We start from the raw sequence: 557,427 nt of genomic DNA on the forward strand, positions 1-557,427 counted from the left end.
CGTGGTGAAGTATGGCGATTATAAGCGCCATGACCAAAAGGCCCTCATCTAGCAGTGGTTTGATGAAAGGTCATTTCCGCCGCGAGCCACGTGTTGATGGAAGGTATCATGCGTGAACATTAGATGGGGGAAAATGGTGGCGCAGTCGTTGGTTGGCGCACTGCACTATTCGGCTCCCAGACCGAGTCAGTGATGTCTGACTCGGTACTGGTGGTGTCCCTTCATCGCCAACCCACACTGATCGGCGTGGTGTGGGAGTATGGTCGAACAGGCCCCTGTGAGTGAAGAGTGAGTGGAGGCCTTCATCCAGCAGTTGATTGACCAAGGGTTGTTAAAAAATAATGACAACGTAATTAGGGCACTTACTATGGTATTCCTTTCACTCAAATGACAGCAGTTCAGAGTGTTTACACCAGCGAGCGGGCTGAAGCAATTCCGTGAATATAATGAAGGGTGTGCGGGTGCATGCTCATCACGTGGCAATGTTAAACTATTTATTATTTGGAGAGCTCCAAATCTATGCATTGTTTAATGCCATAGAAGAATACAAATTAACGCACACTCCACTGATCGCACTTGCTACGAATGATTTCTATTTCAATAAGAATCAGTTTATTAAAAGAAAAATAATATGAAAGGGCATTTTTTTTATTTTTAATCATTCTCAAATTTCGACCAATCCATCCGCACCTTTGCTTTTCAGGGGGAGATTTGATTTTTTTTTTTATATAAAGCCAAAAACTCTGGCAATGCGGGCTTCTCATCAATCACACTTGGTCTCTGCACTTTATTAACAATAAAAGGGCTAACGCTGCTCGATGCATCATAGGTGGCGGACAAAAGACGCCAGAAGGAATTTAAATCATTGCACTGCGAACACTGCTCGCGAATCTTGAAGGCGGCGTTCGCGCCGCCGAAAATGATTGCGTTCACACGAGCAAAGAGAGCCGGCGGAATTAGCGTCGGCAAAAAAAAATTGTTAAAATGTGCATGCTGGCTTCAAACCGCGAGGACGCTCGCCGTCGCGCGCCTCTCTCCGCTGCAATCACCGCAGAGCTCGTGCGTCTCGCTCGGGTATCCGTCGCATCTCGGCACGCTCCACTCCCTCCCGCCGGGACCCTGGCTACGCGACGAGCTGCACGGCCGACCCACAGCCCGCACCCCGCACCCACCAACTCTCCGTCCCTCTCGGCGTCTTGTAACACAAAGAACGTCGTCGTCATCGTCCCCCCCCACACACTCTTTTTTGTTTCGCGTGAAAATATGTGGCCGCCGCTCAAGTTGTCGGGAACACTCACGCCCGTGCAGTGTTCGGGCGCTGAACAAACGGAATTCAGTTTGGGAGAGAGAAGTTCGCAAACTGGAAAGCACTGCAGAGGACTAATATCTCGAGATGGCTGCGGGGAGAACGATTATTGTAGGCGGCGGTCCGGGATAAACACCACGGTGAAACAAAGGAGGCGAGCGAGATGAGAATGGAGTGCGTCCGGGAAATTCCACGTGATAATGAGAGACGAAAGTGGCAATAAGCCTGTCGAAGATGAAGGGAAGCGAATCCGTGCCTTTTACCCTTCCCATGGCTCACGGGGATCTGACAACTCGGACTAAAACTAAACACCTGAAGAAGAACGTGAAAGCAAATCTGAAAATTATGCAAAGACGCATTGAGATGAGATAATAAGAAGGTATGACTTGGCACCGAGGTTATCCACGGCTTAGATTCGCAACGGGGAACCGTGGACTGTGACGAATAAGATGAAACAAAAGCTGAAAATTATGCAAAAAAGGGCACTAATATAGAAAGATGAAAACGTGGATCACGTGACAAATGTATATTAGACATATCATAATAATAATAATGATGATGTCTAAAAGGAAGCAAGCGGGCTCGGGCATGGCTCATCCCGAGAAGCGGCGTAGCTGCGTGTACAAGACCGGCGATGGAATGGCAGGCGAACGTGTGGAACATCGGAGCGTTAGAGATGCAGCGACGAGATGAGATCATGCCCAGGAGCGAGATACGTTGTGGCATCGTAGGACAGCGAGGGATGGTAACAATGTTGGATGGAGGACTTTGTCTAGCAGCGGATAGAACTTGGCTATTGATGATTCCACCGTGGTTATTGTATTTTGAAGAAATTATTAATATTTCTTACATTTTAATTTGATCCATTAACCTCTTTAAAACCGATTAAGTTACAAATTGTGTTGTATTTTATAATAATATTTGTAATGTCAATCCACTGCTGGGTGAAGAGCTCAAAATGCCTTGTTAGTAATGGGAGTTGTTTGACCATACTTCGCTACGCTGGTCAATGCGGGTTAGTGAAGGGGGGGAGGGGGCAGTTTTTCAAGGAAGTTCAGATATCACTCTCTATGAACGTTGGCCATGATCGGGAATCAAACTCGGGTCAACGGGGTCTATAGCGCATTTCACTTATCCCCTAAACCACCACCGCTCCAGCCCTATGGGCTTATAATAACACATTTGAACACACATACACCGTACAGACCAGAGAAAAACCCAGTAATAGATGGATTAAAGAATAATACAGATGACAAGAGGACATCTGGGATAGGCTTCTTACCAAATAAGCAGTTAAAGCATCAGAAGATTGAATCACAGCTCTCATCTAGGCAACGATCGATCCGTGCGGCAGCCCTCGTCGGAATCATGACTCTCTTTATTCCTTTTTATGACGCGGTGCTATATGTCAAGTGCACGGCAGGGCTAAGACAAGCAATAGCTCATGGTCCTCCTTCTGGGTAGTTTGCATCTCAATAAAGTTCACATGTGTCACGGGAAATGGATTTAAGCGCCGGAGCCTAATCCGGCAGCACATGCACGGACACGCGAACGCACGCACGCGCACGCACGCGCACGGACACGCGCACGGACACGCGCACGGACACGCGCACGCACGCACGCGCGCGCACGGACACGCGCACGGACACGCGCACGGACACGCGCACGCACGCACGCGCGCGCACGAACACGCGCACGGACACGCGCACGGACACGCGCACGCACGCACGCGCGCGCTCGCACGCGCACGCACGCGCACGGACACGCGCACGTACGAGCAAACTGATGCGGGCAGCCGATGCAAACCCATTACCCCGCGCACGTGGGGCTGAGGGGCGTGCAATCGAGCGCCCTTGCAAATGCCAACGTGCGTGCGAGCCGCTTGCCCACAACGCACGAATGCGTGCCAGCGAATAATGCGTTAACGCGGAACAAGCAGCGCGCTCCGATGCATGACCAGATCGCTAACAGGTATGGCAGCAGAGTGGGTGTTGGGCCAGAAATTGGAAGCCGCTGGCGTCGTTTTGCCCGTTGCTGCTGGAATTACTGTCAAAAATAAGAACGTACGAGTAAGCGAGCGAATTCTTCAAGGATAAGCACGGTGAATGTACCACTTCTTGCTCGACACTGTCAACTAACTACATATTGGGTGCACAGCTATAGATTGCGCCGGAGGAGAGCCTTGCGGCAAAAATGGTAAAATACAGATCTGCGCAAAGTGGACCAAATTGCCTTTTTCCCTCCTCACCTTCATCTTGCCCTGTGATTCGAACAAATGTACAACATTTTATGGTACTTTTTGTGAATCAACGCACCCGAAAATCTAATTTGACAGTCTGTTCTTTTTGGCACCAATGACTCAAAAGTAAAAGACTCTCTCAGCGCTGCGATGAGCAGGATAAGCTCTGCGGAGTTGAGATGAATGGCACTTTATACAGGGCAGCAGAACATTTGTTAGCGAAGACTCTCAGCTCTGTAACTGGACCACCGCGCTTGCCTTTCTTCAGATTCCATCACAGAAAACTTTATCCAGCCGTGTTATTTTTACAGTAATACTCCGATTTACGTCTCCTCCTTCCCATGTCGTCACCTTATGAACACCGCTACCCGACTTGCGTCGCCTCGACCCCCGTGCCTCGGGCTTCGCGTCCACCACTCACTCACCCTGTACATCGCTTCTTTGATTGACGTCGCTTCGATATTCGTCGCCCCGCACCTTTCAGGAACGCATTCGCGAAGTAAGCCGGGGTGTTATTGTACGTGCTTTATTTTTTAATTGCTGCCTGTACTTTGAAATACGACTTTATTTTCGAAATAATCTCATTTTAAGTATTCCTATATCTACAGAATTTTTAAACTAAATAAATAAATATCCCATGGATTATAAATATTAAATAAAAAATAATCACTCGGCTTAAAATGTTTCGTAGGGTGAGAAAAATGTGAAGTCTACTTTCTTTCAACTCTGTAGAATCTTGTTTGGTATTTAAACAATTTTAATGTAGTCGTGAATAAATCCGTCCTTAGCTGTAAATATATTCTGGTGCCTAGGTGGCCGGCACATTTCCATAATTCATCATTTGCATTTTGGTGAAGATCTTTCATTCTTCTGTCGGCGCAATACCGCACCACCACACGCACAGCAGTCCAGGACGTGACCTGCATCGAACACTCACTCCTGTGTGATTAGTGTCGGTGAGTAATTGATGAGAGGCTTGCGCTAAACAGGCCCTGTGGCCTTGGAAGAAAGAAAAAAACACCAGTTGGGATTTCCGTCCGAAATAAATGGCTTTAAATTTTTGCCAGCTCTGGGAGCGTGTGATAAAGAGGCGGGGTCAAAATGTCATTAGCCTGACCTTATGGCAGAGAGCCTGGAAGCCACTGCAAAAATGCGGTTAAGTTAAACACAAAACCGAAGGCGCCACCGATTTCTCGCACCAGTCAATCACGGGCATTTGTCTCGATGCCCGGTTAAAGGACGCGAAGAACGATGCGGTTAAAGGGGAGGAGAATATCGACGGGGCCTTTGTAATTCCTCTGCTGAACGTTCGGCCCTTCCCAATGTCATGCCAGTCAAGGGAGCTGTGGTGTAAGAAGGAAAAACAAGACTGCTTAAAATTGCCATCGTATGTGCCCAGCCGGTACCAAAGTAAATATTTATCTCATGGAGGATGCCGTGTACCTCCAGTGTTCATCCAATAACTGAAGCACACATTCAAACACATTCCTGCGGAGGGAGCTGGTAGGAACGTTGGGTTGCTCGGTCAATGGCCAGGGTCAACGGCGGCGTGGTGTATTCCGCAAATATTCCCGACTGTGAGGGCGGGCACAAGCCGGCGTGAGTAGGTTAAACGTTGAGTTTTATAAGGGCACCTCCCCATCCAGCCCCAACCCTCCCACTCCCCACCCAGCCCCACCCTCCCCGCCCAGCCCCTCCCCACCCTCCCCTCCCCACCCAGCCCCACCCTCCCACCTAGCCCCTCCCCACCCCCCTCCCTACCCAGCCCCTCCCTCCCCACCCAGCCCCTCCCTGCACGACGGACGGACACAATAATCTCCTGTGGGCTGGTTCCTATCAGTACAATTGATAAACTGCAGCCCTTTGTCAACGCACTGCTGAATGGAGGACCTTCACCGATGCCACTTCGATCATGTGGGTTGTTTGACCATACTTCACCGCGTTGGTCGTTGCGGGTTGGTGAAGGTGGGGATGGGTCCCGGGACTGATTCGGACATCACTCACCGCCTGATGTTAACTTTGTGGCCGGGAATGTAAGTCAGGTCACTGGAGTCACGGTGCAGTGCACTAATCACCGCACCACATTTCCATCCCCAACATAAATACAACACAAAAATCGCCACAAGTGCGACCGCAAAACAATTGCATTACAGTTGAAACAGATATGTATGTAAAGAACCAGGGTGTGTTTTAATTTTCTTTACAACTGGACCTGCCTTCGGGCAAATAATCTGGAATGCATTGGATTTTATCAGATCTGGGAAGCTAAGCATGGTTGAGCCTGGATCTAGCTTGGACGAATGCCAATCATGCATAATAAGGTTTTACAGGTTCCAGGACAATATGGAGGCAGTGAAACAACATCTATTGCTGTACTGCACATCTATGCTCCCCTATCTATGCTATCTGCCTTTACCAATCTGCACTGACCAGCGTGGTGAACAAATACAAATATCTTGCTCTGTTTATAAATCTATATACCTTTGTCAACACACTTAACCTCCAACCTCAACGTATTTGCCCAACGCTTCAATGAGTTATTAGAGAAACAATAGCGCATCATATCATGAATGATTTATTTTATAAGTGTGGAATCTATACGCATCATCTACATTGCAATGGAAGCACTCAACATGCGGAGGCGTTTAAAATTTCACGGAACGCTGGATGAGGCACTGTGTGATAAGGACAGAAATTTTACAATGACAGACTTTTTATTATCATAAACAATACTAAAACTAAACAATTATTTTTATCTTACCAGGTAAATCCCACTGTGCTATATAGTTCTTCTTTTAGAAGCGACCTGGTGACACATGATAGCTCAACGAAGTGGCTTATCGCGTGGAAATGTATAGCAGCTGAATTATCTAAACGCGTGCTTCTAAATGTGGAGGGGAAAACCGGAGGACCCGGATAAAAATCCACGCAACCACGGGGGGAGAAACACCGCAAACTCCAAATATACAGCAGGCGTCAGTGTCGGGATCGAACCCACGACCTCCTGTATACCATGCGATGTAGTTAACATCTCGTTACCACGGCGGCCACGGTGGTATAAGTGATCCAGCCAGCTCATGCAGCGATTCTAGATTTGAAGTTTTCGTGACTGCAAGGATTCATATTCTTAGGTTTTTTCGGTAAAGTCACGTAGGTAAAAAATTAAAATTAATAAAAGTAAAATATAAATAAAATCACGACGTTTCGGAGGCAACCTGAAGACGGAAGCTTGTGTTGCCTCCGAAACGTCGTGATTTTATTTTTATTTTTATTTTACTTTTATTAATTTAAATTTTTTACCTACGTGACTTTACCGAAAAAACCTAAGAATCATGCAGCGATCTTTGATAACTCATGTAATTAATGGTTATGTGTCCGTTGAGAAGACCTCCTTATTTGTGATCACGTCCTTACGGGATGTATGTAATATTGCCCTCGACCATCCGTGGTCGGTGGCTTCCAGCCTGCTTGCACTTGTTAATCCCAATAATGAATGTCACGAAGTTATTTCCACCACATTGCTCACAATTACATTTTCCATACAGAACTCGTTGCATAACGACAACTTTACATTTTCCGTGCAGTTCGTTTGGCATGGGAAAAAAAAAATGTTGTCACAATCCCTGCTGTATTACCCACAGTGATAGCTATGGCTTCGTGGATATAAATATTTTTTAGTAAAAATGAAAAGTAATACTGATGAATTATTCATGCGCTCAATTGCCAATCTTCTACTAATCCCATATTCGTGATGAATTTTTATTCATATATATAAATGATAATAATTGGAATGCATTAAGCTTGTTTTTCCACGTGTCGTGCGACGAGCATTCTTATGCCAGACACTGATTCAATTAGAGTGGCACGGATCACATTGCACCGTTATAACCGCTGCCGGAAATAAATGATATTATAATTACTTCTACTTTGTTTATCCTTAATACCAGCTCGAGGCCACAAACCACCCACCCCACCGTCGTACATCTCCCCAACTAAAGTTTGCACCGATGCATGCTGCGTCGACAGCCAAAGCAACGTTCCCCTTGGCGCGCAGGTCTCAAACTCGACGTGCATCGCGGAATGTGTAAACGCCTCGCGAAGATTCGCTTTGAAAGTTGTGCTCGAGCACGCCTCTCGCGCCCAGACAGATAACAGCTCCTCTAAATATATATATAAAAAAACATTAATTGAGGTAGCAGAGGGGTATAGAGTACCTTTAAGCTCATTGTGTGGCAATCAAGTTGGCTATCTCTTGCTGCACCAGGGCTCTTTTTACAATGTCTGATGGAAGGCTTAAGACCTCTCGTACTGCCCGTGGCTCCTGTCCAAGTAGCTTCTTCGTGTGTGCAAAGGCTTCAGCCACTATTATTACCGCAGGTTTGAACGTTAAAGTGCCGGGCGTGTGAATAATGCATGACACTTTTTCTCCGGGTACATAATCACTGCGGTTGCCGTGATATCATTTTTCACGGTACAATATGAACGTCATTATCATCATCGGCCACGTCCAATCCACTGCTGGTGTAAGCTTCAAACGCTCATGATCCTGCGATAGAATAAGCTGCCGAGCACCTGCCCATGAATGGATTTCATCACTCCATCTCCCTTATGGACATTCTCTCAGACACCTTCCAATCCTTGGCTGCGACTCCGACATTCTCCTTTAAAACTGGCCACTAATCCTTCTCCTAATCTCCCGCCAAAGCCCGCTTATTTTCTTAATATTTGTATTGATGGCATTGTTCTCTCGTCCACGTGTTCCCGTTTCCGTCTCTAAATTTTCATTTCAAGCATTCATTTCTCCATGCTACTTTGCAATTTTTTTCAGTCGTTCGCTCTCTACACGCATTAATAACCAACCGTGTTTCTATACCATTTGTCATAGCAGCTTTTTCACTCAGCTGTAACCTTTCACGCCCTGACTACTATTTCGATATCAGTTTCCCCGAACTTATTCACTATATTTCACGTTATATACGCCACGATTGTATTTGATGTACAAAGCATGAATATAGATTGGTTAAAACACTCGACTGTAGTTCGCTCAACAGGGGCCGACCCATACGTTTATCCAATCGTCAGTTCTTTACCATGTTTTTTCACTGAGTAGAGACTGTGTTATCCCTGAAGTAATGCGCATTGCATCCACCCCGCCCCTCTCTGCAAACCGTGTGATTTTTGTTGCAATCAAAGCGCAAAAGTTGAGCAAAGGGTAAAGCGAGAACGTTGCTTTCCCAGGCATAACTCCAGAACACGGCTCTCAGTCACGTTGAGCGCAGCATCACGGTGATGTATCGTCCAGTTGCGTTCGCCTCGTAAATATATATTATTTACATTTATATACAAATATAAAAAAAAATCGGTGCCCGTTGTTTGCACGCTTCCCGATTAGTCACACACGGATCACTGGAACTGTGAATTAAAAGTGGAAATGTTCCATATTTTGCGAGATAAATTGTCGCCATTCTATTTACCACCATTTTTTCTTTTACATTAACATTTAATTTTACCAGATAAGGCGCACTGAGCTGTATTGCTCTTTTTCAGAAGTGACTTGACCATAAATGATAGCTCAATTAAGTGACTTATCACGTGGAAATTATAGCAGCCAAATACTATAAGCGCACGGTTCTAAATGCGGAGGGAAACCCCGAAGGACATGGAGAAAAATCCATGCACCACGGGGAAAAAAGAAACATTCAAAGTCCAAATATACAGCAGCAGGCGTCAGGGTCGGGATCGGGATCGAGCCCACGACCTCCTGCACACCAGGCGAGAGAGATAACATCTCACCACCGCGGCACCCGGCCGTCAGGGAACGATGGCACCTAGAGAGATGCCACCAGTGGACCTGTTTGTAGGCGAGGTCACGAGCGGAGTGCCTGTGGCCAAATCAGAGGAAATGCTCAATGATGCTGTCGTCACATCTCAGGAGCCAAGCAGCTTGAGCCTGGATAGTTTTTGTACGGGCATTCACCATGCACACAACACGAGATGTGGGTGGGGGGGTGGTGGTGTTACGTTGTTGGCATAGGGCAGCGTAGTCAAATCAATTGTACTATTGCAACTCTATGCTCCAGCGTCTATGCCAACCCTCACTGACCAGCGTGGTGGAGTATGGTCGAATGACACCCACGATCCAATAGTCTGATAGAGGCTATGCGGGTGGGACTTTGTGGTTTTTCTACTACCAGGACATTCCGCATGATTTCTTTTTCTAGTCTGGGCCTTGTGGTAAAGAGCGTCGATTTTTTTAGGCAAAAGTCAATGTGGGGGGGGGGGGGGTGGAGAGATTTGCATGCTTCAGCGGCTTTAATCAACGCTGCCCGCTCACCCACCCTGAGCCCCCCCCCCACCTCCAACCTCTCCAACCCGAGGTCGTGCATTGACATCACGGCCCGATGTTCATTGACGCACGTAAGCACTCGACATTAGACGTCGCCACGTGCAGATGGGGGCATGTTTGTACTTCGCAATTACAACGGACCAGAGCATGCTAATATGGCAGCGTAATTCCATTTATGATCAAGGAGTGAACTTGTCGCCTTATGGATCCGATGAAACCACTTATTTGCACTTTTTTCCTACACCCCCCCCACCCCCGCGAAGATTGATTTCGTGTCACCGCGTGCCCTTTCGTAAATCAGTCTGACAGCCGCATATTGCCACCGCGGAAACGTACGGGGCCCTTAGCCCCTTTTAATACCGCAGTAATGCAGAACGTCAAAGCGTATTGCGAGCATACTTCTCGCGTGCCAAGGTGCCGCCCCCGTGCTTGGTACTAACTGAGCTGACACACACACACGTACAAACATAGAGACACATACACACACATACACACACATACATACACAAACATACAGACACACACATACACACACACACACATACACACACATACACACACATACATACACATACATATACACACACATACACACTTACACACACATACACACACATACAGACACTTACATACACACACATACAGCCACTTACATACACACACATACAGACATACACATACATATACACACACATACATACACACACAAACACACACATACACACACACATACATACAGACATAGCCACACACATACACACACCTACACACACTTACACACACATACACACATACAAACAATAACAAACATACAACAACAACCGCGATTCGCCACTAAGTGGCGGTGACGTCACCACGACGCTTGTGCCAGTAAAGTGTCGAACGCCCGCTGGCAGGAGGTCGCGGGGCAGACCCAGGTGCCACGGGTCGACTGACTGAGACGACTGAGATGACTGGCTGATGCACCACCTGTGCCCCCTACTGTGCCAACTTGCTGTGCTTTAGCCACCCGGCGCTCCGCTCGTTGTTGTGAGCGTCGGTCCTCCGCCCTCCGTTGTTGTTGGAGGGTGACTGCCTCCAACTGCCCAGTAGCGTCCTTCACGAGCCTCCTCCACTGAGGCCGATCTTGACACCGCTGGTACCAGTCATCGGCAAGTCCACTCAGCTCCACGTCCTACTGTACCACATCATTCCATCTCTTCTCTAGCCCGTGCCGCGCCTGTTTAGCCCCCTCGATCCGGCCGAACAAAAGCTGTTTAGGCATGCGGTGGCTGGGCATGCGGGCTACATGACCCAGCCAACGCAGCCTTGCCTGCCGGAGGAGCTCACCGATGGGACTTTGCCCAGATCTTTAAAGGATTTGTGAGCTCCTCACACAATCCAGCCTGGTTAAACCCAGAATGGACCGTAGGCAGGCCAGCCTAAATGTTTCTAACCGGCGAAGATTCTCCATTAGGGGGGTCCACGTTTCGCAAGCGTAGAGAAGGGAGGGAATGAATGTGGCCGAGAAGACCTGAAGCTTCGTGAGGAGCGACAGACCAGATAGCTTCCACACAGCGTTACGCAACCGATGAAAATATATTGCCGCTCGACTGATTCGGAGTGATACCTCTGCTGTTAAACTGGAGCCGGTCATGAGCACACTGCCCAGATATGGGAAACTCTCCACTCTCTCCACAACTGCCCCATCTCCGATTGGGAGTTGTGGGAGTGGAGTGTCCGATGGTATAAAATACCCAGACAGGTGCTTAGTTTTGGTGGGGCTGATGGTAAAGCCCCACCTCTTAGTGGCACGCTCCAGTTTCAGCAGCAGCGCCTCCAACTCCTCTGAGTGAGCTGCAATTACCAGGTCGTCGGCATACATAACGTGGTTGACCAATAGGGAGCCATCCCTTGACCGCACCCGGGCATCGATCAACCTCCCATTGTATCTGTACCAGATGGAAATTCCTCCGGTACAGCTACTGATGGCTTCATGAACTACGTGGTCGTAATAGATGTTAAATAATGTTGGAGCCAGAGGACATCCCTGTCGCACCCCAAGTTGTACAGGGAATGGCTCAGACTCCCGGCCACGTAGTTTTACCCGGGTCTGCTCACCATCATGAAGGTCCTTAATGATCGTGAGCAGCTGGTCAGGGACTCCGAAAGCACGAAGAACAACCCAGAGCCCAGTCCTACTGATGGTATCATAGGCCTTGACCAGGTCAATAAAGCAGAGATGTAGGTCTTGTTGGAATTCCCAACACCTCTGCTATAGCAGACGAACAGAAAATATGGCATCTGTGCAGGACCGCCCTTTCCTGAAACCACATTGGGGCTCCGCAAGCCTCTCCTCAGCGTGCCTGCCAAGGCGATGTTGAATAATCCTTGCCATGACCTTTCCCGGCACACTCAGGAGTGAGATGCCCCTGTAGTTGTTACAGTCTGTGCGGTCCCCCTTCTTATAGAGGGGGACCCCACAAGGGCATCCTTCCAATCCTGTGGAACCCGTCCAGTGGTCCAAACTGTTGTTATGATGTCATGTAGGGCAGTCTGTGCACAAACGCCACCCTCTCTCAGCATTTCGCTTGGGAGATCATCTCTGCTCAGTGGGCAGATCAGCTCCACGGTAGGTCCTGGTGTCAAGGACATGGGCCCGCATCCGCTGTTTTGTCACGATGTAGTCCAGCAGATGTTCTTGCTTGGACACGGCATGCATCCATGATGTTGTGTGGATGCGCTGATGCCGGAACAGCGCGTTGGTAATTACAAGCCCATGGGCGGCACAAAAATCTAGCAGCCTCCTACCGTTGTTATTGAGCTGATCTGAGCGGGCCTCCGACACAAGCTTAATAAGTGTTTTGCATCGTAGTTTAGTGGTAGTTAATTGAAGGTGGAGGGGTTACCAGCCCCTCGCACCCGTCCAGAGCCCCCATTTACAAACGCCATGAAGGGAAAGGCCAATCTAAGTTGGCCCTCCCCCCACGGCACTGCCCACCACAGCGTTGCCGTCCGGCACCACAAGGAGGTAGGGGGTTGTTTTTGCCGGACTATACATACACACACACACGTACATACACACACATTCACATACACACATACACACATACACGCACGAGCGCCGACGGAAAAAGTAGAAGGGGGGGGGGGCAAAAAACTTAAAAGCGTCCCCTCGGAGATTTAGGAATTAACACGCCGCTGCGCAAACTCCGTTGCCACGTTCTGCGCCAGGGAGGTAGATGCGCGCTCGCAGAGAGAAAAAAATTGTTGTCACAGAAAGCGTGTCGTCCGTTTGTAGCGGTTTGTTCAAAAAGCAGTTAAAATACCCAGTGGGCACGGCAGCACATATTGTGAATATTTACTGTGTTTACTGGCGAGCCGATGATACGCGTCGGCGGAAACGCGGGCGTGCACACCCTGGGGACTTGCCGAGCCACACTCTGCCCGGCAAGAAATGAGAGAGAAAAGGAATTGGAAACGGGGCTTCTTTTTTTTTTCTTGAAATAATAAATATCGTTTGCTTGACAGTAATACTCCTACGACCATGAACCTAACCGTAACCCATGCCCGTTTTTATATTTTCATGTGGCCAATAAAACGCCCGCCCTAACATATAGCCCAATAAAGCACATTTACAGTAGATATCCTTTTAACATAAAGCATTGTAAAATAAAAAATAAAACACCCGGCAGCAACAATAATAACAACACCGACAAATAACGATAACACTAAAATTACTAATAAACACAGACGTATGCAAAAAAAAAGCGAACGGACGCGGCCGTTTAACGGAGAGTTACTATTTTGCGCGCTTCCATTTGTTTTCTAAAAAAAAAAATGAGTTTTTTTTTTATGAGATCGTTTTCTCACGGCGGAGGATGAGGAGGCACCGCCCCGCCGGAGAGGCGTGCGGCGAATCGCGCGGTTTGACCTTTTTAAACGGAGGCAGCGGACGCGGCAGCGAGGTGGCCAATTCATTACCTCCGTGTGCTCGTTTCTCCAGCCCTTCTTCATCATCATCGTCGTCGTCGTCGGCTGTTCGTTAATTCCTCCTCAATTTGCGCGACTTGTTACGCTGCGCTTGTACAAAATGTGCACTACATCAAGGAGGGGGAGGCATAGGGGGGAGGGGGGATGCCGAAAGCGTTGTACCCCGGCTGTTCCTAACACCGCCGTCAAAGACAACCGTTTGGATATCAACCAAGTAGTCGGCGGCGAATAGGCAAAATGTGCGGCGAGCGAGTCTTGATTTAGTTGGGGCTTAATGAAGGGAAGAAGTTAAAAGCTTTCTGTGAAGCGCTTTCATAATTGTGCGATCTTTGAAGCACACGGAGAGAGAGAAATTGCTTTGTGCAGTAACAGGATGAAAAGGCGAGGGGGGGAAAATTGTGCAAAAGCTTGATGGAATATTTAAGCTACCACATTCAGGAGAGAAGAGACTTGCTGCCAAATTCTGCTGAATAGCGCACTTTTCACTTTCATGATCTGCCCACGTTGCCAGGTTTACACGTCTTCAGAAAACAAATTATCGGTGTTTTTACGGACGGCTGTCGAAGTTTTAAGATGCGCACATCGGAAAAGGCAATTTACGCGACGCATCCTCCCACGAGTAAATTAAAATGATATATATTTTTAAACAACTAATGAGCAAACATTCAAGGTGGGGGCGCTTCTGTAAAAACATTTTTCTTCCATACACAGTCGAGATTTTCCTGGGTAAATAATTAAGGTTGTTAACTATCACCAGAATGTATGCAGACATATAATATAAGCAGATATAAAAATTGTCTTTTTGGTAAAAACTAAATCTAAGATGTACGACGACGACATTGGTATCATTTGAAAAATGCCTAACAAATCATGATAACCATAATTTTGTTAATTGTGTTTTTTACTTATTTATTTTAATTTTTATTTTTTTACCCTTCTATCTGGCAACAAAACTGACACCTTTTTACAAGGAGTCATGTTTGCATAGACCGCAATACCTGCAGTCATAATACAAACAAAAGACATAACTCTGATAATGTGCACTGTCCTTGATGTTGATTGGTCCACACCCGAGACAGCTTTCCTTAGAGCCTAATCTCACATGAGTTGGACCAAATGACGCAAAAAGGCGCATATTTTTTGTTGTCAAAATTATATCATTCACAATGCTGTAGCCTTGGCGAAATGGCGCAGTGATGAGTACACCGCCCTATGAACCCGATGACCTGAGTGTAGTTCCCAGCCACGGCTAATATCACTGGTCATCTTTATCTGAAACGGTCCGAGCCCATACTGACCAGCGTGGTGAATAATGGCCAAACAACCCTCATGATTGACCTAGCGTGGGGAAGGCCTTTGTCCAACCAGCGTATTGACAATCTGCTATAAATAATAATAACAACAAAAATGGCTATTATAATATCCATCAAGTGCGCAAACGATTTACCCCAGGTCTGAAGCACATCTCTCGAAATGTACATGTTGAAGCACAATCAAGCAGCATGCCTCCGTTCAGGTGCATTTGTTTGATGAGGACATTTAAAATTCACACTCGTATCTCGCATAATACCGTTCAAGCAGCACGCCTCGTTAAAAACGAATTTTCTGTTTGCCTTCTGCGAAAAAAAAATCCATTTGGTGAAAAGAAAAAAAATCCGGAAATATTACTTTTTTTTAACCACACGAGCAACATTATCCTATACTTAAATTCAAATAATTTTCCCTTCCAAGATGTGTCCCATTGCCTGTGCATTACTATCTTAAGGATGTACGCTCTGAAAAGAATTGACAGCTCAATTTTAGCCGTCTGGAATATTAAATGAAACGAAAGATGTTGCCCAAATATAACCCTGCTTATGGGTAGCGTCAGCAACACTCTGGTCGACAGTCGCGGTTGCCAAACGCACCCTTCGATAATTTTCGCAGAGCTTCGTCTGTGCCCTTCCACCCCAACGGAGACACTCGCAGTCTCGTTAGCAACGGGACTGTTTGCTTCAAATGGCCGCTGCGTTTGCGCCGCGTAAAAACGAAGCGGCTTTGCCGCCCGATGTTTACCTCCTCGACTCGGCGACACCACTCACCGCAGGCGCTCACATTCAAACCGGGGTGGCGAAGCTTTCTACTTGTTTCGCTTTGACGACAACAACAAGAACGACGAACAAAAATTGTCCCCAAACTGCCGACGCGCGAAAACGAAATACCCCACTCGCACGGTGACGGGAAGCGGGCGCCGTAAATTTTCTGTAAAAAATGTTTTTTTTGTTGCAAAAAAATAAATTCCGTCCGCGATCACGTGAACAATTTTAATATTCCAACCCACCGACCCTACCGCGCAAACAGCCGATCCGATGGCTAAGCGTGAGCAACGGCGCGGTCGAAACACCGCCCCCCCTCCCTCCTCCCACCCCCCGCGGAAACCCGCACGGCCGCCCTTCCATCATCGGTATCGATTTTCGCAAATCCCTCTCCGCTCAGTGGCAGAACGTGCTCTGAGCTGCCACCTCAATCATTCAGCCCCCAAAAGCGGGGAGACGAAACGGGGCTCTGCGATCACCCCGCACACACAGCAACAACAACAACAGCAACAACAGAAAACCACCCCGGCCACAATCGAAGCTGGCAGAGCCGCGCAAAGAGAGAAGCGGTTAAATCCGCGTTGCTCACGCGAGCATTCCATTAAACCCGATTATCCGATATTAACACCATTCTGCGTGTATCACCATTCTTCGTGGCGTTTCTATTGCTCGCACGGTGTGCTTTTTTGTTTAACGAATGGCCTTTTTTGGTCAAGCATTGTACCTCTCCTGCTTGTGTGCTTTTGAAATGCGTGACCGAGCGAGCGTGCTCTTTCGCGCTTTTTGTCAAGCCCGTGTTGGTGTTCGTATAAATACATTTAAATACGACGATGGTGATTAAAAGTATAATGAATATTTTCTGCGGTCCATTAATAATGCATTGTTAATTATATATCGCCTCATTGGAATTGATTTTAGAAATATAGATTGCAAAAGGAAGCGGATAGAAAAAAATAACATGCTAAATTAATATTTCACACGCATGTTACAACATTCATCCGTGTATCAATGCGTTACCAATTCTGTTCAAGGGCTGCCACACTGCGTCGGAGCACCCTCGAGGCATCAAGACACGGCCCCTCCGACACGGGGAAGAAATCAACTTACAGCATTGCACGTTTGGTTGTTTTTCCTCCTGTAGCAATGACACAACCCCTATCTGAGATGCAACTTTCCGCACACCGTGGATCCTGAACGACCACATCACTCACACACCGCGCGTTCCAGGTTTGTAGTCGCTTGCGCTGGCCTACACTTACGCAACAACAACAACAATAGGTGCAACTTCGCATGATAAGATCATTTTACATTCATTTGAGACGTTCACATCCAGAAATAGACACGGCTTCTCCATGCCACACGAGGCTTGAGCGCGTTTGTATCGACCATACTGCACTGCGCTGGTCAGCACTGGTTGGTGATGCAAGGAGAAGAGAGCAGGACCCAGTTCTGACATCGTATGCGGTCGAGATTCGAACTCGGGCCACTGGGCTGATAGCGCAGCGCGGCTAAGCACCGTTCCACCGCAGTGTATTCGCTTCATAGCCAGGCCAAGCACGTATGGATTTTTATTTTGTCAACCGACCTTGACAGCCCTGCGGTTTTTTGGCACACATCTTGGGTCGGTACCTGGGCTCAGTAGTTCAATTCGCCGGTCCTGCACTCAGCCGTGCGCTTAAATAATTGGGTCCCAAGTGTCCCCGAGATTGGCGACAGGCACCACAAGGAAGCAAAAATTGGATTAAAATCCTGTAGAGGGGGGAGTAACCCTCTCAGATGGCCCCTTATCATCCAATCTTAATATGGCTTGAAATTGGAAGTTGCGCATACCAACGACACACACACACACAATTCGCGCCCGGTGATTGCAAGATGTGCTTTTACTTCTGGTCACTCCGTTTCATTGTACGGCTCTCGGCATTGCCCCGCATCCGCCGTTCCATTATTTTTCATCGCGTTCACGAAGGAAAAAAAATGGGGGGGGCGGGTGGATGGGGGGGGGGGAAGCCGCACACACCGCCGCACTGTTTGTATTGATCACCCCGAACAAGCAGAGGAGCAGGAAACATTATCCTAAGAGCTATTTTCGCCCCGGTGTCCCGTTTAACCCCTTCTGCTACCACTGAACCAGAATGCCCCCCCCCGGCCCCCGCCCCCACTCCTTCCCCGTGCAATTGCTGTACTCTTGACCTTTGCGGCCTTTCCCCCCCGCCCACCCCCAAACCGAATCACCTCCACGCTCGCAACGGCGCATCGGAGACAGAGCCCAAGGCAGCCTTCTCCCCCGGGGAGGCTGTTGCGGCGCAGGCCCCCGAGGTGGGGGGGGGGGGGTCGGGGGGGGACCCCCCTTCTGCTGTCAACGGATTCTCGGCGAGACTGCGGCATGGGACGCGGTGGTGGTCCCGTTCACACGGCACGCGCGGTGTTAACGTTGAAGCCGGAGAATATCTAAAAAAAAAAGTGTGGCACAAACTTCGGCGCGCATGGAGGAGGAGGAGGAGGTGGTGGCGCGGGGCGGAGGGGAATGAAATAAATAAAATCGCCCTTCGCGGAGATGTATCAACGGCCGCGCATTTGTCTTGCAAACCAAATTCTGTGCAACGGAGCCAGCCGCGGGGCTATTAGTTACCCCTAAAAATCCGTTACCGCGGGGGGCACACCACAATTCACACACGGCCTCGGCGCAAAAGCCTCGCGCGCATCGAGAAATCACGAGTGAAATCCTGGTGGTGGTGGAGGATAAGAGGGAGGGGGCGGCGAAGGATAGCTCTGGCCAGTGCCGCAATTTGGGACTGCATTATTGTGGCCATGAAAAGCAATTGTCAGAATCGACAATCCATAAAGTGTAGTCAAGCGCACTCGACACAAGGGTTAATGCAGAGTGTGCTGCACATGTTTATTTATTTACCTGCTCACTTCCTTCACTCTACATTTATTTGCGCGGAGGCTCCATCGCGGAATGCTGAATAAATCTGAGTGTGGAATCAAGGCTGGCTGCATATCCCCCGTGGTACGGGCTTGCGGAGAAGGCAAGAAGGGCAGAGGAAATTTACGTTTTATTCTTAGGTTTTTTTGGTAAAGTCACATAGGAAAGAAATTGAAATTAAGATTAATAAAAGTAAAATAAAAAATAAAATAAAAATCACAACGTTTCGGAGGCAACACAAGCTTCCGTCTTCAGGTGGGACCGTCACAGCACGACTCCTAAGAATATGAATCCTTGCAGTCACGAAAGCTTCAAATCTAAATGTACTTTAACCGGCGCGTTGCCCGCTAGCGGCACGCGCCCGAAAAAAATCGCAACCCGGAGCGAGGCCTCTTTTGCGCACTTTGGCTTTGCCGATTGTCGCGAGCACTCCGCCTGCTCGCGTAAACCCGCCCCAGGAGGGAATCGTCGCCGGTGCTGGCTAAATCGCGCCGCCTAAGCCACCCTCTTCTGGGATCCGGCTAAGATTACTTTGTGCGGGAGCCGGGGTTGTGTGAAAATTAGGCTGCTCCGCAGGTGTAAGTGTTAAATTGATACTTCGCCCATAATCATTCATTTACGGATGGACGGGCCTTCCACGGGTGCTGAACTGTTAGCGTGTGCAGATCATCAGCCTTGAACATTAATCACTCCGAAAGGTGTCACCTTGGGCGTGCGAGCCTGGCTGGGGAGGCTAGGGGCATGCGATTTGATTGATGAGAGACTTTGCGGCCTGCTAATGCAGTGTAATACAGGTGTCATCTCCCATAGCCGCACACACACACACGGACACTCCGATCGCAAGAGGGAAAATCCAAAGGTCTTCCCGCAACCTTTGCGTCCGCGTGTCATATTTGTCTATGTATTTATTCCCCCCCCCCCCCCCCCCCCCATTTCCTGCCGCCTGCATGCTCGGCTGACACGGGAGGTGTTATTTTAACAGCGGGCAGCTCCTTGAGAGGCCTGCAAAGATGAAAATGTTTTTTCCCATCCATTTTATTTCGTTATTTTTGCACAGGTGTCCCTTCAATCACCGTATGTTGGTGTTGTTATTCTTACACCGAATATTAATATTATCTGTTGAATATGCCCCGCCATATTCAGATGACGTCTTGCACTTCGTTCTTATTTTCCTAGAATGCAAAGTGATTGCTATCCAATCACTTTGCATTTGTTTGACCTATTCTGGTTTCCTAATGCACGCAAACAAAAAATATTGGCCAAATATCCCAAAGCAGGGACCTCATTAAAATAAATAGCCTTGAGTCTCAGTAGAGATTTGTTTTACCGATAAATATATTTTTGCATTATTCTGTTTATAGGCGCATCGGCATATCTCTCTCCAGCAACATGAAATCTGAAAAGGAAAGCTTTTGGCTGGCTAGCCTCCTCATGACAAAGAAAAAATATTCACAGAGAGCCATTAATGTCAGTCTTGCATGCAGCACATTATCGCTTTACAGAGTCATTCTGTCAAGGCCCACAGCACCCCCGCGGGTTCCATAATATGTCCGAGGGGCCTGCCACAGTTTTAAGGCTGCACTGCTTTGCACCTTACATCGCCTCATTTCCACGCGTGTCTGGACAGGTAACGCAAGGTCGCGGAGCGCCCAGCCGGGCCGTGCCGGGGCGAGGCTATTTGCATGCCCCAACCCGGACACTCCCCATCGCACGCTTCATCGCTGCCCCGTAGTGTCGGCTGAAGGGCTGGGTGGGGCTAGGGGGGGCTGGGTGGGGCTAGGAGGGCTGGGGGGGGGGCTAGGGGGGATGGCGGGGGGGACTCAACCCCCCACCGCTAAAGGTTCAGCGACCCTTCTTCTAAATTCAGGGTCGGTGAGACGGCCCAGCGATAACGCGTTTGCCGCTTGTTGCAATGATGCGCAGCCATTTGCATGCCCTAACCCGGACACGTACAAAATGGCAGTGGCGTTATTTTGTTTTTTCAAGAACTGGCCATTGTGTGTGCCGAAACAATGGTGCAATTTTTGCAAATTTGAAAAATTACCCGGAAATTACTCAATTGGGAAACCATATAGCAATCCTTACCCCTACTGCAAAACCTATTAGAACCCTCCTGATAAAGTGTCTGGGTAAATAGATTGAATAAAAATAATAAATATGCTGCCCAATTGAGGGCCCTAAGATGAAAACATGTTTTGAGCGGCCACTCTTTCAATTCATAAACTCCTAGAGGGAGAACAAAAGGGATAGAGACGTCGTGAGATGAAAGAGAGAGAGATCAGACAGATATCGTGGTATGATAAATGTAGACAATAAACAGATATGGAGTTTTAAGTGATAAAAGAGATCGGGATGAGAGAGATTAATTAGCTTTTCAATGACAATTCGATTTTTTTATGTTTATTAGGTATATGAATTTCCAGCTGACATTTGGTTCGCCACAATCTGTCACGCATCTCGGGCCATGCTGGGCTGCTTGAAGTCGTAAACTTATCGCGCCTCGCGCCGTACCGCAGCAACAGCGACGATGAATTCAGCAGCAGCGGCAGCGGCGGCGGCTTTTGGCGGAAGGCCCACGGTTGTGGCCACGAATTTGGGCTCCGCTCAGATTTCGAAGCGCTCCCGTAGCCCCCAGGTTCCGCTTTGGCGAACGCCCACCGCGACTCGCCTGTGGACCTCCTCTTCTCGCTTTCCCTCGTTTTCTTGTCACCGTTCCTTTGTCTGTAGCTCAAAGAAGAATAAAACAAAAATATATATATATAACAGAAAATCCCACCCACCCCCATCCCAACCGCTAACAAAGCACGGAGCACAATGGGAGATTTGAGCGCAGTGAGAGCTCTGTCACGTTCGGCTGTCTACACCGTGCGACAGAACGAGAAGGTGGAGGATGGGAGGGGGGTGGGATACGTCAGCGACTGACAGCACGAGAAAGTAATTCATAATTACGTCCAAGTTACACAAATGTCACTGCAAGCCACACACCGGCCTTCAGAGAGAGAAAGAGAGAGACTCGATAGAGTCCCTCAAAATGGGAGAGAGTAATACCCTCCGTGAAATGCCTTAAAGTCCTCCTTGTCACACTCAAGACACCACTCGACTGCCTGTCCCCACTCTTTCACAAATCCCTTCAGCGCCACCAGCAGCAACGCTCATTTAGACTGCGGGACATTACCGGCACAAGCCCAAAGCAGCCTCGACATTGGACCGGCTGGGGCCACTCAAGCCCAGCTCCCTAATAGAATCTGAGCTCACAGGTCACAACGCTCCGTTGGAAGAGCCGCCACTCTGAGGGGGGTATGAGCGAGAGTGCTCCTGAAAGCCACCCGTAAGCTCTCTTTTTTTCGGCCGGTGGTGGATTTACGACGGGACCGGCGGGACCCCCAAAATATCGTCGTAAAGTTTGATCCTTGCCACAGCCCGGAGCGCAGCGAATTATGTCTCATTAAACACCGCGCGTATTCATTCCGTCGTTTCGCGTAAAAAGCCGCCTTAATGTGCCTTGCGTGGGGTTCACTCCGTGGCCGCGCCTCGTCGCTGCCGCCGTGGGATGAGATGTGACGGCATTGCGCGCGTATGGGTGCTTGTATGGCACGGGCTTCACGCACGGGTTAAATGCCCCGCTTGTGAGGAGCGGTGGTGTAGCGGTTAGCGCGCTGCGCTACAAACCCTGGCTACCCGAGTTCGATTGCTGCTCACGGCCAACGCCAGTGATTATCTGAATCGGTTCTAGGCCTCCGCTAGGTCGACTCGGCCTCAAATGAGTACCTGGTGCGATTTGTAAACATCGCCACTGGGGAGACAAAGGCGTCCGGGCGTGGTGCTGGCCACCCACCCCCTCGTGTGCCGTGCCGGCCTTCATAGGTGCTCGCTAACAGCACTTGCCCAAACAGTCTTTTCAGGCTATACGGGGGATCATATTCTTAGGTTTTTTCGGTAAAGTCACGTAGGTAAAACATCAAACTTAATGAAAATAAAATAAAAACAAAAATCACGACGTTTCGGAGGCAACACAAGTCTCCGTCATCAGGTGGGACCGTCACAGCCGAATTAGCTGCATCAAGTGAGGCAATGATTCAAGAAGTAATCCCTTATAAGCAAGTTGAAGGGGGGAGGAGAGGGGGGGGGATCATCAGAATGTGGTAGCCAATGAATGGAACGTATCGGGAGGGAGGGGGGCGGGGCTCAAAGACAGCACGGGGCGCCAAGCACAACGCATCGGGAGGGGGAGGGGGCCAAAACAATGGACGACGGCTTGGACGCGATTGCCGCTGCACACGCCAACACAATGGACAGAGAGGGGGGAGGGGAGGTCTGATACACATGATAGACAAAAGAACGAAAATGCCCATGCCTACACCAATGCCGGCTGAACAATGAAGAGAGCACTGCCAAAAAACAACTGGGGATGTTAACACTCGGTAAAGTAAAGTAAAATAGTGCCTGTCAGATAAGATGGTCCAAAAAAGTGTAATTAAGTCTTTATTGCGTGGTTGATAACATCTTTCCAATGATTACTAAGTTTGTACCCATCATCACGGTTGAAATTATGTCTGTGTTTGTATATTTGTATGGCTTCGTGTACAAACCTTTGATGGTAGCCGGGAGGTTTGCAGAGAACCTTGGTCTCGGAAAAGACAATTTCATGAGAGCCCACCGAGTTAATTTTGATGTTTTACCTACGTGACTTTACCGAAAAAACCTAAGAATATGATTCCTTGCAGTCACGAAAGCTTCAAATCTAGAAATAAACGGGGGATCTTTGTCTTTGTGGCACGGTCATCATCGCACTCCGCTCTCCACCAACCTATCAGAGATGTAAGAATCGGCAATCGCCCAAACCGGGTCTGGTTCGTTCACGACACTGAATGGGCGGTTTACGGTAAGTTCAGTGGGGCAGCTCACCATGTGCTCTTGAAGGGGGCATATCAAAGGTGCGTTCCTGCGATTAGCAAGTTCAGTCGGACGAGCCGCACAGATTCGGAAAGGGAGCTCGCGTCCCGCCGGCCTGCGACCTCCTCACCGCCGAATATCGCCGCCCCCGATCTCGCGAGAGCTCGCAAAGCTAAGCGGGGATTTTTGCACACAGCGTTGGTGTACGGTGATTTTTTTTCTGCAATGTTTTGCTGTGTTTTCTTGGATTTCTGTTTGCACTTATTCACATATTCACTTGAATATGTTTTTTTGTTCATGTTTTAGTTTTTGGTTTGTTGCAGTTGCACCCGATTCAAGAGCCGAATGGCTCACAGAGCTATACCTAATAAATTAACTTGAACTTGGGTGTTGAGCCTGGAGATCGCCTGGCCGCGAAGCTGCTGCGGACATACTTTGATAGGCAGCAGAGGGGAGGAGGCAGTCATCTCCATTGTTGTGCTGTACTTTGTTCCGATGTCCTACGCTCCCTTTGCCTTCACCAACCACAAACATAAACAGTCTCAGCTCCGCACAGATAGAATCAAGAATGTTTTGCAGTACATCCATCGGCTTGCCAAATCGCTGCCCAGCCCTATGATATCTGTTTTTCTCGAACATCTGTCTCCAAAGTACTGCACACTACAAACCAGGCTCACTACTGCTAAGCTTTTCAGAGACGTGACACGATTGGGTGCATTAACCGGGCAGTGTTGGCTACGCATGTGACCTGTAATCCAGCACTGTGGAGGCAGCGAGGGTTGGTGGGTCACACAAACGTTGCTAAACTCCCGTGGGCATCGTGGTGCAATAATCCCGGCTCGCCAGGAGGCAGTACCACACCGCACAAATGTGGACTCTGCTCCGTCTGTATGGGATAGCGCGTTTCTCCCTCGCATGTGTGGATTTTCTCCACGTGCTCGGGTATCCCCCCCCCCCCCCACTTGAGAGCACTCATTAATTGGCCGATAACATATTAATGCACAGAGGATAGTAGAGCTTGGACAATCGTTAGCGCCGACTAACCGCGTGACTGCCTCCCTAGTTGTCTGTGGTTCCCCCACGTCATTTTCTCTCTCTCTCTCGTTGAGAGTGAGCGATAACTGTGCGCGTTACAAGTTGTAATTATTATGCAGAGTGACTGTGTCGTCTGTCATGCACACACACTGTCGTTTATAGGTCCACGATGGCGCTGTGCATTCGTCACTCGGTATCACCACTGTCAGGCCTCACATTGATTCCGTTTTTATCTTTAAAATCTTTGATCATTACGAGTTAATTTTGTTCAAATGTCCACAAATGCTTGGGTTTTTTTTTACGATGCTTCCCACCTACCAATAAAAGGCAGGCAACACCCAGCTATAAATTCGAATTTACAATCTCATTATTCGTCCTGCCCATGAGGAGGTAACTAATGGCATTGTTTCAAATCGTGTGTGCTCGCGCGTGTCTCTAAACTGGTAAATACGTGTAAATGTGTTCGTTTACGAATTCCCAAACCTACCGCTCTGCTGCTATCTTTGCTCGCACAGAGCGAAGATAAACTTGATGATGTTATTTTCTACAGAAAACACAATTTTAAAAATTAACACATCATGACGATTAACCATGCCCGTGACAGTAAAATAGATTTTTCGTAATCATTCATGCTGTTTTCAGGTATGATCCTGTATCAGTGTTTTGATTTCCCACCTCACTACTCTTTGCGGGTTGTGTTCATCCAGATTGCTGCTGGTGTTTTTCCACTGCTCAATGCGCTGCGGTGCCAAACATTCTCACGAAACTCTGAACGTGACGGAGATAAATAAGTGGTGGCGTTAACATCTCGCCACGGTGGCGAGATGTTAACTACCTCGCCCGGTATACAGGAGGTCCTGGGGTTGATCCAGACCCTGGCGCCTGCTGTATATTTAGAGTTTGTATGTCTCTCTCTCCCCGTGCTCGTGTGGATTGTTCACCAGTTTTTTCCTCCACATTTAAAAACAACATGCGTTTAGCGTATCTGTCTGCTATTAATTTCCACGCGATAAGTTACTTCTTTCAGCTATCATTTGTGACCAGGTGGCTTATGGAAAAAAAAGTTGTATAGCTATGTGGGCCTTACCTGGTAAAATAAAAAAAAAGTTTTGCTGTTTTAAACACAACATAATTTCAGTCACTTCCAGGAAACGATCTCAATGCTCGATGATGAATTCGATTGTAACGAGAGTACAACAGCTTGCTTGGATCGGTACAATTGTGCGACAAACAACTGTGGGTTGATAACGCCCGATTGTCCATGGGTGGATTGATTCGAGCTTGTGAAAAATCTAAGCGCGATATCTTTTTTTTCCTCCCCCCCCGGCGCACACGCTCGTTTTAATCACCGGCTGCTCCTCACTTGTCGAGGGTCGCCGATTGGGTGACCCCACGTGACCTGCACACGTGCGTTGCAAGTTTGAGTACACAAATTACGAAGCGATAGAAACTGACGCTGACGCATTCTACGTCTTCTCCTCGACTCTACGAAGCGAAACAGTCCATATGCTGGGGGTCTTTTTTTGTGTGCCGAATTTATGTCTCGCATTATCTCAGATGTTTGGTTTAGTCCGGGAAACCGCTCCCTGCCCATAGCCCTGGATAATCTACAGTTGACTGCACATTTGTAATCTGGAATGTCAAGTTCCTAAAATAAATACGAAATCTCTGCCTTTCGCCGTCCATCGCCAAATCTCCCTGACCCCCCCACCCACCCCCTTCTTAATTGCTACAAAAACCACGATGACCTCGGCGCTTTGAGATTACTCCCTTTAAAAAGAAAACCGAGATTATTATGATTACTCTCCTGTAACCTGTAAGCGTGGATAACGCCGCCACGTGTAACATAAGTTTTGCGTCGCGCGCGCGCGCGTTTTTTATGTATTATTGCTGTTGAATTACGAAAACAAAATTAGCAAAACCACTACTCGTCGTCGAGTGCGAACGCTCTTAATTGTACCGCGATGCTCCGCATGTGCGCAGCGTCATTAGTTCTATTCCAAAGTCGTGCGTGCGTGTGTATAGCACGTGTGTTGTATTATGCAACACGTGTGTATACCACGTGCTCCGACGGTGAGTGACGCTCGCCAATTCGCAGCTCGGACGATGCAGTACAAACATTGAGGGCTTTAAAAAATGTACCCGTAAAAACAAAGTTTTTCACTATAAATCCTTTATATGCGTGGCGGCTAGAGTCCTCTCGTCCTCTGGCTTGAGATGGCTGCCAACTATGGGTCAGATGATTGCCTGCCACCATTAAGCAATTGGTAATTAAATATAATTTATTTTTTCCTAAAAAGTGTAAAATTTTGGAAAAAAAATTTCACGAAAATTAATTGTCACGCACAACGAGTCTGTGTGCAATATGTCAGCTCGATTGGATCACGGGAAGTGGGTTAAAAAACGACCGAAATAATTTGCACGGTCGTAAGCGCGCAAGCAAGCAAGCGAACTTACTATAAAGAATTTAAAAAGGAGCCTTCTTTTCAAATGGAACCAAATCTTAAATCGCTCCGATGTTTATATTGAAATAGTTTTTCATTATTGTTGCTTTATTTCATCCCGGAATTGTACTTTATATTGCCTTAAACTTTTATTTGCAATTTTCTTTTTTCTACTTGCCTTAAATATGGTGATTTGTTCACATTTGGCATGGGTTATTGTTGTATTTACTTTATTTATTGATCCAGCCGTGCTGTCTTCTTTGTCATATGTTTGTGTTTTATTTCGCAACTTATTTGTAGTTGTTTGCTGTAAGTGTTTTATTTCAACTCGGGTCTGCATTGAAACTTAGACTTCTGGTTTGAAATACTCAATTGGAATGCTTAACACGTAGGCTTTCGCGACCAATATCATCCATAATCGAGGTTTTTGGGTTAGATCGCGTAAATATATAAATGTGTCGTTAAACCCGCCACCACCCGACACAGCCAACTAGTAAGGGTTGTCACGTAAACAGAATGTGCCAATTCATCACTAGTACAGCACACCGAGAGCTCTCGAACACACCGTTTTCTTTAGCTCTCACATAGTCTTGCCTCCACCACCCCAACCTCTGCTCCCTCCCCCCCCCATGTCCTCTTCCCCTGTTCACCTACCTCCACTGATCAATGATGTGGTGAAGTATGGATTTGAAGTTTTCGTGACTGCAAGGATCCATACTCTTTGGTTCTTTCGGTAAAGTCACGTAGCTGTTCCACCTGATGATGGAAGCTTGTGTTGCCTCTGAAACGTCGTGATTTAATTTAGTTATTTTCATTTTATTATTATTATTATTCTTTTTCATCTACGTGACTTTACCGAAAGAACCAAAGAGTGTGGTGAAGTATGGTCAAATAAACCCCACGGTAAGACCTCGTCCAGGATTGGATGGAAAACAATTTAAAAATCATTGTATAAAATTATTTAAAGCGCACGAACCAAGTGTCTTTTTTTCTTCTGCAAGGGAGACCTAATGTGAATAAATTGAGTTGTCCAACACGTTAAAGCTGAAACCTTCTTGAAAATGAGCCCCAAAGTCTCAGTGAAAACAAATTAGTTATTAAATTTAAAGTCAGACCTACCCAAGCAGTCACACAAGACATTCACCTCGAAGGGAGAGCTTCGCTCTTTCAAGGGCAATTCAAATGAAGTTTGCGTTGTGGCTTGCAGAGCTTTGTCAATCCACTGCTGGATTAAAAGCTCTCCCCATGCCGCGTCAGTAATGGAGGGGGGTGGTGGGGGGTCGTTTGACTCTACTTCACCACGCTGGTGAGTTCAGGCTGGTTGAAGGGGGGATGCCAAAAATCCAGTTCAGATCTCACATGGCCACCGATGTTGACGGTGAGACGGGAACTCAGCGCAGCCGCGCGAACCACCGCGCCATCGTTCCACTCCACCAAATCCATGGGGGAGACGTTCACCCAGCAGTGGAGTGAAACTGGCCACGGGGAATCTAGCCACCTCTTTAACACGGCCGCAGGTGAATTTCCAAAGGTAAGGTTATTACAGCAATACCAATCTCCCACGAATATGGATTATTCCATGTGACGTCAATGTCGAAGCTTTTGAAGCATATCAATACGAAACATTGCATTGTCGCCATGTCGTTATTCTTGCTTTCTCGTTCATTTGCAAACAAAATCAATTCCCCGCGGAGCGCCGCGATCTGGCAACGACTCAACAATATTTCTCGGCGCACAAGTCAATCGGACTAAACAACAATTATACTCTTAATTTTTTTCGGTAAAGTCACGTAGGTAAAAAATTTAATAAAAATTAATAAAAATAAAATAACAAAAATAAAAATCACGACGTTTCGGAGGCAACACAAGTCTCCGTCATCAGGTGGGACCGTGACAGCCCGATTTGCTGTATTTGCTGTATCAAGTGAGGCACTTGATACAGCAAATCTGGCTGTGACGGTCCCACCTGATGACGGAGACTTGTGTTGCCTCCGAAACGTCGTGATTTTTATTATTTTATTTTTATTAATTTTAATTTCATTTTTTTACCTACGTGACTTTACCTAAAAAACTAAGAGTATGAATCCTTGCAGTCACGAAAGCTTCAAATCTAGAATAAACAACAATTCACAAGCCCTCTGACACGACTCCGAACGTCTCAGATTCCGCACATGCGCACAAACGAAGACAAAGATCCCCCCCCCGCGGAGCCTTAACAGACTGCTGGGATTCATCTTCTTGGTTCTTTCGGTGTCTTTCCGACAGACCTGTTCTTCACCTGAGGACGGCTGCTTGCGTTGTGGCCGAAACGTCGTGAGAATTATTTTATTGTTTTATTTTTATTATTTTATTATTTCCCTTCTACATGACTTTACCGAAAGAACCAAGAAGATGAATCCCTGCAGTCACGAAAGCTTTAAATTGAAATTTAGACTGCTGGGAGCAAGTGCTGTTAGCGAGCACCCTATGAAGATGGGGATGGTCAGCACCACGCCCGGCCGCTTTTTGTCTCCCGAGTTGGCGATGCTTACACACCGCACACCAGGTACTCATTTGAGGCTGAGTCGACCTATCGGAGGCCCAGGACCCGGTTCAGATAATCGTCACTGGCGTTGGACGTTATCGGGAATCGAACTCGGGTCGCCGGGTTCGTGGCACGGCGCACTAACCACTGCACCACCACTACGCACACACACTCACACGTTCCTCTAACCTCCCAGTACACTAACTAGCTTATAATTTATACAACGGCTAAAGTCGATATCTGAAAATTGGGCGCAGTATCAATAACCATTTCCATTTTAATCTGCGGGGATTAGTAACAACAGCAGAACAAAAATCGATGCCAATAATAACGTAGTAGTAGTAATAATTAAATAGTTCAATAGGCTTCCTTGCACTTTGATTACTGCCAGGGACTCGTAAATGAATGAAAATAGATGGCGAAAGCATTCCGAGGTGTTCAAACTACGCTCGCGATGCAGATGTGAGATGCTGGGGTTGCTATGATGGGTATGTGATTTGGGTCAAAATGCTGCTGCTCAAATTTATGCATGTGACACATCACTTGCAAAAACAAAGATCCCCCGTGTAGGTTTAAGAGACTGTTTGGGAAAGTGCTGTTGGTGAGCACCTACGAAGGCCGGCATGACACACAAGGGGGTGGGTGGGCCAGCACCATGCCCGGCCGCCTTTGTCTCCCGAGTGGCGATTTTTACATACTGCACCAGACACTCATTTGAGGTTCAGTCGACCTAGGGCAGGCCCAGGACCATTTAAAACAATCGTCGCCAATTTTGGCCGTAGAGCCGGAATCGAACGCGGGTCACCGGGTTCGTAGCGCAGCGTGCTAACCGCCGCACTATTGCACACACACACACACATATTGCAGCCATCCCACTGGGCAATAACAATGCGAGCGCTATAATCCCACACAAATATATTGACAATGAATAATATTAATAAACATGCTGCCGCATTTGTGCGTAGTGGTTCGCGCACTGGGCTTGCAATCCGGACGTCACCGGTGAAAATAGATCTCCCGGCGGCAGCATTTAAAACAATGGTGCAAGTTTCTTAAAATATTCCCCCAGCCGGCGGTATAAGATTGATACGCCGCGGTAGAATGTATCGGCTGGTCGCGCGTGGCGGGATAAAAAGCGTGGTTACTCCCACCTCTTCCGAGACCTCCGGCAGGGATGGAAGAATAGGACAAAATACCCGCTGGAGGGGCTCTCGATAGCGCCAGCAGTGGCACACGCAATGCATTTCAGGACTCCACCTTTACCTTTTATTACTATAAATAATAATAATACTGCCCATTATTTATCCATGTGTAATATCTTCAATAATGGTGGGAGACGAGTTGACAGGGCAGCACTGTTTATTCACAATGGTTGCACAGTAACAGGCACAACCGAGATAACACCTATGTTACGCGTGCCTGACTCGGCCACGCACTCCGTCTCCCCCGTGGGGTACGCGTACCTAACTCTGCCTTGCACTCAGGCTCTCCGGCTACGCTCTCCCCACGGGGAGCTATCAGACCCGCCTTGTCAGGCCACGGGTCTCGACCACTGAGTTACACTGCCCGAGCCCTTACAAGGGCGTCGGGCCGTGAATCCCAAGGCCTCGCCTCTGAGCCTCACAGAGCCCCGGCCCTTACAAGGGCAGCGGGGCTAGGAGTCCAGGGCCTATCTCTTCCTCCGTCTTCTATCTTCACCGGTTACCAACTCCCCGAGCGCCCGCTCGCATCGCCCTACATAGCCCTCCGCTCCCGAGGGGGCGGAGCCTGTGCGGACCGCGATGTGAGCACCCGCTTGCGGACCGTGACGTAACCACTCACCACGCGCTGGCTCACGATCCCCCCTGCCAGCACGTATCACCACTACACATGAAAGCCTCACGGAGTATTCAGACTTTTTTTTGGTGGGTACTCATCATCATGAGGATCCATAGGAAGGTATCCGATAGGTGTCCACTGCACATTTCATCACGTGTTTCCACTTTCCTCTGTCTTGTGCCAATCACTGTGCACACTGCAAACCCACTGCTGAAACAGGATCTTAACTACACTTATTTGGAACATCTTATTTGACAGACAACTATTACAGGTTATTGATAGACAGCCAGGCTTGTTTTACCATGTTTAGTTGTTTATTTTTTCACACTATTGTTATGTAGGCCAGGCTTAGTCACAAACCGTACCTCTCCATAACAAAGGCTCAGCCTCTTAAGCCTCACCTTACCATATTAATAAAAAAGTGTGCCGTACTTGGCCCTTCTCCCCTCTCCAACCATTATATATATACAGAGTGGTAGCTCTTGCAATGTCTCATTTACTTGATACAGCTGTCGTGGCTGTGACGGTTCCACCTGAAGACGGAAGCTTGTGTTGCCTCCGAAACGTCGTGATTTTTATTTTATTTTACTTTTATTAATTTTAATGTTTTACCTACGTGACTTTACCGAATAAACCTAGGAATATGAATAGGATCTCTCCTACCTCGTCAATGAGCATCAACCGTGATGCGGGCTCCGGTCATCCTCGCAGCAGCAGAAGCTTTTGGCTGGCCATCGACCAAAGGCCGCCGCCGCATCGCGCGCTTTCAGATGCGCTTCTTGCGGCCGTCTGGAACGCTCTTCCTTCCGATGTTAGGAAGCCACTGGAGCTATGCATAGATTGCAAAGTAACTTCTTTAGAACTGCTCGTTGTGTTTAGTTTGTTGTCCTTTCATCCACACTTCCGATTAGCACGGTTGGCTACGTACGGTGCGAAATAGGTTCAACATAGCAACATACACCATGTGGGGCGTGATTGTTATTTGACCACGTGTCACCGTGTACGGTCAGTGTTGCCCACTGTGGTCCAATATAACACAGCAATGGATTTTGCTGCACTCCCCACCGGTGCCCATAAATATAGCTCCGCAGTAACCTATAACATCTGTTATGCATGGCGTTTGCCCATACAATCTTCGTCAAGCCTCAAACCTGTTTAGCTTCCGAGCTCTGATGAGATCGGGCACGTTCGAGGTGATTTGGTTGTAATTCAAAATTCAACCACTCTATGAATGTTGAAATTGAAAAACACAACTATTGTAAAATGACATTTTACAGCGTGGCAGTTCCACCGTCGCACACCGATTACGTGGCGAATACATAAATATGATTGCTTTTGTATTAATATTCACTGCACACATTGCTATTGAACTGGGCAAAAGCTAAGGCAGGAGGGCTGAAATGGGGAGGTTTTTACGTTCATGTAACGATGCACCTCGTGCTATGTGGCTGTGAAGGAGCCTATGAGTGTAGCTTCACCTATCTGCCATTCTTCCCCGCACACCTGGGAGTTTTGCAAGTTCCGTGCGCTCTTCTAAACACTCCCCCGATGGCCGCAGTGCACAGCTCAGTAATTGGACGTCAGAAAGCATTAATGTTGTCGTATATTTGGTGCCCGAAGTCGCCGCTGTGATGCATTTCAAGGACATTTTTTTTCATCGTCATCGGAGTTTTTTTTTCTTCTGTGTATTTTACTCATCCTCCTGAGTTGCTGCAAAATGCACGGAGCCGTATCTTGGCAACTGAGTGTTTTGGTCAGAAACAGAAGCCAGATTTCTTTTTTTTAACCATTTGCACAAAATATCCCATCTGTCCTGGTGATATCAACTCGTGTTGGTAACTCACAGTGAAAATTGAGCCAGCGTCTAAATCGCAAACGTGCATTGGTCATGCCACAATATGCAATGCAATTGATAAACTATTTAGAAATGATAATGAATACAGAACTTATTGTATCTCGATTACCGCCAAAAAAATCCTATTGTTTGAAACCCAGTTTTTTCCTATTACTCGCAATTTTCCATTGCTTTTTTCCCAAAGCTGTTTTGCAGAACGACCTTTAATCGGCAAATTAATTATATTATCCAATATAATTACTGCAGCTACATATCATTGGCATTCCTTTCCTTTGTTAATGCTAATCCCTGCACCCCCCCTTGGTGCTCTTGATCCTGCATAGTGCGTGGGCATGGTATGACTTTGAAGCCCCCCCGCCCCCTGCGCATTTCCCATGTATATGCTAAACTCATTTTGATATGCACATTCTTTTTGTTAAGGCGCTCTTCTACCACCCCCAACCCAGCTTATATGTAAGTTCCTAGCTTGAAGTGTCTCATTCTTCACCTGAGGACGGCTGCTTGCGTTGTGGCCGAAACGTCGTGAGAATTGTTTAATTTTATTGTTTTATTTTTATTATTTTATTACTTCCCTTCTACGTGACTTTACCGAAAAAACCAAGAAGATGTATCCAAAGGCTATTTGCGATTTTTACCGTAAATAAGTGGAGTGAAATTGCGGATAAACCCCCACGAATAACATGGTCGGCGATATTGTCATCCACATTCCTCGGTATAGCAATCAAAATTTTAATTAATGAATTTTTTATTATTGAATAATGCAAATGCATATCTTGCTTACGGGGCATTTCTTCAGTTCACAATTCGTGCGGAGCAGTAACAGTCTCGCGACCCATTGTTTTATATTTACCGTATATCAACAAACTATCATGTAATATTAATAACAGAAATGGAATTGGAAGCTTTTAAAAATATGTATATAATAATTGCACACACGCTCAGTCATTTGATAACCCAGACATAAATGAATTAAAAAAAGCATCAAGTGCTATGGAAACGGACCATCCCATTAAGACGATTATTACCGCATGAAAGTGCTGAAGAAAATGAATACATTAGCTCATAGGCGCCCACGTGTAACATAAAGAGAGAACAATTAAAATGTACAATGCATTCACTTTAAGGCGTTACCGACACAGTGTGTGTCCATATTATTGGTTCTTTCGGTAAAGTCACGTAGAAGGGAAATAATAAAATAATAAAAAATTTACATAATAAGAAAAAATTCTCACGACGTTTCGGCCACAACGCAAGCAGCCGTCGTCAGGTGAAGAACAGGGCTGTCGGAAAGACAGCGTCCTGGGTAGTAAGTGTTATTTCGTATTAGGACGCTGTCTTTCCGACAGCCCTCTTCTTCACCTGAGGACGGCTGCTTGCGTTGTGGCCGAAACGTCGTGAGAATTTTATTTTATTACGTCTTATTTTTATTATTTTATTATTTCCCTTCTACGTGACTTTGCCGAAAGAACCAAGAATATGAATCCATGCAGTCACGAAAGCTTTCAATCGAAGTGTGTGTCCCGTTTCTTACCGAAACATCATTTCATTTTACGTTCGCATGCATCGTTTTGCGCAAAGTGCATTCCAAACACGCGGAGAATCACGGCGCCCCGAGCATGCTGCAGGCAGCAGTAAACAACAACGCGTTTAAGTGGGATTCAACACAACAACAAAAATTGATAGGACGTCTTATGAACGCCCCGCATATACTTGCTGTGTATTTTTTTTTAAACGTGTACATTACAAGGGCCTTATCCGTCGATCCACTGATGAATAATTAACTGTGTAACACAATTTTTGTTCCTGGGTAGTAAGTGTTATTTCGTAATTGCTTAGGCCTAAAAAGTATAGAAAATGGCTATTATTCCCCACAAACTTTGCTTTTGTGACCAGGACAGAGATATTTTGAAAGTTTACCTATTTTCAATGAGAAAACGGGCGAATTTGTCTCTTTTCGTTCACATAAAGTCAGAAAAAAAACATATGAATCAAAATAAACATGTTTTTATACTAAAGTAATAAAAAAAATACGAAAAAAGATTTAGAAGCGAGTAGTTTTCGAGATTTACGAATATACTGTAAATCACTTTGACGAATCAGTCCTCAACTGTAGTCTCTCATCATGTTCTCGTAATACTGTCCTTGGTAGCAGCGTTCAAAGTCCAGTATATCCTGGTGGAAGCGCTCGCCTTGCTCCTCCGAGTACGATCCCATGTTCTCCTTGATTTTATCAAGATGAGCATCAAGGATATGGACTTTGATGGACATCCTACAGCCCATTGTGCCGTAGTTCTTCACCAGTCTCAACCAGCTCCACGAAGTTTTCGACCTTGTGATTGCCCAGGAAGTCACGAACCACTGCGGCAAAGCTGTTCCAAGCCGCTTTCTCCTTACTAGTGAGCTTCTTGGGGAATTCATTGCACTCCTGGATCTTCTTTATCTGTGGTCCGACGAAGACACCGGGTTTGACCTTTGGCTCAGACAGCTTAAGGAATAAGTCTTGAAGGTACTTGAAGGCTGCCAACTCCTTATCTACAGCGCTGACAAATTGTTTCATAAGGCCCAATTTGATGTGCAATGATGGCATCAGCACCTTCCGGGGGTCCACCAGTGGCTCCCACTTGACATTGTTCCTCCCCACAGAAACTCGGTCCGCTGTGGCCAGTCCCACCTGTGGTAGTGCGCCTTGGTGTCCCTGCTATCCCAAAGGCAAAAATAGCAGGGAAACTTGGTAAAACCTCCTTGGAGACCCATCAGGAATGCCACCATTTTTAAGTCTCTGATGACCTCCCAGCCGTAATCATACTTCAAGGCGTCCAACAAGGTCTTGATGCTGTTGTAATCCTCTTTGAGGTGCACCGAGTGAGCCAGGGGAAGAGACGGGTACTTGTTACCATTATAGAGCAGCACGGCTTTGAGGCTCCTGGATGAGCTGTCAATGAAGAGGCGCCACTCATTCTGGTTACAGGCGATTCCAATTGCCTCGAACAGACTGGTTACATTGTGACAGAAGCAGAGCCCATCTTGACGGGTGAAGAAGATGCTAAAAGGTTGGTGACGCTTCCTCTGATCTGCGACTTGCACACTTTTATCCAACAAGTTCCACTGCTTGAGCCTAGACGTCAAAAGCTCGGCATTGGACTTGGTGAGACCAAGATCTCTGATCAAGTCGTTGAGGTCTTTTTGGTTTCTCCTCTTCTGAAATTGTCATCTGGATCTAAAACGTCTTCCTCGCTCTTTGACTTGCTGCTCTCTTCGAAATACGGCTGCTTTCTCTCCGAAGGAGTGTGTATGGGGAGCTCATGGCAATGTGGCACCAGGGCGATGTGTGAAGGAAGGTCCGGATACGTGATAGCAGGTGCATTCTTGCCAGTCCGACGTTTGGAAGGGTCCACCATGCAGAAGTAGCAGTTGCTTGAGTGGTCAGTGGGTTCCTGCCAAATTCTTGGGACAGCGAATTTCATGGATTTCTTTTCCCCTCTGTTCCATCCGACAAAAATACATTTATTTCACCAATGACTAATGTGTAAGAGATTCTCGAAACATTTTTCAAATATGATAGATTTTTTCAATAACACTGAAAATTGTAAAACATTTAAAAATTTAGAACTTTTCCAGTTTCATAAATTTTAACACATTTTATAACATAAAATTCTGAGCAACAATTGTACATCTTGCCTTCCAGAGTTTTTTTGCATTGCTCGCAGGTGAAATGAGGTGCCCAGGGTTTGTCTTGATCCTCGACAGGCATGCCAAAATATGCCTTGTAAGCCTCACACATCTTAGCAAATGCTTCCACAGAGTACGTTTTCGCTCTTGCCTTGATAAATTGGCCGCAGACATCGCAAAATGCGTCTGCCGGATGCTTGCAGCCTCTTGATGCCGTGTCAGAAAAATTCAGATATTGATACACTTAGGCAGCTGGACCTAAACTGAACTGATGGGCTTAAGGCCCCTGTATTTATACTACTATTATATTACTGGAAAATTCTAGAATGTTCTAGAAGTTACTCCAAGTTTACTCAGCACTGAATCTATCTGGAATGTTCTGGAAAATATATGCATTTCAAAATATCAATGTTCTGGTCACAATAGCAAAGTTCGTGGAGAATAATAGCCATTTTCTGTACTTTCGAGGCATAAGCAATGTGGAAATAACACTTACTACCCAGGAACAAAAACAATTGTTACACAGTGTAATGAACGACGAGCGTGCTCACGCCACGCTGGTCATCATCGTCGTGATCGTCACTTCAGCACGCCGGTCAATGCCGCTTTGGGAACGCAGGAAGCGTCGAAGTGCAGCACGCCAGTGTGTCGTGTCCGACGCGCCCTGTGCTGTCCACTAGCGTAGCCCCACGGCCCTTACTAACGACCCCACGTGGTGTGGTCATGTACGCTCTACGTATGTTCCGTCGTACTTTTTTCGCACCGTATGTAGCCAACCGTGCTAATCGAAGGCGCGAATCGGAGGTGACCCGATTCAAGCACTTACTTATCCAGGCTCAGCCCCTTACTGCTTCGTCTCCCTCCAGAGATCCGATGCTGATGATGTCAGGCTCATCATTCTGGACGATTTGGCCACAGGTCAGAGGGCGGTTTACATTTGAACGCTCAGGGCACCAACACAATCTCCGTTCGAAACGTGCCGATCGTGAGCAATCAGCCCGCGCAAATGCGGAGCGAGCTCTGGAGAACTCAAATTACCACCGCTCACATTATTTATTCAAAATAATTAAAATGTCAACGGGAAAACATTTGTCGGAGCGGTGCTCGTTTTTTTTCGCTTTAAGGCAGCTTTCCATAACATATCTGCATGAATTATTACCGCCAAATTCGCCTCCACTGACTGTGGGTTTTTGCAATAATAACTGCTGCTTGTGTTTACCTTGGAACGCTTTTTGCATGAACAAAACTCCAACAAAGCCGGCGGTCTGAAAAATAACATCCTGGTGTTGTTATTTCGCACGCGCTTTAATCTCCGACTGGAATTTCTGATCAACCTGTGGGATTTTAAAAAGTATCTCTGTCGCGAAGAAGGCATTTAGACTCCCCCCAAACAAACAGACATTTCTATATACAGCTGACATTAAACAAATTCTTCCCGTATAGCTTTTCACAAACTGTCAGGGCAAGTCAGAATTAGAATCAGAATATGTTTTTATACTGGAGGAATCCGATGAGCTATGAAGCTCTTTTTTCAAGGACTAAAATTTTGGTGACGCCTCGCCCGTCACTCCCACTGCTTTGTGCAGATACTCCTGCCTAGTGAATGAAGGGTGTGTATGTATATGTTGTATGTAGGGCGTGTATGTATATATTGTATGTAGGGCGTGTATGTATATATTGTATGCAGGGTGTGTATGTAAATATTTTTTTGGGGGGGGGTCGACAATTTTTTGGAAACCAGTTGGAGCAACTTTTCACCCACACTTTCTACAACTTTTTTGTTCCAGGCCTTCTGAGAGGTTCTTAGAATTTAGTTCACAACGGGTTAGAAAGTAACATCAACAAACAAAACGAAAACACGGGAGGAGTGTAAAGTCCAGTATAGGTAAGGTAGGCGTATCACAACAAATGTAAAATTTCGATTTAAAGCTTTCGTGACTGCAGGGATTCATCTTCTTGGTTCTTTCGGTAAAGTCACGTAGAAGGGAAATAATAAAATAATAAACATAAAACAATAAAATACAATTCTCACGTGAGAATTGTATTTTATTATGTTTTATTTTTATCATTTTATTATTTCCCTTCTATGTGACTTTACCGAAAGAACCAAGAAGACAACAAATGTTTTTTTAAAGTATTTTACCAGGTAAAGCCCACTGAGCATATTAACATATTTTGCAGAAGCGACCTGGCCACAAACGATAACTCAAGGAAATAGCTTGCCACGTGGCATGTATAGCAGCCAAATAATATAAACGATCTGATAGCCAGGACCTTTTAAAGCGGACACAGCAGACGTGAAGGAGGTGTGCCTAGGCACTTGCCCGGTCTCCTCGGTGCTGATGATTTGCGCAATGCCCCCAGCACTTTTTTTTAAGGGCTGAGTTGACCTACTGCATGGGAGGCAGCGAAACCGGTTCAGCCGTGGCCGGATATCTAAACCTAGCTGGCTCGGTTTGCATTGGATCGCGTTAATCACTGCGCCACCACTCATCGTTGAGCGTTCACAGGATTCTCCGGGCCTGACAGACACCGCGTATGAAACTGCGATATTTGGAGGCATCGCAAGTAAATAAATCTTGAGTGTATCCGTGCTGCCAAAAAAAAGATGGCAGACACTTATGGTAAACGTGCAAAAATCAAACCCGCCAATTAAAACAAAAAAGCTTTTCAGGAAGTCAAATTGGAGGGAATAACTTGTGAGTTCCCAGAATTACAGTGAGGAATACGTTTAGCTTAGAACATGCACACGTCCATGGCTGCCGCACTGAGAATGCTAATACAAGTCGATTTAAATAAGCCGTCACGAGCATGCTTTCCTTGTTTATGCACACGAAATTCCCAGTGTGTGAACTGTGTCTCATTATAGCGGTGATTTGTAGGACTTAGCGAAATGTTATTAATATTCCGCCGTATATATGCATATGCGCGCGTGTTGTGTGTGCGCGTGCATAAGCACGCATAAATTGTCCACCAAATTCCAACGGCCATCACTATTTATTTGCGGGCGGTTGAGAAAATGGTAACGCATGAAGTTTCCCAAGAGCAAAACCTGGCAATTTTAATTATCTCACGTCTCGTGCACATCGTCATTGACGGCCAGTAAGTGTTCAAATCACATCTGTCTCGAAATAGGGCTGACAATTCATCTGGCTGAGTTTATTGGCCACTGCCGTTAACCATTTCAAGTGCACTGGGACTCAACACGTGGGCGGTAAAATATATGAAACCACATTCCCTATCCATTATCTGCGGGAGAATTTTTAAATGACGGGAATAGTGCTGGCTAATCATTGTGAGGTTGACTACGTTATCATTACGGGTTCTCGATTTTTTTTCACACTGATGAAATAAAGATATATTTTTTTTTTATCTGGCCTAGATATGACATTTTCGTCGGTCCGTAATAAATACTACTTTGGATTTGGTCGAAAAGTATGCGTCACGGGAAATGTCATTGAATATATTTTTAAATGATGGGAATAGTGCTGGCTAATCATTGTGAGGTTGACTACGTTATCATTACGGGTTCTCGATTTTTTTTTCACACTGATGAAATAAAAATACATTTTTTTTTTCTTTTAAAATCATCATCAGGTGGTGAAATCCGTGCCTTTCCTGCCGTAAGTGGTGTCACCGTGGAATCAGGTGACGTCACTTTTGTGAGCACGAATGTCCGTCAATTTATCAATTAACTCACGATAATTGTGTTTTAGTTTTAAGTGGCGTAGTCGTTCAAGCAAATTGCATTCCCCACAATCGCCGAAGACTCACAGGCAAGATGTAAGGCCGCCAGGTGGTGAGATGGCACCAACTACTCTTGCCCAAACTCTGCAGTCCCCTATACATTAAGACGTCTTCCACCAAATACAATGAATATTATACCCCAACATACATGATCTAAAATTGCATCTGAAATTTTTCTTAAAAATCCAAAGAATAGTTTTTTTCCAAAATTTATCTCAACTCCATACCCAGTAAGGTTGTAATGCTTAATTTATATACAGTATTACCTGATAAGCCATTTAATAATAATAATAGTTGACATTTCTTCGACACGTTTCATACACCCCAATGGGAAACCAAAACTTCACATTTCTCTAAGAAGCCAGGGAGCGGTGCACGCTTGGCATTACACTGAGAGACAAAGGGAGGACCACGTGCACCATGGAACACACTCGAGTTAGACAGCATGTTGACTTTTGATTTAAAGCTTCCGTGACTGCAGGGATTCATGTTCTTGGTTCTTTCGGTAAAGTCACGTAGAAGGGAAATAATAAAATAATAAAAAATTCTAACAATTAAATTCTCACAAGCAATCATCATCAGGTGTGAAATCCACAGCAAATTTTCTTGCTGTGGATTTCATACCTGATGATGATTGCCTGTATTGCAGTCGATACGTCGTGAGAATGTTACTGTTTTATATTTTTATTATTTTATTATTTCCCTTCTACGTGACTTTACCGAAAGAACCAAGAATATCATGTTGACTTGTTCACAAAAGTAGGTGGGCTTGGGCAGGACGCATCGGTAGACGAAATGGTGAAACTGGTGAAGGAATGGCAGACCAAATGAGAGAAGCGCGCACAAGACGACCGCAAACCCCGCGAAGATGGAGCGAAGAGATGAGGTCATGTGCAGGATCGAGATGGAAGAGGCTGCAACAGATATTCGTCCGACAATTGATAGGCAACATCTGATGATGATGATGATGATGTTGAACGACGATGATGATTGATGATTAACATGTAGGCTTCCTTACACCAGTGTGTTGTAGGAATTTACTTTCCAACAAACCGGTGTGCTTTACTAGTAACGAATTGGCATGTTCTGTTTACGTGGCAAACATTACTAATTGGCTGTGTCGGGTGGTGGCGGGTTTAACGACACGTTTCTATATGAGAATAGGTTTCCCCCTTTTTTCTGGCAACAAAACAGCTGTGTTAAGATGTTAAAACACCAAACTGAAACCTTTTACAAGGAATCATGACTGCATTAACCGCAATACTTGTGGTCAGAATGCAAACAAACAAACGTACTCTGATAATAAATACATTGTCTTCGAAACTGATTGGACAACACACCATAGACAGCTGTCATTGGAGCCAAGTCTCAAAACGGTGTTAGATCTAACCCCCCCCCCCCCCCATGAAAAAACAACCAACCTCTATTATGGATGAAAGATAATGATTGGTGATGATTGGTGATGAATGATGATGATTGGTGATGCTTGTGATGATTGACAACGACGATGACGATTTCGTGCCACGTGCGGTGGATCGCAGGGTTCAATGAAGCGAGCTGTCGAGCGGCTATTAAAGACGACACCATCTGCACAAGAGGCGGCTCCTATCAAGCCGACCAAGTGGAGAAAGGGGGGAAGGGGGGGGACAAACGGTAACGGGCTCGCTGCGAGACGGTCTGGCGGAAGTTGCGTGGAACAGGCCTCGTTGGTTCGATGCGATGAAAAGTCAACAGCATCGCGTTCAACGGTAAACATCGCATTCAACAGGGAACATCCCAACAGTAAACATCGCATTCGTATCGGGTGAACTTTTGTGTTGAGCGAGGAGGGGGGGGAGGGGTGTTTTGGAATCCCTCTCCAGCTCAAACGCGGCGCACCAGAGCGTGAACAAGACCGCAATTCGCGTTTGGCTCTTTATATTATAATCAATCATCATATCTCGACGCGGGCACGTTAATTAATCAATTAGAGCGCAGCTGCATCCGCGTCTTAAATAAGGGACAAAGTGTTTTATTTATCATTTTGATGTGATGTTGCCGCTTTTTCGTTGTTGTCGTTGTTTTTGTTATTGTTGTTGTTGCTGCTGCAGCATTTGTAGCCCTCTCAGCAAATGCGCTGCGCGAATTAAAAGAAGATGCGCATCCGTTGTCTCCCTTGCGCCCAGTCAGGCGACGTGGTAGCGAGGGAGGGAGGGGGGCACGTGGAGTCGCAATCACAGACCTGGGCTCTTAGCTCCAGTGATCGTGGCACATGGGATGACGGTGCGATACAGGGGGCTGCCAGAACAATGGGGGCGCCCCCGGTGGCTAGGAGATGTTCACTACCTCGCCCGGTACACAGAAGGTCGTGGGTTCGATCCCGGCCCTGGCGCCTGTTGTATAATTGGGGTGTGCTGTGTCTCTTCTCTTGTTTTTTTTCCCACCACATTTAGAAACACGCGTTTTAGAGTATTTGGCCGCTCTTAATTTTACACTTGATAAGCCACTTCGTGGAGCTATCATTTGTGGCCAGGTCATTTCTGAAAGAAAGAAAAAAAACTACATAACTCAGTGGGCCTTACCTGCTAAAATAAAAAAAAAGTTATTTTATAGTTCTATAGTTTAAGGACGTATCAAGCCAAGGATTGCAGCGTATTTAAGTGCACGTCTGCCGAAGACATAGAGCAGGTGCTATTATAATTATTGATACTTCGTTACGATTGTGAGAGGTGGCGGCGACTTGGGGATGCCTTCATCCAGCAAGTTGGTTGACCATGGCTAATGAAGATGATGATGGTGGTGGTGGTGATGATGGTGGTGGTGGTGGTCATCCAAGGAAAAATGTCTGACAATACAGGAGAGAACTACGTGTGAATGCGTGAGTGGTGTGTTACTATGTTGAAATCTCCATTAAATTAAATAGAATCCCATTCCACGGGAATTGTGTCATGGATTGTTCATGCAATAGAATATGATTCAGGTGCAATTGGTGTCAAGTCATGAGAAAATAATTTTGACGTTTACAAGAGCAGTGCATTATCCGGTTTTAAAAAATGGTCCGTAGAATAAGATCTCACAGAACTTGATCTGAAATTTCACGTGTAATGTTCGGTGTATGACAGTCAACCGATATTTAACATTTTCACGGCTGGAATGTTGCCAAATCTTGTGAAGAACCTAATATAGTGTAACCGGTTTGTTGTTGTTGTCAATTCCTTGGTGACCGTGATGAGCAGCTGATTTAATCACGGGAGGCTGACCAGATTTGTGTTGTCAGCGGGAGCCCCCTCTGTGCTAAGTGTGCACATTTTAAAAGTGCATCTCCTTTTAAAGGCACCTTGCATAAATTGTGTTCCTAATAGGATTTAAAAACAATGTGAAACATTGTCTAGACATTTATCAATTCGCCCTACATGCCCAACCTCGCTCCCTCCCTCCCCTTCCTCCAGCACCGACAATCATCTTTTGCGAGTGGCGACGCATTTCGCGCTTGTCGCAGCGGTTCACGGTTCAATTACAAGCGGTCGCCCTGGTAAATACCGCGAGTGTGGTGGACGGTAAAGATCCAGTGACGTCATTTGCAAGAGCAGGCCACTGTGCGCCGGTGTTTTTGTCCACATTCTCCAGATGTAACAAAACAAGGGTCACAAATGACTGAATTGGAATCCACAGTGCAATCATCTTGCCCTACTCTGAAACGTTGCCAGTGAGGCCTTCCTCGGCGAGCAAGCGTCACGACGACGAATTGCCACAATTCAGGGTCACAATTCTATTCAGGAAACACATTCTACGTTTGTCTCATTCACACCGTCTGACTTGTACATTTCACGATATGGTCTGTGTCATTTGTACAATTTAGTTTGCTCCGCTTAGCTCATAATTGGCATACAACTTGCACGTCATTTGACATCAGTGGAAAACAATGTATTCTTCTTACACGTGCATCTGAACCCGGGACCCACAGGAACCTCGACACAGCGGGACGGAGGGGAAGGGGGTGGTCATAGCGCTTGGGCAGAACGGAGCGGCGAGGCATTTAATTCCTTGCACTAGGATCCCACCCCCCAGCGTACTGTGTGTATGCACGTTGAACTTCTTTCGCGCCGTACGTAGCCAACCGTGCTAATTCGCACAAAGGCGACCCATGCCAGCTCACGCTCACGCCACGAGTCGGAGCAACAACCACCCAAAAGCTCGTGCCGGTGGTGCCCATCTCCTCGCGCGCGGAGATTCGGCGAGCACCGCTCCCCCCGCTTGCCCATCGGCGCGTCTCCCGGCAGACTTTAATTTGACGCCAGTTAACGCTAAAAGCTCCCTCGATTAGGCGTAGGCGGGCAAAGGGTGATGAAGAGCACCCCGCCCCCTCCCCCCTGTCCTCGTGCTCGTCTCAGACGGCGCTTGGTTAAGTGCGCACGTGTGTAGGTCGAAGATCGCGCTTTGTGGGGTGGCCCCTTTGTCCTCGTAAATGCAGGCAAGGATTGTTGATTATTCGGCTTTTGGGCGGCGACGCCATTCATTTCGAGAGCGTTTACGTTGCTCTAATGGTCCGCAAGCGAGGGGGACACGTGTTGGGGGAATGCCACGTTTACACCGAGGGTCCATATTGATGTCTCGAGTCGGGTCCAGGAGATAGCTCTGTGTGTGTGTGTGCGTGTGTGTGTGTGCGTGTGTGTGCGTGTCGAGCGGTGTTAACTCAGGCGGAATTCTTAACACGAGTCAACGTCGTGTTGGTCGAGTCGACGGTAACATGTGGATAATCTCTGGGACCATTTATTTTAGTTGCCGGAATGAGGCGTTAATACAGGAGGTGTTAAGATGTTCGAACACCAAATAGACGCATGTTGCAAGGCGTCAAGTCTGCATTAATCACACGCATTTGTGGTGACACGTGCAAAGCAATGTGCTTTGGTAACGCATGCATCGTCTTGCTCTGTTTGAGACCGGAAGCAGTTGGATGGCTTCTCTATTCTGGCAAATCGCCCGATGACGCTGGATGTAATTACCAGCGAAACGTCGGACTACTCAAATTGTAAATGTTGTGGATTTACTCTCCAACGCACCGGTGGGCTGAAGTAGTAAACTAATTGGCGCGTTGTTTACGTGACAAATCCCTTACTCGTTGGCTGTGTCGGGTGGTGGAGGGTTACGACACATTTTTATTTACGCGATCTACCCCAAAAACCTTTATCATGAATAGCATTAGTCGCGAAAGCCTGCTACGTGATAACCATGCACATTTTACCGCAACAATATGTGGTCAACGCGGGCGAGACGCCTTGTAAATAGGTGGCTATTTATCAAATCTATTGTATTTGGTGTTTGTTAACACCCGGCGGAGTTTCAGCCAGGCCTCTGCGGATTTCACCGAGTCATCGTACTCCTGGGTCCGAGTTGACTAAAGCAGCCGCACATCTTAAGAAGTCCTTCGTCGTGTCGGTGTGAGGGGCGTGCGATTTCCCCGTGAAGTTTTTTTTAAATATATATAAACACGTGTAAAGCCATTGACCGTGTTGGTCTTCGTTAATGCACTGCGGTATCGAATGACGTTACCAAGCGATCTCGGTCTGCGTCGTCATTCAGACGTGCTCATGTTGGTCTCGTCATAGCCATGCCTTGCTTGGTCTGCGGTGGGTTATCGTCACGGTCCACTCATCGCTTCGTTGAATGTGTTTGCGTCATCCATGCTGTGGTCAACCACCACCGCTGCTAGTCACAGCACTTGCACGTTGAACTTCTTTCGCACCGTGCGTAGTAGCACTGCTCGACTTTGTAATTCTCTCCCGTCGTCTCGTTTCACCCCAACGTCTTCCAATAACCTCGCTAGATTCAAGAAAACGCACGAACTTTCATTTCATACCGTGGTGCTGTCTGTTACTGGCCGCTTGACGTTTTTTTGCGTACGAACCGTGGTTATAACAACAACAACAACTCTCCGTTCATCTCTTCATTGGTTGACAAAACGAACACCAGTCGTGGGTGCTCAGTTGGGGTAAAGTTTACAATCCAATTGCATGGCACCACCTTGCAACGCCTTATGTCCCATCGAGGAACGATCGCGATTTCTCTAGGCTGTAATTGACTGCACGCAACGGGGCAGTGTTAAGTCACGCACAGCTCATTATGAACACAACACAGCGCGTCTCAACACAGCAATCACCATTAATCATCGCAGCATTACGGCCCAAATCAATGGAAATAATTAAACAACGTTGTCGGATTATATCCACGTTAATATGAGATCGTAAACAATGCATATGCGCGAAAGATGTTCGTGAGAAGTGTTGGTCATAAACGAAACAAAAAGAGGGGATTTATTGCAACGAGTAAGAACGATAATGTGTCTGTTACGTGCCCAGAAAAAGCCCCACTGAGTCTCAACATTCGTTTTCGAAGAGGGCCCCTTAATGGGGCCATCTGGCCAATGGGGACGTCTGGTCAATGCCATTCGCAAATGTGTGGCTTCCATGTGTGGAGAATAATTGAGAACCTGGAGAGAGAGAGAGAAAACAACCTGCACAGACATGAGAAGATGACACTGACAGCTGCCATCTGGCCACCTACACCACCCAGCGAGCTGTGGTGGTCACCCATCCAAGGGCCCTTTACTTTGTCCACATGGTAAGGTCTTTCTTTATTTCACGGCACGGGTCTACACCTTGGTTCTCGCTCTATCCCGCAACGGCCCGAACTCCGCCTCCCGCCCCCTCTTGTCACCTCTTCCTGGCTCCTCACCTCGTCGCACTCCGTCTCCACCAATCATCAGCCTCTCTCACCCTCAACTGGCATAACCGTCCCACCTGACGCTCACCCAAATCTCCAGCTTTGTTCCCTTTTCAATGTTCTGGCCAATCCCCTTGCTCCCCGTGCCCTATCCAATCAGAGCGTGGAGTGTTTGCTCCACAACCTTCTTGATTACTCTGTCCCAGGGTTTGTGTGGGATAATCACTGCGCAGGTACTAACCAGCCTCAACTCCACTTAGTTTCAGGAATCTGACAACATCTGGTAGCTTCGTGGTGATTTTGGCATATTCGCTAAGTGAGCGGGAGGTCACGGTCGGATCGGATGAATAATCTTTCTTCACACCGTTAGCATGCTTCGGCGAAAAGTCATAACCAAGCACACGGAGAATCCGTTATATTTTAAATGTGAGCCAATTTGTAAACATAATGTCTATTGATTTCACTGCTAAATTATCATACGCACATACACCGTCGCAACGGGCCCTTGTCTATTTACGAAGAGCCGTTCCCATTCGCGCACTGCATTATTCCACTGGATAAGCTGAGGAGCGAACGCCGATCATTAGCAGCGGCAGATCGTCATAACGCCACACGCCCTCAACACCGGAATCGTTGCGGCTTGCGCGAGCTTTTCACAAAATGAATCACAATGAGCCTCTTCAGGACAAAAAACACACTGCGGTGTAATTGCCCGAGTAATTACAGGTTAGGATGATACAATCGTCGGTATGTTACGTATCCATAATGCACCAATTAGCTGCTTATTGCAAGCTGGACGCCAGTGCTATACATCAAATTAACACTTAGAATAAATTATGGCATTAGCACGTGGGAAGCGTAAACTTAAACAAAACAATGTAGACTTAAAGCTTTCGTGACTGCAGGAATTCATATTCTTCAGGTCTTTCGGTAAAGTCACGTAGATAGGTTCAAAGAAAATAAATACAAAATACAAGTCCACGCGCTCGCCATGGAGGATGCTTGACGATCTTACATTGACATGCAAATTTTTTACCTGGCAGCCCTTTGATTGGTGGAAAATCCACCACTGCCGCAGACGCTGCCCACCACTTACATTAACATTGGCTGCTGACATTTGGGCCACGCCCCTTTTAAATCTTCATAAACATTTGTCTTTAGAAGCTAACCCCCCCTTTTCCTGATGGCGACCGCTTGTGTTGCGATCGTTTTTTGTACTTTTATTTGTTATTTTCTTCGAACCTATCTACGTGAATTTACCGAAAGACCCAAAGAAACTAAAACAATGTAAACACTGTAATCAATTAGAGCGAACACGCCTCTCGTGCGTGCAGAGGTGCAACCGGTGAAACTCGCTCTGGAGATAAGATCGACATTGCTCCCGTCCCTTACACGCACGCAAATTCATCACGCCTCGAGGAAGACTGTCCGTACTTATGCTGCCGCTGCTACTGCTGCTCCGGCCAAATAGATCAAAAGCACGCAGGAGTTATACTGGTAGGAACCTCCTGGTTACACCAGCCCACAGGGGATTATTGTGTCCGTCGTGCAGGGAGGGGCTGGGTGGGGTGGGGAGGGTGGGGTTGGGTGGGGAGGAGAGGGTGGGGAGGGGTTGGGTGGGGAGGAGAGGGTGGGGAGGGGCTGGGTGGGGAGGGTGGGGCTGGGTGGGATGGGTGGGGCTGGTTGGGGAGGGGCTAGTCACCCCGTGGTGCCCTTATAAAACTCAACGTTTAACCTACTCACGCCGGCTTGTGCCCGCCCTCAGTCGGGCATATTTGCGGAATACACCACGCCGCCGTTGACCCTGGCCATTGACCGAGCAGCCCAACGTTCCTACCAGCTCCCTCCGCAGGAATGTGTTAATGTAATGATCATTCACCGTTACCATAATCGGCCACGAGCAATCCACTGCTGGATGAAAGCCTCCCTTAAGCTGTCACCATCTCGCATGGCACCTGGGGTCGTAACAGTCCACCGGGCGTATGCGCACGAGATGACTTTAACGCTCCGTCTCCCCTCGATGGTGGTTGTGGATAACGTAGCTAATCATTTCTGATTGATTGCATTTTGTTGAAGTGGGTAAGAAACATTCATCTGCAAGCCGTTTTACTGGAGTGACCCGCTGAGGACCTTGGTAAAATAATAAAACCAGAGGAACACGTCGTTGAATCGCAGGCACTGAGTAGCGAACCCATTGGAGGGAAAACAACATTCAAGTCAAGTAACACTGGCAGGTAATGCGAATCGGCACCGAAAAGCCAAGCCGCTTCAACGGTCCGTTAACCACACGGGCCGGGATATCGCGCGTATCAGAAATAAAACACTAACTCTCGGTGGGGTTCGCTGGCCAACAATGGAAATTACTTACCCGGGAAAAGCCTCGCTGAATTTGAAGAATATTTTTTTTTTTTGGGCCCAACTACATTACGGAGTGTTTGACTTCACGTTGGAGAGAAATAATGTGATCCGATTTACGGAATGCAAGCCTGGGTGCCTTCATCTCTCGATCGTAGAACACATCAGACACTCGTTTTAGGCTAAGTGGACCTCTTGGAGAGAGACACGGACTGTCAAGGCATGGAAGTGGAATGCACGGTCAAACCACTGATTCACGGAGTTTGGCTGAACGTGTCAGGATTCGTGCGAGGGAAGGGAACCACCGCAGAGAGCCCGGAGAATCCCCACCACGCAGACGAGGTGACACTCGGCACTGCGCCTGCAACACTCGCCGAGCCTTGGTGGTCGCATATCCAAGTAGTTAACCAGCCACAAGAGAGGGTGTGTGTGTTGAACTTATTACGCAGTGTTAATTGCAGGTGCGGGGGAAGGACAAATTTAACACAGAAAGCAGTTTGATATAAAATTTATTTTCAACCTAAATTTCAAAGTGCATAGCTGCAGAGTGGAAAGATGAACAGTTGACTTTAAAATGTTGTGTTAATGCCACTGTGTGGGATGAACGTCTCCACATGCCATATCGATCAAAGGGGGATTTTTCAAACATACTTCACCACATTGGTCAGCATTGGTTGATAACATGGGTGGGGAGGGGTGGGGGTTGGGGGTTCCAGAGATCCCGTCGCCACATACGAACCACAGTACCTCGCTGATCTCGTGAAGGAGCATGAACCATCATCACGCGAACTCCGATCATCCTCGCAGCAGTGGCTTATGGCTGGCTATCGAACAAAGACCGTCACCGCATTGCACGCTTTCCCAGGCACTTCTGCGGCCGTCTGGAACGCTCTTCCTTCCGATATTAGGAGGCCACTTGAGCTAATGCACCTTTAAATCTAAATTTGAAAACTCATTTTTTTACAACTGCCTTTTTGTATTTCGTCTTGTTACCATACACCCGCACCTCCGATTAGCACGGCCGATCTACGGACGGTGCGAAAGAAGTTCAACGTACATACCACGCAGTTGCTGCACACGCACAAGACGACAGCCACGCCACGACTATTGCGCTGCTAGCACCCCCCGCCCCCACTCCTCCCCTATCCAACCAATCCAGCCAGCGCGAAGAACGGGCCCGACCTTTCGCCCGTTGAAAAATGGCACGGCCATCCGTCTCCCTAAGTTGAGCGACCACCGGTCCCTTCGGCAGTTTAATTAAAACGGGGCTCGCATCGATCGGCCGAGAGTCCTGGGTGCACCGTGTGCACCAGCGGCGGTAGTGGCCTCGGCTGTATTGGAGATATATATTATATATGCCAGCGGATACATTTAAGGGCAATAAAGTGAGTGCTAAACGTGCTAACACGACCGCCCCCATTCCTTCTCCCTCCTCCTCTCTCCTCCTTCTCTTCCCCAACTCCGCCCAGCTCACTCTTCAATTACGCTGCGGCCGTTGATCGCTTTACAGAAGCAGCAGCCAGCCAGCCAGCCACTGCCTCGCAAAGCACCCCTCGCCCATAAATTTATCGTGAGAGACAGTTGCTTTTTTTGTGTCGCGGGTCTTATAAACTATAACGCAAGCAGCGCTGTGTCGGCTGCGGCCCATCAGCCGGGTATAAATTATACGCCGGGCTCCCACAACGCCGGAGATGCGCTCTTTCGATCGCCAGCCGATGTAGAGGCGTTTCCCAAGCGCAATTAATTGCGCATCAAAAAATTGCGACTGTCCCGCGTAAGTGGCGACAATTAACGTTTGTTGTGCGCTCGTTTGCCGGTCAACAAACAAGTGCACGTAGAAAGCATCGTTATCATCATCATCAACATAGCCGTCGTCATCATCACACTGCTGCTGCTGCGTATTCGCGGTTGTTGCTGTATCGTTTTCACGCGACCAGGAGCTATCACTTCCTTCCTGAAGAAGCTCCCTCCCACCGGCATGTGGAGTGAAACGCATCCGAGAGCGATATCATCATCGTCGTCATAATCATCGTCGTCAGCAACCGGTCGCCTGGCACTTAATTATCCGTTTCACTTCGCCTGCTGGAATTCGGTCCCCCGAAGAAGCTCCCCAAAGCACACGAAGCGGAGACGCGTCACAACATCATACGCGCTAACAACCCGGGAGAGAGAAAAAAAACGCATGGAAGAACTATGTCATCGCAATCAGCTTCTAAGCATCTGTAAGCGCTTGGCACGAGTGCTGTCGAAATTATATTATCGCAACGTGGCATTAATATTGCGTGACCGCGCGCAGAGAGCACATGGGCTTGGCAGCGTTGTCACTCAGAAAGTTTGTAAACTGAATCTCACCAGTCGCAATTATGGCAGGCTTCAAGGTGACACGGGACGGATTGTGCGTGTGTTTGTGCGTGAGCGTGGAGCGTGGTGCAAGCGTTGACGGAGACCACCTTCACGCCACGTGCGTCTGGCTAGCACTGCCGCGCTATTAAGCTGTTAACAGGGTCCCCCCCCCCCCCCCCCGGCGTTTCGACTTCACATGGAGTGCTTTTGCCAATAACATCTGGGCAGTCGGCGAAATAAAAAAATTAACCGGTAAAAACAAAGTTTTTGACTATAAATCCTTTATATGCGTGGCGGCTATAGTCCTCTCGTCCTCTGGCTTGAGATGGCTGCCACCTATGGGTCAGATGATTGCCTGCCACCATTAGCAATTGGTAATTAAATATAATTTCTTTTTTCCTAAAAGTATAAAATTTAGGAAAAACTTTTTCACGAAAATGAATTGTCACGCACAACGATTCTGTGTGCAAAATGTCAGCCCGATTGGATCACGGGAAGTGGGTTAAAAAACGACCGAAAGATTTGCACGGTCGTAAGCGCGCAAGCAAGTGAACTTAATATAAAGAATTTAAAAACAAATCGCTGATGAAAACGTGAAGTTGAAACGACTGCGGGGGTTCTAATGTTTGAACACATTTCTGCCGGTTTGCATCCGTCCTGAAGGCCAATGTGCTGGAAAGAATACACACATGCCGAACATCGCATTTTATTTGTGAAGATGGATCAGGGATATGGATGTAATCATGTAATTTACGAGATGCGAAGCGGGGGCGTTACTCGATTTCGAGTTCACAAACTGTACCCCGTTCCGATACAAATAAGGTGGATGCACGCTGCACGCGCCTGATGATGACTTGAACACGTGCCGTGTTTTTAATAAGTGCTGCCCACGTCACGTGTGACACTCACGTCACTGACATACACGCGGTCTCTCTCCATCCCACGTTGAATCAGCGCTCCACGTTCCACGCGCGACACGCTTAGGCATCATCAGACGGGTGCAGCGTGTAACGACATGATTGATTCTTTTTTTTACCGGTACATTTGCACACTGGACACCATGGGCCACGATATCATCGTATCAGCTATGATCAATCTACTGCTAGATTAAGGCTTCCTCGATCCGTAGCCATCCCACGATTCGGAGATGTTGATATCAATCGCCATTCGCCACTATCAGGCTAGGTGCACTTTGAGGTCACGTGAAGTGTGTAAGCTCGCTGACAGGTGACCGAACAGACCCGGGTGCCATGAGTTGACTGAGACGACTGACAGATGCACCACCTGTGCTCCCCGCTGTGCCAACTCGCTGCGTTGAATCCGCCCGGCGCTCCGCTCGTTGTTGTGAGCGTTGCACCTCTGTCCTCCGTTGTTGTTGGAGGGCGACTGCCTCCAACTGCCCAGTAGCAGCGTCCTTCACGAGCCTCCTCCACAGAGGCCGATCTTGACACCGCTGGTACCGCTCATCGGCGAGTCCACTCAGCTCCACATCCTCCTGTACCAACGTCAACCCATCTCTCCTGTAGCCCGTGCCGCGCCCATCTATCCCCCTATATCCCGCCAAGTTCGTGCGGTAATAACAACAGTCATCTATGTGGCACCTACACACGCAGATGTTTCATAATTCCGGGGTGGTGGCGCGGGGGGGGGTGTAATTGCGCATTTTTTTACGCACGTCCCGGCCGTATCTGTGTAACCAACACTCATCCGCATGGCCCAGGCTCACCGTTTTCCCCAAAATCCACCCACCTCCCCCACCCCCCTACGCCCTGGTAATTGCTATGTGGCTAACCCTTGAACTCGCGTCACTTTAACTCACGGTCGGGGCAGCAAAGCGCAGTCTATTCACCCCCGGCCGAACGGAATCAATGCGCGTGAGGCCCTCTGCGGCGTACGTGCTCGAGCAAGACTGTGGTGGTGGTGGTGGTGGTTGTGGTGGTGGTGGTGGTTGTGGTGGTGGTGGTGGTTGTGGTGAATGAGCAAGAGGGCAAGCGGTGGGTGCTAATCTCATTGGGGGGGTCCTAAGCAGAACGTATTTTGGAGGTACCCCCTCCCCGTCTCCCCTTCGCCCCCCCCCCCCAGCACCCCTTTTCAATTTGTAAACTACTTCAATTGCGCAATTGGAATCTTTCTTTATACTAGAGGAATCTGATGAGCTATGAAGCTCTTGACAGATGTCCAGTCGGGGCGATTCAGAAAGTTACAACAACAACAACATCAAAATATACCAAATGGCGATAGGAGTGCATATTTTATATAGGACAATGCATACATCATATATAAGAAAATACATATATTATATATAAGACAACGATGGTTGTCCCACCTGATGAGGATTGCTTGTGCTGCGATCGAAACGTCGTGCTTTGTTTTCTTTCATTTTATTTCTACCTACGTGACTTTACCGAAAGAACCAAAGAGTGTGGATTCCTGAAGTCGCGAAAGCTTCAAATCTAGATTGGCTATATCATTATCAAAGCATGTTTGTTTGCATATATCGTCACAAGTATGTGTGGTTAATGCAGACTTGATGCCTTACAATAGATCTCTATTTGGTGTTTGGACATCTTACCACCACCTGCCGTGTTATTGCCAGAAAGGGTAACAGCCTCGTCTGTTCGTTTCATAAGTTTCATGCAGGCAAATGAAAGCCCAATATATATAGCAACTCCTAGTGAGATGACGGCAGAGATAAAGACATGGAATAGGAACGGGTCTCGTGACACCGAGAGAAATATGGACACAAGTTGGGGCTGTAAGAAGATGACGGAGGTGAGCTAAGGGTGAGATAAATGCAGCGAGATATGTATATAAGCGCCAGTAACGAGATAAGGAGAGATACAGACAAAGACACCTGTGGTAAAATGAGAGATGCAGACAAGCGATATGCAGTGAGACAGACGAGAGAGGCACAACATATAGACCTGGGAGGTTACATTGACTCGTGTTCATTAACTTTCTCTGTTTATTAGGATCTCAGTTCGAAATTTACATTTGATGCATCCCTATGTTTTCATTAATCCGAGGCCCCTTGAGCTGCTTGGGACCCCAAGCTTTTGCTCCGTTGTATTTACGCCTTTGCGCTGCCACTTTGCGTGTGAAGGTGGGTGGCTAGGTGGCGGAGGGGGGGGGGGGCCGGGCGTCGTTTGTGCGTGTGGTGGGCGATGTTGGGGGGTGACGAGGGATGCTGGGGAGGGGAGGTCGAGGGCACAAGGGTGGAAGACGGTGAGTGAAGGACTTTGTTAGCTTCGGGCACGGGTGCATGGGTGGGACCGGGGAGTGAAGTTGGAGGGCACAGGCGAAGTGTCCCTGTGGAGTGTGCAACGTCTCTCTTGCGCGTTGGGAGCGGTCAGTGTCAGAGTTGGGACACATTGTATCATGTAATCTTTGTGTGAACTTCTTTCGCACCGTACGTGGCCGAGCGTGCTAATCGGAGGTGCGGGTGAAAAACAATGTGTTACTTAGGCAAGGAGGAATCCGATGAGCTATGAAGCTCTTCTTGTCACATATGTCTAGTGGGGTTAGCGCGCAACGAACCCAGCGACCCCGAGTTCGATTCCCGCTCACGGCCAATCTGAACCGGTCCTGGGCCTCCCCTAGGTCGACTCAGTCTATGATGAGTACCTGGTGCGGTGTGCAAACATCAGCGCTGGGGAGATAAAGGCGGTCGGGCGTGACGTCGCTTGCAAACAGCACTTGCCCCAACAGTCTGTTCAAGACTAGACAGGCGAGATTTATATTTGTCTGTTTATATATGTGTGTGTTTGTGTGAATGTGTTTGTGAGCGCGTGTTATGTAAATGTGTGTGTTTGTAGAAATGTGTGTGAAATGTGTCCGCGTGAATGTGTGTGGATGTGTGGATCCGGTGACGCAATGAAAATTGGTTATCGCATTGCACGCTAAGACCCCGGTCATATGAGTTCGAGTCCTGGACTCACGACTAATATCAATGGGTTGTATCCGAACCCATCGTGGGACTCTTCTAGATCGACTCGGCCTTAAATACTGGTGCGGTGGTGCATGATCAGCATCATTAGCACTGAAGAGACAAAGGCAGCTGGGCATGATGCTTGGTCACATCAGCGCACTCCGTGTCCGTCTAAATCGGCGCTCGCAATCAGCAAAGACAACTTACGGGCAAAAATCGACACGTGGGTGGTGGTGCTAGTGGTGGTGGTGCAGCTGTGAAAGGAATATGGACAGGTGGGGATGAGAGAGAATGCGTGTGGATAGGGGTGTGTGTGGGTGGGTGAGTGGATAGGGGTGTGTGTGGACGAGGTGGTGGGTGGGTGGGTGGGTAAGTGGTTGGGGGTGTGGATGGATGGGGGTTGTGGGTGGATGGGGGGTTGTGGGTGGGTGAGTGGGCGGGCGGGCGGTCTGAAATTTTTCGATTCGTGTCAAAGGAGCAAAGGATCAGCGAAAGGATCGTAAATCATACCAAACATGTATCTGGAGCCATTTGTTTTGGAGGCTTCTCGCTCGCTGCGGTCCATGAAAAAAAAAACAGCCTCGGTAAAGTGAGCCGAAGGTGATTTGTTTGTCGCGCGCTCCTGTACGCACGCATACACTTCCACAGCTCTTTTGTCAATCAATACACTGCTGGATGGAGACCTCCTCCGCAATGTGGCCGGGCAGGGTCGCCACGTCTGAGATGCAAAAAAAAACACAACGAGGCGATGTCGTGGGAAGGGGAATATCACACAGCAAACGAGGAGCGGAGAACGACGTCTGAATGCAACAACACGCCGGGGATGCGTTCCTGAAGGGTGCGGCGACGAATATCGAAACGACGTCAATGAAAGAAGCGATGCACAGGGTTGGTGGTGGCGGTGGTGGTGGAGGCGAAGGATGGGGGGGGGGGTGACGGATAACGAGAACGGACAACCGGTGACCGTCAGCGACATAAGCGTGGGGGGTTGAGGCGACGCAAATCGGCGAGCGGTGTTAATAATACAGCGACGACGTATTTGCGAATACGACGTAGAGGGGGGGAGACGTAAGTTTGGGGTTTTGCCGTAAATGCTGTGCCTTGAGTGTTAAATTATTACGTAAACTCACGCGAGGCGGGACTTTTAGTGTCCCCGGGAAGTCTCGCTGTCCGATGCACCACCTGTGCCCCCTGCTGTGCCAGCTTGCTGTGTTTTCGCCGCCCGGCGCTCCGCTCGCTATTTTTGATGCTGAACACGCGCATGCGCTCACCGGCGTAACCACGTTCGAAAAGGGGGCACACATCAGTAACCCATGAATGTGCCTATGTGTGTGTCTCTCTCTCTGTTTGTCTCTGTGTGAGTCTCTCTCTGCTTGTGTGTCTCTCTGTGTGTCTCCGTGTCTATGTTTTGGCTCTTTCTCTCTCAAATGTAGCAATCTTTGGAAGAACGTATTCAACCAGGCGAGGTGTTGACTGTTGTGTTGACCGACTCTCTGTGTTGTATTGTATTATATTTCCAAGTGTACTAGATTTGTTTTCTCATTCGTTGGTGCCTGATGATGGTTGCTTGTGTTGCAATCGAAACGTCGTATTCTATTATTATTTTATTTTATTTATTTCTACGTGACTTTACCGAAAGAACCAAAGAGTAGCCCATTAATTAATACTTGATTCGTCACAATTGTGTAATTGATTATAAAATAAATGCGGTATTTTGCACACTAAGTACAATACTTATTTGAGGCTGAGTCGACCTAGGAGAGGCCCAGGACCGACTGTGTGGGCCGTGAGTGGGAATCGAACTCATGTCGCCGGGTTCGTAGCGCAGCGCGTTAACCGTTGCACCACCGCTCCCCATACACACGAGATGCACAACCATGCCCATAACATGCCGTTGTTAATTTTCACCCGTAGGCTTTTAAGACCAATATTATGATTCTACAATGTATCTAATTGACATTATACCCACACGAATGAATCCTGCCGATATTACGCATCATGCCCGTCATGATTCGAGTGATAGTTTTAATCTCCGCACCTCCAATTCGCACGGTTGGCTACGTATGGCGCGAAAGAAGTTCAACGCACGTACTGTGTTGGCACATTAAAACAAGAATCCACACATTTGTGAGTAACACTGCCTTGAATGTAGAACAAATATATGACGGGCGACGTTTCGGGAAAATGGGCCCTCATGCTTGCGATCAAGGGACGTAACAAGAAGGGTCATTGCCCGAAACGTCGCTCGTTATATATTTTAAACATAATTGTTTTAACTGTTACGGTCGTGTTATTTAGGAATGTGTTGAGTTTTATTTGAATTTGACTCTGCGCTCGCCTTACGTCAACAAGATGGGGCGCATTCCGAAAGATTTGGTTTTACGCTCTATCCAAAATTAACACACGTACTTTGCTTTGCTTGACCATTCCGTGTTTAGTTTGAAAAAGCAATTACCAAATATTAAATTGGCAAAGTTTAATGGTTAAAGAGACTCACGACATTTAAGGGAAAAAACTGCAGAGAGGAAAAAAAACCCACAATAAATGTCGAGATAAGAACACAGTGGGGAAGTGAAATGCAATTTAAATATAAAGCAGGTAGCAATTTTACTTTACTGTACTTCAATTAAATGATTGATGCCTTAAAAACACGTGTTGTCATATTGTCCCGGTAACAAGTACAGTACCAGAGGCCTGTCAGCTGATCGGCTATATCTCAAGTCAATATCCAGCTCGCATGGAACAGTTTTGTATTTATGTATGTTGAACTTCTTTCGCACCGTACGTTGCCATTCGCGCTAAACGGAGGTGCGGGGGAAGGACAACAAACTAAACACAAAAAGCAGTTCTAAAGAAGTGAGTTTTCAATGCAGATCCTTTAAAAGTGCATAGCTCCTGTGGCTTCCGAATATCGGAAGAGCGTTCCAGACGGCCGCAGAAGCGCATTTGAAAGCGCGCGACGCAGTGACCGTCTTTGTGCGATGGCCAGCAGCCAAACGCCACTGCTGCTGTGAGAATGATCGGAGCTCGCATGAACCATGATGATGGTTCGTGCTCCTGGACGAAATCAGCAAGGTGGCGTGGTTAATTGTGTGGCAAGCCCCTTTGCGTGTCAAGGTGCCGTCCATTAACGATATCACGCACCTAGGGGGGAGGGTCAGACATTTGTGACGATGTGTGACGAGGGGGAGGGGGGTTGAGAACTGTGACGTCACATCAAAATGCGCAATTTTAAATAAATATAGACAACACGTTCTACTTAATTAAATATACTTTTTAATAAATGTTTTCTCCTACAACATCAGAGCGCAGCGCCACATTAAATACGCACTACAATGACAATAGTTTAAAGCGATTTGAAGCATGTTTTATTTTTGGGACGCCGTGTGACGAGGGGGGAGGGGGTCAAAAATCGTCCAAAATCGCGTGACGTCATTTATGGACGGCCCCCAAGAGTTGCGTCCTTGTGCATTCGTTCGGCAACCCTCCATTGCACATTGCTCCTCCACCCTCCCGCCGTTGTTGCTGGAGGGCGACTTCTTTCCACAACTGCCCAGTCGTGGTCCTTCACGAACCTCCTCCTCCTCCTTCCTCCTGCCTCGCCCGCTGTGCCACTTGATATAGTAGGGGAAGTGGGGAGGTGTCATATCCACCCCGACACCGACTCTTGCACAAACCCAGCGCCGCCGTGGTGGTCGCGGTTCGCACACTCAACTCGCAATCCCAGAGGTTGCCGATCGTTTCTGCCGGCGCGGTGGTTGAAACAATCAGCCATCAATCCCATCGATGCCGCCCGTCAATCTGTCCACGCGGCAGTGATAAACGCGTGTGGTTAGTCGCCGCACACTCTACCCCACACCACACGTCGCGTGGAAACGTGGCCAGCGCCACGCCCGGCCGCCTTTGTCTCCCCCCAGTGGCGATGTTCACTCCACACCGCACCAGGTACTCATTTGAGGCTGAGTCGACCTAGGGGAGGCACAGAAACGGTTCGGATAATTCGTCACCGCTGTTGGTGGCCGTGAGCGGGAATCGAACTCGGGTCTCCGGTTCAGATAACTGGTCACTGGTGTTGGCCGTGAGCGTAAATGGAACTCGGGTCGTCGGCTTCGTTGCACAGCGCGCTAACCGCTACCCCACCGCTCCCCGCATATACATACGCACGCACGCGCACACACACACCACATACGCATACGCACACAGACCAAGGAAAAGGTCACCGATTTAATTCGGAAACTAATTAAGGCAGTTTTCAGCCGCGCGCCTATTAATGTCGCGTCACGTCCTAATGAAGCCATTATCGAACGTAATAATTGACAGTTCCCTTTTTTCTAATGATGTTTTGGATGCAGTGGCGTGTAGGTGGAGGTGTTTGCGTTCGGAGTAGCAGTCGTGGGGGGGCGAGGCGTGGAAGGATGCGGGGGGTGGGGGCTGTTTTAAAAACATATAATCCAGTGGCGGCAGTGGCAGACGCCTTTGGCACTCAATTATGAAAATCGAGGTGCTGGGTTTCCAGTGTGTGTGTGCGCGTGTAAATAATGCATCTTCACTCAGCCTTTTCAAACAGTTTTTTTTTTGTTCAAGACAGTTGTGCCTCCAAACCCTAATTAGGCTGCTTAATTGCTGTTACCCGCAAAGCAATTTATGCTGGTATACACATAACCTTTTACCGGGTAGTTTAAAAATCCATTTTTGTTTTAATTGCCAAGAGAGCTCTAGACTGCCTCTCGTGTGGTTCTCTACTATTTTTTTTGTTTAATTGTCGGACAAAAAACGCACAACACAACTGGTTGGTCGTTGGAATAGCCACCGAATTAATGTTGGAGAATAGAACTGTGGGTAGGCCTTTGACATTTGAGTCTCATCAACAGAGACAGGCCTGTTGAACAAAGAACATTCCTATATGAAGCCACAACAGCTCACCTGAAGACGGACGCTTGTTTTGCGACCGAAACGTCATTTATTATTTTATTATTTTTCTATCTACGTGGCTTTACCGAAAGAACCAGAGGGTATTGCGCAATGCCGTTTACTAACTCATTGCGCTTTGTTGTGGAGCGTTGTTGTGCGATTCATATTATAAGCACATCTCCACATGCTTAAACATAGTTAAATATAATTGTGTGTTTTGTCCATCAACCTTCTGGCTTTCCAGACCAATATCATAAGCAAGCAATCTCTATATCGGTTTCGATCTTCCATTCAGCTGATGAGACCCAGAAGGTCAAAACCGGTCCAGATATTGCATGCTTACAAATGCCGCTGGATAATATTGAACTGAAAGGTCAATCGGCCAATAGCGGCTCGCAATCAGAAATGTGCGAGTTCAAACTCTGCTCGGGGGCTGACTCAGCCCATCATCCATGTGGGGGGGGGAGTCAACAAAATGAGTAACGCATTGTGTGCAACTCAAGAGCGGTTCTCTCGAAGGCAGATTTGCCCACGCCATAGGAACGTGCAATTTCCACCACTGTCTCAGGGCCGGAGATTGAGCACCGCCTCGATTGCTAATTTGAGAGAGAGAGAATAACACTCTTTTTTGACTCTGGGTGTTTTTTTGAGCAGCTGCTAACCTCACAAACACGTGCCGATAATGACTTTGAAACCCCACGCCCACCTCCTACGCATTTCACAAGTAGTACTAACCCCATATCTGCATTTCCCATAAATATGCTAAATTCATCTTGATATGCAAATTATTTTGTCAAGGCGCCCTTCCCCCTCCAACCCAGCTTAAATATACGTTTCATTCAGACGCTGTCTTCCCGACAGACCTGCTCTTCACCTGAGGACGGCTGCTTGCGTTGTGGCCGAAACGTCGTGAGAATTATTTTATTATGTTTTATTTTTATTATTTTATTATTTCCCTTCTACGTGACTTTACCGAAAGAACCAAGAACACGTGTCGGATGGCTCTCTGTGACAATCGACCGACGAGTCAGTCCCACTGAGTGGCCCCCTTAGTGTCAATGCCTGGCCACCGAGATGCCGTCAGGGGCATTCGCTGAGAAGATCGCGAGAAGCCTCCATGAGATGCCACTCAACGTTTTTTTTTTATATTGTACCAATTAAAGGTGCACGAAAGGGCTATTGGGAGCGCATTAGGCAATTAAGCAATGTGAAAGCAATTACCAATATCATATGTTAATGTTATAAACTTGAAGGTCACCCATAATGATCTTTTTTGTGTGTGTTGGCGAGCGAGCGCATATGCTGGAGGGAGGGAGGGAGAGAGTGCAGGACAATTTGTCCTCTGCCCAATTTATACACCAGCGTAATGTGTTGACACATTTAATTGTTTATAGTGTGTTGCCTGCAAGACCGGCCACAGGACTGGAATTATAATAACCCGTTGTTACGTTCACCCTGCAAATCTCCGCCAAGCCTGGGGACCGTTTAAAGAGAGTCCTGCTTGAGATGTGTGGCAAATAACAAAAAAATATATATTACTTTGGGAGGAAACCAAAATGCCCAGAGAATACAAAGAAAGAGGACAGAGGCCTATTTGCTGTCCACGCTCATGCGAGAAACGCACTTGCTATTTCTGCAAGCCTGTTACTTACCACTACCGGTAATAGGCCTCCCCCAATATCTTCCATTTCCTTCATTAGTTGGTCAAATCCTGCAGTGGCCTCTGCGTTATTTGATTTGATCCCAAACCACATCTTCTCTTTCTCTCTTCTGCTGCTGCTCCCATTGTCTTCGCTCAGTGTCCACCCGATGGTTAATTGAGTCCATCTCGTCGGTCTTTCTCACGGCGTGCCTTACCCCATTCTACTTGATCAACAGTCAGTGTATACGAGCGTAACACGATCCACAATACCCATCTCCGCGTCGCTGAATTATAAAGACGCGAGCCATCACATCGGGGATTAAGGTTTGAGGGCGGCGTCTGAGGTTTGATTCTTTGAAAAATAAAAGACAAGGAGTTTTTTTTGGGGATGGTGGGAATGCCCAAAGCTTCTCGTCTCCCCCGATAGCACCGATCGGGTTGTGCTGATGCAATGATACCGGTAGCGGAACGCATCGGTCATTCCAGTGACGCATGGAAATCTGCGCGGTTAGGACCACGATGACGTTCTCAGAAAGAAATGAAATAGTCGGTGAGGTGAAATGAGAACGCAAGAGGCAACATTCGTCTGAAATCTTACGTCTCGTGCGAATATATTTCGGGTTTTCATCATCGGGTAGGAGAAATAACTGGGATGATTCGAATCAAACCGTCTTTGTACAAGTCGAGTGTATTTTCCCAAATAGATTGGTGTCTCGCAGCTATTTATAATGTCACGTACCGTGGGGGAAATCAATGGCGTTTTTTTAATAGTAGCATCCTTCTTGTAAATGCCTGTAATTGGATAAAATCAGTCACCCTTGGCTTACTTCTCTGTACCATCCGTGTATCGCAATTCCATTTTATGAAATTTGTGAGTGTTATGTTTTGGAAGGACATTCTTTGTGTTCATCCTGTTGAATTTACGAACAATATTAATCATTTCGATTTAAAGCTTTCGTGACTGCAGGGATTCATCTTCTTGGTTCTTTCGGTAAAGTCACGAAGGGAAGTTTTTTTTTTACCGAAAGAACCAAGAAGATGAATATTAATCATATTCAGGGCACTTTGCGGAACCCAGTAAGTACTTCCAAACGCTTTGACCTTGAAATGTATCATCATAGTTCCCTGTTCATTCAAGAAGTCCTCCAATAACCACTTTCAGCTGGGTGCCACATCGGAATGCTTGGCCAATTAAATTATTTTCTGTTTGCCATGTGGGAGGTCACCAAAATACCTGTAGAAACCCCACGTAGTCGACGAGAAAACGCTCACAGCTCTGCACAGACAGAATAAACCCACTTGCTGTACTGCCATTTAGCTCAGTGGGCCTTACCTGGTCATATCAAACGCTTAGTTTTGCTCGTCTCTTGGACAACTCACGGCGTAGTGGGTGTGCACATCCGGCTTTTCGTTCGTTGACACTCACAGATCCGCAGACAGTTTGTGTACAAACCAAACAACTCAAACGGTGCAATTTATTAACTCCCCACTCATCGCTGCAGTAAACGTGCAGCGAACTGGAACACACGCCATGCATACAACAGCGAGCATTACATTTTAATCGTAGCACATTGCATTAAAATTAACTTAATTTCGCAAGCTCAGTTCATAGATCACTCGTATCAAAGCAAACCTTAAGCGTAATAGTTTTGTGAACAGATGAAAACCATTTGCTTAAACAATGACTATCAATTATACTTAAGACAAAATTATATTTCAGTTTCCACCCATTATAATTATCAAAACACTCAAAAGATAATTTCCTCAAAGGAGTTGTACCTTTTTTTTTATCCAATGTATCATTAATATCATTTATGAACACCATTCTGTACCCAAATGAGTTTCAGGGTATTTTTTGTATGCGAAGTTTCTGCAGCATCGAGTTACAAGTCGTATTCTAGCTCTATTCGCGTATGACTGCAGGTGTGACTTCATCACCCGTTGTTGCTTAAGTCACCCACCGGGCACCATCATACCGAAATAAAGTTGAGATAGGATGACACTGGTCAACAAAAAAAAAACATTTTTTTCTGGCCTGGACTTTTGCTGCTGTTTTAGACTAATTTCAGGGTGCTGATTCCAAATCTGATCTCAGATTTGCTCTATCACATCATTTTTATGTTATCGGCATACCCCATTTTCATTGATTATACCCGAAATTAGCTCTGTCACTTATGATTGCAAGTTGTTGCGAGTCAGTGACTGCTTTAGTGTTAAAATATGGTGCTGTATTTTTATGATAGTGTGTTTATAATATCATTTTATGTAGATATCCACATTTATTTAATATTTTTCTTCTGCAGTTTTTATTGAAAATGCAATATTTGATATCTCAAAAACCTGATGTGATAGACAAAAACTGATGCCAAATTTGGAATCAGCACCCCAAAATTACATTAAACCCGTTGGAATACCTTATGCCAGAAAAAGTGTGTTGACCAGTGTTATTTGTTTGACTTCACGATTGAAATCCTGGCTCAATGAACCCAGGGTTACAAAGTAATTTCACTGCGCTCTGGGAGTATATTTGGTTGCCATGTAGTGCCACTGTGGTTTATTTTGCCATCATCATCATCATCAGCCACGATATAGCCACTGCTGGATGAAGGCCTCTCCACACTGGCACTAGTCCTCACAGACTTACGATGCCACAATCCATCTCGATTGTGCGCACAATCTAATACTCGTTGCTCACTCTCCATGCTAGTGGCCATCTTCTCAGGTAGTTACCACCTTTGGCTGCCATTCTTTCACCAGTCTCGACTGATTCGCTAGCAAATTGCCCCGTCGAAGCTCACCGACTTTTCTTAAGTCAATATGATGTCTAATTCGTAGTTATGCTCTGATCCATGTGTTACTCTTTCTGCCTCTCAAGTGTATTCTTCCTATACTTTAAAACTATTGTTTCACATTTTTTTGTCAGCGTTTACAATTCACCGGTTGAAAACGTTCCTTTTTTAGGCACGTTGGTAAATGACCTTCCATGATGAAATTCAGATTTTCCAAAAGCGTTCCAAGCCCATTTGTATATTTTATCGCATCATTTAAATTCTGCTCCACAAGCAATAATTGCCCTAAGTATAGAGACTCGGATGTTATTTTCTTGCAATTGTGGTCCTAAAAATTCGAACTTTTTGTTAAGAAAACTTTTGGCCTGTGACTTTTGTTTAGCTCATAATTATGTTGAGCCAATAATTTGCCACGGCTTGTTCCCACTGGTTGTTACACTGCCCACAAATATCACACAGATCAAAATAACGAAGGAATTAGAGACCAACCAACTACGAGACAGCTGCAGTTATAAGTTTGTATTCAAGCAGTGCCCGTGTAAGTGACATCAATCACAGTCTATACAAGGGGACGTGGATATCAATTGCCATCGTACCTTGCTGCTGCGGATCATTAAAATTAATTTCATTCAGTGGAAACTGATGTCGTCATTCAAGCACACAGAGGCCTTGGTGAGAAAGAATTTTCTACGAATACATTTCCAAAACCATTTTTTGTATATATATAAAGATGTTGCAGCGAGACTGAGACTGCATTATAAGTGTAACAAAATATATTTCGATTTAAAGCTTTCGTGACTGCAGGGATTCATCTTCTTGGTTCTTTCAGTAAAGTCACGTAGAAGGGAAATAGTAAAATAATAAAAATAAAACATAATAAAATAAACTTCTCACGACGTTTCGGCCACAATGCAAGCAGCCGTCCTCAGGTGAAGAACAGGGCGCTGTCTTTCCAACAGCCCTTTATTTTTTATTATTTAATTATTTCCCTTCTACGTGACTTTACTGAAAGAACCAAGAAGAATAACAAAATACATATTTGAAGGGCTCATGCAGGGGCCATGTGCTCTCCTGCAACAGATGACACATTTACACCCAACAATCGACAGAATAAATAAAAGTGTTAAATATGTAATTGCACTGCAACGTGGCTTGCCGTCAAAACAACGCGAATCATTCGTTTTCCAGACTATTATTTCCCAATTCGTAATTAAAATGCATACGATACTAATCATTTTTAATGACCAACTCTTTTTTAAAAAATCTGTGCTTTTTCATTTTACCCAGTGATAACTTTTTTTTTACATATATATAAAATAAGGCCTCTAATTAGGCAACATGTGATTACATTATTTAAAAAGAGAGAGAGGGTTGCAGATTTCGTATTATAACCTCATTAAGGAACACGAAATCTTGCAAAAAAAGCCCCTACCCCAATCGTCTGCTTAATAGCTGTAAAAAAAAATCGTTGTAATTTGCCATTCCCACATTTCAGTGTACGCTGCCCAACGTTACGCAAAGACCGCTCGAGACGGCACTTTGACGCTATGAAAAAAAATTAGCCGACAATAATGGTTACATTGAGTGTTACAAAAGAACAATCATATCACCTCGCCAACTGCCGGGCTGTAACGGGGGAGCCAATTAGGTTTGCATGGACAAACCACGCTCCAGCAGGAGGGGACGCCCCGTGAAAGCCGAAAGCCACGCAAGTCCGTCGTGCGCTTTCGGGCTGTGAATTTTTCGAGGTCAGAAACCCCCCAAAAAAACCCTACCCAAACAAAATCGCAGAGTGTAAACATCTGTTCTAGATGTGAAGTTTTTGTGACTGCAAGGTTCCATACAAAAATTTTTTTTTTCGGAAAAGTCACGTAGGTAAAAAAAAAATACATCACGACGTTTCGGAGGCAACACAAGCTTCCGTCTTCAGGTGGCACCGTCACAGCAAAATTACTGTATCAAGTGATACAGTAATTTACTGTATCAAGTGATACAGTAAATTATTGTATCAAGTGATACAGTAATTTTGCCACCTGAAGACTGAAGCTTGTGTTGCCTCCGAAACGTCGTGATTTTATTTATTTTTATGTTATTTTTTACCTACGTGACTTTACCGAAAAAACCTAAGAGTATGTAAATACCTGGACCAACAGCAGAGGCAACGAAAATCGTCTGAGCAGCTCTCATTGTCCACCTGTCGTTGTAAAGACGACGCGGATTTCCACAGAACACTTTACCCATGTGACGGAGCGAAAATGAAAAATAACAGCAGTCACAGTGACATGATGCCTGCCCCAGATAGTTGTCAAACTATCGCCTGAAATTGCAGTGTCAGAGTACACTCGCATTTAGAAAAGAATACCCCACGCGGTTGAAAATGAGAGGTGGGTGGGGAACATCCACACGGAGGCAGACTCCTTTCCAAGTTCGTTTTCCTTTTGGCAAAATTCAGTTTTTGCTACTCTTAGATTTTTTCGGTAAAGTCACGTAGGTAAAAAATAAAATTAAAATTAATAAAAGTAATAATAGAAATAAAATAAAATAAAAAATCATAAAATAAGAAATCAGTGATTTATTATTTTATTTCTATTATTACTTTTATTAATTTTAATTATATTTTTTACCTGCGTGACTTTACCGAAAAAACCTAAGAGTATGAATCCTTGCAGTCACAAAAGCTTCAAATCTAGAATCAGTTTTTGCTTTCACTGATCCATTGGCTTATATATATATAAAACACAAGAAATAGATTTCGTTACGATGCGATACTACTGTGCATGTTTTCCCCCTCTGGTCATTGTGTAACCTAAATGCTGTGTGGAATTCAAGACACACTGCACAACACGCAGAGATAATTGTCGCTGTTCACTTTGGCTGCATTCAGAGTGCCTCCGAATCAGATGTTCGGTGTAGTAATAATAGTAATTGAAATGTTATTGATCCAGGATAGCTTCAATGAGTCTCAAGATTATTTTTTAAGAGAATCTTCCATAGGGTTGCTTTGTCAATACATGTGGAAGGAAATCAAAGCACCCTGAGAACACACGCACACACACACGCACACACACACGCACACACACACGCACGCACGCGCGAGGAGACGGCGCTCAAAAGTCCATAGAGAATATTGAACCCCGCTTGCTGTACTGCCTTGTAGTACTGACCACCTCCTGATGGGTGAGGAGGAAGTTTCACGAAACTACGCAACCCGCCCATCTTTTTTGTCCCCAAAACGTTAGACCACAGGCAATGGACCCACGGCGTATAATTTTTTTTGTTAACTTTTAAAAAAAAAAATTAAAATATGCAGATTTTTTTTCTATTAAATCTTTACGTCAACGGAGCCGCCGCAGCGCAACTAAAGGCGAAAATGCTGGACCCTTGCACACATTAACGGGGTTGGGGGGGGGGGCGGAATGCGCTAGTACCGAGCGAGCGATATTGAAATGTTATGGCGGCAGAGTCCGTCTCCGCTCGAGGGACATTCACGTGCGAGCGTGAAAGGTCACCACCGGCTCTCGCTCTCTCGCTCGCTCGCTCACTCTCTCTGCGTTTACAGAACGCGTATATATATTTTTTATACCGTTGGTCAATTGCAGCATGGAAGCAAATAAATAGTAACATTGATAGCAAATCATTCTTCACCAAAAATGCGCGCTGCCAAAAATCCACCCACACACACACGGAACCACCCCCGCCCCGTGTGTGCGCAACAACAGAGGGCCAAAAATAATAATAAGAATTGACGTGCTATCACACGTTATGAAAACACTTCCACGTCTCCTTTTTCCGAAACAGTCATTTCGCTTTGAAGGGCCCTTGCGCACGAGGGCAGGTTATCGCACCGTCAGGCGTTTCCGCAACCGGGATGATTTCGTAAAATTCACTTTCGCGTATACACATGCCACGCGGAGATCTGCTTCTGTCAACAATGCGCTAAAAAAATGACAGAAAATAATATGGCTCTCACGGTGTGAAAAAAAAAACGGTGTTTTTTTTAACGGCAAAAAACAAAAATACACAGCCAAGTGCAGTTGGGGTTGCAGTGGCGATAAACTTAGTAGTTCAGGCACTTGGAGGGAGGAGAGGTGGGGGGTGGGTTGATGGATCACGCAAAGATGGGAGCATTGTGCTCGTGAGACACGCACCTGGGGGGACACTGAAAGCAGTGGAGCAAACAGGTTGCTGTCCGATCTGATCTCAGTGCGACCACACAATCAGCACGGGCCGTCACTAACCGGAACAGATGCATTGCCTGTGCGCGCACCTCGGATTAGCACGGTTGGCTACGTACAGCGGGCGCTAAAGGAGTCCAACATGCGCGCATACATAAGTTACACGATATGTACAGGTGTGTGTTTGTGTGCCAGGCGTATCGATTTGTCAGGGTCGTGAGTTGATTCAATCGTGTTTACACGTGACCACAGTCCATCACGCCGGCTGGTACGGATTCCTTCAGATATCACTCACAGCGAGATGTGAGCCATGGCTGGGAATCGAACTCGGGTCACTGGGGTCACATCGCATCCACTCCCGACGCAACGTTTTTCAATCAAACACATCGATTCTTATGCACGCGAATCAATGCTGTGCGTAGAGTTCATACGGCACGTTAGGGTTCGGCGTGGGGTTCATGAAAAGGACAAGGGCCCACGCCCACACGAGATCATGAGAGAGGGGTGTTGGCAAGGCATGCGAGGGAAGGGGTGGAGGAAACCTATAGACAGGAAAGAGAGGGTAGATATTAATGTTTATCAATTTTACCAGCTAAGGCCCACTGAGCTATGTAGCTCTTGTTCAGAAGCGACCTGGCCACATATGATAGCTCAACGAAGTGGGATTATCACGTGGACATTTATAGCAGCCAAACGCTCTAAACGCACGTCGATTCTAAATGTGGAGCGCAAAACCGGAGGATCCAGAGAAAAATCCACGTGACCACAGGGAGAGCCACGCAAACTCCGAATATACAGCAGCAGGTGCCAGGGTCGGGATCGAACCCACGACCTCCTTCATACCAGGCGAGGCAGGGAAGAGGAGAGGCAGGGAAGAGGAGAGAGAGCCAATGGGGCTCCGGGAATGACGAGGCCGGTCGTCAACTGCAGCACCGTCGTCCGTGCCCTACAGGTGTTCGCTCGTGTTGGGTGTTGGTGGGAACGATGCAAAGTTCCCTTAGCAGTTAAATTTCGATTTAAAGCTTTCGTGACTGCAGGGATTCATCTTCTTGGTTCTTTCGGTAAAGTCACGTAGAATGGAAATAATAAAATAATAAAACATAATAAAATAATTCTCACGACGTTTCGGCCACAACGCAAGCAGCCATCCTCAGGTGGAGAACAGGTCTGTCAAAATCTGTCTTCTCGACAGACCTGTTTCCACCTGAGGACGGCTGCTTGCGTTGTGGCCGAAACGTCGTGAGAATTATTTTATTATGTTTTATTTTTATTATTTTATTATTTCCATTCTACGCGACTTTACCGAAAGAACCAAGAAGATGAAACCCTTAGCAGGTCGACTCGCATGGACTCCCTTTCACATGGATCGGGAGCTCAATGGTTACACATCAAAACCATCGTTACACCCCTAGCGGAACACATCTCGTATCGCCATTGATCCAAATGCCCGCGTTCCTTGTGACCGACGGCGCAGACCCCACCCTCTTAAGCCCACTCGCTTGCCACGTAATGAAATTGACATCCGGCACTAAATGGGGAAAAAATTGCGTCACGGCACTCGGCTCGAAGCCATTCAAATGTACGGGAGAGCCGAGCGTGCCGAGAAATTGTCCACAATTCACAAGGCGTGCTTATCGTCTGGTTACAGCACAAAAGGCTCAACCTCTCTTGGCCCTGGGATGTTCAGGAGAATGCGCAACGGCGGCGCGTGTTTGAACAATCACGACGGAAAGCCATTGCAGAGGTAGGACATCGCTTAGGAGCGAGCCTTTTAGTTTAAACAGAGGGTTCGGGGGTTGGGGGGATGGTGGTGGGGTTGAGCGGCCTTCATTCTCGCTATTTACTTTTCTAACCGACACTGGGGTCCGTGCTCTTAATTTCCGTGTGCGCACAAATTCGAGGTCGCGTTCAATTTTATTTAACGTCGCCGGCTGTTGAGCTGCTTTCGCGCCGTAAGTAGCCAACCACGCTCATCGGAGGTACGGGATTTTGTTGTCGCCAGGCTGTGTGCGTTTACAGCGCTGGGCAATTCCCTGTTAACTACGACTGGCGCTTTGGTTAAAAGGTGGTTGGGGCAGTAGAAAATGAGGCAGTGTCAATCGACCAAAACGAGTGCTACATTTCAGCACTGGTACGTCTGGAATTGCAACTCCAGAGGTCACCAGTTCGAGCTCCCAGTGCAGCTGGTGGAACAATGGTGAAGTTCCTTAAATCCACCACCACTTTCTGTCCAACCAGCATAATGAAATGGGTACACCACAGATAATCTATAGCAGGGATGCACCTTTACTTTGCCACTGGCAGTGAGTTAATCGTGGTGAGTTAATAGTGGTGAGTGAACTTTTTTTTGATATCTTATCAGGTAAGGCCCACTGAGCTATACCTGTACAGCTTTTTTTCAGAAGTGTCCTGGCCACAAATGATAGCTCAACGAGGTGGCTTACTGTGTGGAAATATATAGCTGCCAAATACTCTAAATGCACGTTGATTCTAAATGTGGAGGGGAAAAACCAGAGGACCCGGAAAAAAAATTCACGTGACCATGGGGAGAGAGAGACACGCAAACTCCAAATATACAGGCATCAAGGTCGGGATCAAACCAACGACCTCATGTATACCAGGCGAGGTAGTTAACATCTGGCCAACGTGCCAATTAAAGCCATTGAGAAACTGACTGTTTGGCCACGTTGGTCAAAAATTTGGCAAAACAGATAGGAGAGGCCCCTTGGAGCCACATTACTGAACGGGAGCAGAAACAGCAATGAGGTTTGCGCCAAATAAAATGGGAAGACCTTGTTAAAATGAATCGGAAAACGTGATCTTGGCATGGGATCCATGAATAAAATAACGGACAAAATATAACGAGCGAGCTCGTTTTAGAGGAGATACATCTCGTACTCAGATAAAAACAAGTTGAGAATAATCATGCATACTCATGGATAATGCAACGCTTTCCAACACGTGTTGTCTTCCAACATAATTAATTGGCAGTATGTAAAACGATAGGCAGCTTCGAAGGCAAAATGCGTTTGCACCTTAACAAGTAGTATTTTTTTCTGTGGTTCAAGTCTGGCAGATTGTAGGCACCGCTTCGGTGAATTTGGGCAGTTTTCGAAAGAGTTAGTCCCCAATTGAAACACAACTTTAAGGAATTCCCTCCCATCGACTATCTCCCAAGTTCCCGAAAACCTCGCTTAGTAACAAACAAAAGCACTATCATATCGTATTCACTAACACCTGAAAAAAAGTTCCGCTTGACATTACGGGCCTCTGGGTGTGCGCTAAGGAACCGTGGTTTTTAAAAGAAATGCCGGTTTCCTTGATCTTGGATCGTCTTAACGAGAGTTATCGCAACCCCGTCTGTTACGGACAGAGGGATCATGCGTAGGCGTTCACCCTCAGTTGGAAAGCACGAATAACCACGGACAAAATATACAGGCAGCCATTTTTGACGCTAAACATTCTTGAGGATAATTTGTCACCAGAAATGTTGACCGACTCCTCACATTTTAAAACAACGAGGTAACAGCAATGCCGGTGTAACCCTGTGCGGTTTCAGATGCTGTGCATTATTCGTTGTGCCGCTCAAATATTCACCACGACCACCGCCATCGCCTGGTTAACGTTGCTGGATTGTCACTAAACCAAAAAGGTATTTTCCATGTCCTCTCTGTCGCTACGTTGTCTTTTGTTATGAGAGCATGCATTATTGCTTCATGAGGGCAAGCATTCTGGCCCATCTATGTTCACGAACCGAAATTAAACGTGCTCCTTAAGTACAACGCTCATGAGCGTTCAGTATTCGTACGTTGAGAGAAAATTACATGCAAGTATTCTACCAAACACGCACATAATACCGCATCTCACAACAGATATCGGAATCTAAACAGGATATGCTTGGATGGGCAATCTCATTTATCGTCAGATCTGTACTGTATAACTACCGTACCATCGCAAGAAGCCCATGAAAAAGAGCCTAACAGCTTATTGGGCCCTTCCGGCAGAAATAAATACAATCTATCTGAAGCCAGGCAGGGATGAGTCTGGATCGTGCAAGGATGTGTGATCACCACGCACAAACTCGATGTCACGGTGCTTGCGGGGGGCGCGAAACAAGGTGGGCAGGATTGGGCGGTGCGGAGGAAACAAAACCTCTGTGTTTTCCGCCGACATCAACCGTCACCACCCAGCGTGGTGAAGTAAGTAACTCCCACGGCACACACAGGCACGGGGAGGGGGCCACATCCAGTAGTGAGCTGACAATCGGGCGACACAAGTGATGGTACATGAGCATTGCACCAAAGCATTTGGTGGCTTCATTCTCATTACTGCTTCAGGACCATCCGCACAACTGTCGGAAAAGAGACGCATTCATTTTTAAAACGTGTGAATCGCAATTAAAGGCATGTTTTAAAAAATATTATCTCGATAATAACGCTGCTAATGTGCGCCCGTGTCTGTTCACGTATGCTGTGCAAGGGGCTGAGCGAGGAGGAGGTGGAGAAAAGGAAAATGAAGTCTGCATTGTTTTCAAAAACGCTGTAATTAAAATACAATGGGAATTTACCATTTGCATAATTGGCTTTTGTAAAATACAAAAGAAATTTGTTACAACTAATCATCCTTTGAGTTAATTAAAAATTTGTTTTTTGTGCACTACACATTTGCACACAATCATTATTCATTCACATTTTAACGCAAAAAGAGACAATTGTCAAGGTTTACCGAGGTATATTTTTGCGCAGTTTTATAAAAAAAAAAAGAGGAAGCACTGGCGCAGTGGTGAGGACATTACGCAATGAACCCGGTGACCCGAGTTCAATATCTGGAATTTTCCCAAAGTGAAAAACCAAATTTAACACGAAGGTTTTGCGTTCATTCATTAAACCATCAGGCTAAGACCACCAACTTACTACACCTGAGACGGTCGCTGCATCGCGCGCTTTCAGATGCGCTTCTGCGGCCGTCTGGAACACCTCTTCCGATATTAGAAAGCCACTGGAGCTATGCACTTTCAAATCATCGAGATTGAAAACGAATTTCTTTAGAACAGCTTTTTGTGTTTAGTTCGTTGTCCTTCCCCCACACCTCCGATTAGCACGGTAGGCTACATACGGTGCGAAAGAAGTTCAACATCGAAATATACATAAATCACGTGTGGTTGAAACCTGGATTGGATTCTCAGCGGTATGGGCTTGGTGCTCCAAATCCAAGCGATGGGCCAACGGAGGGGGAAATGCCACTCTGACACCCTGGCCATCCGGCCACCTTACTCGGCATCACTTTTGCAATACACATAGGAAGCGGTAATTTTCACTATCTCCCTATTTATTTTACCAGGTAAGGCCCACTGAGCTATGCAGCTGTTTTTCAGAAGCGACCTGGCCACAAATTATAGCTCAATGAAGTGGCTTATCATTTGGAAAATGATAACAGGCAAATACTCTAAACGCATGCTTCTAAATGTGGAGAAAAAAAATCGGACCTGGATAAAAAAATCCACGCAACCACGGGGAGAAAGAGAACATGCAGACTCCAAATAAACAGCAGGCGTCAGAGTCGGGATCAAACCCACAACCTCCTGTATACCAGGCGAGGTAGTTAACATCTCCTCTTCCGCTGCGTTCATCCATGGTCGCGTGACCAGGGGAGGGTGGCGGGGGTGAAGATGACAGCGGTGCTAAGATTTTCCCACGGCTGGCGTCACCGTCGCTGGCGCCAGGAGCAGCAACTTCCCGCAAAGCCCGGCACGCACGCCGCCCTCGGCGGGCACCACGTACGTGGTGCCGTCCACTTGGCGCCGGGGGTCGAACTCGAGCAGCTGCCCGTTGCTCTCCGCCACTCGGTCGAAATCCCAGAGTCGATGGCGCACGCTCTTGCCTTGCTTGGCGAGCAGGTAAAGGGCACGCACCTGGGACGCGGGGCGGGTTGAGGGCGCACGCGCGTGCACAGGCGGTGTTAGTTCCGTCGGAATTTTTCACTTCGGTTGTGGTCTCGAGTCGAGTGGAAGATAAACAACCCATGGAATTTTAATCAGGCCTTTCTGTGCGGATTTCATTCATTCTGTAAAATACAGCGGTAGTTAGGTATTAAACGTTGGTGTGATGGGTGGGAGTTTTCCACCCACACCCCTCCAAATATTATCAGGTAAATCCATCAGTGATCTCTGTAACTATTTGCCAAATACGGACAGAGACAATGACCATTTTTATCGTCTTCCTCAGAGCACTGCGGTCTTGAAGAGAGTTCATGAGTTATATCTTAAGTCTACGTCTCCGTTCAGGCTCAATAAATTCGTCTTGTCATAGTCCCGTTGAAATCTTAGAGGTGAGCAGCAGTCTTCAAGTCACGGTCAAGTTTGATGATTTTCATCCACTCAGTCATGCTTGCCTGAAAAAATAAATAAATAAAAATCCCACTTGGTTGACAAATAGTTTGGCCACTGTTTTCGGGGGGGGGGGGGCGGGGCGAGAGAGCGCGGGGTCACAGGACAACGTTCGCATCAGCAAGCGGGGATGCCTCCTGATGGATGCCTCGGGAGGAGGAGTATGGGTAACGATTAATACGGCTCTGGCATTGCCTAGTGGGGGGTGGGGGCATGGAGACTGATCGAGATTTGAAACAGGTACCCGCTTGGCGAAATTGGCAAAGCTCAGAACGATGGGGCATTTATTCGTAATTAATTTTTGCCGTTTCTGAAAATAACTATTGCCGCAATGAGTCATTGGATCCGTTTGATAAAAGCAGAGCATAAGAATTGATTTTGCAATAACTGGCTCATTAAATTCAGATTTTCTTGGCTTATTTTATTTCATTCTTACCGGTCACTTTTCTCGCCTCCCTTCCCTTCATCCTTTTCATAATAGTTGTGTTACCCAATCTCCTCTCTTTTTGTCATCCCTCTCACATCCATTCCACTTAACTGTTTTAAGATTTTACAAAACCTATTAAAAAAAACTTCCCAACACCACCTACATTTTTCTCGGCATCCTTAATATAACATCCTCACTCTTAAAAAAAAAAATTGTAATGTGATGATCACACGTGCTATCCAAAATGGTCGACAGGTCGTGATTTGAAATTCTGAACCTGTAGTCCAGGCGCAGAGAACAACTCCTTGACTCTCTCCTCTGCAGATTCTGCGGAATACAGCCCTGGCGTCCCTGCAACTTCCTCGAAACACGGCTCCACGTCCGACCAATCCACGCCAAGCAGAGCCCCTGAAATGACAGAGCATTGTTAAACCGCTGACGCAGGACGAGTCGCTAGAAGGGCTGATGGCGGGCGGTCGAAACTAATGGCGAGAGTGCCAGCCAAAGGAGGGAATATGCTCAAGGTCGAGAGGATGATCCACAGGAGCGTATAAGTCAGCGCGTATTCAGGTGCTACCTGGAACGCCACGGTGGCGAGATGTTAACTACCTCACCTGGTATACGGGAGGTCGTGCGTTCGACGCTGACGCCTGTATATTTGGAGTTTGAATGCTCTCCCCATGTGAATTTTTCTGGTTCCCCTGGTTTTACCCTCCAGAATTAAGAAACTATGCATTTAGAATATTTGGCTGCTATAAATTTCCACGTGATAAGCCACTTCGTTGAGCTATGATTTGTGGCTCAGTGGGTCTTACCTGGTAAAATAAAAAAAAGTTTCTAGTAGAAATACGTCGAAGGATTGAGAGAGATGGCACCGGCTTTGGGAGGCTTTCATCTAGCAGTGGCCAGATCATGGCTGATGATATAAATGCCGGTGATATTAGTGTTACCATTAATTACCACGAAGCATTTGCAAATACGATGTTTTACATATATGCTGATAACATCTTGAGTAATTTCGTGGTAGAAATCAATGCAGGTTATCACAATTGGGCAACAAGTTGACGGACATTCGTTTTCTATTGAAACTAAAGAAGGGTGATGATATTTTGCGCACAGCCACGTCGGTTTGTTTGACCATACTTCACCGAGCCGGTCGGTGTGTGGCTGAGTGAAGGTGGGGAGCCCACCCTCCCCCCCCCCCCAGATGGGTTAATCTCTCACCTCACCACCCATGTCAGCCCGGGGACAGAAATCAAACTTTAAGAGAATGCATTTTTTTGTAATAGGTTTTTACCCTTTCAACTGGTACAAAACTGACACCTTTATACAAGAGATCATGTTTGCAATAACCACAACACAAGCAGTCAAAATGCAAACAAAAAGAAACAACTCTGATGATGATAATGATATGCACTGTCCTTGAAGTTGATTGGTCCACACCCGAGACAGCTTTCCTTAGAGCCTAGTCTCACATGGTCCTTGAAGTTGATTGGTCCACACCCGAGACAGCTTTCCTTAGAGCCTAGTCTCACATGGTCCTTGAAGTTGATTGGTCCACACCCGAGACAGCTTTCCTTAGAGCCTAGTCTCACATGGTCCTTGAAGTTGATTGGTCCACACCCGAGACAGCTTTCCTTAGAGCCTTTTGGCGTCATCTGGTCCAACACCAATGGAGACTAGGCTCTAAGAAAAGCTGTCTCGAGTGTGGACCAATCAACTTCAAGGACAGTGCATATCATTATCATCATCAGAGTTGTTTCTTTTTGTTTGCATTTTGACTGCTTGTGTTGTGGTTATTGCAAACATGATCCCTTGTATAAAGGTGTCAGTTTTTGTACCAGTTGAAAGGGTAAAAACCTATTACTATATTTTGCCACTGGTAAAGGAGGTCTCATAGTGTTAATGCATGTTTTCTTTTTTATCTGATATTAAACCATGTATATGGCAGGTTTCCACCCATTATAAATTAATCTAGTTTCAAGCATGCGCCGCGTAATCACCACATCATCCCGAACACGTCCCAGCATTAGTTTAATGGCCCCTCTATCCTGGACCATCTGTACACCCATTAATCGTATGCACTCATAACCTGTTTGTCTGCAATTTTACTTTTCAATATACAATAGTTTAATTTTACAACATGCACGCAGTAACCTAGTTTCAAATTACATCTTTAACGGTAAATTTCAAATCAATGAAAGCTCATCCTCTGTTGATCTTTGGTATTTATTGTGCAATTGCTACGAATACTGAGCATCCGGTGATATTTTAATTCCCAAGTCAAATGTAGTCTACTCATTAAGTGTATTACAGGCCACTGCATTCTCACTGATAAATGTGGCTAAGCTAAAGGGGAGTGGTGGCGCAGTGGTTAACACACTGTGCTGTATACCTGACAAATCCGAGTTTAATTCCCAAGCAGGTTTGACATCAGTGGTGATATCTGAACTGGTCGAGGGCCCCACCACACTCATTTCTTTAGAACGGTTGGAAACGTACGGTGCGAAAAAAAGTTCAACATACATACCACCAACATGCACTGATCAGCATGGTGAAATATGGTCAACGACCCCGAAAATCACACGGTGTGGGGAGGCATTAATCAAGCAAATAAATATTATTGTTGCGTAACTAATTCTATTGAATATTTGCTGTAATGAATCTTACGCAATGTATTAAGTAGCTATTGCTTATTCTTGGTTCTTTCGGTAAAGTCACGTGGATTTCACACCTGATGATGATGATTGCTTGTGTTGCAGTCGAAACATCGTGAGAATTTTCATTGTTTTATATTTTTATTATTTCCCTTCTACGTGACTTTACCGAAAGAACCAAGAATATGAATCCCTGCAGTCACGAAAGCTTTAAATAAAAATTTAGCTATTGCTTCTTTGACCCAAGTCACAATAAATGCTTCGTTACTCCAGTGCTCCCCCATTTTTTTTATTGTATAACCTATGCAAAATACACATTGGTACGCATGAGAAATTTGGTTCTTTTAGCATTAAAATTGCGAAGGAATATAGATTGTGTGCAAATGTACGGTGCACTACAACAATTTTTTTAATTAACGCGAAGGATGGATTTGTCGTGGCCATCTTTGTTCGGGTAGCCGACCGCTGAGGCCGCAAATTGTTTCAGAATCCAACCCCCCCCGCGAATCTCAAATACGACTCCGATAAACTCGTCGCAAAGTACGCACAACCGCGATTGTTGTAAAGCACTGCGGACATTAAGCGGTGACTGTAACACGAGGGTGCCCTGTGCAGACAGTGACGCGTTGCGGCTTACCGGTCACGACCGCCCAGTGAGCCTTGTGACCGCGCTTGTTACACGGCTCGTAGTTGCTGTCCGAGTCGTATCTGAGGTTCCGCGTCAAGGGGCTTGGGGGGCTGTGGCATTTACACTATGAGACATCTCCTTTTACCAGTGGCAAAATATGGTAGTAGGATTTTACCCTTTAAAATGGTACAAAAAACTGACACCTTTATACAAGGCATCATGTTTGCAAGAACCACAACACAAGCAGTCAAAATGCAAACAAAAAGAAACAACTCTGATAATGATAATATGCACTATCCTTGAAGTTGATTGGTCCACACCCGAGACAGCTTTTCTTAGAGCCTAGTCTCCATTGGTGTTGGACCAGATGACGCCAAAAGGCGTTTGTTTGCATTTTGACTGCTTGTGTTGTGGTTATTGCAAACATGATGCCTTTTATAAAGGGCTATGGCATGTTGCACAGCATTCGCTTACTCCGATTAGCGCGGCTGGCTACGTACGGTGCGAAAGAAGTTCAACATGCTGTACATAAAATACAGAGAGCGCTGGGTGGATAAAATGGAGCGACTTGGTACAGTGGGGAGCACACAGGTTGTCACGTCCACCAGTCGTCTCAGTCAGTTAACCTATAGCACCGGAGTTTGTCCCGTAACCTCTTGCCACCAGAGATCCTTCCACACTGCACGTGGCTTTGAGGTGCACTGTGCCTGGCACGAGCGCCGTGGTGAGGTCACCGCTATTTCGCGCAGAATGCGGAGATCCTTGTTGTTGTTGTGAGCCAATGCCCAAGAGGTCGGTGCTTGAGGGCATTCGCTTACTCCGATTTGCACCGTTGGCAATGTACGGTGCGAAAGAAGTTGAGCGTACTGACATGCGTATGTTTAGATTATTTTGCTGCTATAAGTTTCCACATAAGCCACTTTGTTGAGCTATACTTACTGGGCCAGGTCGCTTCTGAAAAAAGAGTTATATAACTTAATGGGCTTTACCTGGTAAGATAAAAAAAATAGTTAAGTTTCAATTGTGTCTATTTTTATGTGATTTGTTTAACCTTTCCTATAGTTTCCACTGCTATCGCGTTTTTATATTTCTTGTTATTTATAACATTCTGACCCCGCGTGCACCGACTGGACATCTGTGAAAAAGAGCTTCATAGCTCATCGGATTCCTCAAGTATAAACAAATATGGATTCCAAAATAAATATTCTGATTCCGATTCTGACAGACACACATTAGGACAGGCGCACGCGGCCGGGGACGCGCGAGGAGATGCGTTACGTCGCTTGCAGCGCGCCGCGGGGCACACCATACCACTCTTGGTGCAATGTCCCAACGTATCTGCTCTTGCGGCGAGAACGGGGGGAGGGGGGGGGCTCAGCCACAGTTCACGAACAAGAGAAAAGCAAAAGCTGCGGCGATGTCTCGTGACTCATTTCTTTAGAACTGCTTTTTGCGTCTAGTTTTTTGTACTTCCCCCACACCTCCAATTAGAATGGTCGGCTACGTACGGCGCGAAAGAAGTTCAACATGCGTATAGACGTACGTGACACTCTGGCGCAAAATGAGCAAATACGTTCACCGCTTAAGACCACAATGTACACAGTGAATAACGCAATCACAATCATTTTTCAGTCCATTGCTGTGAATGAAAGTCTCCCTATGCCGTGTTGGTCATGGGGGGTTGCTTGAACATACCGTGCTGGTCAGTACGGTTTGGCGAGTGGCGGGATGGCGACAAGAGCCATTGTAATAACACTCACCGCTCATGTCAGCCACGGCTGCGAATCAAACCTCAGGCCGCCGGGTGCACTAACCACTACGCCGCCGTCACACCACCACGGCCGTGCAACAATAAATACATCGGATTGATGAATAATCGATACGTGTCGTGTAAGAATCTGTTTGTCCATTCATATAAGTTGCTTAATTGGTTGGTGAGGTGCTACGGTCGTGAGTAGACTGTGCTATGAAGCCAGCAATCCACGTTGTATTTTAGGCCAGTGGCGAGCGTCGTCTGTGCCGAACGTGGACTCCTCCTTCTCAAAGCCGCACGAAACAAAAGTATGAGTTGGTGATGCTGCGTCGGCAGTTTAAGCACAATTGACAACAACGAAAACACAACTCGCCACATTTTTCGCCGGCGCTGGGGTCTTCAAAGGCAAAATAAATCAATAAAAAGAGCTCACGTTCGGGGCAACGGCCGACATTTGTGTGCCACGAAGAAGAGCCGCTACCCCAAGCGTCGCCTGTTACTTATCTTTTCTTTTCAGGCCACAGTGTTATTGACTCCTGTGTTGACTTTGTTGTTGTTGACTAAAAGTATGGTCAAGTATGGTCAAGCAGCCACATGTACAATTAATATATTCCTGAATCGAACCGTAGGCCCTGGATCGTGGTAGTTCGTCAGATCGCGCGGGGGGGGGGGGGCAAATTGTCACGTGCCGAATATACAGTGACAACGGTACTTAAATTTACAAGAAAAACTAATGGGCTGTGCTTGCAGTGGTGTTCAAGCACAAATTAAAAAATAATCATGCATTTCACCATTAACACTGCCTTACAAAAGAAAAAAAAACAGGCTGACATTTTGCCCTTCTTCAGAGCAGGTATATAAGCGGGTAATTAAAATGTGAACACCTGAAAATGTCATTACCAATGGCCAGAAATAACCGAAACTGTTTCAGACACAGCACGCATCTAATTGGGGAGGCATAATATGTATGCAAATGCTTGCGGTTTAAACAGGAACATTAAACCACGGGAAACGAGGAAGAACAATTATGCACACGCATGGATTAGGTAACCCATTCTGACATATTTGATGATTAGAGGTATTAATGGTAGTGCTCGCCAGGCATGCAGGAAGCGGTCCGTCCGTCCGCGCAGGCCGTAACGAGACCACGGGGCTCGGATAGCGGCTCTGCCAGGGAGTGTGCCAGGAGTAGCGCAAGTCCACCCATCAGCAAAACAACTTTGCAGGAAAGTATCGGTCATTTTTGCATCATCTTTATGACAGTTATCATGCCCCTGCCCCTGGTACAGACGGACAGAACTAATGCACAAATGCTTTCAAGCAGATCTGGAAAATGTTTAAAAAAAAAAAAATGCAGCTCAGCAGCAGAAAGGATACGGTATGAGAACGGGCTGTCCCCGTACGAGATGCTCAATAATGAGGCTTCGGTTTTCTCCCAGCATGCCGTTCTGCAACAGTGTCACTTGACATCCGTACAGGTCCTCAGCCAGTCGTGACATATCGAAAGCTGCAACAACGGAAACATTGTAATCAACGTGATCATCGGTGGGCGGATTATCCAGGTCTCGGATTATCCGTGTTTGTAAATACATATATTTACATGCACAATAGTTTAACAGCTGCTGCTCACTCATCGAAGGTCAGTGGCTCAGTGCTCACTTCACCGCAAACGTAGGAAATTAAACAAATATTTGCAGGGCAGCACATCGTACATCTTGTTAGGGTACTTTATACATTTCAATTATTATATGTTCCGCACAGAGACAGCTGCCCCTGGGGGGTCCCCCTTGGCGAGACTGCAGCAGAGCATTGGAATGGTTGAGATGAGATGTGATGAAAGGCATTAAAGCAAGCGCCCTATACATTCAAATCCTTGATCTGTTTTCAATAAAAACAGACAACACATTATGTGTCTTCACATCCATTCTATGTAGTTAACCATAAATATGCTTGTGCAGCCTAATTTACATATGTTTAGCATTATCCGTGGTTTCTTTACCTGAGCCACTCCTCCATTACCTCAGATAATTTACAATATAAACCTTACAAATTTTTAAAAACAAATACCTTCAAACACTGCAAAATATGTGTATCAATCGATTATGCATGATAATTTTTTGTATTAAGCTTACAAGAAGAAAAGCTTTGACTTTTAGTACGTACATGAGTGAATGTCATGCGTAATTTAATTACCCGGGAAAACCCTCGCTTCAAGTCTCGGAAATATTTTTCCCGTTGGGGTTATTGGGGCCTACGCTTGCACGGTGAGCGCTTTGCACATACTCTTAGTTCTTTCGGTAAAGTCACGTAGGTAAAAAATGAAATTAAAATTAATTTAAAAAAAAAATCACGACGTTTCGGAGGCAACACAAGCTTCCATCTTCAGGTGAACGTGAGAGGAAAACCGTCGCACACTTTGCGTCGGCGGTTAACAACGCAAAGGTTTAAAAAATAAAACCTTTATAAATGCTTTTTGTGTTCAGTTTCTTGTCCTACCCCCGCACCTCCGTTAGCACGGTTGGCCACGTACGGTACGGAAGAAGTTCAACATACACACAGGCCAGTTCACAAAAAACTCGCTTCATGCACTGCCTTCTGCCAGTCAAAGCGTTACCACAGCAGGTAAGAGAGTTTGGCACATCTCTACGGGTGCGCTCCAAAGCTACCACATGGTGCTGAGAGAGAACGGGAGGGAGAGCGAGAGAGGGAGAGAGAGAGCAAACGGGAGGTTGCTCTTTCATGGAACATTAATCTCACTCCTTCACTTGGGCCCAGATGGCTTGGAGGGAGAGGGCTTACATGAGAAATGAGTGTGTTTTATTAAACACCGAGTTAAAATTATCAACAGGGTATATAGATAACCTTTCGGTTTGCAAACCTCTTCTTCATTGGGTCCACTTGTAAAATTAACACTTAAATTGATCGCACAAACTGAATTTCTTTTTTTAATTATTATTTTTAAAGAATAAATAACTGGAAATTTAATCCATCTCAGCTGCGGTGTTTAACATCGTCTCAGACCAAGCTTAAATCACATCCTTCTTTAAACTAATCATTCACAGAGTATTTTTATGTTTCGATCGAGAGCGTCTTGCAAGTCCGTAATTGAACTTGGATATAATTACACATGCACGCCTGTAATTCAGAGCTTCGGAGGCCACGGTTGGTGTATTATTTACATTTAAAAACATTCCAAACCCACTAAACTATGCCGGGGCTCAAAGATGGCAGTGCAGCAAGTTGGTTCATGACCCATCTGTGCAGATATTCAAGCGGTTTACGATATCCTCCTCCACACTAAACACTCCTTAAAATATAAACTGGCCAAACATCCCGATACACAAGACTCTCCCGAAAATGCATCTTGAGACTCAGCGAGGCTTTCCCATTTCTATATTTTAAGATCGTCATTTTTGATAATTGGTTTTTTACCCTTCTATCTGGCAACAAAACTGACAAGGAGTCATGTTTGCATAGACCAGAGTTTAGTTTTTTGTTTGCATTATGACTGCAGGTATTGTGGTCTATGCAAACATGACTCCTTGTAAAAAGGTGTCAGTTTTGTTGCCAGATAGAAGGGTAAAAAAAACAATTATCATATTTCTACTGGCAAATGAGGTTCCAATGGTGTGAATCGTAATTCTTGCTGCTGCATCTCTCCGAGCCACAGGGCAAACGCGATGCATTACGCTCCCGATGCATGTGAGGAATGTTGCGTGGAACAATTGATTATTTAAACGATTTACGTGAATCAGCAGTAAATGATATGCTAAACGTTACATTTACGCTAATGGAGCGTACCAAACTGTGCAAGCGAGGTGTAAACATAACAACGAGATGGTAAACAAATGGACGAGATATGCACACAACTTCGCTGCCAGGGCACAGATGCCGAGGTGAATCTATTTTTTCGCGACCAATATCAACCATAAAAGGTTTTTTTGGGTTAGATCACGTAAATATAAATGTGTCGTCAAACCCGCCGCCACCCGACACAGCCAATTCGTAAGGTTTGTCATGTAAACAAAACAAGCCAATGCGTTACAAGTACAACACACCAGTGTGTTGGAGAGTAAACCCACAACATTTACACTTTTACTCTCCAACACACTGGTGTGCTGCACGAGCAACTCATTGGCGCGTTCTGATCACGTGACAAACCTTACTAATCGGCTGTGTCGGGTGGTGGCGGGTTTGACGACACATTTATATTGACGCGATCTAACCCAAAAAAAACACCTCTATTGTGTTCTAGATTTGAAGCTTTCGTGACTGCAAGGATTCATATTCTTAGGTTTTTTCGGTAAAGTCACGTAGGTAAAAAATTAAAATTAATAAAAGTAAAAAAAAATCACGACGTTTCGGAGGCAACACAAGCTTCCGTCTTGATGCAGCTGTCGTGCTGTGACGGTTCCGCTTGAAGACGGAAGCTTGTGTTGCCTCCGAAACGTCGTGATTTTTTATTTAACTTTTATTAATTTTAATTTTTATTTTTTACCTCTATTGTGAAATCTTTTTGAGCACTCGTTGATTCCGTTTCCAAATTCTGGCCCCCGGCGCTTTCATCGATCTGGCCAGTTCGTCTGCGGGGCACACGTCGCTCATCGCTGCTCGACTCCTTTCCTCGAGCTTTTATGTTTCATAGCGGATCATCTGTACGACAGCCATTGCGCCCCACCCCCCCACACCACAGGCACGCGCTCGACGCACAGGCAGACCGAGAGAGAGAGAGAGCGAATGGATCAACGCTTATCGCAACGTCTGTTGCGGAGAGCGTTAAGGAGACACGCGCACCTGAGAACATCTCTCCCTGGGCAGTGTAGCCACGCTCCTTTGCGGTCTGAAAGATGGCATCCAAATCCGGGCGACGGCCGGCGGGGGCCACCAGACACCCCGCCATGTGCAGTGCCACGAGGCCGCATCTGCGAAGACGACAAAGATCCCCCGGGTAGCCTTCACACACTGTTGGGGGCAAGGGCTGTGTTAGCGAGCACTTAACAAAGGCCGGAACGGCACAGGAAGGGGTGGGAGGCCAGCACCACGCCCGGCCGCCTTTATCCCCCTAGTGGCGATGTTTACACACCGCAACAGGTACTAATTTGAGGCTCAGTCGACCTAGGGGAGGCCTAGTACCGGTTCAGATAATCGTCACTGGCGTTGGCCGTGAGCGTGAATCGAACTCGGGTCGCCGGGTTTGTAGCGCGGTGCGCTGACCACTGCGCCAAAACAGTGTGTGTGTGGGTGCAGGCCACATCTGCACACACGCACAAATATAAATATTCCCCACACAGCCGACACAGGCTGTTCCGGCAAGTGTTGTTAGCGAGCACCTGTTAAGGCCACCGCGGCACAAAAGGGAGTGTTTTCACAAGCACCACACCACGACTTTGTTGAGCTGTGCGGGTGAGCGGAATGGGATTTTTGGGTATCCGTGTGGAATGATACGATATGTGGCAGCGTACCCTGATCTCAGTTCTTTGTCCCACCATGGGCTAGCTGCAGGCTGACTTCATAGTTCAAACGCGATTCAAGTTTGCATTGTTCTAACTCATTCACTTTCATGCCCTGCAATGAACGTGTATACGGGAACGCATCCGCCGCATTAAATTAATTATTTTAATTATTTTCCATTTTTTCCTACGTGACTTTACCGAAGAAACCAACGAGTATGAATCATTGCAGTCACGAAGACTTCAAATCTAGAATTAAATGACGAATTAATGTATACGGCACCTAAACCCGACTGGATCTCAAGATGCTGTACGAGCGGGATGACGTGCGCTTGGTGATGTTGAGAAGGAGGACGACACCTGGGAAGGGGTGCTGATGGACGATCTAGAGCAGCACAATCCTCCCCCATCCACAGGCCCGCCGTACCGTGGTCACCAAACTTACCTGTTCATTATCAATAAGGCCAATGCACGCACTGCATGCGCCTGATGGTTGGTAATCATGGAAAGGTGTAAATCGTGGAGGGGGGCGGCGGGGCGATGGGGGGGGGGCGATCGCCGGGACTGGAGGAGAGAAAGAGGGCTGTCAAAACAACAATCTTGGGGAAAGGCCAAGAGATGGGAAAAAAAGGAGAGTTTTGCTCAATGACCCGGTGCATATGCAGACAAAAACCCAAGGTGCAGGGCCGGAGAGAGGATGCAGGGAACTCTTAATCAAGAACGTGCCGCCCTTGGGCAGAGAATTCGAAAGAGAGAGGGCATAAAAGAGAGAGGGCATGAAAGGCGAAGGTGTTTTGATGGAGGGGGACAGCCCATCACAGGCGTAAAAAGAAGCCGGGCGTCTTAAATCCTGGACTTGAAGAAGCAGTCAGCCATGCAGATGGAAAGAAGTATGGAGTTCTAGACAGCGGGAACGGGGGAAGCATCAGAGAAGAAGTGATCTACCCATTGATCAGAAGTTGACTGGCATCTTTGACGACAGACCTTTGTTGCCAGAGGCATCAACATTTTTTGTAACCCAAAAAAAAAACCTCCAAAATATCCTTAGAAGGGCTGCCAACCTCACAAGCGTAGGGAGAGAATCTGATTCTCAGATGCCACAGCAAAAGCATTCTCCCAGGCTCCATGCCGTGCATGAGGCTAGGCTGCGAAGAGAATACAGATTTGCGGCTCGTATTGGAATTTCATTTTCACCCCAACACACAAAGGAATGCCCAAATGCCCAGCGCTTATAAGGGTAAAGTTTAATCTTCGTCAAGTCGATACTCATTCATAACTAACGAGTTCACTCTTCAGTAATATCCGATGCAAAATCAATTAGTCCTGCGAGCATGATATAATAATGCGGTGTTTTTTTGTGAAACATTCCATAAGCAATACACCGAAACATCATGTAAAATGGGGTCAAGCGCGTCTTTTTTTAATCTACAATTATTTTCGCAGGGAAGGATGACTTAGTCTGATGCAATGTATTATATAAGGGTCCTGCTGCACTGGGTTGTTTGTGGCCAATAAAAGTTATTAGCCACGATTTACGTCGGGGGGGTGAGTTCCTGAAAGGTGCGACGACGAATATTGAACGACGCCAATCAAAGCGATTTACAGGGTGGAAGTGGTGGTGGTGGTGGTGGTGGAGGTGATGGTGGTGGTGGTGGTGGAGGAGGAGGAGGAGGAGGAGGAGGTGGTGGTGGTGGTGGAGGAGGTGGTGGTGTTGGTGGAGTTGGTGGAGGTGATGGTGGAGGTGGTGGAAGAGGAGGAGGAGGAGGAGGTGGTGGTGGTGGTGGTGGAGGAGGAGGTGGTGGTGGTGGTGGTGGTGGTGGAGTTGGTGGAGGTGATGGTGGAGGAGGTGGTGGAGGTGGTGGTTGTGGTGGCGGCGGCGGCGGTGGTGGTGGAGGAGGTGGTGGTGGTGGTGGTGGAGGTGGTGGTGGTGGTGGTGGAGGAGGAGGTGGTGGTGGTGGAGGTGGTGGTTGTGGTGGCGGCGGCGGCGGTGGTGGTGGAGGAGGTGGTGGTGGTGGTGGTGGAGGTGGTGGTGGTGGTGGTTGTGGTGGTGGTGGCAGCTGGGGGGGCGACGGATAACGAGAGAGAACGGACGGTGCAGTCAGCGACGTGCGTGCGGTGTTTGAGGCGACGCAAGTCGGCTAGCGAGCGCTGTTGATGATAAAGTGACGACGTGTTTGTGAACCGATGCAAAAGGGGGTGGGGGGGGGAGAACGTACACCGGAGCTATCACTGTAGCGCGAGTGAGTCTTTGGTTTCATGCAGAGGAAGGAATCGGAGAACCCGCAGAAAGCCCATGACATGTAGGAGGGGGCGACACTCGAAACCACCATCTCCCAGCCACACCTCGCAGCCCCCCATGCGCACAACACCCGGTAAACTGAAGCTACTAAACTTTGTATTTTTATTTTACCAGGTAAGATCCATTGGGCCACAAAGCTTTTTTTCAGAAGCGACCTGGCCACAAACGATAGCTCAACCAAGTGGCTTATCACGCAGAAATTTATAGCAGCCAAAATACTCTAAATGCATGTTGTTGATTCTAAATGTGGAGGGAAAAACCAGAGGACCTCGAGAAAAATCCATGCGACCACGGGGAGAACATGCAAACTCCAAATATAGAGGCGTCAGGATCAGGATCGAACCCGTGACCTCCTGTATACCAGACGAAGTAGTTAACATCTCGCCACCGTGGTCACCAAATACAAACCAAGTTGACCTCTGCTTTGCATCCAAGATCTGGAAAAATAAGGTGTGATTTATTCCGAGTTTTTATAATATCACATCACTGCTAAGCAATATACCGTAAGCCGGTTATTACATTTGCTCACATTGCACATGTGAATTTTGTGCTTATTTATATGGATGAGTCATCGCCATATCTTCACATTTACACACCTCTGTGGCCATACAAAAACTACAGATTTTGTGCAATGTAGCTGCAGGACACTGCTGTGAAAGCTATCTGAAAAGGCAATGTACTCAGCATCACTGGGTTGCATAATCAGGTGCGGATGTCGATGGGTGACTCAGAGGCACTGAGCCATTACCACTAAAAACCTGGGTTCAAATACAGGTCTTGGCCAACTTAAATTTTAACTGGGTTACATGTGCAGTTAGTTGATAATCTTAGCCTGTAGGTAAAACATTTAAATTAATAAAAGTAAAATAAAATAAAAATCACGACGTTTCGGAAGCAACACAAGCTTCCGTCTTCAGGTGGAACCGTCACAGCCCGACAGCTGTATCAAGTAAATGAGAGATTACAGGAGATACCACTCCGTATATATAATGGTTGAGGTGGGGAGGGGGGGAAGGGGCAGGGATGGCCCACTCTCATTTACTTGATACAGCTGTCGGGCTGTGACGGTTCCACCTGAAGACGGAAGCTTGTGTTGCCTCCGAAACGTCGTGATTTTTATTTTATTTTACTTTTATTAATTTTAATTTTTTACCTACGTGACTTTACCGAAAAAACCTAAGAATATGGTTCAACCAACTTTACAAAATCCCTCCAACGAGAATTAAAACTTCGGTTGGACTGCCCATATCCCAGACCCGTCTAGAGCAGGGCACGTCGCCAAGTGCAGTACCCCTCGTCTGGATAAGAGGTCACTTGAAGGGACCTCAGAAGAAGTTCCGTGACGTCTCCTTCCGCAGGCCATCCTCTGGAAGACGGAGACGCACTGCTCTATGAGAGTTCCGAATCGACACTTTGTTTCATGACCTGATGCCAAAATCGGAAGAAAAAAAGTGACGCTCCGTTACCTGCCCAGCCTGTTGAGGCAAGCACTGCAAGTGAGCACCTGTCGTGGCCAGTCTAGCACACGCGGTGGTAATGAGTCAGCAACACATCTAGCCACCTTCGTTTCGAATGTGCCATTTACCACATTGCAATGGGTGCCACAATTTCAGCCGGGTTGACCTAAGAGAAAGCCCAGGCCAATTTTAGACACCAAACTCCGCTGCACTGTTTCCCACCCTGTCGCAGAATTTTCTCGAACACGGTACCGATGATGCATTGCCCTGCTCGTGTTCTGAATTGGCATTTCTTCATATCGTGACTTGATGCCGCAGGTACAACTCGAATAACATTGTCAATATGACAGCATATATATATAAGAAAATAAAAATTAAAATGAAATGTACCAACAACCTGTTACACTCCTAAGGACAACAACGGCAGGGTCAAAATTTCGCTATATTCGAGCATTTACACCAGAAATTACTCAATGAGGATTCTACACACACAGGAGCAATCATCGCCTCCTACTGGCACACTGATGGGCCTGGTCACTCTTGCAAATTAGACTTAGCAATGGTCTCTTGAGCTCTCACCTGGCTAATCAAAACGAGACTTGACACTTGAAAAACAATAAACCCACCACTGCAGCTGCAGACACACCGCTTTGTACAAGAGAAAGGTTGAACTTGTAACTGGGTTCAACACGCCCACAAAGATTAAAAACAATCAACTGAACAAGCAGGCCCCTGGAAGAAAACAAAGCACCCAACGGCAATTCTTGTCAACAGCTCCATCACGCGAACCGTCATTGAGAGGGCAGTCCGGTGACAGCAGCGATCAACTGCCTCTCACTTGGCAACATAGCAAGACTTAACAGTGCACAGCACAATCAGACAATCAGTGTGGCCATGAGAACTCCACGGCGGCATTCGCCAGCCGCCGAACAACACTCGAATCTGTGTTTCACACGGTGGGGGGTGTAACTTCGTCCTCAATGCTGCTGTGATCTCATATTTTTGAAGACACTTCAGATTGTTATGATGCCCCCAAGGTCGGAGCAAGTCGAAGGCTCTCTAACGAGGCCGCGATAACAAAAGATGTGCAGCCAAAATCGCATGGTGTCGGATGAATGGGCACGAACAGTTGTGCAAAGCGATCTTTTTCAAAGCAATGTATATTTTAGTTTTGCTGATAGGAGAGGACGCTAGCAATTCGTGCAAGTTTCTAGGGGGGGGGGGGGGAAAGTGCTTCCCAGCGTATTACAACAACGCTGACGCATAGCTTCTGACATTTTTCTGCCGAGATCTCCGTTGCCCGAGCGCGTTCTCCAACAAACACCGAAGGCGCGCTCTCCCTCCCACTGTGAAGCTACACGGGCCCCCCACCACACCACCCCCCCCGGGGTGCCCAGCTCAGCGCCACATCAGCCCGTAAAAGCTTTCTTCGCAAAGACCTGTCGGGGCGAGCACACGCGACTCGGCAATGCGATGGTACCTTTGTCGCGCGTACATATTTAACAGCCCCCGGAGACGAGGACTGCCGATGGGCGCAAGGAGCACAATTAAGAGCCAGTGGAGCTAAACAAAAGAAAAAGTCAATGAAGCTCAGCGGCGATGGCGATCCCGCTCAGACTGGGAGCGCCGAAGCGTGGCGCACACCGACAACGCGGCCATTCCACCTGTCAACTCCGCAACAGCCAAGAGACGGCCGTGGCAAGAGATGCAACTCTCGTGAGTGACTCTTGAAAGCCACGGCAACGGAGCGCACATCGGAGTGGGGCAGGCAAGGAGCCGGGCTGGCCATTGGGCGTCATGGGCGGTTGACAAGACGCTGTTGATCAACGAGGTGTTCGGTCAATGCGCGCACCAGCGAAGTTTTTAAGTGTCGGTATTACGCCTGAATTGTTTTCAAGTCTGACACGAGGAGAGTCCAAGCTGTTGGGTTGGTCTGTTTTAGCCTGAGGTTGTGTAATCAGTTGCATGTGCAAAGCTCTTCACATCCAGCACCGATGATAGCCCAACAACAAAAAACTTTAATCATCTTCTATAATGGGCAGCAGAAAATGCTGTTTTCATTTCCAGGAAGCGTGTTATTTGCGCAGACATTAAAGCTCCAACTACCTTTTTTTAAGTGTATACCATTATGTGCTGCCACTTTGGTGAAGTGTACAATTTCCCAACAGTCGGAGAAGGAATACTATAAATCTATCCAGCACATATCTTTATCGACAACATGGATCTGTGCCAAAGAAAGTATTTGTGAAAGAAGTACAATAACAAAACCCTCCATTGGTCCGGTCCAGCCACACCACTTTGGCCACGCTCGCTGTGCACGGAAGCTGTTCTCGAGATGGGATAAGACCGAACCAAGCGTAAATATAAATTCTGGGAAAACCCTTTTTTTGTCTCGCCCCCAAACCTGAACCCTACGCCAACCCACCTCGGCGACTGGGTTCAAACGGTCAAACCCCGACCGCAAACACGTGCGGAGATTTTCACCCCGAGACGGAAGGGGAGCGTGCATTTATCATTCACCTGCCCCGCACGGCTGGAACCCGAAATCGCAAAGGTTCACAGCGTGCCAGCCCGGCAAAGAATTAGCAGCGGAGAAAAAGCGAGGATAAAAAAAAAAACTATTGAACATTTATGAAGCGACCCTCCCCCTCCCCCCACGCTTTGGCCTCCCTACCTTGAACCATTCAAACAATCTCACGGTCGGTTGATTGATTCTGAAAAGGTGAGGCTAAAAAGGTCACCCTTGAGGTGAAGTACTACACGGAACAATTCGGGGGGTGGGTGGGGGGCATTCTGTAGTTAAATTGCCGTTTAAGAGGGGTGGCTGCAGAGTTCATGACAGCGCGGGTGTGCTCACCCGTGTAATTTTCACATTTGTAAGCTCCTGGAAATAGTGAAATTAATGTGAAGGACCCCTTAGCACTCCGAGGCGTGTAGAGTTATGTGCCCGCATTTGTGAAGCCCCTGACATTTGGACGCGGCTCGCAGATGGACTTACTGCGGGCCATTCTGTATCACGGGAGGCACGTACTTGTTGAAGAGTAACCACTTTAGTGTCGAATCAAAGCTGCAGTGGAGAAACAAAGACAAAAGACACAACACGCACGGCACATCCTTATTAGTTTTATGCAACGTATGGTTACGAACCACTTGTAACTCTATGCACCTGCACAGCCCCTTTAGTCAATCCACTGCTGGATGAGGGCCTCCTCCATGCTCTACGGGCCCGTGGGGGATATGTTACCATACTTCACCGCGCCCATCAGTGCGTGTTGGTGAAGCGTAGACGTGGCAGAATAGAAGTCTAATACAATATCATTAGACCTCCTTTGCCAGTACCAAAATATAATAAGGTTTTCCCCCTTTTTTCTGGCAACAAAACTGAAACCTTTTTACGAGGAATCATGTCTGCATTAACCACAATACTTGCGGTCAAAATGCAAAAAAAAAAACACTGATAATAAATGCATTGTCCTTGAAACTGATTGGCCCACACCAGAGACGGCTTTCTTTTGAGCCTCGTCTCAATTGGTGCTAGACCAGAGCGTACGTAGCAGTACACAATGGATCATGGGACCTCCTTCGCCAGTACCAAAATATGAGAATAGGTTTTCCCCTTTTTTCTACGCCTTTTGACGTCCTCTATTTTTCAGAAGCGACCTGGTCATCACTAATGAGAGCTCAACCAAGCAGCTCATCACGTGGACATTAATAGCTGCCAAATACTCTATGACTTGTGATGCAAGTTCTAAATGTGTCTGGTCAGAATGTATAAATAGCTGACGAGTCAGCATAGCTTTTTTTAACGTTGTATTTTTTAATGTTGCATTTGTTTTAGCTTTGCGAGTGTGAACGTCATTCTTTTTCTTTTCCACTTTGTTTAAAATGTCGAGGGGTTCCGCACGAACCCCCCCCATCCACCCATCGTGCGGGGGAACACGGCACATCCGCCAACGTTGTTTCAGGAGACGCCGTCCTAACAGACATCCTGAGCCGAGACGACCCTCGGCCCCTCCTCGCCTGCTCCTCCTCTGGCTGAAGATGAGCGCCGGCTCGTCCAAGTCTCCCTCCGTCGCCGCCTGTCCTTCGCTCACGACGCGGCGGATTGAATCGGTCACGGCGTGAAGTCCCGAGGGCGTGGGTAGAGACGGTGGAGGTGGTGGTGGAGGTGGTGGAGGTGGGGGAGGGGGAACCGTTGAGAAGTCCATCGTCCCACCTGCACCTTCCACCTCTTCATTTTCATCCTCCTTGTGCATCATCTTCTATTACTGATCCTGGTCGGGCCCAGACAAGAAACTCATTAAGGATCACGTACAGCACGCATGTTGAAACTCTTTCGCACCGTACGTAGCAAACCGTGCGGACCACCACTGTACTCCCAACCAATATTATTTTATGACATCAGCCCTTTTGTCAGTCCACTGCTGGATGAGGGCCTATCCATGCCCTGTCGGTCGTAGGCTGTGCATTGACCATACTTCACCACGACGGTCAGCGTGTGTTGATAAAGGTGGGCGGAGCACAGAGTGCAGTACAACGATGGCTTTTGCTGCACTGCCCTCTGCTGGCAACGTAACACTAGTGCGCAACGCGTGGCCAGGCTGACCGCTGCTTAGCTTTCTAGATGACAAACCCGAGTTCGCGTATCCGCACCGTCGCGTATTCGCTATGCAAGCTGACAATCCCCCCCCCCTCCCGGGGCATCCTTGGTAACGGAGATGTCCTCCATCTCAGGGTTGTCAGGAAGGAATATTGTCATGAGCTAAGAGATTCTTAACGCCCGATAAGACATCGTCGGTGTGAGAGCCGCCACACCATTTAAAACCAGTGGGGGGGGGGAGGGGGGAGTTACAGCAGCAGGATGATGATGGGATGGGGGGGGGTCACACTTTGTGCACTGTCCATGGGCCGCATGTCCATGGGCCGCATGTCCATGGGCCGCATGTCCATGGGCCGCATGTCCATGGGCCGCATGTCCATGGGCCGCATGTCCATGGGCCGCATGTCCATGGGCCGCATGTCCATGGGCCGCATGTCCATGGGCCGCATGTCCATGGGCCGCATGTCCATGGGCCGCATGTCCATGGGCCGCAAGTCCATGGACCGCATGTCCAGGGGCCGCACTAAAGGCCACCAGGGGCGGTAAGTGGCCCGTGGGGCCTTGCGATTGTTAACACTGCCCTAGGCCGTCCAATTATAACGCATTGCGATAATTAAGCTCATGAACAATTGTGCCAGTCGGTGGCATACCGAACACGCCTGGTGCACTGTTGTTCCTAACGTTGCGCTTTGTATCAGGTGGCAGTCGTTGTTGGAAGATTTGCTGGTTTATCCATATTTTGTTTGTTGCGGTTGCACCCGGCTCCAGGGCCGCATGGCTCACAGGGCTATACCTAATAAATGAAACTTGAAAACCCCACGGCACACACATGCTGGCGCCCTTGCACACAAGACTATCCAGGAGTTTGTTGAACCAAACTTCTCATCTGGTTTCCTGAACCAGACTTCTCATCTGGTTTGTTGAACCAGACTTCTCATCTGGTTTGCTGAACCAGACTTCTCATCTGGTTTGTTGAACCAGACTTCTCATGTGGTTTGTTTCACCAGACTTCTCATCTGGTTTGCTGAACCAGACTTCTCATCTGGTTCAACAAATCATACTACTCATCTGGTGAAACCAACTCCAGTACTGTAAAATATTAAACCACCCTATGACCAAATCGCGCCAGAAATCCGGGCGATCTCATCAGACCTCGGAAGCTCAGCAGGGTTTTTTTTTCTGAGCCTGGTCAGCGCTTTCAGGATCATATTGCGTATTCTATACTGGCGGAATCCGATGAGCTATAAAGCTCTTTTTGCCCACAGACGTCCAGCTTTGATTGGGCCACCACCACAATGCGCGTGGCGGTGTGTGGGCTGCTGCGGGGAGACGTGATGGACGTCACAAGGCGATGCAAACACAGCAAAGTCACATTTTGACTTGAAACTTTCGTAACTGCAGGAATTCATATTCTTGTTTTTTTCGGTAAAGTCTCCGCCTGATGAAGACCGCTTGTGTTGCGATCAAAACGTCGTGGGTTTTTTGCTTTATTTTAAAATTATTTTTATTTAACTATTTTTATCGTGTTTTTTTATTGTTTTCAAATTATGTTTTAAATGATTATTTAATTGTATTATTTAGTTTTTTTATTTTCTATCTACGTGACTTTACCGAAAGAACCAATATTACAGCCAACTCAATTCGCTGTACAGCAACTATGCCCCCAAATCGACGCTCTCCGCCAGCGCCAGCACAGCATTGACCAGCGTGGTGAAGTATGGTCAAACAACGAACCCCTCCCCTTCCATCAATCACAACCAACTTGGTACACGGTGGCGGGAAGGCAGAGGTCTCATCCAGCAGTAGATTCACACGCGACCAGCCACTGAGTAAACCAAGCGACAACCTCTTCGCGAAGACCCGTGGCCTCATCCAGCAGTGGAGTGGACGCACGTGCCCTGCCACAGCGCCGGTCTACACGTGGATGTGACGTCAGTGGATGTGACGTCAGCGGCTGCGGTCGGCGTGAATAATCCCCATTGTAATCGTTGCCTGTCTGTAAGATCTTCGTCGTGTCGGAGCGGCTTCTTCGCTGCTGCTGTCACCACTGGACGGAGCGGGGAGAGGCGAAGCCCCACGGCGCCCCTCGACCCGGGAAGAGGAACGCGGGCCCCGGTCAGCTGATCAACAGCGCGGGAAATACAAAACAAAAAAAAACACTGCACGTGGCCACGCGGGGCATTGTGTTGGGTTGGTACAGATTGTATTGCGGTGAAACAATACTAATACTGGTAGGAACCTCCTGGTACTGGTAGGAATCTCCCGGTTACACCAGCCCACAGGGGATTATTGTGTCCGTCCGTCCGTCGTGCATCAAAAATGGGAGTGGTGGGGCTGGGTGGAATGGGGAGGGTGGGGAGTGGCTGGGTGGGGAGGGGCCTGGTGGGGAGGGTGGGGCTGGGTGGGGGGTGGGAGAGGTGGGGCTGGGTGGGGAGGGTGGGGTGGGGCTGGGTGGATAGGGGAGGGGCTGGGTGGGGAGGGTGGGGCTGGGTGTGGGAGGGTGGGGTGGGGCTGGGTGGATAGGGGTGGGGCTGGGTGTGGGAGGGGTGGGGCTGGGTGGGGAGGGGCTGGTCATCTCGTGGTGCCCTTATAAAACTCAACGTTTAACCTACTCACGCCGGCTTGTGCCCGCCCTCACAGTCGGCCATATTTGCGGAATACACCACGCGGCCGTTGACCCTGGCCATTGACCGAGCAACCCAACGTTCCTACCAGCTCCCTCCGCAGGAATGTGTTATTTTGATTTGAAGCTTTCGTGACTGCTTTGGTTCTTTCGGTAAAGTCACGTAGGTAAAAACATAATATATCATGACGTTTTGATCGCAACATAAGCAATCGGGTGGGACAACCACAGCAAGAAAAAAAAACTGCTGAAGGAGGCGAGAGACAATACTAATAATAGTAGTAGTGGTAATCATAATGGGCTTTAGCCTTTCTGGCGATAAAAACGGGGGCGTTATTAGAACAGGTGTTGTATTGCCAGTGAGGGTGTTAAGACGTCCAAACACTAAGTAGATGCCAAATAAGTATGTATAACAATTGGTGTTTAAACATCTTAACACCTGTTTTATTTACGGAAAATGCTAAAGCCAAATTCTAATTTTATAATTTTTATACTGGCTAAAAAGGTCTCGTAGATACAGATGTATTGTGACACCCATTTGATTCTCTAAAACGTACTGTTTTCTTGAGGTTTTTTTTTTTTACAAAAATGAATATGCAAAGGGAAAAATGTTGGGGCTCACAAGACATCTGGTACTATTCTGTACATTGATTAATAATAATAAGCACGCTCGTTTACTCAGGAGTCGAATCATTTGTGTTCAGACGGATCCTGCCAACTTTGAGCAGAAGAGGGTGGTGGGAGGGCGATGATTGTTGCTTTGTGTAATTCCAATTAAGTATTATTATATATTTATTTTATTACTAGGATAAGCCCACTGAGTTCGCTCTTTTTCAAAGGCGACCGGGCCACACACGGTACCTCGGCATACGTGGGAATTGATAGTAGCAGCCAAATAAGAAGAGAAAACGTGCAAACTCCAAATATACAACAGGCATCATTCGGATCGGGATCAAACCCACGACATCCTGCGTAACAGGCGAGAGAGATGGCATGTCGCCACCATAGGTATTTTTTTCTAATTTGGTTATGATGAAGATGTGATCATCATTCATGATAACGTCTGTGATGGTGATGAATATACGGTAATTCATGATGGTGATGTCTGTGACGATAGTCGTGATCAATATAGGATCACCCATATAGCCTTAAAATACTGTCGAGGTAGGGTCAGATCGCGTTATTTATAAATTAAATGATGACGTCACCCTGCTGCTGCTGCTCTATTTAAGACCGGGAGCAACAGGAGAGCTTCACCATTCGTGCCCGATGAAGCTGATTGTAATTACCAGCGAAACGGCGTACTCACATTTTAAAATGCTGTTGATTCTCTCTTCAACACACCGGTGGGCTAAAGAAGTCAATTATTTTGTCCTTTGAAAAACGTGACACATTTTTTACTGTTTGGCCGTGTCGGGTGGTGGAGGGTTACGACACATTTATAAATAACGCGATCTGACCCAAAAACCTATATTATGAATAATATTGGTCGCGAAAGCCTACGTGTTAAATTGAGGTAAGTGTTGTTAGCGAGCACCTATGAAGGCCGGCACGGCACACGAAGGAGTGGGTGGCCAGTGTCACGCCCGGCCGCCTTTGTCTCCCGAGTGGCGATGCTTACACATTGCACCAGGTATAGTACTCATTTGAGGCTGAGTCGACCTAGGGGAGGCCCAGGACTGGTTTAGATAATCATCACTGGTATTTGCCGTGTGCGGGAATCGAACTCGGGTCACCAGGTTCGTATCAGTGCGCTAACCGCCGCGCCACTGCTCCCCGGATCGATAGTGCAAGTGGTCAGCGCACTGCACTACAAACCCAGAAACCCGAATATCTAAATCTGTCCTGGGCGTCCCCCAGGTCGACCCAGCCTTAAATGAGCAGCTGGTGCGGTGTTTAAACATTTGTGGAGAAAAATGTGGCCTGGTCAACCGCGTGCGTCACGCCGCTCCTAATAGATGCAGTACCATTGGGTCCTCGCTAACAGCACTTGCCCCAACAGTCTGGCCCAGAGTTGGCACCGCAGAGACCCTGTGTTCAAATCCAGACAGCCACGTGTAATTTAACCGGGTTCTTCTCTCTCGAGGGCAGCGTGTTGATGGTTTCAGCCCGGTCATCAATGACTGACATAAAGACCCATAGACTCGCACGGAGACTCAGACTCAAATATGTCGAAACCAAGTTGTGATGAAACTGGCTTCTCAAAGTGTAGCGAGTTAATAATGGTCTCAGCTAGGTCACCAATGAATGCACACACGAAAAAAAAAACATCACGTAAAAATTCAGATTCTACACTTAATTTGGATCAAGTCCAGTTCTCAGAGAATAGCGGTCACATTGTTATACAGAGCCGGTGAAAAAAAGACTGCTACCCTCCACTGTGTAGACCGAAAGGTCACGTGGGCCATTCTCTTCATATGAAGTTTGCACAGCCCTGCGGGAGACCGGAGTTGATTCTTTGTCTCATGATATGGCAACGATAGCACAATTGGGATGCAATTGTGGGGAAGTGATGAGAACGTTCAACAATAACAATACACGCTAGCAAGCCCCTTCCTTGCATTGCAGGCTATGAATATAAACGTGCTCCACACTTGGGCAAAGTACAATTGCAATCGTTATGAATTAACCTTACGAACGTGCTCCAGCAATCTCAAGTTTATTTTGTCTGACCAGGTGAGAAGAGTGACTTGGGGCAACAGTCTGCCAATAGGGGTGGGGGGGTTATTGCGGCCGTGTGTACAAATCCACACTGATTAATTTGCAAGCAATTAACGAATTTGAAAACAAAATAGACCCTGACGCAGGCACACACCGGCTTACACTGTGGATCCGTAACGTACCCTGTGAATTGGACGGCGCATGGTGCTATCGTGGCCATTACACCTGCCAGTATTAACCAGGACGGCCGCCGGATTCGAACCGGGAACCTGTTAATGCGCGGCGAACGCAAGGCCCATGTCAGAGCCAGCAAGCCTGCATTGATGAACAATGTGCCTTGCAGAGACAAGCTGCAATTACAATATAAATGCCTCGTTAGTTATCAAAGTGAATACTGCACGTCTGGGTGCCTTTACTTCACCCGCTTAACAACCTAATTGCAATTATGAGCAACAATACATTATGATAAGCCGATTTTTAATAAAAAAAATCTCTCAGAGGGCAATCAGAACATTTAAAAGACAATCGAAATATAATGATGCTTTGACTTTAAGTAATAAATAATTACGTAACAATCAAATACGAATTGTATCCCTTGTCAATCCACTGCTGGATGAAGGCCTCCTGACATGCTCTGTTGGTCGTGGAGGCTGTTTGACCATACTTCACCACGCTGAACAGCGAGCTCAGGAGGCGAGACCGCCTCTCGGCTCGGCCGCATTCATTGGTGCGGGGTGCTAACCACTGCGCCACCGCTCCACCACCACGCACACACGAGACTAGACACAGCGTTTGGGAATGTTTATTATGATCAACGTGTGAGGCAAAGTGCGTGTGTTGGTGTCTGCTTCGCATAGGACTCCACGTGGAGAAGAAACAATGGCAGGCCTTCATGTTCCATGTAGCTTAGCTGTAAACATCTGTAGCATGCGCTGACACTTGGCATACGTATGCATGCTTCCATCCGACAATGAAAGGGGATGAGCGTTGTATAATTTAGGCTGTAGTTCATATCCCGTGATACCTGTGGTTTTATTTGGTCAATTCGTCTTTAAGGCAGACGTTGAATTAACTTCATATGTCACGGCCCATCACAGTACGCCTGAACCTGCTTGCCATGCAATCTGCTAACGTCCAAAGAGATGTTAACAAACCAAAAAACTCAATTCATTCGTCAAAAGGCCCACTGCCCCCGAAATGTCGCCAAATAGATATTTCTTTTCAAGACCGCATTGTTACGAATGTGTTTAAATCGTGTGAACAGTGGCTACCATGGGACGCACAAACCTTTGGAAGTGCAACGTGTTTACCAGTTGAAAACAGCCGATTTGCACGCGCGATTCGATGCACGGCATCGCGAAGATAACAGTTAATTCCGTAAGACGCATCGACGAATCGTTACTTGCCTACTCAATTAGCAATTGAACGGGGCGGGGATTGGTGAACGTGGAATGGCGTACAACGGTGGGTGGCGAGGGCTGGCGTGGACCCGAAGCGGTACAGGAGGTTTTATTTCTGAACAGAACGAGCGAGGCACTCGCGATCAATATAATTCAGCCGACTTGGGTAATTGAACATCACATCATTATGGGCTACACACATGTATGTTTGCGTGCAATCCTTTGCAAAAATCGATGCGCGTGTGCCATGCACATGTAAGAGCAAGCGTTTGGCACAACAACAAGAACAAGAAATCGCCAACTGTGTTTTCGTTTTTTTGTGTGTGTGTGTGGGGCACCGTGAGTTGTGTCGCTCCGCTTTACCTGTCGCAACTCAAGTGCTCTGGGAAATCACCGCGATTTCCCCGTTATTGTTGTGCCCCCAATTGTAAGAGCCGGAGTACAAAACAGAAACCGCCGCGCACCTGCTCACGTCCTCGTACATGTGAGTTAGCGTCATGGCAGTTAGAAACTTTCACAATTAATGACAATCAGAACAAATCTTGGCTTCAAGCTTTCGTGACTGCAGGAATTCATATTATTTGGGTCTTTCGGTAAAATCACGTAGAACAAAAATTTTTTTACATGAAGCCATCCAGATATATAAACACAGACACAATTTCAACCGAGAAGATGGGTACAAACTGAGCAATCATTGGTAGTACGTTATTAACCAGTTTAAGTCATAACTGGCTGTGATGTTTCCATCCTACCTTCCGATATTAGTAGTTATTTTCGACTCTCTGGTTTCACATTAACAGGTTAAATGTCTCACACTAACACAGCCACCGTCGTTCGTGTCCTCGATCTGGCGGTGGCTCTCCGATCTTACATTGACATGCAAATTTCTCAACATCAATAGCTCCGCCCACTTCGTTTATGACCCTTGGGCTACACCCATTTCAAACCTTTAAAACAGCCTGCCTCAGCAGCTTTCCCCCTCTTTTTTAAATCCTTTATATTAAGTTCGCTTGCTTGCTTGCGTGCTTGCTTGCTTGCTTACGACCGTGCAAATCTTTCGGTCGTTTATAACCCACTTCCCGTGATCCAATCGAGCTGACATTTTGCACACAGACTCGTTGTGCGTGACAATTAATTTTTTTTCCAAAATGTTTATACTGTTTAGGGAAAAATAAATAAATATTTAATTACCAATTGCTTAATGCTGGCAGACAATCATCTGACCCATAGGTGGCTGCCATCTCAAGCCAGAGGACGAGAGGACTCTAGCCGCCACGCATATAAAGGATTTAGAGTGAAAAACTTTGTTTTTACGGGTTAATTTTTTCTCCTGATGACGATCGCTTGTGTTGCGATCGAAACGTCGTAGTTTTTTGTAAACAAAAACATGTGTTCTACGTGACTTTACCGAAAGACCTAAGGAATTAGAACAACAATTAAGCCAATTACAACAACAAAAATGACTGAATTGCCTTGCCTTGCACCTGAACACCATCGCACGATCTGACAGACAAAACGCAAGCATTACGGGAACACGTATATATATATTTTGAATGTTTACCAGAATTACCACTTCTTCCCTAAAAATATAAAAATGGAAGGCGTGTCAGGGAACAAGTAATGGCAGGTTAAACAGTCCCCGAAACACATTTGAAATCTGAATGAGAGGTGTTTTGCGAAAAGTACGATTCTTTTCATGAATGCTATATTGCATGTTCCCATAGGTCAATATACTTCCCGTGGAGTAACATGTATTAGTTTATTGGGTGTATGACCTATAGTATTCGCAAGGCATGTACTGCGTGGCGGCAGTGGTAATAATAATACTGTAATGACATTTCGAAACAGGGTGCAATGATTTTCAATCGGGTCTCCTTGTCCCCATCGCTCATGGATTTTTAACGGTGCGCTGCCACGCGTGGATATGTTAATAAGACACACGCGGCACGGCTGGCGACGTGGAAAGTCTTCGCAATAATCTGGGGCACGCCAACCTCTTTAATCTCGATATTTCGCCCAAGAGCCATTGTCATGAAACCGACAATTCCGCAGCACCACGTAGGCGTACCGCGTACGCAAGCACAGAGAGACCACCGAGAGTAGGTGCGAGGGGTGAAACTAAAGTATAAGATTAAACTATTCTTGTTTTACCAACTAAGGCTCCACTGAGCCGTGTGGCTCTTTTGCAGAAGCGACCTGGTTATCAGCAATGACAGCTCAACGAAGCGGCTTATCACGTGGACATTTATAGCGGCCAAAGACTTTAAACACGTGGCGATGTTGATTCTAAAGGTGGAGGGAAAAACCGGAGGACCCGGAGAAAAATCAACATGACTACGGGGAGACACATGCAAATTCCAAACGTACAGGCGTCAGGGTCGGGATCGAACACACGACCTCCTGTATACCAGGCGAGGTAGTTAACATCTCCTGTGTCGCCGCTAAGTGACGGTGAGGTCGTCACAACGCTTGTGCCAAGCTAGGTGTACTCTCAGGCTAGGTTTATTCGATTAAAAACCCATTTCTGCATTGAAAGCGCATTTCTTTCGAACTGCTTTTTGTGTTTAGTTTGTTGTCCTTCCCCCGCACCTCCGATTAGCACGGTTGGCTACGTACGGTGCAAAAGAAGTTCAACATACATGAATTGCAAATGCTAATTCGCACACGCAGGTGCAGACCCTGCGTCTGGAATATGCTATTCATGGCTCGGATTGGAAATTAGAGTTGTATACATGATTCCCCACTCTACACTCTCTTACCCTTCATGGGTTCCGTGCCTATGTAGGCTCAAAGCGGCAGTGGAGAAATTACCACAATCCCACAGCTGAAAATGAAACATCTCAATTTTACGTACAAAATAATACAACTAATGTGACTAAACTTTGTTGTCATGTTTGATTTTAATATTAGCTAATGGATACACTATAGAAGGTTAGTGTTTTCTTCCCTATGACCGGCATTTAATTCCAAAACAGTTACATTGCCAGCACATCTTCAAGCTGCTCGTAGTGACCCACGACTGGACATGTGTGAAAAAGAGCTTCATAGCTCATCGGATTCCTCCAGTATAAATACATGTTCTGATTCTGATGGATGCACCATCGCTGTGCCTAGTGGTGCTGCTGGCCCATTTGGGGTTCTAAGCAGAAAATCTAAATTTTGGGTTGCCTCGCTTTAAAATTTAGAAATCCCTCAAAATGTAGACGCAGTTATATGAGACAAAAATGTAACATGCAGTGAGGTAAGAGAGATGCAGACAAGCTCGAGATGAGATTAATCGGACTTCTCATATAAATTGGCTTGTTGTGCTTGGTAGGATTTGAATTTGAGCCGATGGTTGATGCACTATGATTGTTTTAATGAAACCAGGCGCCCTTGAGCTCCTTAAGGCCCAAAGCACGTGTTTGTTTTGCTTACGCATGGCACTGCCACTGGGCGTGCAGTGGATTCCTTAAAATAGCCACGGAAATCCAACTAAATTATTCAGAACGGACAGAGCCATTTAAGATCTCGTCAATTTTCAAAGTTAACTCAATTCTCCGGTTTAAAACGTTCCAAATTTTTTTTACTTTCAAAGTTAAATTTAAATGAATGCCCTGCACCTTAAATTTTCCGACTAATCGTGCCGAGGTGTCTTAGCATATATTTACGTGGCTTACGACGACGATAGAACAAGTTTCGAGAATGAGACATTTTAAGCGTTTTTCTGACCTGATGTCAGGCTCGTTTAATAGCTAATAAAATAAATACATCTACTGAATGTGGTCTGCCTCATTGCATGCGAATAAAATAGGGGTTTGATCCATCAGCCTTGTGGGATCTCCTGGACCAGTCTTGATAATTTCTGTGTAGATTTCCTCGCTTCTTGGTCAAACGTGCTTGTGAGTAAAGGGAGAAAAATGTTAATAAAATATCATGCTAACCTCCCGTCCACGCCTCTTACTACTACAGTCTTAGCTTTCAAATGTATTTGTTTAACAAGGCGAGAACTGAAAGAGACCAGGGTAGTCTGTCTGAGTTCTCGTTTGCGAGCGTGACGCTGGGCCACCAAAACGACAAAGAGAAAGCAGAGTTCGGTGATGAAGAATAGAAATCGGCACAAAAACAACGACAGCTACATGCAGCCGGCAACCAATTGCACAGAGAAACGATAGCGTCAGTGGGCGAACTCCACATCTTAACCCCCTCTATGGAGATAAACAATAAATAAAGTGCATATCCTAATTTACATAAGCTATTGCATTGTCTGCAATTTGTTTTGGATACTGTTGGCATGAATGACGCTAAATAAAATGAAAGTATAATGATTATCCCTCCCATCACGCGCGTTACCCCAGGTAATTGCGAGTCGTAGGAATAAAGTAGCAACTTACGTGCCTGCATGGGGTGAAAATGCAGCAGGTGGACAAACAGGTGATGTTGCAACATGTTAACATCATAAAAGAGTCACAATGCAAGGCTGCATACTTTTAGCTAACCGCATCATTCACAAGAGCGTTTTGACTGCATGCGCCATTTGTGCAGCAGCAGATGTATGACTTGCACCCTTACAGCCTGCCAATGCAACATTGCCCCATGTTGGTATTGTGACCATTTAGCAGTCCAGTACAGCGGAAGCTCGTTTATTCCGTGGTATTTTGCGTCTGGCCGTCCGCCCGTAGATGAGAGAAAACACGGATGAAGATAAGCGTGGGCCCTACTATGCAGCGCATGGACCTGCACGCAGGGGGCACGACTCCCAATTTCAACAGGGATGGGGGGGGGGCTATGCAAGATGCCACTGTGGCCCCCCCCCCCCTCCTTTCTCCCGACTCACTTTTACTGAAATAGCTACGGATGTTTTTAACCCCGTATACAATAATATGTTAACTACATATATTATATTAGTTGCACCGCGTATTGGGTGTAGAGGAAGACAGTCTCAGTATTATCCATGATAAAAACAAATATTTAACGGTAACAATAATCACAATTAAATTATAGCGTGCGCCTTGCTTTCATGCCGGCCACATGGGTCTCGGACTTCCTCAAAGGGGAGTGGATCGTGCAACGTTATGCTGCTCTGTTGATACGATAGCCAGAAATGCGTTAATCATCGGGCTTGGTCCATGGAAGACCGCAGGTAAGTTTTAATTGGTAATTTATTTACATTACTTTTTATTTAACACGCCCAAATGCACAGCACTTACGAGGGTAACGTTTAATCTTCATCTAGTCGATACCCATTAATTACGATTTGACTCTTCAGTAATATCCGATTCAGAATCTCCAGATTGAATTATTATTAGCCCAGCGAGTATAATATAATAACGCAGTTTTTTTTTCATCTGTTGCTTCAGGACTTCCATGTAGCCTAATGAGGCCCCTATGCATCATATAACGCTGCCATGCAGATCCCATAGTTGCCCCCCTACCTGCACGGGCGTGGAATTCAAAACGTGCAACGGATTGCCGTGGCCTCACCACGGCACTGACAATCTGCCCACGAGCGTACGTAACAGTTCACCATAGATCATGGGACCTCCTTTGCCAGTACCAAAATATGAGAATAGGTTTTCCCTCTTTTTTCTACGCCTTTTGGAGTCTTCTGGTCTAACACCGTTTGAGACGAAGCTCAAAAGAAAGCTGTCTCTGGTGTGGACCAATCAGTTTCAAAGACAATGCATATATGCATGTATGTTTTTTTTGTTTGCATTCTGACCACAAGTATTGTGGTTAATGCAGACATAATTCCTTGTAAAAGGTTTCAGTTTGGTGTTTAAACATCTTAACACCCGTTTTGTTGCCAGATTAAAGGGGTAAACCTATTCTCAGTACACAATGTCTCCAATTAAATACCACACAATGCGAGGTGTCGTGCAGTGCATGCCACGTACCGGTAGGATATTTACCAGTAGGATATTTACCAGTAGGATATTTCCCGCACCTCCGATTACCACGTTTGGCCACGTACGGTGCGCAAGAGGTTCAACATGATACATACGTACAGACCTTCTACAATCCACGCGCTGTCCTCGGTACTGACTCCAGATTCCACTCGTGAGCGCTCCATGCCATGCGTTGCAGCGAACCTCACTGAACACGTGGTACGGCATGGAGTACACAGGGGATGGAGCCTGGAGTCAACGTAATTGTATTTCCCAGTTCCTTCTGCGCTCGCTCCACCCCATTTTTTCTGACCGTATTTTCCCTATCTGCAGGGGTGATGGGGGGGGGGAAAGACGATCTATTGAGCCAACTTTAATGTAAAGTTGCTATTCGGGACTTAGCCAATTGACGACCCGCCAAATTAACGTAGTTGTCCAAGTCTATCAGACACAATTCAGAGCAAAAGAGGGATATGATAGCAAATATGCAATTGCGTTTTTTCCCCCGACAGTTACCCGCCGACTGCTAATGAAATCCTTCCGAGTACGAACGCACGTCGGACAGCGATACCAAACCCGTGCATGTGCACGATTTGTATTCCTTTTTTTTTTTACGAACGACACGCCGCTTCTGGCACGACTATCTCCCGCAAACCTGTACGAGTCGCCCCCATGGATAAACCGGGACTCCGCAGTGCTTCAAAAGAAGCGAAATTAATCAAAAGTGCACCGCACCGCAAACACCAGCCCCCCTACCCGCAGCGCACACACCTCCCCCCAGGCTGCAGACACGCGCTCCGCTCACGGCGCTACAAGGCATTGGGTCTAGCCGGCTTCTCGCTCTCCAAGTCTTTGTCCTCCTCGCTCACTCCAGGACCAATGGCAGCAGTGCTCGATGCGCCAGCGCCCTCAGTCTCGCTGTCTGAAGAATCTGCCTGGGTAGAGACTGAAGTGACAGTGGGTGGAGGGAGACAGACGCTCAGCATTATCCCGATATTGCTATCGAAGAACCCGTCTGGAGCCTCTCTCGTGGAAGTGAAACCCTTCATGTTCGAGAATGATCCACGGAAGCTGATATCACAGAACTGTTTCCGAGATCCTTTGAAGTGACTTCTGGTTCATTCAGCAGAGAGAAACGCTTTCCCACCCACCATGCCGCTTGAGAGTATTGGTTGTCGAATGATTAACAAAACCGGTGTTGTAAACTCTCAGAACTGGAATGTAGGCAAGTGAAGTAGAGAACCAAATGTCAATTTTTGTCTGCAGTCATCGGTGACTTGGATTAAACAGACCATCAACTGATGACACTTGATTACTTGGTCCAATCGGCGTCGGCTAAATCCTGGATTCAAACCCGGGATTTCAGCTGTGCCAGCTGAACGCTCTGACCTCTAACCTCTGAGTCACCCCGGCCATCTCTGGGATACCCAGATACCAGACCTGGGGTCAATTACAATTGTGTCAATCGGAATGAATTGCAAATCAGAACGTGATTGTAATTGTTTGAGTTAACATTGCTTTCGTGATTGTAATTGACTCCGTGTCTGATAGATCAGAATCAGAATGTGTATTTATGCCGGAGGAATCCGATGAGCTATAATACTCGTTTTCACATTCGTCCAGTCGGGGCGGGTAGGAACGTTACGGCAACAGTACAAAAACATGATAGTCGTGCAAAGTACAGAAAGGAAAACAAGTCACCCAAACACATACAAATACAACTACACTATCCGTATCCTACCAGCAAAAGCCCACCGAGGCATTAACTTATTTTTCAAAAGCGACCTGGCCACAAATGATCGCTTAACAAAGTGGCCCATCATTCGGGCATTTATAGCACGAAAATAATCTAAATAATCCCAATGCATGCGTCTAAATGTGGAGGGGAAAACCAGAGGACCCGGAGATTTTGAACACCGGTGCCCAAGTTTCTCTCTGATGAGCAGCGGTAGCCTCTTGCGTGGCCCCTGACTCAGAGGCAGCTTCTTGGCTGTGGCTGGGATGGCTGTGGTGGGCTGGGGATGCACTCAACGCTCAAGTGGTAGAGGTCGTCATGCAGTGGCGAAGCAGTGCCGCCTGGATTTATATCGCGTCTACATACGACTGCATTTCAAGCCACTGTGTAGAACAGTGGGCATTTTTTTTTGAGAGAGACAGTCATAGCCAGAGGATAAAATGAAGGTCGTTGAGACTAGACCTGACCTTCAAGTCAACATATCTGACCTTCAAGGTCTGTTCTTACAGCCTCACCCAACTCGTTGAGTTTGACAACGAGGGTGTGTATATGGATGCCCCCCTCAATGTTAAGTGGTGCCCACCCCCTCCCCACTCCTTCCCACACAATGCAAGATGGGAGATGGTCCTGGAGACAGATATGGAGACAGACACAAATAGAAACGTACACAGAGAGGTGGAGAGACGTGGAGAGACGGACCGAGTCTGAGACACTCGGGGAAAGACATACATGGAGAGACACACAAGAGTGTCACGGATAGAAAATGCACAGGGGAGAGACAGCCATTGAAAGGCAGAGGTACAGACATTTGTGGAGTATCTGCCAACGTGAAGATTGCCCAAAATGCGTAAATGTGGCACGATGTGAGGCAGCAAGCGATGGCGGCTCTCGCTAGGACTGGAAATTCCACCATGATCCGCCAATCCTACTCCCGAGGCGCTGCGTTACAAGGTAGGCATGCATTGTGACTGAGCAGGTCAAAGGTCAGTAAAAATGTTTAACGCGTAGGCTTTCGCGATCAATATCAGCCATAAATACATGTTTTTTTGGGTTAGATCGCGTAAATATGGGTGGTGGCGGGTTTAACGACACATTTATATATTTACGCGATCTAAACCCCCCCAAAAAAACCTCTATTATGAATAAATACAAATGTTGGGAAAATGACCGAAAATGCAGGTGGGCATCAGCAACACACAGGTCTCTGGCACTACAACTGCCCACCTCTGCAGAGCTGACAAATAGAGCGTGGCCATGCGTCCTTACGGCAGTGCTCGCTCGAGCGGCTTACAGCCCGAGAGACACACGGGGCACAACACGTCAACGCAACAGAGCCCTGACTCACGATGTCAATGGATGCAATCGCGTGCGAGCGAGTGAGAGCACGAGTGAACGAGAGAAGAAGCGAGCAAGATATCCAGTGACTATGGAAGGTAGCGAGCAAGCGGACGGATGAGCAAGTGAGTGAATGAGCGAATGAGCAAGCCAATCAGAAGGCAAGATATCGACTAGGGCCGAACAAGCATCTGAGCGGGTCAGCAACCGAGCCAAAGAACGTGCCATCGAGTGAGTGAGCAAGGGACCCAGTGACTGAGCCAGGGAGCGAGTCAGCAGCCGAGCCAGGGAGTGAGTCAGCGAGTCAGTGGCCGAGCCAGGGAGTGAGTCAGCGAGTCAGCGGCCGAGCCAGGGAGCGAGTCAGCGAGTCAGCAGCCGAGCCAGGGAGTGAGTTAGCGAGTCAGCGGCCGAGCCAGGGAGTGAGTCAGCGAGTCAGCAGCCGAGCCAGGGAGTGAGTCAGCGAGTCAGCAGCCGAGCCAGGGAGTGAGTTAGCGAGTCAGCGGCCGAGCCAGGGAGTGAGTCAGCGAGTCAGCAGCCGAGCCAGGGAGTGAGTCAGCGAGTCAGCGACCGAGCCAGGGAGTGAGTCAGCGAGTCAGCGGCCGAGCCAGGGAGTGAGTTAGCGAGTCAGCGGCCGAGCCAGGGAGTGAGTCAGCGAGTCAGCAGCCGAGCCAGGGAGTGAGTCAGGGAGTCAGCGGCCGAGCCAGGGAGTGAGTCAGCGAGTCAGCGGCCGAGCCAGGGAGTGAGTCAGCGAGTCAGCGGCCGAGCCAGTGAGTGAGTTAGTGAGTCAGCAGCCGAGCCAGGGAGTGAGTCAGCGAGTCAGCGTCCGAGCCAGGGAGTGAGTCAGCGAGTCAGCAGCCGAGCCAGGGAGTGAGTTAGCAGCCGAGCCAGCAAGTGAGTTAGCAAGTCAGTGGCCGAGCCAGGGAGTGAGTCAGCGAGTCAGCGGCCGAGCCAGGGAGTGAGTTAGCGAGTCAGCAGCCGAGCCAGGGAGTGAGTCAGCGAGTCAGCGGCCGAGCCAGGGAGTCAATTAGCGAGTCAGCAGCCGAGCCAGGGAGTGAGTCAGCGAGTCAGCAGCCGAGCCAGGGAGTGAGTCAGCGAGTCAGCGGCCGAGCCAGGGAGTGCGTTAGCGAGTCAGCGGCCGAGCCAGGGAGTGAGTCAGCGAGTCAGTGGCCGAGCCAGGGAGTGAGTCAGCGAGTCAGCAGCCGAGCCAGCGAGTGAGTCAGCGAGTCAGTGGCCGAGCCAGGGAGTGAGTTAGCAGCTGAGCCAGGGAGCGAGTCAGCGGCCGAGCCTCACCCAGGCTGTGTCCGTCCCCACCCGCCTGGGACAGCAGTCGCTTCTGCGCACGTGGCTCGCGATCCTTGAGGCAGGGCGGGCCGCCCACGGAGGAGAAGCACAGCCTCTTGTCGAGGAACAGCACGAGAAGGATGAGGAGCAGGAGGACCCCGCTGGACACGGACAGCAGCACGATGGCTTGAGGCGTCACTGCAAGCACAGGAGAATTCGCGGAGTTCGCGGTGTCACCGTGTGCGCTGGCGTATGTGAGTCCGAGGTCAGAGGGCAGAGTGCTGGTGTTTTAATTCGGGATTCAGCCGAGTGTGAGCGTATCGTCCTTAGCAGGGGATGAAGTGACCAGATGGATGTTTGCATTTGTGCTAAGGCGGCGACGGCTTGAAAAAGCCCTGATCCATGAGTGGATAGATCCTGGCCGAGTATGATGATGACCTGTATACAGCGCTGAATGCAATCGCGCCTAATGAACCCATACGTGTACAGGTCTACTCGATGGAGTTATAATTTATTGAATGAAAGGGAATGTTGAGTAACCTCTGTGAACATGCGAATGGAAGGCGCAGGAGCACGTGAAACGTAAACTTGCGTTGCGTGCGCACCTGGAATTGCATTTGATGTACTTTCACTTTTAATCACTGGCAATTTGTCGACTGCAATTATGAGTCAATTTACAACCATTGAAAAGGGAGAGGTGTTTTTAATGGCTTGGGAAAATTTACCCAATGCTTGTTGAGTGAAATTGTCTTTTTTAATTAACGTTTAATTACAACGCAAACATTTTGTGCCGTTTTTGTTGTTGTTCAATAAGTGTAGGAAAACAAACATCGTGAATTTAAATATGTAATGATATGCAGAGAAGTATAAAAGGACTCCCTTCACCACTCCATCTAACAGCCCGCGTGAGAAACTTGACAATTAGTAAAGTGGGCCACCTGCAGGTACCACCCAAAACAGATGTTCAGCTCGGAGTGACGGTGTGGCTGAGCAGTTTTAGAAGGGCTCTTCTCTGGAATAATGAATCCATCAACAACAACAACCAGGCCTGCAGAGAATAATTCCACCTAGGCCTCAATGGCGGCTTCAGAAGGTGCCGAGGGAGGCTCAGAGGGGCCCTCACCTGGCGTTTTGCTGGGGCTTCCAAAAACGATAAATTAATTTTCATTTTATTTACTAAGTAAGGTCCACAGAGAACAAATAGCTATTTTGTTGGAAGCGACCTGGCCACAAATGATAGCCCAACGAAGTGGTTATCACGCGGAAATGTACAGCAGCCAAATACTATAAATGCATGTGTTTCTAATGTGGAGGGGGAAAAACGGAGGACCCGGAGAAAATCAATGCGACCACGGGGAGAACAGACCAACTCCAAATATACAGGCATCAGGGTCAGGATCGAACCCGTGCCCTCTTGCATACCAGGCGAGGGAGTTAACATCTTGCCACCATGGCAACCCTGACAATATCCACAATCCTCGACTAAATGATGGTGGTGTCACCACAATGCATGTACCAGACTAGGTGCACTCGGAGGCAACTTCAAGTGTCAGACTTGCTGGCAGTCTGTTTTTATGTAGGGCCTTGTTTTAATACCATGCCATTCAGGATCACGTACCCGTACCAACCCCCTTGGGAAGTTTATAGATCCGCCTCTGGGACAGACCCATGACGGGCACATGCACCACCTGTGCTCTCCACCACGCCACCGCATTTACGTTATAGCCGCCCGGCAGTCCGCTCGTTGTTGTGAGCGTTTCTGCTCCATCCTCCTTTGTTGTTTGAGGGCAACTGTCTCCAACTGCCCAGTAGCATCATTCCTAAAGCCTCCTCCATAGAGGCCGATCTTGAGACTGCCAGTACCAGTCCACTCAGCTCAAAATCCTCCTGAGTCAACAGAACATGCGGTGGCTGGGCATGCGGTGGCTGGGCATGCGGTGGCTGGGCATGCGGTGGCTGGGCATGCGGTGGCTGGGCATGCGGTGGCCGGGCATGCGGTGGCCGGGCATGCGGTGGCCGGGCATGCGGTGGCCGGGCATGCGGTGGCCGGGCACGCGGTGGCTGGGCACGCGGTGGCCGGGCAGGCGGTGGCCGGGCATGCGGTGGCCGGGCATGCGGTGGCCGGGCATGCGGTGGCTGGGGCATGCGGTGGCCGGGCATGCGGTGGCCGGGCATGCGGTGGCTGGGCATGCGGTGGCCGGGCATGCGGTGGCTGGGGCATGCGGTGGCTGGGGCATGCGGTGGCCGGGCAGGCGGTGGCCGGGCATGCGGTGGCTGGGCATGCGGTGGCCGGGCAGGCTGCGGCCGGGCATGCGGTGGCCTGGCATGCGGTGGCTGGGGCATGCGGTGGCCGGGCAGGCGGTGGCCGGGCATGCGGTGGCTGGGCATGCGGTGGCCGGGCAGGCGGTGGCCGGGCATGCGGTGGCTGGGGCATGCGGTGGCTGGGGCATGCGGTGGCTGGGGCATGCGGTGGCTGGGGCATGCGGTGGCTGGGGCATGCGGTGGCCTGGCATGCGGTGGCTGGGGCATGCGGTGGCTGGGCCATGCGGTGGCTGGGCATGCGGTGGCTGGGCATGCGGTGGCTGGGCATGCGGTAGCTGGGCATGCGGTGGCCGGGCATGCGGTGGCCGGGCAGGCGGTGGCCGGGCATGCGGTGGCCGGGCAGGCGGTGGCTGGGCATGCGGTGGCCGGGCATGCGGTGGCCGGGCATGCGGTGGCCGGGCAGGCGGTGGCCGGGCATGCGGTGGCCGGGCATGCGGTGGCCGGGCATGCGGTGGCTGGGCATGCGGTGGCTGGGGCATGCGGTGGCTAGGCATGCGGTGGCTGGGGCATGCGGTGGCTGGGCATGCGGTGGCCGGGCAGGCGGTGGCTGGGCATGCGGTGGCTGGGCATGCGGTGGCCGGGCATGCGGTGGCCGGGCAGGCGGTGGCCGGGCATGCGGTGGCCGGGCATGCGGTGGCTGGGCATGCGGTGGCTGGGCATGCGGTGGCTGGGGCATGCGGTGGCTAGGCATGCGGTGGCTGGGGCATGCGGTGGCTGGGCATGCGGTGGCTGGGCACGCGGTGGCCGGGCATGCGGTGGCCGGGCATGCGGGCTACATGACCCAGTCAACGCAACCTCAAATGGCGGAAGAGCTCATTGGTGGGAACTCTGTCAATTTCAATTCAAGGAATACACATCCACTACATACACAGGCTTCTAAATGATGCTAACATTTATAGTTAGGGAGACACTATTATGCACGCAGCACACATACACAACCGTGCAAATATTACTTTGCATACTAAAATCTAGTTCATTTGCTGTTGAATTGACAAATAGCTCATTAGTGTTTTGGAATATATATTGCCTTCACCCAATTAATTGACTACCACGGTCGTCTTATTTAAAGACATTTTCCAGATGTGACCTTTGGCATGGGTATTTCATCAAAGACCCAATAATTGGCACGTTAACCCACACCTATCCTCCAACAGCCTCGTGCATGCCGTGCTTATACTGTAGCAGGATTCTAATAAGTGTAGTCACAACATTACGGAGATTAAAAAAAAATACTATACTTGAGTTTCGTCATTCCAATTGGGTTGCTAAGTCATGGTCAAACAAGGGTTGGGCCAAACGTACGACATAACCCACATTTAAAATGTGTATAAAAAGATACAGGCGCAGCCCTGCAACGTCTTGCTCACACCACTGATGGTGGTAGGGCGTCCACACGAGGCAGCTCTCGCGAGCCCCTCCGGAGGCTATTTCGGCCTACTCCTCCACGCTGGTCAGAAATCTTGGAAGAGGTGGCAGTGCCCACACTTTACCCCACCACAGATCGACCGTGGTTGTATTCAATTGCCTAGGAGGTTGTACTCAATTGCCTAGGAGGATCCTGCGGGAGCCTCCTCCACAGAGGCCGATGATTAGTATTGTTGTTATCCGTGAGCATCTCAATGCTGCATCCGGACTCATAGCTAATAGCTCATTATACTCCTGGCTGGACACAGGAGGGGGAGGTGTGACATTTGGCCATCCTTTCAACTGCCGCCCCCTGGTATACCATCCGAATACGCCCATCTCAATGGAGACTCATACTCGTAGTAAAGGTTTTTGGGTTCGAATTATAAATGTTGTGGATTTACTCTCCAACACAACGGTCGGCTGAAGTAGGAACTAATGGGCGCATTGTTTACGTGACAAACCTTACTGGCTGTTTCGGGTGGTGGAGGGTTACGACACATTTCTACTTACGCGATCTAACCCAAAAACCTTTATTATGAATAATATTGGTCGCGAAAGCCTACGTGTTAAACTGGAGACTCATACGTTTCATACCCGCAGTCACCAATAATAGGCGAATACATCCACGCTTGTCATTATCAAGGGAACCCAGTATTGGCTTCCGTCTCTGATATCACCAACTACACTGCCCTGTAACTCTCCCACCAAATCGTCTGCAATGCAACCCAGCTCGTCAGATCTGTGAAGGCAAATAAGTCTGGGGGAATTCTGAGCGACCACCATGCACAAACGGAATCAAATCTTTATTTATACTGGAGGAGAAATCCGATGAGCTATGAAGCTCTTTTTATCAGATGTCCAGTAGGGGCGGGTCAGAAAGTTACAACAAACAATACAAAAAAAACACGATAGGAGTGCACAGTATAGGAGAGGTAAGGAAATCACGATGAAATATAGATCAGTGGGCTTTACCAGATAAAGACGACTGAGCTATGAGCTTCTTTTTCAGAAGCGACCTGGCCACAAATGACAACTCAACAAAGTGGCTTATCGCGTGGAAATCCACAAACGACAGCTCAACGAAGTGGCTTATCACGTGGACATATAGAGCAGCCACACCGCAGGGCAACATTGTGGTGGTGGGCAGTGCAACAAAACGAATTCATGGTACTAAGATGCCCCCACATCGATGCTACCGGCCTTCGGCAACCCGCACTGACCATCGTGGTGAAATATGGCTAAATAACGCCTCTCCAAGAGCCAGCACAGCTCCCATCCAGCAGTGGATTGACAAAAGAGCTGTACATGTGCTTTTCTTGTGCACAGCAATTACTTAAATCCCTGCCCTGCACTGCGCAATTGCGTGCAACTGAGACCAATGCAACACGACATATGGGGGGGGGGGGGGTCCTTACAGCGATTGTATACAGTATGCATTTTAAAATATTTGCAAATCTTCATCTTTTGTCAAAAAAAAAAATCGCCGTTTCCATTTGCACGCCAATTACAGCTTCCAGATGAATTCGAGCGAAGATAATCACCTTCCTCCCCCTGCAGGAGCGAGAAAGCGAAGCATGTTTGGGGGGGGGGTGAAAGTCCAAGGAATTCGAATGAAAATCCAACCACAATCGGACAACGCCCTGCCATCGTTTGGACGATTTGTATCTTGCTTGCGAGAAAGCGAGATGCAGCATTGCGATGCACACGAATAAAAACAAATAAAGATGACGACGACGACGATGAGAACACAAATAACACAAAACAAATACAACGCGACATTGCCAAGCCAATGCATGGGGCATTCCTCTAACCCCCCAACAGCCTTGCAGCGCCGGTAAGAGCAGGCGGTGTCTGTCGGCCGGTGAGTGAGGTGGGTAAGGCGCAGCCGATGTTCTCTCACGAAACTTACGCTCCATGTCCATGGCCTCTGCTTGTGGTTTTGCACGCCCGGGACAGAGAGGCAGAGAGGACAGACAGACAGACAGGCAGGCGGACAGACAGAAGAGAGGGGACAGGCAGACAGAAGACCACAGGCACGGACAGGCGAGAGGTTGGTGCAGCAACGGTGGCCTATGCTTCACTCTGACGGAGAGGACGCCGTGGGACCTCTCTCTCTGTCTGCAAACGCCGCTACGAATGAGAGCAAAGGAGGGAGAGATCGCAGTCAGTTCGTCATGCGACACCTACCGCACGCGATTCGTGTTGCAATGCGGCAAGAGCGAGGGGGGAGAAAGACAAAGGTGCCCCGTATAGCCTTACGCGCCGTCGTTGGGGCAAGTGCTGTTGGCGAACACTGGGAGGTTGCCACCCGTCCGGGAAATTGGCGATCTGTCTTCGGGTGGGTTTCAAACGGCGTGGGTAGAACGCTAGAAGCTGATCGCAATGAGCGAAGGGAAATCTCTCACTCGGAGGACGTCTCCACAGCCGCCCCGAAGCAGCACAAATCAGACCGTGGCGTTGCAGCAGCGGTTTATAATATGAGCAACTTAAAATGTTCTCTTCGTTACGAAATTCACGTTGAAATAATAATTAAAAATATTGCTTTAAACGCGAAAATAAATTATAGAAAAGTATTTCCATAAATTTTTTTATTTATCAACACACACGTACACACTTATATTACATACATACATACAAGGACATATACGTATATTACAAGCATGTTAAGACCACACGTACATCAAATACTCCCCACACAAACACATATACCGCACACAGAGACATACTTATACTAAACACAGACACACACGATACATGGCCATACTGAACATGTATGTATAAATATTAGGCTGCCACTTAAATGTTTTTGTATTTTTATTTTACCAGGTTATGCACACATTGGGCTACATAGCTCTTTTCTTATTCAGAAGCGATCTGCCCATCAAAGACAGCTCAACGGAGTGGCTGCTCACGCGTACATTTAGAGCAGCCAAATAGCTCTTGAACACGTGTGCGCATGTGGAAGAGTTGTGAGTTGCGTGCGTCCTGGGATCACGCCCTCCTCTCGATTTGTCACTTCGGGGTGTAAAAGTCAACAGCAGCTCGTTGTCATCCGTTCACGTTTACAGGTCGCCGGGGACTCTCCCTCTCGTCCCTGCAAATGTGCATCTCTCGACTCCGTTGAATAACGCAGCCAATATCGAGGGGTTTTCGTTACACTCGCCGTGGCTTCAGTTGACGAGGCACGTTAATCGCAGCCCCGGAGGCGCGACCTTGAAAATAACGAGCGGAGGTTTTTCGCGTGCCACCCAAAATAAATATTTTGCATGAACTTTGCAGCCTTCATATGGAGGTCTACACTCACCCTCGGAATTAAACGACAATTCACAATTCCCCGATGACAACGGGTGTTGGCTGTGCACGTGACCTGCAATCCAGCACTGTGGAAGGCAGCGAGGGTTGGTGGGTCACACAAACGTTGCTAAACTCCCTTCCCGTAGGCATCGTGGTGCAATAACTCCGGCTGCCAGGTGGCGGCTGTACAGCAAGTGTGCTAATCGCCGCGTGTCCATCCGTACGGGGATAGAGCGTTGTCCCCTCGCGAAAGGCGTGGGGTTTCTCCCGCGCGTACGAGAACCTCATTAATTGGCTGGAGAGTTAAACAAAAAACATCTTAAAAGAAGAAAAAAAAACGCCATGCAGGACCCTCGTGAAAAAAGTCTTACGGCTCAAGTGTGGCTCTCCAGTAAATTAATTCTAATATATCTGTTCCGTGTCGTCTGCCGTCAAAAACCGGCGATGCTCGCCTTCCGGCGGTGACATGACCGATAATTGCAAGGCGTACATCACCCGGCACAAACGAGAGAGGGTGGCTGGTGACGGGGAAGCGGTCTTGGTACATATCAACTACGTGGCGGAACGGGCAACGCGCCCCGCTCGTCGGCGTTTTGTTCAATGATTCATGACGCGGGTTTAAATACGCGCCCTAAAAGAAGCTGTCAATCTCGGGAGCCTTCTGCGCTGGCGAGGGAACACACGCGCAATCTGCTCTGCATCATTAAAACAAAGATGTGGGTGGGATCGTTAGCTGCCGGCGGCTAACGGGGTGAGACAAGCATTTAAAAGGATTCTATTTTTCGAACGATGCGCGCGTTTGTCGCTCAGCGGAGGCCATTTGGATGCGTTTAAGCCACGTGCGAGATGGTGAATGATGAGGAACGAGCCTCAGGGATCGAGACTACCCTTCTGCAGTTACAAGAAAACGAAATTGTAACGGGCAATAGCAATAAAAACACGTGCACGTGTTAATTAACTAATCTCATCTCTTTCGTGCACTCCATTTACCAAGTCATGAAGAACTTACAGAACCCTATTACGAAATTAAGTTAATTTGATGGCACGAGAAATGGCAATGGCTTGGGTAAGGCTTCATCCAGCAGTAGAATGACCGGAGCTAACGATTGAAAAGCTGTAGGGGCTGCGTTGGCGGTAGTACAATAAGCACACACGAAAAGCACCAAGAAAATCCTCAACAGCGCGACTTTCATCAACATAATAACGAAGCCATTGTCATCATCCAGCTCCTGAACATACTCCAAACAATTATCATCACTCCATCTCCACGCTGTTCTCCCCTTTGGTTGCCAATCTGCCGTTCGTCTCAAGCATGTAGCAGAAAGCAATACACACTGGGATTTCGATTTAAAGCTTTCGTGGCTGCAGGGATTCATATTCTTGGATCTTTCGGTAAAGTCACGTAGAAGGGAAATAATAAAATAATAAAAATAAAACATAATATGCAAATTCCTTTGTCAAGGCGCCCCTTCCCCCCTCCAACCCAGCTTAAATATACGCTGCCAAGCCTGGTGGTGCCCATTCAGACGCTGTCTTTCCGACAGACCTGTTCTTCACCTGAGGACGGCTGCTTGCGTTGTGGCCGAAACGTCGTGAGAATTATTTTATTTTTATTATTGTATTATTTCCCTTCTACGTGACTTTACCGAAAGAACCAAGAAGACACACTGGGATGTTTTTGGGCCGTGACTTCAGAGCAATCGTCATTCTGCTCCGACGGACCATTGCCCAAAAGCGTCAGCCTATCACTGGCGCCTACTTTCCTCTGGGAAAAGCTGCGGTGTGGTCGGCACTCGCAAAGAGTGGCTCCCAAAGGAGAGAAGACGCGCAGCAGAGAGGGCGTCCACCTTGGGATGCAGCGATTAATCAAGCCATCAGCGGGAGCAAGGTGGAACGTTGCCACGTGGGCCCGTGATGAATGGCGGTGGCACAGGAAGGTCTTCATCCAGCAGTGTCGATCGTGGCTGTTGTAGGCAGTGCTAATGACGAATACCGTAATCACCCGCCAGATGTCGTCAATACCACTGCCTTCATCTAAGCATCGGAGCAATCGCGGTTAATACCATGATCATGGTTAATACCATGATCATGGTTAATACCACTGCCTTCATCATCTAAGCAGCAGTGATCATGGTCAATATCATGGCCAATACCATGATCATGGTTAAAGCCACTGCCTTCATCATCTAAGTAGTAGTTATCATGGTCAATATCATGGCTAATACCATGATCATGGTTAAAGCCACTGCCTTCATCATCTAAGCAGCAGTGATCATGGTCAATATCATGGTTAATACCATGATCATGGTTAAAGCCACTGCCTTCATCATCTAAGTAGTAGTGATCATGGTCAATATCATGGTTAATACCATGATCATGGTTAAAGCCACTGCCTTCATCATCTAAGTAGTAGTGATGATGGTCAATATCATGGTTAATACCATGATCATGGTTAACACAACTGCCTTCATCATCTAAGCAGTGGAGTGATCAGTCAATATCATGGTTAATAGCGTGGTCATGGTTAAAGCCACTGCCTTCATCATCTAAGTAGTAGTGATCATGGTCAATATCATGGTTAATACCATGATCATGGTTAACTCCACTGCCTCCATCATCTAAGAAGTAGTGATCATGGTCAATATCATGGTAAATACCATGATTATGGTTAACACAACTGCCTTCATCATCTAAGCAGTGGAGTGGTCATGGTGTAGGACGGCAGTGCGATCCGCGAACGTGACGCGTCAGAGTTGTAGCGTCATTGTGACATTGGCAACACGTCTCTCGCACATGGCGTAGAAATTGTTTATTGTAACTTTTGAAGCAACTACTCTGCGACAGGGAATAACGTACAAACCATAGGGCAGTTGAAACCAAAGCGAGATGTTTTTTCATTTGGTTTATCCCTTCCAAATGACAACAATTTTACAAACGCATTACACTATAGCTGTAGAGCACCCCACCCCAACCACCACATGTTAAAACATGACAGACCAATAACAAATTCCATAAATTCGTAACGTAACAAAGCAAAGAGTACATTTAATACTGTATTACAGTTCATGCGCAGTATTAAACGACAGCTGTACAGACATTTAATGTGCATGTACATTTTTCACTGCAATCTTAAAACAACAGTAAGGATAATTTACTTCAAATTCATTCCATTCATAATTACACGTGTGCTAAAAACAAAATGCACACTTTCCAGTCCCGGCAGGTAAAGTGTAGAATAAAATAAAGGTCCACGCATTAGAGTGGCAAGTACTTAAAAAAAAAAGGACACGGTTATATTTGATAACCGTACGCTAAAGTAGCTTCTAACCTCTCCTGCACCACCTTACATTATATTTATATGTTTTGCTAAATTAAAGTGAAAACAGTAGTTATTAAAAAAAATTAGTACAGGCAAAAACGTCCGTGAGCATATTTAATGAGTACGCAAAAACCGGCAAAGGGGTGTTATAAACTTAACTTGAAATTGTACTAAATTTAAGCATAATTATAAATCGTTATCCCAAAATTGTTGGCTTGGTATACAGCTCATATCGTGTGATGAAAACTAACAAGCTCTTTGTAAAACCAACGCTCAATGGGCTAACTTATTTAAGAGGTGGGGCCGAACAGATGTCTGCTTTTTTTGTGGTTAACGTTTAAATGAAAGATTGTCAAGGGGAATCATCACTCCTGCGGACACAGCCACACGTCGTACAACGGGTATTGTAAAAACCACACATTCGTTTGCCAAAATGTCCACTTGGCTTAGTCCATCCGCACGCAGGAAATGATTGCGACCCGGTTAAAACTGTAACGAAGAGTCCGGCATTCATGGCACAGTGTGGCCACCAGCCAAGCACCACGTGCGCACACATCAAGCATCGGAGCACAGACATTAACACAAATGCAATTCACATAAATAAAACACGGTATTACTGCCAACATCACAAAGGCTACTGAATGATAGATCATTTGCGTTGTCATGAAAATATCACAAAGGCCAGACGGACGGTCTCCGGCTTTCATATGGGGCGTATAATTTCGCTTCATTTGGTGCCCGATGCCAAGTACGCGGAGAGCCTCCGCGAGGACGCTTCATTGAAGACGAGTCGCCAGGTTTCAGGATGAGGCTACAGTCCCCCCTGCGTCCTTTAGGCCAGACTCCGCTGCCGTGGTTTGATCCGCGGGTAGAGCTGTCGAGAGACGCACAACATTGTTAAACAGTCTCCCGTGCATGGACAAATGCAGGCGCCCACACATCCAACATACAAATGCACGTGATTTACGACCAACCCGAAATGATGTGAAAATACAAACAATAAACTACTCCCAAGAAATGTGTAAAAAAAAAAGATATACCTATTTATAATACCTTTAGTTCTATGGCTATAAATCATGTAACGTGGTGACCTATAGTGTGCAATTGTTTACATTGTGCAATGCTTGCAAGTGCATGTTTATATGCAATTTTGTTTGTGTGCAAAGTGACAGGTTTTAATAGAAAGTATTATATCCAATCATGTGCAATGCAACATAAACTCAATATGTATTATCTAAGCATAGGGGGGCTAATGCCGCGTTGGCAATAAACCATCACCACGGAGATCCCACGTTCCAACCATAATTAATGAAGGTTCTTAATTGTATAGCCAGTTGACAGTCTCGGCACCATTCAAAACGACCGCGGCAAATAAAACCAATTCAATTGCTTTTACACTTTACAAATAAAATGTGTATGTATCCGCCACTCAACGCATATCTCAACAGACTGCATTTGCGAGAAGGTGCACCATCCCATGCATTGTAGAAAGCAAATCAAGGGACCTCAATCTAAGTTCTGCTGTCATCTTCAACACTTTCTGCCAGAGTTCAAAATGAACTGCCTGCATCTAGCGGCATAACAGTGACTGTGCAAATGAAATATCACGCGAATCTATATTTCACAAAAAAAGTTTTGCTGGCTTGCTAGCTACGCAGGTGGCCTGCAAACGGGTGGGGGCACGAGAGGGGGGAGATGCGCGCAGTGGGGGGGGGGGCTAGGCGGGGAGGGGTGCATGTTGTTACACGTGGGAGGGAGGGGGACACCCAGGGGTGGGGAGGAAGGTCGTTTAATGACAGGTACTTTCAAGCTGTTATTTTTAAAAGTTTTGCTGGCTGGTTGGTTGCCTGCCTGCATGCCGGGAGGGAGGGAGGAACGGACAGATGGTCACATCCAAAGGAAGTGCAGGCTGCTCGTCAAACTTTAGAATAAAACAAAAAATCCACAAATAATCGCACGTGTGTGTATATACAAACAACAAACAAAGATCCCCATATAGCCTGAACAGACTGTTGGGGCAAGTGCTGTTAGCGAGAATCTATGAAGGCCGGCACGGGAGACGAAAGGGTGGATTGGCCAGCACCACGCCCAACCGCCTTTGTCACCCCAGTGGCGATGTTTATATGACGCACCAGGTACTCCTTTGAGGCCGAGTCGACCTAGGGGAGGCCCAGGACCAGTTCAGATAATTGTCACGGTTGGCCGTGAGCGGGAATCGAACTCCGGTTGCCGGGTTCGTAGCACAGCGCGCTAAACGCTTAACTACTGTTCACCACACAGCGATGCATTCTTCTCAACAGCTGTTTGAATATTGTGAAAGCATCAGCTCCAAATCGAAGAGGGGAGTGTGAGAAAACGCAAAAAATTTATTGAGATTGGTGGGAGACAGACAATTTGAAATAACAATTGGAGTACTCTATAATTCCTCACTATTGCCCTTTGACGCATAATAGGGTTGTCCCGCGTGTTGTTCGGCACGAAGTCTGACATTTAGCTCCACGTTCGTTCTCCCGAGAAAAAGTTCCCAGCACGTGGAGCGAAGAAAGTTTTAGGACACGGAGTGAAACATTGGACATCGTGCCGAAGGAGCACGGAGCACGTGGTACAGCCCTCAATCACACGCAGAGTGCAGCACGACCGGAAACACCTACAAAGTGTTCCTTACCATTATTTTGTAAGAAATTAGGCCGTTTAGATCTAAAAGAGCGTAGCTACAGTGGCTTCCTAATATCGGAAGAGCGTTCCAGACGGCCGCAGAAGTGCATCTGAAAGCGCGCGATGCAGTGACGGTCTCTGTTTTCATGTGCTAGTTTGATAACTCATTTATTTAAACTGCTTCTTGTGTTTACTTTGCCGTCCTTTCCCCGCACCTCCGATTAGCACCGTTGGCTACGTACGATGCGAAAGAAGTTCAACGTACATACATACAACTGACCGTCCCTTTAATATATCGATCACGTGAACGCACGTGGCATGTTAGCCCCCCCCCCCGGCTCCCCGAATGTGGTCCAGCATCTCATCCTCCTCTCGCTCCTCCTCACCCCGAGCAGGTTGCGTGGCACGTATCCCTCCCGCTCGTCCAAGCGCACCCACCACCACTCCGTCTCCTCGTCGTCCCCACGTCGCAGCGCGGTCAGCGCATCGCCCTCCCGCACCGTCAGCTCGTCCTCGCTCTCCGCCTCCAAGTCCCAGAGCGCGTACACCACCCCCTTGTTCATCACGCCCATCTTCTCTTGCACGCCTGCGAGCAACAACGCCACGTGCGCCAACACACCCACACACACAAAGGACAACGATCAGCCCCCAATGAAGGCATACGAGTTGCCGGGGGCAAGTGCCGTCAGCGAGCACGTGTGAAGGCTGACACAGCACGTGTGAAGGCTGACACAGCACGTGTGAAGGCTGACAGCGCGTGTGAAGGCTGACACAGTGCGTGAGGCTCGCACCGTGCCCGGCAGCCTTTGTCTCCCCAGTGCTGATGATTATACGCCGCATCAGGTACTCATTTGAGGCCCAGTAGACCTCGGGGAAGTCCTCGAATAGTTCAGATATCTGTCACTGATGTTAGCCATGGTTGGGAATTGCAACTCAGGTTGCCGGCTTTGTAGCAGGGTGCGCTAACCACCATGTTACCGGTCCCACTCCCAAATGGCCATGTAAACACACGCGCGCGCGCGCGCACGCACGCACGCACGCACGCACACAACACGCGAGCTGTTGTTGTTTTAACCAAGTGACGTGTCACACATCTGTAACTCAGTTATCAAGGTCGCTTGATCACACGATTAGATGTTTGCTTCCGTTGAACTTCGAACTGTGAATCTGGTGATCTAGATTTTACTCATGGCCATGGCTATCATCAGTGGCAAAGCACTTCCGAACCAGTCTTGGGATCTCCCTCCACTTCAACTTACCTGCCCTGCTTCGCAAGGTCAAGTATGCCGAAACAACACTCAAGATCACAGAGGGCCTCTATTCAGGATGTGATTCACAAATGTGCTTAGACATCATTGAAAAGAAAAAAATTGTTATGATCTATTGAACACTGTTACTCCATAGTATTGCAGACAAGCTATACACTGGAAGAGCACAATGGCTACTGGCACGCAAACACAATCCCTAGGGGTGAGGTTCAGGGTTAGTGTGTTGTTTAAAAATGGGACCATCCAAACTTGCCCTTGACAGTTATTGCTTTACTCTTTCGCAACAGCTTGGACATGGCTTTTACTTCATATCAGCGGGCATAGTTCACTCCACAACGTCAATTCTCTGAAGCACACTTAGCAAATATCAACCCCCGGTGGCCTGGAGTGTTACGCTGTCCACTTGCCAGTGTTCAAGTGCCTTTTGACAAAAATAGTCGCTGCCGTTGTAGTGGGAGCCCAGGGACGGAAGAGGTGCCGTGGTAATTGAGACACGCTATGGAGAGGTGTGCGCTCACAATTACACCGACACCGAAATAGAAACGCGTAAATCAGGGTCCAGTATAAATCAGAGAGACATCCTTATGACAATTAAGTAGAGGAAATGGGCATGAGCGGGGAACAACGCGAGACTGGACTGTGGCAGATGGACGAGACTGGCGATGGAATGGAAGCCAAGGAGGGAACGCGCCCTGAGAGTACGTCCACCGCGGAGATGGAACAGTGAGATCAGTTTGTGTGCAGGAGCGAGATGAATTGTTGGCTACGTACGTGCGAAAGACGTTCAACATGCGTACATATACGCGAGACCGTAAGAGATGGCGACGATGACCCCGTTTACACTGCTAAATGCAACACAGAAAACTGAAGATGGAGCTGTAAGTTCAGTTCACGTGTGTGGCTGCGGTAGGCGGCAGCAGCACCAGACCGCAAGGGACAATAACGGCGTGGGAAGGCCTTCGTCCAGCAGTGGATTGATCGTGGCCGACGGCGACAATGATAATCATGAGCACATGCAGGAACACCCACCATAGAGGAACTGGTAGCACTGCTCGTAGCCCTCCTCCATCTCGTCGCACTTCTCGGCCGCCGTCTCCATGTCGCTCTGCGTGGCGGCGAACACGGCGGCGCCTGTCTCCACCAGGAAGCGGCACAGCTGCGTGCTGTTGCACGACGCGGCGCAGTGCAGCGGGGTCCTGGCACGAAGCGGCCGCAAGACGCTCACGGTGAGACTAAACCAGGGGCCGGCGACCTGCGGCCCTCCGGAGCCGTAACGCGGCTCGTTGAGGACTGCTTTGTGACGTTATTTATTAAGGACCACCATCTCGCATTCACCACACGCATTGCGGCTCTTGAAATATTGAAGAAAGAAATGGCGATTCTTGATGTATTGAGTGTCGAACCCTGGACTAAACTAGAAACTAAACTATTGTTGTTGTACCAGGTAAGGCCCCGCTGAGCTGTGAAGCTCTTTTTCAGAAGTGATCCGGCCATCACAAAATGAAAGCTCAACGAAGTGGGCTTATTGCGTGGAAATGTAGTGCTGCCAAACACTCCAAAACGCACGCGGTTTCTAATTGTGGAGACAAAAACCGGAGGACCCGGAGAAAAATCCACGCGACCACGGGGAGAACATGCAAACTCCAACTATACAGGAGGCGTCAGGGTCGAGGTCGAACCCACAACGTCCTGTATACCAGGCGAGGTATGTAATATCTCGCCACCATGACGCAACGGTAACCTATGACCTTGTCACCACCACTATCATGATCTTATCCATGTTCTCTTCAACCTCCCCGCCCTTACTCTGTGGGTCAAGACACGTATTTATCCGCTGCTTCCCTAACACTGCTCGACTTCGGAATTCCCTCCCATCATTTAATTTCCCAAACTCTTTACAACCTTGCTCAATGCAAGAATCACATCAGCTTTTACTACTACACCTTCACAGGTGCCGTTTGTTTCTGGACACTTGACACGTTTGAGGACCAGGTCATCTCATCTCGTGTCTGCATGCGCTCACGATGCCACCCCCCCCCCCCCATCTCGTGTAGTTTGTGGGTGAGAAATGGACACGTGCACACACACAAACACACACCATCCGTCACTGTCACCGGCGTTGACGTTGACGCCAAACTGCACGAGGAAGCGAACGATGTTCATGTGCCCAGCGCACACCGCGTTGTGCAGCGCCGTGATGCCCTCGTCGTTGGGCCGGCTGGGGTCCTCCGCCTGCAGACAAAAAGCCGCTCGCTCGTACCAACTTTCCATCATACAAATAGAGCCGTACTGGGGCCATGCCGGGGCCGTGCCAGGTGCGTTCTGAGGCCGCACGAAGCCAGCCCCAGTGTGGCTCAGTAAGCGCCGGTGAGGTTTTTTCCACCGTAGAAGCAGAGCCGTTGCCACTAACGTCAAGGGAAATGAACAAGTCGAGATGTCTACGGAGGTTACTCGATGACGCTCTGTCCTCACAGTGTATGTACCGACTAACGTGCAGTGTAGATGACGCTGTGTATCCACAGTGTACGAACTGACATCAAACTCAACGAAGGAGTCATTAGCCTCAGTCCCTGGCCCTGCTTGGCCTCAAGCAAGATTCCGTTGTCTCTTGAGGACACTGCATCACGGTTTGGTTCCAGCTCAGCATAGCAAATAGCCAGTGGAAAACCACCCATGACTGACGGAACTGCATTAGATTGGCTAGAAGGTGATGGTGGAAATGGGTTATTACTGACAAAACCGAATGCAGCAGATGACCGCTGCTGCAATACACTGAGTTGCAGCCAAGGTCATTCGGTTGAAGCATTTGATATGCAATCAAGGGCGATCGCAACTTAAATCGCATTTGTATCATCGTCATGGTTAATGTCGCAAAAATGAACAGCAATAAAGGCGTAGTTTTTTTACACTGAGCATAGACATACTGGCATATGATGTCTTGGCAAATTTCCATAATGGATACTTCATTTAGGTGCAGTAACATTATCATTGGGCCTCCTTTAAAATATTGCAGAATCTGTTCATTTAGGTAATTTTTGTAGCAGACGTAGTTTCACCAAATGTGTGGGTTGGCCAAAATGTAAATTCTTACATATCATCTTCAAAGTCTATATTATAAAACAGGTCAGCGCCTAGTTAAAGTGATTTAAAAAAAATAATGACCTGAAGTGTATGTAGCCATGTGCTTCTGGGTTAAGTAATTTAAAGTTACAAGTTATTTGGTGTCCGTGTTACGATCATGGAACACTTGAATTACGTACTGTCCATCCAATCTGCAGTGGAGTGCAACCCCCTACTTTGCCGCGATCTTAATGAAAACGCTGCATCTCGGCAGCATGCGGTGGTCAAGAACGTGAAATAAAATCAAGCGAAATTACGTGTCAAGCTTGTACCACCAAGACAAACACGGCAAATGAGATGCTGCCACCTCTTAACTGTGCAGCTTGGCGAAAGTAATTTTAAAATATCTAATTAAATTGTTGAGGATTCCAATACTGAGGAATGTACCATCGATGCGGATTTTGTAGGATTCAAGGGGTGTTTTTTACAAAGGTCCTTTGAATCTCGGGGTATTTTACTCCCCAAAAATTATATTCATCAACTCACGGCCACTCGTCAGTTTTAATTCCTCTAATGTACCTGTGACATTTCAGGCAAGTAATTTAGATGTTTATCTGAAGTTTAAATGAGATAGTACAACCCCTAACCTTATTCAGTCCCTACCTCTGTTTTTACACCTTATCTGTAATAGGATGATTTTCTTGTAGACATTTGTATTTGTTTCTGTAATTGCACTAGTATCATTTACTGACGTTATTTATTTTCCTAATTTACTACCTTGAAAGCATTCCAGTTCAGCCTTTAACCACAATTCAACCACATTAAACATGATGCATTGCTATGGCTAATTTCATTATAACTTCTTTTTTTTACTTATCATGAATCCTCTTACCATTAAAATTCTATTCCACGGTGTCCTAAACTAACTATGTCCGGATAAACATTTTCTGGATGGTCCAGCTTTGGAATGCTTGGCCAGTTTCACGTATTATATTTTACATATGGGAGTAAACCAGTGTATCATAGAAAACCTAGAAATATGAACAGACACTAAAATTCTGCGCAGACAGGGCCAACAATCCGCAATGTGATCTTGAAAAACTGGGATAAATTCGGGGTGCCCTGGGATACATATACACAAACAAAACTTCGCTACTTCTGTGAACATGCAGTTTAGCCCATTTACAGCTTGTAATGTTTATTTATTTTGCTATTATTTTGTGATAAAAATAAAACCTGCGGGTTGGCCGCACAAGGAAGCGTGACAGAACGGACGACACGATACAAAAAACCACGGACGTCGTGGCGGGCAAGCGAATCTGCAACTCGGCAGACGCAAAGTCGGCGGCGCTGACCTCGTAGATGACGCGCTGCACCAGGTCAAACTCCCCCTCGAGGGATGCGTCTAGCAGCAGGGCCAGCGGGTTGAACTTGACACGATCGCCCGTGCCCGTGCGCTCCGAGCCCGGCTTCTTCAGGTTTGTCCGCTTGTTCTACACACGCGCCGCGCCGTAAGTTGAGGGTTTTATGGAATTTATGTACGTATTTTGAACTTCTTTCGCACTGCACGTAGCCAATCGGAGGTGCGGGGGTAGGACAACAAAGCAAGCACAAAAAGTAATTTTAAAGAATATCCATCTTGTTGCGTACTTGTGAAAAGTAACATTGTTATCCTTCATCGATTGGTTATGGCCGTGGAAATTATTCTCAGATTTCACGATATAGGGTATATACGTTTATATTTTTAATAATTAATCAAAGAGGGCTTTGTCAATCCACTTACAGATGAAGGCCTCTACATGCCTTTCAGTCAAGGGGGGTTTGTGTGACTATATTTCACCGTGCTGGACCAGGTCAAATATCACTCGCCACTGATTTTAGTCATGGCCATATCTCAAGTCACCAGGCTCATAGCGCAATGTGACAACTACAGTGCCACCGTTCCACGCCATGTATGTGCACATATAATCGTAATAATTACCATTATGTTTATTTACCCAAGAAAGCTACACCAAGTCACAATACTTTTTCAAGAGGGTTCGTGCATTATGATCTTTTCACTCCCGAGAATGATTGGCTTGTGCGAGGACATCGGAGAATCCGGTAAATATGCACGTGTATGAGGGGGTAGCGTTGAAATCTGCCCAACAAATTGATGCAAGAATCCATTGCTGAACTGTGATCACCTCGCCATTTTAAAGCCCAAGCCTAAAACTCCTGATTATCTCAGCCAGTCGCTCATCCAAGTTCCAATCAGGCTGAACCGTCCCATAGACCCCGAGATCTTAATAATGCCGTTCCAATCTTGGCTATTCGGTCGAAGATACCCGTGAAAACCAGGCCACAAAATATTTAAAAAAAATCACTGCTTGAACAGCCGTGCTTACAGGTGGCAGGGTAGGCGGGAAGACGATGGGAGGCTTCAGGTCTTCCGGGTCGAACTCCTGCTCCGGATCCTCAAATAAGTAGTGGGAGGGCAGCGTCAGATGGTCTTCGATCGAGTCTTCCGCCCCAATGTCACTGGGCGTTGTCACATCCTCTTCCGCCGAGTCGTTGTTGTTTGGCTCCTCTTCTCCTTGGGAGCTGGTCCCATCCGCCTGCTCCTCCTCTGTGGATGATGGCGTCGTTGCTGCCACGCTAGTACCACTGACAAAAACGAAGAAATAACTGTTCATACAGGTTTTTTTTGGGGGGGGCTAGATCGCTTAAATATATTAATGCATCATTAATCCCACCACACCACCCGACGCAGCCAACTAGTAAGGGTTGTCACGTAAACAAAACGTGACAATTCGTTAACAGCACACCAGTGTTGGGAGAGCAAAGCCACAACATTTACAATCTGAATATGACGTTTATAATTCCGCAATCGAACCCAAAAAAAACTATATTTTGGATGATATTGGCCACGAAAGCCTTCGTGTTCAACTACAAAACATATTATTGTGATTCCTATTTAATCCGAATTTAACGTCAAATTTCACCTTCGTTGCTTGTATGTGTTGTTCAGACACGTGTTGCTGAGGCTGTGTTTTACCAGAATTATTTTCAGATGAAACGTACAATTTTACAAATATGACATTTTTTTCTGGTAATATAAAAGTTTGCTATAACTACAACATTTAAAAAATCAGTTGTTGTAATAAAGTGAATGAAATAATTAACATGACAGAGCAATAATAAAAATTATGGAATGATTTGCAATCATCCTCGACCACTTTTTTCAGTTTTTCCTCATTATAAGGATACTTGTTTGTTTTGGCAATTATACAAGAGCTGTGCATTTTTTGTTTGACTACAGAGCACAATTAACGTAGGCATTTTCGGGAGAAAAAAAAAACTAAATTATTTACGTTCAAAATTGGAATCTAGTTCAATTAACCTGCTGATAGGCAACAAAGAAAATCAATAAATTCTTCTGCAAATCACGTAAAGTTTGAAGTTTATGCATTAAACATGTGCAATTCTCTGCACATAATGAACTATTATCCTCCAATAGTGCTCGCATTGAACCAGCAAACTTGTGGACAATGAGTTGCAATGAACTCCTTTTTATTGCAGAGAAATTTAATAGTGTGTGAGCTCCACACCGAGCCATCGCATCATCCCAACACTCCCGCTGTATTGTTTCAGAGTAACTCATTGGATCAATAACAATTCTGCAGCCGTGCAAGGGTCCGATAATGCAACAATACGATGTACAAAGATAGGGGCATGTTACGGCCCGTTGGCTGGCTGCTGCATTACCAAAACAGAAAGGGTTTATTGCGCAGACTTGTTTTCTTTAATATATTTTTTTTATTCTTACCATTACTCATAGAAATTCCTGATGGGCTCTCTGCGTACCTGCCAGGGCTGCTGGGGAGAGCGTTATCATTGAGGTCTCCTGGTGGCGTTCCAGGCGGTGCGAGGGGGATGGAGGCAGGAGGAGGTGGTGGTTGCTGAGGCGCTGGGTCAAGCTCACCAGGTATGTACTCACTGCCGTCCGAGTCCTGGCTCAAAAAAGCCGTGCTCGAATTCTGCTGCCCGTACTGCGATCAATGCGGCACGCGCACAACAACAATGGGTTGTGAACTATGAGATGCGTTTTGAAAAATTGTAGACTCGGGACATTTATCAACACGAGAGCAAAATGCGCACGCAAGGCAAACACCTTCAATAATTAATTTTCTTCTGCCCAAATAAAAAAAAATTACAGTAATTGAAATTCATACAGCATCTAGCAGAAAAACACTAATTTCAATGCATATTAAAACCAAAGAGTTATTTTTAATGCAATTTAGTTTATGGAAGCATATTTTTAAACAAGCCTCACTGTGCCAGAAGAGCATTTTTCAGGAGGTTCCTGCTGTGGGGTGTTTTTCAAATTACAAACCAATGCATAGGAAGGTATAATATTTAAAGGTTTGCACAGGTGGATACAAGATCCATCACTCTACTCCCACCTCCCAACTCAGGCCAACAACAGCCATGAAATATTATGCTATATAAGCATCTTGAGATGAGGTCGCATTTGGATGTTATAAAAATCCAAATTGCTTTGTATTTGTTTTAAATTTACAAAATACCGTGACGCTCAGCTTGTTTGGGAGTCTCACATTATCTCCATGATTTGCCAACCCTTGCCTCCAAAAGTGCCGGATTAAAGGCATGCTGTACCATGCCCGGCACAAACCAAACACCCCGATCATCAACGTCGTCATCATCATGTTTCAGGCAGGTAAGCGTGCAATGGCAAGCCCTTCTCTCTGCTTGGAAAACAATTCGCCGAACTTACGTCATACGGCGCATACGTTGGCAGAGGCGGTGCGATCTGCCCGAAGTCGCGTGCCGCACCCTCCTCCAGTACGGACAGCGTCAGGCGCTGGTACTGCAACTTCTGCAGAAGGTGTCCCGGGCTGGTCTGATGGTGCAACAACGAGGCAGCGACCCCTCCACCGACGCCTCCGCCGCCTCCGCCGCCGCCGCCACCACCCAACCCTCCCAGGCTGCCCCCGAACCCCGTGCCGGATGTCTCTGGCTCGGCGATGGAGCCGCGTTTCTTGAGGGGCCGTGGGGCGTGCTGGAGCTTGCGCCGCAGCGCCTCCAGGTCGGCGTCGCTCTGGCCGCGGAGCGGGGACATGCTGATCGGCATCAGCTTGGTGGGGCTCAGTGGCCGGGGAGGGTCGGCGTCTGTGCCCGAGGCTGTGACGGGTATCGAAGCGAAGGGGGAAGCGTTGAGGTGTAAAGGTGTAACGATTCATCCCCACTGTCCCCTAACGATTTCTATGAATTGTCGTCACGTGGCATTCATGATTCCATTCGAGAATACATTTAAAAACGTAAACAAGAGGTGAATGGAGAATCTCTACTGCTTGCAGAGATCACATGAGCCCACAATACCACGTAAATAAAATAAAAGGTGAATTATTTCACACAATTTGATCCACAAACCTAATTTACTATTAATTGATTAATCCATGCGATTCAATAAATTTTCGCAATGCAGGCTCACCCTCCGTAGTGAGCATAGATAAAATAACATCTCTCCTTTGCATGGCAATCTCAGCAACAGTCCATTTTTCGATTTAAAGCTTTCGTGACTGCAGGGATTCATATTCTTGGTTCTTTCGGTAAAGTCGTTGGGACGCTGTATTTCCGACCGCTCTGTTTCTTCACCTGAGGACGGCTGCTTGTGTTGTGGCTGAAACGTCGTGAGAATGTTATTATATTATGTTTCATTTGTATTATTTTCTTATTTCCCTTCTACATGACTTTACCGAAAGAACCAAGAATATGAACAGTACATTTCACAAAAAGTAGTGACCCGATGTCTCAAGATGGTGAGATAATCTAGGATAAGGTGTTTTTTTTCTCTTCCTCATGGTAAAGTATATTCATTAACACGTATGTTTTCGCGACCAATAATACGTTTCATAGTTGATGCTTGGGTCCGATTGCACAAGAAGTGCAATGCAGACACATTTTCAGTTCATAAACAAAATAGCTGCTACTTAGTTCATAGGACAAATCAACTGTTTGTGTGTGTGTGTATAATACCTGGGCCTATGCTTGAAGTTAATCCTTCCATTTCCAACTCCCTGTCCTCTTGCAGAGTCCGTGGAATCGGCAGTCCGTATGGCAGTGGTGGACTGTAAGGGGGCCGTGCGGGGTCGTACGCTGGTAAAGGTTTCACCGGCGGCTTTTGGATGCTGCCAGTTGGCTTCCCATACCCTTTAAACAGTTGGAGAAAGATGCACAACAAGACAGATATATATTACGATATGTCCGTTGAATCATTTCAAAGACAAAGATCTCCCTCAGCCTGAACAGACTTTTAGGGCAAGTGCTGTTAAGCGAGCACCTATGAAGGCCGGCACGGTGCACGAAGAGGTGGGTGATCAGCATCACGCCCGACTCCTTTTGTCTCAACAGTGGTGGTGTTAACACACCGTACCAGATACTAGTTTGAGGCTCAGTCGACCTAGGGGAGGCCCGGGACCAATTCAGATAATCGTCACCGTTGTTGGCCTTGAATGGGAATCGAGCTCGGGCTGCCGGGTTCGCAGTGCAACACGCCAACCGCTGCACTTCCGATCATTGCAAACACACAGCCGCACACACATACACACACACACACTCATTGCAGTGAAAATATATCTTCTTGATTTATGCTACAATATAATTGAGTGCCTCTGACCAAAACATCCAGAAAGCACCCTATGTCATATACAAAACTATTTTTATTTTACAAGGGAAGGCCCGCTGAGCGATATCGCTCCTTTTCAGAAGCAACCTGGCCCACAATCAGAATCGGAATCTTTATTTATCCTGGAGAAGCTCTTTTTCATACTCATCCTGTATTTCACAGATGTCCAGTACAAATGATAGCTCAACTTAGTGGCGTATCACATGGTAATGTATTATACTCCGAATGTTGGAGGTTCAGTCGACTTGAGCCTGGACAGTGTTGGAAAGGTGGCCACCATGCACAATAAGTTGCTATAGGTGGCTGCGGGACTGTGCCACAGCATTGAAATACGGTGTTTTTTCTGGAAGACTTTGCTGTTTTTTCCAGGATTTTTGTCTGTTGCGTGTAGTCACTTTAAGATGTTTCTTGTTCATGTTTTTGTTTTTTTGTAGTTGCACCCGAGTCAAGAGCTGCATGGCTCACAGGGCTATACCTAATACATGAAACTGAAATGGTGATCGCAAAAGGGCAGTGCAGCAAAATCCATTGTCACGTGGCTTTCTGTGCTCCTATATTAATTCTTCCCTCCTTCACCAACGTGCATTGACCAGCATGGTGAAGTATGGGGAAATAACCTCTACAACCGGCTTGTTGTGTTATACATGCACAAAAAAATGTGTTTATATTTATAGTTACATAATGCTCAAAATAATTTCACCGATGAATGCCAGTAAAAGTGGCAACTGAGGTATCCTTTGCAAAACTTCAACAGATGACACCAACTAGATCATCAGAAGCTGCTGGTTTATGTCAGCGATAAATTTACGTGCAGATATTTTCTACAACTAATGGTGGGTAGTTAACACGCTGCGCTATGAACCCGGTGACCTGAATTTGATTCCTAGCCTGTGGCAAGCACCCTTGTGATGGCTTTCCACATTCGCAGCGCAAAAGCAATTGTCATCCACCCGCTCCCTCACCTGCCGGGACCGCCCCTGGCAGCTGCCGGCCCTGATTCTTGCCGAGCGCGGACAGCATGGCGTGCTGCAGCTGGCGGGAGGGGCCCGCGTGCTGCGTGTACATCGAGTAAATGGAGCTGGAGTCGAGCGTGGGCGGTGGCGCCTGCTTGCGCGGCGACTGCGACCTCTGCAGGCTGTCGGTCGGGCTGGGCGAGGGCCGAGCGGCGGCCACCAGGACGCCCGGCGGCGGGGCGACGTCCGCCCGCGCCTCCAGGTAAGGGCCGCTGCTGCCGCTGCCCCCGGACTGCAACGAAGGTCTCGGGCTGCCGGAGGTGATCCCCTGCGGTCCGGGCTGCAGGTACGACCTCGCTTCGCCCGCTTGAGGGTAGCTGCCGCCGCCGCTGCTGCCGCCACCGCTCGTGCTGCCGCAGCTACTGGACGCCTGCTGCTGCGACAGAGGACTTCCGGACCCCAACTGGTATTGAGGTCTTGGGCCGCTGCCGCCACTGACGAGGGATGGCGGGTACACTTGCGACTGCGTGTACGGGATACTGCTGCCGACACCCTGCTGCTGCTGCAGGTAAGGGCTGCTCACACCTGACTTTGACTGGGCGAAGAGCGCGCTCGATGGCGGCTGCATTGGGGGGTGATAGGGCTGCTGGAGGGATGAGGAGGACGACGAGGAGCCAGTGGACAGGGCAGGGGAAGCTGGGCGCGGTGGCAACTGCGTCTGGGGAGCCAGCCCGCTGGGGGGTACCACGATCCGCTGCTGGATCTAGGGAACGATGCCAGCGGGAACACGAACCCAGGTCATTACTGGCAAGCACACGAACAACGCATGTCGGCGCTACCTTCATCCAACATAACTCGGTAAAAAATTTCCACTTCATGCGACTCGTTATTCAAACACCACTTTCATGTAACGTCATTAAACTCTGAATGATATAACTTGGCAAATAAAGTTGATAATTGAAGTGAGATGCAAGCAATACAAAAGGTTCAGACCCATGCACATTACGACTAGTACATGGTGTGAATATTATTTTTAAAACAAAATCAATTTAACGTGTTATAAATCTGCTATCATTTATACGACTCCTTGGCACGCCATGTTCCAAACAGCCCTCTTACGAGCTCTCGTAGATTTCTTAGTGCGAGTAGAAAATGCACGATTCCATTAAGTATGCACTGGTAACATATGTTTAACCCCTCCTTAAGAATGTTAAACCTGACAGTTCTATTGAAGTAACATAATAAAATGAAACAATTCTCACGACGTTTCGGCCACAACGCAAGCAGCCGTCCTTCACCTGAGGACGGCTGCTTGCGTTGTGGCCGAAACGTCGTGAGAATTGTTTCATTTTATTATGTTTTACTTTTATTATTTTATTACTTCCCTTCTACGTGACTTTACCGAAAAAACCAAGAAGATGAATCCCTGCAGTCACGAAAGCTTTAAATCGAAATGTAACATACCTCATTTGTAAGAATGTCTGAAATTAAATCATCCTAGGCCAATGTACAGATTCTTAATAATTTTCATGAGCCAGTTATGGCTATTACAATTGTGAAGCATCAGCATACATTACTTTAAAAATATCGATAATTTATCATGTAAAACTCAGAATCCGAATCATTTACAACTAGTACTATGTTTAATTAATTAATTAACAAATGCCATTTATAAATAAACAGCAAATGCCTGCTTAAAGTAAAATGTAGGCATGCAACAACAGATCGATTCAGCAGAAAAAAAATCCATTGCTAGGCTCACAAAACTAGCAACGAATCTTGCTTGAAAGAGTTAAATATAAAAGATGTGTTCACGCGTAAAAATAAATTCACGTAAACCCTACAGCAAACTAGAGATTCAACATTCAACGTCCAACCGTTCATTTGAACGTTTCTTTAATGGAATCACGAACCCCCCCAAAGTGTGACATTTCCATGAATCGTGAGGCAAGGGTGGTGGGCGGTGTGACGGCGAGAGGGGGCCTTGGGTAATCATCACATGCCAAGTACGATTCTCTGTTCACCTGTCGTGAAGTGCGGGGCTGGTCTTGGGAGAACTGCTTCGCCGGCTGCCCAGGCCAAGTTCCATTGCCAGTCATGGCGGGGCCCACCGAACGTTCCCCCAGCGTGCCACCGTTGGGTCTCCGGTCCAGAGTTCCGCCCATCGGCAAGGCATACTCCTGAGGTCCTGGCTGCCTGGGCCGTACTTGACCTTGCCCGCTCACCCCAGCCCAACTCTGTGAGAAAAAACAAAGAGACGTGCGCGTTTCGCAGTAGGAGGCTTTTGTATAATTAAATACGGTGTGGAGGACACGAGAAATAATCATCAGCAATCTTCATCGTGAAGTCTTTCGACAATACCGGATGTCTCCGCGCTGTTTAAACTGATTAGATTATAGATTGTCAATCGCACAATAGATTTTCGCGTCTAGGGTGAAAAGCGCAACCATTTAGCTTCTTTTTCTTGTACCCGCATTTCAAATTCATAATTAGCATTTGCAAATTACCCAAAGGTCAAATTCTTGAAGTGTGCGATTAATAAAAGTGTATAATTAGCTTTAATTATCCACACCCACACCTCGCTTTGTGTTTCGAAGCGAGCAGTTGAATGCCGATAATTAAGTTTAATTGCAAAAAACTCTCAACGCACGGTTAACTCTGAAGCACGTTTAGGAAAAGTGCATGTACGCTTTGTACACATCAACAATGTTTCTCGCTTACCTGTCTAATGCTGGACGGAGGCTGAGAGCTGTCAATGAATTCTGTCCTGAGCATAGAAAGAGTGCTGGCATCTACAGAACAAGAAGACGGATTCAGATATACGTATAAGACATAAAAAGAAACGATTTTTTTTTAAGATGTTATTTTAAGCATAGTTTAATTTGGAGGTACATTTGAAAACACGGTGGGTATATGGAACAGCTCGAGCCATGGGCGTCGTGCTGTGGGGTGTTTGGCCAAAAACTTTGAGTAAACATTCAATATTAAGTGCACAAATGTCAGGAAACTACTTGTCGGACTCCCTCTCCGATTCCATGTCTGTGTGACGCGCCAACCAAACCTGCCCTCAAGTCACTCGGCTGCATTTGGGTACCACCAGATGTGTGCGTTGGATTTGTATATGTAAACATGGATTTACATATCCAAACTCTGCAGGCGATGCAGACATAACTCTCAAGAAGTGTTTTTTTAATCATCGGCAGCCACAATCAATGCACTGTTGAATGAAGGCCTCCCCAAGTTGTTGCTGTCTCTCATGGACTTGCGATGTAACAATCCAACGAGTCCCCCCATACACGATCTGAATTCATCGCTCCATCTCTAAGGCGGACGTAGTTTCAGGCGCATTCCCTGGCATCCTTGGCTGCCACTCCATTGATATTCTCGACAACCGGCCACCATCCCTTATCGTGATGTGCCCTGGGATTGCAGTCCTCAGGTGAAGAACAGGTCTGTCTTTCCGACAGACCTGTTCTTCACCTGAGGACGGCTGCTTGCGTTGTGGCCGAAACGTCGTGAGAATTATTTTATTATGTTTTATTTTTATTATTTTATTATTTCCCTTCTACGTGACTTTACCGAAAGAACCAATAAGATAAATCCCTGCAGTCACGAAAGCTTTAAATCAAAATTTAAACTGATGTTGTAACCCGATGTGTTTTTTTTCTAATTCACGTGTTCTTCTTTATGTCTCTCAATGCGATTCCAAGCATACACCTCTCCAGGCCTCTGCACCTTTCAGCTTTTGTTAAATTTCATTCGTGAACATCAATGTTTCTAAATCATACATCAGAGCAGGTAATATGCACTGATTAAAAACAGAAATTTTCCGTGTTAAATGTCTATCGCTTGTGCAGTCACTTCCACCCTTGTGCAATAAAGAACATGGCAGGTATTTAAAAGAAATCTAAGTTATTTTTGACACTTGTGATAAATGGGTCAACCAAAGCGCGCTTTGCTGTCACACCCGGGGTGTCACATAAACAAGTGTGACATCCAATGCGAGGCCATAAGATTTGACTACTTCCACGTCAGCTCCACATGTTGCCATTAATGTCAAATTTCTAAGCAGCACGACACTGTACGGTGTCGACAAGTATTTCTACATTAAGGGATACAGAAATAACTAACGTATTCCGCGACCTAACATCATCCAAGTCAATGTAAAACGGATTGAACGGTGCGTGTTCAGCGTGCGATGGTAACATGTGAAAGGCGACACTTCCGTGTATTTGTGGGCTCATGAATTTGCATGTTGCGGCACGCTTTAAGGCAAGGGATGCGGTGAAACATGACGAATTAAGGGGAAAAAAAACAAGACTACAAGTGTCAGCGGCACCTGGAAAAGCCACGACATTCCACCAAAGAACACCTGCAACTCTTTTTGTGCAATGGTCTATTGGGTTCAGCTCTGAATACTTTCCCCATCCGAAGAAACACAGCAGCGTACCTCACGCGCTTATGGCGCGACGACTAATAACAATCTTGGCACTTGCAGTCAATCAACACCCACCACATCGTTTTCCACACCCCCAACAACATTATACGTTTCCCAACCTTGACCTAATTTAAATCTTCCCTCCCTGCCGCAAGTCAATATCACGCCTAATTTTTCTATACCGCCAGTTACGTTATAATTCGTCGTGTGCATGACATTAAACTTCAGCAGTTAATGGCGTCACTTATAAAAACACTGGCAAGGGAGTCAAAGTTATGGCTCAAGATTCCAACAATGGAGTGAGCTCTTGAGATAAAGCGATGGGGGTAGTGGGATCAAATGGGATGGAGGGTGCAAGACTATAAAGGCCTGCCCTAAAATAGAGAAAACTAATTTCTTTCCAACTGCTGTTTGTGTTTAGTTTGCTGTCCTTCCCCCGCATCTCCGATTAGCACGGTACACCATACTTTCCCAAAACTGGTCAGGGTGGGTTGGTGAAGTGGTGGGGGCAGGCAAGATTGCTTCAGATATCACTCGTCGCTAATGTTAACCATAGCCAGCAATAATATAACTGGGTTGAGGTGTTCATAGCGCAGTGCACTAACTGCTGCCACACCACTCCCAGAAACAACATCATCATCATCAGTTATCATCACAGCAAGCAATGGGAGCATGAAAGCATCAAAAAGAAAGTTGAACATCGGTCTTCACACACAACTACAGATACTAATTACAAATTAGTAGTTCGCATCCGCATGACTCAATGCACTTATCGAGCGTAACAATCAATTTGAATCGATGTATCGTTACGTCTTAGCCTCAACTATGCATCTCGGCATTGCAGACGCGACGTACACCACCGTGCCCGCTATGCGTCTGGCGGCACAGTGCCGCGTGGTTCACCGTGGCTGCCGGGAGACGTTGCCCTGCCTTGGTTTGCGAGCGGGACGTCGAGACTCGACTCCTTCCAGTCGGCGGAGCTGAGCGTCGCGCGGCTCAGCGTGGAGGACTGGGTTTGGCTGCCACCCAGCCGGGCCCCCTCGCTCGCTGCGCAACACAAGAGAGCGCACGATGATGCACGAGTGCACGCAACCATGTGAAGGGTCATCTGTAATTATTATCACCCGCTACGCTGGAGGGGGGGGGTGGTGGTGGGGTGAGGGGTGCAGAGGAGGGAAGGGGGAGGCGGATGCTATGTCTCCCGGATTGCATTGGTAAACAGCAAGCGGTCATGGGTGATGAATTAGATTGTTAGGTAGAAATAGTAGGAACCTAAAATAGAGGTTTGTGTTATTTGACCACTGATATTTCGTAATTGTGTTCTAAATCTAACATAAAATACCAAAGCTTTCATGTAAAAACATTACAGTAAATAAGTAAATGAATTGTACTCCACAATGACAACCGGCATATCCCAAATGTGTAAAAAAGGATTATTTAAAACCTACAAAAAGCTATCATAACTCGGTGAACTACATAAATAAACCAACGTGTTAAAAACGACTCTGTGACGGCATGTTTTTTTTTATACCGGCTGACTTTGTTTTTTATCACTTACGAATCTTTGATATATTCCCTTGATTTCCACTGCTTGCATTACACAAATCAAATGAATACTGTGAAGCAATTAAACTGCATTTCGTCTTATTCCAAAGCATCTCATGACAGGAAGAGGTGAGAGTGCAGTTGGGGGGGGGGGGGGGGATCAGCAACAATAATGCTAATTATAAATGAACCCGGACAGTATATTGTTACAAGCAATTTGAAATGCAAACAACTATGCAGTTAAAAAAAATCTACTTCTAGAAAAAGCAGCAGTATATAGGAAGCTCAAAAAACAAGATATAATGCAAATGCCCAGCTGCAGATTGTAGAGTGTAATTTTCATATACAGGAATGCAAACATGCAAGATCAATGTTCTAACGATTGATATATTAGCAGCCAGCTAGGCAAAAGTTTACAGCCAATATTAATAGAAATATGTTAATGACAGAAATCATCATGAATCAATCAAGAGAGAGAAAGAAAATTTCAAGGAATATGATCAGGCATACTCTTTGGTTTTTTCGGTAAAGTCACGTAGGTTAAACAAACACAAGCTTCCGTCTTCAGGTGAAACCGTCACAGTAAAAATGCTATATCAAGTACTTGATACGTATTGATACATCAAATACTTGATACAGCAATTTTGCAATGAGGGTTTCACCTGAAGACGGAAGCTTGTGTTGCCTCCAAAACGTCGTGATTTAATTTATTTGTTTTCTTTTAACCTACGTGACTTTACCGAAAAAAACAAAGAGTATGGAATCCTTGCAGTCACGAAAGCTTCAAATCTAGAATATGATCATGCTTTAATTATTCCTGCAATTTTTTTTAACGTGCAAAATTGTTTTGGGAAAACAAGGCAAAGGAAAGCATCGCGGAATTTCTATGAAGGATAAAACATACTCTCTGTGGCCCCAAAAAGTGGTTGGCCTTGCTTTGTACTCATGTTCGCAAAATCCAGGTCCGATTCGGCCCAAAATCCTTTAGGCTTTAAATCATAACGTGTGACCCCTGTGCAAGGGCAAAACCACATACAGGCTTACGCACTCAGTACTGCTCAACATTATAATACTGCAGTGTGCTAATAAAGTCAGTTTCCATCCTCTTTGCGCGTACCAACAGCATAAATGCAACGCTACCTGTTTTATCAATTACTTTGCACTGTACGTAGTGGAAAGACCGGTATATTCACAAATATATTGTTTGTGGAATGTATTGTGTGCTGGTTATGTATTACTGATGATGCCTATCGTTGTTGATTGCTGTATATCCAAATAAGTAAGGACTCTGCTGGTGTCAGCATATCATATATGATTATATCATACGAACATATGTTACTGTAGATGACTGTTAGTCTACGTGAGGAGCGTGGTATTTAATGGGTGGCAGTTACATGTAGAAAGAATAACATTGCAAATAACAAAATATAATTTCAGAGTGTACAGATCTGATTTTAACAAACCGCGTCAATCTGTTTAGAGCAGTCTGACATAGGCATGAATCCGTCACAGCTGTTAGCTGTGCATGTTACTTTGAAGCTAAACTCAATCACACTGCTCACCCGTCCTGAAAATGTTTGTGGGCAATAATGTTAGCCTGAACGGTCCCCACTCTTCACCACCAACTCACACGTAATAACAAGAGCAGCTGGGCTGTGCGATTGCAGCGCGGGCAAACCCTGTCACTCACCCTCTCGCGCGGCAGTTGTGGGGAGGCCGTATGCCTCGCTCCCGGGGGTCCTGAAGGCCGTGGTGCCATCGGGGGGGCCCAGGTTTGTAATGAAGGGCCCTACTGCCGCCACGCGGCCAGACACGGCATTGGGGATTCTGCTCCGTTCCGGAGATGGCGCGATAGAATCCTACAGTCATAAACGATCAAAATAATAACAGTGAAAACAATCTAGCTTGATGTTACACACGTGAGGGCTCAACACAGGCAACGCTATTTGACAAGATGCCAATAGGTTGTGCTTTATTGCCACAATAAACGGAGACCGATGCAAAACCACATGGATAGTCGATCGTTTCAAGCAGTGATGGGTGCAATTGATTCCAATATATGGTTATGTTCACGCTTAGGCCTTGAATTGATTCTGGGATTGATCAGCCAAAAAACTAATTCGGCCCAACCCTGTATGAAATCAATCCACAACCTTCCACAAGTTCCAATTTTAACGTGTTTTTTTTCTTCTGCATGCCTTTTTGATAAGATGTGAAAGCAAGTAAAAATGTGCGGACGTAAAATACACTAAACTTTCTTCACAAACAATATATTATTACGTGCGAAGGTTCACACACCCAACATTTGTATTTATGTGCTTGAACACAATGTAAAAAAAAATACAACACGATGCCTTCATCAATGTGCAAATAGCTTCTTTTTACAAGCTGGCCCTCATTAAAAGCAGTCATGGTTCTTTATCGTGCGCATGTGATTTGGTCACGACAACAGCGCACAAGAGGTTTACTGCTGCCAAGATTGCCGAGCGATCGTTTATTTTCACAAGCGAGCAGGAAGGACGGCGGGTTAACGTTGGTTGTGATGAACACCGCCACAGTGGAGCTGCTCGGTCAATCCGACATTTACAAACTTACGAAGGGCATGCAAAATGAAAGCTCCACTTCCTGCCCTTACACACACCGATGATCCACAGCTATAAAAGTAAGCGGGGAAAAAGTTATGATTTACTGCATTGTGAAGATAATTCACGAGCGTTTAAATATCAATGTACTGTACAAGCGCCACCACAAAAATAAAAATTTATCAACTTCCAGGTGCCACCAGACCATTTTCAGTCAGACCACTCATAACGCAAGTGAACAGCTCGATGTGAAAAACACGATCATTGCTCTACCAGCAGTAAAAACAATGAACTACATCAATTCATTGCCGTTTAACGCAGTTAACATGATGCGATGCCATCGAGGTGTGAGCCCAGCCCAGCATGGGGAGGAACATCACGAAAGCTCGCGCCGAGAGGAAGTGCTGGCACACACACACGTTAGCCGTCGATCTCCGATACAGAATTTGATACCGATGAATGGTACGTGCAAGCTGAAAGTGAACAATCGCACCTCCGATTAGCACGGTTGGCTACGTACGACGCGAAAAAAGTCCAACTCGCGCACACACACACATTATAAAACTTGCAAGGGAGACCTGGGAGCTCACCGTGCCCCCGGTGCCCAGCTTCTTCTTCAACATCTGCTCCCGAAGCTCGTTGATCCGTCGCTCCATCTCGGCCGTTGCACCATTGCGCCGGTGCTGCTGCCTCTGGTTCTGCTCCTGCTGTAGACGGTTCCTCGTCTGCAGGACAAAGGGTGACGCACCTTAGCAAAGCCACGGTGCACTGCACCTGCAGTGCGGAAACTGTGGCGACTTCCTATTAACCGAAACTTCTATATGCAACATTCAAGAATTGTAATGAGAATTGCCCAGGGGGCTGAATGAAAATATAATTCCAGTGTTTTCTTTTACGTAGACACCAGTGTGAACTGCTTGGCCAAGCGAAATGACATGTTTACGTATTAGGATAGCTCTTATAATAATAATAAAAAACAGGTAATCATCCACCAACATGTGAAGCTATACAATATAATTTACGGGAAACGGAAAATAAAATGTGTTCGCATTATTAGGACCACATAATGATCCTTTACGTATACATTCAGGAAATCAACACGGCAAGTTACAATTTCCACCGCATGGCACAGGAAGTAAAGAACCAATTATGTATACACAAGGGGGCCCCCTACCCCCTTCATTTCCACACTTCAAATGTAGATCCTCAAAACAGCATAGCCTCATTAAGACGAACACAGCTTGCTTAAAAGGAGGCCCTGTCTTGTTTGAGAGAAGACTACATAGTTTGTGTGGGGAGTTATTTTGGTTGACAGCTGCACAAAATGTCCTATTCTTGCCAAGAGTGTGTTGGGCTCGTGTACACATGCTCAAGGGACAGACGGTTCCATCGGCCAAACCACAACTCTTTGTAAAACAACATCAACAATTTTCGACTGAAGATTGTCTTCAGAGATAGAACAAAAACTTTATTGGTGACAATGCACCATGTTAATTCAGCTGTTATCAAATGATGATTACAAAATAAGTGTCCAATTGGTTATATTGCAAGGTTGCATTATTGCTGCATCGTTGTCGGTCAGACAACTATATTAATAGCTACTTCCTCAAAACGGAGTACAGACTATCCTATAATGTAGGATTTATTTGAAAATATCTTGGTGCTCAAGAAGTTATTCAGTGGTTATGACATGATACCCAAATCCCCAGATCACTCAACAGTCTCCCAGATCACCAGCGGATCAACTTGTACAAAGCAACCTTCATTGGTTTTGCCCCAGTGGTCGTTCAAGCCATAGTCTACCATTCCCACCTCCAGCCTCATCTCTTAAAACCATTCTTGGCTTCATCAATAACTGACTTCCCTCTAATTAGGACATCAATCTCTATTCTCTGGATAACCCATCCCCCCCCCCCACGATGCTTGTAACCCTCCTTTGTTAAAAGTTAAATTTTAGCAATCAACGCACTTATTTTACCTCCTATAATTGCCTACATGTACACATCACCTTCTGTACATCATCCTTGAATTATGAATGTATGTTAAATTTCACAAATGTCACATGACAATCACATAATACAATTAAAGCATCATACGAAATCAATTCATATAATACACAGAACCAAGTATTCACTATCACTTGCACACTATTGTCCTAGACGTGCATCAACTTAACATACTCTCGCAGCTGTAAAAAAAAAAATGTTTAATTGATCTCAATATTAAATATCCGTGTGCTACAGTGGCCCTGGCGTTAGAGCAATGAGCCAGCACCACTACGATCCTGGGTTGGAATAAGGGCATCCACCCAAGATTTAACTGAATGTTCAAGTGCTGCAAGTTAAAGATCTCAACCTGGTTAGAAAATTTCTGTAAACCGCCCCTGCACCCCTAATTTTATTGGTCAAAATTCCAGCTCTGAAAATGGAAAACACCAGTTGGACTGCCATTCGAGGAATAATTCTCCATAGCAGACAATTCTGTGACACGGGGTAATGCCCTGCTCTGCGAGAGCTCCAAATGGACACGGTTTCATGACATGGATGCTGACAGCACAAATTGCATGAAGCCGTGAATGAAGGGAAAGGATGCAGAATGAAAAAGGGAAAGGATGCAGAATGAAACAGTTTTAGCCTCGGATTGCGAATATTCACGCGAAGACAAGTGAGGGTAGGCATGTGTCGTGAAGATAAGATGCAATTTGGAGGGTAACAATGCAGAAAGAGTAGAGGGAGACTGAGGGCGAGCTGGAAAAATAAGGTTGAACGAGAAAAGCGGGATGGTAGACGTGACGAGAAAAGAAGAACGGACCAGAAGCACATGAAAACAGACATTTCCGAGCAATTGACCCCAAGCATACAGTGAGACTTTTGGCTTAGAAGGAAAGCAAGAAAGGAGGAGGAAAGAAAGTAAGGAAGGAAATCATAACTAAGGAAGAAGGGAATGACAAACAAGACAGAAAGATGAAGGAAAAAAAAATAAAGGAAAGAAAAATAAAGTAAAAATGACCATCAAAGCCGAATGCAAAGGCGGAGGCACGAGAAGGCTCGCCCCACCTGCAGCTCGCGGTAGAGACGGTCAAGGTCAAGCACCGCCGAGGCCAGCTGCTTGCCGAGGTTCGCGTGGCAGAAGCCGTTGGACTTGCCCTTGCGCAAGTCCTCCAGCTGCTGCGTGAGCTCCTCCACGCGCGTCACCGCCACCGACAGCTCCCGCTGCTTCTCCGTCAGAAAACTGTTCATCACAGTCAGCTCCGACACTGCTGGGGCAGAGGCACGGGGGCGACACGGGGGACGCGCGGCGGGTGGGAGAAAAAGGGACGATGGTGAAGGGGGAGACGTGGGAGTTGATAGCAAGATGGAGTTGACTGGCGTATTGATGAATGGTGCTATGCAAACGTGATGATGTCAACTTGGCACCATTGTCAGAATGACTGACTCGTTTGTAGCTGAATATCGTGCAAAATGCAAGTCGGTCAATATTTTTTGTAGTTTTTCGACTATGAAAGGTGGACAACTACCCAAAAACAGACTATTAAATACCTTTATGCTATAAAGCAATGTTATGAGAGCGAAGGGGGTGGTAAGTTTGTTTGTGTTAATATACTATTTCCAAATCAGTTTTTCTTTTACTTTAAAGGAAAAATAAATGTTGTCAACAAACCAACATGGCACATGACATTATACTGCCAACACATAAAATGTTTTATTGTGTTTAATACTTTGAGAATTACATTATTTCATATGGAAAAACGTAGTATTCATTTTTCAAATGATGCTTTCTGCACTTTTATTGATCACACGTTAGAATCCGAAGTTTTGCTGTACTTATTTAAACCCAAGTATGGTTGGAGCAGAATAGATTTTGTTGCACTGCCCTCTGCTGCCCTCCATGTAGCATAAGACACCTGTTTTATGCACGGAGATCACTCATCCAAGCACTATCTGAAATCAACAATGGTTAGCTTCTGAGATCTGATGAAATCAGAGCATTTCTGGTGAATCAGAGCATTTCCGATTTGGTCATCGGGTTCTAACCAGATAATAAATGAACATTGTGCATCTCTCTCTAACTTATATGAAGACCGTGTATATATGCAAGGATATTGAACTTCTTTCGCACCATCCGTAGCCAACCGCACTTAAATCGGGAGGTGTGGAGAAAGGAGAAGAAACAAAACACAAAAAAAACAAATAGTTTTCCAACTTGATGCATACATGATGAGGCATAATGAACAAGCACAACTCACAGAGATTATTGTTGAGCAGCTTGGGCTGGTCCACCTGGCCTCTCATGGCACGGATCTTCCTGATCTTGGCCTCCTGGCTCTCGACGCGCTCGCGCAGACGTTGCAGCTTCTCCGCTTCACCGAGGCCTGCCTGCTGCCCCTGCTGCTGCCTCATGTGCTGCACACGCTGCTCCTGCAATCGCACCAGATATGGGGGGGAGACCGCTTTGCTCAATCCACTGCTGGATGAAGGACTCCCGCCCCCCCCCCCCCCCATGTTGTGTCGGTCGATTGCCACGCTGGTCAGTGTTGGCTGGTTAAGATTCAAATACAACCCGTGGCTAAGAATCAAACTTTGGGCACCGGGTTCATAGTGAAGTGGAGGGGGGGAACAACCGTTTGTTTTATAATAATGATTTCCATTGTCCCGACACCAACAATTGTCTTTATGGAGCCGACAATGACAGCACACTGAGCCGCAATCCTCCTTCCAGCCTTATCTCACTGGCCAGGAACATTGGCCACATGATGTAAAGGACTCGCTTGTTTAATCAACGTGTTCCTGTTTGTAGATGAAACGAGCCTTTTTTAATCGAAATTTTAAACACACTTCAAGTGATGTTGTAACCACGGGTAAATTATTTGAAAAAATAACATTTACATTGCACTAGTTTACTTTTTGTATATTTACATATAAATACACATATTTGAGTATAAATAAATCTTCTTAATCCATTACAAACTTGTTCCACTCATCATTTGACTTAAATTTTGCATAAGAATTTATCCCCCAAAAAAATTTAAAACTGCCTGGATGCAGAAGTTTTTTGACAAATATTCAGTCACATTATATTTCACGAGACCAAATTCAAAACCAATAGAATCCAGAAGCTATGAAGCTACTTTCAATTTCACTTTGGAGATAAAACATTCAAACCAATAACAACCTGGAAACCCACTGTTGAACATTACATTATCAGTTTGTCTTGTTTTTTTTAATGAATAAATTGAGCTGGGAAATTATTTGAAAACACACACATAGGTGGGGAAAATTAGGTTTTCTTTTTAAATAGAATTAAAACGTATCTGAAACTGGAGCAAAGGCAAATGGTTACATCAGAGTATAATGAGGTTATTAAAGCAGATTTAGAAAAGAACATTTTCTGCTATATGAGGTCAGGCGACAGTCCTGCCTTTTTCACCATTACAATTATTGCACACACATGCACAGAGGCGTTGCTGTATTTTCTCATTACAGTTAAGAATAGAAAATCTGCATTAAAGAGAGCGAGAAATACATCACACTACAAAGAGTTGACTCAATTGCCATTGCGACCTATAACCACATACTTTTACCATATTCCCCGGATCATAAGACGCTCCGGGAAGTAACACGCACCCCAAACTTTTGTCCGGTGTCAATAAAGCTATTCAGATACTGGTCTAACAAAGACTCCCCGTATAAATTTGATTTAAAGCTTTCGTGACTGCAGGGATTCATCTTCTTGGTTCTTTCGATAAAGTCACGTAGAAGGGAAGTAATAAAATAATAAAAATAAAACATAATAAAATTAATTTTATTTTATTATATAAAGTCACGTAGAAGGGAAGTAATAAAATAATAAAAATAAACATAATAAAATTAATTTTATTTTATTATATAATAAAATTATAATAAAATTAATTTTATTTTATTATATAATAAAATTTATTTTATTATGTTTTATTTTTATTATTGTATGACTTCCCTTCTACGTGACTTTACCGAAAGAACCAAGAAGATGACTCCCCGTATAGCTTTAAACAGATAGTTGAGAAAAGTGCTGTCAGCAAGCACCAATGAAGGTAACCCCAGCACCATGAGGGTGGTTGGGCGGCCAACGCCACGTCCAGCTGCCTTTATCTCCCCAGTGCTGATGTTTACACACTGCACCAGGAACTCGTTTAAGGCCGAGCTTCCCCGAATCTCCGATTAGCACGGTTGGTTACGTACTGTGCGGAAGAAGTTCAACATACATACAATCCTTCGACGGTCCCCTGGAGACGGGCAGAGTAGGCTATGCAAGGCAATGTTTCCAAACTTAATTTGGAGCTTTCGTGACTGCAGGAAATACTCTTTGGTTCTTTCGGTAAAGTCACGACACAGAGGCGTGGTTTCTCTGTGTGCCTATGTTTGTTCTCTCTCTATGTATCTCTGTGATATCTGTCTGCTTAGATGTCTGTCTAAATGTCTCTGGTTCTGTGTTTTATCTCTCTCTCAAATTTAGCATTCTCAGGAAGAACGTAATCAACCAGGTAGGGTGTTGACTGTTATGTTATCCGACTCTCTGTTGTATTACAATACATTTCTAAGTATACTAGATTTGTGTTTCTATTTCATTTATACCTGATGATGATTGCTTGTGTTGCAATCGAAACATCGTATGCTAGTATTTAATTTATTATTTTATCTTTATACGTGACTTTATCGAAAGAACCAAAGAGCAATGTTTCCAAAGACCAATTCAAACCCCCGAACCCTAATCTTTCACCAGAATTGTGTAGTCAGTGGGCAAATGGCCACATTTAAAACAAAACACGCCTGGGCAGGGACCCCGTTAGGAGCTTTGAGTTCCTAAGCCCGCATGAAATGACAGCCGATTGTCCTAAATGCTAAAATAATAGGATTAAAATAAACGAGTAGGCCTAAAAACGTTAAAGTCTGCCAACAAAATACACTTTGACAGTGCAGTCGCATCACACACCTTCATTTGACATCTTTTGTCAACCCACTGCTGAATTCCTCCCCATTCCATGTCTGTCATGAGACGTTTGACCACACTTTAGCACACTTTTCAATTCGGGTTGGTAAAGGGGGTGGGGGCCAGGACCGGTTCAGATATCACCACCAATGTTAGGAGTGGCTGGGAAACAAACTCGGGTCGCTGGGTTCATTGCGCTGTGCGCTAAACCACAGGCTTATGAGAATGTTTAAAAAATCCCGGCATTATCATAAAACAGAACACCACAGATACATGCCTTGGTATCATGTTGTACATCTGGTTACATGACAGTCTACGTTAAACACTGGTCAGCTACACATTGAAAGAAAGCACACATCTCCATACATTTTAGTCACTGGGAGGCGAGGGGTGAGCAGGTTTGGATGTAAGTTACCTGCTGACGAGTAATGTCGATGGAAAGCCAGTAAACTAGAGTTCCCTGCTCACAGTCGTGCACCATCAGCCGCCGCTCCTCAGCACACCGCATCGTCTGCCACAACTGGCAGTGCCCTCTACATCGCACACCCTATGGCGCCTCGCTTTTATCACGGCAACAAAAACGCATGCTCTGCCCTGTGGAATTTCTGGCCTCAAGCGGGGCCATGGCAGGCCAAGTGGCCAACAGCCAAGGGGATCGATTAAGGCAACATTTCTGGCTGTTCCACTTGTGGATTGGGGGGAAAAAAAGTGCAATAATCAAGAAAAGGACGCAATATAAGGGGAAAAGCACTTAGCATATACTTCAGAGATGGGTGCTAAGTAGGACACAAGCAAAAGCAGATATGGGCGCACGGCAAAATTTTGCGAAGAGAGAAAGCATCAACGCGGGATCTCAATTGAGCACGGCACCGGCATGGACTGGTGGCCTCGTAGAACTGCATCCCCCCCCCCAACCGAACTTCTGGCGAGGGGGCTGGAAATTAAGTTGGGGGGGTTTGCACCAATTGTTTATATGCCACAAACAACCCTTTCTCTGCACAGAATGTCAGACCATGCCCGCGGCACCGATCAATCCGCATCCCCTGGCTTGCACTCTCTTACTCTCTCTCTCCCCACCATACGGGCAGCTCAATAGCGTCGAGCGGGGGGGGGGGGCAGCGGGTGTCTCCAGGCTACAGGGCAGTAATGGCCGAGCTAATGTGGTGAACAAACACACTTGTATGTTGCCGCTTCAGGCATCTGTGTGTACACATTCAGATATTTTCCAGTGGAAAAGAATCACTGGAAAATATCTGAACAACATCAAGGTAACTTGTTCACACTTTCTGGGACAAACGATCGGATTTACAAAAGCCGGCCCCCGCCCAACAGAGTTTTACTTTTTTTTTACACATGTATTGTACGGTACTTAACAGGACGTCTGGCATAGTAACAAGCCCACATGGCCAATTTTTTTTTAAGTTTAAAACTTAATACATAACAAAAATCAGTGCAATAAATCGTGTAAGTCACAGCACATGTTCAAACTTTATAGGTCAGACTTATCGATACGTCGTGCTCAACATACCCTTCGAAAGACAGTGGAGGAATTACCTTCAAATCGGAATCGGACGCATTATCCATTGCGCGCATCACGGTCGGAGCCGCCGCAAGGCTTGCACAACTATTTTCGTCGCCACATAAACCTAGCGCTTCACGCTGCGTAGGCAGCAAAAAACGTCCAGGACGTGGCCAGGTGGGTCCGAGGGCTGTCAAACCGACGGCGAGTGACCAGAACTCACAACTCGACGCCCAAGCGATCCGACCCGACGACGGGCGAGCGTTCCTTGTGGGCAGATGTGAAACTTGGCAAAAGAGCGGAACACTTTGTCGCGAGTAGACACTTGCAGAGGGGCAGGGTCTGCCCCTGCCCGCCCCCCCTCCCAATGCGTCATAGATGCACCACGCCCGAGCCCCGCTAAACAAATCACTCCCCTACATGGAGGGTGCCGCCTGCCCTGGCGTGTGTCTTGCCCCGTCAGGATGGAAAAGCTATGTGGCTCACATTGGTAAACACTGGATGGAGGAACGGAAGATAAGCCAGACGATCCTGCACAGAAATAAACGTAGCTACTCGCCAAGCACTTACACGCAACTCCAGGTGCTTGGTCTTACGAAACGTGGGCATTTATTTCAAAACATTGGCAAGGCAGCGTGTAGAACAAACGCTTAGACACAAACATAAAATACTTGAACCAAGTATATTTAATGTATAAATCCACTGCTGAATGAGGACCAAGCCATGCGGGTCGTGGAGGTTGTTTTTGACCATCCTTCTCAACGCTCGTCAGGATCAAGTTGGAGAATGCGGGAAGCATGAATGTGGGAGCATAGAAGCATCGTACAACAGTTGATTTTGCTGCACTGCCCACCACGTGACATTCCCACAGCCTATTGTTAAAGGCTGTGGAGATACAACAGGGTGGGGTCACCCGTCCAAGTCCTATGCAGAGACTCAACCCAACTTAGCTACCGAGGTCTGACAAGATCGACAATTTAGTGAGTCATTGACCATATATAACATGTAAAAAATTATACATGTATACGGACAGTATGTACACAGAACCCATGCAAACATAAAGCAAATGCAATAAATAGATATATATTTTTTATGTTGTTACATGTAGTTGGCCAAAATACAGAGCCTGCCAAAACTTGCAGGAATGATAAAGTCAAAATAAAACAACTCTTTGTTGTCTCGGGGAGTGCTGGGAAAAAATGGGGCTGAATAGACTCAAGGCCAAGTGTTTATAACACAAAAGCTGATTTTTCCCCAACTCAGGAATTCACCAGACTCTTCAAAATAACGTTTTGTCTACTGAAGAATATGCCACATAAGCTGCAGTGACTGAAATATTCTTATGCATTCACAGCAATAAGTTGCTCTTTTATGAACTTGTAAAATGCAGGAAGTTTTTCAACATTTTTTTGAGAACATCTTTTTCGAAGGTGACTTACATTGGAGCAACCAAATTCAGGGTTTAACTTGCGTAACACGGAATAAAATAAATAAATCCATGTCCACCGCCCGGAAAATCTTGCTCAAGCTGTTCCGCAGTTAGGAATGCTTCCATTTAATCTTTACCACTGCAATGCTACACACAAATAATACCGCAATCCTTTACATGGCCAAACATACGCAAAACGACTACAACCAATTAACGAGTAAGCATTAGAGGCTGGATTCTACTCCAAAACACAGAAGCAGGAAGGTTTCAGTTGGTATTTGAACAGCGTAAGTGACAGTTAATGACTTGCAAAACAGGTCTCCATAAGTGACCACATAATTGGGGAAACAAACGCTGCTAGAACGGTCCGCAAAATGTACATCAACTGCCAAGCGTCCAGATGACCTCACTCTCGTCAGACTAAGGTTTTAAATCCCACAGCATGTGACATCATGGTACTGATGATGTCAGTATTTATTTTCAAAGAATTATCTTCAAATTGTAGTTCAACCAAAGAGGATAAATATTGCCATGATGGTAAAAGCGGACTGCCAGCACATCATGAGATGTGGCAGGATTTTTCAGTTTGTGGCATTTACCCTGTTAACTAAAAAAACGTCAGGTGGATTCTCAATACAATTTATTTTTTATTTCGATTATTTTGTGCTTTATATTTTTTAAACAAGAACTAACGGACGGATAAAGAAAATTTAACAAGGTCGTCCCCAAACATTGCATTAAAAACACTCAAAACGTGCGAGCCCAATTTAAAACCTAGTAATCAGCGCTATAGAGGGGCCATTGACAATGTCTCTTACACCCGTGAAGCGCACAACACGAGAGCACACAGTGTTCCAGACGTGCAGTGGAAAAGCTTTAAGCCAATGCACGTGATAAGCAGGTTAAAGCTGCTGACAGGCGAGTTTTTCACAGGTCACCTACCCTGCGAAACCAGAACAGGCGCTCGCCAAGCCGACTAAATCCACCACACACATCACGCTGCAGGTGTCCATCCCGAAAGCTATCCGCCACACAGCCCAGAATAACACAAAAAGGTCACGGGCTTGCTGGTAAAAAAAAAAATGACCACTGGCGAGATTGGCTTGCGTACCACCACTACCATCACAAAACTAATTAGATTTACGCAATTTTAATGCCGTCACGGTCAACACGCCCAAAGTTGCCGCTGTTGTTGCGCACTGTCCCCACACGTACACAGCGATGTTATCGAACGCTACTGTGTGGCTCTCTCTCTCTGCGCAGGAGGAAAGTGATACCGGGTAAACAGCCAGGCTTCAGCGCGCACCCGTTTATTAAACTGGTCAGCCAAGTGAGTCCCCATCTGTGGTCGGTCAACAACAACAAAAAATACGCCATAAGGCCGAGGGGGTGGAACGCACATTGCTCACCCGGCAATAGTTATTGCATATTCGCATGCAGGAACCTTTTTATCGAGACACCCATGCTGGTACCCCCCTTTTCATCAAATACCAGCTATGTTATTATGGTTCTCCTGCTTCGACGGCCCACATCGCCCATGGTGGCAACATTCTTGCTTGCCCCCACGTCCAACCTCTCATTTAATTATCCTTAGATACCCCACTGGTACTTAGTGGTTGGCAAGATGAAGAGAAACGCATAAACTAAAAAACTACTTTGAGAAGAGCACGCGCTAAAATGCATGCCTGCTGTTACTAAATTGTAACAGATGGCCAAGGACGCAGCAGTGCATGTGGTAAACAAGGAATAACGCATAACAGGTGGGCTTTGATATTAAGCAACTGCACAGCAGACACATGAAGTGCACTGTTTTCGATGGCAACAGTGAGAGGGTGCAGCATATTTCTTAATTTCACGCATGGCTTTCCCAGATTACGCTCTTGAAACAATTTGTGCCAAGCGCAGATCAAATATGCACCTGCACTGTCGCACATGCTGTGGACGGGGCGCGCCTTTTACATAAGGGGGGAGGAGGGGGGGTAGGAAAGCGTTCGAGGTGAGGTCACTCTTCCACCACACCACTCCAGCCCCTTTGGCCTGGTGGAATGTTGCTGCGCGTTCGGGCACAAGAAAAGTTACGGGCACAAGAACAGTTACGGCGCATACCTTATGCCAGCATCGTGCCATTTGAGTTAACAATAGAGCACCATGGTTTTTCAATTGCTCCCACAAAAGATGGGGAGCCGAACGAAGAAGAAAAAAACACAAAGGAAACTAACTTGCAGCGGCCTTGCTGTGTGCGAATGCCAAAGTGTTTTCCATTTAATTGGCCGAGCTACTGTAAAATTCCATTCCGCATACCAACATTTGTTATCGTGGCCAAAAGAGTAAAGCTCAGGCATTCTTGTGTGTAGTTGGCAATATGCAATGTCTCACCCGATTGTCAGGAGGGCCACCACCAATGCCACGTCTCAGCATCGTGTCCCGGCCTCCGTGTCCACCTGGGTTCAAAGGGGAGAGAGCGTCAGCCACCTCGCTCTTGCGTGGATACTTGTTTAAAAAAAAAAATTTGCAAACACTTTTTTGTTGTTCATTTTCATGAAGCTGGGCCCATTTAAACACAACCCACACACACATCCTGTGCGTGGGCCAGCACATGCCTTTACAGATTTCTGGCCCGCTCTTTGCCAGCAACAGAAGCAAGGCAGCAATTATCCAAATGCCCACATTAAAGCCTTAAAACAGCTTTATTCGCTCAATTTTGTCTTGCACACAATCTTTTTGTATGCTTATAAGAACCGCAGACTGGTCGTGTTGCAAGAAAACATTGTTACCATTGCGTAATTTTTAGATGGCTTTTTAAACAAATTTTCAGCAAAGGTTACATTTCGCAGATACAAACTGAACAGCATGTAAAGATGAAAAAAAGAGGCTGAATTTCAAATACTCAGCATTGCAACAAATCGTCCTTCGAATGCACAACAAGACTTGAAATTAAAATCACTTTGTCTTCCACAAGAGGAATTTCTCTTCGGTCTGCTGCTTGCCTTGAGACCCTCGCGTGAAAATCCGCACATCTCAAACACAAACAGTAAAAATGCATTCTCGTGCGCCCCCTACCTTCCGAACACAGGCATACCTTGACCACCAAACTGCAAGACTCAAAATTCAAGTTCACGTGTGGCAAAATAAAATGGCTTGGCATTTCTTAAGGTCGCACGTAATCTCAGTTGTGCTATACATTAAACCGAATGATGGAATAGCACTCTGCACAATCCATAACACAGTATCTGTTTTGCACACCCCTGACACATACCATGAAATATGAAGGCCGGCTCACTGCAGTGGCGAGCAGACGATTAATATACTGGGCAGATTGTGTGAAATGCACTTAACCACCAAAGCTGCACAATATGGGTGCATACTAAATTTCAATAATACAATAGAAGATACATGTAAACACACCCCTGGGATCAAGGCAAGGTGCGCTTATTTTATTAGTGCGATTGTATCAGAAGTTGCCCTTTGACTACCCCCCACCAGTATAATGTAGAGATGTGTTTGTTATATCAGAACTGTGCTTAGGTTAGATGTGCCCATATCCATCTTATTCTTTACTATATTGCCAATTGATCACGTTTTACTTTGCGTATCTTGTAATCAGTGTCCTGTGTGCCATTCCCTATGAACCACACAGCCTCAACGCTTGCGAAAGGCTCATTCCGTAAAGCATTCCTGTCGAATGTATAATTCCACTGGCAAGGCGGTGCTTGGCAGTGACTTACACAACCTAAGACTGAACTCCCACACCACCACCTGCAGAGTTCTTGTAAATATAGAAAATGACAAACGTATTCAGGGATCCAGATGAAAACATTCTTGTGATTTGTGCTAGATACTCCAGCATATAGCATTGTCAAAAAATAAAAAATATTCTCTTACATCCCCGCCCCCCCCCCCTTAGAGTAATTATTATTACTATAGCTTATAAGCTGTGAGCTTCGGCTTGCCAGACCGCTTGTGCAAACATGAGCTAGGTTGTGTGCGCTTGAAGATAGGGTCAACACATGGGTACAGTACAGCCACAGCATGTGTACGAGAGTACACTACTAGCTGGAGGCCCTCTGGCTACCTAAACCGGCACAAGCTATTGCAAGCTGCAGCCTAACTTCTTCCTAAGTGTTTCTGCTGGCCGACGCAGGCATGAATGGTGCAACGCATGGCACAAGTTATGCATTAGCTCGCTGTTCAATTGTAATTTCAAATAAATACAATTCGAATGTTGTGTTAAATTTTAAAAGCAAAGTCTAACTTGTAATATAATTCACGGAGCATTATTAATTGTAATCTCGCACCTCAGGATTGGTACGGCTAGCTACGTACGGTGCAAAATATGTTAAACATGCGTGCATACATAGGAGTGGAATGAATCAGTGCCTGGAGATGTGATTAATTATATCTATCACGATTCAATTTTTTGTTAACAGGGGTAAAATGATTGTGCCAAGTGGCTGCAGAGGTAACGCGAACACATTACATGCAACTGCATACGAAATGTATAACATCGATTCTTACACGCGCGTCTCGATGCAAGGAAGCATCGCGAGTTTTAAAAATATCTATATTCAACGTTGAATTGATGCATCGTACCACCTATAATGTATCACATCAAATGCATAGTTCTTAATGAACATACCCCCATTGAAAAAAAAAATACATAATCCATGCATGCCAACTTGTTATCCATCTTTCACAGTAGCCCGGACATAAATATGGTGTAAAAATGTGTGATGCAGAACGATGGCACGCATATGAAGTCGGCTTCTATAGCCCGCTTCCTCCTCTCAAACACTGTTGTTATTCACCACGCCCAGTACTAGATGTTACGATACAGTCAAGCCAAGCAAGCTCAAAGATACTCCAGTTTCCAAAAACAAAGAGATGTCCATACAAGGTGTATATCCATTGGCTACTTGGTCACAAAACAAAACTGTACAAATGCACCACTGAAGGGGCAGCTATTACCACGTATCTTTATTTTGTGCGCTGAAAATTCAGCCCGGTTATTTTCGAGCAGACTGCCATTAAGACCGACACCACACACTGAGTGTATATATATATCACTCCCAAACTCAAGAGTAATATATAAACATAATGAAACTTCACCGCGGGCTATAGAAAACCCACAAATGTGTTGTGATAGGATTCGTTTAACTCTCTTCGGATGAATGGCCAATGTCAGAAGTTTTACATTCTCAGACGGCAGCCTCATCTCCCCACAATGCAGCATAGTGTTCAGCCCCAACCAAATATTACAAGGCAGACGCTCATGGTGAAACCGCATGCAGGGGCACCCACTACAGCCAAGCCATGTAAGGCCATCCCCGCTGTCTCCTGTCAATTTTGACGTGACCATTGCCGTTTTTTAAATATCTTCCAACAAAGAACAATAAACTGGTACCATGAGTGTCTGATTGTGAACATGTAAAGATGAATCTCTCCTCCTAAAACCACCCCACCCCCAGTGGCCACGCAGCCCCCTGGCCCTGGAAAAACTTGAAACCCCACATATAAATGACACAATACAATTACTATACGAAGTGTATCTATATGGAATATAAATGCAATCTCTTCTCGACCTGCTGTACGGTGACAGTGCGCATATATATGTTATACAGGCAGACAGTCACAGGCCAGGGTGAAAAGGACAGCCTTGAGCCTGGAGTGCAACAGGGGCATTATCAACATCAAGGAAGGCCGGAGGAAGGAAGTTCCAGACCAGTGGGGGGGCAGCAAAGCAGAATTGGCGATCTCCCACCGAGCGAATGTTGACTGGGAGGCTTTGCATTTTTTTGCTGTAACAAACCGCGCGTGGAGGAGGGAAGAGTTAGATGAGGGTGAAAAGGAAGGCAGGGTTCCAGTCGAGAGGATCTTGAAGATGGTGATCGTGAAATTGATCTCAGATTGGATGCCAGTGGAATGATTGGAGCTTTGGGGTGATGTCTTGTTTACGGGGAGATACGGGTGTGGGTCGGGAGTTTGGCGGTGGTATTTTGGATCATCTGGAGTTTGGTGATGAGGGATTTGGTAGAGATTTGCAATCGTCGAGTCAGAATATGATTAAAGTATCGATGAGGGTGTCAGCAGCAGCTAGGGTAACGACTTTACGGATGTGAGAGATATTTGCTCAAGTGGACGTTTGAGGTTTTTCACATTTGAGATGTGGGAAGATAACGAAAAATATTAGATTTCACAACACACCTAGAAGTTATTCAGACCACAAACTCAAAAAGACTGAAATGTGTAGTCATTTTGTCATTTAGAAAATGTGTACATCTCAACAGGCAAAACAAGGCTCCGCTATTTTACATGCAATCCACACATCTTTGTGCGTTGCCAAGTCTATTTGTTTTCCAGTCTGCATTATGTTTTCAGGAGCAATGGGTTCTCTCATAAATTACAGATTTCATTTACTGGCGAACAAAAGCTCCAAACAAATCCCAACTCCATAATGACATGCACAGTTGGCTACGTACGGTGCGAAAGAAGCTCTCCCCGCATACACACAATGTTCGAGGTGAGGAAGTGCACACTCAAAATGGGAGGTCCGTGACCGACATTAGACCAAAGCTGGTTTCAAAGGCTTGACAATCCACATTTTCCCCATAAGCTCCCCTTTCTTCATCCAACTAATTCACCTTCTCTCAATTCAGCCATACCTTCAAGACGTTAAGCTGTTGCCTTACCAAGCACTGTTGTGTTATCAAGAATAGATTTTTAGTATTGTGCCTTCGTGGTATTGTTTGCCTCATGTGTACTATTTCATTTTATACACTCTTTATAATTTTGGTTCATTTTCGAGCCTACATATTAACATTTCTATACGATTTGCATAAATAATTAATTGTGGAATCTTACATAAACGATTTGACGAATGCATATTTGGTTTAAAAATATTTGAATCGACAAGTAAGGTTATCGTTAACATTACTCTGTGGATTTGAAAAAAATATATACAATTGTCCACACTAAAATGTGCTTAAACTTAGCATAATAGCAGAAATTCTTAATGCAGCAAAATGAAGTGTAAAAACGCTATGAAAAGGAATCCATAAACCAACTGTTATGTCGAATGTATTCATGTTAATAGCGACTAAAACGATTTTAAGGAAATGCCGTAGGAACCCTTCGTTTAATTATTCATATTTTAATTTGCTGAATAAGGAATTGGCCAAGAACCCAAAAGAAAATAAACCTGGTGCCATACGTAATTACAGACATGATAGGATTGGTAGCTGAAATTGCAATTACATTGTGGATACATTTCATGATGCACATCAAAAACCACAATTGTAATAGATTCCTGGCTCTGTGCAAAACACCTGAAAAACAGTCTTGAGACTCATTGACGCTTCGCTGATGAATCGAAGGACGAATCGTTATAGTCACGTGTCACCCCCAAATCTGGTGGTCGACAGCGATTGATCCCCGTCTTTTCCTGTCCCTTGTAACACGCCGCACTATTCCTGCCCTTGTAAACAAAACCACTTCAATGTTGATTACTCACTTTTCTGTCTTCCTTTGATCTCGACCTTCAGTCTGACAGATAATGCAACTTAAATTTCGATTTAAAGCTTTCGTGACTGCAGGGATTCATCTTCTTGGTTCTTTCGGTAAAGTCACGTAGTTTGGTGGTGTTTCATTCTTCACCTGAGGACGGCTGCTTGCGTTGTGGCCGAAACGTCGTGAGAATTATTGTATTATGTTTTATTTTTATTATTTTATTACTTCCCTTCTACGTGACTTTACCGAAAGAACCAAGAAGATAATGAAACTTATTCGCCAAGCTCTCGTCTCACGTCCCAAAAGTTCCCTTCGTTATCATCATAACCTTTGCAAGTTCACAACTTTGCTTTGCTCTTTGTAACACGTCTTCAATTGTCATTCTTCCAACCTAACACATTTTCAGCATTCCTGTACATGCTTGGTTGGGCGACCACTGTTCCAAGCACAATGCAGGCCAAACCGTGCTTTAGCTTCCGAGATCTGTCTAGATCGGGTGCATTCTGGGCGATTTGGTTACAGGTGATTAATAATACCATTACTAAAACAAAAAATCATCGCTCGCTCCATGCGAACTTCGCAAACCGCACGCACGCATTCAATATTCCTCGCTGTTGTGCTGCACGTCAGGCTGGGACTTGCCTTGGCCCACTCGACAGCATTCCACGATAGACGGCATGCCGTAGCACATCCCACATGCACGCAAGCATGCACGCACGCACGCACGCACGCCCATCATCGAATAGGTGGGTGGGTGAGTGGGCGGGCGCGTACGAGATAACACACCGGGGATTGCCAACAGGCACAAACGTACACCACCTGTGGCGACCGCCGGACACTCACCTGGGTCTCTGTCGACGGTGGGTGGGTCATCGTGCCGCAAGTAGAATTTAACCTCGTCCCGGCGGGCCCCCCACTGCTGCAGGATATCATAAATCATATCCTGCGCTGGCAGGGAACGCTCTGTGATTTTACACACAAGCACACAAAAACAAATGCGCGTGTGCAACATCCATTATTTACGCATGGAATTAGATTGCATCACACGCGTATGCATTATACGGTGCATAGTAAAAATCGTTATTTAGATAATAAAGGTGTTTATTAGGTTATTGGAGAGAAATTATGTAATCTTCCGGCCTAAGGTATATTTGGTTTATTGCTGTCCGATGTGGTTTTGGGACGTACTGTGTGTTGTCCGACGTTTCGATCTACATACTGGGAGCATCTTCAGGAACTGAAGAAGCCAAACAACACATGGTCCAACCGGAGAAAAAAACATCGGAGGGCTACACAGCACGACCGCAAAAACCTACGCACAGTTCTTCCTATTATTTTTTTATACGAAATTTTCTTTAAAGTAACTATTGCCTTGTTTCGTATTTTCAGAAATTTAGAAAATCTTCTTCCATACAAATGTATTGCTGATATAATATTTGTACATGATATCCAATGAGGTATTTCAACAGCATTATCTGTGATAGTGAATAGAAGATGCAGATGTTTGTAAACCATTTCAAAGGAATACTTTATATAAAAAAAAATGTAATTGCTGCTCACGCAAAATGAATGAAACTATTGCAATAACTCATTTTGTATCTATACATGTCTAAGAATGTTACTGGGTTCACATTGATGAGAAGAAATAACTGCTTATTCGTATGAAAATGTATTCCTTTAAGTTACATAACTTTCCATTTCCCAAAATAAAATAGCGTCATGTGCTGTAATGCGAGTTTAAAGTAGTGTCCGGATTAGAAAGGCCTATAATTGAATAGAATTTGACACTTGCAGCTTGTTTCAATTGGGAACGTATTCACTCCATCCTATATGCATTCATTTGAGAGAAACAATTAAGGCTGTACACATTTTTATCCTCTTTGCGAATAGGATAAGCTTTCTGGAAAACTCGTGTATGTATAGGTGTTTCCTCTTAGAGCTACTGTCGGTTACCAGACCGAAAACTGAATACTTCCAATGACAAACCCGTCTTGGACAGCAGTACATGATTTCCTGAACCTTTTTTTTAAAATACACATCACGTTTAATTTCCGCACCATCTCCTCGCCACAGCTGCGCTAGGTGGCAGTGCAGTTCTCCGGGCTCCTTGCAGAAGTCCACGACATCCCTGCAGCAGGTCTCCGGCGTGACCGGCACCTCGACACCCTGCTGGTCTCCCTCGCTCAGCAGCACCGTCAGGATCACCTGAACACCGGCGGCAAACAAGCGATGTTACTGAAATGTGGAATATCGCACGGATTGCGCAAGGCTATACAATATATATATGAGCTCAAAACAATGCCGCTTAATACTAAAACATTAAAAAGTGGTTGAATAGCAGCCGACTGTCGCATTCATCATTCGAGCATGAGTTGAGTCACAACAGATGCTGTGACAGGCACGCGACCATAGTTAGGACATTGCAGGTTATGTAGAGTGAAGAGATTCGATATGTACAACTGCCACAGTTGCTTAAATAAAAGAACCGATAGGTCATTTTGGGCCACACTAATTTAAGAAAACATGATCCATCAATCGATCTTGTATGGAACAGAAAACGTACAACAATGCATTTAAAAAGTCACAATATTTTCAAAGGCATGACCACCACTATATCTCATACCACACCCACAGAGAAGTTTCAAGTTGCACTGTTACCACAGTGCCTGGAAATTTTGCTTAAGGGGTAAAACAAAAACTTGTTTTTCAAAAAACACGCTTTGAGCTTGTGCACGGGAAGGGCTTGTGGAAACTGCATGTGTGTCAAAGCACACGTTAGACATTGTATGTACAGTGTGCGACTAAAAGTAACTGTTAAACCAAGAGTCCAAGAGACAAAAAAGAATGTACATTCCTCACATTGTCAAATTGATCTTAGGATTAAAATACTTCAGTGAATAACCAGTTCAAGTCAAACAATGTCCTACATTATGCAACGAGTGAACGATTGCATTGGTTTCTTAAGTCTAACAAAGACTCACTATTTAGAGCCACAGGTTAACACTTCAAGCCCGGTGTCTGCCTGCATATTTTGATTTACACCGCTGGTGGTAAGTATTCATACCCCAGCATTTTTGTAGTGAGTGTGTGCCTGGCGCCCGCTATCAGATAATATGGTGTCACATTCCAGAGGGTCTGTTGAAGCCACGGCATTACTAAAGGACAATCAAGAACAGCTAGTAGCGTGCGACAGCTGTCAAAACTTCACGTCACGTCAAAGGGATTTCACACTGGCGCATGGCATGCCACGGCCGTCAGCGGCAATTATGCCAATCAGAGAGATAACAGGGCAGAAGAGAAGAAAAAATTCCACGAGCCGCATTTTAATGACCACAGGATTAGACCCCAAGCGTGAAGGATAAAGACCAACAGTTCAGCACCCCAGCACCATGGCCTTGTCTCTGAAATAACAGATAAACAAGGGCAAAATACTGCCCGTCAACAAGAGCTTTCGGAAATGTCATTAGAGACAACTCCGTTAATAATTTGAGATCAGAATTGTACAATATTTATCCAGATTAGTATTTTTTGTGCAACCTATTAATGCTATGTAAAACAGCTAAATGTATTCCTGATGTATTAGTTTTAAAGTGATGGTTGCTTTTGAAAGTTTTATGAGGTGCACTGGTGTTAGCGACAGTAAATGTGGCAACTGCCTGTTCCGGAGTTTTTCCCTCCTTCAATTATGTTGCCAAACAGGACATTTTACTTTACGCTCTACTCAGGCAAAAGCAAATGGATGCCAATAAAATGAGTAAACATTGTCCTGTGTATGCGTAATAATTTCCAACTTTTATATTTTTCATGCTCTTCAACCAAATTTGTTTAAAAGCATGATACCAACAAGACAATCGACATAATATATAATGTAATTGTAGACTTTTGTGCAAACCTTTACTGCTATGTAGGTGGGATGAATCACAGGCAAGTCACCAGTACTGACATTACCTCAAGAGTGAATGTCCCACAGTGACATACCTAACATTGTTATAATATTCCATATCAAATTATTGGATCTTTCGGTAAAGTCACGTAGAAGGGAAATAATAAAATAATAAATAATACATTTAATTCCATATCAACTTCACAAGGTTCCATAGTCAGGCCTTGTACCTGGCTTACTCTTTTACAATTTAATGTTACCAAATACCCTTATTCACCGTTCATAATATAAAAAAACACATGAAGGAATGTGGTTTATCATATAAGCATAGTTAACGAGAAGTGGTCAAACGGCTCAGAGGTTAGGGCACGGAGCTGGCACTGCTGAGATTCTGGGTTCGAATTCAGGCGGCCGTCTGTGATTTAACTGGGATAGACGTCTCGACCCAGTTACGAATGACTGCACAAAAAGCCCTTCACGTTCAATGCAGTTTCGTTCTACAATTAATTTAGCTAAATAACAGCTTTAATAATTCAACGAGAGGTTTGCCTGTCGTGGAGCGAACATTTCTCTCATATGGCAGAGCGGGTGGAAAAATGCTGCCCTCTGCTGTGTGGAACAGGTCTCTGGAAGGGGGATCTCAAAGGTAGTACTAGCTCTATGAAGCGCCACAGTGGTCAGATGTTTACTACCTCGCCTGGTAAACAGGATGTCGTGGGTTCGATCCCGACCAGACACTTATATATTTGGAGTTTGCATGTTCTCCCTGTGGACACGTGGATTTTTATCCGGGTCCTCTGGTTTTTCCCTCCACATTTAGAATCAACATCACGTATTTAGGAGTATTTGGCCGCTATAAATTTCCACGTGATAAGCCATCTCGTTGAGCTATTATTTGTGGCCAGGTCGCTTCTGAAAAAGAGCTATATATTTCAGTGGGCCTTACCTGGTAAAATAATAAATAGTTTAGTTTATCGTTTATATCCACTTCCATGGGACATTTTATACCACGAAAGTGTTGCACTACTATGCGAGAGATTCGAATGGATACTTCATCTCATACCATGACGCCAATAGAGCAGATGGGATACAATTGTGGATAAATAAAATTTCTTAAGAAATATGGTCACTGTATATCCTCAGCAAGCTATAGGACAAACTATGTACTTATCTGCACTTTGTGCATCAAATGGTAGAGGCCTGTTCTTAAGAAAATAGAACAATCTCTTCCACACACCACATTGTACTGTATATGCGTGCCTACGGAATTAGCTTTGAAAGGCCTGATAACAATATAATGACACTTTATCAAGATGCATTTTTATAAAGTACAGGAATGTGTTTACGCTATCATCCCTCTTACCCAAATCTCTGGGCTGTGCCTACCACAAACGCTGCCAATCCATCACGAAAAAAAAACCTGAAAAAGTACTCCACGTGTCAAACTTGAATGCTTTACGGGCTCCAAAGCTTGGTTTTAAACAGTAAGCCATCTCGTGGTTCAAATCTTGAGAGGTTCTGTGATTTAAACGCCCAATCATTTTGTTTGTGTGCCCCACAAGACCAGAAGGACACTATTATCTTGTTGCAAACAAGCACTCCCACATGCCAAACAAGACAACAAACACAAACCCACATTCATAACACATGACTGATGAGAACACCTTACATTTTACACATTTGAGTGCATAAACATAAACGACAAGGTGGAATGATGCCAAGATACGGCAACAAGTCGCGCACACGTTTGAATGCTTGAATGAATAAACGTAGCACAAGTGAAGAGTCACAGGCACGGCTCAAAGATAAAGTCAGCAAAGCAGAGAATTTCCTTATCACCTATCTCCCAGAGTTACAAAGGTTCATGTTCCACGATTGTACACATTCTTCTCCACTACAATAAGCACACACACACACACTATCGTCTGCACAGATCACAATAATAAATATGCCCACAACAACAATCGCTTAAAAACAAGTGTGATTCTGAATTTGGCTATAGTACCTCGTGCAAGGGTATTTTACTTTTAAAATGCCACGTAAATGTCGTACTTATACTAAAGCAATCAATACTTGAGTTTAAGCATAACATATTGATAATTATAGATTTGACGTTTTCGTGACTGCAAGGGTCCATACTCATTGTTTTTTTCAGTAAAGTCACGTCAGTAAAAAAATAAAAATTCACGACGTTTCGCAACGTCGTGATCAAATTTATTTTCTTTTTCGAAACGTCGTGATTTAATTTATTTTCTTTTTTTATCTACGTGACTTTACCGAAAAAACCAAAGAGTATATTGATAAGTATCAGATGTATAAACAAACATCTAAATGAGGGTATATCCCATTATTTTTTCATTTATAATGCAGTTACAAATATCAAAAGTAGCATTTATACATGTACGGTATATCTTAATAAACCTGGGACACTGACCTTATTTATTTGTGAATTCGGGCCCATTACAATGTTTAAACAATCCTGTGGTTGTTACGATGCACGATACCCACGTTCTGTGAGCAACTGTACCGAGTAAAGTACTGGACATATTTATAAAGGTCGGTCACTCCCGAGCGCATGTTACATCGACAAAAATAGCACTGCTAAAGACTCATGTGTGACATCTGACTCACTGTCTATAACTGTGTGAGTTCCCTAAAGTGTCTCAATGCAGGGGAACTCATTACGTCGAAAAATGAGCACAAAGACGTGAAGCACCAATTTGCATTGTAGAATGCCAATCAGATGGGTGGAGCAGTGACATAATAGTCCGTGCACTGCTCCATGATGCCAACAAACCGAGTTTGATTCCCAGCCATGGCTACCATCAGTGGCGAGTCATCTATGAACCATCCTGCCTTGCCTTCCCTCCCACCAACCTTTGCTGACTAGCATGGTGAAGTATGGTCAAATGACCGCAATGGCCGACAGTTGTCAGAAAGCCTTCATCCAGCGGTGAATTGACAAAGGGCTGCAGATTATATTATAATTATGCCAGTAAAATCCTTTGTAAAGCCACAGCAATGATCTAATGTTGCCGCCTCGGTCATATTGTGTTACCCTCGAGGTAAATATTTACACAACACCCAATGCTGCCTTGTACATGTCAGTTAAGGACTGGATGCGTTTAACATATTTAGTATCACTTCAACCGAGGTCAATAACATATGATATTCAAATTATGCGAGTGACATCATGTGCTGTAGAGTGGGGAGCGGTAGTGTAGCGGTTAGCGCGCAACGAACCTGGCAACCCAGGTTCGATTCCCACTCACGGTGAACACCGGTGACGATTATCTGAACCGGTCCTGGGCCTCCCCTAGGTTAACTCAGCCTCAAATGAATACCTGGTGCGATGTGTAAACATCGCCACTGGGGAGACAAAGGCGTCCGGGCGTGGTGTTAGCCACCCACGCCCTCGTGTGCCGTGCCGGCCTTTACAGGTGCTCGCTAACAACACTTGCCCCTACAGTCTGCTAAGGCTATACGGGGGATCTTTGTCTTTTTTCTGTAGAATGGCCTCTAAAGTCCAGGGGGGAACACAATGGTGAGATGATCTCAGGGATCACAATATTGGACAGGATTAGAAATGAAGAGACAATGGAGAAGGCAATAGTGGTACCTCACTCAGACAAGGGGGGAAATAAGCACACTCACACGTGGTTTTTACTTGTCTGAAAAAAAGGGGGAAATCCCATTAGGGAAAAAAGCGATTCATTAACATGGGCAGCACCAGGGCAGAGGGGGAACCCTTCAAGGAGATGGTTCAAAGTGGTGAACCAGAATGTGAAGGATTTATTGTGAATATGGAGTTTTTAAAATTCTTCTTTCGTATGGCTGGTGTAGGATGCAGAGAAACAACTACAATTTCACATTCAGGTGGTCAGGCCACATAACCGCGACAGGAGCCAGATGAGTGTGTCATCGCTGTGATGTCCCCTTCGTATTTTTGTGGATCGGGCATTGCGTCGTTATACGCTGTGTACAGTCTGTTCTGGATGACAACAGTCGCACTCTGATGGAGAGTTTTAAATCCGCCACGGTTTGTGAAGTGGATGCGTGTCAGGGTGAACCATGCATGAGGTTCGTGCCAGATCAGAACGAGGGAGCTTCTGGCTTTAATGATGGCCCAAGGAGAAAAAATTAGCGATGAAGACCGGGAGAAAAATGGCAGGAGTCATTTCGTGAATAAATGTCCTAACTGTAACTTCATAACCAGAACATTAGATGGGTTCAGGACGCAAATAACTACACGTGTTTCTGTAGTCACTTCAATGTGAAACTGTTTACAAACGCAAATATGTGCTCATTCACATTCTAAAAGAGCGCTTTGGCCATTAGTCAGTCATTCGATATACTGTATTGCAGTGTATTTATAAATTGCATACCCCAGATGGGATGCACCAAAGTTAAGCTAAAAGTTATCACGACTCCCGAGTCACCAATACATCTCTCCTTAGTTCGTCATAATTACTATTTTGCTTTACAAAATGGAAACATCGCATTAAAAACAGGTTTAAGCAACAAAACCACAGAGCCGAATTAATTTGCGGCCGATTGCATAAGTTAATAGAAACACCTCAAGTGACAGTATGACCAAGCTTAGATTTACAATTAAAACTATGAGGGTACAGTATTTACATCAGTGTTGTATGCAACGTGGTCCAAGCTTGCTTTATAAACGAGACGACACGGCTGTTCTCACCTAGATAACGTGAAGATGTATATATATGAAATATACTCACAGGCATCATGTTGAGCGCAGCGTATGAATCTTCTCCCTGATCTTCGATTCAAGCTTAATTAGAAAGACAATATTGTTTAACCTGCAAACACGTAAAACGAGAAAACGATTTAATAACGCTGATCTTTATTTAAACCGGGGAAGCCTAAGTTTAAACTACGATTTGAGTGTCCTGCTATATAGAGATGTTTGGCCAATTCCACGTGTGAGTGTTTGGGCTTGTGGAAAGAAACCGGAGAAACCCCACCACGTGTACAAGGTTATAACACTCAAAGCGCCGCACAGATCGATGTAATAATCCATCACTGTAAGACCACAACACCTGGAATTCTAGGTCTCCCATCAAAGGTACGGGCCGAGCTCAAACCTACTTAGCTTCCGAGACGTGACGAAGCCGTACACATTCCAGACGATGTTTTGTTTTACTGAGACGTAATATTAAAGATCACATAAAAATGAAAATAAGCGGCCTACGCGCTGCCCACCGTGCTGGTGCTACCGTCCTACCGACGAGGGAGCGAGGCCCCCGGCAGGAGCTTCTATCCGAGAGCCGGTCAAACATTCGGGCCTCGAAACTAACAAATCGTTAAATGAATTTAAACGTATACGTGTATAAAAACGAAAAAATCGCACTGCCACAATATCGTTGTACGCCTACACAACGAAACACCGATGTTGCGTGTGCAGTCTTACCTCGATTAAAAGGCGAAGAATGTTGGTACGCGTATTAACAGCAGGTCCGTCGCTCTAAGACACAGCTGCATGATCCAAACACAACGCCCTCTGCTTAACATCCACGTCCCCGCCCGCTTAAAACTAAGACGCGACAACCGAAATACTAATTTGTATTTTTAAACAAAGTGCTTTACTAAATATATATTTTTTTAAAAAGATGCGTAATGGCACCGGGAGGGGACCCTTTGGCCGCAACGAAAGTGTGGAATGAAGGCGGACGAGGCACCCCTCCCCCCGCCCACTGGGTTGAGGTGTGGGCGAGGTGAGTCGAGAGCCGTGGGTGGGTGGGGGAGGGTGCAGATGGCGAACGCCGTTGCCAGATGTCGGAGGTTAAAACCTCGGGGTTGGTGGTAACCTGGGACCTCCCCCTAGGTCGACTCAGCCGCAAGTTCAAGTTCATTAGCCCTGTGAGGCATTCGGCTCTTGAATCGGGTGCAACCGCAACAAACAAAAAACTAAAACATGAATAAGAAAACATCTTAAAGTTAATATGTGACTAAGTGCAAACAGAAAATGCAAGAAAAGACAGCGAAATATTGCAGAAAAAACACCGTACACCAACGCTGTGTGCGAAAATCCCAGTGTACCTGGTGCGGTGTGGAGTAAACATCGCCATTTGGGGAGACAAAGACGGCTGGGAGTGGTTCTGGCCACCCACCCCCTCGGCCTTTCTTAGTTGCTCGCTAACAGCACTTGCCCCAACATTAAGTGAAGGCTATACGGTGGATCTTTGTCTTTGTACGAGGACTCCTCCACTTACGAACGAGTTCGGCTCCATAGGTCTGTTCGTAAGTCGATTTGTTCGTAAGTCCAACTTTACTGCTGTTGATTCCAACCATGTGGTACGGCATACAAACTAAAGGTTTTGATTTAAAGCTTTCGTTACTGCAGGGATTCATATTATTGGTTCTTTCGGTAAAGTCACGTAGAAGGGAAATAATAAAATTATTATTACTTTCGGTAAAGTCACGTAGAAGAGAAATAATAATCTCCTGTAGCTGCCACTGGTTCTTCACGTTCTGCAGATGTAGATGCCACCACTGCCATCTATTGCGGGGCGATTGAACCTATGACTCTCGTTCCGAACAGGCAACTGAACATACGGGCAGGTTTGTTCGTATCTCTGAAAGTTCGTAAGTCGAGTGTTCGTAAGTAGAGGATTCCTTGTATGTTGAACTTAATTCGCTTTACATCACAATCAATGATGAATCAACTGCTAGATGAAAGCGTCACCCAAGCCGCCGCCAACTATAACGATCCGTCTGCAAGCGAAGTGATGTCATGGCTCCATCTCCTTTGGCGGATGGACTCTCTGACACGTACCAATTCCTTGGCTGTGAACTCCGCCGTTACTATTCCTTGACAAATCGTCCATCCTCCCTTGTGGCCGTGTCACGTCTCGTCCCAAGTCAAATTCCCCTTCTTAATAGATCGGGTGATGGCATTAACCCGCGTATGATCTCTACCGTAATCCACGTGTTCCTCTTTCTCTCTCTCAAATGTAATTTCAAGCATTCTTCTGTTCATGATTCTTTTCACACTTTTTCAGTTTTATTCATATAGGTACCGTACACGTTTAGTTAACGGCCATGGTATTTCTGGACCAAACGTCACAGCAAGGTAGTGTTCACTGATTACCTACGCTTCTATTCCTCTAAAGAATAAAACTCATGGAAACGATCACACTTTTTTTTTAAACCAGGTAAGGCCCACTGAGTTGTGTAGCTCTTTTTCAGAAGCCACCTTTGAGCTATCACAAATGATAGCTCAAAGAAGTGGCTTGTGTGTAAATGTATTGCAGCCAAATACTCTAAACGCGTAATGTGCATTCTAAACGTGGAGGAAAAACCCGGAATACCCGAAGAAAAATACACGCGACCATGGGGAGAGAGAGAGAGGCATGCAAACTCCAAATATACAGCAGGTGTCAGGGTCGAAACCACGACCTCCTGCATACCAGGGTGAGGGAGATAACATCTCGCCACTTGCGGCACCCTGTACCAATATTTACTGGCTTGAGCACGACGTGGTGGTGCCGTGTAATGCCCCCACCTGGTCCTTTCCATTGGAATGCCTAAGGAAGCCGGATGCTTGACGAATCTGAAATGAGGCAACAACAACAAAACACTGATGCGGTTGATTTTTCGTCGCCAAAATCTATTTTCATAAAAAAATATATAATGATTTGGTCATACTGCGTTGGCAGTGGGGCATACTTAAAAAAAACAACTCCGGTGGGCAGACCACTGCATCCGGATGCCTGAGAACCGCCTTCCCCACCACATCCTTTTCTCCCAATTCTCCAATGGTCAGCAGACGAGGGGAGGTGCAAAGGAAGTGCGGTTCAAGGTTAACCTTCAGGTCCTCCCGGAATCGTGGAAAATCACCCTTCAAACTGGGAGGAGCAGCAGGCTGCCCACCGCCTAGGGGTGGCGGCACTGCATCCACCAGGACGTGGCCCACTTCGAGACCGAACAGCATCTTCGATGCCAAAGCGGATCGACACCAAAAAAATACATTTAAAGGAAACCAACCAGGCACTTGCGAATTCCACTTCCATCTGCGGCAGCGTGCCCTCGATGCCCAAAGATCTGCGGATCCAAAATTGGACTCCTCAGCCACCTCAAGGGCCACCACTAAACCTGATGGACGTCATCCTCGAACTCGGATGGACTGCCTACGACGCATAAGCGCAAATAACAACACCAACAAAAACTCAACACATCCTTCAACAACAGTCTTATCAGTAAACACAGAGTACTTCATAGCTATGGCACGTTTTAGGAAATGGGCCATTTTTATCGCATATTTTACCACAAAATGTATGCGAATACAATCACTGATTCGCATTCGGTGGCAGAGGTAAATATAAATCTGCTGAAAGAAGTCTTCCCCACGGCATGTCGGTCATGGCGAATGATTGACCATACTTCACCACCCTGGTGAATGAATGAGCCCAGGACCGGTCCAGATGATGTCAGCCATGGCAGGGAACCGAACTCAGGTGGCGAGATTCGTAACGCAGTAACTTTTAACCACTCCACAATCACTAGCGCTGGTAGAAGTCTACAAGATGCACACGCCCATGATTAAGATTTGGATACCTGACAGGGCCAGATTAAGGTTCTTGTAGGCTCTAGGGACTTCTGTTACATAGGCCTTCAGTGATAACTTTGTATGGTCCAGCTGCCCATTGTTACGACCCTTGCAATACTGTCTTTTCAGAATATTGTGCAAAACACACTATTTGAAGATGTCATTTCTAATTTTGCATTGAAAAAATCTCGAAAAGTGAATCTTCGGTGTTAATCTCTTCCACCTTATGAAAAATCATTCACATGACTCTGCCTCTTTGTATATACACTGTGCCTACCCTTGCTTTTTAAACATATTTATTCAAGAAGATATATCGGTTACATGTTTTCATCATATAAACAAAAACACATGGTCAATGTTCTTGATTCTTCCGGTAAAGTCACATCTGATGATGAATGCTTGTGTTGCAATCGAAACGTCGTGAGAATTTTATTGTTTTATATTTTTTTTATTTTATTGTTTCCCTTCTACGTGACTTTACCGAAAGAACCAAGAATATACCCTGCAGTCACGAAAGCTTTAAATCAAAACATGGTCAATGGTAAAATGTTATTTTTAGTAGGCCCTATAGTTTTCGTAGGCCCAAGGCACAGTTACTGTGGCAATTGGATAATACGGCCTTGGTACCCGAGTGTTAAAACATTTATGTGCGTCTCAAACATGATTCAGCATTGATTGCATCCCTTTGTTTGAGATGTGGCCCATGGATGCAGATATCACAGAGCTACCGCCCGAGGTCGATCCCTTCAAGTGACCTCTGGTCAACACAACAGGGGAGGCAAAAACCTTCATATCCGCCCTGCCCCAGAGTAATGTCTGTCGCATGACAATGATACCGATGTGTTCATGGTCAAGATCTGTGCTTAGTTTGTTATCCTTCCGCTCGCACCTCGGATATGGCACAGTTGGCTACGAAGGGTGCGAAAGAAGTTCAACAATGCATGCATGCAAGAGTTGGATTTAGCCAAAGTCGAAATGTAACGCGATGTTTTGTATGTATGCAGTCATTGATAACTACACTCGCAACATGACTCACAGGGCTTTACCTGATAAATGAAACTGAACACTTGGGATCCTAAGTTTATTCACAGGAGGCCTGCCTGGATTCAATACCAACACCACGACCCGTCATTCGCCACTAAGTGACGGTGATGTCACCAAGGCGCCTGTGCCAGGCTAGGTGCACGTTGAGGCCACGTGAAGTGTCGAAGGCTCGCTGGTGGTAAGTCTCGGGACAGACCCAGCAGGTGCCATGGGTTGTTCTGACTGAGATGACAGGTAGATGCACCCAGCTGTACCCCCCTACTGTGGCAGTTTGCTGCACTTTATCCGCCAGGCGCTCCGCTCGTTGTTGTGAGCGTCACTCCTCTGTCCTCCGTTGTTGCTGGAGGGCGACTGCCTCTACAACTGCTCAGTAGCGCAATCAACACTCTGGTGACCCCTGATTGACCGGCCGTGATTATTATGGATTACGTGACCTAAGTGGGAAGCCGTTGACAATTCAAGTCTAAATTTTGATTTAAAGCGTTCGTGACTGCAGGGATTCATATTATTGGTTCTTTCGGTAAAGTCACGTAGTAGGGAAACAATAAAAATATAAAATAAAATTATCACGTTTCGATTGCAATACAAGCAATCATCATCAGATGTGAAAACCACAGCAATTAAATTTGAAAAAAGTGGCGTTTTTTTTCTTCAAATTTTCTTTGTGGTTTTCACACCTGATGATGATTGCTTGTGTTGCAATCGGAACGTCGTGAGAATGTTTTTATATTTTTATTATTTTATTTCCCTTCTACGTGACTTTACCGAAAGAACCAATAATATAATTCAAGTCTAGTTTTACATAAGGTTATGTAAAAAGTTGGGTGGGGGGGGGGAAATGCAATAGCGTTGGAATCTTTGGAGGTAAAAACCCTTTGAAATGCTACCAAGAAGTTAAACACGGCTCCACTATATTTATGAGAGCACATAAAAGTGTTCCTTCCTGGGTAACACACCCCTCCCTAATGGTCTGAAGAGGAGGCAGTGACACCTTTAACTAAGCGCAGAGCCACCAGCCAATAGAAAGCGCGGATTTTCATTTCCCCCACGCGGAACTCTTCGGGGCTCAGCCAATCACACGGACGGCCGATAAACATTCCACGCCTGCCCCCATCCACACTGAGAAATTAAATTGGAGGGGGGTGCGAAGACTGTCGTTGCCACGGCAACGGTTTACAGCTGTTGGGATGACGTCACTGCGTTGAAGGGCAATAGCCTGGAATGCACTATTATGAATGAGCCCAGAGCCAGCGGAATGGGTTGTCACTTTAAAAAAATGTTCACATGCGTGGCTCTCATCTGCGACTAAAATGGCATGCTAATTTATGAACCTTGCACCCCAAAACCACGAACTGAAACTCATCTGAAAAGCCTTATGCACGTGAAATTATGCGTATGCATCGGGTCGCTGTGGTTTACCAACTGGCCAGAAATAGATTTGGTACCGTAATTTATTCTGCAGTTTTGATCGACCTAGCCTGGTTGAAGAATGTCCGGGTTTGGTCTATCAAGATTTGAACCCTACACAGTTAGCTACAGTGAAGGTCCATTACACATTCAACTACATTAGCAATCATGAATGCAGTTATGTAGATTTGTGATATGATCGCACTTCACCAGATTTGTGAAAATGTAGCGCTTACCAATAATAGCAACTGGTGCATGTGCAGCCCTTTTATCAATCAACGGCTGGACGATGTTTTTCCAACGCAATGTAGGTGTTTTGTGATCATACTTCACGACACTGCTAAGTGAGGATTTGTAAATACGCGCATAGATATGCCAATGGACTATAAACGTTTTGTTGCAGATACATCATGTAACAAAGCGATGACAGTACCACCCAAAAGGAGGGAACACACCAGAGTATGATCACAACGGAGATAGAGCGATGAGTTCTCTTTTATTGAATCAATGGGACTAAGATGATTAAATGCCAGGTCATCGGTTGTCTCAAGAATACTTTGATTTTTTTGGAGAGAGATCTTATCCCAATACAGGACCAATTGCTTTGCCATTCTGGCTGCCTTCCCGCTAGTTTGTAGTTTCCACAGCTCTGAATGAGAACAAATACTAAATTACAGAAATAAAATTAAATACATTTAAAAATAGAAAGAGAATAGTTACCCTTTATTATGGACATACATGAATGAACAAAAAAAAATAAAAAACACACATGTTCACGTGAATTTGTTAATACTTCAAAAAAGCAAAACTTTAAGTTGTACACACCTAACACATTCAAGAATAAACTGTACACAATGACATTAATATGCAGACAATATATCAGAAAATCAGTCTGTGGAAAGGATTTTTCCTAAGCTCTCCACCAATTTGTTTCTCTTTTCCCAGATCACAGCTTGGTCCAATTTGTGCTTCTCCAGTTGCGTGAAGATTCCTGCGTGGAATTCATTCATTGCTTGAAGCATTCCATTGAACTTCTCCTGGTGGAACAAAAAGCAGCTGTTTAGTACAGCGTGGGGTTTTACAGTTGTGCTGGGTAGCTCTCCAATGTGTCTTTGGTTGTTATTTGACGTAATGTTCCGCTCAAACGTGCTTATAGCTTTTGACAACTGAAAGGTTTGGAGCTTCAGGTACCGCAATGTTCCTGAAGATGCTCGAAACGTGTGGAGCAAAATGTCAGACATCGTGGCAAACAAGGTACAGTCCAAACAAACGGTGGGGGGGGGGGAAGCAACTGTTTACAAGTTGATATTTATATTGCTGAACGAATCAGCATAACATGGTGCCAACAATGGAGATTGAATATGTTGTAAAGTACATTTATCGTATTTCAGACGTTTTCAGCTTGAAGGTTCAAATTCACAGGTAAAAAGATGGAATACTGGTCATGTAACCAATAACAAAATGATACACTCACCATTTTACATTAAATATATATTCATGCTTGTGCATCAAATTGTACACATGACATCTGTTTGCATTGTGCAAATTATATCCATTGAGGTTAAGTAAATGAGACAGAACAAATTATACAGAATGAAAAATAATGGGATAGAATGCACAAGACGACAAGTAATAGATTGGTAAATGGAATCGCAAAAAATGAATTGTGGGGAAGGAAAGTCATACCTCATAAATACAATGCACTTGAGTTGATAACAATACATCAGTTCATGGAAAACTAATTATTATTTTGGTCAATGAACGGTGCACTTCTGTTTAATTAATGATAAGAATGCTGTTACCATTTTTATCCAACTTACATTAACCTTTCTTTTGTCGTTTTGCGTAAAACGCATTTCGTCCGCTGCTTGTTCTTCCAATTGATGTTTTTTATTGTGCAGAATGTCGATTTGTGCAATATTTGCTTTTCGTTTTTCCTCCAGCCTTTCCATCACCCTGTAAAAAAAACAAATCCCAACAATCACATGGCTTTCAATTAATTATTAGTTATATCTGCAGAGCAGACAAGCTACCAACAATGCAACACACACGACTGATAACTATCTTAGGAACCGTGGTAACCAAGTGGAAATTGACAAGTGGTGATTATATTATCGACATAAGACTGGGGAGGGGAGGACAAGATGGGGAGGGGAGATCGGGCACAAAATTAGAAAATGATTGTTGGAGCACAGCACTGTGTGATTTAAGGAAGAGTGAAGTGTATGGGAGAGGCAAGCATATAACTGAAGAGTTAGGATAGTATCTGCGAGGCGTTTCCTCTTAAGACCAATTTAGGAAGGTCTTTCAAAACAGAGACTTAATAATTCAAGGTTTGTTTTATTTTGTGGTTCAATTGTCCATGTTGAAACTTATTCCATTAATAGAAACTATTTTGAAATTGAGAAGCATCCGAGCTATCCCTGACTCCCATTATTTATGTAAAAGTATTTGTCCTAGCTATGAATGCAATATGTAGGGATGTGGAAACCTTTTCCTTATTAAGGGCCTATCAATACTTGGAAATAGATTTTGCCGACCAAAATATTAACACACACCTGTCACTGGATGGGACCCTTCCAGTGACAGAAGTGACTTAGGTGAATATTCGGATTAAGGGATACACTAACAAATGTTATATTTGTTGAAACCTTTAGTTGCCAGATGGAATTGGTGAACTGCTTCTTAAAACGAGTTTGTCTGCTTCAGAACTCATGGTGAAATTAAAGATTGAGTCATACGTAGACATGGTTAAGCATGTGACAATGAAATAATTTAAATAATTTACCACAATACATACATTTAATTTGTGTATAATAATTCAGGTCTTTATCAATCTGCTGCTGGATGAAGGCTTCGCCATAAAATATAAATCATGACAATATTCACCAAGCTGGTCAGAGCAGGTTGGAAGGGGGGGGGGCACAACCAGATCAGATATTTAATGTATTTTGTTGAAATCATTTTGCACCGAACTAGCCAACCATGCTAAATCGGAGGTGTGGAGAAAGGACAAGAAGCTAAACACAAAAAGCAGTTCTAAATTAGTTTTCAATTTAGATTTAAAAAAGTGTATATCTCCAGTGGCTTCCTAATATTGGAAGAAAGAGGGTTCCAGATGGCCACAGAAGCACATCTGAAAGTGTGACATGCAGTGACCATCTTTGTTGAATGGTTAGCCAAAAGCCGCTGCGAGGATGACCAGAGTTTGCATGACAATATCACTCATCACGGATGTTAATTATGACCGAGGTGAGGAATCAAACCTCAGATCGGGTTCATAGTGTAGTGAGCTAACTGCTGCGCCACCACTCCTTGTGTATAATCAGTTATTTTCTATATTAAAAATTACACCACTGTCGTCTTAATTTACGCAACCGTATATTTTCACAATTTTTTTACACAAATAATATATATAAGAGAACAGAAATGCAGTCCATAACACACTGTCCAGAAGACTTGAATTGACATACCCAAGCCAGTTCAGCAATTCCTTCTCATTTTCTTGCTTGCGCTTCTCGGCCTTGAGTTGAATCGTTGACCGCTGGTCCTGACGCGTGGCTTGCGCTTGTTTCAGGTGGTCCTCCTTCGCAGTCGAGGTCCTCAATTTATCCACGTTCATGTCCACCTCACCCCCCAGTTTTTCCAACTGTCAAGCAACCACGCAAGTAAACAATGGGCACACTGCAGTGGTATGCATTTCACACTTCATTCTCAAATTTGACAGCACAAGTGACCATTACAGTATTTACTCTCTCACTTATATAGATCATCACATCAGCCATGGGCCACCCATCCCAGTACCTCTGATTAGCAGTTGGCTACGTATGGTGCAAAAGAAGTTCACCATACATCCACTGCCGAGTGACGGCCTCCATAAACTGTTGCCACCTGTGATACCATAATCCATTTCACTTCTACGCAAGAATGTGAGCTCAATTACTCCATCTTCACGGCGGTGATGCTATCAGGGCATGTTACAAGATATGAATATATGGATCATATTTTAATGTCCCAATAATTTGTACACTGCATTCAAAATACTAATTAAATTAAGCGAGTTTCCAAAGACTGTGCAGGTGTGACTTTCAATAGATAAAAAAACAAAGCTTTCATCAGAAATGTTATGGTCTAATCCCAATACAGGTGCTTTTAATATGCCAATAAACATGAAACAATCAAATTTTAATCAAGACAACATTTCAGAACTACCCTTAACTTAAGAGATATCTTCAGGAGAATCAAGTTACCTAAAAGGCACTTTCTAATTAACCGTGGTTTATTTTGGCAGATAATTACAACAAAAAAGCTTTAAGGCACCGAATTATCAAAAGTAGTTTAAGCTACTTGGTGTTTCTAGAGGTTCAGGAATGACAAATCCAGCTCACGTGTTTTAAGACGACTTTCTGCTCCTCCAAGTACCGCTCACATCCCTCCATCAACTTGAGGCACACTTCCAAGGACTCAAGCATGTCTTGCATTGCCTTCACGCGCAGCGACAGCTCGCACAACCTCTTATTCTTTTCAGCCTGAAGGATAAGCACAGCAATTATGCAAACGTACATGCTTTCCAAACAAAGGTCCTGCAAAGAAGCTCGATGATAGTCCACCACTGACACTGTGGCAAAGGTCTGATGTTCAAAGCAGTCTCTATAAGCGGTCTGCAATGGTTATCGCGTTTAGAGTAATGTGTAAAATGTTCTGCACAATATAATATAAATTCATGGTTCTTCAACAACTGTAGCACTGTGGGGAAATATAATTGAGGAAGCCTTCATTACAAAAAGCCACCGTTTTGAATGAAAACAAAAATCGTCACCTTCTGGCATTTCAATTTCAAGACACCGTCTTTGAGCCGGCGAAGTTCCTCCTTCAGCTGCTCGGGACACTCCACGATCTGCGAGCGAAGCAGGGCCTGGTTCTCTTTGGCTGTGGCCAAGTCCACCTTGATATCGTTCTGAGAATTTCAACGAGGTGAAGAAAGTTAAAACATTTATCAGTGTTCAGTTATTATGGTCAGGAATATGATTTTGGGCGAGGACTCTTTAGTGCAAGTGTCGACTTTTATCATGTGTTACTCCAAAGTTGGTGCATTAATGCCGACTAATGCTCAACTTTTTTTTATACCAGTAATTTTGTCTTCTCTGCCAATTCGCACTTTTTGTTGGCGCACTCCTCTCCAAGTTTGGTCTGCAAAGATAAATCAAACATTTTATGAGGGGACATACATAACTGCAACTTCAAAAATCTGAAACAACAAGCAATAATTTTTATTCACACATAAGATGTTCTGTGTACCCAGTGTGCTCTTCATGTTTTAGTCTAATTGTTTAATTCGAGATTGATGAAACAAATGTATGCGTCCTTCAAATAAATCCTACTCGGGAACAGGATACACTTCCATTTCATTTTAAATAAATTTAGAACGGATTGCATAAGTATCAAGCTAAAATATGCTTATGCTGCACATGACAGATTCCACCGAATTATTTATGATTGGGACTGGATTGATCAAATACCTTGATATTAGTCGTGGCTGTTGATCAGAAAACAAATATGTATCAGTACAGTAAATCTTTGGAGTGCGAGCATAATTCGTTCCGGAAACGTGTTTGTAATCCAAAGCACTCGTATATCAGTTGTGATCACGTGACGCTCGGCAGACAAAGCGTATACGCGTACTACTCGTATTGCAAGACCTCGCTCGTTTATCAAATTAATATTTATTTAAAAATTTTGCTCGTCTTGCAAAACACTCGCAGACCAAGTTACTCGCAATCCAAGGTTTTATTGTATATGATCAGAATTCACTTATTTAAATTTAAAAGAGCTTTTTAAAATGTGAAACAAGGATTTTCTACAGCACATTGTGACATATCCAAGTTGCTGGGGACTGAGGAAAAAGTAGTTAAGTGAAAAGATTGGATATATGATCTATATAAAATGACAGACACCATGCATAAAAACGGCACTGGGTGCGAGCGGTGAATTAGTCATGGCGGATATGCGATTGACAGAGCAGTACTGTACCACTGTCTTCTTTAGGTCCTGGTCGACAGTTTCTTGTAGGCTGGCAACCTCCGCTGCTAGGGGGGCGATCTCGGCTTCCAACTGGGCTGGCACCCTCCTACAAATAAAAAAAACACACCACACGATTGGCCAATGATCTCGGAAAATGTTTCTAGACCAAGTTTATCAGACTGTCATATGATAAATCGGCCCAAGTAATGAAGTGGAATGTTATATTAATTAACGATATTCCCTTTACATTTGCAAGTTATTTTTTTACATATTTGATGTCCGCAATGCAGATGTACAGGATCTACAACACAGGCAACTTTATACAAATGCTTTTGGAATACTGCGACATATGTTTTTGGTATATGGCAAGACAATATTTACTTTAGAAATCAAGTACTGTTTTAGTTGTTGATAAACTTTTAAAATAAAAAAGGTACTTACTTAATCTTGTCAATTCTGATTTTCAATTCTTCATTTTTTTTCTTTAACTTCTGAAAATGCTGCACTTCTTCTCTCTGTTTGAAAGCGCTCTATGTAAGTTACTTAGAATTACAAACATTTTGCACCGATCAAAAATGAAAGTGGGATACTTTAACATGCAACTGTACAATTTGATATAATTCTTAGCAAATCTTGCATTATTTTAAGATACAATTAGCACACTATAAATTGCAAGCATAATTTTGGTAGGCCAACAAACTGCTTTCGTATTCAAGATCCCATACCAGGCTTTCTGCTTGCTTCCGAAAGTTTTCACTGCTACTTGATTTGAAATTTAAAAAATTGTTCACAGCACTCCAGAATCGCAGAGTCCGCCTTGGAGCTGATGGGAAAATAAGACATTTTAGAAACATTAGGATTTTAAAAACACGGCATACTTTTTTCGAGCACACTCCAAAGACACAAATAACTGGTATGTAGCAAACAACAACTGTGATGCACAGGTGATCGAAATGTGTGCAGGAAGAAACATACTGGGACAATTAAGATCTTTCCTCTTAAAGTCATAAACCTTGCAGCGGGGCATGAATTTCTCCCTAGAAAAAAAAAACATTGTCAATTAACTCATTAGACACCACAACCTCTCTGTCCATATTTTCATCGCTAAAAAGGCAGAGTATGGTTTTTTAAAGTTCTTAGTTATCGAGCAATATAAATTATAGAAAAGGTTTGAAGTATCGTGTACAATTGTCACACTGAATTAGCCATGTACCCACGAGTTAAACATAACTTCAGATAAGTTTTACAAATGTGGTTTAGTGGCATTCACTGTTTACATTATATTTCTTTCTTGCATTTGAAAAGCAATGGATGAGATTTACTCTTACGTCAGTTGGGGTTGCGAAGCCTTTAGTCACGTGCTTACTTCAAAACTTCATAGCTTAAGTTTCACAATCCATTTTAAAACATAATGTCATTACCATTCCTAGAATTATATTTAACATTTTACAAATGACATAACAAAATTTGTTTGCAAAAAAGCATTTCGACAATTAACTTTATGCTTACATGTAGGCAAATAAGTTGACTTGAAAAATGGTCCCTTCCATAAATTCGTAGACATTTTCCGTGAAAGGGCTCTGAAAAGGATAATTACATAACACAGTGGTGCTTAAAAGTCTGTGTATTAAAACCCATAGCATTGTACACATTTTAATCATTTTACACTTTGACTAGTCTTGTACCGTTTTCTAGGAAAACCATTCAGGTTAAAAAATTCATTCTGCTTTACAAGACACCAATGTTAAAATAAAACACGTGTTACTTTACCAGGAAAAAGTTCTCATTCCTTAGGGGTAACAATGACTGCAGCAGTCTCATGTACAAGTGCTGCATCATTTCCGCCTACAGGACACAAGGCAAAGGGCGACAAAAAATTAGCCGGCACAATAAACATCAAATTAACTAATTTGGCAGTGGTGCTGAAACAAAACCTCAAATGGGCTAAATCCTGGTTTCAAATGCAGCAGAGTAAACCACAAATATCTTAAACTATTGATTTCATTCAATTTTTTTCGAACTTTATGTAAACAATGTAGAAGCTAAGAATTGCACGTACAGTTTACTTTAAAGCATATGTAAAACCTTTGTTGAAACCATAAGCGTTGATTAAATATATCAACCTTTTGGAGTTTGTGTTAATGCTGTGAGCGGTGGTGAGCGCAGAGCATTTCGAAACCTGACAACCCAAGTTCAATTGCCAGCCACTTCTGACAATATTGCCAAGTGATATTTTAACTGGTACTGGGTAAAGGAGTACTTGGTTCGATGTGTGAACGTCAGCACGGGGGAAACAAGGGAGCCGAGGGGATCGTGGCGTTTGTCAAGTAAACTCGCTACCAGGATAGTATGAGTAAAAAATGCAGACGGAAATGTATTACCATTGGAAACCTCATTTGCCAGTAGCAAAATATCATAATTGTTTTTTAACCCTTTTATCTGGCAACAAAACTGACACCATTATTATACGAAATGTATTACTAAACAGTTAATAAGATTAAATGCGACAGGACATTGTTTTCTACAAAGACAGACCTCGAATTTTACTTCCATGTGATTATCTTGCAGCCATTATATCAGAATGGGCAGTGCAGATCACCTCCAATCTCCTCTCAAAATGACCAAATATTGAATCAACCAGGCTGGTCAGTGTGGGTTGGTGAAGGTTAGCAGCAAACCCGTGGCAGCACAAAACAACAATTGTTGCTGCTCTACCCAGAGTAACTTGTATTTTTCCAGTAGCCTCGGAGTGTTAATTATTTTAAGTAAAAAAACCCATACCTTTGGTTGGAGTATGTCACTTTCTGAGATGCTCTTTCCCTCAGCCTCAGAGAGAATGTGGGTTCTCATCATGGTTACTATGTCCTCGGCCTTGCAAATGGGGAATGTCATAACCACATCCATGACTGCGGCCTCTTGAAGTTACCTGCGTACAATATCACATTCACAGAGTCACACGTGTAACGTTAGACGCATTAGAACTCCTTAGAAATAGAATGTACCAAAGATATGAATGCAGGACCCTCACTCGGCGAGGCTTTTCCACATTTAAACATTACAGACATTCGTGAATGCAGTTTTTGTTACGTTTCAAACCAGGTTCAGGAGATGCATCACCAGCTTAAATGACTACCGCAATGAATGAATAGAGAGGGAAAATGAGAATACAAACTCAGGATCGTAGTCATCAGGGTAACATTTCTGGACGGCGTCTGTAACAGTGCTGTTACCCCGTCATATGCGTGGTGAGTTCTGGTTCTTACATAAAAACAATCATTCATGGTATCGAGTATTGACCAAATATCCTCGTGTTGGCCACCTTCCTGATTATTTATACCAAGTAAATATTTCGTGGCTAATGACACATATACATCAAGTTCAAGTTCATTTATTAGGTATATAGCCCTGAGCCATTCGGCTCTTGAATCGGGTGCAACCGCAACAAACAAAAAACATGAACAAGAAAACATCTTAAGGTGATATGTGACCAAGTGCAAACAGAAAATCCAAGAAAAGACAGCAATATATTGCAGAAAAAGCACCGTACACCAAACGCTGTGTGCAAAAATCCCAGTGGGATGCAAGTCAAACAACAACAACCACAAGGCAACGTAGATTAAGGCCATCAGTCTAACTCCGTACTACAACAAACAAACATGGCCAAACCAGTAAACTTTTCGAAATCACCGAAATAAAGCCATAAAAGCATTGTAACAGTGATCATAGGAACTGTGACCGAATTTTCACAATAAACTTCATAAACAACATAAACAACATGTACCACCACCAAAACCCTGTAGCCATAGCTGTCTGCATGAGTCACTCCACAACAGCAGGAGCATCAGTCGGAGTATCAAGTACATGTACGAGTACTGCACTTACCCAACTACTTCCCAGGCTTAACACACAGCATTGCATACACAACTTGGTAAACAGTCGCAAACTTAATTCAATTCCCAGCGAGGTCACGATCGCCCAAACCCCTCAAGTTATTGCCAAAAAACTCGCAACACCGCAATGGTTAAGAAGCCAAAGGATGTCCCATGACGCCAACCTGAAATCACTGTGGCTCCAACGTCATTATAACGTACCGGACGAGACGAAACGGGAGGCAGTAGACGTCTTACGACTAAACGTGAGACGACTTACGACTTTTGCCGTTCAATTTTCGCATCAATTCGATGAAGCGAGGATCGTCCACAGAAGGCCGCCGTTCTTTCCCCGAGACGTTCAATTTCAAATCGGCCGACGCGGGCCACGTGACCTCGCGCCGTCCAATCAGAAGGCGTCGCCGAACCCGGTGCGCGACGTCGATTGGCTGAAACGAGCCTCGACCGTTGCTTGGCCGGAACGACCACGTGACTCTGCACCCCCACCCTACATCCCCCCCTCACCCCACATCCCCCCCACCCTACATCCCCCATCACCCCACATCCCCCCACCCTACATCCCCCCCACCCTACACCCCCCCACCCTACATCCCCCCCCCACCCTACATCCCCCCCCACCCTACACCCCCCCACCCTACATCCCCCCCCCACCCTACATCCCCCCACCCTACACCCCCCCCACCCTACATCCCCCCCCACCCTACATCCCCCCCCCACCCTACATCCCCCCCCACCCTACATCCCCCCCCACCCTACATCCCCCCCCCACCCTACATCCCCCCCCTCACCCCACATCCCCCCCACCAGCTGTATAGCAAATAAAAACATGTAATTACTTTACTATGCAAGTATTTTTTTTTTATTTTAATATGTATGTTTTTATTTAGGGCCCCTTTATAACATAATGCTAAAGGCCCCTCACTAGCTTAATCGGGCACTGTATTGCAGCGTGTAAACGCCTGCAATGTTACCTCATGGGGTGGGACGGGGGTTATCCTCCAAAAACTGTACACCTGGTGAGGTGATGAGATTTACATCTTTAAAAATACTTTTTTTTATTTTACCAGATAAGGCCCATTGAGCTATGTAGCTCTTTTCAGAAGTGACCTGACCACGAATGATGGCTCAACGAAGTGGCTTATCACGTGGAAAGTTATAGCAACCAAATACTCTAAATACGTGATGTTGATTCTAAATGTGTGTGTGGGGGGGAGGGGGAAACCGTAGGACACGGAGAAAAATCCACGCCACCACGGGGAGAGAGAGAGACATGCGAACTCCAAATATACAGCAGCAGGCGTCAGGGTTGGGATCGAACCGTAGACCTCCTGTGTACCAGGCGAGGTAGTTAACATCTCGCCACTGTGGTGGCTATTGCTAGACTTAGCTTGACGTAGCTGAGACTAAATATCCGGGTGTTGGGCAGAGGCCTTGGGGTTGCGGTTGGTGGAACCTGGATATAGAGTTCACTCAATTATCCGCGATAATGACGGGGAAGACGGACTTCGGATAATTAAAAATCCTGGATAATCCTTAAATATTCATTTTTATGCGGATGTCAATGCGAAAACCCACTAATATAGGTATAAATTATGTTCAAGTTAAGAAAATGTTGTTTGTTAATGAACAAACAAAAATGTGTAGTCAGGAATGTATTGATCCTGTTGTATTACAGAGCCACGCCAATCAAACATTGCCCACTGTTGCAAAGATATGCAACTACTGTACTGTAGGGGCGATCTCAATTGGATTTCGGATTAACCGGAGCACATATTCGGTTTAAACACGTGGCTTGCAATCAACATTTCCAAGAATAACGATGTATAACTGTTTTTAGAGGATTAATTTTGGCTTTAGGGAGAAATCAATGAGTTATTAATTTACGTCAAAATCTCAAGTGCGTATAATTGAGAGTCTCCTTGAAAATCAGGCCAGGCGATGCAAAGGGTCAGATCAGATTTTAAGCTTTCGTGACTGCAAGGATTCATATACTCTTAGGTTTTTTCGGTAAAGTCACGTAAGTAAAAAATAAAATTAAAATTAATAAAAGTAATAATAGAAATAAAATAAAATAATTATTTCTATTATTACTTTCATTAATTATAAAATATTTTTTTCTAATATTACTTTTATTAATTTTAATTTAATTTTTTACCTACGTGACTTTACCGGAAAAAACCTAAGAGTATAGGGTCAGATCAACCAGAGGGCTTTCCCACTGCCCACTCAGTCAGCACCTCCAGCCACACCGAACTCAGCGATGAGGAGTGGGATGAATCTTCCCGAACTCGTCTCACGACCAGAAGGATCATTTTTGTGCTCCTGTTTTTACATTATTACTACTACAGTATATTATTAACCTGGGAAATGTGGAATCTAACCTCCCATTTTCAGGTCGACCTCATTAACCAGCATTTGAATCTGGTTTTACTCCCTACACTTTCCTCCAGAGGGAACCCTCTTCCCATATGCTCACCTTGCCTGCAGAGTTGATCTAAGAGTCTAAGTCCACGTACGGCAAGGGGGCGCTATCCAGGGGTGTTGGGATGGAGGTAACCACTGGATTATTCGCTCCTCTGCATTTACGTATGTTGAACTTCTTTCGCACTGTACGTAGCCAACCATGCTAATCGGAGGTGCGGGGAAATCCTGCATACCATGTATTGTGTCACGTGACCTGAAGAACAGGAGTGGAGCAGGTTGTGAAAGCCAACATAGGAGCCGTCCATAAATGACGTCACGCACCTGGGGGGGGTGGGGTCAGACATTTGTGACGATGTGTGACGAGGGGGGGGGGGTGAGAACTGTGACGTCACATCAAAATGCGCAATTTAAAATAAATAAATAAAGACAACATGTTTTACTTAATTAAATAGACTTTTTAATAAATGTTTTCGCCTACAACATCAGAGTGCAGCGGCACATTAAATACGCACTACAATGACAATAGTTTAAAGCGATTTGCAGGGTGTTTTATTTTTGGGGGGGGGGGGGGCAGAGTTTTGTGACGTCATATTTGAGGGGGGGTCTGACTTTTTGTGACGCCGTGTGACGAGGAGGGGGGGGGGTCACAAATCGTCCAAAGTCACGTGACGTCATTTATGGACGGCCCCATACTCATGGAACAATGTAACTGGCATCGATTCAGTTAACTCCTCAAGTATAAATAAATATTCTGATTCACGGTTTAGCCACGATCTATCCGATTCTGTATGAATTCTTCCCCAAACCACTGCCACCTCTCACGATCTTGTGATGCAACATATCCATGTAGCTCGCGCACACGAGCTGATTCGATTGCTCAATGCGGCGGATGTCCAAATAAACAGCGTGCCGTAGACCGAATCGACAACCTAGTGTCAGCCAACCCTCTATGAGAGATTGCCAAAGAATAGGATGATGTCCAAATGAAGTAAAGTTTAGTTATTTGTTGAACTAGACGAGACCAGGATAGTCTAAATTGCAAGAGTGACCTTTAGCACATTTTTCCTTTGGCTGCTGGTCCATTGTTAGTCTCGACCACTGGCCATCAACCCTTCTGGTTGAGTGTCCTGCTGAAACCTACTATATTTTAACAGTCAATGATGCCTCTCATAAAGCATGTGCAACACATTAACAGAATCACGCTTTCCAAATAAAGTTAAAATGGTTCATGCATTAGATACGTCCATCGGTAATTGGGCGGCAAAAATAATTGTTATCAAATGTGCAAACAATTTGGCCCTGATAGCTCTTCGTCAGCTACTATTCTTATTCAATACTTCCGAAAACAAACGCGAGCTGGAAAGTGATATGTAATCTATGGGTATGCATGTAGGTTTCATTTCTTCCGAACTTGTCCTTGAAAACACATTCAAGTTTGTTTTGTTTAACAATGCCAAGAAGATGAATGCCAAAGAGAATGTGCTACAAGCAGAAAGCTGTCAGGAAATTACTGCATCAGAACGTGTAATTCAAACAGGGGCAAACACTTCCTTTGTATGCACTCTTGTCTGTAAACTAATATACAGCAAACTGCTCGGGAATAACCACAGAATCTGCTCTGGATGAAGCTGTGTGGGTGGGGAGCGTGCTAGGGGGAGAGGCTGCAATGCTTGCAATAAAACAAGAATGTTGATTTTAAGTTAAGAATGTGAGAAATGTTTTAATATTCCTTGGTGGCCATGGATCGAGAAACGTGCTTTACAAGTGTGCCTTGTTGAGATGTATAAGGATTATGAAATTATTCTGCAGGATAAAAAATAAATGTTTGACCAACGGAGGGAAAGGGATTTTAAAAGTCTCTGGAGGCCTATTATGAAATCCTAGAATATAAATTCCAAAATGACAAAAATTCCATTCGATATCAAACGGACACTATTCCATTCTTGCGTATGGCAATAGGTTCGGAAGCTAAATGCCATTGTCGAGGCCTGCTTGTCACAAGAGGGCTAAGCTGAAAGTTGACTGATTACAAAAAAAACCCGTTAAAAAAACCATTGCACTTTTGAGCATAGCCATTAATGATAATGATAAATTGCAGTTTTTTTCAATAAATGTGTTGCTTAATGAAGGCATCCCATGCCACGTCAGTCATGAGGCTTGTTTGACCAAACTTAACCATGATGGATAGTCAGTGCGGTATGATGAGAGAGCAGCCCAAGACCAGTTCAGATAACACATTGTCCTGCGGAGGGAGCTGGTAGGAACGTTGGGATGCTCGGCCAATGGCCAGGGTCAACGGCGGCGTGGTGTATTCCGCAAATATGCCCGACTGTGAGAGCGGGCACAAGCCGGCGTGAGTAGGTTAAACGTTCAGTTTTATAAGGGCACCACGGGGTGACCAGCCCTCCCACCCAGCCCCACCCCTCCCACCCAGCCCCACCCAGCCCCTCCCCACCCAGCCCCTACCAGTATCACTTCCCACGTGATGTTAGTCATGGCTGGGAATAGAACTCAGGTGGTCTGGCTCATCGCGCAGTGAGCTTATCACTGCACGACTCTATCGCATAAACTTATTAGCATTGATGCACACCAATGGGATGTGACTATTTACCTGACTGTATTTAAAACAAAACCCATGGGAGATTCATAAAGCATACATTATATTTGAAATGTGAAATACATTTTTGATTCATAAATGAAATGTAACGACAAACTTAACTCAAACGTGGTATTGCAGGTCCCAATAATATGTTAATATGGATACAAATGCACACACACATGAAGGGTGTAATTATTTAATCCGTATCCAGTCACCTCAGGTGATTCGATTAATGCATTGTTCAGATTCAGGGCCAAATATATTTTTAAAAATTACATTGTCATAAATGTAGCAGCCTCTAATATCTGTATGGTTGTCATGTAACTCGCATACAAATCAAATTTTCTATAATTGTTTTCAAACCCTACAAACGTACCGCATCATTCGACCTCCGTTGTCGTTGTTGGCAGCAGTAGAACAAAGGTGAGCACTCCACAGCAATGGTGATATAGAATAACTTTTATTTGGCTTTTTTTAACTGATGTAATAACAGGTACATTCACTACTGCTAACACGTAAGTACGGTAATGTTGCCGCCAAAGCGTTTGGTTAAAATTGAAAAGTAAAAAGGTAGCACCTGACGTCCATGCTCAACCAACACCTAGGCAGCAAAGCCTCACGTTTTTTGGTTTGCCTTGCGGTTATTAAAGGTACGGTAGTAAGGTTACAGGTCATTCACCTCGTGTCCCTCCTACTGTAGGGTTAGAGAACCCTTCAACACCAGAACGGGACGAAACATTTGAAATAACCACGTAGAATTTTACAAAACACGTTTCAACTTGACTTAAAGTGTGCTGATGGATTAAAACAAAAGCGCTTAACATATGTTCTATATATGCATGCACGAACACATATATTTTCACCAGGATTAAATGATCACGTTGCATGGTCGATAGCAAGGCTCTGTGAATGTTGCTAATGGGCAATCTGTTGGCTCCTTTTTCGGGACATTTCGCTCAAAGCGATCACATTCGATTCCCCTTGAGATACACCCAGTGTTAACTCAGCCATTGTAAATTTAGTTGCTAAGTCAGCATATATTTATTTTTCATTCATTTTGATTGGGACGAAAAAAAGCAAACACGAGATTTAAAATCAACTGATGCAGGAAATTACAACGGTACAAGTCAAGGAAGTTGACGTTGAAGGGCTTGATGTTGAATCTCGCAAGGACCATTCCTTGCCTCACGAACAAAACGCCTGATATGGAATATGCCGAGCAAGAGGCGACTGTGTATCTACATGGGCGACAAAGCCAGCTCACCCCGGGTTGCTCGACAAAGGAGTGCCACCCGAGGCTCCACCCGAAACCGCATCCGAGCAAACTATGCCAGTTGCAGATACCCGATGCACTAACGGAAACTGTGGTCACCCAGAACAGACCATGCAACACATAGCGACACAATGCCTGATCCACAACTATGAAAGGAGACATCGCAGCGATGATACACTCCGCTGCTCCTGACGCGCTTGTCTGGATTGACCACCTGAATGTGAAATTGGCATTGTTGCTACATCAGCAGCCGTCCAACAAGAAGTGCATGGATAGTGTTTCGTGGGCCATTTTGGAGTGGTAGGCCTCATGTGGCCACGGGCTTGTATGAAAATGTCACAGGCCATATCTGGTACTTTGACCAGACAGTAAGTTTACCACCCCTGCACGAGCGAGAATACAGGGCATCCTTAGTGGGTTTTTTCACCTCCTGATCTGATGCAAGACTTATATATATATATAAAGTTAATATAATTGTGAATAATGGTTTACATAACACTTTGACACATGTGCAACTATTATAAATTGTGGATCATTTTGAGATAGGGGGATGGAGTTGTGGCACAGTTGTTAGCGCGCTGCGCTCTGGCAACCCGAGTTTGATTACTGGCCATGGTTAACATTAGTGGCCAGTGACCTCTGAACTGATCTTGGCCATCCCTCGTCACCGATACATACTGACCAGTGTGGTGAAGTATGGGCAAAAAACCTCCATAAAGGACAGACACATCAGGTCTTCATGCAAGAGTGGATTGACAAAGGGCTGTAAAAAATTACTTGCACATTCATTTTAATGGGTGATTAACTATCATCAGCAGTAACAAAGTATATCTACCATCAACTCACAAATGAGCATCATTAAGTCCATTAATAGGCAAGAATCACAGGTTTAAAACACTTTTTCCACCAACGTTATTAATATACATTCATTTAATCCGTGTGCTTTATTCTAAACAAGGTGAGATCCCATTAAGATTACCCCAGGACAAACACTGCCTTATGACTGAAACATGTATTCGGTCAACTTGTAACGATGTACTTGCACAGCAATTTGATCAACTGTCATGATTAGGCTTTGCAGTTCAATTCAAGGATGGATCATTTCATCTCTTATTTCCAACTCTTTTGTATAGTTTCTCATATTCACCTCTTTGCTTGTAGTATTCTTCACTCCATTCGCCTAAATGTACCATCAGCAAATCGTTAGCATATCATTTACCAAAGTCATGACAAATCGGTTGTATGCTCACAAATCAGTGCACCTCTCGTGACCATAATAATTCCGTACATTAGACACATCGATTATTTAAATGATCTGCTGTGGAAATGAGTTGCGTCTCCGCATCGTGACAATTCATGGAATCGCGGAGGGCATCAACCATCACATGCCTTGGACCAGATTCTCATCCTGACGCATGCTCACTTTCATCAGATTTGCATAAAAAGCGCCAATGCGACCATTACTACCAACGATGGGTCAGTCATAAGAATGTTTGTCAGCTAAGGATGTGAAAATGACCCCTCAGTCCCCTCAACTTCTACAAAACATTACTGGCTCAGGCTTCTGGAATGGATGGAACTAATTGACACCAACAGTGCCAATTTTGAGAATGGGGGCTCTTGACTTTAATCGCATGCACTAAAATTACTACAATCACATTTTAAAAAGCTTCGAAAGACGGTTCAGAAAAGAAAAAAAACACGAAGTTTATTCTTCTTGGTTCTTTCGGTAAAGTCACGTAGAATGGAAATAATAAAGGTCTCGACAGACCTGCTCTCCACCTGAGGACGGCTGCTTGCGTTGTGGCCGAAACGTCGTGAGAATTATTTTATTATGTTTTATTTTTATTATTTTATTATTTCCATTCTACGTGACTTTACCGAAAGAACCAAGAAGATGAATCCCTGCAGTCACGAAAGCTTTATATCGAAACGAAGTTTATTCTTTAATTGAATTGTAACCCCAAATTATCACAATCAGTGGGGAACATGGCTCATCATACCTAGGGCCACATTCTCCTCTTAATGAATGTTAGTCATATTATACACCAATGAGGTCCTTGATATCTTATGATCTTCTTAATATTCCGAGGTCAAGGCTCCGTTCCTGGGGGTGATCGGGCTTTTGCCAGTGCAGCTCCAAGACTATGGAACGCGTTGCCTCTGATAATGTGACAATCAAGATCTTTCTAGCTATTTAAATCTTCCCTGAAAGCTAATATTTCCCTGCTTTCCATACATGGCGCATTAGGATCCTTGGATGAAATGCGCCTCACGAATGTAAATTATTATTAATATATTTGTCGTGCAAATATTCTGATGTGTCCATTACCAACAATGAAGGAAATTTTTTTTTTTAATGAGCCATGTCCTCGAGATATTAATGTGGCCCCTATAGTCCTTGCCATGCACATCATACGCGGGATTCCCATCACCGGTTCAGGGTTTTAGCAGTTTGGTTGGGAATGATTCGACACTATTTTGCGAATGGGCATTCTGAATTTTGACTTTGGACGCACCCATTAACGTTACTACAAATCGCATGTTAATAAGCTCCGATAGACGTTCAGAAAAAGAAAAAAAATACACCAAAGAAAACATTTTAAAAAGCCTATCTTTTCCAACTGACCCATTCGAGTTGTAAGGCAGTTACATGTAAGGTTGCTTGTGCACCCGACAACTTTGATTAGGCCCCCATTGTAACGCGTCTCTTGTGAAATTACAACAACCACATTATAACCAGCCGACAGGTGTGTGCGGGAACATGTGAGTCTACATCACATTCCTTTGGCTTTGCGATGCAAGGTCACCCGATAATAAAGTGGTGAGCTTAAATAAAAAATAATGTGAATACAAGACGTAGTAGAAAATACCCTGCATATCTAAGTCTACTTTCTAAAATAGTGTGTTTTCGTAATATATATGTGTATATAAAGATACTTTCTTTTAATTGTAACAGTTTTTTTTTATATATATAAGGTACGCATGTATTCATTCAAAACAAACTATTGTGCGAGTTAGCAGAGCCTCTGTGGGACAGTGGTTAGAGGCAGAGTAAAGTTCAACATTTAAATAAAAAAAACTAAAACAGTAGCACAAATTCATAGACCACCTGACTTCACACATTCGTTAAAAGGCTTCTGTAGACATTCGATCAAAGCATTGTACGAATCGAAATTCAACCTTAACGTGACCACATCAAATTTACTCTACAACAGATCCACGTTGGTGCATTTCTTTTGAAATGTCTTGCCGTGAGTGGCGAGTGCCGTTGAAACACCTGGCAGCAGTGATTCTCAGCTTTTAACAATCAATCTAATTAACAATTATTTCCCAGGAAAGCCTCACTCTGTCTCAATATTCGTATTCAGAAGCATCCTGCATTGGGATGTTTGATAAATTCCAAAAATTAAGTGGTTTGCGCTATGTGTGAAGAAACTGAATTGCCCACAGACAAACCCACACTCCTCTCTCGTGTTTACCCATCAACCTCACGACTACAACCCCTGGCCACGCTGAAGCCCTATTAGCTTTTCATATCTGATGAGATTGTGGGATTTCGAGGGTGATTTGGGTTCATCAGGTTAACCCTAACACCAACATGTAGTGTGTGTCCAGTCATGGCTGTACAAGAGTGTTCTCATGTTGTGGCAGGTCCAACTATAACTGAAGGTTTTTCAAACATGGTAGACTGCCCTCCTATAAAGCTGTCCAGTAAGTCATTCTATGTTTACCAATGCGTTCTATTAATGCTATTCGTACTGACGGTCGGTCGGCTGAAACATTACAATCTACTTTTACTCAAACTGCCACAACATGTTTGTATTTGGTTTATCCCTTAGACTGTTATTTATCGCATATGATTTATTGAAGTTACATAAGTTGAATTTCTACTCCTACACTGCATCAGAGCGAAAGTGCCTTTCGGCTACAACAACACGCCGAAGGGGACGGCGACTGATGCGATGGAACAATGAAATCATTCGGTGTGCAACAGCTCGAGTGATTGTTGCTTTGCAAGACCGTGAGAGGTGACGACGACTCTGGGAGGCGTTCGTCAACAGTAAGCAGATCGTGGCTGATCAGGGCGTTGAATCCACCCACCATCCTTGGCCAGTGGCACCAGCCTGCACTTGGAAAATGTCAAAATAAGAATAATCCGCGGACATGTACCCGGTGTCTCTCTAGTATAGTCGTCACAGTTTACCCAGGTATCTGCCGTGGCTACAGTTCTAGAAAGCTCCACCCCAGGATTTTATTTTTACAATCACAGACGATAAGAACAGCTGATCAATCTGTACGATAGGAAAGCAGAGATATAATGCTCAATACGCCCAATGGAATTTGCTGAGCTCTTGCCAGATCTGTCCTCCGAGGAAGCTGCCTTGATTCTTGGGCTGAAAAAACCTGAAGCGGAGATCGGTGCTCAACCGGATCTGGAGCCGTGGCAATTTTCTCGGTGAACCCTTAAGGCAAGGCAGGTTCAAAGGCCACTCTTGATGAAATTCCTGCCGTGTATGCGCGTGTGCGTGCGGATGCCAATGCCGGTCCTGTTGTCGGCGGGACACGGTGAACCAACGTGACTCAGGTGTGCCAATGGAAAAGGGGGTTAAACAAAAGACCGCTACATATTTTGGGGCCTGCACATAGGCTACACGGTCACGTTAGAAAACCCAGAATGGAATTTCTTTTTCCATCCCACTGAGAACGTGGAGTTGCATTGGCCCGTTAGCTGTTACAATCAGGTGCAGGGTATTCATTTTGCATGGAAAGAGATGCGTGTTATCAGGCACTTGGTAAAACTTCGGCTTGTGTGAAGAAATTTATAAAAAATATTTCTCGCCATTATAGATCCATTGTAGTTTCATCATGGGGTCTTTGTTTTATAATCGCTAATGTAGAAATACAATGTACTTTGAAGGGAATTTATCACCATCATGCATCAAGATACCATTTCTATGGATCTCTTTGAATGTGCTGCTGAAACAATGAAACACTGATTCCTGGAAAGCTAATTATTGGTAAAGTAATGTTTTTACAACAATCAGACACAAGGCACACAGCAAGTTACCTTGCAGTATTTTTCAATAGCTATTGTGTTTATGCCTCATTGTACAAAATATGTTGTGTGTATTGGAACAACGTTATTCCTGAAGAACACGAAATATGTAATTCGCCAAAAGCACCAAGGTTATGTGCAAATAATCTGGGATTAACGTCTACGATTATATATTTTTTGTGCTAAAAATAACATTTCCACGTTTAATATATTTTTTTATAAATCTTTGCGTTCAACGTGGAGTGGAAACTTCCATCGAAGGTGCATTACAAATATTGTATTTTTTTTTATAAATCTTTGCGTTCAACGTGGAGTGGAAACTTCCATCGAAGGTGCATTACAAATATTGTATTTTTTTTTTTTATAAATCTTTGCGTTCAACGTGGAGTGGAAACTTCCATCGAAGGTGCATTACAAATATTGTATTTTTTTATTCCTGAAAATGTTAGGGATTAAATAATGTACATTCTAAAGTTAACTTTTTCAGTTCGTTAAAGTATTCACAAGTATGCATGGTGCTTGAACCGCTGAATTTAAACATTTATATTTTTCATCAGTGGAATTCTTATTCTTATTATTCTCCTATCCATATTCTTGGTTCTTTCGGTAAAGTCACGTAAATAGAAAACAAAATATTTGTTAAAATAAAATAAAAATGATTACATTTTTTTTTTTAAATAATAGAAGCAAAATCCCACGACGTTTCGATCGCAACACAAGCTGATAAACTGCTTGTGTTGCGATGGAAACGTCGAGGGTTGTTTGCTTTTATTATTAAAAAAAAAAAATCTTTAATCATTTTTATTTATTTTCAAAATTAGTTTTATTTTTTTTATTTTATTTAATAATTTTTATTTTACATTTTTTTATTTTTGCTTTTCTATTTACGCGACTTTACCGAAAGAACCAAGAATATGAATTCCTGCAGTCACGAAAGTTTTAAGTCAAAATGTATTCTCCTATCGTTCGTTTTCTCTCTTTTTTTTTTTACAAATACATGGACGATGTAGCGATATTTACGAGACAAACACAAAAAAAGATAAATACGTGGGAGTAGGGATATTTCTTTTTCTCAATTGCACTAAATGTCTGATGGAAGCAAGGTCAATGCAACTGTGCCATTGCTGCCGTTTGAATTCCTCCATACATTGCAACAACAAAAAGTAACGGGTTAATTTTGTGTTCATATCAAATTTATATATTTTTTTTCCTTTGTCCAAACGTATTCAGATACTGTGCTAAGTTACCAAAACTGCCCTCTCCTTTTACATTTTAAGAATTCATCTCCATAAAACGTTCACCACATGTCAATCGCTGCGCAACTCGTTCATGCAGTTCACTTTTGTAGGGAACATCACGAATGGACAACACCGCCACAATTCAAACACAACACATCGTTTTGGATGCTTCGGTATGGCAATAATGGAGAGCAGCCGCTCATCGTCAGTGAATTACAGCGCACGACCCGATGCTCTGCCCGCTAAACTAAATAGCGGTCACAAAACCAACCTTAGCCCCGTGAGCCAATCGCCCTTTTCGTTTACAAAATACGATCCCCACTTGCATCTAATCTTGGTGGCATCCACTTCATTGTGAGCCGTGTGCCTAAATTCGGGGCTGCGAGCCCCTCTGAAATAACGAGTCGTTAAGAGGACAACGCGAGAGTGGCTCCCAGCTTCCTGCCCATTCATCTTAAAACGCGACTCCAAAAAATAATATACGCGGCTGGAATAAACAATTGCAGCGGCAGGCATCTTCTTGACTCGCGCGCCACTGCAGATGTGTGCCTGGCTGCAGGCTGTTCACTAGATCCCAGCAGCTGACCTCCAGATAAGAACGGCCGCAAAATAGGGAGGGCTTAATAGTGACATGCCGCTACAAAGACAAAGTTCTCCCCCGTAGCCGTACAAGACTGTTGAGGCACGTTCTGGTCGGGCTTGGTGATGGCCACACCACACCCTCGTGCACAATGCTGGTCTTTAAAGGTTCGCGCAAACAACAAAATGCCACTGCAGGCACACACACACATACACGTACGTATACAAATATATATATAGAGTGAGAGCGTATCTGAGAAAGTAGAAGCCACCAATGAAACCAAAGAGGCTCTATTAGCGTGCTGCCCCCGTCTGCCGTTCAATCTCAACCTCTGTGCGGCGCTCTCAACTTTCAGCCAAGTTCGCGACATACCCAAGCGCAGCACGCCCAACTTCAAATTCGAGATCACGACGCGCCCCGATAATCGCACAGACTGGTCGCGCATAGCGCCGGCCGTGCGCGAGCCTCCGGCCACACCACCCCTTCTTGGTGCGTAACGCATGGCCGGGCGCGGAGGCCAGGCTGAGCCGCGTGCGGGGAGAACGATCTACGGGGACGTCGAGCCGCGGTCGTCTCGGCCGACCGCCCAGGTGACACCGGGGACGGGGTGGGGGCGGGGCGAGGTGGGGGGGGGGGGGGAAGGCAGAGAAGGCCGAGGAGCGCTCCGACGGCGGTCGTCGTCGTCGTTCTGCTCGTCCCCCCGCGCGTTTACGTTGTCTGGTCCAGGGCCCGCAGGAGCTCGACTCCCTGCAGCAGGCGGCGGCAGTCGACGACGGGGGCGTTCACCTCGCAGTCGTAGCGCGTCAGCTCGGGCAGCGAGCTCCCGCCGGCCAGCAGCCGGCTCGCCACGTCTGCGCGCGGGGAAAGCGCGGTGATCGTCACGCGTCAACACGGTCGCGCCTCTCGTCGAAGGATCGGCCGCAAGGATCCGCGACGATACGCTGGTATTTAAATCTCTCCGCGGCCTTGCCCCACCGTACCTCGCTTCCCTCGTCTCGTTTTGTGTGCCCTCCCGCCCGCTCCGCTCTCAATCTCTCCTACTCCTAACCGTTCCCCCCTCTCCTCGTGTGCAATCATCGGGGGGGGAGGGAGGGGGGAGGGAGGGGAGGGGAGGGAGGGGAGGGAGGTCAGGCAGGTGCCTTTGCCGCTATGGTGCTGGTAGCGCAGCAGCAGGGGATCTGGTGATGGGTTTTTGAGGGTGATTTGTTTTCTTGTTGGTGTCTATGAACACAGTAACACACAATGGGACTAATGTTACACGAGAAACCAGCGTTATATCTTTGATTAAAAAAGGGAGCACATAAGCAAAAAAGAAAACGACATGATGAACGAAGTAAAGTGCCGAAAGACCGAGCATCTTTCTCATCTGATCGTTTAAAAAATAAAGGAGGGAGGGAGGCTGCCGAACCTGTGGCGGGTTTGCGGCAGAGGGTCTGGCGGCCCCTGCCAGGCCCAGCGAGTTTGTCGGTGGCGCAGTCCCCGCCGCTCCAGCGTGAGTCCCCGTGGGCAGGGAGTCCACACGCCCTCCCGGCGTACGGCTCGGGCTGCACGGCGAGCGAGGCGCCCTGTGGAGACGCAGAGGGGCGGAGGAAGGGAAGTCTCGGCATTGGGGAGCAATTCGGATACTGGTTGCCGTGGTTATTAGCTACGTACGTACGTAGAACTTCTTTGGCACCGTAAAGTAGCCAACCGTGCTAATCGGAGGTGCGGGGGGACGACGACGACAAACTAAACACAAAAAGCAGTTCTAAAGAAATTAGTTTTCAATCTATCGAGGGGCACCCAGAGCATTGGGCATGGCTAGGGATTGGATGCAGATCGCCGAGACCATAGCATTGTCTGAATCACAGGAGCACAATTCCAAATCGTTGTGAATGCCGATGATCCCTGCAGAACCTACCGCTGGGGCAAATGCTGTTAGCGATCACCTATTAAGGTCGACATGGTGCAACGATGGGGTGTTGTGGCCAGATCCCATAATAATGATTTAGCCCACCACACCAGGAACTTATTTAAGGCTTGGTCAATCTAGGAGAGGCCAGGGACACATTCTGGCAAAACTTGCTCGCTACCGACGTTGGCCATGATCGGGCCGAGTCCGTAGCCCAGTGGTTTGCGGACTGTGCTACAAACGACCCGGCGACATCTGTTAAAATGAGCCTCGTAGCTCATCGGATTCCTCCAGGCTAAATGAATCGGAATTCGTTTCTCTACACCCGCTGTGTTTTCGGGATTGTACCACGCATTGCTCAATCGCGTGGAGCAAACCGTCCCACATCGAGCAACACGCGGCACAACGTACCTCCGATGAGCACGGTTTGGCTACGTACGGCGCGGAAGAAATTCTACGCGCATACATCACGCGGCACGACCCGGAAGCACATCGGGTGGGAGCTGCGCAGGCGTAACTGCGAAAGCCTGCGCAGGAGATTACGCTAAAGATCGGAGCAGTGTGGCACACGCACGAGGCCGGGCTGCTGAGCGTAGGCGGCGAGGTTCATGGGTGACGCGGCTCCCTCGTTGCTCAGCCGACGCTTGCGGCACGAGGCGGCGGTGGCCGCAACGTGGGCCATGAAGGGGCCGGAGAACCGAGCCAGGGACCCTGGCATCTCCACGTAGTGGGCACCGTCACTCGGCCTGCATGCACAGAGAGAGATGTGGTGTGTGTGTTTTTTTGTTTGTTATCACGGTTGCTGAGCGCAGGCACAAAACATCAAGTGGCTGCACCAAAGCATCTGCAGGTAATACAGAATAAAATGTCAGATGTTGGGAGGATCTTACGACACAAAATTGGGCCAGCTCGTTACATGCCCTAACCCAAAAATCGTAATATTTCCTGCAAAAACCTAGGCATTTTGTTGATATGCATCGTTGAATCCTTTCCGGCACCGGAGCAAACCACTCCCGTGACCAACATCCTCACGAAAGCGCAAATCGCCGCTTCACCTCGGAGCGTACGCCTGCTGCTGCTGGTGCTGCTGCTGGTGCGGCGCTGGGTAGGCCAGGGGCAGCATCCGCGACGGGGCGTTCGCTCCCACGCGGGGAGGCACGGCCTCGCAGGGGGAGTCCAACTTGGGTCTCTTGGCCGTGAGGGTCGACGGGACCCACGCGCTCGGAGCGGTGGCGGCGGCGCCGGCCGCCGTGACGGGGGAAGGAGGGCTCTTGCCGTGCCGCGTCTCCTCCAGGCGGTTGAGGCCGAACACCCCGAACTCGTCCAGGCGGAAGCTGATCTCGGGCAGCGGTGCATGCTGGGAAATTGGAGAGGGGGCGGCCAGGGTCCGAAGCGGTTGCTGGAACTGCGCGGGGTAAAGCGGCCGCGCACGCACGCACGCACACGTTGAATAATAATAAATACTTGTTTTCGCGAAACATCAAAATAAAAAGTGCGTCGAGCACCCGCATTACAAACACAATGAAGAGGTTTGTATTTTAAACGTTGATTGAAAACTCGCATCTTCACTCCCACTGTAATATTCGCGGAGTCGCGCCCGGAACGAGTAGCAAAACATGGTAACATGTCAGATAACTCCCGTATCAGATAACAACCCAATAGATTGTCGAGAGGGGGAAGAGAAGGTGAAGAGAGAGGGGGGAGGTATGAGAAGGAGGTGTGGGAGACATGAGGATCCGTGCTAGTTGAATGGCCCCACACTCAAGGCATCACCGTCAGTATTAAAAAGAATCAGCCATCGAACCTTGCGCGTACGAATTGTATTCGTGACAAACCGTGAGAACAGCGGTCACAGTGCACGCCCCTCTACAGCAGGGGTGGGGAACCTATTCGTTACCGAGGGTGTAACAGCACTGTCAATACCCTTTAGTGGGTAACAAAACAAAGATACAAAGGGACCCCCCTCCCCATATTGCCTTAACAGACCATTGCTGTGAGCGAGCACCTATGAAGGCCAGAACACGGTATGGGTAGTCAGCACCACGCCCGGCCGCCTTTGTCTCCCCAGTAGCTATGTTTACACAATGCACCAGGTACTCATTTTGAGTCTGAGTCCACCTAGGGAAGGCCCAGGACCGTTTCAGATAACCGTCACCGTTACTGGCCATGAGCGGGAATCGCGCTTGGGTCGCCGGGATCATAGTGCAGCGCCCGCTAACCGCTACACTCCCGCTATAAGTCTTTATAATCATTACAACCTTTAGTGGTCACAGCAAACAGGCTCTCGGCAACGCAGGAGATAATTAAATAGTCAGACGAATTAGGAGAACGTCGCGGTCAACTAACCCCCACATCGCATCATTTATCGCAAAGCGCCCATTAAACGGCTGAAGGCTGAAATCATCAATTGCAATCGTGTGCACATTTGTGTTTGTGCCATTCGTCACAGCACACGGCTTGTTTCACAGACCACTATTGTCTGCTGTAAGTTTTCACAGGAGGAGGCGACAACGCTGCTCACGTAGCTATTCACGATTTCAGCAATTTGCGGGCAATTTTCAAATTTGGCCGAAGCTTGGGAGCGTGACGCCGGCGGGCGTGGCGTACTCCTGCTATTTATTTTAAACTTTAACAACTGTGCTCTTGTTCGCTCGGAAATATTCCGTTAATGAATAAAACGTGAAAAAACAAACAACGCGAACCACGGTAATCGCTGCACAATGGTATTTAAAAAAAACAAACGATCACGTGATTTATCGGTGACTTTGTGGTGTACAACACGAATCGTGGGTATCGGCCCGCATCGCGGCATTCCCAGGATGCGTTACCTCGGGGGGCTGAAAGATGCCGGAGTGCAGGTGGCGAGGTGTAGCCGGAGTTCCGGGTGGGCCCGTGGCCCCCGGGGGGCTCTTTGGGAGCGGGGAGTCGGAGTAAAAACCCGGAGCGGACTCCGGAATGCAGAGGAGGAAGTCCTCGCCGTCCATCGGGATGTACGGAGCCACCGTCTCAAGGTCCAGATCGCTGCCAAATTCCTGCCGGCAAGCCAAGAGAAACAGAACATAAATACCGAGAGCCAAATTTAAACTTCCTCATATACGCGAAAACGCTTTTCATAAATTCGAAACGCGCAGTCATTAAATTCTCAATGGGCTGGCTTCGGAGGAGCCTTCGTCACCGTCTCGCTACCGCTGCTGTCGTTCCGTTCGTCGCAATAGACGGACGAAGATTTGAGTGCAATCCTCATTCTCGCTTTCTTCACGTTGTCCAAACGTGCAACCTCTGGAAATAACGCTTGTTATCTGTCGCATTGCGACTTGCGGATGGGGCTGATGTATTGCTGCTCTTGGGTGTACCGCTTGCCATGAAGAAGGGCCATTCCCCGAAACGTCACCCTATCGTATATGTTTCCTTTTAATGTCACACGGTGTTATTGACGAACGTGTTGAGTTTTTTTTTGTTTTGCACCGCCGCAGCAGCAGCAGCGGCGGATGCGTCACCAACTCATTTTTCTTACAATAGTTGAAGAACCCTCGTGTGGAGAGTGCAATGTTGTTGCGAGGTCAAGAGAGAGAGAGGGAGGGAGGGAGGGAGAAGGATCACGTGGGATGGAGGCGGGCTCGAGCCGTGGACCTGCCTTTGGGAGTGAATGCTCTGGGGATGCTGTGAGGACCTGTGTGGGCGCTGGGGCCTTCGTCTCCGGAGCCACACTGAACAGCTTCTCGATGGTGTCGATTCGGAGGTCTCCACCCAGGGGCGAGAAGGATTCCTCGGAGGCGGAGCGCTGCAACGGCAAATGTCGGGCGACCGTTGTTACAGGGAGCGTCGACTTGATGCAGAACGAACATTGCATTCTCTCTCTCTCTCTCTTGGCGTTTAAAATAAAAAATATTTAACCAGCGCGGCTCGGAGGGTCAGAGAGCAGCTGAGCTGGCAGCTCGAGATCCTGGGTTCGAATCGAAGGGATGAATTGTTCCGCGAGAGATGCGAATGGGTGCTGTGTCACGTGACGTGGATGCTGCGATCGGGGGAAATTTGCAACAAAGAAAATATTCATTCACAGCCCGATGTTTAGTTGCTGTACTATTGGCGGCTTGTCACGTCTGGGATCCCTTCAAGTGATCTCCGATTCACACACCAGTGGGTATCACTTTCCCACCCGCCCTACAAGGGAGAAATGTTCAATGCATGATAAACTGATTATATATTTTTTTTAAATTTTCAAAGCCGGAAATGATCGAAATTAAGTGCAGAATCTCATTTAATGAACGTGGTGGCTTTGTATGCAGTTATTCTTGACCGGATCGTCATCCACCAGTTGATTGACGTCCGGGTTGTAAATTGTTAATCGTGTTCGGTGAAGGCACAGCCCTGCAATGTCTCTGCTCAAGCCACTGCCGGTTGAAAGAGGCCTCCACTCGCGAGATATCTTCAGCCCCACTCGAGGGTGTTTTGGCCTACTGTTGGAAGCCTCGTTAGATGTCTTGCAAGCGGCAGCAGTGCCCACACTTTACCCCACCGCACGCAACCTGCCGATCTACTGCGTTGTCCACTATTTTAACTGCTGCTGGGTGGACCGAGGCAAGGGGAATAAAAAACAAACAAAAATAATCCTCGCCCATCGCGTCAACTGCCAGCACGCAACGGGGCAGCTGATAAAATAAAACACAATAAAGTAGGAGGATGAACGTCGTCCCGTTAATCCAATCATGTACGGCCCTTCTGGGTTAATCCCTGATCGCTAACACCGAAGCACGGAGGTCCCCTCCACGTGTGAGGGGTGTGGGAGGTTTTAGGAGGGTGTGGGGGTACGGGGGATGTAGGGGGGGGGGGTGGGCGAGGTTCCGATCCACGGTGGCGACAAAAACACAACGGCCGCGTTCGCTCGCATCGATCGCGATGCGGCAGAGAACTCGCCGCTCTCCTCTCTCGTTCCTAAAATAAAAGACGCGGGACGCTAATTGTCCAGGCGTGCCTGAGGCCGCGAAACACCTCGTCTGAGAAATGCGAGGTGCAGGGGCTCTGATCTTCCTCTAAGGGGGAGGGAAGGGGTAGTGTCGTTCTCGGAACGAGGAGAGAACCCGCAAGCGAGCCTGAATTGGGCAGTAGAATGCCTTGCCTCCGATTCGCACGGTTGGCTACGTACGGCGCGAAGGAAGTTCCACATTGGTACATGTAACGCAAAACCCTTCCGTCAACCCTAAGCCGAAGGCCTCTATCCCACGCCAGGTCAGAAGGGGGGGGTTGTTTTACCGCACTCACCACGCTGGTGAGTGCGGGTTGACAAAGGTGGGACCATCAAGACTGGTTCAGACATCGCTCGCCACACTCACTTCGATTGCCATGACCGGGAATCGAAATCAAAATCGTGGGGGTTTGTGGCGCAGCGCGTGAACCAGGGCCCCTTCCGCCAGCCCCGGTAGTTCTTCCACCCAATAGCACGGTTGGCTACGTTCAGCGCGAAAGAAGTTCTACATGCATATTCTCCGAAATCCCGCTGAGAATGAAATTGACTGACAATTATTGACAAAACGCGGTTGCTCAAGTGGAGAGATGCTGTTAGACGAGGGCGTGGGTTGAAATAAAACTAATAAACCAATAATCAACACGACACACCTCGAATCAAAATGAGCCCCAGGACACTATGAGACATCCTTTACCAAAAGGCGTCATCTGGTCCAACACCAATGGAGACTAGGCTCTAAGAATAGCTGTCTCGGGTGTGGACCAATCAACTTCAAGGACAGTGCATATCATTATTATCATCAGAGTTGTTTCTTTTTGTTTGCATTTTGACTGCTTGTGTTGTGGTTATTGCAAACATGACGCCTTGTATAAAGGTGTCAGTTTTTGTACCAGTTGAAAGGGTAAACGCCTATTACTATATGAGCTCCAGGACGTTGGAGCGAAAACTTTGGAGATGATGGCGAACAACGCGTGGCACAACCCTGAAGCAATTGCATCATCTACCCTAGTCATCATATCAACATCATTGTTGCATTATCATCATCACCGTGTTGCCAGCGCTGTCCTGGCGCCGGTTGGCAGAGGTCTGCGGCACTCGCGCGTCGCAGAAGAATGCGGCGGAGGCCGAGTCGCGGGGCGGTCGCGGATCCCGCGGGGCGGCCATCGGCGGAGTGAGGGGCAACCCCAGCGGAGGTTCGCGGTCCCCGCGCTCGGGGCTGGGCAGTGCCACGTCGTCGTAGAGAGAGAGGTCCGAGTACAACGGCGGATGCTGCAGGCCACCGCCACCGCCGCAGCGATCTGTGGGGGTTCACGTTCATGCAGCCCACAAACTGTTTCGCTACTAAAAGTTGTATTTTTTTTTATTTTAGCCAGGTAAGGCCCGCAGAGTTATTTAGATTTTTTTTTTTTTCAGAAGCGACCTGGCCACAAATGATAGCGCAACGAAGTGGCTCATCGCGTGCACATTTCGAGCAGCCAAATACTCTAAACGCGTGACGCTGATTCCAAATGTGGAGGTCGTTTGGTAAAAGAGAGTGCGGCCTGGGCAGGACGTGTCACTGGAAGGCACGATGGCCCAGAATAATGATGGAGCGGTGGCCAGGAAATGGAACCGTGTCTGGTGGGACATCCACCGAGAAGATGCAGCTGTGAAATCGACTCGCGTCAAAGGCGCTGCGTGGATCATTAACATCGTAGGATCGTCAGAAACGTCGGCGGCTTTTGGAGCCCTTCATCCAGCAGCAGCAGCATCAGCGGATTAGCCATGGATAATGACGAGGGTGATGATGCGACGTTCGGTGAACTTGGCGAGGCGCACCACGGCAGCTCGAGAGGAATGGCGCGCACGGAAGTCTGCCGTGGGATAGGCACTCGGTGAAATCAACTCCAGATGGGACAATGAGATAATCCCCAAGAGCGTATGCTTGTAGTTGTGCTTGATTAGTGTCCCTGGTCTTATGCAACTTCAATCGACGCGAGGGGGGAAAAAACAAAAGTTGACCTACGCCTAAGACAGCCCGGCCGTGCCCTCTCTGTTCTCAGGATCCTGTCCGTGCCACAAGCCAGATACGGATCTACAACCACGCCACACGTCCACACCCATCACGGCTAAATTTAAAGCCCCAGAGTTGGGCTGGGTGGCCCAGGGGTCAAGAGACGCTAAGCTGGCACAGCTGAGATCCTGGGTTTGAATCTGGGTGTCGCCTCCCCGTGATTAAACTGGCTTGTCAAGTGCAGGGCGTTGGTGAGTCTAATCCTGGACCCCGAGTGATGGCACACAATGCATCACGCTAAAATACGGCTCTTCACTTCATGGCAAAAAGATCCGTCCATGAGGATTAAACAAGGGAGCTGTGCAGCATGGATTGAGACGTTTCTCCCATTACTCTGAGGGTTTTTGATAAGGATATTTTATTATTATTATTTTGTTTGTACACCCAGAAAAGCCTGCCACACAGGACATGCCAATCAGCTCACTGTTTCGTACCCATTTATGCTGCCGAGTGCTCACAAGTGGGAGGCAGGGAGGCGAGGGAGGGGGAGGGTTACTGCCTTGCCGGGAGAATGAACTCAACTTTATGTATTTGCAGCAGGTTTTTTTGCCAAACGTGTGGGAACCGAAACGTGGGCTGGGCCGTGCGTTCCTCATCCGCGCCGTTCATCCGCGGCGGTCGGAGTCGCATCGGCTCGGCTCAGCCGTGCACCGGTACCGCCCGCTCAAAGTGTCCACTTGCAATTAGTTTACCGCGTTTTGCACGTGGCTGGCTACGTACGATGCGAGAGAGGAGTCCTACGTACGATGATCACGTAACGGACGACGGACTCTTATTTCTACGAAGAGTTCGGCCAAAGCCGCCGGTGTCGTTTTCCCACCGGGGCTCGGTAAGCCAAGCGGAGCTCTCGGTAGGTAGCCTGGACGGTGCCTGGGACGGGGCGACTCACGGCCGAGTCCGAAGTTCAGGCTGATGACCTCGTCGCCGGCCGTGGGGGCGATGAGCGCCAGCTCGTCCGGCTCCTCCTTGAGCTTCATGAAGAGCGACTCGCCCATCGTCGCGGCGCCAACGATGCCGCCGGGGTTGGCGCACGGTGACGATGGCGGCGACGAATGAGGTTTCAGCAGCCGCTCAGTTTGCTCCAGCGACAGCACCGTGCCGGTCTCCTCCACGCCGCTGCGCAAGGGGGAAGAAATGGTCGCGCCGACGGCACGAAGGGTCACGTCGGAACGTGCAGCGCCAGGGACCCGCGGCGGATGTCGCTCTCATCAGCTGTGGCGGGGAGTCCCAAACGCGTGCTGCCGGATTCGTAGCGCAAGCGAGGCAGCCAGGCGCGCGAGCCGCCGTGCAAATGATGCCCCCCCCCCCCCCCCCCCCGTGAAATGTTTAGCCGGCCCGTTATGGATCAGCAACGATTTTTGAACAATATAACATTTTCGGACGAATAAATAAATACGTAACGAAGCACGACTCTTCCCTTGTGTATATATATGTGTGACACAGTGCCCTGTAAGCGTAACGTGACGAGCAATCCGCTTCGCTTCCCGAAAAAAAACGAGCGACCATCGCAACGTTCCCTGTCCCCCAAAAATGTTTTAATTCATCGCCGCGCGTGGGGCGAGGGGGGGGGGAGAGTGGTGCTGGCTACCTGAGCACGTAGTTGACGCACACCACGCACTGCGGCTGAGCGTTGCGCGGGCTGTAGATGACCGTGGCCTGTGTCTCCACCCACGCGAAGCCGCCGCGCTTCGCCAGCATCCGGTAGTGGCCGGTCGTCGCCTGACCCTTGCCAAACACTGCTCAAAAACAACAAAGACAAAGATCCCCCCCACCCCGTGTAGCCTTAGCAGACTGTTGGGGCAAGTGCTGTTAGCGAGAAGCACATGTGAAGGCCGGCACGGCACGCAAGGCGGGTGGGGTGGCCAGCACCATGCCCGGCCGTTCTTGCCAAACACCATTCAAAAACAACTTCAACAACCGAGACGTGGATTGTACCGTCACGTCGCCCTTGCATAGGATGGTGCCAATTTCGATGTAAAGCTTTCGTGACTGCAGGGATTCATCTTCTTGGTTCTTTCGAAAGAACCAAGAAGAGGATGGTGCCGGTTATGGCAACGCGCCATAAACCCGGCGACCCGAGTTCAATTCCCATGCACGGCTCGAACGTTCAGAGATATCTAAAGCATTGGTGGGCCTCCTCCCTGGTGGTGGAGTATGGTCCCCCAACGCCGACAGCCTTGCTAGACTGTTGGGGCAAGCGCTGTGAGAATCTATAAATGCCCAGCACGGCGCGCAAGAGGCGGTGGTTGCGGCCAGTACCACACTTCTGGCCGCCTTTCCCTCCTCCGTGTTGATGTCTTTAGACACCGCATCAGGGGCTCACTTAAGACTTCAGTTGAACTACCGGAGGCCCACGAGCGGTTCAGAAATCACTCGCTCCTGATATTAGCTGTGGCTTGGAGTCGAACTTGGGTCCGCTGGTTTCTAAGCGGAGTGCACGAACCACTGCTCCCATTCACTCCCCCTTCCCACATACATACACACAAACACCATCGCTGCACAGTCGTACAGACGAGCGATTTTCACCCTGATAACCGAGTACTCGGTGGTTGTGAATCGTGACCTGGGTAAAAAAAAATTTTGGCATCCAAAACATACCGCACTCGCCTGTTCATACAAGGGACTGTTCCCAGATCGTCGCCACGTTCAATAATTTCTGGGCGCCGCGGCTGCTGCTTCAAAGCAGAAAGCACAGCCTTGTTACGGGCTGATGGGGAACGAGACCCAAACGTTAAAATCGAATGGCAAGCAAAATCCTGTGGATGCAAACAAAGGCCCCCTTTTCCCCCCAGCCAAACCACTTAGCGTTGGCGGCGTCACACAGAACCCGTGTAATGGAAGTTACTGCAGAAACGAACGCAGGCATTTGTTGCGATTTATACAGCACGGTTTGTATTTTGTTAAGAATAAAACGATTGGATGTCCTTTATTATTTCTAGATTTGAATTCTAGATTTGAAGCTTTCGTGACTGCAAGGATTCATATTCTTAGGTTTTTTCGGTAAAGTCACGTAGGTAAAAAATTAAAATTAATAAAAGTTAAATAAAAATAAAAGAAAAATCACGACGTTTCGGAGGCAACACAAGCTTCCGTATTCAAGTGGAACCGTCACAGCACGATAGCTGTATCATTATTTTAGATTTTGGAACCAGATTGCGGTGTTCAACGCATGAGCGTAACCCACAGTTTCGGAAAATGTTACAAGAAATGTTAACAGAGGAATGGTGTTGACAATTCACTATGTAACACAATTTTTGTTCCTGGGTACTAAGTGTTATTTCTTAATTGCTTATGCCTAAAAAGTATAGAAAATGGTTATTATTCCCCACAAACTTTGCTTTTGTGACCAGGACTTTTTGTGAAGGAATGACACAAATGCTCACCACGTTTTCTCATTGAAAATAGGTCAATTTCTTAATATCACTGTCCTTGTCACAAAACTAAAGTATGTGGGGAATAATATCCATTATCTGTACTTTTGAGGCATAAGCAATTACGAAATAACACTTAGTACCCACTTACTGCTTACTGCCCAGGAACAAAAAATAACACTTTATAACCAGGGGAAAAATAAATATGTAATTTTTTTTTGTTACACGTGTCTGTCCTTTTACGTTATCATCTTTGATACCCGGAGATGCGCACAAATCTGGGAAGTTGCCAGGAGATGGCGGTAAAGCCGTGGGCTGAATCCGCGTGGGCGATTTCTGTGTTACCCTTCTCGTATGCAGGTTGTTTTTATCTCTCTCTCTCGGAAACTTTTTTTCTTTCCTCCCACCCAACCGCCCCCCAGATGAAGGCAAAAAAAAAATCATATGAAAATGAAACGTGGCGATGATTTCCTGGGAGAAATGAGCGGTGACCTGGCCGAGTGATTGAGCCGTGTTTTTTTGTCGCCTGCTGCAGAGGTTCGCGGTTCGAACCCCGTGGTCACACCCGGGTGAATTTTTTTTATTTTACTTTTCCGCCTGACAATTTCCACGTGATGAGCTCGCCTCGTTGAGGTATCAATTTGTGGCGAGGTCGCTTTCGAAAAAGAAGCTACATAGCTCAGGTAAGATATTTTTTTAAAAAACATCGTTTCGTTTTATTTGTATATTTTTTTCGTGATTTCATTACCTTTCCTATAATTTTCATTCCTATCATGTTTTTATATTGTTTATTGTTGTAACGTTCTGACCTGCCCCGACTGGATGTCTGTGAAAAAGAGCTTAATAGCTCATCGGATTACTCCTCCAGTATAACTATTCTGATTCTAAACACTGCCAGTGGATTGACCATAAAAGACTTTGTGCCTTCAAAAGCGGTCGTTAAAAGTGACCGGCAAATTACTTAATTGGGCTCAACCACATGGCACAATAACCCCCCCCCCCCTCTGTGAAATACGAGCGCCTATTCGATTGCTTCGTGGTATAAGGATGACGCGAATGCCGAGTGTGGCCTTAACGCCAAGTTCAATTCAACTGTGAACGTGCACTTTACGAACCCCATGTTCGCCGTTTCGCATCTCTCCGAAAATGTTCGCTCATTTGCTGTTATTTTCCTCCGGCGCCGCTGAACGCGCGCAGCTTTGAGGTCGTTCGAACGTGAAATGGGGCCGCGCGGTTTGACAAACACAGCGGTGGGCCGGTGCCAAACAATTTTTTTTTTGCTTCCTCCAAATCAGGGCCCCCCCCCCCCCTTCTTTTTTTTGGGTCCCTAGTAATCTGGGCGCCACATCAGACGAGGCACACGATAATATCTCAAGAAACATACGGGAGAGAATTTTTTTTTGAGCGCAGACACAGCAACACTGCTGGATTCTTTGTCCTTAGACCACAAGTCTCGGTGCCGTGGCCAAAAGCCAATCAGATAACGAGCAACAGGCTTAAGAAAAAAAATCAGCCGAAGCGGTTATCTTCTCTATTTTTTTTAACATCATCTTTGTTCCTTATTAAGGGTTGAGAGGACAAGCCCCCCCCCCCCCCTATTCCCCCATTAACAGATTGCACTCGAAGTGAACACGGACAGCTTTCGAGTTAAAATTACTGGAAATTACATAACCCTGAAAGAAAGTGGCGAAGATTTCTCGAGTGCGAGTTTTGCAGAAACGTTATCGCGGGGCCAATCGTCGTCACCGGGAATGGCATTCCTAGCGGCCGGGCGAAGTGGCACATTCGGCCGCTAATGAGAGTGCCCGTGGCCAGATCACGCGGAATGTCCCCGATCTCGTCACACATCGTAAGCCAAGCAGGCTGCAGCCTGGATAGCGCTTGCACAGGTGACCACCGCAATGATGTGCAAAAGACAGTCGAGGACAATGCAGTGAAATCCACTTCCCCCCACGCCCCCGCACCCCTCACCTTCACCAACCCACACTTACCAGCGTGGTAAAATATGGTCAAATATCCATCATGGCCTGCAAGACGTAGGGAAGCGCCCATTTAGCGGTGGAGTCACAAACCGGGCCGTACCTGTGCCCTGCTCCGGTCTACACTTCACGCCTTCATCAACGTGACGAAGTACGATTGAAATATCTCAAAAGCGTGTATGGAGAACCTCCCCCATGCCCTGCTCTCATGCCCGGCGATGCGTGGGGGAGGCCATAATCCAGCAGCTGATCGAGAGAAACAAAAAAAAGAGAACCCTCGAACGTACGAGTGCGTGTTCACGAGTGAGGTCATCGATTGGACAAGAGGTCACTCGGGTGGTAGTGCACAATCGTTTTTTTTGCCGCCGGGAGACAGACAGCGGGGAATAATGGCAAAAGGGTGCATTCGTTTATGGCCAGAAGGGCACTTAAAGCAATACAATTGTCCTGTCCCTTGTTACGACCTCGATGACCTTTTGCCCCCAAAAGGGGTCCTGCCATCGATGGCAGGATAGCCTGAACCCCACGTGACCACGACAGCATTTGGATTCTGTATGTAAGCATGTTTGTATGTATGTTGAACTTATTTCGCACCGTCCATGGCCAACTATGCTAATCGGTGGTGCGGGTCCTGCTGCCAGAGAAAGGTTCTTAAATACCCCAACAACAACAACAACCGCCATTCACGACTAAGTGCCGGTGACGTCGCCACGGCGCTTGTGCCATGCTAGGTGCACTTTAAGGCCACTTGAAGTGTCAAACGCCCACTGGCAAGGAGGTCACGGGACAGACCCAGGTGCCATGGGTTGACTGAGATGACTGGCCTATCCACACCTCCCCCACCCCCCCATAGCTAACCCGTGTCCACCCAGCAGTTTAATATCAATGGCTTCACCACAATTATAGAAGGGGCAGGTCACGCGCGGTGGGGTAAGGTGTCGGTACGGCCACCTCCTGCGTGATTGTCCAGTGTGGAAGCGATGGAAAAAAATACCCTCGGGAGAAATCCCTCCAGTGGAGGATGTTGCTTGCGCCTGCAGCGGCGGAATAGGGCACTTTCAGGGGCTGCGCTTTCACCGCGTGCCCCAGAGAACTCAAAACAAATGCCACTGGACTGACTCCTTTCTTTGACGAGGGCGGGGGGGAGTGGAACGTATTTACTCTGAAATGTCAAGATGTTCGATAGCAACTCACCGGAACGTGACCTGTTGCGCACTGGGTTTGTTCTTGCAGCCGCGTAACGTAACGCACATGCAAAATGCCCTGGCTGCAAGACATCATTTTCTCGAGTTTGTTAATGCTCCGTTGCGCGCAACCTTCAAAGCGGCTGCAATATGTGAAGGCAGATTTTATTTGTTGTTGTCACAACCTATCGCGGAGATGCCAAACACGTACGTATTGTTAGCATTTTCAGCTGAGTAAATGTATGATGTGTAAAATGGTCTCAGTGTTAGGTAACTATGATGTTCACACAAGCAAATGTGTCCAGTGGTGATGATTATCATAATTATAATGATGATGCAAATGATGATATAAATTATGATTTTCAGGCTGCTGCTACTGCTGATGATGTCTATTTTGTGGCTGATGTGGATGATGCTTCTGCAGATGCTTTCATGATGAGCATTAAGTCTGATTCGAATGCTGCTGCATCTGCAGATGACAATGGTGAAACAATGTGATGGTGATGACGATGATGCAAAAAATCATGATGATTACAACTATGTCTGTGATGATGATGACGACGATAAGACAGATATGATGATGATGCAAATGATGATGACAATAGCCATGTCTGTTGAACATTATGCTGCAGATGATGATGTCATCTGTGAGGATAATGACGATGGTGGTGGTCGTGGTTCTGGTGAGGATGAGATACATTTCCAGCTTCATTCACCTACCAACCACTTGCACACAAGCACACAAGACAAAGATCCCCCGTGTAGCCTTAACAGCCTTTTGGGGCAAGTGCTATAAGCGAGCACCTTTGAAGGCCGGCACGGCACACGAAGAGGGTCGGTGATCGGGAATCGAACTCAAGTCTCCGGGTTCGTAGCGCAGCAGCGCTCACCCGCTACACGACCACTCCCTCATTACACACCTCCGATTATCACGGTTGGCTGTGTACTGTGTGAAAAAAGTTCAACATAGATCTTACTGAACAGACTAACTCGATGGCCCCTCTCTGGCCTGTCTGTGTACTCTGATCAACGTCTTCCTCTTCCAATCTCTCGGTCTGACTCGATGCATGCGCTTCTCCACGCTTCTTGGTGCAAAGGGAATGGAAACTGCTTTTGCCCCATGGTTCCATGGCCTTTGCCGATGTCCCCATGACAATGTCCAAGTGCTGTTAGCGAGTGCCTATTAAGGACAAACTTGTCCAGAACGATGCATGCCCGACCACGTATCGCCATGGGTGCTGTTTTGATGCATCGTGACACATATGATGATGACGATGATGCAAACAGTGATGGTGATCGCAACTCACGATGTTCACAACGATGTGATCACCATGAGTTGACCTATGGGAGACCCAGGGCAGGTATAAATACCAGTTGATACTGATGAGCATGACTGGGAATCTCACTCAAGATTGGTTAGCTTGCACAACATGAACCACACGTACGATTTGCCATTAAAATTGGTTTCATTTTGTTATTTTCCCAATTAAATTATTTTAAATAAAATCAATAACGTTATTTAATGAAATTATTTTAAATATACATTTTTTTCAATGAACCCATTTTTGTTTTGCTGGGTGGAGACAGAGGCAGGGAAGATGTTTTTGTTTTAACTTGCCCCATTGTTTCCACTACTGTGCCAAGAGATTTAATCCGTGACCTTCTGGGTTGCAATTCCAGCACGCTTCCAACCATTGCACCACGGCAGCTTCCCAACCTGAACTAAATGTGGACTTAATTCAGCATTTATTTGGCAGAAAATGCTCATTACTGTGAGCTTCAGCTTAAAAGATGTTCATTTTTAGATTTTTCCCATGTTGCAATTAACAGGATCATCTTCCTCGGAGTGCGGTCACGGGATGTTCCTTGGCTATTAAAACGTTGGGGAACAAACCAAGCGATGTTAATTCTTCGCAAGAAGAGGCCCAAAAGTGGGCCACGCTTATTCCTGACAGAGTTCCAACATTCTACTCGCCGTCTTTATTTATTATGTGAAGCCGCGCACAGATGGAAGGCACCACTTGACATCCAATTTGCCTTTTTAGTTTTACTTTTTCTTCTCTCTCAGCTACAGTAAAAGGTGAAGGTGCAGCCCTGCAATTGCTCTCTCAACGCCACTGCTGGTGGAAGAGGAAACCTCCACTAGTGTGAGATACAGAAAACTTATTTTTTTTAACTGCTTTTTTGTTGTATTTCGTTTGTTGTCCTTCGATCAGCACCTCCGATTAGCACGGTTGGCTACGTACGGTGTGAAAGAAGTTCAGCGTACTCTAAATAGGAACGCACCTCGACAGGATATTGGTTTGGGCCTACTCTTCCGTGCTGACCAGACGTCTTGGAAGAGGTGAGAGTAGAAATGTTGCAAACGCAGCTGCAAAGCAAATCCCTCACTTCCGCTTTGATCTCCTGGCACGGCAGTTGAAACGATGGTGCAAGTTTCTTCAAATTCCTCACTTTCGCTTTGATCTGGCATGGCAGTTGAAATGACGGGTCAAGTGTCTTCAAATCCCTCACTTCCGCTTTGATCTCCTGGTACGGCAGTTGAAACGACGGTGCAAGTTTCTTCAAATCCTCCCGCCTCTGTTCACCCATCGAACTAACTAATACAAATCTTCCCCAAGTAATGGCAACTGCGTTATAGGGCTCTTTTTTTTAAGCGACCAGGCCACAAATGATAGTTCAACGAAGTGACTTATCACGTGGACATTTTTAGCAGCCAAATGTTCTGAACGCATGTAGAGTCCAAATGTGGAGGGGAAAACTGGAAGACCTGGAGAAAAATCCACGTGACCACAGGGAGAACATGTATGTATATATGTTGAACTTCTTTCGCACCACATGTAGCCAACCGTACAAATCGGAGATGCGGAGAAAGGACAACAAACCAAACACACACAAAAACATGCAAACTACAAATATGCAGCAGGCGTCAGGGTCGAGATCGAACCCATGCTCTCCTGCTCACCAGGCGAGGTCGTTAACATCTCGCCACCATGGAGACCATTAGTATGCGTACACCACAGTTAGGCAATCATCAGGTTTGTTGGACTGGGGTAAAGCGTGGATACTCCCACCTCGTCCATGTAAAGCACACACACCGATACTCGCTGTTTGTATCGCGACCTGTGCAACTGTGATTATCACTGATATCCGCATCGTGTATCTGGACCATCGCAGTACGCCAATGAAATGGAGCCTAACAGCTTGTTGGGCCCTTCCTGCTGAAACAGTTAAACTATATCTCTTTAGAAGACGTCTGGTCAGCATGGAAAATAGGAGGCCAAATATCCTCTTGAAGGCCTCTCGAGCAGAGCTTGTTTTTGGAGGGGCTCCCCCCAGCAGCGATATGAGCGAGCAATAAAAAAGACAAAGATCCCCCGTATAGGCTTAACAAACTGTTGGGGCAAGTGCTGTTAGCGAGCACCTATGAAGGCCGGCACGGCACAGGAGGGGGTGAGTAGCCAGCGCCATGCCCGGTCGCCTTTGTCTCTCTCGTGGCGATGTTTACATACCGCACCAGGTACTCATTTGAGGCTGAGTCGACCTAGGGGAGGCCCAGGACCGATTCGGATAATCGTCGCTGGTGTGGGGCCGTGAGCGGGAATCGAACTCGGGTGGTTGGGTTTGTAGCGCAATGCGCTCCACACACACACTCAAAACAATCGTGCAAAGTTTCTCGATTTGAGTCCCTGCCCATATTACTCAGATTTTACTTCATTTTACAAAAATCCATTCTCAACTCTCAAAAACTGCAACCACAAAAAAGTATTGAAGGAATGAGACGAGAGTTTGGAAATGTGTTTTTTGAAACTGTAACATTAGCGACGTGAACATTTTCGGCCATCATATTATTGGCATGGGTCAAAGGACATAGGCCGTACAGAGCTCATCGCCACCACCCATGTCTGCTGCCTTCTGGCCAACAAGAACTCCAGCTCTGTTGACTGCACGCTCACTCACCGATGGACAAATTCAATATCTTATAATTCAGGTGTGCACCGTGTCGTGATGTAAACATTTACAGTCCTTTGCCAATCCACCACGGAATCTAAGGCCTCTCCATATTCCTCCAGGTCTGTTAAGCAGGGGCTGGTTGAGGGATTACCCAGATCCAGCTCATACATTACCACTGATGTTGAGAGCTGTGGCCAGGAACTGAACTCGGGTCACCGCGTTCCTGATACAGCACATTCTCATTTTAACATATTAAATTGTTAAGCCACGGATTCATGCACTGCATTTTAAATATATATTTTACTTACGGCGTGAGATTACAGACAATTAAGGCAGCAGATATGAAATAGCTAAATACGTCTGAGAAACCTATCTTCCCTTGTCGCTCTCCCACCACCACCACCACCCACCGCAAATATCTTCATCCCCCAAACGCAATAACAAAAAACACGGGGGAAAGGATTCTCTATTCCTGCACTTGTCAGCAGATGAGAGTAATGACCCGTAATCCTGTGTAATTGAAATAAAGCTCCCCAGCTTTGCAGTAAGCTGGATTTGGGTCTCCTTAGAGGGCTTATTGCGAGCTGTTACTTCGCTCTCTCCCTGAACATGGTTGCAAGCGAGAAAACATTTTCCAGCCCAATTTAATGCGGGCCCCTTATGTACGCAACGCTGCGGGCACAGGACTCCGAGATGAACCCATACGACTTTTCTGATTTCATTTCGGCCATTCTTGCAACTGAGACTATATCCTGGTCTCTTGAGTTCTTGCCGAGGTCACGCGGATTTTTCTCCAAAGAGAGCGACCCCACGGGGGGGGAGGGGGGGATCGAACCCATGACCTCCTGTATGCCAGGCGAGGTCGTTAACATCTCACAGCATAGCAGCCCATTATCCACTCACTAAACTCACCCGCACCTCACTTATTCAATAATCCTACTCATCCGCATAATGAAACCACACTCGACACTCACTCGTTCCAAAGACAAATACCCCCCGTATAGCCTATAACAGACTGTTGGGGCAAGTGCTGTTCACCAGAACCTATGAAGGCCGGCACGGCACACGAGGGGGTGGGTGGCCAACACCATGCCAGGCCGCCTTTGTCTCCCGAGTGGAGCCTCTAACCGGGTACGGTTTAATCGCACGGTGACGGCACTGTCAAATATTGCGGAGCGGTAACGGCAGAGCCGAGCGGGACGTAAAACTTCGCACAAGAAACCTGCACACACGGGGGATAGAGAGGCGGGGGGGTGCCCCCCACACTAAACCCCAAAACAATAGCTCTGCCCCCCTCCACCCCCAACCCCACCGCACCCCACGTCTCTCCCGACTGTGGGAATTCCTGTACTCGACAGGAAACTCGCCACAGGGAAGAATGCATCACGTAGGCCGACTCCGCGCACTCCACAGCAAGTGAAACGCGACTCGATCGCCGCGCCAAGGCAGTGGCAGCGTGTTCCACGTGCACTGCATCGGGTTTGTTTTTTGTTCAAGTCACTTAAAAAAAAAATTTGCCGGCGACCAAATCAAATGGGATCGCACTGCCCCGACCTCGTGACATCGGGGAAGCCAAGCAGGATTGAGCCCGGACAGCGCTGGGATGGGCGACCACCAACAGTGCCCATCAGGTTGGCACAGGTGGCGGCCGCGAAGGGACCGCGCTAACAACGAATCGGGGGGATCACGGTGGCGAGACGTTGACTACCTCGCCTGGTATACAGGAGGTCGTGGGTTCAACCCCGACCTTGACACCTGTTGTATATTTGGAGTTTCCACGTCTCTCTCTCCCCGTGGTGACGTGGATTTTTTCTCTGGGGTCCTCTGGTTTTTCCCTCCACATTTAGAATCAACATCACGCGTTCAAGAGCATTTGGCTGCTATAAATGTCCACGTGATGATAAGCCACTTCGCCGAGCTATCATGTGTGGCCAGGTCGCTTCTGAATAAGAAGCTAATAGCTCAGTGGGCCTTTAGCTGCTCAAAAAAAATAGTCTAGTTCACAGTTTAAATAGTTGTCGTGACGCGCACGGCGTGGGCGAGGCCCTCATCCAGCAGTGGATTTATGAGAACGGGCCGTCGCGAGCGTACACACAGCCGGGGTCGTGCCGGGGTCGTGCCGGGGTCGTGCCGCGGCCGGCCCTCGAGTGGCCGTGCGGACGCGGCGGCGCTTACGGTGGTGGTGGGACTTGGTGACGCGCTCCGCGTCGAGCGCGTGGTAGTACTCGTACACCGAGCGGCCGAGCAGCTCCTTCGGGTGGTACCCAATCAGGTCGGTTATCCTACGTGCACACGTACACACACGCACACAAAGACAAAGATCTCCCACGTGTAGCCTTAACAGACTGTTGGGGCAAGTGCTGTTAGCGAGCAGCGCCTATGAAGGCCGGCACGGCGCACGAGGGGGGTGGGTGGCCAGAACCACGCCCGGCCGCCTTTGTCTCCCCAGTGGCGTTGTTTTTACAAACTGCACCAGATACTCCTCTGAGGCTGAGTCGTTCTAGGGGAGGCCCAGGACTGGTACAGATAATCATCACTAGTTATTAGCCGTGAGCGGGAATCGAACTCGGACCGCCGGGTTCGCTAACTGCTACACTACCGCTCCCCACACCACGTATGCACACATGCACAGACACACACGTACAGACACACACATGTACAGACACACACATACGTACACACGAGTGGCTGTGACTATTCCAACGTTTAGCTCCACGCTTCTGCAACTGCATCAGGACACCCCGTGGGCCATAGGCGCACCGAGATGGGAGCATAAAAGCACCGCACGACAGCGAATAGTGCTGCACAGCCCTCTGCTGCATGCCACGTACAGCCGGCGTTCTTGCAGCAGAATCAACTTTTTGAGCTTCTTGAGGAGCTGAATGCGGTTCCGGTTGTGAATTCAAGACACAGTGCGGCCTGGTCAAGGCACGGGACAACCCACTCTACGCAGTAGTAGATGCATTCCAAAAAACGGGGTGCACAAAGCGTAGCATGGACCGCACGATCACCCGACCCACAATGCACCGCACGAGAGACAGCTGCCTGCCGAGCAGTGCGTACGGCACACACAGTACACAAACGTTGTCCCACGTCCGACCGCATAGCCGCATCTGAATGAATTAAAAGCACATAACATGTGATTTTCCGGGTTACGCGGCACGCGGAATCGCACCGAGCGAACCCGCATACAGGAAAGGGAAACCCGCACCGGATATTTGCTCCCGTCAAACGATGTGAGAATTGCGTGGCGCGGCGCGAGTTGCGAGGATTCGTGTTCTGTTTAAGTTGAACCGTGTGCGAGCGACAGACATCGAATTGACCGCTAAACTACTAAAGAATTATTTTTATTTGACCAGGTAAGGCGCAATGAGATACACAGCTCTTTTTCAGTAGCGACCTGGCCACAAATTATAGCTCAGGGACCTGGCCACAAATGATAGCTCAGCTACGTGGCTTTTCGCGTGGAAATTTATAGCAGCCGAATACTCTGAAACGCACGTTGATTCCAAATGTGGAGGGAAAAACCCGGAGGACACGAAGAAAAATCCGCGCGACCACCACGTATGCATGATGAACTGCTTTCACACACCGTACGGAGCCAACCGTGCTAATCGGGAGGTGCGGGACAGCAAAAATGGGGAGAACACGGAAACTCCAAGCACGGTGGTGCACGCGCGCAGACGAGTGTATGAATGAATCTGAGAGATTTTCCTGTTGCTCCCCGTTGTAAGTCAGTACGTTGAACTTTTTTCCTGCCAGGCAAGGGAGGTAACATCTCCTAGCCACCATGGCGCTCCAAAGAAAATATTAGAGAGAGGGGGGGGGGGGCGGGAAGGGGGGGGGGTGGTAACGGCCGAGAGCGACGACGGAGCGGTCACCGTGGAGATGGACGTGGCTCCATCTCCACGGTGGACGCACCCCCAGGAGACGGAGCCACGAAATCGGCTCGCGCCTACGCCGCCGGGTGGACCGCTGCGTCGTGGGACGGCGAGAGATGGCGGCGGCTTGGGGAAGGCCTCTGTCCAGCTGTGGATAGATCATGGCTGCTGCTGCTGACGGTGGCAGGCATAGCCCGGGGGAGAGGCTCTCCATGGTGCCTGCTGCTTTGTAATACACTTAGCAAATTTAGTCACGGATGGTTTTTATTTTGTGTTTGCATTGTGGATAGACCTTTGAAATGCATATTTGATGTTCGGATCGGTTTCTGAAAGTAAATTAAAAAACACAGAGGCATGACCTGCGCCTTTGTCATTGAGACAGGACAGTGGCTGAAGCTGTATTGGAAAAAAAAGACACATCACAGAGTCATCTGAGAATAATTTTCAAACGTCCTTTTCATTAAGATGTCATTAAATCTCTGTTTGCATCTGAACGTCATCGTCGTCGTCATCATCATCGTCAGCCATGATCAATCCACTCCTGGATGAAAATATAATTCAAACTTTGTTTGCATCTCAACGTCATCGTCGTCATTGTCATCATCATCGTCAGCCATGATCAATCCACTCCTGGATGAAAATATCATTCAATCTTTGTTTGCATCTCAACGTCATCGTCGTCATCATCATCGTCAGCCATGATCAATCCACTGCTGGATGAAAACATCATTCAATCTTTGTTTGCATCTCAACGTCATCGTCGTCATCATCATCGTCAGCCATGATCAATCCACTGCTGGATGAAAACATCATTCAATCTTTGTTTGCATCTCAACGTCATCGTCGTCATCATCATCGTCAGCCATGATCAATCCACTGCTGGATGAAAACATCATTCAATCTTTGTTTGCATCTCAACGTCATCGTCGTCGTCGTCATCATGGTCAGCCGTGATCAATCCACTGCTGGATGAAAACATCATTCAATCTTTGTTTGCATCTCAACGTCATCGTCGTCGTCGTCATCATGGTCAGCCGTGATCAATCCACTGCTGGATGAAAACATCATTCAATCTTTGTTTGCATCTCAACGTCATCGTCGTCGTCGTCATCATGGTCAGCCGTGATCAATCCACTGCTGGATGAAAACATCATTCAATCTTTGTTTGCATCTCAACGTCATCGTCGTCGTCGTCATCATGGTCAGCCGTGATCAATCCACTGCTGGATGAAAACATCATTCAATCTTTGTTTGCATCTCAACGTCATCGTCGTCGTCGTCATCATGGTCAGCCGTGATCAATCCACTGCTGGATGAAAACATCATTCAATCTTTGTTTGCATCTCAACGTCATCGTCGTCGTCGTCATCATGGTCAGCCGTGATCAATCCACTGCTGGATGAAAACATCATTCAATCTTTGTTTGCATCTCAACGTCATCGTCGTCGTCGTCATCATGGTCAGCCGTGATCAATCCACTGCTGGATGAAAACATCATTCAATCTTTGTTTGCATCTCAACGTCATCGTCGTCGTCGTCATCATGGTCAGCCGTGATCAATCCACTGCTGGATGAAAACATCATTCAATCTTTGTTTGCATCTCAACGTCATCGTCGTCGTCGTCATCATGGTCAGCCGTGATCAATCCACTGCTGGATGAAAACATCATTCAATCTTTGTTTGCATCTCAACGTCATCGTCGTCGTCGTCATCATGGTCAGCCGTGATCAATCCACTGCTGGATGAAAACATCATTCAATCTTTGTTTGCATCTCAACGTCATCGTCGTCGTCGTCATCATGGTCAGCCGTGATCAATCCACTGCTGGATGAAAACATCATTCAATCTTTGTTTGCATCTCAACGTCATCGTCGTCATCATCATCGTCAGCCATGATCAATCCACTGCTGGATGAAAACATCATTCAATCTTTGTTTGCATCTCAACGTCATCGTCGTCGTCGTCATCATGGTCAGCCGTGATCAATCCACTGCTGGATGAAAACATCATTCAATCTTTGTTTGCATCTCAACGTCATCGTCGTCGTCGTCATCATGGTCAGCCGTGATCAATCCACTGCTGGATGAAAACATCATTCAATCTTTGTTTGCATCTCAACGTCATCGTCGTCGTCGTCATCATGGTCAGCCGTGATCAATCCACTGCTGGATGAAAACATCATTCAATCTTTGTTTGCATCTCAACGTCATCGTCGTCGTCGTCATCATGGTCAGCCGTGATCAATCCACTGCTGGATGAAAACATCATTCAATCTTTGTTTGCATCTCAACGTCATCGTCGTCGTCGTCATCATGGTCAGCCGTGATCAATCCACTGCTGGATGAAAACATCATTCAATCTTTGTTTGCATCTCAACGTCATCGTCGTCGTCGTCATCATGGTCAGCCGTGATCAATCCACTGCTGGATGAAAACATCATTCAATCTTTGTTTGCATCTCAACGTCATCGTCGTCGTCGTCATCATGGTCAGCCGTGATCAATCCACTGCTGGATGAAAACATAATTCAATCTTTGTTTGCATCTCAACGTCATCGTCGTCGTCGTCATCATGGTCAGCCGTGATCAATCCACTGCTGGATGAAAACATCATTCAATCTTTGTTTGCATCTCAACGTCATCGTCGTCGTCGTCATCATGGTCAGCCGTGATCAATCCACTGCTGGATGAAAACATCATTCAATCTTTGTTTGCATCTCAACGTCATCGTCGTCGTCGTCATCATGGTCAGCCGTGATCAATCCACTGCTGGATGAAAACATCATTCAATCTTTGTTTGCATCTCAACGTCATCGTCGTCGTCGTCATCATGGTCAGCCGTGATCAATCCACTGCTGGATGAAAACATCATTCAATCTTTGTTTGCATCTCAACGTCATCGTCGTCGTCGTCATCATGGTCAGCCGTGATCAATCCACTGCTGGATGAAAACATCATTCAATCTTTGTTTGCATCTCAACGTCATCGTCGTCGTCGTCATCATGGTCAGCCGTGATCAATCCACTGCTGGATGAAAACATCATTCAATCTTTGTTTGCATCTCAACGTCATCGTCGTCGTCGTCATCATGGTCAGCCGTGATCAATCCACTGCTGGATGAAAACATCATTCAATCTTTGTTTGCATCTCAACGTCATCGTCGTCGTCGTCATCATGGTCAGCCGTGATCAATCCACTGCTGGATGTGAGGCACCCTCCCCAAGCCGTCGCCACCTCTCAAGATCTCTGCGATGGAGTGATCCACCCAGCACCAGCTAGCCTCACCATTCCTTGCACAATCGATTTCATTTCTTCAGCCCTCCGTCAATCCACCGCTGGATGAAGGGCTCTGCACACACCGCGTCGAACATCGGGGCTATATGACCATACTTCCCTACGCTGGTCAGCGCTGGCTCGTAAAGAGGAGCGGGGGGGGGGGGGGGTAAGGGGGGGGGGAAGCTCAAAATAGATTCCGGTAATCACTCGCCACTGATGCTAGCCGTGCCCTTACCCCACCCCCAGCTCTCCGCCCTGACAAATTGCCACAATTCAGGGTGGCAATTCAGTTAAAAACGAAAAATAAATCTCTGACTGGTTTCTGAACGCCGTTGCTGTGGCCACGCGGCAGCGGCGCTGGCGGCCACTTGCAGCTGCGGAGAGGTCGTGTGAGCCCATTACACACGACCCAAACGGATGGGAGCAAATTTTGATTTAAAGCTTTCGTGACTGCAGGGATTCATATTCTTGGTTCTTTCGGTAAAGTCACGTAGAAGGGAAATAATAATCCTTACACAAGCGATTTGACACCTGCAGAGCGAGGGATCGATATTAAATGATTAATCGACGCACCCTTACACCCCTCTATATATTTGACCGCGACCTCCCGGTCATTCGCCGCACCCCCGCGTGTTGTCCGGATGAATGGGGAGCGTTTGGCGACGTGACGCTAAAATTAATCAACAAACGCTGGGACAGAGACTAAAAAGCCGGGTGGACCCCACGCTGCCGTTGGCGCTCGACAGCACAAACTACGGTGCCGCCGCCACCGCCACCACCGCCGGAGAGGGGATCGGGAGATGCGGCCGGCCCCGACCATGGCGGCTACATGGACTGGCGCATCGTGAGACCAAGAGAGATGGCCACAGGCGAGCGGTTGGTGGAGGCCCTCATCCAGCAGTGGAAAGATCAGGGATGACAATGATCACGGTGATGATGCACGCACAGGAGTTCGAACATTTATTTTCTTTAGAACTGGGTGGCCAGCACTACGCCGGGCCGCCTTTGTCTCCCCCAGTGCTAATATTTACAAACCGCACCAGGCACTCACGTGAGGCTGAGCCGATCAAGGGGAGGGGCCCCAGCACCGGCGCAGATAACCATCACCGGCGTCGGTGGCCGCGAGCGTGAATCGAACTCGGGCAGCCGGGCTCGTCGTGCGCGCGGCACGCCAACCGCTGCACGACTACCACGCGCGCACCAGGCGTGAACCACCCTCCCACACAGCGGGCCCACCTCTCGTCGCAGTAGGTGAACTTCATGTCCATGGCGTGGCGCGTCAGGAAGGTGCGGCTGTCGAGCGGCGTCTCGATGCTGGCCGGGTGCGGGATCGGCGAGCAGAGCAGCACCAGGCAGCTGCCGGCCGGGATTGACGACGCCCTGGGCACCGACGGTGCTCCGAGAAATGCGCGAGGCGATGCCTGTTGCTGCTGCTGCTGATGATGATGAAGCTGCTGCTGCTGCTGTTGGTGTTGTTGATGCTGCTGCCTCTGTTGTTGTTGCTGCTCCATCCCGTCAGGGAATGACCCCGAGGGGTCACCGCACACGCGCATGTGACCCGTGCAGTGCAGGACCTGCGTGGTGGTGCACGCGCGCAGACGAATTAATGAAGGAATCTGCCAGATTTTCTCGTTGCTCCCCGTTGTATGTACGTACGTACGTTGAACTTCTTTCGCACCGTACGTAGCCAACCGTGCTCATTGAAGGTGCCGGGGGGGAGGAGGGGGGGAAGAAAACTAAACAAAATTTCGCTAAAAATAAATTACCAGCCGTAACGCCCACACGTTCCCCCATATCTGCCACTCCAAATACTTGCATGTGAATTTTTTTTGTTTACGTGTCAACGTATTTTTTACACATCCCATTAACCACACGGCCTTCTGGGCATGCACCTCTTCAGCAAGCATTGGTTTAACGCTCGAAAACTCTGGACGGGTTTCGACATGCAGTGTCTCATCAGCAACCAGGCTTGCCGAAACCAACTGCCCGATGCTTAGAGGCACGGACCCCTCTCGGGGGTCCTCTCACGACGTCGAAAGATAACCGTTAGCGTCGTCGTAAGAGGACCCGTAGAAAAGTCCACGCGACCACGAGAAGAGAGACACGCACACCTCCGAATATACAACAGGCGTCAGGGCGAGGATCGAACCCTCGCCACCAAAGAAGAAGAATCGCCACTCGCGATGGAGGAGGAGGAGGGGGGGGAGACGACACTGGGAGGGCGGGGGAACGCCGCTAATCTAAGCCAGGCGTGCGTTAGCGAGGGTCTGGCGTCTGCAGGGCAGCGCGCCGCCCCGGACAGAATCTCATTAGGGCCCCGCAGACCGCGCTCAATTAGCGCGGCTCGCACGGACACACCTGCTCGCTGGACGCTCAGCCTCAACGGCAACTTTAACCCGAGACACAAACCCAAGTCTCACCGTGAAACTTTGACGCCAGCACCGTGGACCGTGCTCAATTGGCGCGGCTCGCTCTCCGGCACCTGCCGCTGTGCATCAAACCGAATGTGAGCCCTAAATGTTCACCCCGAAACCCACTGATAACCCTACCCTGACCCCTAACTCTAAATGCAACTGTTAACCATAGGCCAAAGGCCAAAGCTTAAAGCCAACTGTAACAAAACCCTAAACCCAAGACTGGCCCTAAACTTTAACTCTATGCTAAATCATTGCCTTAACCCTAAACTCATCCCTAACCACAACTCCGTGTTCCTAATCCTGACGCAACGTATAATCTAACGCCTAACACTGGCCCTATCTCCAACCCTAACACTGCCACTCAACCCGAATGCTAAACCCAGCCCCAACCTTAACTTTATCCCTAACCCCAAGCCTAACTCTAGCTCCTAACCCTACCCTAATCCCAGCCATAACTCTAACCACACCCTAACCCTCAATTCATTGCTGCCCCAGTACCAATGGGAAACAGCTGATGGGCTACCCGAGGCCCCCCGATAGCAACCACTGATTGAGTTTCCAGCCACCGCGCACGCACGATACCTTCATGAAGACAATTCAATTACATTTCATCGTAATTCACTGCCGCTTATTTCTTTCGCTAGGCGGGAGCCTACCGTGGATGAACAGGGACCTTCATACCAGTGGTGTTTGTGCGGTTGGCATGGGCCCTTGGTGGAAGGAATGAAATGAGGCTGGGGGGGGGGGCTGCGAGTGGGGGGGGGGCAGGTGAGGGGGGGGGGGGATTTAAGAAGTTTGCACCGTTGTTTCAGCCGCCCCGACGTCGCGACGACGAAACCAGCGACCTCCAGATACCCGCCCGTGCGGCGGGTTCACCGTTACCCCGCGGCAGTGCCCGGTGGGGCCGGGCGGTGGAGTGGTGACGCACGAGGGGGCGGAGTGGGGGGCGTCCGGGCCGTCCGTACCTTCCACGTGGCCGACTTGAGGTTGACGGTTTTGCCGCGGCTGGTGATGGTGCACTTCATTCGGACGAAGAAGTCCCTCTCCGTGCCAGCGTCCGCACCCTTCCTGGCAGCGCCTGTGGGGGTGGCAAACGGTCGACGCGGAACACAACCGGGGGGGTTCCGTTTCACGTTCGTTCCGACGACGACTCCTCGCTGCTCCGATCCTCGACCGAACGTGCCCTCTCGACGATTCTCGACGCCCTTCGTGGCCACATTGCGGCTGCCCCAGGCCCCTTGCGTAGGCCGACTCGGCGAAAAGATTCTGACGTGTGCCGCTGTGGGTCAGGGTCAGCGCGGCGGTGGAGGGGACAGGCCGGGCGTGCTTCTGGACACACTTGGACACTGGCAGTGTTCGTTGACGAAGGAGTCGTCGGCAATTCTGGAAAATGGCTTGATGAGGCTGCTTGTAATCACCGGCGAAGCGTCACAGTACTCTAATTGTAAATGTTGTGGGCTTACTCTCCGACACACCGCTGTGCTCAACTAGTAGCTAATGGACACGTTGTGTTTACGTCACAAAACTTGCTGATTAGCTGTGTTGGGTGTTGGCAGGTGTAACGACGACGCATTTATATTTACACGATCTTACTCAATTCCGTCACCAGCCTGGGCCAAGGACCACCACCATCTCCCCTCGTGGCCATGACGAGTCCGGCACAAGCCCGTTTCATTCTCTCAACGATCGATGAGATGTCTCTGTTTTGTGAATCAATGTGTGCTCCTCTTCGAATGAAATCCCAAGCGCGCGCCTCTCAGGGCTCACACTTTTCATCTTTTGTTCCGGTTCCTTTGTCGACGCTAATGTCCCCTGTGCTGGGAGCGGCTACCTACACACCTCGTTATGCCTCTAGCTGCTATTATCTATATACAAGCACTCACATAAGGTGGAACCATCCGTATGGAAAATGAAAGGAAAAAAAGAGATAACCGAGTTTGTTTGGCACGTGATGAACTCTCTGTGGGGCGCGGTCCTTCAAATCGATTTCAGAGGTAGTCCTGCTGATGCCATCTCTGACACAAGGTGATCCACTGCTGGCTGCAGATGTCTGCATTAACGTTGCATCATCTCGTTGCACGATGCTCGCGGCATAACTGGAATGTAATTGGGGGGTGAGGGGGGTGGGAAGCAAAGATCTTAACAAAAAGGGTGAAGTAGTAGGTTTTTACCCTTTAAACTGGTACAAAACTGACACCTTTATACAAGGCATCATGTTTGCAATAACCGCAACACAAGCAGTCAAAATGCAAACAAAAAGAAACAACTCTGATAATGGTAATGATATGCACTGTCCTTGAAGTTGATTGGTCCACAGTTGTACGCCTTTTTGGCGTCATCTGGTCCAACACCAATGGAGACTAGGCTCTAAGGAAAGCTGTCTCGGGTGTGGACCAATCAACTTCAAGGACAGTGCACATCATTACCATTATCAGAGTTGTTTCTTTTTGTTTGCATTTTGACTGCTTGTGTTGCGGTTATTGCAAACATGATGCCTTGTATAAAGGTGTCAGTTTTGTACCAGTTTAAAGGGTAAAAACCTACTACTATATTTTGCCACTGGTAAAGGAGGTCTCAAAGTGTAAAAAGGGTGAAACTGTCTAAATAAATCAAGGCTATGTCGTCTTAGCCCGGGGTGTTGGGTTATATTTATGCAGTGTCATTCTTTGAATGTCATTGTTTATATATATTATTATTGAATAAAGGGCAGTAATACATCACCTCCATTCACCTCTGGGTGTGAGACCATATATATATCAGCCCTTTGTCAATCCACAGCTGGATGGAGGCCTCCTCTAAACGTACATTCATGCACTGTGGTTCTTACTTAGCTATTGGTCTGTTACGAGTTTATTATTTAGAGGTCGCGCGATCAGATTATTTGGCCGCTGTAGAATGTCCACTTCGTTGAGCTATCGGTCTTGATGGCCAGGTCGCTTCTGAATAAGGAAATGTACTGGTAATGGAAGAACTCCACGACTCCAGGAAGTGGCCCCGAAGCTTGCCATAACGTAAGGGACCGTGGCCAATTACAGCCAACGTCAGTTGACCGTGGACAATTAGACCCAAGCCGAAAAGATATAAAAAATAATGTTAAATTTTTTTTTTTAATGATAGAATATAGTATTGTCATCAGTATGACATAAGTATACCAAGTTTGCAGTCGATACCACATTGGGAAGTGGGTTAAAATTGAGTTACAAGATTTGAGGATACAACAACAACAACAGACAGAGTGAAATAAAAGCGTGTGGTAATAATAATATGAGCTGCATAGCTCAGTGGGCCTTACGTGGTAAAGTAAAAAAAGTAGTTTTAGTTTCAGTTTAGTAAAATTGTTTAAGTGATTTGTTTACATTTCCTTTACTGTGCACACACCTATCGTGTTGTTGTTGTTGTTGTTGTTGTTTTTGTTGTTCTACTGTTTGCTGCTGTGACTTCTTGACCCACCCCTCGCTGGACCATCTGTGATAAAGAGCTTCATAGCTCGTCGGATTTCTCCCGGAAAAATCGAGATTCTGATCCTGATTCCGAATTAGTTGGCGAGCAGCCCAGCGGATACAAGGTGGAGGGGGGCCGGGGGGTGGGGGGGTGGGGGGCCGGGGGGTGGGAGTGGAGGGGGGCATAAGGGTGGAGGGGGGCGGAGGGGGGCGGAGGGGGGCAGGGGGTGGGGGTGGAGGGGGGCAGGGTTGAGGGGGGCCGGGGGGTGGGGGTGGAGGGGGCCAGGGGGTGGGGGTGGAGGGGAGCAGGGGGGTGGAGGGGGGCCGGGGGTGGAGGGGGTGGAGGGGGTGGGGGTGGAGGGGGGCAGGGGGGCGGAGGGGGGCAGGGGGTGGGGGTGGAGGGGGGCAGGGTTGAGGGGGGCCGGGGGGTGGGGGTGGAGGGGGGCCGGGGGGTGGGGGTGGAGGGGAGCAGGGGGGTGGAGGGGGGCCGGGGGTGGAGGGGGTGGAGGGGGTGGGGGTGGAGGGGGGCAGGGGGGTGGGGGGCCGGGGGGGGCAGGGTGGGGGGCGGTGCTAAATCCTGCCCGCTATGCCCCCATCGACCGTTGTCATCGTCATCGTTGTGACAGCGGTGAGGAAACAAAACGATAAACCGCGTAAAATAAAATGCCGTCAACGGTGTCCCGGTGTGCAAGATGTTACACAGAAGGACCTCATTACAGGGAACTTTTAATGTTCTAGATTTGAGGGGAGAAATAAAATAAAAAAATAAAATAAAACAAAGTTAGCCGTCTCGCTGCTGCGACTTCCGATGACGACGCTGACGAGGCTGCTGCTCACTGCTGTTGCCAATGATGATGAAGACGATGACGACGATGATGATGTTCATTAAAAACAAGTCACGTCTCGTACACCAGGGTCAACAACGCACGGCGCGCGGATATAAAAAAATCAATACGGTGTAAAATAACAAACCAGTCGTCCGTGGCGTTAACATTCGACGCAATTTAATTGCCGGAGGAGACGGCACAGAAATCGCACATGTTAAAATAACCCCCGCTAAGGTAAACAAGCCTCACGTGTTTTTTTTTCAATGCTCCATCAACAGGTTTGTCGCGTCGCCATGGCAACACCGCCGTCACCTTGACAACGTCAAAAAATCTCCGTTCCGTCGCCAGGCAACCGCGTCAATTACCGTGTCCACGTCACAGGGCCACAGTGAAGTGGTCGTCGGCTCGTTCGAACGTGTGGGACACACACTCACACGCACTCACACACACTCACACACAAAGAAGAAGAACCCCCGTATAGCCTTTAACAGACTGTTGGGGCAAGTGCTGTTAGCGAGCACCTATGAAGGCCGGAACGGTACACGAGGGGGTGGGTGGCCAGCACCACGCCCGACCGCCTTTGTCTCCCTAGTGGCGATGTTTACACACCGCACCAGGTACTCATTTAAGGCTGAGTCGACCTAGGGGAGGCCCGGGACCGGTTCAAATAATCGTCACTGGTGTTGGCCGTGAGTGGGAATCGAACTCGTGTCGCCGGGTTTATAGCGCAGCGCGCTAACCGCTGCACTATCGCTCCCCACACACACTCACACACACTCACACACACTCACACACACTCACACACACTCACACACACTCACACACACTCACACACACTCACACACACTCACACACACTCACACACACTCACACACACTCACACACACTCACACACACTCACACACACTCACACACTCACACACACTCACACACTCACACACACTCACACACTCACACACACTCACACACACTCACACACTCACACACACTCACACACACTCACACACACTCACACACTCACACACACTCACACACACTCACACACTCACACACACTCTCACACACACTCACACACACTCACACATACTCACACACTCACACACACTCACACACACTCACACACTCACACACACTCACACACACTCACACACACTCACACTCACACACACTCTCACACACACTCACACACACTCACACACACTCACACATACTCACACACTCACACACACTCACACACACTCACACACTCACACACACTCACACACACTCACACACACTCACACACTCACACACACTCTCACACACACTCACACACACTCACACATACTCACACACTCACACACACTCACACACACTCACACACTCACACACACTCACACACACTCACACACACTCACACACTCACACACTCACACACACTCTCACACACACTCACACACACTCACACATACTCACACACACACAAATATGACAGCGCACGGATCTTAAGTCGTGAAACCCAAGCGAGTGAAGCACACGGCTGAGCTTTAGCGGTTGTCTCTTGAACGTCGACGCGCGTCGTTGCGAGGAGTCTCCTGTTTGTGCGCGTGTGTGGGGTCCCCTGCCATCATTTCGTGGTTTCGTTTGCATCGCCCCTGGCAATCAGACCCCAAGGGTCATAGGGTCACACGCGCGTGTGTGAGTGTGAGTGTCCTCGCGCATGTGTGTGAGTGTGTGTGCGCTCACGCACACTCACACAAAAACCGGTCCCGGGCCTCCCCTAGGTCGACTCAGCCTCAAATGAGTACCTGGTACGGTGTGTAAACATCGCCACTAGGGAGACAAAGGCGGTCGGGCGTGGTGCTGGCCACCTACCCCCTCGTGCACCGTTCAGGCCTTTATAGCTGCTCGCTAACAGCACTTGCCCTTACAGTCTATTAAGGCTATGCGGGGGATCTTTGTCTTTGTATTTGTGCTCACATATTAATTATCTCAGCGTTGCAGGGAGAGCGGTGATCTTCGGTGCGTCACGGGCTAAAAGAATTGCGCGAGAAATGAAATAAAATAAAATATAATTGTACTTGCTGTCGCTTTTAGAGGCATCATCACCATCCGCCGACGATTTTGCGCGGATTCATTTCACTTCCCGCAAATCGTGCTGCGATGCTCGCCGAAGGCCGCGTTGGTTTTGTGGATAAAATCACCTTTTGAGCCGTCGGGCTGATTGGAGAACACGTGCTTGAGAATTAATTGGCTTCCTTCGATTCTGTCTTTCTCTCAAAGGCAATGGCAGGTCCATTGCTCAAGTTCCCTCGATCCGTCCGATTCCCACTCATCCACCTTCACCTCTGAGCACCACGGCTCCCTACCAGGGTTCTTGAGACATGTCTAACGAACGAGGTGCAGCCTCCATCAGCGGTGTCTTTTCGGCGACACGGTCACCAGATTCGGTTTAACAGCGCATCCCGGGAACTTATTCAATTCGACGGTCGTAATTCATCCCTGCGGTCGGCGAAGTGTAACGCAGAAATTCACAATCCCTTCTTTCACTGTGAGACCTGGCTCACCAAACATTGGATTCTTGAAACTATCCGTGCCGAGCTTCGGGTGGTTACCCTTTGAGCTAGATTTGAAGCTTTCGTGACTGCAAGGATTCATATTCTTAGGTTTTTTCGGTAAAGTCACGTAGGTAAAAAATTACAATTAATAAAAGTAAAATAAAATTAAAATAAAAATCTCGACGTTTCGGAGGCAACACAAGCTTCCGTCTTCAGGTGGAACCGTCACAGCACGATAGCTGCATCAAGTAATGATGCAATGATTTTTATTTTATTTTTATTTTACTTTCATTAATTTTTATTTTTTACCTACGTGACTTTACCGAAAAAACCTAAGAATATGTACCCTTTGAGCGTGGCGCGGAGCGGAGGGTTAGCGTGACGGGGACTTACCGCGTTTCTGTGCGAGAACCTCCCTGAGCTCCTCCTGGTCACACGGGTGGATGAACTCAAAGATGCTGTTCCCGGTCATCTCCACCTGCGTGCGGCACGGACAAGCCTGGCATGATCACCCTCGGAGCGGTCCCTCTCGATCACCCACTACACCGCTATACACTACAGCGCCATACTCGATTGCAAACTCATTTCTTGCGAACAGCTTTTTGTGTTTAAATTTGTTGTCCTTCCCCCGCTCCTCCGATCGGCGTGGTTGGCTACGTACGGTGCGAGAGAAGTTCAACGTATGTACTGCCGCTTCCGGGAGGTCAAATTGAATCGGTGACCTCTGTACGGTAGGTGCAGTGAGTGATCTCGTCACACTACGGCAGCTCCCTCGCTGCTTTGCGCACAACTTTGTGATGTACAAAGTATAGACGGGCAGACAAAATGTCTCCTTCCTGTGTCTGCCTCTCAACCATACATTTTTTAAAATTCTTACACCACTCATCGGCCCCACGGCCTTCTGGGAGTGTACGATATCAGCGGCAATGAATCGACACGAGAAAACTCTATATTTCTCGATTTCGATACGCAGCACCTCATCAGGCTCGCTTGAATCAATGCCGAATATGTATATTGTTAATACATCTCTACAATGTACGGAAGAACTTCGTGACAAGTGCTGCGACCGCCGCTACAAAGCGACAGACGGACACTGGAGAGGTAACGCGAATCGTGTCCGCGCTTTCGAGCTCCCTCGGAACAGATTCGAACAAAGTCCCCCAAACACTAAACGCGACCAAGCAACTACAGTCCGCTCTCCTATAACGGCGCGTGTAGTTCTTATAACGCGAATTAGATAGAGCACGATGACCGTTTTTGGGGACACATTTTTTCATCACGCGGATATGAATTGGATACAACGCGATTGAGTGAACGGAACGACATCGCAGCGCGAGTAGGAATAAGCGGTCATACGGCTGCCTCGGCGTAGCATCGCACAAGGCAGTGGGATGCTGCTGGATGCTTCTAGATGCCACCCACGGTTCCTCGGTCTTTATCCGGCATGCGTTACGCATCTCACGTGCTATCGTGGACTGTGCTTTACCCCTCTATAATACAAATAATCTATTACAACCACGATTTTACCCCACAACGCGGTGTTCTTCGTGAACGCAACAACCCCCGTCGCGTTACAGGAGAAACGGACTGCAGATCGTTGGCCTGGCGCAACCTTCGCCCGGGGCCGTGTAGGGCCGCACGTCACGGCGCAACGCGCAGGCACGCAGACGCTCACCTGCGGCAGTCCCAGGTGCTTGCCGACGTTGTCGGACAGGTAGGTCATGTCGCCTTCGCTCGACAGGACCATCACGAAGCCCTCGAGGGCCCTCAGGGTGAGGGCATCCAGGGAGCTGCCGGATCCGCCAGCGTGGTCCTCCTCCTCCACCTCCTCCGCCGCTGCAGCAGCCGCCGCGTCGCACCGGGACAACCCTGTTTGGGAGAAACACGCAGACGACGAGGGTTGTGGACGTCCGGTCAATGTTCGGTTATCCGGTGGAAGGTGGAGGGGGGACTAAAACAGAGCTGCCACCTGCCTCTCCCCCTCCTCCCTCCCACCCGTGCACCGTACATGTGGAATCTCCCATCCTCTGGCCATCCGCGCTGCCGTGATGCTTCTCCTTCGCTTCGTGCAGGCTCAGATCGAGTCAAAACTCGAGCGCTCGTCGGATATATCCGCAGCGCCATTCACGTAGCGCAAGGGCCGTTTTTGTTTGTTTGTTTGCGAAGGTGCTGCGTTTCACATGACGGGGTTATCGTCGGCAGTGGTTTCACACGAGAGGCGGGCAGGCGAGGTTGAAATATGTGGCTTTGGCAAATTAAATCACCTGTGCGATGGGAAGCGACAGACGGACGCGGGCCATATCGCCGATTTGGACCGTGATGCTGGATTGACGTCAACGGGATCTTTAACTTTTAACGATCAAGCAGTCCGCAGGCTCACTCAGTCCAATCGACCTCAACAAGCAACGCGTGCACGGGGAAGCCTCCATCCAGCAGTGGAGTGATAAAGGGTCGATATTAAAGTTATTATTGTGGTTCATTTTTTTTTACCCGTATGACACTGCTTTGTAAAAGCGGTGGTGGAGTTTTTAGCGCACTCGCTAGAAAATCGGCTACTCGAGTTCAATTCGCAACCGCCATCTATTATGCCTGTGCTGCCCTCCGTAGCCCACGACAGACCATATTCCCTGGGTCATCAGACGCACTTTCCCCCCATGTATTCGAACGCAACAGTTGGGGAATGCGTCTTATAATCCGGTAGGCGATTGCGTGCGTGTGTGTGCGATACCGTGGGGAGTGGTAGTGTAGCGTTTAGCGCGCTACTGCGCTACAAACTCGGCAACCCGAGTTCAATTCCCGTTCACGGCCAACTCCAGTGACGATTATCTAAACCGGTTCTGGGCCTCCCCTAGGTCAACTCAGGCGCAGTTGAGTACCTGGAGCGGTGTGTAACCATCGCCACTGGGGAGACAAAGGCGGCCGGGCATGGTGCTGTCTATGCACCCCCTCATGTACCGTTCCGGCCTCCATAGGCGCTCGCTAACAGCACTTGCCCCAACAGTCCGTTAAGGCTATACAGGAGATCTTTGTCTTTTGCCTTGTGTGTGTGAAACCAGATTTGAATAACTTTGCTGGCCCCGGGCACAAGTTTGGGGTGCGTCTTCATTTCCGTCGTCTAACCCGGAGACTCCGGTAGCTCAAACGCCTCTACCATATTAGTAAACAGCCTGACGTTCATTCAGCACGTGTACGTTGAACTCACTGGCACAAAGGTGTAATCGTCTCAATACTGGCTAAAAGGCTCCATAGTTATGAGCTCTCTTTCGCACCGTACGTGGTCAAACTGCATGGTGCTGGTTTTGCCAATCCAAGCACTATCCAGGCTCAAGCCCTTGCTGGGCTTTTGGAGAACTATAAGGATCAGGTGAATTCTGGGTTGAATGTGGTCATTGGCAAGTCACTGTGGTGACGGTGTTGCTGTTGTTGCTGTTGTTGTTGGTGTTGTTGTTGTTGCTGTTGTTGTTGTTGGTGTTGTTGCTGTTGTTGGTGTTTTGTTGCTGTTGTTGATGTTGTTGTTGTTGCTGTTGTTGCTGTTGTTGCTGCTGTTGCTGTTGGTGTTTTTGCTGTTGTTGCTGCTGTTGATGTTGCTGCTGTTGTTGGTGTTGGTGGTGTTGTTGGTGTTGTTGTTGGTGGTATTATTGCTGTTGTTGGTGTTGTTGTTGTGTTTTGTTGTTGGTGTTGTTGTTGGTGCTGTTGTTGTTGGTGTTGCTGGTGGTGTTGTTGTTGTTGGTGGTGTTGTTGCTGTTGTTGGTGTTTTTGTTGCTGTTGTTGGTGTTGTTGGTGGTGTTGTTGGTGTTGCTGTTGTTGTTGGTGTTGTTGGTGGTGTTGTTGTTGTTGCTGTTGTTGTTGGTGTTGCTGGTGGTGTTGTTGTTGCTGTTGTTGGTGTTTTTGTTGTTGTTGGTGGTGTTGTTGCTGTTGTTGGTGTTTTTGTTGCTGTTGTTGGTGTTGTTGGTGGTGTTGTTGTTGTTGCTGTTGTTGTTGTTGCTGCTGTCGTTGTCGCCGCTTGCACTTGGCTACCCTAAGTGGAGGCCGAGCAGTTATTTTTTTGGCTTGGCAATTAAGTGGAATTTTCTACGGAACAACACAGCGAGGCTAAACAAACAGGGCTCGGCGGCAGGATGGAGTGGGGGGTGGGGGGGGGGAGCTTCGGATGGTGGCGGGCGAGCGGCGAGCGTGCGATGAAGAAAACTGGAACGAGGGGAACGTTGCGGTGACGGGCGTGCGGGCGTGCGCCCAGTGCGTCGTGGTTGGTCGTCAGAGGCGGCTGGAGGCGACTGGCCGCCGTCCACGAACTCTTCTTTGGCGCCACGATCTGCCTTTGGTCCGGAAGCGCTAATCAGTTGGGGGCCCCCGGGTTTTTTTTTTGTTGCTGCTACTGCTGCTGCTGCGGCTGCGGCGCTCTTTTGCCTTTTCGTGCAAAGGAATTCGAGGCAGTTTGTATACACGCGCTTATTGTGGAACACGCGCGCGCGCGCACGCAAACGGACGCACGCGGTAGGCGCATTCGCGCACACACGCACACGATCTACTCTGTATACACACGCCGATTGTGGAACACTCACGCACGCGCCAGAGGTCGCAAACGGGTTTTGAATCCTTACCCGTACCCGTACCCGGCCGCACCAGGGTCGCAAACGGGTACCCATACCCGTACCCGGCTGGGTACGGGTAGCCGGGTATCGAGTAGGGTACGGGTATCGGGTACCCGGTTGCGACCTCTGGCACGCGCCCAACACATATATACGTGCGCGCGGACGAATTGACGTACGGTACAAAGGCAAAGATACTCCAGTATAGCCTTGATAGGCTGTTGGGGCAAGTGCTGTGCTAGCGAGTGGCACCTATGAAGGCCGGCACGGTGGCACACGACGGGGTTGGGTGGGCCATCTGCACCCACGTACGGCACACGCACTCGCAGACACTGCAATTTGATTTTCTTGGGTGTGATGGAAACACGTGCAGCGGCCAATTGCCAATGTTGGGCTCTGCTAGCCACGAGAGGTCTTCAGGAGAGAGAGAAAGTTGGTGTAGTTTTGCTGTTCCTCCAACATCGAAGGAGCGCAGACCACGGCGGTTTATTCGCATGGCCAACAAATCGCACCGCTGTGGCTCGTCTTTAATGTCCCATTCATGTTTGTCACCAACTGCTGCTGCTGCTGCGATAACGAATCCCGGCAGCTCTGGGTTCACCACACGTGGCCATCAGCCATCATGGAGACCAGGGTGAAAAGGGGAGCACACAAGGGGATACATAAGGGGGGGGGGGCGACTAAGGGGATAGACGCATATAATGAGTCTCATTGGGGATACGAGGTCCCAAGGGGATAGATAGGTGGCTCCGCAAGCGGTAGACAGCAGTAACGTATATATGCACGTTGAACTTCTTTACGCACTGTAGGTAGCCAAACGCGCGAATCGGAGGCGCGGGGAAAGGACAACAAACTAAACACAAAGATCAGTTTGAAATGAGCGAGTTTTCAATCTAGACGATTTAAAAGTGCACGGCTCCAGTGGCTTCCTAATATTGGAAGGAAGAGCGTTCCAGACGGCCGCAGGAGGGCATGCGAAAGCGCGCACAGCGGCGACCGTCTTTGTTCCATGGCCAGCCAAAAGCCGCCGCTGTGAGGATGACCAGAGTTCCCGTGACGGCTTACGCTCCTTGACCTCTCACGTTACGTCCTGTCAGGTCGTACGGTGTCGTCTTCTTGCTGCTGGGATTATCTCCGGCGTCAAAAATAAAGCGGTGGAGGAGTTTGCGGGGAAAAAAAACGACGTATAAGGGGGAGACGTAAGTCGGGGTCATTGCTGCTGTTCCACAAACGCAGCTGACACCCTCGTTGAGACGGAATGCTCTTTGCTTTTATACCATCCTCAACCGCTGGGCACATTTCTCTCAGGCCGATGAAGACGACTGCAACCCAGGTGCATGCTTCGTCTTATAGGACACGCGACAGTAGACATTGTATTGAGATGGGATCTGAATGCCACGAAATCTCAAGACAAAGACAAAGAACCGCCGTGTAGCCTTCACGGACTGTTGGGGCAAGTTGCTGTTATCGAGCACCTAAGAAGGCCGGCACGGCGCACCACTCCCGGCCGCCTTTGTCTTCCCCGGTGGCGATGTCCACACATCGCAGCAGGGACTCACTTGAGGGGAGGCTCAGAACCGGTTGAGATATTTGCCACTGATGTTGGCCGTGCACAGAAATGGAACTTGGGTCGCCGGGTTTGCAGCGCAATCCGCTCACCACCGTATCACCACTTGCCACATCGGTCACACACACTCACACTCACTCAGATCGACACAGGCCAATTGCAAATATCCCCCATATAGCCTTAACAGACTGTAAGGGGCAAGTGCTGTTGGGCACCTATGAAGGCCGGTAAGATACACACACACACACAGGGATAAACACAAATTCGCACTGATGAGCATACCACATGCACACAAGACAAAGAACCCCCGTGTAGCCTGAAGAGACTTTTTGAGCAAGCGCTGCTAGCGACACACACCCGCACGCACACCAATCCAATAACGTGGAAGAACAGGCCCAAGTACTTTGTGATGGACGCAGGGCGGTGGAGGCGGTGGGAGGGGGTCGATGCCTACCCCGATGTAACCGGTGGCTTCTGTTTATGTTTTTAGAACAAGTTGTACCTCGCAGTGACTTCACGTTCAGCGGGCGGTCACACAATACCCGTCCGCGAGCGCATTCCGTCGAGCCAGCGCTCCACCGTCCCTTCGCCGAATGTTTGCCGGGTTCGCCGGTAGACCGGAGTGGGCGGCCACGCGGCTGGCAGCTATGGACGAAGCGGGAGGTAGGGAGGTATGGAGGTAGGGAGGTAGGGAGGTCTAGATGTATGGAGGTATGTTGTATGCAAGGGGCCGTCTATAGGGAGTGCGGGGGCACCGGGGAAAACATCCCCCCCCCCCACCGACGCCTTCAAACTAAATCAGAAGTATTACATCAGACATCGTGATGTCAAAGCAGGGGGGGGGGGCAAAGCGCGGGGCCCGGGGCGGTCGCCCCGATTTGCCGTGCACCCTAGAGACCGCTTTTGGGCTGCACGTTGCGGGGGAGGGGGGTGTGTGCCGCTGACACAAACAACAGACCCCGGCAGAAATTATTCCATGGTGGTTTTTTTTAATGAACGGAGCGAGGCTCCATCGGCGTCAGCGGGAGGAGGGTCGGGGTGGGAGCTGTCGGGAGCTCCACCCTCCTCCTAGATTGTTTTAAAGTTTGTTGAACATTGACTGTGTCCACTCATTGCCACCCCCTCTATCCCCACCCACAAACCCAACCGCCCACCCACAAACCCAACCACCCACCGACCCACCCAACCACCCAACCACCCACCCAATCCCCCACCCACTCAATCACCCACCCACCCAACTATCCACCAAACGACCCACCCACCCAACCACCTACCCAACCAACCAACCATCCAACCACCCACCCAACCACCCACCCAATCCCCCACCCACTCAATCACGCACCCAACCAACCATCCAACTACCCACCCACTCAATCACCCACCCACCCCACCATCCAACCACCCACCGACCCAACCACCCACCCAACCTCACCTCCACTGCACCCACCGAGCCAGCGGGTTAAACATTCCTCGTCTGCACTGCGGTAGAGACCAGTGTCGCAATAATTGTAAAAAAAAAAATACTCGTGTGGCAAGGGGCCGGATGGATTGTGGCATCGCACAACCCGTGAGAGATGACGATGGCCTGGGGAGGAGGGGCGTTATAGGGGGCCTGTTTCCCAGCAGTCGATAGAACATAGTTGACGATGATATTGATTGCATAGAGAGAGAGAGAGAGCAATTCTCCATTTAAAGCAAGAGAACCATGATTGCAATGGGCTCATCATAATCACCATCACCAGTCAGTGATGATGACTCCAGTATGAGGTTCAATTGCACGGGACCGTCGTAAAATGTTCATGGGAAAAAAGTTGATCAACTGGTGAACTAAACATTATTATGGGAATGGCAAATGCTCATACCCACTTAAATACCAATCCCAACTTAAGCAGCAGCAGCTGTTTAAGTTGGCAGTCGATAGAACATGGCTGACGATGACGATTATATTGATTGCATAGAGAGAGAGAGCGATTCTCCATTTAAAGCAAGAGAATCATGATTGCAATGGGCTCATCATAATCATCATCACCAGTCAGTGATGATGACTGCAGTATGAGGTTCAATTGCACGCGACCGTTGTAAAAAATGTTCATGGAAAAAAAGTTGATCAACTGGTGAACTAAACATTATTATGGGAATGGCAAATGCTCATACCCACTTAAATACCAATCCCAACTTAAGCAGCAGCAGCTGTTTAAGTTGGCAGTCGATAGAACATGGCTGACGATGACGATTATATTGATTGCATAGAGAGAGAGAGCGATTCTCCATTTAAAGCAAGAGAATCATGATTGCAATGGGCTCATCATAATCACCATCACCAGTCAGTAATGATGACTCCAGTATGAGGTTCAATTGCACGGGACCGTTGTAAAAAAATGTTCATGGGAAAAAAGTTGATCAACTGGTGAACTAAACATTATTATGGGAATGGCAAATGCTCATACCCACTTAAATACCAATCCCAGCTTAAACAGCAGCAGCAACAGCAGCAGCAATAGCAGCGCACTACAAACGCCGCTAAAAATAACCACCGTAGGCGCGGGGCGGCTTCGTCAAATTTCAAAAACTGTCAGTGCCTCCTCGCGAGTGCAAAATTCATTCTTGCCCTCGGGGTTAAAGGGGAATGGGTGGGGTCACGTGGGTAAGGGGGGAGGGGCACGGTGGGGGGTGGTTGAGATGGGGAGGTGTGGCAGGAGGCGTTCGGTTCCAAATACTTAGAAGAGGCCCCCAACTCACACCAGGCGTGGGGGTGGCAGGGCTGGTGGGGGGGGGGGGGCAGACGGGATGGATAACATCACCACGATCTGGGCTAACATCACCACAACCTGGGCTAACATCACCGCAACCAGTGCTAACATCACCACAACATGGGCTAACATCACCACAACCAGTGCTAACATCACCACAACCTGGGCGAACATCACCACAACCTGGGCTAACATCACCACAACCAGTGCTAACATCACCACAACCAGGACTAACATCACCACAACCTGGGCGAACATCACCACAACCTGGGCTAACATCACCACAACCAGGACTAACATCACCACAACCTGGGCTAACATCACCACAACCAGTGCTAACATCACCACAACCTGGACTAACATCACCACAACCTGGGCTAACATCACCACAACCAGGACTAACATCACCACAACATGGGCTAACATCACCGCAACCAGTGCTAACATCACCACAACCAGGGCTAACATCACCACAACCTGGACTAACATCACCACAACCTGGGCGAACATCACCACAACCAGGACTAACATCACCACAACCAGGACTAACATCACCACAACCTGGGCTAACATCACCACAACCAGGGCTAACATTACCACAACCTGGGCTAACATCACCACAACCAGGACTAACATCACCACAACCTGGGCTAACATCACCACAACCTGGACTAACATCACCACAACCTGGGCTAACATGACCACAACCTGGACTAACATCACCACAACCAGTGCTAACATCACCACAACCTGGGCGAACATCACCACAACCTGGGCTAACATCACCACAACCTGGGCTAACATCACCACAACCTGGGCTAACATGACCACAACCTGGACTAACATCACCACAACCTGGGCTAACATCACCACAACCTGGGCTAACATGACCACAACCTGGACTAACATCACCACAACCTGGGCTAACATCACCACAACCAGTGCTAACATCACCACAACCTGGGCTAACATCACCACAACCTGGGCTAACATGACCACAACCTGGACTAACATCACCACAACCAGGACTAACATCACCACAACCTGGGCTAACATCACCACAACCTGGGCTAACATGACCACAACCTGGACTAACATCACCACAACCTGGACTAACATCACCACAACCTGGACTAACATCACCACAACCTGGGCTAACATCACCACAACCTGGACTAACATCACCACAACCTGGACTAACATGACCACAACCTGGACTAACATCACCACAACCTGGGCTAACATCACCACAACCAGGGCTAACATCACCAGCGCATACTGGGCTTCATTTCTCACTCTGGCTTTGTACGTTCCTGTAGAATGGCGGTTCAAACTGAAGTCGCGTCCTTTAGGACATCTGTTCGCCGTTCACCGGTCACGTGGCTTGCCTTGGCACAACCACCACAGCACGCGCCAAACTCCGCTCTCTTGGGGTGGAGGAACGAGAGGAGGTGAGGTGGTTGAGGCGTTGCCCTAAATGATTGCCGTTACGGCTCAAATTAATCGCCGATCAAAATTAATTCACGCGATCTTGGTTTGTGGGACCGGAGGGGGGGGGGGAATACAAAACTCAGCGAAGTGGGATGGAGGTGGAGGGGGGGGGTCGGGGGGAGGGGGGGGCACAGGGACGCGACGCAATATTCGACGAACTTTAAAAGAATGCTCGGCGCGAAACCGAATGAGTAACGATCCGATCTGCTTTCGTCCGCAGTCCATTCTGCTCTGTCCCCCCCCCTCCGACCCCCCCCCCCTCGCCCCCTCCCCTCCCCCCACGCCCCCACCGTGTGTGTGAAGGGAGGCTGTGATGAATACCCACGGTTAAATTGCACAAATTTTTTGCTGCTTGTCCAGTATCCCCCAAACTACCAGAGACGACATATTTTTAACTTACGCGATCTAACACCCAAAAGCCTCGATTATAAAAACCACAGAGGGTTTGTAAATCGTCGTCGTCGTCGTCATCGCCGTGATCATCGCATGGATGCTTGACTGTGCAAAGAAGAACGCTGCGGTGGATCGCCGGGCGGGGAAGTCGATGTAACGTGCTCGACCCGGTCGTGACGCCTCCTCCACGGCGGCGAGAACTTACGACGCACCGACGTTTCGCGTTGGAGCGGGACCACGTGCTGTGGACGCAAGTGCTCTGGGCAATACCGCGCGGGATAATTCAGCGGCATTTTTCTTCAACCAGCCTGACCCTGCCCGCGACACCGAGGAGGTCAAAAGCGGTGCAGGGTGTTGGCTCGCTTCAACGTCATATTCCGCTCGGTGATACCGGTCCGGGAAGCCATTCGCAATCGGAATCGGAATATTTATTTGAACTGGAGGAATCCTAAGAGTCACAAAGCTCTTTGTTCACAAAAGTCCAGTCGGGGCGGGTCGGAACGGTACAACAACAAGCAATACAACAAACACGACAGGGGTGCCAGGCATAGTGAAGGTAAACAAATCACTTAAAAATATACAGATTGCACAGGACGTGATGTTGTCACGATATAAAACTATAAAAGTAACCAAACTATAAACCATTGTTATTCTACCGGGTCAGGCCCACTGAGCTTTGAGCTTCTTTTTGCAGACGTGACCTGACCTTTTTCAGACGTGACCTGGCCACAAATGACAGCTCAACGAAGCGGCTCATCGTCGTGTTGGAAATTCAGAGCGGCAGCCAAACACTCGGAACGATCTAAACGATCTAAAGGCGTGTTTCTAAATGTGGAGGGGAAAACCGGGAGAACATGAGCGTTGTTCATAAATTGCCTGATGAGAATTTAGAAGGGAGAGGTGGGGAGTAGAGGTGGGGGGGGGGTGAGCTAACATTAGTGGGGGAGGGGGGAGGGGCTCAGCGACCCTCACAGTCACTCGGATGCTACATCACCCTCATCATCAGCGCTGCCCCCTCCGCACAGTTTTCCAAGCCAGTCCTGGGGTCGCATTGGGATGGAGGGAGGGAGTGGGGGAGGGAGTGGGGGGAGGAAGTGGGGGGGGAGTGGGGGGGAGGGAGTGGGGGGGAGGGAGTGGGGGAGAGGGAGTGGGGGGGAGGGAGTGGGGGAGGGAGGGAGTGGGGGGGAGGGAGTGGGGGAGGGAGGGAGTGGGGGGGAGGGAGTGGGGGAGGGAGGGAGTGGGGGGGAGGGAGTGGGGGAGGGAGGGAGTGGGGGGGAGGGAGTGGGGGGGAGGGAGTGGGGGGGAGGGAGTGGGAGGGAGGGAGTGGGGGGGGAGGGAGTGGATTGGAGGGGGGCAGCGATGGGCAGGGAGAGAGGGGGGCGGAAGACGTCGCCGCGGTTATTTTTCGACGGACGGCCGTAAGCGCCAGTTTCCATTGCCTGCGCACCGAGGGATCCGCCGGTAATCCCTGTGTCATGGGGGGCGTCCGCGGAATTAATTTATTTTAAAAGCGGCCCACCTGTTGCTTGAACAGGAGAGAGGAGAACTCGCTCGCGCGATCGTCAACAACAGCCGCCTCGGTTCACCTCCCTACGCGGGTTCTGACGCGTCGCGCCGACTCGCGCCAATGAAAATGCGCTGTCAAGCGCGATGTACGCGCGCCGCTTTTTCCCCAATAGAATTGACACAAAGACACAGACACACAAGACAAAGAGCTACTAGCCTCATTACGGACTGTTTTGGGGAAAGTGCCCTTAAGTGAGCATCTATGAAGGCTGGCACGGTTGAAGAGGCGGTTGGGTGGCCAGCACCACGCCCGGCCACCCTCGTCTCTCCAGCGATAACTTTAACAGACCGCATCACTTGAGGCTGCGTCGACCTAGGTGAAGCCCATTTCCGGTCCGGATACTCGTCACTGGTGTCGGCCGTGAGCGGGAATCAAACTCGGCTCATAGCGCGACACACGCCAACCGCTGGCACCACCGCCACTACATTCGCCCACACACCGACGCGCACGCAGACTCACGCGCGCGGACTCACGCACGCGGACTCACGCACGCGGACTCGACTCGCGCGCGGACTCACGGCTGGGCGGCAGCAGCTGGCGCAGGCGCAGGTAGCTGATGGCGAGCCGCATCACCGACGCCTTGTCCAGCGCGGCGGAGGCAGCGGGCGGCAGCGGCAGCTCCCGCGCCAGCTGGGCGAACACCTCCGTCTCCCAGCCGCGTCGGCACCGCGCCGCGTCACGAGACTTCTCCTTGCGCCGCTCCGAGTAGACCCTGACGTCGCACAGCGCGGTGGTCGCCCGGTCACAACTCGTCGCTCACATACACACACGGGCCCAGGGCAAAGATCCCCCGCCCCACCTCCTCCAGTATAGCCTCAACAGGCTGTTGGGGCAAGTGCTGTTGGCGAGCACCTACGATGGTCGGCGCGGCACAAGAGGGGGTGGGTGACCAGCACCACGCCCGGCCGCCTTGGTCTCCCCAGTGGCCATGTTTACACACCATACCAGGTACTAATTTGAGGCTGAATCGACCTAGAGGAGGCCCAGCACCGGTTCAAATAATCGTCACTGGTGTTGGCCGCGAGCGGGAATAGAACCCGGTTCGCCAGGTTCGTAGTGCAGGGCGCTAACCACTACACTACCGCTCCCGATACACGCACGCATGCACACGCACGCACGCACACAAGTAGCAAAACCACAATGCGACCTTTGCCCCGTTACGGGGAACAAAAAAACAATGGCGGAGATGAAGGCGCGTTCAAAAAATGTTTTACGCAAAAAATCTCCGAGACTTTTCTAACCGTGCCCGAGCCGGAACACCGAACCGCGAGGAGCGGTGATGTAACCTGGCACCCGAGGGCCCCATCGCGGTACAATCGCCGGATGGACACTCCCGCCACCGCCGCTATATGAACCGCCAGGCCATCATCTTCCCCGCACGTCCAGCTCGCGCACACAAAAACGCGACGTCGCCCCGATGTATAACTATAAAAAAAACTAAACAAACTCTGAACTGGTTTTTATTTGACCGGGTAAGGCCCACTGAGTCATATGGCAAATTTTTTTCAGAAGCGACCTGGTCACAATTGATAGCTCAGCGAGAAGTGGATTATCGTCGCGTAGAAATTTGTAGTGGCAGCCAAATACGCTCAATGCGCGTTGATTCTGAAAGCGGAGGGGGAAACCTGGAGGAACCGGAGAAAAATCCTCGCGACCACGGGGAGAGAGAGTGATGTGTAAACTCCAAATATACAGCAGGCGTCAGGGTCTGGGTCGAACCCATGACCTCCTGCACACCAGGCGAGGGAGATAACATCTCGCCACATTGGCGCCCCGAATATCTGTCTTAAATAAACGCCGCCACCCACCCACCCCGTCCAGAGGTGATGTGTAGCTCGTTAAATGTGTAATCTCAGGATAACACGGCTTTCGCGATCAATATCATCCATTCATAATCAACGTTTTTGGGTTTAGATTGCGTTATTTATAAATGTGTCGTAACCCTCCACCACCCGACACGGCCAATCAGTAAAAAAGTGTCACGTTGACAAAGGACAAATAGTTCACTGCTTTAGCCCACCGGTGTGTTGAAGCGTGAAACCACAACATTTACAATTTGAGTACGACGTTTCGCTGGTAATTGCATCCAGCATCATCGGGCAATTCGCCAGAATGGTGAGGCTCTGCTGTGTCTTCCGGGAGACACAGCGTTAAATTGAACGTATTTTAACTTGAACGTATTTTGCCCGTTGCTGCCCTCGTCACGAGCTCCGCGCGGTATTTACGCTACGCAACAACCTTCATCGCCGCCGTCAGCAGCAAGTGATTATCGTCTTGCAGACGATTCCATAACAAGAGACGCAAGGACACACGCAGGATTGTGAGAAGCAAAATGCCACTTCAGCCGGCAGCCTTGTGAACGTCAAATCACGGGGCCGCGAGCTCACGCTACGTTCCGTACACAGACCTCGTGCGCGGACTTGTGCCATTTCAGTTGGGAATAAATGTCGACTTTCGTCTTCGTGACATCCCTCCGACATCTGCTGATGTCCTTTTGCAAGCATATTCATTCAAGTTTTCCCATGACATTGAAGGCTCTGGTGTTCACGGCGTAATTGCCCCTACATCAGAGAATGGCACGTGGAAGTAAATATTACAGAACTACTTCTTGAAGTCCCTGCAAGCCATCTCTTTCATTCACACACACACACTGGCAGATGGTAAACTCTCCCACACCGCAGTGTAACGTTAGTCCCACTGCAGTTGAACTGACACTTCAAATCCTAAGTGCTGCAATGAAGTCAAATTAGATATGAAACAACCAGACAATTGTAATTCGATGTATGTATGTTGACTTCTTTCGCACCGTACGTAGCCAACCTTGCTAGTTGGAGGTGCGGGGGAAGGACAACAAGCTTAACGAAAATATCAGTTATAAATAAAATAAAAATGCATTATCAATCGAGATGATTTAACAGTGCACAGCTCCACAGCGGCTTCCTAACAAATCCAAGACATCACAACGGAGGGTTTTGTCGTGCGTGTCATCAACGACGCCCGCGACCGTCAACCCCAGAGCCTCAGCGGCTCCGGCTCGGTGCCCCTTGACCCGCGAGCCACCCCGAGACTCGCACTTTAAATAACGCCTTCCCTCCGCAGTGCTCACACACTTGCCTGCGAAAGATCTGGTGACCAACCCCACCAACCCCACCACCCCCCCCCCCCCCCGCGACATGGCCCCAAACTTACCCCTCTCCGCTCCCCATTAATAGGACCTCTCAGAAAACAAACAAGGGGTTTCCTGCATTTGACCTCAACTTACCCTCCCCCCCCCCAAACATTTACAGCCAATCTCGGATTTTTCTTTCAAATAAAAAAACGTCCACTGGCACAATTCGTCCCCGACTACGACGACGTCGACGTCGACCGGAACGAATACAAAATCCCCGGCGCTCTTCGATCGTGCGTCGCTCGCTCTCCCTCCACGCTCGCCCCGCTCGCCAGCGCACGTGGACAGAGGGACCATCCCCTGGTGACCGCACATGACCTCCCGTCGTTGAGTGGTCGCGCACACGATGGCTAAACAAACTTGTTTTTGTCAGATTTTTTTTTCTTCTTCCAGCCGCCAAACCCTACGAGCCCCCCCTCAATCTGCCGCCACCCCCTCCCCCCATCAGCAGGGAGGAGGAATTTACGATCAACTTGGTCAACTCACTGACACGCTCGCAAACGATCGCGCACGCGGCAATTCACTCGGCGCGGACGACCGAGTGGAGCGGTTGTCCAACGCAGCTCTCCCCGGTGTCACTCGCTCGCTCGCTCAGAGCGGGAGGCGCGCAGCGGTTTTGCTACCACCACTTGCCCCGCAACAGCCCCCCACCGGTTCAAGGGCTACACGGAAGACCCCCCCTTTTGCCTTTGCGTTCGCATAACTTGCGGGGGCAGTTGGTGGCGGCACATTTGGCGATCGCGATGCGTTCGAGACCTTCGATTTACCGGCCACGGCTGACATTGCGCACTGACCAGAGTGGTGAAGTATGGTCAACACCCCCCCCCCCCACCCCCCACCACCCACAACCCCACCCCTCCCCCGCCACGGCATGGATGGAATAACGCAGGCCCGGGGATTGACTGCACGTTTTTTTGTTTCATTGCAGTGACTCGTGAGAGCGCCTCCCCGCCCCCCGCCCCCCCCCCAGTTTTTTTTTAAGTTTCCTCCGTTCGCATGAATACGTCCCCCAATCTCGCTCGCAGCCACACAATGTCCAGGCGGACGAGAGGAAATGAAACTGCGTTTTTTTTTTGGGGGGGGGGGGCGAACGTTATTTACGAGGCGCGGAGAGAGAGGGAGAGACAATCGCGTTGACCTCAGCTCACCCGAGCCCACCACCACCACCACCGCCGCCGCTGCTGCCGCTGCTGCTGCTGCTGATCACCGCACACGATCCCTCATCCCCGCGGCCGCGAGCATTCTCCCGAACCGTGCAGAGGCAGCCGCGGTCGCGCGTCAAACTTTTCGCTTCTAATTAAAGAATCGGGGTCGCGGCCCGGCCGCCCCCCCCCCCCAATCTCCCCTATTGCACGCGGTGGGGGTGGGGGGCAGAACTCCGAAATAGGCGGCGTCTCGTTAGAGCAGCGAGATGCGTCTCTTATCTCCGTGCCCCTAAGGACGATGTGTGCGGTTTACAGAGGGGGGCAGGCTACCCCCCCCCCAAAACACCCCCACTTGCCGATCTCGTCAAGGAGGATAAACCATCGTCACGCGAGCCCCGGTGGTCATCATCATCCTCCTCCTCCTCCACAGCAGCAGCAAGCGGCCTTTGGCTGGCAGTCGAACAAAGGCGGTGGCCACCGCACCGCGCGGATTCAGACGCGCTTCTGCGGCCGTCTGGAACGTTCCTCCTTCCGATATTGGGAAGCCACCGGAAGCTATCTCCTTTTAAATCATCTCGATTGCAAAACTCACTTCTGGGGCTGCCACTGCCTCTTTGTGTTTAGTTTGTTGTCATATTCTTAGTTTTTTTCGGTAAAGTCACGTAGGTAAAAAATTAAAATTAATAAAAAGTAAAATAAGACGGAAGCTTGTGTTGCCTCCGAAACGTCGTGATTTTTATTTTATTTTTATTTTACTTATATTAATTTAAATTTTTTACCTACGTGACTTCACCGCAAAAACCTAATAGTATGAATCCTTGCAGTCACGAAAGCTTCAAATCTAGAATTAGTTTGTTGTCCTTCCGGCGTGAAAGAAGTCCAACGTGCATGGCGTGCGCACACGGAGGATGGCGCGAGGCGTGCATAATGCAGACACACGCGGGAGACAGCGACACCCCCCCCCCGCGTCGCCTCGCGGAGCCGAGTTCGTCGCTCCATCTCCCCGCGGTTGGCGTGCCCTAAGGCCGCGTACCCCTCCCCTCGGCCGCTGCCACTACAGCGGTCGTGTTGGCCGCCGGCCACCGTCATCACACACACACACGTGCAGTGTACAGCCAAAGGTGCCCCCACTCTGTGTAGCCTCACCGAGTCCCCCCGGGGGGGCAAGGGCTGTTGGCGAGCAGATATGAATGGCGGCAACGGTGCACAAACGGGGTGGTGGTGTGGTCGTTAGCACCGCCACCACTGCCGCCACCATCACCAGAACCACCACTACCACCACCACCACCACCACGCCTGACTGCCACCACCAACACCGGCACTGCGGGCACCACCGCCACCACCACCGCCACCACCACCACCGCTACCACCACCGCTACCACCACCGCCACAACCACCCCGCCTGACTGACACCACTACTACCGCCACCACCACCACCACCACGCCTGACTGACACCACCACCACCACTGCCAACGTCTGACCGCCGCCTTTGTCTCCCCATTGTTGATGCGGTTTTTTAACGCCCCCCCCCCTGCCCCCCCCCCCCTGCCCGCCAGGTGAAGTTGGATCAGAATCAGAAAACAATCTTGATTTGAAGCTTTCGTGACTGCAGGAATCCATACAGAATCAGAAACTTTATTTATTACTGGAGGAATCCGATGAGCTAGAAAGCTCTTTATCACAGATGTCCAGGAAGGGGTCGGGATTAGAAAGTTACAATAAAGAAGCAAATACGAAAGCACGATAGGAGTGCAGCGTATGAAAAAAGGTAAACAAATAACAAAAAAATGTTTACTAAACAATTTTTTTTTTATTTAACCGGGTAGGCCCCACTGAGCTGTATAGCGCTTTTTCAGAAGCGACCTGGCCACAAGCGATTTCTCACCCTAGTGGCTTATCGCGTGGACATTTTTCCCGGCCAAATGCTCTAAACGCGTGACATTGATTCTAAATGTGGAGGGAAAAAACCGGAGAACCCGGAAAAAAATTCCACGCGACCACCGGGAGAGAGACACCGCAAACTCCAAATATACAGCAGGCGTCAGGGTCGGGATCGAACCCACGAACTGCTGTATACCACGCGAGGTCGTTAACATCTCACCACCATAGAAAGGCGGCTGTCCCTGTGACTCTTGTCAATGCATTAGTGTCAAGAAATAAATAATAATATATACTAAAAGGGGTGAGAGCGGACCAAGCAGTGAGAGCTTTGTAATTGGGCTCAATCCACGCACGAGTGTGAGTCACCGCATCATCCCACACCGACACCACCAATAATCGTTGCCACTGAACCACGCACTCCAGACCTTCCTTCTCAAAAGAAAATCGAAGATGACGGCGGCGTTATATAAGCCTCATGCCCGGAGAGTGTGACAGGAATCTTACGTAAGGAGTGCGCACGCAGGCGACGTGGGAGCGCAGCTTGACAGGCTGCGAGGAGTCCTGACACAGCCGTGCCGCAAAAACCGAGTTTTTAAAAATCCTTTATATTAAGTTTACGCGCTTGCGCGCTTGCGCGCTTACGACCGTGCAAATCTGTCGGTCGTTTTTTAACCCACTTCCCGTGATCCAATCGAGCTGAGATTTTGCACACAGACTCGTTGTGTGTGACAATTTATTTTCGTGAAATTTTCTTTTTCAAAAATTGTATACTTTTTAGGAAAAAATAAATTCGATTTAATTACCAATTGCTTAATGGTGGCAGGCAATCATCTGACCCATAGGTGGCAGCCATCTCAAGCCAGAGGACGAGAGGACTCTAGCCGCCACGCATATAAAAGATGTATAGTGAAAAACTTTGTTTTTACGGGTTAATTTTTTATTCACCAGGTAAACCCCACTGAGCTATGCAGCTCTTTTTCAGAAACGACCTGGCCACAAATGACAGCTCAACGAAGTGGCTCGTCGTGTGGAAATGTACAGCAGCCAAATACTCTGAACGCACGTTTCTAAATTTGGAGAGAAACACCGGAGGACCCGGAGAAAAATCCACGTGATCACGGGGAGAGAGACACCGCAAACTCCAAAAATACAGGCATTAGAGGTCGTGATCGAACCTACGACCTCCTGTATACTAGGCGAAGTCGTTAACATCTCGTCACCGTGGCGCTCCAAAATCAGAAACAGTCCGCTGGTCAAGTGACTGTGGTAAATCCAGCTCAGATCGTGGACCCACACTGCGGATGTTGGTTCAATCCAGCAGAGACATCACAAACATCCACTCAGCGTCAATGCTGAGTTTCACCACACGGACTCAGGAGAGGCTGAACCAGGGGTCTGCGACCTACGGCTCCGCAGGTGGACGCGGCTCTTTAAGGGCCGCGCTTCGTGACGTTGCTTATTAAGGAACTGCACCGTCTCGTATCCACGCCGCATTGCGGCTCCTGAAATATTGAGCTGTTTTTTCCCACCTAATTCGAACAAAAAAAAAATGGGGGGGGGGGGGGCTACGCGAAGCCGTAAACCAGCGGGAAAAATCGGCGTGAACGGAGACAAAACATCAAAGAGCAGTTGGCAAATTTGCTCCCCACCCACAACAGGGACAAGGCACGAGGATGCGATGAGGCCGTCTCAAATTGCCCGCGTGCTGCTAGCGGAGGCGGCAAATTGTTTAAGCGCACGTGACACGACAGCGAGCGCACGAGACCCCGCACGATCGCGATGATTAGGAATCCATCTACATCACTACATCTGTGGCTCTCCCTAAGGAGCGCCGAAGCCTTAATAGCCGCCTACGCTCCATCCATATAAAGGTCGTTCAGCCACTGGGAGTTCATCAAAGAGCCATATAAGGTTCTGCATAATGTTTGGTGGTGGCAGGTTTTTTTTCTTTCTCTCTTCTTCCGTGCTTATTATTAAACTCCCCGCAAACGCTTGCAAATGAACCCTTTACTGTGTTCGTCACAGCGAACGCCATGCCAGATGGGTGGGGGGGTATAACGATCGGGCGGCAGTCCAGGAATATTGACACATTGCTATAGATGAGAATATATAAGTAGTAGCAGCAGCAGCATCACCGGCCATGATCTCGCCACTGCTGGATGAAGGCTTTCCCAAAATGCAACGATCCACCCGGCTCCCGTGCACGTGCCGATTTCATCGCTCCATCTCTGCGGCGAGCAGCGTCCTAGCGGGGAGCATGGCCTCCTCTGGCTTCCACTCCTATCGTTAGTCTCAACCGCCGGTCAATATTCACACGATCCACCTTTTGGAAACGCATCGTTATGCCATGTGCGTAATGTATTAATGGCAAGTGACAACATTTAGATTGTATCTAACACGGACTGCTGTTGCCTAAAACAGCCAAAATGTGGCTGTGACACATTGGTCCAGATGGCCGAGAGGCTGATGGGCTGAAATGTTTTATTTTATTTTGATTCGTCGTTAATTTTCGGGTTGGCCCCACGTAATGATTTGGCCAAATGTTGTTGTCATTAAGACGCCCTCCTAAGCACTGGAATAAATCCCCATGTATTGCCTGGCCAGGGCCCGTTGAGACTTGAAATCTCTTTCTCAAGGGGGGAAGGTGGGTTACAAAAGAGGGAAGCAAACTAGGTAACGTTTATTACCTCGAGTGCGAAATAGAAATATGTAAAATTCCATAAATAACCGCTTCATTTACGCGTGATATCAGTTGAATCATTTAGTGTCGGTGCAAACACTGCCTGTTGATAATTAAATTCAAGCGTAATTACACAGCTGCAGTACGTACAAGCACACAGTCCCTTCGCGAGCAACACTCGCTCGTTAGTTACACACAAAGCGAATCCTTCACTCAGAATTGTCCGAGGACCTGTGATGGCAGAGTCAATCGCGCGCGTAAAAAGCCAAAAAAAACCTTGATCCGTGACTTTAAAAGACGGTGGCTGGGTGGTCGCTGAGATTAGAGTGCCGAGTGCCTAGCACCGCAGACATCCTGAGTTTGGACCCAGGATTCGTTCAGCTCAGAGTAAACTGGGTTGTCGAGCGATTAGTGATTTGACAGTGTCATCCCGTTCACCCCCCTCCCTCCCACCCCCGTCTAACACGGGGGGCTGCGTGGGGGGTGATTGCGTTTTCTCCGCGAGAGATTCCCAAAGGAATCTTCGTTTTTTTGACGACAACATCGTCGGCAGTTTGGTAACAATAAGAGGATGGGGGGGGCGACATCCCACTCCGACGGCGCCGAGAGATGCGAGCGAATCTTTCATCTCGCGACGTGACGCAGCGCCGATAACATTTCGCGTGAAAACGACAATGGCTATGAACGTTCCTCTACGAAACGAGGGCCACCGCGCGCTTACCAGCATGCGACTGTCACCAGCGACGTTTGCAGGGATGCTCCCGCTCGCGTCGCCACGCCTCCGGCCTCAGCGAGCCGCGACTTCAAACCGTGAGATTTTTTTATTTTTTTAAACTCACGGACCCACAGCAGCTGGTTTTTAGCCGAGAGCACGCTGACCGCTTGCGAGATGATTTTTTTATTTTTTTTTATTTTTGCCGACCTCATTCTCACCACCCGCGCGGCCAACCCTCTTGCCAACGACGCTCGACACCGCTGACAGCGAAGGCGAGTTCCGTTCACGCTGGGCACGGCCAAGTGCGCGATTAGCGGCGTGCACGGAATTCCCTGGCGCGCGACGCGGCGGGCACCGGCTGGACGTGACCCGTGTCCGTCCCAATTGCTCGCCGAGCTGGAAATCTGCACTCGGGTTCGCCGAACGCAATGCGTCGTGGGGTCGAACTCGTTGCGCACAAAGTGCTCGCCATGGATGAGCCACGATACCTTGGGCCAGAGGTCGCAACCGGGTACCCAATACCCGTACCCTACCCGATACCCGGCTACCCATACCCGGCCGGGTACGGGTACCCGTTTGCGACCCTGGCGCAGCCGGGTACGGGTACGGGTAGGCCGTGAGTCACTGGTGAGTAACTGTCACTCATTTCCCAACGTCTTGTCTCTTCTCACAATTCAAGTTCCTAAATTCAACCCACCCGCGCCTGCAACATGGCTTCATCCCAGAGGTCGCAATCAGGTACCCGATACCCGTACCCTACCCGATACCCGGCCGGGTACGGGTAGGGTACGGGTACGGCCGGGTTTGCGACCCTGGTGCGGCCGGGTACGGGTACGGGTAAGGAATCAAAACCCGTTTGCGACCTCTGCCTTGGGCTGCTGATCTCGTCAAGGGTAATAGACCGACACGGGAACTCCGGTCATCCTCACAGCGGCAAGCTTCTGGCTGGCCATATCCTTCCGTTATTAGGAAGCGGCTGGAGCTGCGGCTCTTTTGAATCGTTATCGAGATTGAAAACTGGTTAATTTAGAACCGCGCGTTGTGTATTTTAGTTTGTTGTCCTTCCACGACACGTCCGATAAGCACAGTTGGCTAAGTACGGTAAGCGAAAGACGTTCAACATGCATACATACTGTACTACTACCACCACTACCAACCTCGTCATCCTCACCACTACCGCTCACCACGTGTGTAGTAACGCTCAGTCTATAATGCACTCATTGTGTTCGGGCGAAATTCTCTTCGCGGCGCGACGTTATGTGTGCGTGTCACCGCTCGCACGCGACAGAATGCCAGCTTGGCGCTATTAGCACAAAGACAAAGAGCCCCCGTATAGCCTTCGCATTTTGTTGCGGCAAGTGCTGTTTGCGAGCACCTATGAAGGCCGGCACGGCACACGAGGGGATGGGTGGCCAGCACCACGTCCGACCGATTTTTTTTTTTAGAAAACGCACCAGGTACTCATTTGAGGCTGAGTCCACCTAGGGGAGGCCCATGACCGGTTCAGATAATCACCGCTGGTGTTGGCCATGAGCGGGAATCATACTCGGGTCACCAAGTTCGTAGTGCAGCGTGCTATCCACGACGCTACCGCTCCCCGTTCATTTTTTTACTTTCATCTTCTGAAAGCGGATATTTGTGCTGTTAGCGAGCACTTATTAAGGCCAACACGGTGCACGAGGGGGTGGTGCGTGCCTACCACCATACCGTTAAGAGGACCTTTGAATGGATCTCAGAAGTAGTTTTGTGACATCTCCTTCAGCAGGCTATTCTCTCACATAGGGGAGGTTGCATAGCTCTGTGGGAGTTGAAAATGGTCCATGTCTTGTCAACTATTTAAACTATAGGAAAACGATTTATTATTTTACCAGCTATCTTTAAGAAGCGACCTGGCCACAAATGATTGCCTACCGAAGTGGCTTAACACGTGAATATTTTGTAGCGGCCACATACTCTAAACGCATGTTTATGAATGCGGAAAGAAAAAAACCGGAGGACCCGTAAAAAAGAAATCCACGCGACCACGGGGTGAGAGAGACACGCAAACTCCAAATATACAGCAGGCGTCAGGATCGGATTCGAACACCTCGACCTCCTGTATACCAGGCGAGGTAGTTAACATCTCGCCACCGTGGCGCAACTGCAATTGCCACTGGAAATAATTCGCTGGGAAATACTGCAGTCGGTAATGCACATCACACTCCGTGTATTACACCCCCAACTGGAAAAACTTCCCCTCCCAACCCCAATCAACACTACTTGCCCGCCACCCTGCCGCCCCACCCTGCCCCCCACCCCCGACTCAGCCCCAGAGACAAAAAAAATCCACGCTCTCTTTTGTGATCTTAATAACTTCTAGATTTGAAGCTTTCGTGACTTCAAGGATTCATATTCTTAGGTTTTTTCGGTAAAGTCACGTAGGTGAAAAATTTAAATTAATAAAAGTAAAATAAATATAAAACAAAAATCACGACGTTTCGGAGGCAACACAAGCTTCCGTCTTCAGGTGGAACCGTCACAGCACGATAGCTGTATCACTTGATACAGCCGAAACGTCGTGATTTTTATTTTATATTTATTTTACTTTTATTAATTTAAATTTTTCACATACGTGACTTTACCGCAAAAACCTAAGAATATGAATCCTTGCAGTCACGAAAGCTTCAAATCTAGAAGTTATTAAGATCACAAAAGAGAGCGATCACTCGGCCACCATTCTGTTCAAGACGGTGCTTGGGAGACAGGTTTCACGGCGTGTCCGTGTGTTTTGCCATTGCAATGTTACGTGTTCCACGTGTATGAGAAATAGGTCATTCATTTCCTTAAGAACTGTTTTTTTTCGTGTGTGTGTGTTTAGTTTGATGTCCTCCAACCACATCCCACCATGCACCTCCGATGGGCACGGCTGGCCGTGTACGGCAAGCGAAAGAACTCCCACGTGCACGTCCCATGCGCTGTCCACGTGCTGCGGTATACATAGCCGGATCACTTGAGGTTGACGCAGCGTAACGATCCTCATTCGATTCGACGCCGAATTTATTGCGTGAACTTGAGCAACTGATGCACTCATAATCCATTTATCGCGAAGGTTATTATTGCTCTCACGAGTTGTATTATTGTTATTGCAGGCTGCGCGCGTGTATGTACACACACGCTCTAGTCTCGCGCATTCGATATTATTTGTGGAATTCCCAAGGTTCATTGCCGATTGCGGAGGTGAGAATTGAAGTATTATCTTGATGACGTAATAAATATCAATAAGCCTCCGTGTTGAATCTCGTATGCGTGGGCTAAGAGGTGGCCAGGATTGTAGTACGGCAATAGATTACTGAGTCCATCCGTGCGGAGCGCTGAGCTTTACCACCTCGCATGCACGGTGGACCTTCTCTGGCCACTCCGGGTTTCCTACCACACGAGACGCCAAATTCTGATTGATGCAAAATTTAATAGGCCTTATCCGCTCTGGCAAGAATACAGGAGGCGTTCAGCTGTTCAAACACCAAATAGACACCGATATAATAAGCCATCGAGTGTGCATTAACCACACACCCTTGTGGTGAAACATGCAAACGAACACGCTCTAATAATGCGCATGCACCGTCTTTGAGATGGATTGGCCCTACACCAGAGACAGCCTTTCTCATGGCCTGGTCGCAAAACCACTGCGAGGCCAGAGAATGCCAAAAAAGGAAAACAGCACAGCCACAATGCAACTACCGGAGCACGAAGAGCACGACTTGAGCAGTTGTTGCAGGAAAGGGTAAAGCTTCTTCGATGGTTTTTTTTATATTATTTTGTTACCGGCAAAAAAAGTATCTCATAAATGCCAACTCTCATCAATGGTTAAGGTAAATTTAAATTATATTGAGGGTAAATGCGCATCCCTGCAATTGCCTCTTCAAGCTACTGCCGGTGAAAGGGCCTCCCACTGGAGGGAGCTCTCCAGAGCCCCTTTCGTGGCAAATTTGGCCTACTCTTCCAGACAGCACGCAGACGTCTTGGAAGAAAGAGGTGGGAGTCCCCACATCCGACCCCACCACACGCGGCCTGCCATTAGACCTGTGGGGCCACTGCATCGCACGTCCAGTGCCCTCACCGCTGCACCACGGCAGCGTCCCTACACCGCATTCTAAGTCACTGAATACATCGCGAGTGTGTGACGCAGTAAATAAAGGGCGTTGTTTTCATTGTTAGTGTTTCATTATTGTCATTGTCGCACAGCGTACACTGCAAAAGCCACCACCGGAATAAAATCAACGTGCCACGTGACCGGGTGCTGGTTTCTGGAACGTGTGTCGACGAAAACGTGAACGGAATACATATTTTGAAAAAATTTACTCGCCGTGTGCAAGTGAACGCGCGTGTAAGTGAACGAAGCCCAAATGAACGCACTGCGCTGCGCTCCAAACCCGGCGTGACCCCGGTTCGATTCCCGCTCACGGCGACCAACGCCACTGACGATTATCTGAACCGATCCCGGGCCCTGCCCTCGGTCGATTCAGCCTCAAATGAGTACCTGGTGCGGTGTGTAGAGAGTCAAAGGCGTCCGGGAGTGGAGCTGGCCACCCACCCCCTTCGCGTGACGTCCCTGCCTTCGTTAGGTGTTCGCCAACACCACTTGCCCAAACAAGTTCGTGTAGGCTACAAGGGGGACCTTTGTCTTGTTTATGGTACTGCTGGTGATGGTAGCAGTCCAAGTGACGTCCGATGATGAACGATGACAACAGTGGTAGCGATAGAATTGGTGACATTAAACATTATCCCAACACAAGACACTCCTGGCTGCTGCTGCTGCAACTCATTTGAGGCTGAGTCGACCTAGGGGAGGGACCCATGCTACGTGGTTAACTTGCTCACAGTGGCTCGCTGCCTGTGCTACTCATTTGAGGCTGGGTCGACCTAGCGTCTCGCCACTGCCACGGTGGCGAGACGGTATCCAGGAGGTCGTAGGTTCGATCCCGATTCGGACGCCTGCTGTATGTTTGGAGTTTGCGGTGTCTCTCTCCCCGGGGACACGTGGATTTCCCCCCTCCACATTTAGAAACATGCATTTAAGAGTATTTGGCTGCTATAAATGCCCACATTGATAAGCCACTTGGTTGAGCTATCTATTGGGGCCAGGTCGCTACTGGAAAAAAAATCCGTACAGCTCACTGGGGCTTACCTGGTAAAAATACACGTTCAGTTTAAATAGTTTAAATATTTTAAATAGTTAAATAGGTTGTGGATGTCATGCTCATCGCAGGGCCTCATCGCTGCACCGTGCGTTGGGAGGAGGTGGTGGTGATGATGACGACGATGCCTGTTGACGCTGAGCTCTGCTAGACGGGTCGCTGCATGAGTCCGCCTCCAGCAGACGAGTTGACCTGAAACGCGTGGATGCGTCCGAGTGTAAACTAATCCCGTCGCCTCGCGTGTGCGCGTGATTTACGCGATCTCCCAGCGGGGGTGCTGGTGGTGGGGGGTGTGTGGAGGGGTCATTGAGCGATCAACACTATCATCAAACCCTTCACGCAGGGATTTCCCATACACGGGTCTTTAATCAGTGCGCATTGCCTGCGATCATCACCAGCAAGACAAAGATCCCCTCCCCCCCTTTGTAGCCTTATCAGACAGTTTTTTGGGGCAAGTTTCTAGTCGCGCGCACCTCACGAGTAGGTGGGTGGACAGCACCACGCCCGCACGCCTTTATCTCCCCAGTGGCGATGATTGCACATCGCACCAGGTACTCATTTGAGGCTGAGTCGACCTAGGGGAGGCCCCAGTACCGGTTCATATAATCGTCACTGGTGCAATGTGACTGTATGGCACCTCCGATTAGCACGGTTGGCTACGTACGGTGCGAAAGAAGTTCAAAATACGGAGTAATCGAAACACGTGGGCTCTGTCGGAGGCAGCTACTGTTCCCTCTACGAGCACTCGGCCACTGCGAATCTTCAGCATAAGCCACGCGCCTAAAGCACAACGTTCTCAGTGATACTTTTATTTCATTAATATTGAACTCAAGTATTAAAGTCATTATTTTTTATTTTACCAGGTGAGGCCCACTGAGCTGGAGAGGAGCTCTTTTTCAGAAGCCACCTGGTCACAATTGATAGTTCACGTGGACATGTACATCAGCCAAATACAAATTGTCTTGGTTAGCCAATACCAGTTAGAGTTTGTGCTTTCCTTAAACCATGGGAGGACACCAGAGAACCGGGGGAAGAACGCAATGCACGCCGGGGAAAGCACGTACAAACTCTGCGTCGAAATGCACCCGAGTCAATAATCAAACCCGGGTGTTCTCTGATGCGAGGCACACGTGTTCCCGCTGCGCCACCCTGAAACCCGTCATACATTTCAGGAGGAATGTTTCTCGTGAAGTCTCGCGTCTCATAACCGCGAGAGACGGCACTGGCTCGGGGAGACCTTCATCCAGCAGTGACGACGAACGCGCTTCTGAAATGTTGGCACGCGGCAGCCTCCAACCCGTGTCCCTGTGATTTCAACACTTCGGAATTGCGGTCGCTTCGAGGCCGGTGCTGCAGCATCGTTTGTGTCACGGTGTTCAGGCGGCGCGCATCGATACGATGAGAGAGAGAGAGGAAGCCTCCTTGCAGGCTCGTAAGGGGGTGGATGTGAGATTTAATTGCTAAGCTCACGTCTTAAGTGTAGGTGTGTCCGGGTACAAAAGGCTTGGGTTGAGAGTAGAAAACAAACACAACTAATTGCTGTTTTTTTTCTCAATAGGTACATCTTCGCGTTGTCAACATCATACACAGTGCAACAAAAAAACATTCAGGTGAAAGGGCAGTATAATTACACACAAAGACAACCCGCATAGAATCCCGAAACGGCACACGAGGTGGCCAGCACCACGCCTGGCCGCCTTTGTCTCCCTCGTGTTTTTACACATCGCCACTAGGTACTCAATTGAGGCTGAGTCGACCTAGCGTAGGTTCAGGACCGGTTAAAATCATCGTCACTGGTGTTTGTCTGTGAGCGGGAATCGATCTCGGGTGGCGGGGTTCGTAGCGCAGCGCGCAAACCGCTCACGACTCCACTGGTCTCGAGAACATCACAACACACACACGCACGTGTAAGGGGACGATGTACAAACATCAGTACACACACCACAAACACCACCGATGAACACGATTGGCTACGTAGGGTGCGAAAGAAGTTCAACATACACAAATCCCGACATGCACTACACGCATGTAAACAGGCTCACAACATGGACAGATGCGAGATGGCGGTGTATTTAATTACACACCACACAACCCACACGCGCGCAAAACACAAACTCCACGGATGCACGTGTGGGGAAGGCGGTACATATGCAAAGATCCACACACTCCAAACCCACAAACACACCCCAATAGCCCGGTTCGCATTGCAATTCTGATATATGATATAAGTAACAACACACAGGTATGTGTATGGCACGTGAAAAAGCTTAAGTAATGAATTGTGCACAACGACCAGTTCAAAAGCACGACATCGTGGTAATTTTCTCTTAGAAACTTGAGAACATTTGGCCTACACAGCACATGTTGGGTGGTGTGGTCAGAAAAACGAATGCCACACAGCGGCGTGTACTCATTTTAGGCCGAGTCGATCTAGAGGCAGCGGCAAGCACACAGGGTCAGATGGCGATTTCGACCGACGTTATTTCTATTCGTTCGCTGCGACCGGGGAATTGAACCCAGATGACCGGCTTCATACGTCCGGAGAAGAATCCACTCCACCCGACACGGCCAAACGAAAGAACGTTGTTTGGCACGTGTAGCAGCAAAGGGGGCTAAACCTCGACAAATCGCGATTGGTTTCAGCTCAGTCGCCCGCGAGTCGGCGAACAGATTCTCACGGTAAATTCCTGGAGAGTAATTAGCAGTTACTGTGTATGGTGATTGCTAATATTGGCTGCGAAAAGTGACGTGTCAAACAAAGAGAGAGAGAGAAAAACAAATCCCACTCCCATCCTCCTGATAAATAGCCTTAACATATCTTCTTGGTTCTTTCGGTAAAGTCACTTTACCGAAAGAACCAAGAAGATTAATCCCTGCAGTCACGAAAGCTTTAAATCGAAAAGCCTTAACATACTTTTAGCGAGCACCTATGAAGGCCGGAACGGCACACGAAGGGGGGGTGGGGTGGGGTGGCCAGCACCACGCCCGGCCGCCTTTGTCTCTCCAGTGGCGATGTTGACATATCGTAGCAGGTACTCATTTGAGGCTGAGTCGACCTCGGGGAGGCTCAGGACTGGTTCAGATAATCGTCACTTGGTGTTGGCCATGAGAGCGGGAATCGAACTCGGGTCGCCGGGTTTGTAGTGCAGCATAGCGCTAACTCGCTGCACTAACTCGCTGCACTAACTCGCTGCACTAACTCGCTGCACTAACTCGCTGCACTAACTCGCTGCACTAACTCGCTGCACTAACTCGCTGCACTAACTCGCTGCACTAACTCGCTGCACTACCCGCTCCCGACACATACAAAGACGAAGGCCGGCACGGCACACGAGGAGGTGGGTGGCCAACACCACGCCCGACCGCCTTTATCTCCCCAGTGACGCTGTTTACACACCGCACAAGGTACTCACTTGAGGCTGAATCGACCTAGGGGAAGCCCAGGACCGGTTCATATAACCGTCACTTGTTGTTGGCCGTGAGAGTGGGAATCGAACCCAGCTGGCCGGGTTCATAGCGCAGCGCGCTAACCGCTACACTACCGCTCCCCACAACAAACAAACACACACACAAAACACACACAAAACACACACACAAAACACACACACAAAACACACACAGAGAGAAGCCACCGCAGCTGTCGCGACCCAGTAAAACTGTGCAGGAGGGCAGCACCGCCGCGTGTCGCTGCTGGTTACGACGGGCACCGAGGAGAGCTCCCGGGACTCGGGGCCGAGCCAAGCGGCAGCTGTGAAGCCACTCGGCACGAAGCCTGCGTGGTCCGTCGGGAGTCCCCCCAAAGTCCCCCCACACCACCCCCCCCAATGCCCCCTTCCCATGTATCGTGCCCACTGCCTGTTGGAGTTATTTGAGCACTTTGCCACATCCAGATGTCTCGCTTTCATTTGTCCTCACGGCACTGCGGGCGGCGAGCGAAGCACTCACTCACGCGCGCGCGCGCGCACACGCGTGCGTGAATTAATAGCGCTCTTGTGGGGATGATGATTGCATCCTACGTGAGTGAGTCGAGGGCAGGGGCCGACAACCCGTGGCTCCTGAGCCGCACGCGGCTCTTTAAGGACTGCTTCGTGATGTTATTCACATCGCATTGCGGCTCTTGAAATATGGAGAGTTTTATGTTTGACCGAATTTGATAACAAGTAAACCCGTAAAAACAAAGTTTTTCACTATAAATCCTTTATATGCGTGGCGGCTAGAGTCTTCTCGTCCTCTGGCTTGAGATGGCTGCCACCTATGGGTCAGATGATTGTCTGCCAGTATTAAGCAATTGGTAATTAAATATTTAATTTGTTTTCCCTAAACAGTGTAAAATTTAGGAAAAAAATTTTCACGAAAATTAATTGTCACACACAACGAGTCTGTGTGGAAAATGTCAGCTCGATTGGATCACGGGAAGTGGGTTAAAAAACGAGCGAATGATTTGCACGGTCCTAAGCAAGCAAGTGAACTTAATATAAAGGATTTAAAAATATATTCGCCTGTGGAGGACGCGGGGATCGATCCCGCGACCTTTGGCATGGGAAGCGAGGGCGCTACCAACTGCGCTACTCCGCCACGGCCTGTGGAGGGGTTACGCTCTGGGCTCCTACACTGTGACGTTCAGCCAAAGCCATGAATGAGTTGTATTTGAATAAATGTAAAATAAATTTGTTTTGCCTAAAAAGTGTACAATTTTTGAAAAAAAATTTCACGAACATTAATTGTCTCGCACAACGAGTCTGTGTGCAAAATGTCAGCTCGATTGGATCACGGGAAGTGGGTTAAAAAACGACCGAAAGATTTGCACGGTCGTAAGCAAGCAAGCACGTAAGCAAGCAAGCATGCGAACTTAATATAAAGGATTTTAAAAAAGGCTTTTCTTGTTATTTTGATTTCCAACCCCTGGTACAGGTTAACAATAATATTTTTTGTTAGTTTAGTTTTAGTTTCATGTATTACATATAGCCCTGTGAGCCAATCGGCTCTTGACTCGGGTGCAACCGCAACAAACAAAAACATAAACAAGAAACATTTTAAAGTGACTACACGCAAACAGAAAAATCCAGGAAAAAACAGCAAGGTTTTCCAGAAAAAGCACCGTATATCAATGCTGTGTGCAAAAATCCCAGTGGGATGCAAGTCAAACAATAACAACCATAAAACAATTTAGATTAAGTTATCAGACTAACTCTGTACTACAACAAACAAATATGGCTAAACCAAAACGTTTTCGAAATCACCAAAAGAAAGCTATAAAAGCAATGTAACAACAGTGATCATATGAATTGTGATTGCAATTTTACAATAAACGATATACATAACATGTACTACCAAACTTTGCAGCCATATCGGACTGACGTGGATATTAGTGGACCTCCGTACCCTCTTCGTGGTGGTGGTGGTGGTGGTGCCTTACGCCGATCATCTCCTCTCAAAGGCAGGAAACATCGAGCGAGAGATGTTTCCGCGATTTAGCCGTGGCAGCGTCGCGACCAGATCGTATCGACAGCAGCAGCTCCGAGTCAGAGTGGCAGACGGAGGAGCCCCAATTGAAAATTCGGCTCCCACGGCGTGCTAGTCGCCACGTGATGTAGGCTGTGTGTGTGTGTGAGCTGTGGTGCAGCGGTTAGCGCGCTGCGCTATGATCCTGGCGACCCGGGTTCGATTCCGCTCACGGCCAACACCAGGGACGATTGTCTGAGCCGGTCCCGGGCCTCCCTTAGGTCGACTCAGCCTCAAATGAGTATCTGGTGCGGTGTGTAAACATTGCCACTAGGGAGACAAAGGCGGTCGGGCGTGGTGCTGGCCACCCCAACCCTCTCGTGTACCGTTCCGGCCTTCATAGGTGCTCGCTAACAGCACTTGCCCTTACAGTCTGTTAAGGCTATATGGCGGATCTTTATAGTTTAACACGCAGGTTTTCGCGACCGATATCATCCATAAAATAGGGTTTTTGTTGTTGTTGGGTTAGATCGCGTAAATATAAATGTGTCGTTAAACCCGCCACCACCCGACACAGCCAATTAGTAAGGTTTGTCACGTAAACAGAACGCGCAAATTAGGTGTGCTGTACTCGTAACGAATTGGCACGTTCTGTTTACGTGACAAACCTTACAAATTGGCTTTGTTCGGTCAACTCACGTTGCCTTATATTCTTTTTTTATTGCGCGGTGGCACAGTTCAGGTAGCGTACTGGGTTATGTTTTACCTACGTGACTTTACCGAAAAAACCTAAGAGTATGAATCCTTGCAGTCACGAAAGCTTCACATCTAGAATTATGAACCCGACTTTGTGAGTCTGAGTCCTGGCCACGGCCAACACGATTGGACCCGGTCCTGGGCGACCACCCCACCCCTTCACCACCCCAGCACCGGCCAACGTGGTGAAGTATGGTCAAAACACACCCCCCCCCCCATTGCCGATAGGTCTTCCTCTATCTTGCAGTGGATTGGTAACGGGCTTAATTTTTGTCTGGTTTCTCTGGATCAGCGAACAGAACGATACATAAATAAAGTAAGTACGCACCCAGCACGCCACCGCATCCCGTGTCCATCTCGCTATTGGCTTAGGCTACTGATCAGTCTCAGCAGGAAACTGGAAAAGACTCGGTGATAGGTGGGGGGGGGGGTCTCACGCCTTGCAAAGCGCTCCCGGGGTTATTCGATTCGTGTTTTTGTCTTCTCCGATCAGCAAGGGTGGGCTCCGACCGCTTGCGAAAGGAGTTCAGCAATACAGTCCACTAATACTGTCAGTCCGTCAACACCCCACCACCACCACCACCACCACCCACCCACCCCCCCGACCACTGTGGAAAATTACTGAAAATTACTCGCCAGACAGGTCTCGGAGTGCAGGTACCACACGCCTGGTGTCAACCGTGGCTAACGTTTCCATTGATACATCAACTCGCGTGTGACACGCTGCATCTCAAATTGGGGGGGGGAGGGAGGGGAAACCCCGTTAGAGGATGCGATTTACAAAATTACGTGCATCAATGGTCATCGGTGTGCGTTTTTTAAGACATGCACACAAGCACAACTTATGTAAATTCCACCTTTACTCGGTGCTCTTCGAAGGCACGATTTGTGTGTTTTACAGACCTTGTTGAATCTACTGCTGGATGGAAGCCCTCGACTCCCCCCTCCTCCTCCCCTAAGCGTAATCAGTCATAGGGGTTGGTTGACCATTCTGGTCTTGCAAAGAGCCGTGCGTCCAAACATTTTAGAAAACCAAATGCAGAAGCAGATAAATCATTCTGAGATCCATTCAAGTGATGTTTGTTTAATCCAAAACACTTCTCACGCGCTCTGCAGCAGAGAAATGCCCATCGCATGGCAGACACGCCGATAGTTTTTATTCTCAGAGATGTAATGTATCTAATTGAAGTAACAAAAAAACTCACAAAACTGAAAATTGCGTCTAGTTTATGGTGTGCGCAATATTTTTTAGTGATCGTGCTGAGACCATCAAACTTGCTGAACTTGAAAATCCGATTTCGTCGCATTTTGGCGGCTTCCCAGCTCAGAATCAAACCCTGAATCTCGCCAGTGCCGTGGCGTGGCGCTTTCTGTCTGACCCCTGATCTACCCCGACCGTCTCATCGGTATGAATCTTCTCCCGCCCGCAACCCACGTGCGAGAGATTCCAGTGAACAGACAGGCAAGGAATTCAACATCTCCGATTGCATGCGAAGTGATGCAACGCTTTGTGAACATCCTTGCTCGCTCGTCTCGTGGGAGCTTTGGCTGTGGCGGTTTGAACTTACTTTAGGGAGCGGTGGCACAGTGGTTGACGCACTTCCGTGGTAGCAGTAATACTAATTATCGACCTTGGTTCGATTACTGCTCAGCGCTCACATGAGCAGAAAGTAATTCGGAACCTGTCCTGGCCACACCGCAGCACTTAAATACTGCGCACCGTGCTGGCCATAATAGGTGCTCACTAACAATAATCGGCTCATTGCTATGACGTGTGACATGGAATACACAATCGACGAACCGTGACTGGGGTAAATTCGCACGGTGTTCTAGAATGGCGAAGCAGAAAAACATATTTCCTAAAAAAGCGCAGATTGTAAAAAAAAACACTCCCAAACGAGAACAATATTTAACTGCGTCTTATAATCGCATCGCCTATCGTGACAGATGCGATGTCTAATGTTCTATAAGGGCTGCCAAAGAGGTGCACTTTTGGACAAATGCACTGCAGTCGACTAAGCTTAAATACAACTCGGAAGAAAAAAAAACAATCCGATTAACTACATTTTCGAAATTGAGTTCACAAAAATTAAAGCGAGCAAGTTGGATTTGGTTTCACTCGCACGGCAAGGAATCAGCATCAGAGTTCTACGTTGGTCTGATTCTTATGCGAATCACACATGGAGACCGACTCCCATCACCAGTGAACCGAGTAATTCGCCTCCCGTGGGGTGTGACGTTAAAGCCAGTAGAAAGCGGACGAGACAATAGACCACCCCACACATATATAACCTTAACAGGTTGTTAGGGCGAGTGCTGTTAGCGAGTATCAGCACAGATGAAGGCTGGAACGGCACGCGAGGGAGCGGGTTGACCAGCAGCACCACGCCGGCTTCACACGCACACAGCTGATTGAAGTAACCGCCTTGTGGGCCGTGGGTGATATTTGACCATAAATTTTGACTTAAAACTTTCGTGACTGCAGCAATTCATATTCTTCGGATCTTTCGGTAAAGTCACGTAGATAGAAAAATTAAAGTAGATAAAAAATACGACGTTTCGATCACAACACAGGCGATCGTCATCAGGAGAAGAAAAAAAACGTCGTAGTTTTTATTATTTCTTATTTACTTTTATTTTTTCAATCTACGTGACTTTTGCCGAAAGATCCAACGAATGTATTTGACCACACTTCACCAGCACGCTGGTCCGTGCGGGCCTGTGAAGGCGAGGGAGCACAGATTGTACAGTACAACAGAGTCACCCGACGTGTAGGTCACCTGCCCTGTGCACCTGTGCGCATCCATCCCAAGCACGGCCCAGGCGCAAAGTCCCTGCTTAGCTTGCGAGAGCTGACGCCAGCTGACGTCGGTCGGTCAGTCAGTAATGCTCCAGCGTGCACAAGTAGACATTGGGAATGACGTTGCACCGAAACGCAAACTTATCCGTTGTCGGATGAGTTGACCTACGGGGGTGGTTCTGAACCTTCACAGCAGCGTGCTTCTCAATCGAGTAACAAAACATGTATAATGTTAATACACACATAGGGTTTGATTAAAACAAAGTAGCTCTACTTATGTGCGCGTGTTTCATGTGTTTTTTGACGATTTATCTTCTAAAAAAAAAATCTGCCCATGTCTCGCACCCCACAGTAAGGGCATCTCGCGTGATGCACCCCAGGTGAAGAAGCACTGACATTGGGGGTCAGTGCTGACCTTGGGGGGGGTCAGTGCATCTCAATCGAGCTGCCTGCGGGCGGTGAGATGCCTTGGGCCGCTGTCGTGTTTCCAGTCACACGAACCAATACCGACCGAGACCCCCAACTGCCCCCCCCACCCACCCACCATCGTTGCGCTCATCCAATTAACTGGATAGAACATTCTGCATTATCTGGCCACTGAGAACAAACAAGTTCCGTATGTATTACAGTAGAGAGATCACGACAACAAAAACGTAAAGCGATCATTCGTATGCCGACAACTCACACATGATGATGATGATTATGATGAGTAGCAGATGTGTGCTGTATCCATTTCCACAGTCGATAATGCTCAATCCGATACAAAAACAAAATCGGACGGATTTCAGAAGCTAAGCCGATGTCAGCCTGGTTAGCACTTGAATTGGAGACCGCCGGGGAATACCGAAATATTTCGGCTATGGGCTTCGGGGTTGCCACGGGATGGTTATACAGCGATGGATTATAAAATCCATCTGTGCGGAGCTGTACGTACGAGGCACCTATGTGTATGAGCCAAATGTGTCCATGTAGCAGGACCCTTCCCAAACGAGCCTTGAGACCCAGTGAGGCTTTGCTGGGTAAATACATTACAGCACTTTATGCAAATAACAGCAACACTCATTTACAGCCCCTTTGTAAATCCACTGCTGGATGAAGGCTTTCCCCCATGCCCGTCGTGCCCGCCACGGGTGTTGTTTGACCATACTTCACCACTATGCGGTCAGTGCGGCAGAACCGGTCAAGCCAGCATCACTCATCACGAATGTTGAACCGTGGCCGGAAATCAGAACCTCGGCGATTCCACATTCGAAGCAACACACACCGTGCACTGATCACTGCGCCCGCCGCTCAACTGCATATTAAGACGTCAACACCATCACCACCACCACCACGATATAAGACAATGAATAATCACTTGCCTTTTCTTTTCAACCACCGTGGCCATGTCTCTCCCGTCTTCCGACTTCCACAAGACGAAGAAACGATGACGACGCAGCGCAGACGCGCGTTGTTCAACTCGACTCACACTCACTCACTGGTATATGATGTATCCTCGCCTCTCCTCGCACTGGGGATCTCTCTCTCTCTCAGTGATGTCCTGAGTGGCTACAGCTCTACGCGGATCTGATTACCTTCAGCGCGAATCTTCCCTCCTGGTTACCAACTCTATAACCCACAACGCACCAGTGAATGACAACACCGACGGTGTCAATGATGCGCGCGCGTGTCTTTGAACACACGCACGCACGCACGCGCACGTTTATAATTACAGCGCCTACTCTTCAGTAATTGCCCGCCTCCTCTAGCTTGCTGAACTAATTTAAACCGATGGCGAAACGTTGCATGCATCGATGTGGCAATACGTGGAGAGGAGAAGCATTCAGTAGCAATCTCAGGAACACTGCCGAGGAATGCACTGACAAGACTCCGGCCAACGCGTCGCTGTTTTGTTACCCAGAGCCGAGGCCGAACATTCACTCCGCCTCCTCCCCTCCCACCCCCCGCGTTGACAGCGGCCCAGGGTCGCCCCCCCCACCCTCTCGGTCCCTCCTCCCACAGTAGCCACCACCTCCACCCACAGCATCTCTCTCCCCCTCCCTCCCTACAAAGACAAAGATCCCCCGTATAGCCTCGACAGGCTATTGGGGCAAGTGGCGATTAGCGAGCAGCACCTATGAAGGCCGGCAACTGTTGTACACGAGGGGGTGGGTGGCCAGCACGTACGCCCGGCCGCCTTTGTCTCCCCAGTGGCGATGTTTACACACCGCACCAAGGTACTAATTTTAGGCTGAGTCGACCTAGGGGAGGCCCAGGACCCGGTACAGATGATCGCCACTGATGTTGGTCGCGGGCGGGAATCGAAATCTGGTCGCCTGGGTTCGTAGCGCAGCGTAGCGCTCACCGCTCCGACACCGCTCCTTCCCGACACCCTCCCCACCCTCTCTGTATGCACTCGGTTGCAAGTGTATGTATGTGGAACTTCTTTCGCACCGTACGTAGCCGACCGTTCTCATCGGAGGTGCGGGGGAAGGACAACAACCTGAGCACAAAAAGCAGTTCTGAAGACGCGAGTTCGTCAATCTATAGATGATGATTTAAAAGTGCAAAGCTCCACAGTGGCTTCCAAATATCGGAAAGGAAGAACGTTCCAGACGGCCGCAGTGGCGCACCTGAAAGCGCGCGGCGCTCATCTGGATTTGTTACCAAAGGGTTTGCGTGTCCGCTCTGCCTACCTCGCCGCCCCCCTGTCTGTCCTCCTATCAAGTTGCTGCACCCACACCTCTCCGTACGTCGCCGATACAGGCAGACCTCGCTTAGTGTGCAAGATGCGTTCTTCCCGAAGACGTGAGCGCGAATCGAATCAGCGCCAAAAAGGGATACGCGAACCTCATTGCCCCCCCCCCCCCCAAATATAGAAGTCAAACTCCGCCTATAGGGCAATTATACGCACTGTTCTGTACCGCAGTTAAACAAATGCCAATATATATTGCTTGTTTTTAATCTATGACATCGTACCGTGAACGTACAAGCGAGAGGGAGAGAAAGAAAGAGGGACAGAGAGCCAATAACAACAACAGCATCACGTGGAAGACCGGAGCCGTCCGAGTTCGAACCCTGGATATCCGTACAACAGCAAAATCACGTTTACAGATCGATCAGAATCGCCGGTCACGGGCACTGCGGCGCTCACAACACAAGGCGCTCACTCGCTTGTGTGTAGACATCGAGCAGCAATCTGCCTGCGAACAACAACAACCCGGTGAAGTTGGTATTCATATTTCATCGTCGTCAACGTCATTTCTCCACTAGAGGCGACTTACTCGGATCACAAATGGACGGTGCAGGGGTTGTGTTTGTTGTGTTGTTGTTCAGCGTTCATGAATCGACCTCCAACTCCGTAATTGTAAGGGAGCCCAAATGTTTTTCTTGGTATTCGATATGAGAATAAACGTGTACATTGTGTGCGTAATTTCAGCTTTAAAACTCTTGCAGAATTGACATCATTATAATTTACATCGGTTCATCTTGATCATCTAAATGGAGCGCTTTGTCAAGGTCTACTGCTGGATGAACACAGACCTCCTCCTACCCGCCGGCCCCTCCCACCTCGTGTCGGTCATGGGGGGTTGTTGACCATACTTCACCACGCTGGTGCGTGCGGATTTTGCGAGGGGTTGGTGCGCGGGTGTGGGGGCTGACTGAGAACCAAACTCAGGTCGCTATATTCGTAGCACAGTGTATAATGCATTATAAAACGACTTTACAGTTTCTTTATATGGCGATAAAACTACACATCCACAGCCTTGCCCTATGTGCTGTAGTAACAACGTATCGATTCATCGATGCAGATGATTATACTCTCTCGATACACGCATTGAAATCAGGTATGCTTACAGCACACATTAACATCCATCCAAGGCACAAACCAGACTTCACCTGCTTAGCTGCCCACATCGGATGAGATCAGCTGAATTCCAGGTGATTTGGCCACAGGTTTAATTGCCCATTGCTGTCCTTCCCCCGCACCTTCGATTAGCACGGCAGGCAGAAATAAATCCGACGTACTAATACCACTAAGCGACGGTGACGTCACCGCGGTTGCCTGTGCCAGGCCATGTGCACGTTGAGGCCTCGTGAAGTTTCGGAAGGCTCGCTGCTGACAGGAGGTCTCGGGACAGACCCAGCAGGTGCCATGGGTTGTGCTGACTGAGATGACCGGTAGATGCACCCCACCAGCTGTGTGCCCTCTGCTGTGCCAGGCTAGGTGCAGGAGGTCACGGGACAGAGCCAGCAGATGCCATGGGTTGTGCTGACTGAGATGACCACTGGTAGATGCACCCACCACGCTGTAACCCCAAGTGCGACGTACGTACACACGCGCACACGCCGTCAGCTGACGCGACCTGCTGTTGGCGTGTCTTCTGCAGCCACCAGTGGCCGCTATAACCGGTTACCCAAAGTGGAATCGGCGCAAACCGGGATCACGACGCAAGTCGTCGTCGTCCGCGCGCTTTGCTCGCCCGCGTTGTTGCTGTTCGCGTGGTCGCCGTGGCCGGCTCGCATCCGCAACGCGTCCCACAACGACGGAGGGCAAATGCGCCTGCCTGGCTGGAGGAGTTTCGGTGTTTGAAACTCGGCATTCTCGTCGAGTGCTCGCGACCTGCTTTAAATCGAGCAGCGGAGAGTCCCCGTGCGTTTGTTTACTCTACCGCTGGACTCGATCGATTGCGGTTGAGGTGGCTACGGATTGTTGGGGGGGGGGGAGGAGGTAGAGCTTCACCCAGCAGTGGATAGAACATGGCAGAAGATGATGCCGTTTCTGATTGCGTAGAAAAGGGTATCCGCTAAAACAAGGGCACCTTGTGCAAGAAATGGGTTCTTCATCATCGCCGTCAGCCGTGGTCTATCCACTGCTAGATGCAGACTTTTCCCCGTGCCGCTGTTTTGTTGTTGCTGCTGCTGTTGTGCTCACGCACCGCGCACGCACGGACCCCCCACCCCCCCCGTGTAAAACAGCCGTGCAGCAACGGGTTTCAACGGGGCCCCCCCACCCAACCATCCCGTGTAGCAAACCAAAAATACATTCTCCAAATCTCGCCCCTGCACACCAGTGGCGTGTAGACAATAACCACGGTCAGCTTCAGGGGGTGCGGCAATCGGCCAGTTGCCCCCCCCTCCCCCCAATATTTGATTTTGTCTCGCACGGTTGGCAAACGTGACCGGCTCTCATTCAATTAAATAAAAAGGTGGAACGTAAATGAAAGCCATTCCGTAAACAAAACAATACACATATACCGCGTTTTAAATTACTTTCTTATTTTACACTGTTGTTGAAAACATATTTCGTGGTGATGGGGAGGCCTCAACTCGTAGCTCTGGACACCAGGGGGAGAGGGGCCAAGGCACGAATGTTGAACCGTGCTGCTGTAAATCCCTGAAACGTCTCTGCCGCGTTCTGTCTCACTCCCAGCGTGGGCTACCCGAGCCGAACTTCGTCCCACGAAGTCGTTCTTTGGGTAAAGTCACGTAGAATGGAAATAAAACAATACAAAATAAAAAGAAAAACGTAATAAAATTATTTAATTACGGTTTTTTTTCCATTCTACGTGACTTTACCGAAAGAACCAAGAAGATGAATCCCTGCAGTCACGAAAGCTTTAAATCAAAAGATGACGGGTCTCTCCAATTCGCACGCGGGCTCTCGAATCCCACGCGCGTCTTCGTTTATGGCCATGCAGTGTCGATCGATCAATGCCCGCGTCAGCTGCGACACGAATCAAACGCACGTGGGGGGAAGGGTGGAAAGTGCCTACGGGCCAGAGGTCGCAAACGGGTTTTGATTCCTTACCCGTACCCGTATCCGGCCGCACCAGGGTCGCAAACGGGTATCCGTACCCGGCCGGGTACGGGTAGGGTACGGGTATCCGGTATCTGATTGCGACCTCTGGGATGAAGCCATGTTGCAGGCACGGGTGGGTTGATTCTAGGAACTTGAATTGTGAGAAGAGACAAGACGTTGGGAAATGAGTGACAAACGGTTACTCACCAGTGACTCACGGTCTACCCGTACCAGGCCGCACCAGGGAAGCAAACGGGTACCCGTACCCGGCCGGGTACGGGTAGCCAGGTATCGGGTAGGGTACGGGTATCGGGTACCCGGTTGCGACCTCTGCTACGGGCACATGGTGAATAAACACCGCTCGCACTCGTCCGCTTTGTGTGTACCTGCAAAGAGGAACGGCTTAACCCTGTCAGCTCTTCGTACTTTGTGTTTCAATTAAAATATTTTGTCATAATTGACATTTGGTAATAATCTGGAGTTGCGGCCATGCTTGCGTGCTAAACCGGATATTCAGGTGTCGCGGCTTGACGGTCTCAGCCCTGGTGACCAATAACAACAACAACACCAACCCATTGGAACCTTATTTGCCAGTAAAAAATATGATAATTGGTTTTTTACCCTTCTATCTGGCAACAAAACTGACACCTTTTTTTTACAAGGAGTCATGTTTGCATAGACCACAATACCTACAGCCATAATGCAAAAAAAAACATAACTCTGATAATATATGCACTGTCCTTGAAGTTGATTGGTCCACACCCGAAACAGCTTTCCTTAGAGCCTAGTCTCACATGGGTTGAACCAGATGACGCCAAAAGGCGCATCTGGTCCAACCCATGTGTTTGTATTATGGCTGCAGGTATTGTGGTCTATGCAAACATGACTCCTTGTAAAAAAAGATGTCAGTTTTGTTGCCAGATAGAAGGGTAAAAACCAATTAACAACAACACCCGTCACGTTGCATTTCGGTTTTCGATGAGCTTCGTAAACATTCTTCTTAAATTGAACAAAAATACCGCGTTGACTCGAATACGCGTGTTGTTGACTTAGCGCGTGAACTCTATCGGGTTGACTTGCACAACAACAACAGCAGCAGCAGCACTTGTGGGTGGGATAGTGGGCCCCCTAGTGGATGGATACATTTGATGGGAATCTCAGCAGAAGTTCAGTTCAAAGTTCATTTATTAGGCATAGCCCTGTGAGCCATTCGGCTCTTGAATCGGGTGCAACCTCAACAACAAAAAAACATGAACAAGAAAACATCTTAAGGTGACTATGTGCAAACAGAAAATCCAAGAAAAGACAGCAAAATATTGCAGAAAAATCACCGTACACCAACCCTGTGCAAATACCCCAGTGTTGTCTGGTTCCGTCAGGCGTTCCCGGTCGAACACGCTGAGCGATACTTCTCGACGGATTCTCCGTCTTACGAAATCACGGCCTTGGCATATTTGTCATGACAAATTGGCAGCTCGACAAAAAAAATCGATTAGGAGGAAGAAAGAAAATCGCTGAGCCACGTTCCTGATGAGTCGCAGCTGTTGCAGGATGGGGAGCGGCAATTCGGTGGTTCGTGCACTGCGCTACGAACCATCGTGACCAGGGTTCGATTCCCGCTCATAGCCTACATCGAATATCTGAAACGGTCATGCCCCCCACTCTCCACCCCACCCCTCCCCCCATGTCGACCTTGCCTTAAATGAGTATCTAGGGAGACAAAGGCAGCCGGGCTGTTTGTGCTGACCACCCCACCCCCTTGGCGGGCCGTTCCGTTCTTCATAGGTGCTCGATATAAGATGACTTGACCCCAACAGTCTGTTAAAGGCCACACCGGGGGTTTGCATTCTCGTCGTTGTCATCATCCGCTACAGCAACATCCCGTCCGCTCGTCCGTGCTTTTTAGTTTTTGTGGCTTCCAGAATGGAGAAAAGGCAACACCACCCCCCCCCCCCCCCTTTTCCAGAGCTGCCCCATTTCGCACGCGCGTGTGGGACATCGTCTGCTGCTCGCCACCAAATGGATTTCATTTTCTGCGGCATTGCCAATTATTGTAAAGGGACGGACGAGGCGACGTGGCTTGCGCAGTAGCCATGGGAACGAGAGAGGTGTTTGTGGAATATGATGTTCGCTTCCGTTGACCGCCCCTGAATTGATTCCAACAACAACAACCGCCGCCGCTGCTGCTGCTGCTGTGCCATTTCGCGGACGCATTAATGGAGCCAGCGACAAAAAACAAGAGGCAATAGCGAATGCGGCGTAAGGGTGTGAGCCGTGCTTGCTGCAGTGTGCATCTTGCACCGTGGTCATTTGACACACAGATGGTGGTGCGACTAGGTATGTTACGATGTGGTGTGCCGGGTGCAAACATGTGGCTTTCACTGGGTCGCTGATTCAGACAGGGCTAGATTAAATTACGTCCCGATGTTCGTATCTCTTTCTTTGGCGCAGAGAACCCCCTGGCGAGGTGTTAACTACCTCGCCTGGTGTACAGGAGGTCGTGGGTTCAACCCCGACCACGACGCCTGCGTTATGCTTGGAGTTTGCGTGTCCCCGTGTATTTTTCTCCGGGCTTTTCTTCCACATTTAGAATCAACGTGACGCGTTTAGAGTATTTGGCTGCTATAAAAAAAAAATGTCCACGTGATAAGCCACTTCGTTGAGCTGTCATTTGTGGCCAATTTGTTTCTGAAAAAAAGCTATATAGCTCAGTGGGCCTCACCTGGTAAAATACAAACTTTTTTAGTTTCAGTTTATATTCGACTATTTGTGGTCAACTGCAAAGACAGTTGTCATAGGGGCCGTCCATAAATGACGTCACGCACCTAGGGGGGGTCAGACATTTGTGACGATGTGTGACAAGGGAGGGGGGGATTGAAAAATGTGACGTCACATCAAAATGCGCAACTTTAAATAAATATAGAAAACATGTTCTACTTAATTAAGTAGACTTTTAAATAAATGTTTTCTGCTACAACACCAGAGTGCAGCGCCACATTAAATACGCACTATAATGACAATAGTTTAAAGAGATTTGAAGCATGTTTTTTTTTTGGGGGGGGAGGGGGGCAGAGCTTTGTGACGTCATATTTGGGGGGGGGGGGGTCTGACTTTTTGCGACGCCGTGTTACGACGGGGGGGGGGGTCAAAATCGTAAAAAATCGCGTGACGTCATTTATGGACGGCCCCATATTTGGGAGGGGAGGTAACGTGGCAGAATGGCGGCAGTGTGTTCACCGCTTGTCGCGGAGATTCACGGTTCGAATGCAACGGCTGCCCTGATTATTACTGCTGTGTGCAATAACCACAATAGGTCTGCTGCACCGTGAACGTGAAATTATCCCATGACGCCATTCGCAAGGGGAGGCAATTCCGTGGCAGCGTCAGGCTCAAACATTTCCAAATGGGGAAATGATACCGCAAAATCATTCAATTGTGATCATACGTAGCAGCAATTAGCGCCCCAACCCCTCCTGATAGACGAATGCCCCAGATAAGTTATGCCGAGTTCTCACTTGGTTAAACAAAATACATTTACGACGGAACTTTATGACCCTATGGATAAACTACCATATGGTAGAACATTCCCCATGACATAACTTCCAAAGATGCCCCCGGCATAGCCCTAACAGACTGCAGGAGCAAGTGCTGCTGTTAGCATCACTGCTGGAGCCAGGCACGGCACACGAGTGGGTGGGTGGCCAGCACCACGCCCCACAGCCTCCCCGGCGGCAATGTTTACTCCCCACCGCACCAGGTACTCATTTTAGGCCGAGTCGGCGTAGGGGAGGCCCATGACCAATTCAGATAATCGTCACTGCTGTTGGCCGTGAGTGGGAATATAATTATTGGGTCGTCCGGGTTCGTAGCGCAGTGCGCTAACCACTCCCCCACCACTCCCCCCCCCCACACACACACAGGTACAGACGAATAAACCCCGCGTTTTGCAAATACCATTTATTTATTGAACAGTCACAGTAGATATACGTGGAACACGTTTACACAGCGGCACACACGATGTTTATGTTCACACATATTCAATACACACCTGCATGGGAGTCGATCTTATTAATATGGGGGGGCGGGGGGGGTACGGGGAGGAACTGTACAACAAACATTAGATTTTTTTTAAAGCCAGAGAGACACGGAGGAAATTAAATTTATATATTTATATTTCACTCGACGCAGCGACTTCAAACACGTATCATTATGCATATATTATGTAATTATATGATACACAGCTATATACGTGAATTGATTGTTTACCATTAATAACAGGGGGCGACGGACATACTTTTCTCGGACAAGAAATGGGATGGGGTGGGGGAATAAGGGGGGGGGGGGGGCACATGTGGGGTCGCTAGAGAAATGTCGAGGGGAACACTGCATTAAGATATCACAAATACTGACAGTGGAGGCAACAGTTACATCGTCAATATACAGCGCCGGCAGCAGCAGGCTCCTTTAGTAATGCATGCTCGGAATAGCAGAGGATGCGCGCGGCGAGACGGCGGCGATTCTGCGTCGCTGTTGTTGATGTACGACAGACCAGGTAAGCTCCGTGCAGATAAGACGGCGAAGAGCCACCGTCTACGGCACCAACAACCGAGCAATTCATTGAGCGTGCGAGCCAACACGGAAGCGACACTTTTCTCACGAACAAACTGACTCTCCTTAAAGTTGCGACCTAACACTAAATAAAAACCCCACAAACAGCTCTTATCTTGTACATAAATATCTAGGCTGTGCGTCCGATACGAATGCGTAGCGTTGTGAAAAAATGTTTATTAAAACAAAAAAAACAACACTTTAACCCTCTTGTGCAATGCGTGTCCAATGTGGGGGGGCAACTACGAAACAAGTGGATATCCGACTGCTATAAAGTTATACGAAAACACTTTCACACCGCCGACATCATCAGAATTTGTTTTCTAATAACTCACGCACGAGAGTTACACAGTTACGATCGTGTGCGTCACTGTGAAATGCTATCGTCACATCAGACACTTCATCAACGCGCACTGATGTCACGGAAGTGCTACGGCGATGCACTTGCTAGCAACTTGAGAGCATTGTTTTTCCTTCTTATTAATGAAGTGTCAGACTCCTGCAAGGCAAGAGTCGGCACACACGCCTACATGAGTGGGAGGGGGGGGGTTGCATCTGTGTTCGCCGTACGTGCGTCACGCACGTGTATACACACACACACACACGCGTACTTGTGCGTGCCACAATATAGGCACATATACCACATGCATTATTTGTACAATAGTAGATAGTACTCTGTGAAAATGGCTCAACGCCAGCCATGCACGCAGACTCTTACGACAAAATGCGCGCCGGGCTAAACTGCTCACAAATTCTGCTGAAGAGGAAATACTCTGCATGGATTTCGTGCAGAGCAAGTGGCAGCCGACACTGCAGAGAACTCGGTTAAAGTGAAGACACAAACCACGAGGGGCTCTTGTCGTGTAGCTACACACCTAGGGTTGGGTCACCCGCAAGTCACTTTTACAGCCTTTTGTAACTCACCAATGAAGCGTAAAAGTCAAGTTAAGTGGGACCGCAAAAGGCATGCACAGCCGAGGTGTGTGGCTATACGGGCGATTTGTTTTATGGGTTCGGTCTTTCTTTGAGAAACTGCCTGTCCAGTGGCGTGTAACCAGAAGACGAGGTCCATTACCACTGCTGTTATTATTAGCGTCAGTCAACACTTATAACTGAAAATATACAGCAACTTATGACACGCTGCTACATTTGTGAGTTATAAGGGAGAGTTAATGACAAGGTTTGTCAAGTATTTTCAACCTGCAATGACATAATTATGTATATACACAGCGTGTATACAGACTGGGTCATAAGCTATGACAAATGTGCACATGTTGAACATTTGCTATATAAAACGCCGACTCAATGTTGATGCACGTGTCTTTGTTGTGTAGCCGTGTACACACAGACGGAATAAAAAAATGATGTCAAAAGTGAACGGAACATTCTGTAGGTCGCTCGATTGCTTGATTTTATAGTTTTTCGTCGTCGTTTTCTGCATTAAACTCCGAATGCGCACATACCCACCACGACGGAGGTGGGGACGCGACGGGCACACGGGATGCAATTGCATTCACCGACGTTGAGGAGTGTTTGTTATCGAGTGTAACAAAAACAAAACAAAAACACACAAATGCAACCGGGGCACACTAATCACGCACCCTGGATAAGACCTCTCATAAGACCTGCCGACCTGTCTAATCTACGCGCACATACACAACGGACTTCTTTGCCCCCCCCCCCAACACCCCCCCCCCCCCCCGTGTGCAACTCGCCGCTCAATGTGACCCGAGCTAAGCGACGTGAATTATCACGGGGAAAACAAAGAGCCTCGTTGTCCAAAAGCCGTCCCGCGATTAACGATCATTAATATTTATTTTTATTCTTCCTCATCCACCTCGGTGCGCCGTGTAAATACGTTGACCCTCAAAAACAACAAAACCCCCCCGAATGATAAAACAGAAAGACCTAACGGCAGCTGAGTTCCGTAAACAGACAGCAGCCGCGGGGGGGGGTGGCGGGGGGGAGAAGCGATTGGACCGGCAATTGGAGGGGCCCCCGCCTCAACGTTGCAAACTTAACGCGGGGATCGCGGTTTAACAACCTGCTAACGCAGCGACGTGACGTTACGACGAAGCGGCGAGGGAATGGCGGATCTCCAACCGTGGTGTTGATACAAACGCCGTGCCCCCCCCGCCCCCGTCGGAGAGACCTGCATCGGTGGTGGGGCCGGCGAAAGGTGGGTCGGGGGCCTGCCACGCTTCCTTCAAAAAACGCTGAACTGTCAAAGCTTCAACAAATCCATCACGACGCCCCCACCGCCCGCCACTCGGGAGACATTATCGGCCAAGCGACCGACGACATAATTGCACAGAACGGTTAATAAATCGGAGGGGGTTCCTTCCTTTCATCTTTAAAAGTGTTATCCTAATCGGCTGGCTCACGGTGGACTAAATAATACGGTCACAGTGCACGTGTGCGCATTGGCGGAACTGTTGGTCGGCAACAACAGAATATTCCACGAGTACAGGAGTTCTTTTGAGGTATTGGCTTGCGTGTTATTGGAATAATCTTGTTGTAGTTGTTGTAAAAGCCAAATATTTAGATGCATGTTGAACTTATTTCGCACCTGTGCTAATGTGAGGTGCGGGGGGGGGGGCTGATAACAAAAACAATTAATCCGGTGACCAAATCACCTAGGATTGCAGCTGATCTCATGCAATTTTAGCAGCTAAGCAGGATTTGAATCTGGTTAGTGCTTGGATGGGCGATCACCATGCATGGATCGGGAATCCTGGGGCTGCTGTGAGGCCACAATACGGATAGCAGAGGGCAGTGCAACAATTTTCATTGTTGTACTGCACTATGCCCCAATGTCTATGCTCCCCGCATTCGCCAACCCTCGCTGACCAACATCAAGTGTGGACAAATAGGCCCCCCACGAACCACGTGTTGCGGGGAGGGCTCCAGTCCAGCAGTGGAGTGAATTGTGCATGCACAGATAATTTAAATAAAATCAAAACATCAAAACGCTTGTTTCGAATATCATGCGTGAACACTATCATTCTGGTGACGTTTCATCTTTAAAGAGAACCTGTATTCTCTAAGTGGTCCTTGCACTGTACGCAGCACCCTTAAAACACACACATTCCGGAACAAGCACATTCCGGGCGGGGGGGGGGATCTAAACAGCATGGGTTTGCTGGCCTAAAGCAAGCAGCTGGTGAAACCACAGTGTCACGTCAATAAGCCCACACCATCCATACCAAACACGCTCTCCAAAAAACCCACACGGTTTCGCCTGTCTGTCTGTCGGCGAACGACAGGTACGTTTACATCACAGTTACATAACCCACGGAACCACCGATTACCGTCATGCGCCACTTACCGAAGCCCCGTTTTCGTCTGGCGGGCAAAGGCTGACAACCAGCGCGGCACGACGCCGCGCGTCTTTTCGAGAGTAACAAAATGACGTACGCAACGAAGACATTTGATTTTTACGTAAGTGTCGACTAATAACTCTACGAGTAAGCGTTAATTTAAAATACTATATATATAGAAAAAACTACGGAAAAAAACCACGATAACTCTCCCACCATCTGCACGCCACTCGGAGGAAGGGGTTAATGTGAAATTTAAGCGGAGATCTCATTAAGATGTTTTATTTTTCAAGGTGGAAAATCAAACTTGCGTGCAAAAACTTGCGTGCAAAAACGTCGGTGGATGAGAGAAGAAATACTGCCGTCAATTCATCCAATTCACTTCATCGGAACACCCTCGGTGTTTTTTGTTGTTAAAAACGTCACGTTTTCAAGCCGACGCATTAAAATGCATTCGTGCAATTACGTGCCGAGTTACTACACTGTGTGTACGGATATGCACGCTGAACTTCTTTTGCACCGTACATAGCCAACCATGCTAATCGGAGGTTGCGGGTGGAGGTAAAGGCACGGGTGGGTGTAGGAGTGGGTGGTGGGATTTTAAAATAGCGCCCCCACACGCACCACCCACCCCACCCACCTCTACCCCCCCCCTACTTTCCTAACTACAATCTACTCTGTAACACAACACTACTGCTCTGGAGTGCCACACCACAAACGAAATGATGAGGAGTGTAAAATGGCAAGACTTTTTCTAATACAGTGTAACCATCCTCCCCCTCCCCAACCGATCACGGTAGGCAACCGCCACACGTCGTTCCACTTCAGGGTCAAGTTTCCTGCTTACAAAAAGGGGGGGGGGTGTCATAAAATAAAATCGCATAAATATTTTAAATAGTTAATTGTGTCAGTTTTACAGCGAGATGCGTTTCGGCGGTGCGTTTGCGCCCATCAATCTGGTTTTTTTTTTAAACCGCCAGGAGACGCATATTTTACCGGAGGAGACACACACGCACGCGCGTTTGCTTGCTACTAACACTATACAATTAAAATAACTGTGAGGGAAAACAGAACGCCCCCGTCGGAACGTTTCACGCAAACACATTGGAGCGTTTTGAGTCGCGCACATCAGTCACAGAGCCGTCGTCCGTTTTTTTTTTGTTTTCCGTGCAAAGGTAGACGCTTACACGGTCTACGGACAGGAGTAAAGAATAAATAATTAGTATTCTTTTGTCGCTGCATCAGCAATATTACTTTTATAGCGAGCAAACTATTTTTTTTTTAACGGGAATCCATAAGGACTCCGGTAGCAAGTAGCACACCTCCAACTTGAAGAGCTCTCGCGTGCCGCCCGGCTAACGCCCGTCAACAACCCGGGTTTAATTTCACTGCGATTCCCGCTGACTTTTTGTTTGCTGCAAATAAATAAGATCTCAACACCGTCGTGTCTGTCAGCGAGCAGACGCCACCTCGCCTGAGCGATGGGGGAGGGAGGGAGCGAGCGAGCGGACGGGCAACCGAGTGAGGCCGCGCCGCGTCGCTGGCAAGTCGACAGTTCACTGGGCGTCGTCCTCCGAGAAAGAGAAGCCCCGGAACTCGTCCTGGTTGATCTGCTTCACGACGCTGCTGTCCACCGGCGTCAGCAGCGGCTCCTCGCGCGTGAAGTCCTGGTCGAAGTTGTTCACGTCCCTCTTGGTTTTCTGCAGGCGGGCGGGCGGGTGGGTCGGTGAGAGAGACGGTGGCAGGAGAGGGGGGAGGTGGCGGGTTGTGGGGATGAGAACCACTCGAGGTTGGAGCGGGGCAGTAGGAGAGAAGCGACTATTAATTGCACGTGACCCGCGGCGGGACGGTAGGACGCGTGAGGAATTGCCAAGGCTGCAGGACAGGGCGATTAACCGAGAGCCAGTTTATTTCCCCATTGCCCCTGGGCGGGTGTAAAATTAGTATTTCCCAAGCTGGCCGCGGCCGTCACGTGCAGCAAAACGTAGGTATGCGAAATGCGCAAACAATTTTTTGTTTGCTTCTTCATCAATCAATAACAATGACACCAGCGGCGCGCACCAGGCCAGCTCGTTTGGTCACTCCGAGCGCATCCATCGTTACGCCACAGGTGGGGTGCGGAACACGGACGATGTAGAGCAGGTAAAGTGAGACTGCTAAACCGAAAAAACACCACACGGGGCTGCTTGAGTGAGATAATCCTGCTTGTCCTTCCACAGATACTAATTTAGCCTCTTCTCACCCCTGGCCAGTGCTTTAATCAACAAGGCCCAAGCGTGTCCTTTCTAGACCGCAACCCACCCAACAGTCCGATCAAAGAAAACCACCGACATGCGAAATTGCCAAGCGCCGAGATCAGCACGGGGCCACGCTTTAATAACGGAGTGCGTCAACGAGCTGGCCGGGAGGCTCGGAGGTCAGAGGACCAAGCCCCGCATCACCGAGATCCCGAGGGGTTATAAACCGGGCAGTCACCTGTGATTTTCACGCCAAGTGATATGACGGTCTCCCCGCCCAGTGACCAATGGGGCGGCGACAGAGAAAAACCACGACGCTAAATTTGATTCCGCACTTAAGTTGTGCCAAGTTCCAGCTTCTGAGAATTTAAATATCGGATGGGCCGTGACGTGACGGGAGTTACTGCTACCTATGGTAGACCAGAGTTTACTCAAAAGGGGTCTCAGATGTGGCTCTGTGATATCAAGATTCCGCGTGTCATTTTCAAACGCGAATGGATAGCTTCATGGCCATGACACCGATAAGCGCAATCCGGATAAAAAAAAAACATGTTCCTGAATAAAAACAACAAAGCGCGTCATCAAAAGCCGGTGGGTGTTGTTGTTGGTGCCGTGGGGGTTGTTGTTGTTGGTGTGGTCGTTGTTGTTGGTGCGGTGGGTTGTTGTGGTGCGTTGGGACGTTGTTGTTTGTGCGGTGGGCGTTGTTGTTTGTGCAGTGGGGGTTGTTGTTGGTGGTGTGTTGGACGTTGTTGTTGATGCGGTGGGCATTTTTTTTGGTGCGGTGGACATTGTTTTTGGTGTGGTGGGCATTGTTTTTGGTGTGGTGGGTCATTGTTGTTTGTGTGGTGGGGCGTTGTTGTGGTGTGGTGGGGTGGTGTTGTGGTGCGGTGGGGGCGTTGTTGTCGGTGCGGTGGAGCGTTGTTGTGTTGTCGGTGGGGCGTACGTACGATGCGGGGCTTGAAGGGCGGGCGGATCTTGCGCTGCTCAAGGAGATCCCAGTCGATCTCGCGGAAGAACGAGTGGCGCTTGATGGCCTCCTCTCCCCCCTGCGTCACCACGCAGCCCAGCCGCTTATTTGGGTTCTTGGTCATGAACTGCACGCGCAGATGGGGACGGTGTGCAAACAAATTCAATATAGTCGAGATTTTCTCGTCCACCTTGGCAGAGGCGTTGAATGTGTAAAGCCCCCAATAACCCGCACGTGTAATCACCGTTTTGGGTTGTGTTTTGAAGCAAGGCTATGCACGCTCCCTGCGTGACCAAAAGAAAATGTTCCAAACAATTTCACGTACAGAAAGTCACTCATAAAACTGGCATTGTTCAACAAGCACGCAGGTAGATACGTGGAAGAAAGCAACACAAAAAAATACACTTTTGCCTCTCAGCCGCATCTCCCAAAGCCACGTGTGAAATTTACAATTGGCGGGTCGCCACGACCATATTGCCGCCACCGCTTGCCAACCTGAGGATAGCTACAGGGGACTGCAGCTGTTGAATCTGCTCCCTGATCACAGCGATTATCCGGAAAACGTATCGCGATTTAAGAGGACGTTGAAAACTCTCCACTGTGAAACTTTGCACAGTACGCAATGATGCGAATAATACGAGTTATTCTACGGGTGAGATTATTATTCTGCGTATACGCATGCAGAATAATAATCTTGTGATGCCAAGTTCATGTGTGCTACTACCGACGTGCAGTGCTCTGTTTATTCGAACTACGGACATCCTGAACGCGGCATTTGGCTAGCCATCAAACAAAGACGATCACGTCATCGACCACTTTCAGATGTGCTTCTCAGGCCGTCTGGAACACTCTGCCTTCCGATATTAGGACGCCACTGTTAAGCTATTCACTTTTAAATATGGATTGAAATCGAATTTCTTTAGAATAGCTTTTTGTACTTGTCCTTCCCCCGCACCTCCGATTAGCACGGTTGGCTACGTACGGTGCGAAAGAAGTTCAACATGCGCATTCTTACTTTCTGATGGTGCCGCGGGCAACTCGTTATACACACGTGTTCGAGGCGTGACCACGAGAAACAAAACGACGAGGCATCGGTGCGCGACGAGTTGAGCTCGCGGTGCCGATCGGCAGCTTCGATTGACTACGGGGCGCACGGGATAGAAGCCGTGGCGCGGTATAACGGGACAGTGGGCCGGGCCGTTACGCACGTCGCGCAGGATGGACACGGCCTCCTTGCTGAGCCACACGGGGTAGAGAACGTCGTCGTGGAGGATCGACTCGAAGAGGTCGTCTTCGTTGTCGGCCTCGAAGGGCGGCTGCCCGGCCATCATCTCGTACATGAGCACCCCCAGGGCCCACCAGTCCACGGACGGGCCGTAGTCCAGCTCCTGCAGGATCTGCGAGCGAGAGAGTTAACGGTCCACTGTGACAAGCGCGATGTAGTGTTGGTTGCATGAATCTCTCAAGTGAACTTTTCAATTCGGGTTTAATCACACCGTTGTAATCAAAGGGATTTTTTTTTTTTACAAACAGGCAACAGGCAATTTAAGATTACAAAAACGAGTAAAATGTCCTGTTACAGTTGTTTAATTCCATAGAATATAGAGAATCATTTCAATTTGTTGAGAAATGTTTTAGACAGTAAGCAAACTAAATCAATGCCATGTGTACCATTTCTAATTTACGGCATACATTTGCTTACACAGTTTATAAACTTTAGAAATTTGAACTCCTTAACCTCACAACCAAATGCACACAAACTAATCTTCAATAACATAATCTCACAACGTGCTGCGACAAGCACTTTTCGCTTCTTAAAAAAAAAATTGCGTAATGCACTTAATGCACGAATGAGAAAATCAAAACATTTTCTCGTACCACTCGAACCTTAACCGACGACGTAAGTGGATACGAGGCCTTAAATGGGGTACACGTTGCCGGGCGGTTAATCCGCAGTGGTCGTTATCCGAGACGGCACACAACATGCGCACGACGCTTGCATAAAAGCACAACGATGACACGTGGTGTCCCCGATGCCTAATCTCGACACGAGGATCGAGAAAGCGGGAGGAGGCGGCGGCGGTGGATATGCATCAGCACGATAGAGGGCGTCGAATTACAAGCTCGGGAGTCAACCTTTACTCGAAGCAAGCTCACCTATTTGGCGAGGGTCGGCGTCGGGTGTAATATAATATTTGACACATGCTTATTGCCAATATATGTATATTCAAATAAATACCTGGTGTGGTGTGTAAACATCACCACCGGGGAGACAAAGCCAGCCGGGCAACGGTACTGGCCAACCCACCCCTACCTCGTGTGCCACAGTGCCGGCCTTCATAGGCGCTCGCCATCAGCACTTGCCCCAACTGCCTGTTGGTTGCTATACGGGGGATCTTTGTCTTTGTGTGCAAAGGCACCCGTGCAGAGGGCCAGGGCCTTGTCACACTATCTGTTTAACCCAACACAGGCACTGGAGGACGCACGGCCGTGCGGATGTTCACGAGCTTTCGCTGGCGTTGGTCGTGGCCCTCCGAGAGGAGAAGGGGTTAAGAGAAACATAATCTCGACGTGAAGTGAAAAAGCAGCGCGAAAAGATGACGCGGCGCATTTGCTCCCTTGTGGCAGCCAACAGGCGGAACCTGCATGGAAACGGTTTTGCCGAATGTTGGGTTTGCATGCAGGTGCTCCGGACCGCGGCAAAATTCATGACAGACATCTGGGCTATATAGCAGCTGATGCGGTTAGGTATTATCAGGGTTAGAGTTAGGCAGCTCAACTCTCGCCGAAACTCATTTGGGCATTTTAAGAAAAAAACGCCACTTTTGTCAAATTTTCTTGCTGTGGTTTTCACATCTGATGATGATTGCTTGTGTTGCAATCGAAACGTCGTGAGAATTTAATTGTTTTTATTTTATTATTTCCCTTCTACGTGACTTTACCGAAATAACCAAGAATATCATTTGGGCATGTAAGATAGGAATAGGTTTTACCCATTCTGGCGATAAAAGAGGTGTTAAGATGTTCAAACACCAAACAGATTCCTTTTGCAAGGAGTCAAGTAAGCATGCATTAGTCACACATACTTGTGGTGAACATGCAAACAAAAAAGGTCCCATGATATCATTGGGCATATCTACCGAGCAGTTGGGGCGATGATATAGGCTCGGATTTGAGGATTGCAGGATTATTGGAGTTGGGGGCGGCGATGGCTTGGCGAAGCCTTTAGCCAACAGTGGATTGGATTGATCACGGCTGATGATGATGATGATGCATGTAACGCCCGCTCTCTCCTCTGTGATTTCTATGACTTTTCACAACGAAATGGAGTTGCTTTAAGAAGCTATTCTGTTGCGTCTCATTTGTATTGTCCGTGTGCACCTGTGAACCAGCGCTTTGGAGGGAAGGTTTTCTGGATCAAATATAAATTCGTGAAACTCCTAAACCCAATGGCCTGTGATGTAGCCAAAATATGACAGGGCAGCTTGTGTTCTTGATTCTATCTGTTTTGAGCTTGGAATGTTATCCTCTCTATGCGTGGCGGCTCTTCCTCCATGTACTCCAATTTCCTCGCTCACGCAAAACACTTACAAAATGATGTTGGCCTAAAATATCAATGCAGCAGTAACCTACAAACAAATAAAGTGCCCTGAGACTTAGCAAGGCTTTTGTGGGCAAATAAAACATCATTATCATTATTAAGATTTCCCAAACTCCATCCTGCCAGTTTGGCAACCTAACTTGGCGTGCGTCACCTCCAGCAGCGCACGGAAGATAAAAACACAAGAGGCACGGGGATTGACCGTACCTCTGGGGCGATGTAGTCGGGCGTTCCGCAGAAGGTGGAGGTGGTGATGCCGTTGAGGATGCCCTCCTTGCACATGCCGAAGTCGGCGAGCTTGCAGTGTCCATCTGCGTCGAGCAAGATGTTGTCCAGCTTCAGATCCCTGTGCGTACAGGGCGAGTGAGGGGGCATTTTCATATTTTTCGCATCTTTTTTAGCAATGAGCAGCAAACCATAACAGACGAATGTTTAACACGTAGAGAGCTTTCGCGACCAATATTATTCAGACAATTTTTTGAGTAAGGTCTCGTTAATATAAATGTGTCACTAAACCCACCACCAATTAAGCAAAACATGCATATTAGTTACTACACCGGTGTACTGAACTCATAACTAATAGACATGTTTTGTTTCCGTGATGAACTTTACTTATTGGCTGTGTTGGGTGGTGGCAGGTTCAACGACACATTTATATTTACGCAATCTAACCGAAAAAAAACCCCTTCTATTATGCATAACAGATGAACACATTTTTTTTCATGAAGGAATGTGTTGTTTAGAATGACAGACTATGCAGTTAGTGAAATCACATTCCAGACCCATGTATGGAACATGGCTAGGCTACAAAATAACTTCATTGCGTCGACTATAAATTCTCTAAAAGGCCAATGCGACAGGAGTTGCGATGAGATTTGCAGCCATCCTGCACTGTTGTTAAAACGTTCAGATGATACGTCAAACTCTCCATTATTCTTCCTGTGACTCCTTAGCCCACAACAGCGATCCCACACCCCCTATCAATAGAGTAAGCGCGTATCGCTGTTTTTCTTACACACGCACACACGAGCATGCACAAGGATAAGCAAAAACGCATTCTGGCAGAGTAGGACGTGACTTTGAGTAAAAAAAAAACATTATCATCCGACGAAAAAAATACTCCCAACATAGGCTGTGTAAGACCCACTTTTGGGCAGATGATGCCCTGTTTTTTTTTATATAGAGTGGATGTTTAAAGGGTGTTTCCGGCATCCAGTTGGTGAGTGAAGAGCAAAAAAAAACACACACTTGCCTGTCCTAATGTGAAGCCTGAAAACAAAGCCTTGACCTCTCGCTACTCCTGCCCATGACAATGAACTTGACTACCAAGGAATTACTGCAAATTTCTACGTTTCATTTTCAGAAACACTCATTTTAGACGCCCCGCAAATGTTTTGCCGAGCTAATTCTGCGATTGGGGTGGCAGTGGTGGTTCGCAGCGGTGTCGCAGCGATCAGTGCACTGCGTTATGAACACAGTTTTTCCCAAGTGTGATTCCCGGCCAGGGCTAACACCAGTGGCCAGTGATATCCGAGCCGGTCCTGGGCACTCCCTTCTTCCACAAACCCGCACTGACACCGGCGTGGTTGAGGTATGCTCAAGCAATCTCCATGACCGACACGGCATGGATGACTAGGCCCTCATCCAGCAGTGGATTGAGAAAGTGCTGCATATTACTGATAACAAATATTAAAAACTTGCTTCCAACTTCCCCTTTGTACTTGTCTCTCTACCCCCTCCCCGCCCCCCCCCCCGTGTGACTTCCACTGTCAAAACATCCTGAAATCTTGCATCATCTGTTTTTTTATTAATGTGTGTGGCTGATGTTCCATGGCTACCGAAAGTTGAGTCCGAAACATTTTGGATGCTTCTCCGTGAATAATGGCATAAAATAATACTTTGATATTAAAATGCAGCCACTTCCATCAGCAGGAAACCCAAAAAACATAGTACGGCAGTATTTAGTTTGAAAAATGTCAATGTCATTATCAGTGCATTACCAATATTTCACTGCCTTTTTAACATGTAAACAAGCATGCACACTAGGCTCATGTGGTATATTGAGGAGTGATGGGTGCATTGGTGAGCACACTGTACTTTGAACTCTGCGAGCAATATTTGCACAGGACATCCCATTCACCAACTGATACGGACTCGCATCAAGTATAGCCAAACAAATCCCATCATGCTTTCATTCAGCAGTGGATTGACAAAGGCCTGTACAATTTGAATGTTTTGCAATTATAGGTAGCATCTACATTGTATTAGCATACCGAATGAAGTTTCATTTGCATGTTACTTGGTTCAGCTAGGTTGGAAGCTGCTAATAATGATCACAATTTGTTCACAACATGTTCTGGATTTAGTGTTCCAGTTTACATGCATCCCAATCTCAAGGCATAATTAAAGCATTCAAAGAACTGCCCGTATTGCAGAACATTCAAATTACATTTGTAAACTCTGAATAAACAGTCCGCGAAATAATGTTTGGCCAACACTGTTTATGGAACAATTTATCAGCATGCTCCATTGGCGGGAGAGAACTTGGCATGCAACCATACTGTCAAAAGGCACTTTTTACAGATAATTAATTGATGATTAAATAAACATATGATTCTGACTAATAGGCAATATAATTTTTTACATATGCTTGTTGCCAAAATACGTATATATACACGAGTGGGCTTGAGCAGGACACCTCGCAAGATGGGATGATGGCCAATGGGTGAGACTGGCGACGGAGTGTCAGCCAAAGGATGGGGCGCATCCAAGAGGACGACCACAGATGAGATGGAGCGATGAGATCAGGTCACGCGCGATGGATCGCAGCGGCATATGTGGGGAGACCTTCATCCGTCAGTGGATGGACAGCGCCTGCTTATGATAATTTTAAAGACCAAAACAAAAATGATACGTGGGAGGAAAGCACGACTTATTGTCGCCGTGCCTCAGATCTCAACGTGCCAGTAGTCATGTGCTTTTAATCATGACACCGCCGCCATATGTACAATTCCTGGATCGGTAAGGTGCCCTCCACAAGCACAGGCAATTTGCAGCAGTTTCAACAGCTGTTGGCTATTTACACAAAACAGCAGTTTGGAGCATTAACACCGACCGATAATCAATGCCCCTACCGCCACGAGAAACACCACTGCTCCCAGCAGTACCGCCACCACCGCCGCATTCTCACGCTATAAAAATAACCCAGCGCGTACGATTACACGGACCTCTCTCGCCAGAGAAATCTGTTACCAATACCCGGCGTGACCCTGACCAGGCACAACCAGGGATTAGACTGACTTTACATCTGACACAGATTGTCTAACATCGGCAGTGCTCCACTCGAGGCAGCAAGCAATGTAACGAAGATAATACAACATGTTATCATTTACAGACCCTTGTCAATCAACTGTTGCATGAAGGTCCTCCCAATGATGTGTAAGCCAGGGGGGTATATTTAACAATACTTCACCACGCTGATTAAAGTGGGTGGAAGGTGGGGTGGTCCCAGGACCGGTTCAGGTTGACACTCGCCACTGATATCAGCCATGGACAAGATTCAACTCAGGGTCAGCGGGGGTTCATGGTGCAGTATAGCCACTTCTGCGCCACCGATCCCACGTTCTGGAGAGGTTCAGTATAATTCATTGCTATGCTGCCGTTCCTGTCTGGCCTACAACACCAGGTTTTCCCAGGCAATCTCTCCTATCCAAGAGCTCACCCCCCCACCACCACCCCCGAGTGAGTTGATGAATCGTCTTAATTTGGGGTCATAATAAAGTTGAAGAATACAAAAAAATCGTACAAATGCCTTTCATCCATCTTGTTCCCAGTGTATTGTTCTCTCAGTTGACATAAAAACTTAACTCCATCTCCGTACAATTTTTGCGAATCGGAACAACCGATTCTCATGGGCATGATTATATGTGTGCATGTTGAGTGCGAGATTCTATTTAAATAAATAAAAGCATATGTCTTCAGATTATCTACTGAAATTGGGCACATTCAGGGTGATTTGGTCATCGGCAATATGGTTGCGAGGAAAAGCAGTGCTGCAGTTGTTTGAGCACTGCGCTATTAACCAAGCGTTATGAATGCCATTCCCGGCCACAACTCACATCAGTGGGGAGTGACGTCTTGACCGGTCCTGGGCACTCGCCCTGTCAGTTCAACGCGGTTGGCTCCTGGACAGAGAGGGCTGCTGCGCCACGGCACCCCAGGTAGTCTCCGGGCCACAGTGTGCAGGGACTCGCTTTGTTCTTGGGTCAAACGCCCATGTTCCTTGCACATTCTTTTGGAACAGGGTGGGTACCCAAGAACTGGACTCCCTCCCAGTGTCCGAGATACAATGGGAGCGGCTGTGTCCAACAGGAAGCCTGAATGCTCCCTGCAGACAGCAAAAACCTGATCACACCATGCCCTTGGTGGAGACCCCCGCTGCTTGCACTCAAGGTGAAAATGAGTGGAATTCGAACGCTACATGTAATAGATAGCCATGATCACAATGTGCGTGAACTGTAATGCAGAAGAGCCATCGTTATGATAATGAGCAGCCGTGATCAATCCACTGCTGCATGAAGGACTCGTAAAGCTGTCGCCATCCTTCACGCTCCCAAGATGTAACAATCCGCCTCCCCCGCAACTCCGATTAGCGCGATCGGCTAAGTACGATGCGCGAAAGGAGCTTCAACGTACATACATCCGTACGAAAGAAGTTCAACAACATACACACACGCAAGCTGCTTTTATCAATATACCTCGACGGTGGATGTCATCTCGGAGGTTTCCTCCTTTGGCTGCCAGTTGTTTGGATCGACCACTGATAGTAGAATACCCCGTCAAAACCCACTTACTTTTATTCACAGTCAATATGTCGCTAAATTTCTTACAATGGTCCAATGTGTCCCTCTTTCTGTCTCTCAATGCAAGTTCAAAAATGCATCCACGCTACTTTTCAATTTTTTGGTTCCCATTTTGTTTGCCACTGATGTCCATGTTTCATGATCTGGCCACAAATGATAGCTCAACAAAGTGGCTTTATCACGCAGACATTTTTTGCGGATAAATCATCTCAACGCGTGCTCCCCCACGTGCGGAGGGTTTCTAAATGTGGAGGGAAATTTAACGACAGGGTGGGAGCACTGCTCGATGGAAAAAAAAAGTTTTAAATTTAACAAAAAAAAGTCTTCACGAGATGAAATAACGGCAGGATTACTACAACGATAAAGTTTGCCGTGACTGGCCGCGTACAAAGCTACTCCACAACGACTTTTGTGCGTAACATTCCGCAATTGGTATGCAATTGTGATGGATAAATAAGCAGCCAAGCAAACAATGTTCTTAATCTTGATATTTTATGTTTGTTGAATGTTAACAAAAAAAACCCACACTATTATTACTTATTGGGATGTCTATATTGTTTTGTTTAGACGTGGGTAATTTTTTGCTGCTTTCTGTATTTATTTAAACCCAGGCCTCCTTTGAACAAAGATATTTCAGCTCTCGATGGGCTCTTATACAAACGCAAGTACAGCACTATGCCCATACTATGTGTTAATTACATGGAGTGTTTGATTATATTCCACTGTGCAGGTCAGTCCAGTTTGGCGATCGGGGTTCCGAGCTCTTAGATGGTTATAACGGTAATCTATCAATTCCATTTCATAACAAGTCCAATAATTACTATATTAACACATCGCCTCTCAGACAGGGCAAAATGAAAAAACATTTTTTTACTATTATTATTATGATTGTCATGAGTGGTATGTGCCGGGTGGGTGCACGGGTTGTACAGAGTCCAAGTACTATTAGACACTTGGACAAAAATGCCGTCCGATTACACATTCTATTGCAATCGGAAGAGCACCCTTGCAACTCAAAATCATGCCGGAGGGCCCACCAAAGTAAGCATTGACCAAGTTCAACTACCCATTGCAGATACCGTAGTCAAGTCTACATAGGCTGTTGGAGCAAGTGCTATTAGTGAGCACCTATGAAGCATGGCACGAATTCACGAGGGGGTAGTGTGGCCAGCACCACGCCCGGCTGCCTTTGTCTCCCCAGTGTTGATGTTTACACACCGCACCAGCTACTCTAACAGCTGAGTTGAGCACGGTAAGGGCCCAGGACCGATTCAGATAATTTCTACTGATGCGAAGTGTGGCTGGGGACATTGGACTCAGATCACTAGGTTTGTAGTGCAGTATGCTACTGCTCTCCACAACAACAAACGCCATTCGCCACTAAGTGGCGGCGACGTCACCACGGCGCTTGTGCCAGGCTAAGTGCTCTCCACAGGCACATCAACACCTGCACATCTTTCTTTACCGTGCAAGAAGCAGTGATAAACATGTGGCTGAATCGACTGTGTGCTACGTACTGATAATAATAGGTCAAACTTGTGGGCAAGTCGCCGGTTTACATTTCTAGCTGTGAAGGCCAACAATGTTTAAGGGCGGTATCAACCACAAACAGCCATCTGCTGCTTATCGGCAGCTAAACTAACTGTACGAGATAACGACCTCTGAAATGCATACTTTGAGGGCAATTTTTTTCATCTTCTTGTCAGTGGTCTGTGAGGAGGATCATTCCACCCACGCGGCCCAGGAAAACCGGCTTGGTGACTCGACAGAAGCCAGGGTTAGGTTTGGGATAAGGCGATATTAAACTATGCACCCACCACCCTCCCCCCCCCAGTAATTTGATGAACTGTCACAATTTGGCGTTATCATTCCATTTCAATAGCACGTTTCTATTTTGCATTGTAAATACCGTCCGGTTTGTATTGCTTCATTTCCTCGGTTTACCAACATGCACCATCAGCAGGAGCCCATTTCTTACCAAGGTAGCCACGTGACCCGGCAGCCAAAATATGACACACACCAGTCAAGCCCTTATCAGTGCCCAACTTATTACAGACCAATTCAGACCTTATTGGTCACCACGTGCCCTTATAAATCTCAACGTTCATCCTATAAAGTCCCATCACAAGGGACAAACACAAATATGCAACAACACTTTTTTTTGCCCGTATTGAAACGGCTGTACGCCGTATGGACCTGAAAACTAAATTTCCCTGTACAAGAAAACGGGTGAATCACATGTATGATATTATCCCGGCTGCCGATCCAGATAGACCCAGGTTAAATTAAGCCCTGATCATCAGCACATCATTTGCATTTGGAGGTAAATTATTTTCCACTCCCCCTCCCCTTGCCCCACCACTGCCCCCTGTTGTGATGGTATGAATGTTCATGATTCAGGATTGCGATTCGTTTCGAGGAGCAACTCTTGATTTTAAACTGTGGTGAATGCATTGGCCTCTGGTTGCTAAAGGGGCCACATGAACCCATCGCATCCAACACACAAGCAAACTGAAACCCGTTAACGCTTAAACGCGTGATTTTATATATTTATCGAGGGCCAAGGAATTGATATTCAATGATGGACTGATGCATCGTTAGATGACTAATAGGGATGGCTTTGACGGATGTGGTGAGGATCATGCAAATTTCTCGAAGGTGTGGTCCATGATGGCAACAGAGAAGGGTGTGCTTTTGCTTACGTTGTTCAAAAGTAACCGCTCGGTTACTCTATTAGGACATGGCTATTTACGTCTGTATTGTCTAAGTACACATTGCCTATGTATGTAAATACACTCATGTACGCGGTGCATTTGAAACATTCTGAGTATAAACAACATGATGCGTAGCTTATGATGTGTTAACTTGAAGCAACATTACCAGTTAACTCATACCAAACGTCAGGCCATCTTTCTTCCCTCTCTGCTGTCAAGAAGGACCATTACCGACGGCTTTAGCCTTGTATGCATTTAGATATATAAAATTATACTGTAAAAATGTTTGAGTCCTTTGCCAATCCACTGCTGGATGAAGGACTGTTGTGTCGGTCATGGAGGTTCCTTGTCATTTGTCAGTGCTGGTTGGTGAGGGGGGGCAGCCATAAGTGGAGTCAGATATCACTCACCACTGAAATTAACCTTGACCAGGAATCAATCTCAGGTCACCATGTTTGTAGGGCAGCGTGCTAGCCACTAGACCCGCATTATTAATGTTTTATAACAGTGCTATGAAAGTAGTGGCCTTGTTGTGTTTCTACAACACTGCTAACGAACGACGACTGATAACGAAGCAGATTTATTTATCCTTTTAAGATTTTAGGTGACCATAGTTATCAACATGGTGCATTGGCGGGGCAGTTTTTAGCTTTGGACAAAGTTCTGTCCGCCTTAGTGACATGCCGGAGAACAGCCAACGAATGTCTTCCACGTTTGGCATCAATTATTTGTTGTGCATTCCTCTCGATTAATCAACATCCTCTTTTCGTCGCCGGTACAGCCCAATACATCCTGTAAAATCAGCCGCGGGGACAGGCAAACGTATGTACAACAAAGAAGACACAACTATAAACACGAGTCAGTAATGATTCCCCCCCCACCGCCCCCCACTGTGCTAACACAGCCCATTTGATGAATTGTCACGAGTCGTGGTTCGACTGAATATACATTATTTCTTCGTCTTGTTTTCACCACCTCACTCGCATTGATTCTCGCTTGTGTTGGTGTCATCTCTGCAGTTGATTGCTCCGTTTTCCGACGTGTATTACGAGCCTACAATTTACATACTAATTAAATAATCAATTCTCAAAGGCAAGATTTCACGCATGTATCACGAGCAATCAATTTTGATTGATTAATCATTACAAACATTATAGAGTTTAATAACACCACCGACCACCATCCCCCCTCCCCACCACTAGCCATTCGACGATTTGATCGTTGGAATTCCGATTCAACAATCAAATATATTTAACACTGTGATGAATGTAGCAACAATTGGCAGCATTGGGATTCACATCGGCCCATTCGTCATCACCATGAGCCATCATAAATCCACTGGATGAAGGTCTCCCCCCAAGCCACCGCAGTCTCTCACGGCGCAAACATCCATCCAGCTCCTGCACGCGAGTAGATTTCATTGCTCCATCTCCGCAGTAGATGTCCTCTCGGATCTGTTTTGTCCCTTGGGTGTGTTTCCCCCCTTTGGCTACCACTTCGTCATTAGCCTCGACCACTGGTTATCATCCCTTCAAGGACACTTTTCTCAAAGTCAACATAATGTATGTAGCACTTGTTTCGCACCATACGTAGCCAACCGCACTGATCGGAGGTGCGGGAGAGGGACAGTCCACTTTGGTCTCCGAGTGTTGCTCCAAGATTGCAACTCAATATGCTTCTTTGTGCACTTTTCAGTTTTGTTCGATATTCTTGATCAATATCCAGGTAGCATCGAACGATTAGATCAAATACTTTCTAATTCAAGCACATTCATATGTTGCTTTTCTTTAGTAAGTTCAGTTTTCCGAAAACACTAAAATAGTTTTCGTCTGCCAGTCCATGTCGTCTCGAACCTACACATGTTCTATACTCCAAGTTCATTGTTGCTCTTTCAGTGCATATCAGGGATGCACCTCTCCAAATGAATTACCTACTCTTAACAGAAAGGACACGCACATGTTCTACTCGCAATGTGTCTTGCTCAAACCCGCTTACTTTTCTGAACAGTCACTGTGATGTCTCCAACTCACATTGCCTCTCTAATCCACGTCTTTTTTCCCCACTTTCTGTCCAATTCCAAGCGTGCACCTCACCATGTTAAATGCCGACATCAATGGAAAGCAGTCACACACACAAACACATAAGATTTGTCCTGGCCAAACCCACTCACTTTTCTCACCAATTAAAATTATGGCTCTAACTTTGGTAAATTCTCCAACGCATGTGTGTTCCCCTCTGCCGTCCGTCACTGTCATTTCAAGCATTCTCCAATGGCAGCGGGTGGGTGTACAAAAATGTTGATCGAGTGGTGACAACACCGAATTGTTTACTTTATTGTCTTCAATGGGTGGCACCATGAATTTCTGCCAACCGCTGTTGGTTTGAATCAGCCAGTGAGATGCCAAAGTTACGCATCTCATTGGGGCGGATCAACACGAGCACCCCATATTTTGATTATTTATTTTCATACATATCGACTTGAAATGTCAAAGCACTTACAAAAATAACTCTAATTGAGCACTTATTAGACGTGTTGTTTTACTTTTGAAGGTTTCAACAGGGTTTTTGATTTGCATAGTTGGTTTCAAAATACGTAAATAAATAGACATTTAGAGAATTTTCAGCTGCGACCCCACCCCAATGCCCCGTACAGATTAGCCACGACTGGCAATGCACCTCCGCAGGTGAAAAAACCCCCCCCGATTTACGTAAAAAGACCAAACACACACTTGCTGCGAGCGCGGCGCTCGCTTTTTGTGAGCCAACACACTTGTACTTAGCTCACAAAAAGCGAGCGCAGCGCTCGCAGCGAGATAACAAAGTCCTGGACGGGCCGCCCTGCTGCGCGTAACAAGAGCAGCGTCACGGAAAAAAAACACAGCGGCAGCGGCGCGTCCAGACGGGCCAAGGGCCACGGACAATGGAAGGCAAATAAACCGAGGAAGTTAACGTGCTCGCACGGGACGCTCCCGGAGAACTGGCCAGGAGGCAGGGAAGGGGAGAAGAGGAAGGGTCAGCACTGGGACACTGGAGTCCCTGGCAAAACAGCCCCCCCCCCGCCGCTCCCGTATGTTTAAAATTAGCTGAACCCCACTTGAACCGTTTAAGGCGAGGCTTTTGCGTTGTCGATCTGAGTCGTGTTTGAAAACCGTTTCGAGTTTTTTGAGAGGACGCAGGCCTCTGCACTGCTTATTCACCCACGGCAGTTCGCAAAAGTAGGTGGTGCGATTTGAAATTTTTATTAACTTTCAGCACCTTTGTCAATCCATGACTGCCCACATTCCGTCAGTCGTGTGGGGGTGATGTCTGATCCTACTTCACTGTGCTTGTCAGTGCGGGGTGGTGAAGTGGGCCTCTCCTCAGGATCTGTTTCAGGTTAATACTCATCATTCATGCGAGCCACAGACAAGAACTACACTCAGGTAACCGGGGTTCATAGCGCAGTCTTCTCCTTTCATACGATGGATGTAGACGCAGAAAAACAACTACAATTTCACATTCAGGTGGCCAGGCCAGACAACCGCATCAGGAGCAGCGGAGTGTATCGCAGTGATGTCTCCGTCGTATTTGTGGATCGGGCATTGCGTCGTTATCTGTTGTATGGTCTGTTCTGGATGACCACAGTCTCACACTGGAGAGTTTTTAATATTCCATTTGTGCATCAGGTATCCGCATCTGCTGCCATGGTTTGTGCAGTGGATGCGATTTAGGGTGGACCATCAGCTTCGTGGGAGATCAAACCCATGGATCTTCTGCGTTTAATCTTTCACAAGGTGTTTGTTTGCAAGTTCTTCTGAACTCCATTCAGCTCTCTAAGCTTCATCGGGGTTGAATTTGCATCATTTAAGGTGAAGCGAATGGGTCCAAAAAGGGCTTCGCGTGACTTCAAGCGATGAGGAGGCCAAACTATTGAGGTCCGCAGTGCACAAACCACTGCTCCACCCCAAATCTATTGCTATAATGCCCCAAGTGGGATTTTGGTTACTGTTGTGAAGCCGCCCCCAAACCCCTACCCACCACCACTACCTACTGCTGCACGTGCACAACTCCCGCCCCTTCCACAACCCCCACCACTCGCTAAACCAGCCCCACCCTGTGTCTGGAGGAAAGAGCGGGGCCAAAAGAGGAAGAGGCAGGGCCTAAGTGGTAAGGGGGTGGGTCCTAAAGAGTAAAGGGGTGGGGCCGACAGAGGTTTAACTGCTCCAGTAATTTAAGTTAAACGCACAGAATAAAATACGAGTCACATACCTTTTGTGCCGCAGATGCAGACGCAGGCCAATGAATGTTGCATAATGCTACATTAGCAGGCTTGCCTTATATTTCTTAAAGGATGACATGACACAAGAACCAAAGAGCTCTTAAATTGCACCAATATATAGCTATTGTGGAGTGGAGTTGTGGTGTAGTAGTTTGCGCAATGCGCTGCAAATAATTTTCTTCTATCCCAGGGTAATTTCAATTCAGTGTCATATTCAAGATTACACTCACCATTTTCACAATTCTCCATAGATGTCCCTGTCTAAGTTTCCTCTTTCATCACACCCTGCTCCTGTCTATGCACTCACCATTCTAGTCACTAAAATTTTCTATTCATGCTCCGAAGCAACTTTTCCTCTGCTGCCCGTATTGCCTGAAATTCCCCCCCCCCACCCCAGCTTTCCGTTCTGTCAACTCTTTGCTCAAATCCGGGCTCAAGGCTCAAATTTTTTTCATGCCCTGTGATTGACCAGCCTCTCATAAAATACATATGCCCACTGTTTTTGTACAGCATCTTGAACGTCGGATGCATTTAGCCCCCGCTACATAAATCCAAATTCTACTCTAAATTATCATCATTATTGCACGTTTCGCTTCAAAAAGGGGCCTCTGTTGCGGCAACGAAAAACATTTCTGAAACCGCCAAAATCGTACATGCCCATAGCCGCGCGGAAGTTGGCATTTATTAGGCCGGCGATGGCGAAAATGTGGGCACAAGTACCTGTAGATGACGCCGTGGCGGTGGAGGAACATAAGCGCCGACGTAACCTCAGCTCCGTAGAAACGCGAGCGCGGCTCGTCAAACTTCCTGGAGCGCTGGATCTGGAACATGAGGTCCCCTCCGTTCACGTACTCCATGACAAAGAACAGACGGTCCTGCGGGGGAGTCGTTGTGCCGTTACAAAAATTGCTGCATTCCCGGCGACGATTTTAATGGGCTTGCTATACGCGGTTTTCGTTTTGTCTCTGTGCGTGGCATCAACGGTGGAGTGCTCGTGCGTACGGTAAGTTATATACGGGACACGGAGTCTAAAGTCTACATCAGCACTAAAAGGCTTGGTGTTATTATTATCATGAATGTTAAATAGAGATGTTTACGAGTAATAGCGGAAGCGTTAGAAAAAAATACCTTGCTTCTTTTATTGAAACATATCTGCTTAAGGGGCTTATCATGATTGTTACATGATTTAATTAATTATCAGAAATCTGAGTCACAATTTAATTCAAGAATCTTTTTTTCACATCATGGAATATAACATCTAAAGTGTCTACAGGATATGCAGGAACTAACCTGTTATAAAAAAACATTTGAAATATTTTGCTCTAACATGAATTTTTCTACACCCATATCTGAAGAGTGGGAATGTATTTCCATGAAAGTTGCATTGATTAAAATACAAGTTGCCCATGTTGCTTCTTCTCATACACAGCCATCTTATTGGCCAATTAGCATATTATTTTAATATATCTAACAAAGATAAATACATTATTTATATAGTCAATCAACGAGATATTTAACAGTGTGATTTTTTTGTTTCTAAATACAAACAATTAAGTGACATGCTAAGCATGCACATAGACAACAAATTTTGCTACAGTTCATAAAAATGCCATGAATACTGACATTGCTGCTTATTTGCCCCAGGAAAGGAAGCCTGAGCAAGTTTCAAAACATTTAGATGTGTATCCAATATACGTTTTAAAAAGTAATTTGACATGTGACTAAAGTTCCCTATTAGGCATCGGTGCTAATGGCTGAGGCTCAGACAGACAGACTATCGCAGTGTTACGATTCTTATGGTTCAGTGTTAATCCTCAAGGCTCAGAGAGCCAATTAAGATTTGCATGCTTCATTGTGAATGCCTAAAGCTGACAGGAAGACGAGGGCACCATTAGGATTCTTATCGTTCAGTGTTAATGTACCCTTTGGAACGTGCATGCGTTATGGCGCAACCGCAGGTACTATAGGCTATGACTGCTCTTGCTGCTGCTGCTGGAGCTGACCCTTGTTTGAAAGCTGCAGAAGAGCTGGGTGAGGTAGGGGTGCTTGCGCGCCAGGGCCAGGATACGCTTCTCGGTGATGGTGCAGTCCACGTCGTCGTCCTGGATTATCGAGTCCTTCTTCAGGACCTTGACGGCAAAAACCTCGTCCGTGCCCTTGAGTTCTCCCAGCATCACCTGGGAGTGCCACATCGCCACCGCCACCATCATCATCATCTCCTTCCTCTCCACCACTTCAAGAGAGTCAAAACTGGAGCCATATTATGTACACATTCCTGCAGACGGAGCTGGTAGAAACGTTGGGTTGCACGGTCAATTGGGCAGGGTCAACGGCGGCGTGGTGTATTCTGCAAGTATGCCCGACTGTGAGGGCGGGCACAAGCCGGCGTGAGTAGGTTAAACGTTGAGTTTTATAAGGGCACCACGGGGTGACCAGCCCCTCCCCACCCAGCCCCACCCCTCCCACCCCCACCCAGCCCCACCCAGCCCCTCCTCCACCCTCCCCACCCAGCCCCTCCCCACCCTCCCCACCCAGCCCCTCCCCACCCAGCCCCTCCCTGCACGATGGACGGACGGACACAATAATCCCGTGGGCTGGTGTAACCAGGAGGTCCCTACCAGTATAAGACAGCAGTATGGCAATGAGACAAACAAGAAGCTATCTGCATCATGTATGGTTGTCATGTGACATGCAAGGCATGATGGGAAGACCGAGCTAGCTGTCATAGATGCACCTTTTGCCGTCTAGAAAATCGCCTTTTGCGTATATTATTATTGTTTTTTTAGCATTCAATTATGTTACTAAAAATTGTCCTGGTAATTGCGTTTAGCTGCTATGGTGTGTATTTCCAATGTCTACTGCATGAACATTGGCAAAGACTTCGGCAATATATTTTCAGAAAAAAACTAACATTTTATTTAGGAATGTTAAGCGTGATGTTTAATCAGCTTAATTGGTGTTTTTGCTGCAATTTCTATTTTCCACAATTTAGTTTAAGCCTCTCTTAATCCACGTTAATACTTGTTTTGTATCCTTTCACTGAACTGCAAAACATTTATACTTAAACACACTATTTATTTATTTCTTTTAAAATTAATGGTTACCAAATATTTATTCTTCAGAAATTAGTCGACATACACATTTTGCAGTTTGTTATCAAAAATCAGAGAGGGGAAGCAATAAATAGGGCAAAATAAAGTTATTTTCATAAACAAGCCCGACAATTAACAAACAAGAGTACCTTAAAAGATCGTGCACGGAACGATAACCATCAATTAAAATGCCGGCCATCCGAGGGGCCATACGTGCAGCGGAATCAAGGCACGGTGAGTTATTCCAAGAAAAATTGGAAACAACACATGACATTCTTAGCTCGGGAAAGCAACCCAATGGTCACTAATTGTCGAGGGCACCGACTGGCAGTGGGCCTAGGCACGTGCGAGCACGCCGGCGGGAGAGTGTCCCCGCCACCGACCGCTGTGCGAGCGAAATGGAAAGAGAGGCTTCAATCTGATATCAAACAGTAGCAATGGAATAGTGGGGCAAAGTGGAAAGAACAGCGAGGATTTGTTTGTGTTTGGAAAGTAATTTGTCATGCTGGGAGGTCATTACTCTTAATGTCACTTGGAGTTTATGTAAACTGTAGTGCATAAACCTGCCTGTGTGTGGCATGAGAAATGGCCTTACGTAAGAGCCAGATTAAATCACATGGAAATAGAGCATCCTGCTTTTTCATTACCTTTTGAACCCTATAAGCCTATCCCGGGGGAAAACAACAGTCATCCATAAATGTTAAATTTACCTATCAGACGTAAAAAAATATTCGAAAGCATAAATAACGATGATATAATAAAACGCGCAGCTCTGTGGGTCTGCTGTTAGGATGGTGTGGGTTCAGGTTTTAACAGTTCCAATTCCAAACGGTCACAGAACAAATGCACAGTCTGCTAAATTGCGTGGAAGTAAAAAGACCCCTGACATTAACGTGCAAAGCTCCGTGTCACAGTTACCATTAAACAAGGATTGATTATTACACCTCAATCCTGGCTTAATAGTCTCTTCTTCAATATACCATGAGGTTAGATGCCCCCGCGAATATTTGGGGACAGAGGTGGTAGACCATACTACTTTATCCAAGCAACATGTAAAATATTATAACGATGATCACCCACATAGAGTCGAACACACAATAACACCTCGTACGTAAACCTGGATTAATGGGGAGCAGAGGTGATCCGGATTAGCAGAAATCCAGATTACAGGGGAACTCATTAAAATTAGGGTCTCAATCTGTCTCTTGTTATTAAACCGGTGAAGATTTGCCACATGCCCATTTCTCAATACACACTGTTCACAAGTAATTCTTAAGATTCTCAGGGTGCTAACGATAAACACCAAAATTATCAAGTACAATAATCAGGAAGCATGCGACTATATTAATTCCCAGCAATTTCATTCTCAAAATTTTAGGTCACAATTAGATTCAATGACATATTGTGCTTTTGTCACATTTTAACAGCCTCATTCACATTTGTTCGTGATTTTTACAATTGTTGTTGTTTTGTCGACTCATTTAGCATACATTTTTTTTGGCGTGTAATTTGGACATAATTAAAATAAATGTTACATAAGAAACTATCACACGACCAATTTCATTAACGTATCGTGAATGTGACAATTCACTTGAGGAACGCTAATTATAATCAGCCATGATCAATCCACTGCTGAATGAAGACCTTCCCCAAGTTGTTGCCATGTCTCAGTCTGCAAAAAATTATCAATTCATCTCGCGCATTGCTCCATCTACCCCGTGCATGTCCTTAATGATGTCTTCCCTCCATTACGAACCCGATGACTCAAGTTCCCATTCCTGCTTACGGCCAATAGCAGTGACGATCATCTGAACTGGTCCTGGGCCTCCCCTCGGTCAACTCAGCCTCAAATTAGTACCAGGTGCGATGTGTGTAAACATCGTCACTGGAGAGACATGGTGTTAGCCACCCACCCCCTTGTGCGCCGTTATGGCCTTCATGGGTTCTCGCTAACAGCACTTGCCCCAACAGTCTGTCACAGTCTATATGGAGGATCTTGGTCTTTGTTCCCTCCATTGGATGCCAATCCACCATTGGTTTCTACTCCAGGCCATTATCCCTCTAATCCACGACTCGTCCTGCCCTACTCCCCTTAATTTGATCAGCATTCCATATGGAGTCTGTAACATGCATTTGTATTCACATAAACCAGTTTGCTTCCTCTTGGAACAGGAATCGCCGCTGGCGGTTTAAAGAAAAAAAAAACATGTTAATCCCTATTGCATTATTGCCGTAATGTCACCGGGCAAATAATGCAATCAAAACGCTTGCAAAATAGTGCAACCCTTCGTGTTAGAGAAGGATCCGGAGAAGCAAATAGCATTAAGGTATGTCTGAAATTACTTAAGGTGACCTCCGGTACACACGTTTGCACCCACTCTGCCATACATAAAAACTTTCGCAGTTGAAATTTAGACAAGTTAAAATGCAGAACCAAATGCAATGGAGGTTTTATATGCATGCATTTAGTGACCGGACTGAGATCATCAACTGGCTACACTCGAGAACCTGGTTTAATCACAGGTAGTTTGCCTGGATGTCAGCTCAGTGCTGTGGACTAGGGTTGCCACCTGTCCTGGTGTTGTCCTCTTATCAAGTAGCTGTTTGTCCTGGGAAATCTGTAAGTTTGCCTGAACAGTTTTTGTCAGTTGCGCAACAGCAAACCTCTCAAGACGATGCATCTAACGTGCAGATCTCCCCTTTTCCTGTACGATGAAATGTTCTTCTTCCCGTCATACGTCCCAATATTATTGTATCCCTGCAGGTGGCAACACTGATCTCTGAGCCACCTGGCCACCTCGGCCTGTGGCTGTTTTGAATCAACTCTACCAACCATCGAAGCCACAGAGAGGTTCAAATGGGCGGACGTCGCGAAACGGGGCCAAACATCAGGCGCGCCGGCGCGCACACACCTTGCCGAAGCTGCCCTTGCCGAGGACTTTGATGAAGGAGAAGTCGTCGAGACCGTAGCGGCGGCAGAGGCGGTTCGTCGTGGGGGGGGCCCCTTCACCGTTTTCTGCCGCTTTGCCTTCGCTGGGAGCCTCGAACGAGAGGGCTTTCTTCACTCCGCTCTCCAGCTCCTTTGCTCCGGTGCAGGCTGTGAAGCACAAGGTGACAAGGTCACTAAACGAAACTCTTTTTTTTTACCATATAAGGCCCACTGAGTTACATAGCTCTTTTTCAGAAGCAACCTAGCTACAGATGATAGCTCAACTAAGTGGTTTGTCGCGTGGAAATGTATGGCAACCAAAGACTCTAAACGGACGTTGATTCTATATGTGGACGGAAAAACCGGAGGACCCGGAGAAAAATCCACGCCACCATGGATAAAACATGCAAACTCCAAATATACAGGTGTCAGGGTCGTGATCAAGCCCACGACCGCCTGAAAACCAGGGGAGGCCGTTAACATATTGCCACCACGGCACCCCTCTCGAGAGCATGTATACATATGGGGGATACATTTCAGATTTCATATATTCAAGGTGTCATAAAAAATAGGCCCATTTTCAGATTAATTTCCTATTTTCATTTTTAAATGTATTAAATCTTGCTAACTTTAATTGTCTCTACACCATGTTAATAGTCTTACAAATTAATCATGGGATTGTTATTTTTATCATCACGTTTCATCGATAAACAATTCTTATTATTATTTGAACCATTTAATATACGTTTCAACACTTTAAACTAAAATCTCGCTGCACATCGTCAAAACGTGGTCACGTGACTACACGGGAAGCTCACGTTGAGGACACCCCAGTGTGCAGATGCCACGTAATCTGAAATTTTGTTTCTGAACCCGATTTTAGGATTTTTTTGATTATTATAAAAGTTGGGAACACATCCCTTGTACGTATGGAGTTACCATCGAACACAATTAGATAACAGAAGTTGTTTTAACAATTGTCATAATTTGTGGTCCTTTGTCGATCCACTGGTGGATGAAGCCCCTCCGGCTATGGGGGTTGTTTGATCATACTTCACATTGGTCAGTGCAAGTTAGTGGGGGGGGGGCGACGACACAAAACCGTTTCAGCACTCGCCACTAATGTTAGCAGTGGCTGGGAATCGAGCTCAGGTCGCTGGGTTCACAGTGACCTGTTGTGCCATCGACTTAGAATGTTCACGAGAATTTGTGACTGCGATTACATTTAATCAGATCCTCAAAAATATAAACATTTCACGCATGACAGTCTGAACAATTTATAGCATACAGCAAAGCCCATAATCCTCACACAAATAGGTCAAGCAAAACACACGTTAAAATGTGAATCGTGATGTCATACACGGCAGAAGTGAAAAACACCCTGAAGGGCGACGAACTGGCTCATCAAACTGGATTTTCTGCGGTCCTATAATGTTAGGTGTGGCACAAGGTTTAAATGATAAACAATGTATTTGCATGCAACTTCAAGTAATCCAATTTGCGGTGTCTGACATTAGCAATAAAACAGCGAAGAGAAGTTACTCCCATCGCTCGGCAAGTTGCTTTAGTCTGGCTGTTGGAGCCTTTGAAATTTCCAGTGCATTTTAAAAACCCTAAACATGGTCTGCTGTGACATGACACTACTTTAAATGAATAATCGTGTTATTATTCTCGAGTTTGCGCTGGCACTGGATCTCTGCCTGACGTGTCTCAAGCTAATTGCTTCTTGTGCACCACCACTATGCGCCACTGTTGCCCGACATACTCTATGTACCCTTCTTGTTTGTTGCATAAAATAGCTTTTACTTACGCGATTTTGTAAACAAAAAAACTACATGTGCCCGTGATTTGCATTTCCACACAACAAGGGGCGAAAGGTTTCCTTTTGATGTGACCTTTATATTCGTGGATGTGTGGATGAAGGCACGATAAACGCAAATACAAATATTATCTCCAAGCAAAGATATATGTATCTCTGTGCGGGAGAAACTAATAAGTTCTGTCCAGGCAGCCTGATGACATAGGATGCTAATTGTGACCCACACTGAAGCATTACTTACCACATTATTATTTTATCTTTATACGTGACTTTACCGAAAGAACCAAAGAATAATTCCTGCAGTCACGAAAGCTCCAAATTAAGTTTAAAAATACAACGTAACTGGTATTGGCCAAACATCCAATTCTGAAACATTACCTGTAAATTAAATAATTATTTGGCTGAACGCAGAGCAACATTGCCCCAAACTGAAAATTATTGCCAAGGGCCTCCCCAAAGCATGAATAATAAAATATAAATAATATATATAGAGTTCTAGACTTCATTGAAAACTTGAGATGTGACATCTCAAGGGATTTTCCAGGCGAAATATTGTAATAAATAAAATGAACATTTTACGTAAAAATATGTTGACATTCACTTATGGTGCCAAGTGAAATGTCAATCAGATAGGGAAATAATCAGCCTTCTGCAAATGCACGTGAAGTGCTGATAAAGCACATCCTGCAGTGTTTTGTAAAAAAAACACGACACAAACTGATAAAAACATTTACATTTACTCAATGACATTCATCTCTGCACCTATACCTTACAATGACTACTTTGCATAACACATTGCATCTATATAGTGCTGTCATACAGTTTTTTAATAACCTTTATAAGAAGATCTGATCATATTTGCGATATGAACCTTGTGGCGGTACCCCGGGGTGCCCACAGTACCCCGCGGCTCTCGCATCATGTCCGTGATGCAGTAATTTTTAGTCTCTGTTGATGGCCGGCGATGCAGCAATCGACTCATCTCGAGGAGCTGTGCACGATGCACCACTACGGTGCGTACGCGAGTGTTCAGGGTTTCAGCGCAATCGTCCTCGCTGCGTTTCGACATCGCGGAGTAGCACTGATGTCGGATTGATTGGTACCCCAGTCGCGGAGTTAAGTACTGTACACCCCTGGAAAAAATAGTGTCCCAGAAATAAAATATTGAATTGCCTCGGACTATTTTGTATTATTTGGTACCCCGGGGTACCGCCATAAGGATCATATCACCAAAATGTGTGTGTGTATTTGATCATTATTCTCCTGTGGTGTTAGGTTGCAGATTGGTTGAGTTTTCAGAAATGTATTACATTGCATATATTTGCAAGTACTCTTCACATTATGATGAGTAATCGTGTTAGAATTCTCAAGCTTGATGAGATAGTCCAGGGGTCTTGTGTGCACAGCGGTGGGGGGTGGAAGGTTGTGTGTTGTGTGATAAATATGTAAGATGATTCAGATAACCTAAAAAAATCACCAACCAGCAGTTAAACCATGAAAATTACTAATATCTAATTCATAAAAAAACTCTTTAAAGTACGAGAACCATCACTTTACAATTCAAAAATCTCCAGAAAAAATGCAAACAGCTGCAGCACGCTTCAGCCAAGGTTCAAGTTGACCTCTCGTCACATACAAAAAATTATAAAGGGAAATCATGCACACGCATGCATTTTGTAACCCTTTCCCAACGTGAAGTTGTCGTCGGAAGCATTCAAATTAATGCATTGAAAGAAGAAGAGGTGCATGAATCAAGTTTGAAATCCCCTTTGGGCAAAAATGCTCATCCATTTAGTGCTGGGTTTTTTTTCACTCTCCAAATTTTTGGCAAGCCCTTGCTGTCAATGTTGTCCTCTATCTGATTATCTTTAAAAGAGTTACCGTGACCCTCCGCCACAGACGTAAGGAGCTAATGCATTAACGTTTCCTACCTTAGATGAAAAGCGTTCAGAACAGCTGCTCGTAGGGAAAATCCGCTGTTAAAAAGCAGAACGCGCGTAGTGGGTAAGGGGGGGAAGGCTTAAGTGGACAACGTACCTTCCTCACCGGGGGAGGTCAGAATCGGCCGAGATTTCTCTGGGTCAGCAGCCACCACCCCGGGGCTTGGCGTCTGCGAGTCCGACGATGTAATCAGCTGAAACACAATGAGCTGAGCTGAGCACACACTCGAGATGTACAAAGACAAAGATCCACCGTATAGCCTTGACAGACTGTTGGGGCAAGTGCTGTTAGCGAGTAGCACCTTTGAAGGCCGTCGCGGCACATGAAGGGGATGGGTGGCCAGCACCAACGCCCGACCCCCTTTGTTTCCCCAGTGGCGATGTTTTTACACACTGTACCAGGTACACATTTGAGTCCAACTAGGGGAGGGGCCCAGGACCGGTTCAGATAATCGTCACCGGTGTTGGCTGTGAGAGCGAGAATCGAACTCAGGTCGCCGGGTTTATAGTGCGGCACACGCTCACCGCAACACTACCGCTCCCCACACATACATAACACAAGGAACTGTTGAAAAGCTTTGAGATTAAGATGCAGTACATCACATAACAAACCACCACATATCCACCTTGACCAATTATTTGCCCAGATCCAGCGCTGTATTTGTAAATTTGATCTATCTGTCCTTTCCTATAGATGATCACATATCCGACCGTGTCATCAAAAATCCACCGTAATCTGAAACATATTACTGGTAGGAACTTCCTGGTTCCACCAGCCCACAGGGGATTATTCTGTCCGTCCGTCCTGCATCCAAAAATGGGAGGGGTGGGGCTGGGTGGAGAGGGGAGGGTGGGGAGGGGCTGGGTGGGGAGGGAGAGGCTCGGGGTGGAGGGGCTGGGTGGGGAGGGGAGGGTGGGGAGGGGCTGGGTGGGGAGGGGCTGGGTGGCGAGGGGCTGGTCACCCCGTGGTGCCCTTATAAAACTCAAAGTTTAACCTACTCATGCCGGCTTGTGCCCGCCCTCACAGTCGGGCATATTTGCGGAATACACCACGCCGCCGTTGACCCTGGCCATTGACCGAGCAACCCAACGTTCCTACCAGCTCCCTCCGCAGGAATGTGTTTTCCTGTTCTTAGCATGCAGTGGCATGGGGCCTTGGTGCAAGGAATGAAATGGTTCTCCCTGTACAATTTCATCCCTCTCCATAGCCTCGTGAATGGGCCCCTCTGGCCTGTGGGTCCCGGTGCAGTTGCACCGCCTGCGCTCTCGATAGCAACACCACTGCGAGCATGGCTCATTAAACGAAAATGCAAAAAAAAACGAAAGCTGAAATATTGCGCACAGGTACCTGGTAGACACAAATTTTACGAGTCAACTTTATCAGCTATTTGATACATCGCTAGGAATCGGAGTTAGGAGTCGATTTAAGAATGGAATGTCGAATTTTTACCATCCCATTTGCATTTATTATTATTTGTTTTTCACCATTTGTACACACCAACACGCATCTTGGCATAGTCCATAAATAACGTGAAAAATAACGCGCGTGTCCACCGAGTATGGCTAGGCAATTTTGGTGACGGTAGCGACTTAGCACACTAAAATTATAAACACAGCATTGGCCGCTCGAAAATATTCACTTCTGGTGCACAATTAACGCAGCTAAGATGCTTGAAGTGATGGATAACGATTGCCTGCGGGTCCATATGAATTGAAGACGGTCGGTCGGTGGTCGCATGTGGCTCGCCGACCGTAGATTCCGCATCCCTGCACTAACGAGATCGAGATTTGAGCCGTTTTGTTTCTTGGGTAAATTGCAGGCTATAGGTAAAAAGCAAGCCATGGGCAGCTAACCTTCTTCTTCTTAATGGTGGACTGGTGTATCTTGTCGGGAGTGACCCCGATCTCAGCGAGCACTTTGGCGATTCCTCGCGCATCCACGCCACAGCTGGGCGCCACGTTCTGCTCGCACCGCCGATGTACATTCATCTTGCAGACTGGAAAAAGGGGAAAAAAAAGTTTCAAACTCCGCAGAGAATCACGTGCTTATTAAGCATTTCCCGTTCCGAGACGTGTGCATGGTGCAGGGTGTGGGTGTCACGTTCAACGCTGAATCTTGTTACGCGCAAGCCGTGAGCGTTGATTTTATTTAGAGAGGCATTGTACTCGACGTAGAGAAATGTAACGACGTGACCGCACTCTATGATAGCTGGTGCCAAACTGCGCCACACGCCCTCCCGCATGGCCTTTTACTTTTGATTCCGTTCCGATGACGTACACGAATGTACGTCATCAAAACGGATTAATTTGACACTCTGCGTGTGCATACGTATTGTATGAAAATACAGGGCGATTCATGTTTAAATACTCTTATAAATAAAATTAATTGCAAAGAAAGCAACATTTTTATTCAAGGCCACTACATACCTTCCACCTATATCGATACACTGTAAAAAAATAATGTAAACACCCTGCTAGTATGCTTTGCCCAACATAACCATCACTTTCATAATATTCTATCACCTGTTTTCAATAAATTAAGAGAGGCATTAAAAATGAGGGTTGTCAAAAAATTGACCACCCTGTACTTTAAAATATCACACACACGCATGCATACGAGGTTTGTGTAAAATGCATAAACCAGAATGTATAATTAACACAATCTGAAAATGATATGATCGGTTGGTTCAGATGTCAGAGCTCTGAGCTGGAATCTCTGAGAATCTGGCAGCAAATCTGAGTAGCCGCCCATGACCACACCAGGTTCTCTCGTGAGTGGCAAGTTGATGGTCTCAGCCCAATCAGCAATGACTGCACAAAAAAACCCATCACATGAAATTCAGTTTCACACTTAATTCTTCTAAAATTTCATCTCTGGGAATTAAAAATATCGGTTTGACGATCATATTACGGACATTTCTCTACGCAGCACGGTGGGTATGTAGTAAGTACTGCCCCCGAGTATGGATAAGTGGTAGATTGAAGAGATGTAAGCCTGCACACTCGATAGCTTAAGTCACCCGTTCAAAGCACCAAGGCTTGGTTTGCCAAGGTTGTCGCGGCATGCTTCAGACTTCGCTACGATCAAGATAAAGGTCACAACTGTGGTGTACAGGCACAGGTGGGGGGTCAAACCTTTGCATTGCAGTCCCTGCCTCAGGAGGCCCCAGAGCAGCGAGCCGCAGTGATCGCAGAACGTGGGGACCTTGTAGTTGTGAATGGAGAACTTGTGCGGCACGTTCACGCTGAACCGCTGGCTTCCCACCTTTGTGCCACAATGATGCCACGCAGAACACAGTGCAGAGTGAGTCGGCTGTGATTATTTGGCACGGAAAAATGTTGAGTCTGTCGGTGTCCATGCTCTTGATTCGTACGTCTTAACGCGTAACGCAGCTCTTGTCAATTCGTTGCTGTATGAAGGCATGCCGTGTCAGTCATGGGAGTTGTTTGACCATACTTCCCCACTGTCACTGGTCAGTGTGGGTTGCTGAAGGGGGAGGAGGGGTAAATCAAACTTGCCGGGTTCATAGCAACTTAAGTCTCCGCTCCACCCACAACAGCCAATATGCAGCAATTAATAACATGTTCTGTCGGCACACTCGCAAGTTTCTTTTCATTATTATGTTCAGGACAAAGAAGCGTGGATGCTTGAAATCATACTGAGATTTGAGAATATACAAGGCTTGAGGCACCGTAGAGATGGAGCCACGGAGTGACATCGTTGTACTAGAATTGTAAATGCTGTGTGCTGTACGCGTAACAAATTGCCATCTTTTGTTTACGTGACAAACCTTACTAATTGGCTGTGTCAGGTGGTGGTGGGTTAACGACACATTTATATTTACGCGATCTAACCCAAAATGTTGGTGGCGAAAGCCTCCTACGTGTTAAACTCGTTGAACTTAAGCACCGTAGGGAGTCAACCGTATTAATCGGAGGGTACAAGCTCGTGTACAACCGCTGGATGTATTGTTGCATGGCAACAGCTTAGGAAGGTTTTCATCCACCCGAGGCTGAAGATGGCTGATGATCATCATTCTAATTATCATTTTAAATCATTTTCGGTTGTGTGAAAGCTTTGGCTTTATAACAAGTGCATTTAGAAACATGCGTTTAAGAGTATTTGGTTGCTGTACATTTCCACGTGATAAGCCACTTTGCTGAGCTATCATTTGTGACCAGGTCGCTTTTTAAAAAGAGCTACATTGCTCAACGGGCCTTACCTGGTAAAATAAAAAGTTTATTTTGTATTCTTAAAAGTCCCAGTCATAATTAAAACGTAACCCCTTCCTATATTCATAAAAATTAGTATGACTGCATCGGGTGAATGGAGTAAACTTACTTCATCCTGGGCTTCTTTCTTCATGCCAGGGCATTTGGTGATAATAAGCTCATGGCACCTCTTGTGTACGACACATGTGCACACTGCAAACAAAAATCAAACATTTCCTCTAACACATACAAGCCATCCGTGTTTTTTACGCAGCAATTTTAAACAACTCAAATCACCTGACTATTGATATATTGAAAGATGTTTGTCCATAATTTTACTGTAAATTCCAAAATCAAAAGCAGTGTAAAGTTGGTTGTGATTATTCACTCGAAGCACCAATGGATGCATGGATGTCTGAAGAAAAACAATTTTGAAAATCAGCATCATACCACCACTGATGTAATGAAAGATGTGTCTGTTATCACATTTTAACCGGAGAACCACAAGCAGTTGAAAAGTGAGCCTCTGTGTACAGGGTATCCTGAGATAGTGTTCATGTTTAATAATTGAAATAAAAAAAACGGTACAGCGATGGAAAAATGCAACATCAAATGTTTAAATCCCATGAAGATAAAATACCTTGGCATTGATATCCTTGCTTTCCTATGACACCCCTGTGAACAAACAGAAACACGGGGAAACGATGATTACACTTGAATGCGCATTACAGTTCATAAATACAAACATTATTCATGAAAAGGCGACGAGACTTTGTGAAAAAGAACAAACGATCAGTCTTCATGCCTTAATGTAGAGACACTCTGGCATCCCACCAGCAAAACCAGTTCTTCTGCCAACTAAAACCATTCCATCTGCTTTGACATCTGCTCCGATAATCATGTAAGTCAGAATTTGAAATGTTTCTTGTGATAAAAAAGCCGCTTGACATTCATCCATCAGTTAGTATATACACACACACACAACTGGCAGGCGCGCACACTTCCCTACAGCGGCGATTGTGTTCCATCCTAGAAAAATCACCATTACGCAAAAAAACCACGACGGTCAATTTATAAGCTCAAAGTAAATTTGCCCATACAAAGAACGGGTTCACCAATGGACAGCCTTGCTGCGTTAAAACATGGGCCTTAATTTTACCACACGCTGCAAACCTTCAAAACAAAACGGTAAACACGTTGATGCAATTGTCCGCCTTTATAATTTGGTTATTGACAATTTATAGGTACAGAAGCTCCCGGGGAAGGGGGGGGGTTAAAATTACTTTGATGAGGCTCACTGAAGTTGAAGTGACCATTTGCATTCCGCGTCCAGAGACCGACCATACGATTAAGCCTCTTGAGATAAACGGTGCAAAACAACACTCCTGTCACACGGGCTTTTGTCTACTTTAACGTTGAGACGAATGACGCTAGAACCCCATTCGTGGGGGCACTGCGGGTCTGATGAAAAGGTGGCAGAAAGCAAAACAACGAAGAGATTGTGAAGCAGTTACTCTAAGGACAGCGGGCATGTGACTGCTACCTCGCAGTGCAAGAGTTTCATAAGTAGGATTATGGTGAGGTATTTTTCAGATTTGGAAGCTCAACAGGAGCTTAAGAGATATCTGCAGCTCAAAAGTAAAGAATCGCTCCAACATAACAATTTGCCCTTTTAAAAGACTGGTTTATAAAGAAGGCATTCTTGAGAGCCAGTCTCCCAGTTGCCTAACCATGAAGGGGCCATCCAAGTACGTACGCATGGAGGGGGGGAGGGGGGGTTAACAGAAATGTGTACGCTTGCAAATTGGGGGTCTACTGACAATGTACGCATAGGAAATGGGGGGGGGTTGAAGCCTCGATAATAATTCGTCTACATTGGCCTTCAAATGAGTTAGATAGTCCGGCGGTGGACTATCTGTTTGCTTAAACACGTTCATATTATTAATCCTTGATCGTTTCTGCGTGGATTAAATATCGTCCGTTCTATAGGATTCGGGGGGGGGGGGGGTGCGTCAGGCGTACGGACGCAGGTGGGGGGGGGGGGTTAAAAAGTACGCGTGTGTACAGGGAGGGGGGGGGAGGGGTCAAGTTTTGACAGATTTTTGCGTACGGACTAATGGATGGCCCCTAAAAGGACCCACTTGATGGTTGGCTGCCACTATTATGTCTGATGCCATGGTTAAATGGAAAAGTACACGAAAATAAATGTTGACTAAATGCCACCAAGTGAACTAATGCCAACAGCACACACACACACACACTCTTGTGTAATAGGTGCATTTGATTCTTTGAAGATGTATTTCATCGCAAATACACGATCTTCATCAATATTTTCATTTAAAAAAACATCGCAACAGGACAACAACTAGGAATCTGGTTACATAAGCCACAGCAATGCCTTCCCACGCACGCACAACAATCAGGCACATGCAGATAACATTACCAACACTTTGCCAAGGTCTCAATTTTATTTATTTACTTGATGCATGTTTTTTTTTGTAAACCTCTGCACAAGCGTATAGGTGCAGTGTTACAGTATTGTTGAACCTCGCAGCATTGTAGCAAGCAGTACGTGTTATTCTTTGAAACAATGTGCATAAAAGCTCTGAGCATGGGTTAAAGGTTAAAAGGTGGGGGTGTCGAGGAATAGAACGAGCACACTAGTTGAGCGGCAACATCGCCACAGCGTTTTTGCTTTCGCGGCCCTTTTTTCAGTTTAACACGTAGGCTTTCGCGACCAATATCATCCATAATAGAGGTTTTTTGGGTTAGATCGTGTAAATATTAAATGGCATGGGACCTCCTTTGCCAGTACCAAAATATGAGAATAAGTTTTCCCCTTTTTTCTGGCAATAAAACAGGTGTTAAGATGTTAAAACACGAAACTGAAACCTTTTACAGCTCTGGGCATGGGTTAGAGACGAGGCTCAAAAGAAAGCTGTTTTTAAGGTGGCCCAATCAGTTTCAAAGACAATGCATATACTATCAGAGTATGTTTTTTGTTTGCATTCTGACCACAAGTATTGTGGTTGATGCAGACATGATTCCTTGTAAAAGGTTTCAGTTTGGTGTTTTAACATTTTAACACACCTGTTTTGTTGCCAGAAAAAAGGGGAAAACATATTCTCATATATAAATGTGTCGTTAAAACCCGCCACCACCCGGCACAGCCAACTAGTAAGGGTTGTGATGTAAACAGAACATACCAATTCGTCACTAGTACAGCACACCGGTGTGTTGGAGAGCCAAGCCACAACACATTTACAATCCGAGTACGACATTTCGCCAGTAATTACAACTAGCTTCAGTCCTTTCTTTCAGCGAGACCGGCACGTTACACAACGGCGGCAATGGAAAAAAAATGGTCAATAGAACGCTACAGACGCATCAACCTTCTCTGTCAGCGTGCAGTCACCTATACAGTGAGGCTACCGAACTTATAGACTGATGATATCTGTACTCGAGCGACTACTCAAAAAACGGCTGTCATAGGCAACAGCTTGTTTAACACTGCCTCCTAGTGGCCTTCGAGAGGATTGTAACAGATACAAACTAGTGGCTCTGGTTTAGCACAATCATCCACAAGGTGGAAGCACGTTGCTGCTTATGTATTCTCTGCTGGTTGTCTGTCGTGTGCATAATGTAGTTGGCACAGTGGGGGGGGGGGGGAGCACAGTTGGTGCATCTGCCAGTCATCTCAGTCAGTCAATCCGTGGACACCTGGACAGGACCTCCGACACATTCACGTGGCCTCAAAGTGCACCTAGCATGGCACAGGCGCCGTGGTGACGTCACCGCCACTTAGTGGTGAACGACAGTGGTTGTTGCATAATGCACGGGTGAGTCAGCATCTCAGAGGCTGGCGACAAAATGTCTTTCTTTATGCAGTGAACTCTCAATCATCCATGGGCGTATCATTTTTGTTTGTGGATTAACTGTGCTTGCGATAGATAAATAAATGAATACAAATTCACACGCTCAAGTTTACTTCGCTGGTCCATCACTTGTCGAGGGCCAATGACTCGGTGCCCGCGCAACTGCAAACCTAACGAGTAAACTTGATTACTTTACGAAACAACTAAAAGACAGAAGACATCTCATGCTCTGTCTTCAACCCCCTCCCCACCCGATTCTACACAGGTAAAGCAATAAATAGGTCTTCTTGGTTCTTTCGGTAAAGTCACGAAGAACAGGTCTGTCGATAAGACAGACTCTGTCTTATCGACAGACCTGTTCTTCACCTGAGGACGGCTGCTTGCGTTGTGGCCGAAACGTCGTGAGAAAATTATTTTATTATGTTAAATTTTTATTATTTTATTATTTTCATTCTACGTGACTTTACCGAAAGAACCCAGAAGATGAATCCCTGCAGTCACGAAAGCTTTAAATCGCAATACATAGGTTTTCATGTCCTAGTTTACATATGCCCTGCTTTGTCTGTGTTTGTGTTCAAACTGGGCCACCCCCCTCCCATCCATTACCCCGGGATAATCGAGAATGTTCTGTTTTGCCAACCGACCAACAGATGCACACACGATGTTTGCCATCACATTCACAAAGTCAATGGGCGAACGAAAACTGCTTGGGTCGTGGAAGAATGGACTGCATCTATGTGGTCACAATGTATGGACCGGCCTGTCCCCTGGCCTTCACTAAACCAATCATTATCGATTACAAGAAACATCACCCCCAGAGTTATAATTTGGATGCACAATCATGCTGACTTGCATATTCATCGACTCCACCGAAGGATGTTTCCACACGTATACAATATAGACAATGAATGGAAGCATGGATCAACTTAAAAGCTCAAGTCACTACAAAACATATTTTTTGGTGCGTCACAGATTGTTGCCGATGTCAAAGATTCTCCTGTATAAACACAGCCAGGATTTAAGCATATTTCAGGCTGCAATTTTCATCATCATCAATCATGATCAATCCACTGCTGGCTGAAGGCCTCCACAAGCCGTATTGCACGTGTTCAATGCTTTGGCTGCCTCTCAATCATTAGTTTCGCCCACTCATCATCATCATGTAACGTGTCCTGCTCAAGCCCAATGACTTTCTTCACAGTGAATGTCTCCAATTTGCATAAGTTCCCTCGCCCATGTGTTCCCCTTTCCGCCTGTTCCTCCGTGCTTTTCCAAGGTTCCCCCTCCTCTCCATGCTGTTTTTCCATTGTCTTGGTCACTGTACATGTGCCAGATCCAATTGTCATAGAGGGTAATGTACACTGAATAAACACAGCCAAGGGACACGGTTTAACTCGACTCTCGACTGCAATTTTACTGTGTTGAATATGACAGTGATCTGACAGCATAATTCTATTTGGGGCATAACATTTTCAGCTGCATGGTCTTCAATTGGTTAGTGATTCTCATAAATAAGGGCAAGTATAACTACTTGAACTTTCTATGTTGCCTCCAGGCGGGGGTGAATTTTTGTACATTGCCAATTAACTTAAGAGCCAAAGTAAAAGTGACATTGCCGTTCTTATGACATTTTTCATCGATGACAATGGGACAATGTCGAAGAGATGCAATAGAAGCCTCACAATGTGGTCACAGGGAAAGTTCAAACAGGAATGTAAAGATGCATCGATTAACATGCCTTCTTATACTCGCACAATATAGACACCAAATCGTGCTGCTGAGAACCGATTATTTACATACAATGCAAATTATATGCATATACTGTATTATGCTTGTGTAATGACAGTATGCCGTCTGGTGGCCATGGGTGCTAACTACGAGTATGGATGCGGTATAGAACGCCATACATGCAAGCGACCACAAGGGGGGGCATAACTCGGCCAAGGGTCAAAGAGGGGATCGAACTGGAAGCTCCTGGAACCCGCGGGAAAGTTCCAGAAGAGGGGCATGGTCAAGGCCGGGGCTTTGCCGCGCTGGGTGAATATAATGGAGGCAAACGGGGGTTCGTGGCTGTCGTGGGGGTTTGGGTCCTGGCTGCCATCTCTACCATCTCTTCGTCGTCGTCGCTGCATAGCCAGCCAGCTATGCAGTCTTCGTCGCCGCCGTCACTATATAGTCAGCCAGCTATATAGTTATACGTCGCTGATGTCGCTGTATGGATGGCTAAGCGATAAGTCAGTCAGCGCTTGTGTTACTGTGTGACCCTGTCGTTAAAGTATTAAGAACTAAAGAAGAAACCCTCTACAAGTCGCGTCTCGGAAGTTGTCTCATGACACTTGTGTAACATTCTTGCTAACGGAGCACGTGGAATTGTAAACATGACAGCAAAAAATAAGGAACAATGCATAAAAGACCATCAAAACAAGACGTAAAAAAAAAATTATTGATTTAAATCGCAACCCTGAACCATGAGCATTCATTGCATTTCTGGGTCAGGGAGGAGAACCGTGACACATTATCAAGTGTAACTTTATTCAACGCACAAATACTGGTACCAAAAGCCAAGCTAAGTGCATTTGTAGTACTTCCCAGCGTGAACATTTCAAATAGCTTCCAACCCAAACACATTGTCTGGCACACAATGGCAATAGAATTAAACAATGGTGTTGCCCTGCACCACTTAACTTTGCAAAATTCACACGATCACAACACGATAGACATCTAGAGCATAAACTATGCAACGACGACAGCTGCTAGGGTGCACGATTTATCGTGGGCATATCTACAAAGTGTTAAACAGCACTGCATACACAAATAAATGTAAAGGCTCATGTTTTTGTTTCGAAGTATAGGTTTGTGTTCACATGTTACATTTAATATTTAGCCGAACAACGTTCTAATCTATTTAAAAAATATTATTACTTTACTAGGTAAGGCCCACTGAGCTATAGAATTATTTTTCAGAAGCGACTTGGCCACAAATGATAGCCCAATAAAGTGGCTTATCACGTGGATATTTATAGAAACCAAATTATCTAAACGCTTGATGTTGATTCTAAATGTTGATGGAAAAACCGGAGGATCCGGATAAAGATCCCCACGACCACGGGGAGACCATTCAAACTCCAACTATACAGGCGTCAGGGTCGGGATGGAACCCACAGCCACCTGTATACCAGGCGAGGTAGTTCACATCTCGCCACCGTATCGCAGGTAACCCCTGCTCTGCATTCAACATCGCCCGTCTCAGAGTGGTCAGTACATTATGAGGTCGTAATACAATCTCTAAGCCCACCGCCAGGCCCCTATGGCAGTCACAGCCACAGCCTAATGACATTATGGGGCACAAATCTACCTTGTTTACCAACCCTGTTTGCCGTGTGCACACACACACACACTAAAAAGAACAAATAAAAAAATCTGGTAACAATATCAGTAAACCACAGGCGTACGTACGGTGTGCAGCAGCTACCCTTGCCTAAGCAATTAGCGTAGCGTCTACGACATTAGCTGGAGAGCTTTTTAAGCATTGCACGCGCACATGTACGTGTGAAGGTGAGCGTGCACGATAGCAAGGGGTGTAACGATTCACTCTCTCTCCCCCGGATTTTAGATGAATTGTTGCGATTCAATCCAATCAGTCAGTCGATATCGTTCAACTTGATTCTTGTTTTTTACACGGTGATACATGTAGTGGCCTCCACAGGCTGTACGGATCGTGTGAAACCATTACATGCAACATATATACACGAATGGAAAATCACTGATTCTCATACACGTGATTTGACGCGTGAATCGTGGACTTTAGAATCGATGTACATGTTCATGCCGTTTTGTCAATACACTGCTGGTTAATGGCACCAACACACATTGTGGGCCTCGGGGGTTATTTGACCATACTTCACCCTGCTGGTCAGTGCGGGTTGGTGAAGGTGGGCAGCATAGATGTTGGGATATAGCAGTTCAGTCCAACGTTGTATTTTGCTGTCCTGCCCTCTGATGCCGACAATACAGTCGTATTTTTTTTACCTTTTTATTTTAAATGTAATATCACCTCCATAGCCCTGCTACGAGGCTACAAAGCTACAGTGTTAATCAATATTTATCAATAAATTAATGCACTGTTAATATTGTATATGTGCGGGGTCACACAGTTGGCTGACGTTTGGATTGCATTTCCAACTAAGATACTATGAATAACGCAAACGATAATGGGAGAGAAGATTTATTAACGGTCTATTAAATGACGCACATTTATGTCATCAGTTTTTCTTCCGTCTTGAGGTCGGAAAATGTAACGAGGCTCCCACAAGGCCATGTGGGAGGGAGCGTGGCACAGTTTAGCGCCAGCCACCATAGAGTGCGGTCGTGTCGCTACAGTTCTCTGCGGTGAGGGCGATGTCTTTGAAAGACAACGGCGCTACGTCTCTCTTCATGAAATCAATGTGAACCGCTTGCGCTCCGAGATTCAGCGGTGAACGGGACCCCCCACCCTGCAACTTGCAGACGTCTCGGAACGAAAAAGGATTCATTTGGAATATAATTACGCGAGGAATATTATTCACGAAGACAGTGGCTCAAGGTTCCAGATCATCACAACGGAATAGCAAATCACTGCTGAAGCTCTGTGCCGTGGTCGTGTGGATGTGGCCAGGAGGCTCATAAGTTACAGTACTGAGACAGCTCTGTGGATATGGTGGTTTCGAATCCAGGCAGCCGTCTATGATTAGACCAGGTTTTCAAATAGCGAGTTGGTGAGTGATAAAATAACACTTCCTTGAAAAGGAAAAGTATATGCTCGGTGACATTTCGGTCAATGTCCCAGCTTGGCTGCACAAAGAGAGTCCAGAAAGGTACAGTGGCCTGTCTATGTTGCTGCGAAGGACAAAAAGTGATGAGGGTTTGAAAACTTCACACATGTCCTAAAGAATTCTATGCTTGTGGCATAAGGGCGATGGGCCATATGCGTACATATATCACAGGGCAAATGTCTTGAGAAATATGCACTTACATTTCAAATGTTCTGAATCTAAAAGTGCAGGTTAACCTTGAAACACTCATGCAATGTATATATAACAAAAAAAATCAATTATGCAAGTGTCAAGAGATGAATTTGACTCTGATGTGTGTTTCCTGGCCGCAGTGAAGACCTAGAGGGCCTGCCAACTGTAAACTGGAGTTCCCAAGGGCACAATTCAACTCCTGGATTACCCATTCTCTTTTTGTCCAGGGCAACAATAAATGGGCAAAGTTACATGCTCCTGACACACTTTTTTTGTATCAGCTCCAACAAAGCAAATAAACAATTGAAAATTTCCAAATGTATAGTGTTTTGGCAACTTTTGAGGATGGATACTAAATGCAATTATTAATGGGATTACTTAAGATCATCTACATATTATGTGCCGCTATAAAGGGTAATGGGTAACGCCTGATATAAATTTGTATCTCGATGCAAAATATGTGCTCAACCTATTAGATGACAGCTTGCTCATGATGAGAATGAATGCAGTTAAGGCTCTTCCTGCTTAAACAAATACTACAATAAGAAAATTTGGATGTATAGTGTCAAATTGAAACTGCATTTCAGCACACTGTGCAGAAACAGTGATCAGTCAGCCATAGACAGAGGGAAAAAAGGAAGGTCTTCAGACTTTACTTAAGAGAGCAGCAGATGAGAATAGGTTTTTCCCTTTTTTCTGGCAACAAAACAGGTGTTAAGATGTTAAAACACCAAACTGAAACCTTTTACAAGGAATCATGTCTGCATTAACCACAATACTTGTGGTCAGAATGCAAAAAAAAACACTCTCTAATAATATATGCATTGACTTTGAAACTGATTGGTCCACACCAGACAGCTTTCTTTTGAGCCTATTCTCAAAACGGTGTTAGACCATCTTAACACCTGTTTTGTTGCTAGAAATAAGGGGAAAACCTATTCTCATATTTTAGTACTGGCAAATGAGGTCCCATGATGGAGCAGCAGATGTATGTTGAACTTATTTCCCACCGTACATAGCAAACCATGCCAATCGGAGATGCGGGGGAAGGACGACAAACTAAACACAAAAAGCAGTTCCAATAAGTTTTCAACCTAGATTTAAAAGTGCATAGCTCCAGTGGCTTCTGAATATCGGAAGGAAGAGCGTTCCAGACGGCTGCAGATGAGAATGAGTGACATCGCACCGAGTGAAGGTTGACTGGGGACTTCAATATGGAACCTTTGTTGTTGGAGTAGTGTGTGAAGGGGAGTTGAGTGAGATGAGAGGGCAGAGGTAGGCAGGGGTGAGTCCATAAAGGAACTTTAAGACAGTGTGATCTTAAAATTGACCCAGGATTTGGTTGGGAGCCGGTAGTGAGTATTGGTGCGATGTGAAACGCTGCTGGTTGGGAAGGGTGACGGACTAAAAACCGCTCTGACCAGTGATCAGCACGAAACTTACGGTCAAACAATTCCCACAAACGACATGTCATGGTGAACCCTTCATCCAGCAATGGATTAATGGCTATAAATAATGTAATGTATCTACATTTTGTATTGTTTAGTAAATGTTTGTCAATTTCACAAAGTAACGTTTCTTAAGGAAATAGATTATTTTGCAAGTTTCAAAGGGCTATAACAATGGGTGAGGACCTTTACGATGAACCAGGCTGCGTCGCACGCAATCGCAGAGACGCAGTAAACGCGGTATGCAAATAGTTAGCATTTTTAAGGCATTAATGAAATGAATGCAACACAAAGCTCAACATTCTCACCTCGACTATGGCAACAAAATTGCGACAAAAAGTTTTCAGTTCTTACTCAGAAAAATGCAGTGCTTTGCTATGAAGATGTCTTGTGGCCCTGGTAATGATTAAATGTCACCGGCAGAGAGGAAGGTAAAAAGGTCAGAAGTGCTGCGATTTCCACCACCCTCCCCACCCCCCCAAAAAAAAAAACAAGCCTCTTGCGTTGAACATGGCTCGCAAATTCCTGATGTAATGTAATATCTGATGAATGGTATTTTTTTTTCGTTAGGCTTCTTACTGCTAATGGTTCTTCATTAGACACTTTTTTTGCCCTATTAAAGATTAACGTCCCACTTTTACGCAATCTCTACATTCGGCAATACTGTTGTCGACACGAGTGCACACAAGGGACGCTCGCTGCTGTAAACCAACAATAGCGGCCAAGGGTTTGACTTTTGCACAGCACTTCCTGCATTGTCTATTTTTGGAGTGACTCTCTTGATTGCACCTCTATTTGTGTTTCCACCGACTTCCAACATCGCATTCTTAAGTTCCCGTCACATCACACGTCTGCCATGGAGTCCGTGCCAACACCTGCCACGAAACATATACTCTACCTGGTCTTACATGTACACATCCAGCCCATCGTCAATCCACTGCTGGATGAATGCTTCCCCCTCCCTACACTGTGTCGGACGTGGGAATTGTTTAACCGTATGAAACCGTGCTGGTCGATGCGGGTTAGTGAGGCGATGGCAGAGAATCAAACTTAGGTTTGCAGAGTTTTTAGCGCAGCACGCTGACCACAGGACTGCCGCTGCACATATTCATAGAAGTTTCCTTCATTTTCCAGATGATAGTCCAGAGAGTAGGGATCTGACAATTCACCCCATGGCAATTCCAAAATATTATTCCAGATATAGGTGTTTTGCTCATTTACACACGATTGGATGGGTGTACCATTGAGTTTAAGAATTGATTTTAACTGATGAGGATGAATCATTACATCTTTTGTAAGGGAGATAATAAAGAATAGAATGTGATCCCTTCTGGTAGCACAAACCTTTATAAAATGGGGGACTACTCAATTCACACTTTCACGTAGAGTATACCTACCAACATTAGTCAAGGCCGCACTAACAATGCAAAAGAGAATGGCTCCAGGAGATATGAAAAGTTGCTTTAGGTTCCCTTTAGGTTGGAGATGACAGGGTACCTCAGTGGGCTAAATACCAGGTCAGAAAACTCATCGGGCAATGCTAAGATTGTGCGTTTGAATCTGGAAACTGAGATCAAACTGGGTACTCAACCCAGTAAGTTGATCGTCGATGCCTGGTGACCAATGAGTTACACGAAAAAGCGCCACCATATTTAATACTGCATTTCACATACCAGGAATTTGTCAAATTTCAGCTCCGAGGACTAAAACATATTAAGTTTGACTGCCATGTAACAAAGGGCATATGAGAGAAAGCATCATCTCAGGTGCTTCAACGGCAGTTGACAGAGAAGCTCAGAAACAGTTCGGCGGTCTGGGCCCCCCCTGCCCTGTTCGACCCAGGGTGGAGCTGCGCACCCCTGCATAACTGGTTTTGGCGCATTGGTGGCGGGGGTAGGGGGGGGTCGGCTTGAAGCACGTGAACGGCACTCACCAGATGAAGTCGCGGCAGTGCGAGCAGTAGGTGGGTTGGCGCAGGTACGTGGCCATGAACTTGTGTCCATTGACCTGGTGCACGCGCCTCCGCACGGCGCCCTGCCTCTTGCGGGGCCGCACGCGCTCACGGAAAACCGGCCGCTCTTTGGTCTCCTTGGGTGCTGAGCGGGACAAGCGCGGGAGGCCAGAGACGCCATGCACGCATGCACACGATACGGTTAGAACTTCTCTTTGTGTTTAGTTTGTTGTTCTTCCCCCGTACCTGGATGGAATGCGCATGATGAAATTGTATTATCACAGTGCGAAAGATGTTCAACATACGTACGTACAAAAAAGAGGAACAAGTGGTTTCGCGAGAAAAAAAGTGGCAACAGAATTTACATAGTATCCAAATGTGACCACATCTCAAGATACTGTAAAGCAACAGTGGGCTTGTAGAATGTATTTTAGAGAGATGCAGCGAGTCATAGACACATTAAGGTAGGAAGGTCGTGAGTTTGGACTTGAACAGAGGCAGGGAGTCAATAGTCTTGATGGCTGGTGGCAGGTAGTTCAAGACTACACATCTGTGAAAAACTACTGGACATCTATGAAAAAAAGCTTTATAGCTCATCGGATTCCTCCAGAATAAATACAGATTCTGAAAACGATGGGTGCAGTAAAAGAGTGTTGGGCTACCTACAAAATAAACAAAGGTTGACTGTGGGCTTCCCTGTTGCATGGAGAAGAGGGACATTATTATGCTTGACAAAGACACTTTTTAATATTGGTAGTATATTCGGGAACAACAATTATACATAAAAGTTACTCAAGTTTGGTTGGTGCACTTTTGTTTACCACCTGAGCCAGTAGTGGAAATTCCACATTCCTAGCAGGGCTCAGTGTATCTACATATTCACACACGTGTGTCCGGCTAATCTCCAGCAAAACCTCAACATCCACAAGGGTTATCTTCTTGAAAATATGCGCGAAAACACAATTTGCGAATGTAGACACTTTGTTTATATAGAAAAAGGGGATCAGGGTCCCATGTCCGACTGAAGACACTGGATAAAATGCATTTGTTTTACTTTAATCCTGTACTGTACACAAAAATAGCATCCACGTACTTAATAAATTGCACAATACAAATAGATAATAACACAAATAATACACTAAAATGGAATGAATACAAAATATATATACTGTATATTTTGAAGTTCCATGTACTTAGGATGATGATGGGAGTGTGATGATGACGAAGAGCAAGTCGATCCAACAATTACTTTTTGAGCTAACTCACCACTCTTTCTGCCTTTTACTCTTGTTCTCACTTCTTCCATTCACTTGACGCTTACGACCCCATGATCAAAATAAAAATACCCACCACAAATAATGCAAAAATAGCATAAAATGCAACAGACACTAGACCAGCAAAAGCGACACAGCATTTGGAATAGCGGCAGGACTGAAACAATAGCTTGGGTGCGCGCACAGGTCACAGTCCACGCGTGTATCGCGCAGGCAACTCCTCCGCCACAATTCCATGTTCATAATCAACGTGTTTTGGGTTAGATCGCGTTATTTATAAATGTGTCGTAACCCTCCACCACCCGACACGGCCAATCAGCAAAAGAGTGTCATGTTGACAAAAGACAAAATAGTTCACTGCTTTAGCCCACCGGTGTGTTGAAGCGTGAAACCACAACATTTACAATTTTTGAGTACGACGTTTCGCTGGTAATTGCATCCAGCATCATCGGGCAATTCGCCAGATAGGCGAGGCTCTGCTCTTGCTCCCGATCTTAAATAGAGCAGCAGCAGCAGGGTGACGTCATCATTCAACTCATCAGGTGCAACGATTCCATGTTGCCAAATTGCGAATGGTCGAAGGGAAAAAAAAAGGCGTGAAACTTAAAGCGGTGTACAAACGTAACATTGCAAATAACCGAATTTCGTGGAAGAAAAGTCTGCGAGTGACGAAAAGGTTTTACTGGAAGTATCTTTGCATGTTTATATGTTTCTCTGGAGAACGGCTCCGAGGCCACTCCACTAATGTCAATTAACGAGGTATCATTTGAAAGCTCACGATACAGTAAATGTAGTTTCTCCTAACGAGGACACAGTTCAGGATCTACTTGACCTTTGACAGGACAACTCGAGTTGTTGGCTTCGGTCATGCTCATCCGCTCACTACCAAGGTGGGTGGAGGCAATACATCTCAATGGCCTTCCCCCCCCACTGTTGTGTTAACTGGTGAGTGTGGTGAAGATCAGGTGAGTTGAGGACTGATGGTCTGAGGACCGGTGAGTAGTGTCACGTGAGTGATGTTTGGTAAAAATCAGCTGAGTGTGAACTGAGCAGTTATGTCACCCCCTCCATAGGACAGACTGCCCACTAATTGTACAAACACGTTCCTTCGGAGTGGGCAGGTAGGAACTTGGTTGGACCGCGTATTCGTGCGATCCGTGTCACGCGGCGCAAGCTGCGTGGGGCCGCGCATCACGTGGTGCTGAGCCCGCCCGAAGCGCTCTATGAAATACAAATCGAGGGCGTGGCTATGCACGACAGACAGACAAATAATCCCTGGTGGGCAGTGAGGAACTGTTGTTCCTACCTGTATAACTGTCGACTTTCACAATTTAGCACTCAGTTTATCGGACCCACGCGGGATGCAGGTCTAATGAGGGTTATAACGCATTCTTCAGTAAAATTTTGTAATGTATTTTTGAGAAGTTCTATATCAGACTGAAGTAAAAATAATCTAATTTAAAATTCTAAATTGGTTTAAGAAAACAAAGTCTCTATTAATTCCATTTTGGCTCTCGTTATAATCACTTAATTTAATTCACATTGCTTATCTAAAATGCATTTGGAATCTAACAGGCTATGTAATAAAATAGAATACATGTGTGCATAATGTTCTGAGTGGCATATGATTCTAATTATGATGCCCAATTGGTTACCAAGGAAAGCCTCACTGAGCCAATAGATGTTTTTTTTAGGATGATTCTGCTTTTTGATGGTTGGCCAATTGCATTTATAATTGGGTTTGCGTGTGAGCAGAATTCAGAGTACCTGGAGAAAATCCACACATATGGGAGGTGTCATTCAACAACTGCCATATCCTGGCTACCCATCAGCCCCATGCCCACGACAACTGACAAGCCCTGGTAGTCCTCCGTTCAAATACTAACCAGGCTCAACTTTGCTTATCTTCCAAAATCTAGCCAGATTAGGGTGCTTCAGTCCTATCAATGAGGATCACACAATCCGTCGTCCCATCTCACTCTACTCCCCTCCATGTACATCTCCTTCGCTCCAGCAACCAAGGCTTCCCATTGAAGTCTTCAGTCACACTTTGTTGAGTGGGATAATCGTTCATTCTCCTCTGCTGTCCCAATCATCTGGAACGCCTCTCCTGCTGTCGACCCTCTGCCCCTGTTCAAGTAAAAATTCAAGGCTTTCTTCTTCTCTGCCTTGAACTGACTGTCTCTCTGGACTAAACGTATACCCACTGTTTCTGCACGTCTGAAGATGCAATCACATTTAGAGACTACATAAATCCAAATTGTATTCGTTTTATATGAATATATGTGCAACACAACTGGCTGACTGTCAACAGACTTCACTGAAGACGTGACATTTTGTACTGGATTATCAACTATAAAACCCCACTTTACTTCAGCCACTACTTCCCATACAAATATGTTTTATAAATGCATATTCCAACACTTTCTTTGACCCAATCGAGCACGGAATGTAGGAAGGCTGAAGTGGCAAAGAAGCCATTCACAGTTTTCATTGGAAATACAAATAAAATGCCAATACTGAAAAGCAGAACAATATTTTATTGAGTTGTGTGCAACATTGGCAACACAATAAAGTGGAAAATGTTTACGAGGACAAATGTTTCGTGGGTTCTCCCTCAAGCCTCGCCGTATTGAAAAACGCTCAAGTAAAAGAGCAAGTCATTATGTTATTGTATATTCCCTATTGTTGTCGCCTATCTTTGACCTAGATATTAAATAAAGGTCTATTTTAGGCACATAACGCTGCAATATTGAACAAAAAAGGACGGAATAGGAAACTTGTCTGGAGAGTTGATGGAAGGCAGGAAATTCTGGCAATAAATCTAAAGTGCAAGTACCACGTTTGTTCGGGTTTCATTCAACCGGGAAAAAATATTTTGTGGCAGGGTCACAATAAAAAAACACATGAATACCAGCTAGGGTTAAACACCTACATTTGAAGCACGTATATCTCTAAAAGTGTCCATTTACTGCTCTGCATCAATCCTTTAAAATAAAATAGTAACATACTCTTTGGTTTTTTCGATAAAGTCACGTAGATAGAAAAAAAATAACGAATAAAATGTTTTTCTATCTATGTGACTTTACCGAAAGAACCAAAGAGTATGAATTCCTGCAGTCACGCAAGCTTCAAATCAAAATAGCAACATTTCTTGCATGTTACTCAAAAAATCCAAATCAAGTAAAAAACGAACAAATTATTTCAGTAAAGTGTGTTTTATAATGTACTTATAAATGTACCAACTTGTTTACGCCGACATTAAAGGATTGAAAAAAGCTCAACGGATTAACCGTGCCATTTCAAATTTCAAAACGCTGAATAAGTTTTAAAATATGCTCGGTATTTTTCCTTCATAATTTACATTCAAACAGCACGCAATTTTACCCGCGGTTATTTATTTATTATTTCCCGCCCCCCCTCCCCTCCAAAAAAAAATCATAACCAACTGGGGAATATATAAAACACGAGGAGCTGCATGCCGATGTGTATGAGCTTTGGTAAACAGCAAGCTACCGGGCATTCCAGGGCTCGCACGTGCACAGATTCAACATCGACACTGAATGTCTCGTTATACGCTACACTGTGTAGTGCACTGCTGGATGAGGGTCTCCCCCTCACCGTGTGTCTGTGACGGAGGTTTGTTTGACCATGATGGTGAGTGTAGTGGGGCAGGGGAGGGCCCAGGACAGGTTAAAAATGTCCATGCCACGACCAGGAATCGAACTCAGGTCACGGGGGTTGACCAATGGGCCACCGCTTCACCCTGTGTGTATGTATGTATATAATAATAATCCACTCGCCATGTGTTGCCTTACGGCAGTTTTAGTCCCAAGGAATCCCTCTCCAGCTCAGCTTAATGGCACGTAGCCCCAGCAAGTTTTCAGGAAGTGACCAATTTAGTACGGTAATTTAGTAATTGCTGGCAATTCTCCAAAAACGGGCTGAGAATTAGGAACACAATGGCCTCCTCTTATGAAGAGCGTCGAGGGATCTTTTTACACATCCACGGATGTTAAGATGGCAGCGTTCTTGCCACGCACTTACAGGGAAACGTGAAGGTATGAGAGTCAAACCAGTCACCGTAAGAATCTGGCACCAGTTCACAACCCAGCAGAGCTAGCGTAGAGTTTAGAAAGTGGATTTATCTTGGCCACTATTAGAGGAATCACCGTCGCATTAATACACGCTCTGCTGGCTCCGTGATATCACCCACAGGCGCTGGAATGAAAATCTGTCCGCCAGGGGAAGGGAAAAAAAAATCTACAGTATGCATGCATGTGCGCATGTGTCACCCACGGAGTGTTGGCACTTTACAAGGATCTTTGGTATTTCCAGTGACATACGAATTAGATGAGTCTATACTCTGAAGGATGACGCCTACATATTTCCCTCTGATCTTAAAGATAAAAGTCAATTTTCAAAAACATCATTCCTATGTGGCAATTCACCTTACAAGTGAACAAATGGATCATGATCATCCAGATATAGGTGCATACGTACAGCTCCTTGTTTATCCACTGCTAGACGAGAGCCTCTCCAAGCCATATGGGTTAAGAGTGTTATTTAATAACTCACGACCATCAGTGCAGGTTGATGAAAGGAGCACAGACGTAGGAACATAGACGAACAGCACGACAGATTTAGCTGCATGGCACTCTACTGCCCATAACGCAGGCCCTATGTACTACAACTGTGAGGGCAGAGCAATGAAATCAGCCATCGAAATAGCCTATATTCATCAGCATTCCCACTTCCATTGGCACCATCATTAATATCGGAGCCACACTGTATGCCAAAACGTGTTGCATAAAGAGGATTTCTGGATATTCTGTGCCATGTTCCCTTAAAACCCTGCGCCGATGTAGCTGGCACGCTGCCCTCTGGCGAGCTTCCTGCTGCCCTGCTCTGCCCACACCCACTGCGCCACCCTCCCTTCATCTTCCCCACTTCGATCAACAAGAGGGCTATTATATGTCTGCTTCCCGCTTAAACTCTACACCGCTAGCGGCCGACCTTTTGTCCACTCAGGGGGGGCCGTGTTTCCAGCTGTAAAAGGCAGCGGGCGTCTGCACCGCCGCCAACCCCATGACCCCGCTCTCTTGCAGGTTTGCAGAACAATTGCGCGTGCACGCTCTTGGTAAATTACGTTCGGGGCAAATTACAGAAGAGCCGTGCGCTGCAGATACCCGGTCGGTTTGCAAGAGCACAATGTTTTCACTCGTTAACGTGTCAGGAACGGCACATGGAGTACGCTTTGCAAGCGCAGTAACTGTCGGTTACGCAACCTCAACGATATTCGGTAATATTTTATGTACACGTACAGCCCTTTTGTCCATCCACTGCTGGATGAGGGCCTCCACCCACCAGGCAGGTCGTGAGGGCGATTTGACCAACCTGCACCACACCAGTCAATGCGTGGTGAAAGCGGAGAGCATAAGATGTTGCAGCATAGTTCAGTACCACAATGGATTTTTTTCTGCACTGCCCTCTGCTGATAACGTAGGCTTGCAGCAGCCTACACCACCTGTTTTTATACAGGCCGGTTACTCATCCAAGCGCAAAACAGGCTCAAATATGAACTGATGAGATCGGGCACATCCTGGGTTTAAGTGGGAGGAATTACTCCTATGTCAAAGATATGAAGAGAGAAAATCGGATCCATCTGCTAATGGTGCTATGAGTGCGAAATGAGGGTGATGAAAAGTGATTACTTCAAGCTGGATCTGTTATTGCAAATAATAATCACGGGCAGTTTGTTACCATTCAGTTTACGGCATAGTGGCCACCTTTTTTTCCAGTCCAGCAGCAATTATTTGACAGAAAGGGAACAGTCGCATTATAAAACGCTCTGTGTATTTTAGAGCGACATGCAGCTAAAAGGCCTATTGTTGTCTTTAATGCATGTAACTGCACATAGCAGCTAAGTGCAGTACAAGGTAACTTTTGACTGCTGCATTGAAAGCTGCTCATGTGGACACAATTTAAACAACAGCGACGGACATTACGGGATGCTGGCCATCCCTGCTCTAAACATAATGGAAAGTAAAGCGGAGAAAATGATGGTTTATTGACTTGGCCAAGACAAGAGAACTATAAATGTATCGAGCATGCACCGATTGAATAACCCGAGGCATTTCTCTTGCGGGACCATCAATAAGCCATTAAACTAGGCAACCTTTCAAAAACAATCTCGTCCGATGCAGGCTTTCCACCCATCCTTCCATTTTTGGTCTCCCCGCACGTAACATCGAGTATTATAATTTAAAAATCACAGACTTTCAATTCCGTGGGATAGCTTCCCAAACAAATCCCCTTTGAAAGACTCACGAGCAGCACGTTATTAACCCACGGAAAGGTTTTGTTGTGCAAGTGAGTCATACATGGTAATGTGATGCATAAATTAGGTCCCCGTGATGAACTGTAACTGCACGCGCTGCTGCTGCTGCTGCAGGTATTGCCGCATAGTTTGGCTTGAATGGACCTTTCATGAAGGACGTGACTTCACTGTGGCGTTTTATTTTTCCATTATGTGGCATTTCCAAATTTCAACTTTGCGAAAGGATATTTTCCTTTTCCGCTTTGAAAAAAACAACGTGAAGAAGTTTGAAGCTCTCCAGCTCCCTTAATGTTCGCAAATGTGGGCAGTTTTTCAATTTAGCCCAACTGTGATAAAAATCTATCTCCGTTATTATAGTTGGATTTTTTTCATTCTCTGGAATAAAGCTTAAAGCTGTTGCCTTCTGAATTATGCAGTTGGTAAAGAATGCATCTGTTTATGGCCTTTGTCGTGCTGTTAATGTATTCTCATGGGCTGCCTGTAGCTATGGCAGCCAGCTGTGAGATCACTTTTCTTCAAAATAGGCTGCATTATGGCCCAATTAAGGCCGGGCGTTTTGGTACAAACGGCGGGGCCGGGGCCCGGTGTATAAAAAAAACGCACGCGGCCCCAAAATGCGCACGTGCATGTGAATTTCACAAACAGAGCACACACAGCTGTCTGTGGTTGGAGTTTGAATGCGCCACACTTACTCAGGTCAATGATGACATACACCTTGCCTTCTGGCTCCAGGTCCACCTGTTGAAACAAAGCACACGAATCCAGAAATGTCAAATGCAATTTATACTGAAAGTAAAACGTTCATTTGAGCAACAATTTAGAGTCGTACGTTAATCCACTGCTTGAAAACAAAGAGGCTTCCCCCACGCTGTAAGTCATTTTTGTTCGTTTAACCATATTTCACCACTCCGGCCAGTCCGGGTTGGTGAAGGGGGGTATCACTGAGGACCGGCTCAGATATCACTCGTCACTGATGTTAGCCATGGTTGAGAATCGAACTCGGGTTGACTGTGTATAATTGAAATACAGGGGTACATTTATACAAAAAAAAAGTAATAATGTGAACACAATTTTTTTTTTCATATATATAACATTAACACAATTAAAGTAATGTTTTTAGAATAAAATAGTACCTTGACCAACAGCACAGGATAACATGATAACATGTTCGTACATTTTCTTTAGTTTAGAGTTTAAAAGCCTCATGAATACACATCAGAGCCGATAATTAATTAAACCAGTCAAATTGTTTCATCTACCAACTGCAGTTTGAGTGATGATGTCCAGAAATGTGAATCACGAAGAAATGGAAGCCAAAGAAGGGAATGGGAGCCCGAGAGTACGATCAGAGATGCCTCAATGAAGTCGGCTCATGTGCAGATGACCTGTGGCATCATGAGAGATCACATTCAGAATCAAAATCTTTAGACTGGAAGAATTCGATGAGCTATGAAGCACTTTATAACAGATGTCCAGTAGTGGCACGGGGGTCATAACGTTACAACAAACAATACAAAAAAAAACAACAGGAGTGCAAAGTATAGGACATGTAAGAAAATCACTAAAAATAGAGGCCTTCACCCAGCAATCATGGATGATGATGATGATATAACTAATAAAACAAAACCTGAGAGACACAGGTTTGAGTCAGACAACTGGCAGCTCCACATCACCAGCTACTGGTGGCACATGACTAGAATATGGCACTTGGCACGTGGGTCACCTCGACTTTTCAAACTCTCAAACCCCGTTACGCTGCCATGTGGCGACGAGTTGGCAGCATTGCAAATGGGATCGTTTACCAATTTGTGTGGACTGTTGCACATGTACAGCCCCTTTTTGTCAAGCAACCGCTGAATGAGGGGGCCTCATCATTTCATGGGAATTAATTTGAGCATACTTCACCATGCTCGTGAGTTCAGGTTTGGTTGAATGCATAGGGTATAGACATTAGAACACAGAAGTAAAGTACAAAATAATATTTATTCTGCACTGCTCTCTGCTATCCACCATGTAGCCCTGCAGCCCTATTATGATCTGCACATGGTCATCTCCCATAAAAGTATCACCCAGTCACAATTTTGCTTAGATCTGACAAAATATGGAGCATTCTGGGTGATTTGATCAGATGCTCTCGGAGTGTTATCCCCTGTGTGACTTAACACCAGATAGCAAATTTTCCCTCCCACATGCAAAAACATACATTAAATGGAATTTGCCATACATGCATGACCATCTTGAAAAATACTGAAACCTAGCGAGGCTTTCTGGAACGCATAAAAGACGCTGGTGCAACGTTACGTTGGAAATCCATATCCCTGACAGCACCGATGTGTTTGGCTAGAACAAGTGACCCATGAATTCCATGCAACGATGTTTACATCAAAGCATTCGCAAGGTGAACTAAATGCCAGCGGGCGTCGGTTTTGGGGGAAATGCACCACCTCTGTACGAAAGACGATCGGGCATTTGAAACAACGCGCGGCAAGATCTGCCACACCCCTACACACCGCATGGCCAGCATCGGGGTTGCTGGAACGCACCCCACTTACTTACAATCCGCCCCAGACCAGGGGTCGGTAACCCGCGGCTCCAGAGCCGCGTGCGGCTCTTAATGGACTGCTTTGTGACTTAATGTGCGTAATCACATTGCATTGCGGGTCTTGAAATATCGAGTTTTGTACCGAATTCGGAAAAAAAATGGCTCCCCTTGTTATTTTGGTTTCTGACCCCTGCCCCTGACTCTGGCACAGCATGGCACACTCAGTCCAAGTCCACACGGAGCATGCTGCCAAATACCACTTAAACAATGTGATGTTACCAATGCCATGGAAATACCCATTTGCTTAATCTGTTGACATTTGTATGAAACATTAACGCATCGTATGACAGTGCGCGGTCTGACAGGCTAGTTTGTATTCCTGACATGTTGAATAAAGGGGGCTCCCTCCGAGGGTCTGCAATTTATTAACAAAAAGCCGACGAGTGAGTCACGCTCAAAATTCTGAACTAGAAATGGAATTGGAATGATTGAAATGAAGTTACCTCCCAATGAATGCTAAATATGTTTTAATAGTTAATGTATAATTAAAGTTATAATTAAAACATATAATTATTACCCGTAATTAAGTTGATAATTAAAGTGTAGGGATGCATTGACAACAAGCGGCAGTGCAGCAAAATGTTGTTGTACTGTACTATGATCCAATGTTTATGCTCCCCCTCCGTCACCAGCCAGCACTGTGCGGTGTGCTGAAGTATGGTCCAAGATGCCCCACGACTTACATGGCATGGAAGGTCCCTTAGCAAAACAGTGAACTGACAACACGGCTATACGTGCACATGTACAAAACATAACTTATTCAAGCAACAGATCTCAGTAAAACTAAGCAGGTCATCCTTACGGCTTGCAGATTACAACACAAAAACTGTGGTTAATGTCAGCTCACACCCAAATACAACTTCGCATTTGCAAAGTTAAACAAGGATGCTTCGTTCCTCGTTTACTGCTTTGTAGATAATAACTTCACGACAATGCAAAAAAAAACACTGTACATATTGTTTCTTGTCATTACACACCAGCCTCGCTTGCAAACTGAACCTGATCGGTTGCCTAAGGCTTTGCAATCGCACGTGAAAAGTGAGTCGTAATTAAAATAACTTTTGCAAATCAAAAAATCCCTTCAAAGCTGCCGAGTATCAGTGTTTAAACATTCATACTTTCCCACTGGATATGTGTAAGCCAGCCTGCTTGTGCCCGATAGCGCCCGACCACATGGCGGCGGTGAAATCAACACAATTCTGCAAGCCAATGTGTGAGATAAGGCAAGAGCAATTGTGCTGCGGATTAGATGACATTTGCGAGTCAGTCAGTCATCAGCCAATGGATTTTTATTCGGTCTGAACTCTATGGTATGGGGTTTCAGTCTCTGAAAATGACAGCAATCTTTCAAGACACTGCATTATGACTGATATACTTAATGCTGGATACAAAGAACACTTGAAAACGTAGCTTTTTTCATGATAATAAATTCACTGCTCCACTGCGGCAGCAACGTGACGTTCGCTTCGTCGGCAAGCTTACATCTAGCCATGGAAAAAATAACACGGTAAATACCACACTGACCAATTAGACATTACAATGAACTAATCTGACCCTGCAAAGATCACGGGAAATGTTAAAACTTTAAAGGAAGGGGTTTGTGGGCACAGCGACAGATTTTGCAGTTGGCCGTGCAATCACTATTCACTTACAGCGGCTAAGAGTTGCATGGCACCATCTCTCACGTCTATGGGTTATGTTTATTGATTACCTTGCTTGAATTTGTTGATAAACTTCGCTGTAATTTCACAGATAAGTTTTGATAAAGCTTTGCTTTTCACGCCGTGTAATTTGATTTTGACGAGTTTGACATGACGCATGTTTCAGCGTAAAGTTCATCTTTTGGTATACTAGTTTGATATTTTCTAACGATTTCACTTGACAAAATACGTTATGTTAATTTATATCATCACAAAATGGCAATATTCCACAGCATGCGACATTACAACCGATACTTTTACCTACGATGTATAATTTATATAATTTTATTCCGATTGCATTTTCTGGCTTCGTTCATAACACTGCCTTAAAAATATGCCTACACCCCACGAAAATATATGAACACATTTTTTAATTAAACCGGTTGTACAACAGTTCGTGAAGAATATCTTACAGCTACTGTACCCGGCACATTAAACAGAGGGAAAAAAAAACGTTAGTGACCGTGGTAAGTGCAGAAAGCCATGCTTTGAACAGGATTTATATTATTTTCAGTGGCTATGGATACACACCAATGTTCTCAAAAAATATGTGGTTGCATATGGGTCAAAATATATTTCTTAACCCAATATTGACTCAGAGATTACACTCAAGAGTCTTTTCAAGCTGTTCAATCAAAATAAATAGATGCACTGCTGGACAGTGCAACGTGCAAAAGTAATCAACTTGGAAGACCCTGCTCCGACAAAGCCAAGGACAGAACATGAAATGATGATGAATGTTATGTTTGGAAGAAATAGCCTGTGCAGTAAAAAAAAACGAAACCACGATGAAGATAGCACTGAACCACCTTCCACCTGTCGACCTTGAAGGGGAAGGCGGCAAGGGAACTGCACTGGCTGATTGCATTTCCCAGCGGCTGCGGCGATGTGATCGGCTCAATTCAGACCGGTCAAATTGGTTGCCGAGGCGGTTAGACAACGCGTTGGTTAGAATTAATTTAAATGGAACACGACTGTATTCAAAACAAAAGTGGGTGTATCGGTAAGGTGTAAAATTACCATGACCGCACTGTTTGCGCTTCAAGCTTACCAGTACTCGCCCAATTTTGGGAAAAACACATTTTTTTTACCGCAAATCTTCGCCACCGCCTACACACCTAACCCACACTGACCAAGATGGTGAAGTATGGCCAGATAAACCCCCTCACGGCCCACACGTTATGCAGTCGCCCTCATCCGGCAGTGAAATGACAAGTGAATTGTGAGTGTACACTGTACCCTTTTTTCCAAAAATTTGATGAAATGTCACAATTCGGGATCACAATCCCATTAAAGAACCGAGATAATTTCGGCCTCTTTTTGACCATCTCATTTGCATTGTTTTTCTATCATTTGCATCTTTTTTGTTCCCCGCTCAATCTCCCAAATGGTAACACTGGAAAATGCATTTCATAAACTGTAAATAATTGATTCTCACACCGAAAATTGCAAATGTATGATTTTCACACTCGCGACTCGATGCATTTATAGCATGCATCACAAGCATAAGGATAGATCTAAAATGCTTAATTACACACCTAACAAATATATACGCTTACCAAAACACATTCTCAGCCAATTGCCCAATAACTAATTTTGTTGAAAAAGCTTAACCTTTCTGATGAGACCCAGATGGTCGAAACTCATCCCGAGTTTGCTTACATACAGTTTTACTAACAATAATCGTATCATTGTCATGCACCTCTACATTTCGAAAACGCCAATCCTTGGCGCACAATATAAGACAGCACGATAACACCACCTTAGCCGATACCCATGGGTGTTAACAATGGTGGCACGTGCGTAGCAGTAGGAAGATAGTGACACACACATATATCATAGCAGGAGCTCTCTGTAGGAAGAAACTAATAATGCAGCACCGAGATGAGGAATGCCTCATTAGCCGTGGCATTTGCCTCCTCACCGAAAGCCCTACAGCACCTTGGTTGTATATCGCCCTGCCCCAGCAAGTAAACCCAAGTAGAGCCTTATGGATGTATTCGTATACATCTCCTGCTATTCCACTGTGAACAGCACAAACAAGGCATGCGGCAAAGTTAATGCTACGGGATGTTTTAATTGCACATTTTGTCCAAGCACTTTGTTCTTTCCCTCCCACCCACCAACATGCTGTCCGTACAACCGCTGTACCGTGAAATTATGCGAGAAGCACCACTCATATTAATAGTGTACATCCATATTCCAAGCCCCTACCGCTTAATGACACCGCGAGCTCATATCTCGTAGAGATCCTACATTTAAACAAAAATGTTTTTTTTTACGCGACACAGAGTGATAGGCCTGCAGCCATATCAATGGCCCGGATTTGACAGAGTAGGAAATTGGTTGATCTTTGTAAAAAGCCGAAATATTGCGACATCACCTCTTGGCATGTTTTATTTTACATGCACAGCATGTGTTAAATGTGTAATATTAATCCATGCACAAACAAAAAGTGCAATGTCATATGTGATGACTACATTTCAATAAATTATTTAAATTTGCCTATTCACTTCTGGATGATGGCTTCGCTATACCATATCAGTCATGGGAGTTGCTTAACCATACTTCATTACGTAAAATGTTTAATTCTTACGCAGAATATAACACATTCCTGCGGAGGGAGCTGGTAAGAACGTTGGGTTGCTCGGTCAATGGCCAGGGTCAACGGCGGCGTGGTGTATTCCGCAAATATGCCCGACTGTGAGGGCGGGCATAAGCCGGCGTGAGTAGGTTAAACGTTGAGTTTTATAAGGGCACCACGGGGTGACCAGCCCCACCCCAACCAGCCCCACCCTCCCCACCCAGCCCCTCCCCACCCAGCCCCTCCCTCCCCTCCTTCCCCACTCAGCCCCTCCCTGCACGACGGACGGACACAATAATCCCCTGTGGGCTGGTGTAACCAGGAGGTTCCTACCAGTATTAGTAAAAGCTTTATATCCTTTTGTCTATCCACTGCAGGATGAAGGCCTCTCGTCATGCGGTTGTCAGTTGTGGGAGATGTCTGGCCACACTTTACGATGTTCGTCAGTGTGGACTGTTAAAGTGGGGGAGTCCAGAATCGGCTCGTACAGCATCTGCCAGCGATGTTAGCTGTGACTGGGAATGGAACTCAATTTGCCGTTTTCATAGTGCATCGAGCTAACCACTCACTGTGCTAGCGCTCTCCGAATGTAATGATTAAAATTGCGTAATTATTTAATTCACCCTTGAAAGCCTGAGTTTCATGACCAACTGGAGAATCCAGCTTGGGATGTTGGCACCAATGGGCGAAGCATTTTGGAGAAAGCTGTGGCACACGTACAGTACATGTACAGATCACGTGTCAATCCACTGCTGAATGAGGGCCTCCCCACGCCGTTCAGGCAGTGAGGGTCACAATGACCATACTTTTCTCCACGCTGGGCAGTGCGAGTTTGTGAAGGGAATTGGAATATAGAACAATGGATTTTTCTGCACTGCCCTTTAAACGCCCACGATACCTACTACAACACCTGTGTTGTGAACGGTGGTCACCCAACAAAACACTATTTAACGCTGGTTAGCTTCCAAGGTCTGATGGGAATGAACACATTCCGGGTAATTTAGTAAGAGATATTCCATAAATACAAGACATAAAATTGGCGGAAATAAGTCAGCAACCTGCTTGCTATACTGCCTAATAATGGCCACCTCACATACCGAAAATTTGGCGTCTCAGGAATTTAACAATTTGCCACCGTAGCGACTTAGGCTGTGATTTGATCCATGAACCAATTATTTTTCGTCTCCTTTGTAATTCTTTTAGTCTCGTACAAATTATTTCATGCCATCACCCGAAAGGATATTTTGGCATATCATTTAAATAATATTCAAATACTGTCAATAATCCTTTTTCACACTCACGATGTATGTATCATGTCAGAATCTTTTAAATTTAAATAAATGCCAACCTCGTGTCTTACCCACAAATCTAGCAACTACCCAAAGGGTTTGGTTAGGCATGTAAAATATATTCATCAACCGAAATTGATTATGCTCCTGACAAATAAACAATGCACGTGAGATTTGATTATTTACGATGCATGTACATTACATGAGATGTTCATCATCATCATCAGTCATGCTCAATCCACTGCTGGGAGAAAAGGTTCCCCAATATTGTCACCATTCCTCATGATCCTGCGATCCACCCAGCTCCTGCACATGAGATGATCTCATTGCTTCATCCTCTGTGGTGGTTATTCTCTCAGGCGTGTCTCTCCTTTGGCTGACATTCCATCCCAAGTTCTGTCCACTTGCTATTATCCCTTTTAGCCACGACGTGTCTTGCCCAAGCCTAATTAAAACTCAATTTGCATTTTACCAATGTTGCATTGATGATAAAGTAAAGTTACACAAAAATAACTAGAGGAATAAAAAATGAGATGGTAAAAATGAAATAAAAAAAATGAAATCATGACTGTAAATCAATCACAATTGAATCACTGGAAAGTGTGCTGGGAGTGGGGGGACGACTCCAGTTGAATCGTAAACATGGCCACAGGCAGCCATTGCCACCATGCACACATGCCTAGCTAGGGATGTTCATTACATTTTTTGGAGTTTTACGATAATTGCATGCATAAAAACCTATAAAAAAGCATTACCAATCTTCACCACACCCACAATGACCGGAGTGGTGAAGTATGGTCAAAACAAGCTCAATGACTGACATGGCATAGTTAGGCCTTCATCTAGCAGTGGCTTGACCAAGTGCTGTACGTTTATCATATTGCATCTATAATGATCTGAACAATGTCATTGCAACATGCGTCTGTGAAAATGCGTCCCATGCGCCAAGCAGTTTGATCAAGCACTAAAAAGTAGAAGATTATAGATTCCATGACTTTGGAATCAATACAATATTCCGTAAACAAACGGTAGAAAATCGATAATGAAAGTGCAGGAGATACAAAACACTGAGTACGCTTCGCCAGTACCCTAACTTACAATAAGATATTCTATGTGCATAGGCAGCTTACTCTGCGTCAAGAGATACGAGAGAAAAGCTTATCAATATACTCATGGTGCATCTAGTGATAAAGCAAAATGATGAAAGGTTAGTACTTTAAGCTGGAACTGCTATTGAGTTTCAAAAAGGGTGCAGCCCTACAAGAGCTTGCTCACACTACAGCTGGAGGAAGGGCCTCCACCAGAGGCCGTTCTAGACGGCCCCTCGAGAGGGTAGTTTGCCTACTCTTTCACGATGGCCAGATATCTTGGTAGAAGTGGGAGAAATCACACTTTTACACCATGACACGCAACCTAGGTGTTTACTGTTGGTGGACACAGATTCGGGGATTTAAGAAACTTGATCATTGTTTTAACTGCCACTCTGCGAGATCGATCGACCCTGCAATCGAATGACCGGTCTACAGTGCACTGGCCAACCCCCATAGAAATTTCCAAAATGCCAACTCTCCCACTTGCGCCATCGTCATCACTACCACCGCCTCCGCCGCCACCACCCCAGTGCCAACAGGCTCACCCACCCAGCTCTCGAAGTGCAGGCTCTCGCTCTGCAGCAGCTCTTCGAAAGAGATGGTGCAGTTGGCGACAAAGTCGTCGTAGCCGATGGTCGTGTCGTGGAAGACGGCAAGTTCCATGCGCTGCCCCTCGCACACCTGCGTCACAAACTCCTCATCCCAGCGCGGGCAGCTGGTGCGCTGCCTCGTCTGCGTCTGCCCCACGTGCAAGTCGTCCACGTTGAGCGCAACGTACGGATCCAGCAGTGGGCGCTGCTGATTCTGTTGCTGATTCTGATTCTGCTGCAGTTGATTCTGTTGATTTTGTTGGCCCGATTGCTGCTGTTGCTGCTGGTTTGGCTGGCCCTGCTGTTGGTTTTGCTGACTCTGCTGCTGCTGCTGCTGTTGCTGCTGCTGCTGAAGCTGTTGCTGCTGCTGGCTGTGCTGCTGATGCTGGCTGGACTGCGAGCGGGACGTCACCTTCATGCCAGGCACCAGCGCCGAGTGCCGGAGTGACCACGGCGTGGGTTTCAGCTCGGCCGCCTCCCGTACCCTCACTCGCAGTGAACCGCTGAAGAGCACCATGGCAGCAGGAGATCTCTCACGTTTCTCTTCCTCCTTCTCTTCCACTTCCTCGTCACAGCACTCTCAATGCAAGGCCCCCGACAAGCCGAGTGAAGAGGCTCTGGCGAACTGCATTAAGTCAATGGCCACTGCAGGCGCCTTGTGGGGGAAGAGACAGGAAATGGTTGGGATTCAGGTCAACATTAACAGCCACCCTTTAACGCAAAGTTTAACCAGTTAATATTTACAATACAATATAACAATTGCAATCTTGTGACAACGTACTGCAAGTTGTAAGAAACGCCTATGCAATTAGCAGGGTATGTCAGGTTATTATATAGTAGAGTATTATTAGTGTTTTTTACAATGTTAACTTTTCCATTTGTATTCTGTGTATGAAAGAATGACCGCTTTACAGCAACAATTCACAACCGTTTGTCAATCCGCTGCTGGATGACGTCCTGCTCATGCGGTGTTGGTCATGGGGTTATTTTGACCATACTTCACCATACTGGTCAGATGTCACTCGCCAATGATGCTAGCCATGACTCAGGTCACTGGGTTCACAACACAGTGCGCTATCTCTGCTGCGTCACCACTCCAACCTTCACCGGTTAAAATTCAAGTCTTCAGACGAGGCATCGTGAGATTATGAAATACATAATTATCAGTGACATTGTTATCGGAGGCATTTGCTTTCACGTATTCTGCATGTCACATATACTTTGGCAAAAATGTATCATTAAAATAACAATGTACTACGTCCACCCACTGCTGGATGACAGCCTGCCAAGCGGTGTTGGTCACGGAGGCTGTTGTTTGATCTACGCTGTAAATGCAGGTCGGTGAATAGAGGGCCCAGGACCAGTTCAGGTATCACTCATCAGTGAAGTTTGTCATGGGTTTGTGGCACGGCATGCGAACCACTGTGCCACCACTACACCTCTCTCCAGCAATGCCAGAGCATGCATATCATGCTTTTCATAAGAAATAAATCATCATAATAAAGGACCGCGATAGTATATTGTAAGAGATGCCACAATACAATGCATTACTGTAAAATCAGAGAATTACACCACGGCTTTTATATTCATCACAGGGTTTGTTTTTTGAAAGACACATCAATTTAATGAGCCGTCAATCAAAGCAAAGGGTCAAAAGTCATAACGGTGCTCCTTAAACCACGGAGCCATGAATGTCAATTCCACATTCACATCACATGAGCATGCGTCCACCTGTAGTAACAGCCACTGCCGACTTACCTTTCAGAAACGGGGGAACGTGACCTCACTGCTAATACACTGGACGTGACAATGCCAAATAATCGACATTCTAAGTATAGCAGAACCACTGTCAACCTATCTTTGTCAATATCACTGGCAATACAAGCGATGTGGAATCACTAAAACACTAACATTGACAGTGATAACTCAGCTCGTGGTGCAAATTTCCACATTTTTATGACAACCCCGAGTCCATTTACAAAAACAGTACAACCACTGCTAACCTACTAGCAGTCACCAACACATGTCTGCAAAAACACCTTGAGGTTAGTGACAATAATAACCGAGCCTGTGATAGAAATACCATCGTAATGTTATGCCAAAACCAAATCAATCCAGAGCACAACCAGAGCACAACCATTGCCGTCAACAGAGGTAACAGGAGGGGCAAAGGAACAGCGATAACACACTCCTGACAATAACTCAGCCAAGCAGTGGAAACGGCACATTCTTATGGCAAGGCAAGTCCATCCATGGCACAAGTAGTACATTACAAACCACTGCTCAACTTACCGATGTCGCTATAGGCAGAGCAAAATGAGCACATATCAACACACCGAGTGGCCATACTTGAGGCAGGAATTCCACAATAGCATGGCAAGAGCAAGCGAGCACACCACCACAACAGGAACGATCGAGATTTGTAATGACCACAGTAACGAGACCACTTTGGCGTTCCGAAACGCACCTCTTGTCGAGATCGGGCGTTGGGCAAAGCAACGCAGCACCCTCGGCTATAATCACGACAATCACAGCAGCAGCAGAAGCAAGAGGCAACAACAACAGCAGCAATGATAACAGCGACGGGCAGTAAGGCGATAGCATAAACGACGACGTGAAATAATGTCTGTGGAGTCACGTACCGCCTTCAAGACTCTTAATATTTACGTTGAAGCCCATTCGCCATTGCTTGAAGCAGCATCGGCGGGGGAGGGAGAGAGCCAAGGGGTGGTGGGGGTGGGAAGGGTAAAATAAAAAATATATATTTTTTAAAAATATTCATAAACTTCGCGATAACACGAGGCGAAGCGCACTCTGCTGCCTGCCCGCCCGCTGTAACAACTGCGACTGGTTTGAAGGCGGACCGCCGTGGAGGTGGAGGAGGAGGCGGCGACGGCGGAGGAGGAGTGGGTTGTTGATGTTGACGATGTCGCCGACGATGTTACACACACGGCGGTGGTGGCGATGTTGTTGTTGTTGTTTAATGATGTGGGGAGACGTCGCGCGCGCGCGCGCTCGGCGCGAGGCGGGGGGCGGGGCGGCTGTGTGAGGGGGATGGGGGGGGGGACTTGAGGGGGTGGGGGTTGCCGCAGGGTGGGGGGGTTGGGCGGGGGGCGGGGCTCGTGGGGGAGAGGGGGGGGGAGCGCGACCGAGTTTTTTTTATTTGGGGGAGGGGGGGTATATGAAACGAGCGAGGGTTTCCGTTTCCGGTCAACGGACGGAAGTGCGTATAACACTTCCGGTGCGCGCGCGAGGGTGGGAGGAAGAGGGGGGTGGGGGAGATGCGGGGGGGGGGCGTGAGGGCGCGCGTCGGTACCACGTGATCAGTCCTTTGTGATGATGTAATCGCCCTGTGACGATTCGCTGTCACTGGTCGAATCGATGGGCACGATTCGTATCGGATCACGCGTGGATTTCAAGAATGGAGCCTCCACGTTGAAACGAAAGTCCACGTGGGTTAAAGCGAACAATGATGATGATCAGACGTGATCGATCCACTGCATATCGATGAAGGCCTCTCCAATTCGCTCCCCCCCCCACCATGTCTCACGGATCTTGCGATACAAAGATCCATCCAGCATCTGCACATGAACTAATTTGATCGCTTCAAGTTTCATCGATGTACGTGCCCTATTAATATATTCATATATATTTAGGTTCACCCTTCACAGGATAGTACTGTACACGCATTCGGCTCAGTGCTGTCAAGCCACCTGTCCACCACTTAATTACTGAAGCCGGATCGGAATCAAAATCATGAAATAGAGTAATAAAGAGTGCCTTTGCCTATCTTACGGTTACATGCTAATTTCTCACATTAACAACATGCTAATCTCTCACATTAACATAGCCACTTCGTGCCCTCGTCGAGGAGGCCGCTCTCCTAGCTTACAGTTACATGCTAATTTATTACATTAACATCACTAGCCCCGGCCACTTCTTTATAACCCTTGGGCTACACCCATTTCAAACCTTTTAAAACAGTCTGCGTCAGCAGCAGACCACGTTTTCCCATCTGATGACGGACGCTTGTGTTGCGCCTGAAACGTCGTGATTTATTTTATTTTCTACCTACGTGACTTTACCGGCAGTCACGAAAGCCTCAACTCAAGATAGTGCCTTTGCCGTTAGAAAACCTGAAATTTGGTCCTAAAACTAGGCATCCAATTGTGCCTCCCACTGGCATGGATCAGAAACACGGACAACGAAGCTGAGCAGTGCACAGATTCGCGTCGAGAGGTAGATGCATCCTCCAGTATGAATAAATTCTGAGTGACACCGAGAGTCAGAGTGAGGCACACGTGGAACAGGGGATCAGATGTGACATGAAGGCATGTAAGCGCACGTGGGCAGGATACCTCACGGCTAGCAGGCATGATGAGTGTTGGACCGAATGGCAGCCGAAGAAACGAAAGCACCTGGGGGGGGGAAGGGTGACTTCCGGAGAGATGGGAGCAAAAGGTGCTCGGTTCGATTGCAGAAGTGGGATGGATTGTTGTTGCCATCATGACAACAGCAGAGGGTACATCGTGGCTAACGATGACGAGTATGATTTTGATGTAACTTTATCAATCTCCACAATGCTGACATTAAAGTTACAGTATTTCCACTCCATGCGTATCCCTCTCTTTCGTATGGATAAGATTTGTGAAGCGACTATTGTACGGTGGACAGATAAAGTCTCCAGGTTGGAAACCCAGTTGCTGGCTTCCACAGCGTGGCGAGCGAATTCCACCCGTGTCGTGGGAGAATGCTCGCAGTGGACATGCAGTTGCATTTGGGGTGAATCTGTTTTTACCTTTCTTGTGATTTGCACCACTATCGTGTTTTTGTGTTGTTTGTTGTTTATTGTGAAATTTCGGTCACAGTTCCTATGATCACTGTTACATTGCTAATGGCTTTATTTTGGTGATTTAGAAAAGTTTTTTTGGTTTGGCCATGTTTGTTTGTTGTAGTACGGAGTTAGAATGATGGCTTTAATCTAAGTTGTCGTGTGGTTGTTGTTATTGTTGTTGTTTGACTTGCATCCCACTGGGATTTTTGCACAGCGTTGGTGTACGGTGCTTTTTTTTTGGAAGACTTTGCAGTTTTTTCCTGGATTTTTCTGTTTGCACATAGTCACTTTCAGATGTTTTCTTGTTCATGTTTTTTGTTTGTTGCGGTTGCACCCAATTCAAGAGCCGAATGGCTCACAGGGCTATACCAAATAAATTAAACTGAAACTGGAACGTTCTTACCCAGCCCTACTGGACGTCTGTGAAAAAGAGCTTCATAGCTCTTCGGATTCCTCCGGTATAAATACATGTTCTGATTCTGAATCTGTGATTGTCCACATGCGAGGGGGCAGGTAGGGGATTGCACCTGCCGTGGCCCATTGCGAGCACATTATTTATATATTTTTTGACTGCTCTAAATTTCCACGTGATGAGCCAATTTGTTGAGCTATCATTTGTGGCCAGGTCGCTTCTGAAAATGAAGCTAAGAGCTCAGTGGGCTTTACCTGGTGAGATAAAAAAAGTACGTAATTTGCTTTCCTTTTCCTTACTCTGCACTCCTGTCGTGTTTTGTATTATTTGTTGTTTTGACTTTCTGACCCCCCCCAACTCGACTTAGCATCAAATGAGTAGCTGGTGCGGTGTGTAAACATCGCCACTGGGGAGACAAAGGCGGCCGGGTGTGGGGCTGGCTACCTACCTCCTTGTGTGCCGTTCCGGCTTTCATAGGTGCTCGATAACAACACTTTCTCCAACAGTCTGTTGAGGCTATACTGGGGATTTTTGTCTGTGTTATACAGTACATCATTGTACTCCATTACACTGCTCATATCAGACACCTTTTTCCCCATTCAGTGAAACCCTCTCAATCGATTTTATATATATTGTTTCCAATTCACACGATGCATTCGTCCACCAAGAGTAAGAGGCTGCATGTCTGTCCATTACCATGATTTATTTTATCGACAGCACTTGTAGGAGTTCACGATAACGCTCAGGTCGTCTTCATCGTCAGCATCATAGGAAGCCATCAACTATCACACTGCTAGATGCTTCATCACGCTGTAATTATATCCATGCTTCCTCCTGCACACAAACTAATGTAATCATCGCGTCTCTGCTGTGCGTGTCCTCATAGACCAGCGGTCGGCAGCCGAAATAACATGAATAGATTTTTGTTTCGAATTCGGTAAATCAATATTTAAAGAGCCGCAATGCATTGTGAATCACGTCACGGAAGCAGTCCATAGACGCATTCCTTTCTCAGTCTGTCACTCTGTCGTTATGTTCGAGCGCGTCATCATCCTTGCGAGTGATGTGTCATGTCAAAGGACTATCTGTGACGAATAACTTTATAGCTCATCGGATTCCTCCAGCACACAAAACTAAAGATTCCGATCTTCATTTTAAATGTCCGTGACGCACGTTCTCCCATCCACGTGTTGCTCTTCCTGTCTCTCAATGTAAAATGAATGAGCCTGCAAGTCGTCCAGACCGGGATTGTTCACCCGGCCCTGGGAGGGCGAAGACTTGAACTCACTCACCCCGACTGCCTGCCACCGGACATCCGAAACTGGCCGAGTGTCTCTCAATTCCGCGGTCTGTGCTAGACACACGCCTGCTCACAAATAAAGGCGTTTGGGTTAGATGGCGTGGGTATGAATGTGTCGTAACCCTCCACCACCCGACACGGCCAAACAGTAAAACATGTGTCACGTGACAAAATGTGTCACGTGACACATTTTTCTGCTCACAAATAAAGGCGTTTGGGTTAGATCGCGTGGGTATCAATGTGTCGTAACCCTCTACCACCCGACACGGCCAAATAGAAAAAAATGTGTCACGTGACACATTTTGTCACGTGACACATTTTTTACTGTTTGGCCGTGTCGGGTGGTGGAGGGTTACGACACATTTATAAATAACGCGATCTGACCCAAAAACGTTTATTATGAATAATAATCTTCTTGGTTATTTCGGTAAAGTCACGTAGAATGGAAATAATAAAAATAATTCTCACGACGTTTTATTATGTTTTATTATTATTATTTTATTATTTCCATTCTACGTGACTTTACCGAAAGAACCAAGAAGATGAATCCCTTGCAGTCACGAAAGCTTTAAATCGAAATGAATAATAATGATCGCGCTTTATTTTGCGCGCGTTTGCAATTCACTCTGCTCCGTCGGCGTGAGCCGTTGAGGTCGTGACGGGTCTCTGTTCATCAATCTTGCTGCTGTACTGTGCACTGATGCCTACTGCATTGAGGGCGATATTGGCACGCAAAATAAAGATTGATTAAAGGTCCTGAGTTCGTGTGCTCAGGTAGTACACGTACAAATATTAGCAACTGTCACCCACTGCTTCAAAATAATTAGTTTAGCATGAATGCAAGAGGTATGCACTGGTGTAAGTTTGCCTTTAAGGCATTTACTAAGACATTTCCACAAAGTACATCCGGGGTTGTAATTCCATATTTAAACAATTCTAATATGAATCCATCTGGCGGAGGGAGTGGTGGCACTGTGGTAAGCATGCAGCGCTATGAACTATCTAAGTTCACGTGACCTCCATGGTTAAAATTCGTGATGAATGATATCTGAAATCAGTCCTACCCCCCCTCCCCCTCCTTCATCTACCGGTACTAACCAGTCTGGTGAAGTATAGTCAAACAGCCCCCAGAACGAACATAGTGAAGTACCGGTGAAGACGCTGGACACCCAGGTTGAGGCACACGTATATTTATTTTCAGCTTATCGGTACAGGACAACACTAGAGGGGGTAGCGGCCCCCTCACCCGGATAACTGGGGATACCCCCTAGCTAATCTCACCTATCCCCAAGTCCTCCTCTAACGAGCTAGGGGAGGCTAACTGGCCCGACACTGGTGAGTCGGGCTACGGTCTCCGGAGTCCCAGGGTCTAACCCTGGTTCACGGAACCACGCCTCTGGCTCGCTCCTCTGCAGCCCTGACAAGGGCGGCGTCGAGGGGAGTCCAGGGCTCTAGCTAGAGGATCTTCACTCTTCCTCCTTCGTTCCCAGACTGAGCCCCGAGCTCTCTTTGTCCTCCCCCTTTATACCCCCCATCAGGATCACAACCCCCCAGGCTGCCTGATGCGGACGTCGCTGCGGGCACCCCCCCCGTGTACTCCCGTAACTCCGCCCACTGTGTTTGTTACCCATTGGATCGTATGCACTTACAGCCCTCCCGTAACAGCCCTACATCACCCCCCCCATTACAGCTCGCAGCCGTCCCGGCTGCAACAATTCCAAATAAAGGAACAATTACCCCTCGACCCCGTGTGTGCCTCATTTTTTTCAACAAAATGCAAATAGCAGAACAACAACAAGAACAACAACCATACCCCCGAAGGGAATGTCCGACGCACCCCCCCCCCCCGCATAAATACGAAATCCGTAAGCACGTATGTACAACTAGCCAGGAACTCCCCCATCACACACAGCACACCCACGACACACAACGCACCCACAACACACACACCGCGCCCACACAACACAACACACTCAGTGTGCAAGGAGCACACCACCGACGCAGCATACAGTAACCATGACACGTGAAGGAAAATAAATAAGAAAAGTTTTTTTTTTTTTCCTTTTTCTTCCTGCTGTATATTATAAGAGTCTGCGCATTTTAGCGCGCGTCCTTGCCGCAGGCCCGTCACACGGGGCAACCCCGGACGGCGGACCATCCGGTGGCGGCTGTCCCATTCGAGGTGAGGTCGCGATTGAAGTCGCGCGACTGTCGGCATCACCTGTGGGGGTTCCAGGGCGTGAGCCCGTCATTCCCGGTACACCTGTGGGTGGGACAGCCGGCAACACATCAGGCGAGAGCAGCGACGGACCCTCCGAGTCGGTCGACCCCCCACATGCTTGGCCTCGCGTGCGTGGCGTGGGCCCCCGCACCGCAACAAACGGCTTCAGCCTAGAGGGGTGTACAAACCACCGGCGCCTCCCCCATTGGATTCGAACGCACTGAGGCCTCAAAACCTCAATAACCTCGACGGGGCCCCGCCACGGGCGTACGAGTTTAGAGGAGGTCGCGAGTGGTACCTGGGGACAGTGCAGCCATGCCCTGTCCCCCGGCTTCCACTGCAGCACGTGCGCGCGAGCCAGTCTGAGGCGCTCGTTCGCCTTCTGACGCCTGTCAGAATTTAGCCTCGCCGCATCCCGCGCCTCAGTCAGTTTGTCAAGGTTAAATTTAACGTGATCGTCCAATTTAGATTTGCCCAGCGGCACGTGGATCTGCAACTGTGCCCGAACAGGTGGGTCGGGTTCGCGGCCATACATAAGAAAGAAAGGTGAAAACCCCGTCGCAGCATGGGGAGCCAATCTGTATGCCGCTAGAACCCCTTGAATTTGTAAGTCCCAATCAGCCTGTGAGTCCGAAACTTGCTGCGACAACATAGACGTGATGGTGCGATGCAGACGCTCGACCATCCCGTCCGTTTGCGGGTGATAGGGGGAGGTTCGAATTTTTTTCGTTCCCAGGAGATCACAGACTTGTTTTAGGAGTTTCCCCGAAAAATTTCTACCCTGGTCGGTCAACAACCGCTCCGGGGCACCTTTGTCCATGACATAACCTTGGACAAAGGCGTCGACGATGGCTGCTGCCGACTGATTCGCCAGGGGCCAGGCCATAGGCCAGCGCGTAAAATATTCGACCCCAGTAAGCAAATATTTATTTCCCCTGGAGGTGGCGGGGAATGGCCCCAGAATATCCAGTGCGACCAGTTCATTTATTCTGGAGACCTGGATGGATTGTAAGGGCGGGTTCGACTCCCGTGCCGGTGGTTTGCGCTGCGCACACTGAGGGCATGCCGCCAACAGATCAGCAACATCCCTTGTCATACCCGGCCAAAAAAAATTCAGCTGAAGCAAGGCGAGAGTTTTCTGGGTACCTAGGTGGAGGAGGCGCTCATGAGCAGCCCACACCACCTTACCTCGTAGGCCAGAAGGGACCACCAGCCGGTGACGCTGGGATTTCCCGTCCCAATGCATAAGCAAGCCCGCATGGGTTTCCCATGCGTCGGCATGACCCGTCACACGCCCCCTCTCCCCGGCGCGACGACGCAACGCGAGGAGGGAGGCATCCTCCAACTGGAGGCGCCCCCATTCATCAACGGGCAATCCAAGCAGGGAATCTCTCCCCTGTTCGGCGATATCAATGGGGACTACCGTTTCATCGTCGGCGGCCGCCGCCAGGACCGGAACCATCACGTCCCCCACTGGCTTGCAACGCCCCGACCCCAGGAGACATGCGCATTCGGAGGCGGTTGGCATCCGTGACAGAGCGTCAGCGTTGGTGTGGCGAACGCCCTTACGATAAGTGGTTTCAAAACTGAAATCCTGGAGGACCTCCAGCCATCGGGACAATTGTCCCGATGGCTGTTGAACCTTCAGGGCGTACTGCAGTGCCGCATGATCTGTGCGGACGGTGAAATGCCGACCGTACAGATATGGGCGATACTGTTGGATGAAATAGACAATTGCCAACAGTTCCCTACGGGTGACACAATATCTTTGCTCCGTTGGAGACAACACCCGACTGCCGTACGCGACCACCCGTTCCACGCCGTCAACCACCTGGGAAAGCACGCCTCCAATACCCGTGTTGCTCGCGTCGGTGTCGAGCAAAAACGGCCTCGAAAAATCTGGGTAAATCAAGGGAGGAGCCTTCACCAGCGCGTCCCGAAGGGAGCAGAAAGCAGCTTCCTCATCCAGACCCCAGTGGAACCGAACCCCTTTAGATGTTAACGCGTGTAGGGGTTTGGCAATTGTTGCAAAATTAGCGACGAAGCGTCGGTAATATGATGCGAAGCCAATAAAACTCCTGACCTCTCCCACCGAGGTGGGAGTCGGCCAGGAGCTGACACACTGCGTTTTGGCGGGATCGGTAGCAATACCCGAGCGCCCTACGATGTGCCCCAAATAACGCACCGATTCGCGTAACAAATGGCATTTTTGGGGCTTAAATTTCAAATTAGCAGCCCGCATCTTTAGGAAAACCGCCCGCAACCTCTGGAGATGTTCATCAAAAGTTTTACCAAAGACAATAACGTCATCCAAATAAATCAGGCACGATTCCCATTGCAATCCAGCCAAAACCAATTCCATCAATCGCTGGAAAGTTGCCGGCGCTGAGTGTAAGCCCATCGGCAACCGGTTGAATTGGAACAGGCCGTGCGGTGTACGGAAAGCAGTTTTAGGCTTAGAATCATCGTCCAGAGGAAGCTGCCAGAATCCCGAAAGTAAATCTAGTGTGGAGAAGAATCGCGCTCCCGCCAAAGCGTCCAGCGATTCGTCCATCCGTGGGAGCGGGTATGCGTCGGCAACCGAAATTTTATTAAGGCGCCGAAAATCCACGCAAAACCGCAACGAGCCGTCCTGCTTTTTAACCAGGACGATCGGCGCTCCCCACGGGCTGGTGGAGGGAGAAATGATGTCGGCGGCTAACATGTCATCAACAGCCGATTTGACATGGTCCTTTTCGGCGGGACTTAACCGAAACGGATTTTGGCGAATTGGCGCGCTGTCACCCGTGTCAATATGGTGACGCAGCAGGTGAGTGCAACCCAAATCATATTTATCACGACTGAAAACGTCGGAAAATTCCCTCAGTAGCGTTCTAAGCTGTTGGCGCTCTGAATTTGTCAGGTCCGTCGATCCCGCACAAAGCGCGTCGATCCACCCTTCATCGCTGTCCGAATGTGGGAGCATCCGGGAAGCAGTGCCAACGTGGTTCGCGACAGGTTCCTCGCAGGGCATTGGCGTCGCGTGAGCGAGCACCGTCCCTTGAGGAACCACCACCGTCTGCGATCCCACATTTAGGACCGCGATGAAAGGGTCCCCGTCCCCTCTTACGACGGTCTGGGCCGGAATCAAATGAGGCCCATTAACCCCGGCCCTAGACGGTCCCAGCAAAACACCCTGATCCCCTATGCCCTTAGCGAAGGGCTTACGAAGTTTCAGAGGCACTAGCATTTGAGCTCCCGGCGGCACACGAACAGTTTCAACGACGAACGCCGGTACCGTCGCGAACGCCGACCGAGCCGCCGCAGGGGATGGCAGGAACGCCATGCGCCGCCCCGATGGAAGCTCAATGCATCCTTGGTCGATCAAAATACGAATGGGCATTTTACCTAAGAAATCCGTCCCCAGCAGGCACGGAACCGCCAGCGAGGAGGAAACGAAAATCGGCCCCGACAATTTGATGTCCCCAATAGAAATTTGCGCTCGAATCTGTCCCATGATGCCGAGAGAGCCCCCGTTAGCGGCATAGAATGGGACGTTAACCGGCAGTAAAGGCCGGCTTTGTACGGGCAGAATATTGTAAATTAATTCCGAAATGATTGTCGCCGATGCCCCCGTATCGACCAAGATGCGTACTTCTACCCCGTCAATGTGTCCGACTACGGCCGACGACCCTGACGACGCGGCTACCACGCGATGGGCCAACACGGACCACTGTTTGGGCTCGATTTGAGTCCCCGCAGTGATCCGCGTTGGCCCCTCGCAACGCGACATCGGCCCCCCGTTTGTTGTGGTGCGAGAGCGTGCAACGGGTAGGTGCTTTGGCCAAACATGTGTGGTGCCGCGACTCGCCGGGTCATGTTGCTGGAGCTTGGGAGGAGGAGGCCCGGCGTCCCGTCGAGCCGTCGTCCCGCGCTGTCGAGGAGAGCGGCACCCCGAGGCGACGTGGCCCCGGACGCCGCAGTTGAAACACCGCGGGAGCCCCGGTGGAGACGACGGACGGTTGAAACGGCTTGACCCGTCCCGGGCCGACCGTACTTCTTGCGCCTGTTGCCGTCGATGGTCGACGGCGAAGAGCTCCTCCGTCGGAAGGGTGGCTGCAGCCACCGCACGCCCTGCCGATGCCCTGCTGGCTTTCCGCCGCAGGGACAGAAGGTTGGCGTGAAGGAGGCGCGCCGCCTGAAGAGAGGTCATCTCGGCGTCCTCCTGTGCGACGACAGCGATGTCCAGGTCGTCTGCCAGGAGGAGTATTTTCTCCGTGACCATCGCGTCCACGCCATCGTCGTCCATACGGGGAAAAGCCGTCTTAGCCAGCGCTAGGAGGCTCGTCCTGTATGCCAGGGGCGACTCCTTCTCACCCCGCTTGCGCTCGTAGAACCGCTCTCTGCATTCCGCTGAAGGTCCATAGACCCCGGCCAGCAGCTGTAGTGCCTTCGGCAGAGTAGACCGCTTCTCTTTCGGCGCCGATGTGAGGGCGGCGAGCGCGTCTGCGTCGAGGAGCGCCGGCAGCGCGCAGAGGGCTTCATCGTCGGACCACCTTGCCATTTCTTGGTGGGCGATGAAGCGTCGCTGGAAGCCGCCCCAGTCGCCCTCTGCACCAACAAATTCTTTCAGCGGAGGCAGCCGTTGTTGTAGCGCAGCGTTCGCCTTGGACGTCTGTAGGCTGCTATCCCCGGGACTCGGCTGTGCGTCGGCGCGAATGGCAGATGGAATCGCCTGTCGCGGATGTGATGACGCTCCCTCCGCTGGAGATGACGCAGCTGTCCCAGCGAGAGCGGTGTCGGACCCAAGGTTGAGCCCGGCCACGCCCTCCGCAGCTGCCGTGACGATGGCGGGAAATTCAAAGTTTGAGTTTTCAGAAATGGCGGGAAGGCGCTCAGGTTGACGACTCCCCTCGCCCCGTGGTGGACCACCAGCCCCCAGCCGCGTGATGTTTTCCAGCGTGGCGGCAGCGGCGTACAGTAGCTCCGCCAGTCTCTCGTGAGCCAGCCGTAGCGCGTCTGGCTGCGGCCCCTCTTCATGCCGATGCCCCGGTAGGAAGGCGTCGGCCCCCGGCTGCGCCATGTCTTGGTGAGCCGCCTCGGGCTCAACGACTTCAGCAGTGTCCTCCTCCGGTACTCTGGCTCGAGCTGTCTGACGTGTTTCCATGTCCGTAGTACTTCTGACACCAGATGAAGTACCGGTGAAGACGCTGGACACCCAGGTTGAGGCACACGTATATTTATTTTCAGCTTATCGGTACAGGACAACACTAGAGGGGGTAGCGGCCCCCTCACCCGGATAACTGGGGATACCCCCTAGCTAATCTCACCTATCCCCAAGTCCTCCTCTAACGAGCTAGGGGAGGCTAACTGGCCCGACACTGGTGAGTCGGGCTACGGTCTCCGGAGTCCCAGGGTCTAACCCTGGTTCACGGAACCACGCCTCTGGCTCGCTCCTCTGCAGCCCTGACAAGGGCGGCGTCGAGGGGAGTCCAGGGCTCTAGCTAGAGGATCTTCACTCTTCCTCCTTCGTTCCCAGACTGAGCCCCGAGCTCTCTTTGTCCTCCCCCTTTATACCCCCCATCAGGATCACAACCCCCCAGGCTGCCTGATGCGGACGTCGCTGCGGGCACCCCTCCCGTGTACTCCCGTAACTCCGCCCACTGTGTTTGTTACCCATTGGATCGTATGCACTTACAGCCCTCCCGTAACAGCCCTACAATAGCATGGAGTGACATTCATCTAGCAGTGGATTGGGTGACATGACCGTGACATATAAAACCTGTCTCGTAACATTGCATCTCTCTTCTGTTTAAAAATATCCTTCCCCGTCAGTTTTTGTTTTTAATGTGCAATGTAGATTTGTCACTTGGCTACCATGAATGTAAGTGGCCTTGGACTATTCTGTACCCTATTCTGCTCAATAGCAATTGCTTTTCAACTATACTCTAAATCACAGCTTTAGGGCCATCCATTTAGCACGTACACATGGAGGGGGGAGGGGGGGTTAACCCAAATGCGTTCGCTTGCGTATGGGGGGTCTACTGACAATGTCCTTACCCATAGGAAACGGGGGGCGGGGGGGTTAAGCCTCGATAATAATTCGTCTACATTGGCCTTCAAATGAGTTAGATAGTCCGGCGGTGGACTATCTGTTTGCTTAAGCACATTAATATTATTAATCCTTGATCGTTTCTGCGTGGATTAAATATCGGCCGTTCTATAGGATTCGGTGGGGGGGGGGGGTGTAAAAAGTCCGCGTGCGTACAGGGAGGTGGGGGAGGGGTCAAGTTTTGACAGATTTTTTGCGGACGTACTAAATGGATGGCCCCTAAACACATCTCATTGGAATGTAATTGCTTTTGAACCTAGACGAACCCGGATATTAATTTCTCACGGATTATTTCCAGATCGCTGATAGACCATATTGGGTCACATGTGAGCATGTCGCAACAGCTTTCGCGAGAGCTATACTCGATGTTGTCTACCGGGTATGGAAATATTTTCCAGTTGTCCAATCCAGACAGACACGGCTGAAGTTAATCTCTGACCTATATGGCTCAATATATATTAATAACAATGAGGTAGGTGTGGAAGCAGAGAACTATACGCGAAAACTAAACTAGTTTTTTTTTATGTTTAGCAGGTAAGGCCCACAGAGCTATACTGTATTTGTTATTTTTCAGGAGTGACCTTGGCCAAAAATCATAGCTCAACAAAGTGGCTATGTGCAAATGCATAGCAGCCAAATACTAAAAACATACAGGACGTACAGGATAACAAAACAACACGGACACAATAACAATATATTTAGCTTTACAGTACTACAACGTAGCCCAACTTAGAGGGCCGTCCAGAGGGGGGGGGGGGGGTGTGGGGTCCGTGCCCCCCCCCCTCCCACATGTCTTCATATTAAAAACGGACGTATTACATCTGACAACGTGGCATCGAAGCGCGCCCCCCCCCAAAGTGCGGGGCTCGGGGCAGTCGCCGTGTACCCTAGGGACAGCTGTGCCTATCCCCACACCCTCCACACCTGCCGAGGGGGGTTATGGGTGAATGAAAGAGAAGCGAGCTGCTTGCATTTATATTGATATGATGACTGTGTCGTAAGCTTCTAAAGCAATTCGGTGAATTACTTTCACGAGCCTAACAGTGCCTTCACTGTGCGCCCACAAAGCTACGAAGCGCCCCCCCCCCCCCCAACTGCTGACCTAGACGGGGCATTCATTGGCCAGAACCGTCCTGAGCATGGGCTAAAATTAAACACCGCTCACGTGCAACGCCGCCGTCGATGATGCCAGCAGCTCGACACCGGCTGCGTTCAGTGGTGGCAGCAAAGCAATGAGCAAAGAAAGCAAAAGCGTATCGCCCCCAAGTAGCACAAGGGGTGCATATTTCAGGAGGGGGGAGGACCCATCGAGATGCATCAAATAATGTACCAGCTGGAGCTCAGATACGAATAAATATCAACATCTCACCATTCTAATAACACTACAAACACGTTGTTTTTAACGTCATCATTTCGACCTAGAGGAGGCACCAGGACTGGTTCAGGTAATCGCCACCGGTGTTGGCCACCACCACCGCTGCCGCCACCATGATCACCATCAACCATTGTCCAGGGGGGGGGGTCCGGCAAGTAAAATAACAAGAAGACTGATTTTTTTGTTATTTTCGAATTCGGTAAAACCCAAAAATATTTAAAGAGCCGCAATGCAACGTGAATACGAGGACGGTGGCCCTCAAATGAGTGACGTCACGTAGCTCCGGAGCCACAGGTTGCCGACCACGTGGCCGGCGAACCACAACCACTTATGGTGTGGGGAGGGAGGGAGGGAGGAGGAGGGGGTGCGGGGAAATTGCCATCGCGAAATCGGCGAGTGGCCATCGGGAACGCCGGGCGGGAAGCCAGCGCGCGCCCTCGTTCCCGCAAGGGTCACCTCGCCAGGCTGGACCGAGCCAGCCCACGTGGGCTATCAAACGTTCAGGTGGTTGTCGGTGGTGGTGGTGGTGCTGCAAACTCCATGGGGAGCGGTAGTGTAGCGGTTAGCGCGCTGCGCTATGAACCTGGCGACCCGGGTTCGATTCCCGCTCACGGCTAACACCAGTGACGATCATCTGAACCGGTCCTGGTCCTCCCCTAGGTCGACTCAGCCTTAAATGAGTGCCTGGTGCGGTGTGTAAACATCGCCACTGGGGAGACAAAGGCGGTCGGGCGGGGTGTTGGCCACCCACCCCCTCGTGTGCCGTGCCGGCCTTCATAGGTGCTCGCTAACAGTACTTGCCCCTACAGTCTGTTAAGGCTATACGGGGGATCTTTGTTGCAAACTCCACGTGGGCTATGTGTACATACACATTTCGTTCACGTGACGAACCTTATTTATCGGCTGTGTCGGGTGGTGGCGGGTTTCACAACGCATTTATATTTACGCGATCTAACCCCCCAAAAAACCTCAATTGTGGATGTTTGTACTGTATGTTGAACTTCTTTCGGAACGTACGTAGCCAACCGTGCCAATCGGAGGTGCGGGGTAGAATGACAATAAACAAAACACTATAATAAGTTTTAAGTAAATGAGTTTTCAATCGCGATTGAAAAGTGCATCGCTCCATTGGCTTCCTAATATCGGAAGGAAGAGCATTCCAGACGGCCGCAGAAGCGCATCTGAAAGTGCGCGATGCGGTTGACCGCCTTTGTTCGATTGCTAGCCAAAAAGCCGCTGTTGCTGCGAGGATGACCGTAGTTCACGCGATGGTTGATGGCTTCTTGACGAGATCAGCCAAGGTATTGTGGTTCATTTGTGGCAAGCGCTTTGTGTGTAATGAGTGCTACCTTAAATTTCGATTTAAAGCTTTCGTGACTGCAGGGATTCATCTTCTTGGTTCTTTCGGTAAAGTCACGTAGAAGGGAAATAATAAAATAATAAAATTTTTACAGAATAAAATAATTTTCACGACGTTTCGGCCACAACGCATGCAGCCGTCTTCAGGTGAAGACCAGGTCTGTCGGCTGCTTGCGTTGTGGCCGAAACGTCGTGAGAATTATTTTATTATGTTTTCTTTTTATTATTTTATTATTTCCCTTCTACGTGACTTTACCGAAAGAACCAAGAAGATGAGTGCTACCTTATACAACTTTAGGTGCCCAGGTCAACATCGTCGTTTTGGGAGGAGGATGTAGGGGGCGGGCTGAGCACCCCCCCCCCCATGCTTAAGGCTCAGCACCACTTAGAAATGTTCATAGCCAAGTAAAAAAAAAATGTCTTCGTAAAATATTCCAACAGTGGCGGGGTTTTTGTCTTTTAAATTTCAAGTAGTGTCGTGTGCACGCCAATTCAGCCAACACCCCCTAACCATAAACACACACACATGTTTAGCCATAAACTTTTGTTTAAAGGTTGTTGAACGTTGACTGTGGCATGTGCCCTCCCGAGTTGTTGTATGCCTCCCCCACCCACCCCCTTAAAACTTTAACAAGGTCGCGCTGCCCGGTTGGCCCAGGTTGTGCAACTGGAGTGTGGGCCCCATGAGGTCAGAGGGTCAGAGAGGTTCCCCGACTATTCAGAGCCAAAAGAGAGCCAGAAATGTCCTGACTTTTGGACCACCCTGTAGACGAATAACAAATTCAGTAATTTTTGTTGTTTACAGGTAAAGCCCACGTATGTCTTTTGCAGAAACGACCTGGCCGCAAATGATAGCTCAACAAAGTGGCTTATCGCGTGGAAATATATTGCAGCCCAATGCACGCGACCACGGGGGGAGAGAGAATCATACTCCGAATATGCAGGCGTCAGGATTGAGATCGAACCAACGACCTCCTGTATACCAGGTGAGAAGGTTAACATCTCGCCACCGTGGCACCCACAACATTACATTTCAGTGCAAATTATAAAAGGAAAAGTAGCTTAACGCACGTGTCTGTTATTGTACCATCATTATACAATGTGACACAATCCCAATCGTTCAGGATTTGATCAACTGAAGCAATACAAATCGCATTGCATACGTTGAGAATTCGATTACGGTGCTCATCCTGAACCATGCGATGAGGTCCAATTACCGTGCACTCCGAGTGAGTCATCGATGGGGTTTGCAGGGTGGCGCAGTGGTGACATCTCGTCCCTCGCAGCAAGAAGAGCCTCGGTTCCATTCCTCCAACCTGCTCTGCGTGGGTTTCCTCCCTGTTTTCCGATGTCCTTTCATCGCCTGCACACGAACAATGTCACAATGCATAAGGCAACATCGCCCCCATACGGTTAAAACTTGGTAGGACCCCTCTGAAAAAAAGGGACACGTATTGAGACTCGGTGAGGCTTTTCTGAGTAAACAAACGTAATACTAACAAACAAAATAATAATAAGAGCGGTGGCTGATTGCCCAGGTGCAGTAGGTAACTAAGTCCAGCTCAGGTTATCCCGTCTGGAACGCGCTGTCAGTGGCTTCATCATCAGCGCTTTCTCACAGAGAGAACCATAGACTTACATAGAGACTCATACACTCACATAGACACCCATAGACTCACATCGACATCCACAGTCTGGAACGCGCTGTCAGTGGCTTCAACATCAGCGCTTTCTCAGAGAGAGACCCATAGACTAACACAGAGACCCATGAACTTACATAGAGACCCATAGACTTTTATAAAGACCCATAGTCTGGAACGCGCTGGCAGTGACTTAATCATGAGCACTTCCTCCAGCAGACAGGGCGTTTGTAGCCCGCACAGCTTCCCAGGGCAACTGGTCTGGTGCAGCATCATCGTCACCATTGCATTTGTGTTCCAGTTATAAATGAATTCCACCTCAACGCATTATCACCTGAGACTGGAAGACCCGAGGTGGACTCTGTTAGCCTCCTTCATCCGGAGCCAGGAGCCGCCACTGTTTTTTTTAAAATGGAGCTATCAAGTTGCCGGGAGCACTTTCAGCAGCGCTGATAACAATCGTCGCCCCTCGGCTTGCGGAAGGCACCCTTGCCAACGTCCAGCTCAACGTGACAGCACGTGACCAAGTCCACGTGACCAAGTCAATTTGACAGCAAGTGATGAAGTCAATGTCAATTGTTGCTGTTGCTTAACCCACGTGGAGCCTCTCATGGCACAAACCTGCCACCCCCAAAGCGGCCTTGTCACGTCACAATAGGAAAACACGACTTTGTCGTACAACTCCGCTCAGATCGGACCAAATCTACAAGGCTTATAGCCCGCCCTCGTTGGTGGAACTGCATTTTTGTGTTTAGTGTTGTTAGGCTTTTTCGGTAAAGTCACGTAGGTAAAAAAATAAAATTAATAGAAGTAATAATAGAAATAAAATAATAAATCACGACGTTTCGGAGGCAACACAAGTCTCCGTCATCAGGTGGGACCGTCACAGCTAAAATTACTGCATCAAGTATTTAAGGGCTGATCTGTTGGAATTTTCCCTCACTTGATGCAGTAATTTTAGCTGTTACGGTCCCACCTGATGACGGAGACTTGTGTTGCCTCCGAAATGTCGTGATTTATCATTTTATTTCTATTATTCTATTAATTTAATTTTTTACCTACGTGACTTTACCGAAAAAGCCTAAGAGTATGAATCCTTGCAGTCACGAAAGTTTCACATCTAGAATTTAGTGTTGTTGTCCTTCCGCCGCACCTGCGATTAGCACGGTCGGCCACCACGTGTGGCGGCTAGGGAAGTTCAAGGTGCGTAACGCGCAGACGGACGGGGAGCGGCTCGCGAGATCTGGTGAGTGTCTACGCGCTCCAAATGGTCGTGCCCACCCTGAGGTTCGTTTCAACTTTGCTGGACAACTCAGGCCTCGAATGCGGGGGAGTGGCAAGTGGAAATCAATCAAATCAATTGGGGGGTTGGCGTATGCAGGGCGGGGGGGTAGGCAGATTTAGATTTTCGTTGCAAGTTCAAATGCGAGCGTTTTATGTTGAAAAGCCCTATGAGGTTACATGAACGGCGCGACTGATGATGATATTGGTTGATGAAGGTAGACAAATGTGACTCATCCATTGATAAAGCTGAATTATTAATACTGTCATGGCAATAATCATCATCGTCATCGTCGTCCATGATCAATCCACTGCTGGATGAAGGCCTCTCCAAGCCGTCGCGTCACGGTCTCGCAAATGTTACCATCCATCAAAACGCCTGATGTGCCACAAAGACTCCACGTGTTTAATCGGCGCGTGTTAACCAGCTGTGAGATCACGTTTAAAAAAAAAGGCAAAGGCGTAGCCATGCGTTTCTCACTGAAGACACTGCTGCTACCTTCCACTAAACCTCTCTCTCTGTCGAGGGTACGTCGGCCTACTCTTTCACCTTACCCCACCACTCGCAACCTGAACTAAAACTAGTTTTTCTACCAGATAAGGCCCACTGAGCTATGTAGCTCTTTTTCAGAAGCAACCTGGCCACGAATGATAGCCCAACGAAGTGGCTTATCGCGTGGAAATTTATAGCGGTAGTCAAATGCTCCGAACGCGTGATTTTGATTTTAAATGTGAAGGGAAAAATCTGAGGACCCGGAGAAAATTCCACGCGACCACGGGCAGAGAGAGAGATGCAAACTACAAATCTACAGCAGGTGTCAAGGGTCGAGATCGAACCCACGGCCTCCATGTATACCAGGCGAGGGAGTTAACATCTCACCACCTACTGATTGACTACCGTTTTATGTTGTCGAGTAGACAGAGGGTAGGGGTTTTAAAATAAAAAAAAGATATGGAGTACAAAAATTCCCACAGACGTTAACTTGAACAATTATAATAATTTCCTTTGTCCTAAAATAAGGAAAATAATGACCCCATGCCTCTTTTTTTTCAATTAAGAGGATTCTGCTTTTGGGGATCTTTGGCCAAAGCCATGGACGTTGGGCTTCGTGCGAGAGAAAATCGGCGAACCCACACAAACAAGAGGGTTACGAACTAAAACTCTGCACGGATGGATTCAAGAATCCATTCCTCTCACTGTCATCTCGTGGACATGCACCACTTATCTATCATGTTAGTTTTGTTGTTGTTAAGAATGCCAGAGAAACGGCGATGATGTTGAAAATCAATCGCTTTAATTAACGGCAATCTAAATCCCAAACCGTCCGATACGAAACAGACTGAAACATTCTTTGGGCCTGGCGATGAAAATGTCACTCACGTCAAGATGTTGATTCCTCTCTCCACGCGCGGAGCGCAAACACAAATCGCGTTTTATTTTAATTGCGGTGGATAAGAGTTCACCATGGCAACCCGATCTCCCATTGGTCCATGGTGTTCTGTACACAGGCAGCCTCTTGCCAAGTTGCCATGGCAACATATGCACAAAACAATAGCGTTTTATTAATTGTCATGGATCACGCATCCCCCAAACTCCCTCTACACACACACACAGAGATACAACGGTTCCCCTCACCCAAATCCCCTTTAAGCTACGTTCATTTTTGGCTGAGTCAACCTGGGGACAGTCAATGGATAGGTTCGGATGCTTACTCGACATCATCGCTAGCTGCAGGAAGGGATTTAACCCCAGGTGGCTGTGTTCCTAGGACAGCGCCCGATTCACTCTGCCACCGCCTTCACGCGTTCGCCCGTATGCGTTGCTCACAAATACTGTACTGTGTACAAAGATACAAAGACACACACCCGGATAGCCTGCTGGGATGATTGTGGCAAGCGATGTTAGCGAGCGCCTATTACGACTGGCATAGCGGACGAAGGGATGTGACCAATCGCCAACACGCCCGGTCGCCTTTGTCATCGCAGTGCTGGTGTTTACACAACGCACTCGCTACTCATTTAAAGCTGAGTCGACCTATGGGGAGGTTCTCAGCACCGGTTAAAATATTCGTCATTCTATGTTGGTCGTGGGCGGGAATCTAATTCGGGTCACCGAGTCTCGGAGCGCAGTTGGGCTGCCGCTGTGTGGTGCACACTGGGAAGCGATCCCAACCCCGAACCCCAACCCCTAACCTCAATCCTTAAACCAACCCCTAACCCCAAACATAACCCCAACCCTAACACCAACCCCAACTCCTAACCCCTAATCCCAACCTTAACCCCACCCCTAACCCCAACCCCTAACCCCAACCCCTCACCTCAATCCTAACCCAAACGCCAATCCTTAACCTTAACCCCAACACCTAACCCCAAACATAACCCCAACCCTAACACAACCACAACCCCTAACCCAAAACCGAAACTCCTAACCCCAACCCCTAGCCCCTAACCCCCAACTCCAACCCCTAACTCAAAACTCTAAACCCTGACCCCTAATCCCAACCCATAACCCCTACCCATAACTCCAACCCCTAACCCCAACCATAACACCAAACCCTAATCCCTAACTCCAACCCCTAACCCTAACCCTAACCCCACCCCCTAACCCCAACCCCTGTAACCAAACGGTGAACCCCGAGTCTCACCTTCCCCGCAAAAAGGACATTCTCAGGAGTCCCCACTTTGTTCTCATGCAGAGCTTCTGTGGGTCGGTGATTTACTTCAGAATAACAATTCACGTTACTCTCTGCGCACCCCCCCTCCCCACCCTCAATAACCCACGTTGACCCGCATGGTGAAGGATGGTCAAACACACACACGTCTGCCACGGAGTTTTTAGTCATTCGGTGGGTTGACAAAGGGCTGTAGATATTCAATGATTTACAATTTTAATACATAATTCAGGTGATTGTTATTATTATACGTTGACATTTCTTTTGCTCAACCGCAGCTCTCCCTTGAAAACGAGACTCGCGATGGCCTCGTTCCTTTATAAAGATCATCTCTACATCTGGCTATTCGAGTGATTATAGATATTTAAAAAAATTCCAATGCTTTGTTAATCCTCTACTGGAGACGGCAAAAATGCGGCTCTTTGGCTGCCCCCTTGAGGCCGACCGCCAGCGTGTATTTGTTCGGCTTAAGTGTAAAGGTGGCAATCCTCCTCGCCGCCGATGTTGTTAGCCGTGCCCAGGAATGAAACTCATGCGGGGGGCTGGTTGGCAGTGCCGTGCGCTGTGCATGCGGGGGCATTCAGTGAAGAGCTTCCACCCACAGAAATGTGACCGTCAGTCGCCACCTCGTGGACATAAGTAGCATTGTGGTCGTTGCAGCGTTGAAGAAGTTATGCTTTATACTGGTAGGAACCACCTGGTTCCACCAGCCCACAGGGGATTATTGTGTCCGTTCGTCCGTCGTGCATTCAAAAATGGGAGGAGTGGGGCTAGGTGGAGAGGGTAGGGTGGGGAGGGGCTGGGTGGGGAGGGGAGGGTGGGGGGGTGGGGCTGGGTGGGGGGTGGAAGGGGTGAAGCTGGGTGGGGATGGGAGGGGCTGGTCACCCCGTGGTGCCCTTATAAAACTCAACGTTTAACCTACTCACGCCAGCTTGTGCCCGCCCTCAGTCGGGCATATTTGCAGAATACACCACGCCGCCGTTGACCCTGGCCATTGACCGAGCAACTCAACGTTCCTACCAGCTGCCTCCGCAGGAATGTGTTATTATTGGTTCTTTCGGTAAAGTCACGTAGGTATAGAATTAAACAAATCACGACGCCCGAAACGTCGTGATTTATTTTATCTTATACCACGTGACTGCAGTCACGAAAGCTTCAAATCAAGTTATGCTTTGAAACTCCATTCGCACTTGTCTGTGTCCACTGCCGTCCTGTTCCCTAATTCATATAACATGTGTGTAGAACTTCTTTCGCACCGTACGTCGCCAACCGTGCTAATCGTAAGTGCAAGCAACTTATTTATGAAGAACTCTGTTCGGTCTGTTGTCCTTCCACCGCACCTCCGATTAGCACGAATTGGCTACGCGCGGTGTTCAACACACAACAACGAGCACACCAACAGAATACGAGTCGAACTCTCCCTGCTCCGACTTGTGTTGTGTTGGGAGGTCACGGTGACACGATGCTTCGGGGCAACTGCACTGGGCACCCCGACGATCGACGTGGGGTCCATTCCCGGCCAGGGCTCACGTCTCTAATCGAGCGACACGTGAATAGGGAGGGTGAGCGCGGCGTGTGTCGAGGACAGAGGTCGCAACCGGGTACCCGATACCCGTACCCTACCCGATACCCAGCTACCCGTACCCGGCCGGGTACCCGTTTGCGACCCTGGTGCGGCCGGGTACGGGTAGACCGTGAGTCACTGGTGAGTAACCGTTTGTCACTCATTTCCCAACGTCTTGTCTCTTCTCACAATTCAAGTTCCTTGAATCAACCCACCCGCGCCTGCAACATGGCTTCATCCCAGAGGTCGCAATCAGGTACCCGATACCCGTACCCGGCCGGGTACGGGTAGGGTACGGCCGGGTACGGGTACCCGTTTGCGACCCTGGTGCGGCCGGGTACGGGTAAGGAATCAAAACCCGTCTGCGACCTCTGGTCGAGGATGAGGAACACGGACCGTTGACTCGCGAGGCCACGGGAGGGCAGCTGCGAGCTTGTGGAGGCCTCTATCCGCTCGGCGATGGTCACATCGCAGACCCACGATGCCGATGTTTTTTTTTGGTAAACTCAGAGGAAGAAAAATAAACTAAAACATCAGAACCGTGGCGTTTCACGAGCAACGACGTTTGGCTAAACCTTGCCCGTTCTACCTCAACCACAACAATAACACCCACCGCCCTTCACCACTAAGTGGCGGTGGTGTCACACTGAGGCCACGTGCAGGGGTCGAAGGCCCCGCTGCTGGCAGGAGGTCACGGAACTGCCCCAGGTTTCCCTTGGGGTTCACTGGCTGAGATGCCCGACTTCCACAACCATAACAAAGGCAAAGACCCCCCCCCCCCCCACGGACTGTTGGGGCAAGTGCTGTTTGCGAGTGGCGCCTATGAAGGCCGGCACGGCACGCGAGGAGGCGGGTGGCCAGACACCACGCCCGGCCGCCTTTGTCTCCCCAGTGGCGACGTTTGTCCACAGCACACCAGCTACTTATTTGAGGCTGAGTCGACCACCAGCGCAGCCTCCCACATTCTCTCCTCTCAACCCCGCGTCAATGCGTCCCCCCTCCCTCCCCTATTCAATTGAATTGACGCGGGTTTATTCCATCGCTTCCACGGAGCACGATTGCCGTGGGGAATCTGCAGCCCGATCCATCGAATGCCCCACCCCACCCCACTCCCACCAGAACCAGTGAATCCACTCCTCATGCATGGCCTGACGCATCCCATCCGATTCATCTCACCGTGGCGAACGCTCGCCACCACGAGGATCAAGACGGCGTCGTCGCTCATGGGATTCTCTCAGCGCGGGCGTTCGCGACACGCGCCCCCCCGTGGCGGCCACCACGAGTGCCAGCGTCTGAAAGGCGACTCGGTCACGGCTCTACGACCCAGCGAGTTGCGGCGTGAAGAGCAGCACGGGCTTTCGTGCGCCCCCCTTACCTCCCACATCCCCGCCGCTCCCCCATACCACGACCGATATCCCGAGCTCTCGATCCCCTTTCGCCCGCCAGTGGCGTAGTCACGACATCGTCAGCTCGGGGGGGGATGCGGCAACCGGTCAGCTGTGTGTGGGGGGGGAGAGGTGAGGGTGGGGTGACCGACAATTTGATTTGTCTCGCGTGGTCGCACCCAGGTTATTACTCATCGCCGCTGGTCTTGCCTGAATCGCATCGCGATGCTCACGGTCTCGAACACTTAGCGCTGCGTAGGGGGCTGTCGGCTTTTCGCAAAATGCAGCCACGACAGCTCCGTAGTGTGGTGGTTGTCAAGGGGCAGCCCCAACTCGTAGCTTTGGCCACTAGGGGGGTGGGGGGCAAGGCACCCTCTGCCCCCACGCGGGGTCACGTCACTCCTCACCGCACATCGCAATTCCGCAGCACCTCGTGCCTCCATCTGCACAACGTCTCGTAGCTCTGCTAGTTCCTTATGTGGCACATTAGGAATGGATCACTCTTTTAATTATATCCTTGTGCAGCAGCAAGGGAGTAAAGTGTGCTTCTGTGAAAGTCCTGATGTGCTGTGCAGTGCGTCAATGCACGTGTGTACAGCAGCATGTGATGACTGAGTTGAGAAAACGGTGATTGAATGACTGCGCGGATACACCAGCCACATGGTTAATGGCGACTCGGAATAATTGCTGCTGTGTGTGTCACGTGCTGGTGCATTTTACAGGGTGACGGTGCTGTTCTTCCCAAGATTGCTATTAACAACAATACATGTGCTTGCCCTCGATTTGGAGCGCCTGCCCACGTCCCTTATTTCGAGTGTGCAACACTTACTAAATGAAAACTTGGGCCATAGAGCTCCTTTTTTCAGATGCGGCCTGGCTCTCACAAAGGACAGCTCAACGAAGTGGGGCCCAGCACGTGGAAATGTCCGGCAGCACAAATAGTCTGCACGCGTGATGTCGATTCGAAATGTGCAGCAGGAGGAGGAAAAAACCGGAGAAGCCGGAGAAAAATCCAGACGTCGGAGTCGCGATCGAACCCACGACCTCCTGCATACCAGGCTGTTCATGTGCAGAGAGCAGAGAGGGACACATAGAGAGAAAGAGAAAGAGTCGAGAGGACAGAGAGTAGAGAAAGAGAGACAGTGGAGAGAGGATATCGGGAATCGCGGCGTAGCTTAATGGACCCAGAGGGCACGGTGACGTGCGCTTTGATGCGCGAATCCGCTATATTAACAAAAGACAAAGATCTCCCGTATAGCGTAAACAGACTGTTGGGGCAAGTGCTGTTTGCGAGCACCAATGAATGCCAGAACGGCACACGAAGGGGATGGGTGTCCAGCCCCACGACCGACTACCTTTGTTTCCCCAGTGGCGATGTTTTTACACACTGTACCAGGTACACATTTGAGGCTGAGTCGACCTAGGGGAGGCCCAGGACTGGTTCAAACAATCGTCAGTGGTGTTGGTGGCTATGAGCGGGAATCGACCTCGGGTCGCCGGGTTCTTAGCGCAGCGCGGTAGACCGCTACACCACACACAACAACAACAACACATCCGCCGTTCGCTCCTGAGTGGCGGTGACGTCACCACGGCGCCTGTGCCAGGCTAGGTGCACTTTGAGGTCACGTGAAGTGTCGAAGGCTCGCTGACAGGAAGGTCACGGGACAGACCCAGGTGCCATGGGTTTACTGACTGAGATGACTGGCAGATGCACCACTCATACCCCCCTACTGTGCCAATTTGCTTTATTTTATCCGCCCGTTGTTGTGAGCGTCGCTCCTCTGCCCTCCGTTGTTATTGGAGGGCGACTGCCTCCAACTGACCAGTAGCGTCCTTCAGGAGCCTCCTCCAGAACACACACACACACAACAACGTCTCACCTGACACCCGACGCACGCAGGAGCAGAGAGCACGTGGGAACTCCGTGAGCCTGGCTGGGCTGCAATTATCCAATTAACATTCCTCACGCTCTTCACCTGAACTCGGCCACTCTTAAACTTTCCCACCGATTCCCACCACTTCCCCCGCTCCCGCCCCCCGACCACCCTCCCTCCTACCCACCCACCCACCCCTTGCTTCCCCCCTCAAGAGCGCAGCGAGTCCAGTGTGAATACACGGGCAATGATAAGTGGATCATTCTGGGCACACGAGCGCCACGCTACGCAACTAGTAACTTGGGCGTTGCGGTGGCGAAATGTTAACTACCTCGCCTGGTACGCAGGAGGTAGTGGGTTCGATCCCTCGAACCTGATGCTTGTTGTATATTTGGACTTTCCATGTCTCTCTCTCCGTGGTCGAGTGGGTTTTTGTCTCCGGGTCCTCAGGTCCCCCCCCCACATTTAGAATCAACATCACGCGTTTAGAGTGTTTGGCGGCTCTACATTTCCACGCGATAAGCCACTTCGTTGAGCTATTACTTGTGGCCAGGTCGCTTTTAAAGAAAGAGCTGTATAACGCAGTGTTCTTTGCCTGATAAAACAATAACTGTTTAATAGTTTACTACATCAAGAACCATGGACTTACACAGCTCCCCAGACTAGCACAGAGACATTTATATTTGCCGTTCACTCACCAAAAACATGTGATATCACGCATCGATGCTCTGCATAAGCTATGGACAGCTGAATGAGCTATGAATAGCCGTCCTTGCTATGAACAGCTGAGTGAGCTATGAACAGCTGTGCCTGCTATAAATGTCTGTGTCTGACGAACATGGATGTGTGCTATGCATTCCTGTGATTTGTGTCAATATGTTGGTGCCCTGCGTAGACATCCTTGCGATAAACATGTGTGTGCTATCAATAGCTACGTGAGCTATTGACAGCTGTATTTACTATGAACAGTTTTTTGTGGTATGAATTGCTAAGCATGTTTTGAACGACTGCGCGAGCTATGAGCTTACAGCAGTGCATGCTATGAACCACTGAGTGCGCTGTAAACAGCTTGTAAGAGGTGATAGTGACGGTGTTAGTTTTGATAAGTTGCGTCTGCTATGAATAGCTGTGCATATTATGAACAGCTGACTGCGCTATGAAGAGCTCAGGGCGCGATTGTATTCAAAGGTTAAGTGAGCAGTGGCAACTTAAAGTGTCTCTCGAAAGAGACCTGTAGGGAACGTGACTAAAGACACCCTCACTAGTCCTAACCGTCTGTCAGCACAAGAGCTGTTAGCTAATACCTATGAGTGAATGGGTGGCCAACGCCATGCCCCGCCGCCTTTGTCTCCCCAGTGCTGGCGTCACAAACGCTGGTGTCTACACAGAGGTTGGCCATCTGTTCGGTCTCTAAAAGTCAGTCACAAGTGACGTCACAGCGTTGGCATCTACACATACAGTACATTGGTCATCGGTGACATCGAAGTCACTAATGGCGTCACGTGACGCGACGTCACAAACGGAGGAGACGATGTCAATGACGTCAGATCCTTCACATCTACACGCGCGTTGTTTGGCCTCTAACGAGTCAGTGTCGCACTCGCACTGCTCGAGTGAGGACGTGTTTGTGAACGCAGCATCTCATCAAGAACATGGCGGTGTCAATGATCGTGGTTCAGCGAGTGTTGCTAGCAGTGCTGCTGCTTGCCCTTGGTTACTTCCTCAATTCTCACTTGGCAAAAAATAAACGGCAAATGGAGAAGAACGTTCGAAAGCTCTCCCGGCAACAAGATGACATAGTCAAATTGAAGGTGGAAAGGCAGAAACTGCAGGTGGATTTGGGTCTCCTCTTGGACCTCGTGGTCAATCTGCAATATCGACAAAGAATTGAGGAAATTTAACGGCAGACAGCTCAGGTGCCCGGCTCACGCGTGGAGGCCAGGCTGACACCGATCGGTGGAGCCATTGAAGAGTGTTCGACCAGGCTGCAGTCAACCACGAAGTCCACCCCCAAGGTTGAGGAGGCAAACGCATGTCAGGAGAGTTTGGTGGAGGAGCCAATTGGCAAGGGACCCAAGAAAAGGAAGCGCTTCGTTTTCTTCAGAGCGTCTTTCTTACACGGCACACCCTTGGAGACATTGAAGAGTCTACCAACAAGCTACAGTCAACTGCAAAGTCCACCCCCAAGAATGATGAGGCCAACGCAAGTCAGGAGAGTTTGGTGGAGGAGACTATCGGCAGGGGAGCCAAGAAAAGGAAGCGCTTCGATTTTTTCAGAGCGTCCTTCTTCAAACGGAAGACCTCACGTGCAACCAACAACAAGACACAGACGTCCCATGGAGCACAAACACTCGCTCAAACACATTCTTTTTAGCTTTAACAGATTGTGGGGACCAGTGTGGTGAGTAAACAGCTATGAAGGATGGTATGAAGCAAAAGTGGGTGGGTGGACAACACTATGCCTGGTCGCCTTTGTTTCCCCAGTCCTGACGTTATCAGACTGCACCAATTAATAATTTACGGCTGAGTAGTCCTAGGCGAGGCCCAAACCAGGCTTAAATATTCACCACCATCATTGGTTGTCAGAAGGAATCGATCCAGCACCATTGGGCCAACTGCAGCACGCCAACCACAACAACTGCTCCCCACTACACGTACGCAGACATGCATACGCACATATAAATACGTCTACATGTACATACAGTCATTCAATAAACTTCCATGATGTTGTATATTTTAATTGGTATGTTGTTAATTTTTCATTTTTTTTATTAACTTATTCGATCTCGTTGTTTTCTTAGGATTATTATCCAATCTCAATTGCATTCACAGTCCCGTCATACTTTATTTTGTATAGATTGAGTCTGGTTAACAATGTTCCTCCACTCCATAACTTAGTACGTTTGGCATTTACATTTGTCAGTCATAGCTGTGCTTATTATGAACAGATGTCTTTGCTGGGAATTGCCAAGGATGCTATGAAGAGCTGTGTGATTTATTAACTTACAGCATTCCACCCCGTGTACCACTGAGTAGGTTGTCATCAGCTGTGAGAACTCTTAAGAGCTGTGTTAGATGTAAAAAGTGGGGTGTAATATGTATAGATGTGCTGCATCCTGTGAACAAATCAGGGTGCTATAAATCGTTACAGATTCTGTCATATATAAAAAAGAAAAGGCGAGGCGCAGCTGAGACAAAAAGCAGTGCAGACTAAAAGTATCTCGCAGATGACCTAGAGAAGACGTGACAAAAATGCAAAACTTTCCAGGATGGTCAAAAATGGAATACAATTAAGAGAAAATTGCTAAATATTAAATATGAGAGCATTCAACGGTGAACGGTTTAAACGTAGAAAATAAAATATCACCAATCCCCTCTTACTGAACCCTCACCCCTTTGTCTTTGAATCTGAGACGTTGATGTGACGTCACAAGGAAATATGTGACGTCACAAGTGACGCTGGGACGCCACAGTGGACGCTGTGACGTCACAAGTGACGCTGTGACATCACACGTGACGCTGTGACGTCACAAGTGACGCTGTGACGTCACACGTGACGGTAACGCCCATATTGGTTATCTGACACGTCGCTGTAACCAAAGACATCACGTGATCTGACGTCGGAAATGACGTCACATCCTTCACATGTGTATATATATACCCGTTGTTTGGCCTCTAACGAGTCAGTGTCGCACTCGTACTGCTCGAGTGAGGACGTGTTTGTGAACGCAGCATCTCATCAAGAACATGGCGGTGTCAATGATCGTGGTTCAGCGAGTGCTGCTAGCAGTGCTGCTGCTTGCCATTGGTTACTTTCTCAATTCTCGCTTTGCAAAAAATAAACGGCAAATGGAGAAGAACGTTCGAAAGCTCTCCCGGCTACAAGATGACATAGTCAAATTGAAGGTGGAAAGGAAGAAACTGCAGGAGGATTTGGGTCTCCTCTTGGACCTCGTGGTCCATCTGCAATATCGACGAAGAATTGAGGAAATTCAACTGCAGACAGCTCAGGTGCCCGGCTCACGCGTGGAGGCCAGGCTGACACCGATCGGTGGAGCCATTGAAGAGTGTTCGACCAGGCTGCAGTCAACCACGAAGTCCACCCCCAAGGTTGAGGAGGCCATCGCAAGTCAGGAGAGTTTGGTGCAGGAGTAGTGGACGTGCATCGGACGTCTACTACGACCACGACCGCCCGTCTCGCCTTAACAGACTGTTGGGGGAAGTGACCCACTACACATAGAAAAATAAGCACATGTATATACTTGTACACGTACATATTGTTAGTAATTCATTAAAGTTCCATGACGCAGTAAATATTTACTTGGTTTGTAATTTTTTTCTTCATATTTTTTAAAATAATGTGTTCGATCTCGACGCCTTATGAGTATGATTATCCATTCCAATTGCATGGCAGGTCCCTTCATCCTTTCTTCACATTGACTCCGTCTACCGATGCACCTCCTCCCCTTGGCTTGGCACGCTTCAGCATCTGCAGCTGTGGAGAGTTGAGCCTACGTGGGCACAGTGAATTTTGCCAAGCGTGCTATGCAGAAGGCATTAACTCACTGCAGTGCATCCCGTGAGCCATCGGAGTGAGCGCATGGTCGGTCATTGCAAAGTGAGTATAAAGTTGTCGTAAGGGGCCGTCCATAAATGACGTCACGCGATTTTGGACGATTTTTGACCATCCCCACCCCCTCGTCACACGGCGTCACAAAAAGTCAGACCCCCACTCAAATATGACGTCACAAAGCTCTGTCCCCCCCTCCCCCCCAAAAATAAAACATGTTTCAAATCGCTTTAACTATTGTCATTGTAGTGCGTATTTAATGTGCCGCTGCACTCTGATGTTGTAGGAAAAATCATTTATTAAAAAGTCCACTTGATCAATTAGAACGTGTTGTCTATATTTATTTAAAGTTGCGCATTTTGACGTGAAGTCACATTTCTCAAACCTCCCCCCCTCGTCACACATCGTCACAAATATCTGACGCCCCCCCCCCCCTAGGTGCGTGACGTCATTTATGGACGGCCCCTAAGAGCAGCGCGATCGTGCTCGTCGCGAATTAACGCGATCATATTCTCACACGAACATTTTTTCTTTTTAAACAGCGAACTGACGATATTTGGCCAGCAGATGGCAACAGAAAGTCACTTCAAAACGCAAACTCATCTCTGGCGCGGTGGTTCGTCAGAGCGTTGCACCGCTAGAGTTCGATTCCCGGCCACTGCTAACCTCACAGAATTTACAATTTACTTTCCAGCACGCAGTGGTGTGCTGAACTAGTAACTTATTGGAATGTTTTTTTGCGTAACAATCCGTACTAATCGGCTGTGTCGGGTGGTGGCGGGTTTAACGACACATTTATATATTTATGCGACCGAACCCAAAAGCCCCTCCTCGATTATTCGACAATATTGGCCGCGAAAGCTCCACCACTGCTACGACGCGTTCCACTTAAATGGTTATTGGCGCGCGACGCGTGTTTTTAAATAATCGATGACAACACCGCTACTGGGCCGTCCATAAATGACGTCACGCACCGAGGGGGGGGGGGGGGGTCAGACATTTGTGACGATGTGTGACCGGGCGGTGGGGGGTTGAGAAATGTGAAGTCACATCAAAATGCACAACTTTAAATAAATATAGACAAACACGTTCTACTTAATGAAATAGACTTTTTAATAAATGTTTTCTCCTACAACATCAGAGTGCAGCGCCACATTAAATACTCACTACAATGACAATAGTTTAAAGCGATTTGAAGCATGTTTTATTTTTGGGGTGGGGGGGTGGGGCAGAGCTTTGTGACGTCATATTTGAGGGAGGGGGGTCTGCCTTTTTGTGACGCCGTGTGACGAGGGGGGGGGGGACTCAAAAATCGTCCAAAATCGCGTGACGTCATTTATGGACGGCCCCTGTGGGTGCAGGGAACTCACTCCGGGGACACGCAGAGCGTCCTGTCTGATTTGAAAGCGGCGAAGAAGCGCCAGTCTCGCGCGAACTCGCAAACTAATTATAGCTTTAGAACCCAGAGTGGCCCGGGACACGCGCCAACAGCACAGAGGCCTTAGGAGTGCGCCTAAATGCCACCTTGTGTGCGCCAGGTTTAAATTAATTAATACATTCCAACCAGTCGTCTCAATTCACCGAGGTATTAAGGCCTACCCGTGCCATAGGGGAGGTTCTGGTGGCGGGGGGGGTGCGGGGGGAGGGGTTGAGCATACTTCACCATGGGGGTTGTCGAAGGCTGGTTGATGCAGTAACCGGTTCTGTTATCATTCGCCACCGATGTTAACCGCGGTGGGATCATAGCGCGGCGCGCTAACCACTGCGCCACCGCTCCACACCCCGTGTTTGCACGGATAATGCGCGCGCCCTTTATTTATTTGTCACACATGAAAGCATCGCACGATCAAAAAAGAAACCCGCTTCAAGGTATTAATCAGAGCGTTGGGCCGCATCCCAAGGCACGCGATGTGACGATAAATCGGAGGGAGTCACGCACGACAGCTGAATAACGAACGTGTTTACACCCTCGGTGAGCGCCGTCTGTGTAAACCACAGTGGCTGAGCACAGGCAGCAAGGTGTGTGTGTGTGTGTTGGACTAAGGTGGTTCGTTCGTGAAGCTATCCCATTCGTGGCATCACGGCCCGCACAACAACAACAAACACGAATTCGCATACATTTGAACGTAGCAGGATCCTCCTGATGAATACAAACATTCAAACTTCGCGAGGCGTTGCCGAGTACATGAATCACACGAAAAGCATGATCTGCACGAGGTCGCAACACGAACCTTTGGCCCGATGTCTCCCGCCACGCACAATGCTCCCGGCAACGGGAGCGGTGGCGCGGCAGTTAGCGCATTGCGCGACGAACCCGTCGTGACATGAGTTCGACATCCGACCGCGACTAACAACATCAGCGACGGGTGATAACTGCCCCCCCCCCTCCCACCCCTCATCAACACGCAATGGTTGAAATTGGTGAAGTATGGTCAAGCAACCACCGCTCCACGGCCGACGCGACGTGCGGGCGCGCTCATCCAGCAGTTGATAAACAAAGGGGCCGTGACACACGACGCATCCTGCTCCGCTGTGACGGCAAAAACCACCCTCACGCACAGCACGACGAGGGGAGCGCTGACCCTGTGGTCTTCTACGCAACGCGCGTGGCCGACCGTTGCTCATCGGCGCGTGCGGGAATCCGCCCCGCTTGAGCTGCAGGACGGAGCGCGCCACGCCGAGTCGGAGCCCCGGTCAGAAGCCAAGTCAATGGGGAGGTGTGTGTGTGCGTGTGAACAGAAGTCTCGTTCGGACCTCGAGAGACCCGGGGATGTTCACGTTGTCAAGGGAGGACAGCGGCAGAGAACCACGCCACGCGCGCGTACACGGCGCGTGCACGCGGCAACGGACGCATGCCATGCGCGTACATAGGCTAAGGCAGGGGTCGGCAACCAAAATAACAAGAAGAGCCATTTCTTTCCAATTCGGTACAAAATTCAGTATTTCAAGAGCCGCAATGCATCTATGTACATCGTACATATCGTCAAGAAGCAGCCCGTAAAGAGCCGCATGCGGCTCCGGAGCCGTAGGTTGCCGACCCCTGGGCTAAGGGGAGAGTGTTGTTAGCGAGCACCTATTAAGTCCGCCACGGCACACGAGAGGGTGGCTTGAGTGGCCAGAACCACGCCCAACCGCCTTTGACTCCCGAAGTATTGATTTGAGGCTGAGTCGACCTAGGGGAGGGTCCCAGGACCTGTGCAGATAATCGTCATTACCGGAATAGAACTCAGATCAACGGGTTCGTAGCTCGCAGTGCGCTAATCGCTATGCTACCGCTCCACACACACACAGAGACACACACGGACAAAGACCCCCCCCCTATAGCCGTAACAGACTGTTGGGGCAAGTGCTGTTAGCGAGCACCTATGAAGGCCGGCGGCACACGAGGGGTGGGTAGCCAATACCATGCCCGTCCGGCTTGTCTCCCTAGTGGCGTTGTTTACACACCGCACCAGGTACTTATTTGAGGCTGAGTAAACCTAAAGGAGGCCCGGGACCGGTTCAAATAATCGTCACTGGTGTTGGCCGTGAGCGAAAATCGAACCCGGGTCTTCAGGTTCGTAGCGCAGCGCGCTAACCGCTACACTACCGCTCCCCATACACACGGACACACACACAGAGACACACACAGACACACACACACACACCGACACACACAGACACACAACCCAAAAACACACCGACACACACACCGACACACACACCAACACACCGACACAGACACACACACATACTCTCACACAGACACACACACATACTCTCACACAGACACACACACACAGACACACACACCAACACACACACACACCGACACACACACCAACACACACACCGACACACACACAGACACACACACTGACACACTCACCGACTCACACATCAACACACACCAACACACACAGACACACACACAGACACACACTGACACACACACCGACACACACACTGACACACACACCGACACACACACAGACACACACACTGACACACACACCGACACACACACTGACACACACACCGACACACACACAGACACACACACTGACACACACACCGACACACACACTCATAAAAACGCTTACTCCCTTCGCACCCTCGCCTATTTTGAGCCCCGGAATTCATCACCGGAGAGAAGTGGGGGGAGGGGTTGGGGGGGGGGAGGTTGGGGGGGAGGGGCATTCGTGGGGGAGCCCGGGTGACGTCAGCATCGTGGTGACGAGGTCGGTCCCGTGCCTGGGATCGAACCGAGCCGGTCGCAGTCGCAAGCACCGTGAAGGCGCCCGACAACGCCGGATCACAGAGGGCTCAGGCAGATGTCTGTGCAGTGCGTGGATTCGTGAATCTATCTGTGGGGAACGTTGGCGTGTTACCACCTGGTATGCGTGGTGAGTTTTCTCCAGGCACCTGCGATTTTCTCGCACACACAGCCACTCGCCCATTCACTCAGGGAATGTTAAACTATATAGATAAAAAAAAACTATATACTGTATATAAAACTACTATCAAATAGTTGTTATTGTACCAGGTAAGACCATCAGAGCTGTCGGGCTCTTTTTCAGAAGGCGCCTGGCCACAGATCAAGGCCGTAGCCATGGAATCAACATTGGGGGGGGATGGGGGGGGGGTACAAATCTTTCAGGGGGTCTGGAGGTCCCCCCCCCCCAGAAAAAAAAATCCAAATTTGAAAACGAATTTCCTGCCATATCCTGCCTAAAATATAAAAAAAAATTCACTAACACACAGGATGGACTTTTGATTTATTTTTTACAATAATGCCTAATAGTGTATTGTATTACATTGCTCTGTATTTTCTTTTTTACCATTTCTTGTTTCATTGTATGTCATGGCAGAGATTCGGGATTAATAAAGGTCAACCATAACCACAATCATATGAACAGAAATCAATTTTATAGCAATATATTGGGGGGGGGGACATTTTTAGCATCTTTGAATATTGGGGGGGGATGTGGTTCCCCCAATATATATTATAATTACGGCCTTGCCACAAATGATAGCTCACCGAAGTGGCTTCTGGCGTGGAAATTTATCGCGGCCAAATACTCAAAATGCGTGTTTATTAATGTGCAGAGAAAACCCGGAGGACCCGGATTTAAAAACATCTACGCGACCACGAGGAGAGAGAGAGAGACACGCAAACTCCAAGTATACAGCAGGCGTCAGCATCGAGCTTGAACCCACGACCACCTGCATACCAGGCGAGGTAGTTAACATCTCGCCTTCCCGCACGAGAACCCAGTGATGTCGGAGCCAGAGAGGCGATGGTTTTTTGTTGTCATCCCCACCACAGGATTGAAGGCCTCCCTTCGCCGCTCGACTCGTCGGCGTTGTTTGACCATACTTCACCACGCTGGGCAGTAGGCGGCTTGGTTAAGGCTGGTGGACTTAGACGTGGATGCGTAGAACGTATAGACGTGCAGTACAACAATTGACACAACACACACGTACAGAAAGACAGCGAAAGATCCCCCTTATAGCCTCTACAAGACTGTTGGGGCAAGTGCTGTTAGCGAGCACCTGTGAAGGTCGGCACGACACACGAGGGGGTGGTTGGCCAGCACCACACCCGGCCGCCTTTGTCTTTCTCGTGGTGATATTTTACACATCGCACCAGCTACTCATTTGAGACTGAGTTGACCTAGGGGAGGGCCAGAACCGGTTTAGATATTCGTCACTGGTTGTTGGTCATGAGCGGGAATCGAACTGGGGCCGCGGTGTTCGCAGCGTAGGATGCTAACCGCTGCAGCGCCGCTCCCCACGTGGCCTCCTCACGGAAACACACACACACACAACGTGCACGCAACTTCGATGCCGGGAACAATAACATTAGCGTTGCGCTCTTGTCGGAATGGAAGTTGCTCTGGGCTCTTAGAGGCGCCCCGCGGAGTGAGGGAGTTGCTCCCTCTCAGAGCAAATCCCAAATCCGCTCTTACCTCGCGCGCGCATGATCTCATGTGCAAACATGCGCTTTCAATTACCTCTCTGTACGTGGACGGGGAATATCGTTGGGAGGATGGCGACTCCCTCCAGGAAGCACAGAGCGAGGGAATGAGTGTGGGGGTGGGTGGGGGCGGGCAAACACTTCCCAGCATAGAACTGCACGTGCGTGTTCGTCATCGTGATGATCTTATTCCTCTTTCGATTTAAAGCTTTTGTGACTGCAGGGATTCATCTTCTTGGTTCTTTCGGTAAAGTCACGTAGAAGGGAAATAAAAAAAAAACATTCTTTTATGTTATGATGTTTTATTTTTATTATTTTTTTATTTCCCTTCTACGTGACTTTACCGAAAGAACCAAGAAGACTTATTTCTCTTCTTTCTTTTTTATTTTCGTGCGGCTGATGTAGGTGCTGAGCAACACACTTCAATTTTCACTTTCAGGTGGTCAAGCCGGACAACCGCGTCTGGAGTAGCCCCGAGTGTCATCGCTGTGACGTCTCCTTCGTATGCGTGGATCGGGGCGTTGTTCTACGGTTTGTTCTGGATGTCCACAGTCGCACATCGTCGGCCTCATCATCATTATTGTCAACGTAATCACCATCACCATCGACATCACCGTCGTCATCAACAAGCGGCAAATCCCCCTATCGCTGTGCAATGTCACCATGATCATCATCACGATCACGGTAGTGTCATGATCATGATAATTGCAGAGGGTTCGCGGTTGAATCCGGCAGGTCGCCCTGGTTATTCGATTTGCAGACGCGCATCTGAACGCGCGCGATGCGGTGTCCGTCTTCGTTCCACGGCGAGCCAAACTCCGCTGCAGCGAGGATACGAACGGAGTTTGCGTGAGAGATCAGCAAGCTATTGTGGTTCATTCGTGTCGAGCGCTTTTTTGTGTGTAACGAGCGCGACCTTTTCGCGAATTCGTTCGGCAAACCGGAAGCCAATGCAGCTCGGCGAGCAGGGAGGCCTGTCAGCGGAACGGAAGCTCAGAAGCAGAATGTGTATTTATCCTGGAGGAATCCGATAAGCTATGAAGCTCCTTTTCACGGATGCCCAGAACGTCACAACAGCAAACCCAATGCAGAGACACGATGGCGAAAGGAAAGCGGCCAAAGGGTCGTCGGATCACGCGAAGCGAAGCATGATTTCGAGCCTGAACAGAGTTTGGCTGGAGTGGTCGCTACGCACAAACCGGTTGGTATCGGGGCAGCGTTGCCACGTGGTGGGCAGCAAGAGGCCGAACACAGAAACGTTGATCCCCCTCCCTCCCCATATTGTACATCTGTCAAAAAGAGCTTTATAGCTCATCGGATTCCTCCTTCCAGTCGGAATAAAGACGATTATTCTGAATAAAAAAAAATATCTCACGTCTGTGCGCGCTGCTTTCATTACCTCGCACTGATGAGCGTTAGTGTAGTATGGTCAAGTAACCCCCCGCCCCCCAGCCCCCCCCCCCACCGCGAACCCGCATGGCAATCCAGCAGTGGATTGATAAAATACAAATTCGCCGCGCGTGAACATCCGCAAGCGACTGAAGGCTACGTTGCCCAACGTTATTGCTCCGCGCCTACAGCGGATACTCGCATTGAATCTCTTAAGGGAAATTTCCCATTGGTGTCACAATGATTTACATTGTCATCTTGGGCGGGCGGGCGGGCGGGCGGGGAGGTGTGGTGTGGGGAAGGGAGCGATATCACTTAATTCATGCAACGGACCACAGACAGGCATCTTGACGAAAGGGTCGAGACGGGTCAGTTTGGCGATGGGGGCCCACAGTCATTTGGTGACTTGGTTGGCGGTGGCAGTGGTGCGGACATCGAAAAAGTAGCTGCCAGATCCGGGCAGAGAACAAACATTTTGCCAACGATACGAGAATGGGCGCGGGCGGTGGTGGTGGGCCGGAGGGGAGGGAGCTGCAATGCGTAGAGATCTCAGAGGGAGAGAAGCACCAGGAATGTACGGAACTAGCCAAGCGAGAGAGGAAGCAGCCGACTCACAGATGTGACATGCACTGCCAGCCCCCAGTTATGTAAAACGGCAAAAAGCCGCGTATGGGCGTTACATTAAAATTGGCCGGGTCCGACAAGAGAACGAGGACAACAAATGAGATGCAAACGTGGCCCAGGCTGCTTCCTCTTTGCAAGAGGATTTGATAGCAGCAGCTTGAACATCACGAACAGTAATCACAGTGGGAGCAGCGGGCAGCGATCGGGCGTGGTGCTACCCGTGTATGACCCGCATAGGGCGCGGGGAAGACATTCATCCAGCAGTGGATGGACACGATGGGCTGCAGTAGACACGCGCGCCAGGTACTCATGTGAGGCCGAGTCGACCTAGGGGAGGCCCAGCACCGTGAATGAGTTACGGACAACCGCGCTATATGCTATGGCAGGGAGCTGTTTGCTATTGCTGCTGCTATGTACGCATGCATGCATTTTTCGATTTAAAGCTTTCGTGACTGCAGGGATTCATCTTCTTGGTTCTTTCGGTAAAGTCACGTAGAAGGGAAATAATACAATAATGAAACTAAATCATAAAAAAATACAATTCTCACGACGTTTCGGCTTGCGTTGCGGCCGAAACGTCGTGAGAATTGTATTTTATTATGTTTTATTTTTATTCTTTTGTTATTACCCTTCTACGTGACTTTACGCATGCATGTTGAACTTCTTTGGCGCCGTACGTAGCCAACCGCGCTCATCAGAGGTGCGGAGGAAAACAACTCAACACAAAAAGGCAGTTCTGACGAAATAACTTCGTAATCTAGATTCATTGCCACTACTACTGCTACTTACTGCCGCAAAAAAAAATATGAAGTGACCCAAACAGCTGCGCCAAAAGTGACCACGAAGGGCTGCAGAGCCTCACGTCACACTCAGTCTGTTGTGAGTTGTTGGGGAGTGGAGGAGCTGTGTGTACGTACTGTTTGTGTGTATGTATGTACTGTGTGTATGCACTGTTTGTGTGTATGTACTGTGTGTGTGTGTACATGCACTGTGTGTGTTCATGCACTGTGTGTGTTCATGCACTGTGTGTATGCACTGTGTGTGTACATGCACTGTATGTACATGCACTGTGTGTGTTCATGCACTGTGTGTATGCACTGTGTGTGTCACGAAGAGGTGGGTACTTACCATCAGCCCCATCAAAACTAAGCACCCGCCTGGGTATTTTGTACCATCGGACACTCCACCCCCACATCTCCCAATCGGTGATGGGGCAGTTGTGGAGAGAGTGGAGAGTTTCCCATACCTGGGCAGTGTGCTCAAGACCGGCTCTGGTTTGACAGCAGAGGTCTAGAGGTCTCACTCCGAATCAGTCGAGCGGCATTATCTTTTCATCGGTTGCGTAACGCTGTGTGGAAGCTACCTGGTCTGTCGCTCCGCACGAAGCTTCAGGTCTTCTCGGCCACGGTCATTCTCTCCCTTCTCTACGCTTGCGATACGTGGACCCCCCGAATGGAGCATCTTCGCCGGTTAGAAACATTTAGGCTGGCCTGCCTACGATCCATCCTGGGTTTAACCAGGCTGGATTGTGTGAGGAGCTCACATATCCTTGAAAGATCTGGACAAAGTCACATCGGTGAGCTCCTCCGGCAGGCAAGGCTGCGTTGGCTGGGTCATGTAGCCCGCATGCCCAGCCACCGCATGCCTAAACAGCTTTTGTTCGGCCAGATCGAGGGGGCTAAACGGGCGCGGCACGGGCTAGAGAAGAAATTGAGTGATGTGGTACAGGAGGACGTGGAGCTGAGTGGACTTGCCGATGACTGGTACCAGTCATCGGCTCGTGAAGGACGCTACTGGGCAGTTGGAGGCAGTCGCCCTCCAACAACAACGGAGGGGGAAGGAGTGACGCTCATAACAACGAGCGGAGCACCGGGTGTCTAAAGCACAGCAAGTTGGCACAGTAGAGGGCACAGGTGGTGCATCAGCCAGTCATCTCAGTAATCTCAGTCGACCCGTGGCACCTGGGTCTGCCCCCTGACCTGCCAGCGGGCGTTCGACACTTCACGTGGCCTCAAGGTGCACTTGGCCTGGCACAAGCGTCGTGGTGACATCACCGCCACTTAGTGGCGAATGGCGGTTGTTGTTGTGTGTGTATGCACTGTGTGTGTACTTGCACTGTGTGTGCATGTACTGTAAGTGGAGAGCGGTGGTGCAGCGGTTAGCGCACCGCGCTACGAACCCGGCCATCCGAGTTTGGTTCCCGCTCACGACCGCCAACACCAGTAGTGACCATTATCTGAATCGGTCCCGCGCCTGGGTCTCCCCTAGGTCGACTCAGACTCAAAGTAGCACCTGGTGCGATGCGTATCGCGCGCTTTGAGGTGCGTTTCTCAGGGCCGTCTGGAGTGTTCTTCCGATATTCGGAGGCCACTGGAGCGGTGCACTTTCAATCTCGAGTGAAAACTAATTTCTTTAGAACTTATTCTTGTCTTCAGTTCTCCTTCCCCCGCACCGACGATGAGAAAACAAATCTCAACACACATATTCAAAGGCAGCCGCGCTGGCTTTAATAGACGTTCGCTAACAGCGCTTGTCCCAGCAGCCTGCCGAGGCTATAGCGGGGAGGAGGAGGGGGGGGGGTCCTTTGTCTTGTTGTGTGTCCGTCGAGCAGAAGATGTATCTGCCCGGAAGATGCGCGCGCGTTGTATAAACACGCCGCGTGCTTTGGCCGTCTGCTCCCAGCATTACGAGGGATTCCATCTCGTGGAAGGGGGCTAAACAAAAATAACAACGATTATTTATTTACGGAGCGCGGTTGCGGTGGCCCAGTGAGATTAGCGGCATTGCACCAATAGACCCGGCAAAACCCGAGTTCGACTCCTGCGCCACGGCGTCACGACCACTTCATTCGAACAACAGCTCCTGGGAGGAACTTCCTCACCAACCTGTGCTGACCAGCGTGGTGAAGTATGGTCAAATAACCTCCACGAACCGCAGCGTGTGGGGGAGGCCTTCATCCAGCGGTGGATTCAACACAGGCTTGCGCATGATGATGATGACACTTCTCGAACATGGTACAACATCTACACTATGGGAACCTCATTTGCCAGTAAAAATATAATAATTGTTTTTTTACCCTTCTATCTGGCAACAAAACTGACACCTTTTTACAAGGAGTCATGTTTGCATAGACCGCAATACCTGCAGTCATAATACAAACAAAAGACAAAAGACAGAGTTATGTCTTTTGTTTGTATTATGACTGCAGGTATTGCGGTCTATGCAAACATGACTCCTTGTAAAAAGGTGTCAGTTTTGTTGCCAGATAGAAGGGTAAAAAACCAATTATCATGGTACAACATGTTACTTGTCCGATGTTTAAAACCCACCCCCTCCAGTTATTTTAAACTTACAAGCGTTACTTTAACAATACATGGTGCGGTGGATAAACATCGCCACTTGGGGAGGCAAAGGCGGGCGGGCGTGGTGTGCCGGCATTCGTAGGTGCACGCTAACAGCACTTGCCCCAACAGTCTGTTTAGACTATACGGGGGATCTTTGACTGTTGTGTGTGTGTGTAGGAGTGTTCGTGTGTGCGGTCGGGTCGGTATGTGTGTGTGCGTGTGTCGAGGTAGTTATAGTGCGGGGAGCGGTAGTGTAGCGGTTAGCGCGCTGTTTTATGAACCAGGAGACCAGAGTTCGATTCCCGCTCACGGCCAACACCCAGTTACGATTATCTCAACCGGTCCTGGGCCTTCCCTAGATCGCCACTAGGGAGACAAAGGCGGCCGGGCGTAGCGTTGGCCACCCAAACCCCCGTCTGTCGTGCCGACCTTCGTAGTTCCTCGCGAACAGCACTTGGCCCAACAGCCTGTTCAGGCTACACAGGGGATCTTTGTCTTTTGGGGGTGGGAGGCTGCTCGGACAGACGGGCACAGCTGACGTGACTCTCTCCTCCCCCCAGTTCCCCATCTACCCCCCCCACCACCACCACCGACTCCCCCCCCCCCATCCCATCTACCCAGAGTCATCCTCCCGAGACTCGAGCACGCACGGAGACCACGTGGAGTCGGGCTGACGTCTCTAGAACGTTAAAAACAGCTGTTCTGCTCACGCCCTCGTCGACTCGTTTCGTTTTGCTCCGGCGATTTGCACAATTTCTCACACGCGGAGTATTTCATGAATGATAGTCGCAGCCGATTGAACGGTCTTAATTATCGGAGGGGTTAAATCACTCCTGGGTGATACTCTTGCGATGGTTGTGGCGCTATGAGTCAGCAGACGTAATAATGATCACAACAAGTTCAACACATTCATTTTGTCAATAACGTTGTAGCGAGTAGCCTTACATCGGCAAAAAATTAAGTATATCATAGGTGACGTTTCGGGTAATGCCCCATCTTCTACGTACGTACACATTGCGATATATAGAAGTCTTCTTGTGTGGGGTGAAACAAAATGCAATAAAAAAAATAACCTACTTGCTGTACTACCGATTGTAACATTCGATTGAAGGAGACTTGTCTCTTGGAGCGGTGGCCCAGTGGATAGCGCACGACGGGTGATGTTTCACTGTTTGATAGGCGTCGCTATGAAACCAGCGACCTGAATCAGTTCGATTCGTGGACTGTGCTGACTGATGTCTGAACCGGTCTTGGGTCGTTCTCACACTTCATCAACCCGTACTGAGCCAGCGAGGTGAAGTATGGTCAAACAAACCCCCCCTCCCATTATCATCACAGCATGAGGAGGCCTTCATCCAGCAGTGAATTAACAAGGGGTTGAAGATTATTTATTCAATTGGGAATTGAACGGAGAAAAACTGGGATCTTAAATTTCCAATCGCATTATCCAGTCCTTCATTATCAAAGAGTAAACATCATCATCACACGCGATGCGCTAATCGGATGCCCATTCTTGTCTGTATCTTGATTCTCGTGTGAATCAAATCGTTGACAATATCATTTAGCGCGTTAATCTTGGAAGCAAAGTGGTCTGCATGGGAGTTCATGTAAATTTCTTTCAGCCTTTGTGTTGCGTGGTAGGAGCGGTGGCGCAATGGTTAGCGCATTGCAAACTAAATTTGATTATCAGTCACAACTAAGCCCGCACTGAACCGGCGTGGTGAAGTATGGTCAAACAGCCCCCCCCCCATAATCACGGCGTGGCGACGCCTTCACGCAGCAGTGGATTGACGAAGGGGCTGTATCGAACCTATTTCACACCATCAGTTAATCCAACTCACGGTTGGATTAAGATGAGAAGATAACAACAATCACTCCCTGAATGCGGCCCGATCTCTAGGAATCTGGGAAGCTGAGTAGGGATGAGCGGCACGGTTCGTCCTCGAAATGAGAGACTGCCTGGGAACACAATGCGTCTATAAATCTGGGTTGGGGCAGAGGAGATGGGTGATGTGACCACACATTTGCGGTACAGCGATGGATATTCCGAATCCGTCTGTGCGGAGAATCTTGAGCGTAACGCGTCGGTTGTGGCGTTTCCTCTCTTCCTCTGGATCTCTCCGAGTTTCCTTCCCCAAACCATCACAAACTTCACCGTTCGTGGAAGTATTGGCCCAACATCCCAGCGCGGGTCGCTCGCGACAGCAACAACAACAGCAACAACAGCAACAACAACAAAAAAGAGCGTCCCCTGACACTTTTAGCGAGGGGGGTTTTCGTGGATAAATACAGAAGGCGATGCGATTAGCGCTCTGTGTTGTGTCGCGATGTGACGGGCCGATTGGAAACTCACGCAGTGAGAACGGCCGGGTCGCTGCGACCGAGCGAATGGGCATCGCGCGGTGTGGCGACGTGGTGTTGATTCGCTGTTAATTGCTGTAATTAATCTTGATTTGAAGCTTTCGTGACTGCAGCAATCCATACTCTTTGGTGCTTTCGGTGAAGTCACGTAGGTGGAAAATTAATAGATCACGACGTTTCGATCGCAACACAAGCGACCGTCTTCAGGTGAGAGAGAGAGAGGAAGCTACTGAAACAAGGTCTCCTGTGGGCTGTTATTAACAAGACAATGAGCATCAGAAACCTGCGGCTCCGAAGCTCTCTGTGTGTACGTATGTTGAACCTCTTTCGCACCGTACGTAGCCAACCGTGTTAATCGGAGGCGCTCCGCAGATGTTGTTTATGAACGTTAAAAATGAGCACTGCTTCGTGACGTCGTTGTTTTTGTAATCAAGGACCACCATGTACGTGCATTGCGGCTCTGTAAACATTTATTATTGTCATCGAAACCGAAACAAATGGCTTCTCTTGTTATTTTTTTTCGCCGACCGCTGACACTGCTGACGCTGATCGCGGCTGCGGCTGCTGCTGCGGTGGTAATCAACACCGGTGACGATGATCTGAACCAGTCCCAGGCCTCCCCCTAGGTCGACTCGGCCTCAAATCAGCACCCGGTGCGGTGTGTAAACATCGGCGCCGGTTCGAGACGAAGGCGGCCTGGCGTGGTGCTGGCCACACGCCTCGCTCCGTCGTGTGCCGCGCAGGCCTCCATGGGTGCTGCTCGCCAACAGCGCCTTGCCCCGGCAGTCCGTGAAGGTCACACGGCCAGGGCTGGGCATGGCAGGGCTGGGGTGGTGGGGGTCTCTGTGATGCAGGTAGGCACGATGACCGATGCGCCTACGGAGGAGTAAGTGACTTTCAGCAGCGTTGGCTCAACGCAAGCAGCAGAAATTCTGGAGCCCAGTTTCGACACTCGGTGTCTCGATTCGATTTCGCATTTAGATGGCGCATTTTCCAGGGCGCTTTAAGATTAAATCCGACGGCGGTCAGCGAGGAAGATGATGGAATGGATGGTGGGGACAGGGGCTGGCAATGGAGCTGACGCTGCAGGGGTAGGCGAGGCAGCATAAGGTGGAGTGTGATGGTGAGTGAGGGTGTCGGATGGGTGCAGCGTGGATGAGAGTCGGCGGGGTATGGGGGGACACGCGTGAAGTTGGGAAATGGCCATGGATGAGGATAGGTGGAGGAGGGTGGTAAGGGGCAGAGTTCTGGTGTTGATAGCTGCAATGATTGTCGTGCGCAATGATAAGGAGGGGGAACCACCAAGAATATTCCGCGTGGAGGCGCTGTGGTGCACTGGACAGGTTGTGAGGTGACTTTGGTGTTTTAAAGCGCAATGGGGACAACGGGGTTCCAATCCCAGCCTGAGTTGTGCCGCGTGTATGCAACGTTTAGCAATCTGCAACCTGTGAGTGCTATTCCTCGGGTTGGTGGGATGATCACGCGAATATCCCATTCCCCGCTGAACTACGAGTTCGTGGCTGGGATAGGGCGCGGTACAGTGCAGCACGCCTGTTCGTGAACTCGTCATCTTGAGCGGACTTACAGGGGTTATGCTATAATCCTTTAGTTTTTTATTTTACCAGATAAGACCCACTGATCTATGTATTTCTTTTTTAAAAGCGACCTGGCCACAGATGAAGTGGCTTATCATGTGGAAATGCACAGCAGTCAAATACTCCAAAACGCATGATGTTGATTCTAAATATGGGAGGGAAAAACCGGAGGACCCAGAGAAAAATCCACGCGACCACGGGGGGTGAGAGAGACACGCAAATTCAAAATATACAGCAGCAGGCGTCAGGGTCCTGCATACCAGGCGAGGTAGTTAACATCTCCTATCCACCGTGGCATCTTTCCCCGTGTTATGCCTGGTGATTATCTTTCTCCGGCTAGCGCCATTCTTCCTCCCAGTCGGAGCGAAGGAACATCTGCCCGTGACCTATGTCAGAGAGAGAGAGAGAGACAGCTGAGCCAATTGGCGTGACGAACGGGAAAAAAAATCACCGCCAGCGGTAGGACCAGAAGCAGCATCAACGATGGAATCGAGGGAGACATTTGACCTCTGCTTGCTTCAGTTGCTGAATACGCCCGTAGAGCGAAACGTCGGATATTGCGCGCTGAACAACCACGTGGGCACGACTCGAATACACGTCGGGATTTTAAGTTGGGGGGGGGGGCTGAATAATTAAGTGGGTAATCTTCCCCCCGCCCCCCGCGACCCCCAAGTCGAGGCTGCTCGTTTGCTCCGCTAGTGACACGTGATGTATGTGTAATGACAGGGTGACACCTGCTGGCCTGGAGAGGGAATCAGGGTACGGGCACGGTTAAGTAACAACCAATCAGAGAGGGAGGTGTATCTGGGGCAAAGGTAACAGGTGGGGCTAGCCGAGGTACTCCAGGAACCTGCTCGAAGGTTCCACGAGAGGGCGTGGCCAGAGGGGGGGCCACGCCTGGGGGGATATAAGGGGGAGCGGACCCGGGGCTCGTGTGGGGGGGCCTGGGTCGTGGCTGCGTCGCCGCTCGTCGACATCTCTCTACGACGTCCGGCCACGTGGAAGATCTCCTGCGGGGTTTCATCACCAGCCAGCGACGTGGCCGAGTGGGGGCGGTGGGACTACGCCGAGTGATTGGTTGTGTGTGTCGTCAGTAGAGGCGTTAATACCTCGTGTTGTACTCGGTGTGGGAAGGAATAAGCGCTGTCTTGTGTTGTACCCAGTGTGAGTAATAAAGAAGAAGTCCCCTCCACACGACGTGTCGTGGAAGTCGCTCATTACACGTGTGTTGTACGTTGAACCTGTTAAGCACCGTACGTAACCGACCGCGCGAATCGGCGGTGCGTGGGAAGAACCGCAAACTCAACACAAACATCGGCTCTAAAGAGATGCGTTGTCGATCCAGACGATTTTAAAGTGTGGAGCTCACAGTGGCTTTCCAAATATCGAATGACGAATTCCCCCCCGCCCACTCCGCATAGCGCTGCCTATGCTTGTCGATCCTGGAGGAATCAGATGGGCTACCAAACCCACCTCGTGTGCCGTGCCGGCCTTCATAGGTGCTCGCTAACAGCGCTTGCCCCAACAGTCTGCGAGGGCTATACGGGGGATGTGCTACTTTGGTGTGATGATGGTGATTACGACAGCGGAGGCGATGGTGTTGGTGACGGTGGCAATGATGGTGGTGCAGGTAGCAGTGATGGTGGTTGTGCCGGTGTTTGTAACCAGAGTTATGGTGATGGTGATGCTGGTGGTGGTGGTGACACTGAACAAAGTGGCCAAAGGTGGTGGTGGTGTTGGTCGTGGTGATGGAGATTTATCATCGTGGTGATGGTGATGGTAGCCGTGGTGATGGTGTTGGCAGTGGTGATGGCTGTGATGATGGTAATCTTGGTGGTGGTGTGATGATGATGATACTAATAGTGATTTGATCGTAACCATGGCAGTGGTAGTGATGGTGGCAGGATAGTTAATTACGGCTGCATCAATACCAGCCTGAAGATACTCATCAGCAGCAGCAGCATCGCCATCAGCACCATCACCACGCCGGTGTTGATGGTGGTGATGTCAGCCGCAGGGGTGATTGGAGGAAGCTTTCTGTCACCCGTTGTTTGTGCTGACCACACGGCTGTGTTTGTGTACCGCCACTCCCCCCCCTTCTCTCTACCTCCTAACTCTACCACCGCCCCTCCCCTCCCCCTCAGCAACCCCTCCCCGCTATCCCTCAAGACAAGTCGCTCAACTCAACACCGAAGACAAAGATCCCCCGTATAGCCTCGACAAGTGAGGTTAGCGAGTAGCACCGTCGCAGGTCGGAGCGGCGCACCGCAGCGGCGATGTTCAGACATCGCACCGGGTACTCGTTTGAGGCTGAGTCGATCTAGGGGAGGCCCAGAACCGATTCAGATGATCGTCACCGTGAGCGGGGATCGAACCCCGGGTCGCCGAATTTGGAGCGCAGCTCGTAAACCGCTGCATTAGCGCTCAACTCCACAGAGACAAAGATCCCCCGTATAGCCTTAACAGACTGTTGGGGCAAGTGCTGTTAGCAAGCACTTTTGAAGGCCGGTACGGCACACAAGGGGGTAAGTGGCCAGCACCATGCCCGGCCACCTTTGTCTCCCCGCACCAGGTAGTCATTTGCGGCTGAGCCGACCTTGGGGAGGCCCAGGACCGGTTCAGATAATCGTCACCGGTGTTGGCCGTGAGCAGGAAATTGAACTCGGGACGCCGGATTCCTAGAACAGCGCGCTGACCGCTACACCACCGCTCCCCTCCACCGCCACCACCACCACAGCCACCACCACAGCCACCACCACCACCACCACAGCCACCACCACAGTCACCACCACCACCACCACAGCCACCACCACAGTCACCAACCCACTCGAACTGGCAGAAACGGAAGTGGCCGCTCGTGGAGAGATGTTTGGGAGAAGAAGGAGGAGGTTGGATGGGGGGGGGGGAGGTTTTTTTTATCTGTGCGTAAAATCGCACCTCCCCGAGGCAGCAATTAAAGTCAATTTTGTCTGTTATACTTTGGGCTTAAGCTGAGGTTCTTAATGGCTCATTCAATGGGGCATGGGCCGGAATGCAAACAGCATTTTGCTGGGAGGTGATGGGGGGAGGGAGTGGGGGCGGCGGTGGTGGTTGTTGTTGTTGTTGGTGGTGGTTGCGAGTGGGTGGAGGAGGGGCTTGGGTTGAGGGTTTTTCGAGCGTGGATTTTCATCTCGGGTCAAAGTGGAACTGCTTGGATCTCAACCACGGCGCTTGGGCAGAATTAGTGGCGATGCGAAGGTCGAATGAAACGAATGGAATCGCTGTCATTAAAAATGCCTCGCGTCCTTTTTTATCCTTTATATTAAGTTCACTTGCTTGCTTGCTTGCACGCTTACGACCGTGCAAATCTTTCGGTCGTTTTTAACCCACTTACCGTGATCCAATCGAGCTGACATTTTCCACACAGACTCGTTGTGCGAGACAATTAATGTTCGTGAAAATTTTTTTCAAAAATTTTACACTTTTTAGGAAAAAATAAATGATATTTAATTACCAATTGCTTAATGGTGGCAGGCAATCATCTGACCCATAGGTGGCAGCCATCTCAAGCCAGAGGACGAGACGACTCTAGCCGCCACGCATATAAAGGATGTATAGTGAAACACTTTGTTTTACGGGTTAATTTTTTTACGTTTTCTTTAATAGTTATTTTTTTTTGTATATTGACATTATTTTTTGTGAATCAACTAAACAGAACATGGCTATCAGTGACAGAGACGCTGATTGAACCCGCTGCTGATTCTAATGATGATGATGATTCTGTATGCTGCCGATGATTGTTGCTGATGATGATTTCGCTCCTGTTGCGACTGCTGATGATGATCCTGCTGCTGCTGCCGATAGTGATTCTGTTGATCACGATGATGATTATGTCACTGGTTTTGATGTCGTCGCAATCAACAGCAGACTCATGTTGCAATTACGTTTCAACACGTTCTTTAACAACGTGATCGCGATGGTGACAAGTGTTGTTGCTGCCGACTGCTGCTGATGCTTCTACTGATGATTCTGCTACTGCAGCTGATGATGCTTGTAGTGGTTACGCTGTAGCTGATGATGGCGATTCTGCTGATGATGTTTTTAACGATTATGCTGCTATGGTTGATGTTTTTGCTGCTGCTGCAGCTGATCACGATGCTAGTTAGGATGCTGCTGCTGCTGATGTTTCTCATGATGATACAGCTAACAATTCTGCTGCTGCTACCGATGCTGCTGCTGATGGCGCTAATGAGTATGCATACTGCTAATGATTAAATCTACAGGTACTACTGCCGATGATGCTTTTACGCAATACGAAGAGCTTTTGAAGACGACGACGACGACGATGATGATCGCTGCTGATGCCGCTGCTGCTGCTACTGCTGATGCTGCTGCTGCTACTGCTCACGCCGAGAAAGCAAAACCCAAACAACGTCCTCCACAACTTCACCGAACCAGAAGCGCGTGCCACGAAGGGTTCACGGCACGTCACCCCGTGCCCTCGCACCGAGTCCCGGGGCCCTGGCTGCCCCCATCGCCTGCCCCGCTCCCTCGAGGCGCAGGGCTCGTCGATGCCACGTGTTTGTGCTCGGGCTCGCAGCGCCTGGATGTCGCTGCAGCCACCCCGCAAAGTCGCAGAGAAAAAGGGGGGCATGGGAGAGAGGGTGGGGGCAGGGGAGAGAGGGTGGGGGCAGGGGAAAGAGGGGGGCGAGCGAGTGCAGTGGGGAAAGCGCTCCGCGTTTAATGGATTGGGTTGGCTGGTGGTGGTTGCTGGTGCGGCGTTTGGGGCGCCACAGTGGCTAGGAGATGTTGACTACCTCGCCTGGTATGCAGGAGGTCGTGCGTTGGATTCCGACCCTGACGCCTGCGGCTGTATATTTGGAGTTTGCGTGTCTCTCTCATCATCATCACGGTGACTAAGAGATGTTAACTACCTCGCCTGGTATGCAGGAGATCGTGCGTTCGATCCCGACTCTGACGCCTGCTGTTGTCTATTTGGAGTTTGCGTGTCTCTCTCTCTCTCCCTCCCAGTGGACGCCTGGATTATTCTCCATGTCCTCCGGTTTTTTCCCCTCCACATTTACAAACGCGAGTTTTTGGCTGCCGCTAGACATTAACAAGCGACGAGTCACTTTGTTGAGCTGTCACTGATGGCCAGGCCGCTTCTGAAAATGAGCTAAATAGCTCTGTAAAATAAATAGAAAATAGTTTAGTTTAGTTAAGTTTGTGTTTGCAATTAACTATATGGAGAGAATTCAGACCATCATCAGCAGCAGCATCGATCCTCAGCATTAGTAACATCCCCATCAGCATCATAATCAGCAACAGTGGCATCGATAATCAGCAGCATCAATGTAATCATCATCATGATCAAATATTGACAAGCCAATGTGGCAGTGTCTACTGCTGTTGTGGATGGTGGCAATGTTCGTAATCATCATAATCATCATAATCATCATTAATCAGCCCTCCAATCAGCAACTTATTCAGCTAACAATGCTGATGCTGTGTCTGCAGTTGTTGTTGATGATGATAATGGTGATTTCAATCATCGTCCATCAATCAGTCGATATCTTCCTAGCTGAGTCTATGATCATCGTCGTCATCATCATCATCAGTTTGTTAAACAGTAGGCATTGAATAGCAAATGTAACAAGATGCCTGCTGCTATTGCTGCCGCTGATAATGCTGATGTTGAAAATGATGATGAATCTGCGACTGCTGCTGCTGCTGATGATGAATCTGCGACTGCTGCTGCTGCTGATGATGATGAATCTGCGACTGCTGCTGCTGATGATGATGCTGATGCTCCTGCTACTGCTGCTGCAAACGATGATGACTATGATGTTAATCAACAACTATTCAATCACAATAATCATCACCGGCATCATCATCGTCATCATCATTTTATTAAAATAGAGAAAATACATGAACCGTCGCAGCAGCTCGTGACTTGCTGTGGTTACTGCTGCTGCTGCTATTATCGGATCGGAGGATATTCCAGAGCTTCCCAGAAGCGGAGGTCCCCTTCCTTCAGCAGTGATGTGACTCAGCACCTGCGGGGCTGCGACTATTCCATAAGCCATGGCAGAAATTAGTTTCAACTATTAAAAAAATATATAATGATTATTTCTGATATTCACTGCAACGCGGCTGCTTTTACACTTCACAGAGTCTCCTTCAGGAGGTGCGTGCAAAGATCTCACGCGACCTCGACCCTTATTCGTTGCCAACTCGAGCCCAGCGGGGCACCCTATGCCGTCCCCATCACATCTCACCACCACGACCACGTGTCCCCCCCCCCTCACCCCACCTCTACACTCACACACACACGCGCGCGGAGATAACACAGATTAAAAAAACTAATAAAGAAAGAAAATTCTTCCGATTGAGTCATTCGTACAGACTGTTGGTGTAAGTGCTTTTGCCGCCATGCAGAATCAGAATCTTTATTTAGACTACGGGAGGAGGAATCGCATAAGCTATGAAGCTCTTTTTCTTGGTTCTTTCGGTAAAGTCACGTAGAAGGGAAATAATAAAATAACAAGAATAAAATATAATACAAAAATATATATAATAAAATAATTCTCACGACGTTTCGTCCACAACGCAAGCAGCCGTCCTCAGGTGAAGAAGAGGTCTGTCGGATAGACAGTGTCTGAATGTCTTTCCGACAGACCTGTTCTTCACCTGAGGACGGCTGCTTGCGTTGTGGCCGAAACGTCGTGAGAATTATTTTATTATATTTTATTTTTTATTATTGTATTATTTCCCTTCTACGTGACTTTACCGAAAGACCCAAGAAGATGAATCCCTGCAGTCACGAAAGCTTTAAATCGAAAAACTATGAAGCTCTTGTTAACAGTTGTCCAGTATGGGCGAGTCAGCAAGTTGCAACAGCAAACAATGTATTTCCCATAAATATGCTAAATTCCTCTTGATATGCAAATTATTTTGTCAAGGCGTTCTTCTCCCTCCAACCCAGCTTAAATATACGCTCCAAGCCTGGGGTGTTTCATTCAGACGCTGTCTTCCCGACAGACCTGTTCTTCACCTGAGGACGGCTGCTTGCGTTGTGGCCAAAACGTCGTGAGAATGATTTTATTATGTTTTACTTTTATCATTTTATTATTTCCCTTCTACGTGATGACTTTACCGAAAGAACCAAGAAGAGCAAACAATGCCTTGCTGGCCTCGTCACGGGACGTAACCCATCATCACGCCAACTCCCGGCCCTCCTCGCTGCAGCGGCTTTTGGCTACTCATCGAACAGAGATCGGATGCGCTGCTTTGACCATCTGGAACTCTCTTCCTTCCGACGCTAGGAAGCCGCTGGGAGGCAATGCATTTTTGAATCATCATCATCATCTCGATTCTAGATTGACAGACGCATTTCTTTGACGTCTTGCCACCGCGGCGAAGACTTTGACGACATCGCCGCAACACACTGAGCTCACACGCACGTCGCTGCCACCGTACGCAACAACAGCAGCAGAACGGCGTTGTTGTTGTTGTTGTTGGCGAGCAACGAGTAACGATGTCGACACGACTCACGAAGGGGTTGGTTGGTTGTTGGTCAGAACCCCGCCTGCCCGCCTTTGCCCATCCCCCAACTACTGATGCTCACAGACATTGCACTGGGTACTCATTTGAGGCCGAGTCGACCTAGGAGACGCTCGCGCATATCACTCGCCACTGATGTGAGCTTTGGCTCGGAATTGAAAATCGGGGCCGTCTGGTTCGTGGCTCAGATGCCGGTTGTGAAATCATAGCAGCATAATCATCATCAGCAGCAGGAGTATACTTACCATCTATCTATCATCATAATCAGCAGCAGCAGTAATACACAGGATCATCAGCATCATAATCATCAGCAGCAGTATCTCCGCCATCCACCATAATCTGAAATAATAATTGTGATCATCACAAAAAATCAGCAGCAGGAGTAATAATTCATCATTGTCAGCATCATCATCAGCAGCAGCAGCATAATTAATAATAAGCATCATCATTAGTTAAAATACAAATTATCGTCGTCAGCATCTCCACCATCCACCATCATCATCTGTACTCACAATAATCATCATCAACATCATCATCAGCAGCAGTAACAATCATTAACAGCAGTAATAATCATCAGTCTCAACCATCTCTACTAACAATTATCCACATTATCATCATCATCATCATCAACAGCACTAATAATAATCATCATCATCATCATCATCTCTACCATCTCTACCAACAATAATCCACATTATCATCATCAGCAGTAGTAATAATCAACATCATCATCAACAGCAGTAATGATCATAATCATCTCCACAATCTCTAACAACAATCATCCACATTATCATCATCATCAGTAAGAATAATGAAAATAATCATCTCCACCATCTCTACAAACAATCATCCACATTATCATCATCATCAGTAGTAATAATCAAAATCATCATCATCATGAGCAGTAATCATCATCATCATCTCCACCATCTCTACCAACAATCATCCACATTATCATCATCATCAGTAGTAATACTCAAAATCATCATCAACTAATCATCATCATCAGCAGCAGCAACAGCTCACTCCCCAGGCCGGCCTGCGTTCACGCACGGCCCATTGAGAACGAGTAGCAGCAGCAGGAGGAGGAGGATGAGCGGGTGATGGTGGTAGCGTGGCTCCCACATCCGTGCCCCTCCGCGTCTCCGCAATTGAAAACCAGTCGGTCCACATTGCCCCTCGTCGCCTGACGAAGGGAAGTGACCTCTGTACGGGGACCAGAGGACGATTTGGAAAGAGGAGGACGTTGACAAAGATGTCTAGGAGGGAGGAGGAGGAGGAGTGGGGGGAGGGATAATGTGAGTCAAGGCTCGATTATTGCAACTCACTGCTCTACGGGACGTCTTGCAAAAGAAACATCAGCGAGGTGCAGCGTGTACACAAACTATCTGGCACGAGTCGCGACGGGTCCTGCGATATCCCACCCTGTCCATCACAGTGCTCGCCGAACAAACACATTGCAAGGTCACCGTCGTTACGCACGCAAAGTGCTCGCCGCAAATGAACCACAATACCTCGCTGATCTCGTCAAGTAACACAAACCTCGGTCATCCTCCTCGCAGCTTGACTGGCCATCGAACAAGGACGGCCACTGCGTCGCGCGCTTTCAAATGCGCGTTTTTGCGGTCGTCTGGAACGCTCTTCCCTCCGATATTTGGAAGCCACTGGGAGCTATGAACTTTCAAATCTCGAATAAAAACTCATTTCTTTTGAACTGCTTTTTTGTGTTTATTTTTATCTCCCCCCCCCGCAACGCTGTTTAGCGCGGTTGGCTACGTACGGTGCGAAAAAAGTTCAATGTACATACATCCGACAATGGGGAGTGGTTGAGAGTGATTCGGGATAGGCTGGCCGTGTTGGGTGATTCTGCTGGACCACGTGGTGAGAAGGCAAGAGACTCGGGATGGATCTCATTTGCAACATTGACCCTGGCCACGCATGATGATGAGAGTAAAAAGAAAACATCACAAAAATGTACAACGACGAAGCGAATGAAAACCGGAGGGAAAAGCAAAACCGCTTCACGGATGACAATCGACGTCGAAAAGAGTGTCGGCAAAGACGCACGCGACTCAGTGTGGATTCTACTCAATTTCCTCGAACTAAAGTTGACTCCAACAAAATCACTTGGAGGGACCCCTGCACTGGGAGACGAGAACAAGTAAGAGGAGGATGGTGATGACGAGGAGGAGGATGGTGATGACGAGGATGGTGATGACGAGGAGGATGGTGATGACGAGGATGGTGATGACGAAGAGGATGGTGATGACGAGGAAGAGGATGGTGATGACGAGGAGGATGGTGATGACGAGGATGGTGATGACGAGGAGGATGGTGATGACGAGGAAGAAGATGGTGATGACGATGAGGAGGATGGTGATGATGAGGATGGTGATGAAGATGAGGATGGTGATGAAGAGGAGGATGGTGATGACGAGGAGGATGGTGATGAAAATGACGAGGAGGATGGTGATGACGAGGAGGATGGTGATGAAGAGGAGGAGGTGTCAGAGAGGGCCATTGGCTGATCGATGATGAAGGCGATGACGAACGAGACGAAGATGACAAGCATGAACACTGTACAGATCAGGGTGGGTAGTTTGTGACGAGATGTTAACTACCTCGCCTGGTGTACAGGAGGTCGTGGGTTCGATCCCGACTCTGACGCCTGCTGCTGTATATTTGGAGTTTGCGGTGTCTCTCTCCCCGTGGTCGCGTGGATTTTTCTCCGGGTCCTCTGAGTTTCCCCTTCCGCGTTTAGAATCATCAACAACAACAACAATAACAAAAAGCCTTGAGAGTGTTTGGCTGCTTTTAGACATTTCCAAATGATAATTATCCACATCGTTCAACTACCAGATCGCTCCTGAACAAGAGCGCTCTCAATATATGTAGCTCAGTGGGACTTAGCTGGCAAAATAAAAACAATTTTAGTAAATTGTAAATGCTGTGGGTTTACTCTTCAACACACCGTTGGGCTGAAGTAGTAACTAATTAGCACGTTTTCTTTACGCGACAAACCTCACTAATTGACTGTGTCGGGTGCTGGCGGGTTAACGACATGTTTATATTTTACGCGATCGAACCCATAACACCGTTTTATTATGAATAATATTGGTCACGTAAGCCTTCTACGTGTTAAACCAATAGATTCGTAGCGTCTTGTCGTGTTGGTGGTGGGGGGGTTGAGGGGTGGGTGGGTGGTGTGTTGGTGGTAGTGGGGGGGGGTTGAGGGGTGGGTGGGTGGTGTGTTGGTGGTAGTGGGGGGGGGTTGAGGGGTGGGTGGTGTGTTGGTGGTAGTGGGGGGGGTTGAGGGGAGGGGCTGGGGGTGTGTTGGTGGTAGTGGGGGGGGTGGGTGGTGTGTTGGTGGTAGTGGGGGGGGGGGGTTGAGGGGAGGGGCTGGGGGTGTGTTGGTGGTAGTGGGGGGGGTGGGTGGTGTGTTGGTGGTAGTGGGGGAGGGTTGAGGGGAGGGGCTGGGGGTGTATTGGTGGTAGTGAGGGGGGGTTGAGGGGTGGGTGGTGTGTTGGTGGGGGGGAGGGGTTGAGGGGAGGGGCTGGGGGTGTCGCGGGGTGTGAGGGGCGGGGTGCCATTCGACTCAATCACCCGTCGAGTAGTGGTGGTGTCTCTCATCGACAAAAAAAAGTCCAAACAATGCATTCCTTTGACTTAGACGGCGTCCGTCACCTGGGATGGATCTCCTGCCTCTCACTCTCGATCGCAGCCCCCCCCCCACCTCGCCCCCAAAGTGACTTCCAACTCAAATGAGCACTTTAACACGTAGGCGGAGGCTTTCACGACCAATGTCATCCATAATAGATGGTTTTTGTTTGGGTTAGATAGCGTACATAAATAAATGTGTCGTTATAATCTGCCACCACCCGACACAGCCAACTCGTAAGGGTTGTCATCTGGCACTCAGATTGTAAATGTTGTGGCTTGGCTCTCCAACACACCGGTGATGCTGTACTAGTGACGAATTGGCCCCGTTCTGTTTACGTGACAACCATTACTAGTTGGCTGTGTCGGGTGGTGGCGGGTTTTGACGACACATTTATATATTTACGCGATCTAACCCAAACAAAAAACCCCTCTATAATCAAATGAGCCCCCTACAATGGTGCTCAGCTCCCGTTCACAGCCACTGAGCCGATGGTGGAAATTCCACAATCCTATTCCGGGGCCGATCACCGTTGCCTTCCTCCACAACATGGTACTAATTTTATGGACCCGGGGAAAGGATGATGGGCTGTGTTAGCCCACAACCAGGAATTGAACTCCGTACACCACTCTGTATATATTACATATATACAATTGCATTACGTACTCTGCATTCAAGCCATTTTCAATCCACAACTGCATGAAAGCCTTCCCACGCCACGTCCGTCGTGGGTTTTTTTCTATATTTTTATTTGCCATACTTCACCACGCTGGTCTACGTGGTCGTTAATGTCAGAGGGTCTCACGTCGGAATGTGTTTTTGTTGCTTCACGTGGGAGACAGGAAACTGCGGTGTCCAGGACAAGGTCACACTAAAAGCGCTGCACAGATGGATTCAATAATTTTCGTCACGTACTAACCACCTCCCAGTCCAACACATTGGAATTTCCAGGCTTCTAATTTATAACCGGGCTCAAACTTGCTTAGCTTCCCGAAATATTACGAGATCGTTCGTGTGTATATATGGTCACTTGTTTTCAGACTTAAATGTAACACAATCTGTGGACACCTCTGTAAAGTTCACAGCATTCGGCGGATGCTATTGAAGCAATCGCTGCACCCACTTTGCTAAAATGCATCTCTCCACTCGTCATCATCAATCACGATCGATCCACTGCTGGATGAAGGCCTCCCCAAGTCGTCACCGTCTCTCACGATCGTTCGATGTAACAACAATCCACCTGGCAGCCATACAAACAGCTGGTGCTAGGTGCTCCTCGATTGTACAGTCATTCAAGCAAGCTATGTACGCCTGTTGAACTTCTTTCGCACCGTACGTAGTCAACCGTGCTAATCGGATGCGCGGGGGAAGGACAACAACTCAAACACGAAAAGCAACTCTGACGAAATTCGTTTTCAACCTAGATGATTTCAAAGTGCTCATCGTGGCTTCCTTATATCGGAAGGAAAAACGTTCCAGACGGCCGCAGGAGCGCATCTGAAAGCGCGCGATGTGGTGACCGTCTTTTTTCGATGGCCAGCCAAAATACATTACGTATACTGTTTATATATATTACGTGGGAATGTGTAGCCCTTTAATTGCTTAGCTCGTGCCACTGCTGGCGCAAGAGTCTCCAGCGGAGGGAGTTCCAGAGAAGCCCCTCTGGAGGGAATTTGGCCTCCTCCTCCTCCACACTCTACAGATGCCCTTGAAAAGGAATGCTCCAAATGGCAAGGGTGAGAGTTAAAATCCCAGTTGGGCGTTGGACTCAGTCTATCATTCACGCGGTGGGGGGGGGGGCGCTAAAAATGTGTACCAGATTGTGAAGTCAAAAGTGGTTGTACTCCGGAAAAACTCGCCATATGAACGTGGAATTTCCACCACTGGCTCACTGGCTGTAAACAGGAGGCGAGCACCGCACCCATTGCTCATTTGAGAACGAAATCGCTTTGGCTTTGGAATAAAATAAATAACATAATAATAATAAAAAATAAACTTATCCCCATCATGTCCAGCAACGTGAAATGAACGCACGGGAAAGGAATGCCAACAGCAGACAGGAGGCTGTCTGAGCGAGGTCGGAGGCATGACAGCACAGCGTGACTCACTCGGTGGAGAGGGGTGGCGGCCGTGGTGGTGGATGAGTCGTGGGGAGTGGTGGCGCAGTAGTCAGCGCACTGCGCTACAAACCCGGCCGCCCGAATTCGATTCCCGCTCACGGTGACGATTATCTGAATCGGTTATGAGTCGACTTCCGTTCAAGACCAATAACGGCGGCGATTATTCGAACCAGTCGTGGGCCTCCCCTTAAGTCGACTCAGCCTCAAATGAGTTACCTGAAGCGGTGTGTGAACATCGTCACTAGGGTAGACAAAGGCGGTTGGGCGTGGTGCTGGCCACCCACCCCCTCGTGTGCCGTATCGAACACGGTGGCGTAGGCACGACATTATCAGCTCAGGGGATGCTTCAATCGATCAGCTGGGGCCCCAGTATTTAATTTCTCTCGCACCTAGGCTATGTATCGCGACGTCTCCTGCCTAATCGCATCATTAGGCTCACGGTGTCGAACATGCAACGCTGTAGGGGCGTTCCGTCTTCGCAAAATAGGTTGTGTTCTTTGACAATGTTGTTTGGAAACAAATCTCATGGTGATGGCCAAGAAGGCCCCAACTCGTAGCTTTGGCCACCGGGGGGAGGGGGGGGCAAGGCACCCCCTGCCACCCCCACGCTAGTTACTCTACTGCGCTAAAAGCACTTGCCCTAACAGTATGTTCAAGCTATACGGGGAACATTTGTAGTTGGCTGAGTTGTGCAATAGCCAACTGCAACTACGGGCAGATAACGATCAGAATTTATGCGCAGTGCCAAAACCCCCATACCCTCAGACGCAGCACGCTCCTCTGCAAAAAAAGATATATTACAGCAGAACTCCACCACAGAGGGTGTCTCACGTGAAGGATGATGATGAGTATGGGCTTTTAAGCAAAGAAAAACACGGATATGTGCGTTTAATTGACTGCGTGCAGTGGGAGTTTGCGTGGCGTGTTTAAAACAACTGAACTATTTATTTTGTATTCTCCCAGGTAAGGCCCACTGAGCTACGTAACTCTCTTTCAGAGGTGACCTGGCTACAAATGATAGCTCAGCGAAGTGGCTTATCACGTGGTTATTTATAGCAGCCAAATACTCTAAACGCGTGTTTATAAATGTGGACGGAAAAACCGGAGGAGCCGGAGGAAAATTCCACGCGACCACGTGGGGAGAGACACCGCAAACTCCAAGTATACAGCAGGCGTCAGGGTCAGGATCGAACCCACGACCTCCTGTATACCAGGGGAGATAGTTAACATCTCGCCAACGTGGCTGCCCGTAATGTTTAGCGGACTGGACCAGCAATCCGGACGTCGCCGGTTCGATTCAACCACAGGCTCGGTGGTTTAAACAAATAATTGGTAAAATGCTGTTCAAATTCCCACCAGCGCATCTGTCCACACCCTGCAGTACAGATGGGCAGGAGCACAGTGAAGTCGATCAGCAACAACAACAACAACAACAGGTCGCGTGTGGTGGGTAAAGTGTGGGTACTTCCAACGCGTCTGTAGAGCAAATACGATCTGCAGAGCTCGCAAGTGGAGGAGGACTTTGCGTCAGCAGTGACTTGAGTAAGTTATTCGAAATGTACTGTGTACAGCGTATGCATCAGGACCGCTTTGAATTGGAAATAACCGAATAGAACTACCCATCGGTGGACGAAAGACAGAAGATACGCACGTTAGAGACATTATTCTGGCTGTCAGATGAGTGATTTGGCTGAGGCCTTACACCCAGCAAAGGAATGCCAAAGCTCTGTACCTGTGCCAGTCAAAAGTCAAGGTGATTTCCTGCTCGAATGAGCATCGAGGCGGTGCTTATCTTCTATTTTCAGCCCTGATACATTGGTGGACATTCCACATTCCTATGGCGGGGGACGAGAAAATGCTGCTCAGTGCATCGACCGAGGAGGGATAGCGGATGGGATGAGCCAACTACTGGACACTGGAGAACCCTTTCAAACGAGATGTTCCATCTGAAATGAAAGTTTGTAGTTGAAATAATTTTCAGAAATTACTGAAATCTAAATTCTCAAGCAGAGCTATTCATGCTTTGGATATTAACATTGCCTTTGTGATGTTCGTCTTGTGGCCTTCTCTCGTCTAACACCCGTGACTAGACAATGCCACATTTGAGAGGTTATCTTGTGGTTTAAGACATCTGTGAAAAAGAACTCCCACAGCCCATCCAATACCTCCTCTTCTAAAATAAAGACTCTGACCGCGAACCTCCAGCCAGGCATTGAACTCGCATTGCGTTCGGATTGCGAGCCGCTCGCTCAACGGGCAAGCCACGTGGTCGGTTTCGTGTTGAACTTTGCTCATCATTGGGAAGAAAATACAAATTAAAAAAATCCCTTCCGCGATACCTCTGCCGTTTCTGCTATTACAAATACCGTCGCGGGGCAAGGAAAGAGAAAAAAATAAATGCCGAGGAAGCTACCGTATTCCTCTTGAAGAGACGCCTGAAGAATGCGAAGGAGACACGCGCTCAGCGCGTATCGATTACAACGCCTCTCTTGCGAACACGCGACCGCACGGCGTGCGACGTAGCCCCCCGCGGATAAACTACAAAGAGGTCAACGGCAGTTAAATTTCGATTTAAAGCTTTCGTGACTGCAGGGATTCATCTTCTTGGTTCTTTCGGTAAAGTCACGTAGAAGGGAAGTAATAAAATAATAAAAATAAAACAATAAAATAATTAAATTTCGATTTAAAGCTTTCGTGACTGCAGGGATTCATCTTCTTGGTTCTTTCAGTAAAGTCACGTAGAAGGGAAGTAATAAAATAATAAAAATAAAACAATAAAATAATAAAATTTCGATTTAAAGCTTTCGTGACTGCAGGGATTCATCTTCTTGGTTCTTTCGGTAAAGTCACGTAGAAGGGAAGTAATAAAATAATAAAAATAAAACAATAAAATAATTAAATTTCGATTTAAAGCTTTCGTGACTGCAGGGATTCATCTTCGTCACTGGTTCAGCACAGCAGTGTGTTGGAGAGTAAACCCACAACATTTACTATTGGAGCCCCGTGACGTTTCCCCGGTAATTACAACCAGCATCATCAGGTGACGGCCAGAATTCCTGTTTCGGACATAAACAGACGGGGGCAGAGGTGATGTCACTTGTGAGCCAGTTAGGTGCGAAGACCGGGGGAGGGGGGGGGGTGTTAATGTAGTCATATAAATTACAATGAATACCTATCATCAGTTGGGTTATTTAATGATTAAGCAACATACATGTGTCCATAATGTTAATCCAAGAAGGTATTATTGGCTGCTCAAAGTGAATCACCATCGATGCATGGTATAGGCATGGAATTAACGAGTGCATTACGCTTCCAAGCAGCACACGGTTACAATCGTATTCTTTATTTCGCACTTTAGTCTCCCCAGTGGCGATGTTTACACCTCACACCAGGCACTGATTTAACGCTGAGTCGACCTAGGAGAGGTCCGGGACCGGTTCAGATAATCGTCACCGGTGTTGTCCGTGAGCGGGAATCGAACTCGGGTCGCCGGGTTCGGAGCGCAGCGTGCAAACCGCTACACCACCGCTCCCCATATATATAAAGACAAAGATCCCCCGTATAGCCTTAACATACTGTAGGGGCAAGTGCTGTTAGCGAGCACCTATGAAGGCCGGAACGGTACACGAGGAAGTGGGTGGCCAGCACCACGCCCGTCCGCCTTTGTCTCCCTAGTGGCGATATTTCCACACCGCAACAGGTACTCATTTGGGGCTGAGTCGACCTAGGGGAGGCCCAGGACCGGTTCAGATAATCGTAGCGCAGCGTAGCGCTATTCGCTACAACACCGCTCCCCGCATAGTACGCACACATACACAGAGACGCACCATCTCAGACGCATGCACAGCTACACATACACACGCGTGTGCGTGCACGCAAGAGGCGACACAGTCGGCGTTTGCCCATCACAGCTGCCGCGTCGGCGAGCTTGCATCAGCCCGCGTGAGAGCTTTCTAGAGAACGTGAATTTTTGTTGTCTTTTTGTTGTGGTTTACGTGCGCGTGTTCCTTCACGTATTGTGATTAAATATACACATAAAGGGACGTACAGGCGTGTGAGTGAAGGTACTTGGCACTTTACTCACCCGCTTAGAGCGCTGCCAATCACCTCTCCCCCACCACCATCACATACACGCGCACGTGCAAGGACACGCACACACACGCAGACATTCATACAAAGGCAAAACCTCCCCGTATAATCGACACAGGCTGGCCAACACCAAGCCCGGCTGCCTTTGTCTCCCCAGTGCTCATGCTTACGCGATTAGCACCAGTGACTGGGGCAGGGCAGGGGGGGTCGACAACCCGTGGCTCCCAAGTCGCATGCGGCTCTTTAAGGCCAGTGCTTCGTTACGGCCTTTTTCGCTCAGTATTCTTTTTTTATTCTGCTTTGTTATTTTGGCAGCCGACTCCCTAAGCATGTGAATCCAGTTTACCATGGGAGTTCAGTTTACCATGGGAGTTCAGTTTACCATGGGAGTTCAATTTACCATGGGAGTTCAATTTACCATGGGAGTTCAATTTACCATGGGAGTTCAATTTACCATGGGAGTCCACACGTAAGCAAGCACACACTTACACAATAGCCCTGAAGTGGCAATAACAGCACCACTGCCCTTGTGCCAGGCTAGGTGCACTTTAAGGCACGGGGCAGACCCACATTGTGGTACAGTAACCACCTTCACCCACCAATGAATTGACAGCAGTGTGTAAATGTAAGGGGATTCAAGTGGGCGAGTGTTTATGTTTGTATTGAGTTATGCAACATACCGTACAGGTACATGTACGCACCGTGCCCGTACGTTGATGTTGTGTCTTTTGATGAGCTCCGATTGTCTGCCAAGGGCTGATTTGCCTGATGTGGTGTGTGCGCCGAAAGTCGGGATGAAGGAGGAAGGAGAGGGAGGGAGGGAGGAGAGAGCCAAAGTTAGTCTGACACGGTACCCACAACTGGTCTTCCCTTCAAGTGGTGACTATCAAAGGGCAGGGAGCTGAACGTGCTACGAGCACTTTACAACTTCAAATAAACACATCAAAGAGGACAAAGAGCACCCCGTATAGCCTTGACAGCCTGTTGGGGCAAGTGCTGTTAGCGAGCAGCACCTACTACACGATAAACTAAACTATAAACTTTTTTATCTTTGTTATTTTACCAGATAAGTCTTACTGAGCTATATTGTTATTTTTCAGAAACGACCTGGTCACAAATGATAGTTCAACGAAGTGGCTTATCGCGTGGTAATGTATAGCGGCCAAATGCTGTCAACGCGTGCTGTTGATTTGACTCTCAATGTCGAGGGCAAAATCGGAGGACCCGGAGAAAAAAATCCACGCGACCACGGCGAGAGAGACACGCAAAGACGCCAAACATACAGCAGGCGTCAGGATCGGGATCGGGATCGAACCCACGACCTCCATGCGTACTGTTAAGGACGGCACGGCAACACGAAGAGGTTTCGTGACCAGCAGGACACTCGAACGCGGGGAGACGCACTGGGCCGATATGTTGCGCCGTGCGTGCGTGCGCGCTCGCTCGCTCGCTCTGACAATTCCGCGAGGGTTTTTTGTTTTGTTACACGGAGAAGCCGATGCGCGGCTGTGCCTGCACTCACACTCACTTCCACGGTCAGCCGATGTAGGGGCGATAAAAAAGGTTCTCTCTCTCTGGATGAGACCTGCGCAGGCGCGGGGAGAGAGAGAGAGGGAGAGAGGGACAGAGAGAAATATTTTTTGCCGATTTCACGCAACGATTGCTCGGAGCGATAAGTCGCGAAGTGACAGGATTGCTATCACGAGCGTGACACACGCGCGCACGCCCACTCACACACGCGCACACAAAGACAAAGATTCCCCGGATAGCCTCAACAGACCGTTGGGGCAAGGGCTGTTAATGCCGGAGCGGTATACGAGCGGGTGGATGGTCAGCATCGCGCCCGGCCGCCTTTATCTCCCGAGTGGCCAATGTTTACACGCAGCGCTAGATACCCAGTTGAGGCTGAGTCGACACACGTGTACACACACATACTAAGGCACCAGATACTCATTTGAGGCTGAGTCGACACACTTGTACAACACACTTACAGAAGGCATGAAGGGGGACGCAAAGGCTACACGTACATACAGACACACGCACGGTGAAACGGATACACACAGACACTTACACACGTGTACACAATCATACACAGACAAAGATCGCCCGTATAGCCTGTAACACGACTGTTGGGGCAAGTGCTGTTAGCGAGCATCTACATACGAACACGTTCTCGCGTACACCAACAACAACCGCCGCTCGCCACGAAGTGGCGGTGCTTCAGTCGGGCTCGATGCACCTTGAGGCTACGTCAAGTGTGGGAGGATCACTTGCCGGAGGTCGTGGGACAGACCCAGGTGTTATGGGTTGACTGACTGAAATGACTGGCAGATGCTTCACCCGTGCCCCCCTACTGTGCCAACTCGTTGCGTTTTAACTGCCCTGCGCTCCGCTCGTTGTTGTGAGCGTCGCTCCACCTGCCCTCCGTTGTTGCTGGAGGGCGACTGCCTCCAATTTCCCAGTCGCGTCCTTCACGAGCCTCCTCCTCCACAGAGGCCGATCTTGACACCGCTGGTACCAGTCATCGGCGAGTCCCATGAGCTCCACATTCTTCCTTACCACATCAGCTCAGATCTCTCAACGGTCTGTGAGCTCTTCGCACAGTGGAGTCTGGTTAACCCCAGGAAGGATCATACATGGGCAGACTTGTGTATGTGTACGTATGTACTTTACACACGTGACGTACGTTCTTTTCATCGATCCATTGATGGTTGAGGGCCCCCCTGCAACCGTGTGGGTCATGGGGTGGGAGTTATTTATTTGACCATACTTTAACACACTGGTCAGCGCAGGTTGGTGAAGGTTGAAGATAAGGATATGAATAATAAATGCATTGTGGAATTTCCAACACGTGTGTACAGTAATGCAGTCCAAATATGGCGTGGACCAATCAGTTTCAAAGACAATGCATATATTTTCAGAGTATGTTTTTGGTTTGCATTCTGACCACAAGTATTGTGGTTAATGCAGACGTGATTCTTTGCAAAAGGTTCCAGTTTGGTGTTTTAACATCTTAACACCTGTTTTGTTGCTAGAAAAAGGGGAAAACCTATTCTAAAAAAAAAACCTTTCAGAATGTGGGTTATCGTTGGGGATGAAGAGGAACCGAGCCAACAGCCAGCCAAGAAACTCGGGGCATAGATTATAATTATGTAATAGTATATGATGTTTTTTTAAATTCTATCCTACGTATTCCTGCTGACTGTCTTCGTGTGTACTGCCTCGTGCATTTCGTCTCGTTAATGCTGCCTCGTTTGCATTGTCTATCTCACTCCACACGGAACGTTTGCACGATGATTTGAAAGCAATTGTCATACCTCTCAAGGTGGCCGTGGGACTGAAGATGCCATGAGACTCTGAACTGGTGCTGCTGTGAACCTGGGTTCACATCCATGTTGCTGCCACGCTTGATTAACCCAGTGTATCAAGCGTAAGTAGGTTGACGGCCTCAGCATACTTACCAATGAATTGGAAACATAAAAATTCGATTACACTCCATTTTTTTTTTATTTTACCAGGTACAGCCCACTGAGCCATACAGCTCTTTTTCAGAAGCGAAATGCCCGCAAATGATAGCTCAACGAAGTGGCTTATCATGTGGAAATGTATAGCAGCCAAATACTCTAAACGCATGCTTCTAAATGTGGGGAGAGGGGGGGGAACCGTAGGACCCGGAGAAAAATCCACACGAACCACGGGGAGAGAGACACACAAACTCCAAATATACAGCAGCAGCAGGCGTCACGGTCGAGATGGAACCCACGACCTCCTGCACACCAGGTGAGGTATTTAACATCTCAGCACCGCGACCTTCCCATCTGGGTAAAAATTCCAGTTTTGAGAATTAAAAACAAGATTGGTTTTGCTGTCACGTGACTGACATTAGTCTCGGTCGCAGGGCGTGAGGGAATGCACCGGTCTCGATCGCGGCTACTCGAGGTCACTCGGAGGGGTCTCAGAAGTAGTTCTCTCATGTCCACTTCCGATGGTTCTTTCGCGATTTGACACGACGAAATACACATGGCGAGTTGTGTATGCAAGACGATATTATTTAAAACGTATGTAAATTATAAGTAAATTATATGGTGATGTTATATACACTAAGGCCTTCGAGACGAACGAGACAGCGAGTTAACGAGAAAAACAGACAAACTAAAAACGAAAAAAACCCCGCCGGTAATAACCGATTCAATGATTGTGACGATTAATCGATTATAATAATAATAGGGGTTTTCCCCATTTTTCTGGCAACAAAACTGAAACCTTTTTACAAGGAATCATGTGTGCATTAACCACAATAACCCTATTATTATATTTTGGTACTGGCAAAGGAGGTCTAATGATGTAGATTAAGCGATTGTTTTTCAACACAGTTCGAGCACAGGCGCAACGGGCCAACGCGATCAAACGGCCAACAACAAACGGCGCTCTTATCGAAGAAATAATCGATAAGAGTGTAACACCCTCCTTGAGTTGAGCGAGGTCATTGTTGTTGTTATTGTTGTTGGGAAGAGCTCGGGCCAAAGAAAGTGGAGCGGTGCGAGCGAAGAATCGAGTTGAGACGTCATTTCATCGACTCTACACTCGTGACGATTAATCGCATCGTTGTGGCGGGGTGAGGGGGCGTGGGAGGGTGAATTCGTACACGGTTCGTGCCGAACACGCGTCTTCTTTTATCGCATGGATCAACATCAGCAGATGAAAGATGTAATTGTAGATGTTGTTATCCACTCCTCAATTGCCTGTTTCAGAAGCAGCGTGGATCTCGTCCCGTTTCCCTCTCTTTCAATGAGCGGCAGCGGCGGAGGCGTTCACGATGCGGTCGATGGTTTTGGGATTCGTGACCGCACTCCACATCGCAGGTCGCCGAATCTTTGATGCGTGGCCAGCGTCGGCCAATGCCCGACCCCCGACTCGGTTGACGGTCGATCGTTGTGCGGCGTGGAAAGTTGGAGCCGGGATGTTCGACTCCATAGGGTCTAGGGTCAGGTATGAGACGTTGATTCTTTTTTGACGTCCAGACTTGCTTCCATCTCTCGCCTGCACACGAATGATACAACGCAATAGAGCAGCGTTCTTCACTCATCTTCAGAGGGGGAAGGGGGCAATTTCGCCCGATAAAACATCGTCAATGTTAGAGCCGCCACACCATTTGAAACCATTTGGGGGGGGGGGGGGGGGTTGACAGCAGGTGTATGGAAGGGCATGGGCGATGTGGATAATCATGGCGTGGAACAACGCTTCCGGATTTCTCTCGCTGCAATTAAGCGCTGCGTGTAAACCCCGTGAACAGTACGCGTGGAGGTGTGTGCCACGCCGTGCCATTGTGTTTGTGTGTGTGTACATATAGACAGTGCACCAGGTGCCTCGCAGCGCCGTGTTTACATGTAAACAAAGACAAAGATGCCCCCCACTTCGTATAGCCTCCAATAGACTGATGGGCCAAGTGCTGTTGGCGAGCATCGCCTTATGAAGGCCGGCACGGCACACTAGAGGTGGGGGGGGGGGGTAGGCGGGGGGTTTGCCGGCCAACACCACTCCTGGCCACTTTTGTTTCCCCAGTTCTGATGTTTTTACACACCGCAGCAGGCACCCGTTTAAGGCTGAGTCGACCGAGAGGAGGGAGGCCTAGAGCCGTTTCAAATGCGTGGTTTGATCGTCAACAGGTTGAACAACCCTGTTAGGGTGGGTACTAGTTAGGTCCACGTGTGGGTGGGCGGTTAGGAGATAGGTGGTTGGGTTGTTGGTAGGTAGAAGGGTAGGTGGATCGGTGGGTGAGTGGTTAAGTGGCGGGGATTAGAAGGTTGGTGAGTTTTAGAGAGGCGTGTGGGTTGTCTACGTAGCTACATCGGTTGGCGGGTAGTTGGGAAGGTATGTAGGTGTAGATGGAAATTAGGTAGGTGAGTGGGTGGATAGATAGGTGGGTAGATGGGTGGCTAGGTGGGGGTCAGTACGTAGGTTGGTGGTTCGGTATAATGGTCGTTGAGTGGGTAAGAAGTTAGATGGGTGGGGGTATAGGTGAGTAGATGGTTGGGTGAGCACATAGTATGTAGTAATGCATATCCTGTATTCAAATCGATGTTTACGCTTCTTACAATGCATGCATAGAATCATGCGAGTGGGGAAAACATTCGTTTGGCTTGTGTAAATGATATGCAAGTCCTATGGTAATGTGACTTGTCGTCAATGGAGCAGACATCTGCACGAGAAACTATGCAGTGGGCAGCTGGGTGGGTGGCGAGACGCTACGAACCCGGTGACCCGAGTTCGATTCCCGCTCACGACCCACACTCAGTGACGGTCCTGGGCCCACCCCCCCCTACGTCGACTCGGCCTCAAATGAGTACCTGGTACGATGTGCAAAAATCGCCACTCAGGAGACAAAGGCGGCCAGGCGTGGTGCTGGCCACCCACCCCCTCGTGTGCCACAGTGCCGGGATTCATAGGTGCTACTCGCCAGCAGCACTTGCCCCAACAGTCTGTTCAGGCTATACGGGGGGTCTTTGTCTTTGTGTGTGTGTGTGGCTCTGTGGGTTGCTGTGTTTATCACTTGTGTGCCTGTGGCAGTCGTCCTCCAGCAACAACTGTGGGCGGACGTTCTGGTGCTTACAACACAACGAGCAGAGCGCAGGGCGCTAACAACAAAACACATCCAGTCGGCACGACGGAAGGGCACGGCTTATGCACCTAGCCTGGCACGAACGCGCCGTGGTGACGTCTCCGTCACTTGGCGGAGAATGGCTGCCTGTTCTATGTATGTGTAACTTCTTTCGCACCGTACGTAGCCAACGGTGCTGATCGGCGATTGTACCGTCGTTATTGTTGTCGCGTTTGTGTCTCTCTCCGTGTGGCTCTCCTCTCTCTGCCCGTGCCCTCCTACCCTCCCACCCACCCACACCTCCTCCCCATGTCTATTAATAGCCGCGCGCCCGATCCACACGGATGGACGTCGGGACGGACGCGCGCAGGTGCGACCCTGAGTCAGGTCACGGGGTGGGCTGCCCCGTGTCCACGCCGCCCGATTGTGCCTCTCTCCCCTGCACACATTGACTGCCGGGGGTGCGGTGGAGGACTGGTGGAGATGGTGGTGGTGGGGGGGTGAATTTACCGTCGATGTAGACGCTCATTGATTGGACTACGAGAGCGAGAGGGAGAGAAAAACAATGTAGATCAAAAAGACAAAGATCCCCCGTATAGCCTTACCAGCATGTTGGGACAAGTGCTGTTAGCGAGTAGACCCTTATGAAGGCCGGCACGGCACAAAAGGGGTTTGGCTGGACAGCACCACGCCCGACCGCCTTTGTCACCCTGGTGGTGAAATTTATATTTTATTTTACACATCGCACGACGTACTCATTTCAAGCTCAGTCAACCTAGGGGAGGCCCAGGATCGGTTCAGATAATCGTCACTGGTGTTGGTTGCCGTGAGCGGGAATCGAACTCGGGTCGCGAACCGCTACAGTACCACTCCCCATAGATACAAATCATAAAAATAGACGCACAACAACAAGCCCGAAAACCAATCGACGAAGGGAGCCTTTATTTTGTTGGGAGCATTGATGAGATGCGAGAGAACGCAAGGACGCAACGTACGGAGCAGAAGGTGTAAAGAATAACGCAGCAAAGAGTCGCACACTTACACAGAGGCCCAACGACTCGCGCAAACTGATAGATTTACACAGACAAATACAAACAGACGTGTGTAGGTAGCGATATGTAGAATAATAGAGACCCCTAGGACTCACAGATGGCATAGGAGATCAACAGAAAAAAACACAGAGATGTTAACTCTTACATAGAAACTTACACAGAGACCCCCATCAACTTACACAAGACTCACACAGTTAAACAGACCTCCGTAGACTTACATAGAGACCAATTTACATAGCTTCACAGATTCACACAGAGAGCCCATCGACTTTACACAAAGACGAGCAAAATAACACAGACTTGCATGTACTAGATAGAGACTCGTTGACTTGCACAAGAGTCACTGCTCTTACACGGATACCCACGCAGTTACACAGGCATCCACACCCATTACACAGGCATTAAAGCGACTCGGAGACTTACACAGACACCCACAGAGTCACACGGAGACCCGGTAGATTGAGAGAGACCCACATTGACCCACAAAGAGACCTACACACAGACAACTATTATCGCCTTGCACAGACACTTATGGGACTTCCACAGAGACCCGTGGACTTTCACAGAGACCCACATTGACCCACAAAGAGACCTACACACAGACAACTATTATCGCCTTGCACAGACACTTATGGGACTTCCACAGAGACCCGTGGACTTTCACAGAGACCCACATTGGTGAGCGTTGATTGCCTTTGCAGTCACGAGCCATTGTTGGAAGTTGGCAATTGCGTCGCTTACATCGGCGGATTGTTTAATTATGATTAATAATATTTTTTTAACCCAGGAAACCCCTGAGTTGTCAAGATGACTTGGCTCGGGAGGGTCGCGCGCTCAAATGGGATGTGTTTTTTTTTTTGGGGGGGACAATGCCGTGAACGAGGCGTTTGGTGCCGTGCGGGATGATGCCAGAGAGCTCCTGGACAAAGTCACGGTCCCAAATCTGCGTACAGGTGGATTCAATAATCCATTGCTGGACCGCCATGTCTTGGTCCAGGAACAACCAGAACTCCCCAGGCAGTCCCCCACGCTAGTTCAGTACTCACCAGGATAGATCAGTACTCACCAGGCTAAACACTTGCTGAGCTTCCGGCGATATCGAACGAGTTCCGGAGTTTGACTCAGCCCATCGTTCCCGCGGCGGTCGATAAAACGAATGCCTACTTTGTGGGGGGAAGTCAACAGTGGGTTGTCGTACGGATACACTCGCGCCCCGCCATAGGAACGTGGAATGTCCCACCGCTGCCTCAGGGCCGTGTACGAGGGATAAGGGGCTATCCATTTAGTACGTACGCATGGAGGGGGGAGGGGGTGTTAACACAAATGCATACGCTTGCGTATGGGGGGTCTACTGACAATGTACGCATAGGCAACTAGGGGAGAGGGGGGGTGAAGCCTCGATAATAATTCGTCTACATTGGCCTTCAAATTAGTTAGATAGTCCGGCGGTGGACTATCCGTTTGCTTAAACGCGTTAATATTATTAATCCTTGATCGTTTCTGCGTGGATTAAATATCGGCCGCTCTATAGGATAAACAAAGTCCGCGTGCGTACAGGGAGGGATGGGAAGGGGTCAAGTTTTGACAGATTTCTTTTTGCGGACGTCCTCAATGGATGGGCCGCCTAAGCACCAATGCCCGCACGTCCGTCACTCAGACGTTTGGAGCCCAGAGTGAGGGGGGGGGGGGAGTTCGACTTGAAGGGAGAGTGCCTAGAGAGACGAGGTTACCCATTGTTGTATCGTCGCACGCGTCTCGAACGTGTTTACACTCACGCGGACACAATAGACGAGCGCCTTCGTTGCCACAGGCTGTACGAGCGAACACAAGGAGAGACGCCGATCATTCTTTCTAGATTTGAAGCTTTCGTTTTTTTGTCGGTAAAGTCACGTAGGTAAAAAAATTAAATAAAATTGATAAAAGTAAAATAAAAAATCACGACGTTTCGGAGGCATCACAAGCTTCCGTCTTCATGTGGAACCGTCGCAGCACGATTGCTGTATCAAGTAAAGATCAATTCCAAGAGACCCGACCTTGTATATATACTGGTTGAGGGGGGGAGGAGCTAGGCACCTGGATCGGAGTTTTTTCCGATCATTCTGTATCCTCCACCCCTCCACCACCCCGCACCACACCTGAATTCAATGCTCGTTTCAGCCCATACCCACGTGTCCTCCTGTCGTGATTCGCGACTTCACTCTGACATTGGCGACAAGCCGCTCAACGCGTTGCCAGCGTGACCGAGCGCAGCAGCAGCAGCAGCGGTAGCAGCAGCGGCAGTCCGTGGGGCCGTTGGCTTCGCGTTACCGACGTCGTGAAACGATGCGGCGTTGTGTGTTTCGCAAGCAAAACCGGTTTCGACCGTCGGGGTCTCATCGGGCAGTCAGGATTGCCGTGTAGTTCAGTGTTGATGCGTTGCCGTGCTCTCGAGGGATGGTGTTCTTGTCTTGGCGTGCTCTCCGACTTTGTTGTTGTTGTTGTTTGTGCCGGGTTGCACGAACTTGCATTTAGTGTGGCAAAAGTGGACGTATGGAATAATTGTTTTGTTAATGTGTACTTATTTATATTTGGTGACTTGCTCACATTTTCGAAACCTGTTGTTGCTGTAACTTGCTGTTGTTGTCACTTGCTGTTGTTGTTGTTCTTGTTGTTGTTGTTGCTTTTTCTGCGTTGCCCAAGCTTGGATTTAGTGTGGAAAAAGCGGATATATGTAACGTTTTTTTGTAAATATATAGTTTTTTACGTGGTGACTTGCTCACATTTTTCTCTGTTTAACACTCCTATCGTGTTTTCCCATTGTTTGTTGTAACTTATTGTTGTTGTTGTTATTGTTGTTGTTATTGTTGTTGTGGCTTGTTGTTGTAACTTGTTATTGTTGTAACTTGTTGTTGTTGTTGTTGTTATTGTTGTTATTGTTGTTGTTATTGTTGTTATTGTTGTTGTTATTGTTGTTGTAGCTTGTTGTTGTGACTTGTTATTGTTGTAACTTATTGTTGTTGTTATTGTTGTTGTTATTGTTGTTGTTATTGTTGTTGTTATTGTTGTTATTGTTGTTGTTATTGTTGTTATTGTTGTTGTTATTGTTGTTGTAGCTTGTTGTTGTAACTTGTTATTGTTGTAACTTGTTGTTATTGTTGTTGTTATTGTTGTTATTGTTGTTGTTGTTATTGTTGTTATTGTTGTTGTTATTGTTGTTATTGTTGTTGTTGTTATTGTTGTTATTGTTGTTGTAGCTTGCTGACCCGCCCCTCCTGGACACCTGCGACGAAGAGCTTAATCGATAATCGAATTCCTCTAGCCGACATACACATTCTGACTGTGATTGCCGATACGCTGCTCAATAGCTGCACCACGTGGTACTGGTAAGAGCGCTCCTTACACAGCACGAGAAGTCGGCCAACGCAGACCTGTGCGTGCATGTACAGTACAACAATATCTATGGCGCCTTGCTGTTTCTTGCCATTGTCATAGGGGCCGTCCATAAATGACGTCACGCACCTAGGGGGGGGTGGGGGGGGGGCGTCAGACATTTGTAACGATGTGTGACGAGGGGGGGGGTGGGTGAGAAATGTGACGTCACATAAAAATGCGCAACTTTAAATAAATATGGAATTGTTATAACAACACTCCTACAGCATCAGAGTGCAGCGCCACATTAAATACGCACTAAAATGACAATAGTTTAAAGCGATCTGAAGCATGTTTTATTTGGGGGGGGCAGAGCTTTGTGACGTCATATTTGAGGGGGGGGGCCTGACTTTTTATAACGCCGTGTGACGAAGTGGGGGGGGGGGGGGGTCAAAAATCGTCCACAATCGCGTGACGTCATTTATGGGCGGCCCCTAAGTATCAACCCGCATTGACCAGTGTGGTGAAGTATAGTCAAACAAACACTGCATCGTTGAGAAGCTTTGTTGAGCAGTGGATTGATTAATGCTTGTAAATTATTAATATTATTATGATATAATCGGTGTAATGGTGACTTAATTCCCACTGCCTTTGTACGAATGGGTGCGCCGCAATTCAGCCGTTTGCGGTGGGGGTAAAGTGTGGGTACTCCCACCTCTTTCCTCCAAGGCGCCTAACCCAACGTGGAAGAGTAGACCAAATACCAAACCGCAGGTGTATCGCCAAAAGCTCGCAGCAGTGAACAAAAAAACAAAGGGTCCTTCCGCTAGCAGGGACTTGAGCGAGGCGTTGCGGGGGCTGCGCCCGGGTCTGGATGTATCATTGGGGTCCGGACCAGTCTTGCTCACTCTGGACCATTACGGTGACATTCGTGGCCCGACTGGTTTTTCTACCGTCCACCCCAAACGCCACTGCGAGAATGTCTCTCCCCTCCCCCGCGCCTCGCAGCGCCACGTGCCCACCCACCCACCCAGCCGCACCGACACACACACGCGCGCGCAGAGACAGACACGGGCAAAGATCCCCCTTATAGCCTTAACAGACTTCTGGCGCAAGTGCTGTTAGCGAGTAGCACCTAAAAAGGCCGCATGGCACACGAGGGGATGGGTGGTCAGAACCACGCCCAGCCGCCTTTGTCTCCCTCGTGGCGATGTTTTCACACCGCCGCAGGTGCTCATTTGAGGCTGAGTTGATCTAGGGAAGGCCCAGGACCGGTTCAGATAATCATCACCGTTGTGGGCCGTGAGCGGTAATCGAACACGGACCGCTCCACACAGACAGACGCTCACTCTCACACACACCGCACACCGGAACCATTATCAACTCACTTCAACTCAGCCGCATCTCACTCATTCAATCACTCTCACGCAGATTCGACTAACTCACTCATCCCACTCATCCACCTAACGATTACCACACTCGACACTCACTCGTTACACTCACACGCCCGCTCATACTCTCACACACCAAACTCTGGAATACAATCTAATCAATCGCGCACACACACACACACCTCACTCATCCTAATCACACGTGCACACACAACACTCAATGGCTCATCTGCTCATCACATAGACGCTTCACTCACTCGATAATCACACGCACACCTCACCCACCTAAACAGATACCACCCGTACATCCATATCGAATTCACTCACTTACTCACTCACAAATTCACCCAACATATTCCACCCATTCACTCTCCCTATCATCACACCGTCCAGAATAATCACCCATCGCATATAAGCCACACACTCTCCCAACACCACGACACAAACCAGACACTCACCCATCACTCACGAGTCACCCACTCTCCCAGTACCCTCAAACTAACCGCAACATCACCCCGCTCACCACCCACCTACTCACCCATCACCGACACATTACACCACCCGCTCACCTACACGGCCCACGCATCACCCACGCTGCCACCGAGACTCGCCACTCTGCACCACACACAAAATTTCTAGAAAAAAGTAAAACCCCTCTGATCACAGCCACATCATTCGCATAAAACCCAGCTACTGACCCATCGCCCACACCTTTCCCGCTCACCCCACCCACCCATCCACCCTTCTTCACCCTGTGGACCATCCACAGTCGCCACTCCGCCTGACACACACACAGACCGCCCGGGTCATTCTGCCTCGAGCTGCCACACTGACCCCCAACGCCAACACTGACCTCTCTTGAGCGCGAGTGTGTGTGGGTGCGTGTGGGGAGCGGTAGTGTGGCGGTTAACGCGCTGATCCACGAACCCGGCGACCCGAGTTCGATTCACGCTCACGGCCAACACAAGCGACGATTATCTGAATCGGTTCTGGGCCTCCCCTAGGTCGACTCAGCCTAAATTGACTACCTAGTGTACTGGTGCGGTGTGTAAACATCGCCACTGGGGAGGCGTGGTGCTGGCCACAAACAACACTTTTCCCAAAAGTCTGTTCAGGCTATACGGGGGATCTTTGTCTCTTTATGTGCACGAACGAGGCTTGTGCAAGCCAGTCGAGCTGGGATAACCGATCATTGAAGTCATCGATATATTTCTGCCGATGAGTCGGTCCATCTCGCCACTGCACACCCACTGAGTGCATCGCCCCATCTGCACTCCGCAGTTCACGTCCTCTGAAATGAGTTCCTTTCCTTTGGCTGTCACGCCATCGTCAGCACCACCGATCAGCACGGTTGGCTACTACGTAGGGTGCGAAATAGCTTCACCACACAAACATCGGCCCTATCCACCGTGAGCAGTGTCCACCACCAGCGGTACGTGACATGAAAGGCACAAATGTGATCGTATTTATAGTCTGTGTTAGAGACACCAGGTCCTATTTTCATATACGCCCCCCTCCCCTCTTACAAAGCCACCGTGATGAACTCGCTATCACACACAATGGAGACGTAACTTTCGAAAAATAAAATAATTGCGTGAGATGTATTTCGATTTAAAGCTTTCGTGACTGCAGGGATTCATCTTCTTGGTTCTTTCGGTAAAGTCACGTAGAAGGGAAATAATAAAATAATACAAATAAAACATAATAAAATAATTTTCACGACGTTTCGGCCACAACGCAAGCAGCCGTCCTCAGGTGAAGACCAGGTCTGTTTCCCCGACAGACCTGGTCTGTCTCCCCGACAAACCTGGTCTTCACCTGAGGACGGCTGCTTGCGTTGTGGCCGAAACGTCGTGAGAATAATTGTATTATGTTTTAATTTTATTATTTTATTATCTCCCTTCTACGTGACTTTACCGAAAGAACCAAGAATAATTGCGTGAGATGTTTAGCCACCCCAAGACCACCCCCGCTCGCTTTCCTGCACGGTCAACGAGCTGTCTGTCGCTAGCCCACGTGCGATCTCTCGTCCACAGCGGTCCTCTTGCTTGCGCTCAGTTGCCATTCCCGCAACGCGCGACTATCCGTGTGTCTACGTGAGATGTCTCGGCTTTTGTTGAAGTTTTGCTGTTGTTGTTGTTGTTGCGGTCGATGCCCATGTTTTTGGCTCCATGTCAATATGGGGCTCAATATAATTATGAGTAATATGTATAGACAACTCGCAAAGCTGCCCATCGCGTGCATACTTGTTTGACAGCCTGGATGGGGCTTTTTTTTCCTTCTCTCGTGTCATTTACAGATGAGAATGTTTCACAACCAAGTTCGCTCGACGATTGAAGGAAGAGATCTTGGACGGAAGAAATGAAACTGCGAATTAAAAATTAGCCTCGAATACCGCGGCTCCCCTGATGGGTGGAAACGTGACTAGATCACACGTGGGATGCTTTGGGGCCGTCCATAAATGACGTCACCCGATTTTGGACGATTTTTGACCCCCCCCCCTCGTCACACGGCATCACAAAAAGTCAGACCCCCTTCAAATATGACGTCACAAAGCTTTTCTTAGAGCCTAGCCTTTGGCGTCATCTGGTCCAACACCAATGGAGACTAGGCTCTAAGAAAAGCTGTCTTGGGTGTGGACCAATCAACTTCAAGGACAGTGCACATCATTATCATTATCAGAGTTGTTTATTTTTGTTTGCATTTTGACTGCTTGTGTTGTGGTTATTGCAAACATGATGCCTTGTATAAAGGTGTCAGTTTTTGTACCAGTTGAAAGGGTAAAAACCTATTACTATACCATTGTTATCCTGCCACTGCTTGCTGTACACGCCCGCAAAGCCTGTGCAGGGATACGACACGGCGTAGCTTATACGGAGTCTCCGGCCCGAACACCCGAGACCTGCTTACCGACAACAACAGATGTCAGCGATTCATCCTCGAGTCTGAGACAGTTTGGCAACAACCTTAACGCAGTATTGTCGTTGTAGTCGTTGTTGTTATTGACGTCGTCATTGTTGTTCTTGTGGTCGTTGTTGTTGATGTCATCATTGTTGTTGTTGTTTCAGAGAGAATGCTCTGTGTATGTATGTATGTATGTTGAACTTATTTCGTACCGTAGGTAGCCAGCCGTGCTGATCAGAGGCTGATCAGCGCACATTCGTGATAGATTAGACTCACGGAGAGTGCACGTGACAAGTATTCGGACTGACTTGACCGTCTGTGAAAAAACTACCGGAAAACGTGCGAAAAAGAGCTTCATAGCTCATCGGATTCCTCAAAAGTACAAATACATATTCTGATTTTGATGGGTAGCCAACGTGGGAGACTAGGAAAACAAGGCTCTCTGGAACTCTTTCCAGAGGAGGCCCTTCTAACAGCATTGACTACGGTACCTCCGGTTAGATACGTACGGTGCGAAAGAAGTTCAACACGCAGTACAAACATCCACCCGTTCGGTTCGGTCAATGTGAGAGAAGACCCATGGCATCTCAGCCGCACGACGATGCGAAACGACGTTTCAATGATCAGAGCTGAAATTTAGCCTCATTAAGTGCAAACACCAAAATCCATCCGCCATACGTGTTCTACGTGAATTGTTGATGACGTTGAACTGTCGGTTTTGTCGTGTTGCATTCTAGAAGATTTCGCCGCTGTGATGTTTACAACTCCGAGTTTTATTTGTGTGGCACCAGATCCCGTGTGACGTGTATCGACAGTGTTTATTTTGACTCCCCATTGAAAGGGACATTTACTGTCTCGATTGGTTCTCTCTCTCTCACACCTGCTCTAAAATAAAGGAATTGTATTCTACTGTTTTGTACACAGAGCTGTGCATGCACGCACGCGCGTGTGTATGTAGACACACAGCACGCGTTCGCGTGCTGTGTGTGCGTGTATGTGTAAGTGGGGAGCGGTGGTGTAGCGGTTAGCGCGCTGCGCTATGAACCTGGCGATCCGAGTTCGATTCCCGATCACGGTCAACACCGGTAACGATTATCTGAACCGGTCCTGGGCCTCCCATAGGTCGGCTCAGACTCAAATGAGTGCCTGGTGCGGTGTGTAAACATTGCTACTAGGAGACAGAGGCGGCCGGGCGTGGGGCTGGCCACCATAGACCCCTTCATAGGTGCCCGCTAACAGCACTTGCTGCTAGTCTAGTAATGGCTATAGGGGGATCTTTGTCTGTGTACACACACGCGCGTTTGTGTGTACACACGCGTGCTAGCACGTGGATTATTATATATATGTATTTTTTGGGGTAGGCGTAAAGACAAAGATGACACGCACGCGTCATGCAAGGTGTCGCCACGGTGGCGAGACGTTAACGACCTCGCCTGGTGTGCAGGATGTCGTGGGTTCGATCCCGACCCTGAGGCCTGCTTATTTGTATATTTGGAGTTTACAGTGTATCTGTCCGCGTGGTCGCGTGGATGTTTCCCTCCACGTTTAGAATCCACAACACGCATTTAAAGTATTTGGTTTGCTAAAAATGTCCACGCGAGAAGCCACTTCGTTGAGATGCAATTTGTGATAGCCTGGTCGCTTCTGAAAAAGAGCCACACAGCTCACAGTGGTGCCTTACCTGGTAAAATAAAAAAAAACATAGTTTAGTGTCAGCACCCATAGCCACTGTCATTGGTGTGCAGCAACTTCGATACCCACCAACCTGCTGCACGCGGCTCTTGAAGGACTGCTTCGTGACGTTGTTTGTTGACCACCGCCGTCTCGTATTCACCACACAGTGCATTGTACGGCTCTTGAAATAGTTAGGTTGTTTTTTAATATACATAATTCGAAAAAAACGGCTCAGCTTGTTATTTTGGTTGCCGACCCCTGCTCGAGATAAAGATTCCCCGTATAGCCTTAGCCGACTGTTGGGGCAAGTGCTGTAGCATCACTTATGAAGGCCGACACAGCACACGTGGGGCTGGGTGGCCAGCACCACGACACCAGCCGCCTTTGTCTCCCTCGCGGCGCTGTTTACACATCGCATCGGGTAGTCATATGAGGCTGAGTCTACCTAGGGGAGGCCCAGGACCGGTTCAGATAATCGTCACTGGTGTTGCTTGGCCGTGAGCGGGGATCGATCTCGGCTCGCCGGAGTTCTTAGCGCCGCGCGCTAACCGCTGCGCCACCGCTCACCCACGTGAGTAGTCCACACTGTGAAGTGACCATTTTCGCGATCAACATTATACGCTTACAGCTTAGCTTCAATTGGGTTACTGCGTCGGTCGAGGTTTAATGTACAGCCATCCACCAATCGGCGGCGTCAATCCAATGAAGTTGTCACGTGGGCAGATGTGACAATTATTTTTTCTCTCCCAGCGGAACCGAAGTAATGTTGAAAAGCAAAGCAACATATTTGTTTTAGTGCGTGGCAATTTGGCGAATAATTCTTCTTGCTGTTCACTATTTGCTGAAAGAAAAACCCAAATCGATTGGCATGTTTGCCCACGTGACAACTTGATTTGATTGGGGCGCCGCGGTGGCGAGATGTTAACTACCTCGCCTGGTATGCAGGAGGCCGTGGGTTCGATCCCGACCCTGACGCTTGCTGCTGTATATTTGTAGTTTGCCTGTTATTCCGGTGGTCACGTGGATGTTTCTCTGGGTTCACCGGTTTTTTTCTCCACATTTAGGATCATCCGTGTAGAGTGTTTGGCTGCTATGAATTTCCACACGATAAGCCACATCGCTGAGCTGCCATTGTGACCAGGTCGCTTCTGATATAGAGCTATACAGCTCAGTGGGCTCTACCGGGTAAAATAAAAAGTCAAGTTTTCGTATTGGTTCTGTCGCTGCGCTAGATAATGGAGGGTTATACAGATAGGAACAACAGGTTCCACCCTGCCCACCAGGGATTATTTGTCTTTCTGTCGTGCATATTTGTCTGTCGTGCACGAATGCGCTTTCCAACCAAGTTCCTACCTGCCCACTCCGAAGGAACGTGTTTATTTAAAAACGACAATCTCATCCAAAAAAATCCACTAATTATGAATTACTCGGAATCGCTGTTTGAGAAATGACAGTTAAGGCTGGAAATGTCCTAGCACAATGGACGATAAATTATAATAATAGTCCACACCAAGTGCGACTGTGCTCATCAATCTCAAACATTTACTGGCAGAATGTCAGATAACTCACAAGGTGAAGTTCATTTTGTTAAACTCGAGGGTTCATTTTCCAGTCCGCTGACCAGGTTCGGGTGTCCATGCGATGAGTCCATGGGGGAGTCTGTCTCTACACACGTTCACGAGTCGCCTCCACGCGAGTCCATAACCTCGAACCGCACGTGCCACCAGGCAGTAAAACCCACTGGCAGCAAGCCTTGATCATTCGCTGGCCGCGTTTCAGAAACGCAGGAGGCTGGCCCTGGCGAAGCCGTCAGTCCGCCGACGCGTCTATTGTTCGAGAGGGCGATTGTTGAAATACATCGTCGTGGCTGTGTTTAATGGGTGGGGGGGGGTGGAGGATGGGGGGCAGCTGCAGCAGCAGACACTGGAGCGGAGGAGGCTGCGTTCGCCAGTGGCATAGCCAACACAGGTGAGAGTACACAGGTGAGTGAGTACACAGGTGAGAGTACACAGGTGAGTGAGTACACAGGTGAGCGTACACAGGTGAGAGTACACAGGTGAGTGAGTACACAGGTGAGTGAGTACACAGGTGAGAGAGTACACAGGTGAGTGAGTACACAGGTGAGAATACACAGGTGAGTGAGTACACAGGTGAGAGTACACAGGTCAGTGAGTACACAGGTGAGAGTACACAGGTGAGAGTACACAGGTGAGTGAGTACACAGGTGAGAGTACACAGGTGAGTGAGTACACAGGTGAGAGTACACAGGTCAGTGAGTACACAGGTGAGAGTACTCAGGTGAGAGTACACAGGTGAGTGAGTACACAGGTGAGAGTACACAGGTGAGTGAGGACACAGGTGAGAGTACACAGGTGAGAGTACACAGGTGAGAGTACACAGGTGAGTGAGTACACAGGTGAGTGAGTACACAGGTGAGAATACACAGGTGAGTGAGTACACAGGTGAGAGTACACAGGTCAGTGAGTACACAGGTGAGAGTACTCAGGTGAGAGTACACAGGTGAGTGAGTACACAGGTGAGAGTACACAGGTGAGTGAGGACACAGGTGAGAGTACACAGGTGAGAGTACACAGGTGAGAGTACACAGGTGAGAGTACACAGGTGAGTGAGTACACAGGTGAGAGTACACAGGTGAGAGTACACAGGTGAGTGAGTACACAGGTGAGAGTACACAGGTGAGTGAGTACACAGGTGAGTGAGTACACAGGTGAGCGTACACAGATGAGAGTACACAGGTGAGTGAGTACACAGGTGAATGAGTACACAGGCACGTATTGCAAAACGCGCCCCGTGTTATTTCAGATGCTATCGCTGCACAGGGTCGCAAAGCAAATAGTGAATCCATCTTCTCGCTCACCTGCCTCCCACCATTACGCGTGTGTGTCTCTGTGTGTGTGTCTGTGTGTGTTTTGTGGGGAGCGGTAGTGTAGTGGTTAGCGCGCTGCGCTACGAACCTGGCGACGCGGGTTCGATTCCCGCTCATGACCAACACCCAGTGACGATTATTTGAACCGGTCGACTCAGCCTCAAATGAGTACCTGGCGCGATAGGTATCAATCGCCACGAGGGAGAAAAAGGCGGCCGGGCATGATGATGGACACCCTCCCCCCTGGTGTGCCGTGCCGGCCTTGACAGTTTATTAAGGCTCTGCAGGAGATGTTTGCATCTTTGTGCAAGTGGGGAGAGCACAGGTGGTGCATCTGCCAGTCATCTCAATCAGTCAACCCATGACACCCGAGTCTGTTCCGTGACCTCCTGCCAGCGTGCCTTTGATACTTCACGTGGCCTCAAGGTGCGCCTGGCCAAGTTGGGAGGGGAGGCGGGGGGGGTTCATGATATTTTATGGTTTCTTTTATATTTATCCGGCGCTACGTTAACCAATGCATTTTCTCTGACGAATATCAACAGAAGACCAATATACCGATTTTCGCGTTCTCAAGTGGATGGAGGGGGGGGGGATTTCCCGGCCACGACGAACACAAGGGGCGAGTGATATTTGAACCGGTTTCCGGGGCTCCCCTAGCTCGACTCGGCCTTAAAATAAGCACCTGGGTGCTAAAACATCAGCCCCGGGGTTCATTCACCACCCCCGCCTTGGGTCGCGCCGCCTTCATAGGTGCTCGATTGACAGCACCGGCACCGTCAGTCTGGAACATTCTTCGCGGGGGAGAGGGGGGACAATCTTTGTCTTGGTGCCGCCTGTCTGGGTGTGTCTGTCTCTGTCATTCATTAAGAGTCGCTCGCAAACCTCCCACTCGCTCTTCCTCCTCCACCACCACCACCACCTCCTCCTCTGCTTCATCATTATCATCATCATCACTTCCACTCCACCCCCCCACACCCTCCCACGGAGGCACAAATTGCCTGAGCGATTGTCCTAGGGATGACTGATGACCCTCCCCCACACACACCCGTCCCTCCCTCCCCTTCGACTACGCCCCCCCTCCCACCCCCGCCGACTTCCCTGCGAGTTTCGATTTAAAGCTTTCGTGACTGCAGGGATTCATCTTCTTGGTTCTTTCGGTAAAGTCACGTAGAAGGGAAGTAATAAAATAATAAAAATAAAACATAAAAAAGAATTTTCACGACGTTTCGGCCACAACGCAAGCAGCCGTCCTCAGGTGAAGACCAGGTCTGTCGGGGATAATTATTTTATTATGTTTTATTTTTATTATTTTTTTACTTCCCTTCTACGTGACTTTACCGAAAGAACCAAGAAGATGAGTCCCTGCGAGTGTTCACCGAGCGCGGTTTGCAACTTGCCTCGATCACAGATTCAAAGCAAATACATCCGTCTCCCCCCCCCCTACTGCATCTCCGCATTAAAACAACATGCCTCCCTCTGTCGGCGTATTGCTGACCAGAGGCATTCGACGATAAGCACTCACACGCTCTCGACCCGGGTTCACCTTTGGGATCTCATCAGCAGTCACGCCCGCGTGGCATGGCTCAGATATTGACCACTGACGTGGGTTCGGGCATCGAACTCAGGTAGCGTGTTACTCTGCACCTACTACCCTCCACGCTCCCTCGGCCACTGCCACCCCCACCCCCGCCCCGCCCCCACGTAATGCGTGTTGCTCCAAACACGAACACACACAGGTGTGTTTGTGTGTGTGTGTGTTTGTGTGTGTGGTGACGTCACCGCCACATAGTGGCGAATGGCGGTTGTTGTTGTTGTTGTGTTTGGGGAGCGGTAGTGTAGCGGTTAGCGCGTGCGCTATGAACCCGACGACACGGGTTCGATTCCCGCTCACGGCCAACACCCAGTGACGATTATCTGCACCGGTTCCGGGACTCCCCTAGGTCGACTCAGCCTCAAAAGAATACCTGGTGCGGTGTGTAAACATTGCCACTAGGGAGACAAACGCGGTCGGGCGTGGTGCTGGCCACCCACCCCCTCGTGTACCGTTCCGGCCTTCATAGGTGCTCGCTAACAGCACTTGCCCCTACAGTCTATTAAGGCTATATGGGGGATCTTTGTCTATTTTTGTGTTTGGCGAGCGGTAGTGTAGCGGTAAGCGCGCTGCGTTACGAACCCGGTCCTGTAGGCCGTGAGCGGGAATTAACCCGGGTTCGTATGTTGCATGTCTTTCGCACCGTACGTAGTCAACCGTGCTAATTTGAGTTGCGGGGGAAGGACAACAAACCAAATACAAAAAAACTATTGTAAAGAAATTCGTTTTCAATCCATATGGCTTCCGAATATAGGAAGGAAGAGCGTTCCAGACGGTCGCAGAAGCGCATCTGAAAGCGCGCGATGCAGTGGCCGTCTTTGTTCGATGGCCAGTCAACACCAGCGACGATTATCTGAACCGGTCCTGGGCCTCACCTAGGTCGACTCAGCCTTAAATGAGTCCCTGTTGCGGTGAGTAAAACATCGTCACTGACCCCTTCGTGTGCCGTACCGGCCTACACAGGTGCTCGCGAACAGCACTTGCCCCAACAGTCTGTTAAGGCTACACCGGGGATCTACGTTTGCTTTCGTGTGTGTTTGGGGCATGCAGTTATCGAGCATCATGCACACGATCTGATTTCAGCGCTCCATCTCGGCGGGGGAATGTCTCCTAACGTTGCGTTTCCCTCCGTTGGCTGCGACGCCATCGTGAGTCTCGACGTTCCCTTGAAGTGACGGGTCCAGAACCAGGAGCCCATTAACTTCGCTTGACGATCAAGGGCGTTGTTAACCTTGCGCGTCTTCTCTATCAACCTGCTCGCCATGTAGAGAGATAAGATCAGCAACCTGGGGATTTGTCAAATACTAATTAATGCCCACTTGCACGCCAGGTGCTGTCCGCACATGGGGCAGCTGGCACGGGGGGTGCCCTTTCAAATGCTTCGCGAAGAGATGCGATGTAAGTTGCGCACTGAGTGTGAAGCGCTCCGAGGTGACTGGGCCAATCGGTCTCTGTCAAATTACACACGCTTATTCGTTAAGTCAATATATTAACGAGCTACTGTATCCACCCATTAATTCGCTCTGCTTCCTGAGTAATACAAGTATGGAACGACTCGAAACGTCCCGCTTGTTTTAATTTATTTCATAAGGCCACAATGTTATTTATTCATGTGTTGAGTTTATTTAAATTTTAATCTTAGGACAATCGGTTAATTAAACTAAAATAAAATAGGTAAGCAAACATTTTATGTTGAAATACAGAACGGAGGTCGATTTATTCCATTACATTACCCACAATACCCTGCATTACCCATAATACCATACACCAGTCACGTGTGCTACCCGGTCACCTACAATACAGAGCCCAATTAATAATATAATTGGAGTGGACTGGTGGCGCAGTGGTTGACGCATTGCGCTGTGAACCCCACGACCTGAGTTCATTTCCCGACCACGGCTAAACACCAGTGGCGAGTGATATCCGAACCAGTCCTGTTTTCGCCACCTCTTCGTTAACCTCCTCTTCATCAGCGTGGTGAAGTATGGTCAAACACCCCCTCCCTCATGCTCCTCCTCCAAGACCGATACCGATTATGGAGGCAAGATACCTTCAACCAAATCTTGACTTAAAGCTGTCGTGACTGCAGGAATTCATATTATTTGGGTATTTCGTTAAAGTCACGTAGAGAGGTTCAAAGAAATTGACAAAAATAACAAAAAACGACGACGTTTCGATCGCAGCCGTCGTCATCACCCTCTTCCTGATGACGTCGTAGTTTTTTTTTGTTATTTTCTTTGAACCTATCTACGTGACTTTACCGAAAGACCCGAAGACTATACCTTCATCCAGCCAAAGATCCGCACATTATTATTTAACTGGCGCCACACACACTCGCCACGAGCACAGCATGTCGAAAACAGACTCGGTAGGTCAACATCAACAAAATAAATACGACGAAACTCATTACGGGTCCCTATTGTGGGTGCCGAAGATAAATATGACGACGCCGCCACGGCATGAATGGGGCACCTTCTGCCCGCGGGCTGAAGAACACGACCCGCAGACTTCGTTAAGTCTGGACCCGCGGCCACTTTGAGCCCCGCTCGAACTTGAACACGGCCCTCGCGAACAACAGATCGTCACATCCGTCACCGCAAGCATTGAAGCCGCATTAATCGCGGGATACTATAGAGCGGATTCTATCGTGGAGGTGGCAACGACGCTGAATATGACTTTTAGCGCGTTCCAGTCACTCATCTCACTCCGAGGGTCTCTTCGTAGTGGGTTGCGACCCGTGTGGAGCGACGCTCAGAACAACGAGCAGAGCACCGGGCGTCTAAAGCACAGCAAGTTGGCACAGTAGGGGGCACAGGTGGTGCATCGGCCAGTCATCTCAGTCAGTCGACCAGTGGCACCTGCAGGGTCTGCCCGTGACCTCCTGCCAGCGGGCGTTTGACACTTCACGTGGCCTAAACGTGCACCTAGCCTGGCACAGGCGCCGTAGTGACGTCACCGCCACTTAGTGGCGAATGGCGGTTGTTGTTGTTGTTGTATGTGGCAAGCGGCCAACACCAGTGACGATTATCTGAACCAGTCCTGGGCCTCCCCTAGGCCGACTCAGCCTCAAATGAGTACCTGGTGCGGTGTGTAAAAACATCGCCACTCGTGTGCCGTGATGCCTTCATAGGTGCTCGCTAACGGCACTTGCCCCAAACGTCTGTGAAGGCTACATGGGGAATCTTTGTCTTTTGTTCATGCAAGGCCCGCCAAAGGTCCAGCGTTGTGCAGATGAGCAAAGCCCCCCAACATCGTAACCCTTACCCCCGTGTCACCCCTTCCCCCGCGTACTTTCTACGTAGGGCAACTTCGAAAAGAATACCACCTACCACCCCCCTGCCTAACCACTCTGTCCACCCCTGTCCAGTGGCACGACAAGTACTGCATTGGCAAAACCATTCAACCTACCTGGCCTCCCTGCCAGAACTCGCAGCGGGGTTTGGCTGCGAGCCATCGAACGAAGACGGTCACTTTTAGATGCCCTTTTGCGGCCGTCTGGAACGCTCTCGAATCCGATATTAGGAAGCCAGTGGAGCTGTGCACTTTTAAATCATCCAGATTGGAAACTCGTTTCTTTCGAACTGCCTTTTGTGTTTAGTTTGTTGTCTTTCCCCCACGTACGTACCCACCTGGATTAGTCCAGTTGGGTACGTACGGCGTGAAAGAAGTTCAAAATACGTACATACCTGTCTGCCTATCTACCACCAGACTGCATACCTACCTACCTACCCGTCTGGTAATTGCCCATCGTATTCCGCTGCACGATGGCACGTTTTCCCGTATCCGTCTCCTGCGCGTGTTTCGGTCAAAGCGGGGCTTCTAGGGCTGGCTTGGAGTAGGATTATCGGCGTAAGGCACTACCACTAGGACACAAAGTATACGCCTATGCATAATAATCCTACATTACTGCACCCTAGATGCGTGTAATCCTATGGGGAGGGTTTTACGGAGAAGATAAGGCGAGGGGGACGTAGCGTTTTATGATTATTACCAAAATAATTAGCGGATCGGCGTTCCGGACCGTGGGTGGTTCAAGACTATGCACGTCCTGTCACGAGGTGGAGGGAGTGGGGGAGCGCGCATCGAGGCTCTGCGCGCAGAACATGGAACGCGTGCGACTGACTGGGACCACTGCCGGATTAAGCTAGTGTGCGGGGCCTGTAGCATGTGCTATAAAGAGGCCCTAAATACAATAAAAAACATGTAAATATTAAAACACAATTTTTATTACTTGCGTAGTAAACCAATTGCATTTTTATTTCATTTGCTAAACAGCCAGAAATTAGAACAAATCGCTAACCTTAAACACCCAGTCGTTCATAAAAGTTGAAGGCAGTGTAATACTATGTAATAGAGCAAGTGCAGAATCACTGAACCGGAATTGATAAGCTTGAAAGCATTTAGCACGGGGCCCTTGAAAGTGCGGGGCCCGTAGCTACTACACATGTAGCTTCACGTGCAGCTGCTGCACGTGTAGCTACTACACTTGCAGCTACTACACATGCAGCTACTACACATGCAGCTACTACACATGCAGCTACTACACATGCAGCTACTACACATGCAGCTACTACACATGCAGCTACTACACTTGCAGCTACTACACATGCAGCTACTACACATGCAGCTACTACACATGCAGCTACTACACATGCAGCTACTACACATGCAGCTACTACACATGTAGCTACATATGTAGCTACTACACATGCAGTTACACGTGTAGTAGCTACATTTGCTACTCGGATGATCCGGCACTGACTGGGACGCTTGCGACGACACTCATAGCGCCAGTCCGATTGAGCGCAATCCATGGCGCGTTGCATTCCACTGGAGCGATTCGGCTGCCTCGGGGTTGAAATGTACAAATACACGTGTATGTGTCCCGAGCGTACAGGGTAAGCTGGTGTGGTGGGGATACTGATGGTGGTGTGAGACTGCAATGTTGGATGGTGGTGGCAGTGGTGTGGAGTTGCTGGTGGTAGTGGTGTGGAGTTGCTATGTTGGATGGTAGTAGTGGTGTGGTGTTGCTTTGTTGGATGGTGGTAGTGGTGTGGAGTTGCTATGTTGGATGGTAGTAGTGGTGTGGAGTTGCTTTGTTGGATGGTGGTGGCGTGGAGTTGCTATGTAGTAGTGGTGTGGAGTTGCTTTGTTGGATGGTGGTGGTGTGGAGTTGCTATGTTGGATGGTAGTAGTGGTGTGGAGTTGCTATGTTGGATGGTGGTGGTGTGGAGTTGCTATGTTGGATGGTGGTAGTGGTGTGGAGTTGCTATGTTGGATGGTGGTGGTGGTGTGGAGTTGCTATGTTGGATGGTGGTGGTGTGGAGTTGCTGGTGGTAGTGGTGTGGAGTTGCTATGTTGGATGGTAGTAGTGGTGTGGAGTTGCTATGTTGGATGGTGGTAGTGGTGTGGAGTTGCTATGTTGGATGGTAGTAGTGGTGTGGAGTTGCTATGTTGGATGGTGGTGGTGGTGTGGAGTTGCTATGTTGGATGGTGGTGGTGTGGAGTTGTTATCTGGCAAAACAACCCCCTACCTCCTCGTGGTGCCATACGGGCAACGCTGTCGTGGACAGTGCTGTGGGGGAGGGACAATTTCGATTGGCCTTTCCCCTCGTGGCGTGTGTAACCACCACAGCGGCCAAATGGGGGCTCTGGACGGGTGCGAGGGGCTGGTAACCCCTCCACTTTCAATTAATTACCACTAAACCACGACGACAACATTTAATAAATAAGTTTGTGCCGGAGGCCCCGGGGGGACAGGAGCCAGGAGACGGAATCCTTACCCTCGGGGCTCCGCCAGAAACAACAAAAAACCACTGCGTGTGGCCACGTGGAATGTTTGAACCCTCACTGCGGAGGAGAGGCTGCTACTCTTCTATCGGGAGCTGGACCGGTACCGCCTGGATCTCTGTTGTATTCAGGAGGTCTGGTGGACCGGTTCTGGCTCCTGCCACCATGAGGGGTGGACAGTTCTCTACTCAGGGCAGGAGACTGCCAAACAAGAAGGTGTGACTGTTCTTCTGAATAAAGAATGAAGGGGGCGTGGGAGCGTGGTGGTGAGGTGTGGGAAGCTGTAAGCGAGAATTTTATCATCGCTTGCGGCTGGGGTTGGCATCGTCCCCCACTCCTCCTGATGTCGAGGGTAAATGGGCGAAAATTAGGACTGTGGCTCATACAGCTGCAACGGCTGCTTTGGGTACACGGTCCAGACCTCCCCAGAGACCCTGGCTGACAGAGGAGGTATTCAAGCTGGTTGAGAAAAAGCGACAGGCCCACTCTCATCGGCTACAGCATCCCACATCGGAGATTGAGGAGACTTACTGCAGCCTTCGCTCGGAGGTTCAGAGAGCCGTGAGGCGCTGCAAGGATGGGTGGTGGTCGCGGGTTGCTGAGAGATGGAGTCTGCCCCCATGGCCCGCGATAACAAATTGTTATTTAATTCCATCAAAAAAGTAACCTGCAGCACCACACCTGTTACCATCATTAGGGGAAAGAACGGTGATCCAATCTCCGACCCCCAGGAACAGGTTTGCAGATTTGCTGAGAATTTATGTGAGGTCCTGGGGGAGGGGAAATCCCTCAGCCAGGAAAACAACGTGGGACAAAGTGGAGATGACCCTGCCGAGGCTGCGGTGCCTCAAATATTGGAAGAAGTCACCCCCTGTGAGTGGCTGGCTGAGGTGCCATCTGTTGAAGAAGTACTGAAGGCGATCCAGAGTCTTAGACCAGGAAAGGCACCGGGCAGAGATGATCTCTCAAGCAAAATGCTGAGGGAGGGTGGCGTTTATGCACAGAGTGCCCAACATGACATCATAACAACAGTCTGGACCACTGCATGGGTTCCGCAGGATTGGAAGGATGCCCTGGTGGCCCCCCTCTTTAAGAAGGGGGAGTGCACAGACTGTAATAACTCCAGGGGCATCTCACTCCTCAGTGTGCCGGGAAAGGTCTTGGCAAGGATTATTCAACATCGCCTTGCTAGGCACGCTGAGGAGAAGCTTGCGGAGCCCAAATTTGGTTTCAGGAAAGGGCGGTCCTGCACAGATGCCATATTTTATGTCCGTCTGCTACAGCATAGGTGTAGGGAATACCAACAACTCCTACATCTCTGCTTTATTGACCTCGTCAAGGCCGATGATACCATCAGTAGGCTCTGGGTTGTTCTTCGTACTTTCGGAGTCCCTGACCCTCTGCTCACGACCATTAAGGACCTTCATGATGGTGAGCGAGCCCGGGTAAAACTACGTGGCCGGGAGTCAGAGCCATTCCCTGTTCATCTTAGGGTGCGACAGGGATGTCCTCTTGCTCCCACATTATTTAACATCTATTTTGACCAATAGCTGTGCCGGAGAAATTTCCATCTGGTATAGATACAATGGGAGGCTGATCGATGCCCAAGTGCGGTCAAGGGATGGCTACTTATTGCTCAACCATATTGTATGCCGATGATCTGGTTATTTCTGCTCACTCAGAGGAGGAGTTGGAGGCGCTGCTGCTGAACCTGGAGCTTGCCACTAAGAAGTGGGGCCTTACCATCAGCCCCACCAAAACTAAGCACCTGCCTGGGTATTTTGTACCATCGGACACAACTTCCAATTGGTGATGGGGCAGTTGTGCATAGAGTGGAGAGTTTCCCATACCTGGGCAGTGTACTCATGACCGGCTCTGGTTTAACAGCAGAGGTCTCACTCCGAATCAGTCGAAAGGCATTATCTTTTCATTGGTTGTGTAACGCTGTGTGTAAGCTACCTGGTCTCTCGCTCCGGAAGAAGCTTCAGGTCTTCTCGACCACAGTCATTCCCTCCCTTCTCTACGCTTGCGAAACGTGGACCCCCTAATGGAACATCTTCGCCGGTTAGAAATATTTAGGCTGGCCTGCCTACGATCCATCCTGGGTTTAACCAGGCTGGATTGTATGAGGAGCTTACATACCCTTGAAAGATCTGGACAAAGTCCCATCGGTGAGCTCCTACGGCAGGCAAGGCTGCGTTGGCTGGGCCATGTAGCCCGCATGCCCAGCCACCGCATGCCTAAACAGCTTTTGTTCGGCCGGATCGAAGGGGCGAAACGGACGCGGCACGGGCTAGAGAAGAGATGGAGTGGAGCTGAGTAGACTTACCGATGACTGGTAAGAGCGGTGTCAAGATCGGCCTCTGTGGAGGAGGCTCGAGAAGGACGCTACTGGGCAGTTGGAGGCAGTCGCCCTCCAACAACAACGGAGGGCGGAGGAGCGACGCTCACAACCACGAGCAGAGCGCCGGGTGGCTAAAGCACAGCAAGTTGGCACATTAGGGGGCACAGGTGGTGCATCAGCCAGTAATCTCAGTCGTCTCAGTCAGTCGACCTGTGGCACCTGGGTCTGCCCCGTGACCTCCTGCCAGCGGGCGTTCGACCCTTCACGTGGCCTCAAGGTGCACATAGCCTGGCACAAGCGTCGTGGTGACGTCACCGCCACTTAGTGGCGAATGGCGGTTGTTGTTGTTGGAGTTGCTATATTGGATGGTGGAAGTGGTTTTGCTCACGACGATGACAGCTTTGTGTCATATTTCTCTGCCTGGATTTGATGGTGGTCGCTGTTGGCGGCAGTTGGTGTTGTTACGCTGCCCATTATTCTTTTTTGGGTACGCACACTCACGCGGCACACTGCACACTGCGCACTCACACTGCACACTCACACTGCAACGCGCGGTCACGCGATCTCTGTTCGCGCGCCCACGAGCGAACGCGCAGAGCTGCTGACACGAGCCGGCGAGCAGGAGGGAGGAGGACGAGGAGAAGGAGCAGGAGGGATCAAGAGGAGGTCGGTGATGGTAGAGCAGGAAGGAGAAGAATAGACGAACACATACACTCAACAAAGACAAAGATACCCCGTATAGCGCCAACAGACTGTTGGGGCAAGTGTTGTTAGTGCGCAGCCATGAATGCCGGCATGGCACATACATACAAACAATGACAAAGATCCCCCGTATAGCCCCAACAGACTGTTGGGGCAAGTGCTATTAGCGCGCACCCATGAAGGCCGGCGCGGTACACACACACACACACGTTTTACGGCTATAACAACAACTGAGGGCTATACACTCACTCGTTATACTTCGCATCTGAGCAAACACCACCGCCGCCGACCATTTAAAAGACGCAACAGGTGGGGTGTGGTGATCTCTGAGCCGACTCTCAGAGCGCGTAGGAGCGAGGGAGACTGGCGGGTGGCTGGGGGGGAAGGAGTGAGAGGGGGGGGTTGAGTGAGTGAGCGAGCCAGGGAGGAGAACACTCTATACCCCCCCCATTCTTCATACGCGACATCAATTGCGTGCAGTTAGAGGCTTTGACGCCACGCGAAAGCTCTCTCGCTCTCTCTCTCGCTCGCTCGCTCTCCCTCCCTCCCTCTCTCTTAGAGGCGGGGCATTTAAGTCGTCCTGTTCATTAGCCCCCGAGGGCACTCATTTACAGCCAGCCGTGTCTTCTCGTGCAGTGTTTTGTTAGATATATATGTATACATACAACGTGTTTTTTTCATATACACTCACACGCGAGAACACACGCGCGCGCGCACACTCGCTCACTCACACGCGCGCACCGTTCATTCACACGCGCGTACACTCACACACACTCGCTCGCTCAGACGCACGCACGCACACACTCACACGCACTGGCTCGCTCGCTCACACGCCCGCACACAGAAGACGAGAGGGAGTCGCTGCTCTTGGGCCGTTGCCCGCGGGAGTCGAGGAGGCGCGCGAGCCATGAGCGGCTGATCCGACGCGCGAGGCGACCGAACGGGTGAGTTGCGTCCGTGCGCTCACGGCTACGAACACTGCCTGCAAACCCCCATCACCACCACCACCACCACACACCCCACACTCCATACCCCTCAAAAGACCAAACAATCAATACGTACATCAGCCACGCGGATTGATTGACAAACAGTTAACTGCTCTCACACGCAACGACAAAGGTTGCCCCGTGTAGCCTTCGACAGACTGTTGGGGGTCAAGTGCTGTCCGCGAGAAGGCCCGAACGCCTTCTCGCGGACAGCCGCACGATGGGGTGGGTTAGCCAGCAACACGCCCGGCCGCCTTCGTCTCCCTCCAGTGGCGATGTTCACAGCCCGTAGCAGGCACGCTACTAATTTTAGCAGATACTCGTCACTCGGTGTTGGCCGCGAGCGGGAATCGAACTCGGGTCGCCGGCTTCGTAGCGCAGCGGAGCGCGAACCGCTGCACCACCGCTCCCCAAGCCGTGCGGGTCGTGCATGTATTTTCTTTTGAAGACCATACTTCACCCATACTTGATCTGCGCGTGTTTGTGAAGGAGAAGGGGGGGGGGCGTAGAAGTGTTGTACAATAATTGATGGATTCTGCCCACGCACAAAGACAAAGATCCCCCGTGTATCCCCGAACAGACTGTCAGGGCGTCAGTGCACGAGGAGGTGATGTGGCCAGCACTACACCCGTCTTTCTTTGTCTCAGCATTGCTGATGTTTGCACACCGCATCAGATAACGAATTTAACGCTGAGACGACATAGGGGAGGCCCAGGACCGGTTCAGATGTTGATCGTTATCAATCGCGAGCGGGGATTCGAATTTGTGACGCCGGGTTCATAACGCAGTGGGCGAACGACTTACACTACAAAGACAAAGATCCCCCGTATAGCCTTAACAGACTGTTGGGGCAAGTTCTGTTATCGGGTAGAACCTATTAAGGCCGGCACGGCGCACGAGGGAGTGGGTGGGCCAGCAACACGCCGCACCAGGTACTCGTTTGAGGCTGAGACGACATAGGGGAGGCCCAGGACCGGTTCAAATCATCTCTCCCGAGAGCGCGAATCCAACTGGTGTTGCCGAGATTGAAGCGCATCGCGCAAAACCGCGACACCACCGCTCCCTCCACTTACATTACAGACCCACTAAGCCACACGTACTCGCATAGGTATATATGTACACGTACACAGGTAGCGTTTGAATGTTTGTGATAATGATGACGATGGAATCCGGAGGCACGCGTGTTGCAACTTGCGCTCGCCGGAGATGATCCAGGGGTGTGTGTGTGTGTGTTTCTGTTGTTGTTGCCGCTCGTGGATCTTCGTGACCCTTTTTGTCTGCGTCCAAAAAAACCCATCGCGGTTAAAGTCGGGGCCCCTGGTGTCCGCGCGAGTGACGGGAAGTCGGTGCGAATTTCTTTTTTTTGCCGCGAGAAAACAACAACAACAACAACAACAAAACAACCAAAGCCGAGCGACAGCCGCGTTCAGACGTCGGAGTTGGTCACCCGCTACTCCTATTGAAGGTTGCTAGAACGGCCACGAAACTATTGCAGAGTTTGCAGCAACGGTAGCTGTGGGCCAGAGCAGTCATTGCATGAGCTGGGGGGCGGTGGAGGATGGTTGGGTCGGTACCAGATCGGGGCCGCCTAAAATGCTACCAACGTCCAAACACGGCCCGCGTTCGACCGTGGTGGACAGCATTCGCCATCGTGGGCAGTGTGCTCCATTAGCACGGTTGGCTACGCACCTCCGGCTAGAAGTTCAACGTACAGTCAACATACATAGTTCAACACACGTACATGCATTAGCCCTGTCCACCGTGGCCAGTGTCTACCGCGAGCGGTATGTGCCATGACAGGCAGAAATTTGATCGTATTTATAGTCTGTTTAATGGACACCGGCTCCTATTTTCATTTGCGGCCCCCTATAAAGCTAAAATGATGACTTTGCTATCATAGACACTTGCAATCTACTGATAGCGTTCTATAAGAAACGAATTGGAAGATTTTACACACCATAAAGTACCCATTATACATTTTCGGGGGCAATAACTCAAAGGATGACCCAAGACCGGGATTTACCAGAAGATAATAAAAGACATCGTGGTGATATTGCGTTTACAGCGATGCACAAGCACACATCGCAAAACACATCTTCACTCAGAAGGACCCTAGCTCGAAACGTTGTCTCATTACGTATGATTTTCGGTTTCAAAACAAATGATTTCCTGATGAAATGAGCATTCATGCTGTGCTCATCTCCTGTTTAGAACCCTGATCACAGTGGTGGAAAATACACGCTTCTATGGCTCGAGCGAGATTATAGATAGTTCAACCACTGTCGACTTTCCTCCACGAAGTGGTACTTAATTTAACCACCCTGTGCAGGGATGATAGGCTGAGTCAATGCTCTCTCTCCCAACCAGGAGTTGAACTCACAACCTTCCAGATTGTGAGCCGCTCTCTCTACAGCTGAGCCACCTCTTTCAGTGTTATCAACAAATGTTTAGAGCTTTTCAATTCTGAACATAGACAATTGCTGCTAAGAATTTAATAGGATTTTTTAAATTATATACGTACCTATAATTGTACATTTCATAATGAAATGAACTGAAAAGTAGTATAAATAAGTAATAGCGACACGGATCAATCGTTTCCGCAGAGAGATTAGCATTCTGAATTCAGTTTAACACTAAGGCTTTCGCGACCAATATCATCCATAATAGAGGGTTTTTTTGGTTAGATCGCGTAAAAATATCCTGAATTCAATGGGAAGGTCTTCTCATGGCTTTGCTTTTCTGTTACAGGGCTTAACAATAAACATATTTTGCACAAGATTAAATCATACTTTGAAAAATAAGAATAGCTCTTACCCTACCTGGCAATAAAACAGTTGTGTTAAGATGTTCAAACAACAAATATATATCCCCCTTTTGCTTGGAATTAAGAAGATGTCTTTCTCTGTTGTAGGTTATTCAGTTTCAAACACAATGCGTGTTACCAGAGCATGTTTTCACGTTCACCACAAGTACCGTCTGGTCAATGCAGACTTGATTCCTTTATTGCCAGGAAGGGGTAGAAAACCCATCAGTAGTTTGCATACTTTGCTACTGGCAACAACAAAAAAACGTCCCATAATACCGATCAGAAACTATTATTACAAATAATCGATGCCTCGAGTTTCCTGACCGACTGCATGGCTGTGAGTGTCTGCTGCGTTACTGGCTGCACGAGTTTTCCCGCGTAACAAATAAACGTTGAGTTGAGGAGTTGAAACGGCGTGAGAATACGTTCGGAAGACGTTAAAAAAAATAATGCTATGATAATAATGTAGTAGTAATAATAATGATGATAATATATAGCGACACCGAAGAGTGGGAAATAACGAATCCAGAACACTGACAACTATTTAATTTGTGCGCCTATTAATGTAATTATTTGATCAGAATGTTGTTTTAAAACCTTAGATAATATATAAATAAAACATCCTCAAACACACAAATTGTTATATCAGTGGTGAGTAATTGTTACATTAATGGTGATCCATTAGTCATGCCCTTACATGCAGTTCACTCACGTTTTGACGTCACAATCATTATTATTGTGACGTCAGCAAACCTATAAAGCAACTGACAAAGGTGCACGCGCTGTTGAGCACGTGGTCATCGGTCATGGCGTTCGGAGGAGGGGAAGGGAGGGGGGATGACCAACACTACACCACCACCACCACCGCCATGCTGGGTCAGTGCGAGTTGCTGATGGGTGGAGGTGTTCAGCAGGGGTTCGGATATCACTCACCGCTGACGTTCGTCGTCGCCTGGAATCAAACTCATTAGGTGGCAGGGTTCATATATGGCTTAAGTGTGCGTGCCACCACTTCCCACCATTCTGTTACATGTATACAACAACAACAACTGTGTTGTATACAATATTACTGTATATGTAACGTTACATAGATATTAGAGGTAATTATTCACGTGAACTGTAAACTGTTGGTCTGCCTGTTTAGGCATTATTGATTAAAACAAATGGTTTTAAAAGTAGTGTTTAAATTAAATGCATTACAGACTCCTCTGCAAGCGACGTAAAACACGACTTAATACCAGTTTCAATGTTGGTTTATATGTACTGTATGTAGAACGACTTTTGCTATACAGTATATATATAAATACAAAGATCCCCCGTATAGCCTTAACAGACTGTTGGGGCAAGTGCTGTTAGCGAGTAGCACCTATGAAGGCCGAAACTTCACACGAGAGGGTGGGTGACCAGCACCACGCCCGGCCCCCTTTGTCTCCCCAGTGGCCTTGTTTTTGCGCACCGTACCAGGTACTAATTTGAGGCTGAGTCGACCTAGGGGATGTCCACGACTGGTTCAGATAATCTTCACTGGTGTTGACCGTGAGCAGCAATCGAACTCACACACACACACATACACGCATTGTCCCCTGAACTCGGCGAATCTAAGTTCTATTCCCAGTCATGGCTAGCATCGCTGATGAGTGATATATTGAACCAGTTCTGCACTCCCATCCCAAGCACGCCGTTAACCAACCGACAGTGACCAGCGTGGTGAAGTATGGTCAGACAATCCAAATGAATGACATTCGGTGGGGAGGCATCCATTCACGCTCATTGGCAAATGATTCATCTCTGCATTTGTCCCAGTATAATAAATAATTATTATTCATGTGTGTGACAATTAGTTTAGGTCACATGCATTACTTACATTTATAAGATATATCTTAAGTCCGAAGCCAGTTATCTAATTCCCTACAAACAAATCTAGAGTGCGTTATTATTATTTATTTTGTTTAAGATATATCCGATGCCAGTAAACATTATATTATATATATTAAACCAAATTACGTACTTAGATATTTTATCAAAATCATATTCGGTACTCATATTTTAATTGATTCGCTGAAAAGTTTAGTTTCTTTTTTTATGTAGGAGGTTTATTTTTTTTGTCTTTTACACCCTAAACAGATGCCAATGGTAAACAGCCTTGCCTCTTGGCAATGGTGTCACGGACTCGAAGCTGTGACTCTGAGTGGTTTGTGTGTCAGCAGGCGTCGGGTTCGCACGGCGAATCTCCGGGAGGGTGACGGCTCGTTTACAACGTCGCTTTGACGTTCACCACGAAACGTGTTTTCCCCCTCCTCCCAGTTTCTTCGGCCACCTACATTTGGAAATAAATGCGATGATATTTAATCACGAAAAGCTTGAGACGCAATATGTATGGGATGCTCTAGGGTCGCGGAACAAATGTATCCACACATATATCTCCAAATACGCACTTTAACACACGCGGTATATACAGTACACATACTCATGTTTAATATACACTCATTCGTGTAATCGTACATATACAGACCAATTCATTCATGTGCAAAAACACGAACACACATATACACAAAAGACAAATGTTCCCCGTATAACCCGAAGAGACTGTTGGGGCAAGTGCCGTTAGTGAGTGGCACCTTCGAAGGCCGGCACGGCACACGAAGGGTCGGATGGTCACTACCACGCCCGTCTCTCTTTGTCTCCCCACTGCCGATGTTTCACACACCGCACCGGGGACAAATTTAAGGCTGAGTCGACCTAGGGAAGGCCCGTGGACGGTCCGCATATTCCACCACTAACGTTGGCCGTAAGTGGGAATCGAACCTAGCTTAGCGCGCTAACCACAACACCGCCGCTATTGAATCATATACTCCTACACACACAGGCACGGGCATGTGTGTATGTATATATGCGTCTGGGGAGCGGTGGCGCAGTGGTTAACGCTCTGCGCTACTAACCCGGTGACCCGAGTAAAATTCTCGCTGACGTCCAATTCCTGTGTCGGTTATCCGAACGTGTCCGGGGCCTCCCCTAGGTCGACTCGGCCTCAAATGAGTATCTGGTGCGGTGGGTAAACATCGCCACTGGGGAGACAAAGGCGGCCGGGCGTGGTGCTGGCCACCCACCAAACGCCCCCTTGTGATCCACAGTACCGGCCTTCATCGGTGCTGCTCGCCAAGAGGACACTTTGCGCAACAGTTCTGCTGAGGCCACACGGGAGGATGTTTGTCTTTGTGCGAGTGTGTTGTTACCTGTGCGCACACGGCAGGTAACATCGTCGAGTATATTGAGAGGCCTCGTCTTCAGCTCACTTGGCCACAGCCACACACTCGCAAAGGCACACAGGGTGCAAAAACTCCCTCGCAAAGTATACGCCGCCTCTTTGAATATCGCCTAAGTCCAAACAGCTGCAATGGGTGGAGGGGGTGGTGAGTTTTCGCTGGGACAAACGTCCGAGTGAAAATACTCTCGGACATTTGTCACGCAGACGGACGTGCAACACACACACACACCTCCACGCACAGACACGCGCAAAGACGCACAGATATATGATGTACAAGAGACGCGTACGCACACACACACACATATATAATCACATATTCACAAGAAGACATACAGCATATACGCACGCACGGAGAGACACGTACGTAGATATCATACAGATAAAGATCCCCCGTATAGCCTTTAAGAGACTATTGGGGCAAGTGCCGTGAACGAGGCACGTATGGAGGCCGGAACGGCACACGAGGGAGTGGGTAGTCAGCACAACGCCCGGCCGCCTTTGTCTCCCGAGTGGCGATGTTTTTTTTTACACACCGCACGAGGTACTCGTTTGAGCCTGAGTCGACCTAGGGAAGGTCCAGGACCGGTTCAGATAAATCCTCGCTAGAGTTGGCCGTGATCGGGAATCGAACTCGGGGGCCGAGTTCGTCGCGCAACGCGATCTCACCACGTGCACAACAGACGCGCTGGCACGCAGTGACAAGACTCACTCATACGTCACACAAAGACGGTGACTCACACGGCACAGCGATCTCTCGAATAGCCTTACAGAGTGACGCGTAAAGTGTTGTTGTTGTTGTAGTTGTTGGCGAGCACCTATTAAGGTCGCACTACGCCGGCCACATTCTGATCTACCCGGTGTAGGCGTTTACTCGGCGCTGCAGGGACTTATTTGAAGCTGATTCGATCTCAGGGCGGATGCCCAGAACCGGTTCGGCCATCATCAATTGCCACTGATTGTTATCCGTGAGCGGGAATCACCTCCCCCCCATCACCACCCCGCCCCCTTCTCTATCCCACCCCATTCATTGCCGGGGTTCGTAGTGCATTGCGCACGCAGTGACGTGAGCGCAGACGCACACGCGAACGCGTTCACGGAGACTCGGTCCCACCAGAATGTCCGTCGACAGACTGTCGGGACAAGTGCCGTCAGGGATCATGCACACACGTACAAAGACAAAGGTCCCCCGTAGAGACTTAACCGACTTTAGGGGCAAGCGCTGTTGGAGAGCGCCTATGGGAAGCAACCACGGCACACGAGGGGGTGGGTGGCCAGCACCACGCCCCGGCCGCCTTTGTCTTCCCAAGTGACGATGTTTCACACGCGCATCGCTCCGGGTATTAATGTCAGTGCCGAGTTGGTCTTTCGGTGGACCGGTGCAAACATCACTCGACCACTTAAGTTGGCCGTGGCGGAGTTGCGCTAACCACTGCGCCACCGCTCCACCCACGTGTGTGCGCGTGCGTGTACAGTATACGGGGAACGGTCGTGTAGCGGTCAGCGCTGTGCTGCGCTACGAACCCGGTCACCCGAGTTCGATTCCCGCTCACGGTCAACACCAGTGACGATTATCTGAACCGCTCCCGGGCCTCACCTAGGTCGACTCAGCCTCAAATAAGTACCTGTTGCGGTGTGTGAACATCGCCACTAGTGGAGACAAAGGCGGTCGGGCGTGGTGCTGGCCACCCACCCCCTCGTGTGCCGTGGCTGCTTTTCATAGGCGCTCGCAAACGGCACTTGCCCCAACAGTCTATTAAGGCTATCGGGGGATCTTTGTCTCTGTGTGTGTGTGTATATATATAAACAGTCACGCACACTCAGAACAACATGTCACTTTGTATGCCGCCCGAGAGAGGCAAACAGGTGGCGCTGGTTTTGTGTTTCTTTGCAGGTTTCTCGCGCTATGATCCCCGAGCGCGGCTGAAGCGAGCAGCAGTGGATCGAGCAAGGGTGCCCGAGACAACACGAACGAGAGAGACCCAGACAGCCTCCCCCCGTGTAGCCCACAACAGGCTGCTGCTGCTGGGGGACAGTGTCTGTCATCGAGCACCCAGCACCGACAGCGAGAGACGCCACAGAGCGAGAGAAAACTTTCATCAGAAGATCGATCGGGGTTGGGGGGGGGGGCTGGTTGCGGCTCTGGTACGTGTAGGAGGAAAACACCGTCCGTGAATAAACTTCAGAGCCACTGACTCATCGCCCCCCCGCCCGCCCGCCCGATGGCTTCCGTGTCCGTCGAGTACGCGGCCACGCGCTCCGTGCAGCCTCCCGACTCGAGCGCGCAGCACGACGCGGCCGCGATGGACGGCGTCTCGCCGCTGCTCGGGCTCGCCAACCTGCAGCCGCTGACCTCGATGAGCGACGGCCTCCGCACCTGGGAGGGCCTGGCGCTCGGCGCGGCAGGCATCGGTCTGGGCGCGTCGTGTTTGAGCGAGGCCGCCTCCGCGCTCGGCGGCGGGAGCCATCAGTCGTCGTCGTCGTCGTCCGTAGCCCCCGCGCCGCTCTTCACTCCCGAGCAGGTGGCGTGCGTCTGCGAGGCGCTCCAGCAGAGCGGCGACACGGAGCGCCTGGCGCGCTTCCTCACCGCCCTCCCTCCCTCGTGCGAGCAGCTGAGCCGCAGCGACAGCGTCATGAAGGCGCGGGCCCTGGTGGCCTTCCAGCAGGGCCGCTACGCCGAGCTCTACGCCATCCTCGAGTCGCACGGCTTCGCGCCGCAGTGCCACGCCGCGCTGCAGCAGCTGTGGTACCGCGCGCGCTACTCGGAGGCGGCGAGGGCGCGCGGCCGGCCCCTCGGAGCGGTCGAAAAGTATCGGCTCCGTCGGAAATTCCCGTTGCCGCGGACGATCTGGGACGGCGAGGAGACGGTGTACTGCTTCAAGGAGAGGTCCAGGCAGGTGCTCAAGGAGTGCTACGAGAGGAACCGTTACCCGGGCCCGGCCGAGAAGAGGGAGCTGTCTCGGCTCACGGGATTGTCTCTCACGCAAGTCAGCAACTGGTTCAAGAACCGCAGGCAGAGGGAGAGAGGCGCTCCGGCGAAGGGGTGAATGCACCGTGACGCGGACGGGCGGACGCACGGACGGACTCACGAAACGGACTGGGATATAAAAAAAACACACAAATAACACCAGACGGGATGGTTCGATACGTGGACTGAAAGACAGATCGATTGACTTGGACGGGGGAGCCAGACTGCGTGATGGACAGTCGGACATGCTGTGACACCTGCTGAGAGGTTCAACAGACGAGCGACAAATGGTCACGAACGTACTGCCCCACTGATTGCTAAGATAAAAGCATGGCTACAACGAGGGTCAGATATACTGACACAGACGAGCAGACGTACTATCGACAGAGATGTATATATAGTTATACTGACATCCACATAGACACGGACACACAGACACACAGACTGATAGGCTGACGAAACAGTGGTAGATTGACAGGAATAAAGACAGGGATAGCAATTTACATGCAAACGTACTGATGGGCAGACGGTCCGATATACTAATGCATCGATAAACTTAAATGAAGATATACTGATAGAATGACAGACATACACACAGACAGACAGGCGGACACACGAACATTCAACAGTGAACGATTGGCAATGGATTGAAGCTCAATTGACAAACACACCATCTGACACGCTCGGAGACAGACACACGCACGCGCATTCTCTCTCGCTCGCTCGCTTACGTTCACAAACATATTATTTGCATCCACGCAACCAGCAGCCTCTTGTCACGTCGTAATTATAACCCCTCCCCCCCCCCACACGCTCTCTTCTGGCGAATTATGGGCGCGCGTAAATAAGCAGGCGCTGCACGCGTTTGTTTAATAACTGAAAAAAGATTATATGTTGAATGACTGAAATAAGATCGCGGTCATTTGGCCCCAGGCTCGGTTCATCAGCGTCGTCAAACGCCGCGCAGCGAACTCCCTGCGCCCGGTTTCGACTACAATGGCTCTCATCAGCAGGGCACGAGCCCTTTGAACTGATATCGTTCGTGGTGACGATTTTGATGATGACGACGACGACGATTATGTTGATTCCTGTGACCAAGTCACCGTGTGACTTCTTTGGAAGCTCAGCAGGTTTTCTTTGAGCCTGGCTATAACTTGGAGGTGGTGCTACCGGATACGCATGCCAGGGGTCGTCATAGGCGGTCAGCAGAGGGCAGTACATTGGTGCATCTGCACTTCTATGCTCCCCTAGCCTTCACCAACCCAACCGTGCATTGACGAGCGCGACGAAGTACGGTCGACGACTTGACACGGGGGGGGGGGGGGGCACGGCACGTGGAGGAGAGAGACCTCATCCAGCAGTGGATTGACACGCGGCCCTGCTGTGGTGGCACGGCTCTTGTTTACGCTGCAGCTTTTGTTTACGTTCACGCGAGTAACAACAACAACAGCAGCAGCAGCAACAACACCGGCTGTAGGTCAGACGGCAGATCGCGTGGTGCGCACAAAAGCAAAGGTCACCCGTGTAGACGTATACATCGATGGGGGCAAGTGCTGCGAGCGAGCACCTGGCCTTAGGCTGGCACGGTGCATGATGGGCGGCTTACCAAGAAAAATGGCCGGGCCGAGGAGCGGTGGCATAGTGGTTAGCGCACTGTGCTCTGAATCTGGTGACACGATTTGTAGCACGCGGTTACAGCTAACGACAGTGGCGAGCGCTGTCTGAAGCGGTTCGGAGCAATCAACCGCCTTTCACCAACCCGCAATGACCAGCGTGCTGAAGTATGGTCAAACAAACCCCCATGAGCGGCACAGGATGTGGGAAAGCCTTCATTAAGCACTGGATTGATAAAGGGTCTGAGAATTATATATTTTTTTGTAAGAAAAAAAATCGGGTATTGGTCACGTCACAATGACTTTAATCAGTCGTCAGAGAGGCCCCACGTCTCTTTCGCACGTGCATGGGAATGGGTGCTCAACCTAATCCCCGTAGGATCGGAAGCTCCAAAAATTACCTCTCTCCAAACCCTCCCATCATCACCGCTCGCGTTCAACTTTTTATTTAACTACTATTAATTGTGTTTGTACTTGTGCCCAAATTGTATCCCGATTGTGCTGTCGGCCGTGATGTCACGAGTCGAATAATCCAGTCGGATCAGCGCTTCGTGTTGGTGACCGGCGCACGGAAGCGGATATTGCAGAAGTGCCTCTGAGATTCCCCCGTTTTTTTTATTATTCTCAAAGCTATAGAGTGTAGCGCAAAAAAACAAGTGCTGAAACAAATGTTATCTGATGGGGTTTCTTTTGTGTGTAGTTATTGGTGATCGGGCTTAGACTATCAACATGTCTCTTCGGGAAGAAGATTACGGTGATTATTTTGATACACGGCATAGAGAACACACTCATGGGCACCGGTTCTAAATTAAGAGGTTCACGCGGACCGGGAACGGACGCCGTGAGATCGTGCGGGCTATAATTCAAACAGCGGCTCGGAATCACAATCAGCATCTTGATTAATCATAATCTTGATCAATCCTGGAGGAATCAGATGAAGCCTCAAGCTCTTTTCCGCAGATCTCCGGTATGTGGCCGGTTAGAAAGTTACAACAACAACAACAACAACAATGAATAATAATACAAAAATAAATCCGATAGGAGTGTGCAAAGTATAGGGAAAAGGCTCAGCGCCCGAGTGAATGCAAAACGTTGTGCGACGCGGAGTGACGTCAGGCGGAGGAAACACTCTTCCGCCTGCCGCCAATTGCCGGCGGCCCGCATGCCGCCCAATGTTCTGTCCCCTGTTTTTTAGTTTTTTGTTTTGTTTGGCGCTCCGAGTTCGGCGGGGGCAGCGGGGGCGAGGAGCGCGTGGAATCTTTATGGCAGTCGTTGTTGGCGAGTTGGCGACCTGCCGTGGGATGCCTTGGACCCCCCCACACCCCCCACCCCCCCTACATACTCGCATAGGTCGCTCGGTCTAAAATGAGCACGTGTTTGTGGTCGAGAGCATTGCTCTCAAAAGCGAGCACTGGGCTAGGTAAGGGGTTGTGACGAAGGATCGATTCATCCGGTGTATCTGCTCCCAAGTTTGCCGATGTGTGCATTTAATCACGTGTGTGAGAATCTAGATAATTTTTTTTAAATAGAAAATAATCATCAAGCGTCGTTGTGCGCAGTGTCAATACCACGATCATTGTTAGATCATTACCATACTTGTTTCTAAGACATAACACACTATATATATGTAGAAGCCTATTTTACGCAATCCATCGGCCAATCAAACCTGACCCTGCTGATGAAACAATGGATGTCTAAACCGGTCCACAGTTTGCTTGCGTTGAACTCGTGCTGCTGGTAAGATGCACCTCTGGAAGACAGTACGTGGGTAGACAACTATGGGCAGGAGGGAGTTCGTCTCCATTGATCGGCCAAACGCTATATTAATTAATGGAATTGGCCAAAAATCCCAATGGTAGTAGCACCCTCCTGATGAGGCTTGCGACTCACTCGCGCGGCTTTTTCTGCGTAAATTATTGATTGGATGCACGTATACTGTCGATGCTACTGGAGGAGCGGTGGTGCAGCGCCACGGTGGCTAGGAGATGTTAACTACCTCGCCTGGTATACAGGAGGTCGTGGGTTCGATCCCGACCCTGACACCTGTATATTTGGAGTTTGCGGTGTCTCTCTCCCCGTAGTGGCGTGGATTTTTCTCCGGATCCTCCGGTGTTTCCTTTGACATTTGGCTGATATACATGTCCACGTGATGAGCTGCTTCGCTGAGCTGTCGTTTGTGGCCAGGTCGTTTCTGAAAAATAGCTACGTAGCTCAGTGAGCCTTAGCTGCTAAAATAATTATCTTCATGCCAATGACCCCGACGATCTGAAGTATATTCGTGACCACCACGCTTAAGGCCAGTGGTGACTGACACCTGAACCGGTCCTTGTCCATTGCGCTTTGTGGAGGTGGGGGGCAGGTAAAAGAGATGGGAGTACCCACACCTCACCCCACCACACACAGGACTGCTGATCGACTGAGTGTAGTGTGCCCATGTATACTGCTGGGTGGACCGAGGCCGACCAGGGGAGTCTGGGGGGGGGGGGGAGGTTAATATGTGTCCGTTGCTTCAACTGCTTCACCAGGAGTTCGCGTCGAACCAGTGACCTCTGAATTGCGAGTCGAGTGTACTAAGCACGACCCCACGTTAGGGGCTGTGTGATTGCTCTCACTCATTGTGAACTCTCCACCCTCTCACCCCTCACCTCCACCCGCCCCACGCACACAGAGACCCCACGGGCAGCTCCCACCAGGCCGAAGACGGACCTCGCAAGAGCCCCGAGGACCTCGAAGATTCCTCCTTCTCCGAGACGGACGGAGACGGGACCCCTCCCTCGTCGTCGTCGTCGCGCGACTTCCCGGGCCAGCCCTGCGCCACGGCGCTGGGCAGCGACTACCCCGTGGTGCAGCCCCATAGCCACCCGCACGGCCACCCGCACGACCCGGCGGCCACGGCGGCGGTGCCTCCGGGCGGCTACCAGGAGTCGAACCAGCACCCCGCGCATCTGCAGGCCTTCTTCAACGCGAGCATCCACGCCGCGTCCCCTTACATGCTGGCGCACGGGGCCGGCGGTTTGTCGCTGGGTGGCCTCGGCATGGAGGCGGCTCTGTGTGGGCTCAACGTGCACTCGAGTGTAGGCGACATGCAGGCGGGGAGATTGGACGCAACGGATTGCTATTCGGGGATGCAGCAGCAGCAGCATCACCATCAGCAGCAGCAGCATCATCATCAGCAACAACATCATCATCAGCAGCAACAGCAGCAACAACATCAGCAGCATCATCACCAGCAGCAGATAGGGCGAGCGGCTCACAGCGTCATATTTAAAGGACCGTCGGGTTTGCAGCAGCATCATCATCATCAGCAGCAGCAGGAAGAGGAACACCACAGCATGGCTTTCAACGGGGCAGATAAAATGTACCCAAGTCCCAACGGAGTGCTGGACAGCGCCCACCTGGGCATCGTGGAAGACGGCACGAGGGGGGTGGATGATGAGACGCGCGGTGGCTTTTTCGGCTACACGCCCTTCGCCGTTGCAGCGCCGCCGGTGACTCCGCCGTTGTCGTCATCGACGCCGCCGCCAACAGCATCGTCGTCTTCAGCGGCGGCGAACCCAACGCCGTCGTCGTCATCGGCAACCGCATCGTCGCCTCCGTTGTCCTCGTCGTCGACGGCGGCGGCGGCGGCGTTGGCCATCGGCGAGGCGGCCACGCCGACGAGCGGAGTGGCGAGCGGGTTCCACGAGATGATGGCGGTGGCGGTGGCAGTGGTGGCGACTGAGGGCGTGGGCTCTCTGCGGGAGGCGTCAGAGGCCCGGGACGACTCGCCGCTGAGGCCCGAGGCCGGCTCGAGCCCATGCCAAGGAGGATCTCGGGACGAGGGCTCGGAGATCAAAATCATCGCCGAACTTCAGACGGTGCCCTTCGTCGAGCAGCTGTCGAGCGTCTGAGAGACGGGAGGGGCGAGCCGTCGGATGAGTGGTTCATTTTGACCGCGCGGCCCCAAACGGAGACGGTTCTTGTCTGGAGCTCAGCACGTTTGTCAACAACACTGCCCCTCCTGCCTTTGGCGAGTGGCTCTTCTTCACAGCAGAGGAAAAGCACAGAGACATCTCTGATATTAAGAAGGGCCATTGTCCGAAACGTTGTTTATGTATATCCATGTTTTTTCCCTTTAATATATAATATATACCCCCCCCCCCCGCACCAGTAAAGACAGTTTAATTGATTAATATGTTGAATTTTTGGTTTAGTTATTTATGCTTATGCACCACTGCCAATGCAGTATCACACACGAAAACATATAATTTATCCTGCAGAGATACGTCGAGATTGTGGGTTCCAGGCTGTTTCATACTCGTGCGGAGCCTGGGTAATGATAGATAGAACAAAACAAGCTCACGGTCACACAGGCGTGCCACCAAAGGGCTGCGTTGAGTCAGGCTTCCCTCGCTCTGTGCGGGTTCGGTTTGTGGAGATTTCACGTAAGATGCGGCGAACATATTTCTACCCCATGAATTCGCTACATTATGCGGGCTGATTTCATGCGGCTATGCGGCCGGAACGTGGGGCAAGATTGTGCGCGTACTTTGTGTGTACTGCGTGTGTACTGCGTGCGTACGGTATGTACTGCGTGTGTACGGCATGTAATGCGTGTGTACTGTGTGTGTACTGTGTGTACTGTGTGTACTGCGTGTGTACGGTATGTACTGCGTGTGTACTGCGTGTGTATGGCATGTACCGCGTGTATACAGTATGTACTGCGTGTGTACTGTGTGTACGATATGTACTGCGTGTGTACTGCGTGTGTACTGTGTGTACTGCGTGTGTACTGTGTGTTCTGTGTGTACTGCGTGTGTACTGCGTGGGTACTGTGTGTACTGCGTGTGTACTGCGTGTACTGTGTGTGTACTGTGTGTACTGCGTGTGTACTGCGTGGGTACTGTGTGCGTCATGTGTGTGTACGGTGTGCGCTACTCGGTCAGCAGCTGTCTCAACTACGACCACCGCGTAGAACGAGGGAAACGTGTGTGTGTACTGTGTGTGTGTACTGTGTGTGTGTGCTGTGTGTGTACTGTGTGTACTGTGTGTGTACTGTGTGTATACATGGTGCAGCGTCTTGAGATGCAGTCACGTTTGCACACTTTGTATATGCGTGGAAGCATAGAAAGTACAGTACAATCGCAGTGTTTTTTTGCTTTTCACGTTATGTGTACAAACGGAAATGACGTTCCCACAATTGCATTGTGACGTCACAGCAAGTGCTATAATGGCGCGCCTGACCACATGGTAACTTAAATTAGTTTTTTTTCTTCTGCCCACCCAAACCCCCCTCTTACTAATTCACGAATTAATCTAATTAATAAAGTTCCACATTTGTGTTGAATAGCCCTGGCTGGGAGCGCTGCGCCGGGTGTGAACCTACAAGTTAGGCCTGTGTGGTGGTGGTGGTGGTGGTGTTGGCGGTGGTTGTTGTTGTCGTTGTTATGTGGGTTGAGAAATGGATTGCGATGCAAATCAGCAGTGATATGGGTCCACGCACGTGCATGCATAACGGTAGCAGCAGTTGTAGGATTCCACTTGTACATTTATCTCGTTCGTACAGTATAGTTCAACATTATTATTGCAATTGACACGATAGTTATATTAAAAATAGTGTTGCTGTTATTATTACATCTACTACTACTACTACTACGGTTCATTGAATAGTAAATAAACACACGCACGTCTGGCTCCACACGTAACAAAAGAGAATGAATAGGTTAAAGGCCAATCAGCCCGTGAGCCTTCTGAACGAGAATGTATTCTAGCGGTGTGTGTTATTCAAGCAGGCTAATAATCGTGGATCGGTGTTCCCGTTCTGGGTTTAATCAGCAGGTTGCGGCCTGTTAGGAAAACGCTGCTAGGAAACACGCGCCTCGGCAGTTCTCCTCCATGGCCTCGCCAAATCCCTCAACTCCAAACTCCACGTGATGCAAAATGCCGCTACCAGACTCCCGCACCTGCAGACAAGGTCACGTCACCGCTATTCGACAATCCCTCCACTCGCTCCCAATCCAATCATTTGCAGTGATTGTCCTCACCCGAGTCAAGATCCTCACCTGTCTACCTCTCCCCTCTCATCTCACTCTACTCCACTCCACGCACTCTCCTGCCTCTCCCCTCTCATCTCACTCTACTCCCCTACACGCGCTCTCCTACCTCTCCCCTCTCATCCCACTCTAGTCCCCTCCACGCACTCTCCAACCTCTCCCCTCTCATCTCACTCTACTCCCCTCCACGCACTCTCCTACCACTCCCCTCTCATCTCACTCTACTCCCCTCCACGCACTCTCCTGCCTCTCCCTCTCATCTCACTCCACTCCTCTCCACGCACTCTCCTACCTCTCCCCTTTCATCCCACTCTACTCCCCTCCACGCACTCTCCAACCTCTCCCCTCTCATCTCACTCTACTCCCCTCCACGCACTCTCCTACCTCTCCCCTCTCATCTCACTCTACTCCCCTCCACGCCTTCTCCTACCTCTCCCCTCTCATCTCACTCTACTCCCCTCCACGCACTCTCCTACCTCTCCCCTCTCATCTCACTCTACTCCCCTCCACGCACTCTCCTACCTCTCCCCTCTCATCTCACTCTACTCCCCTCCACGCACTCTCCTACCTCTCCCCTCTCATCTCACTCTCCTCCCCTCCACGCCCTCGCTACTCTCTGCCCTTGCCCACCTCTAGACGCTTTGTCCTGCTACGTCCAGCGCCTCTCCACGGTGGTACAGGTGTTTTGTGCGACTCCCAATTGATTGACCCCCTAAACATTTCACCCCCCCCCCTTTGCGTATTCAGTTCTGTTTTAAATAAACCTTACTTTAAAAAAGATTACGTTTTAGAGAATTAAATGAGAGTCACAAGACATCTGGACCATGTTGTGCAACGCGATCCTCTTCACACGCAGCTCCGTACATCCACTTTGTTATTGCATTGTATTGTAAAGCCTTCCGGGCTAACAGACTAATAATAAGTCATTTTTTTGTTTATTCGCGGCTGTTTATTTATTATATTTAATTAAAATTATTCGTGATATCGCATCACCTTCAATTCTGTGATGACGACGACGCACGAGCGAGTTGGAATGGACGGAGTGTAAAATGTGGGCAGTTTAAATGACAATCGAGTTGCTGTAAGCCATGCATTGCCACAGCCCCAGCGTTGGTTGGTTCTTGATGCAATACACGTTGCCTATATGGAGTATATGTGTGTGTGTGTATACTGTCTTGTGTTGTACAATGAAGCGGTCGCGGGGAGCAGAGGTGCAATGGTTAGCGCATTGTGCTACAAACCCAGGTGACCCGAGTTCTATTGACGCTCACGGCCAACATCGGTGACGAACATCCGAACAGGTCCTGGGCCTCCCCTAGGTCGACTCAGCCTCATTAAATGAGTACCTGGTGCGGTGTGTAAACATCGCCACTGGGGAGACAAAGGCGGCCGGGCGTGGTGCTGGCCACCCACCCCCTTCGTCTGCCACAGTTCAGACCTTCACAGGTGCTCGCGAGCAACACTTGCCCCAAAAGTTGGTTAAGGCTACACGGGGGATCTTTGTCTTCGTCTTGTATAACGAAGGCCCGTAGTCGAACATCAGGGTTTAAGTTTTGTCACTATGAGTTCGACACTTTGGCACGCGGAATGAATGAATCCGCGTGGCGTCTCGATTCACGACGAAGCAATTAAATATGGACGCAACCAAAACGTGACCACGTGACTTAGACAGCTCTTGTCTTGTAGATCAGGGGTGGGGGCGGGGAGGTGGGGGGTAGGGGGGGGAATCCATGACCCGCGGATCGGAGGCGGTCCGTGGCCACACGTGGCGATCTGGCACTTCGAAACGGGCCAGCCAACGAGACGTATCCGTCGCTGCAATCATCTTAGCCGCGCTGATCGGGGTGCTGGAGGGAAACATTTTCTACCTGGCAAACAAAATCCACAGTCGCCGCGTGAGACATCGAAAATATTTCACCAACGTAAATAAACCACTATTCAATGATAATTCCCTCTTCAGCATAAGCCGACTGGATCAATTAATTATTAAATTATTAGGGGATGTGTGGGTCGGTCCTCTAAGCAGTTCGGTTTAGTTTGTTTTGAAGTACCCTGTGAGCCAATAAGCTCTTAAATCGGGTTTCACCAACAAAAACAACACCACTTCTTCAAAAACGCAATAATTCGCAGTTAACGAAATCAATTCATAAACAATAACAGATAATAAGAAAAAAATTGCGAGCAAATCATAATCGCAATATAAAAAAAATATTGTTTAAAATATAAAATTTAGTTAAAAAAAATTATCATCAAATACCACGCTGTTTCTCAAATAATATACTAATTTAAAACTGGCATAGTAATAGTAATGCAGATACAGCCTTAACCACGTAAGAAAGAGCACGGCTTGCCGTTCTCTGTGGGGGCGGTGCTAGAGTGACAGTGGGCGTTACTAACTCGAAGAGTGGGCGTGGCTCGCGGGAAGGGAGGGGCTGCCAGCTCACGGTGTGTCTCGTTTGAGCCTTCCAAGAAATGTGGTCGCTTTTTGGGTTTTTATTTTTTTTATTTTGAGTACCGTGTGGTACAACGGTGGTGTCAGCATTGATATGTCGACGTGACGGGTTTTGAAAACCCATTCGTGTTGTGGTCAATACTCGCTGCCGTTTATCCTTCTGTAAAACAAAACAAAACCTATCGCAGTTATATAAGGAATTAGGAACCAATTCTTAAAAAGTGTCGGCATTTAGTTTGTTGTCCTTCCTCCCCCGCCCCGCACCTCCGCTTAGCACGGTTGGCTACGTACGGTGCGAAAGAAGTTCAACATACAAAGATTCGTGTGTGCTTTGTGTTCTGAAAAGTACTGGTGTGGCATACCGTAATATACCGGTCCATTTCGACCACCGCGTATATGTGTAATGTTCATCAAGATAAGAGCTGTTCATTGGCGGGTTTTGTGCCCTCCTTTAACGCGAATTCGTAACGTTTACAAGTCGTCTTATTAACGCACGCGCCTCATGCACGTTTCATCTGAGCCAAACGAAGTGATGCGTCTCACGCCGTTCGCGTTAATAAAGCTTATTTATTTGACGAACGCGGGCCCACGAGATTTCATTGATCTGCCCCCGGCATCATTGCTCTCGGATTGCCAAGCCAAGTGCTCGACACCGAAACGGAATTGCGGACGACTGAAGAACAACTGACTGGGATACGTGGATGCATTGCTTGGAGAACTTCTATTTCGCACCGTACGAAAGCCAACCACGCGAATCGGCAGGCGATGATCGGGACCACGTGGAGTCTGAGCTTGCCCAACGTCCGTCCAGATATCACCCGTCACTCGATGCTTTCCGTGGCCTGGAATCGAACCCAGGTGGCCGGGATCGTAGCGCAGCGCTCGAACCACTGTACCACTACTCCTCACCCAGATACCATTCTATGAAGGCGCGGTACACGAGGGGGTGGGTGGGTAGCACCACGCCCGGCCGCCTTTGTCTCCCCGGTGTCTATATTTACACACCAGACCGGGCACTCATTTTGAGGCCGGGTCGATCTAGGGGAAGCTCAGGACCGCTTCAGATAATCGTCACTTGGCGTTGCCCGTGAGCGCGAATCGAACTCATGTCGCCGGGTTCGTAGCGCAGCCCCGCTCACTACTGCACTACCGTTCCCCACGGTAGCGCAGCGGTATACAACAAAGGTGTACACAGAGACCCCCACACACTCACGCACACTCAGGCGCGCGTCTGACAGCACCATGCCGACCCGAACATCGGGAAACTCTAGACGGGTCACAACAACGTTTCAACTCCGCTTGCTTTTATGCATTATTAAACGGCGCGTCTTACGTTACTATTTCATTTGTGAAGGTGACATAATGGCTTGCCTCGACCGCTCTGGGTCTCACACTCCGCAACCGTGCGGCAAGCGGAGAGAGATGAGAGAGAGGGGCTGCGTGCAGAACGAGAGTGAGCGAGAGAGTGAGCGAGAGAGAGAGCGAGAGAGTGAGCGAGAGAGTGAGCGAGAGAGTGACAGAGAGAGTGAGCGAGAGAGAGAGCGAGAGAGTAAGCGAGTGAGCGAGAGAGTGAGAAAGAGAGTGACCGAGAGAGTGAGCGAAAGAGTGACCGAGAGAGTGAGCTAGAGAGTGAGCGAGAGAGTGAGCGAGAGAGTGAGCGAGAGAGTGAGCTAGAGAGTGAGCGAGAGAGTGAGCGAGAGAGTGACCGAGAGAGTGAGCTAGAGAGTGAGCGAGAGAGAGAGCGAGAGAGTGAGCGAGAGAGTGACAGAGAGAGTGAGCGAGTGAGCGAGAGAGTGAGAAAGAGAGTGACCGAGAGAGTGAGCGAAAGAGTGACCGAGAGAGTGAGCTAGAGAGTGAGCGAGAGGTGGGAGTTTACATAAAGCAAAGTTAAAAAAAATATACAAATGATGAACGAAGCAAAGTGCCGACTACACCGAGCATCTTCTTGTTTCCACTGATCGTAAAAATAAAAAATAAAAAAGAGAGTGAGGAGAGAGACGAGAGAGAAAGGAGAGAGGTAGAGAGAGAAGGAGAGCGCATTACGTGCGCAGCGCGGCTACTTCTGCTGCTGCTCGGAAGCCCACGTGGTGTGATGGTCTCAGCGGTGTTGTTCAGTGCACCTCGCGTTGTGTTTTGTACCATCATCACGTGAACGCACCGCGCATCGCACACACGCGCGGTCAGCCAATTGAAGTATGCAACACAATACGATGTGGAGATTGTCCAGAAACAGTGGGCATGTTTTTTTTTAATCGAGAGAGGCAGTCTTGGTCATCGACAGAGGAGAGTAGCAAGCCACTCTTGAGTCTGGACTTGAATAAGGGGCAGGGAGTCAACAGCACGGATTACAGGTGGGGTGGGGGGGATAGGGAGTTGTAGACAATGGGAGCAGCAGAGGAGAATGAGCGACCTCCTACTGAGCGTTAGTTGGGATCAGAAGTAATTGAGGGACGCTGTGTCAGAGACCAGATTCTGAGTATTTTTTTTATCCTGGGGGAATCCGATGAGCTGCAAAGCTCTTTCCACAGATGTCCAGATACTCAGCCGGGACTCCTGGGTGGTGACGCGGTCTCGCGGGAGCGCGTTTGTCGCTCGATGAAGGAGAGCTTCACGGCTTGCATCCAGCGGCCACCCTGGTTAATACTGGCGGTCCCAGACCACACGAAGACAACAACAACAGTCCCAGACCACACCAAGACAATAGCAACATTATCAGACCACACGAAGACAACAACAGCCCCAGACCACATCAAGACAAAAACAACAAGAAATCCCAGACCACACCAAGACAACAACACACAGCCCCTCACTTGCATTGCACGCCAGCTGACTTGATCGCTCTATCTCCGCGGTAGACGCGTCATCTCGGGCGGGTTCTTGCCTCCTTTGTACTGCCAATCCGCAGTTGGTCTCGACCATTAGCCATTCATTAACCCTTTTGTCGATGTGTTCCCCAAGCACACTTACATCTCTTCACATTACGCAAGTTCCATGATCCACATGCTCCACAGTCGATTTGAAGATTTCGTGATTGCAGGAATCCATATTCTTTAGTTCTTTCGGTAAAGTCACGTAGGTATAAAATAAACACAAGCGTCACCTGATGACGGACGCTTGTGTTGAACCCGAAACGTCGTGATTTATTTTATTTTATACCTACGTGACTTTACCGAAAGAACCAAAGAGTATGCTCCACTGTATAGCTCCTACGAGATGTCCGCATAAACGTTCATTGTTTTCGTATATATTTTTTATTTAGTTGTGGGTGGAGCGGTGGCGCAGTGGTTAGCGCCTTGGGCGATGAACTCCGGCTACCTGAATTCCATTCCCCAGGAGATAAATAACGTCAGTGGCGAATGCAATCCAAACCGATCCCAGGAAACGCCCCCTTCACCAATCGACCAGCGTGGTGAAGTATGGTCAAAACCGACACAAGCGCCGGCCGGGGGGGGGGGCGGGGGGGGCGAGGGGGAGCCGTTCATCCACGAGTAGGTTGACAAAGGGCAAGCGATTAATTTCAGCTCGAACAGCCCGGAACTCTATTCTGGGAATTCGTTTGGCAGTGCCACGGCCATCTCACGATAATGACTGTGCTCATATGACCATCGTAATATAGGGCACAGAGGTTCGCGTTTTAATGCGAATACGTTGTACTCTCGTGGCAATCCCTTACGCCGATATCATACCTACTGCCGAGCCAGCCGAGCAGCATTCCGGAAAACATCGAGTGAGAAATTAAGCCCATTTACGCGATCTAATCTCCTCCACCGAGCATTCCCCGCTATATAGAGCCTCCCCGGTGATGGGGTTATGTTCAATGTTTCAGACGTATTCCTTTCCGTGCCGTGTCCACCGGGCACAGACGAGGTTTCTCTGAAGTTTGGATGAAAGAGAACGAGAGAGAGAGAGAGGAGAGACAGAAGGAGCCGCTGTCGTTGTCCTGTTTCCCCGCGGTGTCGCGGTTCGGATCGCGTTCCCCCGCGCCTCGGGGCGAGACACCCACTCGCGCGAATTCGCGTCCAGCGCGAACACGAACAATTGCAACACGGCTACGACGTCTCCACGACCACTGGTAACAACAACAGCAACAGCCGCAACAACAACAGCAACAGCAGCAACAACAACAGTAACAGCAGCAGCAGAAACAACAACAACAGCAGCAGCAACAACAACAGCAGCAACAACAACAGCAGCAGCATCAACATCAACAGCAGCAGCAGAAACAACAACAACAACAGCAGCAGCAACAGCAGCAGCAGCAACAACAACAGCAGCATCAACAACAACAACAGCAGCAGCAGCAGCAGCAGCAGCAACAACAACAACAGCAGCAGCAGCAACAACAACAGCAGCATTAACAACAACAACAGCAGCATCAACAACAACAGCAGCGCAGATCCATGCCGGATAGTTCCACGGTCGGGGACTGGGCACGGTAACATTGATGGGGCGCCGCGGTGGCGAGGAGATGTTACCTACCTCGCCTGGTTCCATCCCGACCCTGACGCCTTCTGTATATGTGGAGTTTGCGTGTCTCTCTCTCTCATCATCATCATCACGGTGGCGAGGAGATGTTACCTACCTCGTCTGGTTCCATCCTGACCCTGACGCCGGCTGTATATTTGGAGTTTGCGTGTCTCTCTCTCATCATCATCATCACGGTGGCTAGGAAATGTTACCTACCTCGCCTAGTTGACAGGAGGTCGTGGGTTCCATTCCGACCCTGACGCCGGCTGTATATGTGGAGTTTGCGTGTCTCTCTCTCATCATCATCATCATCATCACGGTGGCTAGGAGATGTTAACTACCTCACCTGGTTGACAGGAGGTCGTGGGTTCCATCCCGACCCTGACGCCGGTTGTATATGTGGAGTTTGCGTGTCTCTCTCTCTCTCTCATCATCATCACGGTGGCTAGGAGATGTTAACTACCTCGCCTGGTTGACAGGAGGTCGTGGGTTCCATCCCGACCCTGACGCCGGTTGTATATGTGGAGTTTGCGCGTCTCTCTCTCTCTCTCTCATCATCATCATCATCACGGTGGCTAGGAGATGTTAACTACCTCGCCTTGTTGACAGGAGGTCGTGGGTTCCATCCCGACCCTGACGCCGGCTGTATATTTGGAGTTTGCGTGTCTCTCTCCTCTCATCATCACCACGGTGGCTAGGAGATGTTTCCTACCTCGCCTGGTTGACAGGAGGTCGTGGGTTCCATCCCGACCCTGACGCCGGCTGTATATTTGGAGTTTGCGTGTCTCTCTCCTCTCATCATCATCACGGTGGCTAGGAGATGTTACCTACCTCGCCTGGTTGACAGGAGGTCGTGGGTTCCATCCCGACCCTGACGCCGGCTGTATATTTGGAGTTTGCGTGTTTCTCTCCTCTCATCATCATCACGGTGGCTAGGAGATGTTACCTACCTCGCCTGGTTGACAGGAGGTCGTGGGTTCCATCCCGACCCTGACGCCGGCTGTATATTTGGAGTTTGCGTGTTTCTCTCCTCTCATCATCATCACGGTGGCTAGGAGATGTTACCTACCTCGCCTGGTTGACAGGAGGTCGTGGGTTCCATCCCGACCCTGACGCCGGCTGTATATTTGGAGTTTGCGTGTCTCTCTCCTCGTGGTCGCGTAGAGTTTTCTGCGGGCCCTCCGGGTTTCCCCCCCCCCCCCCACAGTTAGAATCAACATCATGCGTTTAGAGTATTTGTGCCGCTATAAATTCCCACGTGAAAAGCCACTTTTCGTTGAGCTATCATTTGTGATGGCCAAGTTGATTGTAAAACAGAGCTACATAGCTCAGTGGGCCTTATCTGATAGTAAAATAAAAAATATATTTTTTAAAAAGTGTGTATCCCTCTTCATCGCTTCCGTGAGTCGCGCAACTCGGTCGACGCCACCTTTCCCACTCTGCAGGGTCCCACCTCTACCTCTGCCCGTTACATTATCATCGTGAGCCTCATGTCTATTACGGATCGTACCCAGTAGCGTGACGATCGTGGGGGGCCCTGGTGGACAAAGCTGCGAGTTTAGGGGGGGGGGGCCTTGACAACCACCATGGTGCAGAACAAAACACTTAGCTAAAACGCGGTTTCAATTAATTTATACGCTCCACGTTTCATTTAATTTAATTACGGCGGTCACGTTTGGCTTCCGCAAATTGCGCGTCGCACGTTTGCTACCACCACGTGGTCGTCGTCGTCACCGCGTAACCAGGTAGACGAGCAGAGCAGCCGTGGCTGCATCTTGCGAAGACGACGCGAACCAACAGCGTCACGTGCGTGTGTCCCCCCCCGCCCCGCGTCTCTCTGTGTTGTCTATCAGTGCTGTCGAGGAGGGGGGGGGGGGAGGGACACGATGAGCAGGAGGGAGACAGGAGGAGTAGGTAGGAGGGAGGAGGAAGAGAGGGAGACACGAGGAGGAGGGAGCCACGAGGTGGATTGCGGAGGGAGATCGGCACGGCTGTTGGGGGGGGGGAGGGTCGCGCTGACAGCTGTGGGCTGCCTGCTGCCTGTTCGGTGGGAATTTATTTCAGTGACAGGAGGGAGGCAGCGAGGAGGGTAGGGCGGATGGGGGGGGTAGGGGGGGTTGGGTGGGGGGTGGAAGTGGGTTTGGAGGGGAGGGGACGGGGCAGCACCTGTCACGCAATTGACGGCAGGGCCACACACGGACACGAGCGTGGCTCGCGGCTACGCCCTGTCCCCACGCATGCTTTGTATAGCGCGTGGGTGAAGTGTGGTCGAGGGGGTGGGGGGGGGACCTTCATGTCCACCAGTGGACTGGTAAAGAACGGTGCGGTGTATGCATTCATACGCCCCTTACTCATGAAATATGTATGCATGGTTACATACCCATGCATACACACGAAAGTTAATATATCTAGCAGATTTTTTTTCTTCTAAGGCCAGCACGGTACACGAGTGGGACTCACCCTGCCGCCTTTGTCTGCCCAATGCTGATGTTTACACATCGCATAAGGTGGATATTTGAAGCTGAGTCGACCTAGGGGAGGCCCAGTACCGGTTCAGATAATCGTCACTGGTGTTGGTGGACTGTGAGCGGGAATCGATCTCGGGTCGCCGGGTTCGTAGCGCAGCGTAGCGCTAACCCCTACACTACCGCACCACCAATGTAACATCAACAGATACTCACACATGCGTAGATGGTACTGTAGACACTAATACATAGTCGTGCATAGCAAAACCCATGCAAAACCTATAAACGTACCTCACGCACATATATATCGAGATATTAGGGTTAACAGTTTTTTTATTTTTTATTGGTAACTAGTTATCGGTTCGCTACACATGTAGAAACGTCAAACAATAAACACAATTCGTGTTACATTATTTTATTGGTTCTTTCGGTAAAATAATAAAAATATAAAACAATAAAATTATCACGACGTATCGACTGCAACACAAGCAATCGTCATCAGGTGTGAAATCCACAGCAATAAAATTTGAGAAAAGTGGCGTTTTTTTCCCTGCAGTCACGAATGCTTTAAATCTAAAAAATACAATTCATGTTGTACCTCCTTAACAGAGACGCGAAGGGAGCTGCGACTGGAGTTGCTTAGTGAGCGCTACCCTGGACTTCCACACAATCTCTGAAACGTCGATAGATTTATATTTGTTTTTACGTACGATATGTTTCTAAATCGTGCCATACGATACTTTTATTTTCAACAATTTCGCCATGCGGTGCTGGACGTAAAATCGGGTTTAGTGTTGAGAGCAGGTAATTTTAACAATGTTTTATCAGAATATTGCGTTAACAAAAAGCAGATATTTAACAAATATATTTACCTACGATAAGTATTCTGGTTACCATCCTTATTAAATTAAATTGGAAACATTCTCTTACACACAACACACACATCTCTTTATAATCCTATGTTAAGACGTTTCGTTACTCCAACTAAAAAAACCACACTAACATCCATCATCATTATCAACATCAGTAGCCATTTTCAATCCACCGCTGGATGAACGAATCCCCAATCCGTCGCCACCTTTCACCATCCTGCGATGCAGTCATCCACCAATGACAAATCATGTACGAAACAACTACCAGTACTGTATATATATATGAATATATACAATCGATACAATGCCTCGCCATATAACGGATACATATTGCTATCTCTGTACAACATACACAAATACTATATATGGAACATATACGCTAACGTATATAGAACAGAAAAATGCTATAGATGGAACATATACATTTACTAAATGGAACAGATACATATTCTACGTATGGAATAAATGCGATTAATTTATATACCATATACAAATACTCTATATGGAACAAAACAATCACTATATAGAACATAAACATGCTATAGTGTACTGTTTATGAAACATATGCTAACTGCAGTATGTCGAAAAGTACAGTACTATAAAAACATATACGATTACTATGGGGCCGTACATAAATGACGTCACGCACCTAGGGGAGGGGGGGTCAGACATTTGTGACGATGTGTGACGATGGGGGGGGGGGGGTTGAGAAATGTGACGTCACATCAAAATGCGCAACTTTAAATAAATATAGACGTGCTACTTAATTAAATGGACTTTTGATAAATGTTTTCTCCTACATCATCAGAGTGCAGCGCCACATTGAATACGCACTACAATGACAATAGTTTAAAGCGATTTGAAGCATGTTTTATATTTTTTTTGGGGGGGGGGGGCAGAACTTTGTGACGTCATATTTGAAGGGGGGTTTTAATTTTTGTGACGCCGTGTGACGAAGGGGGGGGGGGTCAAAAATCGTCCAAAATCGCGTGACGTCATTTATGGACGGCCCCTATACCGTACATGACGATTCCTTTATATAACGTATCCGGATACTATATAGAATGTAAATTCTACTCATATAGACCACGAGGGTGTACAGAACAGACACAAATAGTAGAGTCGTGGAACACAGCGTATTGCTACAGAGAAGAGGTAGAGATAATCTAAATAAAGACCTCTTAGAAGACATTCAATACGTTACCTTTATTTATAACCTAGTCGGTGCCCATTGGGGCGAAGCGGTGAGCGCACTGCACCGAAGTTCAACTCCGGGCCACTGCTAACGTGAGTTGGCGAGCGACATCTGAACCATTCCTGGGGCTTCCCCGTCTCGCTCTGACCAGTGTGGGGAAGTATGGACAAACAACTCACGTGACCGGCACGGCGTGAGACCGTTCTAGCAGTGGGTTGACGAAGGGCTGTAAGCTAAACGAAGTTGGAGAGACATTGAGTGTTTGTGTCCATTACAGGGAGACCTGGGATAGTGGGGGAGGAAAAACTTGACTCAAATACTTTCAGGAGATGCAATAACAATCGACGTTTCGGCTATTTGGCCTCTTTCAGAAGTAAAAAAATGTTCACCTACAATCGATGCTCCTCGTCATTGTTTTGCATCGTAATCGACTGCTGGATGAAGAACTCCCCCGCACGCCGTGTCGGTATATTTGCTAATTTGCGTGGCTTGAATATTCCTCACCCCGGGGGGGGGGGTTGGTAGAGGAGAGTGGGAGGGGGAGGCAGAACCACTTCGCATTGTCACCCCGCCGCCACTGACGTTTTAGTCGTGCCAGGGAATCGAACTCAGGTGGGCCGGCTCACGGGGCAATCGTGGTCTGTGTCATCTCCTCTTGGAGGGGGTGGCGGGGAGGGGTGGTGGCGTAAGTTGAAGACGTTCGCGAAGCAGCGAGGTGGGCCTGGGTCCGTGTAAATATCAACACACGGGCCAGGGAACGGTATGACGCGCGTGTGTATGCATGTATGTTTGTGTGTAATGTGTATATCTATGTGTGTATGTATGTGTGCGTATGTATGTGTGAATATAAAGTGGGGAGCGGTGGCGTAGCGGTTAGCGTGCTGCGCTATGAACCCGCTAACCCGGGTTCGATTCCCGCTCATGATTATCTGAACCGCTCCTGGCCCCCCCCCCCTAGGTCGGCTCAGCCTGAAATGAGTACCTGGTGCGGTGTGTAAACATCGCCATCGGGGAGACAAAAGGCGGTCGGGCGTGGTGTTGGTCACCCACCCCCCCTCGTGTACCGTTCCGGTCTTCATAGGTGCTCGCTAATAGCACTTGCCCCTACAGTCTGTTAAGGCTATATGGGGGATCTTTGTATTGGTATATGAGCGGTGGTGAGATAACATAGTTTGGCTTTATTTGTTTATGTTTTAAGCGATATGTTTACCTTTCCTATACTTTGCACTCGTTTCGTGTTTTTGTATTGTTTGTTGTTGTTGACCCGACTGGATGTCCGTGGCAAAACAGTAAAGAGCTTTCCGGCTCATCGGATTCCTCCGGTATGAATAAAGTTTCTGATTTCTGATAAGTGCGAGCTTCCGGCACTTGTCCCCAAAGTGTGGGCAGGCTATGCCGGGAGGGGGGGGATCTTTGTCTTTAGTGCGATGACAACAGCGGCCCCCCATGCAAACCACGTGGGAGAGGCGTCGCTGAGCGGACCCGGAGCGAATACACAAAGACAAAGATGCCCCCCCCTCGTATAGCCTTAACAGACTGCTAGGGCAAGTGCTGTTTGCAGGCACCTATGCAGGCCGGGACGGCACACGTGGGGGTGGTTGGCCAGCACCACGCCCGGCCGCCTTTGTCTCCCTCGTGGCGATGTTTTAACCACGTCGCACTTGGTTACTCAATTTGAGGCTGAGTCGACCTAGGGAAGGACCGGTACCGCTTCAGATAATCGTCGCTGGCGTTGTCCGTCAGCGGGCATCGAACTCGGTTCGTTCTGTTCGCAGAGCAGTGCGCTAACCGCTGCACCACGCTCCGCAGACTACACACAAAGACAAAGATCCCCCGTATAGCCTTTAACAAACTGTAGGGGCAAGTGCTGTTACTGAGTACCTATGAAGGCCGGCACGGCACACGAGGAGGTGGGTGGCCAACACGCAGAGAGACGCATCCATACAATCGTATACACGCGGACACATACACGCAGGCAAACACATACACCGCATGCACACACACACAGAGACTACACACACACAGACGCACGGAGAGACAGGTCCACACCGAGACTGTGACTCACCACTGACGCACGCTCGCACAAGCCAAAGACAAAGATCCCCCGTGTAGCCTACACAGACTGTTGGGGCAAGTGTTGCCGGCGAGCAGCGCCTATGAAGGCGAGAACGGCACACGAGGGGTTTCCACCACCACGCCCGCTCGCTTTCGTCTCCCCAGTGCTGATCCTTACACACCGCATCAGGTACTCATTTAAGGCTGGGTCGACCTATAGGAGACCCAGTACCGGCTCAGATCTTCACCACTGACATTATTGGTCGTGAGGGGGTTCGTAGCGCAGCGCGCTAACCACTGCGCCACCGCTCCCTACAGGCACACAGACACGCACTCAAAAACACGCGAACACTCAGTGACAGACAGACACAGTGACACACTTGCTGGCACGAAGTTAGTTACACGCGCACGGGGCATGCGCACACACAACACATTGATACGGAGAGACCAGCATTCACACACAGACACATAAACACACATACATACATATGCTTACACACATACACAGAGAAACACACGCAAACGCTCTCATATATATACACACACATAAGCTCTCACACACGAAGACACACACATACGCTCTCACACACAGATAGAAAAACACACACACACGCTCTCACACAGACAGAGAAATACACGCAAACATACGCTCACAGACAGATAAACACACACATACGCTCTCACACACACACAGAGAAACACACACACACGCTCTCACACACAGACAGATAAACACACACACACGCTCACACACACACACGCTCTCACACACACAGACAGAGAAACACACACACACACGCTGTCACACACAGACAGAGAAACACACACACGCTTTCACACACAGACAGAGAAACACACACATGCTCTCACACACAGATAGAGAAACACACACACGCTTTCACACACAGACAGAGAAACACACACACGCTCTCACACACACAGAGAAACACACACACACGCTCTCACATACAGACATATAAACATACACACACGCTCTCACACACAGACAGATAAACACACACACACACTCTCACACACAGACAGAGAAACACACACAAACGCTCTCACACACAGACAGAGAAACACACACACACTCTCACACACAGACAGAGAAACACACACACGCTTTCACACACAGACAGAGAAGCACACACACGCTCTCACACACACAGAGAAACACACACACACGCTCTCACACACAGACAGATAAACACACACACACGCTCTCACACACAGACAGAAAAACACACACACGTTCTCACACACACACAGAGAAACACACACACACGCTGTCACACACATAGAGAGAAACACACACACGCTCTCACACACACAGAGAAACACACACACACGCTCCCACACACACACAGAGAAACACACACACGCTCTCACACACAGACAGAAAAACACACACACGTTCTCACACACACACAGAGAAACACACACACGCTCTCACACACACAGACAGAGAAACACACACACACGCTCTCACACACAGACAGATAAACATACACACACGCTCTCACACACACACAGAGAAACACACACACGCTCTCACACACACAGACAGAGAAACACACACACACGCTCTCTCACACACACAGAGAAACACACACACGCTATCACACACAGACAGAGAAACACACACACACGCTGTCACACATAGACAGAGAAACACACACACGCTCTCACACACACAGAGAAACACACACACACACACACGCTCTCACACACAGACAGATAAACACACACACACGCTCTCACACACAGACAGAAAAACACACACACGTTCTCACACACACACAGAGAAACACACACACACGCTGTCACACACATAGAGAGAAACACACACACGCTCTCACACACACACAGAGAAACACACACACACGCTCCCACACACACACAGAGAAACACACACACGCTCTCACACACACACAGAGAAACACACACACACGCTCCCACACACACACAGAGAAACACACACACGCTCTCACACACAGACAGAAAAACACACACACGTTCTCACACACACACAGAGAAACACACACACACGCTCCCACACACACAGAGAGAAACACACACACGCTCTCACACACACACACAGAGAAACACGCGCTCACAGCGACACACACACGCTGTCACACACACACAGAGAAACACGCGCTCACAGCGACACACGCGCGCACACACACACACCGACACACGTGGCCTGGCGTTAAGTTTCCAATGAACCCGACACCTCGACCCTCCCTGCCTCTCTCCCTCCTTCTCGTCCTCCTCCCCCTCCCTCCTCCTCCTTCCTCTCCTCCTCCTCCTCCTCCACCACCACCACCGCGACTCCGAGTCTAAATCGCACGCGTCCCACCGACCGCGTTATCTCTTCACAGCGACGCGCAGAGCCGGCGACTGCATCCTCACTTCCTCGTGGCGACTCGCCGTCTCAATAGAAACGTGGACCCACGGTGTGGGGGGGGGGGTGGTGGAGGTGACAGGAGGGGAGGGGTGAGGAGGGAGGCGAGGGGCGGTGGAAGTAGGGGGTTGAGGAGGGGAGTTAGCGCTGGAGGTTGATTGGGGAGTGGAGTGGAGTGGGGGGGGTGTTCGGTGTTGCTGGAGGGGTGGGAGGGGTGGGGGGTGACTGTCTATGGACCGGGTAGGAAGCGCCGCGCTTTGCTCTGTTTGCGCACAGGCCTAAACAACGCAACTGCGGGGCAGCCGATGAGCGCGTTTAAAGTTGTGTTTTTGTTTTGCGAATCACGTCGCCGCGGCCGGAAGAGACGTGAACAACACGTGCAGCGGTAGACGCGGGCGCGCGCGTACCGATCATCGAGGCGTAGGATGGAGAGATACAGAGATCGATAGGTGAACGACGAGAGGAGAGGCAGATTGGAATATAGATGTACGGTAGGTAAGTAAATATAACTATATATATGCCTAGGCAGAGTTAGAGACAGGCAGACACAGATATAAACATCGATGTGGGATTGATAAAAGTACGTGTGCAGATATAGCGACAAGACAATATAGAAGTGTAGATGTAGCGATATGGATAGACGGGAAGCCAAGATTAGAGGAACAGAAACGCGTCCACACTCTACAACAACAGTCGCGATTCGCCCATACGCTAGGGTGACGTCACCACGACGGCTCTTGTGACAGGCTAGGTACACCTAGACACACACGCACACACAAGGAGACCGAGACGCACACACAAACACAAGCGCACACGCATGGACGCACAGGCACACAGGTAAATATCCCTCTCCTCTCGATAGTCTAGCAGGACAGGTGTGATAGGTGCTGTTAGCGAGCGTGCGCAGACCCACACACACACCCACACGCAGATCAATACCCAACACACCCATTACCCCCCACACACACACCAGCACATACACGCGCACAACCACAAACGCACACAGAGACCCACACACACGTACACAAGAACCCACACACTCCCCACCTCACAAACACACGCACGCGCGCAACACATCTCCGACCCACGCCGATGCCGTCTCACGCCGCCGCTGCCGCCGAAATGTCCTTCGGCTTCACGCAGGAGCAAGTGGCGTGCGTGTGCGAGGCGCTCCTTCAGGGCGGGAACATGGAGCGCCTGGGACGCTTCCTCTGGTCGCTGCCCGCGTGCGAGCAAATCCAGCGCAGCGAGAGCATCCTCATGGCCAAGGCGGTGGTGGCGTTCCACCAGGGCAACTTTCGGGAGCTTTACGCTGTGCTGGAAAGTCAGCCCTTCTCAGCGCGCAATCACGCCAAGCTACAGCAGCTGTGGCTCAAGGCGCACTACACGGAGGCGGAACGCCTGCGCGGACGACCGCTGGGAGCCGTGGGCAAGTACCGGGTGCGGCGTAAGTTCCCGCTGCCGAGGACCATCTGGGACGGCGAGGAGACGAGCTACTGCTTCAAGGAGAGGTCTCGGGGAGTGCTTAGAGATTGGTACGCGCACAACCCGTACCCGTCCCCGCGCGAGAAGCGCGAGTTGGCGCAGGCGACGGGTCTGACCACGACGCAGGTCAGCAACTGGTTCAAGAACCGACGGCAGAGGGATCGAGCGGCGGAGTCGAGGGACAGGTGAGGAGGAGGAGGAGGATGAGCGATGCTGTGGTTTGTTTGGTTTTGTGTTAAACACCCCGGGGTGATGATTGTGATGATGATGATTATGCGGTGAAAGAATTCGCTCGCCGGAACTTGTCATGTTGGTTTTCGCGTTGGTCGTCGGTTCGATTCGATCTCCGGGCGCGGCAGCTAAAACGATCGTCAAAGTGTCTTAAATCTCAACCACCCTTGCCCTCACCATGAATGGGTACACACCGCACGTCAGTATGATCGGCAGATGGCCAGCGGTGGGTGTAAAGTGTGGGGACTCCCACCTCTTGCAAAGACGTCTTGAGCAGCGTGGATGAGTCGACCGAACGTTCTCACCTGGGGCTCTTTTGGAGCTCCCTCCCAGTGGGAGCCCTTTCTGCTAGCAGTGGCGTGAGCAAGCACTTGCAGGGCCGCACCTTTATCTTGTGTTTCTTATTATTTAGTTACTATACCGCAGGATAACGCACCACAACCCGCACTCACCTCGTTACTCTCCGCCTAACACCTATTGGTCGTGTTTTACAAGCGACGCATTCTCTCTGCGTGGGACAGAGGTCGATTGCAGATATCTCAGCGGTAGCTCTGACACATCCACTTCCGCAGACGGTTCTGTAACAGGAAGGGTCGCACCGCTCTACCGGAGAACCGATTGGAAACTTTCTTTCGTCTGATGATATCACGCCGATATCCCCAATCAGGCTAATAATATTATTCCATAAAAAATAAAGATGAAAACATTTACAATTCTGACGATCACGAGCCCCCCTCAGTATTACGAGTTCGTGACAGTCAGTAGCGGCGCTCTGCTCGACTACTTTTGAGACGCGCGCAGTCGAGCGAGGGGCCTCACAATCGGACCGCGAGGCCGCTGGGACCTGCGGCATTGATTTGGGAGCACCGCGTGACCTTTGACCTAAGCGAGACGAAACCGTGACCCCGAACATTTTGTCACGGATGCGACTCGCGGTGGGTGACGGTGCCGCCTGGCGGACGCACCGCGGCGCTACAACCGCAGTGGTGGAGGAGCCAGCGTCTTGACGCCGTTGGGGGCTTAATGCGCAATCACCACTGCGGTGGTCGTGTCCGAGCTGGCGATGATTGCGGATGAAAATAAGACTTGCCCAACAGGCGACTGCAGGACGGGCTCGGGCTTGGAGGGGTGCGGGCGCAGTGGTGACACTCGCGACTCGCGGGACGAACAAAACCATGGTTCCACCTAAAGACGGAAGCTTGTGTTGCCTCCGAAACGTCGTGATTTTAATTTTAATTTTTTTTATTTTACTTTAATTAATTTTAATTTTTTATCTACGTGACTTTACCGAAAAAAACCCTAAGGAAACTAAACCATGGGTTTGATTCCCGACACGGGCGTCTCTCTGTATGGACCATCTTCTTAGGTTTTTTCGGTAAAGTCACGTAGAAAGTAAAATAAAATAAAAACAAAAATCACGACGTTTCGGAGGCAACACAAGTCTCCGTCATCAGGTGGGACCGTCACAGCCAGATTAGCTGTATCAAGGTGATTCTCTGTATGGAGTTTGTACGTTCTTCTTCCTCCCCTGTTCTGCGTGGGTTTCCTTTGGGGTCTCTGCTGTAGTCGCATGGCTAGTGACGCGAATTAAATAATGCAACTAGCATAAAAAATATAACTGGCCAAACAGCTCAAGTTACCGGCAAATTACTCAATTGGGAGTTCACGTAGCATGATGCACCTCCGATTAGCGCGGTTGGCTCGGTACGGTGCGAAATAAGTTCAGCATAGTACATACATGCAGTGTGATGGCTGTCGCGCTGTATGAGAAAGCCACTATCCAGCAGTGGATTGAGAGGGGGGGGGGGTGTGGGCTGTAAAAATTATAATTCGTGTTCAGTCGGTCAATTGATAACAGCCGTGAAATGCAACGCAAGACGAGATCGAAGAAAATCCGTCGACAGATCCAGGGTCAAATTGAAAAATACATTTGTTTGGCGATGCTACTGCTTCCGAGTTGGCAGTGGTGCATAGACAGAGTTAATAAATTAAAACTCACACTCGTGTATAACAGCACCGTGGCTTTGAAAGGGTGGAAAATAATAATACAATTTGTATCGGCTATTAAGAAGGGCTATTGCCTGAATGTTGCCTGTTATATACCGGAATACCTCGCTCAGCGTTCGAAATGCGTATCCTGGAGATGTAAGCGCTAATCGAATCAGCGCTCATTATACCATTGTATACAGGGGGATACGTTCCCAACAGCGTAATTTATTTCGTATGAGCAATATGTGAGGGCTTTAATTGATCATCGGTCATTGTGCTAATAATAATTAAGATTAAATATTATTTCATGAATAAATTAATACAAATGTATTATAGAAACATCCGTAAGTATTTTGCACTGTGCTCACGAATGCATAATACTGTACTCCTAGAGTACAATGTGTGTCTGCACACGAAACTACAACGCCAACGCTATTAATGCCGACTGTGCAATTATGTCAGGCGGAACGCATAAGCGGGGACAGGCGGAGCGCATAAGCAGGGACATCGCATAGCAGTGACAGGCAGAGCGCATAGCAGGGACATCACATAGCAGTGACAGGCAGAGCGCATAGCAGGAACATCACATAGCAGTGACAGGCAGAGCGCATAGCAGGGACATCACATAGCAGTGACAGGCAGAGCGCATAGCGGGGACATCACATAGCAGTGACAGGCAGAGCGCATAGCGGGGACATCACATAGCAGTGACAGGCAGAGCGCATAGCAGGGACATCACATATCAGTGACAAGCAGAGCGCATAGCAGGGACATCGCATAGCAGTGACAGGCAGAGCGCATAGCGGGGACATCGCATAGCAGTGACAGGCAGAGCGCATAGCGGGGACATCACATAGCAGTGACAAGCAGAGCGCATAGCGGGGACATCGCATAGCAGTGACAGGCAGAGCGCATAGCAGGGATATCGCATAGCAGTGACAAGCAGAGCGCATAGCGGGGACACACGTGCCTAGGCCAGGACTTGGTGCCCTGTTGATCTGACATGCCTGGGTATAATTACATGGCCACAGTTTGCGGGTTTCACGTGTATAGGGTCCATATCGGCAGGATGGTAAGGGGGTACGGGTGAGTGGAGGCGAGGGGGGTGGTGGGGGGGGAAGATGGTTTGTGGAGGGGTATCGAGGCGGGGGAAGGAGGGGAAGGATTTAGGTGAAGTCAGATGAAGGCGGTGCTAAAAATGGGAACCACTGCGAAATGTGATCACGTGGGGTCTTCATCCAGCAGTGAATTAATGATTGCTGCTGCTGATGATGAGTATGATTTATTATTCAATTCGCTTCCACCACCTACACAGCTATCCCAGCTCCAAGCTGCGACAACCTCTCCCACCAGAAGCACCACCACCAGCAGCAACAACGACGACATGACAGCGATGCACACAACTAGACGCATGCTCCATGGAGCGCAGGTGACAGACGGAGCGCAGGTGACAGACAGAAGCTCCGCCGGTGCAGGAATTTGAGGAAATCTTCTGGGAGAGAGCAACCGGAAATCGCTAAACGCACGGCGTCATGGGAGGGGGCAGAGGGGTCTATTCATACGCACGCGCTGACATACATATGCAAGACAAAGATCACCCGTATAGCCTTAACAGACTGTTGGGGCAAGTGCTGATCGCGAGGAGCACCTCTGGAGGACTTAACGGCACACGAGGAGGTGGGTGGCCAGCACCACGCCCAGCCGCCTTTGTCTCTCCAGCGGCGATGTTTTTACGCACCGCACCAGGTACTCATTTGAGGCCGAGTCGACCTTGGCGAAGTCCACCACCGGTTTAGATATTCGTCACCGATGTTGGTCGTGAGCGGGAATATGAACTCGGGTCGCCGGGTTCGTAGCGCAGCGCGTTAACCACTGCGCCACCGTTCCCCCACAACACACACGCTCGCTCTTACATGATTACAGGGTGGCTCGCATATAGACACGCCAGCCAGTTGAATAAACCAAATCCCACCCCTCTCTGCATCCTCAATTAACTTCTCTTAAAGCCCTTTGTCAACCCACTGGTTGGCCACGCTGGTCAATGAGGGCTGTATGTATGCATGTTGAACTTCTTTCGCACCGTACGTAGCCAACCGCACTAATCGGAGGTGCGGGGGAAGGACAATAAATTCAACACAAAAAGCAGTTCTAAAGAAATTAGTTTTCAAAAGTGTGGGGGGGCAAGCGCGGGGCGTGGGGGGGTTGGGTGTGGAGGGCGAGAGGACCAGTTCAGATATCACTCGTCACTGATGTTCACCGTGGCAGGGAATCGAACTCAGGTGGCCGGGTTCGTAGTGCAGCGCACGCTAATCACTGCCAACACCGCTCAGCCTGCATCGTCAAAATCGCGAGTTCGCTATTCGCCGTGCCCGCCTTGCTTGTATCCTACGCACGTAAGACGATGCATGTTGAACTTCTTTCGCGCCGTACGTAGCCGCCCGTGCTAATCGGAGGTGCGTAGACGGCAGTGGGCAAAGTGGGCCATGCACAGTACAGCTCAGTTGTCAATCCACTGCTGGATGAGGGCCTCCAATCCTGGGCTACCGCGCAGGACAGCTTGCCGAACGTGGAGCGCGATCGAGTTCGAATTCGGTTGTCCGCGTGCGGCGTTCGACTTGGTTTACACCAGCGACCTTCGACCCCGGGCTGCTTCCGTGACGTTATTTATTAACGACCATCGTCTCGTATTCAGCACGCAATCCATTGCGGCTCTTGAAATATTAAAGTTTCTTTTTTTTTTTTTACAGAATTTGGAGAGGGGAAAAAATTGATACTCTTGTTTTATTTTGGTTTGCGACCAACCCCCTCCCTCCTCCTCCCTGGTCTAGACGCACCTCGTGATTGATTTAGTCAGCGTCATCATAAGCAGCAACAACAACAACAACATGATTATCATCGTCATCATCGATTAATCAAACGTTATTTCTACCGCACTATTCGTGCAAAAAAAGCAATGCGTAGTGCTGTGCAGGCAATAAAAGTGAAATTGTAGGCAAAATAAAATCACGTTGTTACAAATTTCTAGCAAAGACATAATGCGAATAACGCATTAAGAAATGTTTAATTAGAAGCAAGTTTAAAAAAAGTCAGTTTTTAGATTCATTGTAAAAGTGCTTAATGATTGTGAAGCCCCCAGATCCCCTGTCAGGCTGTTCCACAGGCGACGACCGTCCACACTCAAAGCCGCTTCTCCCCCTAGGGTTTGGTCCTGGCCTTTGGGACCACTCAAAGACCGGTACCAGGGGACCTTAGTGTTCTTGTTGGTTCATATCTTAGAAGCATGGAAGACATTATACAGGTGCCAGACCATTCAACGACTTAAAAACCAATAGAATAATTTAAAATCAATTCTTTGACCGACTAACAGCCAGTGCAAGGATTGTAAATTGGGTGTTATGTGAGTGTTCTCTCTGCTTTTCGTCAGAACTCGTGCCGCTGTTTTCTCATCCCGGCCGTGCATGAATGCATTGGTTTTTTTTCTTCCGTCATCAGAATCATCATTACACTCATGAATGGCAAGCGGTCACAACAACAAAAATCATCATCAGCAGCAACAGCAACCATCATCATTATCATCATCGACAATCAATCGAGTGAAATGCGTAGAAATCATTCCGGTCCTCTAATAGTCGAATAGACACTTGGTCTGTGGTTGAATAAATACAGTTATCATCGTTGATAATAACATTGAGATCGAGGAAGCATTTCGGCATGAGAGGGTATCGAAACGCCGTCGGAAGGCGTTGCTCTCCTCCTGCGAATGATGACGTCCCACCCGCAAAAAGGGTCTTTAACGTCGCAATTCTCCCACACACAAAAACACCACCCCGCACACACACACACCCGTAGAGCGTGCGCTTTGCTCATTGTGGCGAACACATTGGCGAGCTCGCGCGAAGCAGCGGGAGGTGAGGAGTCTCAGCAACGGATCGGATGTCACTCGCCGACGACGCTTTTAGCAGTGGTCGCCACTCGATGTTAGGTCGTGGGGTTCGCCACCGGCACGCGCGCGCGCGCGTGTGTGGGGGGAGGCGGCAGTGTCGTGGTGAGCGCGCTGCGCTATGAACCCGGCGATTCGAGTTCTATTGCCGCTCACGGCCAACACCAGTGATGATTCTCTGAACCGGTTCTGGGTCTCCTCTAGGTCGACACAGCCTCGATGCGGTGTGTAAACATCGTCACTGGGGAGACAAAGGCGGCCGGGCGTGGTGTTGGCCACTCACCCCCAAGTGTGACGTGCCGGCCTTCATAGGTGCTCGCTAACAGCACTTGCCCCAACATCCTGTTAAGGCTATACGGGGGATTTGTGTTTTTATCTTTGTACACGCACGTGTATACCAACAACAGCGACTGCTGCCATTCGCCACCAAGTGGCGGTGACGGCCACCACAGCGCTTGTGCCAGGCTAGGTGCACCTTGAGGCCACGTGAAGTGTGGAAGGCTCGCTGCTCGCAGGAGGTCACGAGACAGATCCAGGTGCCATGGGTTGACCGACTGTGCCAACTCGGTACATCACACACGCACACACACACACACACGTGTGTACACCACACACACACACACACGTGTGTACGCCACACACACACACGTGTGTACACCACACACACACGTGTGTGTACACCACACACACACACACGTGTGTACACCACACACACACACGTGTGTACACCACACACACACGTGTGTGTACACCACACACACACACACGTGTGTACACCACACGGACACACACGTGTGTACACCACACACGATCTACCTCTAGCTTAATATCAGTATGACTTAGCTATATCTGGCAGTTCACCAGCAATGATTTTAGCAAACGTGGCTGTGGACGAGACACTGAATGAGCCCTTATAGAACGTCACGTGGGGGGGGGGGGCGGCGGGGCGTGTTGAGCAATCATCGGGCGCGTGCGGCGCGCAACGGGGAAGACTGGTAAACATGGAAACGGGCGCTATGGCAACGGCTCGCGAGCACACGGGGAACATCCTGATGGAGACAAGGGGGGACCCTCGCTCAGAGGGCGGGGTGGGAGTTCCCTTACCCCCACATCACTCATCATCTCCCAGCCCCCACCCCAACTTCCCCCACCAGCCCCACCACCGCCCCCACATCCACAAAACTCCACAGCTCAGTGCACGCTTATAGATGACCCCGTATGGACGCGGATCAACAGGGAGCGCGTCGCTCGCAACTCACACGCGGCGACTATAATTAGTCCCTCGGGAGACAGCAGGAATTGACACGTCACCCAAACCGCCCACCTGAGTTTCGTAAGTAAAACAACAACGACGACGACGACACTTTTAGCAGGATAATGTTCTACACCGGGGCAAGCAAAATAACATGAAGAGTAAAACATATTTCAATATCGAATTCGGTAAAACTATTTTTGTTGAAATATTTTAAGAGCCGCATTACGAGACGATACTTAACATGTGACGTCGCGGAAGCGGTCCATAAAGAGACACGGAGGGGTCGGCAATTTTGCGGACACTGTGCACGGTGGTGAAATATGGTCAAATAACACCGTAACGTCAAAGCGCAGGACCCCCTCCCCCCCCCCCAAAGCGCGGGGCCTGAGGCGGTCGCCCCAGTTCGACGGCTGTGCTACTCGGCGTGATCAGTTGCAACACGTGCTTACCCCCTCGACTGCGTTGTGGGGTTTTCTCCGCGGGGCACTCAGCCTTCGTCACACGCGAAACAAACCTCGTGAATGGAATTGGGCCAAACATCCGTATGGCAGGACCCTCCTGACAATGAGACTTGAAGCAACGCGCGAATGGATGGAAGCATTAAAACCATAATGCGCAATTGTGTTCACCCGACAAACGTCATCCATCTGCCTCATCCATCAACGCGCACACTACCTGCACACACTGACCGACTAACTCCACACACACACACTAGCCTACACACAAAGCTGAAGCCCCAATGATTCGTCGGACACTGCGTCTCATTCGTATCTAATCCTTCTCTCCAGAGGAAAATTAAATCAATTGTTAGACGACCCATCGGCCGCACGCCCTCCTGGGAGTGCGTGATATCAGCAGCGTTGACTCAATGCAAGCACAACTCTGGAACCGCTCTCTGCATCCAGTGTCTCATCACCAGAGTCAGGCTTGCGTACGACTTGCATGTTGTTTGCATGCGTTGTACATGCGAGACAAAGATCCCCCGTATAGCCTTAACAGACTGTTGGGGCAAGTGCCGTTAGCGAGCAGCACCTGTGAAGGCCGGCACGGCACACGAGGGGGTGGGTGGCCAGCACCACGCCCGGCCGCCGTTGAATTTCGAGTGGCGATGTTTCCAAACCGTACCAGATACTAATTTGAGTCTGAGCCGACCTAGGAGAGGCCCAGAACCGGTTCAGGTAATTGTTACTGGTTCTGCCGTAAGCGGGACTCGAAATCCGGTCGTTGGGTTCGTAGCGCAGCGCGCTAACCGCTACACTACTGCTACACTATAATACACACACACACACTACGTCACCCACTCATCGACTACACACTAAACCCGCACACCCCTTCACAAACCCACACTTTGATACACACACACCCACACACTGACCCATCCACACCCCACGTCACCAAGTAATGCAATTGTTAACATATTTGTTAATCTACCCAGAGACCCACACACCAGCCTATCAGACGGCCCACAGAATAACACTCAGCCGCCCATTACCCACCAAATGAATAAGCCACGCATTTACCCATCGCACTGACTGACCCACCCTGCACAGCAACACACCCATTAGCCCACCCACACACTCACCCACCCATTTACCCACCCACCCACCCACACACTCACCCACCCACTTACCCACCCACACACTAAGCCACACGTGGACCCACCCACCCACTAAAGCCCCGCCACTAATCTATCGTGTGATTAACTCCACACAGATGGAACTCGAAAGACGCCGATGCCCTCTACTGCCCCCTAGAGGCACCGAGTTGTTACCCCCAAGTGCCGTTGTGCGGACATCTCCCAAAAGTGTGTCGGTGTCTGTCAACGTCTCTCTCTCTCCGTGTCTCGCGGTCTGTCCGTCTGCCTCTCCCTGTCCGTCTGTCGAGGGTTTCACGCGGAGTGGTCGCGAGTGTTTTTTTTTATTTTGGTCGCAGCACTGCGCCGCTACTCATCCTCGAAGGCTTCCGGCTCACGATTCGAATCGACGATCGCTTCGAAGGACGACCACATCTTTTGCGTTCTCAATGCGTTCTCAAATAACAAGAAGAGGCATTTGTTTCGAATTCAGTAAAACAAAAAAACAACATCTCTATATGTCAATGCACTGTGGTGGTGAACACGAGACGGTGGCGGTCCTTAATAAACAACGGTCACGAAGCGGCCCTTAAAGAGTTGCCGACTCAACCAACGCGAATATCTCTCTCCAACTCTCTCTCTCCATCTCCCTCTCTCTCCAAACTCTCGCTAACAACTCCCGCGCGCCGTGCGGCTTCGTTACAGAGACGGCAGCGACAACGCGGACGGGGACAGCACGGCACGACCCCCCGGGAACACCACCACCACCAACATCTCCACCGCCACCACCACCACGACCACCACCGCCAGCGCATCCGCGTCGAGCGTGACCGCGGGAGGAGTCGCCGGGCGCTCGGCCGGTGGCGGCTCCCTGTCGGGCACGGAGGACGAGGAGGGTTCGACCCCGTGCCAGTCGCCGCTCTCGCACCGGGAGGCGGCGGGGCCCCCCTTCCACTCGCGCGGACACCACGACGGTCTGGCGGCGGCCGCGGCGGCCCTGGAGAGGGAAGGCTACGCGCTCATGGCCGCGTCGGGCCACGAGGGCGACGGCCACGGAGGAGGCCCCTTGGACGAAGGGGACCCACAGGGTCCACACCCCGCGCCGCTGAGCTGCATGGCTATGCTGTCGCCACCGCCGCCGCTGCCGCCTCTGCCCCATGCTCAGCAGCACGGGGGTCCGGACCTCGCGTTTGGAGACGGAGCGCTGAACGGACAGCACAGCTACGCGGATCTCTTTCCGCCCTCGACGGAGTCGCTGCTCTACTCGCTGTCGGCGAATTTGCTCGAACTGGGTTCCTGAAACGGCGGCTGCTGGCGTCGTCGACGAGATCCGAGAGAGCGAGCGATCGATCGATCTTCGGGTCGATCGTCAATTCCTTCTTCTTCTCCTCGTTCTTTCGCACGGCTGCTGGCGCAGACGCGGCGAAACGACGGCTCCAATTTCACGCTCGGGCGGTCAAGCCCAGGCATCGCGCGTCGGCAGCGGCGAAGCGCTGTGTGTGTGCGTCACTGCTGCGATGATTGTCAGCGCTCGAATCGCGGTTGATCGCAAATTCGACTGCGAACATTTTCCCGGCTCCGCACGCGCCGCGCGGTCAACGTCCCCTTTGGCGCACGGACGCAGCCGAGCGCGCCGATCGATGAGCACGTGCCTGCCTACCCCGGTGCACCAGCGTTGCGTAAAATATTCGGTGTGAAACCTAAGCCCTTGTTATATACTGTCTGTAGAGTATTATGTATACTGTCTGTAGAGTATTATGTATACTGTCGTGGGGCTGCGCGGTGTGCGGGAGAGTGCAGTGGCGCGTGATGCTGTACGATGGGTATGATGAGTCCCTTCTAGCGCCGATTCGATTCGCGCTCACTGCTCCTGGAACGCATCCTGAACGCGTTAAGCGAGCTCTCTGCCTTCACTGCAATGCGCTCCCCACGTCTCTGCTCCCCGCCTTCACCAAAAGCCGCGCTGACCGGCGTGGCGAAGTATGGGTCGAATAACCCGCCCCTTTCATCCAGCAGTGGATTGACAAAGACGTGTGACACTGTGTGCTTGCAGCGAAATTCAACCCAACGAGTGAGGCTATTCGTTGTTGACGTCGATGCCACTGCGTTGGCGGCGGTGCAAAAGCATAATCAACGGCAATAACATAAGCAACACCCACTCGCATACCGTCAGTGACAACAACATTGTGACCTTAAAGAGGTAAACGAAAAACAATATGGTCCTCATTCGCAGCACGCCAGTTTTCAAGATGACGCGCACACGGGGAGTTGTCGAATCACGTGGTGTCGTCGATCTTTGAGGCTGAATGTTTTGGTGCAAAGTGTTTGGTGAACTCGAGGCCACCTCCACCTGTGCCCCCTAAACTTATCTTCCCAGCGCTCGAGATGCCCGCCCCCCACGCCTTCCCCTCCACCCCCACCGGTGTGTGTGTGTCTGTGTGTGTGTCTATGTGTGTGTCTATGTCTGTGTGTGTCTGTGTCTGTGTGTGTCTGTGTGTGTCTGTGTGTGTGTCTATGTGTGTATCTGTGTGTGTGTCTGTGTGTGTGTGATGTCGTTAGTGTTGCGGTTAGCGCTGCACTGCGCTACGAACGCGGCGACCCGGGTTCGATTCCCGCTCACGGCCAACACCCAGTGACGATTGTCTGAATCGGTCCTGGGCCTCCCCTAGGTCGACTCAGCCTCAAATGAGTACCTCGTGCGATGTGTAAACATCGCCACGGGGGTGACAAAGACAGTCGGGCGTGGTGCTGACCACCCCACCCCCTCGTGTACCGTTCCTGCCTTCATAGGTGCTCGCTAACAGCACTTGCCCCTACAGTCTGTTAAGGCTACACGGGGGATCTTTGTCTTTGATGTCGTTGCCACGCGCCCGTGACCTGACGTTGGCCGTGATCGGGAATCGAACTCCCGTTGCAAGGTTCAGAGCAAAGTGCGCCAACCGCTGCACCACCCATCCCCCCACCTCCCCCAAATACTCAGCACCATCCTTGATATTAACCAACAAGAATATGACTAATGTACCAACCTTCATGTTTTACGCTTCATCACCATCACCAATCATGGTCTATCCACTGCTGAATGAAAGCGTTCCGTCGCCACGTCTCTCACGGTCTTGCAAGTCGTTGCAAAGTTCTGACCTGCCCCTACTGGACGCCTTTGCAAAAGAGCTTCATAGCTCATCGGATTCCTCCTCCAGTATTAATATTCTGCTTTTTGATTCTGCAAATGCCGCCGCCACAATCAATCTCGCTCCATTATCCGTTCGATGGTGGTTCGCTTGGGCGTGTTCTGTCATTTTGGCCGTCTTGCACGGGCCGATATATTGTATTGAACGAATAATATTAATCATATTGGAGAATAATAAAATGGTTCATTTTTCCGTTCGACTCTCTGGCGAAAACTTAATGCCCGCTTTGTCGACGTCGGCGATTCCGCACCCATGGCTCTTACGATCTCGTGAGATTGTAAACGATTAATCGATTCGAATAAAATCGATTATTAACGCTCGCGATAATGCATCGAATTGCGCGTGCATTAATGACCTTAGTACGCGTGGGGGGGCGGGGGAGTGGTGGCGCAGTGGTTAGCGCGCTGCGCTACGAACACAGCGACACAGAGTTCGATTTCCCGCTCACGGCCACCAACACCAGCGACGATTATCTCAACCGGTCCTGGGCCTCCCCTAGGTAGACTCAACCTCAAATGAGTACCTGGTGCTGCGTGTAAACATCGCCACCGGGGAGACAAAGGCGGCCGGGCGTGGTGTTGGTCACCCACCCCCTCGTGTGCCGTGCCGGCCTTCATAGGCGCTGCTCGCTAACAGCACTTGCCCCAACAGTCTGTTAAGGCTATACGGGGGATCTTTGTCTCGCATGTATAACGCATGCAAACCACATGCAAGACGTACGCAAGGCTGACTCTGGTGATGAGACACTGGATGCAGAGAGCGGTTCCAGAGGTTTTGCTTGCATTGAATCAACGCTGCTGATATCACGCACTCCCAGGAGGCCTTGCGGCAGATGGGTCGTCTAACGATTGATTTAATTTTCCTCCGGAGAGAAGCATTAGATACGAATGAGACACATTGTCCCCAGAATCATTGGGACGTCTCGTCTACGCAAGCTTCAGCTTTGGCGAATGCCGGACAAGATGGAGCAGACAGACAGACGGACGGACTCGCTCGAACCACACGGATAGAATCGATTAATTGAACCACTCGCGGTGGTTGCAACGTGACGCGCCACCGGTTGCGCAATGGACGTTAAAGATCCCGCGGCGGCGTTCCGGGCAGGAGAAGACCAATGTCGTGCCGGAGCCACAGTCTGCGTGGGGACATCTGTGAAACGACTGTACGTCTTTTGGGGGGGGGGGGGGGGGGAAGAGCTTCATAGCTCATCGGATTCCTCCAGTACAAATCAAAATTCCGATTCTGAATCTGAAACATTGCTCCCAAATTATTTAAATAACAGCAACATCAAGACTTAAAGCTTTCGTGACTGCAGGAATTCATATTCATGGGTATTTCGGTAAAGTCACGTAGATAGGTTCAAAGAAAATAAAAATGTAACAAAAAACTACGACGTTTCCATCGCAACAGAAACAACCGTCTCCCGATGACAGAGCCACCTTTCATCGGGAGATGGAGTGAGTCCCCAAGGCAAAAATAAATAGAGAATCTACTGCTACGCAACATTGGAATGCACGAGATAAGTTGTAAGTCAGCTTCTGGGGGCTATTAACAGTTATATATACAGGGTGTTTAATTTTTTTCAAAAAAGTATATGGGCCGATCGCTATTGTTGCAAATTCTCAGAAGTGTAAACATTTTTTTAAAGCACCCTGTATTATATCATCGTCGTCATCATACTCAACCGGTCCACGTCCTGTCTCCCACTGCATCACTGCAGCGGCAGCACCAGCTGCCATTAGGTGTCACATTCGCTCCAATTGCCAATTTGACGGCGATCTCAGACAAAGGGGGGCCACAATGCAGTTCGCCATGATTTGTTTTTTTTTTAACGAAGCACAAATGGCTGCGTGCCTCAACCTCACGCGTTCGTGCGACTCGCTTGAAACTTGCACTGCCCTCTGTCGACAGCGTTAGATCATGAGCCTCAGTGAATCGATGAACATTGATCAATCGAGGATTTGTCATGGTTGCATCGCTTCAAATACCTTGGCACACGTCTGTATGAATGTAGAACTTCGTTCGCACCGTACACAGCCAACCGCCTTAGTCGGAGGTGCGCCAGGGGGGTGGGGGGGGGAAGGCCAACAAACTAAACACAAAAAACTGTTCTAAAGGAATTAGTTCGTCAAACAAGAGGATTTAAAATTGCACAGCACCCAGTGGCTTCTTAATATCGGAAGGAAGAGCGTTCCAGACGGTCGCAGAAGTGCACCTGAAAGTGCGCGATGCAGTGACCGTCTTTGCTCGATCGCCAGCCGCCGCGTTAGAATGTGAAATAATTGTAAAGAAATGTTATTCAGACCGAACTTGTGTGAGTCATTACTAGCTCCGTCCAAAAGAATAATTGAAGCATTTTAAACATGGCGCTTATTTTTTCTCCGACGTGTAAACGCTGATTTAATTGTCCGATACCACCTTAACATATTGAGGATCGCAGAGCTTGGGCATTTGTTGGTAGCGCCGGTTCCTCGCCGCGTGGCTCCTCGCTCGTCTGTGGTTCCTGCTCCTCGCGCCTCTGAGTCGTTGAGATCATCATTCTTTTTCTTATTATACAGTGTCATAATGTGTGTTAGCAATATAATGAGAATAATACGTTTTTCACAAGGGTGTTAAATATACATGTGTATATAATGACGTCTTCTGTTCGAGCGGCCGTAAATACTGCATTGCCTAAATTACTGATCATCATCATCAATCATCATCAATGATCTTACGCTATCGGTAGAGTTGGCAACATTTAAGCAACGTCGTTCACCACCCTGTAACCTCGCGACCAAATTTCCCAAGAGTGAGGGACCCCCATTTGATGTCGGACCTCGCGAAGCGAACCGGGACACGTCGCGGCTGTCAGAGGGTTGATGGATGGTGGGCAGGAAGAGCCTAATAACGGAGTGGCAGCCAAGGAATGGAACCCGCTGGAGAGCGGGAGTCACCGCCGACGCGGAGATGGAGCAATGAAATCAGCTCGCGTGCAGGTGCAGGATGGAATTTGGGGGTGCCACGGTGGCGAGACGTTGACTACCTCGTCCCGTATACAGGAGGTCGTGGGTTCGATCCCTACCCTGGCGCCTGTACATTTTGAGTTCATGTGCCTCGCTCTACGTGGTCGCGTGGATGTTTCTCCGGGTCCTCCGGTTTTCCCCCTCCACATGTAGAATCGTGCGTTTAGATCATGTGGTTGCTATACATTGCCACGTGATAAGCCACTTAATTGAGCTATAATTTGTGGCCAGGTGGCTTTTGAAAAGGAGCTATATAGCTCTGTGGGCCTTACCTGGTAAAAGAAAAACCCAGTTTTTTAGGATTCATCGCAAAGACAGTGAAAGGTGGCATCAGCGGCTTGAGGAAGCCGCCATCCAGTCGTGGATTGATCATGGCCGATGATGAATGACGATAACTTATCTCCCAAGGCTGATGAACCCATTCCTTATCGAGGGCCAAACATGACCTTTAAATCTTTGGCGGACCACAAATTAACACAGACCTTTACCGTTATCCCATCGTAACGCGAAACATAACGAGAGTTCACCTTTCCACAGCACGCTAATATATACACACACATTAAAACCGTCTTTGTCTCGTCTAAAATACCTGCCCCCTCTAGTACCCGATTAGTGTGCGGCTAAGACGCGTGCACGTGACCGACACAAGACGACGGTTCGGCGCGGGCGTTTCCCGGAGCGGTTCGGCACTTGGCCTACGTACGGTGCGAAAGAAGTTCAACGGACACAAACACGCACACGTATAACGTGCAAGATACAATCGAGGCGAGCATGGCGAATTGCAATCTCGAGATTTTAACGATACAGGGGAGTGGAGCGATGTTCACAGTGCTGGCACTACGAACCCGGCTACCCAGAGTTCAGTGGTTGCATGCATCACGTGGGCCGTACGCAACAAAGTCGCGGTTCGATTACGGCCCGCGGTCTCAGCGCCCCCCCCCCCCCCCCCCCTTGATATGCACACCTCCAGTGTTCGCCTCTTGCGCCCTGACTTCTGCTCCAAGCTCAATTCAAAAGGGATCCCTTTTCTCACAGCAAACTGTCCTTTCATGTCCCAGGTGCCGCGAGTGGCGTGTCACTGACCTGCCCTTTCGTGTCGCTGTCATCTACACAACCGCGCGCATGCCCGGCCGGATGGAACTGGTCACGTTTTCATTAAGCTTCTCATTTTATTTTCAAACCAAAATTCGTCGTTTCTCGTTATTTATTTGCGACACATTATCCACTGAAACGCCAAAGCGCAACAAATGCAAAGGCTACACAAATCCCCCGTATAGCCGTAACATACTGTAGGGGCAAGTGCTGTTAATGAGCAGCTCCTATAAAGGTCGGAACGACACACGAAGCCGGTGGGTGGCCAAAACCACGCCCGGCCGCCTTTGTCTCCCCAATGGCGATGTTTACATTCCGCACCAGGTACTCATTTTAGGTTGAGTCGACCTAGGGGAGGCCCTTGGGGACTGGTGCTGGCCGTGAGCCGGAATCGATCTCCGGTTGCCGGGTTCGTAGCGCGGTCCGCTAACCACTGCCCCATCGCTCCCCCACACAGTGACACGAACAGACACAACGACCCACACGGACGACACGCACAGACACACGCAGCGGCAGGTACACACACACACACATTGACAAATACAAACACACGCAGATAATAGCAAGCACACACAGACACAGACGCACGCGACTTGGTACGCGTGATGATGACGACGACGCTGATGTTCGCGGGTGGTGAGGGGTGGTGGTGGTGGGGGGTCGACAATGGGGGGAGGGGTGGGTGGGTGGGTGGGGGGAAGGGTGGGTGGGGGGGTTATTTAATTTTCTGAAACCCGATCCGTCCCGGAGCGAATTTGCGTGCGGAGCAAATTAACTCTCCCACGGGGCTGGAGAAGCGGCGTTTGAATGCAAGCAAATGGGGGGGGGGTGGTGGCGAGCCCCGGGGGGGGCAAAATTATTACAGCGGGCGGAACGAAACCTGAGCGCACCTGTGCGGCGCAGGTGACGAGCTCTCATTGTTGACTGTTGTGGGAGGGGAGCAAGGGAGGCCGGGGGGGGGGGTGTCATGCGACCTCGCGGGAGTGAGTAACACAATCAGCTCCCCCTTGTGTGTGCTGTCAGCGCCGCTCGACTACTGCCTTTGTGCGAGTCTGTAACTCAACCCCCTTAGCATCCCTTCCCATTCCCCCCACCACCACCACCCGCCCACCCACCCCAGCCGCCACATCTCCCTCTGTGTGTGTGTGTGTGCCGTTCACCCTGTGTTCCCCATCTCTGTTCCCGGGGCCACGGTTTGCCCGTAGTGAGTCACTGCGTCCGCGTAGAGCGCAGGAAACATGAGCTCGAGAGATAGACGGGAGAGTAGCCCCCTTTCCTCCTACCCCCCTACCCCACCCCCCCATTGTTTTTGGGGGCGCGTTCTTCACTTCGCAACAGCACGTGTAGAGGTTTCAAAAAAATTATAATAATGTGTTTTATACATCACTAGCTTTTCGCGACGTGGTTCGGAGTGAGTGCTCTCTCCCCGGTAACAGCTGGCGAACGCGCGGCGCGCGGTGGTCCAAACGCGAAGCGTGACCCCTGCGAACGAGGCCGGACGTTGGCTCCAATTCCCGTGTCCATCGCCACGAGCGGCGAATCCCCGGGACGATGCCGCCGATTACTGAACACGAAGCAGTCTCCCTCCTTAATCTCATTCGGTTCCTCTCGTAAAGCGCCACCTCTTCTCCACTGTCCCAGAGACTCAACACCGCACGTTGACTCAATATTGCTCATAGACTGAACACTGCCCATAGACTCAACACTGCCCATAGACTCAGCACTGCCCATAGACTCAACACTGCCCATAGACTCAACACTGCCCATCGACTCAACACTGCCCATAGACTCAACACTACCCATAGACTCTACACTGCCCATCGACTCAACACTGCCCATAGACTCAACACTGCCCATAGACTCTACACTGCCCATAGACTCAACACTGCCCATAGACTCTACACTGCCCATAGACTCAACACTGCCCATAGACTCTACACTGCCCATAGACTCAACACTGCCCATAGACTCTACACTGCCCATAGACTCAACACTGCCCATAGACTCTACACTGCCCATAGACTCAACACTGCCCATAGACTCTACACTGCCCATAGACTCAACACTGCCCGTAGACTCAACACTGCCCGTAGACTCAACACTGCCCCATAGACTCAACACTGCCCCATAGACTCAACACTCCCCATAGACTCAACACTGCCCCATAGACTCAACACTGCCCATAGACTCAACACTGCCCATAGACTCAACACTGCCCCATAGATTCAACACTGCCCATAGACTCAACACTGCCCCATAGATTCAACACTTCTTCTGTACATGAATCAGTCCCCCGTAACCTCCTTCCGTCCCCCTCTTGAAGCCTCACCTCATCTCCATCGCCGATTATCTTCCCTCCCGTCGCCCCTCCACTCCTTTCCGTCCCTCCCCTGTAGCCCTTTCGTGCCCCCCTCTGTCGCTGTCACTGATCCCTCAGCCCTTGCGGCACCAACCCTTGCCATCCACGCCTCTCCACTCGGTTGTCACCGTTTTGCAAGCCGTGTCACTGAGCGTCTCGAGTGGAGGTGCTCGATGAACGTGAATTAGATTAGATTCGGATGTTTGGTGGTGACGCGAATCTGACCTCTAAATTCTTGCAGCGAATGAAGGCGGGGTGGGGGGGAGTTTCAACTTGCAGTCTTCGCTATCCTCTCCCCGCATCACAACGCTGCGTCTTTCCGCTTTCGCCGATTTACTGCTCCCCGTTCGAATACAAATCACAACTCGTCTCGCGCGGCACGAGCCTGATGATGGTTAAACACGTCCCACGTGACGCGCTAAGAAATTAACGTTGTCTACGTGCTTGCGTGTGTGTACACGCACGCACGTAGAACACGTGTACACACACACGCGGAACACGTGTACACACACGCATACACGTGTACACACACGTGTACACACACACGTGGGGACATACACATGGGGACACACACGCAAACACGTGGAACACGTGTACGCACGCATACGCAAACGGAAATCTTAATCTTAATTTTAATTGACTCTATTAAGGCAGACAGTGCAGACAGCGTTAATAGTTTAGAACGTCGCGTGGGACGTGTGTAACAATCATCTGACGCGAGGAGTGCAGTTTGGATAACCCTGTCTGCTTATGGATTATAACAAAATAGATTTGTGTTGGTGTCTCTCATAATTGTTTTTTTTATTATAAACCTCGATTGTCCTACTGGTGCCGCGTCATTGTAAACGACCAGTGGACGTGGATACGACGGAACTACCGCTGAGAGACGATCACGTGACCTCTGTTCCACACAGAAAGGGGGCAGCAATTCCTGCTACAGAGAGAAGTCGTTTTCGCATGACAGTCGCTGATTATATATACACACACACACACATATACTGTAGTTTAACATTCTTAGACGTGGAATTTAGCCAGATTAAGTGCAGAACCAAACCCCAACGTGATAGATTGTTGCCGCAGTCAGCGGTGACGGAGCTGAGAACCATCAACTCGCCACACTCGAGGGCCCGGTTTAATCACCGGGCGGTCAGAATCTGACAGCACCACAAGGCGCTCCAGTGGTGCCAACTCGGCGCTTTGACCCTTGAGCCCTACCCGGCTTCAGCGAAAAAAAAACAAAAGGAACTTTCGCAGCCACGCAATACGACCACAGCTATCAATCCCATCCTGCGGGCACCGTAACAATACATTTAATTTGACCAGGTAAAGGCCAACCGAGCTATATCGCTCTTTTTAAATCCTTTATATTAAGTTCACTTGCTTGCTTGCTTGCGTGCTTGCGTGCTTGCTTGCTTGCTTACGACCGTGCAAATCTTTCGGTCGTTTTTTAACCTACTTCCCGTGATCCAATCGAGCTGACGTTTTGCACACAGACTCGTTGTGCATGACAATTCATTTTCGTGAAAAAATTTTTCCAAAATTTTACACTGTTTAGGGAAATTTTTAAAAATATTTAATTACCAATTGCTTAATGGTGGCAGACAATCATCTGACCCATAGGTGGCAGCCATCTCAAGCCAGAGGACGAGAGGACTCTAGCCGCCCGTTTCATGATGACGCAAATGTTGACTAACCACATGGCATGAAATCCCTGCCCCCACGCTGTACAGTGGAGACTATTTATAGAGCAGTTAATTTGAAGCAGCCCTCTAGCCGCCACGCATATAAAGGATTTATAGTGAAAAACTTTGTTTTTACGGGTTAATTTTTTAAATCCTTTATATTAAGTTCGCTTGCTTGCTTGCGTGCTTGCTTGCTTGCGTGCTTGCTTGCTTGCTTACGACCGTGCAAATATTTCGGTAGTTTTTAACCCACTTCCCGTGATCCAATCGAGCTGACATTTTCCATACAGACTCGTTGTGACAGACAATTAATGTTCGTGAAAAAAAATTCCCAAAATGTTACACATTTTAGGCAAAAAAAAAATATTTTACATATATTCAAATAGAACTCATTCATGGCTTTGGCTGAACGTCACAGTGTAAGAGCCCAGAGCGTAACCCCTCCACAGGCCGTGGCGGAGTAGCGCAGTTGGTAGCGCAGTTGGTAGCGCCCTCGCTTCCCATGCCAAAGGTCGCGGGATCGATCCCCGCGTCCTCCACAGGCGAATATAGTTTTAAATCCTTTATTAAATCCTTTATATTAAGTTCGCTTGCTTGCTTAGGACCGTGCAAATCTTTCGGTCGTTTTTTAACCCACTTCCCGTGATCCAATCGAGCTGACATTTTGCACACAGACTCGTTGTGCGTGACAATTAATTTTCGTGAAAAATGTTTTTCCAAAATTTTACACTGTTTAGGGCAATTTTTTTAAAATATTTAATTACCAATTGTTTAATGCTGCCAGAGGACGAGAGGACTCGCCGCCCCGATGCCACGCTTATAAAGGATTTATAGTGAAAAACTTTGTTTTTACGGGTTTACTTGTTTTCAGATGCGAGCTGGCTGCCACAAATAATTCGCTGAACGAAGTGGATTATCATCGCGTGAACAGAGCAGACAGATGCTCTGAACGCGTGATGTTCATTCTGAGTGCGGAGGGACCACGGAGAGAGAGAGAGAGAGACACGTAAACTCCAAACATAGAGCCGGCGTCAGGGTCGGGATCGAACCCACGAGCTCCTGCATGCCAGACGAGGGATATGACTTGTACGCCCCAACATTAACGATCAGCGCGATCAATGAACAAACGAATCGCTTGATTGGAACGACCGACGCCAGCGTTACCGCTTACCGACTGACTAATGCCCAATGCAGATCGAATGCCTCGTCAACTTGATAATTGTTTTTTTTTACCCTTCTATCTGGCAAACAAAACTGACACCTTATTTACAAGGAGTCATGTTTACATAGACCACAATACCTGCAGTCATAATGCAAACAAAAAACATAACTCTGATAATGTATGCACTGTCCTTGAAGTTGATTGGTCCACACCCGAGACAGCTTTCCTTAGAGCCTAGCCTCACATGGTGTTGGACCAGATGACGCCAAAAGGCGCACAACTCAAAGACAATGCACCATCAGAGTATGAGAGCTCGGGGTAAGCATTTACACCATTAGAACCTCATTTGCCAGTAAAAAATATGATAATAGGTATACCTGCAGGTATTGTGGTCTATGTAAACATGACTCCTTGCAAATAAGGTGTCAGTTTTGTTGCCAGATAGAAGGGAAAAAAACAATTATCATATTTTTTACTGGCAAATGAGGTTCCAATGGTGTAAATCCTCGTCAACTTGTTCAGCACAGGGACGGCTGTCACCATCAGGAGTGTGGGGGGGGGAGAGGTCCGCTAGCCAATTAAATGAGTGACACAGCAACTGCGTGCCGTACCAGTTATTAGGCAAGTCTGACGCCGCTGCTGATGGGACATGTGCATGCTGACATTCTTGGTCCACAGTTCACTTGCGTTAGAGCCAACTCTGCGCACAGAGATGCACTCTGAGAAGGCTGTTACTGGCCCCGTGGGGTGAGTAGACGTTTATTTTGATTGCGCCACCACAACGGTGGGAAGGAGGCGGTGTTCAATAAGTTATGAAACTTCTCCACAAAGACGCTCGGAGGTTATGCGATGTTATCCTCACTAAGCGTGCGGGCGCGTGTGTGCCTGGGTCGTGGTGGTGTGGGGGGGGGCGGTAGCGTAGCGGCGAGCGCGCTCAGCTCCAAAACCTCGGCGACCCTTAGAGCCAACACCTGTGACGATTATCTGAACCGGTTCCGAGCCATCCCCTAGATCGACTCAGCCTCAAATTAATACCAGGTGCGGTGTGTAATCATCGCCATGATGGAGACAAAGGCTGCTGGGACGGAAGGTGCTGGCCACCACCACCCCCCCCCCCCCCCTCGTGTGCCGTGTCGGCCTTCATAGGTGCTGCTACTCGACAACAGCACTTGCCCCAAAATTACGTCGAGACTATACGGTGCGGGGGAGGTCTTTGTCTTTGTATGACGTAGGGTGCCGAGGCAGTGGGACGATCGTTCGGGTTACGGAGGCGGCGGGGGTGGATTTCGTTTCGCGTTCGGCAAGGGCGTAAAAAAAGAGGGAAAGAGGCTTTAACTCACCCAGACAATTGCGCGTGGGACGTGAGTCGTTACGTTGAATGCTTTAGAACGTAGATGATTCATCGACATGTGTGTGTATATAGAAGATTATAATCATGATTCTTGTGGTAGTGTAGCGGTTAGCGCGCTGCGCTGCGGACCTGGTGACCCGAGTTCGATTCCCGCTCACGACCAACATCAGTGACGAATTTCTGAACCGGTCCTGGGACTCCCCGAGATTAACTCAGCCTCAAATGAGTACCTGGTGCGGTGCGTAAAGACATCGCCACACGGGAGACAAAGGCGGCCGGGAGTGGTGTTGGCCACCCACCCCCTCATGCGCCATTCTGGCCTTCATAGGTGCTACTCGCTAACAGCGGTGAATGCGACGCGACTCAATCCCTCCGAGCAATCCATTCATAAGGAGACGAGCAGCATCCTCCTGTCCATTCATCGCACACGGTCCAACCTCCGCGTGTCAATCCGCTGCTGGAAGACGGTTTTGCCCACACGCAACATACACAACCGACGATTCATAACTATCGATGTTTCATTTTACATTCGCACGAAGCGACGCAAAACCCCGTCTATGACATCAACAAGTGTCTCATCATTTCTGGAATGTGCGTGGGTAGGGGGAGGGACTGCAAACAACCACAGCAACCTCGACGACCGACACATTTCATCATCCAGCAGTGGATTAGATGATGATGATGATTATGGAGAAATCATATCTATGATCCCAGCGACGGACGATACGGCCAGATAACTGCGTCAAAGATCTGCGTGTGGTGTGCGTGGCATGTGTGTGTGTGTACACGTGTCCTCGAGTACTTGTGAACGCGTGAAAGCACACACTGATCCTGGCACCGAACGCCGCGGGCTGCAGCCCTGAGCCAAGAGGCAAGAGAAACCGGAGCCCATGCGAGCGTCACTGCCCCCTGACCCTGGATTGAACCCTCAGGCGTAGAGCAGCGGTAGGCGCGGGCGCACACACACACAGACACGCGTTCACCACACACACACAGACGCGTTCACCACACACACACGCGCGCATTCACCACACACACGCGTTCACCACACACACACAGACACGCGTTCACCACACACACACAGACACGCGTTCACCACACACACACAGACACACGTTCACCACACACACACAGACACACGTTCACCACGCACACACACACGTTCACCACACACACACAAACACGCGTTCACCACACACACACGCGTGCGTTCACCACACACACACACGCGTTCACCACACACACACAGACACGCGTTCACCACACACACACAGACACGCGTTCACCACACACACACACGCGTTCACCGCACACACACACAGACACGCGTTCACCACACACACACAGACACGCGTTCACCACACACACGCACGCACGTGCCGATGAAATTATAGTTGACCTATTAAACAACATACGACCTGGTTTTTACCCACCGATATGCGGATATCGAAAAGCTGTCTATGCGAGCCTTGGGAGTTCACACCGAATCCTCAGAATGTTGAGAGCAGCTTTAGTCTGGCCCCGTGAGCTTCCGACATGACCACCGATCCGTGATAATCGTCCAGGTGCCTTCGGCTGGCTTTGTGACCGCTTGGCCGTTTGTAATGAATGGCCAAGATTCTAAAGGTGCCTTAGTCTGGCTTTATTGAGACTCGAGCAATGAACGTCGTAAACCCTTCGGAATTCTAAAGGTGCCTCAGTCTGGCTCCACGAGCATCGCGCGTTACCGCTGAACGCGAAAAATTCTGAAGGTGCCTTTGGTCTCAAGAGGGCATCGTTGCCGAAGCACAGGAACGCTACGGGAGAATCCGTGCGGATCGATGAGCCTCGCGCACATTAACCACCGTGGGATGAAAACCTCATCGCGTCACCGAGGGAATGACATCTCAACATCTGCGCCATCTCTTGGCCACCTCGCCAGACCCGGCGAGACCCGATCGAACTTAGATGACGCGGTGATTAAATAAAATAAATAAATATATAAAACAAATGTACGTTTGCATCGTTCCAATGACAAATGCTGGTGATGTCGAGACATCATTTGGCATACGGACCCGGACCGGAGGATAGATGCTGAAAACTTCCACCACTTCAAGTCGCATGTTCCCAGTGCCGAATAATAATAATCTACATTTGTAAGGCGCGTGCTTCATCTGTAGATCCCAATGCGCCACCGTGTATGGAAAGTAGGTAATGAACAGAACCTGCAGGGATACACAGCCGGTATTCGGCGGGGGACGAGAGGGGGGGGGGTAACGACCAATTTACTCGCTCGCCCACTCACCCACTCAAATATCCACGCACTCACTCGTCCACTCACTCACCCACTCATCCACTTACTCAACCACTGAAATGCCCACTCACTCACTAGCTCACCCACTCACCCACTCGCTCAGAACCGGGGTGAACGGCCAGAACGAGTGGGTTGTAGGGGAATTTAAGGAGGCGAGTTTTCAAGGTGGACTCGAATTGCTCTGACGACTCTGCTGGCTCTCTTATCGGCAAAGCGTCGTTTCACGGTCTGGGAACTGCACGGGCAAATGCTCCCATCACGCCAGGAAGTGAGCCTTGACCTCAGAGTACTGAGAAGGAGACGATGCGATGATTTCCAGGGACCTCGTTCGAGTGCGCAGATCTGGGGACTCACCCGTTGCGAGCCTTGTCGGCGAGCAGCAGACCTGGGTGCTACGAAGCGTCTCTCTACTCTGCGTTGTGTCCAATTTGCCTCGCCGCTACCCCCACGACTCCACGACCCCACGACCTCATGACTCCACGACCCCACGACCCCACGACCCCACACCCTCACGACTCCACGACCCCACGACCCCACGACCCCACACCCCCATGACCCCACGACCCCACGGCCCCACGACCTACAGGACTCTGCCTGTTCAATTGCGATTCTTAATCCCGGTACGATTCGGGACTTGCTTCACACGTTGTTGTGGAGCGCGACATTTGAAGGTCCTCACAGATCGTGGTGGTGGTGATGATGACGATTGTCGCCATCTGCTGGATAAGATCGTAACGGGACGTTGGCAACGGCCACCCCCCTCTGTGCGTGCGACACTCAAGGGGACGAGGAGCTGGTCCGGGTGGCAACGCGGGGCTATGAGGCCACCGCGTGGATACAATGATGGATTTGTCTGTTGGGGGGTTTTCTTGCATCGTCAAATCGAATGGAAGCATCGACTGCAGGCGTTGACCAAACAACTTGAGTACTCGCGACCCACCACGCTTGCGTGTTTACCGATTCACCAATTTAACTCCTCCCTAACTCCGCACGATGATTGTTTAACGCGTTCCACACTGTACGCGCTACGCAATGAAGGCAGCCTGCGTCAAGAAAGTCGAATTAAATTAAGATTGAGATCTCAGTGTGCATGTGTGTGTGTACACGTGTTCACTGTGTGTACACGTGTTCTGTGTGTGTGTGTGTGTACACGTGTCACTGTGTGTGTACACGTGTTCCTTGTGTGTGTGTGTAGATGTGTTCCGTGTGTGTGTGTACACGTGTCACTGTGTGTGTGTGTACACGTGTTTACTGTGTGTGTGTGTACACGTCTCACTATGTGTGTGTATGTACACGTGTTCACTGTGTGTGTGTACACGTGTTCACTGTGAGTGTGTGTACACGTGTTCACTGTGTGTGTGTACACGTGTCACTGTGTGTGTGTACACGTGTCACTGTGTCAGACATTTGTGACGATGTGTGACGAGGGGGGGGGTTGAGAAATGTGACATCACATCAAAATGGGCAACTTTAAATAAATATAGACAACACGTTCTACTTAATTAAATAGACTTGTTAATAAATGTTTTCTCCTACAACATCAGAGTACAGCGCCACATTAAATTCGCACTACAATGACAATAGTTTAAAGCGATTTGAAGCATGTTTTTATTTTTTTGCGGGGGGGGGGGGGCAGAGCTTTGTGACGTCATATTTGAGGAGGGGTCTGACTTTTTGTGACGCCGTGTGACGAGGGGGGGGGGGTCAAAATCGTCTAAAATCGCGTGACGTCATTTATGGACGGCCCCTAATTGATAATGCCTCAAAAGTACAGAACACGGCTATTATTACCCACAAACTTTGCTTTTGTGACCAGGACACAGGCAAAGTTAATAATCTACTCCATTAATAACAGTGTAACAAATACATTTTTTGTTCCTGGGTAGTAAGTCTTATTTCACAATTTCTTACGTCTCAAAAGTACAGACCACGGCTATTATTACCCACAAACTTTGCTTTTGTGACCAGGACATTGATATTTGGAAATGTACCTATGTTCAATGAGAATACGCGGTGAGCATTTGTGTCATTCCTTCACGTAAAGTCCCGGTCACAAAAGCAAAGTTTGTGTGAAATAATAGCTATTTTCTATACCTTTTTAGGCATACGCACTTAAACAATAACACTACCCAGGGACAAAAGTCGTGTTGCAGTGTATCCCCCCTGTGTGTGTGTACACGTGTACCCTGTGTGTGTACTTCGTGTTGCGTGTACACGTGTACACGTGTGTGTGTACACGTGTACACGTGTGTGTGTGTACTACATAATCAAAGAGTGTAGTGTATCCCTTCCAGAAACCTCCCACATATCTCCGCCAGAGGGCACCACTTTCACGCCGGCCCTGCCGCACTGCGTCACGTGGCAGTGCTGCCCCCTAGTGTATGGCGGTCAAACTTGATATTTAAATTGTCAGAATCAAATTGATGTTTTTCTTCGTGCGTTTTTTTTATTTTGGCGGCAATAGTCCGTATTCACAGCGCATAGAGAGGCCAAAGATGTTCAATTATTAAACCGAATATAAAGACACAAATCGAAAACTTTCAGGGCAAGTGCTGTTAGCGAGCACCTATGAAGGCCGGCACGGTACACGAGGGGGTGGATGGCCAGCATTTGTCTCCCCAGTGGCGATGTTTACTACACACCGCACCAGGTACTCATTTGAGGCTGAGTCGACCTAGGAGAGGCCCAGGACCGGTTAAGATATTCGAAACCTCGTGTTGGTGGCCGTGAGCGGGAATCGAACTCGGGTGGCTGCAGGGCTCGTGATCAGCGACGCTCGCTCACTGCCCAGGCGCTCACCGCACGGTCCTCACGCGCCCCACCCTCACGGATCCCGCGTGAGACGCATCGATGGAGAGAGACGAGGCAGTTGCGCCCGCCCGCCCGCCTGCTTACACGGGTTTATCACGCGCGATCACACTGCGGGCCGATAAAGCGAGCAGCTGCCAGAGGGTGTGTGTATGTGTGTGCGCGTGTGTGATGTGTAGTGGGGAGCGGTAGTGTAGCGGTTAGCGCGCTGTGCGATGAACTCGGCGACCCGAGTTCGATTCCCGCTCACGGCCAACACCCAGTGACGGTTATCTGAACTGGACTTGGGCCTGCCCTAGGTCGACTCAGCCTCAAATGAGTACCTGGTGCGGTGTGTAAACATCGCCACTGGGGAGACAAAGGCGGTCGGGCGTGGTGCTGGTCACCCACCCCCTCGTGTGCCGTTCCGGCCTTCATAGGTGCTCGCTAACAGCACTTGCCCCTAATATCTGTTAAGGCTATACGGGGGATCTTTGTCGTTGTCTTTATCTTTGTGATGTGTAGTGGGGAGCGGTAGTGTAGCGGTAGTGTAGCGGTTAGCGTGCTGTGCGATGAACTCCGTGACCCGAGTTCGATTCCTCGCTCACCAACACCCAGTGACGATTATCTGAACAGGTTCTGGGTATCTGCTACGTCGACTCAGCCTCAAATGAGTACCTGGTACGGTGGGTTAAGATTGCCATTGGGGAGACAAAGGCGTTCGGGCGTGGTTTTGGACACCCACCCCCTCGTGTACCGTTCTGGCCTTCATAGGTATTCGCTAACAGCTCTTGCCCCAACAGTCTGTTAAGGCTATACGGGGTATCTTTGTAAATATTATTAGAAAGCAGAGTTCGATTTCCGCTCACTGCCAATAGCCTCCGCTAGGTCGACTCGGCCTTAAATGAATACCCAGTGCGATGTGGACACATCAGCATTGGAGGGAGACAAATGCGGTCGTGGCCCTGGCCCACTCACCCTCCCCGTCTCGCATGCCGACCTTAGTTGAAGCTTGACTTCAGCACTTGCCCCCAACAGCCTGCGTAGACTACACGGGGGATCTTTGTCTTTGCTTCGTGTATGTGCGTGCATGTAACTTTGCACGTGGTCAAATGTCCATACGATTATTGCAGTAACAGTAAGATTTGGAACACAAACAACACACACTTGGCTTGAGCCGTACAACTTGCAGTCAGATACGATTATTTATTAGGCACAAGCCCACTGCGCGTGGAGTGGTGGCGCAGTGATTAGCGCACTCTACCCGAGCGATATCTGGACCGGTTCTGGGCCCACCGCTCCCCCCACCACCTCGCCGCCAACTCACGCTGACCAAAGTGGTGAAGTATGGTCAAACAACCCCCGTGACCCCACGCGGCGTGGGGAAGCCGTCGGCCAGCAAAGGACCGTCAAAGCGATGTACGTTGTGCTGCGCATAATCCTCCATGATCGCGCCTAATGAGATTGAGTTGTCAGGCACAGCTGTTCACCCCTAACGGCACGGTGGTGATGGGGGAGAAAGGGGGTGGTATGGACTGTATCGAGTCCTCGCGTCACGCAATCGATTCAATAATTGATTATACACGATGTACTTTCATTGTTTTTACGCACGCCATTGGCTGTTACGAGCATCCCTGTCCGCCCTCTTTGGCGCCACGAGAGATGTGAACTCCCTCGCCTGGTGTACAGGAGGTGCGTGCGTTCGATCCCGAACCCGACCCTGACGTCTGCTGTTGTATATTTGGAGTTTGCGTCCCTCTCTCTCTCCCTCTCCCCGTGGTCGTGTGGATCTTTCTCCGGGGTCCTCCGGGTTGTCCCTCCACATTTAGAACCAGCGTCACGCGTTCGGGCTGTTTGGCTGAGATAACCTTGTTCGAGTGACGACAAGCCACTCCATTGCGCTATCATTTGTGATAGCCAGGTCGCTTCTGAAAAAAAGAGCGATATCGCTTAACGGACTTTACCTGGTGGACAAAAAAAATAATAGCTTAGTTTTTTTTTTAATAGTAATAGTTTTTACCATTTCAACTGGTACAAAAACTGACACCTTTATACAAGGCATCATGTTTGCTATAACCACATCACAAGCAGTCAAAATACAAACAAAAAGAAACAACTCTAATGATGATAATGATATGCACTGTCCTTAGAGTTGATTGGTCCACACCCGAGACAGCTTTACTTAGAGCCTAGTCTCCATTGGTGTTGGACCAGATGACGCCAAAAGGCGTACAACTCAAAGACAGCGCACTATCAGAGTATTGAGAGCTCGGGGTAAGCATTTACACTATGAGACCTCCTTTACCAGTGGCAGAAAGGGTAAAACCCTATTACTATATTTTGCCACTGGTAAAGGAGGCCTCATAGTGTGAATTAGTTTCGTTTCTCCAATCTCGACTCTCTGAACGCCTCTTCGCGTCGTTACAATCTCCCCCATGGCCCCGCGATTCCCACAAATCATCTCAAGCTACGCGCGGTGATCGACCGCCCCCTGCGTTCTCTTCTTTACCTAGGCCATCAGAATCCATTATATATCAACAACAACAACAACAGTATTTGGGGGGGGAGGAGGTGGGTTATATAGTAACGTCACTTACGCAATTGCATCACGCGACTTTGCGCAATCCGCGAAGAGCTATGAGGCCCCTGTCGTCAATCCACGACAAGTGTGGGAGGAAACCGAAGCGCCCGGAAAGAAATCTCACGCGTGCGAGGCGGCAACACTCGATCCCAGCCTTCTTCATTGCAAGGCTACGTGGTGCCACTGGCGGAACCACGTGGCCTTTAGTGCGACCCGTGACGTGCGGCCCCCCCCACCCCCGCATCGTGCTGCTGTCAAACCTCCAATGGTGATGGCTCTCACACCGATGATGTCTTATCCGCGAAAGTGCCCCCCTCCCCTTCTGAAAATTGGTAAAGAACCCTCATCTATCCCGTAGAGACGGGACAAGGTGGTGTGGGTCTACTTTCTACTTTTGCTCCACCGCCTCCCTCTGGCCTAGTCAGAGTATGGCATCTCCTCGAAAACGGGGAAGGGAGTTTCGCAACATCTGTGCGTGATCCGCCAACCCTCGCTGCTGCTGCTGCTGCTGCGTCCACAGCACTCGATTACAGGCAGCAGCAGCAGCAGTGTAGCCACCACCACCACCACCACTGCCCGGCTTTAGTCGCGTCCTGCTCAAATCCACTTACTCTCCAAACACGCCGGTGTGTGCTGACGTTTTCACTAATTGGCACGTTTTGTTTACTTTGACAAACCGGACTAATTGACTGTGTCGGGTGGTGGCGGGTTAACGGCACATCAAGATTTATGCCATCTAACCCCCCCCCCCAAAAAAAACAATTTTACGGATAGTATTGGTCGCGAAAGCCCCCTACTACTTGTTAAACAAACCCACTCGACTTGGGTTTTCTCAACAATGAATATGATCTCTGATTTGGGTTTGGATGCGTTTCCCCATACGCGCGTTCCTCGGCTCCAATTTCAACGCGCACCTGCCCCCCATGCCCTTCATTGCGCACGAGCTACCTTGTGTTCAATGTTCGTCGTGAATGTCCCCTGTTTCTGATCCACGTGCATCTATGACAGTAGGCAATGCACACGCAAACACACACACACGGATTCAAGCATCTCGGTCCATTTCAATTGTTGATTTTCATCACCATGGTTAACTTTCCAGCAGTACTCCAAACTGCTCTTCACGATATTCCATCATAGATGTATTTATGTATCAATCCCCGCTCCTCCTTGGTATGTGGCGGTGCCTCGTGGGAGCGGCGGTCATCTAGCAGTGGATGAATCATGGTTAACACGGCTGTGCTGCTGCTACAAACAAATATCACCCGTGTCACCTTTAGCAGAATGTTGGGGTAAATGCTGTTTGGTGGGCGCCTATGAAGGCCGGTACACGAAGGGGTACGTGGCCAGAACCACGCCCGGTCGCCTTTGTCTCCCCAGTGGCGAAGTTTTACACACCGCACCAGGTACACATTTGAGGCTGAGTCGACCTAGGGGAGAAGGCCCAGGACCGGTTGAGATAATCGTCACTGGTGTTGGCCGTGAGCGGGAATCGAACTCGGGGTTTGCGGGTTCCTAGCGCGGCGCGTTAACTGCGGCACTGCTGCTGCTCTTGCTACTGATGACTCACACAACACACACACAGCACACGCAGCACACACACAACACACACAGCACACACACAGCACACACAACACACACATCACACACAACACACACACAACACACACAACACACACACACAGCACACACAACACATACAACACACACAGCACACACAGCACACACAACACACACAACACACACACAACAACCATTTTCGGAACCGCAGTATTAGCGATCGACGCGCCCCGACTACGAACCCGGCGACCCGAGTTCAATTCCCGGTCACGGCCAACACCAGAGACGATCGTCTGAACCGGTCCTGGGCCTCTCCTCCCACCACGACGACCACCACCGCCACCACCCCCAGGGCCCTCTGTTCAGCCAGCAGCATCACGTGGGTACACGGTGCGTAGATGGACAGGTCGCGTATGGCGGGGTGAAATGTGCGTGTGCTTTCCTCCTCTTCAACAAAAGGCGTCTTCGTCGGCTTGAGGAAAGCCACCGCATAGCCTCGTCGACGGGAGCTATCTAAGAGCGGCTCAGAATCAGAATGTTGTCTTCATACCGGAGGAATCCGATGAGCTATGAAGCTCTTGTTCGCAGATGTCCAGTAGGGGCGGGTTCGAACGTCACGACAACGAGCAATACAAAAACAGTGATAGGAGTGCCACGTATCGGAAAGGTAAACAAATCACAAAATATTAAAATGAAACAATTTTTTTAAATCTCACCAGGTAAAGCCCACTGAGCTATTAGCTTCTTTTTACAGAAGCGACTTGGCCACGAATGATAGCTCAACAAAGTGGCTTATCATGCTTCCCGCTGGAGAGGAAAGATCTTCGGCCAAGACGTTGCAGGAGCTGCACCTTTATCTTAGTCCTGTTGTTGTTGTTGTTGTTGTTGTTTTGCGGTGTTGTTATATAGACATACATTTAACCAAGCGAACGCACAGACGGCAGAGTGCGTTGACTTTGTATGAATGCAATTTTCGTTGAGAGATGCTTTTGCTTGACAAACGTTATCGCAAATTGGCTCCCCCAGTATCGGCTATTGTGACCCACCGCATCTCCATGTAATGATTCCGCGCGGTAATTTCATCCCCGACCTGGAGATTAAATTACTTCTGTTTACGCCGCAGACTTCACTGCCCTTACGTTTTTTTGTCGGTTTTTTTTTTTTGCCGACAAGCACCCGTAATGGTGATTGAATTAAATGCCCAATGTCCTCGTTAGGTTTTTGTTTGTATTCATAATATTGTTAAAAAGAAAATAAAATCCGACGTAATAATAACAACAACAAGAACAACGTAATGTCACGTATTCACGGGATGCTTCAATTGAGTCTCAAGAATCTTTACACTGCGGGGAGGAACTGGCCCGATGCCCATATTGGAATATGTTTTGGTCGATGCCTTTAATGCAATCTAACAAGGATCATCATCATCACCACCACCATCAACCAGCCATCATCTCGCCACCGCTGGATGAGGAGGGGGGGGGGCTCCACCGGAGTGGTCGCCGTCTCTCGCAGCCTTGCGATGCAACGAACGATCCACCCAGCCACCCACTCACCCACCTACCCACTCACCCACTCACTCACCCACTCACCCACTCACCCAGCCACCCACTCACCCAGCCACCCACTCACTCACTCACCCACCCACCTACTCACCCACTCACCCACCCACTCACCCACTCACCCACCCACTCACCCACTCACTCACCCACCCACTCACTCACTCACCCACCCACCCACCCACCCACTCACTCACCCACCCACCCACTCACCCACTCACTCACCCACTCACCCACTCACCTAGCCACCCACCCACCCAGCCACCCACTCACCCACCAACCCACTCACCCACTCACTCACCCACTCACCCAGCCACCCACTCACCCAGCCACCCACTCACTCACTCACCCACCCACCTACTCACCCACTCACCCACCCACTCACCCACTCACCCACCCACTCACCCACTCACTCACCCACCCACTCACTCACTCACTCACTCACCCACCCACTCACTCACCCACCCACCCACCTACTCACCCACTCACTCACCGACCCACTCACTCACCCACTCACCCACCCACCCACTCACCCACCCACTCACTCACTCACCCACCCACTCACCAACCCACTCACCCACCCACTCACCCACTCACTCACCCACCCACCCACTACCCCACTCACCCACCCACCCACCCACCTACTCACCCACTCACTCACTCACCCACCCACTCACTCACCCACCCACCCACCCACCTACTCACCCACTCACTCACCGACCCACTCACTCACCCACTCACCCACCCACCCACTCACCCACCCACTCACTCACCCACCCACTCACCAACCCACTCACCCACCCACTCACCCACTCACTCACCCACTCACTCACCCACCCACCCACTACCCCACTCACCCACTCACCCACAGCCACACGCGATATGGATGTCATCGCTCCATCTCTGGCAGTGGCAAGTCGTCCTCCCCCCTTCCTCCCCCACCTTCCTTGTCTGCCGTTCCGTCAGTCAGTCCCGAACCCGCCGGCTTCCGTCGCTTCTCGCGACTTTAGCCGTCCAGCGCCACCGGCTTCTCCACCAATCAATGTCCACGATGCTGCGTCTTTGACTAGCGCATGTTCTCTGATCTACTGATCTACATCTACGCGGCTCACCTTTGTCGGCGTCGTGTTTCTCGCCAATGTCATAGCACGTCTCTGATTCGCACGGTTGGTGACGCACGGTGAGACAGAAGTTCAACACACGTACCACATACACAGGTGGTCAGCAGTGACTTAAACAACTTTCCATCGTCATCATCAACATCATCATCACCGAGACCCAATTGTACACGTGCATGTCATATCTTTGAGGTCTATCAGCCGACTGGCTTCCCGGACCAATGCGCGCACGCACTGCGAGGGCTGCTACTGAAGGTGGCACGGGAACAAATGATGAAGTGAAGAGGCGAGTGACAGCAAGTTGGAGTGATTTTTTAAATCCTTTATTTTAAGTTCACTTGCTTGCTTAGGACCGTGCAAATATTTCGGTCGTTTTTTAACCCACTTCCCGTGATCCAATCGAGCTGACATTTTCCACACAGACTCGTTGTGCGTGACAATTAATGTTCGTGAAATTTTTTTCCCAAAATTTTACACTTTTTAGGACAAAAATATTATATTTAATTACCAATTGCTTAATGCTGCCATGCAATCATCTGACCCATAGGTGGCAGCCATCTCAAGCCAGAGGACGAGAGGACTCTAGCCGCCACGCATATAAAGGATTTATAGTGAAAAACTTTGTTTTTACGGGTTATACTTGTTGCTAAACTGCGTTCAAACCCTTTCTGGGCAGCTCTTAAATTTGCACGCTTCGCTACAATTGAATGTATTCATCGATGTTTTGCAATATTCTTGGCTCGTTGAATTTGTCTTCCAAAAGCGACGTTTAAATATCTCAATGGTGCCTGCGCATGGGATTACAGAATTAAAATAAAAAAAATAATTCTACATATTAGTTTAATTGGCCTTTTTGGATGCTTTCATTTCTTTTAAAGTGGGATGTTATTCGTCTGCCTGTGAACGCGTGTCTCTGTGAACGCATGTCTCTGTGAACCGTGTCTCTCTGAACGCGTGTCTCTCTGAACGCGTGTCTCTGTGGACCTGTCTCTGTGGGCCGTGTCTCTGTGGGCCGTGTCTCTGTGAACGCGTGTCTCTATAAACGCGTGTCTCTCTGAACGCGTGTCTCTCTGAACGCGTGTCTCTATGAACGCGTGTCTCTATAAACGCGTGTCTATATGAACACGTGTCTCTGGCGAGCGAACTGAATTTCCATTGGGAGCGAGTCTCGCCGTGACGAGGAGATGAGCAGCGGGGTGAGGCGTGGACCGGGAATCCACACTCGGGGTCTTCTCATCCATCCACATCAAGCGTTCGTCTTCACGCTGTGACTCGAGCTTAGCCGACAACGAAGGATGGTGAACAGTAAGATTCTCAGGTGGTCGAATGTAAACACACGCGCTTACACTTCACGTGAGTTTTACCACGTGGGCTTTGATTCGTCACGGTACTGAAATTGTAAATGTTGTGGGTTTACTCTCCAACGCACAGTAGCGAATTGTATCACTAATTAGCACGTTTTGTTCACGTGACAAACCCTACGAATTGGCTTTGTCGGGTGGTGGCGGGTTTAACGACACATTCATATTTACGCGATCTAACAACAAACACGTTTAGTATGGATACTCAAGGTTCTAGATTTGAAGCTTTCGTGACTGCAAGGATTCATATTCTTAGTTTTTTTTCGGTAAAGTCACGTGAGTAAAAACATTTAAATTAATAAAAGTAAAATAAAAATAAAACGTCGTGATTTTTATGTTATTTTTATTTTACTTTTATGAATTTTAGTTTTTTACCTACGTGACTTTACCGAAAAAATCTAAGAATATGATACTCAAGGTGCCGTCATATTGTGGTGCATCGGCTGACGAGGCCAGACAATCAACTGAAGCTGGCAAACAACTTCAACGCGTAATTATTTTTCGGTGCGTGCGATTTCTACTTCGGTAGCGAATTGTATCACGAATTAGCCAGAATCCAACCACGGGATATCGCATTTCGCGTACTCCCTTTTGCCTTGTTGCTGTACTGCACCGAGCGCCCCCTCCACTCCCCCAGCCCCCACCCCCACCACCACCCCCCACCCCCACCACCACCCCCACTCTCACCACCACCCCCACCACCCCCCACCACCATCCCCCACCACCACCCCCCCCCACCACCCCCACCACCACCCCCCCCACCACCCCCCACCACCACCCCCCCCCACCACCCCCCCCACCACCCCCCACCCCCACCACCCCCACCACCACCCCCCACCACCACCCCCACCACCACCACCCCCCCACCACCCCACCACTCCGCCCCCCCACCACCCCCCCCACCACCCCCCCCCCCACTACCCTCGCCCCCCCGCCCCACCGCACCCGCCCCCCAGCCCGGGCCTGTGCGCGTTGTCTCCATCTTGTCTCCATCTGCATTAATATCGAGAATCGATAATTGTGCAATCAGGGCAGCTGGGGTGTCCGGCTCACATAAACAAAGAATTACAACGAACATAGCCCCCCCCCCACCACACTCCCTACACCCCCCCCACACCATCCACCCCCCCCACCACCCCCCACCACACACCCACCCACACCCCACCTCCACACACACTCACCTCAACTCCCTCTCCTTAGAAACTTCCTCGCCTCAACTCCATCCGATTCCTCCCTCGTCAGAGTCCCCGTGACTCCTCTCACCCCTCCCCCTCCACCCCCCATCAAACTCCCTCCCCTCCACTCGCCCCCCCCCCGCCCGTCAACTCCCTCCCTCTCAACTCCACTCCCCCCCCACTGAACTCCCTCCCCGCCCCTCCCCATTGCAACTCCCTCCACTCCCCCCCCTGAACTCCCTCCCCTCCCCATTGCAACTCCCTTCACCCCCACCCCTGAACTCCCTCCCCGCCCCTCCCCATTGCAACTCCCTCCACTCCCCGACGCCTTCACAACTGCCTGCGTCTCTGCGTAGAGGGGGAGAGGAGGGGCTTGTGGATGGGGGAGGAGGGGGGAGGTGGAGGGGGAGGGGGGAGGTGGAGGGGGAGGGGGGATGAGGAGAGTGCAATTAGCGATTTTTTCCAGGGATAATCACCCGAGGGCAAGAAAATAAGTGTGTGTGTGTGTTGCGTGTGTGTGTATGCCGTGTGTGTGTGCCGTGTGTGTGTATGTGTATGTGTGTGCCGTGTGTATGTGTGCCGTGTGTGTGTGTGCCGTGTGTATGTGTGCCGTGTGTATGTGTGCCGTGTGTATGTGTGCCGTGTGTGTGTGTGCCCGTGTGTGTGTGCCGTGTTTGCCGTTTGTGTGGCGTGTGTGTGTGTGTGTGCTGTGTGTGTTTGTGCGTACCGTGTGTGTGCCGTGTGTGTGTGTGCCGTGTGTGTGCCGTGTGTGTGTGTGCCGTGTGTGTGTGCCATGTGTGTGTGCCGTGTGTGCCGTTTGTGTGTGTGTGCCGTGTGTGTGCGCGTGCCGTGTGTGTGTGTCGTCCCGTGTGTGTGTGTGCCATGTGTGTGTACCGTGTGTGCCGTTTGTGTGTGCCGTGCCGTGTGTGTGTGCGTGCCGTGTGTGTGTGTGCCGTGTGTGTATGTGCCATGTGTGTGTGCCGTGTGTGTGTGTACCGTGTGTGTGTGTACCGTGTGTGTGTGCCGTGTGTGTGTGTACACCCCGGTGTGGTTCGCGCCGTTGAAGAGCGCCTACGCAGGACGTTCACGGCGCACCAGGGAGCGAGCGGTGTGGTCAACACAATGCGCGGCCGCGTTTGTCTCTCGAGTGGCGATGTCGCCCTGCACCGACAGGCTCGGTGGAGGCTCTGCGGGAGATCGCGATGTTGATGTGAGTGCGCGTCTTTGTGTGCGTTCCGCTGGCGGGAGCGGTCGTGTAGCGGTCAGCGCTGCGCTACGAACCCGGTCACGCGAGTTCGATTGACGCTCACGGGCCAACACCGGCGGCGGTTACCTGAACCGGTCCGGGGACTCCCCTAGGTCGACTCAGCCTCAAATGAGTATCTGGTGCGGTGCGTAAACATCGCCACTGGGGAGAGAAAGGCGGCCGAGTGTGGTGCTGGCCACCCACCCCCTCGCGTGACGTGTCGGCCTTCATAAGTGCTCGTTAACGGCACTTGCCCCAGCAGTCTGTTAAGGCTATACGGGGGATCTTTGTTTGTTTTTGTTTGTTTTTGAGTGTGTGCGTTTGTTTGTGTGTACGTGTGCGGTTGTACGTATCTCAATGTGTGAGCGGTGGCGTCGGGGTTAGAGCACTGCGCTACGAACCCGGCTCACCGTAGTTTGATTCCCGCTCACGACCGATGTTTTAAGTGCTCCTGGGTCGAGTAGTACCTGGTGCGGTGTGTAAACATCAGCATCGGGGAGACAAATGCGGTTGGGCGTGGTGCTGGCCACCCATCCCTTCGTGTGCCGTGCTGGCCTGGAAAGGCGCTCGCTGCTCGTTCGATTCTCGCTAATAGCACTTTCCCCAACAGTCTGTTAAAAGCTGTACGGGGGCATATGTATGTGGGTGCGCGTGAGTGTGTGCGCGTGGGTGTGTGTGTTGTCGCGTGTGCGTGTATGTGTCCGTGTAAGCGTGAGTGTGTGCGCGCGTGTGTGAGTGTGTGCGCGTGTGTGTGAGTTTGTGCGCGCGTGTGTGTGCGTGCGTGCGCGTGTGTGCGCATGTGTGTGCGCGCGTGTGTGTGCGCGTGTGTGAGTGTGTGCGCGTGTGTGTGAGTTTGTGCGTGCGCGTGTGTGAGTGTGTGCGCGTGTGTGTGAGTTTGTGCGCGCGTGTGAGTGTGTGCGCGCGTGTGTGAGTGTATGCGTGCGTGTGTGTTAGTGTGTGTGTGAGTGTGTACGCGTAAATTTGTTCGCGTGTGTACGCGTAAATTTGTTCGCGTGTGTGTGTGTGTGCGTGTAAGCGGCAGTGTAGCCGTTAGCGCGCTGCGCTACGAACCCGGGCGAACCGAGTTCGAGTCCCGTTCACGGACAACACCGATGTCTATTATCTGGTGCCGTGCGTAAAAACATCGGCGCTGGGGAGACAAAGGCGACCGGGGCGTGGTGCTGATCACCCACCCCACCGTGTGCCGTTCTGGCCTTCATAGGTGCTCGCTAACAGCACTTGCCCCAACAGTCTATTAAGGCTACACGGGAGATCTTTGTCTTGTGCGCGCATGTGTGTACGTGAGTGTGGAGGAGCAAGTGCGCGTTTTCGAGTGTGCGTGGAGGAGGAGGGGGGGGGGGCGGTTAGCGTTTACATGACATCTGCTTCAATGCTTCCCTGCAAATAAACTGTCTTGATGGAGCCCCCTTTGTCCCGACGTCACACCCTATTTGCTAACTCGGCGTCTCATGTGAATGGCGCGATTCGTAAAGTGGTGTGGAGGAGGAGGTGGATGGAGGGGGCGGCGTGGGAGGGAGTGGTGATGGCGGGCGGAGGGGGGGCGCAAAGAGTGCGCGTTGGGCCGTGTGTGGTTGTGGTGGCGGTAAGTGGATGGGTGAGTTGGTGAGTGGATGGGTGAGTTGGTGAGTAGATGGGTGAGTGCACGAGTTGGGTGGGCTGTTTAGGAAGTGTTGGGCGATCGGTGGGTTGGATGAGTGGGTGGATGGGCGGGTGGGTGAACGGATGAGTGGTGAGCAGACTGATGGGTGATTGGTTGGGTAAGTGGATGAATTAGTGGGTGGATGGGTTGATAATGGCGTTAGAGAATCGTGGGCGGATGGGCGAATGGGTGGGTGGGTGGATGGCGAGATGGGTGAGTGAATGGATGTGTAAATGTGTGAGTGAATAGAGTGGCGAATGAATAAGTGGGCCTACGAGTGGATGGAAGGTTGGATGCCTGGATGTGAGTGGCTGGGTGAGTGAGTGGTGGTTGAGTGAGTGGGCGAGGTGAGTGCGTGGGGTGGGTGGGTGACTGCATTGCTTGGCCGTGTGCGTGGGTTGAGTGACATGTGAGTGGGTGATGCGTGGATGTGTGGGTGAGAGAGTGAGTGGATGGGTGGGTGAGTCACTTAGTGGATGGGGGGGGAGGATGGAGGTGGGGGTGAGTTAGTGGGTGGAGAGCGGGGAAGGGGGTGGGGGGGGTGCAAGAGCGCTGAATTGAGAGCCGGGTTGACCCCACACTGACAGAGTAACAACGAATTTCTAATTGCCGAGGCGGGCTCCAACTTCGCTAATGATGTGCGCTATTTAAACAGTCCCTAGCAGGGCGCCCTCCAACCTTCCCCTCCAACTAACCTCCCCCGCCCCCCTTTACCCCCCACGACCCCCCCCCCTCATCCGGCCACCCCCCCTGCCCCCCCCCCCCGGCCTCCTTTCCTCCCCCGTAACGAAACAGACATCGTGGCATTACCTCCCCACGCACATTTTACGTAAACTCACAATGCCTTTACGAGACTATTATTACTCGTCCTTTGTATTTAAAAATAGCAAAAGAAAACGAGACTTTTCGGTTTAGTGTCCCGGCAGAGCGAACACGTTACCCCGTCGCGCGAGTGCGTGTGTGTACGTGTGTGTGTGTGTGTGTGCGAGTGTGCGTGCGTGCGTGTGTGCGTGCGTGCGTGTGTGCGTGCGAGTGTGTGAGTGCCTGCGTGTGAGTGCTTGAGTGCGTGCGAGTGTGCGTGTGTGTACGTGTGAGTATGTGCGTGTGAGTGTCAGTGTGAGAGTGTGTACGTGTGCGTGCGTGTGTGATTGTACGTGTACGAAAGAGTGTGCGTGTGTGCGTGTACGTGTCCATGTGAGTGTGTGAGTGTAATTGTGCGTGCGTGTGTGCCTGTACGTGTGAGTATGCGTGTGTGCGTGTGAGTGTGTACGTGTGAGTGTGTACGTGTGCGTGTGTGAGTGCGTGTACGTGTGAGTGTGTGCGTGTGAGTGGGGAGCGATAGTGCAGCGGTTAGCGCGCTGCGCTATGAACCCGGCGACACGAGTTCGATTCCCGCTCACGGCCAACACCAGTGACGATTATCTGAACCGGTCCCGGACCTCCCCTAGGTCGACTCAGCCTCAAATGAGTACCTGGTGCGGTGTGTAAACATTGCCACTAGGGAGACAAAGGCGGTCGGGCGTGGTGCTGGCCACCCACCCTCTCGTGTACCGTTCCAGCCTTCATAGGTGCTCGCTAACAGCACTTGCCCCTACAGTCTGTTCAGGCTATACGGGGGATCTTTGTCTTGTGTGAGTGTGCATGACGGGGTAACGGTGGTGTAGCGGTTAGCACTACACTGCGCTACGAACCGGGCGCCCCGACTTCGATTCCCGCTCATGGCCAACACCAGTGACGCTTATCTGAACGGGTTCTGGGCCTACCCTAGGTCGACTCGACCTCAAATGAGTACCTGGTGCGGTGTATTAATATCGCCGCGGTGGGGGAGACAAAGGCGGCCGGGCGTGGTGCTTGCTACGTACCCCCACCCCCTCCTCGTGTGCCGTTCCGGCCTTCATAGGTGCTCGCTAACAGCACTTGCCCCCGCAGTCTGTTAAGGCTACGTGGGGCATCTTTGTCCTTGTCTTTAGAGTGACGTAGTGGTCAGCTCATCACGCTACAAACTCGGCGACTCCGAGTTTGACTCGCATTCACGAACGATAACACTGACGATTACACTGTGTAAAAATATTTTTTTCCTGGGTAGTAAGTATTATTTCCTAATTAGTTAAGCCTCAAAAGTACAGCAAATGGCTATTATTCTCCACAAACTTTGCTTGTGTGACCAGGACATTGATATTTTGAAATGTACCTATTTTCCAGAACATTCCAGATAGATTCAGTGCTGAGTAAACTTGGAGTAACTTCTAGAACATTCTAGAACTTTCCAGCAATATAAATAGTAGTATAAATACAGGGGCCTTAAGCCAACCAGTTCAGTTTAGTTCCAGCTGCCTAAGTGGATCAATATCTGTATTTTTCTGAGATGGCATCAAGAGGCTGCAAGTATCCGGCAGACGCATTTTTTCTATGTCTGCGGCCAATTGATCAAGTTTGGTGAGTGTACTGGCAGTCTATGATGTAGACTGTGGCCTGGTGTTTAAGCTTGGCGAGCGTGTTGGCAGTCTATAATGTAAACTGTAGCAATGGTTATTAAACTGAGTGAGCATACTGACAGTCTATAATGTAGACTTATTCTTTAAAAAAAGTGAATAAAAAATAAAAATGAAAACCACGATGTTTCGATCGCAACATAAGCGGTCGTCATCAGGAAAAGGGGGATTAGCCTCTAAAGGCAAACTGTTTATAAAGGTTGAAAATGGGCGTGGCCCAAGTGTCAGCAGCATGGGCGGGGCAGCTGATGTTAATGTGTAACGACGGCACCGGTGGTGGGTTTCCACCAATCAAAGGGCTGCCAGGCAATCATTGCACCTCGCTTTACACACCCACACTGTTGATGGTGGAGGTTGCTGCTAGTGGTGATGGTAGTAGTGGGCAGTGATGGTCCTGGTGGTGGGTTTCCACCAATTAAAGGGCTTCTGCTAGTGATGATGGTAGTAGTGGGTAATGATGGTACTGGTGGTGGGCTTCCACCAATTAAAGGGCTGCCAGGTCTAAAATGGAAACATTACAGCCAGTTATGACTTGAAATGGTTGATAACGTCCTTACAGTGATTGCTGAGTTTGTATCCATCTTCTCGGTTGAAATTGTGTCCATGTCTATATATATGGATGGCTTCATGAACATATCTTTGTTGATAGCCAGTGGGTTTGCAAAGTACCTTCGTGTGAGCCAGCCACATTAAAATAATGATCAGGCACGGCAGAAGTATTGGTCCTTCCGTATTTCAAATCTGCCTTATGCTCACGAAGACGGTCCGAAACATGCCACTTAGTTTCCCCAATGTAATTGCTGCCGCAGATAGAACTTCGTTTGTAGACGCCGGGATATTGCATGTCAGGAATCTTGTCTTTCACAGATGGGATCAGATTACGAATTTTATGTACTGTGTTAAATCGGACCTGGATCTTGTGTTTGTTCATGATTTTGGAAATATTTTTGGTTACCCCTACTATGTATGGCAAGGTGATGGTTTTGATTGGATCATCAGAAGGCTCCTTCCTCACGGTTGGAGTGATGGCTTCGCGAATTGTGTAGTCAGAGTATCCTTTCGCCTTGAGAGCTTGGTGTACGTGTTTAAATCCATTGGTTAGGTGTTCATGGTCGGAGATACATCGAGCTCTATGGTGTAGAGTTTTGATGAGGGAATTCTCCTGGGATGAATGGTGGTGGGAGTCAGGTTTTAGGTAGGCATCAGTATGGGTTGCTATCCTGTAGACAGAATGGATAATTCAGCCATCTGGTCTCTTTTTGATTAATACATCCAAGAATGGTAAGTTGCCATCTTTTTCGACCTCCATGGTGAATTTGATGGCTGGGTGTATGGAATTGATGTGGTTGAGGAATTGGTTCAGAGCCGGTCGGCCATGTGGCCAGATGACAAACGTGTCATCCACGTATCTCTTCCGCAAGGACGGGCGTAAAGTGGATGCCTGGATGGCGTCCGTCTCAAAATGTTCAATGAAAACATTGGCTACAACCGTATATAAGGAAAAACCCATTGGGGTGCCTTCAGTTTGTTTGTAGAATGTTCCATTCCAGGTGAGGCAAAGTCTCACCAGGGCCAGTACATCAGTATTCAATCTTTGTTGGACCAAATCTTCAATGATTGCAATGGGGCACATGAACTTTGGTGAACAAAGAAACTACATTTAAACTAACGAGAAAATCACCTGGGGACAGTGAGATGTCCTTAATTGACGATACCAGGTGAGTTAAGAAGAGAAGAGGTGGGGTCTTACCAGTGAATAGCTGTACGGTCTCAGACAGATAACTGGCCAGTTTGTAGGTGGGTGAGCCAATGGTGGAGACGATGGGACGAAGGGGTGTACCTTTACGGATTTTTGGTAAGCCATATAATCTGGGTGATCTGGCAGCAGAAGGTTTTAAGGAAAACCGTTTGTTCTGTTCAATTATTGAGGCTGAATCAGTGATGATACTGTTCGTTTTTGTAACGAGGCTTTTGGTGGGATCTCTTTTAATTTTTGTGTAGCTACCATCATTAAGTAGGTCCTGAATTTTGTTGTTGTACACGGTTTTGTCCATGATGACCGTGGCATTGCCCTTGTCGGCTGAGAGGATGACGATGTCATCCATCTTTTCAATTGAGATGACTCAAAACACTCATCCTTACTGATGTTACTGACTGGTATCTTAGTGCTTTTGAGAGTTGCAGCGATTTCAGATCTTGACACGTCTGCAGCGATGTGTCCCAAACCCTTAAGGGCTACATCGACCTGGGCAATAATGCTATCCACTGGTATGTGTTTGGGGGTGACGGCGAAGTTCAGCCCTTTAGCCAGAACCGATTTTAGACCATAAGAAAAATTACTCAGATTAATAACAACCTTGTCAACGTTTCACTTTTTAATGTGTGGATCTGGTTTCTTCTTGGACAGGAGGTTGAACTTGGAAATCAGGTTATCTTAGCTGATATTGTAGCGGCTTATGAAACAATTTGTCAGAGCTGTAGATAAGGAGTCGGCAGCCTTCAAGTGCCTTCAAGACTTCTTCCCTAAGCTGTCTGGGGCAAAGGTCAACGCCGGTGTCTTCGTCGGACCACAGATAAAGAAGATCCTGGAGTGCAATGAATTCCCCACGAAGCTCACTAGTAAGGAGAAAGCGGCTTGGAGCAGCTTTGTCACAGTGGTTCGTGGCTTCCTGGGCAATCACAAAGTCGAAAACTACGTGGAGCTGGTTGAGACTCTGGTGAAGAATTATAAAACACACACGTGATAGGTTTACATTTTTGACAAAATATTAATAGTTGTGTTTATAGACGATTTGATTTTTGAATTCGTCGGATTTGAGAGTGAATATCCCAACCACGGAACTGGCAAATTCACTTCTCCAATCCGCACTGACCAGGACGGTGAAGTATGGTCAGACAACCTCCATGACCAAAAACGTTTATCGGCAGGCCTTCGTCCAGCAGTGAATCGATGAAGGCCTGTGTATTATTTGAAATCGCACGATTGATCTCGTACGCGTCTTTGTATCCCCAGGTTCTCCCTTGGTCTCAACGGACCCTCGCGTCGTTGAATGCGCGTCTCTCGGGCTGTAAACAATCGACGTTTATCGACGAACGGCTGGATTGGTATTACCCCCTCCATCGATGTGTACACTCGATGTGTTCGCCAGTGGGTGGATGAATTAACCGATCCATGAATAGATGGAACATCCTGAGTGTAAACATCGATGGGACATCCTGAGCGCAAACATCGCGAACTGGCTACGACTTTAAGGCTGGAGCACGTACATCGTCAATGGGACGGATGGTGGAGGCAGGGAGAGAGGGGCGGTAAGGAGTGATGATGGGGTGATGGTGGGGAATGGAGGCGGACGTTGATGATGGCGTAATGATGATGGGAGGGGAGGTAGCCGTGATGGGAGGATGGATGGAGCGGGAATGATGTCGGAAAAGCAGGCGGTGATGATGGGGAAGCGATGATGCGAAGGTGGTGATGATGGCAGTTGTGATGTAGGGTGAGTGATGGTGGGAGGGTGCGAGGGATGATGATGATGGTGTAAAAGTAGCGATGCTGGGATGGTGGGAGGTGGTGATGGCGATAGGGGATGGATGGAGTGGGAATGAAGAAATGGAGGTGATGATCGAGGAAGGAATGAAGTGAGGGAATTGAAGTGACGATGGTTGCGGTGGGGTGCGGTGGGGTGCGGTGGGAGGCCGTGAATGGAAGGAAGGCACGGGGTGATGGAAGTGAAGGGGTTGATGATGTGGAAGTGAAGATGGGAGGGTGCGAGGGGTTCTTGGGTTAAGGGCGTGGTGGCGATGGGGGTTGCTGATGTGAGTGGTGATGAGAGGGGGTGGGGGCTGCGAGGGGTGGGGGGGAGAAGCCTCAGGGCGAGATAGTTTTTAAGTCCCCGTGTCCGCGCTTAGCGCTGGGGGGAGGGGGCGGGGAGTGGGGGGGGCATGAGACTTTTTTGCAGTCTCGCTAAGTGCAGCCGCATCGGAGACACGGTTTTGGCTTAATTAATTAATTGCATTTTTTCATGCTCCTCTAATTAATGACCATTAACTAAAAAAAAGTGCACTATGTGGTGCGGCACTTATCTACGCACGCGCGTGTGTGTGTGTCTGCACTGTGTGTTGGTCCGCGAGTGGGGAGCGCTGGGACAGCGGTTAGCGCACTGCGCTACGAACCCGGCGAGCCGAGTTCGATTCCCGCTCACGTGCGCCAACAGGAATGACGGTTATCTGAACCGGACTTGGGCCTGCCCTAGGTCGACTCAGCCTCAAATGTGTACCTGGTGCGGTGTATAAACATCGCCACTGGAGAGACAAAGGCGGCCGGGCGTGGTGCTGGCCACACACCCCCTCGTGCGCCGTGCCGGCCTTCATAGGTGCTCGCTAACAGCACTTGCCCCAACAATCTGTTAAGGCTATACGGGGGGTCTTTGTCTGTTTCTGTACGTGTGGGTGTTTATGTACGTGTGTGTGTGTTTCTGTACGTACGTGTGTGTTGTTGTATACAAGTGATACCCTTGTCCATAAAACTGGTTTTCGTTACTCGGAATGAAGTGAGGCAATTGATTGACAATGGGTGCGGTGGGAGGCCGTGAGTGGTGTGTGCTGTACTAGTAACGAATTGGCATGTTCTGCCCACGCGTCGGGTGGTGGCGGGTTTAACGACACATTTAAATCTACGCGATCTATCCAAAAAAACTGCATTGTGGGTGATATTGGTCGCGAAAGCATGCGTGTTAAACTAATAACTTTGCGTGTATGGCAAAATCAACTTACTCTGTCAATCATAGCGCTTACTCTCGAAGCAACGCCCGTTGTACGCCCGTCTAGGGACTGGACACATGGCATTAATGATGACCCATGTAAAACCCATGACCTAGGTAATACATTAAAAAAAGACCCGTGGAACGATAGGGTTCACATTGCTGAACGCATCAATTGCTGCCACCTCCTGGCGGACAAATCGAGGTATTGCACCTCTTGTATTGTGATCGGGTGGTGGAGGGAAACGTCGAACGAAGTTTTATTGACGATGGAAATAAAGTAAACAAATATTCGTCTCGTCTATAGGAGCGGCTGGTAGCTTTGCAATGTAATGACTCTACTCTGGGGAGGAAATGGATGCCACATTCGGAAAGTTTGATGCGATATGTTTAATACATATCGTGCAATAAGCAACGTGTACGGATGCATTGCGTCTCGTGGGTTCACTGTAGAAGAGAGAGAGAGAGAAAAAAAAACATGCAACGTTGGTGTCATTGAAATTGCAAGGGCTGTGGGTGAAACAGCAGAGACCGCGGTGCGGAGAGTGGCGCAAGGCGACATGGAGTAGGAAGAGAGGGGGTACAGAGAGAGGGGGGGGGCAGAGAGGGGGGTAGAGAGAGAACGAAGGGGTAAGGAGAGCAGAGCGAAACATCTTTTTTCGATTTAAAGCTTTCGTGACTGCAGGGATTCATCTTCTTGGTTCTTTCGGTAAAGTCACGTAGAAGGGAAGTAATAAAATAATAAAAATAAAACATAATACAATTATTCTCACGACGTTTCGGCCACAACGCAAGCAGCCGTCCTCAGGTGAAAACCAGATTCAGACGCTGTCTCCCCGACATACCTGGTTTTCACCTGAGGACGGCTGCTTGCGTTGTGGCCGAAACGTCGTGAGAATTATTTTATTATGTTTTATTTTTATTTTTTATTACTTCCCTTCTACGTGACTTTACCGAAAGAACCAGGAAGATGAAACATCTTTTGTTAAATCTTTCATTTAAAAAAACGAAATGATGAACGAAGCAAAGTGCCGAATACACCGAGCATCTTCTTGTTTCCTCTGATCGTTAAAAAAAGGAGAGAGAAAAAAGGAGAGAGGGGAATTTGGGTTGGAGAGAGAGGTTGGGGAGAGACTTTGATTTTTGAATAACTTTTATTGCCGCCAGCAGCAACAGCACTGGAGGCGATTCCGATACGAAATACACAGTCACCAGCAAACAAATAACAAACACTATAAATCCACGTTTTGTGGCGCTAAATGCGCCTCGCACAACACAAAAGAAAAGTCACGTGGTGGTGATCATCGCGCACAGAGCGAGAGAGAGAGCGACATGCTTACGCGTAATCTCAAGGTCCCTATCGGCAAGAGACGGTCGTAAAGTTTAAACAATAAATTTAGCAGCAGTTTATCAAGCCCTTGACGTTTATTTTGCGTGTCACATGAGGTGTTAAGTGAACTTGTTGTGTCGGCTTGCTTAAAAACAAGGTAGTTAATAGGGGCACTCGGGTGATTGTGTTCTCAGTGTACCTGCATACCATCCTGATCGCGTTTACAATGCAGTATTGTGAGCTATTTGACTGCTGTTAACAAAAACTGAACCTTGGCCGAAAAAAAAGAGAGAGCGAGAGCGAGTGAGGAAGCCTCTGTGACCGGGATGATGCCTCAGTCTTGGAGGAGGGCGGAGCTCACTCTGCTTCCCAAGAACGGAGACCTGAAGCACCTACAAAACTGGCGTCCGGTGTCCCTCCTGAACACCGACTACAACATATTGACGAAGGCTCTCTCCCTGTGACTGAAAGTGGTGATTGCACAAGTCGTAAACAGGGAACAGTCCTACGCCATCCCCGGACGAACCATCCACGACGGCATCTTCCTGGTCAGGGACCTAATCGCGGTGTCCCAGAGGTTGGGCATCCCAATCGCGTTTCTGGCCTTTGACCAGGAAAAAGCTTTGACAGAGTGGACCACAAATACCTGCTGGGAACCCTCAAAACCTTTGGTTTTGGGGATGGCTTTGTCCGAACGATCCGCCTGCTCTACACCAAGGCGGAGTGTGTGATCAAGGTCAACGACGCCCTCACGGCCCTGGTCAAATTCGGACGAGGAGTGAGACAGGGATGCCCATTGTCAGGCCAACTTTATGCCCTGGCTTTAGAGCCTTTCCTGAGTCTCCTCAGGTGGAGACTCAGCGGCCTGGTGCCCAGGGAACCAAGCGTTAAGTTGGTCCTGACGGCACACGCCGACGACGTCCTCCTCATCCTGCGCTCCCTGGATGATGTCCCCCTGCTGCACGAGTGCCAGGAGGTCTTTTCGAAGGCCTCCTCGTCAAAAACGAACTGGCAAAAGTGCAGCGGGCTCCTGGTTGGAACGTGGGACATGACCCAGTGTTCCGAGAAGGCAAAAGCCATCAATTAGAGCACAACATCATCGCTGCCGCTGCACCACCTGGGGGTGTTCCTGGGACCAGAGAAGGAACCACCGCAGAGAAACTGGGTCGAGCTGGAGGAGAAGGTGAAGGAGCGGCTGGGCACCTAGAGTCGCCTGTGCAAGTTCAGAACAAAGACATTGGTGGTGAACCAGCTGGTGACGTCCATTACTGTGGCACCGACTCTTCTCCCTGCACCCCCCCCCCCCCCCATGAACCTCGTCAACGCGCTTCAGAAGCGAGTCCTCGACTTCTTCTGGTCGGGCGGAGGACACCGGGTCGCGGCTGGGGTCCTGGCCCTGCCACTGGGCGAGGGCGATCACGGGCTGGTGTGCGTGCGGAGTCAGCTGGCCACCTTCTGACTGCAGGCCGCGTGAAAGTTCCTGCACGCCAACCCCTGCACTGGCCTGGAGCGTCACGGCCTCCTTCCTCCTGAAACAGCTGGGAGGTCTACAGTGCTCCAAACAACGATTCTACATGGACCTGCAGGGCCTCCCACTGGGACAGCTGCGCCTTTCTACAGGAGCGTCCTGCAGACATCGCCGTCAGAAGGCTGAACTAGCCGCGATCGGCTGAGGATATGGTCTTCGAACCGATCCTCAGGAACCCGCAAGACAAAGCTGCCATCCACCACCACCTCTGGCATAGATAGGCGCCTGGCCAACGCGCGGCTCACCAGGATGGGAGATCTGGTGGAGCCCGGAACACGGGGCCGGTGGCTCGGACCGGCCAAGATGGCCACAAAGACAGGGAGCTGCAGTCGCTCCGGGTGGCTGCCCGGATCCTGGCCGAAGCCAAGGGGCCTTCTCAGCGGCAGCGCGGAGAACGCCCCCCATCGGCATTGGGGGTGATGAGGCCCCTCTCGGTCCCCCTCCACCGGAGCTCTACGTCGTGCCACTGCTTCGCCAACACCAACAAGCGAAGGCGGATCACGACCTATGCCAGCTGGAAGACCTATCGGAGGTGACCTTCGCCAACGTAAAGAGGAAGGTGCTCTACTCCTACATGGTCCCGTTTCACCAACTGGACACCCTGAGGAGCCACAAGGACCACGCCTGGAGGAGAGCCCTGCTGCCCTGCGTCTCTCCGGAGAGGCCTCTCTGGAGGCAACTCTATTCAAGACCGACGTACAACCGCATCGGCGACCTCATCTGGAGCATCGCCCACGGCACCGTCACCACCAACGCCTCCCTGGCGCGCTTCAACACGTCCCCGGAGTGCTGGTTCTGCGGTAAAGTAGAGACGGTGGTGCACCAATACGTGGAGTGCAAGAAACATCATCCTAAGGTTCAGCCTCCCCGACGGTCCTCATCTTTGGACACCCGAAGGGTTATGGATCCCAACATCTCCAGGGGCTGGTCAATGTACTCGTCGACTACGCCAAGCTCGCCATGTACAGGGCGAGGAAGGTGGTCGTGGAGGGGAAACGTCCGGCCAGCAGCCTGGGCATCTTCCGTGCTCTGGTCGGTGCCAGGATGTGTGGGCTGGAGTTTCGGCATGCACGGCTGACCCACGCCGTGCTGGCCTTCATGGAGCAGTGGGCGCTGGAGGAGGCCGTGTGCTCGGTGGCAGAAGACGGAGAGTTCTGCATGCTGATATAAGAAGCTACCGTCGGATGCGAAGCAGCACTTGTCGTAGTTAATAATATATAATACAAAAAATTACATAGAAAACAGGGGGAACATAGAGAGAGAGAGAGAGTAGGGAGGGGCGTAGATAAAGAGGTGGTAGAGAGAAGGGGTAGAGAGAAAGGGGGTAGAGAGAGGGGGTAGAGTGATAGGGAAGGGGTACGAAGAAAGTAGGACAGATTGAATTTGTTTCACAATGGGAAAATAGTAAAATATTTCATTTAAAAAGGGGAGCACATAAAGCAAAGCGATGGCAAAAAAAACGAAATGATAAACGAAGCAAAGTTCCGACTAAACCGAGCATCTTTTTGTTTCCTCTGATCGTACAAAAGAGAGAGAGAGCGGGCGAGAGGGAGCGAGGGAGTCGGAGAGAGAGTCAGAGAGGGAGTCAGAGGGAGCGAGAGGGAGCGAGGGAGTGAAAGAGAGAGCACCTCGAGAGACTTTGACTTTGAAACAACTTTAATTGCCGCCAGCAGCAACAGCACTGGAGGCGATTCCAATTCAAAATCGACAGTCACCAGCAGCAAAAAACACAATAAACACCACAGGCGCCGTGGCGCTAAATGCGCCGCGCACAACACGAGAAAAGTCACGTGGTAGTGGTGGTGGTCTTCGCGCGCGAGCACTTCAGAAGGTGAACACGAGGGTGCCGTCCACGCTGGTACAGAGAGGGGCTTTTCCGGCCCCCCCAGCGTTCAGTGATGCGGAACTTGGAAGGAGAGAGCCGGATGAGAGGGGGAGGGGGCGTGATGCATGGGATGGGGAGGGTTGGAAGAATGAGGGCGAGGAACGAAGTCACGTGCAATCATTCACGGTTGTTGCTCAAACATACGCGCACGGCGGGGTGTGGCGCGCATGCATCACCATGCATATACAGGAGTGAATATATGCATCGGTTATATATTCACTAAATTATGCATGTGCATCAATAATGTAAAGAAATATGTACGCGTGCGAGGTTATTTATTCATGCGGGGGTCGGTCCCGATTTGATTTAATGGGGGTGGAGGGCTCGCGGAGAGAGAGGAGAGAGCACAATTGCCGAGTTACAGCCGCATGAGGGCGCCACGGTGGCTAGGAGATGTTAACTACCTCGCCTGCTACACAGGAGGTCGTGGTGGGTTCAATTCCGACCCTGACGCCTGCTGTATATGGGGAGTTTGCGTGTCTCTCTCATCATCATCATCACCCAACCCCTCCCCACCCTCCCCACCCAGCCCCTCCCCACCCTCCCCACCCAGCCCCACCCTCCCGAACCCAGCCCCACCGCACCCTCCCCTCCCCAACCAGCGTCACCCTCCCCACCCAGCCCCTCCCTCCCTCCCCACCCAGCCCCTCCCAGCACGACGGACGGACACAATAATCCCCTGTGGGCTGGTGTAACCTGGTGTAACCAGGAGGTGTAACCAGGAGGTTCCTACCAGTATAACACGTGGCATTGCTGCATTATTAAGATAACAGCTGCGAGTTACGTCTTTTAAACTACAGCATTGTCTCGCATGGCACGAGTAAACACGTAATATAGAGCACAGCGTCATGAGCACCACCACCACCATCATCAGCAGCAGCCATGCATTATCCACTGCTAGATGAAGGCACCCCCCCCAAAAAAAAACATTAAACCCGCCACCAATTCTCAAGCGGGCACATGCTGTGTTGCATGTGTGTATGCATGTAGGATGAGCGCAGTTCGCGTGCTCGATGGTTTATGCTCCTTGGCGAGATCCAGCGAGGTTTTTTGCGGGGTTCATTTGTGGCGAGCGCTTTGTGCGTGTAATGAGCGCGACCTGATAATTGTATTCGTTCGGCATCCGGCAGACAATTCGGCTCTGCGAGCGCCGGACGGAACGTGATGCGGCGGCCTAACAATTCACATCGCTCCTGCACGCGAGGTGAATTAATCGCTCCATCTCCACGGTGGAACCAAGCTCCGGCTGGAGCACGCATACCACTCACATGTCGGTGATGTGCACGTCTTCTACGAACGCTGGGGAGCCGGAAAAGCTCCTCTCTGTACCAGCATGGACAGCACCCTCGTGTTCACCTTCTGAAGCGCTCACTCGTCACCGTGGCGTGCGCGATGACCACCACCACCACCACCACGTGACTTTTATTTCGTGTTGTGCGCGGTACTTTAAGCGCCACAGCGCGTGGATTTGTGGCGTTTATTTTCATTTGTTTGCTGGTGACTTTGTGTATTTCATATCGAAATCGCCTCCAGTGCTTTTGCTGCTGGCGGCAATAAAAGTTGTTTAAAAGTCAAAGTCTCGCTCGCTCTCTCTCCTTGTCTGGAGAATCGTAACTGCAGAACACTGTCTGCACACATAAACAGAGATGTTACAAATGAAGGCAACATGCCAATGTCTCCCGAATTGAATACAGCACGACATGTACACAGTTCCGCTGGAGAAACGTTAAACTTCAGTCCACGTGCTCACTCATCAATAACGACGTGGGTTTAAGAAACCACGTCTCTCGCCCACGTGCTCACTCATCAATAACGACCGATAGTTTGCATTGCATCTCGCGGCTTAACTGACGGGTTCATTCATGGGCGGAGTGTGCGGGAAAAGGGGGGGGGCACGGGCGGGGGGAGGAGGACAATGCCCCCCCTCCCACCCCCCCCCCCCACTTGGACACCTTCATTAATTTATTTTCAGAAGTTTACAATAAACATTAGAATTTCAACAACAAATTATTTGCACCCGCGATTCGTATTGTGAGGGACAAAGCGAATCACCCCCCCCCCCCTCCCCCCAAACATAGAAGTCAAACTCCGCCTGCGGGTTCATTCAAACCAACAAGAAGACACATTCGAGGCCCTGCAAAAGGCGCAATTGTCGGAGCGAAGGGGAGTGGGAGGGTGAGGAGGTTCCGGAGTGAAACGGCAGTGGAGGTTCGCGCTGCGTCTTCGTTCCGCGGGGCCGTGGCGGGCGGGCATTGCCTCGGGGCGAGGGTTTCGTCCACGCAGGCAGTGGATAGATCGTGGGCTGTAATCTCCGCCGACACCCCCTGCTGCTCGCAGTGGCCAGTGGGCAGGCTTAGCGAGGTGTGAAGTTTACGAGTAGGAGGAAGGTGGTTTGGGGGTTCTTCGCTCGGGGATTACGCGCGCAGCTGGGTCGAGGCGTGAATGTGCTCCAGCGACAGAATTTGTGTGTGGGGTGGGGGGGGGGGCTGGAGGGCGGGCGGGGTCTGCGCTTTACGCGTGACTGGGAAATTCTGAGATAGTTTTACGACAATTATGGGATTTCAAGAGGACAAAGTTGAGCAAAGGTGTGCCCGCGTGTGTGTGTGACGACTCAGCCTCAAATGAGGTCGACTCAGCCTCAAATGAGTACCTGGTACGATGTGTAAACATCGTCACTGGGGAGACAAAGGCGGTCGGGCGTGGTATTGGCCACCCACCCACTCATGTGCCGTGCCGGCCTTCATAAGTGCCCGATATTAGCTATACAGGGGATCTTTGTCTTTGTGTGTGCTTGTGGGGAGCGGTGGTGTAGCGGTTAGCGCGCTGCGCTATGAACCTGGCGACCCGTGCTTGATTCCCGCTCACGGTCAACACAGGTGACTTTTATCTGAACCGGTCCTGGGCCTCCCGTAGGTCGACTCAGCCTCAAATGAGGACCTGGTGCGGTGTGTAAACATCGCCACTGGGGAGACAAAGGCGCTCGGGCGTGGTGCTAGCCACCCACCCTCTCGTGTACCGTTGCGGCCTTCATACGTGCTCGCTAACAGCACTTGCCCCTACAGTCTGCTAAGGCTATATGGGGGATCTTTATCTGTGTGTGTGTGTGTGCGTGCTACGGCGTAGTGGTTTTTTTTTGTATTGAATACGCGTTGGTCTAATGAGCAGTAATTACGGAAACCCCAGCCGACCCCACGTTCCCTATTCACGGCAGCCTCGGGCATTCGCCTACAAAAGCCGTGGTGACGTGGAAAAAGCATTCGGGGGCATTTGTGAAGTTAAAACCTCGTCCATTGACGGCGCTAATCCATTTACAGAAGGTCCGTGTCGCACAAACCCTGACCGAGCGCACGCGCACGGCGAGCCCAGCGGCGCTGACATTACGATGGGGCCCACATAGATGGGTATGGCTTGCTGATGAGTTCTAATTAACCACTCGTGAAATACTACTGGCTCGTTTTTTTTTGTCCGTGTGTGTCATCGACAGTGCCGTATATCGATGCGACGTGGTTGCTGTCGATGAGTCCTCTAATGAGGATCTGCTGGACATTGCGCTGTTATCGGTGGTTTGTTGATGATCCTTGATATCGAGGATTCGTACGTTTTGTGTTATTATTCGTTCACCGACACCAAGCTGTCGAGCAATGTGTAATTAATCGCACCTCCGATGAACGCGGTTGACTACGAACGGTCGGTTTTACCCTAACTGGCAATAAAAGAGTTGTGTTAAGATGGTAAAGCACCAAACAGAATCAATTTTTCAAGTAATCCTGTCTGCATTAACCACACGCACTTGTGGTGAACATGCAAACAAAAACAAACATGCTCTGATAAAATATGCACTGTCTTTGAAACTGAATGGTCCACATCAGAGACTGTTTTCTTGAGAAAAAAAACTTAATTTGTAGCTTTCGTGACTGCAGGAATGACTCTTTGGTTCTTTCGGTAAAGTCACGTATGAAGATAAAATAATAAATTAAATACTAGCATACGACGTTTCGATTGCAACACAAGCAATCATCATCAGGTATAAATGAAATATAAACACAAATCTAGTATACTTAGAAATGTAATGTAATACAACAGAGAGTCGGATAACATAAGTCAACACCCTACCTGGTTGATTACGTTCTTCCTGATACCTGATGATGATTGCTTGTGTTGCAATCGAAACGTCGTATGCTGTTTTCTTGAGAGCCTAGTCTCAAACAGTGTTAGGCCAGAGAACGCCAAAAGGCGAAACAGCACAAAGACATTGACTTCAAGCTTTCGTGACTGCAGGAATTCATATTCTTGGCTCTTTCGGCGAAGACAAGTAGATCGGTTCAAAGAAAGGAATCGTGTCCGTAGAACTGTGTCTCTTCCGAGTGTCCCAGATGTCAACCCCGTAAGTTAAACCGAAAAATCTCCGCGGGCAGCATTTGCCAGCCAAGTTGGTGTGAATGTACTTCGAGGCCTGTTGGTTCTAAGCTCGTGGCGCAATTTGTAAATCTGCGTCGTACCATTTGTCAATATTTGTTTGCATCCCTTTGTAAATATTAAAGCCCCGACGGCCCACGCTATGTCAGTCGTGAGCATTATCCAACCAGACTCCATCACGCTGCTCAGTTAGAGTCAGTTTATTATGGGGGATCACTTAACGTTAACCGTGGCCGGGAATCGAACTCGACTCGCTGGGTACATACTATCACTGCGTCACCGCTACAGGAATTGCAGTGGCGAATCGCGACATTCGTAGATGATACGGCAGTTTAGATTATACTGGTAGGAACTTCCTGGTTACACCAGCCCACAGGGGATTATTGTGTCCGTCGTGCAGAGGGGCTGGTGGGGAGGGGCTGGGTGGGGAAGGGCTAGGTGGGGAAGGTGGGGCTGGGTGTGTGGTAGGAGGGGTAGGGCTGGGTGGGGAGGGGCTGGTCACCCCGTGGTGCCCTTATAAAACTCAACGTTTAACCTACTCACGCCGGCTTGTGCCCGTCCTCACAGTCGGGCATATTTGCGGAATACACCACGCCGCCGTTGACCCTGGCCATTGACCGAGCAACCCAACGTTCCTACCAGCTCCCTCCGCAGGAATGTGTTTTCGCTGCAAAACAAGTCCACGTGATGAGCCACTTTGTGGAGCTATCATTTGTGACCAGGTCGCTTCTGAAAAATAAGCTCATAGCTCAGTGGGCTTTACCTGCTAAGACAAAGCATAGCTTAGTTTTATTAGTAAATTTTAAGTCATTTGTTAACCTTCGTTTATACTTCGCACTCCTATCGCGGTGTTGTATTGTTTGTTGCTGTAACGTTCTGACTCGCCTCTACAGGACATCTGCGAACAAGAGCTTTGCAGCTCATCCGTCAGCAAAACAAAACAAAACAAGAAAATGCATTCGAAGTGCAATCGTTGGCGCTGCGTAAATTGTTGGCAGGGCTTCCTAACAGGGAGGGAGGGGGGTGGGGAGCAGAGAGCTTGTGAGCCACTACCCTCCTCTAGACTGCAAGTAGCCAGGGGTCTTGTTAGCGTGGTGTGTGGATAGAACGTGCATCCCACTCAAAGAGAGTCACCCGCTCTGCGCTGTACCCCAGTGCCGTTCGTTATGGCTTCTCGCGGAACAATAGCGCTGACTTGGGCACCCGCCGGCACTTCCGTTCCCTCTCCCTTTCTCTCTCTCTCACTCTCTACCCCCCTCCCCAATCTCTCTATCCACCTCTCTCTACCCCCCCCCTCCACCACTACCACTCTCTGTCTCTACCCCCTTCCCACTCTCTCTATCCACCCCTCTCTCTCTGTACCCCCCCTTCTCCACCACGACCACTCTCTCTCACTCTCTACCCCCCTCCCCACTCTCTCTATCCACCCCTCTCTCTCTCTGTACCCCCCTCCCCACTCTCTCTATCCACCTCTCTCTACCCCCCCTCTCCACCACGACCACTCTCTCTCTATCTCTACCCCCCTTCCCACTCTCTCTATCCGCCTCCCTCTCTCTACCCCCCTCTCTCTCTATCTCACTCTCAATCCCACACCGCACAGCACCCATCCCTCACCATAAAACTCACACCGGGCCATCTCCACCATCCCTCCTTCTGACAAGCGGCTCGCCGAATCGGTACCAGCGAGGCGAATACTATACTTTTAAAAAGCATGATGATGATGATGCAATGTTATTTGCCGCCTATACGATGACGGTCGCCTTGGGACGCAGTGGGCTATAGCTGCGCGCCGGGAGTGGAGCGACACGAGTTGGATTCCTGGCCGCGGCTAGTATCAGTGGCGAGTGATACGCAGTATACCTGAACCGATGTCTAGGGCATCCACTCGTCACCTAACAAAACACTGACCGGGCTCCAAAATCCGGATGAGCTGTCGAGTTTCCGACGTGACCGGAATAATCCCGGTGATTGCCCGCTACTCCCGATGGCGAAATGTTAACTACCTCGCCGAGTATGCAGGAAGACGTGGGTTCGATCCCAACTCTGACGCCTGTGGTATAGTTGGAGTTTTCCTGACGCTCTCCCCGTGGTCGCGTGGATTTTTTCTCCCGATCTTCCGGTGTTTCCCTCCACATTTAGAAACAACACCACGCGTTTAAATTTGCAAGTGGTAATGCACTTCGTCGAGATAGAATTTGCGGCCAGGTCGCTTCTGAAAAAAATCCCTATACAGGTCAGTGTGCCTTACCTGGTAAAAAATAAATCGTGAAATAGTTAGTTAGTTCAATTGTTTTGCTGGAGGTTAATTCTTAACTTTCAATTGCTGTACAATTGTTTTTACGTATCGGCTTGGCCTGCCTTGTAACCCAGGCTCGTATCGAAACCCAAACCTGTATTCTCAATTGCTCCTCACCTGATGATCACGTTCGCTGTGTATGTCCTATACAGTAATATCCCGGTTTACGTCGGGGCTGCGTTCCTGGGAGGTGCAGCGACGTATATCGAAACGACGCCAATCAAAGCGATGATGGTGGTGGAGGCAAAAGCTGGGGGGCGATGTATAACGAGAAGGGACGGACGATGCTGTGAGCGACGTAAGTGTGGGGTTGACGCGACCCAAATCGGGTCACGGTATTAATACAGCCACGACGTATCTGCGAAACGCATCGCGACATCTCAATGACACGTCGTAGTTCTCTATCACAAAGTTCGGGGGTGGGGGGGGGGGGATCCTTCCATTCCAAAACATTCTTCAACAACATCAAGAGTACGAGCAGCAGCAGCAGCAGCGACCCAGCGGCGACAATCTTTCTTAATGTCTCGAGGGAAGCGCTACAAACCCCAGTGGACGCACGCGCACGCACACAATGCGGACGAAATAACTGGGAATGCGGATGCGGGCTGCCTCCACCTCCGTGATTGCCGCGCGTACAATGGAGGGAGGCTGGGGGTAGTTTGAAGGAGGAGAAGGAGGAAGAGGAGGCGGTGGGTTGTGGGTTGGGAATGGGAGGGGGTGGGGGGTTGAGAAGGTTAGATGTTGGGTGCTGGGGGGGGGGGCTTTGTGGTAGGGATGGCAAGGGACTGAACTGCATGGCCGCCTTTGTGAGGTTGGGACCGTGTGGGTGTTGGGGTGGGTATGGGCCTGTGCGTGTGTGCGTGTTTGGTGTGAGTGTATCGATGCGCCATTGAGGAGACAAAGGCGGCCGGGCGTGGCGCGCCCTGCCGGCCTTCATTAGGTGCTCGCGACCAGCACTTGCCCCAACGGTCCGTTAACGATATGCTGGGGAATCTTTGTCTTTGTGTGCAGCGGCGAGTGTGCTGGAGCGTGTTTGAGTCCTGTGGAATGTGACCGACGATGGAAGCCAAGACGCACGCGGCCTGCCACGCCTTCAGTGCCCCACCGGCGTGAATCGATCACAGGTGCCCGCACGGATTGGTGAGTGGGAGTGCGTGGTGCTGGCTCCACCACCCCCCCGCCAGCCCCTCGTGTGCCGTGCCGGCCTTCATAGGTGCGACTCGCTAACAGCACGTGCCCCCATCAGTCTGTTAACTTTCTAGGGGGATCTTTGTCTGATGTGTGTATCCGTGTTAATTGGTGTGCGTGTGTGTTTGTGAGAGTCGTGTGTGTTTGGGTGGTTGTGCGCATGCTGTTTAACATCGGGAGCTGGGAGCGGTGGTGCATTGGTTAGCACGCTGCGCTATGAAGCCGGTGTGTGTGTATCTGTATGTGTGTGTCTGTGTGTATTTTTGCGTGTGTGTATCTGTGTGTATGTCTGTGTGTGTGTCTCTGTGTTTAACCAGGCTGGATTGTGTGAGAAGCTCACAAATCCTTGAAAGATCTGGACAAAGTCCCATCGGTGAGCTCCTCCGGCAGGCAAGGCTGCGTTGGCTGGGTCATGTAGCCCGCATGCCCAGCCACCTCATGCCTAAACAGCTTTTGTTCGGCCGGATCGAGGGGGCTAAACGGGCGCGGCACGGGCTAGAGTAGAGATGGAGTGATGTGGAGCTGAGTGGACTTGCAGATGACTGGTACCAGCGGTGTCAAGATCGGCCTCTGTGGAGGAGGCTCGTGAAGGACGCTACTGAGCAGTTGGAGGCAGTCGCCCTCCAACAACAACGGAGGGGGGAGGAGAAATGCTCACAACAACGAGCGGAGTGACATGTGGATAAAGCACAGAAGGTTGGCACAGTAGAGAGCACAGGTGGTGCATCAGTCAGTCATTTCAGTCAGTCGAACCGTGGCACCTAGGTCTACCCGTGACCTCCTGCCAGTGGGCGCTCGACACTTCACGTGGCCTCAGCGTGCACATAGCCTGGCACAAGCGTCGTGGTGACGTTACCGCCACTTAGTGGCGAATGGCGGTTGTTGTTGTTATGTGTTTCTGTGTCGGGAGCGGTAGTGTAGCGGTTAGCGCACCGCGCTACAAACCCGGCGATCCGAGTGTGATTACAGCTCACGGGCCAACACCATTTGCGGTTATATGGACCTGTCCTGGGCCTCCCCTGGGTCGAGTCAGTCTCAAATGGTTACCTGATTCGGTGTGTAAAGATCGCTACTGGGGAGACAAACGCAGTCCGGCTTGGTGCTGCTCACTCACCCGTCCTCGTGTACCGTGCCGGCCTTCATAGGTGCTCGCTAACAGCACTTACCCCAACAGTCTGATAAGGCTATAAGGAGGACATTTGTCTTCATATTTGTTAGTGGAGGCAGTGCCGGACTATTCTAGTAGAAAAGATTAACCCGTAAAAACAAAGTTTTTCACTATAAATCCTTTATATGCGTTCCGGCTAGAGTCCTCTCGTCCTCTGGCTTGAGATGGCTGCCACCTATGGGTCAGATGATTGCCTGGCAGCATTAACCAATTGGTAATTAAATATAATTTTTTTGGAAAAAATTTTTTCACGAAAATTAATTGTCACGCACAACGAGTCTGTGTGGAAAATGTCAGCTCGATTGGATCACGGGAAGTGGGTTAAAAAACGATCGAAAGATTTGCACGGTCGTAAGCGCGCAAGCAAGCAAGCAAGCGAACTTAATATAAAGGATTTAAATAAAAAACGACCGAAAGATTTGCACGGTCGTAAGCGTGCAAGCAAGCAAGCAAGCGAACTTAATATAAAGGATTTAAAAGTAGCATATGCTACGGGCCCTGCACCTTCAAGGGCCCCGCGCTAAATGCTTTCAAGCTATTAATTCGGGTTCAGTGATTCTGCACTTGCTCTATTACTATAGTACTATACCGCCTTCAACTTTTACGAACGACTGGGTGTTTAAGGTTAGCGATTTGTCGTATTATCTGGCTGTATAGCGAATGAAAAAATACAATTACTTTACTGTCCAAGTAAAACAAATTGTGTTTTAATATTTACGTGTTTTTCATTTTATTTATGGCCCCTTTATATCATAAGCTACAGGCCCCGCACTAGTTTAATCCAGCACTGAGTGGAGGTGACGCAGTGCACGAACCACTGCACTACGAATCCGCCAATTCAAAGTTAGATTCCCGGCCACGGGTAACATCAGCAGCACCTGGTATCTGAACATACGCTGGATCTCCTCTAGATCGACTCAGCCTTAAACGAATAAACCGCCATTAACGTCGTTAAAATAATTCCCCATCGTGATACACCGCTTAATTTGTTTACTGTTTAATGACATTGATTGCATAATTTAACGTGCAAAGCAGCTGCTGGTGGAACATCCAATTAAGAGTAGGGGAGAGGGGGTGCTGGCGTGCGAGAGGCGGGGTTCATGTCAATTAACGTGATACGTCTTTGAAATAAAGTCTATCATCCTGAACAAAAACAGGGTTAATTATCTGGCGGCGTCTCGTTTGATCCCAAATCGACACGTAACGTGGCTTACTTTGGCGCTATTCCGCACACGCCTTGTGTCGCGTACCCATCGGCGTGTGGTGAAGTATGGTCAAATGACCACCCCCCCCCCCCCCCCACCGTGACAATGCGTGGTGCGGAGTGGTGGGGCCAGCGGTTTCGCGCGCTCACGCCACGAGACCGAACGTCTGAGTTCGATTCCTGTGCAACGGCGAACGCCACCGGGGGTCACGTGGTCCCGCGGTAGCTTGGTGACCGCTCGTTGTTGCAGAGGTTCGCGGTTCGATTCCAGCGGCCGCCCTGATTAATACTGCCGGAAGTTTAATTAACTAAAACTAAACTTTTTTTTGTTTTTTAAGTGGAAATGTATAACGGCGAAATACTCTTAAGGCATGTTGATTCTAAACGTGGAGGGGAATAAATCCGAAGGATCTCCCGGGGAAAAATCCACGCGACCACGGGCAGAGAGAAACGCCAACTCCAACTATTGCAGGCGTCAGGGTCGGGATCGAATTGACGAACTCCTCCAGGCGAGGGAGTCAACAGTCAGCATCTCACCAACTCGGCGACCCCAACCTTCATTCGCAAGAGCAGGCCAGTGTGTACCGGTGTCAGCATTAAAAATGGCCAAATAAATACAAATCCACCGTACATTACTAAACTGGGATCATACAAAGACAAACAAAACCCCCGTAATAACATTACCAGACTGTAGGAGCAAGTTCTTTTAGAGAGCAGCTATGGAGGCCGGAACGGTACACGAGGGGGTAGGTGGCCAGCACCACACACAAACACATTGCAGAAACCATCACCCCCCTACTGGCAGACTGATGCCCCCCCCGCCTCCCCCCCCCCAAGTCACGCTTGGAAATGAGAGACTCCTGTCCTGGTCTCTAGCGCTCTCGCCACTTGGTTAAAGCAAAAATAGAATTGGCTCGATTGGAAAATGTACATCTTAACCCTGGCCCGTACCTTGCACTAACAAACGTGGTGAAGTTTGGGAAACGTCTCCAATGTCCATGAGAGTAGATTGTAACAGTGAATATTAACATTGAGTTAACGTTTTAAGCGTATGTTTGTATCACTATGTTATGAAACAATCTTTGTGTAATAAACGACTGGACCACGATGTCTGGCTCAGTGTCCTTTATTCGGTTCGTGCTGTACACCCACACGGCTGTCTTTACTCCGTAGCTTCTCCACGGTGCTGACTCCAATGTCGGCCCGATCCACAACAGCAGCTCCGCTGCTGTTTCTCTCACACAGCCCCCCTTGGCTGTACTCGCTGCAACTCTTCTCCCTCCGCAGCTCTGACAGCCTCTTGCTGTCTCTCTCTCTCTCTCCGCAGCTCCTCCTGGCAGCCACACCGCTGCCTCTAACATGCAGCCCTCTCTCTCTCTCTCTCCGCAGCTCCTCCTGGCAGCCACACCGCTGCCTCTAACACACAGCCCTTCTGGCTGTCTCCTCTGCAGCTGCACACCACTCCGCAGCTTCCTCTTATCTTCGGGGTTGGCTCCCGATGGCCGTCGGCGCCCCCCCTCTCCACACTCGCCCGCGTGGCCTCACTCTTTTCCGCTCACACCCCGACTGCCTTCCCCTTCCGGTTTACCCGCTTAAGGACCCGAACCTTCCCCCCACGTCACATGACTCCACCCCCCGTGACGTCACATCCGGAAGGTCGCTTACGCCCGCATTACACCACCCTCCCCCGTAGAAAAATCCCAGCCGACCTCGGCTGACCAATAGCAAATCGTAATGCGGCGAACCGAGCTTCCCCCCCTAAAGGACACTAAGCATACAATGTAACAGCAAGAACAACAACAACAACGCAATTAACATCAACGAACGTACAAAAAGCATGCAATAAATACAACTGTAAGAAAAAAATAACAAGACAACAACAATCAACGAAACGTAAGCGATTTGGAACGTGTGCGGGTCGCCGGCCCGTCCCGGACGGTCGGCGGCCCACTCGCAGAACGGGAACGCGATGAAAGTCGAGGAATGACAGGGGGTAATCCCCCTGTCGCAGCTGGAAGTCCACCGCCGTCCCGTGTCTCTAAAGAGTTAGTCTTGGGCTTGTCCTGTGACCGTGCCCGCAGCTGGGTCGGAAGGGCTGCAGGGCTCGAAGGTCCCGCAGACCTGGCAGGCGTCCTACGAGCAGGGCCCCTCGTCCCCCGCAATGTCACGGCCGGCCTGTCTGGAACAGGTACGACAGGCGCTCTAGCAAGATCAATGGACGCAGGCAGGGGAGAGTCAGCAGCAACAGACCCCGGCAAGGCAACATTGGGGGATGACGCATCATGTAAGGGAGCAACATATGGTTTCAAGCGCGACGTATGCACAACCCAGCGACGAGACCCAATCTGGACGCGTGCTGACTGTGGGTTGGGAACCGCAATGAGGCGTACGGGACCATGCCAGGGTTTGTGCAATTTCGGCGAGGTCCCCGGACGTACCTGTGGACAATGAAGCCAGGCTAGGTCCCCAACCTTCCAAGGGCACTCCCCCTCAGACCGTCGCGCATATCGCTCGTTCCGGGCCTGGGCTTTGGCCGTAGCCACGCGGGCATTCTCCCGCGCCTCCGTGACTCGGCGAACCGTGTCCTGAATGTATTCAGGAAGTGGTTTACGAGGTCCCTTCACCCCAGTTCCCAATTGCACATCCACCGGCGGCACGTTTTCCCGACCATACATAAGGTAAAACGGCGAATATCCTGTAGCCGCATGAGGCGTCATCCTGTACGCCGAAAGCACCCCGGGGATGTGCAGATCCCAATCTGATTGTTGTTCACTCACGGTATGGCAAAGCATGGCAGACAATGTCCTGTTCAGCCGTTCAACCATACCATCCGTCTGCGGATGGTATGGGGATGTCCGTACTTTCTTAGTCCCAAGGCCCGCGCACACTTCCGCCAATAATTTAGAAGAGAAATTCCTGCCCTGGTCCGTGAGGAGTCTCTCAGGCGCCCCCTTATCCATAATATACCCAAACAAAAAGGCGTCGGTAATGGCCGCGGCCGACTGATCGGGCAACGGCCAGGCCATCGGCCAACGGGAGAGGTACTCAACCCCTACCAGCAAATATTTATTACCCCTCGCCGATGGTGGAAAAGGTCCCAATATGTCCAGTGCCACCAATTCATTGACTCGAGACACCTGAATCGACTGGAGAGGCGGCACGTAAGGATGTTTTGGCGGCTTACGTCGTGCACACGCAGGGCACGCGCGCACGTGCCCTACGACATCTGTCGCCATGCCGTGCCAAAAATAATGACGTTGCAACGTCAACAAGGTCTTCTGCACCCCTAAATGTAAGAGAGTGTCACAATGGAGGGTTCTAATCAACTCGAATCGCAAGGACGTTGGTACCACCAGGCGCCAACGTTCCTGGAACCCCTCCCGCCACATAAGCAGACCATCTCGGAGAGCGGTTTGCGGCCCCACAGCCGTACTCGGACTCCCATTGTCCTTAGCAGACCGCTTCCGCAAGGACACCAATGACTCATCCATCATCTGTTCCCGGATCCAGACAGACCGCGGCAGATTCAAAACCCCGTCAGCCGGTCCCGGTTCCATCGGAGTGTCCGACTTCTCGACGGCCAACGTAAGCGGCTGAGGGGGGTTTGGAATCGGCGAACACCTATGCGTCCCCGACTCACATTTACAAGGGGCGCGCCGCGGTAATCTGGAAAGTGCGTCAGCGTTCGCATGGCGCACTCCCTTCCGATGTTGAATTTGGAAGGAAAATTCCTGTAGCGTGTCCAACCAACGTGCCAACTGTCCGGATGGCTGGTCAATTTTAAGGGCATATTGCAAGGCCGCATGATCCGTACGCACAATAAAAGAACGGCCGTAGAGGTATGGTCGAAATTGCCGTAGGAAAAAAACAACCGCCAATAGTTCTCTGCGAGTGACACAGTAGCGGGTTTCCGCAGGAGACAAGACTTGGCTACCATACGCCACGACACGCTCTACACCCCCTTTAGACTGTGATAACACCGCCCCAATACCTGTGTCACTCGCGTCCGTATCAAGAATGAATGGGTGATCGAAATCGGAATAATCCAATGTTGGGGCCGTGGCCAATAGATCACGCAGACTCCGAAAGGCCGCCTCCTCCGGCTGTCCCCAAACAAACTTCCGTCCTTTACCCGTAAGGAGATGCAAGGGCCTCGCAATCGTCGCAAAACCCGGCACAAATCTTCGGTAATACGAGGCAAATCCCAAAAACCGCCGAACATCCCCCACGGTGGCCGGAGTCGGCCAATCCCGGACGCACGCCGTCTTTTCCGGATCCGTGGACACTCCCTCAGCACTCACAATGTGCCCCAAATAGCGGACGGACCGTTGCAGTAGGTGACATTTCTTTGGTTTGAATTTCAATTTGGCAGAACGCATCCTCGTGAACACTGTCTCCAGCCGCGTCAAATGTTCATCAAATGTGCGGCTGAAGACAATGATATCGTCCAAATATATAAGACATGTCTCCCACTGCAACCCCGTCAAAACGAGCTCCATCAATCTTTGAAATGTAGCAGGGGCCGCATTCAATCCCATCGGGAGACAGTTGAATTGAAATAACCCCTGCGGCGTACGGAATGCGGTTTTCTCCCGTGAGGACTCGTCAAGGGGAAGCTGCCAAAATCCCGAAGAGAGGTCCAGTGTGGAAAAGAACTTAGCCCCCGACAATGCGTCAAGGGAGTCATCCATACGCGGCAGGGGGTACGCATCTGCCACCGATATCTTATTCAATTTGCGGAAATCAACACAAAATCGCAATTTGCCATCCTTCTTCTTAACCAAGACGACTGGAGCGCCCCATGGGCTGTTAGATGGCGATATAATGTCCGCAGCCAACATGTCTTCCACTGCCCCCCGTACGTGTTCTCGCTCCGCAGGACTCATCCGATGCGAATTTAATCGAATAGGGGCAGCATCGCCCGTCTCAATGTGATGGTAAAGCAACGAAGTGCGGCCCAAATCCAAATCATCGGAGCTGAACACATCGGAATATGTCAACAACAATTTACGCAGCTCACCACGTTGCTCCATGGACAGGGAAGAATTTTCGTCACATAAATGAGCAACCCAACGATCATCCGAACTCCTTGGCTCGGAAACCCCAGCAACAACTCCCCGGCTATGTGGACAATCATGGGTCGCAAACGCCGTAGTGGCATGTGCCACAACCGTACCGGCCGGGACACGGACGTTTTCTCCCCCCGCATTAAGCACCTGTAAAAACGGTAATTGATCCGGCCGGACGATGGTCTGTGCCCCCACTAACGCCAACCCGGTTGTTATCGCGGCGGACGGTGACAACAAGACCCCTACTGCTCCTAGCCGATCAGGCAGGGGCTTCCGATACCGCAAGGGTATAAGCATCTGTGTACCAGGTGGGATGTCCACAGATGCGACGGACAGCGCCTGCACTTGTACGGCCGAAGCAGGTCGCCCCCAGGGCGACGGCAGAAACGAGATTTGACGGCCCCCCGGCAGTTCAATACAATTCTCATTGATTTTGATCAAAATGGGCATCTTAGCCAAAAAATCGGTGCCTAACAAACAAGGAACCGCCAAAGATCTCGATATCAACACAACACCCGAGGCCGACACATCCCCAATAGATATCTTAGCATCCACCTGACCCACGATACCCATGCTACCCCCGTTGGCAGCGACGCACGACCCATAAACCGGACGCACAGCCCCCGCGGGATGCCCAACAGATGAAAAATGACATCCGAAATAATAGTCGCAGACGCGCCGGAGTCGACCAAAATGCGTACGTCCACCCCTTGTATAGACCCCGGTACAGTGGACGAGCCCGTAGCGGCCGCGACGACTCTCCGTGCCAACTTGCGCCATTGCGTGACCGAGCGACAAGGCCCCGTCGAAGGGCATGCTTTAACCACAACGTTAGGATGGCACAACGACGGTGATGGGTGAGGTGTAAAGCCTTGCCGAGTGTCTGGTGCGTGCCGACATGCCTGTTTCGGAGGATCTTTAGCCGACTTGACCGGTGCCGAGGCCTCCTGCTGCGGCGGAGCCGGGAAGCGGGCCCAGCAGTCTCTGGCGTAGTGGCCCCTACGCCCGCAGCGGAAACATTCGGCCTCGTTGCGCCGAAGCGCAGGCCTCGCCTCCTGACGGCCCCATTCTGGTAGCGCCGCGCGCGGTCTCGGCCCGCCGCGTCCCGTCCATGGAGCGGAGGCGGCCGTCAGTTGTTGAGGGCCCCGGTCATCCAGAACATAGACAGCCTGCGCAGGGTTCCACCCCAGCGCATCCCCTTCTTTGACGGGCCCCCCCGTCCACGCCGTCACTTGTTTCCAGCGACGGAGGTTGAATTGCGCATCGAGACACTTAGCAGCCGTCCGGGAAGTTAGCTTCTCATGCCCACACACAGGCATGGGGATCCCTAGATCCCGAGACAGCTCCAACATTTTCCCTAATATGAGAGGCTCGAGCAGGTCCTGTGGCGTCTCAGGATAAGCTGCCATGGCCAGCTCCAGCACCGCACCCCTGAACGCCACGGGCGACTCCTCTGGTGCTCGTTGTCGTTGAGCGAATCGCCGATGCGCATCATCTGGTGGCTCATAAGCATCGGCCATTTCTTGAAAAACACCACATAAAGTTGCCTTCTTATCGGTCGTTATGGAACGGAAGAATCGGACAGATTCGTCGTCCAGGAGAGTCGGCAACACCTCCAAGGCCTCCGCATCGGTCCATCTTGCTGTGCGTACCGCCGCCAAGAAGCGGCAGGCGAACGCGCTCCAGTCCCCACCGACGGAAAATTCTTTAACCGTTGTAAGGTGGCGACTCCGACTCCTCTTCCCGCCGTCTTCCAATGGTGGTGGTTGTGATGGCAAATTCAAAATGGCGTCGGCCCGCGGCGTGGCCAAGATGGCGGTTTGGCGCCACGGAGCGCGCAAAATGGCGGCCTCTTGCCGCGTGGGCAATGGCGGCGGCAGGACAGGCAACGTGGCGGCCCGCGGAGCACCAATTGCATCATCCATCGTTCCTGGCGCGACGAGATGGCATAGATGCGCCAGGACGTCCTTAAGTGCCTCCAGTTGTACCGCCATCGCTTGCCATCGTTGATCCGCGTCTGATGATGTCGACGGACCCGCCACCGCGCCAACATCCTCCACTCCCGTTCCCGTGGTCGCCTCAGCCGGGCTCTCCTCCACCACCCCAACAGGATCCGTGGTTGGAGGGAGTTCGTCGTCGTCGGACGAAGAAGCCGATGCAGGCGCCGGATTAACTTTCTTCCTCACTTGTTTCGACATGCCGTTGCACTTCCGACACCAGTGTAATAAACGACTGGACCACGATGTCTGGCTCAGTGTCCTTTATTCGGTTCGTGCTGTACACCCACACGGCTGTCTTTACTCCGTAGCTTCTCCACGGTGCTGACTCCAATGTCGGCCCGATCCACAACAGCAGCTCCGCTGCTGTTTCTCTCACACAGCCCCCCTTGGCTGTACTCGCTGCAACTCTTCTCCCTCCGCAGCTCTGACAGCCTCTTGCTGTCTCTCTCTCTCTCTCCGCAGCTCCTCCTGGCAGCCACACCGCTGCCTCTAACATGCAGCCCTCTCTCTCTCTCTCTCTCCGCAGCTCCTCCTGGCAGCCACACCGCTGCCTCTAACACGCAGCCCTTCTGGCTGTCTCCTCTGCAGCTGCACACCACTCCGCAGCTTCCTCTTATCTTCGGGGTTGGCTCCCGATGGCCGTCGGCGCCCCCCCTCTCCACACTCGCCCGCGTGGCCTCACTCTTTTCCGCTCACACCCCGACTGCCTTCCCCTTCCGGTTTACCCGCTTAAGGACCCGAACCTTCCCCCCACGTCACATGACTCCACCCCCCGTGACGTCACATCCGGAAGGTCGCTTACGCCCGCATTACATTTGTAATGAACTTATTGGTGAAAAGAGATCTCCAGTTGAGCAGATTCAAGTGCTGTTTGCGAGCACCTATTAAGGCCGGCACGGCTGCTGGCCAGCACCACGCTAGGCCGCCTTTGTCTCACTCGTTGTGATGTTTATTTGAGGCTTAGTCGACCTAGCGGAGGCCCATGACTGGCTTGGATAATCGTCACTGGTGTTAGCCGTGAGCGGGAAGCGAACTCAGGCTACTGGGATCGTAGCGAAGTGCTATAACCACTACGCCAACGCTCCTATGCGCACACACAAATATCACATTGGTACACTTACACGCTCACACACAACGACATGTTGACACGCATATGTGCACACACAAACGCATATGTAGATTTGAAGCTTTCGTGACTGCAAGGATTCATATTCTTAGGTTTTTCGGTAAAGGCACGTAGGTAAAAAAATAAAATTAATAAAAGTAAAATAAAAATGAAATAAAAATCACGACGTTTCGGAGGCAACACATGCTTCCGTCTTCAGGTGGGACCGTCACAGCATCGATATCTGTATCCGAAACGTCGTGATTTTTATTTTATTTTTTATTTTACTTTTATTAATTTTAACTTTTTACCTACGTGATTTTACCGAAAAAACCTAAGAGTATGAAACGCATATGTAATGAACACACATGCACAGACACAGGTACACCAGCACACTGACCCACGAACCCACGTACACGTTAACTCACTGATACAGATACGAGACAAAGACACTCCGTACAGCCTTAACATACTTTTAGGGCGTTTCCTATTAGCGAGGTGGGTGGCCAGAACCACTCCCGGCCGCCTTTGTCTCACTAGTGGCGATGTTTACACATCACACCGGGTACTAATTTGAGTTCATATAATCGTCACTGGGTGTTGGCCGTTAGCGGGAATCGAACCCGGGTCGCCGGGTTCCTAGCGCAGCGCACTAACCACTACACTACCGCTCCTCACTCACACACAGGCACACGCACACACAGAGAGAGATACACACACACAGAGAGAGACACACACACAGAGACACACACAGAGACACACACACAGAGACACACACACAGAAACACACACAGAGAGACACACACACAGAGACACAGACACACACACAGAGAGACACACACACATAGAGACACACACACAGAAAGACACACACACACAGAGAGAGAGACACACACACAGAGACACACACACACAGAGAGACACAGACACACACACACACACACAGACACACACACACACAGACACATACACACACAGACACACACACACACATACACACAGAGAGAGAGACACACACACAGACACACACACACAGACACACACACACACAGAGACACACACACAGAGACACAGACACACACACACACAGAGACACACACAGAGACACACACACACACAGAGACACACAGAGAGAGACACACACACAGACACACACACACAGACACACACACACACGCACACACACACACAGAGACACACACACAGGCTGGCTCCGTGCGCGCAGCCTCATGCATATTATCTCAGACGCACAGACCCCGCAGAGCCGTTGGCGTGGCGAGAGACCCAGCGACTTATCCACGCAGATATCTCTAATCACTCAATTCTCTCCACTCGTCCCCGCGGAGCCCGTCAATTAGAAAAACATAGACATCGTCAGCCACGGAGGTCTGCCGAGTGCACTAAAAGCCGGGGCAGTGCGTGGGGAGGAGGCGGGAGTAGGAGGATGATGATGATGATGGAAAAGAGGTAGCCGTATTTTGTGGATAATAAGATGCCCCAGCAAATAATACGCGCCCCAGAAACGGGTGTCCGCTGTCACTCATCGTATACAAATATTCTTACACACGCGCGCGCACGCAAATACACACACACGCATATACACACGCACACACGCATATACACACGAATACATACACGCATATACACACACACATACACACACGCGCGCGCACGCAAATACACACGCACACACACGCATATACACACACGCATATACACACGGACACACACACACGCATATACACACGGACACACACACACGCATATACACACGGACACACACGCGCGCGCGCCCGTGTTCTCTCATCTGCCCGGTTATAGGACGCATCCCTCGCGTTGGGTTTTTAAATCGCTGGGAGAACGATCGCGTCGCATTCCGGAGAATACGGTAGTTGAGCGCAGATGTTCAGTTTGTTTTTCGAGGCATTGGATGGGTTGGCTGAAAGGTTACTACGCAAGACGTTTTTTTATATTTCGGTCAAATCGCCTTATATTGCTTCTGGCTTGTTTTTGTGACAATTTGAATACGGTACAATTATCCACACTGCATGCCTGGTTCATCTCACTTGGAGCTGTCTGAAATATAACATTGCAGGCATTAGAAGTGTCACCGCCAAAGGCAAAGATAACGATCCCCCGTATAGCCTTAACAGACTGTTGGGGAAAGTGCTGTTCAGCGAGCGCTTATGGAGGGGGGCACGGCACCACGCCCGTCCGCCTTTGTCTCCCGAGTGTCGATGTTTATAACACCGCACCAGATACTCATTTGACCTAGAGGCGGCCTAGGATCGGTTCAAATGATTATTGGTCGTGAGCGGGTATCGAACTCGGGTCGCCGGGTTCGTAGCGCAGTTCGCCATCACCACCAAGACTAGACAAAGACCCCCCGTGTAGCCTTAACAGACTGTAGGGGCAAGTGCCGTTAGCGAGCACCTATGAAGGCCGGAGCGGTACACGAGGGGGAGGGCGGCCAGGATCACGCCCGACCGCCTTTGTCTCCCCAGTGGCGATGTTTGCACACCGCGCCAGGTACTCATTTAAGGCTGAGTCGACCCAGGGAAGGCCCAGGACCGGTTCAGATAATCGTCACCGGTGTTGGCCGTGAGCGGGAATCGAGTCCGGGTTACCGGGTTCATAGCGCAGCGCGCTAACCGCTACACTACCGCTCCCCACCACCATCATCACCACCATCACCACCACCATCATCACCACCACCACCATCACCACCACCATCATCACCACCACGATCATCACCACCACCATCATCACCACCACCATAATCACCACCATCACCACCACCATCATCACCACCACCACCATCACCACCACCATCACCACCACCATCACCATCATCACCACTACAAACCAGCAGCAGCTGCTTTTACGAAGTCGTCCCTTCTCGCGGCCGTCGCCATCCTATCACGGCCCTTGCGATGTCACTCACAATCGATCTCACTCCAGCGCACGAGGCGATCTCATCGCTCCATCTCCGCGGGATGGGGGTGGGGGGGGTGTGGGGGTGTGTGGGGGGGGGGGGGAGCGGGGGGTAGCGGTCTCGCTCAGGGGCCGGTAGCCTGCATCTCTAGAGCCGCGTGCGGCTCTTTAAGGGCCGTTTCGTGACCCTTGTTCATTAACGACCGCCACCGTCTCGCATTCATCGCCACAGTGAATCGCGGCTCTTGAAATATTGAGTTGTTTATTTTCGATTTAAAGCTTTCGTGACTGCAGGGATTCATCTTCTTGGTTCTTTCGGTAAAGTCACGTAGAAGGGAAATAATAAAATAATAAAACATTATAAAATACAGTACAATGCTCACGACGTTTCGGCCACAACGCAAGCAGCCGTCCTCAGGTGAAGACCAGGTCTGTCGGAAAGACAGCGTCTGTTCTTCACCTGAGGACGGCTGCTTGGCGTTGTGGCCGAAACGTCGTGAGAATTGTATTTTATTATGTTTTATTTTTATTATTTTATCATTTCCCTTCTACGTGACTTTACCGAAAGAACCAATACGTTGTTTCTTTTCGTTTGTTTTTTACAAAATTCTAACATCGAACTCCCAAAGTTCTCTCCGTCGGCTAACCGCTCCGTCGCCAGCTTGACGCACAGGCCAGCAGCTGCGTGCATCCTGCCCACATCTCACTTCGCTTCTCTCGCGCACTCAACACGGACACTCGTGCGCGCGTGCCCCTTACTCCTCATTGCACCGTCGTTCCTCTTCGCACCGAGTCCGACTTGGATGGCCAGGCGACAGCCGCAGAAACCCCACCCCCCCCTTCCCCACACGTATTCACTCGCTCGCGAAGACGAGAGAACGAGTCGGAGGCGCGAGAAGGATGAGCCACAGGCGAGCGGGGGGAGGCAGCAGCCAGCCAGCCAGCCAATCGGCGCTACCAACGATTGCCCAAGCTTCACGGTTCTCGATATGTTAAGCTATTTTTTTCCATCCACAGTGATATTCATGAGTGTGTACGCATGTGGGATAAAACCGGAGCACCCGGAAAGAGAAAAAAAATCACTCGCGCTTGCGAGAGGGCAAGGAGCTATTGCGTACAGATGGAACATCTTGTGAGTGAAACATTGGCCGTAGCGCATTCTCGTGGCAAGCAGGGTGATGGTGACCGGCTTGGAAATGTTCAAGAGGTCTGCGTGAACGTTGCGAATTATCCCGAAACGGCCTGACGCGAACGTATTCGAGTGACCGCTCAACGTATTCCATCTTCTCTTCATCAACGTCCTCGGCTTTACCTCCTCGCCTAATCATTGGGGAGGTCGTAACGAAACAGGTGGACTTCTCCACAAATCTGGCTGTGTCGCCTGATGAAGCTAGTTGTAATTACTGGCGAAACGTCGTACTCAGATTGCAAATGTTGTGGCTTGGCTCTGCAACACACCGGTGGTGCTGTGCTAGTGACGAATTGGCCACGTTCTGTTTACGTGACAACCCTTACTAGTTGGCTGTGTCGGGTGGTAGGGGCGGGTTTAACAACACATTGATATTCACGTGATCTAACCCAAAAAAAACTATATTATGGAAAAAAAGCGTTTTGGAGGTTCGGGAGTGAACGTCACACAAAGCATCGTGTGCACGCGTGCGACTGGATGCAAATGTGAGTCGGTGCACGCCGCACGCGCCCGATGTTTGTTAAACACGTCCAAGTAATAGAGATTATCTGGCGTGTACGCGCGCGCGTGTGTGTGTGTGTGTCTACGTGGGTGTCTTAATTGTGGGGAGCGGTAGTGTAGCGGTTAGAGCGCTGTGCTATGAACCCGGCGACCCGAGTTCGATTCCCGCTCACGGCCAACACCAGTGACGATTTTCTGAACCGGTCCTGGGCCTCCCCTAGGTCGACTCAGCCTCAAATGAGTACCTGGTGCGGTGTGTAAACATCGCCACCGGGGAGACAAAGGCGGTCGGGCGTGGTGCTGGCCAGCCACCCCCTCGTGTGCCGTGCTAGCCTTCATAGGTGCTCGCTAACAGCACTTGCCCCTACATTCTGTTAAGGCTATATGGGGGAGCTTTATCTTTGTCTTAATTGTAATCGGTACCGCCGTTCCATCCTCAATGCTGTATATATATTTAGATGTAGATAGTAAAGGCATAGATAAATATCCCCCGTATAGCATTAATGGTCTGTTGGGCCAAGTGCTCTCAAGTATCTGTTCAGGCCGGGTGGGTGGCCAGCACCACGCCCAGCCGCATTTGTCTTCCCTCGTGGCGATGTTAACTCATCGCACTCGGTACTCATTTGAGGCTGAGTCGACCCTTGGGGGTCGCTGCGTTCGTCGCTGCCGCTCGCCACACGCCGTGTTGGCGAGCACCGTGAAGTATCCTGAGTGCGAGTGTGCTAACCACTGGGCCACCGCTCCGTCCATCATTTGTTAACCCGTAAAAAACTCTAAGCTATTTTTTCATGTTACCAGGTATCGCCCACTCAGCTATATCGCTATTTTCAAAAGCGACCTGGCCACTAGTGAAAGCTCAACGAAGTGGCTTATCGCGTGGAACAGTAGAGCAGCCGCATCACTCTAAACGCGCGTGGTCGATTCTAAATGTGGAGGGGAAAGCCGGAGAGACCCAGTGAGGAATCCACGCGACCACCGGGAAGAGAGGCACCGCAAACTCGGGATCGAACCCACGCCCTCCTGTACACCAGGCGAGAGAGGGAGTTGACATCTCATCGCCACCGTTAAAGCTCACATCATCTTAATTCAGCAACAATAAAACAGTGGGGGGGGGGGGGGGAGAAGGGGGCGGCGGGGGCGGGGCGGTTACCAATCGTACGCTGGTTTATTGTTGTAACACAACACACGGTGGAGGGGACACGGTTTTCACTCACGCGAGAGAATCAACTTTAGCGGACCAAACAAGAGAATCGTCGTGAATGCCTGCGTCTGTGTGTAGACGAGCAGTCCTCGCGGTGTCTTCATGGACAGACACTGCTAACAGACGGACCGGGGAGTCTTACCCCCGCCACCAACACCGATGCGTCTTGAGTTCGACTTGACGTCGCTCGCCCTTCGCGAACGACAACCTGCCCACGTGCTGCGGTGACGTCACAACAGATCCCCTACCGCGCCGCAGCCAATCGCATCGGCAGGTTTAACACAGCCATTGTGCGTTGTGGCTGTTGTTGTTGTGGTTGCTGTGGTTGCTGTTGTTGCTGCTGCTGTTGCTGCTGCTGCTGATGTGCAGCGTGGATGAATAAAGAGTTGAACGCCGTTATGGTACCCTGCTGATGGAACCCACACGAGTCGAAACCTGTCCATGGGGTTTGCTTGGTTAATCAAATGCAGCTTCGGTGAAATCACGGCAGTGTGGGTGGTAGCCAAGCGTGGAGACACACAAGGGCGGAGTTCGCTTTTGTTGCTTACGTCAGATCCAATTTTTAATTTAACATAGAAGGGTAGGGAATGCGTGTCTCCATTGTGTCAATATGCGTGTCGTTTATGTGTGGATTAAGTTGTGCGTGTCAGTGTGTATGTGTGGTGCTGCGTAAGGGGAGCGGTAACCACTACATTACCCGAGTTCGATTCCCGCTCACGGCCGACAACAGTGACGATTATCTGAACCGGTCCTGGGCCTCCCCTAGGTCGACTCAGCCTCAAATGAGTACCTGGTGCGGTGTGTAAACATCGTCACTGGGGAGACAAAGGCGGCCAAGCGTGGTGCTGGCCACGCACCCCCCTCGTGTGCCGTGCCGGCCTTCACAGGTGCTCGCTAACGGCACTTGCCCCAACAGTCTGTTAAGGCTACACGGGAGATCTTTGTCTTTGCGTGTGTGAGCGTGTATGCACGTGCGTGTGTTGTATGTGCCGTGGTATATATATGTGTGTGCGCGCGCGTGTGTTCTGGTGTGTGTATCTTATGCTTCTGTGTGTATAGTGCCACCCATCTCCTTCATGGATGCTCGTTAACAGCACTTGCCCGAACAATTTAAGGTTATACGGGTGATCTTTGTCTTTGTATGTATATGTCCGTACGCGTGTTTGTGTAGTTGTGTGTTGTTGTTGTGTGTGTGTGCGTGTGTATGTGAATAGTGGGAGTGCAG

General features: G+C 48.7%; 8 protein-coding genes across 17 annotated transcripts; 2 read left to right on the plus strand and 6 right to left on the minus strand.

Annotated features, from left to right (window-relative positions):
* Positions 1-74,215: 74,215 nt before the first annotated feature.
* LOC144728804 (actin maturation protease-like) lies at positions 74,216-97,412 on the minus strand. 2 transcript variants are annotated; one of them, XM_078608463.1, is made up of 8 exons: positions 97,194-97,412; positions 94,768-95,021; positions 93,746-93,814; positions 86,336-86,463; positions 82,919-83,048; positions 79,798-79,868; positions 76,781-76,911; positions 74,216-75,602 (listed from the first exon to the last, which is right to left on the minus strand). In XM_078608463.1, exons 2-8 carry the CDS (start codon positions 95,004-95,006, stop codon positions 75,372-75,374), a joined length of 999 nt encoding a protein of 332 aa, XP_078464589.1. In that variant the 5' UTR covers positions 95,007-95,021; positions 97,194-97,412; the 3' UTR covers positions 74,216-75,371. The 2 variants fall into 2 exon arrangements, with proteins under 2 accessions (XP_078464589.1, XP_078464590.1); XM_078608464.1 differs by lacking the exon at positions 74,216-75,602 and adding an exon at positions 75,931-76,081 and having other exon boundaries at positions 97,194-97,396.
* Positions 97,413-108,496: 11,084 nt separating this feature from the next.
* Positions 108,497-113,919, minus strand: LOC144728735 (uncharacterized). Its single transcript, XM_078608341.1, has 3 exons — positions 113,868-113,919; positions 112,259-112,447; positions 108,497-108,844 (listed from the first exon to the last, which is right to left on the minus strand). Exons 1-3 carry the CDS (start codon positions 113,917-113,919, stop codon positions 108,708-108,710), a joined length of 378 nt encoding a protein of 125 aa, XP_078464467.1. The 3' UTR covers positions 108,497-108,707.
* Positions 113,920-122,066: 8,147 nt separating this feature from the next.
* LOC144728805 (apoptosis-stimulating of p53 protein 1-like) lies at positions 122,067-172,805 on the minus strand. Of its 3 annotated transcripts, XM_078608466.1 has the most exons (23): positions 172,515-172,805; positions 171,823-171,903; positions 165,255-165,402; positions 164,041-164,160; positions 158,071-158,135; positions 150,027-150,198; positions 148,837-149,036; positions 146,371-146,505; positions 144,889-145,057; positions 144,103-144,210; positions 142,557-142,700; positions 139,937-140,007; positions 139,240-139,452; positions 137,225-137,978; positions 135,614-135,787; positions 134,352-134,758; positions 133,421-133,605; positions 131,962-132,220; positions 130,930-131,067; positions 128,613-128,746; positions 127,544-127,710; positions 125,633-125,832; positions 122,067-123,465 (listed from the first exon to the last, which is right to left on the minus strand). In XM_078608466.1, the coding sequence occupies exons 2-23, from the start codon at positions 171,829-171,831 to the stop codon at positions 123,424-123,426; spliced, it is 4,014 nt and encodes a 1,337-aa protein (XP_078464592.1). In that variant the 5' UTR covers positions 171,832-171,903; positions 172,515-172,805; the 3' UTR covers positions 122,067-123,423. The 3 variants fall into 3 exon arrangements, with proteins under 3 accessions (XP_078464592.1, XP_078464593.1, XP_078464594.1); XM_078608467.1 differs by lacking the exon at positions 144,103-144,210 and having other exon boundaries at positions 172,515-172,804; XM_078608468.1 differs by lacking the exons at positions 158,071-158,135; positions 164,041-164,160; positions 165,255-165,402; positions 171,823-171,903; positions 172,515-172,805 and adding an exon at positions 154,301-154,588.
* Positions 172,806-178,580: 5,775 nt separating this feature from the next.
* On the minus strand, positions 178,581-188,414 carry LOC144728806 (kinetochore protein Nuf2-A-like). Of its 2 annotated transcripts, none has more exons than XM_078608469.1 (14): positions 188,216-188,414; positions 186,906-187,050; positions 185,895-185,969; positions 185,634-185,704; positions 185,100-185,161; positions 184,850-184,947; positions 184,566-184,639; positions 184,134-184,230; positions 183,231-183,293; positions 182,923-183,060; positions 182,492-182,632; positions 181,577-181,752; positions 179,924-180,059; positions 178,581-179,140 (listed from the first exon to the last, which is right to left on the minus strand). In XM_078608469.1, the coding sequence occupies exons 2-14, from the start codon at positions 187,026-187,028 to the stop codon at positions 178,991-178,993; spliced, it is 1,404 nt and encodes a 467-aa protein (XP_078464595.1). In that variant the 5' UTR covers positions 187,029-187,050; positions 188,216-188,414; the 3' UTR covers positions 178,581-178,990. The 2 variants fall into 2 exon arrangements, with proteins under 2 accessions (XP_078464595.1, XP_078464596.1); XM_078608470.1 differs by having other exon boundaries at positions 188,274-188,381.
* Positions 188,415-193,478: 5,064 nt separating this feature from the next.
* LOC144728807 (hypoxia-inducible factor 1-alpha-like) lies at positions 193,479-274,960 on the minus strand. Of its 3 annotated transcripts, none has more exons than XM_078608472.1 (16): positions 274,441-274,960; positions 249,835-250,028; positions 238,635-238,828; positions 237,353-237,437; positions 231,121-231,233; positions 228,975-229,312; positions 222,758-222,864; positions 211,683-211,830; positions 210,984-211,210; positions 209,089-209,339; positions 206,749-206,859; positions 205,907-206,110; positions 204,134-204,483; positions 203,653-203,824; positions 202,596-202,752; positions 193,479-202,038 (listed from the first exon to the last, which is right to left on the minus strand). In XM_078608472.1, the coding sequence occupies exons 1-16, from the start codon at positions 274,464-274,466 to the stop codon at positions 201,896-201,898; spliced, it is 2,820 nt and encodes a 939-aa protein (XP_078464598.1). In that variant the 5' UTR covers positions 274,467-274,960; the 3' UTR covers positions 193,479-201,895. The 3 variants fall into 3 exon arrangements, with proteins under 3 accessions (XP_078464598.1, XP_078464599.1, XP_078464597.1); XM_078608473.1 differs by having other exon boundaries at positions 204,134-204,435; positions 206,713-206,859; XM_078608471.1 differs by having other exon boundaries at positions 206,713-206,859.
* Positions 274,961-282,803: 7,843 nt separating this feature from the next.
* LOC144728808 (protein kinase C epsilon type-like) lies at positions 282,804-416,074 on the minus strand. Of its 4 annotated transcripts, none has more exons than XM_078608477.1 (18): positions 415,955-416,074; positions 415,128-415,191; positions 367,977-368,122; positions 349,127-349,822; positions 340,004-340,049; positions 331,680-331,842; positions 320,061-320,095; positions 319,551-319,633; positions 318,344-318,473; positions 317,063-317,205; positions 315,306-315,402; positions 311,433-311,617; positions 307,432-307,605; positions 306,149-306,303; positions 293,802-293,940; positions 291,202-291,390; positions 289,974-290,120; positions 282,804-288,489 (listed from the first exon to the last, which is right to left on the minus strand). In XM_078608477.1, the coding sequence occupies exons 4-18, from the start codon at positions 349,682-349,684 to the stop codon at positions 288,346-288,348; spliced, it is 2,388 nt and encodes a 795-aa protein (XP_078464603.1). In that variant the 5' UTR covers positions 349,685-349,822; positions 367,977-368,122; positions 415,128-415,191; positions 415,955-416,074; the 3' UTR covers positions 282,804-288,345. The 4 variants fall into 4 exon arrangements, with proteins under 4 accessions (XP_078464603.1, XP_078464602.1, XP_078464604.1 ...); XM_078608476.1 differs by having other exon boundaries at positions 415,949-416,074; XM_078608478.1 differs by lacking the exon at positions 415,955-416,074 and adding an exon at positions 415,761-415,838.
* Positions 416,075-445,178: 29,104 nt separating this feature from the next.
* LOC144728809 (uncharacterized) lies at positions 445,179-464,059 on the plus strand. The gene is made up of 3 exons (XM_078608479.1): positions 445,179-445,651; positions 453,656-454,804; positions 459,011-464,059. The coding sequence occupies exons 2-3, from the start codon at positions 453,984-453,986 to the stop codon at positions 460,230-460,232; spliced, it is 2,043 nt and encodes a 680-aa protein (XP_078464605.1). The 5' UTR covers positions 445,179-445,651; positions 453,656-453,983; the 3' UTR covers positions 460,233-464,059.
* A 14,417-nt stretch (positions 464,060-478,476) lies between these two features.
* On the plus strand, positions 478,477-492,143 carry LOC144728810 (uncharacterized). Its single transcript, XM_078608480.1, has 2 exons — positions 478,477-479,960; positions 489,469-492,143. The coding sequence occupies exons 1-2, from the start codon at positions 479,383-479,385 to the stop codon at positions 490,061-490,063; spliced, it is 1,173 nt and encodes a 390-aa protein (XP_078464606.1). The 5' UTR covers positions 478,477-479,382; the 3' UTR covers positions 490,064-492,143.
* Positions 492,144-557,427: the final 65,284 nt, after the last annotated feature.

The sequence above is a fragment of the Lampetra planeri genome, chromosome 30 (genome assembly GCF_965212315.1).
Source record: "Lampetra planeri chromosome 30, kcLamPlan1.2.h2, whole genome shotgun sequence".
Lineage (NCBI taxonomy): Eukaryota > Metazoa > Chordata > Hyperoartia > Petromyzontiformes > Petromyzontidae > Lampetra > Lampetra planeri.

What these genes read in the sequence shown, in the direction of transcription:
- LOC144728804 (XM_078608463.1), bottom strand. Translation starts at nt 95,006, where the DNA reads ATGATGCACAAGGAGGATGAAAATGAAGAGGTGGAAGGTGCAGGTGGG. An exon ending in GTGATACAGAATGGCCCGCA is followed by an intron (nt 86,464 to 93,745) that starts GTAAGTCCATCT and finishes TCGTCTTCGCAG; the next exon opens with ATGCGGCCTCGTGGCACTGC. An exon ending in CCAGGGAGAGATGTTCTCAG is followed by an intron (nt 83,049 to 86,335) that starts GTGCGCGTGTCT and finishes CCGTTGTTGCAG; the next exon opens with CTTTCGATATGTCACGACTG.
- LOC144728735 (XM_078608341.1), bottom strand. Translation starts at nt 113,919, where the DNA reads ATGGGTCTGTCCCAGAGGCGGATCTATAAACTTCCCAAGGGGGTTGGT. An exon ending in TCCCAAGGGGGTTGGTACGG is followed by an intron (nt 112,448 to 113,867) that starts GTACGTGATCCT and finishes CTGTGCTTGCAG; the next exon opens with TGACGCCTCAAGCCATCGTG. An exon ending in TGGGGACGGACACAGCCTGG is followed by an intron (nt 108,845 to 112,258) that starts GTGAGGCTCGGC and finishes CTGTCACTTCAG; the next exon opens with TCTCTACCCAGGCAGATTCT.
- LOC144728805 (XM_078608466.1), bottom strand. An exon ending in GTGGCCCTCCTGACAATCGG is followed by an intron (nt 150,199 to 158,070) that starts GTGAGACATTGC and finishes GTGCGATTGCAG; the next exon opens with GAGCAGCGTGTGCAGCACAT. An exon ending in GTCTCTACCGCGAGCTGCAG is followed by an intron (nt 146,506 to 148,836) that starts GTGGGGCGAGCC and finishes TTTGTCCTGCAG; the next exon opens with ACGAGGAACCGTCTACAGCA.
- LOC144728806 (XM_078608469.1), bottom strand. Translation starts at nt 187,028, where the DNA reads ATGGATGTGGTTATGACATTCCCCATTTGCAAGGCCGAGGACATAGTA. An exon ending in GGAATGAGAACTTTTTCCTG is followed by an intron (nt 185,705 to 185,894) that starts GTAAAGTAACAC and finishes TATCCTTTTCAG; the next exon opens with AGCCCTTTCACGGAAAATGT. An exon ending in ACGACAAAAGAAAGGTTAAT is followed by an intron (nt 179,141 to 179,923) that starts GTAAGTTGGATA and finishes TTGTTCCACCAG; the next exon opens with GAGAAGTTCAATGGAATGCT.
- LOC144728807 (XM_078608471.1), bottom strand. Translation starts at nt 274,466, where the DNA reads ATGGCCACGGTGGTTGAAAAGAAAAG. An exon ending in GGTTCTCGCACAGAAACGCG is followed by an intron (nt 231,234 to 237,352) that starts GTAAGTCCCCGT and finishes CCACCCCCACAG; the next exon opens with GCGCTGCCAGGAAGGGTGCG. An exon ending in CCTGAACTTCGGACTCGGCC is followed by an intron (nt 209,340 to 210,983) that starts GTGAGTCGCCCC and finishes GAACCCCCACAG; the next exon opens with ATCGCTGCGGCGGTGGCGGT.
- LOC144728808 (XM_078608477.1), bottom strand. Translation starts at nt 349,684, where the DNA reads ATGGTGCTCTTCAGCGGTTCACTGCGAGTGAGGGTACGGGAGGCGGCC. An exon ending in CGCCACGGCGTCATCTACAG is followed by an intron (nt 293,941 to 306,148) that starts GTACTTGTGCCC and finishes CTGTACGCACAG; the next exon opens with GGATCTGAAGCTGGACAACA. An exon ending in CGCCCTTCAAGCCCCGCATC is followed by an intron (nt 288,490 to 289,973) that starts GTACGTACGCCC and finishes GCCCGCCTGCAG; the next exon opens with AAAACCAAGAGGGACGTGAA.
- LOC144728809 (XM_078608479.1), top strand. Translation starts at nt 453,984, where the DNA reads ATGGCTTCCGTGTCCGTCGAGTACGCGGCCACGCGCTCCGTGCAGCCT. An exon ending in AGAGGCGCTCCGGCGAAGGG is followed by an intron (nt 454,805 to 459,010) that starts GTGAATGCACCG and finishes CCACGCACACAG; the next exon opens with AGACCCCACGGGCAGCTCCC.
- LOC144728810 (XM_078608480.1), top strand. Translation starts at nt 479,383, where the DNA reads ATGCCGTCTCACGCCGCCGCTGCCGCCGAAATGTCCTTCGGCTTCACG. An exon ending in GCGGCGGAGTCGAGGGACAG is followed by an intron (nt 479,961 to 489,468) that starts GTGAGGAGGAGG and finishes GCTTCGTTACAG; the next exon opens with AGACGGCAGCGACAACGCGG.